Source organism: Scomber scombrus, chromosome 8 (assembly GCF_963691925.1).
Source record: "Scomber scombrus chromosome 8, fScoSco1.1, whole genome shotgun sequence".
NCBI classification, from domain to species: Eukaryota; Metazoa; Chordata; class Actinopteri; order Scombriformes; family Scombridae; genus Scomber; species Scomber scombrus.
The window spans coordinates 4,426,217-5,002,932 of NC_084977.1; the positions used below are offsets into that span (position 1 = coordinate 4,426,217).

General features: G+C 38.9%; 2 protein-coding genes across 2 annotated transcripts; one reads left to right on the forward strand and one right to left on the reverse strand.

Moving 5' to 3' along the window:
• Positions 1–26,716: 26,716 nt before the first annotated feature.
• On the forward strand, positions 26,717–380,943 carry LOC133984718 (inactive N-acetylated-alpha-linked acidic dipeptidase-like protein 2). The gene is made up of 16 exons (XM_062424175.1): positions 26,717–26,885; positions 30,575–30,752; positions 32,546–32,707; positions 113,205–113,472; positions 134,022–134,141; positions 138,130–138,262; positions 184,205–184,336; positions 201,783–201,875; positions 210,678–210,865; positions 212,518–212,646; positions 235,094–235,240; positions 276,105–276,110; positions 285,976–286,065; positions 330,142–330,235; positions 359,448–359,646; positions 380,697–380,943. The coding sequence occupies exons 1-16, from the start codon at positions 26,717–26,719 to the stop codon at positions 380,941–380,943; spliced, it is 2,355 nt and encodes a 784-aa protein (XP_062280159.1).
• A 96,936-nt stretch (positions 380,944–477,879) lies between these two features.
• tbl1xr1a (TBL1X/Y related 1a) lies at positions 477,880–521,834 on the reverse strand. The gene is made up of 16 exons (XM_062423683.1): positions 521,559–521,834; positions 505,286–505,351; positions 490,656–490,757; positions 488,762–488,907; positions 488,452–488,677; positions 488,105–488,237; positions 486,974–487,115; positions 486,347–486,410; positions 485,892–485,989; positions 485,719–485,779; positions 485,509–485,630; positions 484,148–484,222; positions 483,813–483,940; positions 483,417–483,582; positions 482,254–482,355; positions 477,880–482,171 (listed from the first exon to the last, which is right to left on the reverse strand). The coding sequence occupies exons 3-16, from the start codon at positions 490,711–490,713 to the stop codon at positions 482,145–482,147; spliced, it is 1,548 nt and encodes a 515-aa protein (XP_062279667.1). The 5' UTR covers positions 490,714–490,757; positions 505,286–505,351; positions 521,559–521,834; the 3' UTR covers positions 477,880–482,144.
• Between the last annotated feature and the right edge of the window lie 54,882 nt (positions 521,835–576,716).

A 576,716-nucleotide genomic window follows, 5' to 3' on the forward strand; every position in this document is an offset into this window, starting at 1 on the left:
CGGAAGTCCTAACCAGCTGTTTTCATATCAGTTTGCAGTCTGCTCCATCAGTCTGTCAAACAAAAGGTAAAGATGAAGTGCACTTTCTCCAATTGTGCTGCACCAGATAGGTTCTCTAACAGCCAGAACCGCAACAGCCTGTAAACCAAAGTCATCAGTGATATCTCAGTAAAGTAATCAATGATTAGTTCGTTGCACTCATATCTAACCTGTATTCCAAAGGTGTGTCACAATTAAGCATAATATAAAAAGAATATGAACAGCAAACTGTGACTCCAATGTAAATCAAAAAGAATAATACAGTTGATATTACCTATGACTGGCATTTTACAACTCTGTGTGAAGTCCACATACAAATCATACAATCAGTGTAGCTGGTTATCAACCTAACTAATTTTTTACTAAAAGATTGTGTTTTTGGCATTATATTTTATCTCCTCACCTCATCATATCACTCTCAGATCACTTCAGAAAAAAGCACTTTATCTGCAGAAGATTACACATGCATGATTTTTGTTTATGTATTATTCATGCATCTGGCCCCTTATATTCAAATGAACAATAAGTTCATTTTTCTGTAGACGGGCCCTTTGCAGCCCTTGTATACCACTGATGATCAATTATACAAATTACAGCTGCCTTCATCAGTGTAGCCTTACTGTAGCTGGAAAAGAGGAGAAAACTCAGCTGATTAAACAAAAAAGACAGACAATAAAAAAAATGAGCTACAGTACGGACACTTCCGCAGGTGCACCGAGCCTCATTAAGCTTCTCCTTATTAGGAATTAACAACAGAATAAAGTATCACCAAGGCAACGAGGACCACTGCATACAGTATAAACTCCATAGCCGCAAACACACATATAAAAAAAAAAGTAGTTATAACATTGTTGGTGTGATTAAAGCAGATGTAACTTTTTTTCTCTACCTATGCTGAGGTAAAAATAACACTAACCTTAACCACAACCCACATACACATAAAAAATGACTTTGTAACAGTAAAAAGGTTAAATGTAATTTGTTGCTTCTACATCTGGAAATTCCACATTGACGTATAAGCTCGTGTTAGAGGATAAAGTGAATAAATACATCTCTGAATGTCAATTTAAAGTCACTCAAGGATAAATCTGGTTTATAACTGTGTCATATTTTTGTAAGTTTGGCCATCATTACTTAAAGCAATCATAGCATCATACTAACCACTTTTATATGTATATTTAAAAAAATACTGGTATGTCAAATTCAATTAAGATGAAATGAAGGCGATTGTTACTAAACTGTCCTTCATAATCATCCATCACATTTTATAGACTCACTTTCTGGTTCAGCTCTGTTACGGACAGCTTAGTTTATGTATAAGCACAGTTCAAAAAGTAGCGTTTACTGTTTGATTTATGAATAAAGCTCATGTGTTCAGATCACTATAGACTGAGGAACACATGCATGCATTAAGCAACTGATGATATTAACGTTCTATACTTTTTTTTTTTTTTTACCTAATCCTAACTTCAATTTGACAATGTGTGATATTATGCATTATATCCCAGGCTAAATGAACTACCTTAATGCCATATTTAACTTAACTTAAGAGTGATGTAAAGGTGAACATTACAAACATATTGTAATAACTGCAAATTACACATATCTTATTTTAAGATTTTTGTTTGGCATTTTAATCTACAAAGATTGTATAAAGATTATATATTTATAAATATATAGATATTTAACATGGATGCAGACCATACCCCCTCGAAAAATTCCTCCAATCTCTAATTATAATCATTTTTGGACAAGTCTCTAACCAACAGAAATGAAACTACACGATAAGAATAAACCAGAATGATCATTTAATATCAGTGATTCATTGTCATACTTATTAAGGAGATGAAAACAAAGAAAGTGACCTTGTTGATAATGACATTTAAGCGTAATAACTCCTTTCCACTGCTTCTGCCTGCATACTTTTCACAGAGCTTACTATGTTGCAAGTCTTGAGGACATGTTCTGCTTTTTCCAAATGAATACATCAAATATTTGGAATGAGACTCAGCTCAGAGACTGGCTGTCCCCGTCCTTCTCTCAGCGGCAGTGATACTTTGTATCTCTGCCCTCGCAACGGCATAATCAATTTAAGAGTTTGTCTTGGGTCATTATTACCTGCTGGAGGACCATCTGTTCTCTGAAGCTAGCTGAGAACTCTGCCAGGTAGAGAGACACACACACACACATAGAAACACACACACACACATAAACACATAGCCTGAAGGGTTGCCAGGTAGGTTTGGACTGCAGTGAGATGCGAGATGTGAGATTTTGAATGACTGCACCTCATGAAGAGCTGAAGTAAAACCTCGGCCGCATGAGTGTATTCACACATATATAGTTGCATGTACATTATGGATGTGCGCTTGTTGTGTGTGCCTCTCCTAACATGATGCATGCAGTGTGTGAGGACGTGATGGGGTGGCTTGTGGGCGTGCAGTGTGTGCATGTATGTGTCAGGTACAGATGGTGAGGGACATCAGGTACCTCACCAAGCCAAATGGTTCAGCTACTGGTTAACAGTACGTACAGCTAAATGTAATTACACCTGCAATTTTTAACAACAGCCTGACCGCTAATGCTATAGTGAGGAGAGAAACATACAATTAGAGTCAATGGAAGGGGTAAGATGGATGCTTATGTGTTGCTGGATATAACTGAGATTTTCCACCTTGATTATTTGTTATTCTTGAGTGAAAAAGAGGCGTTAAATAAGACTCATTATGTCACATATTTTTACTGGTTCAGTTAGGTGTGTCGTGCTGTTGACAGCTGTTTCGCATCAGAGAAATGACACAAAATCAATGACCATCATATATGTGATTAACAGAGCTGTACAGGTTGATGTAAATTGATTTACATAACTAACAACTCTCGAATGGGAGTGTTTCTTTGACTGATGTGAAAAGGCCGATTCAATTCAACCACATGTGGTTTCCATTCACACGGGCGCACTAGTAAACAGAGCTGCATTGTGATAACTTTCTAGAGATGTAAAATCCACTTTGCAGAGTATTACAAAGCGCTGTGCAGTGTTTATCTGATCAGCCTTTAAACACAATAATCTGTTACTCCAACCACATTTGCTGGATCGTATTTCATTGTCTCACCAGTTTTACACAGAGCTGTTTTCAGTCTGGATGCAGAGGAGTTCCTCTATTGTTGCTCAACAACAAGAAAAAGTTGAAAAAGATAAAGCACATATATAAACCACAGTACATACATACAGTAGACAAGAGAGGCATGCCTGTTTGATTTTCTAGCACATGTGCAGTTGATGCGCTTATATACAGTTCACATGGTTACTAATTTTGGGCTGCAAACTGGCATCTGCAGAGGCACCACAATGACTTCCACACGGACATGGGCGGATGACAACAGGGCTGGGCATAGGTACTAAATACCTTTAAGGTATCAACCGAAATAAATCGTTTCCTGTCAAAAGATACCTGCAATCGATCCTTTTTGCACCCACAGCTAGAAGATATGACTATTTGTATGGACTTGCTCACAGCCAATCAACACAAGCATTCAACCCGTCTGTGGTGGTGAAGTCGTGGTGAATTTGAGTTAGCAGTTCAGCAGCCAAGATGCAACCTAAAAGCTCTAAAGTGTGTCTACACTACACGCCTGTTACGCTGGATAAAAGCAAGAGCACTAAATGTGGAATGGGTATCTAATGAAGTACTAAACTGGTATCAGGATCACTCCTAGGGCCTGATTTTCTAAGATCCGAAATAGTTGGTACTAAATTGTGTGCACAGTGCAATAGATTGCGTGTCTTGTTTGCGTGCGTTTTGCAGGTGATCTACTAAGAATAACTGCGTAAATGAAAACAGGTACAACAGGGTGGAGACAGCAGTATTTAAATGAGGGTTTTGTGTCTTTATGGAGAGTTTGGACGAGCAGAAAGCTGCAAGCGCAAAATGAAGTGTGATCAGGTTTTAGTGGAAGAGGTTAACAAATATATTGAGTTATAACAAAAACTAATATTACCAGAAAAACCGACATATGGGAGAGTATATGTGACGAAGTCAATGCTGTTAGTAAAACCAAAAATATTCCAAAATTATTAACACAGGTGGAAAAACTCTGTGTGTATTCTGTCATTGTGCCTCCGTCTCCTCCTCTCTACAGTGACAAAAGTCATCTGTGCAAAATGAGCAGCTGGTTAATACCTGTCCTTCAAAGGTATTATTTATAGACGCAGTTAGCGTCAGAAATAATACCTTCAGGTTTGGTAAATCACAATGCACGTGCTAAATATCATATCATATTCATTATGACAAACGTACTAAATGGACAGCGCGTACTATGTTGCACAGTTGTAAGACACAAACCTCAGTGCGCTGCGTTAGTAGATCAGCTTTCACATTTTTTGCGAGTGATGTCAAGTTTGCACACGTTTTTACACACGCAAACCTTTAGTCAATCAGGCCCTAAGAGTACTTGGATTGGTACTGGTATTGTAATTTTTTTTAAATGATACCCAAGCAAGTATGAATTGGCCTGAATACATTTCCTGCAATTAGCAGCCAATAGCTCAGCTGCCATGTCAACTAAAAAAAGGCTTTAACAATATCCTTCACTAATGAGTGACCAGGGAAAAATAAAACAGCTAACCTGACCACAGTGTCAGACTATATAATGAAGTGAAACAGAATGGCAATTCAGTCCATCAGGCTATCAACTAACCAGCTCACTATGGCTGCTGCTTCAGTTACCTTTTCTTTCCCTTTGTAATATTGTCCCTGCCACTGATGACATTCACAGTGCAGCTACAGGAAATGGAGCCTGCTGTGTCGCCAAGGTTATCAGCTGACTGCTAATTCCTTGTTTGAGCACTAACACTATTTTTAGGTTTATTCAAACCATGTACTTGTGCATATGTCTAATTTCCATGATTAAATCAATAGACAGTGAGAAGAGCTGTATTTAGCTTGGAGTATAACGTTTAATAGGTTATATTTTAGGTGTAAGTTCATATAAGGATATTTGAAGCATTATTACTTATATGAAGACTTTTTTTTTTTTTTTTTTTTTTTTTTTAACAACTAGAGCCAGACCGATACTGGATTTTTTTTAAAATGTAAAAATATCTGTGGTTTTTTTTTGTATTTTTAGACAAAGAAAGTTGGGAAAGAGACCATTGTATGTGGTATGGACCTTTTTCTCTTGATTGTTGATTATTACAGTAAATAATACTTCATTAACCCTTACATACTGTTCAGGGTCACATTTGACTCATTTTTACATCTGAGAGCTGTAAAAATAACTTTTTTTTTTTAGCCTGAAATGTGATGACTTCCCCTAATGTGACCCACGATATACAAAGAACTTTTTAATGACATTTTTGTAGCGTGTTCAATCCATATTTATCCAAAAAGTAAAAAAAAAATGATAATTCAAAAATTCACATTTAATATAATTATAATTTTGTTCTCCTCATAAAAACAAAACAAAAGGTTTAGTAACTAAGGGTTAAGGACAATTAGCTTTAACTGTTCATGACTAACCAGTGTTAAAAACTCAATAGGTTTTTGGTAGCGCACTCCAGCCTCCACAGATAAGCTGGTATAAGAGCTTTAATAACTGAATGTCCAATTTGAAACCTAAATAGTTAGAAAATGTTACTCCTTAGAAAGACTTATTATATTTTAATGGGTACGTACAGTCCATGATCTGAGTACACATATTATAATCACATGAAAGTATGATGCCTGTGTACAGTAGCAACATGTCATATGAACACTGCATAATATATTTCACTCGAGTTAAAACCTGCATGTTTATGTGCACGAATTGCATCTCTTTTAAATACACGCTGCATTTATTCACAGCGTGAATTCCTTGAGTTGACGGTCACGCTGCCAACAACATATACTCATTGTGATGCTCTCATTTTTAAGGGAGGAGGAAGGTGACACTGTTTCCGTGCGTGCGTGTGTGTGTGTGTGTGTTGTGACAGTGGCAGGCGATAATGAGTGATGTGCATTAGCCGTTCAGCAGCATGATCCGGGCTATATTTAGAGCTAATTGTGTTTTTGTGTACAGAGGGTTTGAGAGAAGGTGTGACTTTCAACAAAGTAGAAGTTCATCATATGTGAGTCACTGGGTGGGTGAGCAAAACAACCTCATTTGTCTCTCTGGTTTTCTTCTGACACTTTTTTTTTTTTTTTTGAGTGAGAGAGAGAGAGAGAGAATGTGGGTGTTACTCAAAGGATATCTAAGCACATTATGGAATACATTACGTCTGTAATATGAAACACACTGTAATGAAAAACACCCCAAAGCTCCAGCAGATAGAATGTTTTCTCAGGTGTAAGTCAGGCTAATAAAAATCTCACGCAGCGCAACCATCACATCAAATCCTTTGATATTTTCTATAGGCAAGGTGCGTTCAGGTGTCAACCACCCTCGAGATTTTCTCTGGATCAGACTGATCAGTATGCTGGAGATTTTCACTCAAATAACAGCCACTTCTTTCACTTTAAGTGCTACGAGTTTAAAGTAAGAGGGCGTAATAGCAGCAAAAACGGGACATTTTACCTGACACTCATGGCTTTTTATTCAGAAAATAGTCTTTCCCTAGAAGCTTGTGGACTTTCATACACAGACAGGTGTTAACTCTACTTCTACACCACAGGGCAGCATTTGATTCATCACTGTCTCTACACACACATCATTTTAATGCCATGAGTCATTATGTTTCTCTCTTAGATTCCAGTTTTGGCTATCACAGCCAGATGTCCTGCCAACCAACTCGCCAAAATGCTGCCAGCGAGTCAATATGTCACCGTGCTACAGCAGCAGGCTGGCATTTCTTGCCGCAAGGAGGCCTTTTAGACATTACTACCATCACCCTGCATACCTAAACCACCTTCAGTGGCAGGTGCAGTGAATGGGATTTGACCATGGGTGCTTTGAGGAGGAGACTTGATAGAAAGTGTTCACCCCCATTCCCATCCGTACATGTTATTGTGACTTGATTACACACAGAGGTATAAACAGTTTTACCCTTGAAGCAGCTGTAATCATTGTGTAATGTGAGAGGCATCGCTCCCAGGGATGAACATCAGATAATTATGCTTTGCTTTGCAGGTTTCAGCTCTTTGTTTAGCTGTCGGGTTAAAGAACCCACTGCTCAGCACCAAACAGCTTTTAACACTTAATGACTAACTAGTGAACATAGTGGAGCATTTAGTCCCCAGAATGAATGATCATGTTGCTCCTTAACTGGTGAATGTGTAAATAAGGAAGTTTAAGTTAACCTTCCCGTTGTCCAATGAGGTATAATTTCATTTAAACGAGGCCTATTGACCATCATTTTCAAACATAATGTGTAAAAGCTGTGGTAATAAGTTGGAATTAAATTGGCTAAAAAGGTTGAACACAGAATTGGGCGATAATTTCTACCTTATGTTTTATAAAGAGTCAAACCAGACTGAGTCTATTTTGACCCAGGAGGACAAAAGTTGCACAGTTGATTGGAAAACAACAGGAGGGTTAAAATAATCATGGATCATCAGCCAGTAATCACCTAGTGTTTGGTAACACTTTAATACCTTAGGTTTCAATTTCAACTGTTTATATATAACGTGTTTAGAAATACACGTAAAGAGGAAGATATTATTACTGCTGCTTACTTTCCAGAGTTGTTCAATACTGCCTCAAATGACTATCAACTCTGTGTCTGATAAGCTTTCAAACTACACTTCCTTTTTTATAATTCATTCCTCTCATCATCAGTAACCTCTAACATCACGTCCACACCGTCTCAGGCCCTCGTGTTGTTTTGCCACAGGGAGGTTGTCAGTCTGAAAGTGCCCTAAGTGCTGACTGAAAGGTTCACCTCAGGGCAAAAAACATAGCTCAGCTGCTGCAGCATGTCTTCAGTTATCATACCAAGCCAAGCAGTCACTGAGCTTTGAGCTTTAGCGTCACATAATCAGCTGGTGAGCCAGACAGAAATCCTTCATATTAAAGTGCATTTTTCAAAAGAAGAACACCATCTTCCTTCCTACAAGGGAGACAAAATATAACATAAATAGGCAATAAAAGACAGATATTCTCAATTCAGTACTATGAGGGATTCAGATGGTATCACCTTACATGATTTAAGTAATAATATATCAGTCAGAGGGATACAATGAGTACTTTTATTCTATAAGTACATTTTGTTGCTAATACTTTTATACTCTTACTGAAGTACTTACTTGTATTGGAGTATTGCAGGGCTGTTTGAATTCATTTCAGGAGACGAATATAATTCAAATAGTAATAACAAATTATACTAATCAAGTGCCGGAATTACTATTCAAATGGTTTGTTTTATTGTATTTTTTTCGCCAACTTTAGTGAATCTTACCCTTCTCACTTTAGCGTACCTGCATGTGAAAACAACATGCTTTTGTCACATGATGAACAATACAGTTTTCTGAGACTATGATGGTATAATAATGCCAAAAATCGCAGTGTGCGTGTGGATGTAAAGGATTTGCACGCGCGAGTCATCAACAGTAGTGCACGTTTATTGTCTGAAGCATATTGTCTAAAAGAGCGTGCAACTGTTAGTGCACAAGTACTATCACTGATCTCATGCTTCTATAGCTGTCTGCCTACAGTGTATATATACAGTGTGTTGGTACATAGTAAATATAATAATAAGTTCAATTTGAGCATTACGAAGTAGAATCTCATTTGAATATTAAAAATAATATGGAATGAAATTTAAATTGGATTATAGATGAAGGCTGACAGCACTATTATATTCATACTCTTCTGAATACTTGTCTGTATTTTATGGTGGCTAAACTTTGCTGACTTGTTGACTCTTATTTATTTGTGCTTCTGTTACACAAAGTTTCTAACAATGACACAGACAATTTGAATATAAGTAAAACAAATCAAACACCTTAAATGCCACAGTGTCCATGAACTACACAGTCTCACTATATGACATATACTGTCTTTACATCCTTATCAGCCTTGACAATTGAGAAAAAGAAGTCCAAAATAGCTCCAAAGTGTCCTTAAATGGGTTCTGGGTAATCTAAATGGTATTCTTAGTTTGATGTTTAATAAAATATTTGTTAATTTAGTTTGTTTCACTTTCTGAGCTCTCATGTTTAACAGACTGAATTATCCTAAAATAAGCATTATGTCAGTGGTTTTTAGTGTATTATGTTCAAGTGTATGGATTTTTTAATAACGTTTGTCCCTCTCTGCTTATATCTACAAAGTAAAAGCTGCTGAGAGAGACTATTTTCCCCAGCACTCTCTGTGATAAAGGCTCATCATCTTTCCTTTATTGCCTGCTGAAGTCCGGAGTGGATGGGAACCCTCAGCCCCAGCTAACTGATAGGCTTGATGTGTAATTAATGGTCTGACACAGGCTAATGAAGCTAATGACGCTAACTGCGCTAGCATATGGGCGCCCCATGGGGATCAACACTCGGCGCTCTAATTTAGATAAATGACGCCCCAGGTTATGCCGGCCTATTTGCATTTCATTTGGCGGAGGCCAGGGGAGAAGCGGGGATTAAACGCGGGGATGGATGGGGAGAGATCAAACAGGAGAGGTGTTCGGGGTTGGAGGGATGGGGAGATGGAGGTGTTTACTCCTGTGAATGTGTATGTGTGTGTGTGGGTGTAGATATCCCCTTGGCCACGCATGATGCTTTTGTCAGATAAAAGGATTGGTAGCAGAGGGGGCTCATGGCAGCTGTCAGAAGCAGACAGTAAAGAAAAAAACGACCCTGTGTGTGTGTGTGTATTTGTGTGGATGCACACAGGTTTGTAATTACTATATATTAGCCTGTGGGAGACGTGTCATTGTCAGCGAGAGAGTCTCAAGAGGAATGTGCTGTATGTGAATTGCATCATTGAAATAGATGAAGCTCTGCCTGCTGAAAAAAGTAACTTCTAACACTTAAAGTAACTTCATGTTTAGAAGAAGCAGTTAGATATGGAGTTTGTTTGTTAGACTCTCCTGTTCATAGTTTATTGTTATGCAAAAGGTGTTTGACTTGACGCATGCCAAAAAAGTTTTCAACCTTAATTCATTCATTTCCATAATTTCCAATCACCTAACAGTCATCAGTCCCTGTGGGGCTTTGTTTAGGATCACCAGCCAAAAGTTCCCAGTATGTGACATGTTAACAGCTGGAAATGCACAAAGACACCTTGGATAGCTCTCATCGCTCCAAGGGTATCTTTCAAAAGGTGCACTGATACTATCTCACATATACAGCATGATATGTAGGATTTTGTTAATAGTTCATCAAACATATTGCTGTTTCCAGCTATGAAGTTACTTACAACTGAATGAAGGAGAGAAAAGTTCAACTTTGCCATTAGTTAAGTGAAGGCTGTGGTGATGTACTTAGAGAATATGAGTTTCATATTACTAAATCTTGTATTTTAATCTTAGTGCCGCTCATGTTTCCACAAGTGTTTTCCTTTCAAGACACATTACATACTGATAATCTTAACTCACGTTCCAGTCTCTAGCTTTCTCTGGAGCTTTCAATCACATCTCACAGTCCTCATCAACAAACTGACCCAAATATAGAACTTCAGTCATGTGATAACTTGGCGATCTGTCGGATTATAATAATAATTAACAATACATTTTATTTGTATAGCACTTATCAAAACAAATGTTACAAAGTGCTTTATAACAACCACATAAAACGTAATACAAAAATATAGCAATGTCTGAGGACAGGCAGGCAAGAAGAGGAATAACAAACATTTACACTAAAGCAATTCAAATCAGTCTTTAATAAGTATTGGTGATTCCAGATGTCATTTTAAAACATAGTATGGACAAAGCAATATTTGACTTCATTCCACTTTGACACAGCTTGATAAAGACTGTAAGATACTTTCAAATGAGTTCTTTTTTGTCTGTGGACCATTTATCTCATCTACTAGTTATGTTTCATATATTCACATATATATGCAAGGTCACTGATAAACAGTAGAGATAATAAAACAGATGCGTTGAGTGAAAACCTGTGTCGGCCAACTGTTTTCCACCACACAAAGAAATAATGATCAGTAATCGATAAAGACATTGATAAAGAATCTGACTGATAAACAGAATCAATGATGGCATTTACATCAACAAAATCTTATCAATTCCCATCCCTTCATCTTATTAGTGTATTGATAATGTGGTCTGTGTCAGTCTCTTTTCAAGGATCCGTGCCATTTCAGTAGTGTAATGTTCCATACAGCTGTTGATGATGATGTCACACTACTCCAGTCTTCTTCTCCTTGTCTTAAAGGCGTTCATCAGCACATATCTTCAATGTTTGGTGCTAAGTGCTGACTCCTTGTGACTTGAAGACTTTCACCAGATGCTCTTGCTACATAAATGAAGTCCCACTGGGATGCTTCTGGTGGTCTCCATTTAGTTAGTGGTCTCCATCCTAAGCTTAAGTCAAGCGGAAATTATTTTCATCCGCTCTTTGGAGCTGTTAGTACCAGAGCCTCTTGAACTCGATGTTCCTCCCTCTCTCTACCCTCCTCCTCAATGACAAGATATTCTTCTCTGTGAGGTCTTTATGGTCCCACCAGCATCTTTGAACAGGAGATTGTAATCCTCTCCCTGCTCACTAGAGAACTTTATGCGTGAATAGAAGTTATTGACAAATAATATGTTAGTAATGCAAAGTAATGAAATACAGCTAAAAGTGACAGAGACGGTCAGTAAATGGACATTAAGTTGAGATTTTCTTTCTCTCAAATGACTGTTGAATTTTATAATTCATGGTTGCCAATATGGAATTGCACTTGCTTTATGTGAGTTGTTATATGAGAATACTGTGGACAAAAGAGAGCATCACTGAATTACTTTACCTGCTGCATTATGTTTGAATACCTGTCAGACAGACTCTGGAGAAATATGTTACAATGTTTGAATATGCATATCAAACATGTCACTGAAAGAGCTAATTAGATGGAACACATTTTCTCAGTGAAAGGTCCTCAAAGCAGAAGTAAACATGACCTTTTGTCTGAGCGCTCGTCTTTATGTCTGCAGGATATAAAGTGTATTGTAATCGTAATAGTGTAGCAAAGTATGTGGATAAAAGAAAGAGAGCGTGTGTGACAATGAGGCTGGTAAAGCCACATAATGGTAGCGTCAATTCAGGCAAGGGACCTTTGCTGCAGGCCATCCCCCCCCCCCCCTGCCTGTTTCCTGTTGGCCTCTGCCCCCTACTATCAAAATAAACTTACTGCAGAACGCAGGAGGGAGGAGAGACATCTCACCATCTCATCTTACAAAGTTCACAGAGCATAGGAAGACAAGAAAATCAAAGGCAAAACACAAGCAACAAGAACCAAAATCACTGAGAGTCTAAGTACAAAGTTATAAAATCAATAAATAAAATCTTCTTTTTTGTGGTTTATTGCACTCAAAAGCAGAATAGTGCCATCAACTGTTTGCTTTGATGCACTAAAGTAGCAGACATGCTCAGTCAAAGTCGCAGTGCAGTGCAACCTGATATGGTGTGTTGGTGTCTGTGAGCAGGGAAACACTGGTTTTACTGTCAGTATGAAGGCTGCAGCGGTTGATGTTTTAATGGAGCACACAAATCACCGGCACATGAAATGTCAACATAATTAGTGGTTAAATTTCCCTTTAAAGCAGAGCCTGTCTAACTGACATGTCTGAGTTTATAATGGACTGTAATGCACTGTGTCATCATCAGGGTGTTTACAGCAACACTGAATCAGTGAACTATATACATTATGGTTGAGTTAAAGCATGTATGTTACCTAGTGGCCCCGCATCATGAAATATGAAATGGAAAAGAGAATGATTCATTTTGGAATGTTGTCCTTTTACACTGGTTAAAATGAAACATGGCACTCAGTGTTTTCACAGCAAGAAGGATGTTGGATGTTGTTGGACAGGATGTTGTTGCTATTCTAAATTCAGTGTTTTGATGCTTCCTGAAGCACAGCTTGTCCATTACGCCATCCATCCATATCTGCTTGCTCTGCTTTCCCCAAAAATCCACCCACCACACAACAAGAAAACCTGACCTTCAGCCGTAATGGACTACATAACCTGTTGACTTGTGGGTAATGCAGTTTTTAATGGACTGGCTTGAACTTTCAGAGATGGGAACGCTGCGAGAGAACGAAGGCAGGGGTAGGGGATCAGCGGGAGGGAATAGGAAAGACAACGAGTATTGAGAGGAAATAAATACAAAAGAGACGCTAGATAAGAATGTTTGGCTGTTATTGTTTCCCATGTCTAACATCCTGAGACATGGCCTGTGGTATTCAGGAGATTTAATGCAGAGGAGAGAGTGAGGGATCCATAAAGCCTCTACTCTCCCTCATCACCTCAGGGGAAGCTATCTTTAATTCATGAACACTATAAAAATAAAGGTTTTTCTCTTATGGCCCCGCAGCCAGTAACAAACTCTCACAGCTACATGGCATTGGGCAGATGTTGATGCTGCGGTTATGGATGGATACCAGCTTTTTGAGACCCGGGTGATATTTTATGTGGACATGAACAGAGTCCACCTTCGGCTGTGCTATTAAACGGACACCAATAAGCTGGATGTTGATTCTGTGTCTCTGCAGACGGCAGATTTATGTGTGACAGCCAGATTTTCAACGCACAACACTGCATTCTATTACAGCACAGGAGCCAATTAGACCTGTGTCTGATAGTTTATAAAATCTAAATTGAGTTGTAGACTTAAAATGACATACATATGGTCTTTGAACCAAGAGTAACTGTTTACCATATAAAAAGACAGTATTGAACATTTAATTCAAATGCAATGCCAAATCTATGAGGAATAGTTATTCGCTCATTTCAGATTCACATATGCAAAACCACATTTTATAACAATATGGTATTCATTGCTAAAAACAGCTCATATGCATTAACCCCCCCCCCCCCCCCACACACACACACAAAAAAAAAACAAGACCGACCAATTATGTAATAATAATAATATTAGTAATATTAATAATAATCTCCATAGCACCTTTACAAACAGAAGTTACAAGGTGCTTCACATAATACAATATTAACAGAATAACATACACAAAAACACAATAAAAACAATAATCAAGAATAAATAGATGATTAAATAAATAAAACAAAGCAATTATACAATATTACAGAAATGCCTGTTTGTACAAGCTTTATCAGTAATGTCATCATGAGACAACGGCATGACAGCTCATCACATTGTCTGTATTTGTGCCTGAAGAAGAGAATAATCTGTGCTCTAAAAGTTGTAAATGATGTCTATATCAGCCATGTCTGAAATATTAAAGGGACGTGTGCCTGCAGGTTTTTGTTCCAACCAATCAAGAGCACACATGATTTGACCAATCAACTGTCTAAAGACTGAGATCAGCTGATTAAATGAGTCAAGCCTGATGTGCTCCTGCTTGATTGGAATAAAAACCTGCAGCCACATGAACCTTTATGGAATAATGAGACTTAACAGTTAGCAGCTAGCAGCAGTATTTTGAGCTAAAAGCTAACTAACATGCTGAATGACAATGCTAGCATTCTGATGTTTACTATGTTCAACACCTTAGTTTAAGCTGATAGCATGCTAACATGTGTTAATTAGCTGCAATGCCTACTGTTTGATTCCAGCTGGGGATATTTGTTGCAGTTTGTTCTCCTCCTTCTCTCTCTCTCTCTCTCTCTCTCTCTCTCTCTCTCTCTCTCTCTCTCTCTCTCTCTCTCTCTCTCTCTCTCTCTCTCTCTCTCTCTCTCTCTCTCTCTCTCTCTCTCTCTCTCTCTCTCTCTCTCTCTCTCTCTCTCTCTCTCTCTCTCTCTCTCTCTCTCTCTCTCTCTCTCCCCATGTTCCCTGTTCCTCTATATTGTTAACTGTCAAATAAAAGCACAAAAAAAATAAAAAAGTTAAGTTAAAGTGTTACAACTTTTCTGGCAAACCCTCCAACAGATGTGGAGACTTACAACCACAAAGCCAGTCTCATGGTGGCACCAGAGGAAAAAGATTACCAAGGTCTGCAGGATAAATAATTAACATAGTATTGCTGAAGTTGTGGTTGAGAATAAGAAACTAGATGGACTTGTCAGGTTGTTCTACGGCTAATGAGACAGGAAGCAAGGTCAGATCTAAGTGTCAAATCCCATGTACACTCTGCCAACTCCCCAAGCTCCATGTCTTTATTACTGATGTGTGAACACTGTCACTCAGCTTCCACTATTCTCTGTAGCACATTTGTTGCATATTGACATTACCTGTAGGACACGGTTGGATTCCATCTTTTTACATAATGCTCACATCTTATATTGCATATTGTGAATAACAGGAAAATTGACAATTATATAGCATGCTAGAGATTCTTTCATTACTTTTGAGATCCTATCAATTTGTATGAATACAACCACATGCCAATATTACAAATGTACATACACTGGAAATGAGAACGTGTTATTGAAATGGGATTTCAGTTGGTTCATTTAAATCACAATAAAACATAAGCTGCATGAAATGTAGCTCAAAATGTAGCTAGATAAAACCATTCAGTTTAAAAAGAAGATGCAGCAAACGTGATTAATTGTCACTTTTCCTAATTAAATAATTCTTAAAAAAGACAGCTTCAGTTTACACACTGAAGAGACACACTTCACACCAATTTTGAATGTCAATTCAATTATTTGTCTTTATAAATGCTGACTTTTATCACTCACTCCTAATTACTCATCCTTTTTGGTCTTAAGTTTACACTTTCACACCCCCACACACGGGAGAAAGCTTAGGTTTCCTGCAAGCATATGATTTGCCGCCGACTGCCCTGAGATGTGAGCAGAGTCTCTATGGAGACACTCGATCATTTCATTACACTGCTGCTGGCTTCTCTTATTTGTCCCCAGCGGTTCTTACCGTTCCCTCCATTATCTTAGAATACCAGCGGGATCAGGGTGCGATCGTCAAGGCGTGGAGGTTATTGTATAATCTGCATGTGTTTTATTCATGTGTGTGAAAATATACAATAGCTGGTAACTTTGAGGTTGTTTTAATGTATAATTTACATGGGATTATGAATAATTTGTGGCCTTTTCGCGAGCGGTTCCCTCTGCCCGCCCCGGCGCTCATCTGTGGCAGGGGGATAGAGAGAGGGGAAAGCCGTGATTGACAGCTGGCTTCATGCTCTGCAACTACAGCGGCTGACAAGGTCGTGTCGAATGAAATGATCGGTGTGGAGGAATGTTTTGGGGGGGGAACTATTTTCCCTTTTTGCCGCTTTGTCCGTGCACCCCGATGGCTCATGCTTACACGTGTTGGACCACCTCACAGGCATGCCGCCGTCGCAGTCATTCGTGAATAAGAGGTGAAGCTAGGGAAAGATGGCAGATGACTTGTCAATCTGTTCAGAGTTAAACGAGATGAGATAAAAGACAACTTGTTCCTCAACCACATATGTCCTACTATTGAACTACAGATGTGTGTGTGTGTGTGTGTGTGTGTGTGTGTGTGTGTGTGTGTGTGTGTGTGTGTGTGTGTGTGTGTGTGTGTGTGTGTGTGTGTGTGTGTGTGTGTGTGTGTGTGTGTGTGTGTGTGTGTGTGTGTGTGTGTGTGTGTGTGTGTGCGAGTATTTGATATCATAGAATGGATTTGAAGGGAGACTTTGTCCCTGAATGCCAATGCTGTGTTTCCTCACCTCTTCAAAGCCACTAGAGCTGTTTATGATTATGAGAGCTGTGAAGGTCAAACAGAACAGCTGTTGCATCAGGCTTTTTTATTTGTTATGCAGAATTAGTTCTTGGGTTCAACTCTGTAAGTGACTGTTATTTAGGGGGAAAAAAGCCAACTTTGATCTGCAATTGCACCTAATGGAGGCAGGTATGAGTCACTGAATACATTGCTTTTTTTCACAGCGGCAGCTCTGTGTCTGTTATTTATCGTTGGCCAAAAGTATAAATAGTGTTAAAATGTAGGACATCTATCATGGTAAATAATATAATTAGATCCAAATAAAAATGTGAAAGGAATTTTACTTAGGATGGATCATGGACATTTCCAGGTCTATATTTTCATTCTTGGACTCTACTGGAATATCTTTGCATGATTTACAGCTTTAAACTCCTTATTTATCTCATAGTGACCCTTTACAGAGCCCCTTAGTTCAGCCTCTGTCTGAAACAGGCAGTTTTAGCTCCTGTCTCTTTAAGAGAAACCCACTCTGTTCTGATTGGTCAGCTCTTGGAAGCTGCTTCTCATCTCGGGAGGCTACTTCAGCAAACAATAGTGTCAGGATTTCACTGCTTTTTCTCAATGATTTACTTGAAATGTCAACTTCTCAAAAACATCCATACATCTGATCAAAAATATGAGAGTGGACAACATGAACAGAACATGGAACGCCTTAGCAACAACCTTAGCAACCAACGCTATGAAACAAATAGCCATTGGGAATGAATGTTTGGTAATGAGGAAGTAATGTCAGCTCTTTCTCATAGAAAACAGCTGAATTGGGTGATAATTTATTCTTTATGCTTTATAAACAGTCAAACCTAAGCTGGTCAATTTTGACGCAAGAGGACAAAAGTTGCATAGTCAACGAGAAGACAACAGGAGGGTTAAGGCTTGGTTAAGTTTAGGTAACCCAAACTTAAAGTTAGGGAGCAATAAACCAAACAACACCACTGGCAGCTGTTAGGAGACAGGATGTGAAACGGTAGATATCTAAATGAGTTCTTTTCACCAGCTAAACCTGCAGCCATTCTCCAAATGAATCATTTTGACTTGCGGCAGTCACATTAGTTAGAAAGAAGGGTTACAGATAGCAACACAAGTGACAGCGCAAAAGATTGAGTGACCCAACAGGCACAATTCGCCCCCTCACCACATTTATTGAAAAAGGGGTTTTAAGGTACGCTAATGTTTTGGTCACAGAAATCATCAATGACATAAAGGCAGATGAGCAGCAGCTGGAAGAAAACTAACAAACACCCTTAGTTTAGACTTAGCCCAGAGATTTAATGTGAGAAAATTGATGTTTATCTCTGCTGTGGTGTGATGCCATAGTTAGAACTGAACTCCACCCACTGCATAACTTTGAAAAATGATTTTTAAAAAGTGTGTAAAGGGCTGAGGAGAGGAGAGGTTAGGGAGGTGACATATAATCATATTAATAAGAGGAAGACAAACAGTGCAACGACATTTAAACGAGCCAGAAGTCAGAGCCGACTGGTACCTACAACCTGTCTGACTGCAGCTCTGATCCGATGCTGACAGACAGGACAGTTTGGGCAGATGCGGCAATTTTTACGTTTTAAAACAGGAGTTTACCAGCTGATAACCGCAAGAACAGACAGCTGGAGAGTTGAGGGGCTGAGATTTCAGTTGTTTTTGTGGCTGCCAGCAGCTCATTCCTCCCACAGACAGTCACAGATGGAGAGATTTCCTCCAGCAGGCCAGCACCGCTCGCTGTAGCAGCCCTTAGCTCCTGAAGCTACAAACTGTCTCTATCGATCAGCATGTATTTGGAAATGAGAATGGGGCGGGTGTTATCATTCTAACATTTACATAAATCTCATGACGTAGCAACCTCTCTAAAAGTCGACTGTATGACAGCAGTGGCCCCCGCCTTCAGAGCTGATTTTAAACAGCTGATGAACCATTTCCATCATGAATGTGTTTCATTACAGTACAGTCAATTTAGTTGACAGCTCATGAACTATGTTTTAGTGTACAGTTCTTCTTTCTTTCAGTAAATGTTTTTAAAAGATTCCATTTAATTTAGCTTAGACATGGTCACTGCTTCCAGTTTTTCAAAATCTCAAAATGTAGTTTAAGTATCTGTTTAGTATCTGCAAACCTTAGGGCATTCACATCAGTCTATCATTTTGTATGGTTGATGCTCACAAGTAAATTATGTTATTATTCCACTGATTCTTAAAATTAAGTGAAACTTTGCATTGTTGGATGACATGAGGACTATTTCTTTGGTCTGAATGCTGCAACAAATTCTTCAAATTAAATGTCCAAATACATTGTTTGACCATGAAGTCCAAAGTGCTTCCCTATCAGCAGTAATGAATGAATAAATGGATGGATGAATGAATGAATGGAACCTTTTTATCACTCCTATAAGGACATGTGTTTTACACAAAGACAGCACAAACACATGAAACATCAACAGCCATACATGACAATAACCGTCATTAAAAACAGAATGACAGAAGCATCAGGACATCATTATTTGTCTGTGCTTTCCAAAACAGTAACAAATCACTGTTAGAACAAATAATGATGTTTTATGAACACTGTGGTTAAGGTCTGATTAGGTTTAGGCACAACCACAGAAAGGTGAGGGTTTGGGTTAAAATAATCACTTTTTAAGGTTAGAGAAATATGGTGTGAGTTAAAGTTACTACGTCCTTAAAGTTAGGCAACCGTTGTTGCCATGACTACAATGAGAACCATCCATTTTTAACAATTGTCCTGTCTCACAGTTGGAAATGTGACACCCGCAGTTGTAAATGAGGAATGAACTTCTGTCTTCTGTGTCAAATTCAACCGTTGGGTTTTAACCATCCACCCAGTCTGCAAATGTGGAAAATTGGGCAACTGACATTACAACCTGTTGAGTTCTTTTCATAGTAAGATGGTCTCCAAAGCTGTGCATAGAACAGGTACAATTCTAATGTTCTTACTGCTGTACTACACATGTAAGAGGGTTTATATAAATAGATATGTGACATCAGTAGGTAAGATTAAGGGTCCTATTTTAGTGCCGGCGCAGGGCACGAAGCACACTGGCGCGCTGCTATTTTCCGGCAACACGCAGAGGTCATTTCCTCGACTGCACCGGTTTGCTATCTTGGTGACTCACTGGTCACCACATGGGGGAGAAGAGGCGCTGTGGTGGGTGTGGCAATGCAAATCTAGCAGCACATTGCAATCTTGGTGCCTCACCTGCTCAGAGGGGGTCAAAAGATCAGCTCACGTATGTTCTGTAATAGTTTGAAAAGATGTTTGTGTGCCTTCACCAAATAAAGTGAGAGACTGTTTTTTTTTGGTTATGGTATAAAGACTGAATGAAGATTAATTATAAGTATATTCATATACTAATATAAAATAAAAGTGATTCTTACCAGCATCTGTCATCCACATCAGCTATAGCATGTTATACTGATGGTGTTTTCATTACCCTGAGGCTGTCTATGAAGCCATCTGAAGACAGCAGGTATCTGTTCCATCTGCAGTATTTAATTGGAATGATGTTTCAGGCTATCAAAGCACAATTATGCACATCGGATCTGCTGGTTAAAGTGTGCAACCAGCAGCAGACTGTTGCAAAAAATAACCACACAAACCTCCAGGCTCATATGCACATTAAACCTATGGGATATGATTCATTACTCTAAACGGTCATAATAGAAATCAACAGGTTGTTCAAAGGCTACGTTCACACTGCAGTTAAAAGTGACCTGAATCCAATTTGTTCGCTTAAATGTGACCCATATCTGATTTGTTTCTGACAATGTGAACAGCACTAGTCGCATTGAATCTGACATTTCCAAATCCGATTCAGGCCACTTTCAAATGTGCTACTGATTCGGATACATATCGGATTTTTTTTGATGCGACCACAATCTGAACAGTCAGTTCGCATTATTCACGTTATTCTGGAGCACACATCACAGTTGCAGCTAATGCGCTGCATAAAGACATCATTAAAGTATTCATTTTTTTTCTCCTCTTCCTCCTTATTAACATCACCTGCTCACAAGTTTGCCGGCTGCCTCCACACACTGTTTTTAACATTAAACCATAAATGAGACTACCAGGAACTTCACCGGCTGTTGCTGTTGCCATGTTCACTTCCGTAAACACCGTTTTGTGCGTGACGTCATTAATGATCAGCTGAGCATGCGGGTCACTTCAGGAGCGTTGAGCTGTTCACATCGCAGTCTGCAGACAGGCCACATTTAGAAGTGTAATACGAACAGCCAAACAAAAAATTGGATTTGAGCAATAAATCAGAATTGAGCATTAAGGCCTGCAGTGAGAACGTAGCCAAAGTTTCATCTGAAGCTTCACATTTTTAATCACAATACAGGTAAACATGTAGCTATGATGAGCTTCATTACAGACAAAACTCATTACCGGGATCATGTGCATGTCACAATATGAAAATTAAACAAACAACTAGTCGCATTTCATTCTCAGTGTTAACAGTTATTTTTGCATGTCTAATCAAATGGATTTAACCTTGAAAATTAATTTCAGAACTATACGAGAACATATTCTACATGCAAAATACTACACTCAATATTGAATTCTTGTTTCACTTCATGGCAATATGGTGGTATTTAACTGCATACGGTTATTGTATGTGTCATTATGATATACTGAGTAAAATCAAAAGGTGATTACTAGATCGTTAACTTGTCCAGAGAGGTGAATTCAAATTAAAAAAAGAGTCAGCATATTTGAGCTGCTGTATCCATATTTGAATCTGTTTATTTCCCGGGAAAGCAATATGTTTCACTTGAGGAAAACTCTCTGCAGGATTCCCAAACTGTCAGTTTATCATGAACTGTGTTTGGAAGAAAGTAGCGGATATGATTGGCCGTGATATTTACAGCCTCCAACGTGCCCACCTGTAATGTTAGAGAATGTATCCTCTCACCACTGGTACACCTGGCACACTTAGCCACGGAAATACCAGAACACACCTGACTGCACCCTGCACTGTGTGCCTGGAAGTAGGCATGGGATCACTAAAGCTTAATCTAGGAACCTTGAAAACTTCTATAAAATGTTGTGCTCATCCACCCTTAAGACATTGAGATATTTCATTTGATGAATGAGCATTTTGATTTGCTGTTGGCAATAAATGAAAAGTCAGGGATAACCCCAAAGTCAGTAGGTTCTTCATCTGGAAACCATGAATCTCTACTCTGATTTCATGGCAATCCATTCGGTAGTTGTTTAGATATTTCAGACTTAGACCAAAGTCATTATAATTCAAGTTAATAATTCAAGTGTTTCTATAAGGGACTAGTGTTCCAAGTGTTCCTCCATGCATGAATCCACCTATTCACACCTCATGTACATACTGTATATCTTTAAAGTCTACGCTGCTCTCAGTGTCCTTGCTTGCATTTCCACCTATCTTTCTATAGATGTGCCATGAAGAAAGGAAGTGCAATACAAAACAGGAAAAAAAATATAGTAACAAAGGCTTTCAATGATAAGTATCAGGCTTAAAGCTCACTGCAGTGTGTGTGGCTGTAACAGGAGATCAGTAGTTAAATGAATGAATGTTACTCAGAGGATCCTTCATCTGCATTGAGCTAGAAGTAATGAAAGTGTGGTGGAGCATTGAAGATTGATGCCAGGGAACTCCCAGACCTCTTTCCCTCTGCTTTTTACACTCTCTCCTTCATCTATAAACACTCTGTGCCTCTTCTTCCCTGCCTTCCTGTTTTCTGCTCATTTGCTTTGTGTCCCTGCCGCTGCCTTTGTGCCTTTTTTCTCTCTCCCTGTTTTCTCCTCACAGTATCTATCCTCCCTCTCCACCAGAACTCTTCCTCTAATTGTCTCTGTCTGTGTATCTCTCTCCCTCCCCTCCTTCGCCTTTCTGTCTCAGTCTCTCCTTGAATCTGCTTTCTAATACATAAGTGGCTGTCATGTCTAAACAAGGACAATTCAGCAATCACTGAGACACCTGTGACCTATTTAGAGCTGAATTGATTTGGCGTTTGTAAAACTTCCAATCAAGAATAATCAGTATGACTAGTAAACATTCTATTCTTGTGTAGGCTTATGGGTATGTGCAGTGATTACTACTGAGACTGGGAAACAGTGTAAAAACTGACTGTTGTGTAATGAAATTGGATAAAATGTGTAAGAGGTTAATGTGTTTATTTACTAGTTATTAGATTATTATCTCATTAAGTCTGTACTTATCCTAAACACTATCTAACCTGATAGTGTTACACATGATAGACAATAATAAGGTCATCCAATGTCAATATAAGGGTCCCTGTAAATGAATTAGATGCAAACGTATTAGTTGTTTAACATATCTAAAGAAACTACTACATTCATTTTAATTTAGTGTGTTGCCATACACAAGAATAACAATATTAGAGCCATAAAAAACAGTATATCTGACATTGTTTACATACCAATTATTTGAACAGAAAGTCACCTCCATTACTCTCAGGCATACGTAGGATGGAGCCAAAGAAACTGAAGCTTGAGGAAGAGTCCAGCTGCCAATTATAATTGGATATGGTGTCATCATCTTGTAGTAGCCAATCCTCCTAATGGACCCATGGCCAACACTCAGTGGTCATTCTGACTCTTCTTATTTTTACCCTTGTTATATTTTTACAAATGTTCAAACTCCAGCACAGGATTTTCTGCGGGTAACACGCCCTCAAAAGCCAAGGCCAACATCGGCCAATCAGGATTGTTTATCTTTATGTGTGTACTGATTAAACCTGATGCAGTTAATGTCACATGTTAAATAAAAAACAAACAAATCCAAAAACTAAACTAAATGTATATAATTAAGATCTTTGATACATTTAGCAATATTTAGTTCTACGGTAGCCCAGGATGGACAAGCAAAACACTGGCTCTAGAGAAGGCCTTTCAAGTTTCCTAGTTCTCCTAAACGCTTGGGAGGGGAGGGAGAGGGGTGTATTCAGTTGGTTCAATTTGCAACCTCACTGCTAGATGGCACTAAATTCTACACACTGCTCCTTTAATGCTCACCCCACTTATATTTTAGTTTTAAAAACTTCTGAAAGGATCACAAAAGTGTCGGAAGAAACACTGTAATGGACATTATATGACAATTTCATGCAAATATATTTTTTTTAATGACAATTATCTTTTAATCCTATGTCTATATATTCTGTTTATAATCATACAGACCTAATTACGTAAATACCAAACCTCTTTTAAAGAGGTGTTGTGGTGTTTTTACACCAGTTATTACATCATGACCTATAAAGCCCCTGAGAACCTGCCTCCAAAAGTATTTATAATATCTTATATTCAGCAACACATTTTTAATATCCCCTGTGAAATAACTAAAACGGTTGAAACTTTGGTTGAAAGAAATTAGTTTTCAGGGTCTTTAAGTTTCACATCATCACTTTACTTGTGTGTTATCATTTGAATAAAACTTCTTCTTCAAAAGTCAAATCTTTTCATTGACTGCAGTTTTGAGGCATTTTATTCTACATTAATGTTGTTATGCTGCTTCTTTTTTTTTTTTTTCAGTTCATTTGTCCATCCATGGTGGACTTTGATGATGCAGCGTGTAAAAGGGTTCTTAAACTTGATTACATACCAAGACGAGACACTGAGAGGTTTTATACACCTGCTATCCAGTCAGATATCACACACACACACACACACACACACACACACACACACACACACACACACACACACACACACACACACACACACACACACACACACACACACACACACACACACACACACATTTGATGAATGTGATTCAGGCAATTTAATGAGGCTGTTAAGGAGTTGTATTGAACCCAGAGCTGGTTTTACTGGGCAAAACACAACCACATACATACAAATTTACCATCTCCCAGTTCACACATACCTAATACATGCACACACGCATGCACACACACACATGTTCATGTGTGTAAATGCTTTTCAGCAACCTGCAGTGCTTTTAATCATCATAACTGTGTGACTCCGCACTCTGAAGATTAATTCTCTGGCTTAACTAAAAAAGAAAAAAAGGTAACAATTTGTATGGATCTTTTTAAGTCATTTCAACTCTGCCATTATTCTTTAGTTTAGACTAACTTCATTAGTTTAGTACAGCAGTATTTGCTTTGTCTTCTACCAGTTTAATTAAAATGAACTGACTTTATTAAACAATATTTTGGTGTTATCAAGTGGTTAAATCACTTTATATTATATATATATATATATATATATATATATATATATATATATATATATATATATATATATATATATATATATATATATATATTGTAACTTATTTATTTTAATTCCATTATACTCAGAAAGGTCCATGCAAATTGTTACCTTAATCATTTTTCTTTTTTTAAAATCATGACATAAAAATGCCCTCAATCAACAATACTTGGTAAAATCAATTAATAAACCCACACCCAAATGAGTTTTAATTAAAAAACTGTGTGTTCAGGAGCTCCGAATCAACACATTAGGTCAAGCTTTTAACAGGAAGTTGCTTTTAAACAAGATAAAAACAAAAACAACAAATACATTCAAATAATTAACGTGGGCTTTGGAGGACCGATCCCCTGAACTGAATCCAGCTCTTCACTCTATGATATAATATAATAGAATAAATAACACTGTACTCTACGTGAAAAGGAATACATACATTTCGTATTGCTGGTGTTGGCAAAAACACATCAAATTGGCAACATGTATTCTCCCCGAGGAATATAGATGCACGTGTTCAAGCAAGTTACTTTGTAAATACATATCTGATACAAATCAATAGTTCCAAAAAAAGATCACAGAAAACATCAGAAATAGATTAAACATACACCCAATTGCCAGTTTATTGGCTCCACCGAGCTAAAGCTAAGACAGTTTTTTCACAGTCTTGCATTAAATGACGGTTCATCATATTCATTGTTGTTGAGACAGCTTAGAGAGGTTTTGATTCAACTTAATTGTAATTTTGATGCTGTATAGATTTTACTTTCTGCTTGCTGTAAAACTGTATCGAATTATATCGACATGCTTCTATTCAGTCCGCTCCATTTATTTCAGTGATGGAAGACTAAATATTGGTAACACTTACAATAATACACAATACACTTCAACATCACAAACCGCAGCCTCCAAAATGGCCATAAAGTTAAACGACCACCTCTCAGAAACACTGACCATTGTCATTGGCAGTGTTTATATCTGATTTTGCATTTTTTACATGAGGAATGTCTTTCCTTGAAGAAAAGGCATGATGAAATTAAAGGATCCTGATAAACTGCAGTGATTTTTGGACTAACATGTGATATTGACCACCTGTGGTCATTAGGTTATTGTTCCTGGTACAACAGTGATTTACAGACAAAGTTTAGGGTTAATAGTTTGGATTTTTGGTTCTATGATTGGATTGGATAGGGGGTTTAATAGTGTAGGAATTCATATTCAAATAGAATCTAGGATCTTACTCAAGAACAAGACCTGAACTCCAACCAGATGAACAGTGTATAGAATGAGTTTTCAGGCCATAGTTTCTCTTCTCTCATTCGCACAGTAAACACGCTCTGATTGCCAGATTTAAAGGGCTGTAATCAAATGAGCAAGTGAGCAAAATAAACTAAACAATAAGTTAATTTGCTTATTGTTTCAATGCAGTCATGTACTTAATCATGACTAAACAAATATGCATAAGTCTGGTCAGATTGTCAATACCACCATGTTCATATTCAACCATGGATGTTGACATAGACATATGTTTTAAATTATTGTGTAATTTGCCCAATCTTGAGGGTTTGACAGATGTGGTGGAAACAACTGGAATGTACATGAGGACGTTGCAGCGATATCTACGTATATTAATAAAACATGTGGAAACAGTGTGAGTGACAGCTGTATTTATGTGTATTCTAGGTGACATCATGGCATACAGGAAAGTTTGTGACGCCCAGGGTGGCCCACTGGTCGGTGAGGTTCTGCACTGCTCTGGAAGTCTGGATCTGGACTGGGACCTGGACAAGGAGGAGCTGCAAGAACCAGGACCCAGCATGGACCGCGTGCAAATGCAACACGTAGAGTGCCAGAGATCAGGTAGGACTTCCTCCATAAATATTAGCAAATATGTTCAATATGTATTTGATTAGACTGACAGTTTTGGTTTATGGGCAGCGCAGCCGTGGCTTTGTCAGCTCTCTGGTTGCTATACGCTCTCTGTGTTCTTCTTGCATTTTCTTAACTTCCTTAATATTCTAAAGAGAGCTATTACACTTGTTTCGCTGGTTCTAAAGAAAATATCTATAGTGGAATCGTTGAACGGAACAAATGTTTACTTTTAGCCTAGCCTAGCATCCAAAGCTTCTCCGACTATGAAAAGACAAATAAGTTATGTCTCAAAACCCAGCAAAATCGGTAAGCTGCACAGGATATGAGTGACTTATCGAGAGGATAACGCAGCTTGAAAAGAAGATTTAATGCTGCATACAATTTGTGAGAGTGAGCATTTCATTGACTCTGTAGCAGCTTATGTAGGAGGTGCAGAGCCTCCAAATGCTAACGGACTTTTAAACACGGGATTGTATCGTATGTAAGATAAGATATTCCTTTATTAGTCCCATGATGGGCAGATTTGCATTATGAAATGATGTTTCTTACTGGGACTACAACTCCAGTCAGGACTTGGCCTGATGTCATCCACCGCTGAGGCAAATCCAACAAGAAATCAAACGAGAGCTCACTCCACCACCTGAACTCTTATCGCAAAACAGTTATGATCCACTTGACAGCACACCTCACCCATGAGATAAAGTGTATTGACAATTTCAATACCTTTTGGAACTGTAAAGACAGATTTAAACCAGATGGGGGTCATCCAAACATCACTGGATCCAAACTACTCACTGTAGCGCCCAACTACATCATACCATACCCTCACCTGACCTTCTACTTCACATCCCCCAATGAATTCAGAGGATGTGTCTGTTCCAATCAAGGAACCCCTCCATGCCCCCTCCACCACACTCCCCAATCAAGGAGGAAGTTAAAACCGCCAGGCAAGCAATAACAATAACCACAGACATCACCACTCAGATGTCTACCGGAGATGAACAACATTGTAGCAAGTACAGACCATCTGGTACCTGTCTCAATAATCTTAAATTAGTCAATGTCCAGGCTCAACCAGTCACCTTTCTTCAGTCATGGAATCCCAACAGCTGAAATCTACTATTTTTAATGTCAGATCAATGTCCACAGCAAACACTTCTTGTTTAATGATCTGATAAATGAGAAGAATTTGCATTGTTTTTTGTTTTTTTATATAACACTGATAGAGGCTTGATAGCAGCCTTTTCCTCTGCACAGTTTGTGTGTAGTGACATTGACCTGGGTGAATTTACATTGTCTGAATATCTCAAAGCAGAATGATCATTATTTGATATAAACCACAAGGATATTCATCACTATGCTTACAGTAATTCTCAGATCTGATCTCACTTTATATCGCTCCATAATCTAGAATGGAAACCTGAATATTCACACTAATAGAGAGAATGTTTGTCATGTCTGCCTGTGTCTTCCTTAGCCAATCAGCTCCCAGCAGCCTGCCCTTGTGTTGTGTCACATTGTTCCTTGTTGTTTGATTAGTGTGGTTTGTATTTAGGTTTTCTTTTCAGTCTTTGTTGGATCCTTTGTCTTGTTTTGTCAAGCTCATAAAGTGTGCTTGGTTATTTTCTTTTGGTTTTTGTCAAACATTTTAAGAAAGTGAGCCTTTTTTTCTATAACCTTGCCTTCGGTCTCTGAATTTGGGTCCACCTGCTTCACTCTTTTCCCTTACAATGACTCTAAAGCTATGGAGCTTGTAAATATATTGGATAGTTTTGAACTCACCCAACATGTAAATAAAGGCATTCATCAGCTACTATGCTGAGTCTGGATTCAGTACGACAAGGTTTAACTTTGATAATGTCTCAGTATTCAAATGACCTATTTCTGATCATGCTGTTTAACCTTAAAGATTAAAAGAGAAGTTTTGGTTCGATTTGACAATCTTTCAAATCATGTCCTGAACATTAAAAAAAACATCTCTTCCCACTCATCTACCCAGATGCCTTCAATACAGCTGCTTTAAAACGCTTAGTAAAGAAACCCAGCTTAGACGGTAATGCACTGACCAGCTATAGGTGTTATCCACCCTTCCATTCATTAGTCAGATAATGCTGCTGCTTAACTGCTCTTACTAAAATAATCATCAAACTCATATTAAACTCTGAAAATAAGGTTTCAAGTCTTATTCTCTTAGAGTTTGATATGATTAATCATGATATCCTAATCAATGGTCTTAAAAGGATTGTTGGTCCTGACTGTGTGTCAAACAGATATCAACTTATTCTCACTGTACATGCTACCACTTGGTAACATTATTAGAGAGCACAATGTATGTTTCCATAGTTATGCAGTTGACACACAACTGTATATCTCTGCTAAACCAAATGATGCAGCAGCTATTAACTCCATTACTACCTGTATTGAGGCAATAAATAAATGGATGTGCAATAATTTCTTAAAGTTAAATGAAGACAGAAATTGAGATCTTTGTAGTCAGCCCCAAAACAAAAAGAGAAATGTTGTTTAATAATAATTAACTCCCTGGATTAAGTTACAGGTTGAGGTTACAAATCTTAACATTAATTTAGATTCAGTTCTAAGCTTCAGGTCTCACAAGGTGACAAAAACATCATTTTTCCACCATAGAAATATTGATAAAGTATTATTATATCATAAATAAGCCAGCCACAGTGACTAGCAGATCCAGAATTTCAGTTGATCATCAACAGTCTTTGCAGCTAACACAGTTAATACTCATTTAATTATTTCTATCTAATCCAAAATTATTCAAAATGTTGTGCTTGTAATTGTCATACAAAAGCAATTTATAATTCATAACACATGAAGATGTATGATGCAGTGTGCTGATCTCACTCAAAGCATCACAGTTTATTTATGAAGAGGTGATTAGTTTTCTCTATAACAGGATAATTACTGCTCATATTAAATGTAAATTAATATTGTCTGTTGTTAATGTAGTTAACATGATGAGTCTGTGAATTATTTATTAAACATCTTCCCTCATTAATAAAAATCCCACAGCTCACAACTGACAAAAAAAACAGAAAATAAGAAACAGAAAAACCTCATGAAGTGGGCTGATCATTTCTAAAACTAAGATGAAGTATTTACTCCACATTTCAGTTTTGTGTCACTCCCAGTGATAAACAGTCTCTCTTATATAGGCCACAACTGTGCAGTAATATTTCATTTTATTTCAATCACACACAATGATCATAATAATGAAACTTGTTTGTACCTTGACAAAACAGGTTTTGTATTTACATTGTGATCTGAAGATAACCCAGAGTCAACAGTCACCCTAGTTAATCATAAAAGTACTTTTGACACTCAATGGCACTAGAATAACCATAGTTATTACAGTTCTTCCTGAGGGGAACATCAATGTCTCCCAAATGTAATTGCATCTAATAGCTTCTGTGATATTCCCTTTCAAACCACACATTTCATCGTCATGGTGGGTGGTTGAGGAAAAGTAAGGGAATCATTAGTCATTACGAGTCATCCTGTGAGCATGATGGGTATCTGTACCAAATAGTAATCAAGGTACTCTGTCCAATAGTTGGTGAGACATTTCACTCAAATCCAAAAATTGAATCTAAACTTTCAATGAACTTTAGATTTGGTCACTTATTTCTCACTGACATCACTTTCAGGGTGTTCTGACCCTGGCACTGACCCTGACCCTGAGCTGATGGACCCCATCCAGCCATCTGTCTCAGTTTCACCACATGGACGTTTTGAACGGCTTCAGGAAGATCCAAACTACATCTCCCACTTCACCAGGGCTCCGGGCCATAAAGGCCAGCGACGACTCCACTGCTTCTTGCTCAGGTAACTCATAGACTGCAGAAAGGGCCTTTGTAGAACCCAAGTCAGAAATTCCCTCTACAGGTAGATCATGCTCACAACCTTTACATAGTGTGCTGATTGAACAATAGCAGGTGTCATCAAATCCTCCGACGTAGACAAGCAAAGCTAAAAAACAAACACAAATTTTGAGGAACATGAAGTCACTAAAATCAGTTGTGCTGTATTTACCTTCCATGGCACCATGGTGATGTGACCCCACTTGATTAATATTCCTACTTTTATTAGAAGGGGCAATAGGTCTCAGAATTGAATGAGCAAGTCAGTTTTATCAGAGGGGTTATGCAGTTGTGGCTCCAGTCATACTACATGACATTATATATGGCATGTGTGAATTGAATATACACATGTAAGATGTTGCTCTTTAATCTCTGACCACCTAATGTGCATCCATTTGCTAACAGGCATGATCAGAACCTAATTTAATTATTTCTGGAAGTTTTCTGGGGATATTATATACTGATTTTAATTAACTCGCTACCACCATCTCTTCATCCAACTAGAGTATCTTCTAACTGTCTAAGGTCAGATTGGTGGTGGCAAGAATGCAATAAGGGAGGCCCCAGTTTCCTTATATACTGATATAACTTACATCATGGATTGCAGGCCAGCTATGACATCATCCTAGCTAGACCATCATGAGTCTGGCATCATAATCAGGTGACACAACCACTAGCAGCACTGCTATGATTTTTTTTGTCACTGCTATACACAGAGATAACCTACCTGAAACCACTTGCATCCCCATTTGAATTCATTTAATCACTGCACAGAGCATGAGTCTGAAAAATGGATCAATATGAATACTGAGAAGGGCATCACTTTAAATGGATTGCTCCTTGGGTCACCTGCTATTCTTGTGTCCTCTCCATCATGATGGACACACAGCACGTTGATGCTGTTTGATGAACAGCATGATAAAATCTGTTCTTTTAATGGAGGTCCTGCCCCTTGCCATTAACCACTTTACACAAATCAGCATAGTTTTACATATAAATATATGATACTAATTTGTTAATTTGTCCAATACTAACTGAATTGAAAACTGGACTGACTGGAAGTCATTGCTTTTTCCTCCTCACTACTTAAACGACATATCGGCTAACCAAACACTAGTGTTTGATCATGCCTCTTCATGTCACCTTCTGGCCAGTATACATTTATACTACCCATTTTATTGCCATTATTGGACTTCAGCAGACAGGGTAAGAGTGAGGCCTGAGTACCCCTACAATGTTCCCAGACACCCATCCAATTAACCCAGCACCTTGCCAAGATGGAAATGTTGCATTTTATCTAGATAAGTACCACTGTAGGGTGCTTGAAGTCAAGGTCTGAATGGCGCCCTTAGATGGTCTGTCGCTAGTACCAACATGGACTCAATTGCTATCAAAAAGTAATAGCAGGCAATCAATGTCAAAGTGTATATCAAGCACGGTCTTTCCAATTCAGGTGCTAGAATACCTGGAGGACTCAGAGGAATAATGTTTCCCCAATTCAACAGAAAAGATTGTTGGAGGAACATACTTGCTGTACATACTATCTTGAGTGAAAAAGTCCATTCTTGATCTTGGAAACAGTAGTTTGACAAAAATAAAAAGACCCCATACTACCTTTTTTCAAGGGGTTATATAGAGCAGATTTAATCCACTGAAGAGGACTAGATGCTGTTGAAAGATTAAGAGAAAGAGGTTAATAATTTGTGTCTAACATGATCTCTTGACTGATATCTGACCTCTTTCTACTGATCTTCGTAGGTACTTCCTGGCAGGAGTGGGGCTTTTTGTCCTGGGGCTACTGATTGGCTGGTTTGCTCACACGCCCACTGTTAAACCACCTGTTCCCCCATCAGACAGCTCAGATCTACTGGAAGAACTGCTGAGAGGAATCACAGCGGACAAGATAGATGCTCTTCAGAGGTAAGCTTCCAATCAGTGCTGAGTAAAAGCAATTGTTAAACTCTGTGAAATGATTCAGCTTCACTCAATCAAAAACCCTTTTTCAACACGCTGGCCTTGCAGTGAAAGACAATTGTTGAATGGCTGCAAAGACATGTTGCTGAATATAAAATATATGCACTCAACAATCCAGAGTGCAATGCAGAGCGAGCATTGAGACATTGCATTGTGTGTTGTATTTATTTTACAAATTTCATAAGTATCTCTCAGCTTAGATTGTGTGAATGTAGCAGGTTGAATACAAATATCATTTTCTTAGGTTACAGTAATGGCTGTGTAGTTGAATTTTTTTAAATCTGAAAAAGCAGATTCATCTTCAGCGGAATGTTTTCTCCATATCTATAATTGGAATTCAGAATTAGGAACATTCCTGCTGGCAGTAGGTTGACTCATAATTGTGTTGTATTAACCAGTAGCCAAAAGGTAAGTGGACAGTGACATTAATGCAAATATGTAAAACAACAGGTAAATATATTGTCAGGCCAAGTTCATCTTGTCATTGTTAATAGATATATAAAATGCACAGATCCATTAAGTGGTGTAGAGTCAAGACAAACACATACATTGTGTGTACAAGTTACTATTTTACACACAAAGGAGCCCTTGTGGCCATGTGAAAAATTACAAGAGAAGCAATAGAGAATGTAGCATGACTCATAGGCAAAGCTCTGTAAAGATAACGGTCAGGTTGGATGGTTTGGCAGGTTGCACCTTGACACCGTAGACTCCTCTTAAAAGTCAATCATGTTTTTTTCGTTACTATGGCTATTATCTTTCCAGAGGCGGGCTTAGTCCAATTGGCTTAGTCCAATTATAACAGTCCACGTTGACCATTGGACTGGCTCCACTTTAATTAACCTTAACCAAGTAGATTTCGGTGTCCGACCATGAACAAACCCTAGCCAGATGTATCGGATCAGAAATTGCTCATATGGATAATTTTTGGAACCGTAATTTTTGATGGTTTTGGATAGCACTTACAAACACTGTCATCCTGCTGATATAGGTTTTGCCAGATCAGGTGGGAGACTCTGAAAAAAAAGTAAATGCTAGTGATGAAAGCTCTAAAACAGATGTAGAATGTGAGAAGAAAAGAGGATTTTGTGAAGAACTTATTGGGGGGAAACAAGCAAAGCTGCGATGATGGAGTTTAAATGATGTTCAAAGGAGGTGTTAAAGAGGGAGGAAAACAGACAGAGAGGATCATAGTTTGATGCCCTCAAAATCTAAGACCAGCATTAGGAACAGTCTGACTTGTAGCCTTCCAGCCAGGCACTGATCTATTTGTATCCAAAGAGGGAGGGGAAAATCTCTGAGATATTATAGAGAGAGCGAAAATAAGAGATAAAGACTCTCCACCAGGTAGCAATTCCTTTTTTTTTTAAAGCGCTGATACCAACCTCCGTCAACCCGAACGTTGCCGTCTCCCAAGCCAAAGGATCATGTGATGCCTGGGTTTATGTGTCTCTGCAAGATAACTGGCTTTGCCACTGAACTGAGACAATCATGTCACCATGGTTTCCCTCTCTCTGAGTTTTTTCTGTGCTTTTCATTATTTATTTCCTCACATTTATATTTCAAAGTGCCAGAAACACCCCCACCCACCCATCCGTAACCACAGAAGACCCACACACACTACATCTCAACCATCTGTGAGGATGATGGAGCGTTTTTTCCCGCTGATGGATGAAAGAGAGACACTTACTAATGAAATAAAATGGTTATTGTCAACACCCTCTAGTCCACAGTTAATTAATTTATCATGTATTTTAATGTGTTTATCTGCGACCTCTGTCTACCATCTGTTAGGACCAGTGTGCACTGTAACAAATTCGAAAGAAACAATCTCCTATACAAATACAGCCCCATATCATCCTTCCCTTGGATTATTGTGGCCTGTAGTTGAACTACACTATAAAATAAGTCACATTTTCAGTATCTAGATGGTTACATTTTATTTCAGATTTCCCAAATATATACAGCCTCCATCATAATTCCTGCATCAACAAAACAAAGCCACACAATCCAAACAACAAAGCAAAGTAAGACAGGAAAAAAAAATCAACAACACACATTTATCCGAACTAGAAAAAAAAAGAAAAAAAAAAGAAAAAACACAAAAACGCTCAGTATTATATCATATCTTGTCAACTTCACTTAAGTATATGAAATAAAAATGAACAAAAACATATGTCACACACAAGTCTTCAGGGCCTTCCGACCATCTTATTAACATGTCAACTTCAAACTATGTTCTCTTCAGTATCTCTTTTCATTTCCAAGTGATAATAGATTTCTTTATTTAAAATGTTGGACTATTAAAAGACACCCTGGTCCTTGTGTTATCAAGCACTTGAATCTTACTGCATGTCCAGTATGTCAGTTGAAAATGTAATCTGACTTGAAAATAATCCTCTCTCTCTAGAAACATTCCATTTGTTTGTAGTGTGAGTTTAAAAAAGTGACTAATAGACTTCAGGTCTATTTCAGAGTTACTAATGTCACACGTGTTGCGCAATCCAGCATGTATAAAGCATGAGGTGACATTGTGGGCAGAGAGAGGTGTAAACTGCAGTACATTTTGTCAAGGTAATAACATGAAGTTATTCAGTCAATAGTTGAAAGCTGAAAAATGTGTCACTTTTGCAGTTAACAAGTAAGTCCCAGCTTTGTACATGTGTGGAGGTCAAGACGCTTAATGGACCCAAGTACCTTATTTTGGATGTTTGGTTCAATTGGAGAGACTGAAAAGAATGGTACACTGTTGCCTTTTTTGTCTGTTTATTTGTCGCTGACTAACAGGAAACTCATTTGAATTACTTCTAATTCCGCAGTATTATTTGTTGACAACCACAGTAATTTATTGCTGTCCTCAATGCTTTTAAAAACTTTTAAAATTCCTTTTATCTTTGGTTAGCTAGCTCCTATTTGTGTCACATACAGCAGTGGTTCTCAAATTGGGGTCTGTGGACCCCCAGGGGTCCCCATAAAATGGAAAAAAAATATTTTAATCTCACTATTCACAAGATGTTGGCCCAGTGAAAGAATCCATATGAATGACAATTCTATTCATAGATTTAACATCATTCACTATAATCTGTCCACCTATAGACCAGTAGTTCTTAAAGTGGGATCCAGAGACCCCCGGGGGACCTTGGGGCGGTTCAAGGGGTCCCCAGCAAAAAAAGTGTTAATTTATTTTCATCATACATTCCATGCAAAGTAACACAATGACAGTATGACTGGTTTGGTCATGGCTGTCATGCACTTTCTGTATTAAAACACCTAAAAGCAAAAATCTTAACAGATGGGGGACCCTGGGAAAAAATCATATTAAGTTGGTGTCTGGGGGTCTAATTTGTGTCAGTGTGAGGGTCCTTGATATGAAAAAGTTTGAAAACCACTGACATATAGTATTAAATGACTAAGAAAACATTGTTTGCTCTGCTTTTGGTCCACATAATGAACCAGACCGGATTCCATTGGGAAGATGACAGAGACCCTCTATTCCAAATGAAGCAGTCTTGGTGTTGCTAACACCTAGCACCAGATTTCAAATGATGGCATTCACCATAGCCTAAAATAACACTGAGCACTATGTTTTCCTTAAACTTCAGGAAGTGATAATAGTTTTTATATCATCATTAAATCCCTCCTTACTTTCCCAAAAAACTCCTCATTCTGAAGCTTCTCTCTTGGTCGGACAAAACAATCACCTTCTCTTGGTGTTCTTCCATGCTGTGACTCCTACCAGCATTCACATACATACTTAATGAAAACATGCTTATTGGTAATATTTATTGAAAACCCTAATAGAAGATTTTGAACCCCATCCCATTACTGAAAAGACTTCATAAAAAAAATGTCATTTCTACAGTTGCATTATTACCTCAGTGGGAGTTGAAGTTCAAATAAAACAAAATCACATAGTGTGTGATTCTATGCATTATTTTGTTGCATTTACCAAGACATGGAATTAATTGTTATTCATGGATTCTCCAGGTTGGCAAATATCCACTGAACAAATAAAAATATACTGCCAGACTCTACTTTGTCAACAGAAATGTACTCTGTATATAAGTGTTTGATGACCAATAATACAATGCAGGGACTTGTGTCATGGATTAAGATCTAGTTTCATGCTCCTGGACTATACAGGTAGACTTATTCAGCCAACAACTCATGTTCCCCTGTATTCAAACCTATAGTTTTTCATTTAGACTGATAATTCTATTATTTACTTTATCAGAGCACAGGGAAGCAAGATACAAAAATCTCCCTGAGTTACTTTGTGTTGCATCTGGGAGAAAGGAAGCAACAGAGGGATGGAGACAGACAAAGGGAGATGCATTAAAAGAGCTATGAAGACCTAAGCCAAACTGAGGCAGTGTAAGGAGATGATGGCAGAGAGGGAGGATAATTTAGCAGCTTTGCATGACTAGACAGCGGAAATATCTCAGTGTGAATTAATTGCTGTTTGGTTAGTAGGACTCTCCCACATTAAGTGATTGTAATATCTGCCAGAGTAGCTCCACATTAGGCGAATAACAATCAACATGTGAATTGTTTAGAATAGAGACTGTCTTCAGTGTAGATAGATGACTCCTGCTTGTGTTTATTATTTTACGATTCCCCTTCTTCTTCATTTCTCAGCCAAAGGGCCTCCAATGTTTCCTCTTAATAGGGGTGTCAAGGCAAAACATGGCAGGCTTTTTTTTTTTTCTTCTCTCAACTCGTCACTGCAGAAACTTCATGCATCCACTTCTGTTTAAATTTACACTTCAAAGAGGTGTGTAAGCACGCAGAGATACTTTGAGAGATACTGGATTAAGTTCAAATCCCTAGAAGATGGTTTCCCACTGCTAGTATCTTGGCCCGTCTAATACTCATCTCTCCTGCTAATTATGCTTCTGTAATAAATTCACTCTTACAGCTTTAGGGGAGTGCATCTGAGCGTTTTATGTTTTTTGTTTCTCTGCATTAAGTCCTACATATATATATATATATTTATATATTTTTAAAAGTGAACAAATGCATTTACTTAGAGTTTCAACAGAGTTTTCAGGGTTCGTTGTTGAGATGCCGTGTTGAAGCCACAGGCGTATAATTGCTCCTGATTCTAGCTGGATGAAGTCTTGGGATGATGGATCTTTATCTGGCTGATATGGCTTTATCTGGCTGATATGGATCTTGCTGTGCTGGCATCAGGACAACTGTAGTCATGGATCACTATCTTGTTACGCTTGCTGCGGTTCATTCTTTGTTTGTTTCTTGAGTGGTCTGTTTCTATGACAGCGTGCTCTCTTGACTGCAAACCAAACACAGCATTGACCTCCTTTGACCAATGATGAGATGGATTGTAAAGATTGTGGAGCTAAAGTGTACATGCTTAGTTTTGTATGTATTTGGAATGGGATTGTTTCCCTTAATAACATATTTGAGAATGACTGATGACTGATATTTACTTGTTGCATGAGCTTAAACATGGACATTTCCTGGTAAACTGTAACTTACTTACTAACCCCATGTTTCAATAATGGCTGTGAAAAACTAGTACAATAAGTCCAAATATTAAAGTCATCAAAACGTTTTCAAGAAGTGTTTAACATCCAGCTTCAAAATGAATGTGACTATATACATTCCACTTTGTGTGGATGAAGTTTGAGGATGGTTTCTTTGTAGTTGCAGCTCTTTTTGTTTCCTGTTTAAGCATTGGCAGCTGTATCTGCTCATGCTTTTTACTTGCCATTCCAAATAGGCAATGTAGAATCAGCAGAATACAGGTTATGGATGGGGTCAGACCCCTTCATAAACACTTAGGATCCCTTACAAACATGAACATTAAGGCTGTTTGGGGGTGTGAACAGTTCAGCCAATTGATTTTGTCTATTTAATTTATTAGTTTATTTGCATGTTGAATGCTGAAGAGCATTACAGAAAAATAACATTTTCAGTAGACATGAGGCATATAATGTACATCTGCCACGGTGGCTTGCATTGCTACTGGCATTACCAGTTTTACTTCTATCCTGCATCATTGAAAAGCTACATTTATGTCTTTAAATCAAATAAGTAAAACCCGTTGGCAGGATATAGCAGGGTGTTGCCTTTGATTCTCTGGAAAAATACCCCATTACCTAATTACGTTGCTCTGTACACTTTGGCTAACATTAGCTATTTTAACTAAATTGTACAAACAGGATGCGTATCATTATCAACTAACATTAAATGCCCACATAGCAGATATTAAAGCTACTATAAGTCTTCAAATGTTATTAACGTCACAAGAATTTCACAATAACCACCAGCACACTTATCAGAGGAACTGGACTTAGTGACGTGTTGACATAATATTGGACTGTAAAAAATGGTAAAATGGACTGTACTTATATAGCGCCTTTCTAGTCTTTTCGACCACTCAAAGCGCTTTACACTCCAATCATTCACCCCATTCACACACATTCATACACTGATGGCAGCCAGCTACCACACAGGGTGCCAACCTGCACATCAGGAGGAAGCTACCCATTCACTCGCATTCATACACCGTTGGCACAGCAACGGGAGCAATTAGGGGTTAAGTGTCTTGTAGACTGTAGACTGAAGGAGCCGGGAATCGAACTGCCAATCTTCCAATTGGAGGACCGCTCTACCTCCTGAGCCACAGCCGCCCATATTTTATAAGATACATTTTTGAATGGTTTGTTGGAGCCGGCTAATGACAGTCAGTGATATTGCCATATAATATACTTACACATTGGCTTTAATTTCAAGTCATGGTTGTTGGGTGCTTTTGGCTGAGCAATCTGCATGCATCTCTGCATCTCTACTGTACCCTGGTTCCCCAGAGCTTGTGTCACCAGGAAATAAGAGTGTATTTGGTACCGATTTGGGTCAGGCAAGGGATTTGGAGATAATTTGCAAGTAACAGGTCACTTTAAATGTTTATTACAATGAATGTTTTCATGAGTAACTATTTTGTTCCATTACTCACTGAGAGAGAGTAACAAAACAGACTGATGTGTGTACTGTACAGTATATATTGGTGTTAATCAAAGTAAACACAGTGTAAGTAACTGAACATAGTCCGGCTGGCAGCCTCAAAGCAGAAAACTCTTTGCTCTACTTTAGGTTATACTCTACACATGATTACACCAATAATTGACTTTGTGAAAAACTGTAATTTATTCTGACAATTCGAAGACTTTACGACAAGCTGAACTCTTTGTGTAATTCCGTGAAAGAGGGACATTTCAGGAGAAAGCTGAACTACCTGGAAACAGAGTGTTTCAGATATAGCAGCTGAATGTGGGAGTGCAAGATCACTGGAGTCATATCTCAGTAAAGGCCTTGGAAGATTTTATGGAGTCTGTGCAGTGAGACTAATCAGTAATGTGAAGCTGTGGTAAATACTCACCTTTAGCTTCACCTTCTCACCTCTTGTTACTGCTTATTTTCTTATACTGTAGGACTGAGGATTACAGCTGAGGTTTCAGTCATACTGTATATGGCCCTGAAGCAAAGATTTTTTTTAATTTTTTTTTAAATAGAACAGTATTTAACAATAGTGCAAGACCAACTTAATAAACTTAGTAAACATAAAAAAAATACAAATCAAAAGAGCAACAGCTACACAGTAAACAAAAAATACACAAGTAGGCTACACATACAATTTAGTATTGCTCATAATTTCAAGAGCAAAGGCAGATTCTTCCTCAATAAGATGAGCATTTCTGCCCTCTCTCCTCCTAGCCTGTTCCTTCTTGCATCAACAATGTTGGACGCTGCACTGAATAGTCTCTCACTGTCAACACTGGTACAAGGGGCAGCCAGGGTGGGAAACCAAATTTGGTTGACTTCCCAGTACTGGAATGGGCTGTCTGATCGTGGGACCGTTTGCTCTGTCAAATATGTCTGTATTTGAGCTTGTGTGCTTGTGCTACTTGCCCCACGTTCCTCATCATGCTCCTGCAGGATTTCTACAAACAGGCCTTTCAAGCTGCTGTTTCTGTTTCTGCTGCTGCTGCTGTCTGGCTGTGCTTCCATACGTGGGGCTTTATGGGGGTTTTCTGGCACTGTCTCTGTTCCCTCAGGTGTGGTCCTCCTCAGTCACGCCTCCATCTTCTCCACCTCTTGGGTCAGAGCATCCTTGGCATGCTTGATGCTGTCTGCACCTGTGAAATATCTGAAACAACAATGAAAAATAATAAATAATTGTCTTAATGTGTAAAATAAACAAATAAACAACCTCCTCCATAGTAGCTTTTAGTGGTAACATATTAATGCAATAGTAATCAATAATAATACAATATCTAGATATCCAAAACACCATTTCAAATTTTGTTTTCAAATATAGACATTTAATAAAAATATTACACATATCTGTCTTTGAATCGTGGGTCTAAAAGAGTGGCAACTGCAAACAAGGGCTCATTCTCGATGGTCTTGACTCTTTTCTGGACAGCCTCAAGAAGGGTTGTTTTTTATACCCGTGTCCCCCTCGTTCTCCCGAGCAAGCAGGCGTTTCAGCACTATGACTGAGAGGATGGCTTCAGCTGCAGAAGAGGTGTAAGAGCTAATCTGTCTGTTCAGTTCTTCAAATGGTGCCAGAACAGTGATTATTTTCTCTAGTAAAGCCCACTGGTTAGCCGTAAGGGTCACTGGCAGGTCGTGGTCAGCTCCATATGCTGAAATTGACCGCTTCTGCTCCAGTAATCTCTCGACCATATAGTAGGTACTGTTCCACCTCGTTGCTACGTCTTGGTGCAGACGTTTTGTTGGGCATTTGAAGATCTTTTTGAATATCATCCAGTCGTGTAGTAGCCAGTGGCGAGTGTTTGAAATGCGCGACTATCTTCTTACCATTTGCCAGTGCATCACTCACACTTCTGTGTGACAGTAACCCTTCATGCACCACCAGCTGGAGAGTGTGGGCGAAGCATCCCAAACTTGGTACATCCATCTCGTCCATGGCTTTCTTCATGTTGCTAGCGTTGTCACGCAAAACAACATGAACGTTGGACTTGGGGATTTTCCACTTTACTAGACTTGGGTAAAGTTAAAAAGAGATTGGCAGATTCGAACTTCAGCGATCAATAGCTCATAAACGAAACATTGTTAAAACATAAAAAATGTCTCTTTCCTATCGTAGTAAGGTAGACTATTGACTACAAACTTATTTTCGCCAAAACGAGTCGTCATCCAGGCTGCAGGAAATATATTGCTCTCTATGCGCTGCGGGCGGAGAGGCGAGCGCTTAGGGACCGTCTACAAAGTGCAGTACCAAAGCAAAAGATATTCAATATCAGTATTATTATATATATAATATTATTCAATGTAGTCTCACCAAATTCACTCCACACACCAACGGTCACCTGATAATCATACTACAACAGTTATTTCATAAAAACTCTTTTTGCATATTTTTGGGGAATTTTATTGTGAAAAATCGTCAATAGCGTTAATATTATACAGTGTAGGATGACCAAAATCATGCTACACAACAAGGGTCACCTGATAATCATACTACAACAGTTATTTCAGAAAAAACGTGTTTTTGTTTATTTTTGGAGAATTTTATTGTGAAAAAGGGTCAATGGCTTTAATCCATATCAGTGAAGTGTAGAAACCTGAATCACAGTCACAATAATAGCCTGACTGCAATTATTGCTTCCAAAGGCTGTGCTACAGAATATTAAGTCAAGGCTACAAACGTTTTGGTACCCTTCAAACACAGTATCAACAGGATGTCCACAAAGACTATATTTATCACAGTGGTGTTTCACTGAAAAATATAGTAGATTATAACTGTGTCTGTTATAAGTGTGATATTATTGTATGCACTCATTTGTATAAGCTGTCAAGTGGACAAGCACTGGAGGACCTGGAGGCTGCAGTGTATAATAAAATAGGCTTTTCTGATTCCACTCTAACTGACTACACTGCTTTCTATAAGCTATATAAATCATTGGCATTGTCAAGCCAGCTACCTACATTAGCAGCTAGTTGACAGGCATGGCCCAGACCGCACGCCTATAGCTTGGAGCAGGTGTGCTGTGTGGGCTCAAAAAGCTCTAAATCTGGTTGCACTCATTTCTTCACAGGTATGTAGTCAACTATGAGGTATCCTGGTGCAAATCCTTTTCACTAAGTCTCTGTGAGTTCTGTTGTTCAGGATTTGGCACAGTTAATTCCCATTTTTGGCATTCCGCCTGTGATCCAAAGTGACCATGACTGTAATTTTACATCCCATATGTTAAATTCTCATCAACTATATAAATGGCTTCCAGCATCGCCTGTACACAGCTGTTGAAATGATGTGTGGAAACAATTAAAATGCACTATGGTTGCTCTGCTGAACACTGCCATTTCAGTCCTGGGGATCAGGTTTTGGCCCTTAATCCAATCACTGGTTTGCTATTCCAGACAAAATTACTAGATTTAATAAAGTTAAGAAACTTACCATTCACCCAGTAAGTGTTGGGGGACTTACCCAGTCATGCCCACTCTCATTGTGTTCCTAATACTGGGGAAAGCTGCAAGCACTGAAAGTAAATAAAGTTTGTTTCTATGTACTCCAGCACTGGAGGGCCTTGAGTCAGCAGTTGATCCAAAAAAAGATACTTTTTTATGGTTCCATTCTAAATACCCTGCTTACTATTAGCTACTCCTGGCTATTTTGCTGTTTGTCACTGGTGTCGCTGCATATATTTTCTGCAAGTGTGAGTTTCAGGGAAATGGGTCAGTCACACCTACTCATTGTTTTGTTGATATCGGGGCCAGCTGCAAGCACTGAAAGTATATAAAGCTTGCTTCTCTGCGCTCCAAAATTGGGCCAAGCACTGGATGGCCAGGAGATTTAGATTAATTTGAGAAAGCAAAGGGCTGTAACCCCGATTTCTTGGTGAGTAGCGTTCTCCAGTCACCCCGGGCTGTGGCTAATAAACGGGCTGCACTTTCTGTTGAAAGCTTGTTTAACCAACACCAGCATGGCGGAACAGTGCCCCCAACTTTTAGATTCACAGCATACTTTCACTCCTCAGCACATCTTACCGTTACACAATGAATGACAGGTAGGAACTAAAATTACTTTGTCCTCATGCAAGTAATTACAATTTTTCACATGTAAACATATGAATAAAAAACAATATTTAAGATAATTCGGCAAAAGTCCAGAATGATATTGTGATATTACTCCTAAAGCTTAATAGCAACATACATTAGTATGGTAAACCTTAAATTGAAATAATCCATAAATATAATGTGTACATTAATTAAGGTTACAGTGCTTTTCTTTGCTCCTCCCTAGCTGACTACACTGCTTGCTGGTAGCTGCTGATGGTGGTTTTGATCATTGTTTTCTCCAGTTTCACTTTGCATGCCCCCTCTTGGGAGACTGGCTGAGGGACGCCCACTTGCATTGTGATAATTATATTGGAGCAAGCTGCAGGCACTGAAAGTGTATAACTGTTGTTTCTATGCACTCTAAATGAAGGACCAGGGCTGGAGATTGCAGTTGATTGGTAACATTAAAGGTGCTTTTCCTATTGCTACAGTAGTAACTACTGTGGTGTTTTGTGTCTGGTTTTGCTGCACGTCTGCTTCACGAGTGCATTTTTTTCACAACCACACTGTCATACAGAAGGATCATTGAGCTGGTGCCATGAGTATTTCTTCCCTGATCATGTTAATCATGAGTGAGAGCCGATGAAGACGATAAATCTGTCCATTCATTCATTCGTTTGTGTTAATTCAGGGATTATCAGCTAGCTGTTATAGCTGACTTATCTTTGTAACTACACTGTTACTGTTGTGCTTTGTTGGCATTATCAAACAGCTTCAGGTGCATTACCACCACCCTCTGGACTGATGTAGACCCCGATCTGTTTGCACAACGGTTAAACCAAGAGGAGTGCAATGTAAAGTAGCAACCTATAACGTTTTTACAATCCATTTTCTGATACTCTGTGATACTGAAGCATATATACACATAAACATAAATGCTACTAAAAGTGTATACCCACCGCACTGTGTATACAGACCAGCATACTGCTGTGTAGCACATAATGTATGTGTGTCATGTGGACTTGAAGCAAAGCCCTTGTTAAAATAACACCGTGGCAATGTGACAACCATATCAATAACACTGTGTTTGGTGTTCCCAATAATAACAGACTCTGAATAGCAATGTGATACTGAATAGATGTACAAATACAAATCCACCACATAATAAGTGCATACAGCATCCGAACTGAGACGTTATGCAATGTGCATCAGTCACATTTACATTATTCTAATCTTCAGTGTCCCAGTGTTTGGTGTTGAAATATACAGGAGACATGTTTTATTCTCATGAAGATTAATTCTTACTGATATAAGGCAACTGCAGGGGGGGGCGAGGGAGGACAGGGGAGGTGAATACACACAGAGAGAGAGAGAGAGAGAGAGAGAGAGAGAGAGAGAGAGAGAGAGAGAGAGAGAGAGAGAGAGAGAGAGAGAGAGAGAGAGAGAGAGAGAGAGAGAGAGAGAGAGAGAGAGAGAGAGAGAGAGAGAGAGAGAGAGAGAGAGAGAGAGAGAGAGAGAGAGAGAGAGAGAAACAAATGAAGATGGAGAAGGTGAATGAATAGGCACCAAGAAGAGAATACAAACAGAGAGCATTCCAGGCCATGAAACACACATGCTGTGTTGATGCAGTGTCAATTGCTGGTGCAGCAGGGACAGGACATGGAGACCAGGGTCCAGTTGAATCAACAGGGCTTATGCATTGGGGGTGTGATAACAACACAATGCTATAATGCCTGGTCTTAAGCTAAGTCAGTCGTAACTTGGCGTTTTATGTCTAACCTAATAGTTAAACTAGTTGCACCATCTAGTCTTAAGTTGTCTTCTTGCTGGGACCTGGTGTAAATCTTATGCCTAGTCAGTAGCAGGCATTAGTCAAAATCTAGGCAGTTTCTATAGCAACAACTTTAAACAACACAGCTTGTTACACTGATCAACACTGTAACAACAATGACACGTCTTGTACATCGACTTTACAACCAGTGGACTTTTAGATGGGAGAGATTTTTTAGGGACAGAAGCAATTAATTGAACCTATACAATAATGTGGAGCTGACTTACTGATGAGCTGTTAGCACTGTAGCTGCTAATACACTTTTTTTAACGCAGTGCGTTTCAAAACACAGTTGGATATGTTGTTGTATGTTCAGATTTCTTGTGTCACCAATAATAACATCTTTAATATGGTGATAAGATGGTGTAGATCTACCCATAACACACACATCCTCTGGGAGAGTGTGTACTACCAGGACTTTGAGTCTGGAAGAATGAATGGGCGACAGTGGCTACCCACTGAAGCTAATCATTCCAAGGACACTGGAGTCCTCAAGCCTACATAGTGTGCAATTTTACAAAAAATAATCTCCTGCACAATAACTACAATTATCTTATGTCTTCCTTTACTCCCACTTAAATGTAATTGCCTTTATACAGTCTTTATCCAGAACTGTACATTTTTTACTGAATAATTGAACCAATGTGTAAACATCGAGATATATACTTAACTTGGAAAATTGAGGATAAAGCTAAATCAAGTGAAAAATAATGGTCATTCAATCATTGAGACAGAAAACGACGCTATCCATGGTGCTGAAACATTGAGAAGGAAAGATCACCACACAAAACAGAACTGACCATTCTAGGACTTTAATCCTTTCACTTGTTTGTTTCTTTGAAATCATTGCCTCATTTTAAATGTAAATGTGAAAGAGACAAACATAAATAAATAATTTAAAAAACAACAACAAAAAACCCCAAAATAAATTTGCCACTAGTGAGACATTTGGGTGTGACAGTGCTGTAATCAGTAGCCAACTTTTGTAGATTTCACTGCCTTCACTGGGAGATGAGGACACACCTGGAAAAAGGTGACATTGTGCACTATCCTCCACAACATCTGTGTTACCAAGAGGATCCCCCTCCTCACACACCACCACCAGCCAGTGCAGGAGAGAGATGTAAACCCTGTGGTCCCCACAGTGCATGAAAACATCTGAAGCAACACCATTCCCAGCTAAATATATGCTTGTTGCGAACCAAATATAAAGGACATATACATAATAGACAGCAATGTTTGTGAATAGGTAATGTATCCTTTACATTATATTGTGGTTGATTATTATTGTTACTATTAATGTCATGTTGATTTAATTCAAAATCACATATGACTGCTCCTCTTCTTCAAAAATACAAGAGGAAGACTCTTCTGAAGCCACTTCTGAAGCAGCATCTGCTGAAGGTTGTCCTGTTTCTCCTCCGTTTCATTGGTGTTGCTCCACTGTTGCCATGACACATTTGTGGAGGGGTGGCATTGGTAAAGTCTGAAGTCAAACAGTGGCCTATACAATTATTTGATTTGATTTCTGAGACTTAGGTTATTCAGCTATTAATAAACTAACAAACTAAATAAATAGCCAGTATAAATAAATAACTGAATAAATAGTGCAAGTTAATACATACCTTCGCAATTTACAGTAAAGTTACAGCTGTCGTCGCTCATCAGATTGATGTGAACCACGTCCATGCAGAGACATCACTGTCTTCAGGCAGTTTGTCAATACCGACCAATCCAATAAAAGCAGGGGAATCCTCTCCAAAAACATCAATAATGATGTCATTGTATAGTCACATTTTCAGGGGAGGGTCCTCGCTGGTTTGATCCATTTTTCTCTCAGTGTATTTCTTTGCCACGCTCAGGAAGTCTTTCTACTTTTTCATTTTTCTTATCAAAGGGTGCGTGAGTGTGACCTGTCATTTATGGCCTCTGTTATTTCTCTCTAAGTCAACTGCTTCTTATTACTTGTAATAGCTTTGGGCTCAGCTCTATCGACTATCTTTTTTTAAATGCTTTCTGATAACAATGTTGCAAATTAGAAATCTTTAGCTACAAATTAGAAAGACAGTGGGTGATTGTTAATAATGTATCCTAGTAACAGATTTCAGGCAATAGTCATAGTCGCGTGGGCATTCATATAGACGTGCATTGCCAAGACCAGATGTAGTTAAGACTAGGCTAGAAGAAGTCCATTCAATGACTGGATAATTATGTATCCATCTCCTTTGTTTCCTTTTGTAACACACAAACACTTTATAGTTGTTTGTAGTCTTATGGATGCTTGGTTTGTGAGTGGGCTTTTGTTTTTTTTAGAATTAAAAAGTGTTTAGAAAGCCCGATTAACCATATGTGAGTTTTTGACAGCTCACATAACATGCCACTGAGGAAATAAAGCGTCTCCCAACACTGACTGCAGTAACACACCAGGGATCAAAACGTCTGTCGAGCAGTCAAGAACTGCTGGTGTCACGAATTATAAAGAGTTCAAAAACATAGTCTGGAAAATGCTAAAAGTCTGAGGTACATAATTCTAGGTGACAGGATAAAGTGTGAATATGTGACTGATAGATAAACAACACAAATGTATGAAGTATTTCATGTTTAACATATAGGCCTGGTATAAAAAAGTAGGGTTTCTTGTATGTGCAGCTAAGTCTGTAAAACATGCAATCCAACATCCCTAGTTTAATCATATTAGCTGATTGGTGTTAGTTTTCCAACGAAGGGTAAAGGAAAATATACCGAAATATCACCTGGATTTGATCAAATATGAGACACTTGACAATAAGTCTAAATGGCCATAATGATGCATAATAAAATGTCATCTCACTTCACATATTTGCTATAATTCTTTATAAGACAGCGCCAACATCTGTGCAGACTGTTTATCAGCTTTTATATGACGTCAACATATTCACAAGGCAAACTCTTGGAAGACAGAACTGAATCTCTGAAGAGAAAAAAAAAAGTTTCCATTTTCCATCAGTGATATATAGATGATACAGTGCAGGAATAAATCATCTGAGGGCTACAAGTCTCGGTCAAGATTGGCCATCTGCATAGTGCAAAATATGGTTTGTGTATCCCAGCATGAACAGAGAAGAAAGAGCAAGCCACAGCAGGAATAAATAAGAGGGAGAAGGAGTGTTGATGGGATTTTGCTGAGCATACACGTGTACTGCTCAGTCAAGGCTGGACTTCATTATCAGGATACACACTCCGATGTATATGGTCGCAGCACAGTGGATACCAGTGGCCCTCTATTCGTGTGTGTGTGTGTGTGTGTGTGTGTGTGTGTGTGTGTGTGAGTTCTGGTGATGTCCTCAAGTAAAAGTAAGAAGTTGTTTACTGCAGTGTTTTTTCTAGCTTGCAATATCCATTGATTATTTTAAAGCACAAATAAATAATTTACTTAGTAATATATTAATATTACTGGGTGATGTATAAATATCACTAACTACTTCATTTAAAGTATACTTAAGTAAAAGTAAAAAATACTGACTTTGAAATATACTCAAAAAAGTCGAAAATAAATCGATACCAAGTAGTTTCCAACCATCTCCCTCAAAAAGACACCTGCAATCGATCCTTTTTGCACCCAGAGCTAGAAGATATGACTATTTGTATGGACTTGCTTACAGCCAATCAATGCAAGCTTTCTTCGATTTAATGTGACATGTGATTGGCCCACTGCCACAGCAGCTACAACCCGTCTGTGGTGGTGAAGTCATGGTGAATTTGAGTTAGCAGTTCAGCAGCCAAGATCCTACCTAAAGGCTCTAAAGTGTGTCTACACTACACGCCTGTTACGCTGGATAAAAGATGGAGCACTAAATGTGGAATGCGTATCAAATGAAGTACTCAGTTGGTATCAGTATCACTTTAAGGGTACTTGGATTGGTACTGGTCTCATATTTTTTTTAAACAATAACCAGCCCTATTCATTTGTAACTTCCACCTCTGATAAGTAACACTAAAGTCAGAGCCACTGTGTTGGGGACAGATAAAACACAACACATAGGTAATATGATGGATAGAAAAATTGTGTATGTACCATCCTGGTAAAGAGCATCATTGGCATGCTTAGAAACAATACTACTGCCATCAAAACGTCATCACAGTCTTTAAATATCATTACAGTCTGTTGTTGTATGTTTGCTCTTTTTTGAAAAGACGGGACAGTATCTTGCGGGAATTACGTCCATATGGTCGGATTCTGCACTGCACGATAATACGATGTAAGTCTAGTGCCAACATTCACTCCAGATAGAGGGAGTGGTGTACTTTAGTAGTGGAAAGTACCAATGAGGTCTGGATGGTGGATGGATTTGTAGCACACTTTTCATAACTGTGTATATGCATATTTGTATATGTAACTATGTTTTTGGCCATTTTGGGGCAATGGAAATGAACGCGGCAATATGATCCTTTTAAGTTGATAGCAATTGGTCAGCAGCCAACTGGTGAATGTAAAACCAATATTCACACTTTTTTATCTCTGATTTTGCTCTTTACCGACTCCTGAGGGAAATATCTGGCTCTTTTGCTGTTAAATGCTCCACTATGTTCACCAGCTAGTCGTGGGTTCTTCAAACTTTTTTCTGAAAATAATGCCATGAGAGCAGTAGGGCTGTAATCTACCAGTCGAATAGTCCATTTATTGGTCGATACGTTCTGACTCGATCAAAATTCTGATTGGTCGGTTCATCACTATGAGCACCACCTCTGACATTACACATTATCATTTGATACATTGTTTGATGTGTTGAAGTTGACTAACCTAAATCATACCTTAACATAACAAAATATTTTAGTGCTTAACTCATACACTAACCTCTTGCCTCAAACCAATGATAGTTGCCAAAATTCCAATAATATTTCTGAATATTTTAAAATGGTCTGTGTTGAAATCTAGTAAAGTAGGCTGGTTTTTAATTACTTAATGTTCATTGAACTAACCTACAGTTCGGCATTACTTGCTGGGTCTGATTTTGGCAGTTTTGAGCTAGTGACAGCCACGGTGGGAATGCCACGGCACTGCTGACTGAGCTGAGTAAGTGGAACTAGTGTCTAAAACAGAGCCTACGTCATATATGTGTGTCTGACAGAGCCTCTATTTTTAATGTTTTTCACCAAGGGAAGCACACTGTTGCTCCTGCGCACTCCAGCCTGGTGGTCAAGCATCACTCAGGACCTTGCTCCTCTATCATTACATTATATATAATTAACATTAGCATTATTCAGCATGCAAAACTGGATCACCTAGAAATCTTGGGATTATAAACTGATCCTGATATCATGACTTTAACTTGAACTTTGTTAAGATGCACTGTAAGTGATTCTAAGGTGTACAGTACGCCTACTGCTTCCTCCTCAGCTATTGATGAGATCTTTTAGCTCCATATAATAAAAAAAAAACAGAGATGATGATACGAGGTGATTTTAAGCTTAAATTCTGCCTCTTATTATTTAAAAGAAGTCTAGGGCAATATTCTTCTTTTACAGTTAATTACTGACCCTACTAGGCCAAAATTGATTGACTTAATTTTCACAAACAAAAAATACAAAATTACTGACTCAGGAGAATTTGAGCTCAGCTTTAGTGATCATTGTCTAATAGCTTGCTGTAGAATTGCCAGGATCAAAACATTATGTCTGCACACGCTAATCAGAATTTCAAACATGATGACTCCTGATCACTAGCTTGCTTTCAGGCACCTTGGAAACAAATGCACATCTGCAATAAGAAAGGCTAAATCTAATTATGATTATTCTAATGGCAACACTGACTCACATCATATTGTCTGAAATTACTCATAACCCAGCATAATCCCCAACTCTGCTGTTGATCCATATGCTCAATATGTTGGAAACATATGTTTCACCAGCGTATCCCCAAATATGCAACTCTTGGTGGAGTTTGGATTTACAATGAAAACATTAACATGACATGGATGTAGTCAGCAGCTGCACTAACAATAGAGAATTGGATTGTGTTTCGGGAGTGGTTTGAGCAATTTGGAAATCTCCACCATTAAGAGAGCTCCACTACATTAGTAGTCTAGACACAAACTCTACAATCAACGTAGAGTCAACTTGTAAAAGGATTTTCTTGATTGATATTTTACCTGTGTGTTCCCCTCAGTCCCCCGTCTCACACTGCCTACAAGTAGAACTCTTATTACAAATATGTTCTACATTCTAACAGCAGTTAGAAAGTTCCTCTCCACTAGCAGAGCTGACATGTCATCACTGCAGGCCTATATCTCAATGGCATCAATGGTATTAATGTGATTGTGGCAGGTAAACATGGCAGAAATGTCACCATCAAAAAACATAACATCTGGTAGAGACACAGCTGGGGAAAACAATATAACCACGAGTCAAAATGTTCACAGAGGTTAAGAATCTTTTAACAATTGGTAGGAGATCATCATTTTTCATCATTCAAGGCAGAAAGTTGTACAACACATCTGCTAATCCAAGCCTTTCCACTGTGACAAACTCTCTTATCTCAACTAGGTGGATTCTGCTAATACCAGTCTACCAATTACCTCATCATGCAAACCCTCTCTGCCACCCCAGTTTTTGTAATAACACACATTTTCAAAACCATCAGGGGCCTTGCCAGTTAGGCTTTGACTGGGATAATAATAATAATAATAGTAATAATAATTATTATGATAATAATGACAACAATAGTAATAATAACTTTATTTGTATAGCACCTTTCATACAAAAAAATGCAGCTCAGAGTCTCAAAAGGAGCATAGAGCAATGTTAAAAAAGAACAAAAAAGAAAGAGGAAAGGAAAATAAACATTGATATTAACTTTATTTGTATAGCACCTTTATACAAGAAATGCAGCTCACAATCCTTTACAACCAAAGTCAAAGCCTTTGTCGTTTTAAACTTTCTTTTTAACATTTCATGTTAATTTTGGCACCTGTTTTGATTTAGCTTTGTCTTTAATGAAACAGAGGCTAAAATGAACCCAGGGAAATGAAACAAAAATAACACTAGCACTGGCAGGGGTTGCTTTATACTTCAAACTGTTAACAAGTACAAAATGAGTTTAATTTAATCATCACCTGTGTTTCATGTTGTCCAGTGTAGTCCTCTTGTTTAAACATTTAAGTATCTTTGAGAACACTAATCACTTTGCATGGCCGTCGCCCCAAAGCAGTCGACTGGGGGAAGCACTACTTTCACTTTATACCTACTCATTTCAATTTTTCAAGTCTGTCTTAAAACAACAGTAAGGTGTCCATATGAACAGTGTAACTGCTGTAATCATTCATCCGGTTCATACTGGCTATCACTCTTAATGTAAGTGATGTGGGCCAAAATCCACAGTGTCATTTTGTGTAAAAATGAATTTAAAAGTTTATTTGAAGCTTATATGAGGCTTCAGTCATAACAAGTGGATATCTGCCACATTTACAATCTTTTTAGCATTTAATTCCCTCTTTAGGTTTCTTCCGTCTTTGTGGAACTTTAGCACTGAAAAGACTGTAACGTTGAAACATATCTACGTGATTTGACTCTGATTTGGAAAACTGACGCTTCATATTAGTTTTAAATAAACCTTAAAATGTGAATTTTGTTCCCCATCACTTCCATTGTAAGTGCATCATGAAGGGATCTTCTAAAGGTCAGTATGAACAGGAGGAATGATTACAGCAGTGTTCATTTACCACCTGAATTTTATTTTAAGACAGACTTTAAAACTTGTGAACCTGTCCTTATTCCACAGGTTTTTGTCGTCCAATCCTGAGTTCATCATAACCACCATTCATTCGACATGACCAAATGCTTCCATAACATTCCTGATACCATGAAATATCTTGCACTATGACAGTGAGGATTTGCTCACTGCTTTCTTTTTTCTACCTGCTACTTTACCGTTCTACCTCTCTCTCATAGACACACACACAAAAACACGTGTTGGAGCCTAATTGCTTTTTACAAACCAGTACCAGGAGTTTCACAGTCTAACAAGTTTGAGTGCAGTTAATTGTGTTTTTGTCTTGTGTACATATGTGTGAGTGTGTGTGTACCACGGTGTGTATTTGAATTAGGAGGATAAAGACAAAGCTGTACTAGTCCCTGTGAGTGTGAGATACCTGCCTTATTTACATGGTTCAGTCTTTGCCTGAATTCTTACCTTGTATGTAAATTAGTGGAGGAGAAAAGAGAGCAGTTAAATGAAGGTGCAATGCCAACCAGCCGCTCCCTGCTCTCCTAAACATAATTCACCTGTTAGGCGAGCCGAGCACACACACATTTTTGTCTTGTATTTTTCTGTCCATGTCATTAGTAACAGTCAACTATACACACATATGTTGTCAGTGTAGTCTTGATCTCCATAATCATAATAATACGATGTCACTGGTTTTGCCATTTCTCCCAAAGGACAGGTTTAGATTTTATGAATTCTACACTGATTTAAAGAGAAAAAATTCCAAGTGTTTATTTTCCTCTAATCTTCAGTGTGGAATTCCCTCTGTTGTGTTTGTCATTGCTGTGTTGTAACAAGTGTAGTCACTGGTAATCAGGTAACACACATGAAAACACACCTAGACTCCACACACACATAGTTCCACTAGTTTCTGTTGGCTGATTATCCAGCATGAGGGCGGCTCCACGACCTGATTAAAAATGGGACAGTCCTGATTGCCAAGACCATGTCTCTATTATAAGACTGAGCGTAACTTTACTGTCAGAAAAAAACATATTCTGTAATGGTTCGCACAGTGCAGAACTAAAGCTTTATCGTTTGTTGAAATGTAAAGAAAACAAATAAACCTTTTCAGCTTTTTAAAATACAGAAAAAGTGACAGAATGACAGAGTGATGCAGATTCTATATGTAACAACTCTGTGGTTTATGGTTTAAATATTCTTTGGTTTCTTTGGTTTGGCATGCATTTTAAAAGGATGCTGAAAAGGACTCTTGAGAACTTAGATGATGATGTAATAGTACTAGAGTTGTATATCTACAAAAACATATCTGAAGCTCTTCTGGTCACTGATTAATCATTAATCAGACCCTTCTGAAGGACAAATGTTAAGTGGTAGTCAGATCTGATTATTATTATTTTTTATTGTATTGTTGGGTTTTGGGCTCTTGGTTGGATAAAACAAGCAATTTGAAGAGACAAAAGATGTCAACTTTGGTTTAAGATAGATTACATGGGCATCTTTTGATAATACAAATTAATCAGTTATTGAGAAAATAAGAATTAATTGATAATGAAGAGTGAGGTGATAGTGGGTGATCATGCAAAAGAGCACATGGGAAACATACAGTTTAATCCGAGGCCTTCCCTATTTGCCTCTGAGCTAGATAACACACTTTTTTTTTTTCATCTCAAGGCTTTAAAGGATTTCTGCAACCAGCCAAGACCGTGGCCCACAAAAAGCTGTTTAATGTATGTTTTGATGTCCTTGAGTTTGACATCTTAATTTCACAAGACACTCATAAGTACAGCAGTGGGCACTTCATTGCTCATGGAATGCATTTGTGACTCACTGCAACATGGCCTGCTTCACTAAGAGTTATGAATAGTGCATTTCTGCACATGCTAACCCACTTCAGGGAAAGTCTATCAATATGAGGTTTTCAGTTTCTCTTTACCGGGATAGGCTGACTGAAAGTACACTCTGATTTACTGTTGAAGTTCCAGAGGTGGAAAAGATTCATACATTACTTCCAAAACTGTGCAGTGTAGTTATCACCTCGACTCCCAAAAAGAAATATTTCCTGTCCTACCAGATCCAAGAAAGCTTTTACATTGGATTCTTTGGTCTTTTGTCATTTCTATTGTTACAGTACTGGCACTCACCATGAGCTATTTACTTTTGTTTTTATAATTACAGCAGCAGCATCACTTATTTTAATTACACAGATTCAAAATCCAACAAAGTGACTCAACCGATGCCCTCTAATGGTAGTCACTTTGTAGATGTAGATTTGCCCGTATGTTATAAAAGGTCTCTTCTAATCAATATGTAGTGGTCATGAGTATTAATGTGTGCATACCACAATTGTCATCATTAGTGGTATTCTTGAATGGTAATTTTTCTTTTTCTTTTTTTGTTACAAGGCGGATCATGAATATGTGCATTTTTCAACTCTTCATGCTCCATATGGGCAGCTTCTTCCCCTTCAGCTTCGACCACATGGCTCTGCCCACGAGAACATTGTCATTATACTTTCAGTTTTATTTTTGGTAAGCTACACAGTACAGAGTCATGCATGAAAACAAATTAATTAATTATTCTTACACTTAATATTTGTTACTTAATAAAGTAACGTTGCATCACATATATGGCGAACATGTCCAAACTAAAGTGAGTGAAGACAACGGGATGTCTTCTACACAAGTCCAATAAGAAATGCTGCACAATCAATCATTTTTGGTCAGAGTAATCGCAATAAAATAGCAAAATCCCGGAGGGACTGTGCTGCTAACTACATTTTGTTTGCATGGCAGGTTGCACGCTGAGTGTATTTTACTTATTATTCCTTGATTATTGAGTTCCCGGTTTCCATTGTCAGGAATTGAGGGTGTAAGGATGGACAGTGTTGAATGACGTGCTGTCAGGCAAACCCAACTTGAATTTACTAGGTCAAAATGGGCACTGACCTTGTTTCCTAGCAACATCAGTAAACAGCTGTGCTTTGATGAGGAAAGCACTGCCCACAGATCTGAACACCAGAGTGAAAGGAGACCACATTCAGGCCTTGAATTCTATATAAACTGACATACAGTCAATAGATGCAGAAAATGTTCCTTTAAGCATGGTGATTAAATTGTTAGGTCATCTATAGAAACATGAAACAAACATGATTTCTCTCCTGTATCACTTTTGTAGCAACTTGTAACCCCCACTGAAATTCAGTATTAGTTGTATTTATTCATTAAAAAAAATCACCTGATAGGATAATTAAGGCTTTATTATGTCAAAGGATTCAGAGGTTAGACAAGATCATATTTCACTAAATCACTACCTGGCAAACTGATTTCCAACAGCTGACACATTCAGCCTTTTCACACGTGGAAATTAAGTGAATATTTAACCATTCCCTGTGTTCACATTTGTGAAGGAAAATGTTAGCTGGGTGCTTTTATATGTGTATTTGCATGTGTGTGTGCACTTGTGACGGACAAAAAGGTTTTGTTTAAGGTCAAATGCCACAGCTGATCCAAACAATCTGCGGCGGGGCTGTGGTGCGACTGTGACATGTGTCATATCCTATTTACTATCATAATGTCAGGTTGAAGGAACATCAATCCAGTCAGAAAGGTTAATGGTTCACAGTCTGGTTTCAATTTAAAGTACACACGGGTCGTACATTGTGAGAGCTGTGCATTCAAAGAAAAAGTTACAAACCTGAACGGGGAAGTATTATGACAAAGGATAACGCTGATGACATTGTCATTGAGATGAAAAATTGTGACAGTAAGCAGGCATTACAAACTGACGAGATGTCGGGTTTGAAAGACGTTGGCATTGAGGAAAAAGAGATTGAGTTGCATTTTGGAAATTGGAGGATACACTGGATCAGTCAGGATCTATCAGGATGACTTGGCATCTGCAGCTTCAGTTTTGAACATTGTTGTAAACCTGGCTTTTGGGCCCAGCAACTTTATGGAAGTGTAACTTTAAATTGCTGAAGCTCTTTCAACTGTTTGTGGGACCTGTGGCAAAAATGTACAATTGGACCTCTATCTAATCTTGATTATGCTATCAAATGTGCTGTAGACATCGGACTGTATCATGGTTATTTTGTATTGGTCAAACCTTACTAACTTTAGCAGTAAGTGTCAGTATTTATGTTTCACCTCTTTCCTAATGAATAAAGGTATGTTCACCCTGTCACCCACTTACTAAACAACATTCCAACCTCAATGTTGCCAACCTGGAAGGAAAGTTTGATAGTATTGACAAAAAGAACACATTGTTGGTTTTGATCTTTTTATGATATAAGTTGACAGTAACAATAAAAAACAAAACAACACGCACATCCGCTACCCAGTTGGGGATATGTGCTGGACCAAAAACCAACTGAAAAAGCATCTGAAGAATCGAAATGTCATGCTTTATTAAATTTTACCTGCATGGAAGCTCCTATGATGTGCAGACTTTTCTTTTTACTCTCCTTATAAGTTGACAGTACGACAATAATAGAATATTACCAGCCTCATTATTTAAATGTATATAATGTGTGTCTCTCAGAATCATCTAAAACTTAAACATCTACCGTCCTCACAAAAACCTTACTGCAATGGCATTACTTTTGTATCATGTTAACAATAACACTTTCTCAAACTCTCTAACACATCCGCTATGTTAAATTAAAGAATAAATGTATGTATTAAGGACTTATCAGTCAGAAACTGGAGATTTCTCTTCATATTTAGTCCATTTTGGCAGCCCTGTACAGGCTATCCAGATTTATGAGCCTGCAGATGCATGTATGATGTCCTGTTGATGCTTTGGGGCCATCTCGTTCTCTGCCTCCTGCTGCTTCATATTATTTTAATTGGTAATGAGCAGACAAACTAAACAGCACTTATAGTGTCACAGTTTCCACGTAATGAGGGGCAAGGCTAATGTGATTTTTGCTTTCCAAACTGTCACCGGTAAACTGACCCAACTGACATGATGAGTTTCTGGGAATGGGGAGCACTCCATGAACATTTAAAGTTGGAACATACAATTTTTCTGCTCCGGTATTGTATAGCTGTAGAAATGGTAGTTTAAGTAATTGATGTTTAGAGGACTTTCTAGAAAGACCTCTAGAAATCAAAAGACAAGTTTATTCAGGTAGTATAATCAAGGCAACTGACACATCGCATACACATATAAGTAGTGTGTCATCACATTTGGCTGTCTAATATTCCACATTTTATCATATAGCAATAAGACAATATCTAATTATTATAAGATATAGCGAGTGGGGAAAACAACAGCGTTATCCTCTTCCCCTTTGGTTGCACAGTGGTTGTGCCTTTGTGCCATAAATCAAACCTTCATTTTCTAGGAACATGGTACCAGGTAGCAAAAGTGCATAGTGAAAGTGAGGCTCGAAGGGAACCAATCTAAACGCAGATGGTGTCATTAGTCTTCAGCTATTACACTGTGCAATCAACGTTCACTTCATAAGGATAAGTTCAAAAAAAAAAAAAAAATGTTTTCCACTTTTAAAGGTGTGCATTAACGCCTTTGAATTAGTTTCTGATGCAATCTTTGTGCAATGTCACTTTTTTAATAAAACTGAATTAAATGACATTTTAAGGACATCCCATTAGTGGAAAGCAGAGGAAAGAAGATTCCGAATGCAAAGCCATTTGAGTCCAAACATGAGCACAAGTTCCAAATAGAAACAGCTCAAATTTCTGTCAAACCCAAATAATTTAACGCAATAGCTACTTCTTACTAATCCAGACTGTCTTTGCCAATTCTGGCAAAAACCGTTTGCCAGTAGAGTTTTGTGTGTTTGTATGATAAAAACAAAGAGACATGAAGAGCCCTTCTGATATCATGTTCTACAAGCTGAGCCAAGTTTGTGTATATAATAATGTTATTACAGCGAGGTCCCATCCAGTAATACAGACATGCACTGATCATCCCCCGCAGCTTCAGACAAGTGTCGTGTGTGCATCTGGGGATAGATTTAGGAGTTTGGAGCGAACGTTTGGTCTGTTTTCAGCTCGGCTCCCTTCTCCGACTGTGGAATACTTCATTTAAGATCGTCAAAAGTCTCTGTTGCGCTCTCTGCGCCTGCGACTTTACTCGAGACGCCCCATCCTTATGTAACACCCAACATCCATCATTTCTTACACCGCTGTGCGAAGACATGACAAGACAGACAAATGTCAGTGTTGTGTGAGTTGATGGGATGGGGGTTGCGTTTGTTTGCCGAGATGTGACAAGATGGTCAGACATCAACTAAAAGGTTACGTGGCCAATCAGCCTCAAACATGGCTGAGAGCTGCCACAACAACAAATCAGCAGTGTTGATGAGGGCTGGTGCTTTAGGCGCTCGACGGGGAGTGTGAGTGTGAGTGTGTGTGTGTGTGTGTGTGTGTGTGTGTGTGTGTGTGTGTGTGTGTGTGTGTGTGTGTGTGTGTGTGTGTGTGTGTGTGTGTGTGTGTGTGTGTGTGTGTGTGTGTGTGTGTGTGTGTGTGTGTGTGTGTGTGTCATTCGCCATCAGAACAGATGTCTCTGCCGCCTGTCATTTTGATGTAGAACTACATCAACCCATTTTCCTTGATGGCTGGTGACTATGGTTTGACACGTTCCAACTAAATGCTTAGTTGCTCGTGGGTTGACACAATGGTTCTGCTGTTGGCGTCGCTTCTAAGGCCTTTGGTTGTTTTGATTTTTCACTGTAAAAGAAAGTAGGTTCCAAAGTTTTATAGTCATTAGTCTTTTTTTTTTCATTTAGAAAGCATTTGGAATTTCCCTGGCGTAATCTCTGCCCTCACACACTCACAGAGCATAAATAAACAAAAAGTTGCTATAGTCGTTTTGCACAGCTCAGTGCAAATTACAGTGGAAGCTCATTTATCTGGAGCCGGTGGGAATAGCGGCTGTTAAAATGGCTGAGACGCGTTCACTCATTCAAAAACTCACATACGAGGACGGAGTAGATTGTATACCATTTGGCAAACACTCGAGTTTACACAGTGAGTGTACAGTTTTATTATGCGTCGCCCCATTGGGAAGCGAACGCCTCATTTTAGCATTGCAGTTGTATGACCATTAAATGCAATCATACTAGCTTGTTTTGGTCTATTTTATATAATTTATCAGTTCAGCATTAATGCTCCAACTCATAAAATATCTATGTCATAAACAATCCCCATAGGCTACATGTAATACAACACATGCCTGCTATAGTACAAGCATATAGTCTTGTTATGTTACGGGGTCAAATGAGCTGTAAATCAACAAGCATGATATGTTTGCATATCTATAAATGTCTTGTTTATCCAAAGCCATTAGTATATATTTGCATAGCAGTATGTTTTGTTGTAGGTTGGCTGTGTGACATTCAGATAAATGAGTTTCTGCTGTTTCTCTTTATTCATTATTGGTATTATACCTGTAAGGCATTAATCAAGGATTGCCTTAACCAGTACGCATCTACTTACTGTTCCACTCTGTCTCCTGTGAGTTCCTCATGTCCTCTGACTCCGCGGCTGGGTAATTACCAGAGCTTGTAATAAGCTGGGGACTGAGACGTTAATGTAGTTTAGTTCTCTATGGTGGAAGGCTGAGGCAGAGCCATCCACTTTCAATTACAGCTGCATGCACAGGCATGTAACATTTGACGTGTTTTACTCCTGCACACGCTCACATACATGTATATACACACACACACACACACACATACTCCCTGGAGTGTTAAGCCTACAGGTAATTACTCTGCCACAGCGCTGTCTTCCACATCAGTGTCCCTCTGATCAATACTGGTGTTAGTGGCTGCCACAAGCAGCTCTATACAGTAAAGCTAATGTCTTCTGGGGCTTCTGTTAAAGGTATGGATTGGAGTCTCACAGAAAAGGACCAAATCGTTACAAAATATCACTCTTAACGAGTTCTTTAATATAGTATTGAGCTGTCTTTTTTAAATAGAGGAGGAGGGTCTTAAAGTCAGAATGGGTCATCATAATCTAATGGTTTCCAACATAAATGGAGCTGTTTCAACAAAGACTTGTAACCATACACCAGTGGTGGGGAAATACAGAGGAATTCAAAACATGGTTGTGCCATACTAATTGAACAGAGAATTGTGTTTAAACTAAATCTAATAAACCTACCAGAATTAAAACTTTAAAGAACAACTTGCAGGTTGATTTTTATTTTATTTTTTTTTACTGGATTTGAAGTTTATGTATCATGAAAATTGTCCTGTTAAGGTTAATGTATGACTTCATACATTAGTCAGTTCATTAATGCATAAAGTCAGAAATTGAGATCGAAAAATTATTATTTTTAAGTTTTTTGGTATTTTTCCAACAACGCGTCATATTACATCACACAAGGAAGTCGCAATCCATGTCCCAGATGCAGTACACTGTGTGGTGCCAAGTACTTACGAGTCTGAGCGTCCGTCATTTAGTGAATTAATTAATTTATTTCATTTAATTTGCTAGTTTAGTTTGCATGTGGTCCACCTTCAGCAGCAGCTCCTCGCAGACTGGACATCAGAGATTCTGCTGCACAAAGACATGAAGTGTTCTGGTAAGTCCTTGTCCTTGTTAAATATTTCTAACCTCCAAACCAATGGGCATGCTTGATTTGAGAAGTAATGTCTGATGAATGTTAGTTAGCTAACATTATTAGCATCCCATTTTGTCAACACGGTTACAGTTTGACACGGCACAATGTTTATCGTTAACTTTGGTGATGTAATGCAGGATTCTGTTGTAGTTACTTAGCTTGATAACTTTCTTCACTCAGCTAAAACATCTGTCATTTCTATTGTCAGGTGGTGTTATGTAGCTGTGATATACAGTTTTGGGAGATGCTGCAGTAATATAGTGGTGGAGACTAATGGCATCTTATATCTAATATTAGCTACATTTGTTCTATATCACACAGTTATCAATGATTGTTCTTCATCATATTCTCCAGCATAATTGTCTATACAGTATATGATGTTGCACTGCTGTGTAAATGAGTTATTCTCAAAAATTCATTTGCAGTTTCAAACCTTCTGTATTACTCTGAGCCCATCATCAGGAACATGTAGATGTGTCAGGAAACAGCTAGTAAACACCAGGTGTGCCAGCTGATTGATCAGCAGCATCTGATAATGTCTCAACAAACTTTTCATTTAATGCCTGGCATGTTGGTAAAATTTGTGTCTTGATGTTTGTAGTTGAGTTAAAGTTGGCTTTTTATTATGTCTGACATTTTCTTTCCAACATATTGTTTGTGTTCTAAACAGTTCCCAGGAGGCTTTGAATTCAGGCGTGAAGGAGATGAGTGGATGACCTGAGGCTGCGGTGACCAGACATCACAAACCAGTTAGCATTTTCATTCAGTCATTTAATCTAATTTATTATTTGGGTCAGTGCATGTACTGAATATTATATCACCGAATGTGATCTAAATATCCCCCAAAGTATATGCATCAGTCCCCATGGAGTCCCTGAGGGAGGACTACTCCAGGTCACCAAAGACTACAAGAGTGCAGCACTATGGCGTCCTCCACTGCTGGTCTGCCTGTAACCTGGACAGCCTTGATGGTTTAGCACAAGACTTTAGTGTGACATCCAGCAGAGAATAATTTTACAATTAGCTATCGTTAGCTAACACCCATAGATATACATGTGTATATATCTATAAGCTAAAGCAGGTCACTCACCAAGACACCTGTCCAGTCTTCTACCTGTTCTCCTCACACCACACCATAGTTTGTCTCATCTGACCAGTATTGCTTCTAACCCTGGTCTCTACCTTGTCTCTTGGACACCTTGCAGACTCATAGTTATAAAGCTGTGGTCAATCATATGTGTATGAATAAACATGTACAACCTCTTAAATGGCAAAACTAGCCTCATCATTCATAACATGTGTTCTTCACAAACACAAATGGTTGGCAGTCATACAGACGTGTGTGTTGATGCCAATGAATATAAAGATTAGAACAACACAATAAAAATAAGCACAGTTTGTCATACATGTATAATATTGTTCCATAATATTTCTTCAGGACCACTGGAAATCAATTCTTCACGTCATGTTGTGTCATTTTGTTTATAACATAACTAAAGGTGACAACAGGATGTCAATTCTGGTACACGCAATGTGTGACAATTAAATTTATCTACGATGATCTTTGCTACATTTTATCATAGAAAACTCACAGTGGGAACATTTTAACCGCCATTACTTTGTGATATATAATATATACATTTCAAGATGATTTTATCTTAGATGAACATTGAATCAAACTTTAGCTTAAGACACACAGAAACCTCAAGCATAGTATTCCTTTAATTTACAACTGACATCTGTCAGATGTTCTTATCTAAAGTCCCACCAGAGGGGAAAACCAAAGTGTGTCAGTGTGTGTGTGTGTGTGTGTGTTTGTGTGGGAGAGAAAGAGAATTTGGGATAGATAGAAACTTATTTTTTTCTTTTCACGCAAAAGTCTTTCCCCTCCAGTGTTTTCTGAGACTTGAGTTAACGCAAGAATGTAAGTACTATTTCAGCTGGACCGCAACGGGGGGGCAAGCCTTACGCCAGTGGGTGTCTTTGAGTGACTGATGGAGTGATGAAGTTATACCAATCGGTTGGCTGGTCGAAAGAAAAATGGAAGTGGAAGATAATAGTGTGATGCTAAGTGACTGTATTTCTTGCTCTGAGCTCTGACGCACTGTTTCAATGTCTAATGCAGAGAAATCAGCTAAACTCCTGTTTAAATATATGTGTACCAACATCTCTACTGTCTCCTCCTCTACCGTCCAGTGTGATAAATACTCTGACAGGAGGAGAAACGCTCCGTGCTGAGCTAGCATTCTATAAGTTAACTATACTTTTGTCATTTCTCAGATGTGTTTACTCTACAAAGAATTAACAACAACATTAAACACAAGTCTTGCAGGTTAAATATGAGTCTCATGTAGCTTTCATATCCATTTAGTGTGGGGCGACTTCTCTGCATTTGCACTTGATTTTACTGTAACTGCCATTACTGGGCAGAGATGAGCCAATTTGCACCCAAAATACTGTTAAAACTTTCATTTATAATTTCCACCACACCCTCCATGATCATCAACCGGGAAATAAAACAAATAAAAACAAATTTGCCACAATTTCGCGCATTGACCATACAAGGTCAGTCCAGCCATATAGTAGGTCCCATTACTACCTGCATATAGAAGGTCCCACTACTACCTCCATAAAGTAGGTCCCACTACTACCTCCATATAATAGGTCCTACTACTACCTCCATATAGTAGGTCCTACTACTACCTCCATATAGTAGGTCCCACTACGACCTCCATATAGTAGGTCCCACTATTACATCCATATAGTAGGTCCCACTATGACCTCCATATAGTAGGTCCCACTATGACCTCCATATAGTAGGTCCCACTACGACCTCCATATAGAAGGTCCCACTATTACCTCCATATAGTAGGCCCCACTACTACCTCCATAAAGTAGGTCCCACTACATCCTCCATATAGTAGGTCCTACTACTACCTCCATATAGTAGGTCCCACTATTACCTCCATATAGTAGGTCCCACTACGTCTTCCATATAGTAGGTCCCACTATTACTTCCATATAGTAGGCCCCACTACTACCTCCATAAAGTAGGTCCCACTACATCCTCCATATAGTAGGTCCCACTACGACCTCCATATAGTAGGTCCCACTATTACCTCCATATAGTAGGTCCCACTACGTCTTCCATATAGTAGGTCCCACTATTACTTCCATATAGTAGGCCCCACTACTACCTCCATAAAGTAGGTCCCACTACATCCTCCATATAGTAGGTCCCACTACGACCTCCATATAGTAGGTCCCACTATTACCTCCATATAGTAGGTCCCACTACGTCTTCCATATAGTAGGTCCCACTATTACCTCCATATATTAGGCCCCACTACTACCTCCATAAAGTAGGTCCCACTACATCCTCCATATAGTAGGTCCCACTACGACCTCCATATAGTAGGTCCTACTACTACCTCCATATAGTAGGTCCCACTATTACCTCCATATAGTAGGTCCCACTACGTCCTCCATATAGTAGGTCCCACTACTACCTCCATATAGTAGGTCCCACTACATCCTCCATATAGTAGGGTCCCACTACATCCTCCATATAGTAGGTCCCACTACATCCTCCATATAGTAGGTCCCACTATGTCCTCCATATTGTCGGTCCTACTACTACCTCCATAAAGTAGGTCCCACTATGTCCTCCATGTAGTGGACACAGTTCGTGACACAGTTGGGGAATCTCTGGAGGTGGAATGGGAGAGGGACTGTTATGTGAAGAGTCAGACTGACAAACCAAAGTTGAATATACATCCATATTTTTTAGGTTAAAGGACGTAGCCCAGAAAATTCATTGGACTTTCAGACACATTAGCAGAATAACAGAAGGGGTACTTGATCTACGACAGCCCATATGTGAGATGTACATTTCTGGGCAGAGATAAGCACATTGATTTTGTTCAAATCAATAGTTGTCAGTCTTAAAAAGCACAGGACTAATATATGGATATAAAGAAGTACTTAACAAAGTGTGTATGTGCCAGCTGACTTCTTAAATACAACAACAAAGTACTTATATTACTGTACATAGTTCATTTATTAATAGGAGCAATGGGAAATGCCAGGGCATTATCAACCCAACCACAGCATTTTTTGTAATGTAAGACCCTAAAATGCACTTTAAAAAGTTTATTGAACTCATAGCTCTCCACTGGCTGATATTTCACACTGCTGAGTTGTAAATGAGGCTCACTCTGATGTGGACTATGGTCTTAACAGAGGGAGAATCAGGGCAGAATCATGAGCTAAAAGAAGAAAGGGCGCACTGAAGTTCTTTGAGATGTCTCTATATCTATAAAATAGAGTTTGGATATGTAGCACAACAAGCTAACGAGGATCTGTAAACTGAACCATGTTCTTGCACATGCACATTGGCATCTGCCATACAAGGAACCTTGCTCCTGACAGTTACTATCTTTTTAATCTTTTGAACTATTTCAGAAAACCGACTACCATAATCACTCTCTTTGTGTGCAAAGGAGCATGCATTGATGTGTTTTTGGACACTGGCGGTCTACTGAACAGAGGAATAACATATATCAGACTTTGGATATACACACACAATACTTGTAAATATGATGAGTTCATGGTTGGTTTGGCTCTGCATATAACAAAAGAAATATAGAAAATCACCAGCTTCACCCTTTAATGTCGGCCAATAATATAATCCCCCGTGGGACTGTACTGTCATCTGTGAACCAGAAAACATGGGTTGATGGGTCCACCTGCTCTGCTTTGGACAGGCACAGTGTTGCTTGTGCTGCTTTGTACACATCTATACTCCACACTTCTATTGTTAGCCTTTTTAACTACACTAACATTATAAGAGAACGTGAGAAGGTAAAGATTAACTCACAAATCGGTTGCACATGTATTGACTGATATTAGCTCACACCAAAATTACTCTTCGATTAGAGAGCCCTGATGTTGTTATCTTGCCTTAAGAGGTTTGGGAAGCCATGCTGTGGTATGGACTCTATATATTATTCATTTGCAGAGGTAGGGGCCATCCGTACTGTTCTGCACTCAGGAAAGCAAGAACATGCATAGTTTGATAACCTTTCACTTTATTGACCTTTCAACCTCCATTATAGCATTAAATATCCTGCATTAAAGGCACCCTTTGGTGTTTTCAATCAACAACATCAGTGTAGAAGAAGACTACGCTGCTAGTAATTCATTAAAGGATCAAACAATATAGTATTTAAAATGAACTCACAACAACTTTTATCATAAATAAAATGCATATATTATTTAAAGGATACACACAATGTGTTTTGGTTAGAATCACTACATTTAAACATTACTAGTGTTTGTTTTTTGAGAGAACTCCACATGCATGGATTTTTTAAATTCTTATTTATAATTTTATTATTTATCATGCAGATTAAATATCCAGTCACAGATCACATGCTGACACCAGGGGCTCTATTTTCCCGAAATAGGGCACAGGTGCTAAGTCTTATTCCCTGTCATGTGGTGTGTGTGGGTGTGGCCAACATATTATTGCAATTTTCCGGACTATCAACGCTGGTGCAATCTGGGCTCAGCCAGGCACAAGGTGGAGGGGAGAATGAAAACATTATACGTAGGAGGAATGCTTTACGCACACAGGCTTCAATAATGACCAATCACAGAAGATCCTCTCATTCCCTTTAAAGCAGCAACATTTGAAACGATGGAGAGAGAGAAATGAGTTCACCTCTGTGAAGCGCCTGAAGTTCCACAATATAGCCTAAATTCAAAACTCCCCAAATATTAATATACAACCTTCTAAATATGCTGACAATGGTAGAATGAAAATAAGGCTGATGTGCTGCAGCTGCTGGGATGCCAGTGCTGCTGCTTATTTTATGCAAACAATTAATATAAGGGGATGGCGTGGTGGTGCAGTGGTTAGCACTGTCATGTCACAGTAACCAGCTGGGCCTTTCTGTGTGTAGTTTGCATGTTCTTTTCCGTGCCTGGGTGTGTTCTCTCTTAGTACTCTGGCTTTCTCCCACAGGCCAAAAAACATGGAGCTAATTGGAGTTAATTGGTGACTCTAAATTACCCTTAAGTGTGAATGGTTGTCTGTCTCTATCCTACATGTTAGCCCTGTGACTGACTGGTGAACTGTCCAGAGTGTATCCTACCTCTCGCCCAGTGTCAGCTGATATTGACTACAGCTCTTCCATGACCTTCTAGAGGACAGGGGATAAAGAAAAAAGGATGGATATAATTCAGTTTAAACTCAGTTGCAGTTCTACTCTTCCTCTTCATATTAGAAACTTGGAATCTGTGAGTAACAGCTTTTCCATTCTGATGTTTAAAAAATGTAATTACTGTGACCGAACCTTTCGCCACGATTTAAATATTCAATGACATTTCCTCTTGTGCCATTGGTGCATAAACTGATGCGCGCATGTACCATTCCTAATGATGTCTGTTGACTACAGCTGTTTAATAAACGTGGTAAAAACCCAACATTCTACAAGTTGTTGTGGGAAACTCATCCAAAAGAATGTAAAGTACCAATCAAAAGTTTGGACACACTTTGTCATTGATGTGAATGGGAAAGTGTGTCCAAACTTTTGACTGGTACTGTATTTCTGAACTTTGGGTCACTGGGTAACGCTCCTGTGGATGATATTATTATTAAGAACCTTCTTAAAAATACAATTTTAAAAAAAGTATTTTGATTACCACCTCAGTGTGCAGTAGATAAAATATGTGTAGCAAGCTGAAAGGGGCAAAACTTTACATATATGAAAGGTGTTTTGTGATTTGGTGTGTGTGTGTGTGTGTGTGTGTGTGTGGGTGTGTGTGTCTGTGTGTGTGTGCCTCGGCCAGCCAAATTGCCCTGCATCTGTGATAGAAGGTGGTCTGAGCAGGTTTTATGGCGAACGCAATTTCGTGCAAAAATAAGCATCAAAATTGCACTTTGGTGCATGAACACAGCCTCAGCTGCACCTCTCCTTGCATGTCAGTGAAAGTATGGTCTGTGGTAAATGTCACTTACCTATCTTATATAATGAATGAATGATCCATTTTACCGTGTCAGTTTACATGTTGAATGTTTTTGTAAAAGACCAGAAACCACATCAAAAAATAGGACAACCACATTTGCCAACATGACGTTTGCCTTCAGGGCTATTTGGGCTGGTTAGCTCTGCTAGCCAAGTGAAGTATGAAAATCCTTATATTATACAATGCTTTGTTGCAACATTAAACAGCCAATGTGGTATGAATAAAGCACATGATGTTATTTTAGATTAGAGACTGGGAGACGATCTCTGGAGATAAACGATAACAACGTATGTTGGATATTTCAGCCTTTTCAGGGATTCTAAAGCACAGGAGGAGGTCTGCATGTTGGGGGGGAGACAAACAGCATAGCAGGAGCTCAGTCTCTCTATCGAGCTGTCTTTTCTCAAAACTTAAAAGAGAGGGAAGCGGGAGAGGGGGGAAAAGAGGAATTTGTGGGATGAATAAGTGAGAAAAAAAAACCAAGTGTGAGGATGGAGAGGAAGGGAAGAGAGGAACACAAGCCAAGAGAGAGAAAGCAGGAGAGATACAGACGTAAATGGGCCTCAGGAGGGTATATGAGAGTGACAGGCTGCTGCCACGACTGTACTGTGCTGTGGGTAAACTGTCAAAACATTGACTGGTCCACCTGGCAGCTCTCCCCTTCCTCTTTCTTTCCTAAGTTTTATTCTTGCTCTTTGTTGCTGCTCCCCGGAAAAATGAATTTCCAGCTGCCAGACATAGAAAAAAAACAATAATAATGAAGGAATCAAGACATCATTTCTGTTGATCATATCTACTTTTTCAACTAAATCTTCCCTATATTAGTCATTGCTACCAGTAAAGCCTTCATAAATCGCACAAACCCTCTAACACGCCTCTTTAACTATCACTGTGGGTTTACATGGAAACTAGTTTTTTTCGATTGTGATCAGGTTTATGTTGAAAATGCTTTTCCCAGTTTTGAGAAACCTAAATATGGTTTTGGAGTACTCTGATTGAAACCATTATGCTGTGCATGCAGACATCCTGACCAGTTTTTGAATCACTGTATGCCACATGTGCAAGAGCGCCCACAACTAAGCTTGTATTGTAGTTTGTTGTTAAAAACTACTTAAAACAGATTTTTATAGACTTTTTTGGGTGAATTTTGAGGTTTGTTTGGGAGTTCACAGTAAAGACAGACAGTAAATCCACAGAGAGACACAGAGGAAATACTGTACATGCAACTTGAAACAAATGCACCCAGCAGGAATCAAGCCAAGAAAGTTATGGTATGCATCTCAAACCAAAAGGCTACAGGAAAACCTCAGGTACAACTATGATGTAGAGATGAGGTACATCATTCAATTACAAATTGCATTGTTACTTTTGTCTGCAATTACCAAAGATAGATGATTAAAAGATATCTCCACAGCTGCGTTGATCAGAAACTTGTTTGTTTGAATCATGCATCCATGGATCAGTAACTGGTACTCCATATCCCTGGCTCAGTTTTATTATTTATGGTCTATGTACATTCCCAACAGTTTGAAAATGTATTTTGACAGGAGAATAGCTATAGAAAGCATCTTGGCTGAGTGTCAGTGCTTGCTTTCAGTCCTTCTGAATCAAAGACGAGGCCTTCCTCTAGAGGCAGTGAGACCAGTTTTTTTTTTACACAGTCAGCAGTGTCAACCTTATCACGCAGATAAGTTCATTATATCACATTGCAACTTGAACTTAACATTACAAATTAATGTTTTTTCCTGTATCGCATGAGTCAGATCACTGCAAGCAAAGCGTCAAGATTAATTTAGAAGCATCTCGAGGAATCTCTGGAAGGTCTTGGTCTGAAAACTGAATTTAAGGGGGGGAAGCCTCTGGGCTTTGATGTGACTGCTGCTACACGCTGAATGTGAAAACACCTTTAGATTATCTGACAAAGTGGCTTCATGTCATCATGCTGGACAAAATCAAGTTGGCTTGTTCTGCTTGTGTGGACTAGGTTGGTACAGTATGTTCTGGAGAGCCCAGGGCCATCATTACTGAATGACACCTGTCACGCTGTCTGAATCAATCATCAGCCTGCAGAGATGTCACAGTGGCAGGATGAGAGGGAAAAAAAACAGGTGATACACTATAACCGGTTGACAACAGAGAACAAATAGAAGTCAAGTTATAGATTGATATACAAGATCAATAATGGCCTCTAGTTAGAAATCTGAACAGTCTTTGTTGCTACTGTATCTACGTGTCTGTATATCTACTGTATGCTTAGTTATACATGTTAATGTGTTTGGAAAACTGTGTGTGTGTGTGGGCCTCTGTATATTTGCAGCATGTACACAAATGTGGGTGTGGGTGCATGTCACACTGACTGATACCCATGGTCCTCCAGCCCAATATGCGTTGCCCTGGGAGACCCAGCAATAAACACACAGTCATCCTTCGGCCATGAATCTCTGCCAGCCGCCTCATCTGCCGTCCTCCACCCAGAGCCTTACAAACACACTGTTAGTGTGCTGTACATTTCAGCAGCAGCCATGCTACAGTGGCTCCACAGCCATCCCTCCCTGGCCGCTGCAGTGCTTCACCCATCCATCTAGAGCTCCCCCTGAAGCCCTGGGTTATGACTCCTGAATAAAAGATGGGTGTTGTGTTCACAGCAGTATCAAAATCTAGTGGAAACAGGCTTAGAGCTGTTTTAGCACATTTGTGGAACCTGTTTTTAGTACTTTGGTTATGTACGAAATTAAAACTAATATGGCAGGTAAGGCAAGGCAGTTTTACAGTATTAATAAAGCACAATTCATACACAGATAGATTCAAGGTGCTATACTGAAAAAATTAAAAACCAAGCAATTCAAAGTTGGAACAACACAATACAAGATTAAACAAACACAATTCAATTTTAAATGAACACGATTGGAAATGAGCATTACGTGAAATAAAATTAACATAGAATTTTTTTTTTCTTAAATGACGAAGTAGTCACACAGCTGGATATTGGACATGTCGTAGTTTTAAGTCAGGACCCGGAATTATAAAAAACTACATAAAGCAAGTTTTCAGTTTAAATACATCGTCCTAGGGCGCTGGGATGGATGCCATCATTTCTACAAAAAGACTGACAACTCAATAAATCGATAAAAAAACTTATTGTGAATTGTAAAACTGACGCCAGGTATGGAGGGCTAAAGTCCTACTGAAGTGACCAGTGCCTCATTTTAAAGAAGGACTGTGACTGGAAATGTAAATCCATCTGCTACAGTCTTTAAGAAGGTAGATAAAATCTCATTTTAAGATTTCACCTCTGTACAGAGACGTCATCGCAGCCAACATGGATTATAATGTTACATGCACTGGGATATTTGTCATATTTATCTTGGAGGGAGGCCGGTGCATTTTTTCACCTGGAAAACAGAAACACTTGGCAGATTTTCTTTGGACTTTTCTGGGGATGGAATCCCCAATGATGATGGTTGTTGGACTGGAGGTTGATGATGAGGTTTGAGGTAATGGGGTTCAGGATGAGTGGACAGCAACAGGGGCAAGAGCAGGAAAGAATATGTCCAAGGTGCACATGTTAACAATGAGTAATGGTAGGAGAAGATTGCCCAGGTCCAGCTAAACATCAAGAGGGTGCTGGGGTGTTAAATGAGCTGATGATGCTGATGTGTCGACGTGACGATATGCTTCCAGGGGCGTCATCACACTCTAGAGACAAAGGGGGGATGTGATGACTGGCGAGTGGGGGGATGTCCAGGATTGAAAATGTGTTGGTCAGCTCAAAGGCCTGAGGTGGATGGGGATGATGGGGGAACTGCTTATCCTTATGGGCAACAGTCTACGGTTTATTCTTAAATCTTGTATTTTGTTAAAACAAACAGGTAAAACAACCAGGATTTATAAGTGTAGTGTAAAATTTGGCTTAAAACTAGATACAAATGTCAAGTTATGACTTCTGATGGACAAACACACGCTGATGCATGCACATCATAGCATTGACTGTTATCATGGATAAACCTCTTGGCATAATCAGACTTCATGTACTATAGTCTCCTGAAATGTCAGTGTCCAGAGTTACAGTATCAGCAATACTTCACAAATGTCAAGCATGTTTGATATGGAGAGGAGTCACTCATGTAGTGATGTAGTGTCATCAATCTTTTTTAATACTGTAGGTTGCTGATGAAGCAATGACAAATGTGTATTTTGAGCATTTGACTACAACACCTCTGGAGCTGGCATAAACCATTCAGTACGTAAATGAGCAGGTGGTTTAACAAAGCTGAAAAGAGCCCAGGAGTGGTATAATTAATAATTATATTTTGTGCCCTTAAAAATAATTTGTCCTCCCAATTTACCTATTTTGCTTGTGGAGGGGCACCAGACAGCCAAATCTGAACCTTTTTTATGAACTGGATGACATGCATAGGAACATGCCATTTTTATGGAAAGAAAAAGTCAGCAAAAGTCCAGTAAAACATGTTTATATTAAGGCTCTCAGAGATAACACAGTGCTGTGCTTAAAGTATATCCACATATTTTAGTCTGAGGTCAATATAAAATCCACAGTGAGGATGTTGACCGGATGAGAGAATAGCATGAGGATGAATTCTGTTAAGTTGAGAGCACAAACTGTTAAACCGAGAGTACAAATTTGTTATTGCCCCCGGGCAGCGTAGAATACCAAAGTACAGAACAGCAATTTGACCATGTTCAAAAGCCGATAGCAATTAGGAATGATATGATAATGGTATACAATCTCAAAAAAAAATTGGACTGAAAAGTGAAAGACATGCCCAGCCCTAAAAAATCATAAAAATAAAACAGTCTTAGAAAAGTTGCTGTGTGCTATGCTAGTTATGTACTTTGTATAACTGCTTACAATAATGTGTGGCTACAGATGGCGGTAAACAATATAAGCTTATTTTGGAAGACATAAAATGTCCTGGAAATGTGATTCTTTACTTAAGCTTAAAGGCCACCAAAACATACAAAGCGGAATCATAAAGTTGGAATTTGTAGAACAAATGAGTTTAACTAATTATTGTAATTTTGCACCACTGACAGCTGTACAGTCACACAATGGTCATTTTTACATCTATAAAATGTGCCTTGGAAATTGCATGACATGGACACTCCTTTTTGTTCCACTGTGGAATTTATGAGGGGACTATACAGTAAATAAATTCATACATTCAGAATTCAGGGCACTCAAGTAAATTGGCAGGAGGGTAAATATAGTCCACTGTACAGTAAATAGAGTGATTTCAGGCAGAGCACATCCTTCAACTAAAAGGCTAATGTCAGAACATAACATGCTCACAATTGTATAATGTTTACCATGTGCACCATCTTAGTGTAGCGTGTTAGTAAGGTAACAATTGCTAATTAGCTGTAAACACAAAGTATAGCTGAGACCTGTAGCGTGCGGTGGTGTTTCAGTCAGGGCCAGCACCAAAATCCAACCCCCCCCCAAAAAAAAAAGAAAGTATCGTATGCCGATACAGCCAACAGAGCCAACCGCACACATATAGATATACACATAAATCCAATGTAAGGCCACTATTATGCAACAGTACTTAATCGACACCAACATGACAGAGAGAGAGAGAGAGAGAGAGAGAGAGAGAGAGAGGAGAGAGGAGAGAGAGAGAGGAGAGAGAGAGAAGAGAGAGAGAGAGAGAGAGAGAGAGAGAGAGAGAGAGAGAGAGAGAAGAGAGAGAGAGAGAGAGAGAGAGAGAGAGAGAGAGAGAGAGAGAGAGAGAGAGAGAGAGATTAGCCCAACAGCTGTTCCAATCTGGTCCTGAGAAAGTAAAAAAAACAAAAAAAAACTAGCACTCACACGATGACTTGTAGATTAAATCCATCCTGCGATCCTTCATGACGAAAAAGGCACCCGAAGCAGGTCGCAATCATATCTTTATCTACCGATCTTGCTGTTAAATCAACCGCCATCACCTTTCCAGAATAACAGACAGTGCGTCATCACGCACCTGCCCATGGGCCAATCAGCAGAGCTCATTTGAATGACGACGCCCGGGCCAGCACTAGAAACTCTGCTTGCCTTAGGGCGTTCTGTCAATAACACATCAACATTTGATTGGCTGATGATACGCTCACCTCAATGTTACACATCCAATAGCGGCGTCGAGCTAGATCAGAGGCTAGCAATGCAACTACTGCTGACCCCAGCAGAGGAAAGGAGCTGTGATGCGTTTATAGGACATAGGAGATTTAAGCTCCACAAAATATAACCATTCGTTTTCTGGATAAAGTTACATACTGAACAAGTAATTGACTGCAGATACATTTCAGAATGACCTTTTAATTATAGAAAAAACAGTAAAAAAAAACATTTTTGACAGGGCTAGCAGTGCTAGCCTTGCTGCCCCTGACTGCACACCACTGGCTGAGACTGATGGGAAGGTCATCAGTTTTGGAGTAGTCGATCATAAACCAACACAGAGGAATTCAACAAAGAGCAATGTTATAAAAATACCTCAGTACATGGAGATACATGCATTTCTGTAGAGCTTATAAAGGCAATAAGAGATAGATAGCATTGAGTTGTCTGAAAGAGGTTAATGATGTTTAGTAGTTTGTATGGTTAAAAGTTGCCTTGCTGTCTTTTAGGATCTTCATTTCCTTGGCCAGTTGTTATCACTTTGTAATGAGAGTTGTGCACTATGACATTTCATCCAATGGGAATCTACACTTTAAGCTTGACCAACAGTTGTGACAATGCAGTGTGCAATACAAGTGCAATTGCTTGGTGCTTTGTGTGTTTTAGTGTTTTTTAAATGTTAAGTATTCATGTTGGCTCCTTTTCTTTATTTTTCCTTTGCTTTTTTAAAATGATAATATCACAGGTACTTGGATGTTTTCAGATGTGTCACAATTTATATTTGATTTCCAAATTTCTCTATCTGAGTGCGTGTGGTGTTCAGCAGGTTATTAGCAGATGAGCAGAGATGAATAGGTAGTGTTAGTGTAGTGTGAATGTGATCTACAAAGAAACAGCATAACATCTTCGGGTTTTTAAAGATTAACGTCCTGCATCGCTATCAGTCTCTCAGATGCCGGCGGCTAGAATCGACTTCAAAAAGCATTTACATATCGGTGCGTTCATTGCACGTGTGCGTAGGTTTCATCATAAGGTTTTTCGTGACCCGGGGCAGACACATTGACTTCAAACAGAGCCAGGTGAACGGTGACTGTAGCGCATCAGTGGGAGGCACAGTGGAGTGTTAAGTGTTAACACGGGATGCCAGTGCAAGAACATGCTCCTTGGGGCTAAAATCATACAGTACGTCCTTATCATACAAACAACATCCAGCCCACACAAACTCACTCACAACAACTTTTTTAAATGATGGAGCTTGTATTTCATCATGCTTATCTGTCAACTTTTCCTGCCTGTCAGTGCAAATTAATCTGTTAATGAACAGGTTTTTTTGGGAGGGAGGGGATGAGTAGCCTCATCCCCCATCCGACAGACTCCAGTGATTACACCAAAGCGGCAGCAAATGCAGTTATTTCCAACTGATTTAGATTAAGCCACGAAATTGGAAGAGTAATGGCTTCTGAAAGATGCTGAATGATGCTGTCTTTCAACCTGTGAAATTGTGTGTATGTAGATATCAGGGATGGTATTATCAGTACAGTGATTTTTATTGTTCACTGGTAACCGCAGCATCTATTTTTAACACGTCCGCTGTCATATAGCATATAACCATATGAAGAATTTGTAAAACTCTGTAGAGCAGGGGGAAAAGGGAAAAGGAAAGTGTGTTTAGTGCTCCTGCTGGTCCATTAAAACTGCAATTTAAATGTAACTAATGCAAAAGTTTTAAATTCTAGGCATTCTATTAAATAGCAAACAAACATCAGTTTCACTAATCAATTCCAACTAAAATGTGTCCAAAAACTTGAACGAACCTCGCACAGCTAAAAATAGACATGAAATTGGATGTTAGATTAACAAGCAGTAGTTCTAGCATTATGATCTTTACATTTCGTAGAAGATAAAAGTCTATGACTATCTTCTATAACTGTTCAGAAAGGCACCTTTTCTTTGTTCCATTAGTTTTATTCTAAGCACTACAGACTCTCTGGTAGATTACCATGAGTGTGTCTAGCTGCATCTGTATGTGTGTATCTAACACTTTGACTATATAAGTGTGTGACAGAGAGAACTAGATAAACCTTTACATAGGGATCAATGGTGATGCAGAGGGTGGATTACACCTCTCATGAAGCTGTTAAAGCCCATGATGCTGAGCCGTACACACACACACACACACACACACACACACTGGCAGGTAGATGGAAGGATTGCAGAGAGGATGTTGAAACATAGGATCAAGTAAGAAGAACGTAAATTGGAAAAAAAAGAAAATATCTTTCTTTAAATGTTTTTTCTTTTTTTCACATTATCTAAGGCTGATACACTCATGGTCAGGATCCATTATTATTAGAAATAGACATTCACCACATAATGACATATGTGGACATGAAGCTGGGATTTGATAAAGGGGGAAAAAAATAGTACCTGCACCTTTTCAGTAGTTATCTATGAATTAATACCATTAGAACACATTCAAGTTTGGACCATTTAACCTTTCCAGCAGTAGACATCTGAACAGAAGAATACGTGTACATCTATTCATAGCTCTGCTCATCAGGAGAAAGGTTTTGCCTTTGAAATTTTTGCCTGATGAAGGTCTAGCATCAAAAGTAGGTAGTTTGGGCTGTCCAACAGATTTAAAATATTTATAACTGGATGCCTGAGTAACATCATCACAAGTGTAGCTTACGGGAGTATAGATGACTGTAGATGAATATGAACACATCATATGGATATGTAGAGATACTGTGCTCCGAACATATAAGAAACCCCCCAATCAGAATCGTTGTAGTAATATGTGCCGTCCTGCCACTCTCCCTTGATCTGTCCCCCTATAGACACAAAGTACCACCAACTTAATACCGCCCCTTCTCCGAGTCAGAGCGAGATGCACTACTGGACCGAAACCTTGTTGAAAAGTTGGTCTCGGTCCATTTGTGGTGGTGGGGTTGGATGGTATATAAGTGTTAAGAGAGAAAGTAGACCCACTGGTAAATGTAAGTGTCAGTTATACTGAAAGCTGGAGTGTGTGTGTGTGTATGTTAGGGCTGCTCAGTTATGACACAAAACATAATCACGATTATTTTTGGTCAATATCTAGATCACAATTATTTAACATCATTACTCACTGACTTTGGAAACATCATGCGATCAGTTAACTTTTTGAAAAACTTGTCTTTTACCAGTTGATACATCCTGTATATATATATGTGAAACCAAACTGAATCATGTCACAAAGTAGCAAGTCATCCACCGATTCAGACAAAGGCAAACAAACTATAGGTCTGAAAACACCCTTATATAAATCATATGCTATTAATTGGTTAATTCAGGTATAATATTTTGTTTGCTAAACTTAAATAAATAACTGTAAACAACTGGTTAATACAGAAAATGAAGCAGAATAGACAATTTCTAACACAACACACATCAAAAAAATTGCCATATTACTGCATAATAAAAAAGAAATGATAATAATGAGAGACAGCAACAGAATGCCTGAGCGTCTGAGTTTTTCTGTGATGGTTCTTTTACAGTGTATGCAAAAATTATACAAATCAGGAATAAGCAAGATACTTATACTCTTACTGGTATGTCAGGCATTTTCCGTAGGGTACCGTTAATCGGTCAGTCGGGGCTTTTCCAACTAAATGTGTCCTATGACGTAGCCTGAGCCACTTGACCATATATGGAAATACATACTAACGATGCCTTAAATTCAAAAAGGAGGAAAAGGAAAAGGAGGTGTCTCCTGTCTGTCTAACTTTATCTAGTGTATGTTACTGAGTGGCTGTTTGCCTTGTTGAACTAGTCTTCACCATTCACACTCACACTCACACTCACAATGTAAACGCACACGTTGGACAAACTATTACTGTTGCTCCCTGCAGAGAAGGTGTGAGCAGTTGAAATGTCACTGACTTTCCCATCAGCTAATACCCTGCTGTACATTGCAGTTGAATGGCAGCGTGTGTATAGATGCAGAAGCGTGTGTTCTGCTCAAAGCAATGATCGGTGACATTTTCCCAACAAATAGACGTCTGTTTTGATACTTGAGACCACTAGATGCTGGAATTCAGCCCATAGCAAGTTACTATTGTGAAATATGATAGTTGGCAAATTTGTTGTGTAAGTTTTATAAAATAACTTATTTATATTTATATACTAAAACCGCCACTGAATGTTGAAACAAATCCTGTTGACAGTTTTGTGATTTGCATTTTATTTTAGTATTTATCATGTATTTATTGTTGTGACAGCTGAGGGACATTCAAGCAGCAGGAAGTTGTTTGTGTACTTTTTTTTTGCACCATCAATTTGGAATAATGTTCTGTTTTTGAATGACGGGGTGGAAATTAAAAATGTTTTTGTTTTTTATCCAATTCATTTATTAATCAAAAAAATACTCGACTGATTCATCAATTATTAAAATCATCATTAGCTGCAGCCCTAATCAATTCACCTGTTTGTATTTCATTTTGCACACTTGGTGAATTGATTTTTTTTTTTTTTTTTTTAACCTTTAAACTGCATACACATTGTATTTTCATATTTAAGGCACCTGTATTGAGCCTGTTTAGGTGTAAATAATCCAACTCTTGGATATATATTTATTCTCAAAGACTGTGCTACAGGCAGGAAACATGCTGGCTTCACTGTGCACATCACAGCTTTAATTCAAACACTTTAAAGCACAGCACAAATTTCCTTTTCATTTTACTCATACTCATAATCTGTGTGAAATCATCTCAATTATGATAGCAACATCTTATTATGTATTCAGCTCTGATCAGCGAGCTCATAAAAGACGTCGGGATGCTGCGTGATGCTCAGATAGAAATATTCATTAATGAATTAACAACATTAAAAATGCTTAGAATAGGCAACAATTAAACTCCACATGAGAGAAACATACATTTGTGCTTCTATCACTCATAAGATTGTAATAACAGCTTTGGTTTGTGTAATAAATGTTGCAGGAGTAATTAAACAAACTACTAAAATGAGAATTCTTGAAGTAAAGGAATAAAAATGATCACAACTGGAGAAAAGGCTGACTCAGATGCAGCTAATGACACAACACAGTCCCAAAATGATGATGATGATGATGATGATGATGATGATGATGATGATGATGATGATGATGCTATGCTGTTTATTGTTCTGTCTGTGAACCTGTGTTCAGTGCAATAAGCACAGCCCCAGATAACATGATGCTGCAACTTTACTGTAACTTTAAATTCAGTATCTACCTTGCAGTAATTGAATACATTTCATATTGGCTCTTTTTTCCATAACTTAAACTGAAGTTGTTCTCTTATTTTGCACAGACAGTGTTTACATTTGGAAAGCCATGTTGCATTTATGTATGCATCCAGTGGGCCATCACAGTAAAATTAGGCATAATGTGTTATTTCCACAGTAGGAGATATGTTATGTTGTTATCTAACAGTTTTGGTGTGAAAAGCCTGCAAATATCGGTATCGGGTGATATCGGTATCGTAAATTCAATATTCCAATATCGAGCATCCCTACTTATTATCATACCAGCAAAGGATCACTCTATGACTCCCTGCCATGTCACTTCTCCTGTGGGCTCTGTTATACTAAATGGAACTCGGAGGCGGAAGGGTACATACAAAATGCACATAGTATAGGTGCAATGTGGGAGGTAAAAATGCTTCTTTTTGTTCCAGCAGCTATTAATCTGTTTTTGGAAATGGTATTTTTTTTGTGTGCCTGCATACAAAAACCTTGTTTGTAGAAGTTTGTACGTCTCCTATTGCTCAAAAAGTGTGTGTGATAAAAGAGACTTTGCTCAGTTGCTGTGACTGAAAGAGAATAATGGAAAATAAGGGAAAATGCGTTGAGTGACAAGAAAGAAGCGGGGAACTCAGAAGGAAGAGGATGAGCAAAGAGATAAGGAGGAAATAGGAGGAAAAAATGGCAACATGACAAGAAAGCAGGGAAGAAGTACAAAATACCAACTTGTGGTTGCGTGTCTCCACCAACCAGTCAGGTTGTAGTTTACATCCATGTCTGTCCAGACTCATATAATATTTGTAGTGAAGACTTTGAATGAATTTAATAAAAAGGTATGAAGTGTATGTTCCTTGAATGTGGTCACATGCTTGGCCAATACAGCTGATTCTGATAGAACACAAAGAAGCCATGACTGTAGAAGATGCCATCAATTTCTAATCAATTCATCCCTGAGTCCAAGTGGATGTTTCTATCTGATACAGTATAAAGAACTTCCCTCTAGATCAGGGATGTCAAACATGCGGCCCGCGGGCCAGAACCGGCCCGCCGAGGCGTCCAATCCGGCCCACTTTCTTTCCTGTCTTCTTTTTCTTCCTCACTTTCTTACTTTCTTCCTCCCTCCCTCCCTTTCTTCCATCACTCTTTCCTGTCTTATTTTCCTTTGGTTCGTCTGTCCTTCCTTCCATCTTTCCTTCCTTTCTTCCTTCAATCTTGTCTTATTTTCCTCCCTTCCTTTCATTTGCCTGTCGTTCCTTCCTTCCATCTTTCCTTCCTTCCTTCTTTCCTTTCTTCCATTTGTCCTTTGTTCCTTCCTTCCTCCCTCCCTTTCTTCCATCTTTCCGTCCTGTCTTCTTTTCCTTTGTTCCTTTCTTCCGTCCTTCCTTCCTTCATTCCCCTCCATCTTTTTAAAAGTCCGGCCCACATGAGATCAAATTGGGCTGTATGTGGCCCTCGAATGAAAATGAGTTTGACCCCCCTGCTCTAGATGTTCCTGAGCTATTGAGATCATGAGAGTGCAACGGAAAAATGGAAAACCTGAAAACAATGTGATAGTGCGGAGGCATAATAAACACATGATAGAGTGAGGCACTAGAGGTGTGATTGTATCCAACATTCAAAGCCATCCCACTGGGATTTTGTGGAGGGTTAATAATCAATGCTAACACATCAGGCTGAGCCAATTAACTCACAGCTAGAGATCATCCATGACCTGGTAAATGGAGCAAGAGAAAGTGAGAGTTGAGGGGGGGGGGGGATTGATTTTGTTTGGATGGTACTGCAACAACATCTGACGGAAGAAGAAAAGTGCGTTGAATGTTAATGTTATTCTTGAAAAGTGGTGTCCAGGCAGCAGGGGAACAAGCACAGAGATGTAGTCCTCACACACCATTCATGACCCTTCCTTTATCACAGCTCAGTACATGACTTGCTATGGATACAACTCTCAGTCACATACTGTATGTTTGACAGCTTGCTTTAAGACAGATGGTTTTTACCTCATGGTGTGTCAGTGTGAGTGGCAGACTGAAGTCATGTTGTTGTGTTTTTGGGCAGCAAGTTCATTGATATTGAACTTATTTTCAGTGTAAATACTTTTCAAATCCTAGAATTATAGACATTCTGTGTTGGTGTAGCAAAACAATTATTTGATTTCAAATGTATTTAATTATACTCTTATGTTCTTACAGTGCTTTTCTTACAACTAAAAGGCTGAAAGAAGTTGAGTGGGTTAAAATAGTACAAGAATGAGACTGACTCAGTTCAATTATGAAATAATGTCAAAAACAAACACACCAAGCAAATTAGTGCATGCATGAGTGAAAGATAAAAGTCTTTCTCATACAATCCCCAATTAGCATTATGATTAAAGGTACTTTGTGGAGCTGTCTTGTAAACAGTAAGTCAGTGTTTTTTCATTCAAATACATCATGTGTATCCAAATAAACTTGTTAATTACATTTTTTAGTGGTTCAAAATTCAACAGCTTTTAAAGCTGCATCAACTGAATTTGGGGCCACATGGGGAAAGTGAATTCCAACAGGAAACATATCAATGGCATATTACCATTATCTTATAATATTTCATAATTACCCATTTACACAGCCAGGATACAGACTGCTACATCATGATTTATTTGGAGTGGTGTTTCTGTCCACCTGGCGAATGTAAGTGGAATATTCACTCTCTTTAGCTCCGAACAGTAAACAAACAGTGGGGTTTAGTAGAGGTTTCTCACTGAAAACATCTGCCTCATGCTGCTGCTGCTGCTGCTGCTGGAAGCGGTGCTGATCAGAGTGGAGTTTAGGCCAGAAAAACAAAACAACAATCCAAAATAGACTAAAAAGGCTTCATAGCTGCTCAGGGAACTGCAGAGTCAGGGTTAGGGTTAGGGTAGGGTCATGATTTGGGTTTTTCAATGAACCCTTTCACATTACACATCGTCACTGTCGGTAGAAAAACAAGTATAGGTTTCTAGCTCTCAGCCCTTTCTGCAAACTATACAGTCTAGTGTGTGTGTAACTTCTTCCCTATAACAGATTCTTATCTTTATATACTCCATACAAATCACGGTAAAAACCACAGCCGCTTCAAGCTGTGAGGCTCCAGGTGTGTTTTGGTGTCAAAATACCTCACAGGTGTACAAATCTGCATCTGTGTGTTTTCCTGCAGATGTCTCTTCCTTGAGATATTTTTGTGTGTGTATCACAGTGACTGGAAATCTGAAATTGCCACTTGTAAGTGTGTTTCTGCTCAATGGTTTCAGTCCCACTTGTTACTGAAAAAAATCTCATGATGTGTCCAAGACTTAAGAATCTAAAGTCAACATACAGCAAACACAACCTTGGAGTAGCTACACTGATTGTTACTTTTAGCTGGATGAAATATCCTCAGTTAAAGTTAGTGCTATCCAAAATAACAGGCCTGAAAATGCCTATGACAACAATAACACACACAATACTTTCAATGGGCTTTATATATCTTACCACAATTCAGATAAAGCTTAGATCTAAACTCTGAGTCCATTTGTCAAACAGTGAATCTCTTGTGCAATGAAAACCATTTTAGACACTGCTCAGAGGTAATAAACAAACATTCTATCTCTACCCCCCCCCCCCCCCCACAGACTGAAATTGCTGCTATTTACTGACTGTTCTTTTTCATGTCTCATGTCTTTACATGAAATACTTAGTATAATAATCTACTGCTGATTTTATTTTGTTCATTATATAATTCTATAATTTTCCATTTAAGAATGTTAACATTAAGATTACATTTAGACTGTAAAAGATGACCTTCAGCACATTACTCACAGAGGGGGTCAGTCTTGCATCAATTGGTGAATTCCACTGTATGCAGAAAGGATCATGCACAGTGTTAAATTTTCACAGCTCAATGTCAGTAAATATTGTACAGTTAGTATTGGACTACAAGAGAGTGGCAAGCCTTCACAGGTAGAGTATTTTAAATTCTGGAGGTGTGGTTACAGCAACTGCACATGATTGGCGTGGAACATACCCGAGGTGTCATTTTAGCATTTACCTTTTCTCTTGAACGTAATCTTGTCTGAATAAGGCTTAAAATACATTTTTTAAAATTGTCACTTTATCCAAAAAAAGACCATATAGACCCTTCTGATGCTGTGACCAGAGGGTGAGCTATTGCACAACAACTCTGTTCACACACCCCAGTGTAACCTGGTGGTAACCTATGAGCCGGAACCCTGCCTGACATGTTTGATCTGATCTGATAAAACATCCCCCACTGGCCTCCACACTCTAAGCGTATCACATCAAAACTCCTACTTCAAAATTCATTAATGCAAATTAGAGTTGGAAAAAACCCCTGCATAGACCACATTCCCCTACATCAGTGTCCTCTCCGTCGTGTTCTTCTCCACACTCATATTTTGCTATATTTATGTAGACTGGGTAATATGTGGATTTTCAACAGCATCGGTTGGAATTGGTTCTGGTTTTGGATTCACATCGCCGTCATGTTGTAGTTAAGCGTTTGGCTTTGCTACGGGCCGTTCAAGCATCTCAAAGAGCTTACAGGTTGTATTTAACACTAACTCTACCTTGTTTAAAGGGTTCTTTTAACTGTACAGTAACTCAGTGGACACACAAGCACAAACCCTGGCAAGGGGAAGCATTTAATTATCTGATTTCATTGGTAAAGTAAGGCAGTAACTGTCAGGGGTTGTAGACAGTGACCCCTGAGGGAAAGAGTGGCAAACCACCAACTCAGATGAAGTCATTCATGTTCCATCTCACAAAGACTTCTCCCACTAATGGACTCTAAAAGCTTGACCACCAAATAGTTACTTTCTGGCTTCTGCTCTACTGCTCTCTGTGAGTCTCATGATAGGCTATTTTTAGGAATGGTGTGTTGATGTTGTGTTTTGAGGGGTTGATTAGGCTGCACACTTTGCCTCAGTCAATATTCTGTGTGCCCTGTCATTCTATAACAGGTTTATTTTGCAGTTTCAAAGATATTAAGACATCTACACACACTGTATGCTCAGTGTGGAATTAAAGCTTCTAGATCTGGTTAAGCAAGGTAATGGTTTCATAACTATACACTTGAAAGACATTTACCTTTGTTTCAGTTACATCCAGATACAGAAAGTTATTGCATTTTGTTGAGAATAGAGTAGATTATAGATACAGCTGATGGTTGTTTCACCACTCACTGGCTGAAAGAACCTTCTGAAAAAGATTTGGGAATGTTGCCGGGGCCTCTCCTCAACTCTCGACTTCTGTTTAACTCCTATTTAGACAACATCAATGTTCAGTTTACATTGTATGTGATCAGGTTGGGTTTTTTGATGAGCTAAAAGGAAACCTTTATCTGGGAGTGGGGCTCGTCTATGCAATGCTACAGACTCCTATTTAACAAATTCAGTAAAACAGAGTGGAGCTAGAGTGGACTAGCAATGTTATTGAATGTCTTTCAGTGTTTGGGCCATATGGCAGCTACTCACCCAGTGTGTCCATTTGGTCTCTTTGCTGCCGTGACCCCTTGGCTGTTGATACTTGGCCATGATACAGTTTTATAACCATGCTGAACCTTTTTAGAATCCAGTTGACGGAGACACCTGTGTGAAACAAGGTTACACTTTGTAACCTTTGTATTATGAGTGCTAGCAACATTGTATAACCTTCTCAATTGAGGGCTTGGCCTCTGTCCTCAGAGCTAGGTTACAATATATAACTCCAGTTGTTCTCATAGATTTTGAAAAGCTCTTTTAGAACTACATAAAACTGGTCTTGTACCCCAGCTGTATAATGTGGGCATGTTTTATTCTATTTGTTAAAATGTTTCTTCACTGCCCAACTCGGTTTGACACTTATTCTATCTCCTCTTAGATTGTATCAGTCTCCAAGTTGCAGGTGTGGTCTTACTTCTTGATACCATAATACCACTTTAACTTGGAAGTTTGTGTCAATTTACCTGCACTCTATTGGATTGCCTTTAATCCTCCCTATTTCACGCAAGAGGGAACAGTCAGCTCAAATGGCTTTTCTCAGTACATGCAAGAAAAGTAAGTTTGAAAATAATTGTAGAGGCAGAAGTAGAGTTCATGATTAGAAATACAGTTCATATTATTAAAATGTGTTAAAAAGATGCATAATTCAATAATATACAAGTATACAGGATTTAATGATTAATAATTTCATTTATAAGTTTACATAGTGGTTAAAAATGTTAAAAGCATATTGGTATTCATGTTTTTATGTGGTTCGGTATATGTTGGTAAAAGGTATACTTCCCCTTTAAGAACGCACGGTGTGTGAGTTTTTCCTGTTGATCTGAGAGCAGGCAGTCAGAGCTTGATAACTGGAGAAGCAAACGGTTTTCTTACCTGCTTTTTAGTAATTAGTTGCTACAAGTGTGTTAGCCAGCCACTTTGTTTTGTAATCCTGTGGAATAAACCTGGAAGATTTTTTATATTTTTCTTCACAACAAAAAACGTTTCCAGAGTGGATTTTGTTGACCTGCACAGCTGGGCTAGCTACAGACACTGCCTGTGGAAAGCAACTTCTTGCTAGCAATAGACTGTTGAGTAAGCCACTGCAAGATATCAAGCTAACATTATTTAAACCTCTACATTAGTAAGAAAACCGGCTTGACATTGGACAAGAAGCCTTTGGAGAGGTTTGTGGATTGATTGATTCAAGATTCAACGAGGGACCTGAAAGAATATTCTCCATCATCCTACCGAGGCTGCAAGTGACTTGTGAGTAGTTAGCTAATGTGCTAGCTAGCATTGGATCTCAATGAGCCTCGTCTTTGCTGTTTTGTGACTGTTGGTTAGCAAATGGAACCTGTATAATTACTGGAAGTACCAACTGCAAAGCAATCATGGCGGGGACAGGAACAGAAGAAACGGTAGGACTAACTGAGGAAAAAGAAAAGAGAGTTGTTAAACCAACACTTAAAGGATTGGAACATAATCTGCAAATGAAAATATCCTTAAGAAGAGCCATACTGGGCCAACTTAATGATAAAAAGAACGAACTGTATGCTTTGATGGATGATGATATGAATGCGGAAAACATTGGAAAAGAACCGTTGGCTGAATATGTAGAACTGATAAAGGAATTCAGTGAAATAAATGAGCAGGTTAAAGACCTATTTTGCCAGACAGGATATAAAGAGAATATGAACACAGATCAAAGGGATTGGTTTGAGCCAAGAAACAGTGAGCACACAGACTTTGCACGAGAAGTGAATTCATGGACACGGGCGGCTAAGATACGCCAAGAAGAAGCTAAAAAGTTTAGTGATGAGATAAAACCAGAAGATAGCGTGTCAGTCACATCCAAGAAATCTAAAAAATCAAAATCCGTCAGTGCTGTGTCAGCAACATCGTCAGCTCGTTCTGAACGCTTAAAGGTGGAGTTAGGAAAAGCCGCTCTGTTAGCCAAGTCAGCTACATTGAAGAAGAGACAGGCTTTAGAAAAACACGAACTACAGCTCAAGGCTGAAAAAGAAGACTTAGAGCTACAAGCCGGGCTCGCTGCAGCTGATGCTCAACTGGCCGTGTTAAAAAAGTACGAAGGCTCAGAAGTGTCTGGCAGATCTGGCAAAGGAAGTCGGATGGATGTTCTTACGTCTACTCCAGTGAAGTACGATGTCAACTACAGTAAAAGTGGTAACAGTGGCGGTCAGCATAGCCACACAACAAGAAGAGATGCAGGCGACCATGTCATACAAGCTCCTGTATACTCAGTGGACAATTCTGTGAATACAGATAACCTGGTTATTGTCATGCAACGCCAAAACGACATCACCGAAAGCCTAATAAGGCAACAGAAGCTCTCTACATTGCCACCACAGAACATCCCTGTTTTCAAAGGAGATCCAATAGAATATCGTCTCTTCATGAGAGCTTTTGAACACAGCGTAGAGAGTAAGACTGAAAATAGCAAAGATCGTCTTTACTATTTAGAACAACACACTATTGGACCGCCTAATGACTTAGTGCGCAGTTGCTTTCATATGGACCCAGAACAGGGCTATCCTGAAGCCAAGAGACTTCTGAAAGAACGATTTGGGGATAAATACAAGATATCCATGGCCTACCTGGACAAGGCTTTAAACTGGCCTATCATAAAAACAGAAGACAGCAGGGCACTCGAATCATACGCTCTCTTTCTCACAAGCTGCAGTAATGCAATGGCAGACCTTGAGTACTTAGATGAGATGGAAAATGCTGCTAATATGCGCACAATCATTGCAAAGCTCCCCTACAGACTGAGAGAGAGATTCAGGAGTGTCGCCATAGACATTCAGAAAAGGCAAGATCGACGGACAAAGTTTAAAGATGTAGTAACGTTCATCACCATGCAAGCAGAAATGGCATCACACCCTGTGTTTGGCGAAATCCCAGGACAAACAAGACGCCAGACAGACAGTAAGACTGAAAAGACAGGTGGAAAGAAAAACTACACTACACTGGCCACTGAAGTAAAAGCACAGAAAGCTGAGAAAGGTGTTTGGGACGGAAACAAGAAAACTCAGGAGAAAGGAACAAATGTGGATAAAGCCTTTAATAAACCTTGTATCTTTTGTCAGGGAGACCATACCATGGAACAATGCAGAAAACTTCAAAAAATGTTGCACAAGGAAAAGTTGGAGTTCCTCAAGGGCAAAGGACTTTGCTTCAGTTGTCTTATGGCAGGACACATGAGTAAGGCCTGTGAAGAAAAGAAGAGCTGTCAGATATGTTCAGCAACACACCCTACACTCTTACACATAAAACAGAAACCCAAAGACTCACCAAAGGAAGAGGCTTCGAAGGAGGAGCCTAAGGACGAGTCTACGAGGGTGGTCAGTGGATTTGTGGATGCAGGGGACACAAGCTCCCAGACTGGGGCCGGGGGTACCGATAGCATCCTCGCCATCGTTCCTGTGAGAGTAAAGGCAAAGAGAGGAAACAAGGTGCTGACTTGTTATGCATTCCTGGATCCAGGAAGTAACGCTTCCTTCTGCACTAACAAGCTGGCGAATGACCTTCATCTGCAAGGAAAAAATGTGAACATCCTACTCACCACAATGGGAGAACAAAAGGCAGTCTCCTGCAAAGCTGTACCAGACCTAGAAGTGAGCAGCCTAGAAGGCGATGACTTCATCGGGCTCACAGAAGTTTTTGCACAAAAGGATATCCCCGTGAGTAAAGAGAACATTCCTACTCAAGAAGACGTGGATAAGTGGCCACATCTGCAAGGTGTACGAATCCCTTCCATCAATGCAGATGTCGGTCTTCTGATTGGAACTGATGTGGCGAAAGCCCTTGAACCAGAGGAAGTAATCCGCAGCATCAAAGATGGGCCGTATGCAGTACGTACAGCCTTGGGATGGACCGTAAACGGACCGCTGCGTGAGAACATTGGAAGTCGGACAAAACATGGATGCCCACAGATTAAGATAAATCGCATCTCAGTGGCTCGACTGGAAGAATTATGGGCTCAGCAATTCAAGTGTGATTTTCCGGAGAACGCTCAATTAGAGCATTTGGAAATGTCCAAGGAAGACCAGCTTTTCATGGATCGAGTCTCGGAATCAGCCAAGCTGGTCAACGGCCACTACTCAATTGGTTTGCCGTTGAAGAACAAAGATGTGAAAATGCCCAATAATAGAGCAGTGGCAGAGCAACGAGCGCTCAACATGAAGAAGAAGCTTCAGAGAAACCAGACATTCAAAGAAGACTACGTCAGCTTCATGAAAAAGGTGATCGACAAGGGCTACGTTGTAAAAGTACCAATTGAAGACTTAAACCGGAGCGATGGAAAGGTGTGGTTTATCCCGCATCACGGTGTTTACCACCCTAAAAAGCGGAAAATACGAGTGGTATTCGACTGTGGAGCCTCTTACCAAGGAACCACACTCAACGAACAACTACTGCAAGGGCCTGACATGACAAGCAGTCTCATCGGCGTCTTAACAAGGTTCCGTCAAGAGCCAGTTGCAATAATGGCGGATGTGGAATCAATGTTCCATCAAGTTAAAGTGCCACCAGAACACGCTGACCTTCCCAGGTTCCTGTGGTGGCCGGACGGCGACGTCTCACAAGAGCTGCAAGAATACAGGATGGAAGTTCACTTGTTTGGCGCCACCTCCTCACCAAGCTGCGCGAGTTACGCTTTGAGAAGGTGTGCTGAAGATAACAAGAGCAGTTTTGATGCAGCAGTAGTGGATACAGTTTTATGTAACTTCTATGTCGACGACTGTTTGAGATCAGTTGCATCCAAACAAGAAGCAGTCAAGCTATACCAAGACCTGAAGGCCATCTGTCTAACAGGAGGATTCAGACTAACGAAATGGATGACCAACAACCGGGATGTGTTGGCAAGTATTCCACAAGAGGACCGGGCAACAGAAGTCAAAAACCTCGACTTTGACCAGGAATCACTCGCCATCGAGAGGGCTTTAGGGGTCCAGTGGTGTATCCGCTCGGATCAGTTTAAGTTCCACGTGAACATCCAGCAGAGGCCTCTCACCCGACGGGGAATCTTGTCAATGATGAGTTCAGTCTACGACCCACTGGGGATGTTGTCTCCCGTCATACTGCCTGCCAAAAACATACTGCAGGAACTGTGCAGACTGAGAACAGGATGGGACGACGCTGTGCCAGACCATCTTGCACAACAATGGTCAAGGTGGATGGAAGAGCTTCAGCAGCTCACCAACGTTGGAGTGGACCGGTGCTTCAAGCCACCTGAGTTTGGAGAAACAGTGGAGGCTCGACTACATCACTTCAGTGACGCGAGCGAAACAGGCTACGGTACTGTGACTTACCTGGTTCAGAAGAACAGCAGCAACAAGATACACTGCTCATTTGTCTTGGGAAAGGCAAGAGTTACCCCTCTTAAACCCACGACTATTCCGCGGCTGGAGCTGACGGCGGCTGCCTTAGCTGTGAAGGTGGACACCACGCTAAAGAAAGAACTGCAGCTTCCGCTGTCAGATTCCAAGTTCTGGACAGACAGCACCGCCGTACTTAAGTACATAGCAAACGAGAACATGAGATTTAAGACATTTGTGGCAAACAGGGTCGCTACAATCTTACAAGCATCAAGAGTGGAGCAATGGAGCTACATCAACACACGGTTGAATCCAGCTGATTACGCTTCCAGGGGACAAAGGGTGAGTGTCTTCGTGCAGAACGAGGTATGGATCTCAGGGCCTGCCTTCCTCAGCAAGCCAGAAAGAGAATGGCCAGACAAGCGTGTTCAGTTAGAGGAGCTCACAGTGGCAGATCCTGAGGTCAAGAAAAGCATACTCGTTAATGCTACGACAGTAGAAGAAAGCACTGATGTAATGCAACAACTAACAGAATACTTCTCTTCCTGGATACGGCTAAAGAAGGCGGTGGCGTGGCTCATTCGAGTCAAAGGAACCCTGGAAAACCTGTCAAAGAAGAGAAAAGAAACTAATGAACTATACAAGGACCAAGAACAAGTAAACAAAGAAATGACAAGATACAAGAGGAGTCTCAAACAGACTTACCTGACTGTGGATGATCTGCGACAAGCTGAGCTGGATATCATCCTCCATTGTCAGCAAAGGAAGTTCCAAGAGGAAATATCTGCTCTTCAGAGAAAAGAGCCCGTCAAGAAAAATAGTCGAATCTGCAGACTGAATCCGCAACTTCAGGAGGGAATCCTTCGTGTTGGAGGGAGGCTCAGTCGAGCATTCATGCCGGCCGAAGCCAAGCACCCGATGCTCCTGCCTAAAGACCATCGTGTGGCTGATCTGATTCTCCAGGATGCACATGAGCGACTGGGACACAGCGGACGCAATCATGTCTTGTCTCATGTACGTCAACGATACTGGATTATTGACGCCCCCTCATCAATCAGGAAAATGCTGTCTCGCTGTACTACCTGTCGAAGACAACACGGTGCATCAGGCACACAAATGATGGCGGACTTACCAAGAAACAGAGTGGTACCGGACGAACCACCTTTTACCAGAAGTGGAGTTGATCTGTTTGGACCATTCAATGTAAAACGAGGAAGATCATATGTAAAAAGGTACGGGGTTATATTTACCTGTCTCGCAAGTCGTGCGGTCCACATCGAAATGGCAACGTCACTGGAAACAGACTCCTTTATTCATGCTCTGCGTCGCTTCATCGCAAGGAGGGGTCAAGTGAAGGAAATGCGATCCGATAATGGGACTAATTTCGTCGGAGCCGACCGCGAGCTCAGAAAGGCTATAAAGGAGTGGAATACTTCACAAATTGAGAACAGCTTGCTCCAGCGTGACATCAAATGGATATTCAATCCTCCATCCGGATCACACCACGGAGGGGTGTGGGAGAGAATCATCCGCTCCATCAGAAAGATCATGGTTGCTACGCTGAGAGAACAAAGCTTGGATGAAGAAGGTCTTCAAACGCTCTTCTGCGAATGTGAGGCCATTCTGAACAGTAGGCCTATTACCACGCCTTCAAATGATATGAACGATCTGGAAGCTCTCACCCCACAGCACTTGCTGCTGCTGAAGACTCAACCAAACTTACCACCGGGACTCTTCCAGACAGATGACAATTATGCGCGCAGAAAATGGAGGCAAGTCCAGTATATGAGTGATCTCTTCTGGAAGCGCTGGACCAGAGAGTACCTCCCTCTACTCCAGAAAAGACAGAAATGGAACCACCCATCACGGAACTTCATCCCAGGAGATGTAGTCTTGATCGTCGATGAATCAGCGCCTAGGGGATCCTGGCTGATGGGAAGGATCGTCAAGACTATGGAGGATGAGCATGGAATGGTCCGCAAGGTTCGAGTCAAGACAAAGACTAATGAGCTTGAGAGGCCAATAACAAAGCTCTGCTTACTTCAAGAAGCAGCATGAGAAGGACTGTTACTTACCTGATTGAAAGTGTTATTTGCTTTGTGTTACTGGGAAGAAAGACTTTCTTCATATAAGTTGTAATTGTTTCTGCCCTAGAAAGCAATTAGGGGCCGGGTATGTAGAGGCAGAAGTAGAGTTCATGATTAGAAATACAGTTCATATTATTAAAATGTGTTAAAAAGATGCATAATTCAATAATATACAAGTATACAGGATTTAATGATTAATAATTTCATTTATAAGTTTACATAGTGGTTAAAAATGTTAAAAGCATATTGGTATTCATGTTTTTATGTGGTTCGGTATATGTTGGTAAAAGGTATACTTCCCCTTTAAGAACGCACGGTGTGTGAGTTTTTCCTGTTGATCTGAGAGCAGGCAGTCAGAGCTTGATAACTGGAGAAGCAAACGGTTTTCTTACCTGCTTTTTAGTAATTAGTTGCTACAAGTGTGTTAGCCAGCCACTTTGTTTTGTAATCCTGTGGAATAAACCTGGAAGATTTTTTATATTTTTCTTCACAACAAAAAACGTTTCCAGAGTGGATTTTGTTGACCTGCACAGCTGGGCTAGCTACAGACACTGCCTGTGGAAAGCAACTTCTTGCTAGCAATAGACTGTTGAGTAAGCCACTGCAAGATATCAAGCTAACATTATTTAAACCTCTACAATAATTATTTTGCCATTAAAATGGAAAGATCCCCTGAACGTCTCTTTTCAGTAAGCCAAGATCCATCCATCGATCTGTCCATCCACATGTTAGAGATGTCTTTGCTGTTCTGCTTCTTCTGTTGTCTCATTCTCACTCACTCCGTTTCTCTTTTTTGTCCTCTTTTTTTTTTCATAAAGCTCATGACAAATACTAGTAGCAACAAGCATCTATTTTCAGTATTCTTCCAAGTATCAAATTGTAGTTTTGTGTCATTATTAAGTGTACATGATCTGATCTGGTCACATTGAGCCAATGACATTACATGATATCCCTGACACTAAAATCTGATAAATGTAGAAGTCAATTTTTATTTATATAGCACAATTTCACAAATTTGCCTGATGGGCCTTTCCATTCTGTACAGCGGACATCATCATCTATCCTTAGACCCTTGTCATCTTTAGCTAACCCAAGCATAGTCAAAATCAGGCTACATTATATGACCACTGTGAAGATTAATGTATGCCGGACTGCTGGCTTTTCCTCCTTGGTACGATTCATTTGGGCAGAACACAGCAAAACAACCATACCAAGACACAAATGGTTTGTTTGTGGTGGGAACATGATCAAACCTCAATCACACCCAACTACTAGACTTACTCTGCAAGATTGAGTAAATCTGCTCCCATAGCCTGGTGTGCTTTGCATATTGAAATGCAGATGAGAAACTAGCCAGAGAATAAATGGGCAGACCTGGACAAGCACAGCATAGTACGTTGTATTTGGCCAGAAGCACTTCTTCAGGACTGACTTCCTATGTTTATGTACTTGCTCTCAACCCAGACACAAATAACAAATGAGTGGACTGAACATTTTCATGGGTTGTAGGGATGTATTGTGGTTTGCTTGGATTTTTTTATGTTTGACAAGAAACCAAACCAAGTTTACCAAGTCATCCACTGATTTCGATCACAGCAAACGCCCTAAGAGTCTACAGCCACACTCTGGGTCTGTGAGATTGTGGTTTTTAAAGAAAACCAAACCGTTAACTCATAAGCCAAAGTATTGGACACAACCTAATGATGAGGCTAGAAAAAAAAGTATCATGCATGTCTACATCCTCATGCATGGTGCTCCATCCAATACCTATAAAGACATTTAGTCTCAACCACCAATGTCAACATGCTGGTGCCACTACAGAAAAAGTCAGGGGAACACCAAATGTATTTGTATTCATCCTCTGTGAACCAGGAATATATGTATAACATTTTGTGGCAATCCATCCAACAGTTGTTAAGATATTTCAGTCTGGTCCAACGTGGTGTATCAACTGACCAACACATATCCATTCATACTAATGTGACTATGGGCTCAAATGAGGAACAAATGTATTGTAGCTGTGTGTCATCATATCTGAATGTTTTCAAACATTTTTTTATCAATTCAGTCAAAAGATATTTGAACAAATATATATTTTTTAATCTGTAAGGAGATATGTAGCTCTGCGTGATGTTTTCTGAACACATTTTTGAACACATAAGTAACACTTTCAGTTAATCCTGAACTCAATTGAAACAAAAAAAAAATCATCCATGTTTCTTGTACAACACCTACAAACAAAGCATATCTTAAATTGTGTACTTTTATAAGGGAGTTTGGCATGAGCATTAGTTTTAGAGGCTGTTCAGTAGACACACGCCACGTGTTTCAGAGCATCCCCATTGGCTATGCAAGAGGAAGTGTCAAATGTGGGACAAAAACAAAAGTATTTGTTTCCATAGGTTTGATTTGGACTCCTAGATTTGATTTGTAGCTATAAATGTAGGATTCCCAGATACAATTGAGTTCTTTGTGAACTTTATTCACCCACACACAGATAGATGAGGAACTGCAAACCTTTTTTGTAACTCTAAACCTTTGATGTGTAACTCTAAACCTTTGTGAAAATCATTTTTATACCCTCACATTTTTGTCATCTGCTCACAAAATATCATGCACAGCTCCAGATCTCCTTACAGATTCAAAAATTAAATCTATTTATTCTGATTTTTTTTTTTACACATTCAAACATTTGAATTAATTTCATCAAAAAGTTTTGACACATTTGAATGTATTCATACATTTTTCTTTTCACACATTCAGATGTGGTGACACACAGCTACAATACATATGACTTTCATTTGAACCCATGTGGTGCTAAAGCACTCAAGATGACTGGGATGTAAATCACCTCAGCAACAAGCACTTCACTTCATTGTAAGTTATTTGAATTGGAGGTCTACTGTATGAACTGTGTGTCGACTTGAAATTTGTAATGTGGTTTTCATTGAGATTGGGGTGGGTTAGGCTGATATTTCTTTTCATTGCATAAATCATACATTCTTTGCCTTCACACTCTACATGTGATTACACTTTAAGCTTCATTTCCAAGTGTGACTTGCTTTGATTTGATCACACTACATGTACATGCCTGCAGCTTTCTATGCCTAAGAAAATCTTTGACTTCACCAACACACGCGTGTGGGTGGGTGACACGTTGTGTGTCTTTTTCTTTAGTCAAGTAGTGCATTCCTTAGCATTGAGGTTTACACTTCAATATGTTCAAAGTCTATTCACTCTAATGATGACTTTTTTAATCAAAAGGTAGGTTTCAGTGTTACCACCTCAGTGATGAGGGGACATGACATGAAAGCTCCTCTTGCTTTTCTACTCATGAAGCATCATTTTGAATGAATGTTCAATCTACCGTATTTTCATCCAGTGACACCTGTCTTTGTGATTTATCTCTAAGTATTTCCCTTGCCTCTTTCTGGGGTGCTTTAAAGTTTATGAACAATTTTGCAGCAACAACTTCAAGTAAATGTTGAACTGTGTAACTGTTTGCCAACCCTTTGGCTTGGAGGATTTTTAGCCCGTTCCTTCTTACAGAATAATCTCAACTCGGTGATGTTGGTGGGCTTATTTGCGTGAACTCTCCACCACACCACTTCTATAGGATTACGGTCAGGACTTTAACTCTTTTATTATAAAACATTAATTTCCTTCTGCTTTAACCATTCATTGGTAGAACAACATATATGTTTAGTGTCTTGCTGCATGACCCACTTTGTGTTGGGCTTCAGCTCACAGACAGTGCACCTTTAAGCAAACTTTTCTGTAACAAATTAAAAAAAAAGAAACAAAAAAGAATGAGAATACAAGCACAATTATATAAACTTGGGTCTCTTCCTTGGTTGTTTTATAGTATGTTCATTCAGAGGCTATGATGACACTGTTGTTTTATTGGGTTATGATGATCTTTTTTTCCATTTATACCCAGGAATGTTATATTCCATAAAATACAATCCGATATTTTAATCTATGAGGTCTAAACAAAAACTCAACATTACAGGCATCAAACTGTTACTTTTGCAGATGTTGCTGTTATCTACCCCTTTAATTCACATATTGATAGATATTCACAACAGATCAAAATCTGTATCATCTTACATCAGCATGGAACAGCAAGCTGTATCCGAGAAGGACTGAAAATCTCTGTGCAATATACTTAACTAGAGTTTTGATTGGATTTCATATTTGAATGCCCAAAGCTCCTTTCCTGCTATAACTAGATATACCAAACAAACAAGAGGCTACAGCTCCTCTATCAAGATAAACTGTGGAATATTCCAGTATCCATAGTTACCACCAGTAAATGACGTGTGTGTGTGACATTACTCTCTTATCTTGTAATCAGATCATGAGTCAAGATTATAACAAGTATTCTGAAATCACAGAGTGTAAAGTGTATTTAATCTGTTTCTTAATGTACTTTAATTTAAGTTGTACACTGAGAACTTTATAGTTTGATCCAGAATTACATGAAAGTGATGTCTTTGCAATTTAAAGAAGAAAAATCTTAATGGAAAAGAATAGAATAGTTTATTCCCATAGTACAGGTATATACTGTACTGCCTGAGTGGAGCTCAAATAGAAAGAGACTTTAAAAAAGTAAAACACATTACTTGGTACCTACGTATATAATAATACAGACATATGCTGCTTGTATTGCACTTACTTAGAAGTAGATGTATTGCACATTAAGAATATTGCACTTCATTGTACAGGATTGTCTATGATGCCTTTAGAGTAGTGTTCTTTTGTGCAATGTTCGGTTTGGTGTTGGCTTTAGGATAAAAAGTGTTCAGGAGTCTGTTGGTGGATGCTTTGATTGATCAGTAGCACCTTCCTGAGGGCAGAGGGTCAAACGGGTAATGGGCAGGGTGAGATGGATCTTTTGAGATGCAGGATGTCTAGTAAACAACAACAGGTGAAGATGTCATCCAGTGCAGTCAAACTTGTGTTTGTGATTTTCTGGGCTATGTTGATGACCTTCTGCAGAGCCTTTTCTGTCAGCCAAAGAGCTGCTGCCATACCAGACCAGGATCCCACGTGTCAATATACTCTCAATGGAGCACTGATAGAAAGACACCAGCAGTCGTTGAGACAGGTTTTTGAGTGCCAGGTTATTTTCTGTACACCAGTCTGTCAGCCTCTATACCTTCCCTCTGTAAGCAGACTCGTCACCCTCAGTGATCAGTCCCACCACTGTCATGTTGTCTGAAAATTGTGTTTGTGTGATTGATTGGTGCACAGTCATGAGGGAATCAGCAAACAGTCTTGTGGGGCTCCTGTGCTGTGAGTGGGTAAGTGGTGAGGGCCCAACCTGACTGCCTGTAGCCGGTCCATCAGGAAGTCTTTTATCCAAAGGCAGATGTTGGTGAAGCCTAGATTGGCCAGCTTGGAGCCCAGTTTGCTGGGGATGATTGTATTGAATGCAGAGCTGTAGTCTACAAACAGCAGCTGTGCATATACTCCTTGTTGTTCTAAGTGGCGCAGTACAGTATAGAGAGCATTATCTGTTGACCTGTTGGCTCTGTATGCATATTGATATGGGTTCAGGGTGGGTGGTAGAGCAGCCTTGATGTGCTCGAGGACCAATCATGATAACAGGTGTTAATGCTACTGGCCTGTAGTCATTTAAACATGTTATTGCTCTCTGCTTTGGGACTGGTACTATTGTGGCTGTCTTTAAACATGTGGGGACAATGCAGCGTGCCAGGGATTGGTTGAAAATATTTGTTGAGTGTGCGTGTGACCTCAGCAGTGTGTATGATGATTGTCTGGCTGTTGGAAGCTGAATCTGGAGCAGTGGTCAATACTGAGAATTTAAACATGGAATGCATGACTCTGAAAAAGTATTTTCATACTTACATAGGTATTTGTTTCGATAAAATTGCCCCCATTTACACTTTGCATTAACATGCAATCTTTAGCATATCTGGGTATGAAAAAAATACTGTAATGCATGGTGTAAATGTACTCAGATCACATTTTGAAGCTCCACTCAAAACTAAAAGTATTATCTAAAGTCTTCCCTCATATAAACTGAATGAAACCCATCCTCAGCATTGCTTCCCATGACCTGGGACGTGCCATGTCTGTTGACTAATCAGCCAGCCCATCCTAGCTCATTTGCGCATTGATATTTCAATCACAATATGGATGGAATCAAGATAGCAAAAGCGCTTATAAACCCCAGGTGTAAATGCAAAGACTATACCAGCTGGAAATAGGGCTGTAGTCACATAAGCAGTCAGGATAGTCTCACTTCAAGAGAAACTATACCCTAACATGCAGGTTGCAGATTTATGCTGCCATGTGTTCTGAATGTTCTTTAATGTGACACTAAAACCTCTAAGGTGGTGTCAGCATTTATGGAGAAATCTGCCACATGCTATATTATACCCTGTACAGGTAGAATGTACACATGTATATAAGTACTCCATTTGGCAATTCAGGCTTAACAGATGAGACAGGTATTATTAAAGGGTGCTGCTTATTGGTCAGGCAACATTGGAGGTTGCACAATAAAAGATGGCCACAGTCAGATTCCATTGCAGTATAGTTGTATTCAAGTATAACACGTTTACTGCCTTTATTTTCAAGTTTATGTTAGAGATTCTGAGTCCACCTCACATTTCTAGCTATGGATTACTTTTGCTTCTTTAAAGCTGGTAGGCAGCAACAGCCTGGCAGTATCAAGCAAACCGTAACCGAGCTAATTGTCCTGCAAATGAGCAGGTACAATAAAAGAACAATAAAAGACGGCAATGGCAAGACAGGTTAGACAATCTTGCCAATAAGATTGAGAAATTATGCTCCCTTTCTTTCTTTCAGTATACACACAGATGAATTAGATAATGAGGTACAGCTGTGGAGACAGGCAGAAGCTAACAGGGCTAATGAGAGACAGAAAGAAAGCCTCACATATTATGTATTTATTGTCGCAATTGACCTTTACTGTCTAAACTGAATATAAATGGAACTTTTGATATGAAATTATATGAGACATTCTATTATCAAAGTCACACTCTATCTCTAGATATAGGGCTGGCAATGGCAGCACTGCAGTGTGTGTGTGGATGCTGCACAGTTGCAAGCTGTGGCAACACAGCAACAGACATGTGCTGCTCAGGTAGAGGTAGGCTGCGTGGCCCAGGACTAAGACTGAGGACAGCATGAGGGAAGGACATGACTGTCCAATTTCAAAGGGGTCCTCAGAATCCAGCCCTCCTTCCTCTATAGCCTTTGGGAAGAGGAGCAAAACAGCTTTCAGTCCTTTCAAGACCCAAAATCAGGGGTCAGTAATCATGTCCCAGGTGAAGTGAAACAATGCTGCTGTATGGACTCTTTGTCCCTTTTCAGTAAAAAGTAGAATTATAATTTGACAGTAATTACATTACAGTTACATATGTTGTTACTTTCATCACCCTATGCATTTATTCTGCTAAATTCCAATGTAATAGACTTAAACTAACCTGGATCATGATAGCAGTGAGATCCTGATATTACTTTTTTTTTCTTTTCTAAATGTCTCTCTCTCTCTCTCTCTCTCTCTCTCTCTCTCTCTCTCTCTCTCTCTCTCTCTCTCTCTCTCTCTCTCTCTCTCTCTCTCTCTCTCTCTCTCTCTCTCTCTCTCTCTCTCTCTCTCTCTCTCTCTCTCTCTCTCTCTCTCATATCTCTTGACTGCCCTTATTATCAAGACTCAGAGAGAAAAATGTAATATTTTGTTCAGGGACGTCAAAGGTTAATTGTTCAGCGAGAGACTGTTGATATGTGAGCGTGTGCTTCGCTGTTCAGCAGTATAGCCGTGTGCAGCAACACCGGAACCTGCTTTGCATTCAGTCAGATGCAGCTCTTTAACTGCTGCTTTATTCACAATCAGCCTGTCTCTGAACTCCTGTCTTCATTTATCACCGCTGCACTAGACTCTTAGCTGCCACACTAGCCTTGACAGAGACAGACATTCAGACATACACACACAAAGAGAACACTTAAAACACACATCCACTCCCTCAGAAAAGCAGTAACCTGGTGCAGAGTAGTTAGCAAGAGATCCAGCACACAGATGCTCAGCCAACATTTGGCACTGATTAGAAGAAGATTCAGTGTGTGCATATGAAAAAACAAAGCAGTCAGTTAGCCTCAGGCTCACCATTATTTTTTTTAAACTTTACTATTCTGCATATTTGATCGTGATTGCATCATAGGTTTGGTAGTTCAAATAATGAGAAATCCTAACCTTAGTCCCTTGTATGGCTCAAGATCCTACACTTCCCATATTGCATAATTAAATTATGTGTAGTTGCCCTTTAAATAACAACTTAACAGCACAAGGGTTGCTTTGTGTTTTGGCAGCACAGTGACTTCATTTTACACTCGAGTGAGGTAATGCATTAATTCACCTTTTTTTTTTGGTCAAAGTTATATGATGCCTTAATTTAACACATTTTTAAAGTGCCATTTGGTGATGTAATAAAGGACACCTGAACATCATGGAGTATACAAATGAATTTAAACAAGCTGCTTACTGAAAGTAAAGACATTAATCTAAAGACTTATGTTAGAAAATGATATATATGTTTCTATACATACTATACATGTTCACACCTTTAATCAACAGTTTGCACATTAGTATCTGTCAAAGCAGAACCACCTCCATGTTCTGTAAATACACACACCTCTATGGTTATTTTTATTGCCTGTACCATTATTATTATTAAATCAGCAGTGAAATGCACATAGAGGAATAAAATGATGCCTACAATGTCAATAAAAAGTCATTATCCCAATTCAAGTTAATAAATGCACCATATATCCATTTATCAAGCACATATACATAGCTTTTTAAAAGAATACCTACACAGTCATTAAAACCTCAAGATATTCCGTTTTACTATAAGAGAAACAACCTGACCATATAACCTAACTCACCAGAGAGCATCATGTGTACACCTATACTGTAAGTCTGAACTGTGCACAATCCTACTGTGTGTTCTCTCTGTGTTAATGTAACCAAGACCTTTTAAACTGTACCTGTTTCTATTCTTTGGTTCATCCTTTGGGTATTCATATGAATGTAAACGCATTAAAAAAAATCCGATAACTGGTTCCTGAATAAACTCACCGTGCTATACTGTCATGTGTGATGCACCACATGGCTTTTAACAGATGTGTGTGGGCGATATATGAAGATGTATAGTATCTGAGTGTCTTTTCTCTCTACATATAGCAGTGATAAAAGACACATTTCTTCTCATATACTGTACATCTTCATATATATATATACATATATCATAGGGCTGTCAAAGTTAATGTAAATATATTTTAACGGTACTATTTTTTTGGATGCACAATTAACGAGCACATGTTCTGTTTGACCCTTGGCCCGACCGGTAGACCCTTTTTCTCCACAGTGTTAACCGGCCTGCATGCTGTAGCCACCAATTTAGCTATCACTGTTGAAAGTTTGTTCATGTGTCTCTGTTGCAAATGATCTAGTGTGGTCTGCCTTTGGTGTGAGGAGGGCTCTATGTATCAGCTGTATGCTCGGACAACATATTTTTGGAGCATGCATTATTTCGTTGTTCTGGATTGTTTCAGTAATGATAAACATACATTTGCATAAAGCAAGCATATGCGTCCTCTCCCATGTTGATAAGAGTATTAAATACTTCCTATCATTTTAAAGTTCATTTAGAACAAATAAAAAATGTGCGATTAATCTTGAGTTAACTCGAAACAATCATGCACGATTAAATATTTGAATCGATTGACAGCCCTTATATGTAAATATATATATACATACCTATATGTATGAAAATGCTTCACATTCTTTAATGCTGATACTGTATGTGGAAAACTGCACTGGAATCAACTCCTGTCTCAGTTTCAGCGACTGAACTCTCAGATGATGTAGCTCTCTAATTCCTCCCTTCTGAGTTGGACTATATCACTCAGCCGGTAATGTGTCGAATCGTCTTTATTGACAGCCTCCATCATCGCTTAGAATCCACCTTAACACCAGCCCTGGCACCTGAATAGATTTCCTATCATGGAGCCTGAGCACAGGCGCCACGCTCTTAAAATGTGACAAATGCAAATGGGATGAGAGAAATCAAATGTGACTAACGTGTAGGGAAACAGAGAAAATCAATTGTCTCCTGAACAAATGGATGAGCTATTAAAATGATTGTGTGCTACAGGAATATATTATCCTCCGCAGCTGCCAGCAGAGGCAACAGTGACTCAGATTCCAAGTCTGCTTGGCCCGAGAAAGCGCACAGAGCGCCCACTAAGGCAATTATATCCACATCCTGCATGAGCGGGATATGTGATTTATCTGCCTGTTCTCATGCTAATAGCTCTTACACATTATCATCATACCAAGCATAAAACATGCAGTAAAAACATAAATGTGTAAGTGGCTTTTTTCAACTGGACTCTCAGGCCGTAAATGTGTTATTTGCCAGACTTAATTAGTCTGTTTGTCTTTCGGTGATGCTAAAGACTTGGCTTTGAAGCAACGTTGCCATTTTCCAACTTTTTTTAAAACACAAAAGCTTTTGACTCACATAGAAATGGAGCTTGGGAGTTTGAGACCATCCTTTGAACTGTTGTTTCAAATCATGATGAAGAGCCGTTTCTTTCCTCACCCTTTTTGTTCGTGATATTGAGAATAAAGAATTAATTAAAACTTCGATGCCAAAGAGAGAAGATATGAAACATAACAAAAAAAAAACTTTTATAAAAAACAGTTTCAGCCGGCTGAAGTTTGGATAAGCACATTTCATCGTTCTCTGTGGGGTAGGAAGGCTTCAGAAGAGAAAATCCAGTCATCAGATAAAGACAGTCACTGGGCTTCAAATGTGGTCTGTTTATTAACACTTCAAAACAATCAGAACATCTCAGCAGGCATCGAAAAGGTTACCCAGCATGGAAATAACACCAATTTTCTTGATTTAAGAGTTTCTGAACTGATGGTTTGGAATAATTTTGAAAGATGATGATCATGATATCCAGACGTGATCCTTTTAGCTGGGAGGAAATGTCAAAAAGGAGAGTCATCTGCCTTTAAATGGGATACAGCTCCACGTGATATTGATGGGATAGTAACCTTCTAAAATGACAGGTTTAGTGGCGTCTGAAACGTGGACCCATTAAACTTTTAATAAACTAAATCACAAAAATGGCCCACCGTGCTGAGTGACCAGTGTCCTTCAGGAGAACTGAGACATCACACATTCTGCTGTGTGTCCTGATAAATTCGGGTGTCAGGATTTGACATTGGTGGGAAATGCCTCCACACAAGAGGTAATGGAACAGCAAATAAGAAAAATATAAGATACAGTCCTCAAATTCCATACTTGAGTAAAAGCAGTAATACATTAATGTAAAAGTACTTCATTACTAATAAAATCAAATCAAATCACATTTTTATTGTCTTCTATAGTTGTTAGTTGTTAGTGGCATAGCCTAATAAAAACTGCATTTACATGTTGAGGAACACAACTATTATATGTATTTTTTTCCATTTAAACAAAAAACAGGTTTAAAACAAAACTGAAAAGTTATCCTTAAAATGTAAAAAACAAAGTTACAAAATAAAAAAAACACTCAGTCTCAGTTTAGTCAGTCTTCTCAGGTCTTCGTGGCCTGAAGCCATTACTCCATTTGGTCACTGCTTTCTCTGACTCATTGTTCTGTGCTGGAGGGTCATTAGAGGGATGTTTGTGTGAGGCGGTAGAACATCTGGTTGGACAGGCAGGACCTCTAGCCTGACTTGATCCTCCTCATGCTGGAGGAGTAACGCTCACAGCAAGAGGAGCTCATGTGGAGGATGATTCATTTTTACTCTCTGCTACCACCTGCATGTTCTTGAACTAGCACCCCCCCACCCCCCCCCCAATGGCACCCTGAATCAGCCGCTGCCACGGCACCTGGGAATGGACGTGCCTGTAGTGATGGGCAACCAGAATTTTAAGCCACTCTGGCCTAGCTGTCTCCACAGATTCAAAGTCCTCACATGTCCTCACATGTAGTTAATATTTTCCTTATTAATGATGCATTATTTCACCACCTGTGACCCATCTGCTATTATTCAGAATGTTCATTTTCATGACCCAACCGCCCAATCCGTTGATTAACCGCAATCATGTACAAGCTATGTTTAAAAAGTGTTTGAGGCTGAGATTATAACAAAAGACCACAGTAATATATTGAAATCATTTTAAGGTTTACTTTAGCTAATACATCCATTTAAATGTGTCCTTACCTTACAGACTTGGGGAACCAAAACTGTCAAATTAAACTAAGGAGGATCTACAGAGTCTATGTGATTAATGATCTGTGTGTCACTATGACACCTTACATAAAAACATAGAAAAGTCGAGCTTTTGAAGGTATTACTTTTTTTTAATGTTACTCTAATATATTTCTAACTCGTACTTTTGATATTTAAGGACATTTTTCTGATTGTACTTGTACAGATTTGAATGCAGGACTTGTTCTTGTTCAGCTCCTCCTTTTACTTAACTTAAAGGATCTGAATATTTCCTCCGGCACTGCTGCAGTGACAGACAAATGTACTCTGAGGACAAGGGAGGGGTAGGAAATCTCATACAACTGCATGACATCAGGGTCACATAAGACATGCACATGAACACACATCTGTGACAGACACACACACACACACATACACACACAAACGGAGACACACTGAAAGTCACTTGAGACATGAAGCGTCATCACAAATGGGCATGTGTCCCAAACTGCAGGGAGTCCTTCCAACAGCCTGGCTTATAGATGAAGGTTTCTGTGAGCACACACATAAGAAAGCACATTCACTCTCACACACACTTTCACACACACACACACACACACACACACACACACACACACACACACACACACACACACACGCACAAGCAAACACATACACTGCCTCCTGCTGCTGCTCCTGGCGAGCTATGAGACGTGGCCTGCTGACTAGAGAATGGCAGAATTGTGTGTTTGGGCCATCTGCTGCTGAGACTGATATAGATATCTTTCTCTATCACACACTCACACACACACACACACACACACACACACACACACACACACACACACACACACACACACACGCACACACACACTAGACACATAAACGCAAAAAGTATGTCTACACCATTTGCACGCACACACACATACAGTATAATATGTAGTGGTGATTAATACCTATTTATACTAATCTATATATAGCTAGCACTTCTTTAAAAACCACACATGAAATGTATTACTACAATGATTTTGAGAAATATGCTTAGCTGAGTTCATATTGTTTATTTCAATAATCATGGGAAAACATTTATGTCAGCCTTCTGATTGTAATATGGATTTGGAGAAGTTGGGAATTGCTGACAGAAAAGATACATATCTGTCTCCTGGTGAAAAGAACCACATCACCAGTGTTGGCAAAATGGCTCCAAAGCCACAATGACTGACAGTTATGCTGGGTTCACATCATACAGAATGGGTGGTAGAGATAGCAAATATTCCAACGCTTATGACTTACGAACATCACATCATCCTACATATCCAGATGTTTGAGTTTAATACATAGCTCATATACAGTCCCAGTCAAACAGAAGTTTGACTTTCCTAATCAAGTGAATGGGAAAGTTGGAAAATGTGTCTAAACCTTTATATTTATTGTACATACAAAGTTGGGCTTAATTATGTTGAATGATAGACTTTTAGCTGACATGAGATACCTATCTGTACAGTGTCCCAAAAGGACATAACACAAGGAAAAGCAAAATATATAAACATTAAAGATCACCTCCTGACATATTTTAAAACTTATCAACTCAATTTCAAGCGTTTGGATTTTAAAGGGACCTATGCCAGACTTTTATTTGTGGATTTTTCCTCTGCTTTTAATACAATCCTACCTCACATTTTAACCAAAAGGCTACAAGAAGACTTTGAGCTGAATAACAACCATGGTGTTCTCTCTGAGAGAAAGTGCTCATCTACTGGTTCACCTCAACGCTGTGTTTTGTCACCACTTCTATACATCTTATACACAAACATGTGCCAAAGCAAACATGAAAATAGATTCATTATTAAGTATGCGGTGGGGTGAACAGTCCCACCTCCAAATGAATATAGCAAAAACCTAATATATGGTTATTGATTTCAGGAGGAACACCCATATGCATGAAGACACTTTAATCAAAGGTCAGACTATCGCGGTGGTGCAATCCTATAAATATCTTCAAACTGTCATTGATGACAAACTGAATTTTGAAGCCAACTGTGAAGCTGTATGCAAGAAGGGTCAACAGCATCTGCTCTCTCACTTCATATTGACCATACCATTGTGACCATGTTTTATCGTGCTTTTATTGAATCTGTGTTATCTTTTTTCTTCGGTGTCACGGTTCGGTCACACATCCTTAAAAGAGAGGAATGCCTTGAACCTAATTGTCAAATGGTCTTCTCGATTGATTGGTGAGTTTCAGCTTGTATTCCAGACAGTTACAGAGGATTGCTTTTTCTATTTTAAATAATGACTCTGACCCTTTGAGCTGTGAGTTCCAGCTTCTCCCCTCCAGACGGAGGTATTTGGTCCCTAAATGCAAGACCAAGCGCTATCGGAACAGTTTTATTCCTGCTGCCATCATTGAGCTGAATAAGCTGTAACTATACACACCTTGCACGTGACTTATTTATGTATCTATTTATTTATGTATATCTATTTTTTAGCCAAGAATCTGTGTTATTTTATATTCATTACATCCTTGGATCAATAGCCACTTTTATCTTGGTCACTCCGTGTCTTAGGAAATCTGTGTGTTTACTGGTGAAGCCTTGAGCTTTGGAGCACTTTTATCTTTATTGTGTTTTATTCTTTTGGTTGTTATGGTGTAATGTTGTATGTATGGATGACAACTCACTGCAAAACAAATCTACCTACGGGTATGAATAAAGTAACCTCTTTTTATATAAAGACACCAACTATGGCGCGCAGGTGGTCGAGTGGTTAGAGTTCATGCAATATACGCAGCAGACCCCGGTTTGAATCCCGGTCGGAGGTCCTTTACTGCATGTCACACCTTTATCATGTGTCCTGTCTGTCTACTGCTAAATAAAGATGTCTATGCCAAACAAAATCTTTAAAAAAAAAGAAAAAAAGACACCAACTATCTACGTAGCCTACTGACACATGGTATAAGGATAAAAATCAAAGAAAATGATGAATGACCAAATCAACTAAATTTGGGCAAGTTAATAAAATCGGGCCGTTGAGTTGTGCTGCTACTAGAGTAATTACGGTAGCCTAAAAGCACTCATTCGGATTTGGAAATCTCGGGTTATGGCCAAATCCACAAAGAATGGATTGCGCCTGCATATAGCTTCATGAATTTCGTGGCATTTGCACCCCAAGGTCCTGTCCACCAAAGATTTTGCGCTAATAATGTGCTGGCACCAACACGCCCAGGAAGTTCTGCAGCTGAATGTAATTTACCCTTGTTTTGCATCTGTTGGAGTTAGTTGAGTTGTTTCCAGTTTTTCAGGCTTTTCTCCACATTTTAGCACACAGATTTGTCCATAATGAAAACTGCAGAAAGCATAAAAGCCTCAAATTGCATGACTTTAATTAACAGAACACACACACACACACACACACACACACACACACACACACACACACACACACACACACACACACAGAGAGAGAGAGAGAGAGCCCTCCACAATAACAAACCAGCTTTCATGTATTTAGCTTTTCTTACTTCTCTAGTATTTTGCATTTATAACATAATCTACTGAAATGTCCAATGTGAAAATACAGGTATTAATGTGACTCAGGCAGGTTACATTACATACATGTCTGAATCTAACAATAATGTATGAATATTAACTCATATACATTAATGCAAATGGCAAAGATGCACCATGGTGCTATTTTCTTGGCATCACAGTTTGCAGTGAATTTTTACCTTTTCAGATGCTTTATGAATTAGATGCTATTTCTTTGGTCTCATTTGCACTAGTCTAGTTATAATCTCCCTGCCTCTCTACTTTATGCTGATCTAGAATAGAATAACCACGTCCTGGTTTAAACTCTGTAAATGAAGCACAGGACATATATACGATTGATATCAGTCTTCCCAGAACATGTTGAAGTATTTCTTTGAAATAAAATCATGAAAAAAGAAAGAATCCAGCCCCAGGGAGTGTGTCAGTGGAAATGGAGAATAAGACCTTTCATGAACACATCCATCTTTAAACGTTTGAAAGATGAACTCATATCTGAGCAGAAAAACACCTACACTGCTCTTGTTTGCTTTTTATGGCCCCATTAGTTACAATGGGTGACATTTTAAAGAGAACGGCTGTTATTAATTTTTAACTGTTGTTGTTAACCGTGTATGTGAGAGGATATCCTTTATTGAGATATCATATTTTTTCAGACTAAGGTATTGTTCAGTGCTGGATGGCTTATTTTGTTCTTCTTCATTGAGCTGAAATACCACCTAGTCCTTTCTAGAAACGTCTTTATTGCTGAACTTTTGAGTCCAGTCCGCTCTGAGGCAGAACAATAAAGAGAGTAAACATCAGGAGCCAAACAAACCGGCAGAGGAGACTCAAATAACACCCGGATCAAATTGTATTGACATTTCTTTCCTGCAATTAGGAAAACAGGAATGACAGAGACAGACAGCTCCAGGGAGGAATTCAGTGTGTGTGTGTGTGTGTGTGTGTGTGTGTGTGTGTGTGTGTGTGTGTGTGTGTGTGTGTGTGTGTGTGTGTGTGTGTGTGTGTGTGTGTGTGTGTGTGTGTGTGTGTGTGTGTGTGTGTGTGTGTGTGTGTGTGTGAGGGAGAGAGAGACCAAGCTCAAGCAAAACAAATGTCAAGTTATTTTATCTGTCATAAAGACCAATTAGCAGAAGCATCTATTATTATCTTCGATTTTATGAACTGTTAAATGAAACATTAATTTCTCTACATATCAGTCCTTGAATAAATATGTTATTAGGGTTTTTTTTTCCATTTTCAAGAACATAATTGAAAGAAACAAATATAACATAGAGTCAGAAAAACACCATATTTACTAGAATATACAGTGTAAAAACCCACTGCATGGTCTCATATTCTAAAAGCTCATGTAAATTAGTTGTTTGATATATTGTGAACAAGTGTGATAAATGCAACTATAGTTACTTATTTGTTACAGCAATACACACAAAAAAGACAAAAAAAACATCAACTTACATTCTCAGTCATTTTCACTTCTTTTATAAATCACTTCATAATTCAGACTTTTTGGTTTAAACTCAAAGAGTTACTTTTCAGTAGAAAACACTTTTATAACTGCAATCAAAAAAGGAAAAATGATTTGATTATATGTGAAATTATTACTTGCATGACATGGAGTCATGTAGAGTTAATGGATTTCCTGTGATTTTTTAAAAAGTGATTACTTCCAGACAATATACTCCATTTTCCAAGAAACCTTCTGGCAATTATCAAACTTCAGTTCCAAGAAAAAGTTTGCTAGAAATTCCATTTGTATATTACTAAATTGTTTTTCTTAGTTATGTTGCATTGTTAGTTATAATCGATGCCGCTGTTGTGTTCACAATGGCAATTTTTGTCAAGTCAAAGGGAAAGGTTGGGGAGGCAAATGTACAAAACACAGGCTGATGTTTGCATCCTGAGGCCCGTGTGTGTTTAGGTTTAGTAAACAAAAGCTCTTTAGCAGAAGTTCATGAACGATGGTGATGTTTCAGTTACATTTTATTGAACATGTCAGGTCTTGTATTTTTTTCCCTGGGGCTCTGAGGCTGACTTCCCCCGTAACATCACCACTTCCCCTCAAACGTACTACTCTGCATGTTTCCCCCTTTTAACCAATATGAACACTACAGTCACTTAACTATACTGTGCTATATATATTTAATTGTCACACCAATTGTGATACTGTGTACTGTGTGCACTCAGCCTTCTTCTCACTGCTGCTCTTACTTTCATACTTACTTTTTTAATTCTCATTTTATTTTATCATTGATGTTTTCATCATTTTTTGCTGTTGCTATTTAGTCACATATAAACATGATTTATTTCCACACAGTCTTGGACTTGCACACAATTAAAAGCACAATTTACTGGTGTCAGTCTTTCATTTAGAATAAATTATATTATATGTTTCAGCCATACACAATCACCTGATCCTTTGTTTTCAAGCTTATTATCTTATAGCATTATAAGCATTCAGACATATTAAAATGTATGACTATAACACTGCTGACCTGATGAAAGTGACTATGTCATCTAATTATCTGTACAAACACAAATCACTTTGCATGGTATAGTCAGTATAAGGAAATAGGTATTAAAAGGAAATTATTGCTTATTTGGGTGGTTATAAATGATCATTATAAAATGACACTCATCATATAATGAGAGAACCCATGTTATTTAAATGACCAAAGTAGTCTAAATAATTACCAGTAAATAAACATTAACATGGCCTAACAAGCATGAAGGAACAATCAATGATCTAAAAATGATTTTTACACACAGTGAACAATTGTGAGTCAGCTGAATCATCACTTCATTTGAATACGTGATTATATGCGTCTCTCAAACATACATACAGCTTTCCTGCACTTCAGGCTCTTGTGCAGGTCATTCGTCTCTGCTTTTCTATTGACAATTTAATTATGACTTAATATAGCTGTCAGATCACACACTCCAAGCCACTGCCTGGAAACTTAGAATATTTAAACATTTAAATAAATTTTATTACAGGAAAAAAGTACCCATTGGCAGTTATAGGTATTAACACCTGTGTTTTTACAATAGGAGGTGCTATACCATATTATTTTAGGAAAAGTCAAAGACTACCGGGGGACATGAACATTTTATTTAAACATAGTAATATACAATTAGTTGTTATAGTGTTTTTAGATGTTTAGTTGTAATTGTTATGGACTCATGGTTTTGGGACTCTTGGTTGGTTTTACTGTGTTACATTTATGTTGTATTTTGGGTCATTTGGTTTTGCTCATTTATGTTATTTGACTTTTCTTTAAAGGACTTTCTTGAATTCTTAGTTACTTGCGGTGTTGCGTACTTGAATTTTGTTTTCTTGGATAGTTAGATTTCTACTGGGTTGTTATTGAGAGGTGTTGGGTTTTATGGGTCTGGTTTGCTCTGTGTTTCCCTTGTGTCTTCCTCAACTCTTCCATGTTCATGTACACCTCCTCACACCTGCCCTGCATCTTCCTCATTAGCCCTGCTCCTAATGTCTTCCCCAGCCTATCAGCTCCCAGCATTCCCTCATGTTGTGCCACTTGTCTGATTAGTTGAGTTTGTATTTAGTCCAGTTTTCAGTTCAACCTTTGTCAAGTCATCTGTTCAGTTCAGCCGTGTCTTGTACTTATTTTAATTATAATCCGCTTCGGTCACTCTCATCCCATGACATATTGTACTGCACAGTCAAATGTTAAGCCTCCATTGTTGCATGAAAAGTGACTAGAAGAAACCACCTCAGATGAAAAGGTCAATCAAGTTATACTATCATAATAAGAGCATTTCTAAGTTGGACTGATGATGGGTTGGATGCTACATGTCAGTTGTGTGCATGCACTGAGGAGGTTTAGAGAGTTACTCCTTATTTCAGGATATGAAAGCACCAACACACAGTTGCACATAGAGATAGAAGCACACATGCCATAATTCCCACATTCCTGCCAAAAAAAGCAAAGAGATTCCTGTGAGAATTTAAAAAAAAACAACTGCAATCTCAGTAGTTAGTATTTGGCCACAGTCACAAGTCAATAAAGTGTAGAAGTCCATCATATTCTTAGCCCCAAAGTCAATAATCTACATATATTGTGTTTATATGTTTTTATTACCTAATGCAATATTCATCTCTGTTTGTCTCCTGCTTCCAGGTCTTTCTCCAGCCTATCAGATGACAGCGAGGAAGCCAGGGCCAGGTACCTCTACAGGCAGTGGGTGGGACTTGGTTTGACGGATGTCCAACTGTCCAATCACACAGCGCTGCTCATCCTACCTGGCTCCACGCCCAACACCATCACTGACAAGTCTAGCCGCCAGTGTTTCCTGCCCAACGGGACCCCGTGTGACCAGCGAGGGCCCAACGACCTGCCCAAGCAGCAGTTCTCCTACGCCGCCTACTCTGCTGTGGGAAGTCTGCAGGTACCATACCAACACTCTTGTATTGACATTTCCTAATCCAAAGGTTGCCTCACCCTCGTGGCTGCTGGCTCTATTTTCCTGCTCTTCCTCCCCCTCATCACCTACATATTGTCAGATTGTCCAAGTGTCCAGCCCCCCCCCCCCCCGGCCCGTGGGAGGGTCAACAGTAAAGGTCAGAGCCAGAGGTTGTGGCTTTAAATGTTACAGCGTGGCGGACCACAGTCAAAGATCTAAACGTATGTCAGCGCTGTTATTTTTAGCAAATCAGGCAAGGACAAAGATGACATTTATATTAGTTTTTTGTTTTTTCCCCCTTGGTAAAATCTCCAAATGATTGGTGATACAAATAAATAGTCCTTATAAGACTTCTTTGTCTGCAGCTTGTTTAACACATCCTGACAATACTAATTATGTACTTTTATAGAATATTTTGTCCATAATTTAAGGTCATCATGGCTTTATTTAATAGCAATTTAAGTCCCTATCTTAGCACATAGGAGCCAATGCATAAACTCCTCTTATACTTCTTTATCCCATCCACAGAAGTGAAATCTGCTGTAAGCTTCAGCATTCAACTTTTTGAATAACTTTGGCATAGCTGAACCTGAGTAACATGATGCTTTTAGCAAATATCAGCGATGAAAGAACAAAAGTACCAAAATAATTTATAGAAAGCTATAAAGCAGCTTTAAGCTTGTTAAAACCTACATAGATTAGAGACCTATACTTGATGAGACTTTCCATCAACATACATACATTATTTTAGTCTGGACAGTCAGGGAGAGGCGTAAATTGAACGAGTGAATACAGATACAACACATTGGTGAATGGGTTATGTCCAGAAGCAACCTTTCTCACGTTTTCAGGTACCAGTCAGAAATGGACATCCATCAAAACTTGGTGAGACAGTTTGCCTAAAAAAAAAGATAAATATAAATTAGCATCCTGCATGGAGAGACTTCAGGCTACAAACATTTCTTCTCAGGTGTTGGATGATATAAGAAGGATTTATATTACTTTGTACTTTTTGCTTTCTTTGGAGTTAGGGGCCTGGGGTTAGAGAACAACAGATACCTCCATCTAAGCAGGAAGAAATACACCTCTAACGTTACTCTAAATTTGTCTTATGTGCAAATTGGGCCTTGTTAGCTGGTTTAGTAGCCATTCAGGAACATTCAGGAACCACCTGTTTTTCTTTCCAGAGTTTGAGCATGTGTGAACCCTGTAGACTCACTGTGAGGACGGGAGGCAGTGCAGCTAGTTTTTGATGGTCAGTAAATACCTCCAAACTGAAAAGGGGATGACACTCTTAAACTCATAAATATTCATAGCAATAAACACAACTTTTAAACAAACTTACAAAATCCAATTAATTTTTAAACCAATATCTTGCCGTTAAAAAAAAAAGACAGATTTATAAATGTTATCCTTCAAAGTGTAGAAATGCACATTATAGATGCTGTATATTTACTTCATTTAAATGGGTCATCCTCCAGAGGATCTTTTTTATATATATATATATATATATATATATATATATATATATAAATAGAACAGAAGGAGAAATTTACTTGGTACGGTGCCTCAGGCCATCTCTTTCAGACAAGAGATAGTCCACACATTATACATTACAATTCGATAAGAATAGACTCCCTGATTAGAACAACACCAGCTAGAGTCAATGCAGAAAGCATACAAATCCTCAACATGGTGTTTGCGTCCTGCTGGATGCCCTGTAAATCTTCCGCCATCTTTCAGGAGTGTGAAGGTTAATGTAAGTCATTATGCATGTAGTCTGCCCGCACTAGCCGGCAGACACACACACACACACACACACACACAAAGAAATACAGTCACAGTATTTTTAGAGGGTTTTACTTCTCTGTATCTCGGGAACTGAGAAAGGGGTTGAAGGAGACGCTTGTTATTCCCTTGAGCCTCTGCCCAGCCTGAGGGCAGATGAAAAGTTGGAGTCATTCTCTGAATACCAAGTTTTCCTTCTCTTTTTTTTCTCTCTCTCTCTCACTCGTTCCCCTTTCCTCGCTTTGCTCGATCCATCCAGCTGTCCGTTTGTCGGGAGTCTACCCAAAGGAGGGTCACAGTCATCCATCACCAGATTATTTCCTATCTCCGTTCCTACACGCTGCCTTGAATTAAGCGGCAGTTTGCCGGATCTAAACATGGCTTTCAGACAATTAAATATGGCGTTTGTGATGGATGGATGGTGGCCTAGAATGAGTATAGCGGGCTAATAAGTCCTGCTGTTGGTGGCACCGTTTTTTTTGGTGCTGCAGGAGCTATGTCCTCTGACACACACATACACATGCACACACAAACACACACAGAGTAAGTCAGAAAGATAAAGTAAGACAATTGCATCATTGTCTCAATGTGGGCCAGAAGAAGGTAATTTGAGCAAAATTATTTTATGTAATATTGCAAGATGAAAACTGTAGTAAAAAACTAAAAAACATACATTCTAGATGTCTAAAATAGTTTAATGTCACATATCTCTCTATTCTAACATTTTGTAATTAAACCTCTTCTGTTGCCACCTGTGTATCTCTGTCTATTCATAACATGTACATTTCAGAGGCAATAATTGTGCATGAATTATTAATAATCCTCCAATTTCCCTTGATGGTTTGTGGAATGATGTGCTTGATTATAAGGGACAGGGCTTGTTGAGGGGATTGCATGTCATGTTGGTACTGTAGGGAATTTATTACAGTGTTAATTCATGGACAGACAAGTGTGTGGCTATTGGAATCTGAATTTGTTCAAATTGCACAAGGCTCAGTCTTGGGGCTCTGTTCTGTTCACTCTTTACTTAAATGATGTTGCATCTGCAGTAACTGGATGTAATATACATCTTTATGCTGATGACACCATATTGTATTACATTGTGGTTGCTGCACATTCTGCTTTAACATCACTCCAACACTTCTTTTGTTAATTAGAAGTTGCAAACAATGGCCATAAATTAGTTTTAAATGCTTCCAGGAGTTTGTGTTTTAGTTTTTAGTCGATTAATTTGTTTTAACTTTGAACTGTTTTTATTTTCTCTTAAGGTTTCATTAATTTACTAATTTGGCTTCTTATTATATGTTCTTTATTTGTGTCTCTTGATGCCTTGAACCTTTAGTTTTTGTAGTCGGCTATACCGTAAATGAGGTCTCTACCTCAATGTATTTCTGAGCTGAAATGAAGGTTATATAAGTAGCCTACATATAATTCAAACTTTATATTTTGTCATATTCATTTATTAGATTAGTTCAGGTAGAGACAGTTCTCAGGTAGAGGTCTCACAGATTTATTTTAAATGTGGTGACCTTGTATAACAATGACCTACTTTAATTAAAAATCTGTTGTTGGAGTTATGACAAGGAGTGAATAATGCAATGCACCAAGGTGAACGTAATGACCACAAACATAGCCCATAAAGTAAATTAATTATCATGCAGCTTTTCTTTTGGTGGCAACTGTTGCCCCTTGCGGCCCTGTACCATTCCACCACAGTATATGGGGGTTGGGGATTGGGAACCACTGGCTTAGACGGTTTCGCACTAGAGCTTAAGGAAGTTTTAAATACAATGTTAACTTTGACTTCATCAATGAATAATACTTTACTTTTAAATAAACTTCTGTAGCCCTTTCATATGGCATCAAATACAATTGCATCAGTGTAGACAATAAAATAATAGCAAGGGTTTTGGCATTGAGAGTTTTGTTATACATGCTGATGAGCAGGGGGAAGGGGAATTAGAATATTTTAACTTGCTTATTCATGGATAACCGCTCAGTCACGGTGGAATCAAATGTTCATGTACCCAGCTTTGAGACCTTAACTGGAGTCTGTGTTAGCTGTGTTGCTCCATCTAAACAACGAGCGCCTTACTGAACAATATCTCTATTACACTCACATGTCATGACTGTTGGACACAGTGAGGTTTGACCCTGTGACCCTCTGCTTACAGGACCATTTTTTTCTAATCCCACTGCCACTGCCTGAAAAACACATGCTCTCAACAGGCACATACATACATATGAATTACTCATGATGTCTCCATCCCAGTACACTGTTGTACAGTGGGGAAAAGACCCTAAAAGTAGTTTTGTTTGCTTTCATGATACAGCTTAGAAGTAAATTACAATGTTTTATTTGTAGAATCCTTTTTGCCTAACACATTGTTATTTTTAGGATATAGAAAACTAAATAAGCAGTTATAAAGATAGGAACACATGATCGAAATTGACACCAGAGACACACCCAATTGTCATAGCAGCCCAATAGGACTAGTAAAGAAAGAGGTGAAACATTACACAAGCATCATCCCAGGCAACATCAACATCCACAGAGTACAGAAAATCCTCCTGGCACAGTAAGCATTCACCAGAGGGTGTTATCCATCAAGTGAAGCGAGAGACCAGCCTCCCTATTGAGCCTCAGGCCCACTTGTTTAAAGCCGTAAGGCACATGAATAAGTGTATAGACTAAGTAAATACAGTATGGACATACATAATTACAGCTGGTTATTTTTGATTCTTGCTATACATCTCCTTGATAAACAGCCAAATGTCTTCTTGGACAGTTTGCCTGTCGAAATAAAAATATATCTTAAGTTGGCTATTAAGTATGCAGTTTTCTCATTCATCTAAAATGTAAATGTGGTATTATATATGCTGCTTTAATATATTGGGAATACATTACATGCAGTTAATTTACCCGTCAAAGTATATTTCATCTCCCTGACTGCCTCTTAGTCTGACTGTGAAATTTGACTGAATTTATAATGGCCCCTAGCAGATTTCTTGTAGATGAAGAAATCTGACAGCAAATAAAACATAGTTCATGGTTGTCTTTTCCTAATAGTTGCCCAAGGAGTTTATATGAAATAGTAAGGTTCCTTTTAAAAGGAACCTTTAGTCTGAACAGTTGACAAATGTTTCAAGTAATAAAAAATGTGAAAACATGTAGTTGGAAAGACAAAAAGGTCCAGTTGGTGACTTTTTATTTTTTTTTCTCGTGCATTTTTGCATGACTTTCAAATGAATTATTTCACACATTTCCGGCTTCAGGTGAAGTCCAACAAGCTGACGCCTCCAGTAGTCTGTTTAGATTTTAAGAAACTTTAAATAACTCTGTGTAATGCAACATGGCTCTACATGGTACATAATTGCCTGAACAATCAAGAAACCAGATTGTGAGACAAGATCATCAGTAGGCAAATGAGCAGAAGCCAAAGCACAGTTGCAGCAGTGCTCAGGGGGTACAGGGATACCATACTAGCAATGACTGGAGGTACAGTGGCTCTCCTCGAAAAATATGGCATGCACAATTTGCTATTTAAAAAGCCTTGCATTGAAAAACAGAAGGACTTGGTATTAAGGGTATTGCATGGAGTCAGCCTCTACAGATGAAAAGATTGTTCACAAAACTGCAAGATTAAACTTGAACATGAAGACATGCAAATACATGAAAGGAAGCTTGATGAATACTGGCAGCACAATATTTGGTAGATAAAACTAAAATAAATGAGTTTGAATCAGATGGGGTCCATAATGTTTGGCCAGGACTACCAAAGTAAAAGCATAGTGTGGACTGTAAGACATGTAGGTGGGAGTGTGCTGATATGTGGCTTCATTAGTGCAGAAGGTGTAGGGGAGATGGCATTTATAGATGGTCCTATGACTGCAAGTTTGTAGAGCCAAATAATGAATGAAAAGATGACTCTCTGTCTAAGAAGGTTAGCAGGAGAGGAATTTTCTAACATGACAATGAGCCTAAAGAAGACCTGGCCAATTATGTCCTCTGACTTGAATCCAATAGAACACCGTTAGAGTATTTTAAAGAGGAAGGTAGAGCAAAAAGAATGACAGAAAAGGACAGAGCTGACTTTTGTTGAAGTTCATCCTTAAATATGAACATTTTATTAAAATGTAATTTGTCAAAAATTCTGTTTTTCAAATTAATTGGCTGTAATTACATAATTGTCTCCAGGAAGATGCCCAAGAAATTAGTTTAAATAATATAATTTACACTTAAGTACTGTTTGACCCAAGTCTGTGAATATATCTAATATATCTGCAATATCTCCTTTTGAATACCAAAACTTGGCATGACTTATTTTTGCAGACAAATTAAATTCACTTCAAATCACCTCAAATCCGGCTGGATACAAATGACAAAGTCTAAGGTAAGCTAGGGTAAAGGCACAGGATTCATCTGTGACTCAACATCACAGCATCAAGAAGCTCACTGATGCTTTATAAATGCTCACTTTTAAGCCTTCCAAGGATAGGCTGTGGGGAAAAGCCTCTGACTAATTCAACACAGGTATAGTGAAGTGTTTGTCCTCACCCCTCCCCTATCTTCTCTCTTTGTTCATCTTTTACTCCCTTTTGTGAAGAACTTATTTTGAATGTTTGATACTGGAGACATTAATAGTATTTGCTCAGATCTATGAGTACATGCAACTCCAAGGGGCTTTAGCATTGGTTAATCCCGTGAAGGTCCATTGTCAAAACAGTGTACTGACCCCTGAACTTGGCAAGCTGCATGCTGTTAGAAGGCTATTCACATAGTAATAGAACTGGCATCACTCCAGTTCTGCAAGTTCTGCAAGTTCTGCAAACTGCTCTTTCTATTTTTACAGGATCTGTCATGAAGTCCCCAGCTGGGCATGCATCATCCATTAGCCATGGAGAGTTAGAGAAAAAGATGTCCCAATATTTTATATGGCTAGCTCTCTGACTTTAGCAAAGCTTGTTATTACAACAGTAGAGTACTCATTCAGAGTATTCCAAAGCCATCTTTTTAGAAACTGAATCTGACTCTTTTAAAAAAGATCCTATTGAATAAAAATGAAGAAGACACATTGCTGGCCTTGGGTTAAGACTAAGTCCTGGGGTTAACTGCAAAGTGTCAGATTTAGTTTCCTTGATTTGCATCCACTCAGGGGTCTTTGTTGAACATGGGTTTCCATCAGAAATCAGATTAAATAAGAATCAAGCATACAAAGAATGTGTCATAGACAATGTGTCTCCCCCACTTTGTTTTCTGCCAAAAATGCCCCCATATATCAAAAACAAAGTTGAGGAAAGCTTATCAACTTCAACCCCTAAATTGCTTCCTAGATGGAAAAAGTAAGTATCCAAGAAGCTGCTTAAAAATGTAAAACAAACATCCTTGGGTGGAGAACTTCAGTGTCCAGAAGATGTTTCCTGCTGATCAAAAAATAAGAATGAGCAGCCATGGAAGAAGCAAAAGTAAAAAGGCAAAGGGCTGATAAAAGGCAATCACACAGCCCAGCAAGTCGCTCAGGGCTAGAGAAAGGGAGCTGTGGAAGATGGAAGTGAGACATCTGTAGAAAATGGTGGAAAGCAGTTTGTGCTTACCTGCATGAAAAAGAGAGTGGGTGGTAGCACTACACACCAGTGAAAAAAGATGAAGAAACCAAGAACAGCAAAACATCAGTTCATTGCCCCCTTTACCTAAAGTATGATAGAGAAGTATATGCCCCACCAGAGGTGAGGTGCCTCCAGGCAATGACTGACATCTCCACTGACATAGCCTGACTGTAAGAGAGAGACAGTGTGAGAGGTTAGGGACTGTACTCTTAGAGGAATGGTGTAATGTATGAAGTAGTGCCCTTTAGTAAGAAACTGCTTTTGACCTTCTGCTGTCAGGGGCAGACTGACAAATGGGGTCACCACCCTGCCACTCAGACTTACAAGCAGCAATGGGAAGAGGAAAGACATGACATTTTGATAAGTTTCTTGACCAACTGGATACTGCTACTGTTAGAGCAGAGGACAATGGCTAGTGGCGGGATGGTCACGATCCCTGCTGGAGGATTCCTTCTGGAGAAAGATCTAAGAATGTAGGTGGGAGTCTGACGCATTATTTACAACAGTCGGTCGTTGAATATCTGGGCCAAAGAGGCAGATTGAAAGAATAATCTCTGGAGAGCAGCACAAATTATTCTTCCTCTGACAATGATGAGGTCCTGGGACATCGGGGTATGGGTACTTGCATGGTCTAGTCCTTGGTGATCTCAGGACAAGTCAGGATGCTGATGCAGGAGATGGATGAAATAACTTGAAGAAAAGCCACGTCGACAGAGTGTTGCAACCGTTGTGACACCGACACACAACCCAGCCAGAGAGGTGATAAAGCTGACCCTGACTCTCTCCGGCTTGGAAGATTCACCCCTGTACCTCAGCTTACTCTACAGTAGGTGTATAGACAATAGCTGGAGGCTTGGTGCTAAGCAAAGATGCACACTTTTTCTGGTAGCAGTAGATTATGAGCTCTATCTGCAGGAGACAGGATACAGGAAGATCATTAAGGGTCAGCACTGATGGGACTGTTGTTTTTCTTGGAGATCAAGAGTTGCACCAGGATTTAGAAATAATGTGGTCGATAGCTTGGTTCTGGTCCCACTACATCTCAGTATTGTATCACAGGTATATAAACAGAAGCCTCCCTCCATACTTACCTCCCAGGTTTACCACACACCTCTGCCTGCATAAAAACAACCACATACATGCATACAACCACTTCCACACAAACAACCCAATGCTACCAATTATAAATAGCCCATTTCAAATAAACCATTATATAACCTATATTACACTTGGTGTGCATATACTTAAGAGAGAATACTAGGCATACAGCACATCCAGTTGGTTAACAATGTGTGTGTGTGTGTATCTAAAGGCATACAGGTGCATTTATATGCACGTGTGTACACTTGTGCATTCATAATCACAGAGTAAACATTTGCAGGATTTGCCTCCTCTGTGTAATGCTTACCTTGTTGGAACAAACAATCTACACTCTAAAATTGATTTGTTAATAAATTATTAATTACATCCCAACATAATAAACTATATAATTCACTAATCAGGAAGCCCTGCTATATTATTTGGCTTTTGTTAAGGCATTCCATTTACATATGATATTATTACCTATTTCAATAGTAAAATTATAAAATACAGAGAATATGTCAAATTATTTCAGATTATAGTCAATTATTTTTCATTAAAAATAAGATAAGTTTAAGGCAATATCCCAGCAGAAGTTTTTTAAAGCTCCCAAAGTAATTGTTACATTTACTATACTGCTCTTCACTCTAAATATGTCAAAATGATTAATTAAGAATACTTCAGCTGCTTAATCTCTCATCAATTACAATGCAATAAATAGAAAAAGCTATACTAATAAGCTCTGTTACTATGGTAATTATGTTATGTAGAAACTACCACTATGTCATTATACTTATCTTCACATAAATCATGGCTGGTATTAATATGAACTCTGCCTTTTAGAGCATAATAGAGTTCTTCCAGGAAAAAATGTTTGAAAAAAATTGTCCACATTAATATGCAAATGTAGGAACATGTGCTCAAGAATGCAATTAAATAATGACATCATCTCCACTATAAGGGCACCCTGCAGTGTGATTATGAATATTTTGCAGTTACTATCCACACAAAAAAAAAAAAAAAAAAAAAAAAAAAAAAAAAAAAAACATTTACAGGATTATATCTTTATACAATAAAAACAGACACTTCATGATAGCATTTTTTATTTTATTATTTTATTTTATTTTATTTTACCATTTTCCATGTTGGGAGTCTTTCAGCTTTCATTGTGCGCTGTGTCTCATGGCTATTAAACATCAACAATAATTAAATATTTCCCAATGAGTGCAGCTAAAAAATGTTACCGATCATATTTTACAGGGGTTTCGTGGCACCTCAGTTTAATTAAATATTAGTGTGTATAATTTACATCAAACAACACCTGATTGAGATTTACGCATTAGCATTTATATTTGTTGTTGTCGTTGTTCCAAGCCATTAACCTTTATTACAATACATTACCATTATGTTCAAACAGTGCAAAGCCCAATAGAAATATATATATATATATATATAGTAAATAATATTTGATTTAGAAATTAATTTAAATGATTTAGAATGATTACAAATTACGTAAAAAATATTTATTGTTCAGATGTAGCGTAAATGTATTCCACATTAATTTGTTGTTGTATAATCTTGACTTGAAACCAGTCCACTAGATTATTTTTTTGCTCTTATAGAACATACTTTTTGTGAACAGAACATTTGTTAAAGGATAAATGTGTTATGGTGAACTGCAGACTGACTACAAAAAATGTCCTTGGGCTAAAATGAACGTGGAGGAAGGTTTGAATACATTACATTTTGAAAAATATAGTTTAACAAATGAGGTTGAAAGACTACATAATTTGCTGTTTCGTTGTCGAAATGGACATTTAACCTTTTTTCCCACTGATGGGTTAGATACTCATTATCACATGACTCATTGCTGGACTCTGTGTAAGGGCACCAGACACATTCTCAGTCACCACCCTTATGAGGGCAAACATTTGGTTAATAGGGCAACAATACTTGTGTGACATGCCTTCAATCAAATACACGTCTTTGAGGTCCATTGCATTTCCAGCACGGCCAGGTGGAAACAAGTGTTCATTAATAAATCGGCTATGGTGTGAGTTCTTCAAATGTGTGAGTTGTGGTCTGAGTTGTTGAAAATGTTTCATTTTGCAATTTTGCTGAAGTCTTGATAAGCTCAACTGGTGAATTTTCTTGGTTCCTGGCATTTTAATGATAGTTTTGTTCAAAACAGGTATTTTGGGTGTCGTAGTGGTGTTCATTGCAAATCAAGCAGCACAACTATGTATGCTTTAAATAGTAAATATGCCCAATGCCGTTTGAGTAGTAAGCTTCTATGTTTTCCTCAAATCAGTCATTTATGTCCTGTCCTGGCTCAGTGTACCACTTAAAGAATAATCAATCAGAATATGTTAATTTTGCAATGAATGTGTGTTTTTAGGACTATTGTACCAAGACATGTCATCAGAGAAAAAATGAATTATACAAAGACAGGTTGGTGTTGGCATGGCTAAATATTATTCATCATTTGGCACTTTCATTTCCAATGTCACACTGAGATGATCGGCTTTTAAGCGGGAGAGTTGATCTGTGAGTTACAGTCCACAGTTTTCATAGCTGCTGTTTTCCATTCACTTTTTATACATTTTGCGTGGCTTTTCATATTTAGAGCTACATCACAGCTACCCACACAGTGACTCTCTCAAAAGAAACATAAGTGCTCTTCTAGTGACTGTCAAAGGACCACCATCCCTTTCCAGCTGAAACATGGAGAGCCCAAGAGGAGCTACTCATGACTTGTTAACTCTGGTTCCACCATCCTTTTATCTGTGCAATTTCTGTTGTTTTTGCATATTACAGCTTGACCAGTTTTTGACCTTTTGTAAACAACAAAAATACCATATACCTCAAATGCAGTTTTAATTTAGTTTCTATCTTATATATTGCCGTGTAGCTTGTGAAGTTAAAGTGACTCTCTCAACAACGCCACCACCCAGCATGCCTCTCCTTGTTGTCTAACATAATAACAGTGTGATTGTGAAAGCACTCCATTAATTCAATGTGTAAAGAGTTAATTACAGGCTGTAATCAAGCAACTTTCAATCAGTAAGGCTCCAGAAACAATCCCATGACATCTTCGGTCTCCTCCCTGCATGGGTGCTTCTCTTTCTCTTTACCATTTTCCACTCATTTCATATACTCTGGATTTGGAAATGGAGACTCCTCTTTTGTTCCTTCTTTTGCCCTTTCTTTAATCTCCCCCTCCCCCCTATTTATCAAGTATCTCAGGATCACACCGAGGAATCAAGCTGAGAAACATTGCTGATGTATGACTTGCTGACTTTCGCAAGAGGGGGACTTAGTATTCTTCCTTGGGTTAGGAGTAATAGACAAGGGTTTTTTTAAGTGTAGATTTTAAGTGATATATAATATATATTCTGAATACAGGGATCTCCATCTCTTGGTAAAGGCATGCATAAATACAACAAATAGGTGATAAATCAAGGCATTTCTTGAACTACCAATATAGGGATGAATGGGGATCAGTAAGCATAGGCTTCATATACATACACAACTTGAACGAATAAATGCATGAAACCAACCAACAAGTCCAAACTAGTCAGCCTCCTGAACCGCCTTGATGACAAACAGTGTTGGATTCACAAGAACTTCCTTAAACTGAATGAGGGCAAGTCTGAAGTTGTCCTATTTGGCCCCCGTGACTCCGTCAGAGTAATTACCAACAGTCCACCCTTGCCAAACCTCATGTCAAAAACTTGATGTGAGCAATTATGACAAGTAAATTAATGCAGTAGTGGAAGCCAGTTGTTTTCCAGCTTTGTACTATTGCCAAAATCAAGCTTTGTTTCTTTTTCTCACACTTTAGAAAGTCACCCCCCCCCCCCCCCCCCCCCCTTTATATCCTCACACCTGGTCTACTGCAACTTCCCATATAGTGGGATTAGTCAGTTGTCCCTGTTCCACATGTAACTGGTCCAGAACACCAGGCTCCTGAGAGGTACCCAGAAGAGGGACCATAATACACATGTTCTGGCCTCTCTTCACTGGCTGCCTGTAAAGTTCAGAGTTGATTGCAAGGTAGGGTAGAGGGAATCTCTTGCGCTTCAGCCCCTCCACAAGCAGAGGTCAGTGCTCTCAGAATAGGACAATGGGGTTGATTCACCTATGCAGTTATTCAGGTGCAAATGACTAAAGTTTCCACGCTCACTGAGTCTTTATCAGAGTCAAACAGTGATATCATGGAGTGAAAAAGTTAAATACCCTCCTCTATATGCAGAGTAGCCTCTCATTACATAATAAGGATGGGAGGTAATCAATCAATAAACCAATTGGCAGCACTCGTTCCAAAAAGGTAGATGGTACAAAGTAAAATAGTAACAACAAATGTTAGATTACAATTGATTTCTAAAAAAATAATCAATTCATCTTTGTTGAAAAAAGCTCACAGATGGTATGAAAGCTCTTCATTAAGTCCATGTGGTTTAACTGTATTCAGTGTGTTTCCAAAAAGCTTCTCTTTTCAGCAGTTTAATGATAACATCATCTATTGATTTTAAGGTTTTTTCTGTTCTTTAAAGTCCTAAATGGACTGGCCCCCTCCTCTATCGCAGACCTTCGAGCTCCTTATGTTACCTCCAGGTCCTGATTTAAGGCTTGGGGCTGTCCTGAGATCTAAACTTAAGTTCAGGGACAAGTTCAATGGCCTTCGCGGTTGCAGCCGTTGGTTGTGGAACAGCTTTACCTTCCCTATCAGATCTGCCCCCCCATTGGCTCTTTTGAGTCCAGGCTCAAAACTTGTGTTTTATCACTAGTGATTGAATCATCCTGATGTAGCAGCTTCTTTTTGGCTAATCCTCTTGTGTTATCTATTTGTGCCAAGAGCTGTTTGCTTGTTGGTGTTTCTTCTATTTGTGATTTTAGCTACCTGTTCTGGGCTTTACAGTCCTTTGTTCAACATGAGTTATTTTTAAATGTGCTTTAAAGATAAATTTGACTTGACTTGATGAATGAATGGAAATTTGAATTAGTTATTGCCAATGGAATGAATGAATTACTGAATGAACATTATTTAAAAAATGAGTCAAAAGCACAATCAAGGGCAAATAATTAAAACCAATAAAAAACATCATTTAAAATTAGCTCTTTGCATCAACTCTTCACACAGAACGCATGCCAAATGGTTATTCCCTAGAGTTTTGTGGTGATGAAGGGCTGATTCACCAGAGAGTGCAGCATGGTGATGCAGACTCTGTGCTTTTCGGGGTGGAGGGGGGGTGAGGACAGCCAGATGAGAACCATTGCAGGTTCAGTGAAACAGCTTTGGTTCACTGCTTCTCAGGAGGCTGAATCCAGTTCAGACTAGCTGAAGCCACACAGCAGACACACAGCAGGAGTGTGTGTTCCAGTCTTGATGCATTCAAAGGCAGTCTATAGAGTTGAAGTTTTAACTACCAAAATGAGTCCTTGGAGAACATTTTTAATAAGTTTAACTACATGGTCAAAAAAAAAAAAAAAAAAAAAAAAAAAGTTATCCAGAGCTTAGGCCTCTTTGCAGTCTTTCTCAGCTCTCAGGGAAAATTGAAATAGACAGGGCCTGAAACGCAACACAGACCATAACGGCTGGCAAGGCTAAGAGAAAAAAACCCAGAAGACACCACAGCAGTGATCAGCAAGGAAGAAAAAGAGGAAGCCCAAAAGAAAAAGCCAATTCATATAAAAAGTTGTAAAGTTTTATAGTCTATAGTGTACTTTTGGAAGAAAGAGGATCCTTGGTGCTTGGTGGGGAACTTCTTGAGTTACTAATTAATTCCTTTGTGTGAAGAGAAAAATAGTCTTCAACTTAAAGGGAATCATTTTATTCTTATCGCATATCTGTAAATTACATGCTCGTTAATTGAATACTCACTCAATGTCATCATGAGACCCAGTGAGGAAATGCTTAGAAATTGTACTACTGATTAATCAAATAAAACCCAATAAAATACAGAATTCATTTTTTATAAGCTGTAATTAATTGTCCTGACAATCAAACTATAGCTAAATAATACAAACGTGTGACTTATAATTAACAGATTTTGAAGCAGATTTTCCATACTATCAAACACAAGTCAAGATTTATATTTTTGCACATTTTCTCTGTGTGGACTCAAGTAAACATTTTCAAACCACTTGCAAATCTTTAAAAAGAAAAAGAAGCAAATTATAAAGTACGTAATTTGACTCAGGTGTATTGAGTCAGCCTTATTCATTGTTTTAAAATGCCTGTTATAGTGGCATATCTTGCACATATTGTGATGATGGTAAAAACCTTATGTGGGCTTTGGTCATCTCTCCACTGGAGAACATAGAATATTCTTCTTTATGTCTGTAATAGTTTTTAAAAAAAGTGTTTAATGTCACCCTGTCTTGGGAAATATGTCATAACAATATGAAGATATCTCTCGAATATGAAGGCTCCAGCATAATTTGGAATAAGAAAAACAGATTATGTAAAACTTTGTATATTATATTTTCCATGTTGTAATTAAGTTGAGGTATAATTCATGACAGTGAAGCAAATGAATGAACCAAGCAAGGTAGACATGACTGGGTTCAAATAATTTTTAATACCTTGTGTCATGTGTAATGTCTTACTAGTTAGCTGTGAGCAATCAACGGCTCATTTATTACTGCTAAACTGTGCTGGTTGTGACAGAATCATCACTGTTGCAAAGCTGTATTGTCATCATGTGAAAAAGCACGAGGGTGGCATGTGTCCCCTCTGGCCCCACACCAAGCCAGTTACAAGTATTATTCAGTTTTTGTCAAAACTGTATCTTTTAATAAGCTCATGGTCTATCGGCCGTTCCCCAAGAATGCTTTCCCCTCGTGGATTGTTTCTGCTTGAATGTCATCTCCCCGAGTTCTCCTAAATATTGGCCTAGACAGAAGATGTAACTTAAAAATGATGATAAAACATCTTATTTCTTTGTCTTAAAGTGAGACTAAAATAATGATTACTGTGAAACCTTCTGGCTAATGGGAACTGATGTACTCTGAATCTCTTGATAATATGGCAGGTCAGTTAGTTTTTTTCTGTTACGATGAAGGTGTGAATGTAACTTTTATCATCATTTTGTAAAACCATGTATAGAAACCCTTCTCAGCGACATCTTGAAAATTTCCGGTGCATGCCGGGTAAAAAAAAAACACGGATTCTACTTATATGGGCATCAGGAGGGGCATGAGGCGCCCTGCTGAACCTGTGAACCAATCAACCTGTCAATCACGACGTAGCCATGCCCTAATGCATACCCTGCTTTATCGTCAAATATAAAATCAGGGAGGCCAAAATTTCACAAATGAACATCATACTGCATTGAAGAAGGCTTTAAACTAGTGATTGAGATCATAAACATATTTTGAAAACGTTTACTGAGGTTATACATCAAGTGAGAAGTTGGTGAATTCTCCATTGACTTGTATAGAGACTGAAGTCCTTTTGACACCAAAACGGTCTCCCCCTGCTGGCCTTTTGATAGAATGCAGTTTTAGGTTACTTCCGCGTTGGCATCATTTCAGAGGACCAGAACTCCCCGCCTGACAGCAACACTAACAGCCAACAGCAGGAGGCGCTAATACTATAATTTGTTTGCCAAGTGTAAAAAAACTAACAAAGAAGAGTGAATCATTCGTTGCAGTAATAATGGCAAGCAGAACACGTAAGGAGAAAGGTGGATGAAATAAGTTAAAAGAAAAGAAAGCTAAGTTTCTCCAGACTGATGCATCAAAATGTAAAAAGCTTACAGAGCTGTTTGGCTGCAGCATCAGTAATATAGTCCTAAACGTTAGCCAAAGCACTGAATCACCTAGCTAAAGTGTTGAGGAGCAAGTAGAAGTTGAACTTGATTAGCATCAAGCTGGACATGATGAGGGACAGACAGCAGAAGGACTGGTAAGTAACATGGACACTAAACAGTAAACTACATTTATTCAGATTACTATTGACCTCTCTTTCATAGCTTTTATCAATTGGGTTTGTATAATATGATGAAAAATATCATGACGTTTAGTGGTGTTCAAATTAAGGGATCTTGCTGTCAAGCTAATATGAAAAAAATAAATAAACGTATTAAAAATGAAACGCGGGGTGACCGTGATTTCATCTTGTCGTTATAGCTAGTTCACGTCTGCAGGTAGATAGGAGACCATTGTGTTGAATGAAAGTGGAAAACCTAAAGCACCCATTGGTATTACTGTTGACATGCTAGCGAGTGGGGAAAGAGGCTAAATAAAGCTCCACATTTAACCAAAAGTTTGGGGAGTTAAAATTCTTCCATTGCTGTTTGTTTCTCTGTTATTAGCATGGTGGGCTATGGGCTAATGTTCGAATTAAACTAAATAAATTATTATAAATAAGAAAGTAATTAATCTCAGCAGAATTGTGCAATTAATTAGTTAACTAGTTTTGTCATGTTACTTGCTACAAATACCTTGTTTGGTATAATATTTTTTATAATATGTGGTATAATATTGGTATAATATTTGGTATAATATTGGTATAATATTGGTATAATATTTGGTATAATATTAGTATAATATGTGGTATAATATTTGGTATAATATTGGTATAATATGTGGTATAATATTGGTATAATATTTGGCATAATATTGGTATAATATGTGGTATAATATTTGGTATAATATTGGTATAATATGTGGTATAATATTGGTATAATATTTGGTATAATATTGGTATAATATTTGGTATAATATTAGTATAATATGTGGTATAATATTTGGTATAATATTGGTATAATATGTGGTATAATATTGGTATAATATTTGGCATAATATTGGTATAATATGTGGTATAATATTTGGTATAATATTGGTATAATATGTGGTATAATATTGGTATAATATTTGGCATAATATTGGTATAATATTTGGCATAATATTGGTATAATATGTGGTATAATATTGGTATAATATGTGGCATAATATTGGTATAATATTTGGCATAATATTGGTATAATATTTGGCATAATATTGGTATAATATGTGGTATAATATTTGGTATAATATTGGTATAATATTTGGTATAATATTGGTATAATATTTGGTATAATATTGATATAATATTTGGTATAATATTGGTATAATATTTGGTATAATATTGATATAATATGTGGTATAATATTTGGTATAATATTGATATAATATGTGGTATAATATTTAGTATAATATTGGTATAATATTTGGTAACATATTGATATAATATGTGGTATATTATTTGGCATACTATTGTGAAGAGATATCAGGACAACCCTGTTAGTGACTGTTTGTACACAGCTGGGTGGTGGGCCTATTAGAGAAAGTCCAGGCCGTTTTTTAGTCCCAGTCCATCCCTGCCTGAGTCCATCAAGATATCCTGTGCAAGCAAGGATGTGTATGAAAAAGAGAGAAAAGAGAATTGGATGATTTAATTCTGGTATGTATAATTAGCATTTAACCTTTTGTTTTGTTGGATTGATTAAAGGACGAGGCAGGAATTACACATCACATCCCTGAGAATGAAAATATGGAGCTTTTGATGGATTTTTAACAATAGATTAAAATATTCCTTCAAATTCAGTGGTCAAGTTCAAGTTTTATAATTGTTTTATTGAAATTCCTAATGAATATAAATGTAACAGTAATAGCTGCAGGACATAACCAAATATGCTTCATAGTTTATACAGGCCCAGTGTGGTTCTGATTGATTTTTCATGGGTAAAAATGTTTCAAACACCCCCACCCCACTTAAATTGGACCCTCTGTTCGAGTCTTCTTATCATCCTTCAAAAAGTCTCAGCCCAAAATTCCGTGCTAATGCCCAGCTGAGAAAAATTCATCACTTCAACCGGAGAATGATGCTCACAGCTTCAGCCAGACAGAAGCCGCTACATTGTTAATTTCATTACCTCACCGAGATGAAACGAAAAGAAGGAAGAAAAAAAAAAGAAGGAAAGAGATGAATTTAGTTAGCAGCACCATCTCAGCGCATAGAGATTCTTCTGTATTTCAATTTGCTGCGTCTTGTACTGTTCCATGGTCTGCAGTTTAAATGGAGGACTTTTATGATGCAAATGCAGGCAGGAGCGATAAATCTCTCCCCCCTCTCTTCCTCTCCTGGGCCCTCCTGATGCAAAAAGATGTGCTCTCTCTCTCTCTCTCTCTCTCTCTCTCTCTCTCTCTCTCTCTCTCTCTCTCTCTCTCTCTCTCTCTTTCTCTCTCTCTCTCTCACACACGCATCCACTCTCTTTCTCGAACCCTCCCTCGTTTTCTCCCTCACTGCAGCATCGTGTTACACTCGCCCCCAGGCCACATGAAAAATGAAACAGGCCCAGGTGATGCAGTGGTGGGAGCAGGGAGGGAGAGAGAGAGAGAGAGAGAGAGACAAAGACCCCAAAAAGTAATGCTTTGACTTTCCTCAACAACTTCTAGGTCACTTTAATTTGGGAGATGATAACACTGGCTCAGACATGCACACAAACACGCATAAAGATGCAAACACACACTTGGGCGATGTAGTTCCAGAGTAATCAGATTCTATTGTTAGTGTTTATTGGTGCTATTGATTAAAAGACTACAAGGATACACTATAATTATATGCACCCTGACAACTGATTCATTGCCTATAAAAAGTCTATCATTGTAGTAAAATTGTCATTGTCAACATCGTTATGTCTAATATATCTTATTTGAATATATTTTATCTACGGGCGTGTATATCAACCTGATATAACTTTTAATACATTTTCTCAGACAAAAGCAGTCATCCATTTGAAATACCACTAGACATCTAAATCATTTGCATCTTTCAAGAACAACAGACACAGCTCTCAATTGGACTGTCATTTCTACATCAGATAACAAGGAGCTGAGCGGTGGAATAAGTGCCATCAAATAGCAACTCAGACTTTCACTCCAGCATACTTTAAATTCACATTTAAAGCTCATTTCATGATTCACTTGAATTCTGCATAATGCCTGACCGATACTGGATTTTTGGGGCTGATGCTGATGCCGATGCCGATATTGGGGAATAAAAACATTCTGATATCGATGCAGTGGCCGATAATCTTATATATACAGATTACATAAAATGCACATTTTTAACAATGTGGTTATCAAGCACGGCATCAGTGCACTGAAACAATAAAGAACAAAAAATGTATGTATATAATAAACTTGAATTAAAAAAAAGCTGAATAAAATGCTGCATATTTAACATTAAAAAATATTGGTGCATATTGGACAACGTATATGCCGATACTGATATATAACAATGACAGTGATAGGCCAATATTGGCTGATAATATTGACTAACCGATATATCGGTCTGGCTTTAATTCTGTATATTGTAACCTTCTCTCTTTATTGTAACTTTTTAGCAGCTGTATGCCATCAGTGTAAGCTTCTTTTTTTATAAATGTATGATTTTAAAATTTAAAATATATAAGTATTATAGTGTTTGTCTCTTGTTCAATTAAGAAACTGCCAAATATGACAAATACATTAGTGTTTAAAGGGATAGTCAAGCAAATAAATATCACATTTCCATACAGTTGGGGGACTCACAAGAGGCACATTTTATAAAAGAATAACCGAGATATCCTGACTTAAAGTATGAGTCAGGCTTCAAAAACACTGGATCCTACATTTCCCATAATGCAATTTAATAGCGTATCTTAGTTAGACACCAACTGCACAGTAAGTGCAAACTTTCTGTTATCAAACATCAGTTTCAGATGACTAGTTAACTGTCTTTTATGTCTTTGGAATGGCTGATTAATGTTGTCTAAACACAAGCAGCCAGACAAGTTCATTAAATTAGTATAACATTTGAAAATGCTGTGTTGAGTGTTGAGTTTCCAGTATGAGCACATTGTAGTCAGAACACAAAAAGTTTTGAGGTTTGATCCATCGTAAACACATAAAGGTCACCTGACAGCTGTGTGGTGTATTACACATAAACATCTTTGGAAAACATTTCATTAAAGGTCATTTTTAGTAACAGCTGATCCCAGAGCCTCTGTGCTGTTCTTCCTCACCAGGGGGAGCTTGTAGATGTCCAGTACGCCAGCGTGGACGACCTGAGGAGAGCCAGAGAAACCCTGAACCTCACCAACCAGATTGCCGTGGTCAAGCTTGGTCAAGCTCCCCTGCTGTACAAGGTGAGATCAAATAGAAACTGTGCAAAGTGCTACTCCTATGCTCTGATAGGGAAATCACATGTGTGATTTAATATCGTACTTGAGCTCCACCTGATACTATAATCCTGCAGCAAGAAAGAAATATGCACTTACACTGAGGACTGGAATCTTTTGATCTTTAAAAATAAGTACAAGGACTGACTCAGAAAATGATTTTCATATAATGAGCCGGTTTAAAAACTGAGCTTCCAAAATGATCTTGGGTATTTTAATATACTTGCATCCAGATATAGCTCAGTGCCCTTTGAAGAAACTAAATACATCATGCTGCACAGGGATCTTAATACTGAACCAGGCCCGCTGTATATGGCTAGTCATGCATCACTAATTCCTCGTACTATTCTTGCTATAAATTCATCACACCTGAATCCTGCATCTGCGCCTCTACGGCGCAAAGTTGTCTGAAGCCATTTGCCTCCGTAAGAAACAACATGAGCAACGCATTGATTGATTAGGCCTGTTGTTGGATGTGTGCCACATTCAGCTCAAAGCACTTTTCCTGTCATTTAGAATATGACAGGAGATATATAAATTCCAATCAAGTTAATGAAAACATAAACCTCTACTTACATGTTAATTACTAATACATTCATCTTCAGTTTCCATTCAGTGAGATGTTATTTAATTGAACACACCTGTATACTCAGTGAGGACTTGTGCAATACTGAGTCATGAAAATGTACATTGAACATAGCTTCTGGCTTAATTGTATCTATGTGTGCTAGTTAATAACATATTATCTAAGACATCTAAAAGCATAGGTACATACTGGAGTTAAATTAGGAGAGATCAGGGTTGGGAAGGTTACTTGGAAATGTAATAGATTACAGATTACTAGTTACTATATTTAAAATGTAATAAGTAATGTAACTATTTCAGTGACTTAATCAAAGTAGTGTTACTTATTACATGAAATTACGTAAAGCCATTACATGTAACTAGTTACTCCCCAACACTGGGTGTGATACTATAATAACACTGTATTTAACACCTGACATTAACAGGAGTCTATGGGGGTGAAATAAGAGGAAACTAAAACTAAAAGTAAACTAAAACTGTTGCAGGAGATAATTGTGCAGTTGATAGAGGAGGTACACCAGAGAAAACATATTAAGAGGAATGAAGAAGAAGATAATAAAGATGCATGGAAAGTGATTGCAAACAGAATCAACACCAGCTTTATTCTTGTCATCTCTTCCCCTGAGAAGTTTGGGGAAAAAAAGATAGAAAAATTGCAAATAGTGGGCTTAAATTACCCTGTAATACATATGGTTTCATCACATCATTGCAAAACACATCTCAAAGAGTGTGTGTTCGCTTTTGTCTCTGATCTGCAATCATCCAAGACCATGTCCGGTAGGGGTAGAGTGGAGGAGTACAAGACACTGACCCGCTGTGTCCCTGGATCAAGTTTGCCCCAAAACCTTGTTGAAGAACATCACTCCTCTCCTCCCTCTCCTTGTATTTTTCTCCCCTTCCTTTTTCCACCGTCAAATAGAGGCAAAAACACTTGGAAAAGTAGTTTAAGATCAACCCCAACGGGCATGTGTGCTGCTAGCAAGCAAGTGTGCAAAAGCAGGAGTTTCCACATGGGAAAGTGTGTGTATGTGTGTATGTGCATGTCAGTGTGTGCAGACTACCTGCTTGCCTGCAAGGATAATGTGTTGTGTGTTTTGCACGTGCATGAACATGTCTGCATTCGTGTGTTTGTTGTGTAAAGAGGTGATTTCTTCTTTGTGTGTGTGTGTGCCTGGTGTCCCTGTTTTCCAGTGAAGGACAGAGTTGTGATGAGAGGAGAATGACCGTGGCTGGTGTCACATATTCAATAAAATAGTCATCTACGCTCATAAAAAACAAGGACACTACATGGACAACAATGAAATACTGCTCCGCACAGTGGCAGCTGCAGCACACGTCCTCCCACCCAGCAACTATCCTCTATTATTACCAGGGATGGCTAAATAAACAGCAGCACACCATCACCTTTGATTATCACGAGGAAAGCAATCAACAATCTGAACATGAAAACTGCGCTTGAAAAGGGCATCACTTCAGAAGTCTCCGTCCTTTCTTCTCTGTCTGATTAATATGTGATGGTGTCTGGTAAAAATCTAAGCGCAACTTCACAAAAGTGACTTGTATTGTAAGATTGACAGGTGATCTGGTAAGTACAGTGCAGAAACAACCCTGCTTTTACAATAATAATCAGTTGATACACAGACACATGAAAAGCAGTAACAGTACAGTACACTACAGTTTTCAACCCAAAAATAATTTGAAACATTACATTTATTTGTGTGTACCTACTGCCCACTGCACCCCACTGCTTCCACATACATAGTGTACAGTTATAACTCTAATATGAATTAGAACAATGTACATTATGATACTATAAATATATAGAGTACCAGTCAAAAACATGGACACACTTTCCCATTTAAGGGAATGGGAAGGTGTCCAAACCTTTGACCCATCCTGTATTTTCTGATGTAGCCAGTTAATGTCTGCCAGTGAAGTTGATGTCAGGTACCAAAGCTCATGTTCACTTAGCTTCTTTGAGATATATTATGGAAGAAAATTTGACACAGCATACTTTTTATGCATTTAGTTTATTTTTGTTATTTTGATACTGTAGAGAGTGAAACCCTGTGTATATACTGATATATTTGTGTCTAATGTTTTGATGGGAAAAGTGTCTGGATTATATTTATAGGCAACATGTTTTCCACTTAAGAGGTGACATGTTGTACCACATATAAGTCATTCCGTGATTGTCAAGGTGGATGTGGTTGGTACAAAGCACAGGTTAAGGTGAGGGAGAGTGGATGGTTTCAGTTCAATGTTTTGGAAGTTTTCAGTTTGAGGATAAACCCTTTGAGAGACATTATTTATTTTTAAGGGGGTCTCCACACACACAAACATGGTTACAATGTAACAGATTAGGGATAAATAATTAGGGATTAATCAAGATTAATCACTGAATTTCCATAGTTAATTGTGATAAATTGCATTTTTTATCACATGTTTAAAATTCTATTATTTTGCATTTCAGAACAATTTAGTCCATATTAACAATGTAAAGCAATTCTTACCAGTGTATCCTGATTGGGAATCAATTGAATGCTAAGAAAGTCACATTATTAATTTACATAAATAGATGTGGTTTATTTGGTAGTGAGACTTTTGCTAATTAACAAATTAACAGGGTGCAAATTAACAATAATGTATACATAATGTAAATACAATTAAACAAACAACATACAACAATTAATGTAATAACATGAACAAAACATGCACTCAAGCAAACAGAATTCCCACAAAATCTCAAATCACTGCATCTCTGTTACAAACATCATCTGCACACTAACTAACAGCAAATAATAATAATTTGTGTCCCATCAAAAAGTTAATTCTTAAACTTAAATTCTTAAAACTTTAAAAAATTACAAAATAAAATCACTATAACTGACAAACCAACAATCTATGAACAAAGATTTGCTTCAGACTGGCTGCACGAATGTCAGACTTATTATGAGCACAGAGAGACTTTCCACTTTAGCAGATGAATGTGCTGTTGGACAGTAAAGTGATTTCTAGGAGACAGACTTGTCATTGTTATTCTCTGTCTGATACTCTATCCACTATCCACAATCTTAAGAACAACATTGGAGAAAGACAGACAAACAAACAACCAAACAAAAATCCATGCGGCTTTAATTAATTGTCAGCTGTCTGTGCATGCGTGGCTGTGCTTCTATGTGAATATGAATGCTGCCTCCTTTATTGATTTTAATTTATTTTCAAGTAAACATGTATTCGAGTCGTGATTGTGTACAGAAATAATCTCTGTTTTGTTCACTAGAGCTTCGTATGTGTGTAATGTTTGTGGCCATGTCTCAGTGTGTGCTTCATGTGTATTGTACATTTGTATGTTTATGTGTGTGTCCAGTTATCCCTGCTGTCTGAGCTGGGCTTTGGAGGTGCTCTGCTGTACATTGACCCCTGCGATGCCCCCCCTGGCCGCCACATCTGGCATCAAGCCTTCAGAGTCACTCTCAACCCTGGAGGAAACCCTGCCAATGGTGAGTGCATGTGACTCAGATTATAATGTGTTTTCATATGTTAAATACACCTTAATTGTCCTATTCAAGTCAGCACATCAGGTAGAATTGTCACCTACACACACACACAAAAAAATCAAATATACATAAAATGCAGCCTATATGCATATCTGTAAAAAATATATTGGCACATATCAGCTGGCATAAACGCTGATACCGATATATCTCTGATAGGCCAATATCCGACAATAATATCAGTTGGCCGATATACTGGTGAGGCTCTAGACATAATACTTTTTAATACAGATTTTAATACAGTGCTGTGTAAAAGTTTTAGGCACTAAAAGTAAAGTGAGAATACTTTGAAACTAATGCCATGAATAGTTTTTAGTGAAATCAATATATGGTTGTGAGCAGCTTTGCTTCTAAAACAGCAGCAGTTCTCCTCAGTACACCTGCACACAGTGCTTCAGGTACTGTTTCTTTGAGAATTTACCACAATATGTAATTTTCAGTATCTAAACTGCTTCTGTCTCTTCATGTAATCTCAGACTGACCGACTGACTCCATGATGTTGAGATCAGGGCTCTGTGGTTGTAAGACTGGTTGTGAGATAGCTTTTTTACACATGGTAGACAAAAATAAATAAATACAATTGTATTAAAGGTGTACAGACTACATTTCTCCTTATCCAAGATTTAAACATTACCATAGAACTAGTCTGAACCACATGAGCATGATACTGCTCTCAAAGTGTTTTTAAACCTGTAATAAAATATGACTTTATTATTATGACTAATTTAAGCACAGCTCAGTTCAAGTTAATCACTTTAGAATATGGTCAGTGCCTTTAACTTACTCACATCTCTTACCTTGGCCTCAGGCAGAGGACGTTGTGTATCTCTCTGTATCTCTTTGACTCTATTTTACTGTATTTAAATCATCATCCCGAGATGGATGACCTCGCCGACCCTCAGTCTTGTCCCCACTTCCTGTTTTTCTGCCCGGTCTGGCCAATAGGGACGTGTCATTACCGCTGAAGTATCTTTAGTCCTTGTAAGAGTCCCAGTACCACAGTGGCAAGACCCAGTAGATCCCTACCAGATGTCTGGACTGCTGTGTGAGCATGTGTAAGGGCGTGTGTGTGTGTATGTGTGTGTGTGTGTGTGTGTTAAGGGGGGGGGTGTTAAAGTGGAAGAGAGAGAGAGACAGATGCTGGCTGTCTGGTCTCTCACCAGTCGCAGTGCTTTCAGGTCCCCAGTGCTAATACAGCTCAGAAGAACAGAAAATGTGAAAGGACACCTCATTACTCATATCAAGCACACTTTATTCAACTGCCACAGAGTGTCTAGGTTAAATATCTAGTTTATTTATTACTGAACACTTTAATACTGCTACCACTAGAACAACAAACATTCATAAGAAGAAGAAACAGAAATGTGTCACCAGTACATTCTCCATTAAACCTTTAACATTTAATCAATATGCCCTTTCCATTAAAGATGAGTTTAAAGTTGAGATTGCATTGACAGTGTGTCACATTGTTTCTACTGTAACATAAATATAAATATGTGTTTAATTAAAACATCCTAAAGGTTTTCATGATAAAATGGAAAATTCCTCTTAGCACAAGAGACAGGCTAAGACATAAGAAAAGAAAGATAAAATGTCACTGCACAAGTAGTACTGGTAAAATGTGTTTGTTGTAAGGTCTAGAGGGTTTAAATACAGCTAAGACTTCTGGCTCTACCAGTTACATATAGACTGTACTATATGTATTGCCCAGCCCACTCCAGTCCAATCCCCCCCCCCCACACCTCATGTCAACAACAGTTCATTTAGATGCAGACAGAAACTAAACCAAAATACTTGCAGATTATGATTCATTGTCCATCTGGTTTTACAAAATTACAATAGCATAAGCGTAATACATTATTAATATTCAGCAAATATTTGTGTTAGTAAATTATGCAAACATAATTAGATCATACTCCAGTGAAACACCAAAATTGTGTGTAAGAAAAAAAAAAGAAGCGAAAAAAAGCGATTTATATTCACAGAATATTTTTGTGATTAAATGTTTATTGAAACAAAACAAAACACAATTGTACATCACCAAGCACATTGGGAATTACAGTAAGGGAACAATAAAAAAAAAAAATACAAGATAGATAAATAGCATAATAAAAATAACAACTGTAAACGATACAGATGATATTTAATATGAACAAAAAGAACTACAAATACATAAAAACAACAGCAAGTCAGTGTAAATGCACAAATAAACAAAATATCCTGGGTACAGAACAACTTTCAATAGTTAAACCACAGTAGAAACCAATCAACTATATATTAATTACAAATATACACACATACACATACAAGTACATGGCCTATAGTATTAAATAGAAAAGGTTACATAATAGGAAATGAGATCAAGGCAAAGCTAAAGATTAGTTTTTGTGAATCACCTGAATTATCTGGATAGTTTTAGAGCAGCAGTTGATGGTATCAGCTGTAGCCTCATTGATTTTAGCAGTGGATATTTCAAGTAGACAAACATTAAAAAAAACAGTAAGCCAGGTTCTCTTCATGACCATAATGGGTTCAATCAAGTTCTTGATGATAACAATTTATAGCCAATAAGATGAAGAGCAGGATAACGTGGAAGGGCTTTATCAATCACAGTTCCAACAATTATATTGATATATTCCCCTAAAGGTTTTATAGTAGAACTATAGCAGAATATTTGTAAGTAGCCTCTTACAAAGCAAACACATTTGGTGCATAAATCACTGTCAACTATGTTTTATCTCAATCTGAGCTCCAGCATTAAGTAAAATGTTTGCACAAACTTGTGGTGAATTATCTGATGAGCAGGATTTTAGATGACGCACCAGACTGTGGGCCAGTTCCAGTGAAGGCTGAGAGACTGAAAACTTTTTCTCCCAACTATTTGATGGTGTCACAAGAAGAAAGTTTGTTATTTATTAAACAAGGCTACCAAGAGAGCAAATGACTTGATGATTAAACACATTGCCTAACACATGAATACCTTGTTTAGACCACTGTGGAAAAATAAGAGATTATAGTACATTGTTAATGCCAAATGAGTGATAGTTCATGTTATTTACAATCAATTAAGAATACATCTCTTCCTTTACAGCTTCTTTTCACGTTCATAGAATATATCCATGTCTAAGTCTTTAATTTTTTGAGAAAAAAAGCTTTACATACACGTAAACAGGAGTATTGGATTTGCTAACATTTTACGTCTTGAACATATAGTACAAGTAAGTTAATACAGCTGCTCCAGTCTGCAGCGTCAAGCTCTCTAATGCCAACTTGAGCGTCACAGATGGTAAACACTGTATATGCTGTCACTTGCTATCTTCCAATCTGTTCTGTCAGTGCAACTGTTCCTGTCCAGCACCTCAAGCATTATGCTTTCAAACAGTCTATAGCTTATGTACACAGTGTATAGACACTGTATGTCAGTACAGAGCTGGTGCAGCTGTTGTATGCTTCCTGTAACGTATACACTTATATTTCACTCAGTGATAAACTACAAAAGCAGCGTTTTACTGTAACTGGTATTTCTAATGGTGCATGCATTTAAAGGCCAGATATTATTCCACTGTAGGAAAAAATACATCACATTCATCTATGATCACAGCTTAAATATGAACATGAACACTAACACATAAATAGACAGTTAAATGCTGAATAGCCATTTTTATTTATTTATTTTTGGAAAAGGATCAGATTTAGATTTACTACATATTTGTTTGTTTTACATTGTCTCTTCCAGCTAAACCACCATCCTTTCAGGCATTTAACAGTTCTTGAGTTTACATTTGTTTTTGTGCATGTGTGTAATAGATGCAGATGTGTCAGTATATAATTCATGTAGAAAAAAGGGGCCAGCTTTGCCACATCTGTCATCTGGCTTTATAGGAATAACATCTCTTGTTGATGATGCCACCTAAATCCTGAAAACTCTCCATCATATACGGAATATATTGCTGTATAGCTATCTCAATTTTTTATTATATGACACTGTAGATGCTCTTTCACATTTGACATAACATGTTAATGTTTTCATACCTGAAAAATTATACATATCCATTTTAAATCTGAAACACTATATGTCATAGATGTAAAAAACCTCAAAAAAATCACGTCCATCACATTCACACCTACAGTCAATTTAGAGTCTCTAATTAATCTAAGCTGCACATTTTTGGTCTGTGGGAGGAAGCCAGAGTACCTGGAGAGAACCCACACAGGCACGAGTAGAACATACAAACTCCACACACTCGGGCCCCAGCTGGGCGACTGGTTCCAACCCAGAACCCTCTTGCTGTTAGGCGACAGTGCAAACCCCTGCACCACCATGCAAAAACATGACTTGTGAATACAATCCACATCACATACACAGCAGAAAATGAAAGCAATCAGCATTTGGCAATTTATGCCGTTACTATTTGTGGTAACATTATGACCAAAATAAACCCAGCTATGTAAGACTCAAAGGTAGTTTGTTTATAATTTAGTGTTACCTATGCCTCCACAAAATTAAACTAACCCTTCCGTTTTCTATGTAGCCATCACCCTCCTAACCCTAGGATACAGAATCATGGCCATAAACGGTAATAAGAGAAACAATGATCTCCACCAACTCCTCCATCTCACTTCAACATCGTAACCAATGTTAGAAGTTACATTACCAGTGGAGGAAAGCACATCTCCCAGTCTGTTCAGAAGCCAGCCATTGCCTCACTTATTCCTGTCAGATAATTGTCGGACTGTGAAGGGTTATTCTTATCTGACTCCACCATTTGTCACTTTGTTGTGGTGGCTGTTGCATTTCTTCCTCTTGCTCAGAGATAAACTTCTATTTTTTCATGAGAGAGCATGTACTCTGTACATAGATATGCTGGACTGAATGTGATAGGGAACATCGCTGCGTCTCCTGGTGTTATGATAGAGAACACAGTCATTTCAACACACTGAGACTTTCAGTCATTTGAGGGTGGGCCTGTGCTCCACACACACAATACACACGTGATACAAAACAATCCCTAGCAATTTACTGAAATCTAGGCCATTTTTCCTCACTTCATGTGCACTTATGTTGCGAGAACTGAGGCATTTCCCGCTGTTATGTGTGACTGTTGAAAAGCTGTTGCATTGCACCTGCTCAGCTTAGGTTGGAACGCTTTTACCTTTCACGTTGGGCTCTCAGTGGTGTCAACAGCACCTCCCTTTTCAAATGGAGAAATAAGACACAAGAAGCTGTCAGAAGTGCTCCCCAGTGGAAATGCTGCCGGTGGAAGTGCTGTTAGAGTAAATGTATTTCCGCTGTTTACCAGGGATCTGTACAATGTTCCCCAGACTTTTCCCCACCTCTCTATTTATTGTTTGGACTTTGTTGTCTTCCTCTCTCCACCCTCTCCTCCTCCTTCCCCGGCTTGTTAATTTGACTGTTCCTGTAGCGTTGTATCGCTGCCGTATTGTCATACGTTGCCTGCTGAGACAACCACAGCAAATCAAAGCCTCTGTCATCTCGTGCCTACATCTTCCCCAGTGCTGTTACGTAGTATGTTATGTGTACATTTGTATACATGTGTAGTGTGTAGATGCGTGGGTCGTCTCTGTGCGTGCAAAGGCGTTCGAGAAGAGTCGACTGTGTCGGTATGCGTAAAAAAATTGAGATGAAAGAAGTGTGTGCGTTTGTTTGCCAGGCTGCCGATTTATCTTGGATGAGTATGAGTATATTCACATGTGCTTTGCCTTTGAATGTCACGTGCAGTGCTGCATGAATGGAAAGAGAAACAAATGAAGGCGTCTGCAGATTCCTGCCGAGCCCGCAGTGTTTGCTTAGATATCATCGGCAGGTGTTCGCTGTCAGGTTTACTCCTCGTTGCTCCAGCATTCATCTAATCTGATATGCACCATGCTGCTGTAGCATTCATTTATTCTTGGAAGAGATGCCACAGCTTGGATACCCTTGCTCGCCCTATAACTGTCTTGACACTCGGTATGAAGCTGAACCATTAAATATCATGTCTGACTTTTGCTTTGTTTGTTGTTAAAATGCTTGGTTGGTTTGGTTAGGGAGAACAGATGAGATTGATTTGGGGAACGCACACTTGATGAACGATTTGATTCAGAGAAGCAGTGTAATTTTGTGAACATTTAGAAAGCACACATATTTAATCATCACGAAGGTAAAGAACATGTGCTTAAACTGGGATCAATAATACATAATCTGCCACAAAATGGCACCAATAGACCAACTCTGTCTCCTGAAAATGATATTCTTGAACAGCACATTAGGTGGAGGGGGGGTGATCATGGTGGATGATGGGGATACAATGCTTATAATTAGTGCATTGATATCAGCAATGTTAACATGTTAAACCCAGCGTACAGCTCAGACTGACAGGGATATTATGTCATGTATCGGATGAAGAAACGTTATGATCAGCTGATACTGCAGTATGTAAAGTCAAGGGATAACTACAGTTATTTGAATTATTTGCCAGGGCACCGCGTATATCTTCACCAAATTTCATGGCAGTCCATTCAATAGCTGAGACATTTCACTATAAAAATGTCAACCTGAAGATAACTCTAGAGGGAAAGATTGGGGATTAACAGTCAGTGGCATTCCTTCTCTGGGGACCATGTACCAAAATAGTTGTGGAGCTATTTCAGTCTGACCTAAAGTGTTGGACAAGACTGTCTGAAATCACCATTCCCAGAGCCATACCAGAGTGACTAAAATGTATATCAGAAAAAGTGATTACAAATCACAAATACTAAACCAAACATTTCACTAAATCCCTACCATACTTGGTCTTACCCTTGACATCACCGGTGATGTCAGTGAGAGCTCAAAATCAAAAAGTGGTTAGGTGACTTCGTCTTTTATCTCCTTTGGGAACATGCATGTGTATGGTAAGTAAACAACGCAAGCAACTCCAGACTTAAAGTCAATAAACAACCGAACTTCACCAATACATGTCGGTCTTGAAACCATAAATGCAGATGTAAATATACAAAACAAAACTTGATAGTATGTGAGAGCAATGTAACAAATAGCTACATGGCTAAACAAACAAATGACAAGCACGGTAATAAATATAAAAAGTGTAAGAGGGAAAAATGTTGCTGTCTCCTCACTTTCTTTGTCACAAACTGATTCTGCATTTTGGACACCTCACAAAGCTCTGACAAAAACACTAGCGATGCAGAATTGCCATCTCTGGCTTACTTTGACAGCATCTCCGCCATGCTCTGAGATGTCATGGTTGTCGACATTGCTGATCTATGAAATCTGTCTCTGGACCCTCCTGCCCAATTGTCCAAGACTTCAAACTATAAATGTGAAAGTTTGACAGTCAACTAATCTGAAAAAGTGACCATCTTAAAATATATAATGTCTTGCAGCAGTTAACACTTAAGTAACCTCAACAAATGATGGTCTACATTTTTTCGTTTTCAGATATTCTTTGCCATTGTCTGTTTCCATTCAGATTCCATTACAGAGCTCAGTCTCTCAGCACTTAAAATAAACAATGGAGCTGTTTTTTAAGTGAGCTTCCATACAGGTACTGGTGAGAAAATGGAAAATGATCCAGGACTCAGTTTTGGGTAATACACCTGCGATTGTGAAGTCTTATCAGAGGCCGAGACACTGGCCAGCGGGCTCTACTCCCCTTCTGTGCCAATGCAGCGCTCGGCTTCAAATGAATGTTGCAGTGCCAATTTATTCAAATTTGTTTGGATTAACAGTGATTGTGTTGACTGACAGATAGTAATATATCATTGACTTATGTGTTGAATTGCTTTCATTCAGATGTGCTGACAGGGTGAGAGAGGTCTTTTGAGGTACAGATGCTGCTTTTGGAAATGTCTCTGTCCTTTGAAACAATGGGGCAGCCTGCCTGAAATACATGCCGTGTTTCAAAGTCATGAGAGAGCAGAACACAAGAGGGAAACGGACACTGTGTTCTCCTTTTGTTAGAAAAAAAAGAGCGAAAAATAATTGTCTCTGGCACCTTCTTCTCATCACAAGCATCGGGTCTTTTGCCAAGTTGTTGTAATTTCCTCTGTCCTTTGAATGTAGCTGCTGTGTGTGCAGTTTGTCTTTCTTCCTCCCCTTGCTGTGGTTAAAAAATGAGAACTGCTGGTCATTAGCTTGTGATTGCTCTCCGTATGTGGTCTCTTAGATATTATACACCGCTGATTGTGTGCGCGTCTGCAATTGCATAATTGTGTTAACCTTTAACATGAGACTCAGTACTCCTCTGATGGAGCCATAGTGCTGAACGGGGAATGTAAAAACCATTTCTTCTTGTTCATTTTTGAACTGGTTGACAGGTGGGTCTTTTCCTCTGGGTCCCTTGGGTTATTTAGAAACCTCTGCTGGATTGAATTGAACCCAATGAATGGAACATGCAGTCATTAGCATATTGATTTAAATACAAGGTTGCTATGAGACATCTATGTTTCCTCTTTGAATGGACAATCATAACTATGGTAATGTGAATAGGGGAAAAAAGCAATGGTTGGTTCTCTGTAGGGTATCATAATGTGTGATTAGATTGCCTCTGCAATGATTTCCTCTGGTGAAGGAGGAACACAATACATACTGTAGTCCACCAGTCAAAAGTACACAACTCAAAATATATTTTTTTATACATTGTTGTCCCTTTAGATGATTAGTCTGGAAAAGTGTTTAGGAGTTAATTAATCAGATCGTTTAGAAATATACAATATAGCTGGGTGATACAACCAAGATCAGGTCTATCATTATACTGGATATCCCAATAAATGTTACTGTCAGGACTGGACTACAGCACTGGTGCTCTCCATGGTGCTGATTCTGCTGCTGGGAGGAGTGAGGGACCTATACAGAAAGTCCTGTTTCTCCCCTGGAAGGCTCCAACCCAATACATTAATAGTCAGTAATCAGTGTTTTAACCTTTTCTTAGCATATAAATATATATCCACACACTTGATCCACAAATCTTGAAATTCACTTTCATATGTGAGTAGTCCTCTCAGAAGAGTCTTTTGAGTTCTGTTTGTTTGTAGTTTGACAGTCGCCCGGTGACTTAGTGAGATGGTGTTGATAGCTGTGGTGTTATTTTGTTTTCCAAGAGAATAAATCTCCTGAGGCATTTCTTCAATGTCCTGCCTCTCATTTGCACTTGGGTCCTCAATGTATTCTGACCGTTACGGCACATTCAGAACTTAAAAGATTACCGAGAATCGTTTGTGCTACAAACAGGAACTGGATTTAAATGAAGTCGTCTTAGAAAATAAAAGCAAAAAAATGTATGTTTTGTCAGTAATCAGCAGTGTGGAATGTCTCCAGTCAGAAATATACACCTTGAGTCAAACAAGCCTTTAAGAAAGCTGAAGTATCACCTCACTATGGATGTCTTGTTCTATTTGTGTATATCTGTAAGAGTGAGCTACCCTAAAAGAATGCCATATGATTAATTAGAAATAACTGATTTATTTTCCATATATGGTCAAGCGATACAAGCTTCTATTTTTCTTTTTGAGGATCTATTGCAATTGGTGTTCTTAACATGTATAGACCTAATAAACAACACAGTAGGTTATAAGGAATTTCGGATCATTATATTTAATTAACTTGAATTTCAAACTATGATTCAAAATTATCATTAATTTTGCACATATCCTCTATATTCAAAGGGCTTTAGAAACCAGCAGACATTTCTTAAAAAAGCCCTTTTCTTCTTCTGAGTTATGATGATAAAATGTATCATGGGGAGTGGAGATTTTGGTTTGCATCATCTACGCGGGGAATGTATGATTTGAGGCCACCTTAAGCATTGCTAGTAAAATAACACACTCAACTTTATCATGCTCACTATCCTCTTTTATCTTTGTAATCCCATGCAGTAACAATCTCAAAGTGATGCAGTAAGCATCACATCAAGGAAAACCTTTCAAGCAATTGTTCCCAGTTGAAGACAATTTAACCAGAATCACAAGTGAAGTTGGCCCACGCAGTTTTCAGCTTACTCAAAGAGTGAGTAGTAAGAGAATATTTGGTATTAAGTGAAATGATCACACCATGCCTGACCTCACATTGTGTTTCAAGGTGAAAACAAACTTCCATTGAGTTCTCATCACGAATGAGTTCAGGAGAAAGCTCTTTCTCTGTTCATTCTACTGATAGTCGGACTATGCCGAGTCATTACAGTTAATTGGCTGTTTAGTTGGACACTACTGAACAGTGGAGTGTGGGAGCTGCAGCTGTAGCATTAGCATCAGCGTGGGCTAAATTATGCATGGAGGTTAAAGCTTCTGAAAGCTCCTCCTTATGATTTATTAATGTCTGCTCGCAGATAGGAATGGATTAGGTCTACGCCGGAGATACCCAACGATGACACGTTCGCAGTGGTCACAGTCAAGTTATGTTACAAAACTAGATGGAAATCAAAGGCAAAATAATGATATTATTCCATCGACTTCTAACATTTTTAAAACAGTGGGTGCTTGCCGAATTTTAAGTTTCATACATTGTGTATGAGACAGACTTAAAAACAGTAGGAAGACAATCGCCTCACTGTGAGCAGCTCTGTTGAGCCTGGTTGAGGCTGGCTACTTTATGATACAGCGCGGCCTGATCTGTCTCTATTGGTTGGCTTGCTTGCTAAAGAGCAGAATGTTTTAAAACAAGCACATGCACATCATAAAATTTAAACCAACATATTGTTTTTTAATGCAAGGAACATACAGGTTGTCCCTAAAGTCTTTACAATTTAACAAGTTTATTACAAAAGCAAATGAATAGACAAATCTGTGGAAATGTAATCATTTAATACACCTCTATACGGGCACCATTAGATGCACGAAGCACATCAAGACGGTACTCGATTCCCTGCCATGTTGGCTGTAGCAGAGCCTCATCAATGGAGGCAATGGCATCAGTGATGTTTAGCTTCAGGTCGTTGATGTCCCGTATCTTTGTTCCATACACCATACACACATGCAATGTGATTAAAAACTACTATAACCACTGAGTACATAGAACACATCTGATTAACATATCTCATCAATTGCTTTTGTAATGATTTTTTTAAATTGTAAAGAGACTTTGTGGACACCCTGTATTTCAGCTCTTCTTTTGTGAACCCAAGGTAATGGCCTATGTAATCATTAGCATCAAGTGGTTAATTCAGCTTACGTTTTAAACCAGGGATCTCAAACATATAGTATGAAAATTGCAGAAAAGGAATTCCAATTTAATCCAATTCCAATAAAATACACTGCTATTCTTGATTATTTTCACTTGCCATTCACAGTCAAGGCTTCTGATCTGCCCTCGGATGTCCAACTTGAGCTAATTAACATGCAGCATGATTCAGATGTGAAGGACAAACTTGCCTGCTTGTGTGCTTGGACACACATTATCAGTATCTCTTACCAGGGTAACCCCAAACTGACAGACCTGGCTGCAAAGATTTTCTACATGTTTGTGACGGCTTATCTTTGTGAACAAGCTTTTTTCTGTGATGAGCATCAATAAAACAAAAGCCTCATTCCAGTTTTGGCTCACACACGCAAACACTTGAATGACTTTCTGAAACTAGCAACACCTAATGTTGATGCACTCTTGAAGGCTAAGATGTGTCAGATTTCATGAGCAAGTTAAACTGTGAGTAGTCGTGTACAATGCTGCTTCAGAGGTTTTTCCAGCTTGACCAGAATACTCTGAAAAAACAATGAATTCATATTGTGGTCATATCTAAACCATTCATATACCATTCTGTGCAGAATAATCTGTAAAAGACTGAGACATAATGGGCCAGATGCAAGAATATGTTCATATTTTTCTTCTTAAATCTGTCATACTTTTTTCGTGAGGTGGAATTTACGATTGTGCCAGGTCGAATTCACCAAACACTCGTATCACCAGGAAACATGATGAATCCCACCTGTTCTAAATGAACGCGCGTTCCCGAGAATAGTAAATTAACATGAATGACGCCCCAAAAATACCAAATAAGGTCAGACGACCGGCAGGTTGTGGAGAAGCTCCATTCATTAAAATGGCACTAAAGACTAAGAATAAGAACTTTACGAGCTCTCAGACTGAGGTCCCGCTCTCAGAAATAGATCAACAGAAACACATTATTATTTAGTGTTAGTGGTGGAATTAAAGGTCCTGAAAAAGACAAATAATGAGGAAAAAAGACCCGTGTTGTGAACGCTGTATCAGCTGTTGCACGCACTGTGACAGAAATAAAAACAAAAATGACTGAACATGAATTATGCCAGAGGATGTCATCAGCCAGGGAGTTAAACTATTAATTCGATAAGCAATATTTCAATTAAATGAATAAGCTATTAATAAATAGTCAGTTTATATTGTGGAAAAGTAACTGTGGACAAGTAACTGTGGACAAGTCGCTTTGTAGTTTCTGCCGCTAACATTTATATTGTAAGCTTGCATTATATCATAGTTTCAATTGTCAATTTAAATGACTGATATATCTACCTAAATTGTTAAATAGCCTACTTCTTTATACTAAATAGCCTAATAATTTTACAAACAGAGTAATGTCATCATGATTATGGATTCAGAAGTGCAATTTAATGAACAGGACGTATACACATGCTCATTACATCCCCTGTAGTTCACACCCATTACTCAGGGGTCTCTAAAATACTGACAATATAATATACGCTAATATACAATATTTCTCTGTTAAGTGGTAGTCAGTATACAGTGATGTTAAAAAGAAAATCCAAGTCAGTTGACTCTGAAGCTCAACTGCTGATGTTACACCTGCTGCCGGACTGCTGTCAGCTAACACCCGGGATGACAACGCAGGGCAAGCCGGCAGAAGCAGTATGAGACGAGGGTAACAGTTCAACAGCTCGACCTCTCTGTGTATTTTGTGCTGATAAACTACAGTAGGTTACATCACTCTGTAGAGTATAGAGTATAGCTACCATATCGTGCTTGGCTAGATTGTATCATACAGTGTTGTTTGGTCTTGATACCCATGTGGAGGTGTTATGTGTTCATAAGTGATTATCATATCTTGCTTATAGTATATGAAATCCGCCCCCCCACCCCGGAAAAATTTGAGTTCCCCCAAAAGACATGATATCTTAGGCACACTGCCATTAGACAATTAGACAGTAACAGTCATGTTTTATTGCTTTGGAGGACTGCAGGTTGGTTGTGCGTGACAGGTACGACAGGTCTGCACCACTCGTACATTTTGTTCGTACCTAAGAGAAAATCCAAAATACGAGGAAATTGCTGAATGCGGCAAATCCTCGTAAATCACTTGTACTCATGGTTTAAGAACGAATCTGTGCGTACGAGTGGTTCTTGCATCTGGCCCATTGTTGTTGAAATTGCACTCATTTTTCTTAAGACATCTCAGTCTGTTCACCTGTTTTGTAAATAGATGGTTTATTATAGTAAAGATATAATACATTATTTATTGGTTATTATGCAATGGTTTTATTGGTCCAGCTCACTTGAGATCAAATTGGGCCATAATCAATGTGGCCATTTAACTAAAATGAGTTTTGACACCCCTGTTTTAAACAATGGTGGCAACAGTTATAGATCAGGCCTACCATGCCATGACCAGTTTGCATTCACTAGGAAAAATAATGATTGGTTTGTTTGTTTTGATGATTATGATAAAAAGGACCTTAATAATCTGGATGCATACTCTGGTCATTAGAAAACTGTTTCAGTTTTTCTATTACAACACTATCAGTTCCCAAAGCTGGACACCTGTACGGAGGTGGTATGCATTGATTCATCCCATGACAGACAGCAGTATAATATAGATACACAAGAACAATGTTGTAGCTTTTAGCTCATTATTTGACTGTATAACCAGCCCGTCCTCAGAATAAAAACAACAGCATGAGTCTAAAATTCAGGAGGGATTTAATTCCCATTTTACCTTTTCAAACTAAACAAATTCACCTATGAGTGTTTAGTCACACTTGTAATTTTTTGTCAGAAAGAAAAAGTCAGTGGGTGTTTCGACAGGCAAATTAAAAGTTTTCCACAAAGTTCATGGACTGTATTTGTCTAAACAATGTAAATACAACAGCTTGCAGGGGAAGCAAAGAAAGGTTTTTTTAGCAGTATATTCTCTGCAGCTCAAAAAGAAGAGTGACATGCTAATAATGAGCCACCTGAGTTATAAATATACACTATAATCTGTGTTTTGAATTGCGCTACAAGTACACATTGTGTACAATCCTCAGTTCCCTGAGTCACTAGGACCCCCCCCCCCCCCCCCCCCACACACACACACACACACACACACACACACAAACATCCTCACTCTGTGCTGTAATCCTCTCGCACTGTCACAAGAGCTAAATCTGCCACCTATGTCATACACCATCCTATTATCTTCCCCTTACAATCTAAACGCCACTGGAGCCGCCTGACATCATGTTGGAAAGATAGACAGGTACATCCTGTTTGAAATTCCTGTCACAGCGGCTTTCCTGAACTTTGCCTTCCAGCCTATTTCACGGCTGATCCATCATGCATGTCAAGTGTGTGTGTTTAACCCACTAAAGGACACAGTTGGCCTTCATTTCACTACTTCCTGTTTCCCGACATGCTTTGCTCTCCTTCTTTTTCTTTTTTTGCCATGATTCTGATGTGGCAGGGGGTTGTAAATGGGCGTGGGTGTTGGCTGTGCAGCAGAGCTTCAAATTGGCTCTCCTCGCCTAGTGTTGAGAGCGGCGGTTTTTCAGAGGTAATAGACATGCAAATAACACGCGGCGTGCACGTACATTTCCAGGCGGCGTCGCGTCTCGGCACTTGGTCAATAACATTATGGAAATGCGCCGTGGATTCTTTGGGTCTCACTGTTTGAGTTGGATAACAAGGCAGTCCAATGAGCCTGTTAGCACAGCGACAGTGACAGAATGAGGTGTTTGTATTGTCACATACTGTATCACAGCGTACAGCAGGAGGGAGAGGCGGAGAGAGAACAATGTACCGCCGACACATAAAGAAAGGCAGGGAGAGAGGCACAAAGCACAAGTGATCAAAGTTCTACACTCCTTTTCAATGTTTACTCGATTTACCAAAGGAAACCTGTGCAAACACATTTCCCTCTCATTCTCTCTTCTAGCTTTTTTTTTTTCTTTTCACTGTCAAAGTTAACGTTTGTCTAGTTTAATTGCTTATCAAAACCAGCATCGCACCGCTGTGTGAATCCACTGCACTCTTGCATAATTGAGTTCTCTTACACTCCAGTTTATTTCTCATTAAAGCTTATGTATGATCAACGCAGCGTCTTGGGCTCGCTGGAAGGGACAGTGTAAATGGTGTTTACAGAGACCCGGCCTTGGTCCTGTTTGTTTTTTTACAGATTTTAAATAGGGTGACAAATTGAGATGTGGCTTATTCGAGGCGTGTTTGCTTAATTGCATTGGCATAATTATTGCCATTCTCAAGACAGTTTCTCCCACCCCGAGGAAGTTTTCCTTGTGCCATTTCGATGTGCGCGCGTGTGTAAGAATAGAGTCCGGTGGGGAATTTGAACATCTGTGTCTCTCTGCCTCACTATGCCCAGGAGAGAGCTGAAAATAGATGCTTTGCCTATAAGGAATTTTCTTCAGCAGGTAGAATATCGAAACAAAAAAAATACATATACAACATATGGTTAACCTGGCAATTACTTACTATATTGTACAGTCGCAGCTTGCAATCATTAGCCTTAAATCCAATTGCTTTCCATAATCATGTTGTCCTTCATGGGAGAACAAATAATGAAAGAAAAAATAAAATCCCTTCAGGACACCATCAGCTGTGCTCAGACCCAGCCAGTCTCACTTCATCAAGATTACTTCAGAGGTTCTCTCCTGAGAATACACAAGGCCCGAGTGACAGCTTGATGAAGACCATTGTTGAAATAGGTTTTTCTTTAAAAGCCGACATGTTATAAAATGTGAAAACAAAAACTAGTCTGATGTCTTTGAGGACATATTTAAGGCCTGCTGAGATTGTGAACCTTCTGAGACAATTTGAGAAAAAGACCCAAAAATGGGATAGCTGATTCATGTGATCAACTAAAGAAAACAAAAGAAACTGCCAAAACTCAGATAATCTGTTTAGGAGCGACTCAGATTGACACTAAAATGAAAATAACTCATCCACCTTAAAGGTCAGTCCACCTTAAGTGAGCATGGTCATGTTAGGTCCGGAATGTCAAAACTAGTCCATAAAGGTTCGTGTGGCTTCAGTTTTTCATTCTAACCAAGCAGGAGCACACCAGACTCCACTCATTTAATCAGCTGATCTCAGTCTTCAGACAGTTGATTGGTCCAATCATGCATGCTCTTGATTGGTTGGAACAAAAACCTGCAGGCACACGACCCTTTATGGAAGAGTTTGGACATGGCTGGGTTGGGGAAACAACAGACAAGACTTTTGTTTGTATTGAGAAGCTGCAGCATGTATTAACTGACACGCTGTAGTCTCAACTGTACATTTACTGCCAGATTGACCACTTACTGTTAACATCACTTTTCTGCTGCTCGCTCTCTCCACTCGCTATACACACACATTACACACTGCCCTAAATGAGCTATGCTACTTATATAACAGCACCTTTCACATAAACATCCTTTGTCCTTTGGTTGCTTATGCTTAAACACTAAAACTTCTTCTCAATGTTACAGAAACATTTCTATCATGTTTTTTTTTTTTTAAACCACAGAGGTTTCTCACTTTTCATTGCTGCTCAGATTAGTGTATTAGTGTGGTGTCCATCCAGAGGCTTTGTGAAGGAATATCAAGATGAGACTGTACATATTCAGATTGAACTGTGTGGGCTACAGCTATATGCCCAGTTACATAAATACAAACTGATTTTTACAGCTAAAATCACATATGTATCCAAATAGAAAAAATACACACTAGAATTGTTGGGACTTGCTTGCATTGTTAAAAAATACATTGAGCAAAGCTTTATATTTTGTGACATAGATCTCACAATCTCACAGGAGATGGAGTTATAAAATACACCTGACAGGCCAGGTCCACAGCGATTAAACTCAACCAAATTCCAGGTTCTTGATCCCAGTAATGAACAAAGAAGAGTAAAGGGACAGGAAGAAGCAGAGATGACATAAATGGGATTTTGTACTTGATATTCTCTGAATTTCTCTCCTCAGCAATTGTTCTCCTTTGTTCTTCTTCTTCCTGTTCTGCAGTGTATAACAAGTCTGTTTTTCTTCCTTCCTGAGGTTTTAGTCTTCTCTCCTTGTAAAGTAAGCTAGATTGAAACATTGAGGCAGAATTAGTAACCAAACCATCTATCTGTGCTGCTGCTGCCTTTTCTGGCCAATTAAGCTGTATCCCATCCTGCTTCTCTCTCTGCTTCTATCCTTTACTGGCCTTTGCTCCCTGCAGCTCATTTGGGACGAGACGGACACTTAAGTCTGGACATGCAAAAGTGTTTTACCCAACAAGGATTTGTTGCAAACAACACCGTGCAGCCTCCCTCTCCGGTTCCTTTTAGAATGTGCAATAGGAAAGGAGAGGATTACTGACAGTGGTGACAGCTGTGAAAGATATTCTTCTCTTCTCTTCTCTTCTCTTCTCTTCTCTTCTCTTCTCTTCTCTTCTCTTCTCTTCTCTTCTCTTCTCTTCTCTTCTCTTCTCTTCTCTTCTCTTCTCTTCTCTTCTCCTTCTGCTTCTGCTTCTCTATTGGCTTTGATTCAGGCGGCCCATATGAGACTCTCCCAACAAAGCAACAAAACAAAAATAACACACTAGAAACTTGGAACATCTTGAATTAATTAGATACCACACAAGAGAAAATTGGTCAAATCTATCTTGTCAGCTATATTAAGTGAATATTTTAAAGGCAAATGAACTGTAACATCACTAATGTTGCGACTGACAGCAACCAAAGCAACACAACAGATTTTTAAAATGACTCCTTTGAGCTCTAATCACCCTTCATACTCCTGCACTGTGACTGAATTATGACTATGATGTGGGTTTGAGTACTACTTTGTTTGTTTTTATGTTTGAAGTCCAGAAATTGTCCAAATAAAAACAGTTTTATTTATCATTGCAAGTCAACTCAACAGGCTTTACATTTTGTTTTAAATATGCACACAGCAACACATAGATTTTAGAGGAAACATGAATTAATACCTGTATGGATTATGTTAAATGACATCATTCTTCTTTCCCTCACATCGTCCAACAGTTTTGAGTTTCCTAAACATAATCATAAAAGCAAGAGCTATGCAGATACTGTAGGGAGGAAGTGAAGTGAAATGTATGACGTATGACACATAGGTTTATTTAACTATGTTTATGTCACAATTGTTATCTTTCATTTAGTAAATATTTGCTGTTGGAGTGCAGTAAACATTGACATAGTTTCAGGGGAGAGCTATTGCTTGGATTTTAGAAATACTGAGGTCATGAATCAGAATCTCCATAATGCTCTCCCACACACAAAATATTTTCATCTTTTTAAATATTTATATTTTTCATATTTTATTTATTGAGTAAACTGGCTCGCTTACATTTTCTACAAGTTTTAATAAAGAAAGAAATTCATCTGGAATTTTCTGTTATTATCAAAATACACAGTTCTTTTTAGAAAACTTAGTAGGAAATTAGTAGTAAATAATAAAGCTCGTATTTAAAGTGATGCTATTTCATCTCCATGCTGTAGGGATTTAAATTATGGTCAGTAATAACAGAATATTTTAATCCTTATTCATTTTGTTAGCGTTAAAGAAAAAAGTAGTCGTGCTAGAATATGCTGAGTTCAGACAGATTGCGAAGTGAAGTTTGGCCTTGCATCATTCTTGCACATTTGACCGCTGCACAGTCTGTGCAAAACAGCCAAAACACCAACTGTGCGGCTTTAAACTGGCAGCGGGTGAACCAACCTTGTCTGTGTGAGTGTCTGTGTGTTTGTGGGCAGTTTAGCCTCTGACTGAACTCCAAACTCACCATGAACACTTTTACTCTCGCCTCTGTATATTTGTGAAGTTTTCTTCTTTTTGTTTTTTTTTTTTGTAAATCAGTGTATGTTTCTCACTTTTTCTTGATTTTACCCTTGATGTGCCCAATGCAGTCAGACTATGTTTGTCCTGTAGTACAACCAACAAGTCTCTCAACTAATCAGGCCCTTCTATTATTAATCACTGAGCACTGGTAACACAATCTGCTAAACTCATAGAATATGTCCAATAGTCAATAAGAAAATGTTTAAAGCTACCCTTTCCTTTGTTACATTTTTACACTTTTTTTTTTTGTTTAGGTTAAAATGCGATTAATAAGGTAATAGCACTCTAAAATGTTAGAGAGATCCACCAGGCATAGAAACTCATCATTATTCCATTCTCATAATATTCTATGAATACTCCGACCATGATATGATTGGCCGAGTGGCCTGCCTGTTTTCCCCTTCCGCATTACGTAATCGCGCGAGCAGCCCCATCCGGAAGAGAGTCTGATGTGGATCGACGGCATTATAATACATCCATGATCCACGGAGATATCCGTAAACAGACAGTAGTGACTGACAATGACCGCATCCTAAGGAAAAGTCATCATATCTCAGGATAAAAGAACATCATTTGTTGTGTTTTTACAGCTGTTAAATGTCCAAACGGGTTAAATTTGACCTGAACAGTATGTAAGACTTAACAGAAATGATAAATCTCTGAATCTAGACTCAGAAAACATGTTGGTAACTTTCACAGATTTCAGGTAGAAATGGACTGTAGAAGAAAGTCGGTGTGTGTGTGTGTGCCACAAAATCATCCAGATGTAGAAATTGTAGCTAAAAAAAAAAAGAAGCAGCTCGATCAGGCGAGGACAGTCCTCCAAAAACAAGCCTCCCCAGACCCCTGAGAGGAAGTGCCCTTCATTCATGAGCAAACTGGCTAATGTTTTCCCTGTTGGCTCCTTACACAATATCACTTCTGTGTAAAACAGGCACTGAATCCTCCGTTTACACATTTCCATTTCCCCCTGTATTCTAGGACAGGTTCTTTCTTATCTGTTTCATAATGAATTAAAAAGTAGTCCGACTGAATGTAAGAGCAAAAGTAGCAAATAGTTACAAAGTAGCTTATGAAACCGTAGTCAAGTGGGTTTTTAGAGCCGTGTTGAATTAAATAAATCATCTTGAGGCTGTCTTTTATCTCCACTAGCCTTGTGATGGATCCTGCGCAGGGTGTCTGTCAGTCTCACGCTGGGACAGCTTTTCATGACACTGAAAGGGAATATTCAGAGAAAATAAATGACTCCTGCAAGTGCCAGAGGGGAAACTCATGAACCAAAATGGTCAGTAGCTGTGTAGGTTAACTGTATGCTCACAGGGCCCAGGTTTGATCCATCGCAGTCACACACACACACACACACACACACACACACACACACACACACACACACACACACACACACACACACACACACTGCGGTAGGACACTTAACCTCACACCCCAACCGGAGGGAGGAGAAATACTGTCCCTGTTAGTGTTGAAGAAAGTCTGTTAAATCAAACAGTCTGTGTTTATCCTGCTTTGACTCATTTCCCCTGTCTGTCAGTGTCATTATGCCTGTTTTTTTTATATCTCTCTAGACCTCTCTCTCCCTCCGTAAGCAGCTTTAGAAGCGCCAGTCGGAGTTGAAGCCACTAGGAGAGCATGTCTTCCCCTCAGGCTTACACACCGACTGCAGTGGGTCACACTCTTTTAACTGTGAGCCCGTCCATATGGCAAAGATAGTACGTACAGTCGCCACTCTTTTCTGCACGGCGGGGATTAAAGCTGCACTCCATAATTGCAATACAGTGATGCCCTCTTGTGAAACGGCATTACACCAGTGCTGGCTTTGTTTATGCTCGGGTCCAAAACGGTTTATCCATGCTTTAGTTTAGAGTGACTGAAGCTTCCACACAAGGATCCAACTGGCTCTGTTTTATGTCTATTTTGAGGATGTGAATGGTTTCTTTGATTGTGTTGTAATTGAATAATTATTGTCTGTTCTTACTGATTCCTATTTATAAGCTTGTGCTAAATTATTAATACCAATACTGCATATGTGTCATGTGTGGTTTAATGAGACATTTTCACATAGTCAAACTGAATGTCTCTTGTTTAACAATTTTCTGTGTTTTTGATAATGTACAAAGGATTTTAAATTATTCTTATGAGCAAGAACAAAGAATTAAAGGGTCACACCGCTCAGCCTGTTAAAACAGTTGTTTAATATCTTCCATGGCACAAAGTGAAGGTGTGAAGTTTGAAACACATCAGCATTTATCAGGCAGGGAGGGTCTAATTAAAGATGCTGTTGAGTTGCATTATTATGAAAGGTAGGTTCAGCATTTTTTTTAGAGTTTCACCCATGAAAGAGACTTAAAGTCAGGACATCTCAGCTCTTGCTTCATCAATTTTGATTATTAATTTTTTTAATCTCTCCCAGCAAGTGCATCGACTTTTAATGTAAGTGCAATGCTAAATTGCTGAATTACCCCATTAATTTTACAGCGGATAGGACTGTAATACACACTCATACTCTCTCACTCTCACATTCACACACACATACACACACACACACACACACACACACACACACACACACACACACACACACACACACACACACACACACACACACACACACACACACACACACACACACACACACAAATGGTTTAAAGATTATAAAATGGGCCCAAGTTTTCTCCTTCAACCCCAATACAATGGAGGTGAGTGGAATTAGTTTGTGGTGCTCACGCCACTGAAAATGACACACAGCATTTGACTAACTTTAGTACAAATGGCAGAATAGCTGTGAATAGTTTTCATTGCAACTACTTTCTACCAAAGAATTAGCCCCATCCTGTGAGTGTGGATTATATGTGGAATAATGAGGCAGTGTTGCTATTGAATTTCATTTCTGGTTTGGTCTATTGATTATATTTTACTGATTAAAACCATTTTATATTATAAAATACAACATACTGTAGCAGACTTGATGATGCCTTGCTGAAATATAACACAATAATGCATTTAGATGTTAACATAATGCAGCTACTGTGTAACATTTGCTTTGAATGTAGGAGGATTTGATTGAAGGAGTGAGTTTATTCCATTCCACAGCAGTAACAAACAGATTTGTTTTTTGTTGGTGGTGTTGTTGTTTTTTTGTTCATTTTTTTTTCTTTTCTTTTTTAAGATTTAGCTTGGTCTGTGAATTGTACACTGCTGTGAACACCACAGATGAAATCCCATTCAACTGTATTGTATTGGCAGGAATCCCAGAGACTGATATCACGAAACATGGACACATAAAACAGGAAGTGTCTGCATGACTAGATAACAGCAGCACTGTGTAAAAATGTCGCTGGTTAGTTTGCTTTTGGTTAACTAATCCTTTAAACAGCAGTCGATCTACAACATTACACAGTAGACTGTACATAAAGTCTTTATGAGTGAATGATGGATGAGATCAGATGTTTGTGAACTGTGTCACACATTCATAATGTATGGGGATCGAGCAGATGCTTTTACGCACAGCTGCATATTACCCGTTGAGCATACAGATTAGAGACATACTGTAGATGTGCTTCATGCACATTGAATGTTTACTTAAAATTAGTTCTACATGACGGACATAAAAGTCAGAGATGCAGGGCAAGCATCACTTCATTTCTAAAGCTCATTTGTAATGCAAAGGCAAGATGTTTGGCATTTAAATCAGTATTCCCACATACACTATGTTCCACTGTATCACCATGGAGATTGGTTCAGGCTAATTTTGCTTTAACCTGACTCTTCTCTTGAGGTTGCGCACTGTGCAGCATGCTGCTAAGGCTTGCCATATTCACATACTGTCAAGTGGGAGTAATTGCAAGCGGCATGACCTGTGTGTCCATGTGTATGTGTCTGCAATGTGCGGCTATGTGTGTAACCATGGTGTGTTGAAGCTTTCTCTTCATTTCATGGTGAGAGGAAAGAATTCTGGGCCACAAACTCGTTATTAACATCTCTGTAGTCTGAATAATGCACGCTGCTGGCATCTGATTACTTTGACTGGCTTCATACCTCGTTATCTTCTCTCACATAAATGGAAATGAGATGGAAATATACTTTAAGACTGACTCATTTTCTTATACTTAGAAAATGTCAGTTAACAGTATCTTTATCTAAGAACAAATAACACTGTTTGCAAGTTCCTCCAAAGTGTTGCATGTACACACATTTGTCATTTAGAATAAAATCAAATAAATTATTGTGTCCTACATTTGGCAATTTATCTCTTAAATAGATGAATGTGTGTTTGTTTTTTCTATTTAAAATGTCTACCCCCCAGCCCTCAAGATAAGTGGTGCCTCTGCCAATAATGAGGCTTTAGAAAATTAAATGGGACAATTTGTAGCCCAGTTAAACCTAAGTATGACAAAAGCAGCCCCTTAAAATGTATTGCACTGATAAATTTATACACCAAAAACAACCCAAATGAACAGTTGCACACCTCATGGGGTAACCAGAGGAGGTCTGAGTGTTTTAGCAAGTAAAAAGCATGCAATCCTCAAAATATAATTAGTATTACTTTCATATTTGGAAATGTCAATCCCCTCTCTGTAAGGAGATTTGTAACACTTGCTACTGTCTGCAGCGAGAATCATCAGATTTGTACCAATTAGTGTCATTCTCTCATAAGATTAGTCAAAAAATAAATCAATTCAAGCAAGAAATTCTGCATCGCACACTGTTAAATGAAAAGATGTTCAATGGAATGAATGAATAAACACTTCTGCTTAAACTCAAACTGCTTTGGCTTTACGGTCCCTGACAAAGCCTGAGAGTGTTCCGCAGCTGGACTCTAAAGTCAGATGAAGGACTGTGAGGCTGGGGTCCAGGAAAGAATACACTCATGAAAGGAAATGGACATTACAGTACATGAAAACAAAGCATTGTTTCATTGGATAAATGAGAACATAAAAATGTGAAGAGGAAGGCAACACACTTTAAATTTGATGAAAAAAAGAACTGTAATGCATCAGCCAGAGGAAGGAGGTAAATGTTTGCTTTATCTCTCTGCACATCCTTTGAATGGTGGCTGAGTCATAAAGTGTAGCCTTGTCCTTGTTAAAACCTCGATCTTGACCCATCACATAATTTGTGATCATCCATAGCACAACCTCAGAGATAGATTTACAGACAAACATAGCGCTCTGTAGCTTCCTCTTACCTGGCTTAAACACTACTGGAGGCAGTCCAGTAACTGTCCTTTTCTAAAACAGAAAACAACAGTCATCCATGTCTATGTGCTGCATTGAAAAGATGGTTGTAATCTATGTTTTCTAACAGATTTAATTCACTCTTTTTTCCTCAACAACAACTGGGCTGGTAGCAGAAACATTTGTAAAATAAAGTCAATTAGAACGCTTTGTTTGTGAGTGTAAGCCCTGACTGAATATACAGTCCTCCAAACTAAAGCTCTTCATCTGGTTGTGCTTCATAAAATCATATATGATGATGATACACAATATATTTTGTAAGGCCTGAGTGAATCAGTGGAAAAGCCCTTTAAGAGATTACCAGACAAAAATGCTGAGAACTAGACTTTACTTGGCAAATGTGTTTTGGCGAAACCTCAAATGACTCTTAATTCATGTAGTAATTGATAAAAGCTCCCATTAAGCAGTTATTAACCAATTCATTTAAACTTCTAGTGCCATTCACCCTGCTGTCTGGCTCATTATGAGCAAAACGCCAGGCTAGCGCCAAACTGTCTCTGATATACACAGTAAGAGTTCAACTACATGGGAGGTAAAGCAGTGCCAGTGATAGGATCGAGAGGGGGGACCTCAGTCCTCTTCATCCAATCATGTCTATACTCCTGTCCCGTCGTTCTCTCCTAATCTTTCTGTTTTTGGCAGGCGGTGACAGCAAGTACACCAGGGTGTTAAGAGTGTCATTAAGCTTTCATTAAAACACCATCATCATTAGAGAAGGATTAGTTATTCCCTGGAACCCCCACTTCAGCAGCTCAGGAATATCAAAACACAATCAAAGTCTATTAAAACAACAATGTTTTCAGCCCACTGAGGAACACCAGTTGGCTTTTCTCTTCTGAATTAGAGACATTGTAATTTGGCTGTAGATATGCCTGGTACTACTGTATCAACAGCATGACAAAAACATGTTGGCAATGCACTTATGAGCATGTAATAACTGTCAGAGTAGATGAAGACCAACATTCCCGGATGAACTTCTGTTATACTAAACCCCTTACCCCCACACCCCAACGTAAACACATGTATTTATGCTAACTTTATTCATATAGTACCTTTTTAAAAACATAGTTAGAAAAAGTGCTTTGCAAGACAAAATTAAGGTAAAGTTGAGATAAAGTTAAGACAAAGGACGCAGAATCACAATGGAGAGTAAATAGAAGGATGATGACAGATACAGATGCTAAAAGAGATAAAATACAATAAAAACATGTAAATACAAATAAAAAGTATTAAAAAGACTGCTACTTTATTCTACCACGCTGTTCTGTATAAAAGGTTCAGATACTGCACGGGGGGACAGGGTTGCTCTGCCAGTAAGCGGCTACAGGACGCTGTTGTGTTAGCTGTGGTCGAGCAAGCTGCAGAGTGAATGAAGTGAGGAAGTGCTGTCGGTGAATCAGATCAATAACACGTTATTTTCTGATTGTTTCACAGCACAAATAAACTTCCCCTCACACCTCCACTCAACCCTGCGGCTGCGCCTCAAACTTTTGAATTTGAAACGCTGGCATGCTATTTAAAAGCACATGGCAGCAGCATTATGCTGCCTTGCCTGGTTCAGTGTGAAAAATCAATGGCTTAATGAGAGATCTTCTTTATGGCTATGATGATGATGATGTTTGTATTAAAGAGCCGTATGTTTCACCTGGTGGAGCTGAGCCCTCAATGTGTGTGCTGCTCACACAGAGACAGTGAACCAGGTGAAAACTGGAGGTGACTATATATACTCTTAATGTTACTGTAAGTGCAATACAATCTACCAGAGGCTACTTACTAATATTTTAATAATAAAAATGTATTATTTTAATGATGAATAACAATTCAGTACATTTATATCTTTGTTAATTTGTTACATTGTGTTATACAAATAATGTTTAAGTCAATGGCAAAGTATACAGTTTCTTAATTTAACAATGGTATCAGATCGGTATTGGGTATTGGCCGATACTCAAAGCCCAGGTATGGGTATCAGGACTAAAAAAGTTGGATCAGTGCATCCCTTGTTCTTATGAGGTCAACATTTCTGTCACGTAGCTTGGGGCCAGACCCAGTTGTGCTTTAAAAATGATAAGTACAATCTAAAATCAATTCTAAATAAATAGGGAGCCAATGGAGAGAAAATCGGGGTGATGTGATACAGTCTGTTAAAAGCAGTAAGAAGCCGAGATGCGTCATTCTGAACTAGTTAGTGGTAGTAGTAGTGAACATACTCCATGCGTTTTATTTAACCAGAACTCCCTGCTGCATGAAGATTATCATCCCAATAATGGGAATAATATAGGCATGTGTGACCTCATCATTCCTCTGTGAATGGATTTGCAGATTGGCAGGTATCAATGATGGTTGCTTTTAGCCTGTCGTATTAAAATTTGGCAAAAAGCTAAATGTACTTACTTTTTATGTTTATCTTGTTTGTAATGATTAGCTTCATGAGTGGCTGTGTAAAGCATACCAAATGTGGTAAAAAGTGGGATTGAGAGTATATATATATATAGCTGAGGAAGAAAATACATTTCTGTAGATCTCTTTAATGCTTCAACAGGTGTTTGATAATTGGCTCGTGTTGTGTCCCCTTAGTGATAGACCATTGTTACACATGGCAGTGAGCACTGCTGTTGAGTTGGGGGAAAGAACATTATGCATTAAACCATGTGATTACATTAGAATTGGAAACTGGTCCCGATTCATAACCAGGGCGTCTCACTTGACAAGAAGAAGTGTCAATTCTTGGTACTGACTTGACACCTTTTCGATACTTCTTGGTACCGAAGCGTACCTTAAAGGTACCGAATTGTAATTCCAGGCCAGTACCAACCATGACTGATTATGTCTGGTGGCGTTAGGCTGATTGTCACAGAATGGCATATTCCTGAGCAGTAATTGCTTCATTTTGGGCTATGTGCTTCATTAAAATATGATTTTCCTTTATTCCTTACAGAGAAGAAACACTGAGGTAGGATCAGACAAGAATGAATGTAGTCTCATCATTAAACTTTGAAAGATGGAGGTGTTTGAAGGTTGTGTGGATGGGCAAAGATCAGTGCAAGCAATTATACAAATTTAATTTGTCACAGTCTTCATGAACCCTTGAATATGAAAAATGGATTTGATGAATTAATGATTTCAACTACTAAATTTGCAAGACTCAGTTTGACTTTGCATGCAGTGTTTTAAAATCATATGCAGTTTGTTTTGAGTTTGACATTTAACCTTGAAACCTAAAGTCATACAATTATTTATTTAGATGTATAAGTACAGTCCACAGTCCATGTAGCTCTCTGAAGGATAACCTCACACCAAAACACATTTCATCTTGATGCTAAGAAAGACTGTATTACTTCTGGTCTATACCGTTTGACATGAAAAGGAAACTCTTGACACTGGCCTTTATATGAGCCTTAAACTCCCATCTTTCCCTCCTTTCCTAATGACTGCTGTCTGACTGATGAATGCTTTGTTCCAACTTATAGTTGTATAGTTGAAGGACACAATAAGTTGTAGCTTTGGCCTCAACCTCAATCTATGATGAAATATATGTACTGGGTGCTAAAGAGTATCAGGTGATCTTTTCCCCCCTCTCTCTTTGCACCCTTAAGCAATTTCCAATGCCTGCTGTACCACTTGCTGCCATTGGGTTTGCCTAGATATAAGACTATTCTGAATGTATGAGAAACTGATTTTTTTAAGGCCCCAAAGTGTCCTCAATAAAATCATATTCAGGATGTTAAATACACGCTAAATGTGGTCTTGAAATTAGTGTACAGTACCTGGGCTGTGATGATGTTTCACAAGAACACGTAGTATAAATAAGAACGCAGAGAAAGCCCTACTAAGTACACTGAACACAAGGTTGCTTCATTGTGAGATAGCTTTATTATGAACTCACTTAAAGTATGTTTTTGAACTCCTGAAACTCGAAGCGACTCTAAATCAGGATTGAATATTTGGGTGACCATAGAGTGGCACTCTGGTATCTTTGAGATAAATGTCAGAAATAGTGCCATCTAGAGTCCCTTTGAAGCCAGTACTGATACAACAAATGCGTTTCTGTACATGATTGGAGTTAGATAAAGGCCTTATACAGCATTTTGCACTAATCAGACCGAGCTGCCAATGGCAAATGCAAGAAAACTAAGAGTTGCTACAGACCACATGAAACAAAACATGAATAATTCTGTCCTAATCATTCAAAGACAAAACTCAATTTTGGTAATGTTTTTTGAGAACTGGTGGAACTGAGTTTCTGTTTCTCACTCTAAATTTCTCCAAATCTGTCTGTCTTTCTATCCGTGTCTCATTTTTTCCATCTCTGTCTGCTGGTGTGAGCTTAGCAAAATGTCTAATAGTGAAGTGTCAAATATTCGCAGGGATGAGAGGAGAGGACGCTCATGCGGCGCTTATTAGCTGTAATGCATTCCAGTCTTTTGCTTTGATCACAGTGGGAAACCATGAGATGCCTCCTGCCACCTAATTTGTATCATGTCTTAAAATGTTCTGTCTCTCTATCATCTGTCTTTCTTAGTCTCTTTCTCAGGCATAAGCACATGTACATTCATACTGACACATACACAATAGACTGGAGGTCTGACTGGGCCAAGTCTCGGGGCTATGTGTTGGATCCTGCGCCTGTCTGATATGGTATAATATATTTTGTATGGCGTGTTATGTTATGCCCTATATTTGATGTTATTCATACCAACAGGCATGTCTTTAGAGCAGCAGCACAGGTCATCCTTTAGTTTTAATTACTGGTTCTGGCTTAAAACTGTTGCGTTGCTAATTGCTCACATATCCTATGTAAAAAACTGCTAAACAAGAACAATACATTAAACTATTTTTTATCATAATATGCCTATTGTATTCTGGAAGAGAGATGATGGCAGTCATGTGACAGTCAGAGATATTACATGAGAATATATTATAGCCTAGGTGATGTTACACTGCCAGGTGAAACACAAAACGATCGTGAATAGAGACATGCAGAAAGATGCTAAAGAAGCTGATTGAAATATGCTAATGAAAATAATATCCACAAAGCATCTCAGTAAATTGGCAACCCATGGGGGTGATGATAATGATGATATTTTGCATTAAATATTTTAGTTATATATGTTTTTTTTTTGTTTATTCCAGTATCATATTTAAACTCCAAATTTTCTCAGATGATAAATAATGATTAAGCTCTTCTCCACTCAGTTACATTAGAAAAAGAAAATGAGTGAATATCACAAATTCTCTGCAATCACTTGTGTGTGCCACTTAAGAACAAATATATTTGTACGAGTGGTTCTTGCATGAGACCCAATCACTGTGCTGTGGTGTAATGTATACTGATGTAGTGTCAATAGATTAATTATATGGTGTGATTTACAGTATATACTGTAATATGATATGTGTGGTAATATATAGTAAAGGTCTGTGAGTAAATGACTTTATATGGCACCTTTCAAGAGCGGAGATGTCATGAAGTGCTTCACAGAGGAGATAAAGCATAAACGTACATAGAGACATAACACACAATACAAAACAGAATGAATAGAAAACTTTACAAAAGGACATGCTGCCTTTATACAAAGACAAGTCTGAACAAATAGGTTTTGAGCTGCTTTTTAAAAGTGTCCACAGAGTCCACTGATCCTAAATCCAATAGGAGAGAGTTCCAAAGTTTAGGAGCCACAGTTTCCTTTAGTTTTAAGTGTCATTCTAGTAATATCAGAGGATCTTAGAGACCTGCTGATTAGATTAGATTAGAAAACTTTGTTAATCCCCAAGAGGGGAAACTCATTTGCCACCAAGCAGCTCATACATACATACAACAATACAGACAGTACAATCAAGTAAATAAATAAATAAAACACATTAGAAACATGATCTACAGCATTTGATCAGAGCAACAACTAAAAGCGTTCATTAAAAAATCTGACTGCTGCTGGAACAAAATACCTTCTAAAACGTTCAGTAGAACACTGAGGCATCACAAGTCGCTCACAGAAGGAGCTTTTTAAGTTGTTAAAGACTTTATGAAAAGGATGGCCTTCAAGGGGTAAAACTGTTTTTAATTTGGACCTCGTTCTCTTTTCAATAATGACTTCAAGTGAGTCTGGGTTAATGCCGATCACAGAGCCAGCTTTTTTGATCAGCTTGTTGATTCGGATTTTGTCATCAACACAGATGCTGCCTCCCCAGCAAAGCACAGCATAAAAAAGGACACTAGCCAAGATTCCCTGATAGATGACATGTAAAAGGTTCTTATGCTAATGTTAAAAGATCTCAGTTTCCTCAAGAAGAGTCTTGACTGAGCCTTCTTGAAAACGTAATTTATAGTCCAGAAGGACACCAATATATTTATATGTTTCAACAACCTCGACCTGTTAATAATAATAATAATGCATTTTATTTAAAGGCGCCTTTCAAAGCACTCAAGGACACCTTACAAGGCACAAAAACACGACAACAGTACATCAAACAATAAAAATCAGGTAAATTTTAGTGCAAAGCTAAAGAAATAAATATGAATGTGACTATAAAGTGCATCAGTGCAACAAATAAGCAAGAACATGATTGCATAGTTAGTGTGAGACAGAGTATGCCACTCTGAATAAGTGCGTTTTCAGGCGGGATTTAAAGATGGAAACAGAGTCCGAAGTGCAAATGTCTGGTGGGAGAGAGTTCCAAAGGCGGGGGGGCAGATCGGCTGAAAGCTCTTGACCCCATGGTAGTTAAGTTGGCAGATGGGGCAAAGAGCTGGTTGGCGGAGGAGGATCGGAGAGTTCGGGAGGGTGTGTAGATGTGAATAAGTTCCGAGAGATATGATGGTGACAGGTTGTGAAGGATCTTGTAAGTGAGGAGTATAATCTTAAAGTCAATGTGGGATTTGATAGGAAGCCAATGAAGTTGCTGCAGGGCAGGAGTGATGTGTTCAATAGAGGGGGTTCTGGTAATGATACGGGCGGCTGCGTTCTGTACCAGCTGGAGTTTGTGAAGAGATTTCTGCGGAAGACCAAAGAGGAGAGCGTTACAGTAGTCCAGACGGGATGTGATCAGGGTGTTTACCAGGATAGCGGTGCAGGTTGGTGAAAGTGAGGGACGGAGACGGTTGATGTTCCGTAGATGGAAGTATGCAGTCCGAGTAACGTTATTGATGTGTGCTTCGAAAGATAATGTGCTGTCCAGGATAACACCCAGGCTCTTTACCTGATGCGATGTAGGAACAGTGGAATTGTCAATGGACATGGAGAAAGTGTTGAGTGTTGCTAGGGTAGATCTGGTACCAATGAGGAGGACCTCAGTTTTTTCGCCGTTGAGTTTAAGAAAGTTGAGTGAGAGCCATGATTTAATTTCCAGTAAGCAATCCGATAGGGCGATGGGTGGCAGAGTGGAAGAAGGCTTAGTGGAAAGATAGAGTTGGGTATCATCAGCGTAACAATGGAATTGAATGTCAAATTTCCTGAGAATATGACCAAGAGGTAGAAGATACATAATGAACAGGAGGGGGCCAAGGACAGAGCCCTGGGGAACACCACTAGAGACTGGGGAGGAGCCGGATCTCAGGTTTTTAAGTTGAACAAACAGGGTGCGGCCAGAGAGATATGATCTGAACCAGGCCAGAGGGATGTCAGTGATTCCAATGGAGGATAACCTGTCCAGGAGGATTTCGTGGGAGACAGTGTCAAAGCTGCGCTCAGGTCGAGGAGAACCAGAATGGAGAGAAGTCCAAAGTCAGATGCCATCAGGAGGTCATTGGTGATTTTCACTAGTGCTGTCTCGGTGCTGTGAAGGGGACGGAAGCCCCTGTTGACCCTTACTACTGACTGGGGAGAGACCCTCCCTCTTCCTTCTGGAATCAATAAAAAGCTCTTTTGTCTTACCCACATTCAGTTTTAAAAAGTTTGCATCACACCAGCTGACGGACGATTCAACCTCTCTTTTGTAGGCAAGGTCATTGCCTTGCGTAAAAAGACCCACAAGAGCGGTGTCATCTGAAAACTTTTAAAATCGACAAGATGGCTGACTGTGCCTATAGTCAGCGGTATACAGTGTGAATAAAAGAGGAGATACAACTGTGCCCTGTGGAGCTCCTGTATTGGTTAAAATGATGTCAGACTGTTTATTATCGATTTTGACATAGTGAGGACGAGACAAGAGATAGTCTAAAATCGAAGCCATAGTTGTGTTATGTATTTTAGAATTAATTAATTTATTAGCTAAAATATGTGGCTGGATAGTATTAAAAGCACTAGAAAAAAAAAAAAAAAAACATAATCCTAACAGAGCTAGCTGTAGTTTCAAGATGGCTGTAGATGTTATGCAGCATGTACAGTAATGCATCATCCACTCCCACACCCTTCCTATAGGCAAATTGCAAGGGATCTTGAATAACTGAGACCTGTCTACTCAGGTGACCCAGGACAAGCCTTTCACAGCATTTCATTATGTGAGAAGTCAGAGCTATGGGTCTAAGGTTAGAAAGAGAGCTGCTCACATTGGATCATTTGGGAATCGGAACAATGCATGATGTCTTCCACAATAATGGGATTTTAGATGAAGACAGAGACATAGAAAAAATAGAATGCAAGACTGAGGACAACTGGTCAGCACATACTTTCAGAGTGCGAGGATGAACACCATCTGGGCCTGCTGACTAGCTGGGATTAAGGTGCTTTAACTGCTGTTGGACCTCATCCACACTGAAAACAATAGCTGGGCTACAGTCCTCAGGACTGACCAAGAAGAGGAAGTGGCTTTGCAACAAAGCTCTCCTTAATGTTTGTATAGAACAAGTCAATAGTTTTGTCACCCCTCGTAGGACATGTCACCATTTGTTTGAAGGAGGGGAGGGTGGCACAGAGAGAGCGGTGATTAAAATCCCCGTTAATAATAAACAGCACATCTGGAACGTAGAAGAAGGAATGTAAGCCACTTGAACAATCACATGAGTGAACTCTCGGGGCAGATTGTACGGTCGGTAGGGCTGTCAACGAATATTCTAAATTTGAATATATATTCAAATATTTCTTTTAAATGGAGATTCGATTGTGAAAATTTATATTTGATTGTGGAAAAAAAACACAACAGCGGCTGCTTTGCGAGTGGGCGCACTGCATGACGGGTCAGGGACAGGGACAAGTCACAGGAGTCGCACTTGCACAGAGAGAAAAACGAAATGGCAGAAAGTTCAGAGCCCAACTCGGAAGCACTGAGAGTGGTTTGGACTCCAAGCAACCTAAAAAGCCCCGTTTGGAAATACTTCGGAATTTAGTCATCAAGTATTCTTATTTATGTTTTTTCTGTAGGTGAGAGCAGTGCTAAAGCCTTTCAAAGTGGCCACTGAGGCGTTATCAACTGATCGATTCCCAACCGCATCAGACGTTCTCCCCCTTAAGTATGTGCTTATGTCACATCTTCAGCCATCTACCGGCGATCTGCAAGCACTCAATGACATGAAAACAAAGATCTCCGCCGACCTCGAGAAGCGCTACAGTCATATCAAAGATGCCTTCATGCTGCTCAATACTGCTAGCTACCTCGACCCGCGTTTCCATCGGCTGATTCATTTGGCCCGAGACCAACAGCAGGAGGTACTTGATAAAGTACACAGAGAGATGAGTTTGATTGCAGAGGATGAAGAACATGTGGAGGATGAAGAGGGAGCAGGCACAGCTACGGAGACACAGTACTCAGAGAAAACCGCTCTCAGTGCTATGGGGTCCCTTTTTGGGGATGTTTATCGCCAAAATGCTGGCCCAGGTGGTACTTTGGATATTGGAACTGTGCTACTGCAAGAAATGCAGATGTACAAGACTGAGACCCCATTACCCACAGACAGCAACCCATTGAGGTGGTGGAAGATGTCAAGAGCCAAGTACCCCCACCTCGCCCAGCTGGGACGGAGCTACTTGAGCATCCCCGGCACCTCAGTTAGAGCAGAAAAGGGTTTTTTCCACGGCTGGGATGATAGTAAATAAAAAACGCTCTGCACTAGACCCTGGTAATGTGGATCGCCTGGTGTTTTTGGCTAACAATCTTTAGAGATAAAAAACTTATTTGTGATGTTTGAAATGTTAAGGCCTATTATTATACTGTTACCACTACCGCCATAAGCGGCGCACTTGAGTTATTTTTGTATGCGCGCACTTTGAGTTATTTTTGTATACAATTATTTCACCCAAGTTTTAATGGGATTACTATTCTGAGAAAATATCTTTCAAGTGCGAAGGATAAGACAGGGGATGTGTGGGGAAGTTTTTGTTTTTGGGCAAAGTTGCCAATAAAGAGCACTGTGAACAGATAAGTTGTGTAAATAATGCAGTCTTTGCTTAATTCATTGTTAGAAGCTGGGAGAAAAAATGAGATGACTGTGTTGCTCAAAATGCTCATTCACATTGTTTAAAAACTCACAATTTAACTTTATTCATTTTGTGCATGAGCATAATTATTATTTATCTAGTAAGAAAAATATCACCTGACTTTTGGTATAAAATGTTTACTGGTTACATCGCAACGCCCTCTACTGGTCAAAACGTATAACAACCACATGCTCTACACTGTATAGGTAACCTACATAGTAATACATAATAGGCTAAATATTAACATTAAAAATTTGAATATTATTCGAATTTAAAAAAAAATAAGGAATGAAATTCGAATGGGATAGGTTGAATAGGTTGACAGCCCTAACGGTCGGCAACTTACCACAAGAAGTTCAATGTTCGTTGTGATGATGATGACATAAGGAGAAGTTCAAAAGAAGTGCAAAAGTTCTCTTGTGTAAGCAGGTGCCTGACCATGTGGAGCTCTATAAGTGATCACCAGAACTTTGAATTGAAGGTGCAATTTGTCACACCATAACAGGTTCAGAAAGAGAGCGATGGAAATGTCAATGCAGCAGCTGTCTGAACATTTCCACACAGTCTGAAGGAGAGTATCAGGCAAATTAAGTGAAAACACCTAACCTTTTAAGGTCAGGGAAAGAGACCAAGAAGTCTTGGTTGAGTGTTGAAAAACTCTTCACTGACCTGACGCATGAGGATATGACATGCTTACTGTATGAACATTTAACCGAAAAAACCCCTACCATCTTTCCCCAACTTTAAACAAGAGCTTTTGTTGCCAGAAGTTGCCAATGCACATGATCCAAATAAATTAACGTCAAAACACATTTGCCTCAAACAAATTAGAATAAATATGATTTCCAGCAGACATGGTTTTGTCTGGAGTATGGAGTAGTATGTGGTAATCTACAGTGGTAAATGGACTGTACTCATATAGTACTCATATAGTCTTTTTGACCACTCAAAGCGCTTTTACACTACATGTCACATTCACCCATTCACACCCATTCATACACTGATGGCAGGGGCTAACAGGGTGCCATCAGATGGATCTAACCATTCGCACACATTCATTCACTGTTGGCGTAGCCACCAGGAGCAATTTGGGGTTAAGTATCTTGCCAAAGGACACATCTACATGTGGACTGTAGGAGCCGGGACTCAAACCACCAAACGTCCGATCGCCCATATAACACAATATGTGGTGTACTGTAATGAATTATGCCCTTATTATTACACAATATAACAACACTGTGGTGAATTAAGTCAGTGTCTCTATGTAGTGTCTCCCAAAATACTATTAAATAAATATGCAGGTTAAATTTAAATTTTATTTTAATGGAACTCAGAGGAGGTTCCATAGCATATGTAAATATAAAACCACAACAGTTCATCATCCAAATAAAAAAAAAAACAAGTTCAGTTAAACAATAGTTTAAGTACAATAAAAGAACACTTTGTTTTCACTTGCTGGATTGTTTATTGGATTACATAGTTTAAATATGACAATGTGATAATGCAAGAATTATGAGGTAGTAACAAAAAAAGCCAAAACAAAATCTTCACTTTCTCTCTTCTAAATAGTTTCTGCAACCCACAGTGTATTGTGGAATGATCAGGAAAAAATGCCAGTGCGGGGAAAGCAGATAATAAAAGTTGCGAGTGGATGCCGGCATCAAGAAACACGCTTTAGGCTGAGATACATGTTATATTACATTACCATCTCAAGGGACTCCTGCTGCCATCGCTACAACACATAAACCTCTTGGGTAAACCTAGCTGTCGCAGCAGTGTATTTCTTAAAACAGGTATCAGTTGTGGCACACTCTTACTCACCAAGGCCTTTAAGCATCAATGTCTTTAAACAATGAGCTAGAATTCACAGCACATTTTTTTTTATCCAGGCCAATACGTATACTGTTTCCTCCCTTTGGCACATCTCATTTTTTCATGAATTCCAAATGAGAAGTACATTTATTCATCCATTTGTTCCACACTTTACATCATAATATCAATAGAAACCCATATAGAAGCTAAGGATTATTGAATGTCTACACCGCAAATGAACAGCTCTTACTACAAGAGAAATGACGGCTCCTGTTGTCCTGGTGGTCCATGAACTATGATAAAATATGAGCTGAGGTTAGACAAAACATGAAAAGAGGCAGCATGCCCTTTTATTTATAATATTTATTTATGTCACATGTCAACTTGTCCTTGGCAGTGTTGGGGAACGTTACTTTCAAAAGTAACTAATTACTACCATTAAAAAGTAACTTGTTACATTACAGCATTACTCTCTGAGAAAAGTAACTGTGAGTACTTTTGCATTATGAAAATGAAAACCCCTTTGTTATTCTTCACACATTATGTTTTAATCCGGACCTCCTTTATGTACCATCATCACACAGCCAAGTCTGGCCCATAATCTGTAAATATTTACACTAATAGCAGGAATGACACACACAGTGTCCACTTTACAGCTTTTTATTCTACAGCCTTACATATAAAACTGTAAAAGTAGCTTCTCAAACATATGCCCACATCCAAGTTATAAAACTACATACAGGTTTTTCAAACACATCCCTACATCACTGCAACAGGGCACAACTTTCATGTTACTGTAATGCTCTTACCCTTATTTCTTCTCACAAATTCAAAATAATGTGAATACTTCCACAAAGTGAAAGCTGTCCAATCTTGCTTTCTTGCTGTACATGTGCACAGTGATATAACCGTAGCACGTAGCCAGGTGCCTGTCTGCCAAAAAAGCAGTAACGGTGCAAAGTCCTGGCGGATTTTTTTCTTTTCTCGTGCCAAAAAGTTAGCTACAGGACTAGTTGGTTAAAAATAATAATAACAGATTACCTTTTTGAAAACGTAACTAAACAACCAAGTACTTAAATTGTGGACCTAATGCGTTAGGTTAGTCGTTACATCAAAAAAGTAATCCAAGTATTCTAGCACCCAACACTGATCCTTGGATAAGACACTGAGCCCCAATTTGCCATTGTTAGGACTAGTGCCTTGCCATTGTTGTTTGTGTGTGTGTGTGTGTGTGTGTGTCTGTGTGTGTGTGTGTGTGTGTGTGTGTGTGTGTGTGTGTGTGTGTGTGTGTGTGTGTGTGTGTGTGAATGAAAGGCAAATTGCAAAGTGCTTCACATAAAAGCAATATATACATATGGTCCATCCATTCCGTTTCAAAATTGGTGCAGTGGCCCTTTAACAATACATCATCCAGTATATTGCCAATGATACACAGACATCAGTTGGGAAATCAAGCGGTTTCTCTCAGTTCCTCAAACGCTTATTTCTTGGCAGTTTTTCATCTAAATGGTTTGATGATTTTCTGCCTGCCTTGCACATCATGGAGTCAGCTGCTGGTCTCGCCTCCGTGAATATGTCAAGATGTCAGAGGCCTGAACTGGTCTGCACGCACAGTCTGTCAGTCCATGTATCTGTTGATATCAGTGTCCAGTAATGGAACGTGTGATTTACTGAATAAGGACACTGCCCTGGTATTGATTTGTTGAGTTCTCGCTTTACTGAACATTCACAAGACAGAGGAAAGAGAAGAAGTGCTTGAGAAGGTGAAAGACTAAAGGGGGAAAAAAAACAGTAAAAGAAGTGAATGTGAGGAAGAATTAGCATGAGGGAAGAGAAAAAAAAAGAATAGCAGAAGGGGCGAGGCATTTCCATCACCTGCTGGAAGAATTAACAAAATGTGTCATTGTTGTATTGCACTGACAGTTGGCTTGGCTGTTGTGTTTCTATTGGTATGAATGTAAAGAAAAAAAGGAAAGGGGGGGTAAGAAGCTAGGACTAACACTCTTAGCCTCAATCTAGAAAGAGCTGAAACATTTGAACCATTAATATAATTTAGGGACTCTAGAAGACGGAATTATGTGTTAGTGACTGCAGTTGAAGTTTTATTATTTATTTCTTACTTTCCACTTATGCATCCCTTTTCATTTATACTTGTTGTATAAAGGTAATCCACAGTAACCTTTTCTTCCTTTTCTTTTGCCGAAGTTACATTATTGTGTGATAATTCAATTGCACAAGACTGTCCTTAATTTGACAGTGCCCTCTAGTGGCCTTAGTAATTATGACAGGGAACAGAGGAGGAAATCAGGTGATGTTAAAGAGTGACAAAGTACACCTACTTCAAACGATCATGTGAAAGAGACATGATCGAGTCAGCATCGTATTATAAGCATCAAAACTCACAGACTGGTCAAAAGTTATGAGGCAGGGTCAGCAATAGACATAACAGACATGGATTTCACTAATAAGCTCATATTTGATTATTTTTAGTATAAGCAAATACCATCCACATATATTTGTAGTTACCAGCCACTTAACACTTTTAAAGATTGCACAGTCAGAATCTGCCAGTAAACAGAGCGCACAAATAAACTCCCTGTTACTTCTCTTCATAATGACTGCAAGCCTTGAATTAGAATGATTTACATGTAAGAAGCCTGTCAAGACAGGATTTGTGTGGAGCGAGCGAAGATGAGGGCGAAAAACAAAAGTCCAACATCAAAGACAATTGTTCTCAAGTAGCTATCTTTTAATGAAGGGTTTAGACACTGTTCTGGAACATCTGGTAATGCAGTGCTGTGAATATCAAGGCAAAGTGCTACTATGGAGGGTCTTCTTCATGTTTTGTTTGTAACCTAACATTTCATCTCAAGGCCATTATAATACATCGTACATATTACATCTTTGTGTAACAGCTTAAATCCAGATGCCCCAGTTTCCCGAACTTGATGAAAAAGATTTGTGTGACTTTACTTTACTTTCACGAGCAAATCAACCAATTGCTGCCATTCCACATTCTTAAATATGTGGGCTTTATGTTGTCAACATTAAGGCACCAGTTGCTTGTTAGGATGGTTATTTACACGCAATTTTAAATGATTACACAAACATGGAATATAATAATAAGAAGTAATGTACTCTTAACTAATCAGTATGATGTACCAGTTGAGAGGGGAACACAATAATAACCCATATGTCAGTAATTAAAATGAGTAGTTATTAGGTATACTCCATATTTTTCAACAAACAATTTATTAAGAGAGTTGTCTGTGTATATTCACAGATGCAGTATCCAGGAAGTAGTATATCCCAAAATCTTTTTTGTAAGTAACATTTAATCATATGTTAGTTCTTGATCCTGTGTTGTTCAGGAATTAGTCATTTATCAATAAGAGTATCAGTTTGTTGTCAGTTTTGTTTCCTATGTAAATATTCCAAATTGTGTGTGCTATTTCCTTTCTAGCTTTGCAACACAACTCTCCTCCTTGACTTTTCTTTAGCTAGTTCTTTATACCCACCCACTTTCTATCCTCCCACTATTGTCCTTTTTCTAACCCTATCTCTGCATCTTTACTGTCCTCAACTCTCCTTTGTCCTTTTCTTCCACTCTGCTCATCTTTTCTCAACCTTTCCATCTGTTGTCACTTCATCTACTATTCACTTTTGGCCTTATCCCCTCGCTGCTCCTCCAACTTCTCAACCGTCCCCCTTTCAGGCGCAGTCCCCCCCCCCCCCCCTTAATCCAACCATCTCCTGACCTTCCTTTCTTGTCTTTACTTTCTGCCTTATTTCTCCGTCTCATTTTTTACTCACCCCTAGCCTCTTCCCTCCTCTCCCCCTTGCGTTGTCTCCCATGTCGGTCATGGATTATTAATTGTCTTCTGGTGCTGGAATGCTGCTGTGACACACTCTCTAGACCAGCCACAGAAAGCTATTGACCAGAGGTTTGGTTCAAAGAAACCACAAAGGATTTTCAAGGGTTTCTAAACTTGTCCTCACAGATGAGGTTAGAATATAGATTATTCACAAACTTGGACAAAGTATAGATCAGCTGCAAGAGAAGCAGAAAAGTAACAATATGCTTAAGTTAATGGGGTATATAAGATGCAACTGGCTGAAGAAATGAGATATTAAGGACAAAGGCCTTTGTAATAAGTTATGAGTTCTAGATGTTTTATTACAAATGGGGAAAAAATGCAAAAGAACACTTTATTTTCCAAGTCAGCAATTTCCTTATTCCTCATTTTTGCCATATTAGAGAGATTAAGAGATTGTCTGGAGCAGCGGACAATGCCCATTTTTAATACCTTATAGCCTTTTTATTATATGAACATACTATAAAATATAGTGTTGAGGTGGTGAAGAAGGACACAATGTTGGAAAATCAAGATGAATATGTGTCAATAAAGCTAGTTTGTATGTGCTAGGTCATATTTAAGCATTTGTGCTACCAACTGACAGCACATATAGTTTATGGTAGGGTCAACTGTTGAACATGTACATTTCTAACGGTTTAAACATTTAATTTCTAATGGTTCTAAAGGAATAATGACTACATCAACCACATTATTAGCATGTCATTTGAAACAAGGTGCTGAATGGAGTAATATGCATAAAGGAATATTTTGCTGAAATACAGAATTTATTTTATTTATTCCCAGATCTCTTTTGTGTTGTTCATGTGATATGTTCAGTCAATTACACCAAGAGATGCTGCACAGCATACAGCAACAACAATAGGCTACTGGACATTCTACACCTTGAACCTATTTATCTGTTGATATGCTTGTATGTTATTGGCCACTGTGTGTATTTTCTACATTGCATATTATAAAAAAAAATTAATTATTGTGCATTATATGTATAAAAAGGGGCACTGTACGTATAGAGTATGGGCACTCTCTGACCTGACAGCATGTCAGCATATATATGCATGTTATGTATGTTATGTCTTGTTTGTTTAAAAATGTAGTAAATATGTATTAAAAGCTACAAGACACTTGAGAATATTGTTAAAACCTGGCAGGACCCCGGATGACATCCACAAAAAACTACACTCACATATTGGAACTTGGGACAAAATGACAACATGTATTATTTTACATAGATGCTTACAAGTCTACAGAGATGCACAGCTGCAGGCGATGGTGCACATAAAGCCTACAGGCGATGACAGCAACTAGTTTAACTATTTATATGATAAAAAGTGGAACAGCAGTTGGTTTGCCACAGCCTCGGTCTCAGAGGACCAAAGCTATAGAGCCTTCTGACAGTGTGACGGATATGGACTCTTCTTTCCATTTCTTTTGAGATTCATATTTTTTATCTTTAAAAAATTGGATGAGTCCAATATATTTAGTAAAGGTGCCTGTTAGCAACCACAATGACTGCTTGACAAAGACAAATACTTGAAATATCCATTTCAGATATTTATCAGTTCTACCCAGCCAGTTTTATACAACTTTATATTATTCATTTGTGTGTGTGTGTGTGTGTGTGTGTGTGTGTGTGTGTGTGTGTGTGTGTGTGTGTGTGTGTGTGTGTGTGTGTGTGTGTGTGTGTGTGTGTGTGTGTGTGTGTGTGTGTGTGTGTGTACACATTCAGAATGATCATTGTACTTATTGTTGATTAATCTTCATCTTTTTTCTTGATTCATTTATCGGGTTGGTTGAGTCTTTGTAAAATATTCAAAATGCAAATGTACAAAAAAACAAATGGTAATGTGATGGTAAACAGAATATTAAGGATTACACAAGACAAAGAAAAATATTTAATTGATTAATAAATCATGAAAATAGCTGCTGATCAGTTTTTTTTTCAATCAGGTAATTAGTTCAGCTCTTGTTCAGACATCTAAATATTTCAAAATAAGTGTAATGCAGTATACTCTATCTGTAAACCTGAAGTGGATTTTGCTGATATGCTGCTTATTCAATGTTTGTCTATAATTTTATTCAAATAATAGCCACACATATCAACAAATAGATACTTCATACTGCATACTGCATACCAAATTTTAGGTGTACGTAACAGTCTATGAAAGGACAGTTTGTTTCCATTGATGGGTTCTCTGGAATTCCATTACTAGATGTACATTGAATCACAGACATTTCACTTTGACAGGACCAGTTTGTGGTCCTCTCAGTCCTCATAAGTATTTCTCCTATCCATTTCCTATGCTGACCATGCCCATTGAGCCACCACAGGATGTACAAAAATGTGATTCTCAAAGCCAACCTCACAATCTGGACTTAACCTCCCGTAACAGATACTCACATTGATGATATGATTTAACAGGGAATATAACTAATGAGGCCTTTAATCACCTATCACGTCCTTTTACAAGGAGCATGCCAGAAACATTTTATCAGTTTTTCAGAATTAGTTCTCCTTCCTACTAGCTCTTCTCTGTTTTTAGCAGGATGTAAAAAGTTTTATATTTGAGTTATATGACTGAGGATCATATATCATAAATAATGTTTGACTTTCCTCCAGTTTTCTGACATGATTTTCATCCCACTGGTTAAAACCCTATTTCTGTTGGGTAATGTCATTCTTGTCAATAAAATATTCGAGATGTCCACTGCGAGTAAAAAAAACCCATCCAAGTTTGGTATGAGACAACTTTTACATAAGCAGTGCATGGTTTTGCATTGGGAAATCAAGTTTTGTTGAAATATTTTGTCAGATTCTTTGCTATGACAACAGTGTAGGCATAGGCATCAATGTCAATGATGCCTTCACTCGAGCAGAATCCGAAGAAGTAGAATATATGTCCACACTAAATATGACAGAGAAAAAAAGAACATTTCAAACAAGGTCTTGGGCAGAAAAATAAAGTGTTTAAATTAATCACCAACGCCTACAAACAGATACAAATGATCTTCATTATCAGTGTGGATCTGTGTGTACATCTGCATACATCTTCTGTGTATCTGTATGCAAGTGTGTCTACGTATAAAGCTCTTTGAGAATGTCAATTAGACAACTCTCATTTCAAGAGCCATTCAGCTCTTCTCCAGTTTCTGTTCATTTGAATAAAAGATGATGATTTTCCTTCAAAACCTACAGAAATCAGTAAGAATCACGTAAGAAGAGAGTAATTGGAGGTTTTATCTACTGTAGGGGTGAGCGCTGGTATATATATTATAATGCTCATTTTAGTACTGGGTTAGGGTTAGGGTTGTTATTGTTGTATGAGCTAACTCTTTACTGTAGTAGTGAAATTGAAAGAGACTTTGACTTTAACTTTAAGGACAAGTTCACATCTTTAGTTTGGTCTATTTGGTCTGGACAAGGGAAAAATGATCCAGTGGTGGCCCATTCATTTTTGGTGATAGTCATCCTGCATCATTGATATTTTTTATGAACAAATAACTGATGATGGGCATAGACTGACCATAGACTGTGACTGGACCTTATACTGTAATACATGAATACATAATACATAATTGTTCCTCCGCCAAGTGCTGCTCATATGGGCTTTATATTAAATGAAAGAGTATGGTCTAGACCTGCTCTATGTGTAAAGTGCCTTGAGTTGTCTTTGATTGTGATTTGGCGCTATATAAATAAAGATTGATTGATTAATTGATTGATATAGGGATTGAGGTAGAAGCAGGATAAAAAAGAGTTATCTTGTATCATAATGTTGTGGGGGATGTTGTCATTAAGTTTCACTCTTATCATCAGGAACTGTTAAAGTACATACAGCAGGACACATACTTTAGGACTTTATTGTAGTTTGTCTTTTGGTAGCCCCTGCCATCAGTGTATGAATGTGTGTGTGAATGGGTGAATGTGACATGTAGTGTAGAAGCGCTTCGAGTGGTCAAAAAGACTACAAAAGCGCTATATAAGTACAGTCTATTTACCAGTTTACCATTTACCTTAATGTGGGCAAATTAAACAATGCAGCCATCCCACTTGGTTTGAGCAACACCATTATTGGATGGATTTTGCCACATCTTTTTCTTTCATTTTGTTAGCAGTCAGTCCAGAGGATAGAGGAGTTATTGGTAAGATAAAGAAAGTGAAAGACGACTAGGGCAGAGAAACCATGTATTATAACCATGGATGAATATATATTGTAACCATGAAAGTATACTGCTGCACATAACGTGGTGTTGGCGTGTTATGAACTGAACCTGCATGGGCCTGAAGCAAGGATTAGGAAGACATTTCTATTCTATTAATGAGGGCAAATTTAAAACAGTGCATCCACCTCAGTCACCCTGAGCAATGTCTGAGCAATGAAAAAAGAGACAGACAGCTAGGACAGAGAGACAATGGGAATGAAGATAGCAAGTACACACACCTTTATCCTGAATAAATTAAACCTGTGAAGGACAAACAATATCTCTGGCAGCTAACTAACAACAGTAAGATAAGAGAGCAGTCAGGCTGATCGGGCCCTGCTCATAACAATTACTGAGAGATGAAATGAGCAACACACAAACAACTTAAGCCCTATGACGTGCCATACCCCAATGTTTGCTTGTTTTTTTTTTTATGTCATTACTGCTTTGATGAGTGGAATACAGTGGAAAGAGAAGGGCAGTATACTGTTGGAGAGAAAGGATATATTGCATTTGCATCATGTCAGCATCATATTTGCATCGTCTATGATAGATAAAAGAATGAGTGTGTGACCTTGTGACTTCCAGATGCTTGTACTTTCTGATATTGATGTTTTGGTGCAGAACTTGCTTTGACCTTTGACATCTCATTCACATAAAAAAGGGGTAAAGAATTGATATTTGGGTCCATGATGCCTTAATGTCCCTTTTAAAAAAAATGCTACATCTGTTAACAGCCTGCTTCATTAGGCCTTGTCGTATTGTAGCTAATATATTGTATCTTCTCAACTGAACAGCTTGCGAGCACAAACAATTATATTGTTACATCATTATGTGGTTCAATCTTCCATATATATTTTTAGTTGCTTGCTCGCTCAATGTTTTTGAGCATATTTCAACCACAAAAATAATAGAAAAACAGTTACATATTGTGCCTTTAAATACAGGTCTGAAATATACATATTTATATACTTTGTATAACCTATGTTAAAGGTCAAAACTTGCACCTACATTTTAAACGGAAGGTAGACTATAGCCTTATTACTCAAGTTTTACTGCACATACTGTACAGCAAGTCTTTCAGAAAGAGAAGTTAAGTTATATCTATTTCTCTGTGTCATTCAGACATTTCTACAAAAGAGCCCAACTATTTTACTCAAATGGTTCTCACTTGTACATACAATTGGCGACCAACAAAGACGCTGACTGTCCATATTGTCAGGAAACTGAAGGGGACCCAAAACAGAACCCTGAGGAACTCCAAATATTGCTGGTTATGTCAGTTTATTTCAAGACTTAAGCTCATAACAGAAGACTTCTTTCCAACTGCTGTTTTTGTCCTGATTTCCTCTGAATCTCTTCCTGTATTTTCTCTAGTTGGAGCTGGAGGGAGTCTGACATCTCTGTTGGTTCAGCCCATTTCTGCCTTCCTGGCCAAGACGTTACTATCCTCTTCATCCACAGGCCAGGGAGCCTCTTGCACTCCTCTGGCCATGCCTCCAAATGCAGGTAAATGCACAAAATACAGTTTTGCCTACCCTCCCTAAACCCCCACCCTGCCCCTACTCCCACTCTTGTAAAGCGACCTTGGGTATATTGAAAGGCGCTATATAAATTGAAGTTATTATTATTATTATTATTATTATTATTATTATTATTTAACAGAGATGCTGCTGAAGCCTCAATATCAATCATATTTTAACAATATTATAAATTAAATCAATCATAACATCAAACAAAATATAGATTATACTGTGTATCAGATTAAACCACATCATTTACCTGTCTTATAGATAAATGAGTTAAAGGTCACGAGTGAAATTCCTTTTATCATCATCACAGAAATAGAAAAAACATACACAAACTCATTCACACTAAGACAGAATTGATGAAGCCAGTGCGTAAGCTTTTCCATCACAATTGTTAGCTTAGCAGTTCCTATGTCAGCTGTTTTTGTATGTGTGTATACAACAGTGTCATTTGCAAACATTTGCAGTGCTATACCATGACACTGTGGTGGATGATCACCAATATATAGGCCAAATAATAGGCCTAACACTGATCCTTATAGTACACATTGTGTTTTTCATGTTACTGGACACAGCATCACAAGCGTTAACACACTGCATCCTAACATGAAGATAAAAATCTAAATTTTGATTGTTTTAAGATGATCATTATTGACTGTGTCAAATGATTTACGCAAATCTAAAACTATGCAAAATACTCCTACTTTATCAAAACAAAGCTGTGTTGACAAATGTTGTCAACTGTTCAGCACCAACTTTGTCTGCGACCTCGGGAGCACTGGCAGTATGTGTATCAGCATATATGAAAATGGCATATGTCCAGTCATCAGTGAAAGTGCTGTATTTAAAAGACACAGAGAAAGTGCTGTGTTTAAGAGACACAGAGAAAGTGCTGTGTTTAAGAGAGGTTAATTAAATGAGCAATGGGGGGAGTTAAAATATCTTTGTGTGTTTTAATGAGCAGGCCATCAATTTGGAAAGTATCTGTACAGTTGGAGTTCTTACGGGTTTTCTTCACTTTTTGCTCACTTTTGTTTCATTAGTCCCTACCAGATCAAAAACCTGGCCTGTTCTATTTTCTAGGAACAATATCCAATTCCTTTGTTGTGAATTTCTTTTCTTACTGTTATACAGACTTGATAAAAAAGTTATTAAAAACAGAAGCAACAGAAAGATAATCTTCAATCAACTCTTCCTGTACTTTATGCTGAAAATATCCTAAAATGTTTGAGTCCCTAATTGTGACATTATCAATATTTTTCAAGGATAATTTACTGTTACCTTTTAAAAAAAAAAAAAAAAATTAGTTAATTACTGGTCTTTTTTCGTTCATGGTCACTCATAACCATCGGAGAAGCCTCGGACACACTTAGACACAAATCAGCACAGGAGTTTTGTGGTATTCCTGGAGTAACTGGCCCCAGATTCAGTTGAATATCCCCCAAAAGCAGAAGTGGCATGAACAGGAGACCTGTTTTCTTTTGAAACCGGGTTGGTGAAGGGTCTTTCTGTTTGTCTGGTGTTCCATTCTTGTATCTCGGCCCGTAAGACAGAGGAATAGATTCTGTAATAGCCAATCAGGTTGTGATGAAAACTTTCCGCAGGAACGTTAACTGGCCATGTACCAGCATTTGTCCCGTGTTTAACCAACAAGAATGATCCAGCTGGGACCAAGCTACTACTCCAAGAGATGGTGCCAAAGGTTTTGTGCCTGATTGAGGTAAATGTGGAATGTAAAGGCGTATCACATTATTGTGTAAAAAGCTTTTGCGCAGGCTTCCTCCATCATTGTTTATGTGGTACGTTGTGACACTGCGCTGATGTCCACTGTGCACTGAAAGTTCAAGTTTTTTGAACTTTGACACAAGCTGTGCTGATCTTTGTTTTTGGGTCAGCAAATCACTGTATTCACGCATGCTTGGACTGATAGATGGACAGAAGAGGTTATTGTGTATCTGAATTTCCAGAACTGTGCAGTAACACATTTAACTCATATCAAGATCATACAAAATAGATATTCACTCCACATGTAGCTACAAGGTTTGTTACATAAACACTGTTTGAGGCTGTAAAACGTAGCAATCCACTACGACTCACCCTAAGGCATAAGTTGAGGAGCTCAGATGTTCATGGGTCAATGGTAGGATCACTGTTCCATTGCATGAAAACGAGCCAGTAAAGGTCTTGCGGGTTGTTTGGTGGGAGGAGTTAAGGTTATATATCTGTACATTTACAGCCCAGGAATGCCTCTGGATCCCCCAGGAAGGTAGCTGGAGGATTTGGCTGGGGAGAAGGATGCCTGATCTACTTTGCTTAGCCCCTTGCCAACACATACAGTACTAAACCATGAAAGAATGGTTAAAAAACAAATAAAAAGTGATTATATTTGAGTCTATTTGTGTCAGCATGTAGGTTCATTCTGTGAGGATAAAACTATTCATTTAGAAGTGATGGCCATGATAGCAGTCTTAATTGTATTATCAGCTGTACTACAGCCACCATGCTTTAATTACAAGCTTTCTAGGGATCCCATTCAATCATTCTGACATGCAGTACAAAGCCGTGTCCCTTGTGTCTATCATTACAGTAAAGATGCCTTACACCAATTACATATCATAACTCTACTTCTCTGAATATATGCAGAGCCCTCTAAGAGGTGTCGCTGAGGATTTTCTTTTGTGCCATTGGGCCCTGAAAATTTGCCCTTCTCAAGTCCTCATTTGCATTATATAAGACAATTGTAACTTGAGATCTGCTTCCAATAGCCAGCTTTTTCTTCAGGTTCAGGGTAACCTGGACCATAGAGGACTGCAAAAGTGAATAAAGGGGGAAGGAGAAGCCCATGATTCTGCTGTGCAGATGTCTGCCACTGCCATTCCTCTAATAAGAGCTGTTGATGAGTACAAAGCCCTTGTGGAGTGAACACAGATGCCCTGCAGGGGATCCAACCCCAGTGCACTATAGGATTGTGTGATAGCATCACACACAGCCAGTGAGGCAAAGGTTATTTTGACAGTGACATACCTTGTGAATGTCCCCTGTAATGGGCGACCAGTAGCTGTGTCTGTCTGATATTTGCTGTCCATTACATAATGAGATGGAGAGCACACTGGGCAGAGTCAGGGAGACATTTCATCTGCTTTACTCCTGTTTGGCAGAGGGAAAAACCACTCCAGAGAAATAACCCTTGACTCAAAGAGCTTGTCATGACGGATTTGGTTGCAGAGTAGCTTTGCTCCCATCTTCCCTGATAGACAAGACAGCAAGACAGAAAATGCACATAAGTCAGTCGGGTCTCTTAGCCAATGTCAGGCCTATGAGGAGCGCTGTTTTCAAAGACAACATCAACATCAAAGCACAACACCAAGGGTAAATCCCACTGTGGTGCCAAAGAGAATGTGACAGGTCTCAAAAAGTGCTTAGCCAAAGGATGCACAAAAACTGATCTCTCACCATAGCCTTCATGACAGGATGAGATGGCGGCAGCATATGCCGATTGTAGACAGGAACTGCCATGGCTCCCTCACCAGCAGGTGCATCATAGTCAGATCTATGACACACCTGTGCCTTCTGGTGCCACAGGAATAACCACTCCTCCTGTATGCATGCTGAAAGGAAAGGGATGAGGGGAACCAGGGGAAACACATGAAGAGGAGCTTTGGACCACAGCTGGTGAGAGAAGACATCAACTCTAGGTGAAGGGTTATCACTCATGAACAAAGTGTTTCAGCACTGTTAACAAAGTGGACAGGTTTCAGGCTTTGGCCATATTTCTCCCACCACATATAAGAGCACATGACTGGCATACCCCATGTCCAGACAGTGCTGACAGTGCCTCCAACAGTGAAAAACCCTATCAGTCAGTCCAGCTGGCATCACTGTCACCCTCCACACGAAGCTCCATGAAGGCATCTGCTTGCTGCTGCAGCTCCTTGGTGGGCAGGCGAGCACAAAACTGGCAAGCAGCCCATGAGGTGAGCGCCAATCTGGCATGCTCAGCACCAAGGCATGACTTGTGTAGCAGGTGGGACACAAACAGATTGCTTCGGGAAGCTGAATCTTACACATTTTTCTTGTTTTTGACTAGTTCATAACATGCTGAAGAAGAACTGGGAGTGGAGCTAAGGTCACGGCAGTACTGGAAACGAGGACCTGAAATTAACTCTCTACTGTAATGAACAGATAAAATGTATTATTCATTTTCTGTTCCACTTACTAGCCTTCAGCTGTTACCATATGACCAATGTTCCACACTTACAGAAGGTCATATGATGATACTTGAACTAGGAGCTATATTTATCAACTTCTAACAATTACAGGGATTTTATATTTCACTCAGTCCAAAGTGCACATTTAGCAATTTGATAAATGGGCCCACTAGTGACTGGAAATTAAGAGAATATTTTGTTAAACATTCAACTCCAAGGTCGAGTGTATGATATCATTTGAGGCAATTTATCAGACTTTGCACAGCTCTTGTCACATATGGATTACTCTCCAACACCTGCAAACAGACCTTGATGTGTAAAACTGGTGCACTTCCCCTTTAAACACAGCCACTTAATAGCAATAGCTCTCAGCACCTTCAATTTGAAGTGTTTTGTTATTGAGCTTCAGGAGCCCATATCTGTTGACCCTAAGTGCAGATAAAGGAAGAACAAGAGGAATAAAGGTAAGGGGGCATACAGAGATAACATTTAGTCTATATGTTATAGGTAGTTTTACCCGTCTTGAGCAGACTCTAGAATGTTAGTCTCAGGCAATTATTTTATGTCTTTCCTAACAGTGGACAAAAAACCCCTCAAAAGATTAGCATTCATAGAATCTTTATATATAGACCTGCTCTATAACCCTTCTTTTATTACATCCCTGTGTATATTGTAGTTGTTTGCTGTTTAATTACTTGAACTATATTTCATTGCAGTGCAGTTTTGATTGTGTTGAAGTGTGTCTTAGCTTATTCGACGCACCTCATGGTGAGGTCATCATTAATTAACCTATTGTGAATGAGGTGAACGACGAGATGCAGGGACAAGCTTTTACTGTATGAGCCACTGACACATTTCCTTCACACAAAAGGACAATGAATAGATAAAGGAATTAAATAAAACAGATAGTTTCTGATGATTGGGATTTCCTCATATCTCCTTGAAGGCAATGGAAGACACTAAACATGAGGAAATCGTGGGAGGACTTTCCAGAACCTCGAGGCAAAAATGGCCAAAAAATTCTTGTGAAGAAAATGACACTGTAAAAGCAGCCCTAGCAAAGAGGAGAGAAATCAGCAAGAGCAGCCGTGTCTATACCAGCAAAGTAATTTCTCTCACATTGAAAGGAAAGCTTTTCTCCTGTTGAGCAACAAATTGAAGCAAAAATGTCTAAAAAAAGAAGAAATAAAAAAAGAACTACATGGTGAGAGAGTTTAATTTTCTTTGCCAGCGAGGGTTGAATAGATGATAGGGTCAGCAAGCATATGTTCCCATCATTCAAACAGGAGAGTGCTGTGTGGAAATATAGAAGGGAGGCAGACAGAAGCCAGACGAGGACATAAGGTAGCAGTTAGGAAGGTGAAATAGGTAATGAAAGAATGACTTAAAAGGTTGGGTCAACCATATTGGTAATTGTCACCTACTTCTTGTGGTATCTGTAAACAGTCCTAAACAATCCTCCAACCAGTTGTTTGTGGTGAAAACAATATTGAAAAATTGCATTCAAACTACTCAAGACCTTTGTTGTCCCCATAAACCATGTTGTCCCCATTTGCAATGAGGTCAGTAGTTATGCACGTTGTCCTCTTTGTGAACAGTTGTCATCATAAAGAGTCCCTACAGAAGAAAACGGAAGGTATAGTACCTACAAAAACCTTTCCAAAATCATCCATGAGATCGAGAATGAAAGGCCATTCTTGACCCTGGGAATTTTTCAAAATAAAATTAAGGTTCACCAACAGTGCCAAAGACCATGTTTAAACAGAGACAGTGTTACCATCTACAACCTTTAATTAACAACTGCCTGCTATCACATGACCAACACAGACTTCATGTGAGGACTGACAAGATGCTATCCCATGCCTTCTTACTGCACACTAGGTTTAATATTTTAAGTACCCTAAACAGTTTAGACTGTTAATATTTCAGTTTGAATTGAAATATTTGAATTATGTTTAGACCCTGTCTTGATTATTTTTACCCTGTAATGTTATTTGATTTGATTAATCAATTCCTAACCCAGTATGGTTGTATTGTAGGATGAGATACCTGCAGTTTATTTCATTGAGAGTTAAGAGTGCAGCAGTAAGAAAATTGGTCTAGAAAGCAAATAAACCATGAACCTAGTGAAGATATTCCTACCTCGTTTTGTCCTTCTTTTGTCCCTCTTCCACCTCTTTGCCAATATGTAGTATGAGAACCATTCCATTTGTCTATGACAACTGAGCAAACTCCACCTGCTGATGAAAGCTTGCAATTGAGGGCCCTGGAAAAAAGCTAGATGGTCAAAAAGGTATATGGCACCTTTATCCAGAGGTGCCTTCCAAAATACATATGGTCAGTACACATTACACAGATGATTTATAATAGCTTTTTTTTTTTTAAATCTGCTTCTTCTTTGGTGAAGGTTTTGTTAAATGTAAGCAACTAAAACTAATTGGTTATGGTTAGAGAAAGATGGAGATCAAAGTTGAAAGAAACTGATGCTGACTGTTGGTGGAGGAAAGAATAGAAAACTTGTGTCAAGTGCTTTAACCATGTGCTATTTATGTCTTTACATATGACTTTACATTATTGACACAACCACAAGGGGTCGCTCTTCAGACCAAATTGAACATTTATCGTTTTTGGTTCATGTTTGACCAAATGACTAAAGCTGCTGTCTTTCTAGTGAAGATAGTCTCTCACAGTCTCCCAGCTACGATTGTCTAACTCATGGGTCTGTATTGTAAGTCTATACAAAGCCTCTACATGTGCCCAACAGCTGTGTCTCTATTGTTAGTCATGTCTATCTCATAGGTCTTGTGATATATAACCCTAACCCGTTTTTGTCTGATCCTGTAAGTAACTGCTTCACTCGAGGAGTTGGGGACACTAGCCTTAGCATATTGAGGACTGTGTGTGTGGTTAGGTAGTGTGTATATGTGTGTGTGTAAGAGAGGCAAGAGATGAGATGGATACAGTATTAAGGGGTAATTCCTGCTTTCGAGAGCGTAAATCCCCTTTTATCTCAGCATCATCACCACAGTCTTCTACCACAGTGCCACCTTCTGCTCCTTCACTCTCATTCAGAGGCTGCTGTCTTTCACTTAAGCCTCCGCTCACTCACCTCCCAGCAGCAGTTTTGTGCATGTGTGTGCATGTGCATGTGTGTGCGTGCGTGTGTGTGTGTGAAGGCAAGGGAGCCGGCATCCCTTGCATGTTTCCCCACTGTACATGTGTCTGTCCATTTCCATTTATTCCCCAATAAATCCAAGCAGCTGGTCACTGACTGGAACACTGCATTCTGCCGCTCCCTGTGTTGCACAGATAACACACACACACACACACACACACACACACACACACACACACACACACACACACACACACACACACACACACACACACACACACACACACACACACACACACACACACACACACACACACACACACACACACACACACACACATAGTTCATCACTACTATTCACCGATGCTGTCCATGTAAGCCACACAGGCAATCAGTGGTGCAACCCCAAAAACCACTGGTCAAAGACATGAGTACAATTGATCCTTCAAGTGCAGGAGAGCAGATTGTTCATGTGTGTAGCACTTTTGCCTCGGTTTTCTTCTTTAAGCATCCCACAGTGTTAGTGCTATGTTAGAACATTTCAGTATCATTGAATTTTAGTGTTTTTTGGTGTCAAATGGTTTGTTGGGTGTGTTATATTGACACCTTTTTGCCCATTTATTGGTATACAGTATCTTTTCATGTAATATCAGTGTATCTGCTTTGGCTGTCTTTTCAGTGGTTTTGTGTCTTTTAGTGGTACAAATGAATATTTGGTGTTATTTGTATGTGTGTTAAATTATCTAAATAGTGCTGCTGTTCCAGTTCTGGCAGATGTACTGTTAGTCTTGAAGTGCACATGTTGAGTGTTTGTGTGTACAATCATGCATGGGTGTTTGTTTTCACTCTCTTTCTGGCAGAGGGGTTGTTAGTGTTGGAGTGCATGTATGTGTGTGTGTGTGTGTGTGTGTGTGTGCAATTGTGCTTTGCTGTTTGTGCTCACTCTCCAGCAGCAGGCATCTGTGAAGACTGAGCTTTATGTACATCCAATGGTTCTGCAAGGTAGGCTTCTTTTTTAAATGCTTCCATTACATCAAATGAGTTGGAATAGAGGGAGAGAATGGGCACATGAGAGGGAGAGAGACAAAAGGGAAGACAAAGAGAGAGAGCGAGAGAGATGTAATCTGTCTCCAATCGATTGGCTGCACCTCTGACCACTCTTGGGATTCCACTATCATTTGTTTCCATCTGTCTGCCTCCTTTCATTTTTTTTCTCTCTCTCCTTTTAATTCCTTTTCTCCTTATTTTTCTCTTTTAATTCCCATTCAATTAAGGCCGGCTATATTGGCTGGCCATTGGTTAATTGCTGAGGGACCCTCAATGGAGATCATCAGACCTTAACGAGAGACGCGGTCGACCTCACAGTACTTGGACTGTGCTGTGTGTATGTGTGAATTTGTCTATCTATATCAGTCTTTTTTCCTTATTTACACATTGTACATTATGAATATCGATGTATTTAAAAGAGTCCCTACCTTACAGTTCAGTTTGAAGGATTGGGGTTAACTATTGTGTGTTCTTGTGAAGGGTTAGGTGCAACATGCAAACATACATATTGTAATATAGAGACAAGGTGTGTATCAACCTCTTAGTAACAATACTGAAATACACTAGAAAGCACTGCTAACATCCCAACAATAAGCCTTTTTCACTGCTACATTGTGAAATGACAGCAACATTTTGGCTAATTTTTAGCCTTCCAGCTATAACACTTAAGAAACGCCTATATCACCTTACCAACTATTTAGCAGAGCTGCACAGAGCAATGTCTCAACAAGTAGCAACACATTAGTTAAGACACAATAGTAGTTAATGTGCAGCTACCGGCCACCATTCATTCAGTAAACACACCAAAATAAGTTCAGAAATCATGTAGTATTTAATGTAGTGTTCTTTATATTCTACCATAATAAATATAAAGATATATACCATAGTAAATTCCTGCCAATACATGTCAACTTTTTAGCTTCCTTCTTCATTTACAGTCTTAACTTATTTAACGTCTGTTTGTATTCCTTCACTCTTACATATCTCTTTGTTTATCTGTGTAAATACCTGTTTTCCTCATGGTCCCATGTGTGTATGAGCATGTCCACCTCTCTCACCTCTTCAACCCTTTTATCCATTGATTAATTCACTGAACACACCCTGTTCCCATCAGGCCTTGGAGCTTTGGCTTTGACTTTATCTGAGAGGTCTGTCTGTTGACCACACAATTACCAGACTAGTCCATCACTACCTCGAAGGCGTGTTGCAAGCCCCTGTTTAACCTGGCAAGGTTGACTGATTGTACACATCTACAGATGTACACAGACACACTTTTTTTTTCTTCCTGCGACATGTTCATGAATTAACACACATTAACACCTGGAAGCTAACCATTGATTTTTTTTTAAGCTTGTCATGGGATTGAAAGCATCTTGTAGCAAGCTTCTTTTATCCAGCTTTACACTCTATTAGTGTCTGTTGAGTGTGTTGATAGAATGAGTGCATGGACTGGGGACAGTGTCATAGTCATTTGTGGTTGATTATTGTGTTCTGATAGGCCTTAATGACAATAAAATAAGTCAATCTTCACACAGACTGAGATGTACTTTAGATATTTGATGGTGAACATATGCTTCTGTGAAATACAAGGATTTACTCCCATTTAGCCACAAGAGAATTAGTCCAACCTTACATCACTGGTGTTGGGAAATGTTGGTGTTGGATGGGGTTGAGGTCAGGGCTCTGTGCAGGTCAGGGTCAGGGTCAGGGTCAGGGTTAGGGGTTAGGTCAAGTTTTTCCACATCAAACTAGGAAAAAACATTTCTTTACAAATCTATTGATCCAGCAAACTACTGTATGCTGTAACATTTACAGTTCCCTTAATAGGAACTAAAGGTCTAACCCGAACCATAAAGTACACACACATAATAATAGTGTCCACATACTTTTGGTCATATATGTAATACTACAGCTGGTGCTTTTTTTATGTTTTATTTATGTTTTGTGTAAGTGATTTACCATTGAGCATCTCTCTGTCTCTCTCTGACTTTCTCTCTCAAATTTAAATTCAAATAAGCTTTATTGTCATGACAGATAAGAAATCTATATTACTAACATTGACAGATGATTACAATTCAATATACAATATGCAAATATCAACAAATATATTACATACAATATAGTAAAAAGGCTATTCCTCTTTCTCTCACTCACACATGCAAATACACACACACAAACTCACACATCCATCTAAAACCAATTAATGCCGTTGAAAACTCATAGCTCAAGATTGTAACTTCAGCAAGTCAACTGTGCCTCCTCCCTTAATTTTATAACACAAGCAATTCTTTTCTTTCCCTCTCTCTGTTCCTCTGTTTCTCTCTCCCACTCAGAACAAATGCCAAAAGTGTAACAAATTTCCATGGCAATTACATTGCGAGGCAAAGCAGAACAACTCGAAATGGCTTTATAGAAAGGACTCCCAGGCCCTTTAATTACACCGCTATTGATTGCTGTGTGCAGGTCTCCCACATTCACTTACTGCTTTTTCTTCTCAACTCTTGCATTTTTAGTAGCCTTCAGAGAACGGTGCTGAGAATGCTTCTGAATTTACACTCGGATTATATATCTCTTTTCATTAGGTGGTACTTTTGGTTTCGAACGTGCGGGTCCACGGGTGATAAAATCGTCTTTCTATTTTGCGAGATGTGATTCATTTCTCGTGGCAACAGGTGGTGTTTCAAAGCTGTTTACATCACTGTGATATGAATAATATGCAATATGTGAGGGTGCTAGAATATAGATTTTTATTGCAGCAAAACAATCAGATCCAATACTTCACAGCTGTGCATCAAGTCAAATTCAAAATAAATATGTCATTAACTTTTTTACATCTTTAGCACCTTTTAAATAGGTTATCCAATAATATACAGTATGTTTGTTTCTATGTCTAAGGATGACGGTCATGCTATCATAACGACACTTTATAATTTACTAAAATGTGTCAGTTATTGTTACAAACAGCGGCTCATCGTTGAGCTTATTACAGCAATAAAAAAATCTTTGTCTTTGCCTTCCATAAAATTCTACCTGCATACCTCCTGACTCTACCTGTGTAATATACCAGTGCTGTGCCACGCTTTCTGCAGCTGTAATAAATGGACAACATTTATCTATTCTTAGAGATATGGTTTTGGTGCTACATTAAACTGATTTGGATCTACAGCCTGTTGTTGGAAAACAGTTTTTTTAAATGATTGTTCAGTGTTTTATAAGGGAGGGGAGCTGGGGGTCAAAGGTGGAGGACTTCTCTGATTGTGTGCTGGAGCAGTTTGGATTATCAAGTAAATAAAAATAAAAAAAAGTGAATAAAAAGTCACCAGGAGAAAAACACCGGCCATTTTCTCAAACACTTGAGACAACCTGTGTTTACAATCACCTGAAAAGAGCCTCTCATGATTGTGTGATAATTATTTAGAACTATAGAAGGATAATGCCACACGCACAAAAGTGGACTTAAGGGTGGTGAAGTGTCTGACTTTCTTATTTTACCACACCCAATAACACCCTCAATGACACAAGCTGTGATAAGAGGTGCTTCAGTCACCATCATATGGGTCATTAGGAAGGCCATCATGAAATAACTATTTTACTGCTAATGTTTGGAGGACTTGTTGAAGAAAGTCAGACTCATTGGTGATGTCTCTTAGAGCTGACAGAGGTTAAGTGTCTTGTTTAAAGACAGAGGGCCCCATCTTGCGGTCGACGCACAGCGGATGGCGGGTGTGGCGCATGTGTCTTTGTTAGTTTCAGACGGACGCAGTTGTCATTTTCTCGCCCTGCGCCCACGTTGTCTAAATAGCAAATGTATTTGCACCGGTCTGTGCGCCTATAGGCGTGTTGGTCTCAAAATGAGGTATGGTCAGGCGCATTGGTGGCACGTTGCTATTTCAAGGCAGAGGAAAGCGATGACCAAAAAAAAAAAAAGTCTGAAGTCACTGGTGCATATTTCACTGTTATTTTAAGAGCGCATTATCAAGAGTCCAATATGCTCCTAGATAGGCTGGTGCACAGACACTGTGCTTGTTACGCACACAAACATGTAAAACATTTCAAATAAAAGGACCACAATGTGAATTTGTATTATGATGTACATTAACATATTAAAAATACATGTCATATTAGTTAGTCATAATATGAATCAATTAATTGTTAAAAGAAATAACAGATTAAATGAGAATGAGCCTTCCACTGTTTGGGTGGGGGGGTTCAGCACCTTGGACAGTGTCGCTGCGGACAGTCCTACCAACTGTATGAAGGGTTAACATGATTAAAACAGTTTTTGAACAATATTTAACTCATATTATTGAGATGACATGTATCAGGTTTACATACTTTCAACAATTAAAACCCTGCTGAGTTCACCTGTTACTCCACGACTGACTGTACTGTAATTAAAAGATAAATAAACGAAAAACAAAGCACCACGATATATGTGTGGTGCAGCTATTTTGAAGCTGGCTTTATTCGTGAAACGCATTGTTTGACAAATGTGCCATTATAATAGCAATCCGCCAAAGTGACAGTGCTCCTGGCTTTTAAAGGGAATGGGAGATGACACTCTGATTGGTTTACGGCGTGTTACGCCCAAAACACACCTATGATTAATGAGGGGACTTAAGTCCAACCCTTTTGGACCATGTGCCTGGTGCATTGACTGTTTTTCCGCCATTGAAATAGAAAAAGTGGATTTGGACACGCCCCAAAGGCACTTGTGCCACACGCTTCAGCCATGCGCTATATATCGTTAAAATGGGGCCCAGAGACAGAATGGACATGCAGAGGGATGACCTCTTTAACCACCCAGATTATGTGCTTTCTATCGGGGGAGTCACTATTGGACACATCAAAATGCACCTGGTACATTCAGTGACATTACATGATTGATTCCACCGATATCTACTGTTTGAGTGACATTAGAGCAGCATGTAGACAAATCATCCAACAGTGTCCTGAGTGGGGCTACAGAGATATCTGCTTTAACATTTCATTTAGCTCGTGAAAATCAGACACACAGTCCCTTTACAATTTTCATCAACTCGCAAAAACTAAAATCAGAGTCACCTCTTACCTGTAGAAGCGGCCCTATCTGTAAACCCATTCATCACAAGGGAAATTACTCTATGACAAATCTCTCTCTCGTTCCTCTCCGCACCTACGTCTGCAGATTGAATACACAAACCGGCCACATGTTCCATCCCTGCTCTTTAGCCAAAGTCATTTGTGCCAATGTCAAAAGTGATAAATGGGTTATGTGGCGCCTATGAGAGAAAGCAGTGAATTTTTATAATGTATTAAACAGGAGCGAGAGGGCAGGCAGGCGGGGAGGGATGGAGGGAGGGAGAACGGGAGCCGAGCTAGAAAAGTGGGCTGTCATGCTGTAGTGCTGTGCTGTAGGCAGGGGACCTCTGTCACACACAGTTTGAGCCCCTGCTTCACATCTTTACTGGCACCTCGTATGTATTTCCCTCAGATATCCAGCCATCAGCCCCCCTAGAGTTCACAGCCGTCCAGCAAGGCAGCGGAGCTGGCAGACACAATATCCTGTGACTGCTCTGTCAAACGCTTCGTGTGGCCCTCTGCATGTGTTTGAGTGTGGCCTTATTTTTGCTGTCTTTGTGAGAGCCGGATGGAATTTCAAACCGTCACATAAAGGAAATTGTGTGGTCATTTCTTTCTTAAAGTTAATACAAAAGTAAGAGTTTCTCACCAGAATGCAGTGTGTGGAGCCTCGAGGGCTTATAAGAAATGTGTGGAATATATTTTCTTCCTCATAAAACATTTTTTCCTGAATTATTTGAAAGCATACAATAGTGAAAACTGAGAGATGTCACCTACCATAGTTTACACGCATTGGATATTTGCATTCAAAAGGAATGTTTGTGTGCACATATTCTTCAATAAAACATTGAATACGAACAAAACGGGGATCTGCTCAACAAAACATTGCTCCATAGCGCCACTAGTGGTCATAATACTGCATGGTTTGTTAATTTGGACAGCTTTTCTTGGAAATTATAGTAGAGTTTTTTTTCATACATTAGGCTACCTTGGAAACTCAGAAAAAATGAAATTGTTGTGTGCAGTGTATCAAAGGAACATTTGGCATCCTATTGAAAAGCTTAGGTTAAGGAAGCAGATATGCCTTGGCCTTTTTTGTGGTTGTGAAAATGATCTGAAGGTTAACCCAGTGTCCATTATACAGACCAACCAATTAGTCCTCATTCCTCAAGTGTTACAAACATAGTGTTTCCAATAAAGCATAAACCCCAACGTCTTAGTCTGATCCTGGTGAGTCAAGTTCACAGTGGAAGAAATGGTCCCAGAATGTGCTAGTTTATTCCATGACAAACTGTATACACTATAGTAATGTTATCTTTAAAATATGAAAGTCTTTTTTTCTTATCCCCAATTACGATAATCTCATCATTTGTTGTAGATTTGAACCGTTTTATTCGACTAGCTGTTTTGTGTAACCAAAACGTTTGCTAGGTTTAACCGTTCACTGTCATCTTCTGAATATACCTCAAATGAAAATCATTGTATTTGTTGTAATTGGATAGAATGAAGCTCTGTGAGTTATAAACTGTAAGCAGACATTATGTATGAGAGTGGATGTACAGGCAGGAGGAGAGAGACCTCAATAAGTTGCTCTTTCAAGTAGATCTAAGTAACATGATTATTATTCAAAGCCACCCCTCACCCAACCTTTGTTCTCTAACTAGGTAAGAGTGATGCAGATAAATCACACACACACACACACACACACACACACACACACATACACACACACACACACACACACACACACACACACACACACACACTAGTAGGTACAGTTTGATCAGAACAGATAGAAATACAAATGGCACTGGTAATTATTTTAATGTCAATTTAACTGACTAACTCCATTAACTGCTTAGCAAGTACACTGCAGCTATTTTTTTCTTATCAAGTTGAAGCTAAATTATAACATTCATTTCACTTCTCATTATTTCTGTGTTAAGATAACATAGTGGATGACAGAATGACAGGGACACCTTATAGAACAATAATGTCCAATACAACAAACTGGGCTATACAATGAACACAGAATCGACCTCACTAAAAAAAAAACATTAAAGAGGATTCATTGCAAGGCTGTTCTATTGGAATTAATGCATGTGTTCTGTCATGTGCAGCAACATCCTGAATGTTGGACAAACTAAAAAGGACTCTGGTGATCCCCTGACTTTTTGTCTAACATTTACTTGTCCAACAATCAGGTTTATAGCAAGATGCCATTACCATAGCAACAAAAATGCACTTAGTTTTTTTGTATATATATGAAACACAGATGGTGAAGCATCATTGTGGTCACCCTCTATTCTAAATGTGCTTTTGTTCTTAAATAACACACCTGAAAATCTGAACAGTAACGTAATTCCCATACCTGCCAAAACACTTGTTTTTCCTGGGTTTCTCCTGCATTTTCACCCCTTTCTCATCATGCTCCCGTTTTGTGGTTTCTCCAAGTAAACTCCCTCAACCTTTATTATGAATCATCGTCATATACATGAATCCATACGTTTTGTATGTTTGTCTGATGTTGCCCAAGTTGCCAGATCCTCTATGAAACACACACACACACACACACACACAACGTACAATTTCAATTAATCTCTCATGTGTGCACAGCTTTCCTCCTGCCTCTGCTGCTGATGTGACTCACTGCCTGCAGGTACCACTGGTAGAGGTACAGGGACTGAGACTGGTTTGTGGCAGACCCAGATAAACAGATACCCTGTGTACTGTGGTTGTGTTCAACATACCAGTGGTGGATGGGACACTACAGACAAAGCAGAACTGAACAGGTGGTTGAAACCTAAATGTTGGCAGGTATGATGATACCTGCTGAATATATTCATGCTCCCCAGAGGATGCACCCCTCACACTTTGATGACTTTGTGACCTCTGCTTTTGTATGAAGCTCAGTTTTAAAACGCAGTGTTAAAAATCTTAAAGGGCAGACAGCTGTGACATTTTCTGAGCAGATTTTTACTCGGTCTAATTGAACCTCCCTGACTTCCCCTTTACACCACATTTAGACCTTCATTTCAACAGATTCCACTTTTTTTCCTGCCAGTTTATGGTGGTATTACATTTGAATGCTGTATGTGTGTGCATCTCATTGCAGTACTACTTTTATAACCATTGCTGAGGTATTTTCTTCTCAGTGTTTGTACAGATTGGTATTGTATAATCATTGTGCATCACTTTCAATGGATTAAAATAAAGTGAAACAAAGCATGCACACAGAATACTTATGGAGAATGGTTTATTCTTATAATTGAACTTTGTGTGTGTGTGTGTGTCTTTGTACTTGTTCAACATGTGCTTTAATATTTGCTCATTTCTATTTTAAATCAACATAACAAAGAAACATTAATATTAAACGTATCTGCCAACACAAACAGTTCATTCTCAGTGTATCTGTAGAATGTGCTTCAATTATTATTATTATTATTTTTTCCAACATCATTCTTATGACTAATCTGTGCAGGAACAAAGTGTCAGGGTTAACATATGCTTGCCATATAAATATTGAACAGTTTATTGGTCAAAGTGTCTTATAGAGTAGATAATTCTGCCTGCCTGTTCTGGCAGCTTGTTTTATTTTCTATGTCTGTCTATGAAGAGGATGTTTGTGTTTTAACATGAGCAACTCTCCTCTGATTTCACTTTGTTTGCCTCCCAGTTGTTGTATGCTTCAATATATGCAGCAGCTCAGTAACTTGTAAACTTTATTTCCCCAACAGCTTGTCAGACATAGCCTGTGAGCCATGCAGTGTCTCTTTTACATGCTCTCTCTGGGTGTTTGCTAACACAGTGAATGTTATCACACTGTGGATAGATTCAGATTCCGTGTCAATCACCATCTCGCATGCTGACGTTAGAATAGCCATGGCTGGTCAATATTAGGATCATGTTTGGAATCACTTTGGAATTTCGCAAAGGTCGGTTTTATGTTTATGACTGTAGCTCACATTCATTTTTTCTCTTTTTGTTTTTCCTAGAACGCAAAAAGATAACTCTGACTGTCGGGAGCCAGGTGTCCTACAAGAAAATCTACAATGTCGTTGGATACCTGAAAGGAAAAAGGAACCCAGGTTTGTTCAATCATGTTTCTCTTCAAGCAGTAACAGTTAGTCTGAATGTATCATTATTTGATAGAGCAGCGAGTCAAGGAAATATCCAGCGTGTCCTGCAGTTTAGTTACCTGAGAGATGCACAACACCCAGAACTAGAAAACTCAAACATACTTGATACATTTAAGTCCAGAAATCCAGACATGAGTATACTGAGACAACTAAAACAATTCCAAACACTATAACATACTCAGTAAATACAGCTGTCATTTTCAAAAGCTGGCTGTTTGTCATTCTTGCTCACCTATTGCAGCTGCCTGTGCCATCAGAGCAACATCTGTATGCCCCCCTCATCACTAAAATACTGTTCACTGTCTGGGTTTAGCTTGAGATAAGCAGCAGATATGTCGTATAACATTAAAGGACCAGTGTGTAGGACTCAGTGACATCTAGTGGTGAGATTGCAGAAATTGCAACCAACTGAATATCCCCCCTCCTCTCCTTCCATGTGTGTAGGAGAGCCTACAATGGCTGCAAAATTTGTGAAAAAACATGAAAGGCCTTCTCTAGAGTCAGTGTTTGGTTTGTCTGTTGTGGGCTACTGTTGTACTGTAGAAACATGGTGGTGCAACATGGTGGGCTCTGTGGAAGAGGACCAACTCCCTATGTAGATATATTGTGCTTATTCTAAAATAACAAAAACACAATGATTCTTATTTAAATGAGATTGAATCAAGCCCCTAAACACAGATTACTTTAGGAATGGACCTGTCCTGCATGAACTGTGGTGACCACATCCGCCCAGTATATTCAATTTCATCAAGATTTAACAGCAGCTCGCTGCTTGACTGCTCATTTCAATGTTGGTTTTCAGGTCAAAGCACAAGAAAGACTGAATCACAAATAAAAGCTGTGAAACTCCCAAAACAATCAGGTTTATGCCCCCACAGCATGAGGAATACCTGGACCACACACACCCACACACACACACACACACACACACACACACACACACACACACACACACACACACACACACACACACACACACACACACACACACACACACACACACACACACACACAACATACAATTCCAATTAATCTCTCATGTATGCACAGCTTTCCTCCTGCCTCTGCTGCTGATGTGACTCACTGCCTGCAGGTACCACTGCACACGCGCGCGCACACACAATGTCAGCAACAATATACAAATTAAAAACAAGTGTATTTGTTAAAGCAAAACCAATACATTGCAGAGTCAGAGTTGAGTAGCTTTCAGATTGGAGTCTTATTTTTTATCACCTGTTGATCCCAAAAATCCTATTTCTAGCCACATTTAATATCTACTTTGGTCTCCAACTCTGTAGAAAACAAAAGATATATACAGTATATTTGTCACAGTTGTTATTTCTTCATGAGCTAATCACTAACCCTGTCTGTTTGGCTCTGTGCTGGGTCGGTGGCACACAGTAAGTTTACCAGAGCTTCTTCACTGCACACAGCTGCTGCTGCAGCTGGAGAGGAGGCTGACGGAGCAGAGTTTGAAGTCCATAATGTGAATACAAAATGATGAGCTAAAAGAGCTCTGTTGTATGGATTCATCACAACAAACAGGCGTTTCACGAATACCTATCAACTTAGTCTCTTCTTAATCTAAAGTAATTAGTTTGAAACAATGTAAGATGTACATAGTGAGTTTAAGTCACGTCAACATTAAATCATCTTAATCATCAAAGAGAAGGGGGCACAATATATTTTTTAAATGTATTACTTTTCTCCGATTGTATGAATTTTTCCCTCTTTCCTCTTCACTGTCTCCATCTTCTGTCTGTCTGCCTCCATCTGTCTCCCCTGCGTCACAGCTCTGTATCAGCTCAGGTCAGCTTCAAAAACAGTGTCCTTTTGATGTTTAAAAGGCAGCCCAGATGCTCCTTAGCTCATCTGCCCTTATCCTTTTTTTTTTTTTTTTTAATTGTCATTCTGCAGAGGAGGCCCTTTATCTTGTCCTCACCTCACCCATCCTCACTGCCATCCTTCCTCCTCCTCCTCCTCCTCCTCCTCCACCTACCCTCGTAGCAACACGTCCACTACTGTACCTGTCCTGTCCAGTCACTGGTGGAAAATTACCTTGCTGATTTACAGTGTGATATTAGGCAGCCATAATGGGCTACTAAAGCAGATAATATGGGCCACAAATCTCTGGAAGGAGCGACGCTTTAACTGCTTGTTGGCGTTTGATCATATGTCTGCTCCGCGCTCATTTATCTCCACCTGAAAACCCAATGAATATTCATGCGTGTTCACAAAGGTTTGGTAGTCATACAGCAAGCAATAATATTGGCCGTTTACAATTAATCTGCATTAGTGTATGCAAATATTGCTGAAATAAAATAAATTACTTCTACTTTTTTATTTATTTATTTATTTTATATTTGACTTTATTGCTGTGTGAGCGAGGAAATAACAGTGAATCATAGAAAATGCAGATGCAGCTGTTTGCTCATATGAAGGGACAAAGTGTAACATTAAAAAAAGCCTCGTAGTTATGCTGGCACATGAATACTACACATCCAATGGCAGGGTTATCAATACCTTCATTTTCTTTTGCACAGGAATATGGCTTTAAATGTAAATGTATACATATAATGTGCAAAATAGGTTCAGCATATCCGGTAAGTTGCCTTGCCAACATACTGTATACATTTATCTTTCTAGAATCCTGATCAGGATGTCAGGATCACAGAGATGTGCAGTGACTCATGAAGAGATGGTAGCTTCACCTGGCTTAATATGTCTTACTATGATTGCCTCTATAGCCGCACAAGCTGACTATCATGTATCACTCTTTGTAAAGCACATTTGATAAACCTCAGTGATCATGATGGGAGGAGGTGGATGAAACAATACAAAACACAGTAACTGTGTATGATGAGAAAATAAGTATTTTATTGATTTATTAGTATGACAGCAGTAGCTTGAATGAGGTGTGTTTAGTTTGTGGTCACTGAGTGTCAAGGCCTCAGTGTGCTTTAAAGGAAGCTTTTGTTGGATTGATAAAAAGCATCTGATACTCGCTTCCTCATCATCTTTCTAACCTTACCTTAAAAGCAGACATACATACAACCTGATTAACATTAATAACAAGTGCATTCCTGTTAGATTAACCAGAATCAGGACCTTACTATCATGCATGCTGGTTCACTGAGATAACACTATATGGAATGAAGCCATTGTTAATGTCAGTGTGCTTTTCCTCCTATGGCAAGTCAAAATATTTACCATGGACAATGAAAAAGGTACATTTTGGAGCTGTGTTTCTTTTACCGAGTGATGTCGTTTGAGACTAGATTGAACTGACTGGCTAGTTTGGCATATTGTAATATCGTGATAAGGCAAGAGAGTTGTCTTTTTCTGGTTTTAAAGGCGACATTATAGTGAAATGATGTCTTCTTGAACTTACAAGATTGTTCTAGCTGTTCTGTTATTTACCTTTTACCCACTTTGGCTTTTTATCCAAATTACTGATGATTATTTATCAAAAATTGTATTGTGTCAATATTTTGTGAAAGCACCAACAGTCATCCCTATGATATAGGGCCAACCCCAGTGTGCAGTTATATACATTTGTATAATTCATTGTTTTTTACTCACTCAGGCTTAGAATGAGGCCGTTCAAAACTGGTCTAAACAGCTTGGCCTTCAGTCACTTAGTATGGAATAGTTCATTTGAAGTGTACTGAGTGCTTCGTTCCAGGTCATTTTGAACTTCAACAAAACATCCTCAGTGTCAGTCTCCTTTTGTTTTTTTATATCAAACACCTTCCTGATATCATCCACCCAACTATAAGGTCCTCTTTTTAGCTCCAGGGTAACTGAAGAAGCAGAGGAGGAAGGTGTGACACTGAAATAGGTAGAAGAGAAATAAGCTTTCTACTCAGCTTAACATCTAAAGTTGCACAAAAATGAACAGTTCCTGAAAACAAATCCAACTTGAATACTTAACAGGGAATCAATAAAATGCACGTGTATTACATGTGACGTGAAGCTGTTGATTATAAAGAATGAAGAGATGTAAAACATTAGCTTAAAATTAGCTTGCCAACATCAGTTAGTTTCACTTACAAGAGCAGATTCCCCCAGTCATTGCCAATCTAAAAAGCTCTGTTTAATGGGGAAAACTTTTTTTTTCATGTGTGCCTGACTAACATATAATTGCTTTTTTTACACTCAACTAACTGTGTATTTATTAAGTTCACTGTATATCACCTTTAACAGGAGGCTGTTTGGCCCTCTCTCTCAAACTAAGAAGTGCAAATAAGCTCTGTATGTTTCTATGGTTACATATTCCATCAGATATAAATATTATCAATGTGCATTATGTCAGACACACTTCCCACACTATTTTCACCCCTCTAAATAAACTTGTGGAATTTTCCTTTAGTTGGTTTGTGTATGCATATGTTTGGGCCGGTCATTAATGCAGCTGAAAAGCCAAATGATACACACATTGTCACCTGCCTACTTCCAATGCAAATACTCAATTAACCCTGCTATTGTGTTCACACACAGCAAATGATCCCACACACTCACACATACCCCACTCACACACATACACACACACACTGTTCATAAGTCTTGTTCTGTGACTGATTTTTTTTTTTTAATAAGTAGTTTGTGGTTCTTTTGTTGTTCAGACCTATAGTTAACACACATTTTTAACCAGATGGTGACAAGCTGAGATGGACTGCTACAGAGCTTCATTTCATAGTGTTAATTGTAGTGTCTGATCACAGCATGATTTTTGTATATCTTATTATATAAAATGCATGCATAATAATAATAATTATTATTTTTTCAGCATTGAAAGTAAAGTCAGGAAGTTGCTTCATTGAAAAAGTGTTTTTATTCTAAAAAGAATGCTCAGAGCAATAGATCATATGTCAAGTGTTTATCTTTGTTTTTATTCATCAAACCGCTGATCCTCTCTAGAGGGTTGCGGGGGAGATGGAGCCAATCCCAGCTGTTATTGTTTATATATTTGCTTTGAGTTGTACTCGAAATATCAGTACTTGAAGGTGAAACAGCCACTTTACATACCTGTTGTATTTGCACTACATTGGTACTGTGAAATTTACATATATTTACTTCAGCATTGCACTAATCAATATTATGTTACACAAATAAAGAGATTCAGAAGTGATTCTGACATTCATTGTCCATGATTTATTATAGTAAGACAGGATATGCAATATATGAACAATGCTGTTAATGCAGTCTATATAACACGGGGGTTTATGTCAAAAGTCAATATGACAAATACACACAAACAAATATATGTGTCCTCTGGTTTGACCACTCAGTGTGCTTTGACTTCTGTTTGTCTGAGCTGTAATGAATGTATCCAGTCAAGATGATACTGCATCATTTAATAGTCTGGAGCCTGGAAAAAGACACAGTTTATGTTTTTTTATTGATTAGTTATGTAGCTATGCAGCCAGCTAATTGAGCTAAGTTAGCTGTGTAGCAACAACCCAACAACAAACAACACTGCTTGGCTACCCTAACATATGTATGTGGAGCTAGCAGTTAAAGTGTGATTCAATTCTTAACTTATCTGTGTAAAAATGGTATTAACATGAACATGTGTCAGGAAATGTTTCTGAATGTGATGTTTGTTTGTCTTACAGTTGCTATCCATGTCACGCAACGCCTCTTTTATTAACTGTTTTTACAAGCTGGAAAGCTGAAAATCACACTCCATTAGCAATGTGTTTCCCACATCGGTCCAAAGAATGTTAGGGAAGTTGATAATGCAGCAAGACTTCACTAGTCACACAACAATATCTACCTCATCTACTAATACTACTCAGTGTCTACCTTGCTTGCACTGAGCCGGTTCTCTCTCGACTGCTCACATGTGCTCCCTGGTGGTTGTAGGTATGTACTGCATTTTTTGATTCATTATTTTACCCCCTTCCAGTGCCACAGTGTTGCCATGGTACTCACATCAATTAAAACAAGTAAAATCTGTAGGTTTTAATTCACGCTAGATTGTTGTAATCTGCAAACTCAACACTAGGTGCCACTAAATCCAATACATTGGTCCTTTAACTTTCAGTGTTTAATCCCCTCTGAACAATAAACATAATCATATATATATAATTCAATTCAAATATACAGAAATTTGCACTTTCACATATGTCTGATTTGAAACACTTAACAATAATGGCTGTTTATGTGATTTACCCTGGAAGCTCCTCACAGTATAATATTATGTTGTCAGGCTAAACTAGAAGGCTTCTCAAAGCACCTCTTCTCTCTGACAAAGTCATCAGTGCTCTGTATCGGAGTGATGAGGTTTGCTCTTTTCTTCTCTTAGCCTGCAGGAAGCTGCTTTGTGCATCCATACTCAACACTCTGTCTTTGTAGAAAATGTAAGGCAATCAAAGAAGCCTGGAGCATTCATGTGTGTGTATGTGTCTCTCTGTGTGAATGTGTTTCCTCAGAGAACTGTACTAAAACACTGCACATGAATACCATTTTGGGATATTTTCATTGTGTTATAGTATTTTACATTTTAATTTTCCAAATCTCAATACACTATTCACTTTTATACTCTGTTCACATCTTCTCATTGGTCTTGATACGGTGGTCTCTATAAAGTGAATATTAAAGCTCAAATTTCTGACATCACACAGCTTCAAAACATCTGGAGTCATGATTAATTCAAAGAAAGAGGGAAAAAATGATAAAATGCTAAGAAAAAAGTAGACAGTACATACAGTTGTCTTTTATTGCCAACTGAAGCCATCACAGCACACAATAAAGGAATGGGTTGTTGTAATCTACACTGACTATTATGTTACACCTAATACTGTATAGATTAGAGACATATTTAGCTAATACATTGTATGATTCCATGAGTATCCCAGAAGTTGGAATCCACTTTAAAGGCTCAGGTTCAGGTCTGTCAATACAATTTTGCCAAGGTGCATGTGGAAATGGATCTTGGTCACTGTAACAATTTCTATTTCCCATTCTGACCCTGATGCTATTCTCCCTGAACGAAACTACACTGTAATATATCGGGGCCAAACTCCACATCCCTCGTTTTCTACAAAAATGCATTCCAAACTTCATATAAAGTTAATATGATGCTTCAGCAGTCAGAGTTACACAGAGTTGGTATTTTCTGAAGTTACGGTCCTTACTCATACTAAATGGCAGGTAAGTACTATTTTGAGACAGACTTGAAAAACCAGAAACTATATTTTAAATTGATTGTGATTATTTATTAGGCAAATAATGCCTAAAATAATTCTATAATTTGAACAATATAGAGCTGATGTCCTTGGTCATATGAGATTCTGCTGTGAAATGGTTTCCTCCCTTTTCACTAGACCATGATTCTCTGTTTGAGTGTGTGTTGTTGCAGATGATCAGTGCTAGAAAAAGCAGGTCTGTGGCATACGCGGTGAAAACTGGGCACTGACAAGTTGTCAAGAAGGAAGGGTGAGAGCGTAACAGAGGCATCTAATGTTAATGCTTCGTGATGCTTTTGGTGTGTTCTTCAAAGTGTTGTATTGTTCTAGTTCACCTTATGGTAACCAGAGGACATGGTAAGTTCCGCTGAGGTGAAGCTGACTTGGAGGCTTAAACACTGGAAGCTTTGATCAGTCATTACATATACCATTAACAAGTTCAGAACATAAAAAACCACAGGAGATCTGTATGATTTGAACTGCTGTCTGTGAAGATACGCTTCACTAAGCCTGCTAGAGAAGAGACACACAAAAAACAACACATGGTGTCCCCATGTGACATACTTCTCACACACTTGTCTCAGGAGTGTGGATTAATACATCTGCTAAAATGGAAGCATTTCTGTTGTGTGAGTCAGACAAAAACACTTTTAAAAATGCTTTCCATGTCGATTGCACTTGAAAGGTTAAGAGACTAATTACTGTTCTGTAGTGGTCAGGGAACGCGTGGCAGTGTTTGCTGTAAGTCTGTTGGTTTTAATGTTTGTTACGTGCCTTTTTTCATTACCATTTTTGTTAATATACATTGTCCGTTTTTTGCACGGAACCCCAGGTCTGCTTCTTTAACATCCCCTCCATAGTTCACCAGTGTCACCCAGTGTCACCCAGTGTCTACTGCTTTTTATACAGTGTGGGGGCAGCGTCTGCTTTGGCGAGAACTAATCACATCCAATTTCTTAGGACATATATTATGATATAGATCATATTGTGTGTGCATATGGACTTGTGAATTGACACCCACATATTTACATGTGTATTAGCTAATAGAAGGTTCAGGGGTCAAATAATCAAATACAAAACAGTGATGCTACATTTAAACATTTATTATAGACTGATACAATATATTAAGCTAAAATGTGATCTTGCCCTAGCACCTAGTTCACGTAAGTCTTTGAGATACTTCAAAAAATACATTTATCTTATCTATTTGATGCAGTGCATTGTAAGAAAATATTAAAATCCAGTGTGAATCAAAAGTTAGTTGAACTTTGTTAAGATTGCTTCATTTTTTTTTTTTTTTTGGGGGGGGAGACCAACCCAAGACCCCTACTGTCTAGAAGGTTGTTTCAACACATGATGGATGCTAAATGGTCCATTTAGTGACATCCATCTATCACACTATTGTTTCTTATGACAACTTTGTTCTAGGTGTTGTAAATATAAATACCAATACATTGGTGGTTAAACAAATATAATACGTGTATAACAGTGGTAATATTCACAGAAACATACGCACAAATCTACAATAACGTTCCATTCTCGACCTTTTTGTTTTCAGATCGCTATGTGTTGGTTGGCAGTCGTCATGACAGCGACCAGGGAGGCGGGACGTCAGCCATTATGAATCAGCTCATCGCAGCGCTGACCGAACAGACCAAACGAGGATGGGTGCCAGATCGTACCACTGTGTTTTGCTCGTGGGGAGGCTCAGCCCTGGGGAACATCGGGTCCTACGAGTGGGGAAAGGTCAGCAAACACGAGAGCATCTGTTTTATTAAATGTCAAATAAGGGGTCAAAGGTGAAGGCTTCTGGAATGATTTAACTGAAACTGATGTAAAAAAGCCATGAATGAAGGTAGACACTGGTAACACACATGTTTATCTTACTATTACACATAATATATGACCAGTAGCATAATAATAAACTTGATTGCAGACACAGGTCCATATAACACAACACACAGTAAAAATAGTATAAAAAGAGAGATTCAATAAGAATACAAAAAATATGTATATTATAAGATATACAAGCTATTGCACCAATGCCGTCTTAGCCTAGACGTAAATCTATAACAGCTTTTCAGAGGGCTGACTAGGGTTTCCATTATGTGGTTCTCTGACTTGTCCAGGCGACGCATAAAACTAAACCTGCCTCACAGGTTGGCACTCTAGTGGACAAAAACCACCTAGGAACACAGAGTAGCAGCGTCATTGCATCATTGTATGCTACCTTGAGCCTCTGCATACTCTTTAGTTAGACCACAATTGGGCAGTATAAAATGGAGTGATATAGGTTCTGAACAGGGAACACTTCACAGAGTCAGAGCACATAGAAAACTTCCTGTTAGCTTGTTAGCTTGAGAATACATTTTACAGCGATGTCGATGGATGTCTTTGTCATCATCGGATATGACATGACCTAGGTATTTCATTTCCTCACACACAGCAAGAGGACTGTCAGACAAATAAAAGGTTGGAAAAGTTGATTTCTTGTCCCCAGCGCTTCTAACTATCATAATGTGGCTTTTCTTAGAGTTATACTTTATGTCATAATCAAGGCCATATTGAGAGCACACCTTCAACATCTGCTGCAGGACAGCGCTATATGGAAGGAACAAGACCATGTGGTCTGCATACATAAGATGATTAACTATAGTGTTGCCTACAAGACAACCAGTTTTTAGCCTATTTAACTGATTTGATAATTCATCCATATAAACATTGAATCATACACATACACATCTGTGTTAGTCTTTTCTTTCCTGCTGAAGGTTCCATGTAACTACTTCTACTAACACATGAACACCAGCTAAATGTAATTTGACTGAATCTTACACTGTATCATTTCTTTTCAAATCTAAGTAGAAATAGCCACAATTAGCAATTACCAGAAGAGAGAGGAGTACCAATCAAAGCCATGGGTGCTCCTTTACCTCCAAGATAGAAATAACAGAACAACTCTCCACCACTGCAATCAAACTGTATTGTTTTGATTCAGTAGGTCTCAGTTATGATTGACTATTCATAACTTTTCAGATTGACTGGCAATGAATTTCTATAGCATAAGGAAAAAAACTAAACTAAACACATATCTGGCTCATGAAAATAATGCTTGTGCAACACTCTCAGGTTCTTGTGCTTCATAAAATTGTGAGGTTATAATAAAAGTAAGTTTTAAACTAATGTTTTATTCAGATTAAAGTACACGGCAAGCAACAACAGAAGAGGTCATTGCTAAGTAATAAAGAAAGAGCGTCAAGGACAATCATGTAATCCTAAGAACTGGAAAGGAGACATTTTATGGACTTAAGATAATGATGATGATGATGATGATGATGATGTGACAAGTATGATGATGACAATTATACAATATGATTGTGTGTGTGTGTGTCCTTCAGGATAACAGTGTTGTCCTACAGAGCAGTGCAGTGGCTTATGTCAGTCTGAACTCTCCAGTTCGAGGGACAGAGACTCTCAGAGCTACAGCTTCCCCAACTCTACTGCAACTCACATCAGATATCCAGAGAGTAAGTATTACTGCTGCTGCTAGCACTACCATGACTGTTAACACCACTACACTGTAACTAGCAATATTACTACTGCAGCTACTACCAATAGCACCAATACTTCTAACACTACTGCTGCTGCTGCAACATGCCTTAGATATCGAGGGGAATTAGCAATGTTACTATTATTAGTGCAATGTGCTCAAAAGATGGCAATGACTAGTAACAACTGCACCTTGGATTACGGCTCACTAGCAATATTAGACATGCTTTTTGTACTAGTAATACTGCCATAATACAGCTAGAACTATGAGCATTATGTGGAGTCAAAATTGAACCATTCACTTGACTTTTATTCTAAAATGTAAGATATTAAGCAGTTCATTTAAATCTCATTGTTTGTTCCACTGAACTCTGAAACCTGCAGTGTTTATCATGTTGCAACACTTCAAGCGTGTCATTTTTAGAATGTGTTAGTATTTTCTCCTTGCAACTTACTACCCTGATTATTTGCCAAAGACACATTTCGGTGTATATTACATTGTTCACCCACAACAACTGATCAAAGTACACTTAATGCGGGTTTATTAAAAAAATGTGAAAAATGCTTTGATCTGCTGAAATCCCGTATTAGTTTCATCTGACATTCATGTTCACAGAACAGAAAGACTGTGGATTTTTTCCTGCTATTGTTTACATAGCAGTGTTAGAGAGGGATTTCTTCACAGCCATTATGAACAGAAGGTATGATAATAGCAACCATTAACTACTGAAATGCACATATGGGCATGTGAGTATTGTTTTAAGAGAGAACAAATGGGAACACATCCTTTTAGATAAGATGAGACAAGCCAAAATCAGACTTGAGTACACTTTAACGCAGTACAATATCCTGATGTACATCAATTTTGCAATTTTAGACCAGTAGTATAGTTCCATAATATACATATGACTGAGTGTCTAGCACCTCTGTTGGCAGAAATCAACAGGACAGCATCATTTCATTTGTCTGTGCTTTCCAAAACTGTTACACATCACTGTTAATTAATAATAATATGTTATGATGTGACAATGCTGTGATTAAGGTCTGGTTAGGTTTAGGCACCACTTGGTTAGGTTTAGGGGCCGATTGCGGTTTGGGTTAAAATAACCACTTTCTTAAGGTTAGAGAAACATGTGGTGTTGGTTAAAGTTCCTACTTCCATAAAGGTAGGCCACCTTTGTAGTCATAATAACCTCTACAATAATAACCATTGGATTAAGGTTAGGGGACAATAATACTTGTTTTTTTTTTTTTTTTTAAACGTCCTGAATTGCCGTTGGAAAGAGGAAACACCTGTCTCCTGTGTCCATTTTTTTGGTTATTGCCTCCACTGCTCTGGGTCATAGTTACTACAGCCACTAGATGGCATCTGGATGATGACATCGCTCACTTAAAGTAACTATATGTTGTTTTTGGGTGACTGACAAGTTTTTTTTTTCTCTTAGGAGGACAGTCTTAGTACCAAAAGAGCAATGTGTTCATGATTTAAAACAGTATGTGTAAGTGAGAAACGGTAACATGGGGATTGTAAAAAATCATATATAATGTCATTAGATATCAAAAATATAGAAATAAATAGAGAACGTTTGAGAGAAAGCATTACCCCATATTACTACGTGTTACTGCTTTTTTGGACTATTTCTGGAGGGACAATTAGTTCACTTTCTCACCCAGATTTTTCTTGCTGTGCTGGCACACATGGAAACACCCTTTTGACTTTTTCACCCATAAATTAGTTATTCTACTTCATCCGTTATTTTCCTCCGCTTCAATCTCTCCAGCTCCTTGTTCCTCCTCACACTCTCGTTACGTTCCGCTCGTCTTTCACTCGGTCCCGCTCTCGATGACAGATAGTTAACACGGTAATGAGAGAAACATAATCACAAAAAGTAGGGAGACATCTACTTTAAAATATGTCTCCCATTCTGTGAGAGGGGGAGGATTACTTTCCCAATATGATCTAAATAAAACTAACTTCGCTCTCACCCATCCCACACTTCACATTCACACGTTATCTGCAGTGGCCATTCCGCTGATTACATACAGCAGCTCTATGATTCAGCCTCCCAAACTGTCTCTTTATTCCAACCTGGGGGTGTTTTGCAGATACATTCAACCCTCGCAGATATCTTCTTCCCAACTTTTTACCATCTCTTTCAACTTTGAAAACTTTTGCCTTTTGAAAAAAAAAAACATACTTCATTGTCACTCCCTTCCTCCGCCTCCCCCTCCTTATTTTTGTTCTTCCCCATCTCCCTTAAGCACCACATCTCTCTCTCTCTCTCTTCTCTCTCTCTCTCTCTCTCTCTCTCTCTCTCTCTCTTTCTCTCTCTCTCTCTCTCTCTCTCTCTCTCTCTCTCTCTCTCTCTCTCTCTCTCTCTCTCTCTCTCTCTCCCTCTCCCCCCCTCTCTCTCTCCACCTTGCTCCCTCTCGTTCTATCACCTCTTAATCTCCTCTTTCATCAGCAACACATCCATCTCCCCCCTTGCCTCCCCCCCACTCTCTGATTTTCCTCATTAAAATCTACCCTTCTTCTCTGCCTTCTCTCTTTGTCTCATCAGGTTACGATATACACTATTTTTTATTTGTGTCTTTAAGTTAGTCATCCATCCTCAGGGAAGATTCATCCTCCTGCCGGCTCGTGTACAGGAGGTCACTGGTGGCCAGATAGTCCAGCACAATGCCCCATTTTCCCCTCTCTGCTCTGCCATAAACTAACTAATTAGTAGCATTGGCCCAGTCTACCTGTGACATTTAGCTGTAATGAAGCTACAGACACTCTCTGCCAAAGCCACATAAAGAGAGAGGAGGGAAAAAATGAGGCAGAGTGAAAGTAACTTCTACTTTTGATGTTCTTTAATGAAATATCTTTCACAGAAAAAGGAAAAAAAAAAAGAACCTCAATGTGCGCACATACTTGAATATCTGCTTAAGCTCTACTTCATCTATTAAATTCATTCATTCTATCAGGCCTCATGGTAAGCTCTTTCATGCCTGTAGAAGCAACATTTCTTCTCTTAGAAATCAGGATTATATAAACCTTATGCACAGATGTCATTCTTACCAGTTGTAAATACATAAGAGACATTACTGCTGCTGTAAATACTGCTGTAGAAAAGAGGGATTTACTGGAGCTTGTATACAGTATGCTTCAATGTGATCGGCTTTCTCGTCACCGCCAGAGGACAATTTCTCATTCTACTCGACACTTTTTCAATAGAAATCTTGCTACCTAGAGCATAATTGCATCTATATTGCTCCACGTGTCCATTTCCATTCCATTCCTCTTTTACTGGAAGTAACCTCGAGCAGAACCAGGCTCTGCCATCTGCCTTGACCAGTCGGATTGAGAGAGGGGACATAGAGAAGCACAGTAGCAATAATAATGATAATAGAAATATGACTAATAATAATAGCTGCATCGATGGGGGTCAAGCTGGACCACAAAACTTTGGGATATATACCAAGTAGGTAACATGTATTACATTTGTTACATGAATGTGTACAAATGGGGAGGGGAAAAGACCCTGTCAGTCTAGGCCTATGTAGGCTTATAAGCATAACCAGGGGTTGTTATGCTTAAACATAGAGAGGGTGTCTGCACCTGGCTGAAATTGGAAGATGATTTCACAGGAGAGGACTGGAGCCTGATAGTTCATAGTTCCATTCTAATGTTGGAGACTCTCAGAACAATAAGTAAGCTGCATTATGGGATTGAAGTATTCTAGTGGGTACAACGAGCGCTTTAAGAAATGATGGAACCTGACGATTAAGAGCTTTGTAGGTGAGGAGAAGAACTTTAAATAATATTCTGGATTTTACAGGAAGGCAATGCAGAAAAGCTAAAAATGGGAGAAATATGATTCCTAGATTTTGTCCCTTGTGCAGCTGCATTCTGGACCAGCTGGAGAGTCTTTAGAAACTTTTGGGGCAGCCTGATAATAATGAATTACAATAATGGAGACTAGTAGTAACAAATGCGTGGACTGGTTTTTCTGCATCTTTTCGAGACAAGAAGTGTCTGATGTTTGTAATGTTATGTAGATGAAAAATGGCAGTCCTGGAAATGTGTTTTAATATGGGAGTTGAAAGACATATCCTGATCAAATATAACTCCCAGATCCCTCATGGTGGTACCGTAGGTCAGACTAAAGCCATCCAGAGTAGTATTATCAGTAGATCGTGTTTCTACGGCGTTTGTGGCCAAGCACAATAAAGTTTTGTCTGAGTTTAGCAGCAGAAAATTGCACATCATCCAGGCCTGTATGTCCTTAAAGCATGCTTGTAGTTTAGTTAACTGATTTGATTAATCTGGCTTCATTAATAGATTTAATTAGGTAACATTCGCATAACAATAAAACAAATATTTGGAGTATTTCCAAATAATATGACCTAAAGCAGCATATATAAGTTTAATAGTATTGGTCCAATCACTGAACCTTGAGGAACACCGTGTCTAACTTTTGTGCGCATGGAGGATTCATCTTTACGGTCTACAAATTGAAATTGATCTGATAAATAGCACTTAAACCAGCTTAATACAGTTCATTTAATGCCAATTAAATGTTGGAGTCTCTGTAATAGGATGTGATGGTCAATGGTGTCAAATGCAGCTCTAAGATCTAACAAGACAAGTACAGAGAGTCTTTTGTCCAATGCAATTAAGAGGTCATTCACCAGTGCTGTCTCTGTGCTATGATAGGAAACTGTTGTTATGTAGAAATTCACAACTGATTGGCAACTACTTTCTCAAGGATCTTGGAGAGAAAGGGAATGTTAGATATGAGTATATGGTTGACTAACATGCCTGAATCAAGAGAAGGGTTTTTAAGAAGAGGTTTAATTACAACTACTTAAAATGATTGTGGTATATATCCTAAATCATCCTCATAACTGTAACCTGACAATGTTCTCACCAAATGAATTGCTTAGATCTGGGAATGCAGCGATAGCTCACATAAAAAAGCCTGAAACAAAAGTCAGTGGATGATGTTTTAAACAACCTTCATGTTAAACAAACCTCTCATTTCCTTCTTCATCTTTAAGTTGCCTCTTTGATCAGGGGAATATGTCAGTTTAACAGTTGCTATGTCCATAAATCAAGTTACTACAACCTGTACAGTTGCTTCAGTCTCATCTGTGCTTGTCACCATTTTTGTGGCAATGGAGTTCTGTTTGGCTCTGGCACAGTAAGATGACTAACCTATCATTAATCACTCCCACAATGCTATTGAGTCACTTGTTTACTTCTCCATCTGGGGAAACGGACGTCAATGAACACAGACCCAGATCTATTTGAATCACTGGATCACAGGTAACCAAACCTAACCCAAGTTACCATAACCAATAGAAATGATGGCCAAGGATATGAAAATAAGACCCAAGTTGTAATAAACCATCATTATTTCTATTACCTCTATTGCCCTTAAATGTGGCCTTAACAGTCAGCAACATATTAAACCTGAATCAGGCTCTTTTCACATCCTGTCATATCTCTATTTCAGCTGCACTACAACAACAAAAATGTTTTGAACTGGAACATGGCTCCACTGCAGAACTAGTTTGGTTTCTGTAATGAATAACTAAATGATGCACACAATTGTTTGTGTTCAACGACTTTAGAGAGTTCTTTAAGTTAGACCGTTGGATTTGGAACACGATAAGATGCTTCCTGGTGTTGTAGGGGACTATAGTAGCATGCAGAAACAGAACCTCTATGGTAAAAAAAAAATCAAACAAGGGTCAACTACATCAATAGAACTCCACACAGGACCACTGCACAATCCTTATAATCATGCTAGAGTTCCTCATCTGTGTTTACTTGTTATTTACCCTCTCGTCTTGTCCATTCGGCGGCAGCTGTATCTCTGGCACGCTCTATCGCTCTATTCATCATCTCAGAGTCTCTGAGCTGCCCTAGGTACGCTCCCCACCTCCCAATATTTAGAAACAGGTCTAAGCATGTCATTAATCATGTTTGCGCAGTGGCTGTAATACTTCCTACTTATCTTACTTTGCTGGGCCCTGTCTTCCAAATCGAGATGCTGCTGCACTGATTGTTTTGGAATGGGTGCTTGGGAACCAATTATAATACATCTAGGTACTTCTTTTGTAGGGGATCTGCAATGGTGGGTGGGGAGAGAAGGGGGAAGGCAGATGGACAGAAATAAGGCAAGAGAAAGAGAATCAAGGGTGGAAAGAGAGAAACAATGGGAGCTTTTGGTGGCTTGAAGAATACAAAACAAATGGAGACAGCCTTGTACTTTAATTGGGTATTGTTCCAGAGATGTATGTGTGTCTAGTTTGCAGTTGGAGTGTGGGTGGCTAGTAGCAGGTGCTATTTGAAAACAAATGGTCACCAGTGGACAGCACATTGTTAGGCTGAAAAAAGACCCTAGTGCCAAATCCTTCATCTGGCCTCTCTCCGAGAAATGGTCATGGACCTGTGCATTGGTTTGTTTGTGTCCACGTTTCTGTCTGTGTGTGTGTGTGTGTGTGTGTGTGTGTGTGTGTGTGTGTGTGTGTGTGTGTGCGTGTGTGCGTGCGTGCGTGCGTGCGTGCGTGCGTGCGTGCGTGCGTGCGTACTTGTTTAAGTGTGCATTGTATGAGATTAGTGGGCTACTGTGGTGTGATTTAGACCCCTCTCAGCTCTGTGCAGGGTGGTAGGTTGTTGGTAGCATAGGAATGGACGGTGGGGACACGTCCATAACAATCTTGCAATTTTAACTCCATGTAAATTGAAAAACAGGTTTTAAAAAAGAAAAGAAAAAAAGAATACTTGGCCAGATGACGGCCAACCCTAAGGCTATTCGCAATAACAGTGCTTCCCTGAGATGAATAAATAGCGGTGATTTTGACGAATAGATAGTATTTACAGTTTCATCATGTCAAACAGCAGCGACGAAACTGAAAACACACACAAGTGGATGTTGCTGAGATGCTTTGAAAATAAATAAGTGTTTGGGCATTGCTGTGGCTGTCAGGAATGCAGGAATATTATTAACTGCAAGAAGCTCTTGAGCTGTGTAGCCAAATCAATAGAGTAAAAGAGAGGTTAGAGAATCTCAGGTGAAGTAAAATGACTTGCAGTATCTTTAAATAAATAAATAAAAATCCATGTAATACAAGTCCTGTTTTGGGCAAGTTCTAGTTTAATGTCCCTACCAGTGTTAAAAACAAATCTATGGCCTTTGTTTACAGTACATATACTGACTGGCCTTTAGTTTCAATACTGCCCACTCTGTTGTCCATATGGACCTCACAAGATTAATAATATGTTTGATAAAACCTCTTTTATTTCTGTGGCTATTTGCTAATCTAAGGAGAGATATGTTTGTATTACAGAGCACAGAAATTGTAATTGATTTTAATGTAAATATGGAGCCATCTTATTCAACCGTGTCCACACACATTTCATGAAGGAAATCCTGTTGGGATATATATTTAATGTTAAGATTTTTTTTTTTAGTCTATGCACTCAAGTTGTGAGATGGAATTGGAATGTCAGAGGTAGATGTTTGGTGTGGAGAGTGCAGGACTTTGATAGCAGACACTTGGGTTCCCACATGTGGTTAGGTACAGGCAACTAAAACACTCTAATGTTTAAGAAAAGTTGTGGTTTTGATTAAATACTGAAAAAGTGCTGAGCAATAAATGTCTCATGCTCATGTTTCTCAAATGTATCTGTTTTGCAAATTCTTAGTACAAACATAATTTGTAGGAAACACAGCTGTCTTATCAGGTCAGGTTTTGATATATCCATTTTGGATATTTCTGGTGGCATTTCATTTGAGGAGCTTAGAACATTGAAAAATTATAATTAACATTTGACAGTAAATTTCTTTCTAGCAGCGGTGTACAATTATTCTGGATAATCCACAGACCTGAGTGTAATCTATTCTTTGGTGCTATTCCATTAGAATTACTCTCTTCTTCTCTCACTTTGCATGTCATTTTTTCTATAAAGTTGGTTGATATCTTAAAAGTGCAGTACTTTCAATAACTTTGAGTAAGAGCTGCAAATGGTAAGACTCTCTGAAAAAAACTATGGATAGAAGCATTTTAAACTGAGATCACTGTGATATGAAACAGGCTCTGTTGAGCTGTTTGGACATATTCAGCTGTGAAATGTGGACTTTGATGGAGGTGACCCCCGCTTCCCCTCCCCACTGGGAAATTGTGTTTTTTTACTTCAACAAACAAATACCAACCATAAGCACTAATAATGACTGAATGGCCACGTTTCCGCTTTCTGTTGAGTCATGCGGTCATTTGCAAACAATCTAAATCTCAGTCTAATCCAGTGTACCAACACATTCAGTTAACTAATTAGTTACAGAGATTTCCCAGACACGTTAACAGAGTAATGAACACACAAATACAACACACATTCCCACCAGTGGTCCTGATTATTTCACTATGAATCAAGAGCTGAATGTGTTACCTGTTATGTACAAGTGTCTCTTGTAGATAGATACACACAACATTCATTCTGAGGAACATATTAATATCACAGTGCCTCCTCACATCACTTACAGCTGGATACTTCAAGTCAATGCATGTTTTGTGTTCTCTCTCTGACTTTATCTTGTCTGTCTCCCACACCCACCTGTCTCTATTGTATTGACATGAATAGAGTCCGGCAGGCTGATTGTATTTTGATGCAGTCTTTTTCAGAAATAAATGGGCGTAGTTGTAATCCTTTCAAGAGAGTCAATGCTGATTAGAGCAACAGTTCAGTTCTTCTTTTTTTTTTAAGTCTGGTTCTACACATGCCACTTTGGTGCATCTGCAGACCTGCCAACATGTACGCATTTTGCGTAACGGTCACGTATTTTGACCTCCTAGTACGCTTGTACGATTCCATGTTCTAAAGTACGCATATTGTTTGATCTCGCATTTCGCCAGTTTCAGTCAAGTTGTCACCAGGTTGTCACTGAAGATCTGCGCGTAAGCGGAGTGCTTTCGGCCAATCAGAGCGCTTAATTTTCACCCAACCACCCCGCCCTGCCTAGCTTCGCGCCTCAGTTCAGTTCAGTGCTGCAAGCAAGCCAGAAGATAGCCGGTCCCCTTTCGCCCGTTGAGCTCAAACATTGAAAAGGTAAAATTAAGACGTTGAGTTAGCCCAATATTAACCTCGTAAATGTTACAAGGTTCATCTATTCGACGTGTGTTGCAATGGTAACTGTCACGTTTCCCCGTATTCCCGAAGTTATAATAATAATATACATGTGATACTCGACATTATTATCACAACAAACACACAGAGCAGGCATGGGCAGCCCGTGAGTCAATTTCCAAATATCAATAAATTGTTACAATGATATTGGAAGCAAACAGACTATTATTGCATCTAAATTACTGAGTTAAATTATCACAGCTCTCCACCGCTGTGTGTGTGTGTGTGCTGCACGGAGGTGAGGCGCAGCTAACGTTAGCCTCTGCTGCTATTTGCGGTCATCGCGCTGCTCTCCTCTGAGAGTCTGTTCACGGCAGACTATTCTGCCTCGCTGTTCTGTATAAAAGGTCCAGACACTGAATGGAGGACAGAGTTTCTCCGTCAGTAAGCGGCTACAGGGGTAGCGTCTGTAGGACGCTGTCGTGTTAGCTGTTAGCTTCCCCACACACCTCCACTCAACCCTGTAGCTCAGCCTTAAACACCTGTGTGCTGTTTAGAAGTACACAGCAGCGACATTTTGCTGGTTTTGGGTGGTTCAATATAAGAAAGCAAAGTATTAATGAGAGATCTTCGTTATGGTTATGATGATGGTCTCTGTATTAAACAGCTGTATGGATCACCTGGTGGGGCTGAGCATCAGTGTGTGCTGCTCACACACTTGGGTAAAGTTAGAAAGAGATTGGCAGATTCGAACTTCAGCGATCAATAGCTCACAAACGAAACATTGTTAAAACATAAAAAATGTGTCTTTCCTATCGTAGTGAGGTAGACTATTAACTACAAACTAATTTTCGCCAAAACGAGTCGTCCTCCAGGCTGCAGGAAATATATTGCTCTCTATGCGCTGCGGGCGGAGAGGGCTTAGGGACCGTCTACAAAGTGCAGTATCAAAGCAAAAAATATTCAATATATTTTATTCACTGTAGTCTCACCAAATTCACTCCACACAACAACGGTCACCTGATAATCACACTACAACAGTTATTTCAGAAAAAATAATATTTTTGCATATTTTTTCGGGAATTGTATTGTGAAAAAATGTCAATAGCGTTAATATTATACAGTGTAGGATGACCAAAATCATGCTACACGACAAGGGTCACCTGATAATCATACTACAACAGTCATTTCAGGAAAAAAAAAATTGCATATTTTTGGGGAATTTTATTGTGAAAAATCGTCAATAGCGTTAATATTATACAGTGTAGGATGACCAAAATCATTATACACAACAAGGGTCACCTGATAATCATACTACAACAGTTATGTATACAGTTTGCATATTTTTGGGGAATTTTATTGTGAAAAATCGTCAATAGCGTTAATATTATACAGTGTAGGATGACCAAAATCATGCTACACAACAAGGGTCACCTGATAATCATACTACAACAGTTATTTTGGGGAAATTAGTTTTGATATAATTTTGGAGATTTTTTATATTCAAACATCTTCAATATCGTCAATATTATACAGTGTAGGATGACCAACATCATGCTACCCAACAATGGTCACCTGATAATCATACTACAACAGTTATTTTAGAAAAAAAATATTTTTGCATATTTTTGGGGAATTTTATTGTGAAACATCGTCAATAGCGTTAATATTATACACTGTAGGATGACCAAAATATTGATACACAACAAGGGTCACCAGATAACCGTACTACAACAGTCATTTCAGAAAAAAAAAAAAAAAATTGGGGAATTTTATTGTGAAAAATCGTCAATAGCGTTAATATTATACACTGTATACTCACCGAAATCATGCTACACAACAAGGGTCACCTGATAATCATACTACAACAGTTATTTCAGGAATAAAAAAATTGCATATTTTTTGGGGAATTTTATTTTGAAATATCGTCAACAGCGTTAATATTATACACTGTATACTCACCAGAATCATGCTATACAACAGGTCACCTGATAATCATACTACAACAGTTATTTAAGGAAAATGTGTTTTTTGTTTATTTTTGGGTAATTTTATTATGAAAAATCATCAATAGCGTTAATATTATACACTGTATACTCACCAAAATCATGCTACACAACAAGGGTCACGTGATAATCATACTACAACAGTCATTTCAGAAAAAAACATTTTTTTTTGCATATTTTTAGGGAATTTTATTGTGAAAAATCGTCAATAGCGTTAATATTATACAGTGTAGGATGACCAAAATCATTATAGACAACAAGGGTCACCTGATAATCATACTACAACAATCATTTCAGAAAAAATAATATTTTTGCATATTTTTGGGGAATTTTATTGTGAAAAATCGTCAATAGCGTTAATATTATACACTGTATACTCACCAAAATCATGATACACAACAAGGGTCACCTGATAATCATACTACAACAGTCATTTCAGGAAAAAAAAGTTTGCATATTTTTGGGGAATTTTATTTTGAAAAAAATTGTCAATAGCGTTAATATTATACAGTGTAGTATGACCAAAATCATGCTATACAACAAGGGTCACCTGGTAATCATACTACAACAGTTATATCAGGAAAATGTGTTTTTGTTTATTTTTGGGGAATTTTATAATGAAAAATCGTCAATAGCGTTAATATTATACACTGTATACTCACCAAAATCTTGCTACTAAATGAGTTTGTAGTCAATAGTCTACCTTACCACGATAGGGGCATTTTTTATGTTTTAACAATGTTTCGTTTGTGAGCTATTGATCGCTGAAGTTCGAATCTGCCAATCTCTTTCTAACTTTACCCAAGTTGCTCACACAGTGAACCAGGTGAAAACTGGATGAGACAACTACATCCTTACGTTACTGTACAATAAAAGCTACCAGAGTAAAAAACCAAGAAGTGATTTAATTGAATCCATCCAAAAAACGAGTGGTTACTTGATTTTTGTTTTAAAATACAAAATGTTAAATTGAAATACAATTTTTCTTTTTCCTGGTCAAATAGTGATGAGCAGAAATTTAAAAATGGTTTGATTTTCTTTTCTTATTTAGAATAGTAAAAGATAAAATCAAACCATTTTAATCACTCATATTCTTAGACTGGATGTTGTCATCAAGGCAAGAATGCAATAAATATGAATAGAAAAATCCTCTCCCTGTAACTAAGGACAGCAAAGCATCGGGCTACATTTCAACATTGCTTACACACAGCCCATGTGAAGCAAATAGTAGATAGTAAAAACAGTTGAAAGAAGTAACTGTGTACAGTTCATCAAAATGTCTTTGTAATGACTGCAAAGCTCTTCTGATAATAAAATTTGTGGGAAAGTATTATGCTCGCTTCCGCAATCTAATGCTATGTATCATAAACCAATTCCTTTGTCCTCTTCACAGAGCTATCCTGTTATCTCTTACGTCTCCTTTTTCAGAAATTGCCAGACTTTAGTTCAGTTGTCTTTTCATTTTATTTATATTCAGTCACAGCTGTCAGGAGTAGATCTATAACAGGTCTGAGGCCGGTAGGCTGGCGAGGATCGATGGAAAGATCAGCCAAAGATTAGTCGTTTGTCTCGCTGCTCTTGCTTTATCCATGAAGCGTGAATAGCAGAGTGCCCCTCTTGTTTCACAACAGAGCTTTCAAGCTGTTTTCATTAGTCAAAATCCACGTCCAACATTCAGTCCAAACTTTAAGACACAATGCTCCTCTCTCTCCTCTCTCCAATAAACTGGATAATACTATGGAAATAACCCTTTCTTCATGTAAAACATCCACAATTCTACATATGCATTGTCACTGGCTAAGTATAGAAACAAAAGCAACTTACTAATTACCATTACCTTCCCATAAGAGCATGTTTTAGTCTGGTCTGACTACTCAAACCTTTCTTACCTCAAGCTGTTAAATCTCATATAAAGGCTGTTCATGTAGAACAATAACTGCACAGAAATCATCCACAAAATGTATTTCAGATGCCATAGATCTTTACATGTTTCCAGCACGTTGTATTTCAAACACAATTTGCACTCCCCGTGACAAATCGTCCTCTTGTACTCGCTCTCAAAGTATGCGAGGACTGGGAGGAATCACGGCTGATATTTTAATTGAATTATGACACCGTGACAGGCTTTCAAACCTGCAAGGAAGGGACCACAATAGGGCGGCTTCAGAATCGCGCCGTAAATGGTAAATATGAGCATCAGCCGCATTACGGAATATGCGAGGAAGTCTTAATTTATACGTCTAATTTATACGTTTCCCCACATAAAACCGGCGCAAAAGAAACCTCGGGATAAATCACCAGAATGAGTCACTGACTTTACGGCCCCGCAGCCATCCAAGATGGTTCGACAGCACACTTGGCATAATGTTTGAAATAGTACGCCGTCGGCAATATGTTTGAATTGCCACAGTTCATGTATTGTCAGGGAACGCATTGTGTGACCGCGGCAGGCTCCATGAATCTGCATAATCACGAGGAGAAGCTGCTCGGCCTCAGAAGGTATTTATGTGACTGTCGGGGCGGCCCCTCCATCACCGTTTCATATCGCGCCGACAGAACATAAGTAGGGGGAGCGCATATGAAAATGTGTGTTAGGTGAAGAATGAGTACTGTCATTACTTGTGGCTGTTACATTCGTCAGGTGGCGCGGTGTGATGCATTTGTCCAAACAACAGTTTTGTAGCTGTGTACTGTAAGTATCAGGCGGGAGCAGGTGCAGTCACGTAGCCGCAGCTTCTTTCTTGAGATTTGTTTCTAGTTAATAGATGGCCCCTAAATGAATTAAAGACATAACAGCCTAATTTGTGTATAACCTCTGGCCTTTGAATATACATAATTGCTCTAAGCTAGGATTAATCAATGCCTATTCCCTAAGTGCACTGTTTCTCTGCGGGCAATCTTCTGTGAGGTTGACTTTTAACCCACTCAACAGTCATTTGATCAATGGCTGGGAGAGAAAAATATAGACGAGTTTTATTTATTTATTTATTTGTTGTTTTATTGTGAGTAGGAGAAAGCTTGCTCCGGGACACACATGCTCTATGCATGAAAATATACAACATATTATGCATTATCCACCTACGCTCAGGGATACTTGATATGGTCTCATCCATTTCATCCTCTTCTTACATACGTATAAGAATAATAAAAGAACAAAGAGCTCTGTATCTGTCAAATTATTGGTTCAGTGATTTACATTCATTTGTATTTCTCTATTTTTTATTATCTGTATAAAAATGTAGAGTAGCGTGTAGAATGATACATGCAATCCTTGATAGTCTACTGATATATTCATATCATTATGTAATGTTATAATTGTTATGTTGTCGGATCAGATGGTGATTTTATATCTATAGTTTGTGTAGTTGTGAGGTAGGCGAACTATCAGAAATAAATATGTAAATAATTAAGATATGATTAAATAAAGTCCATCATCTTAAATGTTTATAAAGGCATTGAATTAAAAAAACAGTTAATTTGAATGTTTAATGCAGTTCATAGTGAATTAAAAAGCACTCTGTCATTGTGTTGGAGAAGTTCATTGTAGTTTGTTGCTGTACATGTAAAGGTAGCCTGTTTTAGTAATTAATAAACCATAATAATGCATTTTATTTATAAGTGCATTTCAAAGACACACATAAAACAACAACAGTAGTAGTTTTGTGCACAACCCAGTCTCAGAGTGCATAAGGTTGTTCATCTTGACATTTGTTTAATTGCATTGATTGTTACCAACTTGTCAGCCAATCAGAGAGGTAGAGGGGAGGGATGTACAGGTGACTCGGGTAGTCAAGGTGCACTGACTGAGTCCTTTATGTCTGACTCTTTCTTTTACTATTCAGGTAAAGTCACAATGACTTGGTTCAGTATTGGCCTTAATCCAGCAGACCTGGTTGCCATATTCATGCCAGACTCACAATGAATGACATGTGGAATTATTAATCAGAAATGTTTTAATCTAGGAGTCAACACTGGTCTACAACTTGTCCTAATAACACTTACATTAACAATATATATTATATATGTCTGTATGAATTATATTACTTACTTTTATGACACTGAACCTGGTATTTCTTTTAAGGTTGAGTAAAAAAACATAAAGAAAGAGTAAAAAGGACTGTTGATAGACTATTGAATCCACTGTGTTCCTCTGGTCTGTGTCAGTCTCCCTCCCTCAGTGTCTTTGTCTCTTTAATATCCCAGTCACTCATTTCTGGATGGCTGCGACATGCTTTTCATTTTCAGCAGCTGCAAATGACTTTTTTTCCAAAGAGCACAGCCCAGAACAGAATTATGATGATCATCACACATAATGCAAAGTTGTTTTTGTCATTTGGCACTTCTTTTTTTTTCGTTGCTGTGCATTGCATTCTGATTTGCAGAACACCGCCGCTGTCTGCCAACCTCTGCCTATCTATTCAATGTGTCATAATGTTGATGTACACTTACTGTGCAAAATGTGAGGGCCACATGCTCTTTGTGGAGAATGGGAGGAATGATTTAATGTGACTCTGGGCATGAAAGGAAAATGTTAACAAATGTGAAGAGTAGTTTTTCAACCTCAAGGTTCATTGTAGGTATGACTTTGTTTCTATATTGTGTAAATATATGAGAGGGATAATCCTAAATCTAACACAGTGTGGATAGACTCAATATACTCACTCCAGTAGACTCTCCAATTTCAAGCTTTTACATCCAAGTCCAGCACAGCGCCCTGTGTGTGTAGCACGTATAGGATTTTGTAGATTGAGCGCTATCGAGTGGTAAGCTGAGATCTCAAAATGATTTCACTCTCTCCTTATCATAGCAGACAAAGAAATTAAATATTGATTCCCCGATGTGGCACCACAGGCTGAAATTACCCATTCTCTCTGCTCTCTCTCACTTACTCACTCACTCACTCACTCTTCCTTCACTTGCTTATTCTCTTTGTCCCCCCAATGCATCCTCCCCCTTTTTTTTCTCCTCACGCCTCTCTTTTTTTAATATTCCCTCTGTAAAGGAGTCTCCTCTCATTTTGACTGCCCCCCCCCCCAATCCTCCAAACACTTTCTTTTTAAAGCACTGTGTCTGGTTGTAAGAGAGGGAAAAAGGAAAGGAGAAGAACCTGACCTGACTGAAATCTCCTCTCCAAACTGATAGAATGATAATATATCTCTTTATATCTGTATAATCCCAACTTTTCTCCTTTTTCCCTGTTTTCTTTTTTGCTGGAATTCAAAGACTGATCTGGCAGACAGATGTGTAAAATGTTGAGTAAATGTCGTAACCTGCAGGTCACGTGGAACACTTTGAAAACAAGCCGTATATTTTCTGAAGTGGTAGATCGATGAAACGCGGGTGAAAGGTTAAGCTATTTATTCAACATCGTAGAGAATCTAAAGTACAGTAAGTCAAGAGGAATTATTTTCTCTGGTTCAGCTCTGTGATAAAGTTTGGATCTCTGGTGGATGATGTCTGCATTTCATTAAGTTTCAGATGACTTTTCTTCACAAATTTCTCCACTTTGAGCAGAGTTGACGTAGTTTGTTTTCTTCACATGATCTAATTGAACCATCAAATTTCCAAATAACATCTCGTCTAGCAAACTATAGAAAACCAGCGCTCGCAGGTACTTAGAAATAAACTGTTTCTCAGACCACCAATGAACAGCATGGATTAAGATTACAAAAGCTCCTCTCACAGTAATACTAGCAGCCATGAAATTACTACCGCTTGCAATCAAAACACACCCAACCCCAGATATATATCATCACCACATATCCAATTATATACTGTAAGATGAAAGAAAGGTTTCACTCTTTGGATACTGGTCATTACCTTTGAGGTTCATGCAGTTTATGACACATAAACAACCCCTCATGTTGATCTCCCCATAAAATCTATGTCATTGTGGTTTGTTATTGACCCCCCGTGTGTAAGATGTCACACTTTTCTAATCCCTCCAACTCATTTTTTCTGTTATTGCCTAGACTCTAAGTGAAGGTTAAAACCCAGATCAGCTACTAATTTATGAACTTCTCCTTCTTTGCCGCAGCCATCCAATACTAAACACATTAAATGTGGATATCATAAGGAAAAATTCAAGCTCTGTTTTGTGCCACCCATCAGATTGTACAGTACATGGTCCAGCTTCCTGTGAGAGAAGAGAGAAGCGTGTACACTGATCACAAATGTGTGTCTTGAATGGCTTCATATATAGTGACTAGTGTTGTAGTGTGTGTTCCTTCTTAAACCTGGACTTAGTAAATTGTTTTAACTTGTTCAGTCATGGATACAAGCTGGACAGTCAGTGTTCGCGCTACGGCACATTTGCTCGCAAATTGGATCGCTGGGTGGCGGCGGTGCCTTTTCTAATCACGGGCATTCATGCAAATCGAGTTCAAATGAAGTTCATTCAATATCTCGGTTCAGCAGGAACGTTCCAGTGGAATGCACAACCAGCAAATACAGAGGTGAGGCCACGCAGTCGTAGTCTGTATTCAGCGCAGTGACAGAGAGTGACTGAGTCTGTTGCAGTGGGCGGACACTGTACACAATAATAACAACAGCTGCATAGACTAAATCCAATTCAGTGATTCAATGATGTCCAATGCAAAAAACCACCAACAACAAACCTAAAAAAAATGCTCTTAGAGATGAATCAACACCTCGTTAACACAGTCTCATCATAAATAACTCAGCTACAACTACTAACTGTATTGTAGTACACATTTAGCTTTTATCATGTGTAACACACTTTATGTCTGAGCTGAGCAGCACATTATGGTCTGGCATCAGACTTGACTCACAAATCTGGCGACCTAATAGGTTATTTAAAAATGATTGTTAACCTGCTGGGGTCACCTGTGCTATGAATCAGCATTACATACTATTGTGAATATAAAATGTTGTAATATTTTTTTATGAGAGCAAATCATTCTCCCTTTTTTCACTCAGTCACTCAGCTAGAAGCAGCTGAACAGTGGCGATGATGACCTCACTCACTCTGTATATACCAGCAATAGTTGGGTACAGTCATGTTGACCTAATATGACGGAAGATTGTGCTCTGCTGTAGGAAATGGAGCGTGCTCACCCAGGCCTTGAGTCATGATATGGAAAAACAAGTTACAATGCGCTCAACTCACAATAAAACCATTTAATAACTGGCTGCTGGAACCTTGACATGGTTGTGGATATGGATAAAAGAAATAAGTTCATATAAAGCAGGTGAAGTTTAATTAAAAGAAATAACCATATACAGGGTGTCCATAAAGTCTCTTTACAATTTAACAAGTTTATTACAAAAGCAAATTAATAGACAAATCTGTGGAAATGTAATCATTTAATACACCTCTATATGGGCACCATTAGATGCACGAAGCACATCAAGACGGTACTGGATTTCTTGCCATGTTGGTTGTAGCATAGCCTCATCAATGGTGGCAATGGCATCAGTGATGTTTAGCTTCAGGTCGTTGATGTCCCGTATCTTTGTTCCATACACCATACACACATGCAATGTGATTAAAAACTACTATAACCACTGAGTACATAGAACACATCTGATTAACTCATCTCATCAACTGCTTTTGTGATGAATGTTTTAAATTGTAAAGAGACTTTGTGGACTCCCTGTATATAATCAAATTAGATGCAACTAATAGAGATGGTCTCATATAGAACAGATAGAAGTCCAATAAAAGAACAAACTCTTGAATATAAAACTGCAAAATATATAGAAGTGCATATAAAATGACGACACTAAAACAAGCACTATTACAATTTTTATGACAATACAATTAAATAAAAAACTATAAAATAGTAATATAAAGATGAAATCTGAATGTGGTGTAATAATGGAAAATCAAAACACGGTTAAGTTGTGTCCATCTTGTAAAAGTGAGGCACTCAAAAGCTGCAGTGGAGTCTGCTGTTCTCACACTGAGAGGAACACTGCTGGTCACTGCTGCTTTTCAGTCTGGTCAGTGGAATAACTTAGTTTTTAATCAGCTGATGTTAGAAAAAAAAAACTTTTCCATTTTTGAATATTCGGGTGACATTAGGAGAAGTCCTCCTAAAAGAAATGTGTATGTGTATATGGTGTTTTTACAGCTCTCAAATGTAAAAATGGGTCACATTTGACCCTTAACAGTATGTAGGGGTTAAATATGATGTTGAGCCAGACCATGGATGACTTTGTTGGTAAATAACAAAATTCAATTTACATAATTTAAATTGTATCTATTCTAAAAGTAATGGAAAACCAGTGCAGTGAGGATAAACTTGGAGTGATATGATAAGACCTCCTAAATGTAGTTTAACAATCTGGCTGCTGAGTGAATAAAGTGTGACTGTGAGTCTAAGTTTAAAGGAGTTATAAGAGAGTCATCAGAGAATCTATAACCAGATAATTTCTGACATGTTTCCTTAAATAATGACTTAAACAAAACACACTGTGGAAAGCTTTACTTTGAGGTTCAGTAGTGTTGCCTATGAGTAATATTGCTAACTATCCAGCACATTCCAATTTAGCAGTACAGAAATATAAAAGTCATGATTTCATGGCACATGGATTTAAACACTAAGCATCTTAAACATGCAGATCTTTGCATTAATCCAGTGCTAGTACACTGCTTAAACTGTGATGGCTAAATACCTCCAAAAATATTGTGAGGAGTCTGTCCTCTGTGTGCAGGTTCCCCATTATGAGTCCCAATCAACTTTTAAATTGTGCAAGCATTTATTCCCACCTTGTTAACTCCCACAATTAGCCATAAGTGGGTAGTGAAATGCCCTTCATGAATATTGATATGCATTTGAATGTTTTTGTGTCCTTCCAGGCGTTTTGCGGGAGTAAACGGAAAAGTATGACAAAAAGAAAAGGAAATTTGATTGTGACACTGTAGTACATGCTGGCAGATTGAGGCAAGGTTAAAGGTATTATTTACTGGCCTTCATTCTGTTAGAGTGGAGACGTGTCGCAGCAGCAGTTAATGTTTAGAGGGCACGAGCCTTTAGAAAAAATCAAATAGAAAAGGTTGACAACAGTGTGTCAGTGACAGCGGGGGGGGGGGGGGGGGGATGATTGGACACCAGAGTTCTCTCCCCTTGACAGACCTTGATAAAAAGGGAACTCTAATTAAATACAATGTGACAGAGGAACATGGGTGACATCAGGCGGGCTCAGCGGATGTGGACAATTGAGATAAGCCTCCAATTGACTGATGATTGTTTTTCTGCTTCCTTCTGCTCTGGTCCCAACAGTTTCTATATGGCACACTTTCAATTAGACACCACACCAAAAAGCAGTCAACCCAGGCGCCAAGCTCCAGTCTGCTGGTGGAAGACCGTAACAAAGGCTTAAATTTAGTAATTAGCCGTGTGCCAAATGTTAATAAAACCCCTCACCCATCCCACTCCCTCTCTTGCCACCATACTGGATTTAGCTCAGTGTAGGCTTGTGCTTTTCACCAGTCCTTTTCTCCTCATAGGCACACATTTAAAAAAATAAAATATATGCATAAAATGTGCCTTTTGTGAGTCACCTGATACTTAATTGGCATACTTAGGGGATGCTGTCATTAGTTAAAGACCCCTAGTTAATATGTATGTTACATTTTGGGTTAACTACAGTAGATGACAGGTGCCTAAAGCGACAAACAAGTGATTAAGTCCCAGATGTTTCTCGCAAATATAATTATTAGAACGCTCTGTAATTGTAAAAGCTTTCAGCGGGAACACGTGCAGTGCCATGTCAAGGTTTTTTTTCCCCTCCAATAAATGAGCTCTGTGTGGAAATAGAGGAATCTAGGTTGTAGGCGGAAGATGAGAAGTCGCCATCGCTGCTTTGACAGCTCACTTATAAACCCACATATAAAACTAATGCATGTCAAAGGATCTCTCATTGTAGCGCTCTTCTACCAATACATCTGTCAAGGAGATCTCATTTAGTGGTTATATGATCAAAATACAGTAATAATGTGCCATTAAGATACATTTTATAGACTAAACAACTTCAACATTTCAAGCGCATTTAGTTCTGTTCTCATTCTGAGTCTGTCAGCTGCTCCAGAAGTAAAATCAACAAGCCTGTACTCCATGAAATGGGAATTTCTGATTTTTTAATAAATGGTGAATGTCTTCTGATTACAATGCAATAAATCACAGGGTCTGATGATTTCAATCATAAGGTAGTAAGTACTTCCTGCTGGGTTTGATGAGTGACTCCACACAGCACTTTCACATCCAGACTGTAGAGGTTGGACAGAAGCTACGTTCATGTTGTGTTTTTTTCCCCAAATCCTGTTCTAACTAATTTTAGTCTCATGTTTTTAACTAACTTCCACATTCATACAGACTACCTTCAAACTAGTTTCTCAGCGTAGTCATATATTTAAGATTGTTTATCAACTATAAACGTTTTATTTGTTCCCCCCCTCTCTAAAAGGCTTGCCTCTTAAGAGACAAAAACACACAAAATGTTTTAAGTTGAAACCAGGGTTAAAGGTTTCACTGTGATTTAAAACTTCCTGGAAATATATCATTCTTTCAGAAAAACTAGATTTTCCATCATCCATATAATTTGATTTCTACATGATTTGGTAATAGTTTTAGAAGGACAACAATTCTTTGTAAAAGTATTCTAATGTTTAAAGTGGAAGAACACAAACAGAATGATTTAAATACACTGCATTTTCAACATAAACTTAGCTCTTCTGCTATGTTTGTTAAATGGTAGAGTATGACAATCTTTATAGAACTGACCAAAGGTTATTACTTCATTTAGTGGCAGGAAAGGAAATGTATCTATCTGATCTGCACTCGGATGTTCTACCTCTTGACCTGCACTCTGATTTGGTCTGATTATGAGACCTACATTGCTGTTATAACAATAGTTCAAGGTCAGACTCTTGGCTGCAGCAGTTGTGTGGTAATACTAATAACGTTTGTAAAAGGCAACACACACACACACACACACACACACACACACACACACTAAAAATATGGGTATTTTTCCTTGGACAGTGAATTTGGTTTTGAAAATGCTGGTATCTCAATTTGTAGTTTGAACCCTTGTTGACACCTGATGCTAAACTGTGATTATCTTTACTTACATACTGTATATCTCTTTTGAACAATACATATATTATAAATCTCTAAAGTAACAATAAAACAGAAGCCACAATTGCACCACATTTCCAGGCAAAGTGTTAACAAGACAGCAACTTACTAACCTTTGTACCTTTTAATCTCTCCTTCTCTTGCCACTACGTAAGTTTATCATCCCACTGTGTTTTTCTTTTCTCCTCTCTGTTAGAGACAGTTGCTGAGCTGCATCCGTGGTGGGAACTGCCCTGGACCCAACGTCACTTCTCTCCAGTTACCTGGAGATGTGAGTTTCTTTGCCAACCAGCTGGCTGTGCCCACCTTGGAGTTTGCCTTTGAGCAGACCAGAGCAGAAGAGGTACGTTAACATCAAAACAACAGAATTCACACTTTCACCGCTCGCGTTTTGCCTACTGATGACCCTTCTGGTTATTCTCTAATTGCCCGAATTGTGTTTTATGCTAAGAAAAGCAGAGGAGTAACCCTAATATCACAGTCACACCTTGGTTCTCATTTTCTAACAGAAGACTGTGAGCATATATTTGGATGAACTACCACATTTGCCATAGGGTACCACTTTTTTTTTATCTTTAGCTCTTAATTGGAAGTAAAACATTTCTCTGTGACAGTACACACACCTGTCAGTGGTCTGTGTGTATCAAATTCTTAATTAACAGTGGCATCTTGAACGTTTTATCAAAGGAATGATAAGAATACTGCAGTAATCTGTCCACTTCTGACACAGTGGTGACTGAATGTGATAATAACCATCTGCTGCCTGTCAAACTAATAGAGTCATTAAAGTAGAATCAAATGTTTCAAAAACCATTTACCAGCCCATCTTGACACTTGCAATATAGATTACATCTATACATTCAACAAATGCATACCACAGTGTACAAATAATGCATGCCCCCATTTACTTCCATTAAAAATGCAGTATTGATGTTTGTTGTACTGCCTTGGGGTGGAAACAGAGAGATTTAGCCCAAGCTAAATCAGCCCACTCACATTTTAGAACTCCTGACTCGGACGGCAACTTTGAGCTTAATTAGCGCGAGAGATCTTCATGATGTTTATCCGCCCTCGAGGTATCTTCACAACCTGAAAATAATAGGTAGCGAAGGGTGAAATCCAAAGCACTGGCTTTATTTAAGCCGGGAGACAAAAGCTGCATTGTATTGAAGACAGTCTGATACATAAATATTCTTAACTCTGTTGGAGCAAAGTCCAGGATGCATCATTTAACATTCACTTCATGGCATATAGAAACGCAGTGTTAAAAATCAGCAGGTCATTTTAGGTTTTTTGTTCAACATTTACTGTAAAGAAACATTTTTCAAGTGTGTAGTCTTATTGATTTAATCATTTTATCAACATTGATATCCTTGCTTTATCCATGTTTGTTTTTATTGTTGGAAATCAATAAACAACAAAAAACAAACAAACAGCATTTAGCTTTTTGAAAATCAGCTCTCATCATAACTTGTGCTCAATCTGAAGCTCAACAGGCAACAGATGGGCACATTGCCCAGCTAAATGTTTCATTACCTCAGAACTGATTAAAAGGGACCTATTATGCTCATTTCCAGCTCTGTATATGTATTCAGGGACTCCACTAGACTAGCTTTGCATGATTCACAGCTAGAAAAAAAATTCCCTTTTCATATTAAACTGCCCCTTTATGCAGCCTCTCTGTTCAGCCTCTGTCTCTAACAGGCAGTTTTAGCTTCTGTCTCTCTAAGGTCGTCCTCGTGATGAGCCCATTCTGCTCAGGTAGTATGAGAAAAAAACATTACCTTCACTCTGTGGTCATCGATACAGTGATAGCTCTCAATAGAAATTTAAGTGTATTTGTTGAATGGGATCAAATTATTTCACAGCCGCCACAATGTTCATTTGCTTGTAAGTTGTAGCCACCTTATTGAAAGCTTGCTGCCTGTAGGTTTGTCTGTAGGCTTCCCTCGCACACTGTTAAGCGTGGTTTGCTGCAGGCAGCATGGTTCGGGGCCAACAAGGCTGGCTGCATTAGCATTAGTTATGTGGTAGATGTAGTCCAGTGGTAACCCAGTTGACATTGATCGTGAGGATGAAATAACTTAAGTCTTGTGGACACACCCATCTGACAGGGTAGGGTTAGGGTTTCCTTGCTAGTTGCCACCCGACTTAACTACAAGGGAGGCAATGGGGTTATCATAACAGAACCTTCTTATTGTGGTTTCATGACAGTTGGCATCTGGCTTATTGGTGCATTCCTGCCACCTTCTGCACCGGAGTGTGGATCACACCATAGTCTTACAATGTAAATCTCCATAACAGAACCTGCATTAATGGCACCAAAAATAACCTTAAGTACCGTTAAGATGAATTTGCATTAACACAGTGATATTGCGTTAACTTTGACAGATCCAGTCAAAACCAATGCCACAAATAGAGCTCAAAATGCCAACAACGCTGTCACTTTGTCAAATGTTTAGCTTGAATTGCCCTCACTTATTTTTAACACTCATCTGTCACATTCCTAACACTCATGTACTGTATTAGTCATCTCTCTCATTTTGTCTCTCCCACTCACTGAACAAATAATGGTGGCCTGCTCTTTGGTTTTTCCACCATGACACATTATCAGTGCTGTCATGATGAGTGTCCTTGATGTTAAGGAGGAGAAATAACACTGTGATACTCCTATACAATATACCATGATGTGATGATGTGAAGGATGGCTCTGTGACTGCATGAGGAAAAAGATGTACGGTAGATATCTATTTCTTATTTCTGACTGTGACTTGAACAGTTCTCAGAGTTGTGCTAATGACACATTCTGGTAGATGTTTAAGGAGTATGAGTGTGAGAAAAGTGGCTGTGTTCAAAAAGAAGAAAAAACAGTTCACAAAATACCTTCAATGCCAAAACAATGCCTACGCACAGAAAAACACATAAAAGCACGCTTGTTATTTTTCCAATGGAATAATAACTGTCTTTAATAAAAGAGGAACGTGTGGTCAGAATGTGCACACAGCTTGCATTCTCTAGATCAGGTGTACACACATTTTTCTACAGAGAGCTCAGTGTGAGAAAATTAAGATGGGCTGCACAATCTAATATGCAGTGGCATGCATTTCATTTAAACCTTAGTCAATTTAATGAATTATTAATGATTTTCTTTATGTGCCTTGCAAAGCCAAGGACAGGTTATTTTCTTTTCTTGTCTAGTTTTAATGATTCATGAGTGCAAACAGCAGACAGACAACCTGAAAACATACAACAGTACATAATCTAAGACGATAACATAATATAGCAGCAAAAAATGGCATAAAACATAACACAGATTTATAATTTTAGGGAAATTGTGTTTTAAGTGCATACAAGGCATGAAGCTTTGTGCACTTAATGGTTATATGGGGCAGCTCAACCACAGAGTGGACATAAAATATTTTTGAAATGAGATAATTAAAAGGCCATGTTTCAGTTGCAGGCTTGTCACATAGCACTGCTAAGCATGTGTAGCTTATATGAGTATTGTTTTGAGGGCAGGGGTGACCAGCTGTGTTCAGACAGGTCAGGTGGATGACCAATCATCTTAGTATTACTTTTGAAATGTATCTTGTAGTATTTTTAGTAGTAGTAGTGTTTTAGTTTGTGATGTTTCTATTCATTTTCTTTTTTGTTAGTTTTCTTTGGTCGGTGCCATGGTACATGGATTGAGGGGTTCTTTTTGTTTGTTTGCTTGTCTCTTTGGAATAAGGGTTACAGTGTAGAAAAGGTGAATTTTTTAACTTGTGACTAAAGATGTGCAGTAACTCTACTGACCTGACTTCAACAGGCAGGTCATTCCACCACTGTTGGGTAAAACAGAGCCTTGACTGAGATGAATGACGACTGTGTCCACAAAGTGACCTTATAGCCAGATATCCAGGGGCTAAGCAGTGTGGTGGTCACACTGCAGTGTAGGGTTTGTTCATGGCCTGGTGGAAGGTAGGAGTAGTTTGCTCCACTACCATTCGGGCTAGAACCAGTGTTTTGAGCCGAATGTGAGCTACAGCAGGATGCTGCTGAAGCGGAAGGTATTTTGGGGTAATTTGCTGCAGTTGAACGCCAGATGGACAGCAGCATGTTGGATGTGCTGCAGAAGGTCTGGTGGATAGATGCAGGTGCTCCAGGGAGGAGGAGGTTTCAGTCGTCCAGGTGGGAGATGACAGTATGAACACCTGGGCTGCCTTCCATCGACGAAAAAGTTATATCCTCCTGATGTTGCACAGGAAGAATATACAGATATAGACCACTGCTACACTGTTTGCTGAAAACCACAGTTTGTTGTCAAATCCAAATTCCTTGCTGCCCGAGCTGACATCCCTTCAGTTTTATGAATGTTGATGGGCTGATCTCAGCAGGCACATCCTATCCCCTGAAGGAACACAAGCTCATTCTTATCCACAGTGAGCTTTATGTGGTGCCTTGACATCCACTCTGCGAGGTCTGCCAGGGAAGCAGTGATGCCTCCATCTGAGTGTCAGATGAAGGATAACAAGAATAGTTTTAATATGGCTCTGTGCTTACTTTCTGTATTCTTATATTGTAATTTATTCTGCATGTTGTTGTTTTTTTTGGAACCACTTCTGCCTTTTGTGTTCCAGGACTGTTCAATATTCCAAACAGACCACTATATGTGATCTATTGTGTGTGTAATTGTATTCATTCATCCTCATACGCCCAGTAAACTGAGTTGTGCTGATGGTAATATGTTGAGAAACCACCAGATGTTGTGTACCAGTGCCACTGTGATCGTGACAGGCGCGTGGTACGTTGAACATTTGTTTTCTCATTTAGCATCTGTTTTTCTCTCACTTTGTAAAAGTTTCCTCCTCTATGCAGTCAACACACTCCCCACACTGTCCTGTGACTACTCACACCCCGCCATAATTTGACAGTTTGTTTCACAAAGTTGGCAAAGTAGTTTAATGATGGCTGAGGCAGCGTCAAGATGCTACTTTATTGTGGATGTTGGAAGCAGTTTAAAGTTTGAGCTGAGGATGATCTGCAAAGTCAAAACTGTACAAAAAGTACATATTCCCAACACGAGTAGAACTAATGTTTGCTGACTGCGATAAGAGAACCTCATTATATCAAGAAACGCCTTAAACCACAGCCCTTTCACCTTTTTTGTGCTTTGTTGATTGTTGCTGATCAGCTACTTGGGAATTTGTACCACAGCTCTTTCGGAGTCACTATCCTCTAACGCTTGATTGTCTTGTCTTGCTTGTAAGTTGCTTTGTGTAAAAGCGTCTGCCAAATGAGCTGTGCACATATATCAGGGAGTAAATGACACCCAGCTGGTGCTACATGTGGGAGCAGTCTCTTACATACTGTATATCTTGAAATAGAACTCAACGGGCAAGCCAGGTGTGGAACGAATATTTGACAGCCGTCCATCTTTGCCGCTCCACGGTTCAGGAACACATGCAGGTTTAGGTGGATAGAGCGTTAGATTAATAGAGCCTGAAGGATCTTCGTCTTTCTTCAGATAATTATAATCCTCCAAAAGTCTTTCATTTCCTCTCCCACTACACGAGCAATAGCTGTGAGTATCTCACTGTAGATTTTGAACCCGTGTGCCAGTAAACACTTTGTTGTTTGACAGGCTGTAATACAAATCTTCGTTGTGTTCAGACAAAAAAGAAAGAAGCTCAAAATAATTGCCTCTATTGTTTGACTCCTTCCCTTCTTTGAGGTCCCTAAATTGAGCTCTCTTTGGCAAAAAGGCAACACGGTAAATTAGCTTCTTCAGTATAGCCTTGTTTTGTCTCGTCGTCTTATTGTGCATTTCCGTTTTCCTTCTGTCAGGTTAGCCTTGCAGTTTTTAATTTGACTTTTGCCCTGAGATGCCTTGACACCTCACAGAGGGTTGAACTGCCAAATGAACAAAATGAACCCCTGAAAAATCTACCCAAACCAGACGTGCATAAATGAATCCTCAATGAGAATGGACAGTCAGAGAAAACCCAAATATACCAGAGGGCCTGATCCATAATGTTGTTGACCTAAACAGACACACTCATAGCAGCTACCTCAAGAACATTATTATTGAATGTGATCCAGGGTTTTGCACCCTCCAGTGTCAATTGACAAAATGTCAATAGGTTTGACACCTAAACTTTTGACCCATGGCGGTACAACAGGACTATACCCAACTCAATCATTTGAACCCATTCCAACTCAGGTCGAGCAGGGTCTTGAAAACGAGGAAACGAGAGACCTCCAGTTCACAGCTACTTGCCAAAAAACATTTCAGTGGTTGCAGCTCGGCTTGGTTCAGAGTCAGTAGATATGGTGTTGCTCTGCCATCACTAACAATCATGACCTTCCTTTCAAATGTTCAGTAAGAAAATGAATATGTCAGTATAATTTTTTCTTGAGCGTTTTCTGTAGCATAGCCTACGAACTGTAGTCCCTCTATCAATGACATGTTCATTGTTTAACCAACTCATGGGGGAGGCATAATGTTTCCACACTGTTGATTTCAGGGAAGCGGGAGGATTTCCAAGTCTGTAGTTTCTCCATCATCTCCAGCTCTGGCAGTGGCCTTGGTGTCTCAAAGTAGCGGAGCTACAGACTTCCAATAGGCTATGCTGTGTTGTCTTTTAATTTTTGTTCTTTTTCATTGTACAAAAGCAAGTGGGTGGAGAGGGGAAAAAATACAGGGAGATTCAAAAATCCTTCTTTTGAGTTCCACAGTCAAAGTCAGACTCTCATTTCAATCAATTTTCCACTTAAAATCTAAATCATGACATCTCTAGTTAACCCATAGCAAACCGTCTGGACAATGTTCACCTTGGTGTGCACACAGAATCACTGAATCCAAAAATGTAGACGCTGATAGCTTATTAGCTACGTTACACCATCCACTTTTACTTAACCTCCTCTGCTGGAGTATAAAATGATCCACAAAAGAGGTGTGGTTTGCAGAATAACGTTGCAGTTATGAGACAAAAGTCAAATATGTCTTCAGCAGTGTTGGGCAAGTTACTTTCAAAGTGCAATATATTATATATTACTTGTTACTTTCATTTGAAAGTAATTAGTTACTTTACAATATTACTTTATCTGTAGAGTAATACATTATGTTACTAATTGCACTACTTTGACATTACTTTCATCAAAATAACTGCAGATGTACGACTAGGCACCTAGAGAGTCAGGGTGTCGCCTTTTTTTTCATGCACGTTTCAGTGCGTGTCTCAGCAAAAATAGACAGTGAAAATGATGTGTTGATAGTCATATTGACAAAACACCTGCAATATTATACCATCCAGTATAGTTTCAATGTCTGTATTTCAGACATGAGGTGACACACAGAGTTTCTCTGTTCGACTCCTCCTCACTTTCTGTGATATGAGTTCAAACCAGGACTCCTGCCTGTTGTTTTAGCTCCCTCCCGACAGATATGTGCTCTTATTATTTTCCTTATTTGCTGTCAGTTTCCCTCCTGAAAGTTAGTTTGGAGGTTTATTGCGTGTTTGGCTCGTTTGAGGAACTCGGTTTCGTCTGGAGGGATTTTCTTCAGTTGGAGCAGTGACAGCAGGGTTTACCTGGCAGATATAATCAATATAGTCCAAAAAAACCCTGCCCTCATTGAGGAGAGCATGTGGCTGACATACGTAGAAGTAGCCCCAACTAGACACATGTTCATCAGAAAGAAAGCTGCTTTCTTCTTCCACAACCAACCACACGCTGCCTAACCTGATTCTGTCTCAACTAAATATAAATGAAGTTTATAATGAAATGATATGAGACATTATATTATTGATGGCCATTACTAAAGACTTGCATGTGATGCAGCGATGCACATGCACAGAAGAGGTAGAGGTACTTGGTCTAGACTATGGGTGACTCTGAAGGCATCTCAGCCATTGAATTTCAGCAACAGGAAATCAGTATTAGGGGATTTGTTTTACTATTGGCGGAACGGCTTGTAGTGTAGATGAATAGATAAATAAAGATAAATAAATAAATGCAGGTTACTTAATATTACTGATATCCTACTAATACTGTGGTACTGTTAAAAACAATATATTACTGTAATGGCATTACTTTTGTAACATGAATGTATCTTGAATAACTGAGAATGTAGCATCACATTAGAGACCAGGCTAAATAGCTTGAGAGCTTTCACAACAGATTTAAAATGAATATCTTTGATGGTCTGATGAATATATTTTAATATTAGTTTAATTGTTTAACGGCTTCACTGTGTCTGATTCATGTGTCACAACTACTTCATACTACTACTACTACTACTTGCAGAGATGTTTTCCAGCCTTCAGTTTGATTAGCCCAGTTTTCTGCAGAGCAAGTGGAGTGGAAAGTAAGATACATATTACACATACATCTGTAAACATGTCATTTAACGCATATTCGACAGGGTGCTTTGAACTTGGCAGCAATTCCATCACACCAGTACTCCAGGAGCACACGAGGTCTTCATTTATTATTGGCTCCGCAGCAGAAATACCATTTTATTACACCAATTTCCAGTGACATTCTGTCCATTTCAAATAGTCCTCTTCAGCCTGCATGTCTGGGCTGTAAAACACAGTAAATGGAGTCTTGTTAAGTGGAAGTAGATACCTTTCTGTGCCTCCTGGAACTCTGAAGCTGATGAGGAATGATAGAAGGATATTACATCTGCATACCGCTCTCCCCTGCACAGCTGTCAGGCCAAAAACCCCCTTTGGTGCTTTAAAATAGTGATGATCCCAGCGAGCAGTCACGCAAGCTAAGCCACACTAACACACACACACTCACTCGTACGCACATCTCCCTCTGACACATCTTACTTGAGATAATTACAATTTTGAAGATTGGAATGATTGAGGGTGAGAGGTATATGAATAAAGTCTGTGGAGTAGATGGAGGATAGAGGATCCGAGAGAGGAGAGAAAGAAGATGGTAAAGTAAGAGTTTGATGATAGGTTGTTAATATCAATAAATCATTATCGTATTCAGTTTGGGACATTAGCAATATTACAGTACACCTCTGCCAAGATGACTCTCAGTCTCCAAATTCCTCCACACGACTTTTTTTTTTAGATTACTGAATGGCACAAATTGAGTGCTTTCATATAGTACAAATACAGCATTCGGGAGTTGGTGGCAATTGCTGTTTGAGGATGATGTCATGCTTATATGCACCAATATAAGTCTTTCACCTCAATAAAATGGAAGGATTTGCAAAATATAGATTTATAAAGTATTGTTCAAAATTGGTGAAGTAAATGAATGTGATATCATGACCTTTAGTTTCATGGGCAAAGTCCCCAAAACACTTAAAATGAATAACTTTATTTGTATAGCACCTTTCATACAAGAAATGCAGCAGAAATGCTGTGCTTCACATTAAAAGGACATAAAAGGAACATGTTCAAAAATACAACATCAAAACTCAATTAATTTAATATAAGATAGAAAATAAAAAAGTAATTATAGTAAAATAGTGTAAAAAGTAAAAAAAAAAGAGAAAGCAGCTAAAACATATAATGAATAAAATATATAAAACCAAGTAAAATACATTTAAAGAAGGGAAGTCAGTGTTAAGCTGAAAGAGAAAATCTAGTTAAAGGCTGAAATAAACAGTTTTAGCTTTCTTTTAAAAATATGAATTCTACACTACCATGATAGAATATTGTGTTATCCTCCTTGCCTGATACATTCACATCTTTAAAATTCCATGTCAAGTTTAGAACTGTTTGAAGCTTGACATGCCAGGACTTTCTCCATGTGAGGCGACAGTGATAGCACTAACCTCTTATTTAAAAGTTTGGTCCCATAGTTGAGCACCAACATTACTACTTATGTGACTGCATATATGTATCTTGTGTTATGTTGGCATTTATGAAAATTACATTTCCTGTTAACATGATAAGGAAATGTTAAATCATGTATCCAGCAAGTCAAAAAAGTGTTGATACTGAATGTGTGAGAAAAATGTTTTTTTGTAAAAGCAAAATATCTGATCTTGCTGTACAATATTTGTAAGTGATAACTACAGCTTTATTTAACTTTTTAAGTTGATGTTTAAGCATTGGCAGCATGTGGTTGAGGGGAAGGAGAGACCATGGTTTTGGTCTGCAGTGACTTGAAGCATAAAATATGTTTTTATTGACATTTAACTGAAACCACAATCCTCCACTAACCTTTACCAAAGTGCTTTTGTTGCAAGACTCAAGATGCAAATACATGTAACAATGTGTCAATGTTGTGTTCCCCTGCTTGTTTCCACTGCCTACAAGTGCTCAAAAAGATCAATTCATACCGCTTTAAAAGACGTCTCCATATACAGGAGGGTGTATACAAATCTCTGATAGGATAGTCTTCACCCACAGATCTCTGCAAAGATATCTGCCATCTGTGTGGAGGATGGAGTCAGGACCATTTTTTAGTATTAAAATAACATTTAAAGGATTGTGCAGCTTTAGAGTAAGTATCAGAGTCTTAAGATTCCCACAGGAATATGTATTTATTTACACTTTCAATATTTTTATCTCCCTGTCTGCTTTCACTATCTAGGTGGTCAACTAATTTCCACGTAAACAGACGATAAAGCTGAGCTCAGCAGAAATGATTTATTAGAGGATGTGCTGTTTAGTCCAGTTAACATTATCGGGGAAGAAAATCATCAGCACTTTCTGTGTATCCACTGTTTTATTTAGCTCTCCAAATACTTGCCCATAAAACTGCTCTGCTACCAATTTTTTCATGAAACAGCAGTTTGTTTATAAAAGAGATTATTTATCATTAAGTCCCTTTAACGGCCTCTTAGTCCCCACTTCAAATTGAAGATCTGAACATGGAATAACACATATTTTTTCAGTAGTACAGATATAATCTCTTTTTTTTTTCATTTTCTCTCCATCTTTGTTGATAAGGCAAGGCAAAGCAAGGCAGCTTTATTTATATACAGCATTTCATACACAATGGCAACTCAGTGTGCTTTACATAAAATAAACATTTAACAGTAAGAATTGGAAATAAAAAACATAAAAACATGCAATTTGAGAAATAAAAATAAAACCCAATAATAGTAAAAACATGGAAACATTAAAACATACAATTATGTTGTAATCTAATAATAAAACATAATAAAAACAAAGTACAGAAAAATAGAAAGAGAGAAATAAAATATAAAATAAAAGCTGCTTCACCATGTTTAGTCTGAACTCTGGGCTCCACTATCTGACCTGAGTCAGTAGATCTCAGAGCTCTACTGGGTTTATATTCTACTAACATGTCATTCATGTATTCTGGACCTAAACCATTCAGTGATTTGTAGACCAGTAGCAGAACTTTAAAATCTATTCTATAGCTGACTGGGAGCCAGTGTAAAGACTTTAGAACTGGAGTAATGTGCTCTGATCTCTTTGTTCTGGTCAAAACTCGGGCTGCAGCGTTCTGAATGAGCTGCAGTTGTTTAATGCTTTTTTGTGGGAGTCCAGTCAGAAGACCGTTACAGTAGTCGAGTCTACTGGAGATGAAAGCATGAATCAACTTCTCCTGGTCTGTTTGAGACATAAAACCCTTCACTCTGGATATGTTCTTAAGCTGATAGAAGGCTGTTTTGGTGATTGATTTGATATGACTGCTGATAAGTACTCGTGAACGTATATCACATCACATCATCTTCCTGTACATTACAGACCCACTGTTGAATGGTTAAGACAGTCAATTGAAAGTGAAGCTCTTTAACTAGCTATTGTTATTGTATCAACAGTGTGTAGTCACTAGAGAAATAGACAGGTATAGTTCATGAATACAACGTGTCTGATACTGTAGTTCTGCTTAACATTCATCTTCATGACTTGATTATGTGTTGCTATAAATGCAAGAGGCCTTCATTATATTTAAGTTAGCAGTGGTTGTGCCACATTTGTCTGTGTGGGTGCGCCCCAAGACAGCCCACTTAAATACAGTGCAGGCAGCAAACGAGGCAGGAGGTGTGATGTTGAGTCAGATAATATTTAAACAGCAGCAGGTAGTGGAGGAGCTGTCAGAGCATTTCTTGTTGAGGAAAGGTTGTACAATTCTGGAGAAAGGACCACAGACTTGCACCATACCTGTCAAATGTGTCAACTATTGACAAACCCCTGTGTTGTAATAGTATAGTAATTAAATGTACTATTTAATAACAGTAACAAGTTGGAATACATGGCTGTTTGTTTCCAGTACATACTAGCTGACAAGAGAAGAACAATACAACTTACCCAATTGAAACAAATTCCTAAAGGTCATTCTTCTGTTGGAAAAAAGGCAAGGTGACTGCTTTTGTTTCCAGTTCGCAACCTTTACGTCTCTTGATCATTACAGCCATACATAACACAGCCTGTACCATCAATGTAACCATACTGTGCATACCCTCATTTTTCTCAACTAAAACCAGTTGATAGAAACATGCCTACAGTAATTAGCTTCTTTTTTTTTCCCCAAAAGTTTTCTTTAAAATTTGCTTGACATTAGATGGAAACATTACAACTAACATTCAGAAAAATAACTACTGTAAATAATGTTATACTGTCAACTGCACTGAAATTACCCCCAAAATACCAACAGTCAAACATTTTTCTAAGATGTTGAGATGGGGCAGTTTGTTTGATGGTTTGAGTTTCCACACACACACACACACGTGTCAGTAGTATTCCTGCTTGGAACATAAATGTGAGAGATGTATCTGTCACTTCTTCCTCCTGCCAGTCTGATGTGCATCAAAACCCTGCTGAACAAAGTTTTACACTCAATCAGCCTCAACTGTGAGCATGTTACTGACTGTGGATAAAAAAAAAGCAGTTGCCAGATGTTTCATCATTCCTGCTTCACCTTTACAACAGCCTGTAAGCTTACATTCACAATGTACAGTTGCTTATCAGCTCAACTGACAGCTGGATTTGTTTATCTAAAATCCTTTATAGCTTTGATTTACAAAATGCTTATTATAAAAGGTGATAAGTAGAAAGCTGGAAAAAGCTGAAGACAAGGTGAAGTTTTCCTATCTGATCTATTTATAAGCAGTGACGTAGCACACAACTTGGCAGCCTGAGTGGGCCCCTCGTTTGTTAGTACATTTATATTCATGCACGCACAAATCAATCAATCAATCAATCATATTTTAAGTGCTGAATCACAAGGCAGCATGGTCCCAATAGACTTTAAATTAAACATGGGACAAAACATACAGCAAGCAATTAAATTAAAATAAAACAAGATTTTAACAGGATGTTAAAAGGTGATGGACCCAACCCGAGTTCTAGGATAGGCTGTAATGAAATGAATGAAGGTAGATTTTCAGTCTTGATTTAAATATTTCAACTGAATGTGAACCATTCCAGAGATAAGGGGAATGGTAGGTGAATGCTCTGAAGCCAACTGATCCTGAACTGGATGACGTTAACTGAAGAAATGAATAGGAGCCCACCATTGAAAGAGTGAAGAGGGCGTGCCGGTTTATGTGGTATAATTAGCTTAGATAGGTAAGGTGGTGCAAGTCCATGCATGCATAAGTTAAAAGAAGAACCTTAAAATCAACTCTAGTTTGCACTGGTAACCAGTGAAGAGAGACCTGAATGGGTGTTATATGGTCACATTTTCTAATTTGTGTTAAGATTGTAGCTGCAGTGCTCTGAACAAGATGAAGACGTCTAGTAGCAAAACTAGAAAGACCAAAGAAAAAGACATTACACTAATCAAGTCTGGAAGATACAAATGCATGGATTCAAGTTTCAGCATCACACAATGGTAGAACAAGTTGGATTTTTGGCAGTATTCGATGAAAAAACGCTGTCTTGGTAATAGCCTTGATATAAGAGCATCGAAGGTCATGTCAAGGTGTTTTGATGTTTGAATTTTCAGTAATAATATGGCCATCAATGTTAACGCTCACATTCTCATACAAAGGCCTATATTTGGCTGGTCCAACAATTTATAGCTCTGTTTTATCAGCATTTAACAGCAAAAAGTTCATACCCAAGCATTTTTTTTACATTTCTGATGGACATGGCCTCTAAATTTAGGAGTTAGAAAGGGTCATTTGGGTTGTGTGTAGATAGAAAAAAGCACTGGGCCAAGGACAGATACCTGGGGTACATCAAAATATACTTTAGTAACATTGATTGTATTATTACTTACACGTTGAGTCCTCGAAAGTCCCCTTCATACCAATATGCTTCTCCAAGCAGCCTCGAAGTATGCTCTGGTCCATAGTGTCAAAAGCAGCAACAATGATGTTAAGTCAGAATCGACAGTAATTAGCAGATTATTGACTAATCTGGTCAAGGCAGTCTCAGTAGAATGACCAGACAGAAAGCCAGGTTGACATTTTTCAAAAAGGTTATTGGATAAGTAGGCAGTTAGTTGATGAGCTTCTGCTCCCTCAAGACATTTTGACATAAAAGGAAGATAGAAAATTGGTCTATAATTGTTCATAGCCTTTGCCTCATTGTCTGTCAATAATGTATTAGAAATGTTCAATTCTAAAATTGTCAACGTCATTAATGTTGTTCCTCCTGTCAGGGTGAAATCAAGTTCTGGTAAGCAAAAAGCAGCATAGATAACTGCTGCAACTGCAAATATCTAGGAAAAAAAAGAGAGCTGGAAGTCTGAGCGTAAATACCGAAACAACCAAGCTCCACATTTACTATGATATCTATGAAGAGAGACTTCATTCCTACCATCTAGAATTGAAAAGTGCTAGACAATCATTCTTCTCTGATATCATCAACAAAAACATTAATAATGCAAGCACTCTATTTGCCACTTCTGATAGGCTGACCAACCTCCCGGCAAAAATAGCTCCTGAACTCCTATCTGCTTATAAATGCAATGAGTTTGCCTCCTTTAGGGATAAAGTTCAAAACATTAGACAAACTATCAATAGCTTCACATCAAACAAAATTGTGTCACCATTACATCCACATAAAAGTTACTTGATAAACATAAACCAGTTTAATGCCTTTGACTACAAAACTCTTGAGGAAACTATACAACATCTTAAGCCTTCAACATGCTGCCATGACATCCAGCCAACAAGCTTCCTTAAAAATGTGTATAGCTGCTTGTTGACTGACTTACTGCAAATAGTTAATAGCTCCCTCATATCAGGCATTTTCCCCAACGCCTTAAAAACTGTTATTAAACCTAAGAGTAGCCGGGAGACTTCTATAATTAGCAACTGTAGACCCATAACAAATCTACCCTTCACAGGTAAAATAATAAAACTAGTTGTCTTGTTGCCAACAAATTAATTGTTTAATCTTAAATAGTATCTTCGATGAATTCCTATCAGGGTTTCAACTCTGTCACAGTACCAAAACTATTCTTATTAAGGTTGTAAATGATGTTTGCATAAACACTGGTTCTGACTAAATTTAAATCCTTGTGTTTTGATCCTAACTAATATTGCAGTTGGCCAATTGTATTGGCTGATATTGGCCTGTCACAGATGTATTGGTATATATCAGTATCAGTATATGTTGTCTCATATCCGGTATTGGTCGGGGCTCTACTACTGTTAATGGATCTCAGTGCCCACCATAGTGTACTACCAGACAGACTAAAAATGACAGACTCTCCGGCACAGTCTCATATTGGCTTAGGTTATATCTGTAAGAGAGACACTATTTTGTTTCCATTGGTAACTACATATCTGAGCGAACTAGCATGATGTGTGTGGTTTCTCAAGGTTTGAGTCATTGAGTCAGTCTTATACATGCTCCTGCTAAGCCTCATTACACAATAGAAGAAAATCACTTATCATTACATAACAAAATTGGCCTATTATCCTCTTAAAAATAGCCAAAATTAGAGGAGACATGTCAAAACAAGACCTAGAAAAATGCTGCTTTCACAGCAAGATAGCAATTGTAATATTATCTAACCAGCATTATATACCAGCATCATACTGTAACAAATTTAGCTCAACAGCTGCTTTCCCTCCAAATGTTTCCTTTTTGCCTTTCTTGACATCCTGATTTTACTTTTTATATTACATGATTGCTTTGGATCTCATGGATATTGAAAGATGCCTTTGGACACAAACAATTTATGTCCACACTACTGCAAAAGGGAAGTAAACCTTGTGCACCATGTAATTTATGAGCAATAGTTTACGAATAATGTTAATATGTATACATATTTTAAAAATGCAGGAGGAAAAGCAAATGTTGAATTCCAGGCATTTTGTGGGCCCTTCCAGTGTTGGAGCCCTGGGTATTTAATTCCACTTCCCCTTTCTATGATGCCATAGCTGTTGTGTATTCCCTACCATACAGAAAAGTGGAATCATTTTAGGGCTCCCTTTAATACTTCTTTCATGTAATTCAGGTTTATTAAACCTTGGGTCTAATTTTCCCAGCTGTGCCCATCCTTTCTGTTAGTAGTGGTAATGAATTCACCAAAGTAATTGATGTGGTCTGGAACATTACTTCAACAAATTCCAACAGAGCATGAAATGAGCAGTCAGACAATTAGACCAGCTGTAAACAAGCCAGCAGTTTAGCCAGATTATTAAATCCACTTTATTATATTAAGTTTAATTTTAACAAGAAAACGCACCTGAAATGTCAGTAATAATCTGAAAATCTAGAAATTCACAGTGAACCCACTGGAACATTGGAACACAGGTACACTGGAATCTAGAAACCATATGTCATCCTCAGTAATATAATGTATCAATCATTTGTGAATGCATTAGAGTGACCATGTCATGTGTAGCTGATACTGGACACTACCCCAGTTTACCTGTACCTGTAATGTGATCACATCAGCCACAGCACATCTGGGTCTGGTCTCATCCAGATATAATGGCAATTGTGCTACATTCTTAAGAAAACAATTTGTGGGTTACCTACCTCTACTTCTTGCTGTTATCTGAAGCTGCCGGTGGCAGTATTGCTTTGGGAGACTCTCAAGGGACTACATATAAGACAAAAGTACTTTTTCATCCCTGTACTGATGCCTTCTGACATCACAAATAATATTAGCATACTTGGCAAGGCTACTGAAAAGTAGTCTATTGCTCCATTTGGATTGGATTCATTTTACAGTGGACACTCAGCAGCGCCAATCCAAAGAGAATACCGTTTTTTTTCCTTATACCGTTGTGCATTACCTTAACCAGAACCAAAAAGAGGAAGTCTCATTTTCCTACAGACTTGACATTGCATACTTGTGTGTGTTGTTCTGTTCTGTACTTTATTTTGTTCAATCATCTTCTGAGATGCTTAACCTGACCCTGCTCCTATATCTAAACTATTTATTTATTTATTTAAAGGTTTAATGATTAGGGACAATGCACATTAATATACAAATTTTAATAAATTTAAACATGCCAGAATTAGCCAAAAGGGTTTTTTACATCTGCTGTCCTTGGACTGATGTTGAGTAGTCACCCTAAAATAATATAAAACTACTGCCTAACCCCAAACATGGAGGACTACTGAAGTAACTGAACAGGAAAACAAACTTTGATACTGAAGACTGGTATTTTGTGGTTTGTCATAGTTGTAGTGGTTCTTAAGTAGAGCTACATGATGGTGATGGCTTTGTTTTTTTGTTGTTGTTTTTTTAATCAAAATAATTTCTGACGTCCTTCATATTCAGTCAAACTTCTCGCTGAAGTGATAAAATGCATTAGAAGAAAAAAGCAGCTCCTCCTGCTATAAACACTCAGAAGCAGAGTTACACAAGGAGGAGAATTAAATTACAGGAACACCAGTGAGTGACCTGAAAAACAGAAGGTAATTGCAGCTGCAATTATTACTGGTGTGGGAGTGAAAAATAATACAACCCTTGGGCTGGATTATAATCACTGATCAGGACAGATAATGGTAAAATCTCCCTGAATCCAGCCCCAATGTTATTCACAGATGCCTCCAGCTATGTCCGTCCGTCACACGACTCTCACCTTGCATGTCCTAGTGGTCTCTCAAAAATGTCCTGCATTGTTTCCTAACATATGCGATGCAGCGTTTGTTGAAAATTGAGATCATAACAGAACACACATAACAAGAATCCATATTGTGCAGGTGTGAATGCAAAGTCCCATGATAAGATGTCATTATCCAGTTAATATATCCAAATACAGATTGCATTTTAATATCTGGTGTAAATCGGTTCCCAGTGCCGGATTTATATAATTAGATTTTTTGAAATCTGTCTAATCCAAACGCCATGAAAAGAATGCATGATTTAGGTTTTCCCAGTATTTCCTTTCTCCTTTTATATCTCATTCTCTCTTCTTTCACAATCCATATTCTTTTCTCTTTTTTTTCTTTCGTTCTTTTGTCCTTTCCTCTGGCATCCAGTCCAGTCCTCTTTCTGTTAATCCTCTGTGTCTCGTTCTCACTCCTATTCCCTCTTCATCTACAGTGCACTGCATTCATTCTCTCTTAACCAGGAGATTAAACATTCTGCTAAACTATGACCTTAAGCTGACACAACCACACACAACAAAAAGCCAAGAAGAACATCATTTTATTTTTTCCCCCTAAAAATGCAGTATCCTCCTGTAACTTTCAATGTGATGATATATTTTATGAATTCCATATAACAAAGATTAATGTCAGCCCAATAAGGCAAGTAAATCCTATTCTGCAAATAAAAAAAAACAAGGTAAACTGATTTAAGTGTTTATCCTCCACTGCATCCCTTAGTTATTAATCTTCATCACTCCTCCTGTCCTCTCAGACTGTTGTCCTCCTCTTTTTCTTCTTCTCTTTGTGCATCAGCCACACCACTTTAATGGGAAATGAAAGGATCTTGCCATCTCTCTCTCTCTCTCTCTCTCTCTCTCTCTCTCTCTCTCTCTCTCTCTCTCTCTCTCTCTCTCTCTTTTCTCTCTCTCTCTCTCTCTCTCTCTCTCTCTCTCTCTCTCTCTCTCTCTCTCTCTCTCTGTGTGTCTCTCTCTCCCTCTCTTTCTATCTCTGGTCTCGGCAGGACCTGTCTTTTTCAAACACAAACACACACACACACACACACACACACACATATACATGCAAACACACCCTCAACAGATGTTCAGTCCAATCAACTGGATTAGAGGGTTTAGTATCTGTATCAATTACCTCCTCTGGATCAAAACGGTGCCAAAATGTGTCCCAAGCCAAACTCTCAGACCCTCTGGAATGTGTGGAGGAGAGGATGGGAATGGAAGATGTGTGTTTATTTGTGTGCCCTTTTTAAAGACGTTCCTCGTGTCATGTTTGAATCTCCTGATACAGTTTGTGAGCCAAGAAATCATTCTGTTCTTTTAGAGTCACATCTCAGTGTTGGAAATTGTACTTCCCTTAGGTAGAACCTTATAACTCCAAGTTTACAGTCAGTAGTGAAGCCATCTTTTTCCATCAAGTAAAAATCATGTGTTGACCTTTAATTCTGGCTGCCACTACTGCTGTTTTTTCTAGCATAAAGGGTTGCATTGTGTCCTGAGGTTCAAACAGTTAAATGATTGAATATTCTGTACATATGACATTTCCATTAGATTTTAGTTTTGATTCACTTACTGTTTGATGCCCCTGTATCTAATCTAATGTAATCAGCCACTTGAAATGCTTTAGGTCTCTTTGTTATTTCATAATCAGGAAGCAGTGAGCAATGGTGGTCCTTTTTACAATCCCAAAATGATGCCAAATGGTGGTGAATAAAGCTGATAATTATATAGAAAACAATAACTACTAATAAATTACTAATAAATAAAAAAAAAAAAAAAAACAATGTACTTGATTGGATATAAACAGTCACAACACATTATACTACTGTATGACCCTAAAACCAGGCCTCTGATATCCCTTCTAAGACTGATAAACTGGCACGGGTCAAACTGTGTATGTACTACTGGATATTTAATTTGCAAACTTTATCCCCCAAAGGACTGAATGATGAGATTTCATGGCATGTCATGCTCTAAGGAGCTTTGGGATCCAAGAATCTATTTATGTTGCACTTAAGATATGCATTTGATTTGATTGCACGACTTTGAATGACTTCTGAAAGCTGCAAAGCTGATGTTTTCATTCATTAGTTACACAATTTCTCTCAAACTGTTTTTTCTTATGTGTGGAGTGTAATGTGACAGATTGTACACACGTCAATGTCAATTACTAAGGGACGCTCCCACAGGGGAATAATTGTCTCCCACCTTTGAGCACAGAATGGGCGGAGCATGAGCTAATTAAGATCATCGTTGTAGATTTGTTTAAACTGACGGAGGCCCAGAGGGACTTAAACAATAGTATGATCAATACATTGGGATGCTGAGCACGAGCAGTGGATTTCTTTCTTGATCTGTTTGTTAAAGTTGAACCTCTTTTCCACCTGGTATTAACATGTGACCTGTGTCTGGACACATTAGCTGGATAATGACAATTGATTATGCACCTTTGCATTTACACTTAGTAGCAATGAGCGTTGGCATTGTGTGGATTATGCATGTATGTGTGTGATGAGTTCTTAACACTTAAATAAGGCAGGCGGAGCTAAACATGTGACAGGTGTATGTGGGTCACATGACACATGCACAGGCATCTGTAGGCTTCTTCTATAGCCTTGATAACTGGGCTATAATTACTCATACCATAACAATCGAGCCCAGTTTAAAAGCATACTAGCACTTGCCGTAGCTTGGCTATCCTCCATTGTTCCTGTGATTTTAACTAAAGACCATCATAAGAACAGGTGCATTCATCTCAGTTTTGCTGTGTATTGCATTTATTTGAGTTCTTTTTCTTTTATTACAGATCTGGCCTTTTCTAGTAGAAAATATGTGTTTCTTCTGTTGTGTGTTAATGACTGGCAACTGGCAGAGTTGCTGCACAATCTGGCATCAGTATCTTTGTTTTCTCTGCCAGTAGCTGATCATTTTTTGCCACTGTTCAATATCTTTCATTTGATGCTGAAAGGTAGTTATATATTGATTTGTGTATAATTGTACTCTTGTCGGAATGAAAAGGCCTCTAAGAGAACATTTAGACCGTCGTACTATCCATTCATCCAACTGTGCAACTCTCCAGTGAAACACACACTTATGAAAATCTGTTTAACCGGTTGACAGTTTGTTATATCAGTGTGAAGGAGAAACTCTGAGATATGTTAGGCCATTAAACAAAGAATTGAATTAACAATTAAATGAATAAATGTGCATAGGAAGATCATTTTATTACAGGTTTTACTGACTTTAGTATAGCTTTGGTCAGGGGAGGAGCATTCATCATTTTTAATGTTGGCACCAAATGGACTAATCAGTCTTCAGCCTGTTTACTTGAGGCGCATTCTCTCAGAGCTCAAATAAACATGACTGGAGAGAAAGCGAATTTACAGCCTCTTGTCTCTGAGAGTCAGCTCTGTAGATATAGCTAGCAATACTACCATTTGCTATTTGAAATTACATAACAATATTCCCATGTCAAATGTCTCTAAATGGGAGAGACGGAGGCTATGAGGCCATTTGAAGTTCAAACTCAGAGCCCTGTGGCTAATTCCTGACTTGGAGTGATGCTGGCAGCTATAGCATGGATCTCTGCAGACCCTTCTCTATGGGTCAGCTAGCTTTCTGTGACTGTGTGTGTGTGTGTGTGTGTGTGTGTGTGTGTGTGTGTGTGTGTGTGTGTGTGTGTGTGTGTGTGTGTGTGTGTGTGTGTGTGTGTGTGTGTGTGTGTGTGTGTGTGTGTGTGTGTGTGTGTGTCTGTATGCACATAGGCAATTACAAGTCTCCAAATATGTCGGAATAAATATCTCTGGGTCAGCAAATGTGTTTATATAAGTGTGTCTTGAATCTGTTTGTATTTCACAACAAGTCTGTGTTTACTGTTTGTTTGCGTGCTTGTCAGTGTGGGTATTTTTAGTGTGAGTGTGTGTGTTTTGTTGCTGTGTAGTTGTGTACAAGATTCAATAGCAGGTTTCACTGAGTGTCCTTCAGCTGCTCTGTGTCCCACCTCCTTCAAAGAGAGCACAATAGGATCATACATGATTGAATGCATGCAAAATGCCCCGGTGCCACTGCGGTGCTGTCTGTGTGTGTTGTCTCGTCATGCACCCCAAACACACACTGACAGGCCAACATGCATCTCATTTGATATGCTGAAGGATGCTCTAAATTCACTTGAAGGGAATGTGCAAAGACGTATACACCCACATATGGCCATACATACAAATTCAGAACATATGCATTTCTATGACACCAGTGTAGGAAACACAAGGAAGATGTATGCTCAACTCTAAAGATCAAAAAAGTATATATGATACTGTACTGAGTTGGACAATTTACAGCCAAAAAATAAACTTTGTTTTGGTTTTACAGAATATAATTCTTCTGTTTTGCTGTTAAATCTGCTACAGCTAACTGCTCAGCACCAGACAGCAGTCAGACAAAATCAGTGAATATAGTAGAACATAGCAGCTAAAGGGCCCTATTTTAACGATATATAGTGCATGGCGTGAATCGCGTGGTGCAAGTGCCTTTGGGGCGTGTCCAAATCCAAAAAAACGGTCCATCAACGAGGCGCATGGTCTAAAAGGGATGGACTTAAGTCCCTTCATTAATCATAGGCCTCTTTTTGGCGTAACACGCTGTAAACCAATCAGAGTGTCATCTTCCATTCCCTTTAAAAGACAGGAGCACTGTCACTTTGGCGGATTGTTATTGTAACGGCGCATTTGTCAAGCAATGCATTTCAAGATTTAAACATCAGTTACTTTTGCTGAAAAGAGAGTTATAACCAACCAGTCTGATGAGTGTAGAAGTGTGTGTGGTGTGGTTATACTGCAGCAGCCTGGTGTCATCAGCTGAGTTAATAAACAGTGTGCTCTGTGCAGCATCTCAGAGGCTGCACATTTATCAACATATCAATCCTCAGGGCTCTCAAGTTTCATGAAAACTGATATGAGGCGTGAGGTGAGGTCCGGTCTGGGTGGAGGGTGGAGGGGATGCGAACTGAGTGTGGGCCGAGGTGGGGTGGCACGACGGCACGACACGAAACACATGATAATGGTGCTCCATTTCTGCTGGATGTGTAGATAGATAAATGAGAATAACAGTTTCTTAAATCCAGTTGGTAAGAGGTGTGTTTACCAAGTTCACTTGTGAGTTAAAATGAGTATACTACTGTAAGTTTCATGATTGTATTTTTTTCACTGAGAAATACTGATTCCATGAAAAAAGCAGATCAGCTTTGATTAATGTCATTGACTTTCAGCAGGGTTTTATGAACCCACACTGCCAAAAGTTGGTATTTCCTGCTACTAGAAGAGACTGTTGATCATAGTTGTAAGAGCACTGATCAGAAAGTCTTACTGTTATAGAAATGAATGAGTAAATGTCAGTACAAGAAAATGTAAATAACTTAGTTCTTGCAATACAAGTTGTAATTTTACGACCTTTTTTATGATCATTTTGATGTGATCTATTATGATATTAGATATCTGAATGGTTCAGTGAGTAACTTTAGCAAACTACTGATTAATTAAAAGCACAACACACATGCACAGAAATGCTTTAGTATAGAGTTTCTATGAGAATGAGAATATGCTGTAAACAGCATCTTTGACATATGTCACTGTTTGTAACCATTCTGAAGGGCAAACATACAACAGCAGTATTGAAGTCTTTGTTTTACTTTACTTTTTCCCTGTGTTTGCTATGCTGGATCTTCTGGTTAGAACATCAGATGATAATCTGGATGGCTGCAGACAGCTGCAGTATTGCCTTTTTCTCAAATGCCTTCTCTGATGTATCTATGTATTAGCAACAGACTTTCCTCTGCGCTTCAGTGTAGTTTCTTTACGAAGACTTTCATCATAGGTTTTGGAGGCTACTTGTTAATTTCATGGTTATTGACTGCTAGTTATAATTGGGGCGAATGTAAGCCACATCCTTGCAACTTATTGGCTTTTCCTCTCTGAGCATTGACAGTATTGATCAGTGCAGTTCAGTATCATGAAAGAGCAGTGTTGACCTGCTCTCTAATGTTATCTTTACACTTTAAGTTGTTGTTGCCTTCAAAGTTTGATATGTAGCCTGTGGAATATGGTACTGAGGTCCAACTTGTCCAACAAACTTGTAGCTTGCTTATTAAAGGTGCAACATACAACTTTCAGTCCTGCTGGATGTCAGTAAACAACTATTTGCTATGTAAAGATATTGTGAAATAATGGAATCCTGAGCAGAGAATGAAGTCAGTCCCTCTGTGTGTTGTAATCTGAGCCTCTCTGTTCTTTGTTTTGATAACCAGCCCCTTCATATAAGCCCCCCCTGTGTCCTCCTGGGTCCATTTTCACATATTAAAAATGCTTCTGAATATATAAAATAGACACACAAAAGACTGTTTTTTCAACATATTCTGTTTGGTAGCTTTGGGCCCTCACCCTACTGTTCTACTAATGTGAAAGTGCCTTCAGAGTGCTTTTTTAAGCTTTCTCCTTGTTTCCTGCTGTGTGTGAGACACACAATGTGATCACTTCCTGCATGGAGGATTTTAAACATATTGTGTATGTAGAGGCAAAATGTTTTATGACTGAGCTGTGCAGCCACAATCAAAGGTGAAAGAATGAGGATAAATGTGCACATTTTCTGATATTGTTTTCTCAAAGATATTCGCCAGTTTGTTTTTGTTGTGAAAAGAATAACAAAGAGTCTTTGAAACAGAAGTTAGCATCATGATTCTGTATTTGACCGTCAGTTTGAAAAGGTTATTATTGTCAAACACAACTGCCTTAATTGCACCATTGGAAAGCTGTTGAGATAGGAGTTATGACTGTGTTTTGTGATAGTACAAACATGTTGGGTTAAGCATACAGACATGTTTAGTGTTCATAAGGCCTTGAAACACAGTTGGTTAAAAAAGAATCATTGGCAGATCTACAGCATTTCAGTTTGTGGAGAACTTTATTATAAGCTCAATTTGTGATTCGAACTGAAAGACAAGTTATATTTGACTTGATAGGAATTCAATTCTGCGACTTACTGAGGCAACATGGTGTCAGCTGCTGCTGTATTGATGCTGTGTGGATGTAGAAGCAGTGTTTGTTAGTGCTGAGTGGTGGATGAAACGATGCCACGGCCTATTACCTTTATCTTCCGTGAAACCAGAGAAACAACTCCCTGAGCTATCTGACAAAAACCTGTAAGTACTCTTACTTTTCCATCAAGAAGCATTTTACCAACATCAGATCTTCAGGTAAAATCCCTGATGGCTGCCCCGGTAGAGCCTTTCAGCAGTCTGAACCACTGGACTGTGGCTACATGGAACATTTTCAGATGAACCCTTATTAAAGCGTGTGAAGTGGAGCATTGGCAAATGAGTCCGCTCAATGAACTCAAACCACATAAACAAAGGTGTCAGAAAGAGAAGAAAAAAAACATTGTACCGGACATGGCAAGGGTGTGATAAAACCATCAGAGCATTTCAGAAAAAGAGGTAAATCTACTCTTTGATGTGCTTAGTTGACCTCAAAGGCTAAATAAAGAAATACTCAGATTCCACACTGTCAAACTCACAAAACATTGCAGTTTGTCCTCCATTTAACTGTCAAGAAACCTCTGATTATTGCCACTCAGCAGGAACCATTTCAATGTGTCAGATTGTTCAAATAATATATTATAGAGTTAAATGAACATGAACATTGTCCTTTGTTATCAAATTTAAAAGCATGGCATTGAGTGGTCTACATTTTGGGCAATTTTGCCTCCTATCTCAGGGTAATTTCCACAGATCAGCTGCTGCAGCACTTTGGTATCTACAATGCAGCTAATTTAGGCCCTCTGGAAAAAGAAAATTGAAAGGTTGACACTTAGCTGTTTCCTTATCATGCTGACAGAATAGAGTTCCTCTAAACGCCAACCGAATCTACCCTTATATACCTATCATTAGATTCTAACCCCTAGGATCTAGGGTGGTGTTTTGATTGTAGGACCTCAATGACTGGTCAGTTGATAACCATTGAGACTACTGTAACTTTCACTGTGACTGTAGGCAAACACTGGTTGTTTCACAGTGAGTTCTATACACCAACATTGTAATAATCACAGAAGCTGCTGTGTGTAAATATGCCAGTAGTAATCATAAAATGTGAAACCCTCTCAGTAAATTGGCAGCCACGGTGGTGATGATTAATTTTACATTAAGTTTGTCCACTTATATTCCAAATGTATTCTGTCTACTGCAGGACTTGGAGAATTTTAATTGATACAAACAGAAATAGGAAAGTCATGTAGTTATTTTTTTAGTGAGTATGAACTATTGAAAAGAGCAATATGACAGGGTATTCATAGTCCCTTTGGGGTGTAAATGATGGCCATAGACTTAAACTCAAAATGTCCAACAGGTTTTAAATTACCTAGATTTGTTCCATGTGGTTGCACCCCAAAAAAACGTGTACATCTCCCCTGACATGGCATGTACAGTTGTGAGCATGCATGATGGTTCCACAGACTCCAGAGATGTTGTGCCACACACTAAGTCAGCAACTGTCAGTTTGTGGTTTCTTGTCTCATTCCTAACTCCTAAGTGTTTCATTTTCTGTTATACGCCACACAGGCATCATACCTATATGCTCAGGAATGGCTTATTGTATCGAGATGGATGTCTCATATTTATCTACTACTGCCAATGGTTTGGGTCCATTCACTGTATACCTCTGAGACCATTCCCTTTGAAGTGGCCAGCAGCTGTAGAGTCTTGGGGATGCTCAAACTCTCACTCCAGACACACAGCATAATGCCTTTTTCCAAGGTCTGCTAGCTGAAGCTTGAGGACCACTCTAAGTAATCCATTCACATGCAAAGCAAGTGTGAAAATGGAGTTGCTGTAGCATGCAGCTGTTTAGCTGCAGCTGTCTGGCTTTAGAGACTCACTTGCAAATGGAAAACAAGGCCCCACTGGGCCCACAGGGGCAGGGTTTGTGTCTGGCATATCTCTGTTGGTTAGTTCCTCTAATGATGCACTTTGTCTGTGTGCGTTTATGTTATCTTGATGTCTGTGACTGTTGTGACGTGATGTTCAAAGGCTTTGTAGTTTTTTGGGTTTTTTTTATGACAATATCTCTGCAGGTTGAGCATTTTCAGTCTGAATTAGCAGCTTTGGAGCTGTTAGCTGTCCCATGTTGCTTTGTTATCTCACATGTTAAGGACTTATTTTGTGTATCCTCTGTGGCACCCTGTTCATCCCACTGTTATACCCATCCTGCATCAATCCTAGTGCCATCAAACTGCTTACTAACACAAGTAGGAGCAGGTTAACATGTTTTTGTAAAATTCCACTTAGGATTTGAACAATTTCTTTTTTTCTTTTCTTTTTTTTAATCTATCAAGTGACAGTTTGTTATTATAGGTAACTGACAACTGCACATAAATATCATGGTTTCATTTGAGTGTTGCACATCTATTTGCACACCTGATCAGACTGTTATTAGCCTATTGAATAGACCTTATCATCACTGAGCCAATGTTGGTGGAGTCCAGTCGCTGCAGAAGGCCTGTTATCAGACATGTGCTGTCACAGCCTCCTCAACCTACTAGTAGGCCCCTACCAGCACATATAATTGGGACAAATATGTAATGTTAACACCTATTCAACAGGCTGGTAACAGTCAAATCAGCTGATTTGTAAGTCTGAGGCAATAAAATGACACACGACTGGCTTCTAAATCACAGCATCTCTTGATTTTCTAATGTATTCCTTGCTCAGACCTATTCATTTAGCACTTATTCATATGTTCCTGTATAATCAGCTGCACCATCAGTACTGACTAATCATTTCATGTATGTGACAGGGGAGCAGCTACTGCTTAAACATGTAGCATTCAAGCATTTGCCTCAAATTGGAGACATGGCTCACCTGAATCACATTGATTTATTTCCTTTTAAAAATAAAAAAAAAACATATATATATATATATTTTGACCCTTGGTGTCACAGCCTGAACACTGCCTTAGAGTCCTTCTCTTTCTAACGCTGATGGATTAGCAGATGTACAATGGAGGAAATTACATGGTGGGACTCTACGACAAGTACATCGTTACCAATGATGGGGTCAAGTTATTTCCCCACACACTCAATTCAAAATGCAGATTGAATCAGACACTGGGCTCGCTAATGATACAGCCTTCATTTACAACATGACCTTAATTAAAAAGTGAATGGACCTCAGCTTTGATCTGCTACCAGTTGACTCTGGTCATCCAGATGCTCTCGACAGAATGAGGTCGCAGCTGGCTCTATTGTTCCCTCAGTGACACCCAGTGGTGAATCTACACAGAAGGGAGACAAAGAGGGAGAGGATAAGATGTGGATATAAAGAGAGCAAGATAGAGAGAGCGGAAAAAAGAGAGAAACAGAGAGAGAGTGTGTGTGCTAGCTTTGGGAACCCCAGCAGAGTCCAAATGAATATCTCAACACACTATTGATCCAGGCACTGTCACTACTATTCTTTATCTCAGCCCTCCCACCTCCCACTCTGAGTCTCTCCATCTTTTGCCGTCTCTTGCTGTCAAAATCAAATTTGTCTCATTTTTTTCCCCTCTTCTCTCTTTCTCTCTTTCTCCCCTGCTCAGATTGTCTCTCACTCATATGATGCCCCGGGGTATAATCAAATAACTGCCACAGAGATGGAGTGTATCAGGAACTGGCATGCTGTTCAGTGTGTGTGTGTATGTGTGTGTTAGTATGCTGTGTGACCTAATGTCCTCACAAAAATAGAAAGATCCTAGAGGGTTAGTTATTGGATAGGACTGAGTTTGTGGTTTAAAACTGGGATGAAGGATTTTTTAGTCATTGCTGTGATGGTTCTGTATTTTATTTCAAATAGATTATGTCCAAAACTTTTTGACTTGCTTCCAACAGTGTATCACTTCCTGTGTTCAGACTTTTCACAAGGAAGCTCTGCCATACAGACACACAGCTGGTGAAGATTTGTGCTATATCAGTCCGAGCAGAAACTGAGATTATTGATCTGATAAGGTTGCAAGTTATTACAGATCAAGTTAAAAAATTGAAGCAAATGGAAAGAGTATTTCCAAAAAATTATTTCCAATTAAAAGGAATCTAAAGCTACAGCATACAAATGATACTTTAGACTACTTTTTAGACTACAACTTAACTATCCTGCACAGAGCCCTGACCCCAAAACCCATCCATACACCCTTTAAGATAAACTGCAACGGCAACTGGAAGCCAGGCCGTATCACCCAATCATCAGTGCTGACTTCAGGCTACGTTTCTACACACTACAGCACTGTTTGACAAAGTGAAGTGCACTCATTCATTTGAGTTGGACCACTGCATTCACAAAGGGAGTTGTTAGGGTCAAAGCCCTAATCAGAAGTCCCATCTCATTGAGAAATTGCCAACACATTAACAAAAAGAGAACAGGTCAAAACCTGGTATAAGGCTGGACAGTGTATTGTCAGTGTATGAAACAGTGGCCAGTTTGTGACAGGGATAGTCAGTGGTGGTGTCTGTAAGGGGAATTTCTAGATATTAAATGTGCATGTGCAATTTTCTGTAGTGTTCCCAGTAATAACAGTTGTTAAAGTGTACTGAAGTAGCATATCACATGACATGGTTAAGCTATGCTGAGTCAAAAAAAAAAGGTTATAAATGTAGCTGCAAGAGCAATACTTTCCACTAATATTTGATTTGTAAGAGAATTTATTTTAATTTAAATTTTAACTATTCTAATTATCTGTTAACTCAACATCTTTTACCATTTAACTGGTAATCATTAGGGACAATGATACAATGATTGTTAATGTGATAAGAAGCCTTTAAGTCATGTTTTATATAATCTAAACCTAACACCAGATAACACTGAATTAACCTTTTTTTCAGTTCTCTAGTCTACTAGTAATCTGTGCATGACAGATATAGAATGGCTTATATAGGGGAAGGATTGTGGTTATGGGGAATAAACTGTCACTTTGTTATGGTTAAAGAAAACTGAAACCCTTGGTTAAGGTTATGGAAACATCACAGTTAGTTTAAAAAGGTTAATTGTAGGTCTGTGATAGAATGTGAACTTCCTTACTTCCTGCCACCCTACTCAAAGAGGCACACTCCTTCCTGCATTGACACCGAGCGTTGGCTTTAAACTGGCAATGGACAGGCTGTATAAAGCGACAGTCAGTGTTGTGTTATCTGATAAAGCTTCCAGCCCACGGTTCTGTTACTTGAACTGGACTTCCTGGATGGCATTTCATTGCCTCACTGGTCCATGAAACAGCACATCACCACCAGCACAGCCTGAGTTTTCAGTCTTACTACTCAGGAATGCTTCTGTGTTAGATTGGTAGTAAATCCCACAGTCAGGTTCCAAAATCGGGAGGAAAACCTTCCCAAAAAGTGAGCCGATAGTCGTTGCAATGTGTCAATGTGCGGGGTTTTAGAATTAGATGTGTGTAATGTTCAGATGTCCACATAGTTTTAGCCATTTGGTGTATGATGTGTGTCTGTGTGTGCATGTTTTAGCCCCTTGGAGGACGTTTGCATTGAGGAAGAATAGAGACCATTAGCCAATTAACCAGGCTTTACTCGGTTCTGCTGCCTAATCAGCCACTAACTCCCCTAGATCGTGCTGCTGTAATACCGGCGGCGCAGAAGAAGAGAGCGAGGGAGGGAAGGCCAATAAAAGACAATGAGGGATAAGCGAAGAAAATGTGGGTGAATTAGAGATGAAGAGGGATGAAAAGACGAGAAAGTGCTGTCAAGAAGAAGAGAGGGATGTAGAGAGAGAGAGAGACTGCAGGTGATGGGGAGGTATTATTATATTATTATAAGTTTAAATTAAGTTCAAAAGAAGAACCCCTGTTGTATTTACTCATCACCTCCTCAAAACTGACTGATATTCTGGTGCTGAGCTTCCTTCACTGCCTACATTTGGTTTGCAGTCAGATAAATCTGTCCAGAAACTAGATCTATAGATGTTATCCCTGTAGACTTGAACAGGTAAGTCTATATTTGAGGGCAGAAAATCACGGGTCAGGAGGCTAGCAAGGTCCGTCGAGATAAGATCGAACTTTGATCTTGTAATTTTTGTCTTTATACCGGGCTGATAAGGTCAAACAAAAAGTGCACACAATTTATCTGCAAGCCAAACTGAAAAGAAGTTTAAAAAAAGAAGAAAAAAACACCTCAGAAACTCTGGAAACTTTAACAACCAGTGAGATGAAAGTCTGTTTATGTATTTCTCATCATTTCGATCAATAGTATGTTGTCAATCATCAGTTAAAAGTCAGTTTGTGTTAGGGTTTTGAAAGTTTTATCGTTGAATGATACAAAAAAAATGATACAAAGCCTTGGGGTTTTAAGTGTTACTACATCAAAAGACAACACAAACCTTCCACTGTTTTTCTGTTTATGTCTACACAGCCGTTCACCGTCAATGTAGACATTGACGAATTCTCTGTTAAAAGAACCAATAACCTGTCACAAGACAACAAAACAAAAAGAAAACACTTTTAGGATGGATTTTGGAGAGCAGTGAAGCACTTGGAATCATTATCCGGCTCACTTCATCCAGACAATTAAAACATTCCTCAAACTGCTTTTTGCTTGGCTCCTTGCTTGAACCCCACTGATGCAACCAACACATTTTATAGACTCATTCATAAAATGTTCGCTGGTGTTCAACAGACATGTAATCTCTCTCTGCGATCCATCCTTTTCTTGCGTCCGTCAGCTTGTACACGTGTCTTTGAGTACTGCTGCTGGAATATAATGCAATCTACCAGGTAGTGGTGTTGTTCCTATTGTGATATGCCTTGGGTTATATGTCTAATGAATCATTACCACTCAGGATATCTTTCTGCTGCTGAGTTTTAGAGTTTTGTGTTTCACTGTACATGCCAGTGCATAGTATAATGTTAAAGGCCCCTTTACATTTTATACTTTAGTTCTATTTCCAATAATTGAAAATGTCTTTAATCTACATCTGGATCTAGATCCTTATCCATCTTATATGGGTTCTTTATGCAGCCCCATAGTTCAACCTCTTAATATTAGCTCCTGTCTCTTCCCAGTCCATTCTGATTGGTTAGCTTTTTGAAGCTGTGCCTCGAGCAACTTCTGGTGCTAACGAAGGCTACATAAACAAACAGCCGTAATACGATTTCACTTCCTTTTGTTGTTCTTTATTCAAAATGGAAAGTTCTCAAATACATCCATACAATGTTCAAGCTCGGGATCTGATCTTATATATGCGAGTGGATGACACAAACAGCTCAGGGAACAACCTCAGCAACAACCTTAGCAACAAAGGCTACAGAACTGACAGCTGTTTTTTAGGCACGTGCGAACAATCTGATGTCATAACAAGGAAGACGTGGAGGTAACATTACAAATGGAGTTTTCTTAGCATGCTGAAGCCCAAACTTTTTACTTACATTGAGCATTCGACATAAAAACAGTATGACGAAAGCAGAAAATCACTAAAGTACAATATGTACCCTTTAAATGTCCAGTGTGTAGGATGTAGTGGCATCTGATGATGTTGATCTGAATATCCCTCCTCTCACCCTCCCCCTTCCAAACATGTAGGAGAATCTAAGGTGACTGCCAAACTCACAAAATAAAAGGCCCTCTCCAAAGCCAGTGTTTGGTTCTGGGCTACTGCAGAAACATGGTGGTGCAACATGGTGTGAAAGAGAACCTGTTCCCTATGTACATATACAGGGCTCATTCTAAGGTACCAAAAACACAACGGTTAAACAATTAAAACATATTTATGAACATTACATTACATTTCTGCCAAGTCTGTTCCACTAAATGCCATTCAATTCTACACACTGCACCTTTAAGTTTGGTGAAACATGATTTGGGAATCTTTACCACCATGTTTTTCAAATAATAACAATGTGGTTAAGGAACAATTTGGTCATAGTTGACTCGCTGTTGTACATTGGAAAGGAGAAGTGGTGTCCAGTGTAACGCCTGGGACAGACAGCCTACCTCTCCCTCAGCAGCGTGTGCATCGCTGAACTGCTGTGGCTTGAACGTGTGTGTTGTTCACACAGACAGCGTTGCTGTTGCCAGCCCTGTATTTATACATTGAGTTTGACTTTGAGAATGGCCATCAACAATAGAATGTTTCATGTCATTTCATTATAAATTTCATTCATATTTAAGACAGAAAAAGATGAAGTATGGGCTCGATTGTGAAAAATAAATAAAGTGAAGTGACTTTCTTTCAGACAGACATGTGTCTGGTTTGGGCTACTTCTGCGTCAGTCACATACACTCCTCACACAGGACAGGTTTTTTTAATTGATTATATTGACTATTCCGCCAGTTAAACCCCAGCTGTCACCGCTCCAAGTGAAGAAAATCCCTCCAGACGAAACCAAGTTCCTCAAACAAGCTAAACAAATTCTACTAACTAACTAACTGTCAGGAAGGAAACTGATAACAAACAAGGAAAATAACAGCAAATGTCGAGTCCTGGTTTGAACTCATATCACTGACCCACAGTGGTGACACTTTGTTTGTTTTTTTTAGTCACATATTCTATTGATATCGGTATTGAAACTATAGAGAAAGGTGTAATGTTGCTGCTATGATGTCAATATGTGTTTTGTTGACTCAACCTTCCCTATGTAAACTTGGTCACTGTATAATAGCATCAACTCATTTCCTCCTTTGCTCCACTTATATTACTACAGCTACTACAGGATGCAGTCACTTTTCACCGGCTGCTTAAGCTGTTGTCCTCCAACCTTTGTGGTCAAATTACGCTAATTCATGAAAACAATAATCAGCAATTTGCAGACTAATTCCAGGTGTTAGCTGTGGTCACGCAATCAGACTTTGGATCACCCATGGTTTAAGTACAAATGAAGATTTATCAGGATTTGAGTAACACGTACGCTCTCATCCTGGATATCTACTGTGCCCATTAGACACAGTTAGCGATGGTTTGCTGCAAATGTTCACTGGCAGGGCTGACTGTTTAAACTGTTCATTTCTTCAGTTTATTTTACAAGCATGACTGGCTGCCTAAACTCACCATACACCCCCCCGTTCCCTTTCTCCCCCTCCAGCAGAGTTTTAAACCCCCAGTTTTACAGTGAGGGAATCCAATTACATCCAGCACCTGGAAAGACAGGCAGGAAGAGAAAAAGATAGACAAAAGGGAGGCTGAAGAAGAAAAAAGAGGGAAAAAATCAATGACAATCCAACTGAGGTGGAACTAAGCTTGACAACGCAGCTCCTTTCTCTTCTTTGCACTCGTTTTGTTTTTTCTCAGAGTGATAAAAAGTGTCTGACTGGCTAGGTGTTTATTTCACATGAACTCACCCACATTAACCTCTCCCACACTGTCAGGGATTTTTTAGTTTCTTTATTAGGAGCTAATGGTAATACTAATAAGGGTTTTAGTGGCTTTTCAACTCTCCCAGCAGACCGATTTCGCAAGTGTTTTGAATGAATTCAGCCAAATTAAAGATATCAACTGTCTTTTGTCACCAAACTACCTATTAACACTAGCCCAGCATGGCTCCAGACCAATGAATCACTGTGTATGCCCCTAATTTTTTGTTCATAGACTTAAAAAGGTCCGGCACCCAGTTGGAGAAGCAGTCGACCAATCAGAGTCTTGTTGTCAGGATTAAGAATAGGGATGACATCCTCTTATCCTTCCTTCCCATCTTTGTATTGTGTTCAGAGGTTGTCCAAAGACCTCTAAGGGAGATTACCGATCTTGTTAAGTGAAGTACAGGACCAAAAGGAGTCAATAAGAGACCCAGTCAGGATGTTGCACCCTGCACACAATGGAGTCACTTCAAGATACATTTTGGGAAGGTTCAATTTTGAAAGATAGAGGTTATTGTAAATTGTAGAAGCCCATATTTAACAGGGATGAGTTTAGTCTTGTTAGGATGTAGTTTTAGGTGTTTTTTATCAATCTTAAGGTGGGAAGTCATCCTCAAAATGGTCTTTATTATCTAAAGAGGTTTCTGACACAGAGGCATTATTCATTTATATAAGCGGGTAATAACAGCCTTGTCACTAGGATTTATAGTGAGGATGGTGAATTCACAAAGAGCCAGTTGTCTTTTAAGAATATTAAACGCTATAATCACAATTCACATTAGCATTTGTGAGAGATGGCTATAATGAAGTTCAGCTATCATATTTGTACATACAGTCCTATATGTCACAGAGCATTTTGTCACCCTCAGAGACAGTTGTCTTTTAATTAATACACAGTTGCCCTTTTTGTTCATTCATAGCTCTATCTCTGTTTCTTCCCCGGGGTTTTCTTCCCGTCTTTATCTGCTGAGAATGGGAACGTTAAAGGCCGAATCACAGCTTTGCTTTTGATAACATCTCCACACATGCTAGGAACCGGCAGTTGAGGAGCTTCTCACACAAGGATTTAACAAAGGAAAAAAGTGTCACACAGTGCACATAGTCATAAGACAGTATAACATGAGAGTGTACATTTCTATTACAAATGGTAAAATTGAATGACCCATCTCTCATGGAATTATTCAGACACATTAAAAACAAAACAAACATTCTGGCATGTTAACCCGCCATCATCTAGCAAAACCTGACATATTTAATGCTCCAGGGGATATCTTACAATGGAAAACACCACCTGGTAAGCACAACACGATATATACAAACCCAAACAAGACTAAATCTACATCTACATCCATTATTTGCAAAAAAAAAAAAAGTGTATTTGATGCAGTTCATAAACTTATAGTCTGTAATGTGTCTGTGGTGTAACGAAATATCGTTGATCCGTTGATAAGCATCACCCCCTCATGGGTCGGCATGCCAGCAGAGCGCAGGTTCATTGCAAAATGTAATTTCTCATGAGAGGCAAAGTTTTTAAAAAACTGCTGTAGCTACAAGTCTTGCACAGACAGTGCGTGACTCACAGGGATTTTGAAAAGCAACAACCAAACCAGCCTCTAATGGGTCTTAAGTGACATTTGCAGGTATATTTAGATGCTGTTTAATGTACTGCAGCTGAGCAGCTGCTTACCCATGTAGCTACTAACTGATGTTAGCCGTGCTCTTTTCCCCAATTCATGTTTGTTTGCTGGCTCGTTCAACTAGCTAAGCTGCACATCAAGATGTGGAAGTTATGAAGTTCTGATGGTGTGGACACAGGCTATTTTTTCATTCAATGCCATGTTTAAAGCAAAAAGGTCTCATGCCTCACACTTTAATTCAACAACTGAGTGAATTTTCTTTATATATTTCATGGTTTTAGTTAAAAATTGTACATTTTCAATGTTGTTTTCTTTTCAAGACCATGGGCAAAATTTTCTTGCTTTGATGAAAAAATGATCTGATCTGTGACTCAAAACCTAGATAAGATGATACGATCAGAACTGCGAGTTTTGTGATCTGTGACACCCTTATTAAACACCCGAGACTGTAGGCATAGATTCTGAGGAATTTATGTGTCATATGTTACTTTTCTCTTTTTATTCCATGCTTTAGAAAGAGATTCAGAACATGCAAAAACATAATCAAAAAGGTATTTTAAATATGAATCATGATTCAAAGACAGTAAAGGATTAGTTCTCCTGCTCATTCAGCTCACAATATTCCCAAATGATTTCATCTTCAATCCCCCTTCTGTATGTTCCAATATGTAGTGATGATCCACCACATCTTAACTGTGATCTCTGACCTTTAAGTAAGTTATACTTAACATATTTCTCACATCTGGCCTTGCATCATTACAATCCCACCCACAACACGTGTTCATATTCATGAGGTCCCAAAAAGATTCAAATTGCCCAATTATGAACATGTTCATTCTTCTGAAAGCTTTTGTAACTCAATATTCCTGACACACATCATCTAAAACAGGATTTTAGTTTTAACCATAATACCTCTCAATGTTCTACTTTTACAAGTCTGCTAGAACTGATGCACAATGTACAAAAGACCTACTTTCATCTAGGAAAACACAAGATGCTGAGATTTATCTGTAAACCTGTAAAGTTGTTTCTCACCAACTCATAACTGAAAACTACTTCATTATTTTAACACATGTCAGCATTGTTTGTGAGAGCAAAATAATATCAGCACAAAGAAGAATATTTACAAGTACACAGCCACATAATACCCTTTTCCCCAGCTACTTTACCTCTCCTTCAAAAAAAGCTTTAATAAAAACAGCAATGAGAGACATTGCTACAAGCACGATGTTTAAAAAATCTGATTCATGCACATCAGAAAAAACATATCCTAACATTGTATTTAAATTTTTATCTTTACAGAGGCATTGAAAATGAAACAATCCTACACCAAACTTTTCCAGCAAAGGTGGAAAGATACTCATACCAGACCAAAAGGTGTGCACAGCAGTCTTTTACAGGGTAGTCAACATACTGTTGTTCATATGGTGTAAAAATATTCTCAAATGTGCAAAAAATGTACACTTACTTTAAGGAATCAAAATCAGACTTGATCTGGTCTGAAATAAGAATTTCAGCATGTGATTAGGAAATCCTCACATGTTCCTTTCATTGTCAAAATGTACCCTCAAATATATAAAAGTGTATCTTTTTCCACAATAATCCACTGACACACATATTGTAGTCTGTGCTAAAGAAGAGTCTTGTGGATTTCTTTCATGTTGGATTTGAAGTGTCTTCACCTCTCTGTTCTCTCAGCTCTTACTTTCATCAGTTGTCACAAGGGTTCTCTATGTGGATACCGCCGACCCGATAAACAACACATTACTGATTTCAGACACAGCAAGCATCACTTTGTCAAAAGCCTCAAAGAGCCTATTCCAGTCTTTTAGGTTGGGTTTAATGATGTGTGTTTACAGAGTGGGGGAAATAAACAACTCTTTTTCAGGGTAGACTTTCATCAGTTCTTTAAGGCAGAAGAAAGAGTAATTCCTGGATACTACATCATTTCAAGGGAAAGGAAAGTTATTTTCTGTATAATTCCACCTCTAAAAGATCAATCAGATGTTTCATTTTGAGCAACTAAAGAATGGACTGTGGCTCCCTGTGGACATGCAGAGATTTTATATACATTTCATGAAATTTATATCAGTTCTGTGACTGAACAAAACCTTAATTTACAGATTAGGTATAATATTAACTCACAAATGATTCTAATGTCTAAGTTTACTACATAAAATGCTGCCTATACAACTTTAAAACAAACCAAAACAGCACCAGACAACATATACACTATATAAACGTTATATTCATTACCAATATGATACTGATATATCTGTGATAGGCCAGTATTGGCTGATAAAATCAGTCAACCGATAGATCAGTTGTGCTTTAGTGTGATGTGAAAACTTGAAGATTCTAGATCGTATTTTTAAATGAGGGGGAAAGAATCAATGTTGAGGTATTTTTTTTTTTTGTTTGTAGAAAAAACATTCATTTGATGCAAATTATTACTCAGAGTATTAGAGTATTTATATACTGTAAACATGTCTGAAGGGGACTTTCAAGTTCTTTTCTCATTTTATGAAAATCTGAGTAGAACACACAATACACCTTTTTTTGAACTTTTTAATTGTACTTCCTTATTATGGCTAAAAACATACAAAAGTAAAATTTGGACAACTACATAAATATCCCTTTTTTTCATAGTTGTCATATAAAACGTCCGAATTATGTCAGTTGATCTTTTGAATTATAATCATCAAATATGTAAATATCATAAGGTGAGATTGTTTGCTTCATGTAAGCTTTTCATCAGCAGAATTAAGTGGACTGGATGAATGAGCAAACACACTGAAGTTTATGTAACTTTATGTAACCCAAAAGGATCATTTTGAAGTGATCTACTAGAAAAGTATGATACAATGCCACTCAGTGTCCTGCATCATCACTTCAATCCTGGACTTATACTTAGTACATACAGTATATTTATATAAAAACAATATATTTTGAAAGCCCTTGATATTGGATACAGATCCGGTCCCAGCCCAACACTTTACAGACTTTCCATTCTTGGTATATAAAAGAAAGCCTTTATGCAGTAAATTGGAAAGAGCGGTTATATTGCCTGATCTTTAACAGACTCTCCTGGCTGCCCTTAAACTGGCAAACTACCCCTGTGGAAACGGTGCAAAGTCATAGTTGAAAAATCGGAGACAAAAATCAAATTCAACACAAACACGGTTATTGTCTTTTCCAAATATCTATAGCCTGTAGCTTCTCTAAGGCAAAAGGTTTCTTCTCTTAGGTTCAAGGAAATAGATCAGCTGTTTCTCCCTGGTTGGCTTGATACTGACAGGATATTGTGGCAAGGGAAGCTGTTTTTGATCTTTTCTTCCTTTATTATTATTTGATATGAAAGTCTTGTAGTGACAACATTACAATGCAGATTGTCTATGTCACCTGATGATTTTCACATTTTGTGCACTTTTGGTTTATTGCTTTACTCTGCTGCTTCTGAATAGATTATTGTATTTAAGTCAAAGTATCTTTAAGAACTAGGTTTGGTGTCAAAAGTTATATTTTTCTCACACAAATGATTTCTAGAGTCGAACATATATAATGATTATCTCTGCCTATTAAACAACACCCCAAATATACAGTTGTGAAACACATTCCTGGCTATATTCAGCACTGCAGGACTTGATGTGTCTATAATGTCTATGAAAATATAACAAAGTAGAGCCAGCAAGGATAGATACATGTTAGTATAAGAGCTTGAATCCAAGCTCTCAGGGTCGATGGGTGATGTTTATGCAATGTCAGTGCAGGGTTTACATTCATTCCAGGCAACACAATATTTACCAGTACATAAAGGGCTCCGAGCATGAGTACACATTTGTAAATAAAAGTATATTTCACAATGGTTTTCTTTTTTTCTCAAGAGCATCTGGTTTGAAAGAGGACATGCTTGGGTTATTGGTGGTATACATCTTTTGGCTCTAAGCCATTATGTCCATCATGCTCAAGAGACACTTCACTGTTGATGTGTATCAGAAAGGCTAATGTTGACTCAACATTTTGTGTTGTTGGAGAAAGAGAGAGAGCAAAACCGGATATTCATTCAAGATAAGTATAAATATTATAGAGTTCTTCACAACAACATTTCAATCAGAGGTCAAAGACAGGCTCAGTTTTATTTATAAGTCCAGATATCACAAACTCTCTAACCAGCTAAGGAAAATACACACACACACACACAGAATGACATCAGGATGTTCATCCAGAATGGACAGACATGAAACAGAAGGGTCATATTAAGTCAACCAAGCAAATTATGTTCAGTAAAAATTGGCATTATCAAGTAAAAGCTTTTTTATTTGTACAGTGGTTCAAATGACTATGTGTAATATAAACAGAGCCTCTCATCTGAACCCACAGACAGAACCCACAGTTATCACCTTACTCAGTGTGTGTGACCACTCTGATAAACCCACTGTACACTGCCTGGCCAACACCAAACACTTAATGGCTGGTGAACTTAATGAAGCATTTAGCTGCAAAAGAGCCAGAGTAGAGCCAGGAGTTGGTTGAGAGCAAAACAAACTTAAAAGGAGATGGAATATTGGACTTCTTTCCATGTAGCCGGAATCACAAGTACTCCAACAACTGCATGAGTACACATCAAGCAGATGCATTGGCCATATTGGCTTGATGGAGTCATAATGTGCTGGGGTGCTCAAGATCTTCGGAAAGTCTTGTGTCTGGTTGACGATGGTTTTTCTTTGCTGAGTGTGTATGTCTTCTATGCAGTGGAGCTGTGCAATTCTTTCCCGCTTCTATTTTGAGCATTCCATTGGACAGCTGGTGGTCTTGGAATGTGTCTTTGTGTTACCTCCATAGACTGTATATAAAATGGACGTAACGTCTGTGACGTCACCCATTGGTTTGTGGACTGCTGCTTGGAAGCGAATAGTTTCAGATCTGGGCAGCGCCATCTCTAAAATTTCCGGTGCATGCTGGGTAAAAAAAAAAACACGGATTCTACTTATATGGGCATCAGGAGGAGCACGAGGCGCCCTCCTGAACCTGTGAACCAAACAACCTGTCAATCACAAGGTAGCCACGCCCTAATGCATACCCTGCTTTATCGTCACATATAAAATCAGGGAGGCCAACATTTCCCAAATGAACATCATACTGCATTGAAGAAGGCTTTAAACTAGCGATTGAGACCATAAACACATTTTGAAAATGTTTACTGAGGTTAGGAATCAAGTGAGAAGTTGGTGAATTCTCCATTGACTTGTATAGAGACTGAAGTCCTTTTGACACTAAAACGGTTGCCCCCTGGTGGCCTTTTGATAGAATGCAGTTTTAAGTTACTTCCACGTTCGCATCATTTCAGAGGACCGGAACTCCTCGCCTGGTTACCTCTGTGAGGGCTGCGACCAGTTTTGTAAATCCATAGAGAAGTAGGTAGCAAAGGCAAAACACCTCACTAAATGTTCACCCTGGCAGAGAACAACTAAATGAAGATTTAGCTGGTCTGCATAGCAGTACACAGAGCGGGCCCATGTTTCCTTCATCAAGGTCTGTACGCTGCAAACATGACAGTACCATCATATGTTTGTACGATCAACTTCCTCAACTCCAGTGCACTTTTGCTGGTGTTCGAGGGGCCCACCACAGTTTTATCCTTCACTTCCACAAACTCCAAAAAAACATTCTGTTGCAGTATTTTTTAGAAGTCTGTATCTCAATGCAAGCTTCAGTTGTACGCTGATGGTCTAGTGCAAGGCACATCAGTCGTTTCATGTGCTTAATCTGCATTTATTCCATTTCAGGATCCCCTCCTCTTTGGGTACCGAGGCATTTAAATTAAGTTTTTCTTCAAGAGACAGATTTTCAGATATGTGGTCTATAATATAACGTTAATTGTTCATTATGACTGCAGTTGCTCTTTTCTGTTTTAGAAAAATACTTACTCGCCTGTGAATGACAACCAATAACTGGAGATCAAGTAGCAGTCAGCGTCATTTGGCTGTAAATTTGTGTTTGCCAAAGGCTTTAAAAATGATCAAGCCTCAAATTGTAGAAAGATTATAAATGACAGAAGCAACCGAGGATTTTTTTTTTTTAGTCATGCATTTATCTTGAATTACAGTCATTTAAAGTTACTCAGCAGGGTACCACTCAAACCACGTTTTTTTCTGCCCACCTGTCCCCAGTAGTCTGCTGGAGACAACAGACCGAAAAATGTTCAAAACAAAAAAAACTTTTTAGTACAAACCAGTAAATGTGTATTTGAATGCATGCTAAAGTATTCTATACTACCATGTTTTGTGTTGTGTAAAAATACTGTTTTCATCATACTACGGATAATTAAATAGCAAGAGGAAGGAGAGAAAGCAGGGGCAAGCTTAAGTGCTGAGATCAAGGCAGAGCGAGAGTCTGTACTGTGAAAGAGAAGCGAGAGGTAGATAAGCGGTACAAAGGGCCCTAAGTACAAAGTGAATGGAACTCAGGTATCTTTGATCCTGACTATCTCCCTCTTTGTTTTAAAGCTTTAGCTCTCTGAAAACCCTTCATCATGGCCCTGTGAAGTAGAGAAGAGAGTGCTTGATTTGACCTGCTGCTTAGCACCGGGTATCCAAGGCTAACGGCAATGTACTGTACTGAGGAAGCAGAATCAGAAAGCATCATGGGGAGAGGTGCTCTACAGTGTGTATGTGCAATGTAGTTTGTGTGGGTGCTGTGGGGTTAATGTTTTTCAGGTTACAACTCATATGATATGTAGCAATTTATTTATTTATTTTTTTGTTAGCATGAACTATTATTATTTGAATGCTTTACTGTTAATATAGTGTATGTATGTAGGAGACAAACAGTCCTTTAACTGACCTGATTTCAAAGTTGGTAAAACTTTTCTTTTTTTTTTCTTCTGGCTGAAAACACTCAAACTGCACCAAAGTCAGTACCAAGATATATATCAAATGTCTTAGTAGATCCTGAATCCATATTTACAGCTGTTTGTAGGCTGGCCCTTGTAAATACAGTAGAGTACAACAAAGTGAGTACTAATCACCCATCATAAAATAATGATCCAAGCAGTTTCCAAAAGTTATTCCCAATATCAACAGCCTGTAGCCAGCCTTAAATTTTAACATCAGCTCGGGGCTAGCCACTGATGGTCTAGTGCTTATGGGTGTTTGTGGAAGGCTGTTAATAACAGAAAAATGAAACAATAATATTGCATTCTTTGAAAATGATCAGTGCTTCTAGATGAATTGATCAAACATAATGTACTGTTGCAGCTCATTTTGCCAGGTGTTTTAGTTTTCTCTCAAAAAAGACATTTTAGCCTCAGTTTTGTCATGCATACAGCTTTCAACATTTTTTTGTTGTTTATAGTTACCATGGTTACAGGTGTCAGTTAATTGAAGTACTGTTCATACTGTTCTCAGTAAACTGTCTGTTTGAGCGAAACATTCCCACTCACCTAGCATTAGCATTAACACAGTTAGCTGTACTCCCTACTCAGTGTTGGGCAAGCTACTTGGAAAATGTAGTGAGCTAAGCTACCAGTTACTATACATTAAATGAAGCTTCACTACACTGAAGCTACCCACCAGAGAAATGTAGCAGGCTAAGCTACAATAAAATGGAGGACAAATTGTAAATAACTCAATAACTTGGTTGAAACCACAGGAGCAAAATAAGAAAGACCTGCATCAAACAGTAACAGCCTGGTAAAAAATGACAAGTGACGTCAAACACGGATTTAAGGAAACACATTCAGGTATTTCCCAAAGCTAACCAAAACAACAGAAACAGACACTTGTCCAGATACGGTCATGGCAATTCACGAGATGAACTCGGACTACACTTCTCTCCCCCATCCTCTGTCATTGTCCCCTGCTGCAAACATGGTCCCTACTGTGCAGCAGCTGATCGTTCACTCACCTGTTCACTAAAATACTGTTCACATATTAAGATAGTGACAAATTCTCTTGTGAACAGCTGGAGGGATATTTTGATGGTTGACTGCTGGCATTAACCCTGTAATGTATTTATTCCTCTAGATGGCAACAGAACAGATGGCTGATAGTTCACTTTAACCATTACTTTAGCTTACCTTTTTATAAATGTGGCCATGCTGCCTACATGTTCTCCTTGTTTGTTCAGCAATTTGTTGTAGTTCTAGTTTTTACATGTTACTTTTTGGTTTTAGTCTCATTTTCATCATGAGAAAATGTCAGAATCATTAAATTAATACTTTTCATTGACAAAACTCACACTGTGCTGTCGCCTGAGGTTATGTTTTAAGGCTGAGTTTTTAGTCATTTGCAGTATTATAAATGTCAATGTTGATTTTCTTCACTTTTGGGACAGAACTCGGAAGTTCCAGGTCACTTCAGCTCTCTATCTTCAATGATCTAAAGAAATAATTTCCTGAATGAGCAAAAGCATTAACAAGGGCTTTATTGTAAGCCATCTTTAAAATAGGAAAAGTGAGATTAATGGTTATGTCATGATTTTTAACTAAAGGCCTCTGGATAATAATATATCAGTAGAATAACAGTCAAGTAACCAATCTTCTGCTCTCATAGAGTAATAATTACAATACTGCTTTAAATTGAGCAGACAGTTATTAGATATTATTAAGTGTGTGTGTGTGTGTGTGTGTGTGTGTGTGTGTGTGTGTGTGTGTGTGTGTGCGCGCACAGTCCACCATGCATCTTTTAAGCACATCTGTGTCTATGCATGTGGGGAATCTGCATTCTCATGGTCCGGGTTTAATCCACTCATTAATAATTGTAGTAGAGTATTATCCATAGAGTCCAGTGGAGTGCGGAGTATGTGTGATGTTGGAACCCTTATTACTAATATGGATAATTTTAAGAACTTAAGGGTTTTACCAACAGTACCATAAAGCTTAAATAACTGCAGTTCTAGAAGCAGAAGTAATACTGAATTATCAAACTAAATCAAACAAAATATCCTTAAAAAATAGTTTATTTATTGTAGTGTATCTCAAAACAAGTTGTCAACAATAATACCACCAAATGTAGAGCAACTTATAACTATAAGTTAAATTAACTGTACATTCACTGTTTTGTGTAATACCATTTTTTATTATTAAGTTGCTGTCTATTGGGAGGAGAAAGCACCACCACTTCAGCTTGTCCTGAGTCTCTTAATGTACATTGTAGATGTTATATTGTTCAATCTGTCTTGGGCCATACTAGCCCATAGCCAAGTCCTGTAGACACTGGCACCACCAACAAAAAACTGATGAGAACCTCAACTTGGTCAAACAACCCCCACATCTCCACTGGCAGGACCTCTGCTGCTTCACCACTACTGCTGGCCCAATGCAGTCTTACTTTTGCTAAAGTGCTTAAATAAGCCGCTGGCAGCTGGAGCTGTTGTGCCTTTTCCTTCCTCTGGGCTGCTGAGTACCTGCTCATACTGCCGTAAAACAGCTATAATAGCAGAAGTATGCACAGTTCGCCTTGTTGGGCATAGTGGCTTCACAGTGGTCAGATGTGTATTTTCGGACGTAGCAATGGTTTCAAACATGCTCTTGAACTTTCCTGACCTGCCAAAGAGGATGCCTAACTGGTGGATCCAGGAAAAAAAGTCCTGGATCAGTGTGGAGGCCGAGCAGCCAGCCTGTGTAATCAGATTGATGCAGTTTGCAGTATTGCTTGTGCACCTGTGTACCTTCCTGACATGTTGATACACCATCGTGAGTCTTCCCACATAAGCCAGACATGCGCAGATTGAGCCTCAACAACACATCAGCTGCCACCTTTGTAATGTCCTGGCCTGTTGTCTCAGACACCCTGTATAGCCCAACAAATTGATTGTGTGGGACATGGTCATGGTCCACGTAGCACAGTCAGACACGCTCCTGGTTAGCACCAGAAACACCCAGAGTACCATCAACAATGATGAAGATTGAACAACCAGAGTGATGCAGTTTGCACCACCATGCACACAGAGGTCTAATGGCTGCTGCCTCATCAGTATTGCCTTTGCACCTGTGTACGTTCATGCAATCTTTGAGGCATCATCATAAGTCTTCCCACGTAAACCACACATGGACAGATTGAGCTTCAACAAAAAAACAGCTGCCACCTTTGTAATGCCCTGGCCTGCTGTCTCAGACACCCTGTATAGTTTAACAAACTCCTTGTGTGGGACAAGGTCATGGTTCACATAGTGCAGACAGACACTCTCCTGTTCTACACCAGAAACATCCTGAGTATCATCAACAATGAAAATTGAACAACGGGAAGAGACCTAATTTCAGTTGTGATGCCTTGAATTACTAGCCTGGCTAACGCCAGACCCTACCACAATTGAGGTAGGGTCTGGCGAGGAGCCGTTCATTTCCTCGTTTTTGAGGTGGGATCAACGAATGTCGATCAAATGCTTCTGTACGCTACTGGACAAACTTACAGCCAATCATATCAACGATAGACAATGACGTATTCAGAGCCTGTAGGGAGCAGTGCGAACACTTCCTTTTTATGAAGGAAAAATCATGTAGCACAAGTTTTTGTTCTATTTTCAAAGTGAACTTGCCTTCCAATTTATTTAGCACACAATCTACTGCTGCTTGGAACGGTTGCTGCACCTCCGCCATACTGGATGTAAACAGAGTCGCTCTACAGTCGTCATCGTCTTGAGCCCGCGTTCCCGTTCTGTGATTGGTTCCCTATATCAGGCGAATATTTTGTCTTGGTGGCCATGCTAATTTTCTGAGCAAAGTGGAATGTCGCTGGAAAGAGAGCATGGGTTTACCCAGGCTATTGAATTACTGTATTGGTTATGATTTTCACAATTACGCTAATTTCAATTTCATTTATACATGCAGTATGAAAAAAAAACAATTTACCTAATTACATAGAGTAAGTTAAACTTAAATATTATGTTATATAAATATTCATGTTACCATTTCCAAAAGATGAAGCATTTTGGTATGAAAACCCACATTTTTAATTGAACCAGGCATCTTGTATCATAAATACATGTCTCACATTTTTAACAAACCAAACTGCTTAAAAACTGCCATGTAATTTCTGCCCATGGTTGACCACAGAAACTAACAGCATGTGGGAATCTTACAGACTCAAATAGCTCTTAAAGCCTGTGGTACTATATAATCTATACAATCTATACAATCACTGTGGTTGTTCTGGCCAGGTCCACGCCAAACATGTTGGACCCCATCTGATTCAAACTCATTTATTTTGGTTTTCATGTGACAAAAGAATGTGCTGCCAATTTTCATCAGGATTCTTTTTATGGTCTTTGGCAAAGTTTAATCTTTCAGTTCTGTGCTGATTTATGGGCAGTGGTCCTTAGAGGTTGTCTTGCGTCTTCTATGGTTTTTAATACAGTGAGAAAACAAACAAACAAAAAAGGGTTATTTCCTTTGATGACAGTGGAGCTGCCCTGAGGGTGGGTTAGGAGAGACCTGCCGGCAGACCCCTCTCACAAATTCTGAGGCCGATTCTGTAGGTAGACCAGCTGTGCATTGGCTCTACACACACAGCTATTACTGAACCTATTTTATTGCACAAAGTGGTTACTAAACATAAAACCAGACAGCAGAGAAGGTGTTAACATAGACAGAAATCGCACACGCAGCATATCCTTCATGCATTTATTGTAGCCTACAGACATTGTTGCTTCAGTTCCAGTCAGCTCACAAAAAAGTGAATATGCATATTTTACAGAAAACTGCATCCTTACACTCTGTTAACAGTTTGTTCCTTTTACATGAGAAGCATCTTGATTTTCATTCTCGACTGGTGAACCCATAGCCACAAGAACATGATTTCAGTTGTTGGTGTGGAGGGGCTGACTGTTAAACGACCCCTCCCCAAAAATGTCTGAGTAAATTAAATAAGTGATCCCGTTGCAGCAGAAACGATAAGTGTGTCTTCCCATTAAGAGAGACGCTGTGCCCATTTACCCATGAGGTACAGCAGTGTAACTTCATTGATTATTTAAATCTCCCGACACGCTGACAGGATCGGTCAGGATCTAATGTTAATTAGTGTTCTCTGTTCTTCTACACATCCAGAAGGTCACACACACAGTCCAGGTCCATATGGTGAAACTGTTTGGAGTAAAGCAACCATCCTCCTGATAAATCCTGAGTTCCATCAGAGCTTTCTAAAAAATTCATTTCAGATGCTAAATGTTTAATTATGTTCCCCCTGTCCTGTCAAGTTGATGAGTACAGTGTTTAGTGGTCAGGCTGCTGGAGACAATTCTAACTGGCATGTGTCAACCAGGTCCATGAGCCGCGCATCTCGTGCCCGATTCTTTTCCTCAATCCACTATCTTCACGCACAGTGTCCAGCTTGTACACAACAGTGATGGTTGCCTGCCAGGTCAGTAAGACCAATAAAAGCTAAAGTCTCACTAAATTATGAAAGTAGTCTATGGACACACACCAAAATTATGTATTCAAACACACAACATTATTTTACAGTCAAAAGTCTAATGGACCTCAATCTGAGAAAAACACAAAACAAAACCTACATGTCTGCTGACCAATATATCTATCTAGCAATCTAACAATTAGGTCAACACAGTTTGTTCAGTCTATTTTCAAACACTTTTTATAAAGGCATATTCATGAAGGGAGCAGGAAGTGCTTCAATCCAGTAAAAAGCTTCCAGAGATTAATTTCACTCTATGTGTAAACTGATTTGTTCATTCATTTATCATTGTACTGTCTCACTCATTCAGTCATTCACTAACACTTAGCCACTCTATTCCTAGTGGTGACTCACAGCCACGGTGCTTTCTGTAAGACCAGTTTAATCTACACGAGAATGCTTCACATCTATGACATTGTGTGTCCTTTTTTTTATCAAAACAGATTTACTGTTTGTCACAGTCATGACAAATATAATGTTCATACCCCTCAGTGCACAATTCATGTGCCCACCCTTCACAGAAGACACACTTCCCCCCATTTCTCCCCAGGGACAGAGGAGGCAAAATCTTCACTGCACACAAGGCAATTCTCAGAGGACTGATTCGTTTCATTTTTCTTTTTCTTTGAACTCAAGATCTTTCCTTTTGCCTTGAGTGCCAGTTTTCTGCCTTTTCTCTTCTTTTGCTTTTTTGTATTGCCTGTATGACTGGAATGTCTTTGAGGATGGCACTTGCTGTCCTCCTCCTTGCCTTGGCAACACTCTTGTCCAGCCTTTGGGAAGGGCCTGACCTCAACAGGGCAGAACGCAGGAGTGGGCATAGAGGGGCCTGGAGTGGGCTCAGAGGGGTCAGCATTAGCCACGGACACAGCGGCTAGTCATGGCCTGTCTGTTGGAAAGGCTGTGGCAAAGTCATTTTCACTAAAGATTTCAGAATTGTAAGGCCAGGCATCTTCAGTGAAATGTATCTAAAGCCTGAAATGATATTTTCAGGGGTTGCTGCCTGTGGCAAGGCTTTGCCAATAATGCCAGTTAGGTCTTTGATCGTTGATTGATACCTGGATGGGTCTTCATCCATTGGTCAAAGTGCATGTTAACTCTACCCTTGAAAGAGTGAAACACTTGTATCCAGTGGCTGGAGCTTGTGGGTGCAGTGAGGCGGGAAGGTCAGCAGCAAAATACCATGCTTCTTACAAAAATTCAGTGCAGACACTGACACATTGGACTCCTGCAATGGCTTTGTATGGTGGACAAAATTGCATAAAAAACTAAAAACTCCTTTTGCATCCATCCTGAACCATTGGCTAGTCCAACAGATCCAATGGGTCCGTCACAAATAAAATGTGTGCATGGATTTTCTTCTGAGTGAAGAAAAAGAAAGGCGGAATAGAATTCTCTAGGCTACCTCTCACACCAGATGTCAGGTCCCAATCTTTCCCAGTCTTTTTGGAGCGATTATCATTTCTGTGGCTTTCATGGTTGTAACCCCTGTTTCATCCATATTACAGACTTATTTAGCCTCAGAACCTTCTGCTTGTTGAAGCTTGAGGCCCTTGGAACACTTTGCTCAACCCTGTGTAACTGTAACTGTAACCCTGTAACTGTTTCGAATCTAACCTTGCATTAGGCAAGCCAAGACCAGTCCTGCATTTTTAGCTTTTGACAGCAACTTGAAACTTCAAGGTTTCTTGGCCCTTATCAATGCTCCATAAATGAAATTATATTATCAGACTAATTTCAACTGTACATATTAATGATCAGTTAATGGCAAAAATCTATCAAAGGAAGTAAAATGACATATGTAAATGAATAACTGAATAGAAAAGGTTATTGTCCATTCATGATGGGTATTTAATATAAGGAGACACTGAATACATTACATACATTATTACTGGTATCATCAGGGATACTGGAGGATCTAAACCTCAACTAAACACATCTCCAAACTAAACAACACGTAACTACAGCAGCTACAGTGTGACTGATTTAGGTTCAACACACAAGAGTTGCCAGATACTTGTTGGGATTTCAGAGCAGAAATGAGCGTTTGAGCCTTTTTGATATTCTTAGCTGCCTGCAACTTAATTTGAATTCATGAAAAAAAGAAGTTGGGAAGAAAAAAAAACTCTACAAAGGGAGCACAATGTCTTTGTAATGTCACAAAACAAAGCATCTCATTGTGACTTCAAAGTGTGCTGAGGTGGCAGTGGGGTAGTTGGGGCGCATGCATCCATAGTTACAGGACTTTGTGTCAGCATCTAGGACTGAGTGTGTGTGTGTGTGTGTGTGTGTGTGTGTGTGTGTGTGTGTGTGTGTGTGTGTGTGTGTGTGTGTGTGTGTGTGTGAGTTTACACACATATAAGTGTGCATTTGGCAGCAGAACAAAACGTTCTGGCAGCTCAGTGGCCCTGAGAGCATTTACTGTTGTTCCCTGTCAGAAACGTGACAGGTCACTCCACTTCCTTCAGCTCTTAGAACAAAACAGAACAAACTAGAATTAAAAAAAAAAAAAAAAAGATAAGAAAAGAAAAGCGAAGAGAAAAGGGGTAAGCTTTTGTCTCACTTCTGTTTGGCTTTTAAATCTTTGTGGTCCTACAATAATGAAAATGTTTCTAAAAGAGACAATGATTTGACTTGAAAGAACAGGACAGGAAACAGAGGTTTAAAGCAGAATGCTGTGGATTGATATGTGTTTTTCTCTTCCTCTCTTTCATCTCAGACTACCAGTTTCCTGTCAGAGGCTCAGTTTTCTGCTGAGTCACCAGAGACCCTGGACCCACTCTTCAAGTTCCATGAGACCATTGCCAAGGTAGGGCTGCCTTCTCTATAGCCTGTATATAGATGTCATTACTTTCTAAATGCCATCTAAGATTGTAACAATACTAACAGTCTGATGCAGTTGTATACTTAATTAAACATACTGGTACAGTAGGTTCAGAATAGCCTGAGCCTGTTAGCCAAAATAAAAGCAGGGAAAACAGAAGAGGCAAATTCATGCAACAAAAATTTAAAGCACCAAAATAACACTCATGAGGTAAGTGTCAATCAAAATGTTGCACCCATTTTCACAAAATAAATATCAGGAGTTAGAGATAAACATGTGGTGATGCTAATTGTCCAATCAGGTCCCATTAAACCATTACAGAAGAAGACACAATGAGATGACAGAATTTAAACAGTGCCAGTCAAGCCTCAAATTATAAAAATCCACATAGAAAACATGATGGAAATATGACATGTCTGTTTGTTTTATGCATTAACATAAGTAGCAGATTGTACACAGACTGGGATTTTAGGAAATGGACTATGATTTAATGAGCTGCTGAGTGGCTGAAATGTTTGGCCTTCATGAGATGGCCACTATGCTAATATAAACAATTAAAATTGTGGCTGGGCTAATATCACTAACATATTCAAATGTCTCATTTTAAATACAATAATGTGATAGTTAATTAAGTTAAAGGAACAATTCACCTAAAGTGAACAGTTCATACTTATTTATTCAGGCTTAAGTCAACAAAAACACCAGTCGACCTTTTCAGAAAGGTTCATATCAGCATTCGTCTTTATGCTGTTGCCAGGCAACCGAAAAGCCAGCCGTTGTCAGACACTTAGCGTGTTTAGCTGATGAAATTAGCAGGGCCATTAAGCTAAGTAAAGTATGAAAAAATCATCATCTATTTTAGTTGTGACATTCAAAGCTGGATCCTATTCACTGATAATATGAAGCAGTTTATTAGTAGTTACCTTACACAGCAGATCTAATGGAGATGTTCATCAGAGAAAAAGCACATTCAGTTCTCCAAAAACTGGGAATTGTGTAAAAGGAGGATTTGAAGAGTTAAAAAAAAACTGCTACTGCTCCACCTACCTCCACAACTGTGTGATCATAGTTTCATTATTTTATCCCTTACTCTTATAAAAGTTTGTATTTTTCTTTCTTTCTTTTTGAGTGGCCTCTCAGATGAAATACAAACAGCTTACGCAAGCTGTTGCCAAATTAGGATTCCTACCTCAGCCAACAGATTGGTCCTTTCTTTGTTTTTTTAATAACTCTGACTGTTAGGAGGAAAACTCTCATTGCTCATAAATGCCACCAGTTCACCACAGCTATTGCCACTGTAGGATAGCTGTCACAGTTTACAAATTATATAAGCCACAGTGACATTTTCATTATTTTCTTTTATAGAGGCCCAGCTCTAAATGAAGACACTTCATTTTGGTGTGTCCTTACCTTGGCACTTCATATGAAATTACACTCAGTTTGAGAGTACCGCCGTAGCAGGAGTACTGTGCTGCCAAAATGCACAAACTGCTAGTGAGGATAGATCAACCTGTTATTGTGTGTTCTCAAGTGTTCGACACATAAACTAACAAAGAAGACTTTATTCAGTCCTGTAGTGAATGCAGCAAAAGACAGAAGTGTTTTAATATGGGTGAGCAGGATGTGTGGGAGAGAAGAGGAAAAGTTTGTATTAAACAAGCTGAACCGGCTGCCATCTGTGTATTTAGACTCCTACAGCATTCTGTCTGCACTCTACGCCTGTTTGATGTATGCATGATTCACAGTATGACTGTAAATGTACTATATAAGCATATACAAGTGGGGTGAGCATACTCTAGCACCTCTTTTCTCTGAGTCGAAGCCCTGGCTGCATTTCACTACATATCAGATGTTGATGAAAATATGCTGAGTTCAGTCTTCAAATTTTCTGAATGCTCCTCTCATTTAAACACAACCAACCAACAAAACTATTTTAGAAGTGTTTATATCCTCACTCCAAATCTGTGCAATATACGCTCAAAAACTAACATCTGAGTAATTTGAGATTGATTTGATCAATTGTTCAAAACAAAGTCTACTGAAACATTTTTGCTGCTATACTAAGATGTTTGTAATTAAAAGTATACGTTTCAACATAACAACATATATGTAATTAAATTGAGAGATCACAAAGTCATTTAGGATTGATCAAAGTGTGTTCTGAGGCACCAGTTATTGTGTTAGTGTATGCTAGAAGGATTAGCTTTTGTGTGTAAAATCAGCTGTAATGCCCAGCTGAGTGTTGGTAAAGTTGACTGTGTGAAGAGTTTTGAATATGTGGACTGGAGAAGTATGTCCCCTGTAGTAAACTACATAAACGGCCTTTCAATCCATCATCATATGACAACATTTCACATAACATAACAGCATGTTAAATAAACTGGTATCTGCCAAAGATTCTCCTCTTAAGGAGCTGCATAAAGTATTTAAAACTGATAACTGGCAGAATCCAGTTGTGCCACTAGCTAAACAAAATAGGGTTATATGTGCTGATTTTAATTGTTTTAGTTAACTTTTTTTTTTTTTTCATTTAAGCACCCGCCAAATACATTAAGACATGCTGGAAACAACAATCACACTGAGTGTTGTGGCCTCTAGTCTCTAGAGGTTGTATTGTTTCTCCTGTCTTTTCTTCTGCAAAACAGGTTTAAATGGCATCTTTGTGTGTGTGTGTGTGTGTGTTTATGTGTGCATTAACAGTATCAGCAATGTATATACAGTGTTATTGTCCACTGTGCAAGTGACCTTCAGGTTCATCCCATCCTTGCTATAGATGGTGATTGCTTGGCTAAAAGGCCAGTGGTTGGCAGCTCATTTTTCTCTCGTGATGTTCTTTCATTCGACACCTCCTTCATTCACCTGCTCAGGGAAAAGGAGCAAACTTAACGACCTCAAAAGCAAGAGGGGAAAAAAAAGGACAGGTCATTCCTGTGACTCACATTTTGTTTAGTTGTGAAGCGATGTGTCCTCAAATCCTAGAATATGCTGCATAACAAGGAGCTTATGCTGGAAAATGGATGTATTGACATTAGGGTTACTGTAGTTTAATGCCATTGTTCAATAATAGCCTATTGGATTGAAACTGCTGACAGAAAATGTATTACAATAGTATGTATAATATATGCGTGTGTGTTTACCACTTTTCAATGAATAATTAATCTGGAGAGGAGAAACATTTGCATATATCTTCCTGCACCGTACTGTATACTGTAAAATCATTGTAGATGTATTACACTACAGAAAAATAAATTCAATCATAATCACATCTTAAAAGTCAGTGTTGAAGGATTCCAGGCAATGAGGATAGTTTCGACCAATCTACATGAAATGTTTTGGAAAAAATGAAATATAAGATGTGGCTGCTGCTGCTGACTGGACCAAGGCTTTTTTTTCACTTAGAGCATAATAAAACTAAGATGACTGTAAAGGCCATCTTTCACAGTTTCACAGAGATGTAAAAGTTAAAGTTGGGGTATTACAGTATGTCCACTAGCTTGTCAAAGGATGTATTAAAACCATAGCAAACACACAGAAGTCGTATGTAGTTTTAGTCCTTCTCACCACACAGTCTGTGATCACACACCAGTGATGATATGCCACGATGTCTCTTTTGACAAATGTATCTGTCGGCGTTCACAAATGGCGCCATTATAGAAATGACTCCCATCAATCAGCCGAAAGCTTGGTACGCTTCTCCAAAATGGTCCTTCTTATCTCTGCAATGTTAGTTTGCCTTGTTGAGTATACAGTAATGTGTTGTCAGGAAGCGGGTCTTTGAATCACAGTGACTGTCCAGAGACAGACGCCTAACTGAGGCCATTTCCATCTCCAGAGTTTCCGGAGAACTGTCTCGGATTGTAGGCTAGTAAGTATTTAGAAATCATTTAGAAATGTTTTGTGCCTCTAGATTAGTTTTTTGTAAGGTTTCCTGCAGTATCAATAACTCTTCATAATGACAATATACTGCATTAGGTTTAGATACCACCCACAAGTATACCCTCAATGTTCCTGAATGTCAAATGTTATGATGCTGTTGCAAATTTGACTGAAACACCAAAAGGTCTCAACCTTGCATTCAAGAAGTCTTTCTTCATGTGCTTCACAGAGTAGTAGAGAGTTCTGATCAATAACCCTGTTTTTTTTTTATTCCACTCACCTTTAGCAAAGACCAGGTAGAGTCAGAGACACACTTTTTAGGGAGCAGAAGGCAAAGGAAAAAAGAAGAGCGAGTCCAGGTGACAGGGAGATTAATTGACTGAGGCAAATAAAGGCAAAAACACCCTCAGAGGAACTTCAAACTGCTGGCAGCTGAATGGTTTTCAGTGTAATACTGAGAAGACCGTTGTAAGGTCGGAAAGTTGTTCTAAATACAAGAAGGAAACATAGTCAGGACTGACATTTTATAAATCACTGCAAGTGTAGAACACTATTTGAAGGTTGGCAATATAATGCATTTAGGAATTCAATAACTGAAACAAGTGTAACCGCAAACATGGAGGTATTTGGAGAGCATCACCAACCATAATCCTTAGTTTCAGCCTAAGCATGATGGGGAAAATCTCTATATTTTGCACCCTCTGCTCATCACATTCCACAGGTCTTTGTTAAAATCACTAGTTGTTTCCAAACTCTTAACTTTTGAGAAAGTGGTTAAAGGAGTGGACTTTTGATAAAGTGATAGAGGAATGTCTGATCCACATGGAGCCATCTCAAGATAAGCCAGGCCAGACTCACAGCTTGTTCCAGGCAGGATGCCTCCATGGAGGCCGGTGCCTTCCGGCTGACTGGAAGAGGTCCTCTCCTCCTCAGGTGTTAGGTATTGAACAGGCAGCAGTGGCTGACCCCCTGCCTGTCTTGCACCATTTTTTTTCCAATTCTGCTTTATGTAGTTCTTTTGGGCTTTCCTCTCAGTTGCCTTCAGATTTTTTGAGTAGAAGTATATTTTTGTCATTTTTATCCATCTCTTTCATTTTTAATATTAATATCACCTAGATGGAATAAGTCTTTTCCTAGACTCTTTGTTTTCAGTCTCCAACTTACCTTTTTATCCCAATTTTTTTCCAGTAAATGACCATAATGTAGTTCCGAATGTTTATATTACATACTCAGTTTAATGACTTGAAATCAAATAATTTTGGCGTTTTGCTTCATTATAATTAGTATTTGTAAAAGGCTTAAGGATATATGATTGTCTTATTAGCCAGTGTTGGTAAATGTCAGCTCTTCATAAAAGTGGCAGTTTTTTAATCACACTATCTCTGGAGAAGCACATCCCGGCTACTGTACCCAAACTACTTCTGTCAGTGTGGTACATCCCATTGTGTGTGATGCTATGTGACGAGGTTGATGTGTGTTGGAACGGTTTAAATATATCTGGCAACTTTTTCAGCACCACGGACAGCGCCTGCAGTCTCTGTTTAAGGGCCATACACAAGTGTAAGAGCTCTTTTTTGGGAGACTGTCTAAACATAAAAAACTGAAGAAAAAAAACGACAGCAGCATAAATTGTTACATTATCCAGATACAGTGACAGTGTTGTTTTACGTGCCTCGTCATTTTTATCATATAACCTAAAGGTCGTGTTTATTTTCAGAGTTGTGCTTAGTCAGGGTGAAAGCATTGATGAAAATGCTTGTGTGTGTTTATGAAGAAGGTTGCAGCCATGGTGGGCAAAGGAGAAATAGGGTTGTTGTTTGGCCTTAATCATCACATCCTTGAGATCAGGCCAAGTGCCATATATGTACAGACTGTAAAAGAAGGCAGGGAAACAGAGGAGAGAGAGAGAGAGAGAAGCAAAATGACAGTTACATAAAAAACAAGGCCAAGAGTACACTGACACAACATGTCATGAGGAAGGGCAAATGGGAGGTGGCAGAGATGTTATTCCCCATGTTAAATATTCAGATTGGGAGGGGTGGTAAAGAAAGGCAGAAATCCTGTGTGACATCTCCTCTGCCTTGTGTGGGTGTGTGTTTTCACCACTTATCAATGACAAATCAATCTGGAGAGGAGACACAGAAAGAAACAGAACGCATACATTTGCACATATCTTCCTGCACTTTACTGTATTTGTGTAGAGTCATAGTAATCGTAAATAACAGAGGGTTTCATTTTCCTGTTTGATTGGGTTAGATACACATATTTTCTAGATATTTACCGCATAAACTAGTACTAGATTGTTAGGTATAAATAGCTAACTGCAAATGAAAATGATCGTCTATCAAACAAGACAAATAAACCTTCAGAAAATGCCTGACAAATTAAACCAATTTAAAATATAGCGCATAAAAATCTTACATTGTGTCATTAGATTATTTCTTTTTTCCTTTGGTGAAGCTCCTGACGTACTGGTTTCAATTAAGATAAAGAACCTGATGATCCCTGTTGTGTGACTGGTGCATTGTACCAGCAAATAATGCATAATGACAGGATACAAAAACAACTAAGTAAAGCATGAAAACAAGGCTCTTAAAGACAAACACCCAACTGAATCACAGAACAGAGAGCTGTTGTTGCACTGCTCCCTGCAGTTAGATACTTACAACTAGAGCCTGACTGATATATCAATCAGCTGATATTATTGGCCGATATTAGCCTATCATATATATCGGTTTCAGCACATGTTGTCCAATATGTGCCAATATACATATAAGTTATATAGGTTGCATTTTATGTACATTTGATTCTTTTTTGTAATTCCAGTTTTTTTATTCATTTCCCAGTGAAGTTTACCATTTCAGTGCACTGATGTCATTCTATTCTACGACAAACTTTATTGTTAAACTGTAAAATGTCATTCCCATGAAGTGTTTGATAATCACATTTGAGGCAACATCTCAAAAATGTGTTTCTGTATTGATTTTGGACCAATATACAGATTTTTTTTCCCCCAGTAACGGTCAGGCTCTACCTCCAACCTTAAAAGTGACAGAAATCTGCTTCCCATTCATTTTAGTAAGAAGGCGATTCAAATTCAGTCTTTCTCAGTCCTTTTTTCCCCAATTTTCCCACTCTGTCTCCCCCTTCACTCGCTCCCTTACACACACACACACACACACACACACACACACACACACACACACACACACACCCTTTGCTCTCTATGGAATGGTGTATGTGCATTGTTCAAGAGGTAGCTCAGGGACTGTGCCTATGCTCTATATCCCTGTACTCATTTGTCAAGTGCGGTTTTGGACGCAGGTCGGTTGGGAGAGTGGAAGGTGGCAGGTGGAAACAGCAGGCGTCTCTCTCGCCTCTTGTTCTTTCTCCTCTGCTAAGCTCCCTTGGCCTCTCTCACTGTCTCACTGGGCACTTTTTTATGTGTAGCAATTTTTTTAAGTATGATGTTTTATATGAGTTGGCCTCCTATGGCTTGGCATGGTGAGCTTGGTACTAATGAGGCAAACGTCAGACTGCGCTGTTATGTCCCTTTACTGTTGCTAGCTTAGGCACTGCAGTATTAGTAAGAGTCAAAATATAGCATTCTTATATTTTACCAATTGAGAGAGACCTCGCCAGAAAAAATACCGCATTGGTTGTTTGTGCAAAAACCAAAAAGATACATGTACAATCTACAATTATGTTCTGAACCAACAGTCGAGTACCCACATGAACATTCAAACTGTTTCTTCCTGTAATCATTTTTCCTCTTCATACTGGCCATTAAGAGATTCATCTTCCACTTTCCTAATTAGTCAAATCAAGTCAAAAATCTTTCAAAGTTAGTGCCTTTTTAATGTCAAAGTCCCTGTTTTTGTGACTGTACTTCTACTGCAGCTGAACAGGAAAACACTGTCAGTTGAGACACAAAAAGATTTTAAAAGAATGTTACTAAAGAAATTGTAACTGTACAAGATATCTACTTTATTCGATTCACTCAGAATGCTGACCTCATATTTTCGTCAGATTAAACGTTAATAACATATTGTCTGACATTGAGGATTGTGGATTTTGTCCCCTAATACTTACACTGTAAGAAGTGGTCAGTATTAAAAGGACATAATTACAGCGAGCAACACCTGTTCCAGTGTTTCATATGGACAGACTTGAAAAATTGTGGACCTGCCCTTTAAATTTACCTACATTAATGGTTTCTCGACAAGGACCTCTTGTAATAGTATGGATAATGACCTTACAAACTATCAAGGCTGGGTTCTTTTAACTGTGACCATGATCTTTCCCCGTTCCCCCATCGTTCAGGTTGACTTCTATCATTTCTTGAGAAACTCCGTCAAGATGCAGATGTTTAGGAAAGATTACCTCCAGGTGTTCTGGAACTGCAAAAGTGACATGCTTTCTTCAGGTGTCAGTATAACAAAGAAGTTCCAAGTGTCGAATACATCTAAAGGCAAACGTGTAAATAGCTGTTTTGAATGGCCCCACTCCAAGGTAGAGTGAAAAGCCTTCCTTCATGAAGGCGGGCAAGATGTGATGAATCATTCCAGTGGGGATAACACACTTTTGAGTTGTCTTCTCAAAGGCATTCATTGTGTTGCTTGTGTGAAGAATTAAATAAGCTAGCTTGAGAGAGAGGTGACAATGCTGCACACTGTGTGAAGTAGCCATCCTTGTCGGGTTGTTACCAAATGTATAACATTAAGCCCTCCCTATTGTTACTAAAAGGTTGTGAAGGGAAGGTTTCAGATACTGTTTTGCAATCTGACAATCAAGTTGTTTGAAGCAGACTGATGCCTTTATCCTGATGGTGGCTATACTTCCTCACATGGAACATGTTAAGCTCATGGCCAGGTAGATCCTTAATGATTCCATTTACGCTTCTAAACTAAAATTGAGAAACGTACCACCAATACACATCAGCAGGCAGTCCGTATAGTAGAACAGTCTCAAGGACAAAATACTCGAGGATAAAAGATGTATCCTGCCTCAGGACATTGATTTTCAAAAGGTGTTTCCCCATCCCAAGACATTCAAAGCACATTTACAAGCAATTTCCAAGTATCATCGGAATTGATTGCATGTCCTTGTCTTTGAGGGAAACACAAAATCAAGTGTAAAGGGAGACAAAACAGTGAGGGAAAAAAAGAGACAGGGAGAAAAGAAGGGTACATGGTAATAGAGTGAACAGACACATAGAAAGGGAGACAGGGACAAAGGTAGAATGACAAGTAGCAGATATGCCTTCAAAAATAGACGATGTGATGGAATGTCCCAGATCCTACTCAGAGAGCAATTGATTGGTATAAACCGGTGGGAAGTTGAATGGTAAATAATTGGACCGAAGGGAGTGTAAAGGGACAAATAATGTTGTGCATAGGGGCCAGACACAGGAAGAAGAGGATCAAAATAATATAATGACAAAAGTGAGACAAAAGATTACAAAAAAAACAGGAAGAAGACGACAAGTGTTAGATGCAAATGTTAGGAAGAAATTCAGATACATGGTAATGAAGAAAACCAGTTACTCATATCTGTTAAAAAACACCAATGGCATTAGACGTTATCAGTAAAGGAAGTTAAGAATTTCTAGACAGAAAGTTGATATTAAAGTGTTCTACTGATGATTTTGGCTCAGAGCGAAAAGTATATAAGCCTGCAAGTATATAATATGTGTTGGTCTTTTCCAAGGTTATGTTGTGAAGAGAATATTTTCATCTTCATACAATTGCAGACCTGAAATTGGACCTTTGGGAATCATTTTAAGAATCTAGACATACATTGAACTCCAACATAGGTGAAATTCTTCCATAAAGATAGCTACTGTAGTTTATTCAACAGAGTAGTTTGGACTCATTATGTCCAATTTAATGCACCATATGAAGGATCTGACCAAATCAGATGAAAAGAGTATCCATTACAGACAATGTACTTTTCATAAGCACAAGTAAAATCCGAAGAAATACTTGTTTGGTAGCTGTGTCCACATTGCTATCCCCACACAGAGCTCGTCCCCTTCACAGAGCCTATACAAAGTTCACTGCTGCTGCACCCACGCAACACAACCTTGCCAGAGATTAAAAACTCGTGACTTCAACTGCTCCTCACCGGTTACTCATGTGTTTTGCTTTATACTCCTGTTGCAACCAAACTATCAGACTTACATCAGCGCCCGTCAAGAGTTCATTCATGTTTCCCCACACTAAACATCCATTATCTACCAATAATTCAAACGCAAAGCCAAAAAAAAAAACCCACGCAGTGTGAAACAAACCTCCAGGAAATCTATTGTTGTGTGTCAGTGTTTTTTGGTCAGTGGGAGAGAGATATGCCAGCTTTACCCTCGGCATCAGATTGCGTTATTAAGTCCGTGTCCTTGTAGTCGACTCGTGGTGAAACATAAGCGTTGTCTCTGGAGTCTGTGCTGGGGAGGAATAAGTCAATGGATGTGTGTATTTCCCAGTTTCCAGTGTCCAGGAGTTGCTGATCTTGGCAAAAGCTGCAAACCTGACTGACTACTGACGCTGCTATTTCAGTTTTGATTTACTGGTTTTATTTGTTTAATTGGGATCTGTGTATGAAATAAATAAAGTGGAGTTTTAGTTGACTTTCTGTTTGTGGTCGTGAACTGGATTGAACTGAACTGTTTTGGGGTTGTTGGGAAAACAAAACCCAGTCTTTACTGAGTGGATTGAACTGTGAGACTGTGTGACAAGTCATTCACAAGCACACACTGATGTTGCTTTGCTTGCTTGATTTAATACACCTATTGAAAACTGAATTGAGTTATGGTCTATTTGTTTTTGACAGAAGTCGATGCAATTAATATTATGGGGGATGCAAGGATTTGCGTACTACAGTTTTGCTATCAATTACACCAAATTGCTTTTGTTGATACCACAATTGGAATAACTTTCTTGTGAAGTGGATTTGTTTAATGCAATTGCATCCCAGCCTTGCCCACAGCTTCTTCCATACATTTTCAGGAACAAGGGAACATTAGAGCAGCAAATAAAGATTATAGCAGAGCAAAAAGGAGGAGGGAAAACAAGCTTTTCCTTCAAGTGAGATCAAAGCTTTGGCTTGTGTGCTGATAGATTGGACTTATCTCTGTGCTGTTGCTTGTAAGGCCTAAGGGGCTTTTTCAAGATAAGATCTGCCCTCTTGAGACGCTGGGGCCCCTTAGATTTGTCGGAAGGGTCAACTGTGAACAAACAATTTAGAGGGTTAACATCTGTAAATGTATTTGGAAAAGAAAGCCCAGGGCAACTACTCTGTTAACCTTCATGCTTCAGCGTTACCTCTGTGTTAAACACTTGACCAGCTAGTTACTGGGCTCTATTAGTGAGCACTTCAGTCTATCAGTGAAAGGGTAACAATAAAGGGTCAACAGCTTACAGCGTTTACTGTTTACCCACTTGACCTCCCTGTCACATTCACAGCCTTGCAGTGGTATTGGTGTAACTGAACAGTCACAGTTCTCACACTCTTTACAGGGTATCGCCATGGATGCCGTAGCCCTGACGTGTAGTTCCATTTTTGAGAACATCGGTCACAGCATAGCCTGCAGTGTAGCTACAGTAGCGAGGTGAGCAGCCTCTCAAGCTATGCAGTAACCTCTTCAGACAAGTCTAAATCCCCCTTAACTCTATTAACCTTTTTCAGCACAGTTACAAAGTCAAATGTAGTCAGCCATCCAGGGATCCAGGATCATTAAAATGTATTGCTACTATTATCATGCAGGGACCCACCCTAAGTGGGTCTGCCACCTGTTATGGGGGCCACAACTCACTGAAGGATGACCAGACACCTGCATAATAAAGACCTCACAATCCATCTTACCACCACCCTGTCTCTCCCCCCCTCCTTGCTCTCTTTAACCCCTCTGTCTACATTTTTTTAATTATTTGTTTTACCTCTTATTGCATCTCTACCCTGTTGTGGCTCTTGTAGTGAATATTTACACATTGACAAACATTTTCAAAGCCTACATTACTGTTAACACACCCCTATGCATACTTAAGTGCACATACATAAATATATAGTACATGATATATGTATAGTCCATTTTCCTGCACTTACAGACTTGTAAATGTGAGTGCTTCTCACAGACATACTGTGAGACTTCCACTTCAAACTCGAAGCACTTGAACTAAATGTGTGGAGAATGAGAAGGTACAAGGCATGTAATTAAACTTGCCCGCTCCCTTGAGGCAAGTTATTTTGGGCCTGGTTGAGGACAGTTTAGTTAAGATGTCATGAAAAATTCAGTGCCTCTGAGTCATTTACTATCATTCTTCAGTTCCACCTTAAAATCCAAAGACTGGCCAGGGCCTCTTCAGAGTTCTGGACTTTCACCTTTCCAATAACGCTCAAAACGGACAGACGGGAACCTCTTCAGTGCTTTAACTGACAGGCAGCTACAAAGTTTAACTTCACTGGAATAAAGAATGTGGCTGCCTATGGGAAATCGTATGGGAGAGGAAATTGTGTAATGTGTGCCTCAACCTACAGTATACAACTTCCTACGGTGTTTCTTGATAGGTGGATGACATGTTCACTCAACATAAAACTACAAAAATGCCCAAAGCCTTTTCAGCGTATTTGTACTAATGAACTTTTTACCTAAACATTTCGTCCTTTATTTTGGCCACATCAAAACTTTTAAGCATTCTTCACAAATCTACGTATGCTTTAATAAGATAAATATAAACCATTTTATAAAAGCTAATGCAAATGACCTTGCATTACTGAAAATAATGAAAACCATAAAGTTTTCATTATCCATCTTATTTATCTATCCTTTATTCATCCTCTGCCAACTGTAGGGAAATGTTCCACTTGCTGCATGTAGAACATACCGAATTTTAATCTTACAAATGCAGGATGAGTGTGTCATTTTGTACTGGGAAATTCTAGTGTTGTGTTGCCTCAGTGTATCCAGGCTCTAAATATATTCACACCACGAAAGTGCAGAACACTAATATACTTTGTTACCGAGTGGTCCCCAAACAGTCTCTTCTGTATTCTTAGTATTCTTAGACATAGGGGCTGCAGTTCAGCATGTACTAGAGCTGGTATCAGTAACAGCAACAGCCGAGTTGTGTCATGTCAAGTTGAGTCTAGTATACAGGTTTGTAGTACTGAACAATCTCAGCAGTGCATACAGACACGGTAAGCAGCGGGAGACAATTGATCAGTCAGTAACCACTCTCCTCTGTTTTATATGTCCAAAACTATACTCATTGTTGCGCCCGAGTCTCCAGTGTCGACACACAAACATGATACTCTCTCCTCCTCCTCCTCTGCTAAGGTTCTGCTCACGCTACACCTCCAGTGTAGACATAGACATCTCTGCTCAGCTGGGATTCTTTAAGTTATAACAGATACCAACGATCAAAATGTCTACTATGCTTCTACAATCCGTGAAGACCTTAGAGTGCTTATTTTCACAATTTTTTTTCACCCAAATTTGGCTAAATTGACTGCTTCTGTTCATAAAGCAGGAAAATGATGTATGCATCAATTCACAGTACTTTACATACTGCATTTAAAGGAAGATAGTGGTTTATTTAAACCCTGATTCCCATAAATGTGGCCATTGTGGTTGTATGTGACATGGTCATTTTGTTGCCAAATAATGGCTGCTACAGGTGGCTAATTTCTGTTTTTACTTATGTTCAGTCTAAGGGAAAAAAGGTGTATTTTTTTGTGTAAGTGATTCATGTAAAAACCATGTTTATTTGGAAATATGTAGGAGTCTAAGCAGCTTGCCCCAGTGATTGTCATTTTGTGAGATAAGTGTCTTTTGGTGAATGACCAGAATCCTCATAATGGAGCTGGAAGGAGCAAAATTATCATGACACATAGAGCCACAATGGCTCCATTTATAGGAAATACCAAATAAACTGGAATTTCATCTAAACAAAATTCTAGCAAATACAGAACTAAGCCTTAAAACACAAATCAAAAAGGATAGAAATGATTTTAATTATTGAGTTAAAAATTGAGAAATACAAGATAGGTAGAGAGGTGGGTGATTCCTTCTTGTGTTGTGTGGTTGCATTGATCATTCTTGATGTTGTGTGTTTGACCAACATTATACAGACACCATCAGACTCCACATATTAACATACTGCTATTTATCCACCAACAGAAGTTAGTCCACAATGAATAGAAATCACAATTAGTTACAATTTTTGACATTTGTTGTATGTACATATGAAGTATCACCACAGTTGTATACAAGTTTGTGGGACTGTAGAGACACAAAGAAAAAATATATGTCTCCGCCAGTCAGCCAATCAGATAGTGAGTCAGCCAGAGTGCTCGAGTCAGTCAGTCAATCAGCCAACTAGCCAGACATTCAATCTTAACAGCCCAGTTTACAACAGCCCACTATAAAACATGAGCAGCTGACAGCTACAGTCACTTCTGTCTGACACACTCTGGGGTTGCTATGACGTTACCACGGTGGCGGTCTGCATCGCCGCGATGACAAGCTCCTTCATCACCTGTTAACAGGAGGTAGAGTTTCTCCGTGAGCGTGTGTGTGTGCGATTTCGAGAAAGCACTGATGCAAGTACAAGCTGTATGCGCGTGAGGTTGTGTCTATAGGTGTTGTGTATTTGTGAGCGTGTGCGACAGAGACTGGCACGAGTGTGTATGAAAGCTGACAGAGGCGTACAGGTTGACAGCCTTTGTAATGGAGGAGAAGGTAATTTGTTAGACGGATCCTTCTCTGCGGCCGTCTGCACGTCTCCCTGTGTTCATCCTTCTCTCCGTCGCTCTCTCCCTCCATCGTGTCTCCTGTAAATCTCTCTCAACCACTTTTTCTTTCCCACTTACCCTCCATCTCTCACCATCCCTCTTGTGTAATGCTCTTCCTCCTCCTCCATCCCTCTCTTCCTCCTCCCTGCCCAGCCCGGCCCCTCATCCATCAGGCCTAATGATTAAGCTGCTGCCCTGCTCATCTGAGGCCCCACTTCATATTTCCCTGAGCTGAAAACTGGCGTTAGTGGAGCAGCAGGAGAGTATGCTTCAGGAGCACAACGAACTGAGGCATATTATTTGTTCATGTCGAAGTACTCTGATACCTACTTAACTTTTCTTCATTAGTTTTACTCTGACCACTATCAGTAGCAGATATTTGTAGTGTGTAGCTGAGAATAGACTATTTTGTGCCGAAACTTAAAATCTTTAACAGTGGATGATCTACAAACACATAACTGACCTCTTGCTGAATCTCTCCCTGAAACAATGATTGTCCTATCAAAGCGGTGAAGTGGTGTGCATGGGGCTCTGGTAAGAGAAAATGTTTTCTATTGGTTCTTTTTATCACTATTCTGTACACAAGAACGAAACTATTTAAATGTGTTTGTTTGCACTAACATAATTTGCAAACATTAGTATGCCCCTCAATCTAACTAGCATACAACCTTCAGTACTGAGCTAGCGATGCTACTCCTTATACATAAAAATGACTGAAGAAATCAGTGTGTCAGACATTATGGATGCCGACTGTCTTGTTGGAGTTCTTTGTTTGAAATGTTTTTTTATGAGAATCAGAGAAGCTAAAATTATAACCTGTGGGACGGCTATTGTCATCATCCAGCTATGTATCATGCCTCAAACAGGATGCTGTGGAGCAGAAACCTAGATCATTTAGGATGTAAATCCCTTTTATTGGGTGACAGGTCTATGTTGTAGTTATCTGCGGGTCAACAGTGATGCCTGTTTTTGAAATGCATGCTTTTCTCACATTATCTGCAAACATTCTTTGCTGAAAAGCTTTTTTTTTCCCTCTGGCACTGTTTGCCATTAACCCCACACTCTTCATCACTCTCTGAGACTGCAGCCAAAGCGCTGAACTGAAAGAGTTCAGTTATAAGTATATGTCAAGCAGGTGTTTGTGTCTGCCTTAGAACCTAGTGGATTCTTTGTATCACAGTCATCATTGTACAAGACAAGTGGAATTCCCAAGCTCTTAGAAAAAATGTTTCGTGACCTCTATCTCCACGCTTGAAATCTTGTAGTCCATCAGTCATACTGACAGTTTTGCTACTCAAATACCTCCTGTAGAGTACCAGGACATCTACAAATTTGTGACAGGTTTGAAAGGGTTACTTCTTGAAAGCCTAACAGGTATGTGCTTCACTGTCCTAGTCACACTGCCTCTGTAATGCACATATTAGAGAAACATCCTGGAAATGGCAGTTGTGACTTCTGAAATGTGTTAAACGTTCACTTCAACAGCTTCACTGTGCCTACATCTGGAAAAGTGACGGTTATTTGATTTTTCTTTGATATCTTAAGCAATTATATCCCATATTTGTGAAGCTTAAACAGTTACAACAGAAAGCTCTTTTCAGACTTCAGTCTAGAGACAATTGTGGGGATGAGTTTGCAACGGTGACAAGATCTAAAAGTTTAAAGCCTTCTTTTCATTTTTCTCTCTGAAAAACAAGACAGTAACATTCACATATTACACTGCACACAGCGTGTAGTACATAAAACATGCATGTCTAGTGAAAAACGAAATTCAGCGACTCTTAAATAATGTACACATATACCATGAAAGATTGAGTAAAGTATGTAATGACAGGAAACCCAGATTAATATAAAGCTGGTTTTAAGTGTGTATGAAAAAGACAAAGCTTTTGAAGAAAAAACGTGATGAAAGTAATATTTCATAAATCCAATAAAAGATGGAGCTGAAATGTGACAGTTATCTCTTGGTGTCAGAAAAAAACATTCATTTTATGTGTTGATATAAAAGAAAGCAAAGCTATGATATCATTTCAAAATACGTGTGTCAAGTAATACAAGGTGTTAAAGCACTATGTTGAAAATGTGTTCTTTGTCCGTAATTTTGTTTTTTTAAATTATCGCCAAAATGAAATGATCAGAAAACGACCCAGGCAGACAGCAGTTGCCAGAGGCAGCAATACAAGCAATGTTTTATAATCACCACAAAATGAAATGTATTCATAAGTGTCAGAAATGATTGAGAATGCTTGTCTGACTTGTAGCTTGGCCTGTCTCCATTTTCATCATCCATATTTCTTTAGTGTGCAGACAAGCTCATGTTTTTAGTAGCGGTGTAGTGTTTATTTAAAGGTGAGTTTTGAGTGAAAGCATCCCTATCATGGTACATGTCCCTCATTAGGCCCCATGCTGACAGCTTCTGGCAGACTAAACTATCACCTTTAAGAGACACAGTGCTGGCTAGTTAGTTTAAAGGGGCAAGAAACACACCAACAGCTTCAGCTACCAAGATTAAAAAGTGGGAAACGGTAATGTCAAGCTACTATTTCTCAAGTTTCCATGGTGTAACAATTACCTTTACATTTACCTTTAATATATATAACTGCTGGGTTGATTTAGCACTGTGTTACCTACAGCAGCAAAGTGATCATTTATTGCTACAAAAATTATAGTTCATCTTGTAAGAATTCCAAGATGTCTACAAAGTCCCATGGTAGCTTTATATAGTTAATGCTAGCAATGCTAGTAGCTCAGTAGCACATATAAAGAGATAAAGACATTTTGTTAACGTTAGTTATTCCAAGTTTTACAAGTATTACATCTTACGTACAGTATGCATCTAAAGGCTTTAGATTTACCCACTGAAGAATGCAACTGTAACATTACAAGCAGCAACTCTTTCTAAACTCTTCTACATTAGTGATAGTTCAGCCAACGCAGGGTCATGATCATTTATTACAGGAATGTTGAGCTGGTATTAGCTACAGCTGTCTTGGTTCCTGCAGGTGCTCTTGTGATGAAACTGTTTTTTCTTAAATGTAAAGTTTTTTTGCATGTTTTCCATTGTTTTTGTTTTTATTTTTCCATTCAGTGCTTGTGATAGTCATTGTTGAAGCTCAAGTTCATCAGCACACATATGGGTATATAACAAGCCAGGTATTTCCATGGCTTGCTCTTGTGGCATACAGCACACTGTTGGTGTCTTGGGCCCTCCGGGACTTGTCTCCCACTGGCTTATAGGTACAAAGATGTGGTTGGAGCTCTTGTCAAGGGGGCTGGAGTCCAGTGGAACTTTCAACTCCACAGAGAGCTTCTCCTGGAAGCCCAGACATATAATGTGCCTTTTCTGCCTCATCACACAAGTCTCCCTCTGGAGAACGTAGCTGTTGGTCTGGGCAAAGTCCACGGAATGATGAAAATGTGTGTTGTACCATGTTCTGGTCTTCCTGTGGATAGTCTGTGTTCTCAGCATCTGGTCAAAGGTGTCAAGACCTCTCATGTGCTTGCAGTTGTCTATAACAGGTGTTCTCTCGCTGGCCATCCTGTGTTTTGCATCTCATGACAGTCTCCCTTGTGAATAGTGTATCTGGTGTTGAGCATACACAAACCTCCCTAGTGTCCATCCACTTTACAAAAACATGGGCTGCCATCTCATATCCACCTTGTTGTGGCCCTTGGAGATTCGCTGTTAAAAACATGTTCTTCTATGGAATGCACCCCAACTCTTTCTTCCTTCTATGCACCACGAGCACCAAATCCCAGCTGAATGAGGTATATGAAGATGACAGGACTTGTGCAAAAGTTGTGTATTCGGAGCCAAGGGTGTTACTTATTGACAAAGGATGTGACAACATCAAACAAAACATCATTCCAGGTTGCAAACTTTGACTCGGCAATGTACATTCTGATGTCACACATGTGTCCATTGACATCTGCCAGAAGAAAAAGTTTGATCCCTCATTTTGTTGGCTTGGTTTTGTCCCAACTCTTGCCTTTGTGGAAACCATCCTCTCATCAACTAAGATATTTTGTCTATGACAGGTTGACAGACATGCATCAGTATTTGTTCATACAGATGTTCCAGTCTGTGGAGGTGATCAAATTGGTTTGTGCCATTCCCCTTTACTGTATCTTTAACTCATATAGAGGTTGTAGGAAATGGCCAGGAAACAGTCTCTGGGCAGTGTGGAGTGTGGATGGAAAAGCCACTTAAAAGATGTTTCTCTTCATCCAAAAGTCTCTAAGATATGGTTGACCCATCACTGACATGTACACCAGCAAGTTAGAAGAAGAGGAACTTTTTCTAGATGAACATCCAAACAGAAGATCTCCAGTGAACTTTGATTTTTGCCCTTTAAAGGGATTATTTTTGTTCTGTTATATTTATATATTGTTATGATGCCTGATATCTATGATAAACATGGTCAAATCTCCAAACCTTAATCTATATAGAAATACTCCTTGTAAGTCAAATGCCAGGGCTTGAACCTGCTCCGAGGGCTTCATTTGCAATGTCTTTTTCTGATTTGACAATTAGCTGAGAGTATTTACTGGCATATGCCCTCGCCTGTCCTCGTCTTTGTCCACTTCCACACCCATTCTCCCCTCTGATAGGGTGATGGTCAACATTATGTTTGTGTGATTGGCTCTTAAATAGAGATGACAAATAACAGTCCTTTTCAGATATGGAGTATGTAACATTACTGGCTCTGTGGAGCCATTGAAGTGATTGCTTTTGACATTCAGACAGAGGTAACTTTTACATCAATAGAATTTTTTAAAAAAAAGGGAGATTATCAGCAGGATTACAATTTTAAAATACAAAATAAAATAAAAAAGTCCAATATCCTCCCTAGCACTGTAAAAGTCCCAAATGTAAGCAGAGCAGGATCAAGAGGGCAAAATAACTGTGATCCACGATGATTTGAGTAGAGGATGATACCACATGGCACTTACAGGTGTGCACAGTGGGCACTCATACACACAGTGCACTCATGTTGGGAGAGTAGGCAGGGACAGACGTTACGCACTGTGACCGTCCCAAAGACTCGTACAAATAAGTTAAAAGAGAGTCTGAGTACATGACAGAGTCAGAGAAATAGAAGCACATAAAAAGACACAGTGCAGCCCAGGATGCCGCTGCACAGATGTCTGCCAATGCCATTCCTCTGAGAAGAGCTGTGGAGGAGGACAAAGGTCTGGTAGAGTGGGCACAGATACCTGGCAGGGAGTCTTCCCCTGCTGTGACAGTACACCTGTGTGATAGCTTCATACAGCCAGCGGAGCAAGTGCTGTTTGATCAGAGGCTTTCCCTGTGAATGTTCTCTGTAATGCACATCATGTGTTATGCACTTTCATTGTAGATCCAAAGGCTACTACCTGAGTGTGCTCAAAGAAGATGGAGGAAAAGTTCAATTTAACTAGTTCACTGGTTAATAACTTTCTGGAGAGATCTCAGCGTTGGCCACACGTCAAATCCTCAAAAAGGGTCAAAAACAGGCTGAATGCAAAACTTAATGACGTGTTTACTTAAAAGGCCTTTTCTCTGTACGTTTGCTGACAAAAGTTACAAGGTTACAAAAACTTAAGAAAACTTAGATAAAGAATAACTAAATAACAGGATGTATCATTCTGGCATTAATATAACATCAGCTTGATTCATCAAGCTGCTATTCATTAAAACCTGAAAAGGATTAATATGATCAAGTATGATCACATTGTTATTCTACTTATTCCATGATAGATAATTGATTATCACCATAATGTAAACATAACATCAATGTAACACTTTCTCATATTAAGTAAACATTCTCATACTAACATTTGTGTTTACTAAAAGACAAAGTATAATGACAGTTCTAAAAAATACCCATTTATCTGTGATTGCTGTAATAACTGTTACAATGGAGGTTTTCTTTAGGTAATTGATACTGATATAAGTAATTGGTATTGTGTAAACCATACTAAGTAATAAGACGTTCTTGTTTAAGTCTTTATCGCTAATTTTCTCACTTTCATGCTCTGTGTGGTTTTGTGAGACACAGAGGGGAAGGTTAGGAATGTTCAGTGTCTCATAATTTATGACGGCGGTCTGTGACTCTAATCTGATGGTAGAAAGGGTTAGTAAAGTCTCTCCGATAAATTATGACGTCCAAAGGAAGCACCAAAATCTGTCTTTCGTTACTTTTATGTAGTTCTTGTCACTTTTGGTTGCTCCATGGAATGTTAATGGATCTTTGTTTGTCTAAGAGAGAGACCATGTCAGTCTTTATATCAAACCTGATCCAATTGACTCATCCCAGGCTCAAAGTTGACTCTGACCAGATGATGTTCTGAGCCGTACCGATGCTGTGTCCGCTACACAGGTGTTTCTTTAAAAAACATTTAAGAGCCATTTTTGATGCTAAACATTTTGGTTACCCCATTTTCTTTTTTCAGGTTATATTGTTGTTGTTGTCTTACAGAATACACTTAAGTAAAAGTCATCTTATTGATATTCCTAACATCTGTACTGATGTTATCAACATTGTTGTAAGATTCAGACTTTGATCGAACATGTTTCAGACCTGCCTGAGTCCAATAATAACATTTGACATAATGTTATAGATGCAGAATACTAAGTAAAAGAGATCCAATACATGGAAGTTGTTTTGTGATGAACAACCAGAAACACTAGAAAACACTCATCCAATCAGACACGAAACAAGGGCAAATTACACTTCACTGCAAAACTTTCTGAGCGTGTTTGCACAAACTCTCTGGTGGATAGTTAACATGGACATTAAAATGGGGCAGAATGCTGGGTGCAAATGTTGTCCCATTCAGGTTGTTATTAGTGGGCGCGATCCATTCTTTGTGGATTTGGCTGTAATTGTTTTTTTACTCAAAACTTCATTTGAAGCTCTTGAATGATCAGACCTTAACTGACCGATCCCACTCATCTCCATTTCCCCTGGTTTCTTTGAAGGCCCCAAAGAATCACCAAGTCCTCTCTCCATTTTGCTTCTGTTAATTATTTTACAGAGTAAAGAGCCGGGCTGCTTTGATGCCAGAACATGTCTTTCTTTCTTTCTCTCTCCTTGCATGAATACTCTGGTGATTACAGTCTTCTCTTACTCCCACTCTGCTCTCTCCCCCTATTAGTCACTCATGCAATCTGCCCCGCAGTGGCGTTACAAGTCCCACTAAAGCCAATTAAGGGAGCCAGAAACAAATTCATAATTTGGCAAAAATGGCACTTAAATTGAAATTGTTAAAAGATATATGCGAATCTAAACCCCGCTGATGAGTTCATGCTCTTCTCCATCCCCCCTGAGGAGAGGGAGAAGAGCGTACGCCCACTCATGCCCAAATTGATGTGCACTCACACGTCAGCGCAAACGCATACGAACGCAGGGACATAAACAGAAGTCATTGGGGCACAAGGAAATTAGTTTACACACCCAATCACACATGGCTGCTTGACAGGCAGGCGACTTTGCACTTTTTAACCACACAAACACAGAAGCAAGCAAACAAACAGCTGTAGGCTGAGCTGGCAGGTATAGAGCTCTAATTTTAAAAAAAACCCAAACATGTCTTGTAAATAATTAAACCAAAACATAATGCAAGTCTACTTCAATGCTGTCAAGAACCACCGTTGGATGAACACAGTAAAACAGTTCAGGGCTTTGTTATGTGATAGCATGAATGCACCCTGATCCTTTATGGTCATTACTTTCTTGTTTTTTTTGGTTTTACTCTTTTCACACTTTCTTTTCTGCTTTACCACATGCCTCTCTCTCCTGACAGTCCCCCCCCCCCCCCTTTTCTGCTTGTTATCATAGTGGCTACTGTATCCCTGCCTTCACTGACACACACTTTCACAACAGCACTGAAGAAGATAAAAAAATGATTGGCATTACCATTTCATCAATAGACGGACATTAAAATGTGATTCGGCTGCTCCCGAGGTGCTAGATGTTTGAGCAAGAGGGGAAGACGCCTTGGAGACCTGGAGACACAGGCCAACACACACACACACACACACACACACACACACACACACACACACACACACATAGGCTTTACTGTAAGCTATATGGTTATGTGTGTGTAGTCTGTCCTTTGAAATGAAAGTATTTCTGCTGGGAGTCAAAAAGAGGAGTTATCAGGCTGGGATGATTGACAGGCAGAGGAGAAGGGAGGTTTTCATTGTGTTTGCTGTGGATTAAAGATGAATGCGAGAGACATTCCAATCCCCAGAGACCCGATCACGGTGCACGGATTATGTGTGTCTGCGTCTGTGCGAGCGCTTGTCCTCTCGCCTCCTCCATTGCTGTCACATCCGATCACGGCCCGTCAAACCGACTGAACGCTGAGTCGACTGTTTTCATAAATACACACAAATACAAAAGTAGAAAACTTTAAAGAGACAATACGAGAGGACCGCTTCACCGCAGCTCTCCACTAGCTCCTCACCTCTATAGCAATGCAGCAATCTATACACATAAAGACTCATCTGAGCATCCAGGATAGACAGATGACTGGAGACAGACCTAAGAAGGATACACTATCATGGACTGACTGGGAAATTAACTTGTCTCCTCAGATAGGAGAGGCTTGAGGGAAGCAGCCTATTTATCTCCAATTCTTTATGATTACGAAAGAAGGGACGACATAGGACCAAATTCTTTTTCATTATTTATTTATCAAATATTAAAGTCAAGATGTGAATATTTAATGTTTTCTCCCCAACAGTGTTGTGTGCTCCCTCAATGCATTTCACAGCTAGTCAGTATTTGAGAAATGTCAGCATGTTTCTGACTGCAGATGCTTCCATGTCCATGTCATTACAGTGATATTAACTAACTATGCAAATGTGCTTCCTGTACACATTTATCCTTAAGACTGTGAAAGTGATCCACTAAATGCATGGCCAGATTAAAGCTTTGTTTATGCTCTCATGAGTGCGGGCCTCCACAGATGGCACAGAGGCATTAATACAATCAAATATTCTGTGAATAAGCAAGAAGTCAACAAGTGTTCTTTGTCACTTTTTCCAGTCTTTGTCTACTTTGTTCTGAGCATCATGAGATAGAGTTGTAGAAGAGCTCTGTCCTGTTTTAATTGATATAGAACATGTGTAATTCATATTGTGTGACACAGAAAATTAAGTACAGCAGAAAGGGCAGAAAAAGAGAGTGGGCTGCCTGGCAACAGTAGTCAACACTGACGTAACACCAAACTTTTCCATGTGTGTACTGTAATTACTGTCGCTTACCTCTAAATCCAAATATGTTGTCTGTCTCTGGATGTTTGATGAACTGGAACAGCCATCCCTGCTCCACCACTGGCACAGCTGTGCCTAGCTACCATTTTTCAGAGGTGTGTGTGACCAAACGCTGTGACAACTTGCGGGGCTTTTGCACTCAACATGATGCCGTCATTTTTTTGTACCCGCTCCCTCGCGTTGTTAACACTGCGTCAAGCATAAATCTAGCTTAACCCACAACTAAGCCCAAGGAAAACACTAGTTGTGAGTCCACTTTGGCCCCTTTGATTGTGGTAACTCAGTTAAACTCTCATTTATTTAGGATGTACACTATGTTTGTGTTGACACAGGAAACCTCCACAAAGCAGGTAGCAATGCAGAGCCTTTTTGACTTGATACTATGTTTCAATGGTGCCCATTCCCATCGAAAATATGAATTATTCAAATGACCCTAAAGCAGCTGACACACAACTGAGTTTTAACACACAAGGTATTTGTCTCTGGTTTCCAGTGGTTATACATATACTGTATAAGAAATGAATCAAATAGATACACAACAGTGGACAACAACATACATACATGTGTTTATACAGGTCAAACTGTCACTGTAGACTATGTGCAGTAGTGTAAATATTATAATTAATATAATAAGGTACATTCTTTGTATACAGTAGATACAGTATTGTACCATATACAGTAGTATACACATTTTTGTTGGGTGTGTAATACCATTCATAGTAGTTTGTACATCGTGATATTTGATTTTGTCCATATCGCCCTGCCCTACCAACCAGCCTTCAAACTGGTTTACACATTGTGTGTCCTATGCATGTTGATACAGCCTTATGAGTGAGGATAAGCTCATACCACACATTACTGTAGAGATGTAAAGTGTAAGGGACTGCTGGTTCTGGCAACCTCAGCACCAGTTGCTATGGAGAAGAAAACCTTGGGTGCTGAATTTGTATCCAATAGCTTCAGCTTCTGTCCGCCGTTACCGGCGCACATGGCCGAATTTTTTTTTTTTTTTAAAGATTTTCTCTGGCATAGACGCCTTTATTTGAAAGTAGAGAGATAGGAAATTACGGGAGAGAGCGGGGGGTGTGACATGCAGAAAGGTCCGCCGGCCGGGAATCGAACCGGGGTCCGCTGCGTACATGGCATGCGCTCTAAACCACTCGACCACCTGCGCGCCCACATGGCCGAATTTTAAGATCAGTGATTGGCTATTTTTTTTCCAAAACACACACTGGGAGTCGTAGTTAACTTGTACCCTGAAATCTTTATGTGCATGATGATTTAACTAGGAGAGTTTCCTGTTAATTCAAGCTGTAGAAGTACTAGTGTGATGTTTACTTCTGGAACCACTTAACAACTCCATAGGCTTTTTTTTCACAGAAATGACATTTGACTTATAGTGATATAAGCACAGCTGATACTTCAGTAATAGTATAAATGAAGGCTGTGTTCTATTCAAGTGTCCCAGTTCACTTTGACAGTGTGACAGTGAGTCAGCATGTGCCAAGATCCTGAAACTGAAGCAGCTTAATAGAATTCAGTCATCTTTCATTTGAATTATTTACACCTGTGCTTTTCCTACAGTGACATGTCAAAATGTCTTCTGCTGAAAAAAGGTGATTTTCTTTAAATAAAAGCACTGTGCCAGAGATTCACTGTATATTACTTCACAATTATGTATGTATTTTTGTATATTTTGTATCTATGTTCTCATGATCCACACCAGAATTGACCAATAACCCATCAGTTAGGGACCACAGTTGTATGGGTTGTATAGTGTGCTGTGTAGAGCCTGTAGATAACGTTTCCTATGAGTTGTTTTAAAGTTCACAGGTGATTGCTGTTTCCTGCTGATTAGACCTACACTATACTCAGGTTGAATTTGCGGGGTGATTTGTCCCTCCCTGTTGTTCTTTTGCTGGTAAAGTCCTTCTTTGATTCTTCTTTGATTTGGTGGCACTCAGGCTGTCGGCACACACCCACACAGTCCTGAACAGAGCTCCAATCAGGCAGCATAAGTGGGCAGACCCGCGTTCATTTTAATCCAGTCATTATTCTTTTACCATTTAACATCATTTCAAAAATCATAAGCCAATTATTTCTGATTGCTTTAGTAACAGTCGCTGCGTAGGCTTAAGTTGCACTCATTGTTTGTGATGCAACACGTTTTATTTGAGTATTGCTTCAGTTGTAAGTCAGTCACCGCATAAAGCACGATAAGCTGGCACCGCTAGCATTCATTACACGTGTTAGCATTGACAAGTGTTAATGCCAAGCTTTATGTAGAGCAAATGATCCATGGATGAGTTTTGTTGTCTGTGTTCTCATCGCTTCAAAAATCTGGGACAGTCTCCCAAAAGAAAGAAAAAGAAAGAAAAAAAAAACCCCTGCTGTGTTCTTCACCTCCACTTTCGAGCGCATGCATCAGTTGACTCTACATGGCTCTTTGAGTTAAGCAGGAGCGCCATATGTTTCCCGGGAGCACAAAGAACATTTTGATTCCTTTAATGGTACTCCTCTCCTCTCCACTCTTGCCTTTCTCTGATGTTGTTCCTCCTTCATCCTAAACTTCTTTTCCCCCTCTGTCATTTGGCACAACCGCCCTTCTGCCCTCACCCTCCTCTCTAGTTTTCTCCTTCATTCATCTTCCTTCTGTCTTTCCTACTTTCATCTTCACCTCTTGTCCTTCTGAACTTTGTCCCCTCTTCCATCCCTTTTCCATCTTCCTTCTCTCATCAATTTTTCATGCCTTTTTCCTTATTTCCTATTTCCTATTTCCACCACCTTCCTCCTCTTCACCTTCACCTCTTCCTCACTTGTGTTGTATGTATTACAGAACCCCTCAGTAAGAGACACTATGAGACATGAATATTCACAGTGTACTCTTTGTACTGAACATATTACACTCTTTTCTTGTTTTTATTGCACCTTTTCTCTGTTCCTGTCATACTTTTTGTGATGTGTGTATGAAAAACAGGTGTAGCTGTTTGACTGCTGCGACGTGAGGACGTGTAAGGAACCGGCGTAGGTCGATTTATTCTAAAAGACGCGCTATTGTTTTGCTGACAAGCACATCCCAACCCCACTGAGACAAGCTTTTATACAAACACAGCAATTTGGAACCGCTTGGCCTGGAAGCTGTGCGTTGAGAATTAAGGTTGAGTGACTTACTGAAGGGCATCGCGACAATTCAGCACCTGGTCGAAGAAAAACAATACAAAAACACAACTATGAACATCCAGTTTCCACAAAGTACAGACACACGAAGCACAGGAGAAATGTCATGTGCACATTGCAAATGTCAGCCTGTGTGTGTGTGTGTGTGTGTGTGTGTGTGTGTGTGTGTGTGTGTGTGTGTGTGTGTGTGTGTGTGTGTGTGTGTGTGTGTGTGTGTGTGTGTGTGTGTGTGTGTGTTCTTTCCACCACAGGTTCATGAAAAGGTCAAATTAAAATATTTACAAGAGGAAACATAAGCAGCATTTTAGCATGTTCACAGAGCATAGAAAAGGCTAATGCAGACTGTGATTGACATTCAAAATGCAAATAATCTGAAAATAACTAATTCTAAATTGTTTCATGTGTGCCTTTTTTTTTTTTTTTTTTTTACAGTTTAGCTTTTTATTGATTAGCCGAGCTTCACAATGCACAGCCGTCATCTTTAGACTTTAAATTGACTTTTTGGATAATCGCACAACACAGCAAAGTATAAAAAGTATTAAAGTTCTATATCAAGTCATCCTTAATTTAAAATACACAAACAACAGACACACAAAGGATTAATGCAACAGGACTAAAAGCAGCTCTTAAACTGGGTTGTTTTGGTGTATAAAGACATATAGCGCCTCCCACAGGGCAGAGGTAGAAACAGACAGTGAGCAGAGTGGGTCAGATTTAATTTTACTACGATTTAGAGGATCTGTTGATAACGCTCTGCAGTTTTTTTTTTTGCATGTTTGAGTGTTCAGGATATCAAACTGTTAGACTTCCGGTGACGGCTGCATAAACCTGTCGGAGGATTCTGGTTCACTTTGAGTTTCTCAAGTTGTGTGAGGAAGAACGGTCGCTGCTGGCTGTTTTAGTAATGTAGTCTGAGTAGTGTGCCAAGAAATACATGCGGTCACCTCACATTTGTATAAGACAATTCAATTTTTAAGCTACTCATACTTTACTTGAGAGTTTACTGACAGTAATATCATTAGTCAGTCTAATCTTTGTGTAATTCCCAATAACATTTTCTACCATCAGAATTACTAAGAAAGCAGCTCACTAAGTTATTAGTGAAGAAGCTCTGTGAAGTTCAACTCCACCCAACCTAAAAAATGTGCAATTCACTGTTTTATTAGGCAATGTGTCATCAGTGCAATGATAATCAGTAGTTTTCGTGTTAATTTATTCAACACGCTCTCATTTTTTTCTAAGATGAACAAATGTATTTAAATGATTTATTCATGAGCTAATCATGTGCACTACACTTCACACACACACAGATTTGCAAAACTGATGTCAGCACAGTGTTTAATGCTAACTGTAGCTTCTCCTGTCATTTACATGATTCTCCAGTAAATGCATATGAACTGCTGGCATGCACCGTGCACTTTAGATGACTGTAAAACTGGGCTTTATGCTTGTTTGTTAAAAAACACACGAACATAAATAGTAAATCTTGCCCTCAGAGAAAGCTGTCATTCTCTGCAGTAACACACACACACACACACACACACACACACACACACACACACACAGTGCATGCTTCTGTGCTTTGTAATAAACACCAGCTACACAACAATCTGTCAATCTGCTACTGTCTGTATTGGTTTTTGACCTCCTCATGAAGCAGACACACACACACACAAACACACACATACACACACACACACACAGACACACAGACCATCTGCTGCAGTAATGATCATGGCTGAGCGGCGCCATTTGCAGTATCAATCTTCCAGAGTACATATGTCATGCAATGCCATGCAGAGACAGCAGGCGTGGGGGCGAGCCTTTATGGTCGCCAAAGTGTGAATTAATTAGCACCATGTCTGAGGGTTCTCATTCACTTCTCCCCAATATGTCACACTCTATGATCTAACAAGGCCTGGAGCAGATAAAAAGCACAAGCTGAAGCAAAGTCACTCTCCAGTACATCCTTAAATTGTCCTCCAGAACAGGAGTGTCTTCTCTGGATTTTCTCCTCCTGGGAATGTATTCAAAGACATGAATATAAAAGCAAAACCGTCCCGCATTTATTGAGTTTTTGTTTGTACAGGTTCTATTGAGCACTATCTTTATCTGAAGGCGATAATGATCCATCTGTATTTCTCCTCCGGTGTTGCCATCCTGAATTGTGAGTAATGAAGGTTTAACTCTGTGTTTATCCAAAGAAAGCTTTTCCAATTATGGATGTTCATAATTGCTTGTCTCTTGGAGAAATATTTTTTTTTTTGATTTTGTTTCGTGTCAGTAAAATCAAGACACACACACACACACACACACATATGCAGTGTTCTTGGTGAGAAGTACTGCCGGTGGGACCATCTGTTATTAAAGCTCAGGCTCGTTGAAGCGGGGGAAAAGATGTCTTCCAGAAACGAGCTCCTTGCATGTCTTCTGTCTGTAAATATTAGCTCTGGCACTGGCCATGGGTGCTGGCTGTGTGTGAGTTCTTGCATGAACAGCAGTGTGTGTAAGGGTGTTTTTTTGTTGTTGTCGTTGTTGTTTTTGTATTAATGAATATAAAGACTGTACGTTTGTGACAAACTAGCAACCGAATCTGGGAACATGATTTGAGAAAATGATTTTCAGGAAGAGAAAATACAGAGTTTGAGCTGGAAAAATGTATATTATTTAACTATGTCATTAATATACCAACTCAGAACACATTGTGCATCTTACCTATGGAGGGTGCTGTATGTGAGGACTGCATATAAATACATACGATAAAAGATCTATTTAAAAGTGGTGACACGTGCCAGTAGAAGACGGTCTAGCGTGACATTAATTAACCCATGCAGGGGCGCCTAATCCACCAATTCCAGACTCATTCACTCCTCACGACTGTAAAGAAATGATATGGGGCGTTAATCCTATGCAAAGGTTCCCATAATAAAAACAGAAAATTAAAATGATGATCTGCAAAAACTCCACTGCACAGGAGTGTATTTATATCACAGGCTAATGGCAAACGTACAAATAGACAGAATAAAATAACTTTCACTTCTCTTGAATTAAATTTCAAATATTGTAAGAATGAAAAGAGTACACAGACATTGAAATATATGGTAGCAGTGGAATGCAATTTCTCTCTCTTTGATTAGTGAGTATTGAAGTGAGTGTCTATTATAGTTTCATAGTGGTGTAAATTGTTTTATGCTTTTTAACTTAAACTTGACAAGTGGCGAAAATATCTAAGGCTTGGTTTTTCTTGAATAAAAACATGAGAAAGATTTGAGGTTCAAACAAGTATAAAGCAATAGCTGTAATAAGAGAAAGCTTGACATTAAATCAATACATTAAGCTCAACAAAAATGTCGAACACCCAGCACTCCCAACACATCCTAATAATGTAACAACCACATAGTTTGATTGTACCTGCACTCCGGAACAACTCATAGGAGTGTTTCCAGAAGGACCCATGGGAGCGTTTTCTAATAAGCTGCCTCCGTCTGCACTAACCGTAAAAAACAATGACAACACTGCTATGTGGTCTGGTTAGATTTAGGTTCAAAAACCCCTTGGTTAGAGTTAGGGAAAGGTCACAGTCTGGCTTAAAATGATTACTTGGGTAAAGTTACTTCCTTAAAGTTATGCAGCCTTCGTTGTCATGGGAATTGTAAACACAAGTTACTTTTTTTTTTAAAGAACTTTCTTGACTAACAGTTGGAAAAATGGCATTTGTGATTGGTAAAAAAAAGTGGTCTCCTGCAGCATAGTCCAAAGTTCACTTTTTGCCATTCATCTATCTATCTAGCCATCCACCCAACCCATCTCCTCCTAATATTCGTTACCATATATTGACATCATATGACCTGCGTCACTTCTCTAGGTGAATAATTCACATGGCTGCTAGATGGCATAAATGTAACTATGGGTATTTTTTGCTGGTTGAATTTGCGACATGTGCAGTTGTTTTTCTTGTGAAGACAGGCTGCCCCCAAACCCAAATGTGGTTATTTTATATTTCTTCAGTTTTTCATCATTTGTACAGTGTTCTGCTATGAGCAGCTATCTTACTGTATCTGCCAGATGAACCCAAGTTTAACTCCAGCCCACAACTTTTTTATTTATTACTCCTGCTCCAATACCCTGAGTTGACTTCATCCCTGATTCGATTGCTGTCTCACCAAATCATATTGTTTGACTGGGAGAAAAAGCAGAGGTGTCTTTGTCCCCTCTGCAGGGAAACTGGAGCTGTTGAACTTGGAGTCGTCAGTGAGTGGAGTTCACCCTTGGTGTCGGTCCTTAAGCTTGATAAGGAACCAGCACTGTCTGTGTATTGATTTTGCAAAGTCAATAATGTGAACAAAAGCGCTGCCTATCCTATATGTAGGTGAGAGGATAGCATCGATAGGATTGGGCACACTTGCTTAATGTCAAAAGTTGATACTGACAAGTGCCATTAATCGATAGAGTCAAGTATGCTTCTGCTTTTGTTACTTCTGAAGGTCTCTATCTATGCAACGTTCTACCATTTAGAATGAAAAATGCCCTGGCAACGTTTCAGAGGTTGATGAAATGGTAACTGCAGGATTAGAGAATGCAGTGACCTATATGGACGATGTTGTTGTACATAGCCCCTAGTGGTTTGAACATGTATTCCACATTGGACAGCTTTTTGACAGATTACAAGCTGCTGGACTAATGTTGAATCTACCTAAATGTGAATTTGGGAAAGGACAAGTCACCCAGTGGAATGAGGGTTAGTGATGCCAAGACAAGTAAAAGTGCAGGCTATTGTAGATCTCCCTGTGTCAAATACAAGAAAACAGCTGATGCAGATTATTGGTTTAAGTGGGTTTTATTGAAGGTTTGTGCCTTTGCAGGAGTGGTGGCCCCTCTGATGAACCTTCTTAAGAAGGGGTTCAAGTTTGTGTGGACTGGAGAATGTCAGAAGGCCTTGGACCAAGTAAGCTAATTAGTAGTAGCTATATTGTCTTGTGAACCAGATTTCTCTGCCCCTTTCAAGACAGCAGTGGGTGCATCTGATTTGGTGTGGGGGCTGTTATTTTGTAGGCAGATGGTAATGGAGTGGATCAGCCTGTAGCCTACTTTTCGAAGAAGCTGAATCAACACCAGAAAAGGTATCCAACGATTGAAAAGGAGGCACTGGTCCTTGTGTTAGCTATTCAGCATTTTGATTTCTATGTGTCTGGTAGCATTGATCATAACCCTACCTATAACCTATACAGTCTGAACATACAACTTGTTCCTGGCAAACTGAAAATCGTAGCTGATGCCTTGTTGAAAGGACAAGGGACATAGTTTGCACTGAGGGACACATTTTGAAGGATGAATTCTATTAAATTGAGCTGTTTGCCAAGAGTATTATTGATGTTGATTTTGTAAAGAGGCACACCTCAAATCATATTGAGGTAGTCTGTAATGTTTGAAAAAGAATATCTAGAGTAGGTGAATTCATTTGTTTTCTTCACGGAGGGATGTTGTGATTAAGTAACATTTAGAACATGATTCTAAAAAGTCATGTAGTGTGTCTTTGACATAAAGACCACCTTACATGCTTCCCATCCATTGGCTGGACTGGAAAAGGGGGTTAGCGTGTGGCTAGGACCATCAGGAGAACTGAACCCTAACCCTAACCCTGATGAAGATATTTGAATAACACCTGAACATTGAACCAGACTAGCAAGGCTGTGCATCAATTTGGGATTTCTGTGGAAACAGTGAGTCAGAGGAAGCAGCGGGTCAGGGCTTCTTTGTGCTTTGGATCTTCGGCACCTGGTAAACCCACATTCCCAGTCCTCTATTTGGTCCATCTCAAATCCTACACACTGATTTCCACCAACATCTCACCATTACAGGTCCAGTCTAGGTACGTAATAAATATACTTTTACGCCCATTGAGATTTCTTAATCTTTAGTGGACCTAATGGCTCAAAGTCATTTACAATTCCTGTTTTAAAGGCATTTCCTTGTAATGGTTTTGTATAGGAAAAGGTCAAATGCAACACATGACCTGCAGTTCTACATCATGATGCCAAAATCTACACACAGCTTTGTGTTTTTCCTGGGGACTTGGACATGCTCTCAGTTAAGCATTTCCTAATTTCCATTGCAAATGATGGCTGCGAAACATAACAAATCCATAAAAAACTGCAACAAAACCATATACTGTATGAGGATGTTAAATTCAGTAATAGTATCATATCTCCCACTAGAAGAGCCTCTGCCTCTGGTTGCAGCTCTTGATGAGTATTATTTTGAAAGCTTCATAATAGCCCCTCTCAGACATGGAATATATAACACTGGCTTCATCTAGCTGTAGAAGTTGTTTTTTGTCTTTCAGTTGACTTTATTTTAATGTTCTTAAACACTATGTATACAATAGTTGGAACTTGTCTATTACAGAACAGAGAGAGGAGAGTTAAACATTTTGAGTTTCACTGCATCATTGATGAATTTTAAAACTTATTTTGCCGTTAAAGCTGTAATTAATGACCATCGCTCGTACCCGCTCTCCGTTTTCTTCTTTTGCTGCCAGTTTTGTGAAGTCGGGCATGTACAAGCACTAAATGACAGGACATTAAGTTGCTGAATGAAAATGTAAAATATAATTACGGTGCCTGTCCCGAGGATTTTTCAAAACTTCTGTCAGACTTGTAATGTTTTTTAAAGTGACACAGATCTTATTCTCATTCTGTGCTTACTCAGACATGAGACATGTTAATGTTATGGGATACATGTCAAAGGGTTATAGACTGCCACCCCATCCAACAGCCTGTTTGCAGGACAGCTTTAATATAATCAGCTCATGAGCTCAGTGCAGCATTGTCTCCAACATTCATTGATGCGTTGACTTCAGAGTTTGAGTTGATGTGAGTTCACCTCTGGTAGCTGCTCAGGTGTTGCACACATTTGCACAAACTGCAGAATGTACCTCTTCTGGTGCAAAGGAACACTAGAAGATTTCTTCCAGTGAAGACATGCCTTGTCAAACACTGTTTGTTTAAAATGTAATATGGCCTCAGGTAATGCTCGGTCAGTAAGATCATAGGAGCATTTACTTCTTTGGAAATATTTTAGAGTACCACTTTTATCACTTAAGAAGTTCTGCATGTGTACCGTAATGTTTGTTTATGCACCAGAACACAAAAAAACGAAACTGAGCACCACCCCTCCCGCTCCTACTGTACTTTAGCCATGCTGCATCTATTCATGTGCTGTCGTTACATAACTTAACTACATAGTTTATGGTTTATTCATGAGGCCTATTTTGGCCCAGAGAACTGGGCGTCCTGAATCAGAGGAGAATCTCTGAGAGTCTTTGTTGGCCTCCGGGGAAAACAGGCAAGCAAGCGAATGAGATCGCCATCTCGGACAGAATTACCACTTCACTGAGAGAGAAAGAGAAAATGATCTCTGTCACCTGCTCTGCCTCTTCCATCCATCCATCCGACCGTTATCATTTCATTTTCTTTGCCTGCTTCATCTGCGTACATGTGCCCGTGGGCATGTGTGTAGATGAGTGCGTAAGTGCTGCACCGCTCTGAAGGTAATGCTGCCACTCTGGATGTCTACATGCATGTATTTATGTAGACCGACACTGCATGATGCTACCAATCTGGATAGTACAGGAGTTGGCTGAGAGGCTGTGTCAGTTGTGCGTCACTAAGAATACACTGTAGCTTCCCTCAGAGAGAGTTTGCAAGCATGTCACAGCAGAGCCCTCTGCTGTTTGAAGCACCAACAGCTCCACATGTCCTCTATTCTAGTTTTTACATGTTTGATTTCAGTTGTATTGTAAGTCTTCCAACCACAGGCGCTGTCAGAATTCTCCATTTGTGTGGTGATTATTAAAAATGCTACATCCTGTGAATATCTCTGGACACTGAAGATCATATCTATGGTATTATTTACACATGGGAGGAAGTGACTGCCTGCATGCCTGTCTTGGAGCCTTTGTTGCATCTTACATTCATACATACACTATTAAATACACATACACATTTTCCTATTTTCTTTCATTTTGTCACCTCTTGAATATGCAAAAATGATGTAAATGTGGCTCCAAAGACTCAAGTCCAAAGTAGAGAAAAGTGAACAGACAGTCTTTACCACCACATGAACCCTTTATGGAATTCGGAAACTTCACGTTTCTGGCATTTTCAGTTGTCTTCTCTCCTCGTTAGCGTAGCTCCTTTTTCCAGTTTCAATTCAAATACAAACAAACATGTTGTCAAAATGTTGATATGCAACATTTATCTTACCAAGCAGAAATCTTACTGTATCTGACTGCAGTGACAACATGAATTTAAAAATGGTTGATATCGTACTTCGGTGAATACTTTACCCTATTATTATGATGCTTTCACTCTTACGTTCAAACTTCATGTGATACTCATCTCCAAGAATGTCATCGTAGTGGTGGCTTTGGCTCAGGACCCTAAATTGCTCCCGATGGCAGTGTGTGAATACCATCAGTGTATGAATGCGTGTGTGTGAATGGGTGGATGTGGCTTGTAGTGTAAAAGTGCTTTGAATGTTCAGAGGATTATAAAGGCTCTATATAAATGCAGTCCATTTATCATTACAAAGACTGCAGACCTTCTGGTTCCTGTCCAAACCGTTTACATCTTCTAGTGAGCTTGGGGATTCTAGTGTCGCTAACCTTTAAGTTTAAAAGCATGTCTGTAATTTATGTTTTCATGCAATACAAACTTTCCCAATCTAAAACTCCTGTTTCAGTTCAATATAAGGATCACACGTTGACTTTGCTGATTTCATTACCGGGCTAATTTACCTGATCTTCCATCGTTCTTCAGATGGGTTGAAAGCAGAAAAAAAGACTTTCAGTTCCTGGGTCTTTTTGGTCAGAAAGGTTCTAGAGAAAGCAATAAAATCTATCAAGGAGAATGTTCCCACACCAAGTTAAATGAGAACAGTGTTGCAAGTGTGTCTGTACTGATTGTATAAGCAAAGTTTGATCATGAATAGAAGAATGTAGAAAGACTAATGTAAAAAAAGAATTGATGAGTAGTCTATAAGAAAATTCCCACATTTGCATGTTTCTTTTACCCATTTACAGTTGAAGTTAACCATTTTTTACACACTTTAGGGAACTTTAGCAGAACTTTAGGAGATGTTTCTGCCTCTTCGCCACCATCCTCATCATCACCTGCAGACTGCTTTAATACATTTCGTAATCTAAGCAAAACATTTTTGGGCACGCTTTGCCTGCACTACCATCCGCAGGTTTTCTCTTGCTATCCATGTTTCGTCAACAATTGCTAGATACTTTAACGAGTACTAGATATGTTTAACAAGCGATAGGTAATAAATGACCGTGTGCTCGATACTTTCAGTGACAGCTGTGATGGCAACCGCTACCTGCTGATACAGATTACACCAGCTGTGCCACTGCAGCTAAGATGACCTATTAAATATATGTGTATAGTCCTCGCTTGAAGTAAACACATCTAAAAATACATTGAAATACACAGTCATTCTTGATTCAGACCAAAGCAAAAACATATTTATTTTTGTTTGTTTAAACATGCATGTCAAACACAAAACACAACCTATAAGAAAATGAAACAAAAAGATTAATTATTAACATTGTAGGAAACATGAAACATTATATCACAGATCTAAAATGTTAGGATTGAACTCGTGTAGTTTGAAAGGAGTAGTGTAGGTTTTCATTAACCACTTCCATTGGAGAAGTAAGTGGTTTATATCTGGTGTTGGTGGATAGAACAACAGATAAAGAGTAGATATTTGGTGCTCACCGTGCATCTGTTCTTTCATTGTTTTTTTCTATCCATAATCTTAGCAATTCTTCTTTAATAAGCCAATTTTCTATAAGAGAGACCTTGTTGTGTAATGCTTGAGAGTGTTCTCAGTAATAATGAGCACAGAGAAAAAAAGTTCAAGGAGGACAGGGAGGAACTGGCACCAGCAGCACATATTGAAATACAAAGATCATTTGGGCAAAGGTCAACTGAGTGGCTGATTTGTTTATAATGTCAACATATTAAAAATGTATGTAAGAACATGTTCCTCTCTAGCAAATGTTAAAGTGACATTTCACATGTGTATCCTGTTTATTTTGCTAGAGAGCAGAGAAAAACACTCAAATCAGGATTTCAGGCTTAGGTCTAATATTAGATGGATTTATGTTTTTCATTGGTGTGTTGTTAAAGAAAATAAAGCTCTTCTTAGTCAACTTCATTCTCTCTTAAAGTTCATCCTATATCAGATTTTTTTGTACTCATAATAGCATTACCTTAATGTACCATAACAGTTATTTTCAGTCCTTCACAATATCTCAAGGTAGGAAAGACAGAAATGTAGGAACTCTTCTCCTATCGGAGGTTTAAACAATCTTTTGCAGATTGAATAAAACCATTGGATCCTTTACATTGTATATCACTCGAAATACAAAGGCTCGGTCACTCCTGTTGATCTTCCTGAGGTTTCATTTTTTTCCCAGTTGAAGGGTTTCTTATTAAGGGTCTTAGGATGGATTCTGCACAGATTGTAAAGTACCCTGAGGCAAATTTGGGATACTAAGCTAAATAAATGAAAATTGAGTTCACTTGGCACTAGCCTATAAATTGCAGCCATTTCAAGATTCCCTAATGGGGAAAAACAGAGAAAAGTAGTTTAAATTGAGCTTGCTTGAACTGTAGACTCGCTGTGACCTGCATGGAATGATAATTGTCTCCTTGCTTGAGCATGCTGAAAGCCTTTTACTGTATCTACTAAGTAATTGATCTCTTGTATTAATATAGAACTGTTGTAGAGTGTGCAATAAATACCAAAATAACTCAAATATATATTAATAAAAGACCATTTATTTTGACCAACACAATGGTACTGCTTGGGGGTCATTCTCGGTCTTGAGGTTGGACCAGGACCAGTCAGAAAGCTGTCTTGGCCAGATGAATATATCCATACTAAATATATAAAACATAATAAAGTTTTTGTTGTTGTTACGTCAGAGCCTTTTCGCAAGACTGAATTCTGTTTCATCCCGGAGATGTTACTTAGTTCAGATTTTATTAATATGTAAAAGGTCAGGAGAGGAGGAGGGGAGGGAAGGTCATGATAAAAGAGGAGGAGAAGAAAGAGGAAACGAGAGAGAGAGAGAGAGATGATGCAAGAGATGCTGAGGCTAGTTAGTTCTAAGATAAGAAATAACTTTATTCATTCTGAAGGAAATTATTTTGCCATCAACAAGTTCAATGCAATGGAAACACAGGTTAGAGGAAGACATGTGTTAGTCAAAACTAAATACTGTGCACAATAAATAAAAATAAGATAAATCATGAGAAAAAGATCAAATAAAAAATAGAATAAACTGACAGGGATGACATTCCAAATGTCATCTTTCTCTAGTTTGCATTGTCTTTAACTTGCTGTTATGTCACAGCCTCTTTTTCTTCCTCCATCATCATCTCTCCCTCTCCTTCTCTCCCTAGCTCTCTCTTTCTCGCTTTTGTCTCTCTCTCTTTCTCTCGCCTCTGCCTTGGAAAGAGATGATCCAGAAATAAGGCCATAAATAAGAAATCAACGGCCTTTTCTGTCCCACCACATTACAGGCTTTTGATGTATGCTTTCTGCAGTAGTATTACTCACCGGCTTCAAATCAATGCTCTAATCTTTCCCCCTGCCAGATTGATTTCAGTGGCAGTGACAACAGCGCAGAGGTGCACAACAGATCTGTACACTGTAGGCCATTTTCAAAATACTAGCAAAGCAATGTTATGTAGGGACAGCTGCTTAGGGAGATTAAGTATCACATAAGCAGAGAAATGTGCAAGTGGAATCAGCCTGCAGTTTATCTGATTTCCACTTTTGGCACATCTTTATATGTCTTAAACCCGACAGGTTCAAGCTTTGAAACTCATATTTAGTAGTAAGTCCAGTGATTGGAGTAGATGCAGTCTTCAACATATGGGACTGCTGTGGGTCAGGAGAAAGAGCAGGTGCACAGATCACAGGGTTGGTGGTTCGATTCCCATCTCCTCTTGTCCACATTTCAGGTGTCTTTGGGCAAGACATTGAACTCCAAATGGCTTCAGATGGTCAGGCAGCACCTTGCATGGTAGCTTGGTGTGAGTTAATGTGTGGTAAATTGTAAAACACTTAGAATAAAAGTGTTTGATAGATCCAGCCATTTCAAACTATAGATTCATATATTTGTTTTCTAAAGAGGAAACAAAGATCTATAAGTTTCAGGTCGGTTACATGTTGCACACTGGCTCAAACATATATATATCACTGGAAGCAGTGGCTGTAAAATGGTAAATACACTTTTTTGAGCATCAAAAACAATGAATTGTTTTATTATTGGAATGTGATCAATTCAGTCTAATAATGTTTGGAAAGTCGAGAAGGGCTGCATGGTCAAATTATTTGATTACCCATTCAAGTGAGTTGAGAGACTACCAGAAGTTAGACAAAGTATCTAGTGCACATGTTTTATGGACCAAACATCTAGGTCATTTCTTTACAGATGGAAGCTAGGTTTTTTTGGCTTTATGCACCACTGAGTAACTTTCATAGGAATGAACGGGTGACCATCTTTAAGTTGATATCCAGTTCTTTTTAATACATCCACAGTTGTGTGCATATGCCAGAAATGTTTTCTAGCTTCCAGCTTTGCTTCCACATTGTGCGGCCCATTTCAAATGTGTCAGTGTTTCTCCCATTAGCCCTGCCATGTTCCTGATTGGTTCTTGGACTTGACATTGGGATTGAACTTCTTTGCAGTTGGAAGTGTCCTGCCAATAGTTTGACAGACATATCTTGTATAATGGCCGTCTACTGTATTTGGATTTTTTTAAATGCAGTACCGCAAGTGACCACCAGGACACATTTGCTAAGTGGCCATTTAGCTCCCAATACATGCATGGAAAACACTTGTCATGATTCAGCAGCTATTAGCCAAAATATAAAGGGGGACATATTGGCATTTTCAGATCCTGAATTTAATTACCAGTTCTTTGGCCCGCAGCCTAACATTTCAGCAAATATCATTCAGATCTCTCTCTAACAGAAAAAAATAAGAAATAACAAACACTCAATGGTAAAGGTAACAACTAGAATAATCCATCTGCCGCTGCACTGTATTTTACATGTAGTGCCCTCTTCAGTGCTGAATACATTTGACATTACAAAAAGACATTGATTTATGGCCAAATAACAGAGTTACTTAAGCTTTTAGAGGGCGTTGTTATGACATTCGAGTGGGAGCAGGCAAAAGCAGATAGAACAATAATCTTGTAGTACTGCTTTGAGGTTGCAGCCTTCTGTCATCTCCACCTGGCTTCATTTTTCACAGCAATTACACCAAGGTATTTCACATTTATCTGAAAATGATATATCGATGTTTACAAGCTGCAACTATCTTCTCTGAACGTAAGAGGTGTGAGTGAGTGCTGTGGCTCTTTCCCCTGTAGTGTGGTTGCTGGCAGTCTGCCTCCCTCCACTCTCAGTCTAGTCTCCGCCAGGCTGACCTCCATCACATTCAACCTGTGAGGGCCTGGTGTGTGTGTGTGTGTGTGTGTGTGTGTGTGTGTGTGTGTGTGTGTGTGTGTGTGTGTGTGTGTGTGTGTGTGTGTGTGTGTGTGTGTGTGTGTGTGTGTGTGTGTGTGTGTGTGTGTGTTATCATAAGAGTCTGCTCAACTGGAGACAGACTTGAGGCTCGTTGGCCAGAAATGAAGCAGGTCAGCTAGAACACACAGATAGCTGCATTGTATTCTGACCTTTACTTTCTCCTCTGTTCATGAGGCATGGAGCAGAAGGCACTACTTTTTTTTCTTTCTTTTTTTTTTTGCAGGGGGGTTGTTTGTTTGTTTGTTTTTTAAAGTTATTGTATATAGCACCTTTTATAGAAAAAATAATTCAGTATGCCTTATTTTATCCATAAAAGGCATTAATAATGTTTTTTGTGCAAGTTTAAAATCTAACTAAACATTTTTATTCTCCTCATTTCCTGGATACACTATTGTAACTATACTAACAATATAAAATGAATATATTTTTAACAATCAGCATACCAGTACAGTACAGTGGGGAAGCTTTTTAAATACCCAATCCTGGGAAAATGTGTGTATATATCTTATAAGTCACTATTTGCTTGTAACACTAAAACTCTAAGTATTTCAATTAATAATTAATTACATGGTATGTTTCCAGTATTCAAAAGGATGTATTATTGTCCCGTTCAACAAACCAAGCTTGAGTTTTCAGGTGACAGTTCATGATGTTTAAAACTGTTCAAACTGAATCCATTTTTGTGCTGAAGTTGTGCAAACCTTCTCAGCTGAACCACAGTTATAAAGAATAAATCATCTCTGAAAAACAGTTTTTCCAAGTCAGTTCTGACCAAAGAAATGCACTTAAAGCAGCCATAAAACACCGGCTCATGCTTGTGACTCTGTAACCATAGCAACAAGTGCAGCCCACAACAAGGCAGATAGAAAAGAGGATGAAGAAAAAGTGGGAAAATAATGCAACAAGAGGTATATTTCCTGTGAAAATGATAGAGTCTAGGTGTGGGATGACAGGATCGATACGTCAATAATCCCAGATGTGGTTTTGTACAGAGTGCTTGTTAGCACAGTGAACTGCACTGATGTTCTACTCCAATACAAATCCGTGGCTGAGTCCTCTACCTGCAGAGAGGTGTGGCTGAATGATAGTTCAGATACTACAGTTAGAGAGCAGAGCCAGACACACACTCACAGTGATTTGTGTTTCTCAGTATGGGTTGCCAGAACAAGCAGGGATCTCCATAAATGTTTGCTCACACTGCAGCTAAAGGTGTCCCGATTCCTTCTTTTTCCCCTCACATGACAGCTTTTGTCTAATCAGTATGGAAAAAAAGATGTATGGAGTCTCAGATTTCCAATTTACTATCTGGACCACAAAGGTACACGCTACAAAATGAAATCTGACAATAAGGACAAGACACACCATGATTTGACTGATTGGTATTTAGTAAGATGCAGCAATTCAGTGACTGCAGGCGTAGAACTGGACACAGTGTCTTTTGTCCTTGTTTTTGTGGTAAACATTTATTTTCAAAATTGCTGTCATGAATTCATATTGCTGCTGAATATGGGTTACATCTTTTGAAGGAGAATTGAAGAACAAGAAGAAAAAAAAAGCTGAGTAGCAATTTAAAGTGTGCTCAGACTGTACAGCTTTGATATTTGCACAACAATACATGAGAACAAACAAACAAACCTGCAAAGATGAGCAATGAAAGAAGATGATTGAGATAAACAATGAGTAACAATAGATGCCATGTTTGTATGCTCATCTATACAGCACTGCCACTGTTATATTAATGACTACTGACTGACTGAGCCTCAGGCAACAAACACACATTTGTTCTTAAATGGCTCGCACGAGTAATTTGAGAGAATGTTCTGCATTAATCAGTTCTTGCATTTATAATTTCCTCTTGGGTACAAACAGAATGTTTCAGGTCCAGATCTGCTGTGAACAAATAGTCAGTCTTTCTCAACTGGGAAATCATAACTTCATATCAACAAATTTTGGAGTTTAAATATGATACAGAAATGACCTAGAATAAGATTCATAACAAAGACAAACTTTTTAAAAAGTAATGTTCTCATCATCATGTTTAGATTCGAGGAGTTTTATTTGCTGTAGTTGTTGGAAACTGCTGCCTCAGCATCTTCCTGCCGAGTCTGTTCAGTATCATCAGACAGTGTAACATCACCTGCTGTACACTCTAATATTCTCCCATCAAATCTCTGCAACTGTGACTGCCTCCTATATGAGTTATGGAGCAAGAGGGTTTTTTTTTTTTTTTTTTTGACTTACTTCATGTCAGACTGTATATTCCTCTTTATTATTGTCACAGTACAGCGCTGCTCTGATAACACACTGTTAACTGTTCTGCTATTGATATTTCATAATTGTTTCAGGTCCACTAAATTTCTTATGTTTTGCAGGAATTAAATGTCTGTGGTGTGAAATTCTGCTTTTTTACTCTATGGGAACACTTTGCATGGTTATTTTAGGGGTGGTGATTGTGCTGATGAAATATCACAAACGTGCACCTGCTCCTGAACAGCTGACATTCATCAGGAGTCTGTCCAATGGTGAAACTGAATTGAAACTTACACTACACACTACAAGCAAACATCAAATAAAAATGTAGGAAGAAAATATAAAATTGTGCCAAGGCACAGGACAATATATTTACAAAACTGGTGTGCAAAATGTATAAAATCAAAACAGAAAAAAGATGAATTAAAAGCAAGAAAAGTGTAAGGGGAGGTAAATCCAAGAGAATCACAAAAACATGCAGCAGTACAATAATACAAAACAAATGCAATTGAGCAAAATAAGGTTTCAAAGTAGAAAAATGAAAGTTTCAATTCATCAGGCAGTTAAACAATGTTATCTTTTAACTTGTTTGCTCAGCTGCCTTGATCTTAGTTACCAACAAAAAACTAAAAAGTCCAAATCTTTTATCAAACTTTTATTTCTCAGGCTGAGAATGAACCTTTGGATTTAGAGATCTACAGGGCTGTAACTCTGGTGACAGGTTGATGGCTTGGTTTTTTCTTAAACTTAAATGTCAAAATCTTACAGAGACACATGTCTCATTGTCACAGTCTGGCCCAAAGGGGAAATACTAGCACAATATGAAAATGAGATTCCTGAGACTCAATTTTCCAGCTCCCAAGAGCCACCAGTAACATGGAATTATTTATTTCACACAGTTGTTTAGGGTCATTTTAGCTTCAAGATGGGTTACAAGCAAAATTGGACAAACTTCATCAACTTTGTTACCTACTACAACTTTCTGTTCTCTGCTTACATTGAAATGATACACATGAATGTGGCAGTGGAAAAAGGAAAATAACTTCATTCAAACCTCTTTTGGCTCTTTTGTGTTTGCACAGATGACAGCAGAAGCCATTCTCCGCCTGGTCAATGATCCTGTGCTGCCATTCTACCCACTGGACATCGCCCTGGATGTACAAAACAAGCTCAAAGGTAACACTGATGATGATATAATGTAGTAATAATAGTGATGATGATGTACAGTGTTACAGTGCTGCTGGTGTGGGTGCAGTCAGTGGTTGTTGCAGTAGATAGGGTTGGTATGTGGCCTCAACAGCCTCACACCAGCATTTATGACAGCCAACGTTGAAATCAAGTCAGTTCATTTGACTGGAATGATTAGGTGTAAAATTCAGGATTTGTTGGTTGGTGTATTCAAAGTTGGTTCAAACATATTTACCATTTTACAACCTCTGTTTTTCCAATAATTGTTTTTGGGGGAAAAAAAGTTTTATTTTCCTTACAATTCTAACAGAAGTTGCAATACTAAGTGTGCCTACAAAAATCACCTCACAGTAAGCCATCATTCCTGGACGCCACCTGTGTGTGTGTGTGTGTGTCTGTGTGTCTGTGTGTGTCTGTGTGTGTCTGTGTTATTTAGTGAGATTTTGCAGGGCTTTGCACTATGCAGCAAGCAACGGAAATATGGAATTCTCCACAGAACACTGCAGTATGCACAGGGCAGTGTGTGTGCATGTGCGTGCGTGCGTGTGTGTGTTCAGTGGCTGTTGTTGCAGGGGCATAATTCATCTCCACTGTCCAGCCAGTCAGCCAGTGCATCAGGCCCTATACACACTCCAACAAACACTCATAACAGTATACACACATGTAACTGTCAGATATTCCGATGTGCAAAAAATACTTTTATAAAAAGTTTTTAGACACGCACGCACACACAAACACACACACACACACACACACACAATAATGAGTTAGTGTTGTTTCATGTGTTTAGCTGAACATATCAATCTCTCCCCTCATGCCTCATGATTCTGCAGCACAGTGACCTTCATTCCTGCATTTGTAAAATTCAAATCAAGTGTTGAGCATCTGTCCTCCTTTTTTTGTAACCTTGGACCTTCACAACAAGCCCTGAATGCCTCTCATCTCCTCTATTGTCCTTTTGTTATAATTATTTATTTATTTTTTCTTTCATTTTCTTGCCCTCTCCCTTTCTCTCTTGCTGTTCTCTGTCCCTCGGCTACCATTCAGCATTCATTGAATTGCATTCTGGTCTATGCAAACTAGTGTTGGTGTAGAAAACATAATCTGTAACTCTTAATAGAATTCTATCTATTCTATCTGTATGATAAGTAATGTTTAGAAATAGCTCACACTGCCCAGGCCAAAAGTGAATATATAAATACAATATACAAATGCATGCATATAATGCAGTAATATATACAGATTTCAGAGGCAAAAGCATCTACCATGTTGTTAATACATTACCTTCACTGTCCAGAACTAACTGTGAAGCACAGCAGGTAACTTCATGACTTTTTGACACTCACCCACTCAGACCCTAAACCAACTCAGATCACAACAACCAGGGCTGCATCACCAGCTGAGCAAAGTAGGTAACTGTCCCAGGGCCACCAAACCATCATTTTCACTTCATGTCAGTTGGCTTTGGTCATTTAATTATTGTAGAAGCAGAGTGGAGGTGGGCGGAGAGGCGAGCGCTTAGGGACCGTCTACAAAGTGCAGTACCAAAGTGAAAAATATTCAATATCTCCACTTTTATTCACTGTAGTCTCACCAAATTCACTCCACACACCATGGTCACCTGATAATCACATTACAACAGTTATTGTTACAAAATGTGCTTGTGTATAATACTTCAATATCATCACTGTCATGTGCTGTCGTTCCATTGATTTCCCTTCAATAGCATCAATATTAAATACAGTAGTCTTCACTATATTCACTCCACACAACAAGGGTCACCTGATAATCATACTACAACAGTTATTTCAGAAAAAAAATATTTTTGCATATTTTTGGGGAATTTTATTGTGAAAAATCATCAATAGCGTTAATATTATACAGTGTAAGATGACCAAAATCATGCTACACAACAAGGGTCACCTGGTAATCATACTACAACATTTATTTTGGGAAAAATAGTTTTGATATAATTTTGGGGATTTTTTATATTCATAAATATTCAATATCGTCAATATTATACACTGTATACTCACCAAAATCATGCTACACAACAAGGGTCACCTGATAATCATACTACAACAGTTATTTCATAAAAAGGTGTTTTTGCATATTTTTGGGGAATATTATTGTGAAAAATCGTCAATAGCGTTAATATTATACAGTGTAGGATGACCAAAATCATGCTACACAACAAGGGTCACCTGATAATCATACTACAACAGTTATTTCAGGAGAAAAAAAAATTGCATATTTTTGGGGAAATTTATTGTGAAAAATCGTCAATAGCGTTAATATTATACACTGTATACCCCATCCTGAGGAGGGCGGAAAGGGCGCAGCTCAAGAGATTGGTTGGTGTGGGACTCAGACCAGACCTTAGGATGGAATGCAGGATTAGGACGCAGTCGCACTCCAGCATTCCCAGGCAAAAAGCGGCAGCACTCTTCATGCACGGAAAAGGCATGTAGCTCACCCACCCTTTTTGTTGACACAATAGCCAACAAGAATGTAGTCTTGAGCGAAAGCCATTTCAGCTCAACTGTTTCCAGAGGCTCGAACGGCCCATGCCGCAAGGCTGACAAACCCATGGGGGTACACCCGGCCTCCTGGGAGAGGGAGCAACCCTACAAGCCCCCCTAAAGAACTGAGCAATAAGGTCACAACAACCCTGTGCCAGTTTACGAGGCCCAACATGGGCCGCCTTTATGGCTGCCACCGTCCCCCTCAACGTCGAGGGAGACTTGCCTGCCTCTAACAGCTCCTGAAGGAACTGAAGGATACCAGGGGCCATACAGGAGAGGGGATCCACGTGTCGTGAGGCACACCATGATTGAAACACCCCCCAACGATAGGAATAAGCAACCCTGGTCGAGGGAGCCCGGGCCCCCTGCAAAGTACCCACTACAGACTGGGGGAATCCCAAGGCTAGAAATTCGGCCCTCTCAGGGACCAGGCCCAAAGCCTGAGGCCCTGGGGAAAAGGATGAAAAAGAGTTCCCTTGGCCTGGGACATGAGGTCCCGGCGAATGGGTAGCTCCCACGGTTGTCCCTGAAGAAGGGGCGGAATCTCGGCAAACCAAATCATCTGGGGCCATTTGGGGGACACCAGGATGAAGCTGGACTCTCTGTAGGAGTTGGTGCAGGAGGAGGAACAGGAGGGTGCAGGAGGGGAACCTAGGCCCCCTTGCCTGTTGATATATGCCGCAGCTACTGTACTGTCTGTTCTCACCAGCACATGGCGGTCCTGTAGCTCTGGTAGGAAGTGCAGAATAGCCAGATGGATAGCCTGCAGCTCCAAAACATTTATGTGCTGCGCTACCTAGGGTCCGTGCCAAAGGCCGCTGATGCCCTTGCCTTCGTGGACAGCCCCCCAGCCTACCAGGGATGCATCTGATGACACCACCTGGCGACGCAACACAAGCCCCAGTACCGTCCCACGTGCCAAGTTGGTCGGCCGCCGCCACCAACGGAGAGCCACACACAGTCTGCGCATCACCAATACGCTGGCCTGCTGATTCCTCTGTGGGCAAAATCCAATGCCCAGGAGGCAGCGCTGCACTGGGCGCATGTTCAGAAGAGCCAGGGGTATGACATGCACTGTGGCTGCCATTAACCCCAAGAGGCGGAGACATGTGCACACAAGCCGTCTAAACACCCCCCCCCCCCCCCCCCCCACATATGGAATATGTAGAATGGAGAGATAGTCTTGACACGATATAGAACAAATGTTAGAATATATATTAATAATTTTTCCTCAAGCTATTTTTTTTTATATTCAAAGTCAAATGTTATCCACTAATAAGAAAATATAGTAGACCTAAGGAGAACACCAATGCCCAGGAGGCAGCGCTGCACTGGGCGCATGTTCAGAAGAGCCAGGGGTATGACATGCACTGTGGCTGCCATTAACCCCAAGAGGCGGAGACATAGCCTCCAGGTCACCCTGGCCCCAAGCCGGAACTGGGACAAGCAAGCCCTGAGGGCGGCCTGTCTCACAGGAGTCAAGTAAAGAGTCCCTGCCCTGGCATCCAAACACATGCCTAGGAACTCTGTGGACTGTGATTGCTGGAGCCTGCTCTTCTTCCTGTTGAGGTGCAGGCCTAGGTACTCTAAGTGCTGCTGGAGACGAGCCTCATCTCTGCGGCACTGCCCCTCCGAGCGAGCACACACGTTGGCTGGCCTCCAAAAGGACCCGTAGATCACTGGAAGCAGCAGAACCTAATTGAGGTGGTCTTGGCTGTGGGGCTGGTACCGGCCCCGCCGGAGCATACCAGACATCTCTTGTGTGACCGGCAAACCGGTGTCACGAGCCGCCACGCTTTCACCAGCCCGGGTAGCAAAGACAGTCGCAGCAATCCAGAGAGGGGCCCGTAGACCAGCTCTCCCAAACTCAAAGTAAGTGGATATTGTGCACACAAGCCGTCTAACCCCCCCCCCCCCCCCCCCACATATGGAATTTTTCCTCAAGCTATTTTTTTATATTCAAAGTCAAATGTTATCCACCAATAAGAAAATATAGTGGACCTAAGGAGAACACCAATGCCCATGTTGCAAATATTTAAATCGCTCAAATATATAACCAGTTCTGAAAGAAAAAAAAAGTTTATTGTTTCAGACAATACTGTCAATACTGTAAAAGGAGCTCACACCTGAGTCAGAGTCCTTTGAAAAGCTTAATAAATAGTTAGATTGCCATCACCTATCAAATAATGAAAAACTATGTACAGATGTTTCAGTTGTGCAAATGTAGCATGATTTTGGTGAGTATACAGTGTGTAATATTAACGCTATTGATGATTTTTCACAATAAAATTCCCCAAAAATATGCAATTTTTTTTCCCCCTTAAATAAGTCTTGTAGTATGATTATCAGGTGACCCTTGTTGTGTAGCATGATTTTGGTGAGTATACAGTGTATAATATTAACGCTATTGACGATTTTTCACAATAAAATTCCCCAAAAATATGCAAAAAGATTTTTTTTTCTGAAATGACTGTTGTAGTATGATTATCAGGTGACCCTTGTTGTGTAGCATGATTTTGGTCATCCTACACTGTATAATATTAACGCTATTGACGATTTTTCAAAATAAAATTCCCCAAAAATATGCAAACTTTTTTTTTCTCCTGAAATAACTGTTGTAGTATGATTATCAGGTGACCCTTGTTGTGTAGCATGATTTTGGTCATCCTACACTGTATAATATTAACGCTATTGACGATTTTTCAAAATAAAATTCCCCAAAAATATGCAAACTTTTTTTTTCTCCTGAAATAACTGTTGTAGTATGATTATCAGGTGACCCTTGTTGTGTAGCATGATTTTGGTCATCCTACACTGTATAATATTAACAAAATTGACGATTTTTTAATATAAAAAATCTCAAATTATATCAAAACTAATTTCCCCAAAATAAATGTTGTAGTATGATTATCAGGTGACCCTTGTTGTGTAGCATGATTTTGATCATCCTACACTGTATAATATTAACGCTATTGACGATTTTTCACAATAAAATTCCCCAAAAATATGCAAAAACACATTTTCTGAAATAACTGTTGTAGTACGATTATCAGGTGACCCTTGTTGTGTAGCATGATTTTGGTGAGTATACAGTGTATAATATTGACCATATTGAAGTTTTTTGAATATAAAAAATCTCCAAAATTATATCTAAACTAATTTCCCCAAAATAAATGTTGTAGTATGATTATCAGGTGACCCTTGTTGTGTAGCATGATTTTGATCATCCTACACTGTATAATATTAACGCTATTGACGATTTTTCACAATAAAATTCCCCAAAAATATGCAACAACACATTTTTCTGAAATAACTGTTGTAGTATGATTATCAGGTGACCCTTGTTGTGTAGCATGATTTTGGTCATCCTACACTGTATAATATTAACGATATTGACGATTTTTCACAATAAAATTCCCCAAAAATATGCAAAAAGATTTTTTTTTCCTGAAATGACTGTTGTAGTATGATTATCTGGTAACCCTTGTTGTGTAGCATGATTTTGGTCATCCTACACTGTATAATATTAACGCTATTGACGATTTTTCACAATAATATTCCCCAAAAATATGCAAAAACACCTTTTTATGAAATGACTGTTGTAGTATGATTATCTGGTAACCCTTGTCGTGTAGTATGATTTTGGTCATCCTACACTGTATAATGTTGACCATATTGAAGATTTTTCAATATAAAATTCCCCAAAAATATACAAACTTATTTTTTTTCCTGAAATAACTGTTGTAGTATGATTATCAGGTGACCATTGTTGTGTAGCATGATTTTGGTGATTTTACAGTGTATAATATTAACGCTATTGACGATTTTTCACAATAAAATTCGCCAAAAGTATGCAAAAAAATGTTTTTTCCTGAAATGACTGTTGTAGTATGATTATCAGGTGACCCTTATTGTGTAGCATGATTTTGGTGAGTATACAGTGTATAATATTGACGATATTGAAGATTTTTGAATATAAAAAATCCCCCAAATTATATCAAAACTAATTTTCCTAAAATAAATGTTGTAGTATGATTAGTAGGTGACCCTTGTTGTGTAGCATGATTTTGTTCATCCTACACTGTATAATATTAACGCTATTGACGATTTTTCACAATAAAATTCCCAAAAAATATTCAAAAAGATTTTTTATGAAATAACTGTGGTAGTGTGATTATCAGGTGACCGTTGGTGTGTGGAGTGAATTTCGTGAGACTACAGTGAATAAAAGTGGAGATATTGAATATGTTTTGCTTTGGTACTGCACTTTGTAGACGGTCCCTAAGCGCTCGCCTCTCCGCCCGCAGCGCATATAGAGCAATATATTTCCTGCAGCCTGGATGACGACTCGTTTTGGCGAAAATGAGTTTGTAGTCAATAGTCTACCTTACCACGATAGGAAAGACACATTTTTTATGTTTTAACAATGTTTCGTTTGTGAGCTATTGATCGCTGAAGTTCGAATCTGCCAATCTCTTTCTAACTTTACCCAAGTACCTTTGTATCATTCTAGCAGAGGAGCACTGATGGCACTGGTCTAAATGGAAACTTGGAGATGACATGGTAACATCCACATTGCACAGAGAGCAAATTATCTTTGAAAAAATCAATAAGTGTCATTGTTGCCCCCCTAACTTGATGGGAGTTAGGAGGATTGGTTGGAAACCCGGCTGCCGCTGAAGCTATGGCGGTCGCTGTATATATCAACACAGAGGCAGACAACATTAGCTTCCTTTCCACTCGGCTGCAGGATTTATTCTGCTTCACAAAAGTATAGTGAACAAGTATACAATTTTATAGTGCATAACTACTTTTTTCTTAACTATTCATTACACAAATGCATACTCTTTAGGGGAATATTAACCCACCTATATATATCAACACAGAGGCAGACAACATTAGCTTCCTTTCCACTCGGCTGCAAGATTTATTCTGCAGCACTGCCTCTATAGGGTTTTAGGTTCCTCCTAACCGCTATGCGCCCTCTGCTGACATCTTTTAGTATTACACAACCACTGTAACCAGTAAAGTACACTGTAATTGGCATTTAAATCACGGTTTAGAACACAATACAAATAAATTATTATTTGTAACAATCAACTGTAACATAGTCCCTTAATGAACTGACTTTTTTTAACATATTTGACATTTCCTTTATATCACCTTTCAAATACATATGCTGCAAACTTTTCAAAGAGTTTCTGAACAGGCTGCAAAATGCTGAGACTGCATTAACTCTGGCTAGACTTTGTGTATGTCCCTTAACAAATAACCAAATACACCATCAGAATTTTTAGAGCTAAGCCAGGCTGACCATCCCAAGACTTTAATGATTATGAATCATTAAAAAAAGATTAAATGTTTTAAATGTTCTAATAAGTCTGCAGTTATGGATGAATAGAAGCCATTAATAAAGGGGTTGTAATTCACAATTAATCAGGTCTGCAGTTGTACTTGAGCCATTAATAAAAATAATAAAATTAAGTCTGCAGTAATAAATGTTACTAAATAATTGATGATTGATTGATTTTTGTCTGGATCCCCTGCAGCTCTTTCTGTCTTTCTTCATGGTGACCATGTGTATCTGAAGACAGAAGGCTTTAAGTCAGCGATGCAAATGAATTCATAGTTAATTATCTTCTTCACACAAGATCCATAACTTGTAAAAAATTAAATATCTTACTATATAATGAAATATCTGTCTATTCAGTTGCTAAATGATCCTACAGAGCCCTTAAAGTCCCAAAAGCTGAGACTAATTATAATTATTCTTTGTCTTGTAATTATATTAACTTGTTCTCACAAGATCCATATCTTGTGTGCACAAGATAATTTGTTTGCATAAGATAAAAAATGATCACCTTTTAGTGGCACCAGAGTCTCATTTAGCGGCTCAAGAGGCAGATGTTTCTCACAGGAGTTGATGGAGATCAAACAAAGTTAAAAGGAAAATGAATTGGACTTGCATTGGTGAGGTGGCCAGTAACACGAGTCCAAATGAATGCTAATGTTGCTCCGTAATTAGGAAACTCACTCTTACACACCAAGTTCACAGCTTCTCTGCTCAGGATTGGCCAAAAACAAACAAACAATTAATGCAAGTTTAATTTAAAATCAGGAAACATTTTTCACATTAAACAAATCTCATTTCCTCTGGATGCTGCAAGTATATCTGTGTATGTTGCCTATCCTCTTCAGACTGTTCATTTCCTAATAGTATTTACAGTAATGGCATAAAGCAAGCAAATGTACCCAAATCACTGAATGCTAGCTGTATCTTTCATTAGATAAAGAATAAATACAGTATATGTACAGTCAACACTCAGTCCTAATAGAAATGCAAATATGTGCTACAACTTACTGTAGCCTTAACTGAACAGATATAAATGTCTCCTAAAATATCACTATTATAAATATACAGTAATGTACTCTGCCCTTGAAAGCATATTTGGGTATACATACTGTAATCAGTTTGGGGTGCTATGAGCTATGTAAATATTTGAGGTACAGTAAGCCTATATTGAGATTTTGGGTGCTGAATATTTTTAGTGGAACCACCTAGGCAAGACCTGGTTGATGTCTTTAAGGTTAATGGAATAACATATCAAATCATTTAAAGCTGAATTAGGCATCTATAGCAGATACGGGTACATTTTAAATTGAGGACAGCGGTCCTCAGTGTATGAGTTACGAAAAGTGATTTCCATATTTATCAGCTAAAGTTTGTAACTTGCATAGTAAGATGAACACAGCACTTTAGTCAAGGTCTGAACTGAAAGCCTGTGTAAATTTACATTACCGACTATTCAGCAGTTAGCATGCCGCACGACCTCTCGGGCCTTTTGAGCCAAAATCAGCTCATTTAGTCACAGCCTCAGACCATGCAAGGACTGTCCTTGAATATTAAGATGACCTTTGAAAGAGGATGCACAACAAAGGCTTTGATGCATAACATTCTGTTATGCACCAAGAAAAACCCAAAAGTACAGAAGCTGTCTGACTGAGGTTCATCAATAGATCAAATCAGTGTATAAGTTGCTCTCTACCGCATTAGTGGTGCACATTGATCTATATCTATATACCAACATCTGTCAATCAGTTACACACTAACATCAGAGAATAAATGAGATCACATGTGACTGTAGCTCCAACTTTCTCATTTATTGTACGGAAGGCAATCGCTCAGTGGCTCAGGTTCACTGCTCTGTCTAAGCATGTAAGCACCATCCCATTACGGCCTAGATTGAGTGGTTATGCTTCCCCGTCTGAGACTAATGGACAGATTATGACCTGAGAGAGAGAGATGACTGATTATTTTACCTGCCTGTATGCTCTGTCTGCTCCTTCATCGCTTTGTCCCTCATTGTACATCTGTCTGTCCCCCAGTTTCTCCTCTCTATCAATTCAATTCAAAGGCACTTTATTGGCATGAAAGCTACTCCTCCTTGGCAACTTTGCACATTAGTGCCAGGTTGAAGTACGGCACTACAAGTGAGCATCATTTTATCAAGGCTTCATCATTTAGGCCAAACACAGACACAGGCAGAAGGACATCATTAATTAATAATATGATTCTGTTAGACTTGAGTCTGATTAGCTTGGTTACTGGATTACAGTATGAGATATTATATAATTCTCAGATGTTACTTGCCTTCATTTTTTACCCCAATGGCTGCCAATAGTCAATGAGTAACACTGATTTTGTCAAGCAAGGTATCTTACTAGTGTCACTTAAGTTGACGTCGAAGTACAACAACCCATACAGCTGTGTCAATCTGGTCCACGCTTGTCACCAGTTTTGTGTTATTTTTCTATGAATGTAATTTAGTACCTAGCTTGACAGGGAAACTGCATTGACTTTATTATCCCAGCTACAAAGCTCGAAACAGCATCAAGAACTACAACACTAGAACTGTTTGAACTTTTTTAACAAATTAATCTATCACGTAGAAGGTGTCGCAAAGTTCTATAAACCAGACTAGAGACAGACCGTCCATTCAATGCAACACAGAGTGAATTTTATGTATAAATTACTATTGATTCAAATGTTTTAATTACGTCAACCGATATTTTCAATGTGTGCAAAAGTGCGATAGCTGAAGCTTCATGGACGAAATAATCTCACCACAAGGTGCTTTCGAGGTTGTTCTGGAGCTTTCCATTACAATGTGTAAATTTGTGGTTAGTATTAATACATGGGCCATGTAGTGACATACTCTCACACCACTGCAGAACCCTGTGTGTAAGTGCTGCATTGCTGGATTTGGTCTAAAAGCAGTCTAACTCTTTCATCCTCCATAAGGTACCTTTTAATAAGTTTGACAGACAAAAATGAAAATGCCAACATAATTTTAAGTGTAAGATTATTTCTCAAGTATGAGTTACTATCCGATAGTTATAGAGTGAGTGGGAAGTTGAGTTGCCAAAGAAGATCATGTGATATAATTGAAAGCTTCAGCACAGCTATTAAATAGACCTTGAGGTGAGATCATTAATGATTATGAGGTCAAGAATGAACTCTCATGCCTTACTTTGGGTTTAGTTTGGTTGCCAATCCAGAGGTGCCAAACTGGCATCAATGTTTTATGTTTATACACCATTTCAGTGCCAGTATTATGTTATCTTTGGTTATTTTTATTCAAAAGAGTTGGAAAATAAGTCAAATAAGATTAATGAATCTCCTGAATTGTTTAGCTTTAAACAATGTGCTTTGTTTGGCCTTGTTTTCAGAAATAAAGTATCTAGGGAGCAAGGTTTTTTTAATTACAACTGCTTTATAATACACAATTGGACATCATGTCCGTGCACTTCATTTCCAAGTGTCATTTTCCTTATGCTTACATTTAGTTTTACTACATTCATCAGCTGTGTGTAATCAGAAATAGGCTGCTCGTGACAGATTTTTGGACTCTTTATTGTGGTTATTAAATTGGTATTAAATTTAATTCCAGGTGGCATTATAAACGTCTTAAAGTTATAAATTTTGACTTTGTGAAACGTGCAGTTACTCTAAATGCTTTTGTGCAAAGCAGCTCCTGCTCAACTAGAAAACAGGTGGGAGAGTAGCTTTTATCTCCGCTAGTTAAAAATACAGAAGGGCACCAGATGGAGGGAAAGAAGAGGAGGAGGAATAGGACAGTGAAATAAATACTTTTTGATGTGTGAGTGTGTGGTTTGTGTGTGGTAACGGATAGTGAGGCATGATAAATAATTCCTGGTGTGTGTTAGAATTGTCATTGTGTGTGGGTTGGTTAATGGTAATCCTGGTTGCAGGATACAAGTTGACATACAGATAGCAGGATTTGAACACCTTATAATCTTAACTGTGACAAAAAGACAGTAGAATGTGTGTGTGTGTGTGTGTGTGTGTTGAATGTGTGTGTGTGTTGAATGTGTGTGTGTGTGTGTGTGTGGGGGGGGGGGGTGTTGGATTCCAATTCCGGAATCTTTCACCACTGAAAATTAACATTTCAAAGCATCCTTTTAATGATACCTTCAATGTTCCTCAACATAGAAACATAAGAGGCTCCTGGGTAATTTAACAAAACAAGTTTAAAGCTGCATTATCAATATTTGTATGAACAAACGATCACATGACAATATGTAAAAAGATGAGGGTCGTTACTACATATAGCCTTGCCTTTAAGCTTAATGTTTTGTTTTGTTCTTCTCACTAGTGGCACTTTTCCACTACAGAGTTCTAGCATTACTCGACTCGGCTCGGTACCAGAAACGACATTTTCCATTACTATAGTACCTACTCAACGTGGGCGGGGTCATCATAGCACGGCTGCGCGAAACTGCCGTGACTTTGTTTTATACGTGACACAAACACATAAACAATGGAGGACATGGAGGCGAATGGCTGTAACGTTGTTGCCGGTATTTAAAAATTGGCGGGTTTGATTCTTGTTAGGGACGGCTCATGACTCTTCCAGTGACGACTCTCTGACCAATCAGAGACCGGCAGTCTGTTTACGTCACATTGTAGTATCGCCTGTGCTGACAAGACAGAGACGTGTTGCTCGTCCTCACTTCAAGTCGCTGTCATTAACTTTTAACCTGCAAAGACGGCAGTGCTGCAACACTGTAGGAATTTATGAAAGCCCTTGTCTGAACATTTCAATAGTTACACATTAAAACAATATTTATTTGCAATTACTCTATTGAACGACCCCGAAGCATGAGCAAACGCGCTGTGTCGGTTCGGATCAAAGAGATGCAACCCGTCACTGTCAGCACAGGGCTGCTGACACTTGGGTAAAGTTAGAAAGAGATTGGCAGATTCGAACTTCAGCGATCAATAGCTCACAAACGAAACATTGTTAAAACATAAAAAATGTCTCTTTCCTATCGTGGTAAGGTAGACTATTGACTACAAACTCATTTTCGCCAAAACGAGTCTCCCTCCAGGCTGCAGGAAATATATTGCTCTCTATGCGTTGCGGGCGGAGAGGCGAGCGCTTAAGGACCGTCTACAAAGTGCAGTACCAAAGCAAAAAATATTCAATATCTCCACTTTTATTCACTGTAGTCTCACCAAATTCACTCCACACACCATGGTCACCTGATAATCACACTACAACAGTTATTGTTACAAAATGTGCTTGTGTATAATACTTCAATATCATCACTGTCATGTGCTGTCGTTCCATTGATTTCCCTTCAATAGCTTCAATATTATACACAGTAGTCTTCACTATATTCACTCCACACAACAAGGGTCACCTGATAATCACACTACAACAGTTATTTCAGAAAAAAAATATTTTTGCATATTTTTGGGGAATTTTATTGTGAAAAATCGTCAATAACGTTAATATTATACAGTTTAAGATGACCAAAATCATGCTACACAACAAGGGTCACCTAATAATCATACTACAACATTTATTTAAGGAAAATTAGTTTTGATATAATTTTGGGGATTTTCTATATTCAAAAATATTCAATATCATCAATATTATACACTGTATACTCACCAAAATCATGCTACACAACAAGGGTCACCTGATAATCAAACTACAACAGTGATTTCTGAAAAATGTGTTTTTGTTTATTTTTGGGGAATTTTATTGTGAAAAATCGTCAATAGCGTTAATATTATACACTGTATACCCCATCCTGAGGAGGGCGGAAAGGGCGCAGCTCAAGAGATTGGTTGGCGTGGGACTCAGACCAGACCTTAGGATGGAATGCAGGATTAGGACGCAGCAGCACTCCAGCATTTCCAGGCAAGAATCGGCAGCACTCTTCATGCACGGAAAGGGCATGTAGCTCACCCACCCTTTTTGTCGACACAATAGCCAACAAGAATGTAGTCTTGAGCGAAAGCCATTTCAGCCCAACCGTTTCCAGAGGCTCGAACGGCCCATGCCGCAAGGCTGACAAAACCATCTCCAAATCCCATGGGGGTACACCCGGCCTCCTGGGAGAGGGAGCAACCCTACAAACCCCCCTAAAGAACTGAGCAATAAGGTCACAACAACCCTGTGCCAGTTTACGAGGCCCAACATGGGCCGCCTTTATGGCTGCCACCGTCCCCCTCAACGTCGAGGGAGACTTGCCTGCCTCTAACAGCTCCTGAAGGAACTGAAGGATACCAGGGGCCATACAGGAGAGGGGATCCACGTGTCGTGAGGCACACCATGATTGAAACACCCCCCAACGATAGGAATAAGCAACCCTGGTCGAGGGAGCCCGGGCCGCCTGCAAAGTACCCACTACAGACTGGGGGAATCCCAAGGCTAGAAATTCGGCCCTTTCAGGGACCAGGCCCAAAGCCTGAGGCCCTGGGGAAAAGGATGAAAAAGAGTTCCCTCGGCCTGGGACGGGAGGTCCCGGCGAATGGGTAGCTCCCACGGTTGTCCCTGAAGAAGGGGGCTGAATCTCGGCAAACCAAATCATCTGGGGCCAATTGGGGGCCACCAGGATGAGGCTGGACTCTCTGTAGGAGTTGGTGCAGGACGAGGAAGGGAGGGAAGGCATACAGGAGGCCCAGTGGCCACTGATGTGCCATCGCATCCGTCCCTAAGGGAGGATTGTCCCTCCCCATGGAGAAAAAGAGGGGACAATGAGTGTTCTCCCTGGATGCAAAAATATCTGCCACGGCTGTGCCGTAACGATCCCATATTCCGCTCACAACCTCTGGATGCAGCTGCCACTCTCCGGGGAGGGGTCCCCCCCTGGAGAGCCGATCTACAGCAAGGTTCTCCCGACCCGGCACGTATGTGGCCCTCAGGGACTTGAACTGGGGATGAGCCAACTCCCATATTGCCCGAGCCAATCTGCACAGGCGAGGGGAACCTAGGCCCCCTTGCCTGTTGATATATGCCGCCGCTACTGTACTGACTGTTCTCACCAGCACATGGCGGTCCTGTAGCTCTGGTAGGAAGTGCAGAAGAGCCAAATGGATAGCCTGCAGCTCCAAAACATTTATGTGCTGCGCTAACCAGGGTCCGTGCCAAAGGCCGCTGATGCCCTTGCCTTCGTGGACAGCCCCCCAGCCTACCAGGGAAGCATCTGATGACACCACCTGGCGACGCAACACAAGCCCCAGTACCGTCCCACGTGCCAAGTTGGTCGGCCACCGCCACCAACAGAGAGCCACACACAGTCTGCGCATCTCCAATACGCTGGCCTGCAGATTCCTCTGTGGGCAAAATCCAAGGCCTAGGAGGCAGCGCTGCACTGGGCGCATGTTCAGAAGAGCCAGGGGTATGACATGCACTGTGGCTGCCATTAACCCCAAGAGGCGGAGACATAGCCAGGTCACCCTGGCCCCAAGCCGGAACTGGGACAAGCAAGCCCTGAGGGCGGCCTGTCTCACAGGAGTCAAGTAAAGAGTCCCTGACCTGGCATCCAAACACATGCCTAGGAACTCCGGGGACTGTGAGGGCTGGAGCCTGCTCTTCTCCCTGTTGAGGTGCAGGCCTAGGTACTCTAAGTGCTGCTGGAGACGAGCCACATCTCTGCGGCACTGCCCCTCCGAGCGAGCACACACGTTGGCTGGCCTCCAAAACGACCCGTAGATCACTGGAAGCAGCAGAACCTAATTGAGGTGGTCTTGGCTGTGGGGCTGGTCCCGGCCCTGCCGGAGCATACCAGACATCTCTTGTGTGACCGGCAAACCGTTGTCACAAGCCGCCACGCTTTCACCAGCTCGGGTAGCAAAGACAGTCGCAGCAATCCAGAGAGGGGCCCGTAGACCAGCTCTCCCAAACTCAAAGTAAGTGGATTTTGTGCACACAAGCCGTCTAAACACCCCCCCCCCCCCCCCCTACATATGGAATATGTAGAATGGAGAGATAGTCTTGACACGATATAGAACATATGTTAGAATATATATTAATAATTTTTCCTCAAGCTATTTTTTATATTCAAAGTCAAATTTTATCCACCAATAAGAAAATATAGTAGACCTAAGGAGAACACCAATGCCCATGTTGCAAATATTTAAATCACTCCAGTTCTGAAAAAAAAAAAAAAGTTTATTGTTTCAGACAATACTGTAAAAGGAGCTCACACCTGAGTCATAGTCCTTTGAAAATCTTAATGAATGGTTAGATTGCCATAACCTATCAAATAATGAAAAACTATGTATAGCTGTTTCAGTTGTGCAAATGTAGCATGATTTTGGTGAGTATACACTGTATAATATTAAAGCTATTGACGATATTTCAAAATAAAATTCCCCAAAAATATGCAAAACGTTTTTTTTTTCTGAAATGACTGTTGTAGTATGATTATCAGGTGACCCTTGTTGTGTAGCATGATTTTGGTGAGTATACAGTGTATAATATTAACGCTATTGATGATATTTCATAATAATATTCCCCAAAAATATGCAAAAAGATTTTTTTTTCTGAAATGACTGTTGTAGTATGATTATCAGGTGACCCTTGTTTTGTAGCATGATTTTGGTCATCCTACACTGTATAATATTAACGCTATTGACGATTTTTCACAATAAAATTCCCCAAAAATATGCAAAAACACATTTTTCTGAAATAACTGTTGTAGTATGATTATCAGGTGACCCTTGTTGTGTAGCATGATTTTGGTCATCCTACACTGTATAATATTAACACTATTGACGATATTTCAAAATAAAATTCCCCAAAAATATGCAAAAACACATTTTTCTGAAATGACTGTTGTAGTATGATTATCAGTTGACCCTTGTTGTGTAGCATGATTTTGGTCATCCTACACTGTATAATATTAACGCTATTGACGATTTTTCACAATAAAATTCCCCAAAAATATGCAAAAACACATTTTTCTGAAATAACTGTTGTAGTATGATTATCAGGTGACCCTTGTTGTGTAGCATGATTTTGGTCATCCTACACTGTATAATATTAACGATATTGAAGTTTTTTTAATATAAAAAATCTCAAATTATATCAAAACTAATTTCCCCAAAATAAATGTTGTAGTATGATTATCAGGTGAGCCTTGTTGTGTAGCATGATTTTGGTCATCCTACACTGTATAATATTAACGCTATTGACGATTTTTCACAATAAAATTCCCCAAAAATATGCAAAAACACATTTTTCTGAAATAACTGTTGTAGTATGATAATCAGGTGACCCTTGTTGTGTAGCATGATTTTGGTCATCCTACACTGTATAATATTAACACTATTGACGATATTTCAAAATAAAATTACCCAAAAATATGCAAAAACACATTTTTCTGAAATGACTGTTGTAGTATGATTATCAGGTGACCCTTGTTGTGTAGCATGATTTTGGTGAGTATACACTGTATAATATTAACGCTATTGACGATTTTTCACAATAATATTCCCCAAAAATATGCAAAAAGATTTTTTTTCTGAAATGACTGTTGTAGTATGATTATCAGGTGACCCTTGTTGTGTATAATGATTTTGGTCATCCTACACTGTATAATATTAACGCTATTGACGATTTTTCACAATAAAATTCCCCAAAAATATGCAAAAACACATTTTTCTGAAATAACTGTTGTAGTATGATTGTCAGGTGAGCCTTGTTGTGTAGCATGATTTTGGTCATCCTACACTGTTTAATATTAACGCTATTGACGATTTTTCACAATAAAATTCCCCAAAAATATGCAAAAACAAATTTTTCTGAAATAACTGTTGTAGTACGATTATCAGGTGACCCTTGTTGTGTAGCATGATTTTGGTCATCCTACATTATAATATTAACGATATTGAAGATTTTTTAATATAAAAAATCTCAAATTATATCAAAACTAATTTCCCTAAAATAAATGTTGTAGTATGATTATCAGGTGACCCTTGTTGTGTAGCATGATTTCGGTCATCCTACACTGTATAATATTAACGCTATTGACGATTTTTCACAATAAAACTCCCCAAAAATATGCAAACTTTTTTTTTCCTGAAATCACTGTTGTAGTATGATTATCAGGTGACCATTGTTTTGTAGCATGATTTTGGTCATCCTACACTGTATAATATTAACGCTATTGACGATTTTTCACAATAATATTCCCCAAAAATATGCAAAAAGATTTTTTTTCTGAAATGACTGTTGTAGTATGATTATCAGGTGACCCTTGTTGTGTAGCATGATTTTGGTCATCCTACACTGTATAATATTAACGCTATTGACGATTTTTCACAATAAAATTCCCCAAAAATATGCAAAAACAAATTTTTCTGAAATAACTGTTGTAGTACGATTATCAGGTGACCCTTGTTGTGTATAATGATTTTGGTCATCCTACACTGTATAATATTAATGATATTGAAGATTTTTTAATATAAAAAATCTCAAATTATATCAAAACTAATTTCCCTAAAATAAATATTGTAGTATGATTATCAGGTGAGCCTTGTTGTGTAGCATGATTTTGGTCATCCTACACTGTATAATATTAACACTATTGACGATATTTCAAAATAAAATTCCCCAAAAATATGCAAACTTTTTTTTTTCCTGAAATAACTGTTGTAGTATGATTATCAGGTGACCATTGTTGTGTAGCATGATTTTGGTGAGTATACGGGGTATAATATTAACGCTATTGACGATTTTTCACAATAAAATTCCCCAAAAATATGCAAAAAAAATGTTTTCCTGAAATGACTTTTGTAGTATGATTATCAGGTGACCCTTGTTGTGTAGCATGATTTTGGTGAGTATACAGTGTATAATATTAACGCTATTGAAGATTTTTTAATATAAAAAATCCCCAAAAGTATATCAAAACTAATTTTCCTAAAATAAATGTTGTAGTATGATTATCAGGTGACCATTGTTTTGTAGCATGATTTTGGTCATCCTACACTGTATAATATTAACGCTATTGACGATTTTTCACAATAATATTCCCCAAAAATATGCAAAAAGATTTTTTTTCTGAAATGACTGTTGTAGTATGATTATCAGGTGACCCTTGTTGTGTAGCATGATTTTGGTCATCCTACACTGTATAATATTAACGCTATTGACGATTTTTCACAATAAAATTCCCCAAAAATATGCAAAAACAAATTTTTCTGAAATAACTGTTGTAGTACGATTATCAGGTGACCCTTGTTGTGTATAATGATTTTGGTCATCCTACACTGTATAATATTAATGATATTGAAGATTTTTTAATATAAAAAATCTCAAATTATATCAAAACTAATTTCCCTAAAATAAATATTGTAGTATGATTATCAGGTGAGCCTTGTTGTGTAGCATGATTTTGGTCATCCTACACTGTATAATATTAACACTATTGACGATATTTCAAAATAAAATTCCCCAAAAATATGCAAACTTTTTTTTTTCCTGAAATAACTGTTGTAGTATGATTATCAGGTGACCATTGTTGTGTAGCATGATTTTGGTGAGTATACGGGGTATAATATTAACGCTATTGACGATTTTTCACAATAAAATTCCCCAAAAATATGCAAAAAAAATGTTTTCCTGAAATGACTTTTGTAGTATGATTATCAGGTGACCCTTGTTGTGTAGCATGATTTTGGTGAGTATACAGTGTATAATATTAACGCTATTGAAGATTTTTTAATATAAAAAATCCCCAAAAGTATATCAAAACTAATTTTCCTAAAATAAATGTTGTAGTATGATTATTAGGTGACCCTTGATGTGTAGCATGATTTTGGTCATCCTACACTGTATAATATTAACGCTATTGACGATTTTTCACAATAAAATTCCCCAAAAATATGCAAAAATATTTTTTCTGAAATAACTGTTGTAGTGTGATTATCAGGTTGATGTGTGGAGTGAATTTGGTGAGACTACAGTGAATAAAAGTGGAGATATTGAATATTTTACGCTTTGGTACTGCACTTTGTAGACGGTCCCTAAGCGCTCGCTTCTCCACCCGCAGCGCATAGATAGCAATATATTTCCTGCAGCCTGGAGGACGACTCGTTTTGGCTAAAATGAGTTTGTAGTCAATATTCTACCTTACTACGATAGGAAAGAGACATTTTTTATGTTTTAACAATGTTTCGTTTGTGATCTATTGATCGCTGAAGTTCGAATCTGCCAATCTCTTTCTAACTTTACCCAAGTGCTGCTGACAGTGTACCCTGCGCTGAGAGAAGAGAAGAGAAGAGAAGAGAGAAAGTAGATTGTAGGACTGTTTGTAAACGGGGCTTCTCTAACAGTCATGTATTTCCTCCAGAAACATCTCTTAATGCACAGTAGAGCGCCGTTTTTTTTCTTTTTTTCAAAATCGCCTTGATAAACAGCAAATCGCCTGGCAACCCTCCAATCGCCAATATACGATTTGATCGCAGATCGTCCCAGCCCTACTTTGTATTGTGATAATATGCATGTGATGTGTTTACAGTTTGTTTTGCTGCCCCCAAGTGTTCAAAAAAAATCATTTGCAACAAAATTTTAAGGTTTACCCAAATAATCTTAACAAAACCCTAACCCACTTACTAGCTTTTTTGGAGCTTTCAACCACATTTCGTAAGTACATTGAAGTTGAGGGGGCAGGGTGGTCTAGTGGTTAGCAGTGTCGCCTCACAACAAGAGGGTTCTGGGTTTGAAGCCAATGGCAAATTTGGGCGGAGTGGATTTAGCATGTTCTCCCCGTGCCTGTGTGGGTTCTCTACAGGCATTCCAGCACCCTCCCACAGACCAAAAACATGCAGGTTATGTGAATATGAGTGTGAATGGTTGTCTGTCTTGACACTATATGTCAGCCCTTTGATTGCCACCAGTCATACCCCACCTCTCACCAAGTGTCACTGAGATTGGCTCTAGCTCCCCCGCAACTCTCTAGAGGATAAGTGATTAAGAAAATGAATTGAATGAAAGATTGAAGTTGGTTAAGTGGTCATTAGTTGATCATTGATTAGCATATTACTGTAGGTGAGGGCTGTCGCTGACTCAGGATTTTAACATTCGACTCTGACCGATGCATCGACTCTACTATGAGAAATATTCATGTCTGCGTCAAATCACCACAGTTACAAGAAGCCGTTTGTGTTTTAATGCTATTGTGCATCATGTGTGATGTGAAAGCTTCCTATTTTCACATAGTCAGAGAAATAAAAGGTCCTAGTATTAGTTCAGTTTTAAAAATTCAAGCACAGCACAGAGCTACTCTCCTGAGTCCATCACACTGTAGAAGAGGAGACGCTGGCACACATCTGTTTAAACAGGAGTTCAGCCGACTTTGCTGTATTTAACAATGGAGCTTTAACACTGTCGCTGTATCGCCCTTGTCTCCTGCTTCCATCACAGTTATGTATTTAGGTCATTTAGAGACAAGAATCTATAAAAGTTAACAGACTGTCATGCTGTCAGCCTGCATTACTCTGTGTATAATAGCTAGACATAACATGACATGGCTAAAAATATAAAAAACAGGCAGTGATTCGACCGACAAAATGCAACTTTTAGGGAGGCAACCCTACTGTAGATACTATGCTACCTATAGCAAGACTTGCTTACATTTGTAGTTTACATGGAACAGACACCCTCCTTTCATTAATCCATTCCTTACACTTCTCCACTTGTGTTTTTAGTTTTGGAGAGATGATTGAGACACCACGCTCTAAACTCCTGAGAGTATTGCTCTGATTAGAACCTAATGACACTATTTCAGCATGTGGAGAAATACAAAGCACAGTTTCTAAGCTATGGGACAACTGGTGTTCAAGACAAGCATTGAATGAACGGTCAGTATGGATTCCGATATGACTGTTCAGACTGAAGTCGCATTGCAAAAAATCAAACCTGTATCTGATTTAAGACAAATGTCATGTAATTTGTGTGTTCACAATGTTATGAAAAAATAGATTGGTTACATAAAATGTGAGCAAAAAAGAACTGATATTGGCCTTTTGCCTATAGCTTGAATGTAGCCTATAGGATTTACAATTGGCTTAGAATATGGAAAGAAAATCACAAAAAATGGTTTAGGTTTTCATAAAGTCTGATGAAACCATCTTCTATTAAAAAAAACAAACACACACACACACATTATGTTACAGAAGCTAATAGAGCAGAGGCTTAGTGAGGAGAGGAAGACTCTGACTCTCCACCATGCATCCTTGAATTAAATACAGCCAATAAAAACAGCACAGTATAATGTGTGGATGTAAATTGAATGAAATGACAGTTGGTGTATGTGTACATCCTCATGTGTAGGTTACACATGAGTAGGTAGTGACGCATGTGTTATTCAGGTCTATTGAAAGATTAGCGTGCGAGTATATTTTGGGCATGTGAAATGATGTGTGGGTGTATGAGTAGCAATGCTTGTGTGTGTCTGGTCTCTGGGTGTTTTCACAGCCCCCCTGCGGCAGAGGACCAGTGATATTTAATGGATTCTTCACAGCCGGCATGGAGCACTGCGGTATTCATGGCTGGCAGTCATGGAGGGAACTCAAACAACCAGAGCTAATTGAAACGCCTAAAAACCTTTTGTTCAACTTTCTTAATCACTATTCTCTTTTCATATAAAACTGCCTTTGGTCTAGTCTGATCTGACATAAATCTCCATTAATTTACTGTAGTGATGGTGCTTGGAGCAGGGCCTGCCATCGGTGCTCCACGGCATTACCAAAGGAAGGTAGAACAGACTTATTGTCAGTGCTGGGAATAACTATACACTGAGGAAATCAAAGTAAATGTGTGTGCCCATATGAATTCATTATTTCTTACACCTGGCTGTCACTTAAAGCCCATTGTGTGATGTATATTGTAGAGTTTTAATTAGTTATCACACTGGTAAAGCCAACCCCATTTTTCCTGGATAATTAGATTGAAGTCCAGAGTTAGAGATACTGTAAGGAGGCTTGTGACCACTATTAGGAACTCAAGCAAATAGGTGGAAGGGAGAAAAAAAACACTTTAATTGTCTTAGTGAGGTGCTTGTATAAAACCTGCTGTTTCTTGGATGATTTAATGGATGGAACCATGTTGCACTCCTGGTTGGGCAGGAATGAGTCTGACAAGTGGTGATTCTGTTCCATTCTAAAGTGTTGATGTGGAGATACATCATACAATATGATCATACAACAGAGTTTTGGTTTTTCTCTCCAGATAACATTACCCATGTAATTTGCCCAAATTCAGCTGAAATTGGAATGAAGTCCTTGTCAGTGTGGTTGAAAAAGACTGTCGACAGTCAAAGCTTCATCATAGTTTGTCGCCTGTACCTTCCAACAGAGGACAGGAGTGTCTAGCTGTGGTATAACAGAGATATTGTCTACATATATACACTGTCACTCACATGCTTCCTCACCAAAAGCCTCCAGAAGAGCGAGGTCACAACAGAAAGGGGTAAAGTCTTTGGCATGCTGGTTTGGAGAGCCATTGCGACTCACCTTTCTTGCTCTGAAGTCATCATGTTCCACTTTAAAGTGAAGCCTTTTATCTTTGCTTTTTGCTTTTTGTAAGTATTTTAGGAAGCAAACAATTCAGTTATATGATGAGCAGAGGAGGCAAGTTTCTTTCACAATTTCTCACAAACACGATCTGACCTTGAATTGAACGAGCACTTGTCTTTGAACACGTTTTGTAAGTATTCACATGAACATAAAGTGAAAGCACTCAGGTAGGTCCCTGCTGTAATCAGTGAAATTGTGTTAAATAAAAACGGGGTTAAATGCTGCCTGTCTAATCGGTTATCAACAAGGACAACCACCACGGAGTATTCACACCTCTCTTTATTATCAGATCCAGTTAATAAACATTTGGATTGACTAAAAAGATTTGAAAAAGAAGGGTGTTTTATCAGGTCATTGTCAAAGCACCTGCTGCATGATGTATGATTACACTATGTTTTTGATGTCCCTGATCATAGTCCTAATTTTCACAATAAAACATGCATTCACCATTTCCCACATTTAAACTGTGATTTAGTAGAACATGAGGTCAGTGAAGCTCAGTCTGTGGAAATGGAAATGGTGTGAGACTGATTCTAATAACATTTCACTGTGTTGTACTGTGTTTAGTAATTCAATGATTGTGTGATTGAATGAGTGTGGGCTCAGTTTTAAAAATTTTAATATCTAATCACTTTTTTTGAAAGAACTTTTTTCATTCTGGTGATCCAATTTTAATATAATCTTTCTAAGGTACTTATTTATTTATTTTTTGAAAAAGAAAAAAGCTTTGCTTGGTGAAAAAACACGTACAGATACCGTGTGTTTGGCTACAAATGTATTTCAATCGGCTCCACTGATTTTAGCTAATGCTAAAATACACTAGTAGCCAAAAGAAAGACATGACAGTAATGTTACATTGTTTACAATATATGTACATTGTGTTTAGAGTGCATGGACAAATTAAAGCTCACCTGGGAGAAAACCTATTCAGAACATGGGCTAGTGGTGCATCTTTGCCCCCCTGTGGTCAAAATAAGAATTACGACACTTATGTCTTTTTACAAAATCTTCTGTCTTCACGAAAAAAAACAAAAAAACATGTGAAGTGTTCTTGAGTCATGAACACAAGAGAGAGAAAAATCAGAGTTGGATCTCCAGAAAAAGAAAAAAAAACAACTCACTTGCCTTTCAGGGCTTCTGTAGCTTTATCATTTTCTTTTTTGTTTTGTTTTTGTACTTTTTATGTAATTTATTAAATTATAGTGAAGTACTTTGTGAAGTGTGTTTCGTTATGAGTGAATGAATTATTGAAACAGCATGTAATACATTAATAAGCTTTTTTGTTTTTTGTTTTTTTTTAATCTTTTTAATCAAAAGGATTTCCAGCATACCAACTTTATGACTTTATGAGTACTAAGGGCAGCCTAAAACTGTTTTTCGTATAACTGAAATAATCAAAGACTTAGTCGATATTACTTCTAAGAACCTAGGTTAAAGGCAGAATTACAATCAATTACACCCACTGGACACATACAAAGTTCGCAAACATTTGTACGTTTGTCTACTGAAAAAGGGAAAATGTTCCATCACATTATGGCATCACCCTAAAGCTCTTATGTCCCTCCCTCCCACTCTGTCTGCTCTACCACTGATATCACAAGAGGCCACATCTCAGCTGAATACCCAAATACATATACACTCACACATGTCCCTGTGTGTCAAAAGATGTGATGGATTACAACAATCAAACAATATTTCATGAGTCCCAGTTGGCTGTAAGGAGCCTGATCCATTTAAATTTGTAGGAGAGAACAGTTCTCTTTGTCTATTTTTGTCCCTGCTGTCTTTCCTTCTCCTCTCCAATGAGTCACGCTCTGTACCCAACCTAATGTGGCACACACTGATCCAAGGAGACACACATACACGCACCAAGGTCTGATGATTAATATAATATTATTACATTAATATGCTATTGGTGTATTTTATTACAATAATACACACATAATCCTAACAAGTTTGTACTTCCTGCTATGATCCTAACACTCTTCATATTCTCAGAGTCAAACATGTATTTGAAATATCCTTTTTTTAATGTCCACTCTTAGTGCCTGATTTACTAAGATCCCAAATAGTGGGTACTAAATTGCGTGCACGGTGCAATAGATTGCGCGTCTTGTTTGCGTGTGTTTTACGGGTGATCTACTAAGAATAACTGCGTAAATGAAAACAGGTGCAACAGGGTGGAGACAGCAGTATTTAAATGAGGGTTTTGTGTCTTTATGGAGAGTTTGGACGAGCAGAAAGCTGCAAGCGCAAAATGAAATGTGATCAGGTTCTAGTGGAAGAGGTTAACTAATATATTGAGTTATAACAAAAACAAATATTACCAGAGAAACCGACATATGGGAGAGTATTTGTGATGAAGTCAATGCTGAAGTCCACAGGTGGAAAAACTCCGTCCTGTGTGTATTCTGTCATTGTGCCTCTGTCTCCTCGTCTCCACAGTAACAGAAGTCATCTGTGCCCAGTGAGCAGCTGGTTAATACCTGCCCTTCAAACTTAATATTTATAGACACAGTTAGCGTCAGAAATAATACCTTCAGGTTTGGTAAATCACAATGCACGTGCTAAATAACATATTTACATTTTCTTCTCTCTGTATTTTGCACACTGGGGTTGAAACACCTCATATTACATATTCATTATGGTAAACGTACTAAATGGACAGCGCGTACTATCTTGCACAGTTGAAAGACGTAAACCTCAGTGCGCTGTGTTAGTAGATCAGCTTGCACATTTTTTGCAGGTGATGTCAAGTTTGTACACGTTTTTACACACACAAACCTTTAGTAAATCAGGCCCTTAGTGTGCAGTAGTTCCCTTTTCCACCTGATAAGTGTGACATAAACATCTGTAATTTTAATCCTCCTCCATTGACAAAAAATTCTGCAAATCTCACATCCAATGACAGCGTTTTTTAAATTACTATCTGCACATTGCAATTATGGTGTTTTTAAGTTCAGATCATGATTAGAGTTTTTTTTTTTTTTTTTAAAGATCACAAATATGAATGAATTAATGTTTTCAAAAGTCAGAACGCGATGAGGGGTCAATGAAGGCGAGATGATTGGGGAACCTTCCGGAAAATGCTGAGCAAGGTGAAGCAGACTCGGTTATCCTGGGGTCGCCAGAGTAACAGCCGGATGGGAACTGTTGCAGTTGGGTTCAGTGAAACAGCTTTTGGTTCACTGCTTCTCAGGAGGATGAATCCAGTCTCAGAATAGCTGAGGACACACACACAGCAGGGAAGTGTCCCAGTGTCTCACTGAGTTGGATGCATGGATCTCTAACTAATCACAAGAGTCCTTGGAAAGGTCTTTAAAAGTTTAACTACATGATAAGAATAGGAGATTATGAAAATGATATATATTCAAAGGGAAACAGTATGGCTTGGCTTGTGGTTAAGCCATTTTTAGAGTTGATTGCTTCTTAGTTAAGTCTCTTTCTAGAGCTCTCACACATAGAAAAAACCTTCATAAATACACCTTACCTTACCTGAAGTGAGCATTCCTGGTCAGCTCATGGTTTACATTAAAATTGTACTTTGTTAAGGTTAAGGAAACATTGTGGTTTGGGTTAGTGTTTGTTACTATGGTTACAAGTGGTTAAGGTTAGGGGAACATTGTGAACAAAGTTTTGCAGTTAAAAACATGAAATGAACAGTGATCTCCTATGATGAAGTCCAGTGTTTTATTAACCCATCCCATCCCTCCCTACACACACTTTATCACTGTAATAACGTCACCTGATTTCTTCCCTAGCTGCAGTTGGAATGACTACGACCACTAGAGGGCACAGTCACTTGAATGTAAAAAACATTGTTTTGGGGGTCTTGCTAATTGACTGATTTAGTTCTTTTTCTTGGGTGGACAGTCCCAGCACAGCAAGAGAAGAGAAATAGGAAAGAGACTTTATTAGACTTAGAGCCTTTGTTTTCACACAGACACAACAACACATTATTATTTGTAGCCTTTCCAACACAGAGCCATTGGATCCAGCCAGATATCATTTAATAGAGCCAAGAAAACAGGCCAATTAACTGTAAATGCAAGGTAATTGATATGCAGTGCCTAATGTACTGTAAAACAAGCCAGCTTTGTGTTGACAGGCTAATGGGTGTAGCATTGTGTGTGTGTGTGTGTGTGTGTGTGTGTGTGTGTGTGTGTGTGTGTGTGTGTGTGTGTGTGTGTGTGTGTGTGTGTGTGTGTGTGTGTGTGTGTGTGTGTGTGTGTGTGTGTATTTGCATAGCTATCCAACAGCGGACCTTGACATTGTTACACATTCACCAACACATTCCACACATGTGAGATTAGACTTTAGTAAACTTTTAAAACACACAGGATTTCATTCACTTTTAATGTACTTTGTCCTCAATCTATATGTATAAGAATGAGCGTTTGATGCACATTACAGAAAAAAAAAAACTCAACAAGGGTCCATTGTCCACTCCCTCTTAGCAAGCATGGAGCAGCATCACACTCGAGTGTGGATGAATATAATGGAAATACGCTAAATGAATAGCTCTTATGTTGGAATACTAACCTGTATTGATTAGAATTGAATAGCCATGAACAGCGTTTGTGTTTTAAAAAATGATTTCAATAACTGCTTTAGTATTTTCATATTTTTAGTGATGTAGCACCTCCAGGATTGGAACCAGTGTTTTTTTAATAAGAGGAGTGAATATGAAATGAGTTCTAACTAAATAATACATACATGAGAAAATGGATTGATTTAGTCATAAAGAGAAAGTTATATCTAAAAATGTGCAGTGGTGTCTGCTTTTGAAAGGTGTCACTCATGTCCATTTCCAAGCACATTAAAGCAGGTTGTACAGTGTTTGGTTGTGACACACCTGGACTATTAGCCAGTGATATGTTCCTGTGCAGCTAAAAAAAAGGACATGCAGCAGATTCAGATGGTTCAGAAGTAAACATCACATCTGGTCCTTGACTCTTCATTCAGAGTTAAACAAATGCTGGTCTCTGCCCACTGAAAGCAGTCACTTATTTTATCTGATGAATGTTTGAATCATATGAAAACATATGGTTAAGCATTTTGTGTAAGATGTAATGGAAGATAATGCACATTACAGAGAAGATTAAGCCTTAAGAAGGCTAAAGAAACTAGAGGATATTGACGTTTGAGAGCAGTGTGCTACCAGCATATGACCATCATCTTGCAGGTCATAGCAGTTCCTAAAGTGCTGCTGATATATGGGCTCTACTTAAGTTTACTTTTGAAAGGAGGAAGTTATCAGAAGCTTTTGGGTGTGCAGGTCAAGATGGAAGAGGCTTAGACTGAGGTTAAACTGCTTTTAAACCTGGCTGACATCACAGTGTGATGGCCAATCTGATTTATGTGCTGTTATGACCTGCATTCCCATTATTTTCCTGTAGATATCCAGGTACAGTTTGTATGTTAATACCAGGTGCTAATCATATCATAGTGTCAAAAACAATAGAAGATGTACTAATTTGTACAATAAATGGTCGTTTGTCTTTGGATTTGTAATGTGGGAGTGAGAAAGGAGTTTAACTAGGGACATAATGGAAATAATAACACAGTTTAGGTGAAAAAAAGCTTATTTCAGATTCTGGTAGATTTTTAGGACCATAATGATCTTCCTTGTAATTTAACTGTTTTCCATATGCAGTTTTTCTTAACTAACATTTACATAATTAAGGCAGCAATTATTTCTGAAACAAAGATTTACATTAGGTCTTGTTTTTCATGCGATGTTTCTGTTGCTTCTTTCTGTATGTGTGTCTAGACAAGAGCGCCGTGTCTCCAGCCTTGCTGTCCTCAGCCTCCTCTCTGAGAGACCACGCAGCTTTCTTCCAGTCAGAAACCATGCGGCCAGCCAACGACCCCAAAGAGCGAGACCCCTCCCACGTACGGATGCTGAATGATGTTCTCCGTGACCTGGAGAAGAGCTTCATCATCCCACATCCTCCACCTGGAGTGTACAGGTAGGAGATGAGTTATAACACTGGTGTAGAGTGGTAGGAGGTGATGGAATATAGTTATCCCCGGTATCACACGTGCACAGGTGTGGAACATCTTTAAATGTGTGAAATTATGTCAGTGTAAATGTAATCTTATATGATTATTACATTGCAGGTTTATAAATCATCCTTACAGTATACAGCATAAACCTGGGTTTCACCAAAGGCCATTTAAAACGTATGTTAATTATAAGGATTACTTATACATTTTTCAGTTATTGTATGTTTGCCTTCAATTTAAGGCAAAAGCACATTTAATATCATTTCAACAAATCATTAACACGACAAAGTCAGAGTCTGATTTGATATGTTTACACTGTTACACTGCTATAAAAGGCTGTTTGTTCCACTCCATTAGTGGGTAAGTTTCATTCACCAAAATGTCAACCAAAGGTGAAAAGAGGAATGTCTCACTGCAAAAGCTTGAAGTCCTGCTGTTAGAAATCAACAGAAAAAAACATCCCAAATGTTGCACTGTCAGTATTTGGATTCGGGGACCCGAAAAATTAGGAAATATAACCGCAGCTGTGAAGGCCAAGTCAGAAGTAAATAGGAAATGGTTTGGCATGAATAAAGTGCAAAAAGATGCTGTGCTCGGCATTAAAATAATAATTCTTAGAGTTATTAAATGTTTTTCCGTGTGTGGAGAGAGGCAGACCATCTGCACATACAGTTCAGACAGTAAGTATCTAGAAAAGTTTCATGTATTTGGTTCTTCAGGCTCTGTGCTTCAACACATTTAATTTGAAAAAAAAATGAAATAAAAAGTAATGGAATTCATTAAAGTGCCAAATCTCAGCTTTATTACAAGTGGAGACTGTGTGTTAGATATCGCACTTTTAACACCAAAGTGGCCAAATTGTAGGATTCAAATTTAATTGGACAGATACACATGAAGTCAGGCAAAATTGTTATATTTGATATTTTGTGGAAAACTAACTTTCATAAGTTTGACTCAGCATCTTGTATGTAGATGAACCATGAATGGTTTAAGCAAGTTTTTGGGGAATATTATTCTTTCTTTTACGTTGAGAACTTGGACACACATCCCTGAAATAGAAGTTCTCTTCCTGAAGCTCTACTAAGGTTCCTATTAACAAACTTCACACATTGTGTTTTAACGGAGTTCAAGCTGTAACATGAATGAATGAAAAATGGCAAAAGCAATAGCAAGCCAAGTGTTAGTGAGGTGACATGCCACAGGTGACAGGTAACTTATTCTGATGTAGTGTATGTAACACAGCCTGAATATTCTGCAGTGAGTGTGAATGGATTCTTATCTTATGATATCTAATTCCATTCATTGCCTAAATCAAGGAGAACTGAGTAGCCTCATGTTGAATGCTGAAAGTACTTTTATTAATCATTACAAGTATTCATTTCCCATCCTTTGGTGTGCATAACCTTTTATTATGAGTGTATGATGATGATAGTTAATATTGTGCACAAGTACTGCAGTGGTGGCCCATTGCTGCAGAATGAATGTATGTGGTGGAAACACTTGCTTATTCAGAACAAGCTGGCAGGCAAAGAAAAAGGAGCGAGGTTACACCTGTTTGAACACAAAGAATGAAGCTGGCAGAGGCATGAGTCATCCCAACAGTTACCACTCTGCCTGTAAAACATTTGGAAAGCACTACTAATTTTAGGGTGGCAATTCCTGAGGCCAAAACCTAGAATATAATTTGCCGTTCACAATAAGAGTCACAATAAGAGACTGTATGAATATCATTTGGGTGGTGAGGTTCGATGAAAAAGAAAAAAAAAAAGCAGGGCACTCCACAGCATTATAGTTTCTATACAGAATGAATATGAAACCATCCCTGTAACATCTCAAAATCATAAATATATTGCAAACAGAATGGAGAAAAAGACAGCAGCTCTGTATTTTAGAGTAAAAAGCTGTTAAATAAACGGGTATTGCAGCTGAAAGAAGGAATGAACCGGGCCCAGCAAAGTAGCATCATTGTCACTGATGGATTTCAGCTTTGCAATATTCTCGCTCCCATTCGCAGGTTCCAAACAATAAAAAATGAGAGAAGAGAGAGGAATCTGTATACAGCGTACATTCATATGCTCTGGTACAGATGAGCTCTTTTAGTTGCCTTTCACAGCATTCCACAGTGAAATTCATCCACTTGTCCTCACGAAATATGTGGTTCTAGAAGCCTGATGGTGTTATAAGCACTCGCAGGGTTTGGTGGTAACTACTAAAGCTAGCCAACTGATAACATGTCAGTGCTAGTTATTCACACTATCTCCAGGCTTCATTCTGCTTACTCTTCCCTGGTGTTTTTATCTAGGGATTGTACATAGCTAGATAGAAATTCACACAGATTATTCAGTTGACATATTTGTACCATTGATTCTTGTCTCATAATTGTCTGTGAATGTCTTTTCTGTGAAACTGTTTATACTCCAACAGAGGACGTTAAATTACAGCACCAGCGCGACAGAGCTTATTAGCTAAGATAGTTACCTCCGTTTTGGAGTTTCTGGTCTCTATTTCCTCAGACCCGCACCGTCCAGACAGTTTGCTGTTGGTCAACAGCTCAATTCGGGTGTCAAGATTTGCAAAAGTTAAAGTCAGCCTGAAAAATTCATGCAGATTTACTTTGTCTCAAAAGGGAATCCACTGATCTCAGCGTTTCAATTGAAATCCCGTGAAATGCCGTTTTAAGTGTTGTTTAGACTTAAGGCTGCTAAGGTGCTCAAACATTACCATTTGTGTTGTCTTACTTTGGAATCCAATTACAAATGAATATGAATTATAAATATGAATTGAGTCACATGGAGTGGTGCACATTGAACACATCCTTTAATCTCACAAGGGAAGAATGGAGTAAAATATATATATTACATGACTGTAATTTTCATACAGTCCCTAAATCACACGCAGTCCTGTGCTGCAGTGATTTAAATCCCCCATCAGCCATCTGTCTTGCACTACAAGCCTCCCTTTCTTTTTCGACTTGTTCTACATATGGAGCAGTACAGCAATAATGTAACATAAAACCTGCGCTTCACAGTGAACACATTCTTATTCCCGCTGACAAAAATGGGGAGAAGAGGAAATAATTTACACACAACAGTGCTTGAATTTTTTCCAAGTGGCTTCTTTTCCAAGCAGAGCAGCAGTAATTCATTGTCTCTACACAGTGCAAGAAAGTGAGAGCTCCAGATTAGTTGGTGGGGTTGTTTTAGTCAAACTGTCCAGCTAAAGAAAAAACACAATAAATCATATCACATCACATTTAGTTGGGGGACAGCTGACCTTGACTGATAGTGGGGGACTTTTTCTCAGCGACTATATTTCTATCTCATAATGGTACCACCTCTGTTCTGTTTGATTTTAGCATCCACACAGTGTCTGGCACACACACACACACACACACACACACACCCCCCCCCCCACAAGCTCTTTAGCTGTCTATTTCTCTACTACATTCTAACAGAATAAATGGGTTCTGCTGCTCAGTGTTATTCACAGTTTATGGCAGTAATAGACATTTTAATTGTCCTAGACTACCATTAGCATCCAAGCTAAAATTAGCTGCTCCATCATGCTTGGAAAGCATTAAGGCTTAATAGCACTCATTTATAAAGGAAGTTACCATTCCCTCACAGGACTAAGACAATTAGACTAAGAGCACCGAATAGTCTTTTAAAATGTTGACTTTGATGGTTTATATTGAATTTGAAGCCACAAAACCTAAGGTACATTTTTAAGACATGACATAACAATGTTTAAGATTAGTATTTTTGTCGCTATGTGCAGAGTCACCTTCTTAAACTGAACACTTTGCCCTTCCAAAGGATCATATCCACTGTGTATGTGAGTGCTATGGGCCATAGTGAAGGTAAGTCAGCGTTGACCTGACTGTAAATATTTCAAGCCAAAGATGCAGTTGCTGTTGACACTGTATGAGATTCATGATAATAAGCTGTCTTGGCCACAAACAGGGCCAGTGGGTTTTCCCACCGTGTGCCATGAGGGGTTTGAAATGTGTTTCGAATTGAAATGTCATATCTATCCAACTGTAAAGCTGAATGACTTAAGGTGAAACTAAAAGTGTATATGTTTACTATTGCAGCAGGGATATCAAGCCTTGTTTTCTTGACTTTGGCCCAACATTGAATTTAGCTTGTCCCAGTGACCCAAGCTCATGAATGCACCAGTAACTACCATAACATTAGCCTAATATCAATAAAGGAAAAAATATCAATTAGAATACTCAGATTTATAGAACACACAAGCCCTGTTTTACATTCCCTGATGGTGACTGAATTCACTATCTTAATAGTAAAAATAGATCTGCAAATATGAAAATACACTGATATAAATAAAACTCAAAACCTAAAGTTTATTGTTTTACATTTTATTCAACATGACAGCATGAGATAGACTGAATAGGAGAAACTGCACAGCTTGTCTGCATCCAGAGCCTCAATCCTAGCCCCAAAAGATGTGACTACTGCCAGATGACTGCCAGTGTTCAAAGGTCAAGCAGATTTCTCTGATGTCCATTTCAACTTCGTAGTCTACAGATATTTTCACATAATGTACACACAGAGTACTGAAAAATATATGGGCAGGTTCACTCACACAAGACTAAAAACACTGGAATATGCATCTATATATTATGTAATAATTGACGGTCTGGTCCGGATTGATTTAATGTTCATTTCAGAACTTAATCCAGACATTAACAAGCCCAGACGTTTCACTATGAAGAGCCACTTCATTTAACTGCACACCACCTATCCAGTTACCACAAACCCACCACCAAAACTGCATACCACCCATCCAGCCATCCTACACTGCCACCTAGTGGTAGGTCGACAGCACAGAGCAACCCAATTGGACATCATGTGCTACCCGGTTGGGTGGCGCAATGGGATGCCCAATCGTGTTGCTGTTAAGCTGCCCAGTTGAGCTACCCCACTGAATTTACCAATTGGTAAGAAATTCAATCACCTCTCTTATAATGGAAGTGGAGTGAGAAAGGCCAAAATTAACTTTGTAAATAAGCTAAACTTTAGGCTTGAGGAAATTGGTATTATAAATATTAATGTATGCCCTTCAGTCAGTTGGTCAGTTGTTCCATCATGGCTACTCTCAGAACCTGAAGTTGATCTATGCAAACTGAATAATGACAAATACATCAGGAGATATATAATCAAGGAAGTGAATTATTATCTGCAACAAGAATGGAGTTCATATTCACATATTTTTGATGGAGCAAAGGATCCAGAGAGTGGGAAAGTGGCATTTGGAGTGACCATTCCTGAATTAGGAATTAAAAATAGACATAGAATTTCAGACCAGATGTGAGTATTCACCACAGAGATGCTGGCAATATTATGGGCACTTTGGTGGGAAGAGGACAATAAACCAGACAACTCAAACACAGTGATTCACAGCAGTGGCCTTAACTACAGTAAGATAAATCAATTCCATTCCAAACCTTATATATTGACAGAGATTTGTCAAACATTATACAGAATTCAAAGGCAGGGTGTGAGGTGGGTTTTATTTGGGTACCAGCACATATGGGTTTTGGAAAGAAATCAGGAAGCAGATTACTTGGCAAAAAATGCTGCCCATGAGGGTAGTATAGAAATTGCCCAACAATGTGGACTGTCAGAATTCACTTCAATCATAAACAAGTCAGTGAAAGAAATGTGTCAGAATGCATGTGGGGGAAAAAGAAGGCGAGGTCTTATTTTACAAAACAGAAAGTACTCGAAAAAAAGCAAAAAGCAATTTTGCCTGCAAGAAAAAAGATTCAGTTGTCATGATCAGGAACATCGAAACGTTAAGTGTGGAGACTCAGAAGACACATCCTCTTCAATCAATTTCCTATTCTGAAATGAAAACCGAAAAACTAAAAATGGGGCTTATTTTTTGAATGGTTTTCTCACTCAATTTGGGGGAAAAAAAGGTATTAAAGCATTTTCTGACACAAAGTAGAATTTATAGAAAAACGCTCAAAAATTCTTTTTTTTTTCATTTGTAAGTTTAATTTTTTCTTTATAAGGAACCACCTATCTAGGTTAATATTAACCCTAATCCTTGAACATCATTAACAACAGCTACAACATTGACAGTCCAGTTATATGCAGGCTGTGTCCAGTCTATAAATGATAACGGCCCACATAGAATAAGTACAAGACGGCAGTGGTCTGCCTACAATGTATGGGGCAATCTCCCAGCTATTTGACCAAACTTAATAGCCTATCCAAGCTGATAAAAGCTGCTAATAATAATTATCCTCTCAGGTGGAAAAATGTCACGGCCGCTAATCATAAAACCCTTGTATGCTAACCTACATATTAACAGAGCATAGGTTATAGTTTGTCATTTTAATGTAGTCACATAGCGTTGCTATTCTGCCTGGTTCATGGAGCCATGAATTGTCTGGTAAAAGAGCGATGAGGAAGACAAAGTCAAGTGATGTAATTCCTTTCCTAAGACAAAGACCAGTGATCTATGCAGAAAATGTATGGACATATCAGGTGGATACCAATGTCCTTGGCCTTAGATTTTAGCTTATTTCCAAAGTTTGTTTTGGGCTTTCTCACTCCTTTAAGAAGGGTGATTGAATATCTGTCCAGTGGCTTCTATAAATCTGGGTAGCGCACAATGTCAAAGTCAACATTGCTTGCTGCCTGGCTGGGTGGCGGCTCATGGTGACTGGATCAATGGTTTGGGTGGGGCTTTAAATAAAAGAGATCTCCATACTTCACAGCCCGGTCATACAGGGATGTTCAGGAAACAATATGAACAGATACCAGTGTAAGGGAAAGCCACAGAAGGTGAACTAAAAGAAAAAATGATAAATAAATAAACTAAAGACACATATATATATATATATATACATCAGACATATCGACTGGTAGATTGAGAGCATCACCTTTGGACTCAGCTCCTTCTTCACTACAATGGTCTAGTACAATGCCTGCATTACTGCTGACGCTGCAGTGATTGGCCTGTCGACCTCATGCTCTATCTTACCCTCAGTCATGAACAAGATCCTGAGATACTTGCTAGGTAAAAAAAAAAACATTCAATCATACAGTGAGATGTACACCATTGTGAATTAGACATGGATGTACATGCAAGAACCCATTTGAGTTCACAATTCATGTTAGATGCTGCAACCTGTTAATATGTTGGGTCCTAATCTCCCAATGATAGTTGGTACAAATGTTTTTCTTAACATATAGGCATTAGTATAAGTATCGTTTGTGTTTTATCTACAGATGAAGCCCCTTGAAAGTTCCCATTCAAGCTGAAAGCCAGCTGAATGGCAGCTGACTCCCAGCCGGCTGCCAGCCGACTCAGCAACCCCCTCCTTCTCCTGGGCGTGTCTATCTTTTCCTGTAAACCCACCTATTCATTGTAATACAGGGTATGACCAGGTGATGGCGCTTCTGTCACAGAATAGCCCACATATTCTATGAATTTTTACTGGTCATCCGAACCAGTAAACTTAATTACTACCTAACGTAACCCACTGACTTTTTATATGCACGCACCACAACTTAGAAAAAATATTTTAAATTTCAAGGAAGACCATGACTGAGCAAACAATTTGCAGACACAGATACATGACTATCTTGAATAAAAAATGCGGAGTGTGTATTAGCACCCTAGACGTAGCCTATAACAACGTGAAAACATGGCGGGTATTCATCTTCCACGCCAACAGAAAAGGGCGAATTTAGAAAGGTTTCATATCTTATGTTTGTTCTAAAGACATTTCTGGCGGGAAAGTTGTATTATATTTTCATAATCTTTCCTCAGTGAATGCATACAAGCGTAACTTTGTAAGTTAGACACATTACAACATAGGACCAGAGAGGTGGCGTAATGGGCAGCGTGTCCGTCATTAATGCGGGAGACCTGGGTTTGAGTCTTTGCAGTAGCAGTTACTTACTGACAATGTTTTCAGCGGAAAAACTCTGCTGCATTTCCATAACTTTGTTAAGTAAATGCATACAACCCGAAAATCACTGAATTTACAACCTTCAGGTTGTTATATGATGGAAATCAAATCTTGACCGATAATTCTATGGTATTCTGCTATGTGCCATTAGTTTAATATGTGTTTAATGATGTTCTCTTGGTTAACAGGAAGTGTGTTTGCCTGTAGAGTATTTTAAGAGTGTTTTTATTGTTTAGCAGTGAAGAAAGGAAAATGAATGGGATGTTTGTGCTAGAAAGAGAAACAAAGTGTGCGTGACAGGATTTGGCAAGAGTTCATACTGCAAAAAATCGGAACACATTTTCAAATCAAAAAATTAAATAGCCTACTGACTGATTATTTCTTTATTTGTTTTGAATCTAACACAAAAAGAAAGAAAAAATGCTTTTCATATTTCAATTTTAGGCTCAGATCAATTATACGAAATGGAAAAACGTAAACGACTGTATTTGATTTTAGGCAAGGCAAGACAAGGCAACGCAGCTTTATTTATATGAAAATAAACATTTGACAGTAAGAAATTAGAAACAAACGTAAAAACAAGGAATTTAAAGGATGATTAACCTTTCATTTGATGCCGGTTTGAATATTCTCACACAAATTATGCCAGAGTGCTAAAACTGAGAATGAGTAGTTCAGCGTCTGCTAATTTGTGAATTGTAGAATTGTTGAAAAATGTGCAAGCCAACCCCGGTCTATTCAGTGCATGCTGTAAGTCAGGTAAGCCCATCCACTTTATTAGCATTATCATTGCTTAACTTTTTGTTTGGGCTTAATGGGATATTTGGTTCCATTGCCACACAAATCACGCAAGAGTGTTCATGGCCGTTGCAACTACAGTACTTTCTGAGAAGGGGTGCGGATTTGGCGGGGTGATGATTTGGGGGGATGGTGGGGAGCCTGTTCCATTGTCTTTCAAAGCGAATGCCCCCCTCCCCCCACACCTGTGCATGTCTCCTGGCAAATTGTGAATCCTTTGAATTTTTCCTCCCACGGCTCTATTACGCCTGCTCTCATTATGATCAAATTATTTTAACTATTATGTTTTATAACATATTGCCAATAAAATAAAAGTATTGAACAGACTCACTGGAGCTGAGGTTAATGTTAGCTGCACGGACAGAGACGTGTTTTCTCAAGCGAGTTCAAAGTTTTATCTATTTTACTTTCTTTTGACAATGACACGCTGGATGATGATTTCGGAGGTAATCCGACAGGAGAAGGATTGTGTAAACCAGTCGGTCTCAACAGGGCTTACGATTGGCTACGAGAAAGTGACGTTTCGGGGGGTGCCTCGAGTGGGAGATCCCCCTCCATTCATAACCCGTTGTGCGCCACCGTCATTCATTTCATTTCATTTTGACTTTTGACTTTGTAATTACCGGATAAAGGAAACCCAGTATCAGTGTCAGAATATAATAGCAGCAATAAGAAAAGAATAAAGAACAATAAATAATAAATACAAAAAAACAAACGAACAAACAAAAAACTATAAGAACAATAATAGTAAGAAATATGTAGTAAAATAGTCGTTACATTATTTACATTATTTACACCGTCCATTGAAATACTATGTATTACAGTAAATAGCGCGTCCTGTTTTGAATCACTAGACGGGGTATTTCTTGGTTTGACAGTGACAATGATTTGTCAGAGGTCCTGTAAAATGTACGGTATCTTCAATTGCATCCTTCTAATGAATTCACTCAGTTTATGTCCATGGACATTATAATGAAAAGGCTAAAGGCTTAATATTAGTTTGCATCCAGCGTGCTGCGTGGACTTCATTACATCTAATGCACCGCTGCTACCACAATTATGAAATGCTAAGTTTATTGTCGGTGACTGTGACCTTCATAAAAGTAATATTTTACAAATCTGCATTATATAAACTAACGAAATTCGTTAAAGTAAGTCATTTGGCGACTTCTAAGTCATTAAACTAAGTCTTACTGTTCTGTTTAGTTCATAAGATTTAGAATATCAGTTAAAAAGGATTTGATCTATGTTATTTCATTGTGTTTATTTAAAAGAGGATATTAAAAACTGCGCTACCGCCATCTACTGGCTGATTTTGGTTTAGCGGCGGGTGTTTTGTCAATGTTCAATAAAAAACTTTATCCAGGAAGTTAGAGGAAAAGCGACAGAATAGCACACTGCCAGCTTCTAGTGATACCAGCCACTTCAGCAAACATCTCGTTCGAGTTGCATCGTCGGTATGTGTTTATATGTGAATTTATTGTCATCTGCTAACGTCTTAAGTGGTAAAGCCTTACATTGCATGTTTATTAGTGACGTGTTTCATGTGTATTTCCCTTTAGGTTACTATTTCTATTAGCCATGCTAGGGTTTGCTTTATATGTCGTGCCACGCACAGATGTTGAATTGTTTATTTTATCATTTATGCATCTGAAGAAATGTAATTCTCATGATTCTATTATTTGTTTATTTTCCTTTTAGTTTTACACTTTACTTCATCAATAAACCTGGCAAAAAGCAATACCCAGAGTCTTGTTTGGAGTGGAGTGTTTAGCTGCCTGTCAATATATGCATGGAACGCATTGAGGACAGAACAGTAAAACGACGGCATCTCAGCGAACAAGGTAACGCTGAGCAGGCTAACAACAGACACTTCCAAGACGCCACAACGCATCAGCTAAGCACGGCTACCACGGCAGTGTCTCACCAGAAGTTATCAACGCCATCATGTCTGCCAAATCATACAAAACAAGATCTCAGGCCTCGTGTTCTTCTACTGGTTCAGCAGCAACCAAGGCGAGAGCAAGAGCAGAGGCAGCAAAGACTCGTCTAACGTTTGCACAGAAAGAAGTAAGTCTAAAACTGGAGAAGGCTCGATTAGAAGCATCCATTGAACTCCTCCAGTGTGAGAAAGAAGCAGCTACGGCCGCAACAGAGGCAGAAGTCTTAGAAGCTGCTGTTCAATCACAAATAGATGAGCAAAGCAATGGACATGTTTTAGATGATCTCCCTTCTCTTGAAAGTGCACGTCGGACTGAAAGCTATGTCGTGGCCCAAGCCAAGTTAGTAGAGAATGAAACTACTGAAATACAGGAGCCCCCATTATTAGATAAGCTTCCAGCTAACATCGTTGACCCCCCGCGTGATACTCATCCCTCACACACCAACCCAGTAGACTGTGGACCACCACCAGAAACGAAAACTTGGCCTGTGTATAGGCACCACCTTCCAGATCCATCTCTCTTGTTCCCCCATCCACCTCCAGATAACCATAATAGAAATCACAATTGGACACAACAAAAACCAAGAGACAGCTATCATGATCCCACCTGCAAATCCAGGCCTACAGGTCACAATGATGGAAACATCAGTGAATTTGTCAGGTACTTTGCTCGTCGCGAAATTGTAGCAACGGGCCTCCTTCAGTTTAACGACAAGCCACAGAATTACAGAGCCTGGAAACGCTCTTTTGAGAACACAGTAAGGGGTTTAGATCTGACAGCAAGTGAGGAGATGGATCTATTGTTTAAGTGGCTCGGTAAAGAATCTGCTGAGCATGTGGAACAAATCAGAGCCATACACATTAACCATCCAGATGCTGGACTAAAAATGATCTGGGAGAGACTCAACCAGTGTTATGGCTCAGCAGAAGTAGTTGAGGATGCTCTGTTTAAACGAATTGACAATTTTCCAAAGATCACAAACAGAGATTATGTGAAGCTGAGAAAATTCAGTGACATACTCATGGAGCTTCAGAGTGCCAAGGAGGAGGGAGACCTCCCTGGCCTCTCTTTCCTGGACTCTGCAAGGGGTTTAAACCCAATCGTACAAAAACTCCCCTTCTACTTGCAAGAAAAGTGGGTTTCTGTTGGTGCAAGTTACAAACGTGGATACCAGGTCTCTTTCCCTCCATTTTATGTTTTTGTAGATTTTGTTAGTCAAGAGGCCACTGTTAAAAATGACCCAAGCTTTAACTTTGCCACTCACCTTGACCCTGCCCCCAGACCTGAGAAACCTTCTTGGAGATTTAACAGACAGAGAGAAGTGTCAGTTCATGAAACAGAGGTGTTTCCAAATCCCAGCTATGAGTCATATGGGAATTCAAAGAAGACAGATGACTGTAACAAACTGTGCCCAGTGCACCAAAAACCTCATGCCCTCCTGAAATGCAGAGCTTTTCGTGAGAAGTCCATCGAAGAACGCAAAACGTTTCTGAAAGAGAACAATATTTGTTTTAGATGTTGTGCCTCTTCAACACATTTTGCTAAACATTGTAAGGCAAAAGTGCAATGTTCCGAATGCGGCAATGAGAATCATAACACAGCTCTTCACCCAGGCCCAGCTCCCTGGAGCAAAGTAACTGACCCTGATGTAGAGCATGGCGGGGAGCAGGGTGCCACCCTGCCGAGTGAAATCACTTCCAAATGCACTCAAGTTTGTGGTGAGAACCTCACTGGCAGGTCATGCTCTAAAATCTGCCTTGTAAAGGTATACCCAGCAAGCCACCCAGACAAGGCGATCAGGCTGTATGCAATCCATGATGAACAGAGTAACCGTTCTCTTGTCCGTTCTGAGTTTTTTGAAATGTTCGGTGAAAATGGCCCTAGCTCTCCCTACTCACTGAGAACATGTGCAGGCCTTAAAGAGACAATGGGTAGGAGAGCCACTGGTTATGTAGTAGAGACTCTAGATGGGACAGTCCACATCCCCCTGCCCAGTCTGATTGAGTGTAATGACATCCCCAACAATAGGGAGGAGATACCAACGCCCAGCGCCGCACTCCATCATCCCCATCTAAAGAATGTCTCACACCTCATCCCAGAACTCGACTCCAACGCCCACGTACTGATGCTGCTTGGACGGGACATTGTCAGGGTGCACAAAGTCCATAAACAGATAAGTGGCCCCAACAATGCACCCTATGCACAAAAATTAGATTTGGGGTGGGTCATAGTGGGGAATGTGTGTATAGGTGGTGTTCATAAAACAATCACAGTGAATGCCTTCTACACAAACACAACAGAGAGAGGACGGCCTACACTTTTTGAGCCCTGCCCTAATCTGTTCAACATAAAGGAAACATCCTGTGGGATCCAAATCCCCTATCACAACACACCACAACAAAGTGACAGATCTAGCTGTGAATCAGACCACCTTGGATGTTGTGTGTTTGAACAAACCAGAAATGACAATCAAGTCTCACCTTCCATTCAAGACAATGCCTTCATGAAAATAATGGAAGAAGGAATGACAAGGGAAGCAAACAATCATTGGATAGCCCCATTACCATTCAAATCACCACGTCAAAGGCTCCCTAACAACAGGCCGCAGGCCATGAGTCGGCTCATGTCCCTGATCCGCAACTTTGACCGAAAACCAGAGATGAGAGACCATTTCATCGTCTTCATGGAAAAGATTTTCAAAAATGGTCATGCTGAGATCGCCCCTCCTTTAAAAGAAAATGAGGAAAGATGGTATTTGCCTCTGTTTGGGGTCTATCACCCCAAAAAGCCGAAACAGATCAGGGTTGTGTTCGACAGTAGTGCGCAGTACAACGGACTGTCACTTAATGATGTCTTACTAAAAGGCCCAGACCTCAACAACTCACTCCTTGGCGTCCTCATGCGCTTCAGGAAAGAAGCAGTAGCCTTCACAGCAGACATCGAACAGATGTTTTACTGTTTCTACGTGCGGGAAGAGGACAGGAACTTTCTCCGTTTTCTGTGGTTTCGCGACAACAACCTCTGCAATGACATCACAGAGTATCGGATGAGAGTCCACGTTTTTGGTAACAGTCCCTCTCCGGCAGTAGCAATATTTGGCCTACATCAGTCTGTCCAGTGCTGTGAGATGGACTTCGACGCTGACGTCAAGCAGTTTGTAACACGTGACTTTTATGTAGATGACGGCCTTAAATCCCTTCCCACTGTAGAAATGGCTGTGGCTCTTCTGCAGAAGACTCGGGATATCCTTGCCAAGTCAAACTTGAGGTTGCACAAGATCGCAGCTAACAGAAAAGAGATCCTGGAAGCTTTTCCATCCCAAGATCATGCAAAAGATCTCAAAGACTTAGATCTGGAAGCAGATGCACTCCCCATGCAGCGCAGCCTGGGTCTCCTTTGGGATCTCAAGAAAGACTGTTTCACCTTTAATGTGTCTGATGAGACAAAACCCTTCACACGACGTGGTGTCTTATCTACCATAAACAGTCTCTATGACCCGCTGGGCTTTGTAGCGCCTGTCACAATCCACGGCAAATCTATCCTCAGAGAGCTCACTGCAGATAATGGTGACTGGGATGCTCCGCTGCCCCAAGGGATGGAGGAGTCATGGGTTCTTTGGAGAGAGTCACTGAGTGCGCTGTCTAACCTCTCGATCGCCAGAACGTACACTAACATCTCACCTTCAGAAGCCACGTACAGAGAACTGTGCATCTTCTGTGATGCGTCAACCAAAGCCATTGCAGCGGTGGCTTATGTGAAGGTAACTGATGCAGACGGAAACTGTGAAATTGGCTTTGTCATGGGGAAAGCAAAGCTGACGCCACGTCCCGATCAAACTATCCCCAGACTAGAACTGTGTGCTGCCGTGCTAGCAGTTGAGATCGCTGATTTGGTCTCAGGAGAGCTGGACATTCAGCTGAACAACACCCATTTCTTCACAGACAGTAAAGTTGTTTTGGGATATATTTGCAACGAGACCAGACGCTTTTATGTCTATGTTAGCAATCGGGTGACTCGGATTAGGAGGTCCTCACAAGCAAGTCAGTGGCATTACGTGCCTACTAACCAGAACCCAGCAGATCTAGCAACACGATCTGTTCCTGCACATCAGCTCATGCTCACTAACTGGTTCACTGGCCCCAAATTCCTGCTCAAAGACAATCAAAGCTTCATCCACGACACTTATGACCTTGTTGAACCCAGTTCAGACACTGACATCAGACCACAGGTCTCCGTCCTGAAAACCACAGCAAGTGTGAAACTGCTTGGTTCAGAAAGATTCACTAAGTTTTCCCACTGGAGCTCCCTGCTTCGTGCCATTGCTCGTCTGTTGCACGTTGTTCACACCTTCAAGCAAACCACCAATAGAGACAGTTCTTGTAAGGGCTGGCACTATTGTGAAATGGGAGTCACAGTGGAAGATTTTGAGCAAGCTAAAAACATTGTCATCCGATCAGTACAAGAAGAGGTGTACGCTGGAGAGATCAAGTGCATTAACGAACAACAGGAAGTTCTTAAGGGCAGTCCAATCAAAAATCTGGACCCCTTCTTAGACAACCATGGTCTGCTTAGGGTGGGCGGACGCATCGGTAAGGCAGATCTAAGTCAAGCAGAAAAGAACCCACTCATTGTTCCAGGCCAACATCACATTGCAGGCCTGATTGTGAAACATCACCATGAAAAGACGCGCCATCAAGGTCGGCTATTCACAGAGGGAGCTGTTCGGACTGCCGGTTGGTGGATTGTTGGTGGCAAAAAGAAAGTGAGCTGTGTTATCCACCATTGTGTAAGATGTAGAAGGTTGAGAGCTCCTCTCAGTGTTCAAAAAATGGCCAGTCTCCCAGCACAACGTCTCTCAACTGACCCCCCATTCACAAATGTGGGCTTGGATGTGTTTGGCCCCTGGAGTGTTTCTGCACAACGCACAAGAGGAGGCATTATCCAAAACAAAAGATGGGCTGTCATCTTCACGTGTTTGAGCATGAGGGCAGTTCATATCGAAGTGATCGAATCACTTGACACGTCAAGTTTCATCAACTCACTCAGACGGTTCTTGGCTATCAGGGGTCCAGTGAAGAGCATCCACTCAGATCGTGGTACTAATTTTATTGGTGCTTGTAAAGAACTCCAGATACCCTCAAATATAAACAATACAGCAGTCAAAACTTACCTGGCAGGACAGGGATGTTTATGGACTTTCAATCCCCCACACGCCTCTCATTTTGGTGGTGCATGGGAGAGGATGGTGGGCTTGGCTAGGAGAATTCTTGACACCATGTTCTTTGAGCTCAAAACCACAAAACTCACTCACGAGGTTCTCGTCACCTTCATGGCTGAGGTGTCAGCTATTATAAATGCACGCCCCCTCATTCCAGTGTCAACGGATCCCACTGACCCATTCATATTGTCCCCTGCTGTTCTCCTCACGCAGAAAGTCAACCCTCTCTCAGCTCCAGCTGGTGACTTTGTTGTCTCTGATCTCTATAGGCACCAGTGGCATCAAGTCCAACATCTGTCCAATGTTTTCTGGGACAAGTGGAGACGTCAGTTTCTCTCCACACTCCAAACCCGGCGCAAATGGCAGTCTAGTCAACCAAATGTGGACCCAGGGACTGTTGTTGTTCTGAAAGACATTCAGTTTCCAAGAAATGAGTGGCCGCTTGGACTAGTGACCAAGGTGTTTCCCAGCACCGATGGTAAAGTACGCACTGTGGAGATAAGGGTGGCTGGGCCACATGGAACCAAGCTCTTTACCAGGCCCATCTCACAGATAGCGGTTCTTGTTCCCCCAGAGCCATAAAGACTGATAGGAATATTGTTTTGTGTGTTATAAGAGAGTGGCGTCAATTACGCCAGGCGGGGAGTGTTCTGTTTAGTTCATAAGATTTAGAATATCAGTTAAAAAGGATTTGATCTATGTTATTTCATTGTGTTTATTTAAAAGAGGATATTAAAAACTGCGCTACCGCCATCTACTGGCTGATTTTGGTTTAGCGGCGGGTGTTTTGTCAATGTTCAATAAAAAACTTTATCCAGGAAGTTAGAGGAAAAGCGACAGAATAGCACACTGCCAGCTTCTAGTGATACCAGCCACTTCAGCAAACATCTTGTTCGAGTTGCATCGTCGGTATGTGTTTATATGTGAATTTATTGTCATCTGCTAACGTCTTAAGTGGTAAAGCCTTACATTGCATGTTTATTAGTGACGTGTTTCATGTGTATTTCCCTTTAGGTTACTATTTCTATTAGCCATGCTAGGGTTTGCTTTATATGTCGTGCCACGCACAGATGTTGAATTGTTTATTTTATCATTTATGCATCTGAAGAAATGTAATTCTCATGATTCTATTATTTGTTTATTTTCCTTTTAGTTTTACACTTTACTTCATCAATAAACCTGGCAAAAAGCAATACCCAGAGTCTTGTTTGGAGTGGAGTGTTTAGCTGCCTGTCAATATATGCATGGAACGCATTGAGGACAGAACACTTACTTTTACTGGCGTAAAGAGTTGAATCAGGACGTCTGCTTTTACTAGAGTCTTTTTTACACTAGTATCTAGTACTGCATACTACACAGGCATGACTCAGAATAACAAGCTTGCACTTTTTAATCATAGTGCGTTTTGTTAATTGATCGGCTGTGTTGTGTTTTACCGGCGCACAGTAGCTTCAATTGCATCCTTCTAATGGATTAAACTATATTGCACCCTTCATTAGATAGATAGATAGATAGATAGATAGATAGATAGATAGATAGATAGATAGATAGATAGATAGATAGATAGATATACGTTATTGATCCCAAGCTGGGAAATTATAGTGTAGCAGCAGCATTACACAGACGCATAGTGACGATACAGTGACAATAACAACAACATATAGTATAAGGCTACTTTATGAAGAAGAATAGAAGTAAATACAAGTTATATTAGTGTGTAAAACTAACTCGGGTCTCCTGCACTAATACCTGCGCCTCCCCGTGGACAAATGAAGCATTGCAACTGGTTTTCACTCAGGCAGTTTAGGGGCGTTTCCAGTCGGGGCCTCATTGACACGTCATCGCATTTCCCCCCTGCTTCCATTATCGGCCAGTCAAGGACCTATCAAGGGGCGGCCAAGGAGCCATCACGGAAACAGGGGAAATTTGGAGTGGCTTCATCTGTATGTAAGTTCAATCATATAATGTAAATATACATTTATATTTTTGAAAAAGTCATTTTAACTCCAGATCAATTTACTAGCTTTTCCCAAAGCGAATTTGACATATTGGTCATTGAAGTCAGCTTACTAAATGTGAAATGTGAAAGACCTGAAAATGTCAAATCAAATCAACGTACAGATTTCCAAAGAAGTCAGTATATTTAAAAAGTGACAATATCCTAAATCAACATGTGTACTGGCATATGGAAACAGGGACTTCCATATTGGTCCATAGAGTCCATATTGGTTTTTGAAGTCATAATACTAATTTGGCAGATGAAAAATGTGGAAGTGTGACTTCTAAAATCAATATGCTGACCTGGAGAACAAAACTAAGGCCCTGAATGAAGACACTTGATAATGCTATATGTCATTTAGGGTTAGGATTTTATAGTCGTACTTTTTTTGGACTTAACTTCCAATTAAAATATAGTGTTGTGCTACCAGAAGGACATTCTCAACCGTTTAAGTCTTTATCTATTCCATTAATATGCTTCCAAATTGAATGTAGCACCAAAATAGAAAAGTGTCCACATTCACAAAACATCCAAGTTCCCTACTAAATACAGTCAAGTTAGGCATTTTCCTCCTTACCTTATACATAAAGCCATTTCCTAACCTTATAATTTCCTGTTGGAAAAGGGAGGATAAGCTGAAATGTCCTCAATTTGAAACTGAAACTCAAATTATTTCTCTAGCTACCAGAACACACAGCACACAGCTGTCAGTGTTCGATAGATACTGCTGCTCCTGCATGAGTGACACATGGGACCAGCGGGTGTAGCTTAAACCCAATTTGTTGTGTTTCGGAGCAGGATTTGGCCTCCATTAAGAGTGGATGTCAGACTGCCGAGGGCCACGCCAATCGATGGCAGATGTCTTTATGTTTGCTCTGAGGTGCCCTTTCATAACTGGATATTCAAAGACAGATGGTGGATGACAGTCTGCTGGTTAGGGGACATGGACAGAAGAGATTACATTGGTTCTGAGGCACTTTTGAGCCTTCCGTCACTTAGGAACAGTACTGTATATCAGAATTCTACATTGTGCTTCCCTTTAGTTTCCTATTAGTATTTCTTTTCGGATAACACTTGGGCCTTGCATAGTCTCATACCATAGACAGTGCACTTATTTTTGCCATAGCCACAGTCTTTCCCTAACTTGGATTATACTGTTGCCAAGCAAAGATGATGACTCTAAAGATAAAAGCTTTGTAAGATATTCAAGAAAGTGTACGCATCCCAACATAATATGTGAGGAAAAACACAAAAACAATCTCAATGGAAAAAAAGCACCTGCACACATGGGTTAGGGTCAGGGTTAGGGTTAGGGTTAGGGTCAGGGTTAGGTTTAATTGACCAGATAAACACATACTGTTGAAACACTGTAATAGCACTACATTTATGTTTTTTGGGAGAACCCTGTGAAATGTGGAAAAATTGTCACTGAAAGTGCATTAATTTTGCTTTTGTATAATCATCCAACACCACCATTAATATCTGGTGATAGGTTACCTTCCTGGCAGCCACTGATTCCCATTCAGTTTGAAACTATTGAGATATCAACTTGCAGAGACTTGGAAATTGCTTCAGGCGTGCAATCCATTACAGCTGACGTATTCTTTCTCATATCGATATCTATTGTTCTATTTTTGGCAGTAAAGAGTATTTTTTATCATTGTATGAAAGTGCAGCCTCCTTAGAAAAGCTGCTAACTCACTGTATGCGTTCATGCTCAAATCTATATCATGAGCTACAGTATGTTTTGGTCAAGTCAAACCAAGAAGACGCAGCACAAGAAAACGTGGACATTGTGGTCAATATGTCTACAATCACTTATATCAGAAAATACATATTACAATATCCTTAACACCCATTAATCACATGACTACAGCAGCCTCACTGGGGTCATATACTGGTGTTATGTGGTAGAGTAGATACAGAATCTTCACAGTACTCTGACTTTGAGTCTAAAGTGTGTGCTGAAGGTCAGTGTTCCTTCACACCCTACAGCTCACGCCCTGTGTCTTAACAGATGAAGAATCACTCCATTTATTCTCTAAGACTGTCTGTTCAGCCACTTTAAGAGAAATCAATGTACTTCAGCCCAGGGGAGAGCAACACTCCACAGCCCCTGCCGTTCTGACCTACAAATGACTACTGTGCTACCCCAAAGGCTTGTCTGTGTTTATATATGTGCTCTGCTTTGGGTGTGTGTGTGTGTGTGTGTGACAGGAAGACAAAGAGACACAGATGGGAGGGGGGTCTTCTTAGGACAATAATTCATGTGGCACAGCGTGTTTGTGACATGCTTGTGACAGTAAATTAAACGGAGGGCCAAAACCCCAAAAGTTTTTCTATGTCCTTGTTTCAGTGGTCATTGTATCTCTTTGATTCTAGGAGTGCATGGACACTATCTTAACAGTTTTATTTAACTTGAACTTTAATTTAAGTGTTGACTCTGCCCATCACTTGTAATCTGTGCTAATATTCAGCATCTTTTCAACTGTTTTAATCAGGATTTAAAGAAACACTGCACTCAGAGATTGGACAGTACAGGAAACAGCAATTCATCCGACTTTATTAGAGTAACTTAACACTCAATGCGCTTGTTTGAGTTGTAAAGTATATGTAGGATCCCTTTATTGGTGTGAGAGTCAGCACTTCCTGCAGTTTATTACAGTAAAAGTCTTCCACTCTTTCCTTTATTGGTACACTTTTAATGTAAGAAAAACCCCTGCAGGTGTGTTACTCAGCATCGATCGGCAACAACCCTGCCATATTAATTTTTATTTTATTTTTTACCCAGCCTTCATGAATAACATTTACTTGCATGTGCTAACTTCCCAGTTTCACAAGTAATTGTTCTTATGTGTTTCTTAGATATGATGAGTTACTTATTCTATTTTCTCTTGCCCTTCAGTCCTGAGAAACACAATTTCATTCTGCTGTATGTATTTAATAGATATGGAACGAAAATCAACTCTCAACATAGGAGAGTTCTATTTCCTTTTTCTTAACCAACACAGATGGTGGAAATCTATCTCATTTCTCCAGTCATATTCTTTATGTATAAAATGAGGTTTTCATTGACTCACTCCTCTCTCTTTTTCTCTCTATAGAAACCTGTTATACAGCCTTCCAGGAAAGACCCCCCACTTTTCCATCTTCAGGTTCTCACAGGAAGCCCTCCTGCGTTGCAAAGTCAGCAGCAAAGCAGCCAAACGTATCTCTGCGTACCAGGAGGAGTTTTGCCACAGCACCGTGAACCAGTCCCTGTCTCTCATCCTCCGGGCCATCCGCTCAGCTGAGAGGCTGGTGTGTTTTGGCATGGACTTGTTTGAGAATTACCCGAATGACACAATGTGATCTTGGCTGACACTGACACCGCCAATGAGCTTTTATGCACTCAACAGCAAAAACTGCCACCGACCAAGTCATAAAGTTCAAATACATTGGGATTATTAAAACATAATTGACCCTCTGACCGAGCTCATCCAAAAAAACCTCATCATACTGCAGTCTTGGAAAAGTTTGAGAAAGAAAGATTGGAACTCCCAGTCCATAGTGTCATTTATCCCCATGATTTCACTCTTTCTCAATAACCAATATTCAATCAATGACAACTATATGCAGTTGACACATAGTGAGAAACTTAAGATATTTTTTCAAAATAATGTTTCCTATTGAGAATTGTGGAATGTTTGAATTTTGCAGAAAAAGCTCTTTTCTGATTGATGAATGTATTGAAACCAGCTTGTTGCACACCAGCTCTTAGATACTGACACATTGGGTTCGTTTAAATAGCAATGAAAGCCGATCAAGTATTGAATCAGGTTTTTCTTCAACAGGCACTTGCTCTGTGGTCTAGAAATCTTTCATCCATCCCCTCCTGGTCCAATTCTAGCACAGCTGGTTATTTTCAAACTAAGGTACCAATTCAGGAATAGTGACCTGGTGACAAATCAGTTTTTATATTCATGACACTTAGAAAAACAAATCAGGTGTGTCCATGACAAATAATCATTTACAGGTGCTAATGTAAATATTTGTACACACAGTGAGGCAGTGGTATGCTGTCATTAAACAGAAATCATGGTATCTTTCAAACTGGGCTACATTCTCAAAAAAATGTGGTCATTTGACTGATAGGTTGTGCTAACTTTGCACTCATCACCTTAGTTGTAGAGATTATACATGACTCAAGCAAAGAAAAGGTATATTGAGACCTTGGCGCAAGCTGTGTAAAACTTTCAAAATAAACTTCAATATGTTGATGAGCAAATCTAGTTGGTCAACCAGCAAGTTTACCCAGAAGTATAACCCTATGCATTTAGCTACAAAAGCTAAAGGGGCCTTATTTCCGTGTTTGCAATAATTTGGATTCAAATAGCAGTGTTCTGAGTTCACAGATGATGAGTGTAAAGTTTGCATGATCCATAGTCAGAATGGACACAATTATGAGAATAAGGGCCAGGTTGAAAATATACCAGAATTTTCCTTCAATTACTTACATCAGGGATGTCAAACATGCGGCCCGCGGGCCAGAACCGGCCCGCCGAGGCATCCGATCCGGCCCGCTTTCTTTCCTGTCTTCTTTTCCTTCCTCACTTTCTTACTTTCTTCCTCCCTCCCTTTCTTCCATCACTCTTTCCTGTCTTATTTTCCTTTGGTTCGTCTGTCCTTCCTTCCATCTTTCCTTCCTTTCTTCCTTCAATCTTGTCTTATTTTCCTCCCTTCCTTTCATTTGCCTGTCGTTCCTTCCTTCCATCTTTCCTTCTTTCCTTTCTTCCATGTGTCCTTCCTCCCTTTCTTCCTTCCTTCCTCCCTCCCTTTCTTCCATCTTTCCTTCCTGTCTTCCTTTCCTTCCTTCCTTCCTTCCTTATGTCCTTCCTGTCTTCTTTTCCTTTGTTCCTTTCTTCCGTACTTCCTTCCTTCATTCCCCTCCATCTTCTAATAGTCCGGCCCACATGAGATCAAATTGGGCTGTATGTGGCCCTCGAATGAAAATGAGTTTGACCCCCCTTACTTACATGGTTGCTTCACCTGTCAACTGTACAATTGTAAAACCCAGATATCCACAAGGGCCTTTATAAGCAATAAGCCATTCTACTAAAAGGCTACCTGACAAGACTCTTTGGTTATTTTAAATTCACATGGCATCGTATGTCTACAATAACTGACCAAGGTTATTCAAGAAATGTAATAAGCAATACAAATTAAACCTTGTTTGTTCAAATTGCATCTAAGTCTGCGAAGAGCAACTAAAGAGTATCTGAGATTACACAAGGGGTGAATTTGAGTTAATTAGTGTTAGCAAATGCCGACTTTAAAAAAAAAACAGCTTCAGGCATGTGTTTACACATGACTGTATTGAAGGTGTCTTAGTGGCACAGACGTTAAACAGTTACCTGGTTATCAATGTCTCTGGCTTGTCCTAGAGCCCTGAAACAACACCCTTAGTGGCAAGCAATGTTAACATGTGGGAAGCTGGTGGGGGAACATGTCCTTGTTGCTCTGACCAGCTACTCCTGCTGATAAAACTGGTACAATTCCTCACTGTCAGGTGTAAAGAAGCAGTTAGTCCAGGAGGCACATGGTAGGTGGTGTGCACATAGAGGACTGGCAGTGACAGAGCATCGTATAGAGTGAAAATTATCAACAATTACATTTAGTAGACAATTGGGGCGAAATGTGAAAATAGACTTTTTATTAATGTCTTCCCATCTGACTCATCCAATTGGAATAAAGTGCTGCATGTTTTTGAGTCACTATGGAGACAGGAATCAACCAAAACCCATTGGCCACCCAGAAACCCAGCCGTGTGTAGCATTAATAACAATTTTCCAGAGTAGATGAGGTGAAAACACTCAAACACTCTGCCATAAACAAGCGAAGTTAGATGTAATACAGCAGAATGGGACGACATCAGCAATTCCAGCTGAAAGCATTTAGATCCATAATGCACTATTGCTTTGAGAAATGCTCTCTATCTCCACTTTTCATTCTCTCGCATTTTTTCATTGTCTGCGCTGCACTCTGCAAACTCTTAATGTTTCAGCTGGCAGTAGTCAGCATTATCTCTCTTTCTCTGTATTCATCACACATTATCTCCCTAATTAATGCCACCATTCATTGATCTCTCTCATTATGCAGCAGTTTGCTCATGACAAGGAATTTAGGGAGGCTGATGTGCTGGCACATGCCTGAATAAAGACTAAAAAATGTTTTTAAAAATAGATTATTGTTTAATACCAGAATAATAATATGATGGTATAGACAATCATGCTGTAACCATATTAATGTACCAACCAAAGCTGCAAACCAGGATGGGCAGCATAGCAATCCTTTTAAATGATCATATGATTAAGCATTAATATTAAAAGTGTTGGTAAATGGGGCTTCAGGGTTTTTTGTAGTTAGGCATGATGTTTGCTAGAATAGTGTTTGTGACAAAAACAATGAGTAAAGCACTTTTTATATGGTGATAAAACTTTCTTACCTTAATATATTTGTAATAGTTTGAATGTGCTAGCCTTTTTTAGCATGATAGAAGGGTGGGAGGATGTGGGATGGGTGTATAGATTTTACATGTAGGAATTTCTTACTAAGATGAATTTTGTAAAGTTGGCGGAATTCATACTTTTAAAAATGTTCTGAGAAATGATTTAGCATCTGGGGAGATAGCAACAGCATTGCCCACAATTGCTTCTTTACCTGTCCTGATAATCTTATGTTTAGTGTGTCCGCAGTCAGAATGATGTATTGGAATAAGTTAACTTTAAGTCTTAAAAAAAATACATTTGTTTTTTTTATAAATTGTGTCTCAATTTGAAGAAAACATTTGATACACAAAATTTTCTAAGCTAAATGATAGATCATTTGTATCTAATTGTCCAATTTGTATATAAGCAGACTTGCAATACCGACTCTTCAGGGATCGAAAATATGACTTGCTTTAAATCATGTGCCTTTTATTAGTAAAAATGAACGCTTTAATTTACGAGTTTTGTCAAATGTTACACCAAAAATGCGATTAAGCCCCAGATCTCATAATGCACTACTTGTTAGCTAGCTAACTGCAGTATCTTGTCAATTAACCAATACTGTGGTTTGAATATACTGTATCTCATTTGGACAATTACTAGCTAATTACTACTAATGCTTAAAAACCATGCGCTATTCTGAAAAACACAAAGGTACACACTGTACTACACATACAAGCTGAGCACATCAGTGACAGTGGACTACAAGTCACCCTTTCACAGGAATGAACAGGTTATTTAGCAATATGCCTGCTAGCTGATTACAAATCACCATCTTTAACACTTCAGACCAGTGCATTCCTGTTTTGCAGTTGCTTTGCTGGTTGATGTTTGTACATTTTGTAAAAATAACTGTATACTGTGTGTTGTCTGATGGATGAAACATGTATTGATGCTGTCACTGTGACTAACTTACTTTACTGCAATCAGCCCCAAGTCTCAGAATGGCCCCATAGGCAAGATCAAAGAAAGTTGGGATGAAATGAAAAACACCTTTTCAACCCCTTTGGATCACATCCCCGGTCATATTGTGCAATATATGTTTTTAAAAAAAGAGGAGAAAAAAAACAATTTCTTTGTATTCTTATATCAAAATCCAATCATGTTTCTTCTTGAAAAACTAAATATTACGTTTGCATACCGAGGCTTGAACCATCCAATTTCAGACATAATTCAATGACAACCACCCATCAATCAAATTCTTGTCCCACTTGTCTATCCCGTGTCACTCGGAAATACGTCACAGTACGGAAGTGAAATACTTTCTGTTTCATCTGGACTTTAAAACAAATCAATGAATGCTTGCCACTTGTTCACTGGATTTGACCAGTTCAACAGATGGTTATTAGAATCATTATCAGAAGTGAATTTAGAAGAAATTCTGAAAAAGTAAACATAATTTGGCATGGCAGAAATATCTCCGCCTACCCACCCACTCCTGTTGTCTGCCTCACAGCATGAATCTTAGGAATCTGTATGTATTTTTTCATACTTGCATGATAATAACAGCCTCACAGAATGAGTCCATCATTACCTGGATTACTGTGCTACTTTACACTGTTGTACATAAAGACCTAACATGGTGTTTTTTTTAACAAACCCCTAACTTTTGAGGATTTTTATCTTCATACAGGTTGTTTGATTAATGTTTAGAAGCTGCAGGTATTCACTATTTCAATATCAGTAAAACATAACATTAGCATGAAGTTACATAAATGATTTACCGTTTAAAAAATTGCTTTGAAAGATTCCATCCCACAGGTTGGATAAAAAGTACTTGACCATGAGCTGTCTGCTGTGTACAGTATTTATTTAAAAATGTGGGCAGGTTGATCTAATATGCAGTGTTGTGTAATTTTTGAATAGACAATACTGGAAAACTTGTGGAATGTGCACAAATTGTTCTCAGTGATGTTACTGTTCCAAAAGAAATCTCAAAAATGTTGCTTTTACCAACTTTTTTTTCTTCAAGATTTATTTTTGGGCTTTTTTGCCTTTATTTTGACAGTGGGTGACATAGAGGACAACAGGAAACAGGGAGAGAGAGAGAAGGGGGAATGACTTGCAGCAAAGGTCTCTTGCTGGAATCGAACCAGCTACCAAGGCGCTCTTGCTTTTACCAAATTTTAATGCTCATATCGTACTTTCCTGTTATTAGTTTTCTGAGTAGTTTTTTTTTTTTTTTAAGTTTTTTGTTTGAAATGTTTTTCTTTGCAGAGACTTAATGTGAAAATGCTTTAAAATGTCATTCTGAAATAAGCGGACTCTTGACTCTCACATTGAACACTGTTATATGAATCATTTGATGATTCAGTATGGCCTGGTTTCTATATGCATGACATCATAACTTCAGTAGCATATACAGGGGTTTTTCTGGCATGATTATTTGTCCTTTTCACTGTTCAAATCTGGTTGAATTTTTCATGCAATAAAAGACATTTTATGCATCTTTGTCAATGACATTGACACAGCAGATGATATTACTTGGGTGTTGGGTGTGGTGACAGGTTCACCAGAGGAGACTTTTGGTTTCTTCAGTGATGCTGATGTGGTCTGAGGTTCCAGCAACAGACCTGACTTTCAACCAGAGGACAACACAACTTTTAGTAAGTTACTGTTACTGTCTAATTTTCCTCCACTGGACTGAAGTCATAATTGGATGATTGGTATGGTCACAAATACTATCTAACTAAACACATCTGCACAATGTTTGCCTGTTTTTACAGCTACAACAGTAATTTGGTGTCTGGCGTGTGACTGAGTGGAAGCTGTGCTGTCAAAGTGTTTTATATTGCAGGTAACATGAAAACAAAGCAAACTCAAAAGACACTATATATCAAGAGAGGGAGCATACCTGTAGCAACTAGTCAGACAAATACAGTATTAAATCCATCTAGACATATAGAGAAATTAGTATATAGAAGCATAAATAAATAAATAAAATAATAATAGTTTTGTTGTCACCATGACAAAAGAAAAAAAAATGTTTTTAAGCATGTAAGTTTCGTCCTTGACAACTTCTTTGTCAACTCATCACATCGTAAGAGAAAAGACATTTCTTTTTTTAATGAGTAAAAACATATTTTTGACATCAAATGTGACAAAGTGATAAATACAGGTTTATTGTATTTTTCTTGCATTCAAAATACCTTGTGAGAAAGCGGTGCCATAGGAAAAAAGAAAAATATGTCAATAAGGAATGAGAAAAAATGGGGATTAAATATGCAAAAAAAATAATGGGTAAATGGGCTGTACTTATATAGCACTTTTCTAGTCCTTTGACCACTCAAAGCATGTTTACACAACATGTCACATTCACACACTCATACACTGCTGGCACAGCTATCGGGGGAAGTTCGAGGGACACTTTGGCATGTGGACTGGAGGAGCCATGAATCCAGCTGCCAATTTTCTGATTGGTGGATGACCCGCTTTACCTCCTGAGCTCATTATTATATATTAATTATTATTATTATTGTTGCTACTGTTATTGTTATTTTACAGACAATATGAACTACATAGCCCCATTGTTTTTCTTTTTGTAAAATATAATCATATGTATTGATATTTCACTGTCTCTTCTGAGCCTCCATAAATCCCTGTGATTCCTATGAGTTGTTCATGGAGTGGCACTGTGGGACCAACACACTCCATCTTTATTTATAGCCTACCTCATGGGATGAAGTCAAATGTTCACAAGAGCTGATTTTGTGTACATCTGTCTGTCAAGCCTACAGTACTTTCTAGTTTTAAAGAAGTCACTGTGGCTTTTAACGGAGGAATCACTGAAGTCCGTTTGTAGCTGTGACGGATGCTTCATGTGACCCAGCAGGAGACTGTGTAAATGTCCGGTGTTCTGCTTTTTATTTGAACGTTAAAGCTTGGAAGACGCTCCTGCTTAAATCATCGGGAGCGTGCAACATCCGGCGGACCGTGCGCGTTCACGCCTCGCTAGGGGCGGGAGAGCAGAGAGAGAGGAGGTGGGGGGAAAGATACGGTTATGAAAATGATGGCGACCGATGCTGAGGAGATAAGAATCCAAACAAACCCCTGTCCCGTCCCCGACAACAGTCTCAACACTCTGTCCATCAAAATAACGCGGAAAAACCAGGACAGACAGTGGAGGCTGCGGTTTATTTACCTGCAGTGCTGTGAGTACCGACACACACCACCACACCGGTACCGGTACAAGCTACAGCCCGCTCACAACAACATGTACGACAATATACCTACACAGCAAATATACACTTTAATATAGCACAGTGTTGAATTACAGAGCCTCCATTCAGTGTGTTATGAAGGAGAGGATACACAGTCATATTCTCATACTGAATAACATACAGGTCACGTGTCTATTCGCACGCAATTCATATCATTCCTCTATATATTATTAAAATATGAACCTTTATTGAAGTCAAATGTTTCATTTCGCCGCCATTTATACACTGGAGTGTTTGCTAACAAGCAAACATGACATTCAATTGCTAGTGTTTATGTTCTGCAATAAGCTAATGTGTGACTTCTGGTTATTATTTTATTTTCTACACTGTCTCCTCATATACACACCAAAAATATTGATAAAGGAGGAACAGCAGAAGGAGGAAGGTGAAAAAGTTGCACATACTTAGTTTGGCTAATCTATAATTTACTTATATAGTCTATACTGCTTGGTTACATACTCCCTCTGACATATCTTTTTAATTGTTTTAGTTAAACAGATTTGACTTGAAATGTATCACATGAAGTGGTAATTACAATGAAATCTCACATTCATTTATTAATTAAACCATTATTTATCAGGGTTCCCACAGTCATGAAATTCCTGGAAAAGTTATGAAATTGGAAACACTGTTTTCCAGGCCTGGAAATGGTTTGGAATTAGGTGAATGTTTTGGGAAAGTTTTGAATTAGGGATGACCCAATCTGATATAAAGATAACGGATATAAGACAGGCTGCATGAACTTGGACCCCCCCACACACACACACTTTTACCATGTCAAAAATCAGTAGATTTATTTAATATAAATGTATAAATCATCAATTTCTATGGGGCTCCAAACACTACCTCTGGATGTAATTATAAAATGCAACCCTTCATTTAGTGAGATCAAAGTGTCAAAACACCTGTTAAAAGGCTCCAGAATACAGGAAATGACATCTACTCTGTTACAAATTGTCCCACCCACATGGTGTACATAGTCATGTTTCTTTCCTTAAAGAATAAATTGAATAAAAATTTCTTCGACGTATGGTTGTGCCCATGAAACCCAACTTTCTTGAAAGCCCCCCTCACATATCGCTAACCCTAACCCTCAACAAAGCTCTCCAACTGAAACAGTTGGACCTGACCATCCAGATTTGGGATGGGGGCAGGTAAAAACCCGATACTGTGCCCTATAGTCGCTATGTGGGCTTACCTTTGTTAAACTACTTAAATTAAGTCATGGAAATGGGGTAAAATATTATGGAATAGTTATGGAAACGTTTTGGAAATTCAATGGTAAACATGTGTGGGAACCCTACACTATCTCACAAATACACAACTGAGGTCCTAACCTACAGTAATACTTTAGCTTCTTCAAACTAGATTACAGTTTTCCATAATTGAACCAATGAAAGCATCTGTAACCAAGATGTTAGATAAGTGACAATCTGAGCTCTTCTTAACAGCAGCTCTAAGAGAGAACTTCTCTACCGAAGGTTTTCAGTGACCAACAGCAGACAGTAGTTAGTGTTACCACTAAACATTTTGAACCTCCGGCTGTTTTGGCTGATTAAATTGTTCAGACTCTTTCCCCATGTGGTTAAACTCTGTTGTTATTGATTCTGACTCATCCTGACTTATAAGCAGTTAGATAAATTATTCTCACTTATATGTTGTTTTAAATATTCTCTTGTTTTGTTCCACACATAGGTCAGCACCTCGAGGTGGTAGGAGTCCATGCTAATTCTAAGCAGGTTTTGAATGTGTACTGTTTTTAAACTGAAAATGTTACATAACAAAATATACTAAAACTTTCAATATGCAAAAAAACATAAACCTTACAACAATGAGTTAGATGCCCAATTCAAAATGCCATTAAAGGTGCAGTGTGTAGGATTTAGTGGCATCTAGTGGTAAGGTTGCAGATTGCAACAAACTGAAAACACCCCCTTAATCCCCTTAAACATGTAACCACAGTGGCTTTGAAACTTGTGAAAAACACATGTTTTGTGCCAGTGTTTGGTTGTCCGCTTTTGGCTACTGTAGCAACATGGAGGTGCAACATGGCAGCCTCTGTGGAAGAAGACCCCTCCTATGTAGATATAAAGGGCTTATTCCAAAGTAACAACAACACAACACATTCTTATTTTCAGTTGATGATACACTAGCTAAAACATACTCAAACTCATCATAATACTCGTCATAAAAATAGAATTGCATTTCTGCTAAGTCAGTTCTACTAGATGCCACTAAATTCTACACACTGCGCCTTTAAATGTCTATTAAGCTCATTTTGTCCATGTTACTGTCTAACTATTAACTATAACTCTGTCTCTGTCTGCAACAAGAGTTATCCAGTTATTACATTACATGCCTCAGCAGCTGTGAGGACACATATGAAAAAGAATATGATGACATGTCTAATTACTAATGCCGTACGTCCCTCAGCCATCTTTAGAGGTGTGGAGGGAGCACACAGGGGAGGATTTAGATAAGAGAATCATGAAAAATGATCGGACTGATTTAAAATGACAGGTTAGATCCAGTGATGATGGGAGGTCCACAGAATGCCAGTGATGGATTTGAATGTGACAGAAAAGTGACCCAACTCGTCAATACGACAATCAATGGTTTATAGTGTTTATTGACATCACAGGAAAGGGTCTCACTGCTGCCTTACACTCAATGAGGGATGGACTTCCTGGAAATATAAGTAAGCCTTTTTAATTGAGTTTGGTGGGTTAATCCGAAGTCATAAGTACAAACTCAAAGCTGTGTAATATGATGCAGACCCTGTTAAACATGTGTCTAACTTGTATTTGTCTCTACGTTCCCCAACTTGTGAAAGCTCTCAGGGTTTTCTTTTTTTTCTCCCCATCATTGCCGCTCCGACTGCCTCGCTCACTAATGCGTGGGCTCGGCTGTATGATATAGTGCTGCTGCTCGTTCTCCCTGAGGCTCAATAAGCCTAATGTTATATTTCATAGAGATATACAGTACTAGTTCTTCCTCAGGTTAGCAGATTTTTTCTCTATTTCAGGCAATACAGGGTGCTACCGCTATGAATTGCTGTAGGGAACCCTGATATTATTGTATCCAAAGGCATGAGAAGTGGTAATTAAAGGAATAATTCAACAATCTTCGGGGGGAAACGTTCACTGTTCTATTGGGAGCTTTAGAGGAGCTGGTAGATGGTTCTTGTTATCTTTGGATAGAGCTACGCTAGCAGTCTACCGCTTCCAATCTCATTTCCAGTTTTAACGTTTTACGCTAATCTAACCAGTCATTCTTTAAGAAAACTCAAACGTGAATGTTTTCTGATTTTTTTTAGTCTTCTATGGCAGTAAACTGAATATCTTTGGGTTGTGGACTGCTATTCAGGACAAAAGACGACTTTTGAGACATTAGAAGACATCACTTTGGGTTTTTGGGAAACAGTGATAGACATTTTTCCCCATTTTCTGACATTTTGTAGACCAAACAACTAATCCATCCTATCAACAGAGTAATTGATATTGATAATTGTTAGTTGCAGCCTTGTAGTTTCATATCTACCATACAGACATGAGATCTTCTCACTGTCCTGACAAGAAAGCGAATAAGCGTATTTCCAAATATGGCTTGGATTAATTTTTTTTCCTATTTGGTTATTCTTTGTTGGTTTTGGTCTTTTATTGCATTTGTTGAAAAATATAAAATATAGTCAGCCTCATCCTTTGTAGTAGTGGTGAATTTGTATAAATACATAGGTTTTATAACTTGGGTCTTATCTTTCTAGTTTTCGCTTATTGAGTCTCAAATTACCACCTCTGAAGCAAATATTTTTTGTATTGTATTTTCACTCTATTTGATCTTATTACTTATAAAGTTATGAAGTGGGTTTTATTTTCCATCTTATGTTACATGCATGGTTTTTTCATGTTTTTATGTTCTTTCATGTGAAGCGTGCCATTTCTTTTCTTATAAAGCAGTTTGAGCTGCATGTCTTTTATGAAAGGTGCTATACAAATAAAGCTATTATTATAATGATTATTATTATTTCACTGTAGGGCTGTATTTAGCACTCAGGTTTCAGGCAGTGCTTTTATTCCCAAAGAAAAAAGCACTAAAACCTTTTTTTATTTTAACTCAGTGAGTTTAGATGATTGCTCCCTGTGGGGAAAACAGTATTCACAACTTTGTTAGAGAACATGAGGAAACATGAAAAAACTTGATACAAAAACATCACACATCCTGTATTCACTTGTAAAATACCCAGCAGTCAACATTCATAAGGCGATAACAACGTTAGAAAGTGCAGATTGCAGCACAGAGAACAATCTGCAGTTTGCATAACATCATTTCAGTGGGGTTAGTGGTAATGATGGGGTACTGAGGGTGTGTATGGCAGATGGTAACAGCTTCTTTTATCTAGCCTTTTGATATCTCAGTGTATTTTGATATCTGCAGCTGGAGGGGGGAGCAGTGTGAAGACAGGAGGGCGAGCAGGCGGGCAGTCAGGGTCATTCTCCACAATATTGGGTTCGTATCACAGAGCAATAGCAGTGAGGTCGGGCTGGTTTGTTGTGGGAGAAAGAATGATCCCATAGATGATGAGCAGATTTGTGAAGTGTTGTTTTGTTCTACAATTGTGTGTAAATTGAAAAGGCGTACAGAGCAGTAAAGGGAGAGCGGTTAATGCTCAGAGATCACAGCTGGTACACAAGTCATTTGAGTTTGTGCTGCTTGTTGATCATGTGGGTTTCATTTTCCATCACTGTAGAACTTCTGCTGTATGTAACCTGGAAGTTTAAGGTTTGAATCTTGACACAGTTTAGACCAAATATGAACAATGTAAGTATCTGCATAGTATTTGTTGAACTGCTACTGTAATAGATTACTTTACATTGTACTGGTGTTCATGCTGTTATGTCCACCTCTAGTTGAATAGCAGATAGTTAAAAGCAGCCCAACATAGAAAGAACCTTTGTCAGTCTTGACTTGCGCAGACTGCAAATGTAAAATTATACTTGTTTTTTGAAGTTTACTTTCACACTACTGTAGTTGTTTTCTTACACCTAAGTGTACACTACAGGATAAAAAAAAATCCAATCCTGTCCAAGGAAAGCGGCTCACATCTAACTGTTGCCTAATGACTGTCTTTTAAAAATTGCAGACTATGTTACCATAGTAACTGACTGGAAGTTTAAATTAGCTCTCTTTCTGAAATGGAAAAATCAGAATTTCCCTCATGTCAGACTTCACAAACTCAAAGTTTTCACTAAACCTGCTTTTTTTTCAAGATTGTAAAGCGATTGGAATATTAGTCAGAGTTTTGTGTGGGACTTAAAATTGGGGCAAAAGTCCTGTAATGTACATTTGGTTTAAGGAAATGTGACTGAGGACCATTCCTTGCTGCACACTGACCCACATAGATGTGCAAAAGTGAACAGAAACCCAGAGCAACAGTTGTATTTCAGCCATTTTGTTGTTGATACGTGCAGATTATTAGTCTCGATAAACTTCTTGTTTCATGTGTACGGCAGCAGCAATGGATGTTTAAGGACAATGAGTGAGACACTTATTTAAGTTACATTTATGTAATACTGAGTAGAGTGACATTGTTGACAGATATGGGCCTTTCACAGATATGTGTGAACATGTATTCACATCAAATGGTTTCGTTCAGGACTCACAGTTCAGTTTGTTTCCAACTGAATGAATTCCAGTCGTTACATTTATAAAAGTTAAAATTTCATTGTCTGGTTTTCCACTGTTGAAAGTTTCCCTGAACATGTGTTAACAGAGTTCTTGTAACAGTAACATGCCTGCTACTCTTCATCTTTTCACTGTGCAGCAGCAAACCCACAAGTTACTGTTAATGACTACTAATGTTATATTTGAAAAGTGAAATATTGCTGAAGATAACATTTTTTGATAAGCAAGGGGGAAAAAAGCGTTTCTGATTGGAGCTCAATTTATTGAAATAATGACTTATACTGCACAGTATTGATCTTTATTTATGTCTCTTATTTTATTTATTCTTTATTTTTCAGTGTTCATTTCTAGAATTGCTTAACAATACATAATTCTGTTAAATGTACTTTATTAAAATGAATTGTTTAAGAGAGCAGCCTTCTGAGAACCTTTGCATAGTCATATCAGTGCACAATTGGTGAATAATCGAAGAAAAGACGTAGAAAAGGTCTATTATAATTACAGTTCAAACATTCACTATGTCAGCCATCATATCAGTTATCAGTGAATTATTCCACACTAAAATCGGTAACGGTTTCAAAGATTCCCTATCTGTCAGGTTTTCTGTTTAATGAAGGATGAATTATACATGAAGAGGATTGTGCATGGTTGTATTGTGGTCTTTTATTTGGCTCTTGGATGAAGTTGTGTTTCTAATGTATCCTCAGCTCAGAGCCTCTATTGCCTTGTGTCTTTTCTTGTTTTCCCAGCCTGCTCTTCCCTTCACACCTGCTCTGCATTCAGTCTCGTTAGTCCTGCCCTGTTCCCTGTGTGTTCCCCAGTCACTCAGCTCCCAGTCTTTCCTCTCTGTCCTGCCACCTGTTCCTTGTTGTTTCATTATTTCAGTTTGTATCTAAGTCCTTTTTTTCTGTTTGGTCTTGTTGGAGCTTTTGTTTTGTTCTGTGTTTATTCTGTATTCAGTTTTGCTTCAGTTCTGCACTCCTGAGTTCTGTTCCTGAGTTAAGTTGGTAAATATTGATTCTTCAGTTTCTACTGCTGTTCCTGCTTCCTGCTAGTGGGTCCAACTCCTGGTACTCTTCATGACACTGTGAAATCTGATGTGATCTAACTGAGCTCCTCTCTCTTTACAGATTTCTTGACCATTGCAACAATACTGGGCACTGGAATTTTAGGTGAGTACTCACATATTTTTTGCTTGGAGTGCTCTGAATGTTCAAAAGCCCTCTCTGAGATTTTTAAAGTATACTTGATTAATACCTGTTAAATTTGGGCAAGATGCTTGGCAATCTGTTGTATTTGGGAAATGCAAATAGTGACTACTAAGTCCAGGAAAACACACACCAGATCAGTTTGATGTTTGAGGGACACACATTTAATTTGGAAATTATCACTAGATTGACGGGTAATGTTTCCCCTTGGATTATTTTCAGCAGTGTTAATGTTGCCAAACACAAGACCAGGACCTGTATTTGTGCACACCAACAGTGTAATAACTTACAACTAGCTTAGATTTGTTCCTTGTCCAGAGAGTCATGGGTGGTGATTTAACAGAAGCTTTTGACACAAGAAAGACTCAGGAGGGTCCAGATAAGTGGTACTGCAATACATTTAATATTTAACAAAACACTTTTCACATCATTTTGGACCATTATCAGTACAATATTAATTTGTTTTTAAAGGGAGAGGTAGGAGTTTTTTACTGTACACACAGGCATTAGCAAGAAGAAAACTGAAACAAATATGCTCACTTATGAAGTACACGTGTCCTGAAGTTATCCTGAGTCAGAACAGGAGTACACTTTTATTCTTAACATTATTTGGGGTCGGAAACAATAATGTTACAACAGCAAATTCACTGCATAAACTCAATAGCATCTCACTTGACACCAATTTAGAAATGTCAGTAAAGTAAATAATATTCCTCACATTACAATAGTGAAGTTTAGAAAGAATCAAAAAAACATATCTGTCATTCCTCCAATCCTCTTCTGCTGGTGCGATTCTCTGCCTGCAGGTACAGCTGGTTGAGGGGAGAGGCTGGTTTTGGGAGGATGCTGCAATCTCAGATAGTAGCCAAACTAACAAAAATTTGACAATTTTTAATATACGTAGCAAACTAAGGTAAACGTTATGGCAGCTACAGTTAGGCAGCTATGTTTTGTGGTTGCTCATTATAATTCACTACTGGCTTAACCAGCACACTATGGATGAGACTGGCCAAAACAGTTGAAAATATAATTTTTCTACATGTTGACATTCCTCTCATTGGCTTTTAACCTGTCAAGCTTTTATTGCTTTTGTAATTGTTTTTTTCACTCCTAGTTTACTCTCTCTACTCAAAGTGGAGGGTGTGAGCATGGTTTGTGTTTGTTGTGATAATTTAAACAATATGGTGCTGCAATGCTGTTAGAAGCATATAGGTAAACACTGATGGGATTTTAGAAAACATGAGCATCAATTGTACTTAGACTCTTAACAAATTTAGAGTTCACTTAAAACGTTTGGGTGAGGATATATAAGAGGAGCAGCTACTTTCTTAATTTTTTTTTTTTTTTTTAAACTTAGTATACCCTGAAAAATCACTGTACTATAAATTAGCATTCATCTCACATGGATCAAACTTAGCAAATGTACTTATTAATAGATTATTGTACTGAACTGCAGTTGTACAGGTGAGTATAGTGATGTTTGACTACTATGATGGTAAAACTTTGAGCTGTATGTATTATCTCCACTTTCCATCCTTTTTTTTAATAATATCAGTTAATTTGGAACATAATTAAGGTTCTGTCCATCTCTGGGCTTTTATTGGCGGAGCAAATTTAACTGCGCTTTATGAAGTGTAGTTAACAGCAGGGAGATTTTTGTAGAGGCGGAAATTACATGGGACATTACATTTAACTACTTTGTTTTCAGCGGGGTCTTCATGTAATTCCACAAAGGTGAAGCCCTTCCAAGTTAATACTTGTTCAATCCTTTAAATCTCATATTGAAATCAGCACTATTCATTAAATTTTACGGTGAGTTTGAGCCAGAGTGGGAAGGAGTGTCTGCGAAAGAGGGGGGAAAAAACGGGCAGAGAGGTTGTTGATAGGCTGATGAAAAAATGTGAAATTATCCAGCACATGTCTTTTTGAATCTGCTTGAATGAGAATAATAGTTCAGAAACAGTTTTTTTATGATTTCAATTTCCAGGGCTTCCTGTAACGATAGCTCATGCTGGACTGCTGCCTTTCCTCGTCTCCTTTATCATCGGCTTCTTTGTTCAGGTGAGTGTACTTTAATTTAAATATTGGTTGTTGGGGATCTATCAGCATGTTTAAAAAGTTCACTGAAAATCTGAACTTTTAAATAAAACTACTGAAACTCAATCTAATGCAAAAAGCACATAAAAGCCTCATGTATTTCTTCAGGCTGGGTAAACACTGTACATATAAGACGGGTTAATATCAGGCATAATTATATACATATACAACTTGAGTTCATGAAACCTCATCTATTGGCTGAACAATCAATGATCTAGCTGTTTGATGATTGGTTGAACTTCATCAAGTTTGGTTGGCTTACAAGTATGAGCAGTTTCACTGTCTATTCCCATTTCACTGCTGTAGTGAGTAACCACTAACACCTGTTGTGGCTAAAATAGTGTAGCAGTGAAAACAAACTCTTTATATGACACACACATATCCCTATATGGGTTTCATATATGTATTCTATAATCTATCACTTTAATGACCCATCCAATTTCATCTCTTAAATTTGAAGGCTAAGAACATATCTGTCTATCTGGAATAGGGGACATTGTTAAAACAGGGTTAATTTGGTTCTTACACTAGGAGCACTTCACCTATTGGGTTTGAATGAAGATTTGCTTTTGACATTCAACACCTGATGCTTTTTATCTATTGATGTTTCTACTGTTTTATATCATTTAACGTGCTATGATTGCTTCTTTATAGTCAGTGAATCAGTTTAATGCTGCAGCTTGTTGTGTATTGGTGTTTGAAGAAGGTCCCTAACCTAAAGAGTGTGTAGATGCAGAACACATCTGTTACAACAACAACAACTTGTGTCCTCTGTTCTGCAGGCCTTGCTTATCTACCTGTTTGTGGAGCTTCTTCAGAAATGTCAGTTGGTGCAGCTGGAGTCTTTAAAGGTGAGAAGCTCCCCATGTATCTGCATACCATATTTTAGGCTACAGTGGTAACACTGGGAGCAGAGTGAGACGAACACAGTCGCTGACAAAAGCAGATGCTATTGGAATCCATTCATAAACACCAAGTACAATGTAAGACATAACTTGATCTCAGTGATGGAACCATTAAATATGTATGTAAGATGGTAAATTCTTAAATCAGAAAATGAAAATGATATAGCTAGTCATAGTAATGTTACATGACCCTACGTAGACAATGAGCTTTATCAAAAACAACCAAATGATAGTATTTATAATAATTGCCTATTATATTTATAATGATAGGTGTGGATATCGGTTATAAGTATTATAACTTGGAACAATCATATGGTCTCTATGTTCAACTCAGACTGGGGTGGCAGAGTGTATTGTGATGGATCAAGTGGGCATGGAGGACCCAGTCACCACAGATGATGATGAGGATGAGGCTGACAATGCAGAAGCAGGTAAGAAACTTATTTTTGTTGTTGCTAAGCTTTCCAAAAAAATAAAAACGTCCTATTAAATTTCCATTTAAATTGGTGGTTCTCAGCAGTTAGCAAACACCACTGGCAGTGACTAATCCTTTACAGCACACGTAGAATTGCAGCATTCCAGTAGTAAATTGCAGCAGCAGATGTCTGTATCTCATGTATAGTACAGAGAAAAGGTGAAACTTTCAAGCGGGTGAGTTGGGGAAACTGAGGAAAAGAAAAAAACTTCACTAGAGGGGAAGTGTGGTGTATGAAAGCTGGTAAAATTACATAAATGTTGTAGGAGCAACATGATACAGATGTGTTGCATGTTAGTTAAATTGAGCACATAATAGACATTCTCATACATGACATGATCACACAAAAATTACAATACTTAGATCAGAATAAAATCATTTTTAAATGTGGTGTTTAACATATTTATTATTATTCTATTATGATTATTATTCTATTGATGATTTTATTTGCACTGTGGTCACTCATTGAGAATCAGAATTTCATTCTCTTGTGTATGCAAAGGCACAGTGAAAATGACAATAAAACTTGAATCTTGAAGTGTATTTTTGCACATGTGTATGTTCCCTAATTCATGACACTGTGTATATGTGTGAAATGTTTAGGTGTGTGTGTGTCCGTGTGCATGCATGCAGTCACTGAGTATGTATATGTATTGTTCCTTTGTATACATGTACCTATGCATTTGGTTTTGTGACAGTATATTGTATATTAGTACATGGATAGAAGAGGACCCAACATGTCCTATTGTTTTCAAGTATAGCTTTACTAAAGCACATTCTACCAGGGTGTAAAACCCTGTGTCTCAATGATGATACTCCCGGAGACATAACAGTGCTGAAGTGCATCCATGGACAGCAAGCAGTTGGAAGTCACTGAATGCCAAAAGGAGACAAGATGGGGTTTAGTAAGTCATGATGTAGAGCAGCTAAAGACACAGACGGACAACAGGAAAATGAGAGTAGATTTAAGAAAACGGCTCAAAGTTCCTTAGGAGATAGTGCCCACTAATCTAAGTCCTGATTTGGTGGTGTAGTGGTCAGAAGTAGAGCATCTTGTGTGAGGATGCAGTAGAAACGGCCTATGAGAGGAAAAAGCTCAGATATACAAAGCTGGCAGCAGAAGCAGAGACGCATGGTTGAAAAACAAAAGTGCCCAGCGGGGAGAAGCTTTGGGGCTTTTGTTGGCAAATCAGTTTTTCTCTGCTAACTGAACTGAGTAGAAGAGGACAGTATTAGCTGTAGTTAAATAAAAATAAAAATAAAAACATGGCAGAGCAGCTCCAATGTCTATGGGTAGGAGGGAATGTGAGTTGCTAGCATGAGGTAGCTGAAGAGGCTTAGTTTAGTTTTGTTTAGACCTGGCTGCACTCTACACTCAAACAAAAATGAATAATGAAACCATGTTCCTTTATTTAGTAAGACAGTTCAAGACACGCAATTTATGAAAGGTTTCTCTTACCAGAGTGGTTTCCAGCTAGTGATTATTGGTGAGACTAGTGGAACCACACAAACAATGTATCTGTTTAGGCTAAACTGTTTAATAATAAGAAGCTTCACTCAAATCCAAACATCATGGACCACACAGTTGTCCAACCATCCATCAATCTGGGTCAATGACGTATAAGGATTTTCAACAACTCAATTTTAAATAATAAAAACAAGCATATCTAATGCAGTAGTTCAAACATTCAGAATGTTGTGTACCTGACAATTCATATTACAATTTGAAAGTGATTTTAGTGGGGGTTTCAAGATTAATTGGCACTGGCCTGAAAAAAAAGTCATTTGGTGCAACCATGATTCATCTTGAAATGTCTTATATAAATAAAAGACAATCATTTACAAAGATTTTTTTTAAAAATGCAAATACTTTGTTTCCAAACACTTTATATTACTGAAAACTTGTAAAAAAAGATGTGAAGCGTGTTAAGTAAATTAATTTATTTCAAGATGAATCATGGTCGCACCACATGACTCTTTTTAAAGGCCAGTGCCAATTAATCTTGAAAAACCCACTAAAATCACTTAATTTCAAATGTATAATATGGAGCTTCAGGTACACAACATTCTGAATGTTTGAACTACTGCATTAGATATGCTTGTTTTTATTATTCTACAATTGAGTTGTTCTAAATCCTTATACGTCATTGACCCATCTACATAAGGCTGGATCAAGCTGCTAAGTATCTGCTCTTGACTTGGGTGAGAGTGGGTTCAAATTGAGGAAGTTAGGTCAGTACTAGAGAATAGATAGATATGTGACAGCACAGCCTTATCTCACCTAATGAACACACTGGGCTTTTTTTAGGAATACTCACTCACTAATATTTTAACTTTAACTGTTGCTTCTCTTATTCTAACAATGGTTTCTGTAGCTAAGTTACACTAGGACATATGTGTGATCAATAACAGTAATTTTAACAGCCTTCAAGCCACCACTGACTGTACTGAAATGTATTCATCACTGATAAACTACAAAAAAATGACTAGTTTATTTGTATTCCCCCTCCTTGTTGTAAATGTAAAAATCCCATTTCATCCCACCTTCATTATGTGCAAAGATTGTGAATGTATGGATTCAATTGCAGACATCCCAACCTGCAAAAGTCATTTCAGGGAGGTCCGTTCCGGGGTGGGGGGGTTACATTTGGTCTCGGTCCGGGGAGGGGGAGGTGCAGGTGCGATCGATCGATCTGATCAGCAGCAACACAGAGCTATAAGGACGCTTTGCTCTCACACCAGCTGCATTTATAGTCACACAAACATACACACACACGCGCGCAGTCACTCTCTACATCGCGCTCTTGCTCGCTCACTCCAGATTCCGGGAGATTGGATCTCATTTGCGGGCGTCAGGGAGACGCTATCAATATGCGGGAGACTCCCGGAACTTCCGGGAGAGTTGGGTTGTCTGCAATTGTTTCATGTAGCATTAGTCACCAAGGTGCTCACTTGTAGCTTGTCCCTCCCCTTGTTTTGGATGAGCAGCCAGCATCACAAAGCTATCTTTTGTAATACTGAATGACAGAAGATGGTTTTCCCTGAATGTAAAGTCCGCTGAAGAAAAAAATGCTCAATCATATTTAGATGTTTGTTTTAAAGACTTTTTTCAGGCATAGACACCTTTTTTTTTTTTTTTATATATATATATTGACAGTAGTGAGAAGGGAAATTATGGGAGAGAGAGAGGGATGTGACATGCAGCGAAGGTCCTCCAGCTGGGATTTGAACCAGAGTCTGCTGCGTATGTGGTATGCGCGCTAACCACTTGACCACCTGCGTGCCCATGTTTGATTGTTAAAGTGTAATCCCTCCTGTCTATTTTAATCATCTCCATTACATGTGGCAAAAATCATCCAGATGTATTTACGTTTTCAGAGCCTGAGGGATATCAGACAATTTGCAGAAAACCTTTCAACCGTGATTATTTGTGGATTAGTGATGGGAGCTTATACCAGGCTCATCCTGTTATTTCCTAATAAAGTGTCACGCTCTCATTAGACTTCTTAATGTGTGACACACATGTGCATGCACGCATAATGGCCTATGTTCACAGGTTCATGCCTAAAAAGACATGCTCCTGTAAAAACGCACGCAATTATGTTAAGTGGTATTCATAGCTTGACCTAGTTTACTAAGAAATATAACTCTGTTTGTATAGCACTTTTCAAAATAAGTCTCCTCAATGCTGAGAGTGTCTGTCACATGAGAATTATACAACTGAAGATGTTTTGCAATCATAAAATGCCTCAAGCGCTCAACCCAGTTATGTATGAGCTGTCAACACTGTGTGTCTGGACAGGGTCAGTGGAAGTGAAAGTTCCACAGTCTAAACAAACTGTATAACAGCCAATCCGGTGGTCGGAGAAACGGACTCTTGCCTCGACCGTCGGTCACCCATCTTCGAAGCAGACTGCAGTCACACAATGATCCTTTCACACTAGGGCTGGACGAATATGGCAAAAATCATAATCACAATTATTTTGATCGATATTGAAATCGCGATTATAAAACACGATAAGTCATAGATTTGTAAACATAAGCATTTATTGAACCACCAAAACTCAACTTGAAATATATTTGAACAGCACAACCAGAAATAAATTAAAATCAAGAAAAAAATTGATGAATGGAAAAATTAGTCTCACGCATTGACCGTGAGACACACGCATTTCAAGCAGTTCACACGCCCTCACACCGACACCACACCTATCGTTTCTCACGCTGAGAAGTGATAGATCCCACCACACAGAAATGAATATATTATATACAGAATGTAATCCATACATCCCAACTCTCCAACATATTGATAGCGGCTCCCTGACGCCCGCATATGAGATTCAGTCCCCCGGAATCTGGTGCGAACGAGCTTTGTGTGACTATCAATGCAGCGCGTGTGAGAGCGCAGCGTCCTTATAGCTCTGTGTTGCTGCTTATTAGACAGCACCCAAAATCGATATTGCGATTAAAATTCAATTAATCGTCGAGCCTTACTTCACACACAGTGGAAAGAAAGTGGACTTTTTAACATCCTCCAAATACAACTCTTCAGGCTTTGTGTCTGAGAATCCTCTTCTTGTAGCATGGTTATTAGTTTTGAAACATGTATTTACAGTTCGCTGGAGAATTTGCCACCAAAAATAAATGTAAGAAATCTGTTAATCTCCACAGTGGGTTTAAAAACTGATTTCTAATTATATGCACCGGTGGCTTCATAGGCCTTCACTTCTAAGCTGCTGGAGCTATAACGCTGACAGCAAAAAGTTCTATGTCTAACTTGGTATGTCTCATTTACAAGTTTTTACCTGAAGACCACTGAGTAGAATACTGGTGGTCTTCAGTGTGTTACAGCTTACCGTCACTTACAAAGGAACACATACTGTAAGTTACCTTTTTAAGCCTTCTGCTGTTGAGCTGCTGGACAAGAGCTCAGAACAGGCATGTCCAAACTATTCCAGCCTGCATGTTTTTGTTCCAACCAGTCAGGAGCACACGATTCAACAGTTCCTACATTGTTACATTAGATTGGGTCAGGCAGAGACGGTGTTTGTTGACAATTGACTTCAAAATCTTTTTTAAATTGTCATTAAGTTCGCCAATTAAATGATACTTTGTCACATTAAGTAAGTGGCTTACTCCTAGAGTTTTAAGAGCCCTGAAGTGATCACATGATTGATCACATGCAGGCTCTGAGCAAGAATAGCCAATTAGAGGTTGAATTTACTCTACATCTGCCCCATTGTTCATCTTCAAAAACAAAAAACATGGACTTTTAATTTAAAGTGAATTTTGTCTGAAGTCCTGAATATTTCTTCTTGCAATTAAAATGTGAAATGAACAGCTAATATATGTATAATATATAAAGAAGACTAAAGGGATTTTTTTCTTTCACCCAAATTGAGAAGTTGGATGAAATGGAAACAAAAGTGAAAACCAAACTAGAGCAGGAAAGAAATTCAGCTGCTGACAGAAGAGGAACATCAGAGAAAAGAGTTCCACATTGACAAGTGCAGACAGTGAAGATACACGGAGAGTAATTGCAAATAAAATCAATGGCAGCTTTATTTGTGTGTGTGTGTCTGGATTGTTTTGTTTTTACATCCCTGGTCAGTAAAAAAAGAGTGGGATCATTCTATCAAATGCAAATGAGTGCTAAAACTACCCTACTTTAAATTCCATATATTGCTAGAGCTGACTTGTCATTCATCATGACCAATACTATTTTCTGCTAGCTCACTAAAGCCGGTCACAGAAGATATACCCTCCTCTGTTTTAGTGCTGCAGTCATCTAGGATATTCTCTTCTTTTGATCAGAATAAGACTTTTAATGCACTTTTTTTATTCCACAAAAGAACAGAGGAGTTGTTGTTTTTTTAACACAATTCTGAGCCTCTGAATAAAAAATAAAAATAAACAGAGGGAATACTTGTTATATGTAATAATTTTTGTCAAATATGAATTTATTTACATTTTATTTGTGTGCCCTGGTTTTAACACAGCATCATTTTCTAATCACACCAGACAAAAAAAACATCTCACTCATAAAAGCTGCATGTTCATACTGTGCAGAGGACTGTCAGATATTTTAACATTTATTTAAACTCAGACTCTGGCACAGATGGTGTGTGTGTGTGTGTGTGTCCATGCCCCACTCTTATATAACAAACTTCTGCATCGCCCATTAATTTAACATGCTTGTTTGCCATTAATTTAACATGCTCATTTTGACTACCATGTTTAATAATATACACTCTGCCAGGGCAGCTTACATCAAAGTTATTACACCATAAACAGATTTTCCGCCACAAACGTTGTTAGGTCTGGCAGCCAAGTGACGAGGAGGAGGAAGGGGTGTTAGTAAAACTCGATGGAGCGACTTGTCACTATAATGAGAATGGCTCCTCCTTAAATGTCAATCCACCTTAAGTGAGCCTGGACCGAAGTTGTCGCAAACTTTGGAGCTAACATCCTTTAATTTCAGCTGGTTGGCAAACAAGACACGGGAACTTAGCTTGAGTCCTGAGGAGATGTAGCATTTATTCACTGACAAATAGCCTAAACTGTACACACTAATTTCAAATGTCATACTCACAGACTCACTCACTCACTCACTCAAAAATGCATTTAAAATCAAAGGGCTGCTGGGCTTGCAGTACACTGGTGGAAACCTTGATAAACACGCATTACAATTATGATTGGACAGCGCATAATGTGGTAATAAAATGCAACACTTCCAGCTTGACATACTCTTGATCACCTTTCTTTATAAGTTTTTTCCCACATCACCCATCATCTTTGTCACTTGATCATTATCAATGTTCCCTGTAAGTCAGCAGTTCACCACCTTAAAGTGAGGAGCTCTCCAGGGGTCCCGAGATGAACTTCAGATTCAGCAAGGGGATCAACAAGATGATTTCATGAAAAAAGAAAAAATTTCAGTTGTTAAAATTGTTGATTTTCTCTGGAATTCCTGTTTGTTTTATCTTCTTGAGAAATGCTCTTTTTTATCCCTCATCATGTAGTCAGTAGGAGTCTAGATGATGTTATGGCATTACTTACATGAGAGTTGCATTAGTTTGGGGTTCTGTGTATTTACAGCAGTGTGTGTGTGTGTTTCAGATACAGGTTTACTGCAGCCAGATGCAGGAAACCTGCAGAGCCAGGCTGAGAGTCTACAGCCCAACCTTCATATGCTCGGACATCTCTTCCTCTCCCGGCCCATGAGCCATGCCTTCAACTTCATCCTTCTCTTCCAGTTGTAAGTTACCATGGCAATGATGGACCCCTCATTGTGCATAATCCCAATGCTGCTGTATCACAACATTAAGTGATGCAGACTGTAGGAGAGACAGTATGTGTGTGGGTGTGCTTTTCCTGTCATAAGTTCATTTGTACTGTATGTTAAATTATAGGTTAATGCTGTGAGCTGTTTGCACAAAACAGCATTACACATCTGTTGAGTATATTACAGTTTTCTAACCTTTCTCATCCATCATGTTCAGTACGTCTTCACTTCACCAAACATCTACATGGTGACTTTCAGTTCTTAAAGTGAGATGTGGGGACACCCAGAGGTCCTGGAGAGATCCAGTGATATTCACACAAACATTTCTCATTTATATACAAGCATTACCATCCTGATTGGTTTTCTCCCAATGGAAGGTGTATGAATATGTCTGAAAGTATTATATTATCATCATTATCCCAAACATTCAAAGGCCCATGTGTGGGCAGTGACAAGGTCAGAGCCTACACTCCAAACACTAATGCTGCTCATAGTCTACACCCACCTGAGCTGACTCACTGAACTATGAGAGAATTTTTCATAGCTATAAGACAGGAAGATGTCCTTTTTATAATTATGACAGGTTACCTATATTGTCAGAAAAAAATACTTTGCATTAAGGACAGACAGTTCATAATAAAGAAACACAAATACTGGCCTGAACTAAAATCACTACTCCAATTGAACACTCTATAACTAAAAAGGACTTTATCTTTTGTAAAATTCCAAAAAAACATAAATCCTACATCTCAGAAAATGAAAGAAAAGCACATGGCTATAACCAAACCTACATTTCTGACTGTCCTATAGTCATTCAGACCAAATCCAGCAGTGTGTGAAAAAAACAGCAGTCATCTCATTCATTTGAATGGGATGCAGTGCATTCCGCTGCAGGATGGAGAATGCATAGGTCTTAACAAAAACAATTAATTAGTGAGCATCCAGCAAAAAAGCCAGGTTCAGCTTTTGCCGGCACGCAATGTGATGTCATCCAAGTAGGTGCTACATTGGCCAATCACGTAAGCAGGCGATCAGACCGAAGATGCCCATGAGAAGATGAGAACATTTTTTACCTTTTTATAGCAATGAAGCCTTCTGCTGTTACTGAGCAACTGTGAAGATGGAGGAGAGGCTCATTGCTGCCATGATGACCTTTCCAGAGCTGTATAACACTGCCATGAGGGAATACAAAGATATAAATCGATGTGTAGAAGTGTAAATTTGTGGTTAGTATTAATACATGGGCAATGTAGTGACATACTCTCACACCACTGCAGAACCCTGTGTGTAAGTGCTGCATTGCTGGATTTGGTCTAAAAGCAGTCTAACTCTTTCATCCTCCATAAGGTACCTTTTAATAATTTTGACAGACAAAAATGAAAATGCTAACATAATTTTAAGTGTAAGATTATTTCTCAAGTATGAGTTACTATCCGATAGTTATAACTATTCAAAATAATTAGAATAACTTCCTTGTAATTGGACATATGAGAAAAGTTTTAATTTATCTCTTAGTGGTAATGGACTTCCATAACTTTTATTTAGCAGCATGGAGAAAAACAACACGGCCATCGATTTTTTTTTGTACTGAAATCAATACATAAAGCCAAAATCCTTGCTCCTGACCTCTATCAGATTATTTTAATTATACCCCAAATTTAACACAATTTATAATGCAGTTTTAAACTTTTCTGCTTAGTCACTTGTTAAAGCAGTTCCATATCGTGGCGTGTTTAATGTAGCAATGTTAGAGAGAAACCTCCCAAATCGTCTCATTTTCAGTGATCTGGAACAGCACAGCTACTCTGAACTGAGCGAGGGAAGCAGACTTGTATAAAAACTGTCCTTGAGGTTCAGACTTTATATCCTTGGCTTCAGCAGCACTGTCTTGAGATATTGAGAGTTACAGGCCCGAGCCATATACTGATAAAATATCAGCATTTCTACAGCATCTGCAGTGCCGCCACCCTGTATTTAAGGTGACCAAACTGTTTTCATGTTTAGTATATTATAGTGGTACAATAGTGTAGCATAAGTCCATATGATCTGATATTGTTTGTATGTAATGCTTGCTTGACAGGAATGTGTGTGTGCGAGAGAGAGAGAGAGAGAGAGAGAGAGAGAAGGAGTTCAGGGCTTTTAGCGTCGCTGGTGGAAGGTCTTGTTATCAGTGCGCGAGCAGCTCAGTAACACATGGCCAATCGATAGTTCCCTCATTGTGTTCAAGGAGGCTTAGTGGTCGATCAATGCCGAAGCTCGACCACACAAACACACACAAACCCTGACCTGCATATTTTACCCTTGGCACCCCTTGATCTTTATATACTGCCCTACACAGTGGAGCAGTTGTACAACACATAATGATGTAAACTGAGCGGGCAATAATAATGATAATCATAATGTAAACTGAGTGGATGTGCCCTCTAACTCATGTGTTCACACACATACTAGATTGAATACACAGTTCAGTGACCTTTGGAAACACCAAAAACCGGACTTAATATATACAGTTGTGTACATGTTTTGATCAATACGTACATACTATCTACTGTTATGTAGTTTGGTACAATGGAACTGCTAGCAATATATACATAAAGGGCTAAAGTAACAGATTGAGACGCTTCCATACACATGTCACTGAGTAGCCTAGTTTGAAATGATATGAATCATATGTTATGGCCTTCAGAGCCACCACACCTCAACCCAACCAAACACCCATGGGAGATTTTGGAATCACGTGTTGACTTTCATAAGAAATGTCTGTGCTTACTGTGTGTGGTGTTGTTTACACAGCCTATTTTGGCATTTAAAGGGAAAAATTCTACATCCAAATTAGCCAACAATATGCCCTTTAATCTTGATAATCCTTGTTACCTTTTTATATTTATTTTTTTACAATAGAAGAAACCAGCCTCATGTTCAGTTTGAATCATCTTACTACGACTTTGACATCCCAGGTTCTCTGTACTTTTCTTCCCATCTTCGATCAGTAATTCCTGCTCAGACTGCTGTAGACGAGAGGACTAAGCTGCGTGAAACTTCAATGTGTTGGCATTTCCTTTTTTTAAGATTTGACAGAGAGGAGATTTAAACGACTGCGTTGTAACTCGGCAACTCCAAAATAATATTTAGCTGTCTGGGAAAAACTGTTAATGGATTTGCACTCTCAACAACCAACTGTTGAGAGATTACAGAGGCTTACAGTTATAAGGAACGGAACAGATGTTGAGCTACAAAAACCTGTCTTGTTGTTCACTTTGGATTGAAGTCTGCAGTCAGACACCCATTTCTAATGTTGAGCATCATATAAAAGCACAGCATTTTTGCACACAAGAATCCTCTGATATACTTGCAGTGCATATAAAAAGTACAACTAAAACAATTACTAGTATCCCCCAAAGCCAACTTGTGTTTTCAACAGATATATGTAACGCAGAAGATAAGATAATGTATGGAGGATTAAGGCTCTGTGTTGTAAACAAAGGATGATTTTAAAATGAAATCTGAGCTGTTTATACCTTCAGGCTCAGTGATGAGGCAACATCCTAATGTTTAATACAGCAGAGGGCTGCTTGTTCAACTTTTGACTTAGTGTTGCAGATAGGTAACTAGGACATGAGATGATAAATAGACCATTCACGGCTTGACACCTAACTTCTTTTATCTTTTTTCCCCCCTTTTACCTGTCCCTGTCTCTCTTTTCTACTTTCATCCCTCTCTTTTTCTATCTTTTCACAGCATTTCTATTGGGATAAGTTATGTCTTAGCTGGCAGTGAGGCCTACGCAGCTCTTTTTCATGTCAGGTAAGTCTAATAGCTAAAATAGCTCAAAATTAGATGTTATTGCAATTAAACTGTAATTGCCCTGTCTTATTACAGTGAGTAATTTTGGGGGGTTGTATTTAATTGAATGTTAATCCAGTATTGAATCTACTCATCCAATCTAACCAGCAAAGTTTGTCATTGATGAACCTCCTCTATAGTAATGCAGTAGACTTATGTTTTTATGTTTTCTCTGTAAACATGCCGTGCTACCTCAGGCCCAAGCTAACTCTAGTTTACAGGGAACACTCAGTGCTGCACATTAGCTACTTTAGCTAAATATGCTAACAGGACAGGTGCTGTAATTAAGTAACATTAAATTTGGTGAATATAGCAATAGTCTTTGTCCTTGAGCTGGGGAGAGCAGCAGGTGAGCCAACTGTCAATCACAGCTGTAAATCACCACCCACACAGCAGATAGCAAAGCTCCTTTTAAGTGTTCAAAATCTATGAACACAGCAATGATTTCCAAAATTACTGCCAGAACACTCATTAGAGGTCCTGAATTTAACAATTGAGACAGTAATTGCTTGTTGACAAAAACATATAGACTTAATATTTATACAGAGAAAATATTACTTTTAGCATGGAACTCAATTGGAGCCAGCATCTAGTGGCAGTTTGTTGTAGTTGCTGCTTGTGCAGAATAAGTCACAGTGTCCTCACTATGCACATTCCTGTCACATACTGGCATTGGTAAAATGTGCTCATATTTGGCCCATTGGGCTGTTATTTCCAAATCCGTCATGTAGACTATTGACATTTATTAAATGATATACATTTATGAAAAGTAGCTTGTAGAAATCTAAATAAGTTAGTTTATACTTAGTTCTGTGTCTTAAACAATGTCATGAAATATCACTGAAGTACAGTAGTGTGAATCATTAAACTTAATGCAGCTTTTGTGTTTTATGATTCATTATGCTTATTTAACATTGTGACATCGAGGTGTCTGTGGTCATACATGATAATGATTGAGGGGGGTGGACTAGGAAACATCATGTCATCTCCAAAGACTACTGCTCCTGCTCTAAGAGCAAAACTGTGTTCACTTTCTGTGACCAATGAAAAGGTCAACACTCTTTTATTGAACACAAATATAATAAGAATGTTTTCCCACAGGGTTTTTACTATAACTGCATGTTGTTGAAATGCTCTCAAGAGCTTTTATAGAATGGTATACTACCTAACCTCTTACCCACTCCTCAACACAAAAGCTTGGAGTGTAAGGTAAGGCAAGGCAAGGCAGTTTTATTTATATAGCGCATTTCATACATAGTGGCAACTCAATGTGCTTTACATAAAACAAACATTTAACAGAATTTTTTTTTAAAAAAACATGGAATTTGAGAAATAAAAATAAAACCCAATCATAGTAAACACACACACACACACACACACACACACACTAATAATAAAAACAAAGTACAGAAAAACATAGAAAGAGAGAGAAATAAAATACTACAATAGAGCATTAAAAATAAGATTGCAGCATAAAATAATGATTTGCTTTAAAATCATTAAAAGGACATAGAGTGCAAATGAAAGATTAAAATGTTAAAGTGCTTTGAAAGAGCTCAATCATAAGCACAGGAGAAGAGAAGTGTTTTTAACCTGGATTTAAAAATATTCACAGTTGGGGCTGATTTCAGTTCTGCTGGTAGTTTGTTCCAGTTGTGTGCAGCATGTAGTGTGAGTTTAACTGGTGTAGTTATAGTGTAGTTTAATGTCCACTGTATAGCACACATTCAGTGTGTGAGTGGGGTTTAGATTGGCACTTGTGTAACATATGAGTCACTGAAATTATTTTCAGGGTAGTGTGTGACGCACAGACTCTTTCTTAAAAAATAAATTGAAGAGAAATGTTTAAAGCAAAGAATTAACAAAACACAACAGTGAAAAAAGATTAAAAGTATAAATATGCTCTAACTTTCTATCTGTCTCATACATCAATCTGACCCATGAGTTCCACTTTCTTTTCTCAGTAAGCAAAAATCTGAGTCAATTGTCAGTTCAGGCAACTATTGCTCCAGGCTACAAGATCTCACAATAAAAAAAATGTCTTGAAATTAAATGTTTTAAAAACTGATGCAACCCTGAGACATGATGACTGCACACTGGAGTGGAAGGCTGTAAAATCATTGCGTGGACTTACTGCAGTCAGTTTAATTACAGCACACAATCACAGCAGAGATGTTTCCAGAGGCAAAAATGTTGCATTATCAGATGTAGATGATTTATTTTATATTTATTATTTGTGTTAGATGACTAAAAGCAGTCTGAAATATGAGTTGTCTGCTCCTAACAGTTGTTCTTTTGGCCCGCAAGGAGCAGGACAAACTTAAGTGAAGCAAAGTCTCATTCAGCATTGATCCTTGATAATTTCTCTAAACTAAAATTGTCTTAAAAAATGTTGTGAATTTTTCTTCTGCATCACCAAGTTGGCATGTTGATAGTATATTCTGTTGTGCCTCAACTCCTGCCAACGGTTTAAATTGGTTTGCTTTAATCATGAAGATCTTTCCTTAAAATAGAAATAGAAATGCTCCTATCTCAGAGTAGGACTTAACAGTTATGTATTTCACTAAGGGTTACAACTCCCGGAAGAGAGCCTGCTGTTTTACAAAATTCAGAGCTGAAAAGTAGAAATTAAGATCAAGTATTGTAGTTTTTTGTTATGGTAAAATTAAGTAAATATTGGCAAAACCACTCACAACCACTTGTTAATTTGATACAGCTGTGTAAAATTATCCAGATTAGCCCTATCTGTGATTCCTATAACAATGCTGTGTCATGCAGCAAATGTGGTGCAAATCATCTGTGCTCTGTGGCACACTTCTTTATAAAAGCACAAACTCTTCTCCTCCACTGTTCACATGCCCTTTCAGCAACACCCTTTGATAACTAGTGTGTCCTATAGAGGCAGGACAAATCATGTCTGGAATGTCACCCAGTCTTTGGGGAGGGACCATAAAATATGAAAATATCTGTCAAACATCACAACCTTGCTGTAACTGTAAATAAATAAATAAGATACACATGGAGATTAGAGGTTACATTATGTGATTTTAGCACCAGGATTTTTCCCGGAGGTCATTAGCCAACAGCAGTCAGTCATCAGCCTTTGCTCTGTGGATATCCATTATAATTAGTGACATCCAGTCAAGTTGTTTGCAATATCTGATGCACTGTAAGATCCAAGTTTGATTTAGTAGTGCAGAAACAGTTTCACATGGAACAAGAAAAAACACAATAATTACTCAGTCTTTGTTGGAATGGTATCTTTTCCAAAGCTCATTATCATCATGCAATTGAAATAATCTCTCTATGGAGAATTTTTTGGCCAGTTGGGACTGATTTTCTTCTTTTGAGATGCTTGATAAATACAGGCTCAGACTTTAACCTTTAGGGAGGGCAAAATCAGAAAGCTCCTCATATTGTTTTTGTCAGGTCATACAGCTGATAGAATTAAAGGCTAAATGCTGCTGTATTATCATGTAAGTTGTTCCAACTGAATAGTACGTTGTTACACCGTTGTCATGGTCTAACTCAAGCACTTTCAAGTTACTGAAGCAAGAATCAATGCAGCGCTGCTAACCGTTTCTTCAAGTGATTGTTGTCTCCCCCCACCTCAAACCTCCTTCTCTTCTCTCCTAAGCTTATAATTACCTTTATCAGTTAACAGGACTAATTTATTTTTTCATGCCCCAGTAAATACTTAACCAAAATAATATTATTCACACTCTGCGGGTCGGTCGGACTGCTTCATCGGCACGCCTGGGAGCTTCATTATCGGCCTGCTCGGTGCCAGGGGAGATGCTGAGATGCGTTGTGGGAGTGGGAAGTCAGGGTTACTGAAGTGAAAAAACCTCGGCCTGCCTCCTTTGGATAAACCATTGTATTCCCCCTCCCCAAGGGGCAGCAATCAATAGGTTACTGTGGGTCTCTGCATAAAAACTTTCCTCACTCCCACTACTGTAAAATACTGAGTGTCTTGGAAATAAACGTCACAGAGCTTTGAATAATTACTGAGCTTCAGTTTAAAACTCTGTCAACTCAGGGACCAGATTATTGGACCTTAATATTCCTTCAACAGTGTTCAGTGTTAGCTTAATAAATGCTAAGTTTATGTTTATTTTAAAATGAGATTTATTTTTTTTCCATGTGACTTCCCAGCTGTTGTACATGATGCTGTTTTTGTTTTGTTTTTACTCTATTGTATGGTGGATGCAAAGCACTTCATAATACAATTTTCGACCAAGCTGTGTTTTGTCCTTCATTTAAATTGAACTGATGTGCTCCTTACATTACTTTTGTAGCAGTAAGATTACATTAGTTCGAGGGTGACTTTTTCCCTCTATGGCTATGCTAAAATCAACTGAATCCACATTTTAAGGCTGACATTTAAAAAGTTGTCTTCACAGAGAGGGCATGCACCTGGAGACAATGTGCAGGCACACGTTCAACGAAAAGAGTCCTGCAGCTTCAGCAAAAAATGTGCTGCAGGGGCACATAGGGACATACATGGTATAAAATAAACACAGTACATACACATTATAAGACACAATATAGCAAATATACTGTATAGTCATATTATATGATAGATAGTAAAAACGCATAACATATGCACAAACTAGCATTATGTATGAAGTAGTATCAGAAGTAGAGCTGTGTCTGTGGTGTTGTGAACATATGCCAGTAGTGCAAAAGAAAGTCATTAAAGTGAAGAAAGGAGTCATCAGGGCGTGAATGTTGGTAGGTGAGAGAACATGGCAGGGAGTGTGTGAAGTGGGGGAGCAGTCAGGTAAGCTCAGCATGAAGGGAGGAGGGGGATGTTGGGTGGGTGGGTGAGTAGAGTTCAGCATGTGGTCAGGTTCAGTTGGGTAACAGCCTGTGGGTAAAAGCTGTTTCTGAGCCTCGTAGTACGGGCTCGGAGGCTCCTGTAGTATCTCTCGGAGGGCAAGGGACCCCCTGCAGGGCTTTCTGTTCTACTGGTGTGCAGTTATCATATCGCACTGAGATGCAGCTGGTCAGGATGCTCTGAATGGTTCAGCAGTAGTATCTGGTAAGTGTTTTGTATGATAGGCAGGTACTCCTCAGCCTCCTCAGGAAATAAAGGCATTGTTGGGTGTTCTTCACAAGGGAGCATGTATGCAGGAGAGTTCCTCGTTCATGTGGGCGCAAAGAAATTTAAAGCCACACGCTCCACTTCAGCTCCATTGATATGGGGGAGTGACTGCAGCTTTTGGACTTCCTAAAGTCTACAATCTGCTCCATCATCTTCTGCACATTGAGAATGAGATTGTTAGAGGGGCACGGTCATATGAGGTTCAGGGATTTGTCCCCGTTGACCATCTTGTCATTGTTAGTGAGTCGGCCTACATCTGTAGTGTTGCTGCCAATTTCATTATTGAGTTTGAGTTGTGAATTGGCAGGCCGTGACAGCTTGAATGCAGAAGTTAGCACAGAGGATGAATATTCATTAATGTCTATATGAGAGCCATGGGTGGCTGAATGTGCAGAAATACTCCAGTCTGTATCATCAAAACAGTCCTGGAGTTCAGAGACTGCTCCCTCTGGCCAGATAGTGATTGCCTTCACTGCTAGCTTGACCTGTTTTATGAGGGGTCTGTAGGCTGGGGCCAGGAACCGGCAGAGGTGGTCAGATTGCCCAAGGTGAGGGCAGGGAGTAGCCTTGTCCGTGTCTGAGTCTGTAATATTTGTGTAAAGGTGGCCCAGGGTGATTTGTCCCCTAGTGGGGCAAGAGACATATTGGTGGAATTTAGGTCATACAGTCCTGAGTTTTGTGTTGTTGAAAACACCACCTATGATAAAGGCATTGAAAGCAGCAAGAATTGAATCTTATTTTTTTACACTAAGCAACACAAAAAATACCCTTTTAATGTCAAATTGAAAGCAGATCTCTGCTAATTTATCTAATTATACAAATATAAAATTCTAAATACACCTTTTTAATATAACGCACCATTGTCACAGTGTTGCTTTTTGGATTTAGAGGTCATGCAAGTAGTTAAATGAAGATCACCTGTGTGTAGTGGAGAGATTTCAGTTGATTGTAGTATAAATACATCTATGTACTATATATGCTTCCATGAAGACAAAGGAATGCTGCAAGCAGCTCTGTGAAAAGGTGATTGAGAAGCACAAGTCAGGGGATATAAACATGAACAGGTCCAAATCACCTAACATCCTTTGAAGTACAGTTAAATCTGTCTTTCAGAGATAGAAAAAATATCTTGCAGCTGTAAATCTGCAGCAGGCTGTCCTAAATAACTGAGTGACTGTATAATGAGACCAGTGAGGAAGGACACCAAGAGACCTGTTACAACTCTGAAGGAGTTTCAAGCTTCAGGGACTTAGATTCGAAAGACTGCATACAACAACAACAGTTGGTTTGGTGCTTCACTAGTGGCAGTTTTATGGGAGGGAAAGCCACTCATACAGAACTTCACGACATCTCGGCCACAGTTTGCCAGAAGGGATGGGGGACGCTCTGAAGTCAGCTGAAAGAAAGTTCTTTGTTCTGATGAGACCAAAATGTACTTTTGTAGCAAGCATACTATGCTGCAAAAGACAGGAGAATCTTGGATGAAAACCTGGTGCAATCTGCAAGAAACCACTGATTTAGGAGAAAAACAACAATGCTGAGTACCTTAGGCTTAGTCCTAGTCGTGATCTCAATCCAGTCAAGAATTTGTGCTGGGTTTTGAAAACCCAGCACAACCTACAACCCACAGAAAACCTGGCATAGCTTAAGCAGTTTTGCATAGAATAATTACAGTGTCCAGTTGTGCAAAGCTTGATAAAGGCTTCTTTACCTTTGTCACTTTGTAGATTAGTGCCAAAACAGACAAACTAAATCTACTTGAATTTCGTGTTGTCAAAAAATAAAACCTTAAAACTTCTAAGCAAAGGCTGTTTGATTCGTCCTCCCCAAATACGTAAATCTTCCAAAATATCCCAATAACTGTACATACCATGATACACCACATTTTCTGTAAATTCAATGAAATTCCGTCAACTGTCGACCTTGTGCACTGCAAGTGTAATAAAAGCTTTGCGAGTAGCAAAGAAGGTTAATTAATTAATGTAATCTGTGCAAAAGATGGACGGACCCCAGATGAAGAAAATATCATCGTAAAGAGTGATTTGCGAGACAATGAAATAAACTTAAAATGCATTGACATTGAGATTGACATTTCTCTATCGTAGCACAATATATATCATATCACACAGTCCTACCTCTAACAGTATTTGCCTTTTGAATGGAGTGTAGTAGAATACATTTGAAATAATTTAGTAAAGTACAAAATTGTACTTAAGTACAGAACTTCAAGAAATGTTGCTTTCCACCAAAGGATTTGCTTTTAAGCACATAAACATAATGTATAATAAGATCTCAAGCATATGTATACACCTGTTGTAACTGCCAGTATTTAAATAGTAAACAATGCAAACAGTACTTGGAAATCTAAGTTGCCTTCTCATTGCCGATGAGGGTTGAAGCATATTTGCCAGATTCAGACTGAGTACTGACTGCTTTTGTTTAGGTTTGGCAGTCTGGCAGTGTGTGTTTGTTGATGAAGACTCTGCAGATAACAAGGATGTTCAAGAAAAAAATCCAAATCACAAATCGAATTCTGCAGTGTGTTTTCAATCACCGGCATTCACCACATCTGGAGATGTCTCTGCTACTTACAGCCTCTTTATCCTGACAGAGCAGGCATCCAGACTGACATTTCTTTCATTCATTTGTTCTGTTTATTACATGTGAGCATGAATAGAAACATTCACAATTTCTCACTGTTGGTATTTTTTTTCCTCCACAGTCACATCTATGTGATCCCGGCCTTCACCTGGATTCTCAGTCTTGCTATTTTACTGGCCCACGCAGTCATCCAGCCAATCACTTCAGTCCTCACCCTGCTGAAAGGAATCCTGCTTGTTGTCACGGTACACATTCTTCTTCTTCTTTTTCCTAACAAGTTTTTTTTCTTTTATTATCCAGTTTAATGACATGACAAAAACAACATATGAACACCGACAAACAAGACATGCCACATTACACCCTCCCCTCCCAACATCTCCCTCCCCTCCCACATATCCAATACAAGGATATACAATAAACACATAATAATGGCCTGGCTCCATGAAGCAAGTACTTAGCACACAGCTACACAACTACAGGTCAGGTGCTCAGGCTCGCTCCTTTATGACCAGGTTTAGGGCAGAGACATTTTCACATTTGGGGTGTGAAGGAAACCATCAAGACCCTATGTCTTAATGATTACCTCTTGCTGCCTGGTTTCATATAGGCTTATATATATGGCTTATATAAACACTAATGGGCTTTATGGTGCTATACACCAATATATGTGAATGTCATCATGGCTTCGTGACCCAACAATGTACTCCATGTATATTCATTCGCATTATTCTTTTCTTTTTTCTTTTTTCTTTTTTTGGTTTGGTTTGTTTTTAGCATTTTCCTGCATAGTTATTTAGCTTCTCCAATGATAAAGCAACTGCTTGTTAGGGGGGAAGCAGAGTGTTATTTTAATATTTGCAATTGGAATGGAAATAACATTTGCGATGAATATTAATTTCCTCAATGATGTATTAATAATTCATACTCAGACTTAAACACATTAGACATTGGCGACACATCGTTTCAGTGTTGGGTTTCAATGTACTCTGTTATTTGGGTGGACACTGTTTCCTTGTGGTTTAGTCAAGCTCTGGACCAGCGCTGAAACAGACATGAAAAGTCTCATGATGTTTTGGTACAACTGGTTCCATATAGTTGCGTGTGTGTAATAGACAACTTTTGGGGATACATTTCAGACTTGAGACCAGTTTATTGGGCATGGCTTGTCCAATTGGGGATAAAAGCTTTGTCCCTTATTGATAAAAAGCAGATTTTTGGGTCAGTGGTTGAGGTTAGGTTAGGGTTAGGCCAAGTAGTGGTTAAGCATCCAGGAAATGAATGGGAGTCTATGCAATGTCCTGAAAAGTGACCATGATCAGACGGGTGTGTGTGGGTGTGTGTGTCATAAAATAACGATTGATGATTGATTAATTCATCCTTTTTCACCCACAAAGTTTATTTTGTTGCATTAAAAAAAAAACTTTTATATTTTGAGGTGCTGTGTCCAAGTTCTCAACTAATTGCACAAGAGTCAGAGTGAATAGAGATTCTTAACAGAAGAGGAATGTGCTTTTCACTTTAGTTTTAGCATAGAAGAATTCAGTCACGCTGTGTTGCTGTACATCTCTGCTGTATGTAGTTCAGTACCCTGCTTGATGATTTGTATTAGATAATTAGATGTGTCCAGATGCCATGAAAGGATTTAGCAGCCATCACAAACATTAATAGTGGAACACATACCTGAGTGGTCTGAAGGAATGAATCTTGAATAAATTGTGATGTTATTGGGATAAAGAAGAAACTGTAATCAGACAACTCATTTACAGCCAGTGAAGACAATTAGCTTGATTGTAGACTATAGACTGTAGATTTAACACACAGCTCACATCTGTTTTTGGTGTGGATGGATACGGGCATTACTGCGTTTGACTGTGGATAAATCTGTAAATCTAGGAAAGCAGATAAGAACCCTTTCTAAAGTGGCATACACATAGATGGTAATGCAGAGGAATAAAGTGAAACATTGCTTTTATGGTGAAAAGAAACATGTGGACAAAGAAAAGGGGAGGAAGAGAGATTGGAAGATCAAACTTTTATTGCAGCTGCCAGACTTCTGAGAAAATAAAATGCTCCATCTTTTTTTTCATGCTTGTTCTCTCGCTTCTGTAAAACAATTTTGGCCTTCTCTTTGTTTGTGGACAGTACATGGCTTTACTTATGCATCAGTTTTATCCATTTCTCTCATAGTATTTCAACAGTATATTCACAATGCTGAATATAACAGAAATTCAAGCTTTCCATTAAAGTGGTTACATCTTTTATTTGAAATATTGTGTCTTGATAAGTGAAATATATTCATAGTCAACTTGTATTCCCACCCGTGTAGCATTGTTGTTGCTTCATAATGTACACATGACTGTGCACAGAGGCGGAACTTATAATTAATAGTGGCAACACTAACACACTTGAGCAGTATAGTTTCATTGTTATCTGTGCACTCATTATCTGTAGCTCAAAGAGGATCTATTAGTGTCAATTTACCTCTTTGGTGAGTGGAGAATTCACAGTACCAATTTATAATCAAATGCACAACAACTTGGACATTATGACCAGTGCTTCCAATGAACATGGAAGCACTGGCCTTACCATAATGCTATTTTGTGGTCATGTTACTGCTTGATCTAGCAGTTCACATTACTATTGATCTGTGTAGAGTATCCTAAAATATTACATCCCCTGAACAATGTTAGGTGGAATTAGAAATATCACACTGAATTCAATGGCAATCAATTATGTAAACTTAAATATATTGTATAATATATTGTTGAGCCTTTTTTCTCTCTTATTTGATTGAAAAAAGACTAAATAACAATCTATGAAGAATCTCCTCTCACCTCCATGCCTCAGCTGTGTCTTTACTCACTCCCTAAAATATTTTTGAACCGCTTTTGATGGATTTCATGTCATGCTATGACACTGTTTGTGTGTGTGTGTGTGTGTGTGTGTGTGTGTGTGTGTGTGTGTGTGTGTGTGTGTGTGTGTGTGTGTGTGTGTGTGTGTGTGTGTGTGTGTGTGTGTGTGTGTGTGTGTGTGTGTGTGTGTGTGTGTGTGTGTGTGTGTGTGTGTGTGTGTGTGTGTGTGTGGTCACACTGGCAAAACAAAATGGATGGAAGTGTTTACACTTGTGGCCTCATGCAGAAGTTGCAGTGCTTATTGAGCTCCCACTGTGTGTGTGTGTGTGTGGTGGTTTTGCTTTTCCAGGTCAGTGCGCGCCATCAGGGAATTTTAACAGCTCAGTAGGAGCTTTTAAAGGAAGTCTTTACGCTCGGACCAGAGAACATTTAACACCTTCACTGCTACATCTGCTGCTGGCAAATGGGAAATATAGACACTGGGTTAGATGCTGCCTGACATTTTCAGTGACACTGCTAACACAATAAGGCCATTTTCACCGGGTCTGTCAGCGGCGCAAAACGGTCAACGGAGCTGATCACAGTTGCTCTAATCAATGGGAGTGACCCCACCGGGAGCGCCACGGCACGTCTCAGCAGCAGCTCTCCACACTGCAGCGCTATCAATCCACAGCAGTTCAAAACGCGTGCTAAGGTCCCCCCCTGGGCGGCAAAACGCACTAAACTGCCCCCTTGGGTGGCAAAAACGTGAACTGAAGTGCCCTCTTCAGTGGCGAGAACGCGCTCTATGTGCCCTTTGTTTTTCTTTTCGCCCCTGCCCTTCAAAAAGTCTGTGCACGCCACTGCGGTTAAGAATATGTAGAGCCAGAAGTGTGACAGTAAGACTTTGGCATCAGAAATAAAATTTGGCATTAAAACAAAATCTGAACTGAAAAAGGAAACCTTGGCATTGAAATGCTTTCATTAGAAAGAGTTGTATTGGCACTGACAAGATCCACTGAAAAATAACTGTCAAATATATTACTCATAGAGTGAAATATCGTATAATCTACTAGATAGATCAGCATAAAATTGTGTACTGATATTCATGCATCTTAATCATTTTGCTCAAACTCCTTTTCTTCTAGTATGGTTGTGAAATAACTTTTAGAAGGATAACACATTCATTTGGTCACAGTAACCATAAATCAGAAGGTGTGGGAATGTCCAAAATAAACATAACCTCTAGAAATACTGTACTGGTAATGTGAGTTATGTTAGGAAATTTGTCTTTTAAAGATTTACATTCTCAAAGGATTTTAAGATCAGGTTAGGGTTAGGATGCAGCAGTTTTTATACTCAGTTTTTACTGTGTTGTAGATATGATCTAACGCATGAACCTAATTTCTTTTACTTTTTCCTAGGGTGGAGTAATAAATCCTTAATGCCTCTTTATAATTACATACACTAACTTTTCAATAATGTGGCCAGCAACTTTAAAATATCTATCTGTTTGTTATTGCTTGCTGTCTCAGTCTGAGAACTCTACCTCTTCACACAACTGTAACTCTCTCCATCTTCCTAAAACTTAAATTGCTAACTGAAAAATTGTTTAGTCACCGGAAGAAATGCTTACACAGCTTTTCTTTACTTTTTTTTTCATATAGTGGCCTTGCCTGTATATAACTTCGGCATTGTTGTCGCTGAAGACAGTTTGTCACAATTCTTTCATTACATAGAATCTCCCCAAAGACAGCTTTCAGTTTTCTAGTACGTCCTCTAACTTTGTTCTTCTGCAGTATGTATATATGCCGTCATAGTAGTTTAGTCTAATCATTGACATATTCACAGGGGTGGAGATGCGCAGATGCTGCAGGGATTAGTACCAGATGAAATCAATGTCAGTATTATTTAGTCATATCCCACTGGCTGTAGGAGACTCAATTATGGCTTTTTACTGTTACAACAGTAGTTTGGCAGTTTCTTGTGTTTTGGAAGGAACATTTGCGCTTTCATTATTTAAAAAAAAAAGTACAAACATTATAAATAAGAATCAAGAATTTATCAAGCAAAACCCTATAAAGTATATTTCCCATCCTTTATGATCCACCTGTGGCAGCTTCTTAAAGTCCAGTGTGGCTATCAGAGTGGTCTTCAAAGCCAGTAAAAATACTAAAAACTACCTTTTTTTCATTCCGTGTACCTGTTCAATAGTTGATGAGGTTTTAAGAGAGTTTCATGTTTTTCCCTTTAATAGTCCTCTAGGACTCTCTGACAGAGACAGTGTGTTAAGTAGCCAGATGGATGAATCTATTATCTTTTATCATAATGTGTTCCTCCAATCACAGTACTATTCAAAAAGAGGTTGAAAAAAAGAAAATCCCTCTGTTTTATTCATTCATCAGTCACCCCCTCCCCCTGTCTTTATCCTGTTTTCTCATAAAATACTACTTTCAATGGGTGGTTTTTTTTCAGTTTTAGTGTACTGTCAATAGCAACAGATACTTGTTATTGTTCCACCACAATAACATCTCACCATGCTGATACTATATGATGTACATTCTTTGCAGCCAACATATGTAATTGCAGTGTATTCTCATCACAGTAAAAGCAAACATTAGATCATATGCTTCAGCCTATTACCATTAGCACCTTTGGCTAAGCTGAGTCAAACCATGCAGCATTGATTTGAGTCTCCATTACCAGTCTAAACACAAGGAATTGTGCTGAATTGCACCTGAGATCAACCATCTCTGATGTGTGGTGTCCACCTTCACCAGGTGGGTTGCAGTGATGTCAAGGACATTAACTTGAATGGGATAAAATGATTCATGATGCTGCTCTTCTAGACTTTCCAAATAATATCAGACGGAATGGATTTATTTGGGGTTGTGACGCTCACAAAATGTATCCTCTGCTCTACAGCCACATTTTAAGGCTTGAGGAAACAGTGCTAAAGAGGGCACTGCTTTCAAAAGTCATTGACTCAAGACAAGCGGGTTGTCAGTTAATGACATAGCTTCGAGCGGGTAGCTCTGTTGTAATGGAGATGCAAATCCCTGCCATGCTGAGCTGACGCACAAAGTCAAATCAAGCCAGCAAATATGTGTATATATAGGCCTTTAGAAAACCCCTATAGGTCTATCAATGGTTCTGGTCTCAACCTTTGCGATACCACAGCCCTGCCCCCTGCTGTGACCGCCACCTCTGGCTCCAGCTTCATTCCCTGTGGACACTGTCCAATCCCCTATGGCAGTCCTGGCATTAAAACACATTTGAAACTGTTTTGCCCACAAAATGTAAAATGTTCTTTCTGTCAAAATATCAAACACTGAAGAATCTGAAGCCACTTATCAAATCTGTTTTGAGCTGAAATGCTTCAAGGAGAGCTCCAGAGGTCTCTGAAGTTGGTTGAGAGTAGATCGTAGATGGCTGCAGTACAGTACTCACCTTCTGAGACATCATGGTCTAGTACAAAATATTTGATTATATTTTCTTTCACAGAAAAACATATCACTGAGAAAAATTTAAAATACATACTGTGACTTCCGGTCGGAACACCGTCATGATGGCCGCATAGCGAGGGAGCTCCCGGCTGAACCAGAGCAATTAGAGAAATACCCCCATTTAAACCAAACAAATAATTCAAAAAACGCAGAGAAAGGGGTTAAAAAGCAATATCACCACTTTGAGCAGTAAACGTCGTCTGAAGACAAGTGGGAGAGACAGACGGAGCGCAGCAACAATTAGCAGCTAACAGGTGTGAACTAGCAAACAACGCGGTGCAGTCCGGAGAAATGGCCGACTTGGAACTGATTCTGCAAGAACTAAGAGGATTTCGCCAAGAAAACAAAGGACAACTAGAGACAATAAGAGAGGAAATTATAAAGGCGACTACCAGACTGGACGAGGCGGAAGGACGAATTGAGAAAGCAGAAGAGAGGATCCAAAACACAGAAGACGTCATCACGGCCATGCTAAAGCTACACACCAAGCTGGAGGACAAGCTGCTGGACCTGGAAAGCCGCTCCAGGCGTGAGAACATAAGGATTTATGGGGTACCGGAGGGGTCCGAGAAGGAATCAACCACGATGGTTTCATTTGTGGAAAATTTACTCCGCGAAGGTCTCGAGCTAACGCACGACATGCCCGACCTGCAGATTGAAAGAGCTCACCGGTCGCTGGGACCGCAGCCGCCGGGGGACGCGCCGCCACGCTCCATCGTAATCAAGTGTTTAAGTTTTAAAACAAAAGAGACAATACTCCGCAAGGCATGGCAGAAGAAGGGGTTCACCTGGCAAGAAAACCGCATAAACCTGGATCACGACTATCCACCTCTAATACTCAAAAAGAGAAGAGAATACACAGAGATCCGCAAAATACTGAAGGAAAACAGAGTTCAGTTCCAGACCCTCTTCCCTGCCAGGCTGCGTGTGAGACACGAGGACGGAACCAGAACCTACGAGACGGTAGAGGAGGCATCAGAAGACCTGCTGAGAAGAGGCTACGCTGTGACAACCACCACCGCACCTCCGGAGACGCTCATGGAGCAGGTGCAGCGGCTCTCCTGGACGAGAGTGGACAGACGAGCAAAGAGGGGACCAGCCGACCGGGGCCAGAGCTACAAGGAGAAGCTCCGAGCCTTCAGGAGAACATCACCGACCCCCTCCGGGACTGGAAGGATTTAACCCACGCCAGAGGACGGCGGACTAAACGGCGAATTTTTTTTTTTTTTATAATGTGCTGACTATAATAAGTGGTTAAAATACACTATTGGTTCACTCGGGGCCAATTTCTTCACTTTGGACTTTTTTTTCTTTCTCTTTTTTTCCGACATGCGGCTGTTGCAGGTAAGGGCCTCTTCCTCCGGACTGAGGAGGGAGACTGTTTCCTTCGAGCCACCTCGGGAGGCTCAACAGGGTCGGACTATCAGACCCCTACATAGGGAGTCACACGGACAAATTGTGTTCAGTTTGATGCTGTTTAGCGTGTTAGATGTTTATTCCCTGCTGGTTCTTGCAGGGAGGGGGAAGCGCACCGGGTTTTTTGAGTGGGAGGGAGGGGGAAATCACATAGATGCAAAACAGGTCTTTAAAAATAGCGTCATTTAATATAAATGGAGTACTCAATCCAGTTAAAAGGTGGAAAATTTTATCAAAATTGAAGAAAGATAAAATCCAAATAGCTCTCTTACAGGAGACACACCTTGACGACTCCGAACATGCTAAATTGAATAAATCAGGATTTAAACATGTTTACTTTTCTTCACATGTATCGGGGAGACGTAGAGGAGTGGCGATTTTGATATCCAGTGCGGTAAATTATGAGCACATAACAGAACATAAGGATAGGGAAGGCAGATTTGTTATGGTCACGGGGAAGATAGAAGGTACTGTGATAAGTCTCCTTAACGTGTATGTGCCGCCGGGCAGTGACTGGTCCTTCTATAAACATATGGTTGATTTAATGACAACAAAGAGTCAAGGGATTTTAATATGTGGCGGAGATTTTAACATCCGATTAAATCCCAGAATTGACTCATCTAACGGGAAATCTGACGCAAGAAACATCAGCAATAGATTAAACACTTGGATGCGTGAAGTGGGGATTGTGGACGTATGGAGAGAGATAAACCCGACGAGCCGAGACTACTCACATTACTCGTACGCTCACAATGTTTACTCACGCATCGACTACTTTTTTATGCTTAAAGGAGATCTTTTCAGGGTGGGCAACTGTGAAATAGGACCTAGTACTATTTCAGATCACGGTCCCATCTATATGTCAATCCATCTGAATAATAATAAGAAATCCACTCTCTGGAGACTGAACTCAAGCATTCTGAATAACCCAGTTATTAAAGATAAATTGAAAAGCGAAATTAAATTGTATTTGGAAAACAACGATAATGAAGAAGTGAACCCACCTATTCTCTGGGACGCATTAAAAGCAGTATTGAGGGGCAAAATAATAGCCATCTCCTCATATGAGAAGAAAATTAGGGAGCAAAAACTCAAAAAATTAGAAGAGGACTTGAAGAGACTACAGAAAGAACATGCAAAGTCTCACAAAGATGACGACAAATGTAAGATTAAAGAATTAAAAAAAGAAATGGATGAAATAAATACCCAGGAAATTCAGAAAAAGCTTCTTTTTACAAAGCAACAATACTATGAGACAGGTGGGAAATCACTGAAACTTCTATCGTATAGGTTAAGAAAACAACAAGCGGATAGAACTATATATAAAATAAGAAACTCTGAAGCGAAAGTAATAGAAACAAGCCCGGAGAAAATACAACAATGCTTCCAAAAGTACTATAGAATATTATATACACAACCACAGATGAGCAACGACAACCAGATTGATGCCTTTCTGGCCCAGGTAAATCTTCCAAAGGTCACTGATGAACAAAATGGGAAATTAATATCCAAAATAACAAAGGAAGAAATTCAAACAGCAATTAGGAAAATGAAAGGGGGGACGTCTCCAGGGACAGATGGTTTTTCCACAGAATGGTACAAAACAATGCAAGATCAACTAATTCCAACATTATTAAAGACATTTAACTGGGTTTTGGAGAACAAAAATATCCCCCCCTCATGGAGGGAGGCAATGATTTCGATCATACCTAAGGAGGGGAAAGATAAATTGGAGTGTGGAAATTACCGTCCTGTAAGTCTTTTAAATTATGACTATAAATTATTCACCTCCATATTATCCAAACGAATAGAGTTGTTATTACCATTATTAATACACATGGACCAGACTGGCTTTGTCAGACAAAGACAGACCCAAGATAACATCAGGAAAACACTGCACGTTATGAGACAAGTCACACATCAAAAACTGGAAACACTGATATTAAGTTTGGACGCTGAGAAAGCATTTGACTCAGTGAGGTGGGCATTCTTATATAAAGTACTTTCAAAATTTGGCTTCCATACAACTATAATTGACACGTTTGCAGCACTATATAACAAACCAACAGCTAGAATCAAAATCAATGGAAACTTAACCAATTCATTCACTTTAGAAAGAGGGACGAGGCAAGGGTGTTGTGCGTCGCCGCTCCTCTTCGCCTTGTTTATAGAACCCATGAGCCAACTAATTAGGCAGAGGAATGATATAAAGGGGGTAACAATGACATCTGGGGAACAAAAACTGGCCCTATTCGCCGACGATTTATTGATAAGTATAACACAACCTACTCAGACACTACCAAAACTGATGAAATTGTTAGAGGAATTTGGTTTAGTTTCTGGTTATAAAATTAATATTAATAAAACCCAAGCATTAACATTTAATTATGACCCTCCACCTTCAATTAGGACCATGTACAATTGGAAATGGGATGCTGAGTCCATTAAATATTTGGGTGTCTCATTACCTAGGGACTTCACAAGACTGTATAACTTAAATTATGGCCCACTAAATTCAAAGATAAAAACCGATATACAAAGATGGAACGTTATTCCCTTTTTAAGTTTAAGCTCCCGGATAGAGTCAATCAGGATGAATATTCTTCCACGGATGTTGTACCTTTTTCAATGTTTACCAATTAAAATACCATCTAAACAGTTCTTAGAGTGGGACAGAGTAATAGCGAGGTATCTGTGGCAAGGGAAAAGGGCCAGAATCAAATTTAAAACATTGCAATTAAGAAAAGAAAAAGGGGGAATGGGCCCTCCCTGTTTACAGGATTACTACCATGCAGCTCAGTTGAGGCCTTTAGTTTGCCTGTGCTCGCCTATGTATGATGCAGCATGGAAGGAAATTGAAGGAACGATGATAAAGGGAATTCCAATAACAGCTTTATTAAGTGACAATAAATTACAAGAAGAACAGGAGATCCCAGACGACTCTATAACAAGTAGCCTCCTGAAGTCCTGGCAGGAAATAGTCAGAATTTGCAGATTAAAAGACACATCTAAGATTATGAGGTGGTGTGCCTATGACTCGGACTTTACGCCAAATAAAACCGACGGCAGATTTAAGACATGGATCACAAAAGGCTTAACTACCTATTATTCGTTTGTCCACAAGGGGACATTTCAGAGTTTTGAGGCCCTACAGAAGGATCATGGTCTAGGGAGAGACGAGTTTTTTAGGTACCTGCAAGTGAGAGATTATTATAACAAAAATATTAAAGAGGCGTTAAGAAAAGACGAACCAGGGTTCATGGAGGTATTCTTATCATTAACTAAGTCCAGATCTTGCAACAAAATTATCTCCAAATTATATAACGCCATACAACTAGCCAAACAAGAGAATACAGAATACATAAAGAGGAAATGGGAAAAGGAAATAAGGATAATTATTACACAAGAGAGTTGGGAGAAAATATGTCAACTACAATGGATCTCAACCGGGTCAAACACCTGGCGGGAGTTCTGTTGGAAAAGTATAACAAGATTTTTTATCACACCCATCCAGAAGCGTCATCAGGGTAGCGGGGATGCTTGTTGGAGACTTTGTGGGTCTAATGGAGCCAACCACTTCCATATCTTTTGGGACTGTCAAGTAATACAATCTTACTGGGAAGAGATCCACAAACATATTAAAAATATATTTAATGTGAACATTCCATTAAAATGTGAAACTATGTTTTTGGGCAATATAATGTTTGAAACATGGAACATAAAAGACAAAAAACTGCTGACCATATTGTTGGCAGCAAGTAAGAAATGTGTCACTAGGAAATGGTTAAGAGTGGAACCTCCCACCATCGACGAATGGATTGAAATTGTTTATGAGATTTATGTTATGGAGAAGATTTCTTTTTCCCTCAAAGTTGAGAAAGACATTTTTTATAGGATCTGGACCAAATGGACTGAGTATGTAAAACCAATCAGATCTGATTTTATCTGATTATACTTGTGCTTTGTGTGAACCTACCCTCTTCTATTTATTTTTTATTTTTTTTTATTTTTTATTTTTTTGTGAATGGAGTATAGACTACATGTAGGGGTGCGCTCCCCGGTTTTGTTGTTTTTGTGTTATTGCTTCCACCTGGTTTGGGTCCGTGGGAGAAAGATCCAGAAGGGCAGAAGGTACAACATCATTGTATCCTTGACAATCTGAGTAAATGTATGTGTGAAGTGATGTATGTGATGGATGTCTGCCTTTCTGAATAAAAAGAGAATTTCAAAAAAAAAAAAATACATACTGTAGCAGGTGTATGGTACCCCCTTGTCTCTGATGGGTTACTCCTGCTCAGAGCATACATGTTATTACTCAGTATCACTGGAGAGCTGCTCTTACATGTAACACTGTCTACACAGAGAGTGTAGCGTAAGCAACACCTTCAGCAGAGCAACAGTGAGTTCTCCATCTGTGTGTCTTCACTGGAGGCATTCAGGTACAGTAGAGCGTAGGTCGCCAGTGTTTTGGAAGCGCTCAGAGTCCAATACACAATGACTGCAGTTACGTGTGTGAAATGAAGGAAAGTAGATTTGAAGCATTAAAAATAAGCTTTTGGAGGCAGTTACCTGCATATAGTGTGTGGATACATGAGACAGCTGACACGTGTGTAGACAGAGGTCACGCAGTGTTAGACGACTAACACTATATGATAATATGCAGCTGAAACGCTACTCACTAAAAATCAACTGTTCTCTTTTCAAGATATTGTGGATTGAATTATCTGCCACATAGTGTTAGCTTTAATATTATACTTGATAAGTATTTTGGGGTGTTCCACTTTGGCTTACAATGTATATCGAGGCCAGTGCCTTGCCTAATATGCCATGAAGAATATATGTTGGGGCTGTGGGAGAATGGCCATCCATACACCAGCACATCAGATCAATGACTTCATCTCTCCAGAGCAGGAGGCAGCCAGTGGAACCTTTATGACTCTCTAAAGGATAGTCTGTCCTTGAAGAACAATGGATAAATTGGACAGATTGATCTTAGATTGCACTGATAACACACACACACACACACACACACCCTCCAAACACCATAAATGGTGTCACACACAAACACACAGCTGTCCATCATAGCCTGAACAAAAAAAGTGTGTTACAAAGGTGGAGGTTTAATTCTGTGGTCACCTCTGAGACGTAGTTTTAGAGGGACATGGACAAAATAATCTGAATACCTTATAAAAACCAATAAATGATGCCGACTGGTTTTGTTCTGCTTAGGTTGTTGTTTCATGTATGGCCTGTAGATGGAGACATTTACACAGAAACTCAATAGGATGTGTATCTGAGTGTGCGCGCACACACGCACGCACACACACACACACGCAGTATAAGAGAAATGTGTCCTAGAGCTAAGTCCCAAACAGGGGGAGGTAGTAAGATTTAGAGGTTCTGGACTGGAGCAGGGCACCGAGAGCCATTCCCTCTACTCTGCATCAATATGAAAGAGAGCCAGGCAGGCAAGGCCGACTGCACCAGAATAAAACACACTATCATCAAGCACCAGCCATTTATGGCCCAGCAAATGTGATTTTTCTCTTTATGGCTAAAATATTAATGTTTCCATCTTGGTATACTTCGAAAGAAAACAGCAGTTTCTAGACCCTGAGCTGCCAGGAGCCGGTCAGAGAGAAAGAGTGACAAAGGGAATTTAATAAGTGATGTCATGGCAAATAAAAAGGTGGGGAAAGAATGACCTTCAGTCAGTTACTACTGTAAGGCATCAAAGCCAGTGTAATGTAGATTCTGTTATTGGCATTTGTGCCTTTACTGGAAAAGCACTTTGTCTTTTCTATAAAAATACTCTACATTATATGTAACTTGCATTATTTTGGTCTAAAACTATTCATTATGTAAGCCTAAAAAAGATAAAACTGTGTTCAGAGTATTTAATGAGCTATACATCCCTTAACACAGCTTGTGCTAAAGATTAAACAATTACTTGATGAACAAAAAATGAATTGGCATCAATTTTGACATTCAATTATTCATTCAGGTTATTTACCAGGAAACAAGACCAAGAGTCTACAGCCATGCTAGGGGCTCTTGGAGACAGTACTTCAGCTGGTTAACATTAGCAGGTATAATGTTTATCATGTCCACCATGTTGGTTCCTTGTGTTATCATCCCACAAGTATATGTTGACATATATCAAGAAGTCAGAGGATCATCAAAGACCTTTAAAATATGTCCTCCAGGAACCTTTAATATCTATCGTAATTTTCTTGTCAGGTTATAGGGTTGTGTTATCTTGTAGTGGTAAAATATATATAATAATATTATCACAAGCAAATTGTACTACCATGAGCTCTCTGGTCTAGAAGAACAGTTTTCAGGACATTCTTCTCTGGAATGTGAATGAATGAACATGCAAGATGGTTTTATATTTGTAAAACTTGTGAGTATAATATGGAAGTACGTACAGTTGGCCACAACTTCCTTCTCTGTGTAGAACCTCAGACAGTTGCATATCTACAGTATCTTTGGACAAACTGCTGTTCATTAGCTCGTTAAAGTAATTCATTGTTTCAGTGAACACCAAAAGTAGAGGAATACATAAAGTTGTGTTACTCCGATGTTGTGTCTACTTTGCTTAAAACCACCTGACATTTTCACACGTGGGCTTTAGAGTTGTTGGAAAGCATCTTTGACTGAAAGTAAAGATTAATGTAACAAAATTCAGCTGGCTACTTGGTTTACTGGTTATTAAAGTATAACCGAGAGCAACATGACAGCTCATTTGAATACTGTGTTTTTATTTATTTTTTCGTTGTCACATTAAAAGTCAGGAAATGTATGGAAATGGCTTTTACAGCATTTGCCAGGATTTCAGCACATTCTCAAAACAAAATCAATGCCGGAGTCTCTTTGATCACCTCCCTTCTCAGGAGCATAATCCTAAATAAAGCAGCCCATAATTTATTCCAATTTCCAAACACTGGCCTCAGGGAGATGTTTCTCTACTGCAAAAACCTCTTTGAGAAAGTTAGACTGGTGCATCTAGGTCTGTTTTGAGTCAAGTTTATGAGAAGGGAATGTGAAACCTTGGCAGTAAATAACTTATGATTCTGAGTGATGTTTTGAGCAGGATTTAAATACAGTAACACTGGAGGCTTGTGGGAGTGAAGGACATGTTAAACAGCCTCCGGGGCAGCCTTCTTGATTGGGATTGATTCTGGTGAGACAAAGGTCAATGTAAGCAGCTTAATGGCTTTCAGACAGACACATCAGCAGTTTGTTTTCCTTTCAGGACACTAAAAGTGGAAACTATTCACGTCCCTACCTTCCTTTATATGGCTTTAAGAGCAATCAACCATGTTTTCCCATTTTCTGACCAGACTGTAGCTCTGTGTTTTATCCAAAGTAGTTCCAGTAGTTCTTTACGTCATCATACCTGAAATAGAAAGTCAGACATTATGCATGTATATAGATAGGATATCCTTCTTAAAGCTGCTCTCCAGACATAGTTGAAGAAATGTAAAGATATTCTGCTATGCCTATTTATTCAGATATGGTTTCTCATCAAAAAGTTGAATTACCTCTTTAAAAATCCATAAAATTGCACCCCTCTCCCTCCATAGAGTAATGTAGAATATATGAATATGTAAATGTTTTATTAGGAAATTCAACTATTGATCCAAGGTGTCTCTCATTTCACTGTGAAGACCAATCATAGTGTTTGTGCACTGTAGGCTTGCACACTTGTGTAAGTTGTCGACTGGACCGCGATTGGCCCCAAACTAGTTGTGATGTCATAAATTATGCTCATGCCTTAAAGTCAGATTTAAGGTGAGCACAGAGAAACTTTCCCCCTTCAGCAGATGAATGTGAAAACAGACCTCTAGAGTTTCAGACTCTAATCTTCACCATGCAGACAGTGTGCAAACATTTAACTGGAGGAACAAGTATAAAAACACATTTTGACTGAAGGGGGAACTTTGAAACTACAGACTTTCAAAGTTTTGGCCTCAAATTCTGTTCCAACTTCTGTCCTTCTCTTCTTTCCTGTGTGTCTTTATTGTAATAGAGGAAAATTCCCTTCTTTTTTTTTTTTTTTAAACTGGAGATGTGAGAAACACTTCTGTAGGTTGTGTGAAACAATTATAAATAATCAATCAATTAATAAATGTTTTCCATCAAGAGGAAAATAATCAAAGTAAAATGCTACTTCTCTCCATCTCCTCCCTTCTCATCCCCTCTTATGTTGTCTTAGTCTGTCTCATCTTCTGTAGTGTCATTTCCAGCCCTGGCTTTAGACAGGCTGGAAATAGGGGACCCCAGGCAAGATTTTCTCCTGGCAACATCTTTCTTTTTTCTTTTTTTTATCTATTTGATTAACTTTAAGTAGTTTCACAGTCTGGTTTAACAAAGCTATTTCTGTTTACATCAGATTATAATCAGTCTCAAGGTATAATACAAGCTCAATTCTCAAATTCAACTCCTAAAACATTAGCTTAGCTACATGTTACATGACATCATGTGTCTTTGCTAAGTAACTTACTTTGTGGCTTACCATTTACTATCATCATCATCTGGTCCACTGTTGTATCTCCTTTTGTGTCCTCCCCACTAGTCTCATCTTGTATCCTTTTGTCTCCTCTTTTCACGTCTCCTCTCCTCTGGTATCTATCCTCTCGTCTTTTCTCCACTTGTCCCCTCCCCTTTTGTCTCCTCTCCTCTCCTCTCCTCTCTATAATTTCATCCAAATCATTGTGCTCCTCATGCCTCTGTTGGCCTGACATCTGGCTGATTGCTTCACACAAAAACCTCCAGTTAAATAAAATAACAGCGCAAATGAAGTTGATCCACCTCGATAAGAGCTCTATTAAGTCATTGTGAAATTGGCCTGAATGAAGCTTGGGCCATTATATGAAGCCTATATAGAAATGTGGACGAACACACGCACACACACACACACATACACACACTTTTAAATGGTTCTCATGCACCGAGTTGGGGAATTGTGTTGGAAGGTAGATTATTCACGGAGAATCGACTACAATTTCACGGCTTTCTGGAAATAATTAGCGTGACATTTATTTAGGTTTTATAATTGGTTAAGACTCCAGACCCTCACCTCCTAATAAAGTTGTCATTGAACCTTTAACGCTGCAAGCTCCCACTGACAGCAGGGGAATATTGCAGCCCGGTGCACGGCGGTCCAATCATTTGGAAGAGGACAATGCAGTCAGGTTTATGGTGCGTGTGTGTGTGTGGTTAAGTAAAATGCGGTCCATTCTTCCTCCGAGCTCTAATGAAACTGCCCACCATGAGATGATGAGACAATTTCTCAAAGAATTTTTTAAAGAGGTCTAACTGAGGTTTCAGTCCATCTAAAAAGCATTAGTTGATAAATAGGAATTCACTCAGATATCATTAAAACCAATCTTCGTTTCCTATTCCTCTACTCTAATTCCTTTCCTTTCATTTTTTTCTTTAATTCCTCCTCATCCTCACTGCCTACATTTCCTCATACGTCTCTCTCTGCTCTTCCCGCATTCATCCTTTTCTCCTCTCCAGCACACATCTCCCCTCTTCTGTCTCAATTATTTGGTTTATTCACTCCCCCCCTCTCTTCTATTTTCCTCCTTCATCTCAATTTTTTTTTTTTTTTTACCTCTGGCTGGAAAATAGTATACCTTTATCTTCATCTCCAGCATTTTCACATCTTTCTTTTTCCATTAGAAAAGAGAGCAGTTGCACAAAGGTTACTCTGTTTTCTGAGCACACACACACACACACTCACACACACACACACACACAGGGCTCACTTATCTCCCTAAATGTTGCACATGGTTTGCGTCTACAGCGAGGTATAGCTGAGCGCTCTCACCAATGCATCCAGAGTGGATTTTGTCCTTCTCGATACAGATCTTCATCCTTTATTCTCAGCCTATTGACACTTTGCTTATAGTTGTAGAGAAAAGTAGACAAGCCACCATTAAGGTGTTGGCACCTCACTTGTAGACTTGTATAACACTGTAATGTACTTTTCAACTACACTACCGGTCAAAAGTTTTAGAACACCCCAATTTTTCCAGTTTTTAAGTAAGGTAAGGTTACCCAAAACTGAAAATTATACAAAAACACTTGTGAAAACCATAAAATGTAGGTCTTTCCTACAGAGAAATTGCGAAGAAAGTCAAGGTGTCAGTGACACTTGTTTCATTCAGAAACTGGGGGAAACTCTGAAAGGAAGAGGTCTGGCAGACCCAAAGCCACAACAGAGTCAGAAGACAAGTTTCTGAGAGTCAACAGCTTGCGTGATAGGCGGCTCACAGGACAACAGCTTCAAGCACAGCTTCATAGTGGTCGTAGTAAGCAAGTCTCAGTTTCAACTGTGAAGAGAAAGACTTCCAGTTGCAGGTTTGACAGGTCGAGTTGCAGCTAGAAAGCCATTGCTAAGACGTCAGAATAAGTAAAGAGGCTTGTCTGGGCCATGAAACACAACTAATGGACTACTGAAGACTGGAAGAAGGACTGATGAATCAAAATTTAAAATATTCTGTTCATCACGCAGGAGTTTTGTTAGTAGGCGAAAGGATGGTTCCTCAGTGTGTGACATTAACTGTTAAACATGGAGGAGGAAGCATGATGGTTTTGGGGCTGTTTTTCTGGATCCAGGGTCGGCTACCACAGCATTCTGAAGTGCCATGCAGAACCCTCTGGTATGCGCCTAGTTGGTCAGGGATTCATCCTACAGCAAGATAATGACCCAAAACATAAGTCCAAGCTATGCCACAACTACCTTAGGTAAAAAGACCAAGATGGTAAGCTTGAAAAAAAATTTCAATAAAAAACTGGAAAAATTGGGGTGTTCTAAAACTTTTGACCGGTAGTGTACATTTTATCCAGTTTTAACAAATGTCTGGACATCTTTTCATCTCTGTGCTGTAAAAAAGCGTGAAATTCAATCTTTCACATGTGAGCTGAAATATTTCACATGTGATGTTGTGATTTGACATGTGAACTTAAATTTCGCATTTTAAATGTTGACTGATTTGATGATGTGGTGCTTTGTACTTATCTTGCACTACCTGAGTTACCTTCCTGTATTTGTCTGTTTATTGTGTAAGGGTGACATTCAGCTTATTCTCTAGCAGATTAATAAGTACTTTTCATCTTATCTTAACCCTTACACACTATTCAGGGTCTAATTTGACCCATTTCTACATTTGAGGGGAAAAAAGTGTTTTTCTGCAGCTGAGACAAATTTTTGAGTGTTTGACTCATTTATTAAAGGAAAAAAAACACTGTTCAAAAACACTGTTTATTTACATTCAATGTCGTTCATCGAAAGCATATGTTCTCCAGTGTTATGTGAAGTTGGAGCATTATATTGTATCATTGTAAATATTTTTTCTCCATCAACAGAAAGTGTAAAAACTAAAGAATACACCCTGTGCTCCCTGAAAGCTGCATTGAGGATTAATCGCCAATTTATTAATGACTGATGAGGAATTCATGAATCATTTGAGGTTCCAAAATTATGTATAGAAACTAATTATGAAGGGACACTGTGAAATACCAGAATATGAACAGTATGTAAGGGTTGAGTCACATGTCTATCTTAAAAAGACGCGAAACATCTCACATGTGAGCTGAACTATTGCGCACGTGATGTTGTGATTTGACATGTTAACATTCGGAAATCACGTGTATCTTAATTTCACATGTGAAAAAAGATTTGTCACGTGGAAAGGATGGTGTCACATGTGAACCAAAGTCACACATTTGGAAATTACTCCAACAACAAACTCAGACTTTTGGGGGGATAATAATTTTTTTAAAACAGAATATAAAAGCCACAAACCTATTCTCCATGAAATCTAGTTTTACTTAAATCTCCATTAAATCATAATTGTTGCATTCTGAGCAGCGTGTCCACAAAGGACTGATAGACGCCAGTAAAGTAAGCGTGATCTACCTAGATGAGGCCATTTCTTCTGATTACAGTGCAAGAAATCATGGAGTTTGATATTTAAATCATAAGCAAGCAAGTAATAACTTAGCTGCTCCTCTACCGCTGCTACTAATGCCTTAGCTACAGTCATTTAAGATGACCTCCAGGCATGTATTAAGATATATAAAAAATAATCTGCTTGGAACAATGTGTGTTTGATGTGGTTTTTCCACAAAAAAAAACCATTTACACAGACTACCTTCATCTGTCAACCATAATTTGACATAAACAACTCCACTTGCACTGTCAATTTAAATGTGTTCAGTTCCATAGTGGTGACACTCGAAAGCAAACATAAATCAGTGGAATATGGCTGATTAAGATCATGGTTTTGAGGTGAGAAACAAGTCTTGTGTATGAGATATTTTGGAATCGTATTTCAATATTATGATTATTTGAGAATTAATAATGAAAGCTACAGTGTAACCTGGAAAGTCATCTGTTGTGAGATTAAAACTTGAAAGTGTTTTTTGTTGATGTGAAGTTTGCAGCTCTGAATATTGCTGGTCAAATAGAAGCTTCACAGAAATCTTTATTATCACAGCTACCAGCCGAATGAAAAACACAGCAGCTGTTAGATGAAGTGAGACGAAATTGAGTGAAAGCTATCTAAACGATGAGCTAACCAGCAGGCTTTTCAGAGGATATTCAGAAAGAGTGTGAGATGAGATGACGAACTATAGGAAAATAATGTTTGTGAACCTGCAGCTGTTGGTTTGTGTCGTTGTTTACGCTCTGTGAAACTGATTGATTTCTTCTTTTTATATTGTTGCCAACTTCCAGCCATTTAAAGCTGCTGTCAGTCTTTCACTCTGGGGAGTTTAGTGCTGTTTTGGATAGTTTTGTCTTTAAGGATACACACACCTGAAAGTGAATCACAGGTGCTGGACAACAAGTCAAAGGAGATTAGACATTTTAAAAATGAAAGTTGCACTCATATTTTACATTAAATTTACATTTATGAATGTTTTTAAAAGTGGCAGTAGTACCTTCATCTGTTTGAACTGTGTGGAGGTTTGGGGGAAATGCATACAAAACAACTACAAATCCAATCTTTCTACTACAAAAAAGAATAAGAATTGTAAACCGATCTGATTATTATAAACCGACCAACATGTTATTTATAAATTCACATGCTCTCCAATTAGAGAGCCTTGGTGCTTTTGGGGATAACCATGCATCTTTAGACACGTGTGTATGTATATGTGTATTTATGAATGAAAGAAGAGTAGAATGCTTCAGTATACACCTTTTCTGTTGGAAACTGCTTATTTATTTATTTATTTATTCATTTATTTGTCCTTTTGTTTTTTCTATTTTGGCTCGTCACCAGTTCTGGAGGAGATGACATACAAGGAACAGGGGCATATGATTGTTTGCTTTGTGTGTACGTGTGTGTTAGAGTTCAGTGACCAAAATAAAGTAGACAAAGAAAAAAGAAAAGTAAATAACGGACATAATATAGTACTATAGACTTAAGCCCATGACGGCCTGAATGTTAAAGTAAGAACAGCCTGTAGACTCACTACTGTCTTAGAACTTTTTAAGTGAATGAAACCATCATGGTTCCTCTCTGCTTTAATTAAATGATCTTTTTTTCTCTGATATTATAGTTTGTGCATTTGTCCTTAAAACAGTAATAGATTATTATATAGAAAAGTAAGCTTTGTCCCTCAGGCTGGTCAATCCATTGAGGTAAAACAATGCTCAATAAGAAACCACCAACATCCTCTTCTACTGTTTGTTTCAATTGAAAAATAAATGCATTTTGGTTATTTTGTGTTGCAGTGGAGGATTGAATTACCTTCCCCCGAGACTAATACATTCATCTTGAGCTTGACCTCTACATGAATGAGTAACTATTGCCTTTATTGTTGTAAACATCCTGTAACAGAAGTCCTGTGTATGTGTGTGTGTGTGTGTGTGTCTCTCTCAGGTGGCTGTGACATTTGCAGTGGGGTCAGAGGTCGGCCTCCAGAGCAGCAGCGACTTCAGTCAGATGGGGAAACCTTTCTTAATGGGCACAGTTGCTCTGGGTGAGAATCAGCTTCCAACTTTCTTCCTTCCCGCCTTCATCTTTTCATCTTCCCCTGCCTTCTGAATTTCCTCTCTTTTCCAGTCCACGCTCCTTCTTTTGCAACACTTTATTTTTTTCCAGCCAAGAATACTGATAGTCTGTGATGTTGCACCTGGCACCTGAGAGTTGACACTAAATTTGGAAAACAAACTATAGAGGTCACAAGAAAGTGGCTAAAATGTGGTGTTCTATTAGGAAATACCATGTGGAAAAGGTGCAGCCTTAAGAAACAGCTTACTGATGGAGACACACTCTGTAAATGTTGCCTCTCACTGACATTCAGTTGGGAGGAAATATCTGCAAAACTGACTCTAATAGCTTTTTTTAAATGTGTATTATATGTATGTATTAATATATATTTTTTTTTTTAAACAAACCCTGAGAGAGGTTGCTTCTTTTCCTCTTTGAAGGCAGTTTGGCAAAAAGTTAGCTTTTATTTGTTGACATAAATGCATCTGATTGAGTGTGCCGATTTCATATTTCTTTATTAATAAAATCTCACAATCATTGAGACAAGATAAATCTCATATCCTGCACATCCAGACAAAATATTTAAGAAATAAACAGAAAATTGAAATTTAAACCATTTCCTTTAATAATCATTTTGCTTTTTGTATTCATGTCCTCTAGAATAAAATGACAAACTTTATGTTTTGTTCTTTTTTAGCCAAGAATGCAACAATATTTAGGACAAGACCACTACCCCCCTTCAGAGTCTCATTGTTTTGTGGACTGGGCACATATTCAAAGTTGAAGCTGTGTCACCCACAAGGCCACAACATTAAGACAAAACCAAAATGAAGGCATCACATCCTCAATATCAACATTACACAAACAATATTTGGCAATTTTATCATTCTAATCTGAAGAGCATCTGTATTGTTGGAAGGATCTTAATTAAAAATCTAATTACTATCAAATTTTAAAATTAAGCTACCCCTGCCAGCAAGGAAGTACTATATCAAACCTTTCTTCCCAGGAGAACTCAGTTTGTAAGCAATATTAATTAAATTTTACTCTTCTAAAAGTTTGGTCATCTTTAACTCAACGTGCCAAAAGAAAAGATTTATTTAAGATATTTGACTTTTTTGTTTGCTTTTGACACAACTTCATTAAAATTGATGGGAGGGATTGATAGAAGCTTTTCTTCTTTTCTCACATATCTCCTCATCCTCCCTTTTCTCCGTGATTTTAAACCGTTGCAAATTCACTAACCCCTTCTAACGTACCTGCAGTGAAAATTCCCCTTACCTGAAATCCCTACAATTGATGTTCTTCTTTCTTTTGCATTAAAACATGAATCTTCAGTGTTTCAGTCAGTGTAGAATTTGTTAAGCTGCACAGACCTAAATAAGAACAAACACTGATGGAGGTCACGTGTGTGTGTGTGTGTGTGTGTGTGTGTGTGTGTGTGTGTGTGTGTGTGTGTGTGTGTGTGTGTGTGTGTGTGTGTGGGTGTGGGTTTTTGTGTGTGTTCAAAGTTTGTCATTCACACCACCAGCAACTACTCTGGCTATCAGAAGTCAGTGCAACACATCAGCAGCTCCAGCATATGGAGTTATTGCTCAGTTTCATTAACATTCCTGTGACAGCTCTGACTGTACTTCCTACCAGCTTTCATTACTTCACAGGGTCATTTGAACATGCAAACTGCCAGCTGTGACAGCTGCTTTGCAGTTTATCATTGCTAGTTGTGTGGAACAGCATAGAAAAACTTTCAATCATTTTCTTAAGATTAAAAAAGGATTGTGTTTACGTCAGAACTGTATTCTGGTCAGGGTTCAAAACAACATTCAGGCTATGATGGTACTCTAAACTATGACTAACACAATGCTTTTAGGTTTGTTTACAGCTTCTTTAAAGTAGGGAGAGACAGATTTCACTGAATCTTATATAGACGGACACCTCAAATACAATAAGTAAAAAGACAGAAAGCACCATAACATCAGAGTTGACTCCACTAAACTTTCATTTCAATGAATAACTGATAAGAGAGTACACACCAAATAAACCGTAAAGTCATTTTAATCAAAACTTCAGAGTACTACACTGATTTAGCATTTCACTTCTATAAAACTCTCAGACTAACAACAGATAGTTTTAAAAAGAAAAAATGAGAAATGAAATTTCACCTTTTTTATTCCATGCTTCTTCTTTTAAATATCTGGTTCCTACATTATCCACAATGCAAGTCTACCGCCAATAGTTAGGATGGAGTTTGGGGTGTTTTATGCAACTATTTGTCTGGTAGGCCCACTTCTGTCTAACTCCACACCCCAAGGTATTTTTCACTTTCAAACATATAGTCTTCAGCTCCATCTGACGCTGAAACCGGCTGCCATCCCTTGAGGTAAATTCATCAGATTTCACACACCTACTCTGGAGACACAAACTATTTTCACATATGCAGTAGTACTCCCCAACACCTGCAAAACCCTATCTAGTCTTTTTGAAAAAAAGAAAGAAGGCATGCTACACCTGTAAACAGTAGAAAATGCTCTGAAAACTAAAATCTATATAAATTCAACAATTTGTCACATTACTTTGATAATGATAAAACAACTTTTCTGTAACTATTTGCATAATGTTAGGTCAGTAAGAGAGAGAAGGCCAATAATCTGATAAAAGGAGTTTCTCCAGCCATAGTTTGTCTGAACTATCATGAAGCACATCAAACGCATCAAATAGAGACTTGACAGTGTTCTCTGAGGCAGTGAGTGATTGTCAGAATCTTGGCTGATTGTCATGTCATCACTGTGGATAGGACTCGCAAACTGCTGTGCTGCAACAGAGTGAAATAATGTTAGGAGCCATAAAAGAAAGCCTAGGATGGATGTAGCATAAGAATGAAGATATCAAAAATGAAATTTGTCTGCATGCAGTAAAATAAAATGGAAAAAGGCAAATATCCCATTGTCTGCGAGATTGACCTACTGTTGTGTTTTTATCTCGACAGGAGGGATTGTAAACGTGATGCCTCTGCTCTTCTCACAGATCTCACACAACAAAACACAGGTAATTCTAGTCTTCTATTACAGAGACTGCAGACTCAATGTGCTAAATTCAGAACAAGCAATTTGAAAAGATGTCCCTTTCAACTGTCAGATACTTTAATGGGCATTTTTATTTAAATTAAATAATAATTGGCAGATTCCAATAAACTATACCCGAAACCCAAAAGGAACATGAAATGAAACAACACAATCTTGCTACTTAAGAACAGGGTGCTTAAAGAAAGCCATCTCTGAAGCCCTTTCACTGGACAGCCATAACACAACCAAGCCCTGTCTGAAGGACGTTATAAGTTAGACACTGTTTCTGCTTCAAAGACGTAGCAGTACCCTGATGTTTATGTCCTCCTGGCACATTGACAGCCGGCCGGTGTCTCATTTCTCACTGTCTTTGGTCAGAATAACATATTCTGCCTCATATATAAATAACCACCTGAATCCAGCTTGGCACAAAACCAGCTTTCATAAAACAACACCAAATGTACATGATTTATATTTTTTGATGTCATTGTTCCCAGTGCCTTTGAAGATGGGTATTTTGCATTAATCATACAGATACAATGTCAGGCGTAGTCATTGAAAAGCCTTTAAGAGTTCTCTTCAGCACTGTTCAGGTGTGTAAGTGCACAAATGTGTGGATGTAAGTGGTGAATGCAGCCAGTAGTCTTGTATGTACTGTTAAGAATATTATTGTTAACTCACTTTCCTTGGTGTTGTCTCTAAATTATATGGTTTTATTGTTATTGTTTTGCGAAATTCTGCCATAACTGTGCCTGAGCTGAATGTTGGTCACCATGTACTGTATCTTCTTTCAGATCTTATGGTTTCGGAGAGCAGTTCTTGGAGGCTTGACAACCTGCACCGTTCTCAACATCCTCTGGTGAGCACATTAATCTCCCACTGTCCTGCTCTTCAGAAATGTGACACATACGATGACAAAGCACTTTAGACCATACCGCCCAGCCCAAACACATACAAAACATTATTTTATACATTTTGTATCATGGCAGAAGCCTCTCCCCCCCAGGAGAGCAGCTGCTATATTGTCTCCCAGGGAGAGAACCACATGACAGCAGGCTATTTCTGTGAATGGCGACCGCAACCTCTCCCCAGGAGGAAGGTCAGGGATTATGGAGGCAGAAAAGTCAGGGGGGGGGTCTGAATTAGTAAGCCACAGTAATTATTAGGTTTAAAGTCATTTCAGGCATCATAAGGAGAGCTATATTGTTTAAAAACAATGCTGTTGTTGAGTTGCCTCACATTCAATTATGCAGTTATATCAAAACTTCTGGGAACAGCAGTAGAGGCTGTCATAGAAATAAGGTTTTATTGTGTAATTCTAATAGGAATACAGATCTTGTTTACACTGAGGAATGTAGTAACAATGGGACTGTGTGGCTTTGTGTATAACAGATGGGCTTGGTTGGGATGAAGGCTAAAGGCTGTCTAGAGAGTAGGACTGGCTTAACGGGTATCAGTTAAGCCAGATGTGGAAATTCAGAAAGTGCAGCTTGTATAAACTGATATGTGACAGACCCTGATCCTCTAATCATGAGCCTCGTAGTTGGATGATAGTATGTCCTCACATTCATACTGGACCATTTGGCCGGCAGAGACTGTTGACTGTGACTCAAGAGGCAGGGTCCCCTGAGAGGTTCAGCAGAGGTTTGAGGAGAGTGGCAGTAACAGCAGCAGCAAATGTGGTCCAGAGAGAAAGGAGGCCATCTGGCATAACACAGAGGACTCGAGATTCACCAGAGAACACAGACCATCCAGGACCTCCCGAAACCTATTTTGCAGCTAAAGAGTCCAACAGCTTGATCTGATTATGGCCACTCTAGTCGATGCCTTAAACTCAACTCTGATCTGCTTCAGTTAAACATATACATGTAGTCTATTTTTGACAGAAGTTGCATAAAGCTGCACAAAGCAGGTTGAGCGGGGCAGGAAGTCATCCACAGGAAAAGGAAATACCTTGCCCTGGATTCTAATTCCCCACCTACACCTTCCTACAATGTGAGTTTGTTTGGCTGCACTGTTAACAGATACACCATCAGCTCTTCTGTTGTATGCCTGACACAGTTGTAACTAAATTAGTGTTGGCTATAGAATGATACCCCACTTGCAGTCACCACCAGTGATCATGGGTGTTGAAAATTAATTAAACCTCAAATATCCCCTCCAGACATGTTTTAAGATAGTCTATAAATCAGACTGCCACATGTTGCAATATCTATCATAGGTGCTGTGCTGCAAGTCATTAACTTTTCTAAATTCCTACTGTACAACTCTGACAATCTTCCCATTGTATTTTGTCAATCAGAATGTTAACAAATCAAGAGAAAGTTGCATATTAATACAATATCACAATCTAAAAATGTTAAAGCACATTTTAGTCTGGAGAAAATGGTGCGTGTAGCGTTCTACACTCTCATGACAAATTTCACTGAGCTATTTCGAACAATTGGTTGTATCTGACCTTTAGTGTACTTCACTGATCAGCTTCTGGCAAAACAACTTACAGCAGCTCCACAGAATAAGTCTCTCTCCTCTGGGATACCTCACTGAGATTTATGAGCTTCAGGCTGCATTTTTTTGTTTTGTCTAACCTGCACACCAGATTCTGAAAGCAGTGTTGTGTGGCAAAGCAATGCTCTATAATGGCAGGTTTTTTCACAGGGGAGCTGCTTTTATCGATTCATGATAACATTTCAGAGTTATCTCGATGCTCAGTAAACAGACCTCACTTTCTCTCACCACTTATACAGAGGCCCATTGGTCAACATAGACACTATACTTTTTCCCTTTCATTGTTTAGTAAATGTATGATAAGAGAATGAGTCCTCTTGTCAACAAAGTGTTGTATTTTGAGTAGCTTTTACCTTCCAACTTGGCTCTGTCTTTAAGCCTGCACTTACAAAATTGTGTAATGCACTGTAATGGAAGGTGGGGTCCCAAAGCCACATCATTCACCTTCATTCAGTGACTTTAAAGAACAGGTCTTCCCAAATAATGTTTCATACCAGGATGAGAAGAGACAGTTTAGGATGGCTGTGTTCATTCAGTAAAAACCACCCAGCAGAACCATAGACACATAGATCATCCATACATCATATGCTCAGGTTTTAAAATCAGCCATGTCATGTTCATCTTCAGTGAACTTTGAAATGTGTGCTGTTGAGAGCTTGGTGTTAAAAGAAAAAAGAAAAAAGGGGAAGCTATCATATTAGCTTAGCCACTCGTTTCAGTTTTATACCAGCTTGGTATGAGATGCAGCTTTAGTATAGCTTTCTTCTTTGTATCAATTTTGCCACAAACAAAACTACACACAACAAATGGTTGCCACTACATGACCGACAACATCACCAAACCTGCAGGACCAAGTATTTGGTGAAGAAGCACGAATCAATCTTCGTCAGAATGATCGACAAGTGCAGAGAAGGACAACAAAGTGGTGGAATATAAGTGTATTGATAATGGTCTCACGGTGTTGGTGGTGATCATGACTGCCCCTTAACGCCTCCACAATTGAAGAGAAAATCACAGAAAATTGAGCTTTTGTGTTGTGCAGCAGAGCAGCTCAGTAAAGTGTCCGGTGCTGTGCCAAAGCCATGGAAAGAGCCTGAACTCTTGGCACGTTTGACATGTTTGGCTGAGAATTGTCACCCTTCAGTGTTGTGACAGAGAAGTGTTGCAAGGAACTTTCTTTGTGCTTCTTTGCCTGACACATCTGAGACATTCGAACAACTGAGAGAGAATAGAGTAAGGCTGCATGCCCCCTGGCCACAAACCTACCAGCCATCCCTGACCAGCTGTTGTCAGCCAGGCAAACTTCAGCCCTCAAGAGAAAGAGGAAAAGTTCTTTCATCTTCCCAGAAAGAAATGTCCCCTGCTGCACAGTCTACATGCTTCTTTCTGACAAATTCATTTTCCACTGAGGAGATGGGACCAACTACCATCTCACTCTTTCCCTCTAGGCAGCAGACTAAGACAGGCGGCCACACTTAGTACTGTGTGGCTGTTGTGCCTTTGGTAAGATGAGGTATGAGTCAGCCCCCCCATGGTGAATCCATCTGAGGCTAACCACTCCCTTATGATGGGCTTCAAAGAAAGACAGGTGGGAAAACCAACCAATGGATTCCCCTCAGTGGAATAGACCTCTGCAGAGATTGACCCTTCGGCAGGCTTTATCTACTAGTTGTGTCAGGATGTTTCTCAAGCTCTGTTTAGAATTCTAGTTGAAAGTCCTCAATTTTCTCCATTAGTCTGTACATTGCCCCATTATCAAGTAGGTATTATCCACTATTACGCATTTGCCGCCTCTTCAGTCAGCTTGCATCACGAAAAGGATCCTGTATTGCATTGTCCAGAGACCTTGGTATGTGAGGAAGTAGACCAAGGTGGAAGTTTGTCAGTGTGAGTTTGAAGAATTTTGTTATTTGGGTTGTCTGCCATCTAACATCAGGATCGTGTAGTACTCCTTACAGATCAATCATCCAACATGGCAATACATCCTTGCAATCCATATGCTCCATACAGAGAGTCCACCCAGCCGTGGTAATGAAGCCTGTGTGACACAGAACTATCTTTATTTGTTAGAATTCTAGTTCTTTGAACATAGGTAGAGCCCACTACTTCTGCTGTCTGCCACTACACTATGCACTGAACTCAAGTGGATGCAGTATTAATATTAGAGCACACCCCCTTTTTGGGTCTACTTCAAACAAAGTTATTATTGAACAGTATTTGAAACTTGCTTCCCCTCACACTGTTGTGAAGTTGGAACTGGGACTGCAATCTTTTTCAATCTGGCAGTCTGACACTGTAAGTTGCTCTTTCCCTACACACCATTCAATTTCCTTCTTATTTCCACCTTATTTCATAGACATCATTGAGCTCCGGGTAAATTATGGCCACAGATTTACAGTTACAGTATATCATATTTTCAAGAGCGTAAGGGTGTAGAATCCATATAAAACATATAAAAATAAATCATTTAGTCTTTATTTCTTTCTTTTCATCAGCTCCTAGACACGGAGCAAGATTTAAACCCTTTTATATTATCTGAGAGTTAATATATTAATATTGCCTTTATTTAAACTAAAAGAAACAAAGCCATAATGAAATGACTGAACTCAAACATTCATGTAACAGATTTGATTTGATACAATTTGTTCCTCACAAAGCCTACAGTTTGGCACTGTTTGTCATAAGATGGCTGAAATCAACCAAACAAATTTTACTGATGCAAATCCTCTCTCACCCGTTGCTCTCACCACTCTCTCTTATTACACTACTTCTTTTTTTGGGGTCCCTGTTCCTGCTTGATGTCCTGGTAAGCAATTTTCTTTGCCTCCATTTTTCAGACCATAATTTTGATTGATAATTATCGTTGGGGACATAATTCTGTTGAGCCACCCAGCAGAGTGAAAGACTAGTAGAATAAAATAGAAATGGTGTGTTGTTGGGTGCATTCAGGCGTAGCCACAACAAATGAATGGATAAATCTCTCAGAGCTGCACGGTGCACAGCCGACTCAAAGAGACCAACAGTCAATGCCGCAGAGAGAGGAGAAAACTTGCTTGTCCGTGACTTACTTTCTCTCTCCCAACAGCCTAACTTTATGGCCTTTGGTTTCCAACAAAGAACTTGTGATTCATCCTCTATTTCCCAGCCTGCTGTCTTTGTTTTTAGAAAACCTTCAAAGAGTAGCTGTATCCTAAAGGATTATCAGGCTGATTTCAACAATTCTCAAACTCCTAGACAATCCATGGGGAAATCCCCAGCTGAGACTTGGTTGTGACTGTTGGTCAGCCATGATCGTTTCTTATAGTACATGTATCTAAGCTGCCTATAATGGACGTTTTACATAGCAGTTAACAGGACAATCTCCCCTGTGTAATCCAGTGTGAACATCTACAAATGAGATCTCCAAACTCGTGAAATCTCACATTTATGTGATGCAATGAGTCAAATTGAGCTTTTGACTTTAATAGGAAATAGTAGTTGGTAGAAAAATTCTCTCCTTAAGGTCCATTTGGTAGCCATACTACATTCTTTGATCATATCATTCATTGTTCACATTGAATTTTGGTTTATTCAGGTTTTAGGGAAATGTGGATGTTAAAACTTTCATTTTTTCTGAATAATTTAAAGTCTGCTTTTTGTGCATCTGTGCCTTCTTGGTAATTGTCAGGCACCAAAGGAGTGCACTTACACTGACATGGGAGGAGAGGCGTAGCTTAGGCTGTGTTAATGCAAATTAAAAAACATATGCAATTTTGGTGCACATGTTGGCACAAAATTGAGTGTGCGATAAAGAAAGACCATTTCTTATTGCAAACCCAGATGCATGGCAGGGTAGTTTTCATGGCTTCAGTTGGTAGGTGGTGAATACAGGAAAACTACAGCTGAAATACTAAGACAAAACTCACTATTAACCATCAGCTCTGCTAAGTGTATTGTTGTTTTGACCGGTTTAGGTTGGTCATAACATAATATAATTATAGTTCCTAGGAAAGTTGAAACATCTCCTGTGTAACTCATCAGTTCAAGTTACAATTGTAGGTATCCGAGTTTCAAGTTGCTAACAGCCCACGTTTAATTATGGTTAATCTAGAAATGAAGATAGTACTTTACAATAAACTATCTTATATAGTGTATATGTTTATGGCTTCACCCGTTTATAAAGGGTTTCTTATATGTACCTTTATACTTGCCTGTTAACAACCTTCACAGGAATAATTGTCTTCTAGTGTCATGATACATCTTCTTAAATACTGGGTACATTCTTGCAGATGTTTATACATTTCAAATATCTGGAGGAAACGGTGACTGCACTCACACATTTCATAGACTAACCACCAAACCCAATTTTGCATCCATTTATTTAAGATTTAAACTGCAGCGAACTGCAGCGTATTAATAATCATATTAATTGTTTGCACAAAATAAGTGGCAGCACCGGTATGCAAGCATCTGCAACACACATTGGGAACACATCAACTTTATTTTCATTCCACCATTGTCAGCATATTAGGAAGATTGTATATTAATTAGTGGATTAGTGGAGTTCTGAATTCAGACTATATTGTGGAACTTCACGCACTTCACAGAGGGTGACCCCTTTTCCCTCTCTCACTCAGCCCCTCTCTCCTGTTTTCACCTGTTGTTGCGTTTAAAGGAAATGAGAGGAGCCTCTGTGATGGGTCATTGTTAAATTCCGCCCCGACTCCACCGACGCATAATTCATTCATCTCACTAATGTTTTCAGTCTTTCCTCCACATTGCGCCTGGCTGAGCCCAGATTGCACCAGTGCTGATGTCAGGATAATTGCAGAAATGTGCCGGCCACACCCACGTAGACCACACACACCAGGCATTAAGACTTAGATGTGAGCCTATGCCCTATTCAAGAAAACATGGCCCTGAGAGTTTATTCTTGACCTTGGAGACAATAGTTGAAAAAGCAATCTCACCACAAGGTCCATTTAGTAGCTGTGTGTGTAGCACTTGTGAATGTGAATGGTAATAGAAGCCATGTTTTTGTTTACCTGCTTTTCTCTGAACCTTTTTAATGCATGATTTTACAGGACAAATCATCTAAATGTTCTGTCAGATATGTTTTAATTTAAGGATAATGTAGTGTTAGTAAAACACAATATTAACCTTAATAATACCTGATGCCTGAGTGTATCTTTGCAGTGACTGCTCAGCCAGTTTAAAGCCAGATTCCATTTTTCAGTCTAATGCCACATGTGACAGCAAAAATGATGATGCCACATAAATATTGCACATTAAAGACATATAGTTAATAGTTGGTTCGTCATATTTATTAGAGAGATTGGAGAGGTTGAGAGACAGCAGAAGGTGTGACCTGCAAAAAATTGTATAAGCAACTTGTGAAAGTAAATGCGTTCTCAGTAATCAGGCATCCCGACATGACAACATTTCTCGTAACACATCAAAACATGTTTTTATATAGCATTTGTGCGGCAATAGCGGGATCAGTCTATTATGTTACTTTAGAAGAACAGCACATACTGAAATTTCCATCCAATTGAATTAAGAGATTGTTGGATTGAATTTAGAACTGTCCCAAAACTGTTGACCTTTAATTCAAAGATATCCAGGAGTTCTGAATGGGTTTCTTAGGCCCAGTGTAGAATACTATTGAATTGATAGATTAAATATAGTATTACCTTTGCTTGTCAAATTCATTTTCATATAAAAGGGATTAGCAGATATGTTCAGTCAACACACCTTTTTATTTGTAGCAAAGACTTTCAACCTTTGGAAATTGGCATAAACCATAATGACTTAAAGTTGTAATAGATTAGAGTTGGAGGAGAATTTAAATGTTAAAGGAGAGCCTCCCTGGAGCAATGTGAAATAATCAACAAAATGTAACAGTGAAATTACCAAAGACAACATATATTTCAAATGTTTTTAATAAATTATGTAGACGCCTTTTTACAGAAGGCGGCATTTTGTATTGAGGATGATTACTAGTTCATTTCAAATTCACTTTATCTACAAAGGCAGGCACTGTTTTGTAATAAAGCAAGCTCACAGGGAAAATATATTACAGAGATCACTTGTGTTAGATGCTTGCTTAATAATAAGTTTGCTTCTTTTTTTTTTACACATGATTTGATGCACATTTAATGTACTCTATGGAAATTATTCAAGCATGAATACGTGATGTTTCCACAAAGTCAATTCTGAGTTGTGTAAAATGGATTTCTGTTCATACTGCTGTTATGTTTTATGATAATAACTGTAGGTTATAACCAACTACATAATGATACAAATACATATAAATAAGGGTCTGACTGAGACACAGAGGCATTTACTGCAGCAAATGGTACATATAATAATACACATAGTTTTTTAAAATGATTCATTATAAGTTACACAATTGTGTTTTACATTAAAACTTAAAAAAGATGAAGAGCAAATTTGCATGATAGAAAAAAAGACAACCTCAAGCATTTATTGTACCCGCTATTTGAGCAAACCACTAAACTTATACAGGCACATTTTATTTAACAGAACAGGCTTTGCTTTTGAGGTTGCTCCCTAAAGAATCCTTGCTACAGAGCCAGATTCAGCAGGGAGCACAATAAACCTCTGGGGCCATACAGCACTGAATCCAGCAGACACACAGCACTGAGAGATGGTGTACATAGGGTGTGCAAGGAAATAGATACTGATATCAAGTATGGCAAAGGCAAACTAGAACACGGCGAGGGTATGGTGTTGGAGGGAGTAAATTATCATCACAATGAACAGTAGTGCCCAGATGTTGGGTGTAACAGTTTAACCATATGCAGCAGCGATGTGTTTGCAGTGAAATATATACTTTTTTTTATACATTGTTGTATGTTATCATATTTTATTGTATCTTGTTCTTCGTCACTTTTCTGTGTTTTCTATATTTGAATTTGCACCATTAGAATAGCACTTTTATTTTGTTGTATGCAGGGCGTACAATGACAAGAAAAGTATTCTGATTCCGATCCTGAAATCACAACCAAGAGTGACACCAAGTCTGTTTGTTAAATCGACTCATTTTGTGATTCATTGCTCTGCCAGAACTAAGGGGATGATAAATCTCAGCTTAGTCGTGCTTATGAATGTGTAATTAATTCATGGTGGCCCATGTGAGGTTTTACAAGAAGTCTCTGTTTCCATGTCACGCTTGGCCAGAGTTTCATCCTCTGAAAGGGCAATGGGCTTGGAAGTAAAGAGTGCCATGCATCCAATGTCATGCAGTTTATTAAAAATGAACGACGCATTGTCACAGATTCTATGTTACCTGCAGTGAGCACAACCCTATCAGTGAAGATAACTGTAAGGTTAAGCAAGCTGTTCAGTCTCCTTAACATTTTCATTAAAAAGGGTTCCCTGGTATAACAGAGGCTGTGAAATTAATCACAGAAAGGATGTGTTTAGGAAGAATTGAATATCAGTCTAACAGTAAACAGTCCTCACTAAAAGTTGACAAAGATTAGTCTAATTGGCATGGTGGCAGTAGGTAGTACCGTAGTCACCTCAGAAGGTTATTGGTTGAAAGCCTTTCTGTGTGGAGTTTGTATGTTCTCTCCATGCCTGCTTGGCTTCCCTCTGGGTGCTCCAGCTTGTTCCCACACACCAAAATGGATGGATAGTCTGGATAGCTGTGGCTCAGGAGGCAAAGTGAGTCATCCACTAATCGGAAGATCAGCAGTTCGATTCACAGCTCCTTCCGTCCACATGTCGAAGTGTCCTTGGGCAAGATACCTGTGTGGTATCTTGCCACCATCAGTATGTGGGCAAATGAGTGAATGTGGCTTGTAGTGTAAAAGCTCCTTGAGTGATCGGAAGAGTAGAAAGTTGTTAAATAAGTGCAGTCCATTTGCCATTTATTTGGTACGTTACTCCATATTAGGAGTCCATATTAGGCTTGGTTTAGTAGTTCTGTGGTTTAAACAAGGATGTTCTGGTGAATAGGTAATCAGCTTAAAATAAACAATCCATAATGTGTCTTTGTGCTAACACTGCAAACAAACATCTTAAAAGACTTAGAAACCATTTTCAATGAGTGCACATTGCCGAACAAAACTTCACTGGCAGCTACATGTAGATGTTAAAGTTGTTGTAGATATTGGCCAACTATTACCTGTTTGTACATCCAACAAGCACTCAGCTAAATGCTCCTGTATGCTCAGTTAGTTTCTAACCTTGTCTGCTGTGTGGTTCTGGGCAGGGAGTGTATAGTAGGTTTGTCTGAGATTTTTTATTCTCCCCCCCCCCCCCCCCCCCCCCTGAAAACAGCTGCCCATTGCCGCCCAGAAACAAGGTTGATGACAGTGGTGAGACTGAGCAAAAACCGTAAAGTTGTGGACTGTTAAACTAACACAATAAACTCAAAGACTCTGTAAAGCTCTGTATAGATGATGGGAACTGCAGAACCTGCTGTTAATTCTCTGTCACTACAAGTGACACATTTCACATATGTAGTGATTTGATCCATTGTTAATATAAAAAATATTTATTAGTCCAGTGGCAGTGGTAGCTGAGCAGATTATGTGTGTTTTACTGTAGATTATAGGGCACCCTATATCTTTCTGACATAAACCAGTAAGCACTGGCTGTCTTGCTACTATACTACTATAGAGACTGAAGCTTGTTCTTGGTACCATGGAAAGTCATTTTAAACTTTTTTATAGAAATGTATGTTTTGTTTTTGTTCTTTGTACATCATAAAACCTATTCAATCTTTGCTTATCTACACAAAAAATATAGATAAAATCAGATGTACTACATATCTGGCAAAAAACGTGAAATCGCTTGTAATATCATCTGATGGATTGTGATACTATATCTTCATGTGAGCGCAGAATAGCCATTAATGCTATTACTGGTGCCTTACTAACAACTCTTTATTTTCAATCTGTGTAGATAAGGCTCAATTTTTCTAACCAAGTAAAAATTTCAACAGAAACTAGAAGACTGACTACACCTCAGCAGTGGTTAAAGCACAATATATTTGGCTTTTGAGCCAATCTCCCTCAAAAGCTCCGTGTCAACTTTTTACAGATACACCACAGAGAGCATCCTAACAAACTGTATGACAGTCTGGTACAGCAGCTACACCAAAGCTGACAAAAAAAGCCCTCCAGCATGTTGTGAAAACGGCACAGGAATTGTGTTGGAATTGAGCTGCCATCACTAGAACATCTTCATAGCATTCATTGTGTGAAGAGGAATAAAAACATCATTGAAGACATTACACACCCTGGACACCATCTGTTTAAGCTCCTCCCATCAGTCAGACGTTACAGATCAATCCATACACACACAAATAGAACTTCTTCTTCCAGCTTCTTCCCAAAATCTTTTGCACTATTAAACTCAGACCTCTCCTTAGTCTGAGACTAAGACTGATATGCTGCCATCATTGGGCATGAGCAATATGTTTTTACTTACATGTCACTCTAAGCCACTGATCTGTACACGCACACTGCACCTTTATTGTATTTTTGCTGCTGTTGCAACTTGTTCGTTGTAAAAAAAATGTTGTTCTGTTTTGTCGTTAATTGCCTTTTATACTTTAAATTATGTGCTTATACTGGTTAGATTCTTCACTATTTATCACTAATACTATTATAATTATAATATATAAAAGTCTTGAATACAAATGCACCATTTAAGGTTGACGTAATTGCAACTCTTGTTATGCAAACCTGATGTGGAAACAGTTAGTGATGGAGAGGGCATTGACTTGTAGTGAAAATTCCTTGGAGCAGGCATTAGAATAGCTGCATAGCATGTGGAGGAGATAGTTAGTGACATCTTGTTTATTCATGCGGTAACTCATTTAAATCTGTCATGGATTCTCTCTGTGTGTACTTCAGGTGCTGGGCAGTGCTGGAAATTGTCCCTCAGACATCGTTACCGGAGAGGCATACTGCAGAAGAGATGACGAACCAGCCCGACTCCAGCAGCCTGTCTACTCCCCACTCCTCAGTCTCCCCTCTGCTGTACTGCAACATCTCACTAGAGGAGTAAGTCTTTACACGCTGTGCTTTCCTTTCTTGTTTTGTGCCTTTCATTAGAACCAATAATCCTTTGGCTACAGGCCTATTCTTGAATCCTGTCCATTACTTGGACATTTTCTCTGACATAAAGGTCATCGACAGCTGTAGTCTTGGGTCTGCATTGAGTGGGCGTTTTTTGTTTTTCCTTTTGTGTTTCTGCAGACAGCAGATGAACCAGGGTTTATCACATAAGCAGCATGTTTGATTTGTAGTAACCTGGCTTCACTCCTACTGGGAATCAAAACTGTGAATATTTTTTGGTTTATTCAGTCTTCTATGTCAGTAAACTGAATCATTTTTAGGTTGTAAACGAAACAAGACATTTGAAGATGTCACCTCGGGCTTTAGGAAACGGTGATCGTCATCTATCACCATTTTGACATTTAAGTGACTGAACAACTAATCGATCAATCAATAATGAAATAATCCTTAGTTGCGTAAGTGCCCTCTACTCACTCTGCAGCCATCATTGACCTCAGAACCCACCTTTAACTGTAGCTGAGTGCTTGATAGATTGTCGTTATAGTCCTTCTCCAGTGATCAGCAGTTAACTAGTATACACAATAGCTTGTGTTCTTGGGATTGTCTCCTGTAGTGGGTTTGGGGTTATGTTTTGATGAACACCATGATTTTTTAACTGAGGGCCAATGTCTGATTTACAGTAAATATTTTAATGTAGTTATTTGATGCTGAAGTTCAAAATCATTGCTATCACCTGAACAAATGAACCAAAACAAAAGACGACAGGAGTCACATCAACTACTTCATGCTTGATGAGAACTAACCCTTGCATGATCTCAGGGCCAAGCCTGATGTTACTGGGTTTTTACTAGATTTTTCTTAAAAGAAAATCCTAAAAACAAGAGCCCATCAAAGCAACTATCCAGATTGTCCTTAGTGACCTGTACTATGAGTTATTCTCAAATAACATTCATCAATATTTGGCCACTCCTTAATAATTTGGCAGGCATGGAGCTCATTTTGCCATTCCGTTGTCCATTTCCATTCCGAGCTTCTAAAAACAGAACCAGATCTCTATTTCTGCTAGCTTTTTGTCATCAGAATTGTACAGCGTGCTATTCCGTTGACACCCAAAGGTGACAGTAATGATACATCAGCAGAGATTTGTGTGAATGTGCACAATTAACAGCTCTTGTACTGAATATGTAATTATTTCAAAGCATCTTTGAATTGGAATAGCTCCCTGGCTGAGGCCTTTCCTTTCCATTAATTCCTCCTTCATTTCACTGATTTGCAGAGCAACCATTTCTCATTGTGATTGCTTGGCATGAATTTTTATTTCTGTGTTATTCTTTTCCCCCCCTACCCATAACTGTTCATTGTTCATCTCTTTAAAAAGCAGAGCTGCTGTGACCCACATGGCTAAAACAACCTCAGGAGCAGGTACCCTGCTCTCCCTGCTTAGCAGAGCTGTGGCTCTCAAAGACCAACATTGCCCCCTAGTGGACGATGTGTGTTTTTATGATTTTCTTTGAAAAAAAGCCCATGGTTGTTATACCATTTCAAATCCCAATCCTCTTACCTTGTTCCCCTCATGTGTTGAGTCCTTTAGAGCAGCTATGTGCTTTTAAAGCCATGTCAGGATGAAGGGGGTAATAACAAAGATAAAAGTGAGGACGGGGGATTTTCCAGTCTCACCGATCGCCTCATGTGTTCTGTTACTGGGATCAGAAACAACAGTTTGCTTTTAGACAAGTTGCAGTTTTGAAAGCACTTGGGATTTCTTGGTGTGTTACTCCTCAGGTAAAGGTGATTGGAGAGCAGTTCTGGAAAGTTAGGGAGTTGCAAAGATATAAAAGTATATATGCTGTGTCAGGCTGTAGGAGTTTAATCAAGAGGGCTCATTTATTGAAGCATGAGTAAGTAAAATGTATATATAGAAACAGTCCAGACAAACAAAAAAATAGGTATTTATCAAACATGTGTATGAATAATGTTAAATCTCACCTGATCTGCATCCATCTGCTTGTGTACAGTCAGACTCATTTACATACAGAAACGCCTAAAAGAATACCAAATATGGTCAGCCTAATCCCTTTGAAAGTCCTCCTAAGTATAATCTTAACAAGTGACTAGTCAAAAAATAAAGACCCAGCCTGGGGATAACTAAAAATGATTCACTTTTTGTAATGATCAAATAAAGCATTTTGGGACTCAATACAGACATTTGGCACAATAGCAGTGTAATTCATAGATTATGGATTTCTTTTCAATGTGCTGTTTAATTGTATCACTTTAACGGTTTCAGCAGAAGATAAAATATGAGTGGCTTAAGCCGGGTTTAGGCTACAGTAGTTTTGGGCCAATTTTCCCTGATTCACCTCTCTCAACAATTGGAGGAGAAATCCTGTCTGGCACATTGGTCAGTGGTGATGTTCAGCCCTGATTGTCTGGTAATGTGAAGGGTTCACAGATCCAATGTTAAACCTCTACAGCTGCTCACAGAGTCATTAGGCAGCCTCATACATTTCAAACATGTTTAAAATTTAAGATTTGAAATCTGGATGATTAAGACACTACTTTCTGAGTGGGACCACAATAGCCAATGAAAGAGACATGTCTACAAGGAGACAGGAGTGAATGAGAGGATGTTATAAATGGTGATGGTGAAGAAGCAACAACACGCTGTTGTACGAGTGTGTTGGACAGCTGAGACATCCCGTGAGATTGGCACAATAATTTTGATAATATCCTGTAATGTGTGCATGTTTGAGATTTAGAGAGAAGAACATTTGTGAAGTTCTCCTTATGTAAATGAATCAACCTGATTTCAAAATCGGTTAGAATTGTAAAACTCCTGTAGTTAAATAACCTTAAAACAAATGGTTTCTAAACAGTAATGTCCTCTGGGGCGATAGCTGACAATCTAAAATGATGCTTCCATGGTTGGCATTAGAGTTGCTTTTTGTACCTGTAATTTAGGGATTGGGTCATACAGGATTACACTGATGCATCAAATGGTTTTTGGTTCATTCTCAAGCACAAACAGAAATTGACTAATCTGATTCTGTATGTATAAATTAGCATACACATACAGTAATAAATGCTCCCTGGTCACATTTATTGTAGATGTTGATCCACCGGCAAGAATTTCCCATAATAGACGATAGTTTACAGCCTCATCCTTAATCATTAAAATGTTTTTAAAAATCTCTTAGAGGCCAATATTATGTGAAGTCAAGTGAGATAGAGAGGGTCAACACAAATCATCAGAAATGTGGTCCACACTTAAACATTTTACTCTTACAGTTGACTGCATTTTAGTAGTCCTGCTTTCAGCTATCACTCATAGTAATCATGCAAATATATGACCACTCCTGGATAAAATATGTTATTTTTGTTGGAAATGTGGCTTTGACAAATACTAGTCATTCAGTACAGCTAGCAAACATCGTGTCAGTCATGGCAAGTCATCACTGAATGTAGTCTGGTGAGTGGATCAGTGCTGAGTCAGAGGAGAGGAAATGCTTGAGTGCAGTGAACACTCTGCTGCTCACCTTATATGTTGAAAACCAAAGAAAGACAGAAAAGAATGATATTGCCATTTGGAGATAAATAGAATCTCAAGATGCTGCTTTAAGAAATATTTCATGGGCATAGAAGGAAAGCTAGGAGCCAGATGTGTCAATGTTAATAATGATCACTACAGTACTTACCACACTAGTCCATCAGTCTTTGTTATAAACTGTAGAACTGTAGACAAAACTAAATTTAAATCTGAACACTAGTTGTGATAATTGGCTTTGACAGCAGAGTACACATGACAACTCTCCTAGCTTAACCTCCAATGTCAGTCCATGAAAACATGCCACACTCTCCTCCATCCAGTCCTGTGAGAGCTGTAACCTTATCCTTGTTCACCAGGATAGACGAGGGCGAGCCTTGCATGCTTTTATTCAGATCAGCACAGGAGTCAAATGTGGCAGCTTGGTGCTCTGCACAGTCTGAGGGGCGTGCAGCAAAAAGCTCCTCTCAGAGCTCAAACAGCAGCATCTTGCCCCCGAGAGAGCCAGCTGTCAGCAGAGTACAACAACAGGTGCTTGAGTTCCCATCACATTTCCATGCATATGTCTGTCAAAAGCTGAAATTAAAGGATAGGATCGCAAGTTTTCAAGTTTCATGCAATCATGGTTTTACTGTGTTTGTCTGCCCTACCGTAAACCTCTACCATTAGCAATTCTAAAGTAATAATGCTTCAGGTCGTCAGGTCAAACAATCAAGAGTTGACAGTTTGCATGAGGTAGAGCAAAATTAAAATCAGCCGTAACCTTCCAAAGCAGCTAATTTAGATTTTACAAATTACTTACTGGATTTTAGGGGCATGAGTTATGGCCAAACTCATTTATTTGTCTTCATTCTCAAAATAACACAATCTGTTCTCTTGGAAACGTGTTATTAAATATTAACAATAATGCATACATCTAAACTGTTACTTGCCCAAGTAACTTATATATTTTAATAGTAAACATCTCAACAGTAATATTTTATGTCTTATCTTATTTTTTTATATAATACTAAGGCTAACTGACTTTACACTGCAAAACAAGAGCAATGCTGCTCCTTTCTTTTCATGTCTACATGAATCATCAACTTGTGAAGGTGCTGACTATTTGCTGTAAGCTTTGGCTTTAGATCTATTTTATATTACTAGACTCTGATTTCATGTGTATATAGCCACCAAATCCATATTTAACCCGTTTAGAGGTTCCTGATTTTTATAGTCTCATACAGAGTTAATGTTAGTTAGAGAGCTACAGCTAATAAAATCTGTCCGAGACATCTGCCATTTCAGCCAGGAAGCTTGTTTTTGTCTACTCTCATCTGAAATCAATGACTATTAGTTTCACAAAATTACCAGAAAGTTTTAGTAGCCGTCATTGTAAACTGCATTATGGGAAGTGCTAGCAATTTAATTGCTATTGACTCATCTCACAGAAGGCAGTAAGTGAACATTTCCATCCACATACACTTTTGGAATATAATGACGCTGCTATTTTGGAACTTTCCTCCTATTTGCTTAGATATTTTAAATATGTTCCAATCTGTTGTGAGAAAGGGGACTTTTTGCTGTCATTCATGAAGCTTTCTTCTTTCACAGCATTTGCTCAAATCCAGCAACATCACACCTGCTTCTTAGCTTTGGCAATTTAGCTAACTAATGAACACAGTGTATCAGGTGTGTTTAGTCCATACACACAAACTAATTAGAGGAGCCCTGTGCCCAAATCTAGTACTTTTATACCAATATAATACCTTCACTTATGTGCTGTAGCCTTTTTGTTTCATATAGTGGTCAGGAGTATCCACTGGTTGTCTGGGGACCACATACTTTTTAGTTTATTAGCTATTGTATCACAGCAGCTAAGAGGAAACTGCATGGTGGCCTGCACCTGCAGTTTTTATAAACTGATGCATAGTGGCATCAGTCATCCAAAAACCTCCACAGGAGACAGATCAAGAGTATATAGATTACACACAGAGAGAAAAAATATGATGTCAAGGCACCAAAGTCAACTCCAGACTGAAATGGAACTGACCCCAGAGTAGAGAAGGAAGGAGCTCAGGAGAGACATGTTGAAATGGAGATGGAGCACAGAAAAAGAGCGTCTCTGGAAGTTCTCAAGAAGTGCAAGAAAGAAAGAGAGGAAGCAATTGAGAGATGAAGGCATAAAGAAAAACATGAGGGGGAGAGAAAAAACACGGGGGAGGAGAGGGCAGATGTGCAAACGGCCCCAATAGACACAAACAAGACCAACTGAGGACAGAGAAACTTCAATGGATAAAGGCGATGCTGGTGGGGAAGAGCCGGTTGCAAGGCCCAACTTCAGTCTTTGTGATCTGGTAAAAGGAGCAGCAGAGGAGGTGTGAGGAGGCTGAACTCTGCCATCTGCAAAAAAGTGGAAGACAAAGCCAGTTTTACGCGCCCGACTTCTGTACTGCAGGGCAAGGAGCAGAGATAAGAAAAACTGTGAGAGAGCAGACTGAGTCACTGTTGAAATAGAGCTCCACCTGCTGAAATAAGGAAGCCCCAAGATTAAAGTACATCTCTAAAAAAAGCAGTTTGAGGTCTCACCATGTCCAGATACAGCATCCTCAAAAAAATCTGTCTTCTGAATGTTCACATGAAGGGAAGTTACTGATGCTCTTCTCCAATCTAGTACAATAAACCTTTGAAGGTGTAGTGTGTGTATAGCACAGGTAGTGGTTAATGTGTTTAATATACAAAAGTGTTATTGCAGATTTTGATTACTTTCAAATTGAATGGTTGAAGCAGCTCCATGAATGCAGGATAGAGCAGAGTATTCAGAACTAAAAGGAAAGAGTCTGAAGTGTCATTCCTGAGCTCAACATTTCTTCAAGTGTGACTGTGTTGCCTCTGACATGTGGGGTCTGGAGCTGACTTCTCTGTCAGGGAAATAAAATTCAAACTTTTCACATTGTGCAGGTCATGAAGCAACTGTCAAAATGAACCTCCAGTATGTGACAGAGGACGTCCAAAGCGGTTTAGCAAAAAGTGTCAAACCATGGTTCCATGGACTGCAGTGTCATTCTGTTTATTCAGCGAATAAAGTCCAAACCTAAATATCTTAAAACTACTGGATGGTTTCCTATGAAATTTTGTACAGACATTCATGGTCCCCAGAGGATACATTTCAATGAATTTGGCGATCCTCTGACTTTTCCTCTAGCACCACCAGCAGGTCAAAGTGTTCAATTATGGTCAGAAATGTCTGTTTTCTGTATGAATTGGCACATTTAGCACAGATTGTGTTGGTTTCTAAGAGTTAAGTCTAACTCATTAGCTTTTATTCCAGCGCCACCATGAGTTTGACTTGCGAATTTGAATGTAATGGCCCAACAACTGTTCAATTGAAACTAATTAATTAAAAGAAAAAAAATCTTACAGGCTTACATACCCCTAAAAATGTAACAGCATGGATTTTTTTTCTACCCTTCATAAACAACACTGAGCATATCCTTTACAATCATGTTAGCAATGAGAGACGTAATGTTAGTTTTCTCACTGAGACTTTTGTCACACTTTCATGGAGATGTTACAAATGTTGATCCCACCCTGGTGATTACCATCAGGTCTGTCTCTCTCAGTAACTGTCGTAGCAGATGGATGCTTTTTCAGATGAGTTGGCAGTTTTTCCACAATGAACTTTTGTGTGGCTTTGTCTGTATAGTGTTCCCTCCAGTCAGCTAGCCAGCAGGCTAACTTACTACCAAGTCAAATTAGCCGAGGGCAGGAGTAAAAAAACACCACAGCACAAAGGTCTACTTTAGACCCACGAACGATTATTTGATTATTCAGTTTTAATGACAAATTCCTATAGTAAACTAGAATTAATGACAGAACATTACCAAATGAACTTGTGTTTGTTGACCACAGTAGAGTCTTTACATGTGAATGTGATAATGCAAAGTTTCCTGCTGGTATGCAAGGCCCAATCTTCATCTTCACCTCCTGTTGATGTAGCATGATTGTCTGTTGTCGGTAAAATGAAGAGCTATTTTTTGCACACTTTTTATAGCTTGATTGTATTTTTATCTTTGGGTTTTGTACAAGATATCAGTATTTTCCTAATTAAATGGTTAAAGTCCAGTGAAGTTATGAGTCACGTGTATTAAAGTCAGTCTTTTTATGATTTTGTTGGTATGTTGCGTGACAGAAATAGGTATTTATATAGACAGATCTCCAACAACTGAAATCCACCCAAAAAATCCCTCTTGTTTTGATAATAGGTGGTTTTAATTAATCAGATAAAGCCAATCAAACAGTTAATAGTGATCATATTAATGGTAAGACAATGAATTTTGATATGTCATATGAACAAATGAAATATTTCTCTGAATGATAATAGAAAATGTAAAGTGGACACCAAGACAGATGGATTCCTCCTACACTGAATCCACAACAAATTATTCAAAGCTAAATGTTTTTGACTTGACTTGATTTTGACTTGAGGTGACAGGCATTCTTTAGGATCCTCAATCACAGGATGATAAACATCTGTATAACAAAGTCCTAGATGTTAGGACAACAGTAGTTGAGACATGTTGCTGTGGGGTTTGATGGACCTGTTGACCTTTGTGCATAATGATCATGATATGTATTTATTGCCATCTGTCTAGTCCTGTTGAATGGATAGTTACACCATGTTACCACTATGTTCCTGCAGGATACATAATGCCCATGTAGCAGGTGTAATCCACACTATGTGCACCTGGACTGTTTGCATCATATGCTCATTTCTTCTTCATTTCTTTACTTTGTCTCGTTTGCTCACAGTGAAGTTGTTTCTTCTCTTCTGTTTTCTGGGCTGCTGTGCAAAGCAGAAAGAAAAAAAAACCTAATGAAACCTACAGCACTTAGCAGCAGCAGTAGACAAATGGCCAAAATTAGAGTTTAAAATGGAAACACTGATTCATGGGTTTAGCTGTGCCCTGTCATATATTTTACTACCATTTGTGCCTCATTGGATATTTAGGACTATATTTCCCCCCTATACTGTAGTGTTGTATCTCCCCAGGAGATCTCTGTGCAGGCTGGGAGCTGGCAGGCTACCAGAGAGAGAGAAAGAGCCAGACACTATTTCAGTGACTCCTAATGAAGCTTAATTAATGTAGAGCGCAACCCTTTATAAATGATGATTACTATTATAAATGTAAAAGACAAGAGAGAAGAATTTAGCATGAAAGCAAACTTAAACTCTGTGATGCCACTGTGGAGCACACTGGATGTCAGCATGCATTCAGAGCATGTTTCATTTCTCCAGCTTATCAGATCAGGTTTGAGTTCAGTTTCTGTGTCTTTATTAGTCATCTGTAAATCTCCCCACACTCACATTCACTATTCCAGTAATAACTTAAGGTTGTTTGACTCATTTATCATTTTCAAGCAGCAGCTAACATTTTCATCCATGATATTTATATTATGTATATATTACTACTAATACTACATTTATATTGCATACTCTTTATTTTATTATGGGATTATGCTAGTCAGGCATATTGTGCCTGGATAAGAATGTTAACTGCATCAGTGCACACTAATGAAGTGCAGGTGCTGTAAGCTGCATTTCTAACACGGGCTTTTCACCTGCACCATTAAAGATCTCCCCTTTCACCAGAAGAAACCTGCAGCCTGGTTCTGCTTGGGTTTCCATTAAAGGGGAGTTTTTTTCCTTGCAGCTGTAACTCATGTGGGAATGTTGGATCTATATGAAAAGTGCACTGAGGTAACTTCTGTGATTTGGTGCTATATAAATAAAATTGACTTGACATGGCATCATTAAAATCTCAGTTAACATAAACAGCATTCCAGCATTATAAAATATATGTAAAACTATACTCACAGCAGAAGCCTACACAAAGCTGAGCTCAGCAGATATTGGGGAGTGACAGTAACAACACAGGACATACTGTAGCTGTAGCCATCAAGCTTGCATGATTATGACTCTTGCTAACATTTGGGAAAGACATGCAGAGGCTGATATAAGGATACACAATGGTCCTGATGTATTCTGCCCTCCAGTGTTTACCAAGTACAAATTTAATCATAAAAAAGACTCTAGCTCCCATTTAACATTTACAGAAAACACTGCAGGTTAGACTTTTTGTCTCTTGAGTGTAGTTTCTTTGTAGTGTTTTGCTGTCACCCATGTAGTTTCACTTAAATCTTGTTTTTCTTTTGGTTACAGTTGTCTCTCCTTTTTTTCCTTAAATGTACAGTAAGAGCCCACCATCTTAAAAAAAAGAGAGAGAGAGAGATGTAGACATCAGGGAAACCGGGGGAGAAAATCTTCCATTACCAGCATTAGAACCCCATTCCGCATTACTTGCTAATTCAATTACCATGTTCAGATAGGCTTAAAAAGATGAAATATGACTTCATATCATGTCATTTTACTGCTTTTACCTGGGCCAATGAATTTAGGACAAGATATTTCTTTCATAAAATGGATATTTAGTTCCACACTATTTCCTGCTGTGTTAGATAAATTAAAACCTGAAGAGTACGGTTTAGAACCTGCTCTATGTGTAAAGTGCCTTGAGATGACTTTGTTGTGATTTGGCGCTATACAAATAAAGATTGATTGATTGATAACATAAAAAAGAAATTAATTGCATTATTTGTCCTACATTTTACATTTCTATTTGATCATGTGGGTGTCAGAGAGCAAGTGATAACCATGTTGAAATATTTCAGAGTTGGTTGTAAGACTGGTGCAGATAGAGATGTTTTCTTTACATCAGGCCATCAGATTTTGGGTGATTTGATGAGACTCTTCTGCACTCAGCTGACCACCTTTAAGTTCCAAGCCCTCATCTGTAACCTTCACTTAAACTAACATTTATGTGTTTGTTTTTGCTTTTCCCTCAGAGCTGAGAAAGCGGGAGAAATTGCAACCATTCCACTGACCAGGGTAAGACTCTACACTACTTTTTGTGTGTTTGTGTTAGTGAGAAATATGCTAGAATTGAGGATAGTGAATATTAAAGCCTCTTGGATGATGAGGACGAAAAAAAAGCTTTCAACTTGTAGCTGTCACCTGGATGACAGTGAATATTTACACTAAAGGTTTGTTTAATAAGAGAACACTTGAAAATGACATCAAAAAACGACTTCAAGGTTTAAATGAATGTGTCGGATGTGTTGACATGATACTCAACAAGTCCACAGTTTAGACATAAAGTATCTTGTTAGCTGCTATCAAAGCGGTTCTGTTGTATTTCTGATACACGTCACTCGTCTCTCTGTCGGAACAGTTCCACTTTAACAAATGTATCAGACCACAGAAACTCTGAGAGATGTGCTTCAAAACGCTCTGAGTCTTCTTCTTCCCCTCTCTCACGCTTAGTGAAGCGTAATCTCCACAGGCAGCTGTTCAAATCACACACAAAACATATTAACTTTATCTATAACGATTGATCAAAGCCCCTCTGAGTTTTTGCAGTTTCACTATGAGCATGTGGAGCTGCAGCGGGTGAGAAATCAAATACATGTTCTAAAAGATTTTTGAAATGCAGTTTTGTTCTTCCTCTTCCATCCTGCTACACTATTTTTGTCCATTGAATTTCTGATATTAGTTTGAGTGGTCACTTGAATGGATGTACCACAGCGTATACACAATACTGATACTTTCTCATGGCCACAGGCTGCAAAATGAATGAAAAGCCCATCTACAGTAAATGTACAAGTGTGTTGAAAGCCTACATGTTCTCTGAGAGCATCATGCAGAGCCAGATAATAGTTTCTACTGAAATCGCTGCTCTAACATATAATCAGCCTGTATTTGGATTCAATTACACAGGAAGCAGTGCTAATACCCTGCTAACAACTTCCTGTGTTGCTAATGGAAACATGCAGCAATTAGTTGTAGTGGCTGGCCGGGCCTGGCTGACAGACTAATTGCTAGTTAAAGATCATACAATGGAACCAACCTGGCTTGAACTCTTTTTTTCTGTAGCTCAGGATTAATTTGCACTAGGCATGATTTTTATATACAATCTGATACACAGGCACAATTCGCCCTCCGCCCGCTACAGCAGTGACAGAAATAAAGTGAATTTTGTTTTGGATGGATAGCTGAGAGTCTGCAGGTCCTCGTTCCAACCAAAGTGATGATTTCACTGATGAGCACAACTTCAAAGAGGGAGCTAATCAGTGGAAAACATCAGGCGCTCTTTGGTTCGAACAATAACCTGCATAATGGACGAGCACAATATCAGAGAGTGATGAAAAATTAATTCAACAGGTCCTCTCTGCTAAAATGACATCAAGTGGCATTTGATCATATCAGTGGAACAAAAGTCATTTCAATATCCTGTGATAGATACATTGATAGATTTCATGGAAATCCATCTAGTAGGTGTTGGGAGATGTAATAGAATCGGTTTAAACTTTACCTGCTGGAGGAAAAGCCAAAGGATAAATTCTCCAGGAATCATTAATGTACCAGACTTCATGGCAGTGCTGTAACCTCAAACCTGAAGTATTTGCAACATTTTCTTGTCCAAAGTCGTTCCTTCCTTCCTTATACGCTTCTCTCATTGTCAACATCCGCCCGCATCCATCACCCTCCCCACCAATCCATGTAGATTATTAATGAACATTACAGTGCGTACTCCTGGGTGGCTCAGCTGATCCAGGTGTTCATCTCCATCAGCGTCACCGTGTCCTTCCTGGTGATGGGATCTGCCATGAAGCACACCAGTAAGTTTATTCTGCTTATATATATATATATATGCCACTCTGTACACTTGATGTTACTGCCACAGAGACAGATTTTAAGAGAAAGTACTTAGTACACATCTTAGTACATAGTAATGCTGATAACAGAAGTAATAGTTATACTAGTTGGGTGTGTAGTAGTAGTTATGTTAGTGGTACAACATATCAGGCAGACTTAAAACTCAATAGTTCATTTAGGTGTAAAGTGTTATGAGTGTAATGACTGTTGTGTGACTGTCTGTTGAGCAACAGTAAAGGTCTAATATTGAGGCAGGAAAAAACTAGCCATAGTTACATCTACGCCATCTGGTGGCTGTAGTAATTATGAGCCGTTGAAGACATCACTATAAAGTGACTTGATAAGATGATTTAGGGGTTGTTAGGAGGAGGCAGGTTGGGTGGATGGATAGATAGATAGTGGACCTTGCTGCAGGAGACAACCATTTCCAACCTAGAGTGTCATGTGTTAGACATTGCTTTTAAAAACTATAACATTGTGACGTTTACTGTTGCCACTATGATAAAGATTGTGTAACTTTAAGGAAGTATAAACCACCTTTCAAGCGATCATTTCAATCTGAACCATGTTTCACTAACTCTAACCAAGTGGGTTTTGTAACTAACCCTAACCAGATGTTAACCACACTGTTGTCACATTTTAACATCATTATTCTACAGCCACTACATGGCATAAACCTTAATTATAGGACATTTTTGCCAGGCTGAATTTTAGGCCTGTACTGTGGTTGTTTTATGAGGATATGTTGTTCTGTCAGTTGATGGTCTGGTGAACTCGATGTGGAGCAGCAGACTGGAGTGGATGTCTAAAGCCTGGGAAAGAAACCTGCCAGAGAAACGGCACATCTGCTCCGCTAGAAGGTGGGTAGTCACGATCTGTGAGAAGGGAGTGAAAGCCAAATGTTGCTGATGGTTTTGTGACCAGAAGACACAATGTAGAATGGAAAAATGGCAACCAAAACTGGGTGTTGATACAGAGGGGAAGCAGTCTCTGACAGTAATTGGTCTAAAATGAACATCATGATTTATTTAATCTAATCTAATTAAATGTAGTTATGGTTTTATGTAACATGATTTAATTTCATTGTTTAAAAAAAAATGTTGTTTAATAATTCTATTTTATGTTGGTTATTTAAATGTAATGACATCTAATTAATTCAACTACATATATGTAATGTTGAATTTAATTATTTCATTTAGTTTTTATTGTTATTAAACAACTTAATTTAGTTATTGAATTGAAATTATATTATATAATACATTTTCTTTGAAATTATTTAATTTAATTAATCTACTTTAATTGTATTTTATTTAATTGTATTAAATGTAATTAAACCTAACCTTTATTTAGTTAAATGTACTTAAATTTAATTTAGTGTTCAAATCATTGCATTTACTCCAGTGTATTTAATTTTATTTAAAATAGTTTAATGTAATTTAATCTATTTAATTAAATCAACTTAATTTGATTTAATTTAGTAATTTGAGTTTATTCTACCTCATATATTTCAGTTTAATTTAAATGTATCTCTGTTGTCCAACCACCCAGATTAACATTGGAGGTTTTTCTATATAGACTCCCCAAAAGGGAGAAAGCCCAAACAGCATCTTCATCACAATCCAATCCTGAAGCAAACAGATTGAGTTTAAATTAACCAGGATTTTGGTTTCACTAAGAAGTACTCGGCTGCCTTAAAGCTATTTTTTAAATTACCAAAAGTCGTCATTGTACAAATCATGTCGAGCTCTAGCCAGTTATTACTTGTTTGACAAATGTTACTGTCTTGTCATAATTTTGGTTTAAAGCAAACATAAAAAGTGTATTACACTACTGAGGACATTTCCTTCAGGCACAAGACTGTAAAAGTTTCACTGCTCTTACACCATATTTCCACAAAAGTCAGTCAAACTAATTTCACAGTCTGTTTACTGCCAGCGTCTCGCTTTGTCTCTGCCTACTACTCACTCTCCTCTCTCACTGCGTTATTATTTAATCTGCAGTGTAGAAGAAGAACATCCCTGCATGACGTATAACTCATCTGAAACAGTCCTCAGATGTTTACTTTGACTAATTAAATTGATTTCATGCTCCTTCTATTTTTCTTTCTTCCAGCCTGGTCAAAGGATTCATGTCGCTGCTCGGATTTAGTGTCATCTTTATCGTGTCAATGTGTGATCCCAGGGTAAATGACTCTCTCTCACTCACACACACACACACACACACACACACACACACACACACACACACACACACACACACACACACTCACTAATGGCAGTGACTGAGGAAAATGAAGATTAATGATAATGAACCATTCGCCTGCAATTCTGCAAATCAGTGTTTTGTGTCTCCTTCAGGGTTTTGTAGTCATGTTGGACAAAGTTGTGTCGTTCTCTCTCAACACTGAGGTGGGACTGTTTATCTTCATCATGCTGAGAGAGTCCAGAGAAGATCGATTCCAGTGAGTCCAAATATGTTTAAGATTTGAGAGATATGAGTGTGTTTGAAGTCAGAGAGTAGACAACAGTATAGTAATATTACTGAAGTCAGAGAGTAGACAACAATATAGTAATATTACTGTAACTACTGCATTTGTAGTACTGTGAGTTCTGCGTCTACTGCTGCAGTTTTCATACTTCCTGAATAACATCATCATGGTTACCTCACTTTGACCCACACAGGAGCTACAGCTTTACTCTGTGCTCATTTGTTCTATTATAGCATCTCTGTGGTTTGACTTTACATTGAGCTTAAGTTTTACATTCAATCCAATTAAAAAAACTGTGAAAAGTAATAATAGCACATGATCATCTCCTAATTTGCATACTTATTTATAGAAGATTTTAAAATAAAATAAAAAATCAATTAAATTATTTCTTACACTTTTTTGGTGTAAGAAATTCCATTCATGCATGTACTTTTCCAAATGTTTAATGGAAAGCATTTGTCAAAAGGACAATTATTTAGCTTTTTTCTTTCACAACAAAATGTTTTATTTTTTTTATTGTGACATGAATTTTCCATGCTACATCAAAGTCAAATCACAGCACAGAAAGGCAAAGAGGTGTATTGCATTTCATTGTTGTCCAGCAGAGGGCAACGTAGAGCTGTCAATACTAAATCTCAACACATTAGTTTTCATGAAGAGGTGCAGAGTAGTGTTTTCTTTTTCTACATTAGACGTGTTGTCCAACAATCAACAGTCTGACCACCTGATGATGTCCAATATTCACTTTTTTGCAGCTTTGCAGCTATCAGTGTTTTATATTAACAATGGTCACATCATTTTGTGAAATGTGAAAGAAGAAGTTGCTCGTAGTGATGAACCCACAGAAAATTATTACCAACTGTGCTGTTCCACTCATTCTAGCATCTATCAGCTCTTTGATTTGATTTTACAGTCCACAACATGACGTTTCTGATTCACTGTCACGGCTCTCATCAACCTTGTTTTCAGTAAGAAATCTCTAAAAGCTCACTGAACACTACCTGCTTGACACCAGAAAGCAAATAGACACCGTTAGGAACAAGCTCTTGATCACAGTGGAGCAGATATTTTGTCTTTGTTGGTGGAAAACAAAGCAGAGCTAAAAGAAAAGTGAAAATTGGAGTTACATTCATCAGCTGGACAAAAACACGACTCAAAAGAACACTAGCCCTGAATCTGCTAGATTTATAAATAATTAATTGTTGACTAACACTTTTTTATAACCATAACATTTTAGAAGGTGATAATGTGTTAGCATTGTGTTTACAGTTTTGTTTCCGCACATAAGTTAGCAAAATAATCTATGAATGCAGGTTTAACTTCTCTGCAGGTCAGAATGTGTGTCAGTTTGACTTGCACTTCTGAAATATAGGGTTCCTTGTGATTCTAAATATCATTTTTTAATATGGATTTTATGACTGCACTATTACATCAAGTGGAAATATTTGAGATGTTTTATATACTTGTTTTCCTAAAGTCAGTTCTGGGGCCTCATTTATAACTGTTGCATACATACAAAACAGAGTTTGAAAGATCCGTACGTCAGTTCTCACGAAAAAGTTACAATTTATAAAAATAAACTTGATGGCAGAATGTGCACATCTGAAACTCTGAACTATATGTATGAACATTATGGAGACAGGAGAATTTGATGACTCAGATGGTGAGATGGTGAATTGAAGCCAGATTCTTTAATGAATCCTTTCACACATTTTATTTCACTTCAAATCAAATGTTAATAGTAGATCCACTTTATCTCAAAACATTCAAGCCAGCAGCGTTTCTTGTGCTTGTATTGAGTCATAACTATTCCATCAGCACCTTTCGATTTGTAAAGATAGAAGCTCAACTCAATTCTCAACTAATTACATTTGTGATTCATTATTAAACTATTCATGAAATATTGAGCACAATGCAGTGTCTCGCCATCACACTCACATCCTCAGAGCAGAGGAAAGGGACGGGCTGTCTGGTGGTCAGCTGTGGAGCAGCACAGGATGCTTTCAGGATGTGGGAGGAAGCAGGATTCAGCAAAGTCTGACCTTTCCCTGATAATAAGTGTGAATGTGCTGTTTCCTTTTCACATCGACAACATGAACTAACTGATTAAATTATCATCATCAGTTGTATAAATCCAAGATGACTTTAAATAACTTTAAAGAACTGCAGAACAGAGTGCTAACAGATTTTTAATATCTTCTAATATTAAATAATATGTATCTGGCTTTGCACAGTGAAGCTCCTCAAGAGCACCAAATCACATGGCTTTAAATTGAAAACAGGTTTTCATTATAAAAACTGCCTCCAGGACGCTTCTCTAAAATGGAGTCACAGAGGGGCAGTTCCAGAAAATGTGGGGGCGTCAACAGGACCTCCAGCAGACAGTCCGATCACAGTTAGTTAGTTTGCGCTGTAGAGTACAGAAGAATCGAATTACATTGTTCCAGCTGAATCCTCTCCAGGAGAGGGAAGCTTGTTATTAACCACTGCTGTCTGTAGATCCTGCCCCATTCTTCCACTGTTATAATGAAATTACACTCTGCTTCCCATCATGCTTTAATATTCAGAGTATGGTCTCTTGAACTTTTGAAGCACAAAATATAATTCAGATATTACATTTTGGCAAATAGCATCTTTATAAGCTTTTTGAAAAGTCATGTTGTCGTATATGAGGAATTTCCATCCGCCCATCCATCCATTTTCTGCCACTTATCCGTGGCTGGGTCACAGTGGTATTAAGCTGAGCAATAAAACCCAGACCTCCTTCTCCCCAGCAATGCTCACCATCTCGTTATGGGGGATCCCAAGGTGTTCCCAGGCCAGGAGAGATATATAATCAGCATGTTCTAGGTCTGCCCCAGGGTCCTCTCCTAGTTGGAAGTGCCCGGAACACCTCTAAAAGGAGGTGTCCAGGAGGAATCCTGACCATGTGCCCAAACCACCTCAGCTGGCTCCTTTCAATGCGAAGGAGCAGCCGCTCTACTCTTAGCTTCCTCCAGATATCTGAACTCCTTACCCTATATCTCTAAGGTCCATGGGTCAAGGCACGGCCACCAGACACTTGCCACCTAGCTCCCCTCCTAGACCTGGCTTCTGGAGAGTATCCCGGTCTCCCTCTTCCAGGCAAGGTTCTCACCTCCCTAACATGTTGCTTCATTGGGATCTATGAATTGTTTTTAGTCTGCTCCTCAACTGGGACCAATTTGCCTAGGGAGACCCTACCAGGGACTATTGTCCCCGATAGCACAGCTCCCGGGGTCACAGGGACACACAAACCCCTCCACCACATTAAGGTGATGATTCTTTGAGGAGTTTTAGGGATTTCTTGCCAAATAAAATTTCTGATTTGTAAATACCTAAAGTGATCCTGATTCTGCAGATTAAAGTTATCTTTCATGTCCTGGAAGCTCAAAAGCTTAACATTAAATAGGAATTTCCATCAGAATCAAAAACTTATCACCACAGTTCCTGCATTTAATATTGATTTATATGTCTATTGGTTTGTAAAGATCTTCTATTATCATTACTCTGGACTGACAGAACAAATCCTGTTTAGTCCATATTAATTATTTCCAGTAAAATTGTTTCTTTTGTCAATTGAAGTAAACAGTTCATCAAGGTTTAGCACACTAATTGATCTGTAGTTTGCAGTCTCATTTATCTTTCCCTCCCTTTGGTGTTACTGAAATAATCACTTCTCTCCATGAAGCTGCAGATTTCCCTTCTGTCAGACCCCCTTTCAGGCTTTTATATCACTCCAAAGTGAATTCATCTGCCCAGAGATTTATTAGCTTTCAGTTCGTCTATAGCTGAGTGTTATCTGTGAGACCAGTGCTGTATTTTCATCTAGTGTAAGGGTTGGCATGTTTAATGATTCAAGCAGTGTCTCCACTTTCTGTTCATTGTCGACCTGAGGTTGTGAGGCTTTGAAACAGTTTCTTAATTTCCTTCATTAGGTGGTAGGGGTGTGACGCGAGATGAAATGCGACGATATTTCTCGTCGACGTGAATTTTGTCTCGTGAAGCTATAATTAAGGGGCGCACCAAAAAAAAGACGATCGTTTTTTCTTGTCCAAAGTCAAAATCATTCGCACGTCATGTCTTCTTTTTATAATGTCACATGTGGATCATTAACCTTGTTGCAGCTTCTACCTGCTGAGAAGATCTCAGTCAGCAGTAGGAGATGAGGAGAGGAACAGTGATAAATTGACCTCAGGTCTCTACACTGAAAGCCTGATGTAGGAGTAGTGGAGGAATCTAGCGCAGCTATGGAAGCCTAATGGGGAAACCTTTTACAGTGCTGCATACTGCATATGATAATTATATATTAAGAAAGTAGAACTAAAGTGATTCATTACAAGATGATTAGTTCAAACTTTTCTATTCAATTTCCATTTTGTGAATTTAAAAATAAAAGAACAGTCATGTATTTCCTCATTGAAGTTTTCTTAAAAATATAGTTCAAATCTCGTCTCGTCGCGCCTCGTGAGCTGAGTGTATCGTCACACCCCTATTAGGCGGTGAGTGTCCTTAGTTTCAGGGTCATTTATCTTATATGTCATGTTATCTAAGGATTTTGAAGTTTGTTGGCCAGTAGTTTTGTATATTTGCTGCCACCGTCAACGTACTTTTGTTGAGTTTTGATCAGTTTCTGGTGGATTTCTTGTCATTACTTCTACTTGAATCTTAGCATCTATTGAGTGCTTATGATCAGATTCCAGGTTTTCCATTTCATCCTGAAGGGTTTAGAGTTGTTCTGCTTTGTTTCCTCAGGAAAGATGTTACTGCAGTAACCTCCATTATAATTCCATTCTAAATATTCTGATATTTCTTTTGTGAATTGTTGGATCTTCTACTTATTCAATAAGAATTGAATTTCCATTGTGTAAGACTCAAGGTTATTTCCTTTATTTGTTCACGTGTTGTTCTGTGTGGTGTCCATTCTTTTTTCTTTTTTTCTTCCATCCCTGGCGTCTGCTTGTTACTTTAGAAACAACTTTTGTATGTTGTCCTCCATACTGGAGCTGGGTCATCTCTAGCTGTGGCCAACTTGCAATCTCCATACCCCCAGCTTTCATGCTGCCTCCTGCATGTCTTCATAAGACTGGAGACCACTGTCTCCAGTGGATTCAAATCCTCATGAACTTGGAAGTTCATGAGTTTGGAAGTGAGAAGTCTGTCTCTTTGAGCACTTAAATTCCCCCATAGATTCTGAACTTCTCCATCACTTTGTGGGCATAATCATGGTTGAAGAAAAATCTGTTTATTTATATGAACCACTTCCTTCCAGCCCAACTTCAGGATGGGTTGTTGAACATCAAACTGCAGAAAGTTTATATTGATGGACTCTGTACTAGCATGGGGTCTTGGCTTCTGTGTCAGAGCTCTATGACCATGTTGAATTTGGGGGGACATACTGTTGCGTAACAGTGTTTGCTTGTGTTTCCACATCTGACATGCACTCCTCCTTGGGCTTTAAGCCTCTCCCCAACCTCAGAATACTTCTGGTTAAGCTTGTGTTTTAGAAATGTCAGCTTCCATCAAGTCCTTCCTTTAAGCCTTAAGCCTAGAAACAGCCATGTAAACATCTTTTTGAAAGTCTCAGAGGTCTCTAGAGACAGACAACATTTCACAATGGAGCTTGTCTCCAGGCTCAGTGGCTTCTTATCTGCTAGCGCAATGCCATTTTCTGCATCAGGGGCTCCATCTGGTCTTGTTTTAAAGGATAATTGTTCAGTTACCTGCTTATTCAAACTCTTCTGACCTCTCTGTGATTTCCCTCTACTCATTTCTCTCCTCTCAAAGTTTGCAAGTTATAATTTAAAATAGGGGTTAGTTTTTAAGACCAATTGAGTCAGAGTTAATAACTATCCCGAGCATGGCTTCACCAGAAGTCCCCACATACACACATTTTCAACTTGATTGTGATTTATAAAGAGGAAAATGCATGCAGTTGTGCAGGTGTGTACATATACACTTTTGATTTGGATCCTATGCACTGTTTTATAAATGAGGCCCCTGGTGAGGTTCAAGAGGTTAAAAAAAGAACCACTGGACAACATTAATTAAGAAAATAATCTGCTGTTTGGTTATTTTTATGCTCTCTGAATCTGCTATGCAATGATCGTCTGTCTTTTTGATTGACAGCTCCTCTCTCTTTCTCCTTGTCTTCCAGAAACCTTTCAGTCCCTCTCCCAGTAGGTGACTGTGTTTTCAGCCTCACTTGGCTGCTGCCCACATACTTCCTGTTTGCAGTCACCTACGACGTCCTGCAGACACTGGCAGACGTGGCTCATTTCCTGCCTCTCTACGGCCACAGTCAGGGTCCATACAACCACAGCGACAGCCTGACAGGGAGCTCAGCATCAGCCAATCTCTCCGTCCTGCTCTGATCTGCAAGCGGCAACATAACAGACAGACACATAGGACTCTATATTGCCAAAAAATTAGACGCTTAGCAAGTGCTTTTTATCTTTTTTATTCAAGCTTATACAATTTGAAAACTTGAATCATACATTTTATTTATTTGTTATTTGTTACTGTACAACACTTGCAGGGGTTGATTTTTTTTTTGTTAACCTGTTAAACCATAGTGACCATCACTACCCTTTTTTTTTTTTTTTTCAATCCCCAAAACAGAAACTCTCATGTGCCATATGATCTTTACCAGACACCAGGGACCAGTTGTATAAATGATGCATAAGCACAATATCTCTAACTCTATAAGTTATGTAGACATACTTATCAAAGTGATTGCTGAGATGTCAGAAAGCAGCATCAGTGAAAACTGCTCCAACGGGCCAACAAACACAGACAGGTTGTAAACTATGATGGATGTTCATGAAGGACACATTCTACTGTTCGCCTTCATTTCCTCCACAAATCAATCGGGCATGTTTTGGGTTTAATACCTCTGTGCTTGTACTTGTTACCCAGTTAGACAGAGCATTCATTCTCTACAATGCATTCTGACAAGTTACTTTGGTGAGTGAATCATAAGTAATAGAATGAACGACTTGAATAGGTTGACCTACTTTAGTTTTATCAGTTCACATTGGAGCAGTATTCTTGCAGTATTTAAGTTTTCATTTGATGCTTTATCATGAAGCACTTGGTGGTCACTAATCACTAATTATGATAAATGAATGCTACGTGATCTATCATCACTCTCACCTGGTCGGATTGTTGGTTTAACTCTGCAGTCTGGTCCCAGTTAAGCAAAAATCTTGGTAATATTTTTCTTTTTCCACTATTGGTCTCAGTCACAGATCTATTGTATTGATATGCAATGAATTGATTAAGGGCGTGACTGCATTTATCTACACAGTAAGGCCAACTGGGAATGATAATCAGGCTTCACAAATGTGCACAATTTCACAGTGATCTGAAATTTATCAAATATAATGCATGTGTGTATGCATGGCTTTATAGATATATTTATATATTTATATTTATATGTTTGCGTTTTAGTCTTGAATCTACAGTTTTATACATCTGGCCCCTGGTGTTGTAGAGCTCGAACTATAAGAGTATGAATGAACTGACATTTGTTTAGATAGATGTATATTATTACCTTTAGCAGAGCAATATTATCATAAGATTAAAACATTTAAAAGCTGTCCCTAAAAGGATCCAGAGCCTTATGTTCTTGTTGTAAGCATCATTTGTCATCAGAATCTAAACCATTAATACAGTAATGTACTCTGATAGATGCTTTTCCTCTTAAATGATTTAGATTTACCAGCGTATTTCACTTCACTTACTCTTGTTACTCATTAGTTAATAAAAATCTATAATTTAGCTTATTTCTGCGACACAGAAGGTTCACAACTCTACGACCTGTGACCAGAGGCTTCATTTAAGATACAAAAATCCCTTTTCTTTCACTTGAATAATCCCTGCTGTGGAAACATAGCATGCTCATTAAGCTTCACGTAGTAGTTTGCTGTGCAGCACAGAAAGCACCAGCATGAGGGATGGAGGGAGGTTCAACTCTTTGAATGTTTTATTGGTTTATTTAAAGCCATTGAAGTTGATGATTTCTTTGTGTTCTGACATGAATAAATATGTTAACATGAAATTATGATTGTCATTAACATCAGAGTGACTCCATGGTGTTCTCCACACATTTCTACACACGCACTCACACACACAAAAATAAAAACTCAAAACTCTTATCAAAATATATTTTATTCTGGACTTTTGTTTCACTGATCTGACTTGAACGATAACAGATCGATGTGATGCGGAAAAAGAAAAGAAAAACAAAGGCTTTCAAACCCCATGGGAGAGATGCTGCTGGGCTGACATGATGCTCTGTTATGGCGGCACAGATAAAGGCTGACTCAGCAACTTTGGCCAATCAAATAACATGAAAGATTACTGAACTGTGTGTGGCACAGACTCAAGGATGGCATGAACGCATCAGACATTTTCCCTGTGTGCATGCAGTCATTGAGTATCTTTTTTTAGGTTACCGTTGGCTGAAGTGCTTTAAATTACAGGAAGGAGAAAACAAAGGGTGCTCAGCAGGAACACATGAAATCTCAGCTAGTCCATTAGTAAAAATCTCCAATTTATTACAGGGGGTACAGGAGGAGATCAAGTCTACTAAACAGGCTGATTTGAAGGCAAATGTTAGGTTTTTATGTCTATCTTGCAGTTCAAGTACGGAGTTATATTTGTCTCAATTTTGAGCGCACAAAGCAGCATTTTGAGCGCAATTTATTTTTGGAAGGAGTGTTTCCCTGTTTCCTGAACAATTAATGAACCTAATAACAGATCCATTTGGACACATTACACTGTAAGCAAGTGTCTAAAGGTTTGAGAGTAGACAGAGCATAGAATATGAGAGGCCAAATTAATAAAACTGAGATAGAGGTTATCATGTGTACAGTATCTGCACAAATTAAATTATTCTTTACATGATAAACACGTTTCTACAAATTATAATCCTTGTTTGTGCTTAAACTGTGCCCTCAGAATTGTGACAGAGATATAATTCCATACGAGACCACGGAGACCACATCTGCTTCCAGAGCAACGTTCTCCTCAAAACATCGGTATGACTCCCAACTTTAACAATGAAAACAGGGGGGCAGAAAAATTCCCCAGAGTCTTGGCTTGATTGAAAAATTACAATTTTATTCAATTTTAAGAGTCACTTTTTTTTAAATTGTCTTTCTATGTAAGCCAAGAGGAGTTTCAGGAGAAAATCATATTCTCCCTTGCACATTTTTTGGGACAATGCTTCCCAAAAAGATTCAAGCAAAAGAAAAAGTAAAACATGTCTTTATTAAAACATAGACAAATTTAGTGGTAATTTTTCTCCTGGGAAATCCCTCCCAGTCAAGGTGCCTTCAGAATGACAGCTCAGCTCAGTGAGCTTTACATTACAGGGTCAACCTTTACTATTTGCAATAGCATCAGAGTATGAAAACAAAATCTTTCAATTTATAGAACATGTAAATTAACACTGCCAATAAATCATCAATTCACATTTTTTTTAAATCTACAAAGAAATTACAAAAATGTAACTTTAAATTTTTCTTTAAAAGAGTATAAAATGTCTCGTCAGTGGGGAACATCTGGATAAAATTTGAGCAGAACTCGGGTGGTGAACAATCGAGAATGAGGGTGAAAGGGTCGATGAATTCTAATGTCTGTTTTACTGTTTTTAATTGATCAAGACTATCATGTTGTGGGGGTAATAGACTGTACAATTGACCCTTAGCTACTGCAAGTCTTTGTATGTGTGGTTTGTTTATTTCCTTCAAAACGGCATACATATAGTTAAGTTTTCCCCCACATAGTGAAAACGAATCAAAACAGACAAAAACTAAAATGTTCCCATATTGCGTTAATGTTAGATCTGCTGCTGCGTTTGATTCCCAAAAGTGTACTCATGAAAATTCAGTCCAGACTGTAGTTTTGACCGTTTTTGCGATGTAAATCTATCTCGACAAACGATAGCCTGTTTGACAAACAGCTCCTCCCCTCCACTCCGCGCCAGATAAATTTGGGTGGCCACGTTATTAAAAATAGTAAAAAAGAGTTTCAATTATAAAAATATTTTATAGGGACAGCGATTTCAACATCGATCAAGCTATCGTTTGAATTAAACCTCAAAGAGGGCAGAGCCAAGAGATCAGGCTTTTCTAAAGCACGTTAGCATATACTGGCTAACGGTAACATTTGAACAACAAACCCAGAAATTTGGTCAACAAAAAAAAAGAGAAAACAAAGGCATTTTTAAAATGAATTTAAACATTGTTTCAGTCATTCATGACCAGGGTAATTGTAACACATATGGCTCCTTCGAAGTTGGGAAAATTGGCTAGTTAAGTCAGCTAGCTTAGAACAAGTAGGCTGTGTCCTACAATACTCCCCATTTGCTATGTAGTGCATTATACTTACTATTTGTCATTCTTTTTGGGTATCTGAATTATATATGTCCAAAATGTATGCTCTATTTAACGCCTTAACAAACATGGAAAAGTAGTGTACTTAATGTATGATGTAATTTTTGCTAATAATTGCTAATACTTTCTCATTTGATCGACACATACATTAGTTATATTATTACATGTCAGTGGCGCAAAATGATTCAATCCAAAATCTTAATTTATGGAAACTACAGAGTTCACAGTTGATCCTCTATTATATAATAAATAGCAAATGAGGGAGTGATTTCAGACACAGCTTCACGCCATATTCCTGAACATTGCTCAACCGTAATTATGGTGGAAGAAGCTGTTTGGCCTCGTAATTGTAACTCAGAGCCAGTAATATGGTTGCAACATGACTGCTATATTAAATCAAATATTATTATTATAGTTTATTCAGCTAACAAATAGGAACCATTCAACTATATGTATTTGGTTTCACTTGCTACTAAACCACTACAAATGTGTAAGCTATAAATTTGATTTAGGCTATCTAAGTAATACGTGAACATTTCAGGTTGAAATAACATTATGTTTTTAAGTTCTTCCAGGTCTGACATGATTGTGTAAATGCATTAACAGAGCAAAGCTTTTAGAATCTAACATAAGCTACTTCCTCTGTTACTCAGGGGTTTCTCTTTGGCTTTGCCCTCTGTGGTTTAACTCAGTATTTTTACCTCTGAGAATATCACATCTCCAAAAACCTAAAAATAGCACAACAATTTTAATGGGATGATCAGTTGATATTTTTCACTGCCACGCTTCAGGGCATCATGCGCGTTTGTCGATTCGAGGCCTTCGAGAGTGTCGATGAATCAAATCACAAATATTTGAAGTCTCACCAAAGCAACGTAAAGGAGGACACTGTTCAGAGTTATTTATGTACATTTGTATATGTTTTACAAAGGTGGAAAAGCACTGCTGGCTGAGATGGGACCTGACTTCCTGTTGCATCATTATCTAAAAACACGAAACAGCCTCGGACGTTGGGCGAAGTGGAGGGAAAAGTCAGCTTCTTGCCAATCAAGATGGGGGGTAACCGCTAGGGCTGAAGGAGTCCAGAGAGCACTGCAGGTAAACCCATCTAGATCAAATAGTGCACAAAGGAACTGTTTTTTAAAGCATCTAGATGTACATCATCAGAGTCATGAGCCCAGAACAGGTGATCCAGAACATGTCCTCTGGAAATGACAACACCTGAATTACTGCATTTCAAAGGTTACCTTCAGAAGCCATTACTGGAACACGTGGTGAGAGAGAGAGAAAAAAGCCTTTAAGTTTGCCACATTGGTTTGAAATTATGATGAGGACACTGTACTTTTTGAGTGTTTGGTGTGCCGAGTATGTCCGAGTAAGTATGTACTTCTCCACTTAATAAAACTCTGACCTGACCGAGCCCTGCCACCCCAGCCCTCCCCCTTCCCCTCCCCTCCCACCAAAGATAAAAAATATAAAAACATTGAAACAAGAGATCCGAAAATTTAAAAAAACTAAGTGCCATCCTATTTTTATGGTGGTGAAGTTGATATGTCTGCACAATGAGATCCAACTAGTAACAAAGATCAACACTTTTTTCATTGTTTTTCATTTTGATGACAATGAGCATGGTTTAAAGATCAAAAAAGCAAAATAGCTTCCAAATTTTGGTACATATACGGATCTGTAACTTTTTTTTTTTTTTTCTAACAGTTTTTTCTTTTTCTTTTTTTCACTGCGTCCCTTCTGCATCTCTGTAAGAGTCTGCACAGATAGAGAGGGGCGCGTCCATCCGTCCGCCCGTTTTATCCGTCCGTCTGTCTGTCCATCTGTTCATCCCCGTGTCTGGACCTGCTGTGTCGGGTGCTTGCTTGCTTCCTGTTCCTGTTTCCTGCTTCCTGTCTCTGTCAGTGGGCGGGGCCATAGTCGTAAGCGTGAGCAGTACGCAGGGCAGGCAGGGACAGTCATTTGGCTATGTACACATTCATGGTCGGTCCATGGCTTCCAACAGCAGCACTATTTCCGAAGGTCTAGTACACACACCTGAGGAAGAGGAGGGAGTGCTGTCTCAGTTCTTCACATTGATATGTTTCAAAATAAATGTATACATAACTGTGTGACTTACAGATCCGTCTGATGCGCTGGCTCCCACTTTGTCCCCTGCTGCGTTCCAGCAAACCTCGAAGATTCCCCCCGTCCCTCTGTAACTGTGGACTAAGGCTCCTGTCTACAGACACAAGATGGAGAAAGAAAGCATGAAGGGAAACAAGACAGAGGAGCAGTAAGGTATCGTTTCATTACTTTTTCTCCCTTTGCTGTGTTTTGATCAACACCTCGAACCTTAAAGCTACTGGTCTTCTTTGGCCACCTGGGGGCAGCACAGCACTCTGTAAACACTGACACCTTATTTTATTATTGAGGTTTTAATCTTAAAGATGTTCAGTCACTTTCTATTTCTGAATAATGCAACTAAATGGTGACTGAGTGTATTATCCACTCTTGCATTAGCAGTATTACAAACTGGGTGTTGTTGGTGACTGTTCTATGGTGTTAGCTTTGTGCCATTATTGAGCCTCTCACAAACACACACTTACAATTTTGAACAGAAAATATTAATCTGAGCAAACAATGTGTCCTGTGTGCTCTCAACTCTGTCTGAACGCTTGCTCCAGTTGGCACAGTGTATGTAAATGTAACACAAAACCAACCAATCACAGACTGGGAGGAAGGACTTCTGATTGGTTGTTTTGCATCCAAGCAGGCTGCTTCCACAAGAGGCAAGCGAGTGATTTTGAAAACAATGTAGTGAGGGAACTTCAGTCATTTTCAAGATCCCTCGCTTGCCTCTTGAGTTGAGCACACACGGAACAAATGATTGTTTCCTCAGATGAATATTTTCTGTTCAGAAGATAAAGTGTGTGCTTGTGAGAGTCCCGCTGCACAATCACTAATGAGGCACAAAAATAACACCATACCTTCCCACCATGTGTTCAAACCATCAGCAGCACAGTTAATGCAGAGTGGCTGATCCTCCAGAGAGGGTAGGTGGAGCTAATGTCTTCAGTTGGTGTTAGTGAGGTCACATCACTGCTTCACTCTATCTGTGTGTTGCAGTTGATAAATAGCTACAGGTCTCTGTGTCTGGCAGACTTGAGCTGTGGTTGAGTGGTCAGTGCAGTTGTCTGTGATCTGGGAGATCCAAGTTCAAGACCCAGTGCGGGAACACTGCTTTTACACTTCTCATTTTAAAGTTAACTGGAAGCACAGTCAGTGCTAGTTTCTTCTTACCTGTGTATTCCAGATGTGCACGCATTTGTCAAAGGAGCCGCTGGCTAAATGCCGACCGTCAGGACTGAAAGCCACGCTGTAGACTGGCTCCTGGTGTTTTGTCAGCGTGTGGATACAGATGCCTCGCTCTACGTCCCAAAGACGGACTGTGGAGTCAAATGATGCACTGTGGAGGAGACACAGACAGATAGGTTATATTGCTGCTGTTTCATCTGGATATACGGTAAAGTAGAATAAGAAGGTTGAGTCAAACAGTTTTAGATTACTACGTCAAAGTACTGATTACTGATCTACATGTAAAAGCTAATATCAAGTTTTATATGTATATGACAGCTTTCACTACATAGATTTCTCTAACTAGTGTTACATTTCTGATGCTGTGTTAGTCACACACACCTGGCTAGCATGAGGTTAGCGCTGGGATTGTTGGTTCCAGGGCCAGTGGGACTCCATTTGATGGTGTAGATTTCTTTACTGTGGGCCTGCAGGTCATGAACACACGAGTCCTGCTTCATACTCCAGATCTGAAACACACAATCACCCAGAGAAAAAGTCAAACTTTGTCTTAAAACAATCCAAGTGACAATTTGGTGATGACAGCTTTCGTTGACGCATGTTAGAGCAAAGAAAAATATAAGGTGAGCATTTGTTGTAGTTTAGCATTAGCGTTTTCATGTCAACGTTAGCAGGTTATACTAATGTCAAATCTCCAATATTTCAGCTCTGCTCACCTTCAACGTCATGTCGTCTGAACAGGAGGCGAGCAGGTTCCCTGTGGGATCCCACTTGATTGCATTTACTTCATTCTGGAGGGAAAGAAGAGAGAGATTAAGTGTTGTAAGTAAACCTACAAATACACAGCTAATAAAAGTATGTTCTCACCTACACTGGATGAATTAATTAATTTATATTTAGTTTTTTATCTCAAGGGCAACCATGGCCTGTTAAACTTTGGGAGAAATGTCTGTACAGTGCAATACAAAAACACAATGAACTACAAACTCCACAATGACCATCAATCTGCTTTAACAGCTTGAATAGCTAAAATAGTTTTAAACAAGTACAAAACAACCAGGTAAAACAATTCACCTCCAGTTAAGAGGACCTTCAACTAAGAGCTGAACATGACTGATTCTCCCTTCATGAACCACCTCAGTTCTCTCATTTAGGTGTTTATAAGTATGACATAAAGTCTCACTGTGGAAAAATTACTATTACACACACACAACAGCATGCTGAGTTTTAGCCATGCTGGATTTTATGTTCCTGATTTGTTTCCATGAAGTTTTAATAGAAACTTTTGTTACTCACAAAAACTCAATTCAAGTTTTTTCTTTGTTGCCAGAAAAGAACTTACACTGCGCACACACACAGCAGAGCACAATGAGGACAGAAGCTTATTGTCTGATCTGAGTTTCCAGTATTGAATTGCATAGCTATTATTTGCACTGCCAAGTTTTGTGCAGTACAATATATAATCTGATTTCATCAAGAATACGCTTAAGAGCTCCCAGAAGCCTGTTTGTTGTGTGTTTAATATCATTTATACTATCCATCTCAAGGTTCTGCATACTATTATGCCGCTTTTCCATTACACAGTTCAAGCACGACTCTGGTGAGGTTCCAAGCGAACCAAGCCGGTACTAAAATGTGACGTCGACACACTGCTGGCCGCTGATTGGTAGTTGTTGCTGGAAGAGTCATGAGCCGTCCCACACAAGAATCAAACCCGGCATTTTTAAACACCGGCAGCAGCGTTACAGCTATAGGGCTCAATTATCTTGCTTTGTGTGTGACAAAAAGCCTCATACAGCAGCAAGTACACCACTGCCTCCATGTCCTCCATTGTTTATGTGTTTTGTGTCGCGTATAAAACGAAGTCACAGCAGTTTCGCAGAACTGTGTAGTGGAAAAGCGCCATTACAGATCGAGCAAAAAAAGAAGCACAATTGTTCAATAGATTGTTCTTAAAGTCATTTGGATTAACCCTAATGTCTGATTTATACTTACAAACACACTCTTTTCATTCTCCTATGGGTGCTCTGAGTCTCTCTCTCACACACACACACACACACACACACACAACACTTACTGTGTGTCCCTGGAATGTTTTGATGGGTCTGTCTTGTCCCAGTTTACAGACGTGGATGCACATGTCTGTACTACAAGAGGCGAATGTATTATTGCTCTGCCAGTCCACGTCTAGTGCTGGAGCTGTAACACACAGATAGATGTTAGCACATTAAGAAGAAAGCTTCAGTCTGTGTGAGAGGAAGAGAGAACAGTGAAGATGTGTGTATACCTGAATGGAAGGGAAACTGCTGTTTGGCTTCTCCTGTGTGAGCATCCCATATGATTGTTGTCTGTCAGGACACATGTAAGAACAGTTAGAGATATATCCTCAAATGTTTAATGAGAGATCTTTTACTACAACGTATTCAACATTTAGACTCTTTTATAGTCATGATAGTTTACCTTGTCTACTCCTGCACTAAGGATGAAATTGCCTTTTTTATTCCACTTCAGGGCAAAGATTGGACCTTTGTGTTGGCCAAGTGTGCTGGCCAGGTTACCTGCAGGACAAAACACACAGAGAGGGAACAAAGTCTGGATTGAATACCGAGTAACAATAACAACAAGCCACAAAGAGTCCCAATTAAACAAGATGGGCAAATCTCTGGTAGAAAATAAAGTCGCAATATGAAAACATGCCTCTAGGTGGCAGCATTGCCCAAGGAGAAAACCTAGCCACATTACAAGGTATTACTAGGGTTTCCAAAGCAAAATATATGTTCATTTTGTAATACCTGCACAATAATATATAAGGAAATACACTTTTACATTGCAGATGTTTTATTATGTTCCCATCCCAAAATCTGATATTGCATTTTTCTCACTTGGTTCTATTTAATGAAATAAAGTGAGCTTACCATCCTTCGTCCATATTCTAGCAAAGCCGTCATATGAGCCTGTTGCTAACAGTGTGCCCTCGCTCTGTCAGAGAGAGAGAGAGAGAGAGAGAGTGTAAGCATGTCTCAGAGTGTGTGTATGTGTGTGAGTGAGACAAATCCAATTTCTACTAGTTTACAGTTCCACGTCCTCTCACAGGCTGAATGAACAGAGTTAGATTTGCTGTGATGCAGCTGCTCTAATAAGAGGAGGCCTGTGTTCTCCATCAGCATGGAAGCTTTCCAGGAAATTTTTGCCTCTGCCCTTGGCTCAGGTTCACAGCCCATTGGCTCAACTAAAGGAAAATTCCACTCCCTGATACTCTTCCACTGTTAGATATCATCAGCAGTTATGTTCACATCGCTCGGGGAGTTTTTCTCTGATGATGAAGCATTTGCTGTAATTTGCCTTTCTGCTGCAACTGCGTCTACATGCAGAATCTGCTGTTTCTGCTTTTTCGATGACATTATTAAACAGCAGTGTATCACTCACTGGATGATACAATTTAAAACTGTGAGGTGATGCGATACATGCTTCTATGCTATTCCCACAACTTTCACCTGCTCCTGTATTTGGAGTGAATACACTGACTGTGTGTGTGTGCTTACATTCCAGTCTAGCGAGGTGACGTCTTTGTTGCTGGGAACGTCCTGTCCTCCCTCTCGTATGCAGTGTCTCAGGACCAGCTGTGTGGAGCTGCTTGTACTGTTCTCACTCAGGTTCCAGATCCGAGCCGTCGAGTCACCGGACCTGAAGCACACACACACACACATTTCAGATTGTCGTAGTGGTCCATCTGGCACAGACATCAAATGAAGCATGTTTCCATAGAGATCACTGGTTCCACTGGTGGAAACATGAGGAAGCCTGATATCACACAGAACTGACAACTCATACTCCAGTTGTATCTTCAGTGTGACATTACCTCCACTGTGACTGATTCAGTGGGGAAGGTGGAAGGAGTTCAATTCAATCACCAGTAAATGCTCCAGCTGGTGGTGACGTGGTGGGTGACATACTGCGATGTTTGGTTTTTGGCTCGTCTGTGTTCAACATGGCGGCTGGGTCACAAGTTTCTCATATTACAGCTGAACAGTTCACTAAAATATGTTTCTGGAAACATTGGGAGGACACTAACAGGCAGTGTGGTAGCACAATTTGGATTCATATTGAATCTGTACTGCCACAGCTTGACAGCGGTGCTAGTTCCTCCTGCAGCGTTTATTGGATCGATCGCTTTTTCAACAGAGAAACTGCTGTTTAATGTCATGATGTCGGACCATGTTGAGTTACAGCAGTGAAGGATTATTTATCATTTCATTTGTTTTTTAATGTAACTTAATAATTATCTCATTATTAATAACAATACTTGTTTAATATGGATATATGTGGCAAACGTGTAAAAAGTCCATGCGTGAAACACATCAGTTTACTCAACAACTGATAATAATGTGGTTTAAATAATTATATTAAGCAATTTAACCTGAACATTTGCAGGTTCAGGCTCCTCAAATGTGAAGATTTGCTGATTTTCTTTGGCTTAAAGAGCAGTTTGGACTACATGGAGACATCATGTCAGGCTCTTTTTTTAGTAGTTTCTGAATAAATAATCAGTAGCTCAATGAATAATCTCAAGCTGTAGCTCAGTATTTGTGTCAGACCTTGTTTACTAGATGGAAGCAGCGTGACAGTATAGTTCACTGTGTTTTCATCATGGTTATAAACAGAAGGTGACTCACCCCGATGCCAGCAGGTCACTGACTGGGTTCCAGGCACAGATGAAGACCTCTGACTCGTGACCCCTCAAGACCATGGCCTTGTTCTGAGGGATCTCCACGTCTCCGTCCACCTCCATCAGGTCTGCGTGGTTGTCTGAGATTTTGAGGGATAAAAGGCAGGATGTGAAAAATCTAACTTTGATCAGGTTCAATTCTTTGCTATTGTAGATGAGAGATGACTTAAGTAGTAATGATTCATGTAACTCACTTATGAATTGGGACTAAAGACTCTTTCAGTCAAACTAATATTTCAGAGGTTAACAATGAACTTCCATACTTTAAAAGGTTTTTGTCATCTTTTTACTCACTAGCTAAGGCATGGGCTCCGTTCTCCTCCCCGTTGGCAGTATTCTCTCCGTTCTTGGCGTTGCCGGCGATGTTGCCTCCGGTGGCCGACGCCGGTGCTGAAGCGGCGGCTTGCTGCTGGGCCATTTTGTCCCGGTACGCCTGCTGCCTCGTCTGAACCACGTCTGGCATCACCGCGTCGATCAGGGACAGAGACTCGATGGGCCGCCCGTCAAATAACGTGCCGTCCTGCAGAAGAGAGAGACGTGGACAGTTAGAGGAGACTGAGAAGAGAAGAGATAAAGAGTGTACATGTTCCTGTTTGTTTCTCACCTCATTGATGCTGACTTCAGCCTCGACATACTGCAGGCCTTTCTGGATGATGCTGATGAGGGCAGCAGGGGGAACCAGAGCACCGTTGATGTTGGACTGGCTGATGTGACTCTCTATACCGAACGTAAACGCTGAGTGGGAGAACCCTGAGGACAGAGGAGAGGATGTTTTGAACACTGGAAGTTAACCACACACTGTAATTTCAACACATTTAAAAGGAGTAGGGTATACATTCCGAACACACTCCCTTACAGCCCTAACAGTGTGTATTCATAGTCACGGTGTGTGTGTGTGTGTGTGTGTGTCCATGTAAGAACAGGCACTCTGCAGCTCTGTGACCAGCACACATTCTTGAGCATTTCTCACTGTGGCTGCTGTGTTTGTCTCTGAGGTTATAAAAAGCTTCTGGCTGCAGCTGTCAACAAGCATAACATATACATAACTAAGGGCTTTATCACTGCCAGTTCTCACATTATTTCAGCTGCACTGCTGCACTACATGTTTAATCAGCTCAATAATCTAATGACAAATCAATAAAGTGTTGGACATCCCTTCTGCTGCTCAAATTTTCATGATGGAACATGAGCTGTGGAAATGTTGCCTGCAAGTCAAAAATCAGGGCTTCACACTGCTCTCAATGCTTTGTTTATGACATTTTTTCTACTTAACTGACGTCAGCTCATATATACTCCATATCTTTGGTTACTAAGGTTGTTGCTAGGGATTTTCCATGGGCTGTTTGCATTTTTGCAGAAGTTAAAGAATAACAAAGAAAAGTGAAATTCTATTGCTGTAGATTGTTTACGTAACTGGCGGAAGTCTGGTGAGACTAACCAATCAGAACTGGGGGGGGGGTCTTAAAGAGCTAAAACAGCCTGTTTCAGACAGAGGCTGAACTGAGGGGATGTGTAAAGATATTCCAGCAGAGCTTTAGATTAATAACATAGACCTAAAGTCATTGCACAGAGTGAGTCCAGGCTTCTGTATGTCCCGTTTAATTGTCAGTCAAAATACAAATTTCACAACTACACCGGCTGATCACAGAGCCAATTTCTAAAGGTTATGTAAGAACTCTTCTATGATAATACAAAAGAGTCATAACCCAGACGAACACAAGTACATTTCTTCCACTTTTGTGTTTGAATTAAAGTTATAATACAGGATGTTTGGATTCACATGAACTATCACGAGCCTTAAACAATGATATCAAATACAAAAATGCAGCTGGGCCATCTAACAGCTCCTCTGCACTGATACGAGTGTGTGTTTGCATTCCTCGCCGATGTTAGATAAAGCTTACAGTCACACCTGCACAGCTCCTCACGCACAGAGAGCTTTATTAAGGCTTCACTAATGGCCGTGAACATCTATCTGAATGACCTCCAATGTGCTGATGTGCAGGTGTGTGGGTGACGGGGACGCTCGGTTAAGCTCTCTGCGCTGCTGTCAGAGAGATAACGGTGTGATATGAATGCACTTATTTACCGTCTCTGATTGATGAAGCAGTGAAAAGCCTCCTCTCACTCTGTCCCACTCATTCTGGTTAGTATGACTCACTCTTATGTACAGAGCGCTACAGACATACGCTGCTGTCTGTCCATGTGTTCCATACAGTCTGTGTGTGTGTGTGTGTGTGTGTGTGTGTCAGTATGTTTTTCCTTTCAAACAGCAGGAAGTTGTGTTTACACTTTGTACAGGTTGACCTAACAAGCTGACATACAGCTGTTATGTACCTGCTGGTGTTTGAAATTGCGCCTGAAAAAAATGAGATGTAGTTTTGAATCATTAAAATGAAAATAAAACTATCACTATTCCTAAATCAGAGCAGTGTGTGAACATGTGAAGATAATGCGAACAATGCAAACATGATGATTGGAAGGATGTTGAGGGTTACCTGACTCCTGTAAGTATCTGTAGACCAGAAAATTGACCTCATCACTGCTAATGCTCATCTTTACTCCTGTTACACCATGAGGTCAGAACGCACACACCAAGCCTGAAAAACACAGACACATTTATCAGTTTACACATTGAATATGTCCATAAATACATTTAATATGTCCACAGTATATATATATTTTTTATATTGAAAGGATCAGTTTGAACATCATGAGGTCAGCACTTTTTATCCATTTAAAATTCAATTTGAATAACAAAATATGAGTAACTGAACTTTCTCACTGCTTCTTAATTTCTGTATCTTTGTTGCTAGGAGACGTGCAGCTTTAGTAGGGGACATTAAACACAGCCTTTATAAATAGAGAAAAATGGAGACCAGCTTGTTACATAACTCAGAGGCTGCTGTTAACCAACTACTCAGCTACACTCCATTTATACACCTGGTGTGAACATGCAGTGTGTATCTGCATATTGTGTCACAGCACGAGTAAATGCAGACTATCAGAAAGCGATCCGATTGGCCGGACCACATCTGAAGGTCTGCGTGCATTCTGATTGGATCTCAGCCAGCTGGATAGTTTGGCTGCATTCTTTAAAGAAAAGTCACTAACATGTCTAAAGGTCATGTGACTCCGCCTCTTCCTGCTAATCTCAGGCCGGTTCATCAAACAGCTACAGACGAGCCAATAAAACACATTTACAACTGGTAGTAACATGTTATCTGTATCTGGATAAGAAAACACACGAGTCAATGCCCCTATGTACTAGGGCCCGACCGATACTGCATTTTAGGGGATATTAGAGAGCAAAAAAAACGATATATCAGCTGATAGTGAAACACACATTTTTAAGCAATGACCCCTCAAATGTGCTTCAACATTTGTGGCAAAGATATGTAATGGCAGCAGTGATATTTTACAGTTGAAATATACATTTTGTTGTGTAAAATGACATCAGTGAAACTTCATCATTATAATTTCCTAATTAATTTTTAAAAAACATATTAAACTTGAATTAAGTTAAATGATAAAGTATACATAAAATGCTGCTTATATAAAACTTGAAAAAAATAAAAATATATTGGCACATATCGGACAACATATTTGCCAATCCTGATATATCTGATCTGGTCAATATCGGCCGATAATATCTGTTGAACGATATATCAGTCTGTTTCTACTATGCACACACTGTGATCACATCAGCCACACCAGATGTAAATGAGCACAGTGTGGCTACATGCATTACCCAACAAGTTGAAAGGTCACTAAACTCCACCTCTTCATGCTAGTTTAAACTCTGACAAAAAGCTACAAGTAGTAACTGAAGCTACAATCCAACAGCCCCACCTAACTCATTTGCATATTGACAACACTGCATAAGGAAAACAAGAATGCATTTTAATAGTAGGTGTAAATACAAAGACCTGTAGATCAGGTGTCATTATCCAGATTCACGCATCCAGCTACAGATCACATGAGATCTCAACTCTCAGACATTTCACTACATGTTTCACCTCGTCTGAACAACATTTCACACCACTGTTGTCATAGCATCAAACTGGTGGCTCACTATTATGCTGGCAATATGATGATTGGCAAATGAGGTGTGTTTGCACCCTGCTGCCTCACTGGACTGCTCTCATTCAAATAAATAGGAGAGCTGTGCTGGTCTGAGTGTGGTCTAAAGCTATTACAGTAACACCAGTATGTGGTACCAGTTGAGCTTACACTCCATCGAGACTGACTTGAATATGATCTTCTGTCACTGTTCTTCTCACTGTTAATTCATGCCTACAGGAACAAGCTGCGTCTCCTCCACTTGTCTACTTATAAATCATTTAAACGCACTTGTTTGGGTTCCGATCCAAACTACTCAACTGGAACATAAAAGCAGGACAGAAATCAACGGGACTGTGGGGCTCCCGGCATGAATCGACGTCGCTTTTCCCTGCGGTCTCGTAACAAAAAAAGACTGAGAACCACAACTCTGCTAACTCTAAGCCCAGTCCAAATAAGGACCAGCTCAAAGCCTGTTTCCCCTGAGAATAATCAGCCACGTAATGCCTGGAGCTCACTGTCTGCACCCCCCTCCCTCACTTCTCCCAGGAGGAGACATTCTGTGTGCATTTAATGGCATTTAAGAGGATGAAACACTGTCTCCTGGGCATACAATTCATTTCCCAGGATGTTACATTTTCTTTTTTCTTTTTTGCTGTCTGGCACTGCAAAACATTTAACATGACCTGTGGCCTTCATGTTGCATAATATTAAATCCAGTGAGGCAGAGCTACGAGCAGCCTCTCCTCTACTCTCCTGACCACCTAACACGAGCAGCTGACTGTGGAATCTCACACGGCGATGCTATCGTTTTCTATACTCCACACTGCTAATTAGGAGAGGAAGATGAGATGAGATTAATCTTTAATGATAACCTGAAGGCAGACTGCAACAACAAACAGGACAAATTTTGAGAGTACACCCAGGCGTGGTTGGGAAGTTAAGACTGTGACCGGCGATCAAGTTAAGTCGGGGGGTTTTTTTATCACGCTGAGCCGACACATCTGTTCATGAACACATCCCAAAACAGGTAACAGCTCTGTGGCCCAGACGGCAGCAGAAGGAGGTGATGTAGTTGTGTGGAATGTTGGCTCAGCGGTGTTTATGTGTGGGAGAGGATTGTGTTCTCCATGGAGACGACGATTGTTCTAAGGGTTGGATAGAAAAGTGGAGGAGAGGAGGGGTGCAAAATAATGCACACCCCTGCACTGATAGCTCTGATGTAACTTCCTCACATTACAAACACTTGCTGGAAAAAGTAGCCCGATGCTAATAGGCAGCTTTAAGTCATGGTGAAATGAGCTGTTAGCATAGCAGACATACTGTCCTCTATAAATCAGGCTGGTTATTAAGTCATCAGCAGCTGCTGGCCTGCTCTCGCTTCTCACACAGCACACTTTACAACAGTTGCACACGTTGAGTCACCTAGTAGATGTTAAACACGGGACACACCCCTGTGATTAGTGCTTTATGTGTTTGTTTATGACTATTTACAACTGTGTGACAGTAGAAAAGGCAGTGGTCCGTAACACTGATGGTTCAGATCAACTGGAGTATCTCATGTTACACTGCAGAAATATAAACACCTGCTCACTGTAATGCAACAGTGATGTAATTAATACCAGTCAGACTTAACATTGTATCAGAGAGGCTCCATTTATTTCATCTGTTTTCTCCACATACTAAACTGGCTAAACTGGTTTAATGCCTAAAGCGATCAGGTTCGATTGACGTGGCTAAAAGTTTGTCACATTTGGCCACATTCATGACAATAAACTCCAGTAGTTTCATGTTCCCTAAAGACTCTTGTTGTTGGAGGGTTGGAATGCCCCAAACAACAGAAACTCTGCTCTGAAACAGATGCAAATGATGTTAGCACAGTTAAGCTGGCAGCTGCTCCACGCAGGGTGAAGCGCAATTTACTGCAACACCATGACTCACTTCATTTAACCCCAACATACTACTCATCATCATACACCACTCACTAATTACCAACAATCTGATATAAATGTGTCAGGGGTAGCTAAAGGGCTTTTTTTTAACGTTCCACTAAAAAGAAACAAACAAGACACGAACTGAGAGAGTAAATCAGTTTTATATTGTTACCAAGCTAGTAAATGAAATGAAGACAACATGCTGCTAACCAGTCTTTAACCAATGTCTCTGTAGTTTACTGAAGGCACAAATCATCCAATGCAATTTACAATTATACACTTTCATTTATAGCAACCACTTCCATACTACATTGGCTAGTAACTTTTAGACTGACAGCACAAAGTTAACTTCAGTAGTTCCATTAGTTTCTACACCACCTCTAACTGAGAAATATGGCTCAAGAGATGCTCGTTATTCCAGGATAAAATAACCAAACACTAAGATAAGCCAAAGAAACTTTAGCAGTCTCTTAGACAAACTGAGTACAGTAAAAGACTCAAGACTAAGGCAAATATCTGTCTCAACACTGATACATTTTTTCATCTGTAGCCAAACAGCTCGTAGATAGGCTGCCAGACAACCTTGGGATATATGATAGAAAATCAATGTTTAATCACTATTCACGACCGGGAGCAGTAGCGGGCTCATTTGGCCTTTCTGTGGTTCCACAGGACGAGGTGTTAAAGCTAATGAAAGGTCTTAAATGCTCTGAAGCAACTGGTCTACAGTACATGCAACGCCTGCCAGGTTTCTAAAAGACACTGCTTACCATATTTCACCTTTATCTCGCTTGTGTTTTTAATATCTTCAATAAGTCTGGCAAAAGTCCCAAAAGATTTTAAACTTGCCAGCATTACTTTTGTATAAGAAAAGGAGCAAATTGGAAGACTGACTGCTTTCTACTTTAGGAAACGCATCAAAGGTAGTGGAGAAATTAATAAGAGCTACATTTACAATACTTACAGAGTCACACTGAAAATATTATTGTGATTATGTACATGTTTTAATTATCTGTGGCCTGATTTTTAATATATAGGGGGAAAATCCATTTAATTGCCACACCATTATTGGTCATAAAAGTCACAATTAGAAACTTTCCTAAAACCATTCAGCCTGAAGTCAAATGGAATTAGAGTTCATCTAGTTTCCAGTACAAATCAGCTTTATTTAGTTTTTTCTTTTCTGTTGACTTTTCAAAAAAAAAAAATTGTTTTTGTTTTAACAAAGATAAATCTTAAAAACTAAAACTGACACTGAACAGTCCAAATACATTCTCTAGCACACAGCAGCTGATTTCTTTGCATGGGAGCACAGTATTACGTAAAGTGAAATCACTTTGCTGTTGTGTTTGTCTGTAATAAAAACCTACAGCCTGTTGTGTCACAGATCAGTCAGACCCTCTGCTTATATCCCAGCTGACAGCAGCAGCTCTGCCTGCCTGGGGATGAGGTTTGTGAAAGAAAAGAAAAAAAACAGCAGGCTGCAGTTCCCTGCACCACCATCCCACTGCAGTGGTGCTGTCGAGCCATCAGCTCCAGCCAGATCCTCTGTGTTGACAGTGTGGGAGAACAGTGGGGGGATGGGAGAGGAGAAGGGAATCTCTGTCTCTGCATTTCTTCCCTCCCTCTCCTCTCTTTCTTTCTCCTCCCCCCTCTCTCTTTCTCTCTCTCCTTGTGACTGCTGCCAGTGGCAAACTGGCCTGTACAGTAAATCTTCAATCAAGTCAGAGAGAGAGAGAGATAGAGAGAGAGAGGAGGGGGAGGAGGGAGAAAGAGAGCAACAAAGACAAACAATCACACCAGGAGAACTACACACATGCAGCAGAACCTCTACAGTAATGTGCTGCATTTCTGACAACACAATTCATATTGATGAGTGAGGGAGCATCAGTCCCTCACAATATGAAATCAATATCACTGAGTAAATCACATTTGTGCGAGTTATCAGCAGCCATTCGTATTTCATTCACTTAAGCGTAGCTAATGACACATCCAATCAAAGCTTTGCCTCACTGAAAGAGCCATAATAAATACATTTTATATCTCATATGTGGTAACACACTACTTCCTGTCACAGCAGGTTTAAATACATATCTATCATCTGTGACACATTTACTGAGTTCAACTAGGGCTGCAACTAATGTTTATATTCATTATCGGTTTACCTGTCAATTATTTATTGATTAATCAATAAGTAGTGTAATAGGGCTGCAGTGAACACCTTTGTTGAACTTCAGCAGCAACTCAGTCCACTGGAATACAATATGATCCATGACTGCTAATTAAGATAAATGCTTCACAGCCTTTTTATTTTACACAGTTAACTGCATTCATTCATTCATTCATTCATTCATTTGAAAGCCTGTATGGGAATAAATGAGGAGGTGGAGAGCTCTGCCGTGCTGTTATTAATGTTAGTAGTGCAGGTCCAGTGTGTGTGTGGTGTTGCTGCATCAATGCATGAATACAGATGATGTGAGGTGTGAATATGACACAATAACATTATATTATACACATGTTGTCTATAATATCTTGTTTACATACATGTTATTTATCTGATTTCAATTAAATAAGGGCAGCATTTCAAAATAAAATACATAAGAGCTTTTTGTAAAAACTGCATTATAACATAAAATGGATGGATCATATTGGGCTGTTAGATGGTTTATGTTCTGTGCATTCTGTTGAGATTTGGGTGAGTACAGGCTCAAAAGATAAGTGCTTTGTGTCATAGTGTCACTTCACAACAATCACCAGTCTAAGACCATAAGAGATAAACTGGTTTTCGGACTGCGTGCAGACTGAATACATAAGAGTTTAACGCCACTTAAGGTTTTATTTTTAGATGAATGAATTCAATGCCTTTTAAGACTTTTTAAGGATCTGGGGGAACCATGTGTGGTATATAAAATGTCAGATAATGAGGAAATAGGTCAATAAATCATCCTCAGATTCTGACCATCAGTCCACAACCTAAAGACATTCAGTTTACTGTCAAAGAGGACAACAACAAAAAAAGACACCTAATCAATTAATTGACTAACTGCTGCAGTTCTAGTCACAACCAGGGAAGCATGACTCCACACTTACCAATTCTGATGCCAGACCTCAGGACAGGCTAGACTGGGATCACTTTGAGTATGTTACAGTCCACGTGCAGGGAAATTCATGTGTACACGCTATGATAAAAGAAGAAGACAAATATTCTCCTCAGCATTCTGTCGTCTTTTTTTTTTTTAAACTAGAAAACTGGACTGATAACATGTCTGAACAACTGAGTACATGCAGACATAACAGATTAACGGGAAGCTTCACAGTCTTTTTTATTTTTTTAAGAGGAAGTGGCTGAGACTCTTCACTGCCTGAACATTCATTACACATTTAGAAATACAGGTCTCTAAATTAAACTGGACACAATGAGACAGTCACTGCTCAAACAAACTAAAGCCACTGCAAAGCATTATACTATAAAGTACAGTCAGATAGGACTGCGACTAATGATTCCTTTCATTATTGATTCATCTGTTCTTCTATAAAATATCAGAAAACAGTAATAGTCCTGATTTAGTCCTGACCAACAGTCCACAACACAAAGATTAAATATTTACATTCAAGAAGCTGGAACAAGAACATTTCACCAATTAATCATTGTTGATTAATTTTCAGTCAATTGACTAATAAATAGGATAAAATATATTTTTATTCAAATTCAAATTGACACAAGCAGTATAGTGGGAAGAAAGTAGAAATGAACATGTAGTCATACTGGTAAGATTATTGATTCTTGTTCTTATTTTTTCCCAAAAAGAAATCATCACGTTGTTTACTACCGTATTATGTAACCAAAAACTGTGACTAGCAGTGTGTGTTCATATTTCTTTTAACTTACTCAGTGAAGCAGTTATTTGTGGCAGTGTGTGAATGGCCATTTAGTTTTAAAATAACAAAGGCATTGTTAATAAAAGAAGCTGTTGACTTCACTGTTACAGGCTGACCTCTTTATTCTAATGTTACAAACTGTGTCCTTAAATGGCAGGTGCATGCTCTGACACACTGCTACACCGAATGACCTCATTGTATCATGTGTGTGTCTTTGTGTCTACAGGTCTGTGATAATAATACGTGTCATGTTTTTTTTAAAGCTTTGTTTCATCTTAACATACAGGATGCCAAAGTTGTGGCGGCTGCTGCTGCTGCTTAGGATGAGTGCTGATGCTTGGAAGTTAAAATATGTTCAGACTCTGCAAAGTCACGGCTGTGCGGCTGAGCAGGCTGCCATTTACCCAGCGAGGTAAAGTAGTTTTCTACCAATCATGCATTCTAAAGGCACATCCAGCCACACTTAATGGGGCTCGACTGTAAGCCAACATTGTTTCCTGCCACAACCCTGTTTAAAGTGTTTTCCATGTTCATCAGGTACTGTTGCTCCATTCAGCTGACACATTATCAGGTATACATATATTTCAATTTTCAATAATAAAAAAAAAGGCACTAATACAGCACTATATCTTTAGGTGAGTTCTTCAAGTTACAAAAACAGTTTATTAGCCACATGATTTTACCACCAACACCTGCACATCATCTCCATTCAACCCATTGATAGGGTGTTATATCCAACATTGTATCAAGTGTCATCAAGTCTAAAGCAAAAATCTATGGAAGAAGGTGCTTATCTCTTGTCTATTTATCATTCTGTTGGCCATAAGAAATTAAACTCAGCAAGACTTGTCTAAGTAGGCTAACTGTATATTAAACACAAAGCATTGTAGGGTAGACAGTGTCCTACATGCTACAATGACTTCTATCAGCAGCAGCTCTGCTTTTATATTTGTTTTCCACAAATTCTGTCATATATCATACAACCTGGTGAAATGTCACAAATGAAGGTATGAAAAAAACAGATACCACAAAAGCCTAATTATAATTCACTTTTCTGTCACTTGATTATTCAGATAATGTTTTCAGCTGCTGTACACTGTAAACAAAGGCCAGACATGCTTCGTTGTCAGCGTGCAATGATCCATGGCTATGGAAAAAATTATTTTAAAAGAATTGCTATGTGCAAAACACCAACCTTGTTACACACACTGCTAACATTAGCAGCACACCACATTTTGAACAGCTGGAAATAACGTTGAAGGTTTACAAGGTATGTATGTAAGCTTTCATACTAAATTACAGCACTGTAAAGTCAAGTCCAACGTTTTTTTAATCCCACAGTACAGTTGTGTAAAATGCAATGACAACAGACATGTTCTCCCCCACCCCTCCAGGGTTGCTGGTCTCTTAGAGTGACAGATTGCATTGGCAAGCCAAGCTCTGCCTCACATGGTCTATGAGAGGTCAGTGAGGCTAGCTGTCTGTCGGTGACAGATGGTAGCATGTAGGCCTTGCCAGCTAGCTTCGCTTGACGGGCAGTTAAACTTGCTCTAGGCAGCTCGTGTCCAGCTGAATGCAGCAGGTCAGTGAGGGCCACTGAATCAGAGGTGGTTATCTTGCCGCGAGCTGCCGTGCTGGTTGGGATTAGTAGACCTCGCCCAAGTCCGAATCCCAATCACTTTAAGAAGAAGGTCATGTCTGCTACACATATAAGGGAAAAGTCATGGTTATTGCCTACTTTGAAATTCTATACTGGACCTCACAATGACTACAGTACAGGTGCAAGTGGACATGCGCTAAAAAGCACAACCATCGTGTCCAGTGTTATGTAACCACTTAATGTCATGTCATGTCATGATATGTTTCTATCGTCAAACACATTATCAGTGCTGCAATGTCATCATCAAACACAACCTCCAAGTGCAACTTTCTGTCAACTGCAACATCGATGTTGTAGATGCATATGTAAACTACATCGTCAAAACACAAGATCAAGGGTGCAATGTGTTTCTATCATCTAACACAAACATCAAGAATGCGATGAGTTTCTATCGTCAAACGCAACATCAAGGTTGCGACGTGGTTCTATGGTCAAACGCAACATCAAGGTTGCGACGTGGTTCTATGGTCAAACGCAACATCAAGGTTGCGACGTGGTTCTATGATCAAACGCAACATCAAGGTTGCGACGTGGTTCTATAATCAAACGCAACATCAAGGTTGCGACGTGGTTCTATCGTCAAATGCAACATCAAGGTTGCAACCTGGTTCTATGATCAAACGCAACATCAAGGATGGGACGTGGTTCTATCGTCAAACGCAACATCAAGGATGCGATGTGGTTCTATCGTCAAACGCAACATCAAGGATGCAAGGTGGTTCTATGGTCAAACGCAACATCAAGGATGTGACGTGGTTCTATGGTCAACGCAACATCAAGGATGCGACGTGGTTCTATTGTTATTATTATTAGTATTATAAAATTTGACTCATCCACCACATGATCAGACACTGTTTCTGATGACAATATGTGCTTAAATCGTAAAACACTGAATTAAGATTCAGAAAAATGTAAATGGAAACTACAAAATTTCGGAAAAAATCAAACGTAACCCAGAAAAAATAAAAACGGGAGTTATGTCTCATCACACCAAACAGATGCAACAATTTAATCTGTGCAGAGTTTCTACGGGCTTTACACATCACAGATTAAAGTATTGTGTTTTCTGTTTTAAGTGGTTTGGTTGAAGTAAGCCGTTAATCCACACATCCTTACCTAAGAACCAGGCAAGCATCTATTTCTAGTAGCACACTGAGGAAGTGAGGGTAGTGCCACATACAAACAGGATGAGCCAATGTATTGACAGCAAGGGGTATTAGGTACTGTTGGTATGTGTGAGCAAGGCTGGATTGTATGTTAAATCTATTACCTGTGCATGCACCCAATGACCTGCATGTGCACCATAGATAACTTTTATACACACAAACAAATATAGACGACTTGGCAAACAGTTAAAAGCGTCCACCTTTTGCAGCAGCTTTTGAGTCACATACACAGGATGTTAACTGGGCCATCAGGCTGAGAAACAGAAAGTGCCTCGCTGACTTCAGGGATTAAAGCAAGAAAGGATTTGTGAGCCTGAAAAATTGTCCAGGAGAAAATGTGAACAATGTATTGAATCAAGTGTTACATGAATTTAAACATGCTTTATTGCTGAATTTTAACTTCTGTGACTTTCAAGTGTTAAATGTTTTCTACATCACTGCAGTCAATGATGTTGCTCTCAAAAAATGTAATTATTTACTTGACAGCAGAGCTTTGTCAATGTCACAAATAATGTTCCTCCATCAGATTTCAGTTAAATATTAATGGAAAGCAACCAAAATGATTCTTGATTAGTTGAATCATTGCTTGGTCAATAAAAAGAATGAATTTACTACGATATAAAACAAGGCAGCAGATCCTCACATTTGAGAAGCTGCAACTTTGTTATTTTTGCTTGAAAACTGACAATCGATTATGAAAATAGCTGCTGTGAGGTAGTTTGACCTGACTGAAAGGAAAAGAAAGAAATGCACAGAGGTCAGTGAGTTAGTTGTGCACTATTTGTACTATATGACATTTTATTTCATCTAAAAATAAATGATCATTTTAGCTCCAAAATGTCCAAGTCTGTACCTCTGCCAGAGATGGGACGAATGAAAATAGAGCAGTGGCACCTCTAATATCACGGTCACCTAGGCCTGATCTTTAAAAAACATTAGCTATCTCTCTCTTGATTCCTGTCCCCTCTCTTCCACTTCATCAGTTCTCTCAAGACTACAAAAGGTTTGGAGCATCATGGTTAAGCAGGGACAAGCTCTGTGTGAGAGGTATGGAGTTTCTGTCTTTCTTGAAGACACACCAGAGGAAATGTCTCTGGCATATTTGTGGTGTATTTGGAGAATCAGGGTACGTTCTAGATAGTTCGTAACACACAGGCTCATTTCCAAGCAAACTGCTCCACTGAATCAATACTGTGGGCTGAATCATTTTAAAACAAAGACTTCTTTCTCTGCTTGTTGTCTTGTGGGAGCAACACAGTCTTCCTCAAGACTGCTTCAATAAAAATGAAAAAAAAAAAAAAAAACAATACTACAATCAGATGTTTCCCAAAACATTTTGCAGCAGCTCGGATCTCGATTGGACACCCCGCAGCCTTTCACTATGAACTAACGCAGGAAAAATCAAGGCTCGGTAATGGTATTCTGTCATTATCCTGCCGTTGTTTGTTTTGCTCCTGGGATCGCGGAAAACATTTTACCAGTGTGAAAACAAAACGAGGAGTCAGAGGGAAATTTAAGACGAAGTTGAAGCTGAAAGGATTCTGCAGGGCACAAACGAGTTGGGGAGCATTGTTTGTCTTTAACTCTTGTCCTACCAGCTCTGTTTCAAAGTCAGCAATTGCTCAGAACAAACATGTTCCAAAACACCAAAGCTGCGTGCCTGCTCAGCTCAAAATACACAAAATCAGACATTCATGAGACCAATATGCTCCTCAGTGTCAGTGTTCATCAGATAGTTTATCAGTGGGTTACATTAAGATTACAGCAGGAAATGATCTCAATGAATACACACTGTTACCGCGCTGTATGCAAAATGACATTACATACATTTAACTTGCTGTTACTGCATTGAACTACATCATAATATCAACCTCACATTTTTACAGATCTCACTTTTTTAAAATGAAATCACAGCCAATTTGTCTTTTAAAGGTCGATTGGGCAACTTTTGTCCTCCCGGGTCAAAATGGACCCGATCTGGTTTATAAAGCATACGGTATAAATTATCACCCAATTCTGTCTTAGACCTTTTTAGCCAACTTCATTCCAACTTATTACCACAGCTTTGACATATACTTTTGGAAATCATTGTCAAAAGGCCTCATTTTAATGAAATTATACCTCATTTTTTAGTTTAAAAAAAAGCAGAAATTATGTTTTTTTTTATAATTATAATTTTTTTAACCAACTTTAAGATCTGAGTAAAATATGTTGATGGATTATATTAAGCTGGTGTATGTCAAAGTTTAGTCATTATACTGTTTTGAAACCATTTTTAAAAAATGTATGGCAGCACATAATCACACATGTTGTCCTCCTGTGTCAAAGTTGACCCAATTAAGTTTGACTGTTTATAAAGCATAAAGTAGAAATTCTGTGTTAGACCTTTTTAACCAACTCCAGCGTATTACCACAGCTTTTACATGATGGTCAACATGCCCCATTTAAATGTAATTATACCTCATTTAAATTTTAAGTTTAAAAAAAAGTAGAAATTTTGAATTATTTTAACTATATTTAGCAACTAGAGGAAAATATGTTGATGGATTATCAAAGATAACGGCAAAGATTAGTCATGATACTGTTTCAAATTTTGAATGGCAGCACATCACACCAGTAAAAATTGACCTGACAACAGGAGGGTTATAATGGGGCGTTCAAACCAAAAGTGTCTGACGCGAATTGAGCAGCAAGTATACATAGAAAATCAATGTAAATGGTGCGATAACACACGATTTCATATCAGGCGGTGCGAATGAAGCAAATGAATGAATCAAGCGTCTGAAGTGGCGCGAATAAAGTTGGAAACATTTAACTTTTCAGGCGACATTGCGCCGCGACATCCAATCGGCGGCGAGTTTCTCCCGACGTCACAGGTGCGAATGAAGTGAATGAAGCGATGATCCAAAAAATGATATTTATGATCAAGCAGTGCGATAGAAGCGATTTTTTTTGCGTCAGACGCTTTTGGTCTGAACACCCCATTACACTGCAAAATTCTCCCCGTAAAGTATTTTACGTTATTTAGAAAAAGGTACATTTAGAGACCAAACTGGTTCATTGTCAGCTGGTGCCAATTTTCCTTTTTTAATATTAAATGACTTTAGTGGAACATCCCAAAAAGAAAAGAACCACCTGCAGTGTAGAAGGTTTTTTTCTATGAGACTATGTGAGTGTTATTTTTTTTGTAGTATTTTTTCCCCCAATGAGAACAGCACCTATCTGCCTCAGTGCCTTTAAATCATCTTCACAGCTATGATAGCTGCTTGCGAAGAGCACACAGTAGTGTTTTTGGTTTCTGAATTCAATTTCTTGGTTTCTGGTGCTGACTGCCCTGAAAATGAGAACCGTGCGCTGGAGCTTATAGGCTTTTTGGGTAAATAAACACACGCTGGATGACTAAGAACTACTGGTGCTGACTTCCAACATTGTGAATGAAATAAAGCAGCAGAACTGAGGGCTCTACAGTGAAGGATACAAAGCCTTGCCATCAGCCTGACCTGACATTAACACAACTAGTTGCCAAAATGGGTGAGAGCAGTAGCGCAGCTGTCACAACACATCTCGGTTCAGCCAGAGAAGCAAGTGAACAATGTCCTTGGGTATCCCATTGAAAACAAACATGACCATCACTAAGCAGACTGACATTCTTTATGTCTCCTATCCTGCATTTAAAACGGTGCGCTGCTAGATAGAGTTAGCAGAGTAGAGTAAGTGCTGTTCATCTGATGGAAATGCAACTAAAGCTTACAACACTTCTAGTCATCGCTGATGGTGGAAAAACTGAGGATAAACTCATTTGATGTTTGTTCTCCTAAAATAAATACAAAACTCTGGGGAGGGGGAGGGGAGCAGGAAGTGACAAGGTTAACGGGAAATATGGTTTCAATGTGGGGAAGCGGTGGCACACCACTGGCACGTGATAGAGACTGCTAATCAATGTCTTTATTAATCCTGGTCAACTACATTAGATTTTGTGTCAAACCCCTTCACTTTATATCTTTATCCTACAACATGACCCTCTGTACCATTAACTCTCATCTGTGTTGAATTCCTCCATTTGGAATACATGAAAATCTGAGACCTATCATTTAGTCAGCCTACTTGTTTAACTCAAATAATTAAACAAGTAATACAAGCCATTAAAATACTACTGCAATTAAAGACAGATTTAATGGCAACACTACCTACTTATGTTTCTCTAGTAAAACTTCTAACCAGGCATCAAGCAACAAGAACCAACATAATTAGGGAATAAATGACGGGTCCTTCAGATGCTGTTAATTAGAGTACTTCAGAGCAAAATAAAAGACCCAGGTAGCCTCGTCTTTACAGAGTTGTGGATATTTCACAAACTGATAGTGAGCTACAGTGTTAGAAGGCAGGTAGAAACATTTTACAGCCAAGCCTGGCTGTAAGTCACTCACCACAGTAGTAAGTCTGTCTGCGCCACCAGTATGTTCAGTGACGGCCTTGTACCATGCGCTCAGAACCTGCAACAACAAGGGGTTTAAGATTAAGGAAGACCATTTTAAGTTAGATCAAAATTATGTCAACTTTTATCCAAACACGCACTATGTTTCACAGAGTTTCTAATGTTCATTGCATGTAGAATATCTGTGAAGAGATCAAGCAACACAGGATCCTTAATGCAACTGAGAGATTAATTAATAGCAGTAAACCCCATAAACACAACATTATATGCCATTTTAATTGCAAGTGCATAAATGATCATACTGCACTTCAGAAGAGCATTTTTATGGCATGAACAGATAGAATAAATACGAAATTAAATACTTGTACAAAAAACTTTTTACAAATTTTGCAGGAAATTGTTGGCGACGTTAAAGGTACCTTTAACACTTTTTGCCCCCTAGTGGTTTTTATGGGGTAATGCTGATGAGCACTTATCTTTGGCTGTTCTAGCACAAGCACAAGGACGCTCACGAACGTGCACTAAAAGTGAAACATGATAATTAATTGATTATTCGGTCAGCAGAATTAATTGGTGTATATTTTGATTATTAATTGGTATTTGCTTTAAAGTAACTTTTCAAGCAAGACACATTGAACATTATCTAACTCCACCTCCTCAGTTTTAGTTTGTTGTTGCATTTTTTTCTTTCAAATGTGAAAACAAGCAATGTGCTGACATCATTAAAGAGACTTGAGAAGATGCAAATATCATGTTTTTTAAAAAATGTTTCTATATTTTATAGACCAAACGCATAAACTGTAATGATGATTGTCGGATGAATCAATAATGAAAATAATTTCTACATGCATCCCTAATGTGCATTCCTGCTTTTAACACATTTTCATTCATTGTATTTGGTGGCAGTTAAGTGCCAATGAATGTGGTAATGTTCCAAGGCGAGGAGGAAGCAGAGGGCTAAATAGCAAACACGGATCTAAATAATGCAGGTTCAATTATTGCTCTTAGAAAACCTTTTCTTTTTTCTTTTCATTTATGGTTTCTTGAGGAAGGAAATGCATGTTTATTATGCCTAAACAATTCACACAATGCCCTTTGGAATCAAATATAAACCGTGTATAACTGTGTTTATTTACAAGACAACTCTAAAAGGGACCTTTAAAGCCTTTTTTTTCTACTGTGGGCGCTGTAAATAATGCACTGAAATAAGGTTTCTACTATCCGTCATATACTGTACCTACACTGTAAAAAGTCATCAGAATTCCTGCATAATCCAAATGACCTTAAAAGAGAAAAAAGCCCAAAGCCTCAGCCGGCAGTACATGGGGACTGAACGGTCAGACCATGTGACTGACACTCATTCACAAGTCTGAACAATGCTTCACCTCTTTGGCGTGAGAACAGGGAGACAACAGCGCATCATTAGAGCGTTCACTGCTGCCATTTATAGCAGGGTGGCTGTCGTAAAAAAGCAACACCTGTGTAATGTAAAGCAATGAAAAGGCCCCGCAATCAACACTTCACTGAGAAGAGTACAGAGTTTCGTTTCTGTTCTGACTGTTAAATTCTGTGGAAATGATAAAGTGTGCAGACTGAGGCAGTGCTAAGTGTGTTTCTGGATTGCATAATACAGTGAAGTGCACTGGAAATGACTGAACATGAAGAACTCTCCTCCAGCTTCCTTTTCCTTGCTCGCTGCTTTTTTCCCTCGACCTTGATTCCTTTCGTGCCTCTTTCCTTTACTCATCCTTTCCCTTTATAATCCTCTGTCTTTCCCTTCCTCCCCGCTTCGCTCAGCATCGGTGAGGCTGTGGCAGAGGCTGCTGCAGAAAGGAGCAAAAAAGGGGAGAGATAATGTTACCAAAAATAAGGCTAGAGTAGTTTCGGGTGTGGCCAGAGTAACGCAGGAGAGCTGAAGGTTGCTGAGGCCTCGCTGGAGGACTCGGCCCTGGCATGGCAGGAATGAAGTTTGTAAGCACCACGAGGCTTTTAAGATAGTTATTTCTTCCATTGAACATAAAATATGAAACACCTGTGCTTTCAGCCTTGCTAGTAAAATGGCCCTCGGGAAAACAGACTACACCAATAGTACACATTTTGTACAAGACGTTCATGGTGCATTAAGGATCTATCATAATGACTTGACACGAACAACTGAGGCTTAATAGAGGTTTAACAGTCAACACAGATACACTGAACTTTTTTTGTTGCATTCCATTTGTACTCGAACGTCGGTATTTCCAAATACCCAGTCAGAAATATCAACCGGAATGACCCCTGAAGTCGGATTTGCAATTTGGAAGGCCAGAAAAACCTCACCAGCACCAACCTCAAAATCCAAGGTGGTTAACATGCGCATCAACAGTGTCAAAGCTGTAGTAATATCCTGTTTATCAGCACTTGTCTTACTTGTGTCTCGTTAAATCAGTAGGTATTTTGTTTGTGCGAAATGCGTTTTTTTTATAAATTGGTATTGCTGTCAATGCTATCAATGCCTAACGATGGCTAACTGGCTAGAACTGGTTTTCTGACATCTTGAACTGGAACGCTTCAAACTCTGGTGTGATGTCAAAGACTTCCAATTTCCAAGTAGGTAAATGGAACACAGCATTGCTAACTAGGGACTCCATATGTAAATAAATACCAATTCAACAAAGTCAACATGGCAGAAAAAAAAGCTTAGCTTAGAACTTTACTTCCACTTATTGAGATTAGAGAACTGGCACACTAGCTAGATATGCAAGTATTAGAATTGGAACAATATCAACAAATGAGTACAAGTCAGGGGGTGGATTGGTAGCCAAGGGTGTGTTGATGACAAAAGGTTGATATGGAGCACAAGCCTTGTATATGTCAGGCTCTTGATTGTCTAAAGCTGTCATACCCTGAGCGCTATGTTGTACAATTAAGAAAGGATCTGAATGGATATTCGGTTAATAGCCTGAGCTCGTACAGATCCGTTTAAAATGCCTTGGTAATAATAGAAACTGACCACACAGATCATGCCTGATAGATAATTGAAATACAAAGCACCTTTATGCTGTAAATGTCAACATTCACAGGTGTACAATAAGGTTGACACACTAACCCAATACACTAATTGCTTAGATAGGATGTCCTGATGTTTATATAATTGTCAAACTTTTTCAATTATTTCTATTCCATCTGGTCCTATAACGTAGAGCATGAGCCCTCAGGTTTGAGCGAGACGTTCCAACAGCTTTGGTGAGAGTCCAAAAACAAACCAAGAAAAGTCACAATACAGATGGATTTGTTCTGCCATTTGACTTTTTCATTATTCAGCTTTGTTGTAGCTCTTTAAAGCATTGTTCAAGTTTATTAAAACCGTGGCTTTTCACAGTTATGATAACACTGCCTCACCAAAGCAATTACAGAGATGTGAGAACACATAAGATATCAGTGATTCCATTCTCGTGTTTGTACAGTAAATATATAAGGCTGCAGCAAGTTAGCTTAGCACGAGGACTGGAAACAGGGAAAAGAGCCAGCCTGGCTTTGTCTAACACTCCTGTTGTTTTCCCGTCGACTGTGCAAATTTTGTCCTCCCGGATCAAAATTGACTCGGTTTGGTTTGACTGTTTACAAAGCTTACGGTATAAATTATGTTAGACCTTTTGAGCCAACTTCATTCCAACTTATTACCACAGGTTTTACGTACATTTTTTGGAAATGATGGTCAATAGGCCTCATTTAAAGAAATTATACCTCATTTTTGAGTTAACCCCTGGCTAAAGAAAAAAAATCCAGCTACCAGCAGCTCGAAAACTTACAAATGAATACATTACATCTTTATTTATTCTGTACAAAACCTTAAGTGTAAAATCAAGTTGTTATTGGGTTTGTTGAGGTGTTATGGGGGGAGGGGGGGTACCAAACTATTTCATGGCTGTGCACACTAATTTTCCAGAGCCTCCGCTGGTTGCCTGGCAACCTCGTAGTAATAACAATTAAAACAGGTGATTATAGATCGATTCATTATTTTCAAAATAAAAAGTGACAGCGCTACAACAAGAATTAAACACAACAGCAGCATACAACATTCAGCTTTAGCTTAATATTCAGTTTGATAATTAATTAAATTACACTTCACTTCTATAACAATTAGCTTCTGCCTTGATCATTCGCTTTGCATTAGACAACAGTCAATGTCGTCATTGAGAGACATAATAACAAAGTAAGCCACAACTGTAGCATTACACCTGCCAAAAGACAGTGATACTTTGTATATATAAAAAGGAGCTTATGGAGCACAATACTACAATACCACATCATGGGTCATATCACTAAGTACATGTCAACACAACAAATCCACCATGAGATCAGCCTCCTTTTTATACTTGCAGATCCAGTCATAGGAGATGGGCTCGACCAAAGCACAGGCCCTTTAGATTCAACCCTGGATTACAGATAAACACATCAACCTCTGATGCAACACGGCTATCCCCGATAATAATGCAATACATCAGAGCGCTGCAAGGATACCATGACATTTAACCAGAGTTTAATACACCTTTACTTTCTCTCTCTCTCTCATGAAGTACACAAGCAAAGCTTCATCGGAGAACCCTACCTAAGAAAAGATTCAATCAAACTCACTGAAGTACTTTGAAATGTTTTATTTTGGAAATCCATAATGTAATAACACTAGTACTAAGGAAGGCGTCCTCTTGATCTGTTATTATGTCATCTGGTGCTCAAAATTTGTTCACTGGTATGTTACGTCAGCTGTGTAAATTTAACACAGTGCTCAATCTACAGAAGTTGGGCCTCTCTCGCTAAATATAAATGTGGTAACTTATTCTATGCAGTTAGTGTCTATAAATACTAACAAAGACAAACTTAATTGTGTCTTTTTTAATCCAAAAACATAGCAGTGTAAGCAGGGTTTCTGCCGACAGAAGTTTACAGGCCTGGCAAGGGGAGGACGAGCGTGGTGGCAGCATAAAGTAGCAGAGTGAGACGTCTGTCCTCCCTCCTGCTCTCTGCTGTTAACGCTAGTAGCTGTTAGTGAGCAGCTGCCCTCATGTGTCACCATCCCTCTGTTTTCTATTCTTTAAAAGGAGAGGGGGGGTCCACTCAGGCTCAACGGGCAACACTGGTGAAAACCCTGCGTAAGGAATTAAATACACTATTCTATCATTACATTTGCATGTATTCAGTTTTTCCTCTTCTTCTAAAATTCTATTTTTAATTATAATGTTGACGGATAGTGTTACGACTGAATAGCTACTAGGGCTGGGACGATCCGCGATTAAATCGTATATAGGCGATGGGAGGGTTGCCAGGCGATATGCTGTTTATCAAGGCGATTTTGAGAAGAAAAAAAAAAGAGATGTTTCTGGAGGAAATACATGACTGTTAGAGAAGCCCCGTTTACAAGCAGACCTACAATCTACTATCTCTCTTCTCTTCTCTTCTCTTCTCTTCTCTCCTCTTCTCTCAGCGCAGGGTACACTGTCAGCAGCCCTGTGCTGACAGTGACGGGGCGCATCTCTTTGATCCGAACCGACACAGCACGTTTGCTCATGCTTCAGGATCGTTCAATAGGGTAAATAAATATTGTTTTAATGTGTAACTATTGAAATGTTCACACAAGGGCTTTCATAAATTCCTACAGTGTTGGCACTGCCGCCTTTGCAGGTTAAAAGTTAATGACAGCGACTTGAAGTGAGGACGAACAACGCGTCTCCGGCTTGTCAGCGCAGCGGTGTCGCTCACTTTTGCATGCAATGCTTGTTTTTAAAAAACATTAAAAATAACGTCATTATAACAAAAAGAAAAAACGTACCAAGGACACGTGCCGTGCCCCCCCCCCACCCCCCCTTTCCAATTTAATCGTGTATTGGAAATTTAGAGCAATGACAATCTACAATTTGAAATTTAGAGGCAATCGCACAGCCCTAATAGCTACCCTGCAAAACAACAGTTCAGCATGTAGCTTTAGCCTCAGTTTTTTAATGTGGTTATCATTTTAAAACAAACAAACTGGCCACTATCAAAATTCAGCTGAAGAGTTTGTGTTGTGCCAGCAACAGCCAGAAAAATCAAAGGTTGTCCTCTAAGAAAATGAGGCATCCTTCCGTTTATTTCTGTGTGAAATCAAAGACCCATGTTTCAAAATGGTGAAGTGGTAAATATGCCTCAATTATCACTAGAAACCATTCTGAATCACAAATGATGACAGGCGAAGCTGGGCTTAGCCAGCAGTCAATTGAAGTTACTCATTATAACCGCAATAAGAGGGAAAAAACATACAGCTTGAACGGAGGCAGCAGGCGTGCACAGATAACAACAGGCTAGTTGTCATATCTTCAGTTATCAGTGAACACTTCCTCTTCGCAGGCAACAACCTCACTAATCTGAACACAGGACTCCTTTGAGCAGCAGAGACTACCCAAGAAACCTATTTTTGTCCTTCTGACAAAGATCAAGTTTAAACAACTAGTTAGTTTAACTTAAACCACAACCAGTACATCACCAATTAAATATCTACAACATTTACTTATCATGAATACACAAATAGTGCTGCTGCTGATTCAGTTTTGTTCCATAATGTTTGAACATTCATAAGAATAGGCTGTGTTACAGTTTCATTACACTAATACAGCAGCAGTTTCAGGAACATCTGCTGTGGAATATAAATTTCCAACCAGACACCTATGAGACAGGGTTAATGCAATTATTAAGTTCATCAATCCAACATGCACAGGACTATGTTTCACCTCCAATTAAATCAAGAAAAACTCTTATGTTCAGCCACTTCAAATCTCTACCAGTGTACAGAAAGGATCGAAACTGACAAGTAAATTTTACAAGTAACACTTGTTAGCCATTAACTCTGTGTTACTCTCATATTTCAGTCTCACTACACGTCCATAATGACATAAATGCCTGAAAAAAAAAACCCATTTGATTAGGTCTAACAACCAGAGTCAGCAGCCCACGCTACAGCATAAAATCCTGCAGAGTGCAGCTGTGGTGGGGCGTTTCTGTGTTGGCGGGTCAACCCCGTCATGGAAGCCGAGGAATGTCCACTGTCCCTTTGTCTTCTCTTTCTGGAAACACAGGGACACCACCAGCTGTATCGGGGTGTTCCTGTGCTACCGATCCACCAACAAGCAAAGCGAGAACTCCCGTCACAGTCTGCTAACAAATGTAATGCTTCTGTTTCAGTCGGAGACACTTGAGTCGAGGCATTGACCATTTATTGCAAATGATTGAACTGTTAGGTTCGGTAGAAAAGACTCCACTCTAAAAAATATCTAAGCAGTAACACAGATAGTGCTTGGAATACTAATCCCCCATAAATATTTGTACACATGAACACAGGCTTTCCCCTAAATTAATTTATTTGTGGCGGCCCACCACAATATCAGCATTGTCCGCCATCCAATGATTTCTTATTTGCACTGACAGAATGGCCTTTGACCAGTAACATTTTCATTTTTGGGGACAAAGTATTCAAACAGACAAAAGGGTATGCTATCCTTTGTATACCTGGGTACATAGAAAGAAGACTTTGTGTTGAACCATGAAAGATTTCTGAGCACATTATCTCGTAGAGACTTCACACTGATGGTGTCTGTTTGTTTGGTCAGGGTCCACACGGCAGAGCTACAAGCTTTCCATGTTTTTCTGAACACTATTAACCCAAATATCAAGCTGTCTATAGCTTACAGCAAGAACAGCATGCATTTTTAAGATCGTACAATCTTTCAAAGACAATCAAGGGACTTTGCATAGATCTATATTTAGCAAACCGACAGACAGAAACAACATACTACATGTCAGGAGCTTTCATCCTAAGTGGCTCAAAGAGAATGTGCCTTGAGGGCCAGTTCCAATGTATGACCAGGAAAAGGAGGGAAATGGTGTCACGCTTTCCGTAACAGGGGTATAGAAACACGACCTAACAGGAAGCATACACTAGAGCCAAATACCCGGAAATATGGTAGTACTTGGCACCACATACAGCACAGAAGCAGAAAACATCAAACGGATCATGAATAGGAATTGGAGTATTATAGGGAGTCAGTCAGATCTTCCCTGAATTACAGGAGATGCCCTACTCTACAAGATAAACTGGTACACAGTCATCTTCAACCAAACACCCAACAAACACGGTTGGGTCCAAAACCCAAGAGATCCTACAAGTGTAACCACTGTAACCATTGCAAAAATGTAATACAAACCAAGCCATTTAAGGATTTTACATCTCAAAAAGACCTAACCATTAATCACTTCATTAACTGTAAGAACGTGTTTGTTATTTAAAAGGCTAGAGTGTCTCAGTTGCAAAGTTTTTACACTGGAAGAAAAAAGACATCACTAGGACAGGATTGCAGAACACAAATATACCATTTGCACAGGGAATTAAGCTACCCAATGGCTAGACACTATCTGGACTTCCCTAGCAGTAACCCATCCACATTACAAGCCTTTGGCATTTACCACATCTTCCATACAAAAAGGTGACAGACAAAGGAAACTTAACCAACGGGAAGCCTTTTCAAGTTAGATATGGGCCAGGTGATTCATGACATCTGTTGACTCCCTGCTGAAGACTTGATGCCGATGTGTGTCGAGGCATTGTAATTGTTTTAAAAGAGAGCCTTTGACTTTTCTTATATTTCTTTTACTACCCACCACAATATTGATTTTCAATTTTTGGAGCTCTCCGCCCACCTCTTGCTCTCCCTCTCTCAAACACATAACCATAGACCCATCTGTGAATAGCATGATGTTACATGCTCCAGTACAATAGGTGGCAGCATGCATCTTAACACTGGTTTATACTCTTGTAAAACCAAACAAGAGAAGACAGCTGGCCGAATCAATCCGATATCTTTTCTGGAATTTTTTTTATTTTGGGTTAGGTCCTACAAACAACCACAAAATGTTGTGCAATGTGTCACTTAAAGCAATGAATAACCCAAAGCTCTGCTGATGAGCAGATGGAAAACCTAATCAGCCCTTATAGCAGCAACTAACACCCTTCACCCTGACTCACACTCAGCTCAAAATATACTTTACACATACTTTACAGAATTCTCTCGTCGACTCGTATATTGTGAATGTGCATGCCTACAAGTGTACCGACTGCACACGTACAGACACCTAAGTTACAATGTGTGTATCCACCCTGCTGTCTGCTATCTATTTAGAGGTAAAGACAGTAGAATTACAATACTACTCTACATGGTATAGATTTACTATACTACCAGAGCCATCTGCAGCAGCACCCCTGCTGCACCAACACAGTGGTCTCATGGAAATAAATGAGACGCTTGTATTTTTTTTTTTTTTTTAACCTGTGGGTGGTAAAGCAGCCTCAATGCGAAAATGGTCTGGTCTGACTTCAGTTGTACACAGTTAGTATTGTTATTAACAGGCTCTGTGCTGGTTAATTACTGGTCCACAAAGTACAAACTCTGGTACAAAAAGAAGTATCTAGTAACAGCACATGGAACATAAAAATATTTTGCCCAAATGTCAATATAGTGGAAATTGCAAGATTTAAAAAGTGGGTCATTCATAATGTGCTTTAAAGCATTAATGAATACAAAAGAAGAATCCTTCAATGGTTACATAACATTATAAAGGCAGATAAATCACTATTAACTGAGTAGCAATTCAGTGCTCATATTGTATCCGCTTTATAATAGCTCTGACAACCTGAACTTACCTCTCTAAAATATATATATAGCTTTGTATTACATCTAAACTGTGAACTGGGGCTTTCCCAGAGGTTGGGACAAAGCTGCAGGGTACAAATAATCAGCCTCAGCCTCTGCAGCAGAGGGGAAGAGGGGCTGCAGGCCTGTAAACTTCAAAGCCTCGTGGGTAAAGAAGGGGAGGGCCACCAAGCGCAGACGCATTCTTCACAATGTTGAACTTGACCCCTGGGGTTACCACACACACCATGTGACTGCTTGTCAACTGTGTGTGTGTGTGTGTGACAGTGTGTGTGTATTTGTGTGTAATTGACCAAGGAGTGTGAACGCCTACACTATGTGTGTCCTCAGTGCTTTAAACCTGTGTGAGTGCTTAAATCGTCCTAAATTATGTAACAGTTCTACATCTCGTCTGAATAAATACATTACATTACCTAAAATACATGAAAAAGCATACAAATATACAACAATTGTGCATGCATTTTTGAAGGAATTTTAAGTTTCAGCAATGTTTTACTACAGGCTTCACCTCACTGTTTGCTGTGTTATTGATCACTTCTCAATCCAACAACTGTGGTACTCTGAATAGTAATCCAGAGAGAAAATACAAGCCAAGGCCACAAAACATATACCCGTGTTTGTGTATACAGACACGTAATGTAGTATGAACAGAACCACACACCTGTCCGTTGCAGTTCCAACACTACACCACCACAGCACACTGGTGTTATTATTATTAATATCATTATTATCATCATTATGGATTTTTTTTTTTTTAAGAAGTTGTTCACAGACTATGATAATGACTATCTGACTAATGACCCATGTAAAGTAAATTTTGTAGTATTGTTTCTCTAGTAAAGCCTCCCCACCGTTTTTCAACAAATATGGGATGGGATACAGTGTGTTTTTTTACTTGAGGAAACCATTTTTTGGACCCGTGTCAAGAATTCAATTTTGTAGTTTGGCCAACTTGTGGAATTTACATTAATTAGTGACAGATTAAATCTGCCAGCAGAAATCAGCGGTTCAAGCTTTCGGCTCTTAAACCTGGTTTCGGATGATTAGTGTTGTTAATAATGTACGATATTATTACTAGCACGGCTCTCATGTGGGAAAATTACCCTCATAATCCTTTAGCTCTAATACATAAACAAGCTAGTCTTGATTCTTAGGGATTTATGCAATGACCTCCCAAGACATCACGTTATCAGCACACACCAAAGGACTTGATAGTATTATCTCTACCCTTCCCCCACAAACACCATCACTGCCATATATAACATTGTCAGTCTAGACCTAGACCTAAGTGCAGCTTTTGACACAGTAGATCACACCTTTCTAATTGACCATCTTAAAACCTGTGATAGCATCAACGACACTGCACTCAGTTTTATTTTTAACTTTTAGAAAGAACCTTTTCAGTCACTATAGGTTGATTACTCATCCTTTACAACTCAACAACACTACCGGTGGAGTACCACAAGGCTCAATTTTGGGTCCAATGTTATTTTTTATCTACATGCTTCAATTTGGCTAAATCATCCACCGTCACAATGTTCCTTCAATGCCGATGTCACAGACATACCTTCCCCTAAAAGCCTGTTAACCCAACATTCTACCATTGTATATTGTCTCAGTAATGTCAATTGTTGGATGGCACAATCATTTTCTTCACCTCAATAACACAAAATCAGAAATCATATTTTTCATTCCCCAAAAGCCTGTCAGCTTTATTGGGAGTAGCCTTTGTTCCCTTGTCTGCTAATGTAAAGCCCACTGCCAGAACATTTGGGAGTACTTATTTAATTCAGATTTAAGCTTTGAACCACAAATCAGTTGTCCAGTCCTCCTTCCTTCAAATACGAACTTTGCCTGTCATGACAACTACTTTTATTGGACGATGTATTGTCTCAGAAATAATCGCAAAAACAATATTATTGTCATTTGAAAATCCTATTACGACACTGATATGGGTGGAGAGTGGGCACTACACAAAAACACATACTGTCATTATGGTTGGGGACAGAGTAATTTACCTTTAATTCTTCTGCAGTCTCTACGTGCATAGAAACTACACAAGACTAAAGCAGAATCATCTGGACTACACTGTTTAAAGACAGATCTAATACTGTACCGTGTAAACCACAAGGTAGAAAGTCTGACAAATCCTGTTTGATAAACTGAATCACAGGCTGGGCTTGTCTCAACACAGTATTAAGGACACAATGTGAGGTATGCATTTGGCACTATTTGGCTCATTGTGAAGGTAATGCTGAATAATGGCAAATATGACTCCCTCATCTCTGCACATGTGCAGAATTCAAGCCTGTTCCATATTTGTGTTGCCTCTCTCCGGCTCATGTCAGGCCATTAACTAAGGAAGACATTTTCACTCACTGCACTTCTTGGTCCATTTTGTCTTTCCCTTTCTCAATTCAAAACACTGACAAGCGCTGGTTACATAACTGTACTACTCCACATCTATTCCTCTGTGATTTAATAAGGCCAACTAATCAATGTGTTCTGTGTAGATAACATGACTCAGCTGCCCACTCTGTAACTAACCATATTCTGGTGTCCTGCGCTAAACATTTGCTCTAGGAAAAAAAAGCGAGATCCGAGACTAATGAGTCCGGTATATAGTAACTGTATTCACATTATATTTCAAAGGCCGTTCTGGTCACACAGAATACCTGCTCTATACAAGGTTTGAATGTACACGTCTTGTCTTCCTTCTCAGTCTAAATGACTGAGTGAAAAGAAACGAGTGACTATTTCCAGACAGAGAAACCATATATTACCCTCACTGGCCCATTTTAAGCTCTGGTGTCAGGTACTGTAGCCGTTACAAGAAACTTTGCTTCCAGTTCAGGCAAAGAAAATAGGACACTGTGTGGATGACTGACCAGCTTGAGAATTAAAAAAAGGTGACCATAATCAGATTTCCAAGCATCTTTGTTTTCCAATTTGTTGTCATACTTCTGCCAGGAAATTGTATAATGTACAAGAAGGTAATTACAGCCATACACCTTCCAAATAACTAATTATTCTGCCCTTTTTTCACTCATTTTCCTGATCATTCTCATATATTTTCTCCTTAAATTGCCTAATTTATGCATGCTACGCTCCCAACCCTAACCTGTTTTTACACCATCTAATGAAAAACACTGTGGCATCATGAAAGGATACAGAAGTAGCAGGAAAATGCACTGCCAATTAACTACACAAAATCTGAACATATGTTCCTCATCTATCTGATATCCTGCAGTATAAAGGTATAAAAAAAAAAAAAGTATCACAGGGAAGGTTTGGCTATGTTTTATTTCTCCTCTCATTGTTGTTCTCTTATATACTGACTACGGCTGAACGGTATCATTTCAGCATTGTCATCAGGGATGTGTGCATATGCCATCACAATGAAATTAATGCAGTGTAATAAGGCAAATTCATCCCACCGTGGTAATGTTTAGACCCTTTGCTTTCAATGACTACAACAGTTGTATTCATCTGATAGATAACGTAATTCATTCAGGTTTTATTTTTGCTCCTGCTTTCGTACACGCTGTGCCTGCACAACAAATTACCACCATCGTCACAATCACAACAGAGCGAGAAGCCAACATGCATCTTCTGTGCATGTGAGAGATTGTTGTTTTTAAATCTACCTTTGAATAACTAAAAGCTATGAAAGAAACCAATAAAAAAGAAGGCTTGTTGTGCTGGTCAGATGTGGTCCACTTAGAACCAGAAACAGACAAGGCAAATTGAATCAACACATTTTGTACTGTCAATAAAACTAGATATCATAGGCTTAATAAAAAGTAGAAATTATCATTATGTGATACTGACCTACAGTACAGTGATGTGTGATGAATGAGGCAATCAAATCATGTAGGAGGGGATGTGATTTTTTTTTTTTTTTTTTTTTTTTTAAGGATGAGGATGCTACTTGTTGTCCAGTCTAGTCTGCTTACGTGTGATTAAAGACCAGGACCAGGGTTTACATTATAGCTAGTCAGCGTAATTAAGATGAATGTAAATAACGAAAATCGAGTTACCTGCTAAAAAGGCTCAGGGGTGTAGGACGAGGGGAGCCGACACATGCTGCATGAGGTGAACCAATTCATTTGCTCAGACCTCAAACAATCCGCATTACATGAGTCTTTCGGAGCGCACAAACACTGTCAACACAGCAGTTAACCAGAAAAAACGGCAGCTACGCCTTATTTTTATTCAAGTTGTAAAAGCACAGTTCGGCCTATGCTAACTACGCTAGCCACGCTAACTAGCTACATCACAAGCTGGTTAAAAATGGTACCATCACATCTCTTAGTATGCGCAGGTCGGTGCTCATGTCAGTGTTCGAGCCTCTGTGTGAGATGCTTTCAGTTGGTAAATAACTTATTTTGGGTCAACACTTCCTCTCAGTCCGATATGGTATTTAGTACTGCTTAAGCTAACGTAAACAATACTCAGCCAGTACCAGTCAGCTGCTACCATTTTAAAGCACTGAGTGCAGTAGTAAACAGTAATTTATCAGTACGTTTAAGATAATAATCCTGCGACATAACAATGGCCAATATCAGGACCAATTACCTACTACAATAGGAAAAGAAGTGAGGACACACTAAAATAATAACACCAAAAAACCAAGGGGGATTGATTCCCTCCAGTAGTTTTTGATGGCAAAAACATGTCTTCTGAATACAAAGCAAAACTCACACTCACATTTGCACCAGCTTCAAATCCACTAGCATCCACTCCATATTGTCTGAATTGTGCTGTGTCTGATCATCCACCTCATCAAAACACAGCAAAGTTTATTTTACTAGCGTTCATCAACTACAGATTAAACACGTCTCTGTGACCACGAATTGTACTTGTTTCAAACTGTTTGCCACGTGTCCTCGCTTTGAGACATCAAGCCGACCTCAATGCACTAGTGCAATCAAAGAGCGAAGGATGTGTTGCCTCACATCTTCTGTTAACAGTTGCACTTGAAAACACCACAAAGACTGACAGCCAGCTGACACGCACATATGCTGAGCACCTGTGTGAGAGGAAAAAAATTCAAAAAATCCACACATTTGAATTTATCTATATGTCTGAATTTTAATAAATTGTTTTAATAAATGGTTGGAAAAATGCAAATATATGAGATGTATTCAACAAGCTGAACAGGTCGAACAGCATATGATACGGATCAACTAGTGCCTGTCAATAATCCAGTATCTCCTGGGCTTTATCATGTTGAAAATTTCTATTGTTTTGTTTGGTAATGTGGCGTGGTATATTTGATTTAATTAACATTCCATATTGTTTATAACCGTACATGAAATATAATATACAAAAAAAATAATGTGGACAACAGGAAATATTCAATTACAAGTGGAGGGAAACTGTGTAATCAAATGTGTTCCATGATATAAATTTAAATGAGCGCCCTAAAAATACCTTAACCCAATTAGTCTGTGAATCCCAACTCTGGCTAAACAGTCTGCAATTACCAGACTTTTCCTTCCAAGCACAAGACACTGAAGGCTTATCTGGGACTGGTACATTGTGTCATTGAGTTGAGCTTCACAAGGTTGGCAAGTGGCCCTCTGGGTGGTGTTGTGTTGTGTGGTGTGTGTGTGTGTGTGTGTGTGTGTGTGTGTGTGTGTGTGTGTGTATGAGCATACGCACGCATGTTTATGTGAGTGTGTGCACGTTGTGTGTGTGTGTGGTGTGTGTTGGTGTTCATCCCCTCCCCACACCGCCCATGGCTTTGGAGCAACCAGCTGCACAGCACTCTAGTAAGCTTTGAATAAGACTGACATAAAGGTAGTGAAATAAAATATAATAGATAATACAAACCCTCAGAGGACATACCTGAAGCTACTGTATCACATCAAATTGGTAATAACCCACAAAGGGCCTGTAAAGCACAACACTTCAAACTGGTATGTAAAACTATGGGACCAAATTTTAAACTGTGCTCAAACTACAGTGTCAGTTTTGACCTGTGACTGTTGTTACTTTCACTACTTAATATAACTTATTGTAACATTTGAGTGTATTTCATGAGAGGTACAAAGTTAACTTGAGTAACTAAAGTACATAATAATAAATAGAATGTAGCCTTGATTTTAAAAAAAAGTATTTGAATGAACATAAATAAAATAAAAACAAAGCAGCTGAGTAAAAGGTAAAGTAGTACAAAGTGCACTTCCATGCAACTTCTACCAGCATGAAATATACGTTATCTATCATATCTTTATGACTGAGAATAAAAATCAGTAAAGTGTCTTTAATACAAAGCTAGTGGTAGTTGCAGGAAGGAAGGGCGCGCTCACCAACACAAACCACGCACGAGAACCTGCCCTGCGAACACATGCACAGTGCGCGCGCGCCTACTCACGCGCTGACGCTGCCCATCCCCCACCCACGAGAGAAAATATAAAAATAAAGGTTCAAAACATCGCAATAACCCGCCCAAACCTTGTATACACAGCCATATGCTATTACTCTATGCGAGGGTATCATTTATAACGGCAATAATAAGGTAAAAAGACGATAAACACTCACCAAAAGCTCCAAATCACACAAGGGGGGTGCCTTCCTCCTCTGTGCTCCTAATATGGAATCTCCTCCTCCTCCACCAGCGTTGTTTCAAGCTCTAATTAAACCTCGAAAAAAGCGTTATAACCGCCCTCAGACCCGGCCAACCGGTGCTAGGAATCCCCAATGACCGATGTGTTTTGGATACACGGGCATATATGTTGATAAATCCCCTTAAAAATGAGCTGGATGCACAGTTGGGTCTAGATTGTAGGTTTGCTCGCTAGTAGAGAAAAGAGCCAAACGGTTCAGTAGCAGCCAACGGCTTCAGACTGAAACACAGAGCAGCTGACCTGCCAGGCGAAAATGAGGTAGGCCTGAGCTCCTCTCTGCAGGAAGCACACTCCACTCACATAAACATCAAAATGGGTGTCGCAGTATGGAAAGGGTGGTAGGAAAGGAAAGTAGGGCTGGAATTTGGCGGTAAATCTTCAAAACGCTACTTAGAAATATGAAGTTAAAATATTTTTTTGAACCAATGATTTTTTTGATTCTTAGATTAATACATAGCTGTATTTTTGTATTGTAGACATAAAGATGGAGTATTTTTTTTTTTTGTTTATTTACTATAAATGTAACAATTGTGTTGTTGCTATTCTAAATTAAATCAAATTATTATTTAAAATTGTATTTTTTACTTTATGTGTAAAATGTTACATTGTGAACATAAAAGTACTGTTGATGATAGGAATATACACACAATTGCTGCTGCTCACAAATTATATATATATAGATATATATACACACACATACATATACATACAAGAGAACACACACACACAAACAATTGCAAATCGTTGCCACCCTTGAAAAAGATGTGATTCCTTGCTCTATTTCGTTGCCTATATATATATATATATATGTACATGTTGCCTATATATATATATATGGCAACAGCAGTGAGTGGAAATGCTTAAAAATAAAGATCCAGTGGCAGGGAGGGGACTTTGAGGTTAAAGGTTCAGTCCCGTCAAACCGTCAAACATGTCACCTTACACCCACGGATAACTGAAATGATTTCTCAGTCATGTTATATAAAGTGGATTGTAGTTAAATCTGAAGAAAAAAAACCTCTACATTTAGGAGTTACACTGTTAGTACAGCTGCTATGTAAAATAGATGTATAAAAGACACATAGAGTGAGATATGAGGGGCTGTTTGGCACATATTTGAATGCACCATATCTATTGATGCACTATAATTGTATGTATTTTTCATGTGGCAGCCTTTATGTCCAAGACAAATTTCCCTGTAGAGACAAATAAAGTAATCTTGAATCTTGGAGCACCCTCATTTTCTGCAGACGTAAACAATGAAAAATAGACAACTACTCATGTGTGCCTGTATGCATTAACTGAAAGCATATGCTCATCAGCATGCACACACGTGTATATACACAACAGATAAAGCCCAGCTGAAACAAACAGACACACACACACACACACACACACACACACACACACACGCACACACACAGACAGAAAGCCCTGGGGTTGTGTGTAGTGAGCTTTAGCGTGGCTGGAGCAGTAGAGTGGGGGATGGGTAATGACTGTTATACAGGGCGGGCGGCGGTGGTGGTGGAGAGGGGGGGGGGGGCTTCAGCGTATTTCCTCAGCCTGTATTTTCAGATGCCTGGGGAGATTTGTAGAACAAGAGGGACCCTGTACAATTTTGATGGTGGCAATCATTTCACATTCCTCTCATCTGAGAAGAATGATTGAAACGATTTCTCGCTGTAATGCCTGTACTTGTCTTATATTGGGGGGGGGGGGGGGGGGGGGGGGGGGGGGGGGGGGGGGGGGGGGAGGAAATGCAAATATCCAAGTAGCAGTAAGTAATGTTGGTGCTTTTGTGGCCCATCACTGCTGAATGAATAGTGAGTAAACAGCTCCAGTGTTGCAAATTGTGAAGTGAGCAAACCTCAGGGCGAAGCAGACCACTGTCAGGGTAATGACTTTCTGGGAAACCACAACACACCATCTATATGCAGCACTCAGCCACAGTGTTTTCTTCCTCTCTGTTCATTTTGCAGCAAACAAACCATTTCCACGACTACTAGGGACGCATTTTTAAATCTAAAAATAATTGCTCTATTATTATTATTACTGCTGTATTTGAACACACGGTATGATAATAAACATTCATTTGATTGGGTTCAATGCAGCAATCCACAGGCCTACCACATTACCCTCAACTCAGTTACATGTGATAGAAGTGATCTAACAGTAAAACTATTTATTTTTTTAGACTATAAAACATAGTTGACACAATCTCAATGGAATACTAAAACAAATAAAGGTTAACACAGCTTACTCCTATAATCATTACAATGGTTTTGGGATGAGGCTATTGCATTTAAAGTAGTTCATGGTTGGAAAGTAATGTATTTTCAAAGAAAATATAGGTGTAACATTTTAATTAGTCAAATGTAAACATGCTGGTGGCTGGATTTTTATACTTTTGACAAAGCCAGGCCAGTCGTTTCCTAATGTGGTAGGAAATGCTCCCTTACAACACCATAGGTAGTGAACGCAGACCCAGGCTTGACTCCTCCTCTAATCCATCTAATCAGGGCTAGATCATTTAAGACAGCTGGTGGGCTTTGTTCTTCTTCTTGCTCCTGCCATGGGCCCTGGTCAGAGCCAGGCAGGCTGATATTTGATTATCAGAAGTTATAGTTTCAGATGACTAATTTTGGTTGTTGTTTTTTTTTAGCTTCCCTGCACATCCATGGTATACCATAGTGGTATAGGGCCCAGACAACTTTGAGTTGATTGTGTGTGCAGGTGGTAGACTAACCCTGTGTCTCTTTTTATAGGTTGATAAGTGTTTCACCCTATTGCTGTGTGAGTGTGTTCAGGTTGACATGACTGCATGTGGTGAGTATATGATAGCATCCCTAGACACACCTCTGTATAGCCTGCCACCCCATCTGCTGGCCCCAGTCCACTTACGTTTAGTTTTTCCCTTGAATTATTTGTTAATGTTACAAGATTTTAATTATTTTCAATTACTTTTGCAGCCTTTAATAATTTCATAATAAAACACTATTTTGAACCATGTCTCTGTCCCTCTGTGTATGAATCTGGGTACCTTGTTTAGCTTTGAGCTCAAGGTTATTGGCAACACTGATTTTTCTCAGTTATCAATACTTCCCTGGTGATTATTCCCCAGGTGGCGTAGTTGGTCTTCTATTTAGTCTCTCAGAAACACTAAGCTAATCACCTGCTACCTCTAGCTTCTTATGAGAGTGCCATCTATCTTTCACTTTTGGCAAGAAAGCGTATTTCCAAAAACACTGAAGCCACCTTGTCTGTTTTTGTTCTTTTACTACTTTGTACAAGAGAAACCTCTATGTAGTTATCAGGTTTCTTGGAGGTTGACATGGTTATGTTTCATCAAGGCCAGTTGAGTCTAGATTGTAGGTTTGCTCGCTAGTTGAGAAAAGAGCCAAACTGTTCCCTTTCTTCCTAAATAGTGGTTATGGTAAACAGTGGTTCAACTTAAACGTTGTATAAATACTATCATGCCAAGAAACTAATTGGGGCTCAACACTCCTTGGAGAGAGAGAGAGAGCGAAGCCAATGTCAAGAGTGGGCAATCCATCAGATCAGTGGCTAAAGACAGAGGAGGTAGAGAAGGAGCTTGTAAACCATAGCAAGAAGCCGGCTGACCAGTTTCATGGCCTTAATCCAAAGAAATGCTGTGAACTGGCATTGAAATTGGCAGAAAGAAACAACATTCCTGTTCCCAACAACTGGAAAGAAGGGTTTAGCAGTTGGGTGGACAGGAAATTGCATGACTCAATAGTTCAGCAAAGGTGAACTTCTCTTGTGTAGTTTAAGACAGTACCTTGATAAAATAAATCATAACCTACTTCTTTTTGGTTGCGATTGGTTCAAGAATTTAATGGCACACCAGTCTCTCCTGTCTTATGCCTGATGTAACATGGACTTAAAGCTTTCAAGGTGGTGTTGGCCTTTCATTGAAGGGAAATGATCAGACTTCTTTCCCACTGTGTGATGTCCTGGAGAAGGTACCTCAGCTGGAGAAACTGCAAGGAGGGAGCAACAATTCATATTTCCCTGCAACCTTGGTGAATTAAATATTGAATAGTATGTGGGGGGTTTTTGATCAATGGTCTTAAAAAGTCAGATGGTCATTTTACCCCCAGATGGCTTAATTTACCCACTCGCTCATATCAATTTACCCTTAACCGGAGGCAAGTTGAGCCACAGGGACACTTTTTTTTTTTTTTTAGAAGTCTTTTTTAAATCATTTGATAGACATCCTAAAATAGTTTTCATTCTATTTCTTTTTCCTTACCTAAAGGGCAATATTTAAAAAAAAACCTAGCTCATAATACACTCTTACTTGTGCTAAAAGCTCAAAACAACATGCTAACATACTCACAATGATTATGGTAGGGTGTTTAAAAGGCATACTGTTTATCATGTTCACTGTTTAGCACTAAGGCTAATGGGAATGTTTTGCAGGTATTGGACATATTGAAATTCTGACCTGATAATGGCGGTAGATGTGGTGAGAGGATCATTCAGACCATTATAAATCATCCTCTTTGGGCCATGACTATGTACACCAATAGTTGTTTAGTATGTCAATAAAAACCTGATATTGATTAAACCTATTCTAAGTGCTTTACTGTTGGGTAGTTTGATCTGTAACAATACATTGTTTTATGAGCTGATATATTTTGTATGTAAAAACTTGATCTTTGAGGTAGGCACTGTTGCTTTAATTTCCTTCTAAAATGTAAGGTAACAAAAGAAATGTAGGTGACAACCAAACCTGCAGGATTTGCTTAAGAGTAGATTCATTGAGTGGGTTCATTGAGTGTACACGTGCACATGCAATTGTGTGCAGTTTTGCAGCGATGAGTGAAAGGAATGCGGCAAAGCTAGTTACAATGGAATGACAATTGTGTCATTTAATCTTTCTGTCACAACTAACAAACATGGCATTCTTTGTCATGCAGTTTAGTGCGGAGGTCACAGCAATGAGTTTGTCTGGTTCTTTCACAGTGTGTGAGACTGGAAATCTATGTTCACTGGTGAGTCACTAATTTTTTTCCCTTTATTAGTAGGCAGTCAGTGGCATAAAGGCCAACAGGAAACCAGGGGGTTTCCCTGGCCAGACTCCTCCTGTAGTTTCTCTCTAGCTAAGTGGAGGACCCATACATCTATATCCTACACACACACATACACACCTTTCGTTAAGCCACCTGTTTAGGTATTGCACATCCACCAATAACAGTAGTGGCCTTAAAAAAAACTCATATCAGCATTTAAACTATGCCCACTTCAAAAGGACATGTAATACTTCACTCCCCCCTCTGGCATATTTAGTGCTTTGACAATGATAAGGTCTCAACAAAGCATGGTTCTATAATACATCTTCATGAGGCCTTACAGTAATGTCTGTTCTCTACCTCCAGAGCTATAATTTACCCTCTACGGTGGAGACTGGAACAGCATGGTTGGCTGTTGATGTTAAGTGATTAAATTATTTAGCGCGGCATAGATGGAGACAGAGGAAAACAGATATTGCATGAGTGTGTGTGGGTTTTCATGTGGGTGTGAGGGGGAGGGGGAGAAAAAGTGAAAGAAGCGACTTGTACTTTTTATGTATGCACTTGTGTATGTGGGAGGGAGAAAGAGAAAGAGAGAGTGTCCTGCCTCATCAGGCTGATTAGACAAAGAGAGGCTGGTCGGTTTAATATTCTCATCGATCCCAGCTCACCTTGTTACACATGAACATTTACAACTAGGAAATCCAACTCAGGCGGTTAAAGACTCTCCTGAGAGAAAGGAAGATTAAAAGACAGGGGAGCTATCGGAGAGGGAGGAAGGGGGAAAACACCAATAATAAATCCAAGAGTGTGCAAACACACCTGAGTTATAAAATCTACCCAGGAAGGAATTATGTCAATACTGGTGGTTTTATCTTCTTAAAATGAGATGTTGTCTTCCACTGAAACGCAAAGCACCTATAATTCCTAATAACAGAGCAAGAGAAATACTTCAGCCTTGGAGGTACGTTTATGGAGGTTGTGGTGTATAAATATCATAAACTAAGAAAGTGTGGAAATTTTGTATCCATTTTAGCAGTGTGGCTGTGGTGATGGTAATGCCAGTAAATGGACTGTACTTATATAGCGCTTTTCTAGTCGTTATTAATTTTCTCTTATTTATCTTACTTTTTTCAGTTTTATTTCAAAATAAAGCAAATATCTTTGTGTTTTTTTATTGTTCGTTGAACAAAATAATCCTTTTGAAGATGTCACTTTGAGGTCTGCAAAACTGTGATGGACATTTTTCACCATTTTCTGACATCATCTAAACTTAATTAATCAGTATATCAAAAATAAGAGAGCTTTGTTTTATACATATAATCAATAACTACAACCACAGGGGGATGAAAGGCATTTATGGTACTGCACACAGTGTAATCTGTAAATATTTCATGCTAATAAATCTGTCTCCTATATCCTGAAATAGTCCAATAATCTCTGGAGCACCAGCTCTGGGCGCCGTCTAACCGAACCAAGTCATGTCATATGACAGATTATGATTGACTTCCATAAATAGGGCTGCTCTGTGGGGAACATCTCGGCTAAATGGAGTGAGTGGCTGTGTGTGACTGCTCACACCACACACCGCTGCTGTATCTCCTGAAAGACAGACAGACTGTTGAAATGCATGAATCTAAGGCCACAATGGAGCAATAATATCACACTGGATAAACCACGCGTATAATTCTTTTCTAATTTTCTTCTAAACAAATCCAATTATGTTTTATCATGTGTATCCTCAAGGTCTGAGAAATGTGTGCAGTACATTTGCCGCATCATAAAACATTTGGAAATCCAATTTTTTGGGGATATTTTGAAACCTGCATTATTTGCATGTTTATGTTGGCTAGCAGTCGTCTTCTTCTTCTGCTGCCGTTTTTTTTTTTTGATGCATTGCTAAGTTTCTGGGCATGTTGCCGCCACCAGCTCTCAATCACTGAAATGTGCTGATGCTGCTGATTAAAGTCAAAGCTCCAGCAACACTTGTAGTATAGCAGAACTTTATTAATAGACCGACGAGTTTTGGCTTGCGGCCTTCATCAGAGTCATCACAAAACACATTACAAACAGCATTTATGTTGGGTATTTAAAAAACAAAAAACATTCAAAAAGGTAAAAAAAAATATATATACAAAAGATAACAAATAAACGGTATTCAGATATGCATCAGCCAATAGGTAATCCACCAAGGTGGGTTGGGTAACTGGTCATGTGATTTAAGGCCCATCATTGTCCTAGACAGGCAGGGAGGCAAGGGGAGTATCCAATAAATGACATGGGTGAAACCAGTTTAGTCCATGAACCGGAAAAGTACAGCCTAAAATCTAAACTATGTCTCTTTGATATGCAATATTGGCTTACATGTATAAACATATATACAGTACATACATACATACATATATAAATATGCTAAATGTGCTTCTGATTGAAAACCAATGAAGAGTTTGGCTTTTACCCATGACTCCACTGGTACCTGGTATTAACATCTCATAATATCATTGATCGCAAAAAACGAGTAGTATGTTTTCAGGTAGTAGGTGTACCTTGATCACTATATGGTGTCAGAGCCAAATCCAATGAAAGTGTGTTGAAAGGTCGGTGACGCTGGGTGTGAAAGTTCAGTTTATTTTTTGCATTGTTCATTACACAGTAGTATGCATGATCCTGGCGGCTCACAAAACTCCTTTCAAAAGCCAAGGGGCCCACAAACCCTTCATTCTGAAATACAAAATGCTATTTAAAGCAGTCTTGTGACTTTTCACAACAACGCTATTGTAAAAGGTGGCTGCCATTCATATGCTTGATTTTTTTTTTTAAAGAGATCTTCAAAGCAAACAGCACTCCGAAGATGCATCTGAGATAGACGCCAGGGGATGATTTAAATCTGTTGAGCTTAACAGACAGACAGTGTCAAATGTTTATGTGTAAACAAGACCTCCATAACTGAGCTGTAAAACTCTATTGTTGCTCTATGAATCACACAGTGCACATCTGCCCATTTTACTGCAGCTGACATTTACAAATGTTCAATAATACTTTACATCCTGGACAGTGACACATTGCATATAAATGTATATATAGCATAATATAAAAATATAATCTAGGCCTCTTTTTAAGGTGACATTGTTTTTTATAATTACAAATAACACATTCTACCTCTTATGAATTAAAAGTTTAATTTATAAGCAATAAAACACACCATTGCCCAGTTGCTCAGTTCTATACACTCTGTGGTTTTGCTGGTTCAGTCTTACCTGTTTACCTTGTTTGCAAACTTCACATAGATTTTATTAAGTTTGGTTTTACTAAGTCAGGTCTCTCACTCTATCTTTCCTCTCTACTTGTGATTCTGTTGCACCCTAAGAGATAAATATGTTCAGTGGTTTTATCGCAAAGCAAACACAATGTACCTTTGCAGAAGACATGCTTGTGGTTTCCTGCTTGTGGTCCTACACCACCCGCTCTCAGTCAGGTTTCCTAATGATGACGTCCTAAAGCAACTGACTTGAGTGCATCTGGGAAATTAAGGGAAATTCCATGTCTTATCATCCTGTAATTGCCACTCGTGGCCACAGTGGCTGCTGGTCAGCAATGGTTTCACAAACAAGGTAATACTATAGAGACTACACTCATTGTGCAATTTATTAGGGATACATGTGCAATCTAATGCAGTCCAATAGTAATGCTCCCCTCATGTATGCAGAATTATCACCTTTCAGCAAAGAACTGAACATGTATAAGTTTCATAGCAGTAGAATTTATGGCAGAGCTGTTGTATTGGATTGCATTAGACTCAGAAAGTGTATTCAGATGATAACCCAGAGAGGGATTATCAAGGCTGGCTTCTATCATTCTGCCATCATGGCTGCCATCGAACAAAGACTCAAACAAACAGGACAAGACAACAACACATGAACAGTTAAATCATCGAGTGGCAAGGTTAAAACAAATGTATTGCATTTGATCACTATATAAATATTTTCCAGCACAGAAACAAAGTAATTTGTTAACTTTCAGTGCCACGTTTAACCTTGATGTCTAGACATGTTTTGACTTGCAAATGACCAATTCAATGCTAACTGGGATACCTATCACAGGAAAAAAAAAAAAAGCTGTACAGTCCTACACCATCAGTAACCTCAGTAGACATGATGCAGCCACAACATACTTCATGTTTTAACAATTTTTCTCAATTGGACCAACTCCCACTCTCCTACCACTACAGCCTTCTTCACCTACTGTGCAGGTTTTAAACCCAAGGATCATTTCGGAGATACAAAAAAAAATTCTAGAAACCCACATACAAAATTGGAACTGGAGGAAAACACACTGAAACTCTTTGTAACAATACAACATCCGAACATTCAAAATCATTGATTGCTGGCGTCTTAATTGTATTCTGTGAGTGGATTGAACTCATCTTTGTACTGAGAAATTGCTCTCGGTACAAGGTCTTTGAATTCCAACTGTTTTTTCTTTTATGTTCCCACATTCCAAGGACGTTTTAACAGAGACCAACTAAACAAAACAGAACTGAAGGTAATGCCTCTGCTAAAATGCAATAAAGGTGAAAAATCATTGCAATGGAAAGCACAAAGGGTTTGAAAAAACATGTGGCAACCGGGAAGTCATGGTTAAGAACGCGAGGATGATACCAAATAGTGTGTGGGAGTAGCTTGATTGTGTGGATTCTTAGTCCCACGGCCTTTTCAGGCTTCTTCTGTCTTCTGGGCTGTCAAACACAATTCTGTTATGTAAATGTTCTGTAATGGTTCCACTCAGACATAATAAAACTGTTAAAGAGACACTATACGCATACAGGGTGTCAAATATCGAGCATTGTGCTTATGTTTTGTGTATTTCTAAGAATAAAGATTTTATTCTGCTAGTTTAAGTAGGTTTAATGACAACAAGCATCCTATGTTAATCAGCTATACTGACATTGAGTGATCGATGAGAAAGTTAGCAATGACAGACAGTTGTTTTTGCAGCTTCACACACCAACAGGGTTAGGTGTTAACCATTAGCCATTTAGCCTGGCTTTTAACTATTAGCTATTTAGCCTAGCTGTTAACCATTAGCCACTTAGCTTAGCTATTAACCCATTAGCCATTTAACCTCAGTAATCTGTCCTTTTTACAACATTCATTCAACTTTCAGAGGAGCTATCATTCTATTCAGTTTGTACCCCCCCCCCCCCCCCAGGAAAATGAAGACTAATTAGCCTAGCATGCTAATGTTAGCACAGATTTTTGGGTTACTTCAACACCTACGGAGTCACCAATCAGCACAGCAATATAGGGGGCGCTATAATTCAAGTTTCTTCTTTTTGGTAGAGAAAGAGATAATGATTTATTTCCAAAATTCATTTTAATTTCCAGTACAACATGAAAATCAATGAGCACACTCGACTCTGGAAACGTGTTGGGGTGGTGTCATCAATCAGCGAACATCAAGCTGACATTTATTTTGGCCAGTGTTATATTCACTTTCTGTAAGTAATGCAGTTTTAATTGTGCATTCATTTGTATGTATCGCATTACCTCACAACGGTAATGTAACTTTGACAAAGGAAGATTCAAGAGCCTGCTGATGGGATGTTGAAACGAAATTAGCCTGAGCCCACGATAACACTCTGCAATAGTGTTGGAAAAATACATGTAAACTATATAGTGTAATCATACAAAACTACTTATATGCCCCCTTTAAAATTACTTTAAAATTAAATTAAGGCCATATTTGTAGTAAGGTGAGCTGTACCCTATGATATTTCCTTACTGCTTATTTACAAATAGATACTAACATAAGACCTCAGACAAGTCCAACAGTATGACCTTGTAAACAAGGTCATTTTACCTCAAGTGGCATCTAAGCCTCTATTCTTCCTATCCTCTCTCATTGTTGGTCTGCTCTGCTTTTTCTCCTCCTGCTTTACTACCCATTATGTCCATCTCTCTGCCTCACTACTCTGATGGATCTCAACACAAGAGCAGAGAAAGATAGAAGGGGTGGGGGGAGGGGCAGAGAGAGCGAGGGAGGGAGAGAGAAAGAGAGAGAGAGAGAGAGAGAGAGCATATTGTAAACTGTAAGAGGTGTGCAGCAACTGGGACAGATTATGTCTGCGGAAACGAGGACTGCAGGATCCCACCCATCCCCCACACACCACACAGACACACAGACACACACGCATACACACGCATACACACCACAGCTCATTTGTGCCTGGCTGGTCACCTCACTGCAATAGATAGATTCCACCCCTCCCCCTATTCTCTGCTCAGTCATTCAGACCTGGGAGAGTCAATAACAAGCTGACATCATCATTGGTTTTGTAGGATACAGTGCTGCCTTTATTCTAGCAGCCATATGAGAGAGAGAGCAGCATCTTCTGTGCCACTGATGAGGCTTGGGGGGGCCGAGCGACGGAATGCAGGTCAGAGAGTGGAGATGGAGATAGGTGGACATGAGAGAAGAGAGAGAGAGAGAGAGAGAGAGAGAGAGAGAGAGAGAGAGAGAGAGAGAGAGAGAGAGAGAGAGAGAGAGAGAGAGAGAGAGAGAGATGGCGGGATGGGGGAAGGGAGGAGCAGCATGGATGGCCTATCTAGTCTGGCTGTATCAGTAACCAAGATGCATATCACACACATCCTCTTGCACCCAATCAAAGGCGGAAGTTCAACCCGGTATGCTCACGTACACACAACCACACTTGCCAGTAAACACACACTCAGCAGTTCAACGTTTTAGGAAATATGGTTTGCTTTCACTTTCCGAGACTGATGAAAGGATCGATATCAGTCATGTCTGTATGTACAGTAAAAGCCAGAAGACCATATCCTGTTCATCTTTTAGTCAAACAAACAAGACACATTCTGTACATTAGTGAGATTTAGAAGTGATGGAAGGTGTAGGCTATTCTGAAACCTTGGATAGAACCAGACGAGCTGTTTCCATCTGCCTCCAGTCTTAATGCTAACGTAGGCTAAACATATTCAGACCCACTTGAAGCATTAAAGGTACCCTGTGTGAGTTTTTCAACGCTAGTAGCGCTATGGAGCGATGTTTTAACGAGTGGGTCCATCATGCACCAGGATGCACACAACTTGCATGCGAGCAAGCGGTTGGCACATTACACACTGGAGTGAATCATCTGATTGACAGTCAGTGGCGCTAGAGTGCCAGGAAATGTAGAAAACGTAGCAACAAAGACAGGGAGGAAGAAGACAAACAAACAAACATGGACGTAAACAATACAGGTTTTCAAAGACTTCATGAAGAAGAGAATGCATTCAACACATTTCTTAGGGCCTTCGAGTGTTCTCAATCTAGTTTTGGTGGGAAAAACAACATTTTAAATGTAATGTGTTTGTTAATTAACATACTCCACAGGGCACATTTAAGCATGGCTATTGTTAATAAGTTGAAAAGACAAAGAAAACAGCAGGATATCTGTGTGATTTAAACAGCGGCCTGGTCAGATAACTCTACACTAAATTCAACAGAAACAAACTCTTGAGTGTTAAAAAAAAAAATACAGGCGATTGAGACTGTATCAGTTTCAGTGTAGATTGATACATTAAATAAAACCACCAATCAACAGCTGCTGGAGACTGGAGACTGTCATTTCCTCACACGGACAGCTGCTCTGATGACATCGTCTTGCAAGTACAAACACCCCCTGTTGATTGGCTGGAATAGTGTTTTGTACACACAGCTAGCAGTCCCTAAGGTCATTTTTGCTAAATTTGACAAAAAGTGTTTTGGACGATCTTTCTCCAGCATCACTGACTCTCCTTTTAACACCTTGTATCTTGTTTCTTTAACCTGTTCACGTTCAGATGTTAATGTAAAACTGACAAATTATGACTTTAGTAGGAGTTAAATGTACTATATCCAAGTGTCTCCAGTTGTATTTGATTTCTGGTGTTTGGTTTTGGTCTCTGTACAAGAACAATGGTACCAAAGCTGGTAACCTCATTGTGACGACTAGACTTTGGGAAGCTGTGCTGTGCTCCACAGTTGTTTGACAAGAAATAGTTCCAGCATTCAACTTCCCCCAAAACCACAAATTGTTGTTTTTACATTTCTGTTTATTTAGAGATGCACTTAGTAAATTACAGCATTGTCGTAGAGGTGTTTGTGGTTGTATTTTCTCAGTGTGAACAGAACAGGGCTAGCTGTTTTCCAGCTTTTATGCTAAGCTATGCTAACCACGTCCTGACTCTAATTTAGTATTCCTAAAATGATGAAATGTTGAACTATTTCTTTAAAGACAGACTGGCACACATACACACACACATACACACACACACACACAATCAGTATCTCAGCCATAACTCGGTTGCCCTCCCCCATTACACACAGACATACGCAAAAACACACATAAACCCTGGCCTGAGCAAACACACACACACACACACACACACACACACACACACACACACACACACACACACACACACACACACACACACACACACACACACACACACACACACACATTCCAATCAATTCTCCACACTCGGGTTCAGCATTCCAGCCTGGTGCTTGTTGCTTTCGTCCCACTGCACACAGGGAGCAGTGTGTGTGTGTGTGTGTGTGTGTGTGTGTGTGTGTGTGTGTGTGTGTGTGTGTGTGTGTGTGTGTGTGTGTGTGTGTGTGTGTGTGTGTGAGCTTTAGATGTTGCTTTAGCAGGGGGCCCCAGTGAAAGGCTCTCTCTGTCAGATCAGCTGCCCTGAGCTCAGCCACTAATCTTTGACTGCAACACTGTGCCTCCTCCAAACTGCACTCACAGTACTGTTTGCTGCAGCTTGATCAGCGTGGGCTGCAGCCATAACTGGCGGCCAATTTAACAAGGTTGTTTAGAATAAGCCTCATCATTGCAGGTGTTTACAAATTGTCATTTTTTTTTAAAGCGGACAACAGATTTTAATGTAGTGGTATTTTATGAAAAAAACCACAGTAAACAAGGTGTTTTTGCAAATAGCATTGCTTTAAAGCTCTCGGATAACAGAAAATGAGGAGGATAAAACCTAAATGAGCAGAGGATTATGAACCATAATCCAAATAAATAAGAACAGCAAGAAATTTTTAAACTACAGAGTGTCTGCATATAAGCATATGCCAGACTGGACAGAACTGAAATGAAGATGCCACAAACTGTCTTTTGGTACATTTATTTAGAGGTACGTTTTGTTTGGCCTTGTGCCTAGCATAAGCTTAAATAAACATACTACAACTGTTGACAATTTGTGGGACCTTTTTCTAGTGGGAGCTAGTTAGCCTAGCGACCGCAATGATCCCATGAGACGTTCCTTTTTGTTGTTGTTATTGCCAATGTCAAGCTTCTAAACACTAATAGTGTTTGTCCCATATTCTACAAATAGCTAGATTAACTGTAGTTGTCTCTTCCATGTGTCCAGTTGTGTTGACGGCAATTTACCAGGCGGTTAAAACTCACAGCAACAAGTAGTCCTGTAAACTCAGATGGGACTAAGCAACAGCTACCAACATCAGTGCACCAGCTGTTAACTGCCTGTGTGGCCTCTGGAATTGAGCAGTGGTGGAAGAAGTATTCACATCCTTTACTGAGCAGCCAGCTTTACTATGAGTAGCAATAAGATTTTAAAATGCTGAATTACAAGTAAAGGTCATTAAAGTATTGCAGTAAAAGTACATTAGTATCATGAGCTTGATGTAGTATGCAGTATTACAGTAAAAGTACTGCAGTATTATGAGTGATGTAGTATGCAGTATTACAGTAAAAGTACTGCAGTATTATGAGTGATGTAGTATGCAGTATTACAGTAAAAGTAGTGGTTTGGTCCCTCTGATATATTATTATATATGACATCATTAGATTATTAATAGTGAAGCATCAGTGTTAGAGCAGCATGTTACTGTTGTAGCTGCTGGAGGTGGAGCTAGTATACACTACTTTATATACAGTTAGCTAGTTTAGTCCAGTGGTTCCCAACCTAGGGGTGGGGCCCCTCCAAAGGGTCAGCAGATAAATGCGAGGGGTGGTGAGATGATTAATGGGAGAGGAAAGAAGAAAAAACAAAGTTCTGATACACAAATGTTTTCAATTTTTGGACTTTTTATCTAATCTTTGATTTTTGATGAAATATTGGATCATTTGAACATTTATTGAAATGAAACCATGTGAGAAGTTTAGAGGGAAAAAAATCACTATTTAGTGATATGAGTTAACAACTCATAGACAGCTGAAATGTGAGCCTGACTACACACTGCTTTTTATAAGAAACCACTGGTTTCATCTTTAACAATGTGTTGTATTTTTAAAACTTGTTATATTATCCATTATGTCAAATCTTCATCTGAAAAGTAACTAAAGCTGTTAAATAAATGTAGTGGGGTAGAAAATATATTATATCTAACAAATTGTAAAGAAAATATATACCACGGATTTAAAAAAAACAAACTCACTTGGACAAACACAAGCCCCCAGCATGCCTGCACACCCACATATAGAGTGAACCACATGTAAATGAACAAAAAGCAAACATAATCCCCATCAGCCTCCCACACAAACATACATACATATATACATACATACATACACACACACACAAATGTGAGATAGTGAAGTGTGCGTGCTCAGCCGTGGCCATGAACATGAAGATGTGTCTGTGTGTGTGTGTGTGTGTGTGTGTGTGTGTGTGTGTGTGTGTTTGTTTGCTGTGGGCTGCACAGTGGACAAAAGGTAATTTCACGGCCTAGCGATGCTGACTTGTAGCTGTTTGCTGTCTTTGCTGCTGCAGTATGGCCAGTGATGTGTACATGTGTAAATGCTCTTTTGAATGGCACCTAGTAAAACCACCAAACCTACTCTAGATATTGAGGTCCAACACTAATATTTCTGAGCTCACTCTGCTCACAGATGACACAGGACAGTTAGATTGCGTTTATGTCATTAAGTTTGGGAACAAATGCAAGAATTCAGGTTTTCTCTATGGCTCTGCTGATAAAAACGGTAATGGAAATGTCAGGTTAAGGGTTTTTTTTTTTGCATTTGCTGTTCAGTTTCTCAATGAATAGTCTGCAATCAGTCTACTTTCATGATATAACGTCAGAAGTGAAGGACACTGACTGGACCTGATCTAATCTTAAAAAAATAGGCCGCTATCAGCCTCTATATCCGAGCACACATTGACTGCAGTGATATTCACCCCTTCAGTTTCATGTTTTACACACGAGAGTAGGGTTTGCCGTTATCTCTTAGTTGTGAAATGAAAAACTCTCAGACTGTCACACTATCAAAGAACATAAAAACCCTCCCTGGCTCTTGATAAGGTGTGTGTGTGTGTGTGTGTGTGTGTGTGTGTGTGTGTGTGTGTGTGTGTGTGTGTGTGTGTGTGTGTGTGTGTGTGTGTGTGTGTGTGTGTGTGTGTGTGCGTGTGTGTGTGGGCAATCACTCAGGTCAGCATTAGATAATGGGGTTAGTAGTCATGTCAATTGGCCGCAGAGGTTCAGGAGCCGCATGCTTGTTGTGGCTCGCTACTGCTGGGAAAAACTCTGGCAGTATTGTTGAACAGTGTGAATGGAGTCAAAACTGATGAATAATAATAATAATATATTAAATGTCTTTTTATGACCTTTCCAAAACCAAAAACACAAGTGAAAAAGTTTAAGGAAAGTGTGTTTTTCTGCTTAATATAAAATTAATTGTTAGCATGTTTGGCTAATGGCTAAAAACATTATTATTTGGGATTACAGGTTAATGAAGACTACAAGTCTTCAGCCATACTGGTAGCTCTGTGAGGATGTTCTGTGAGGATGTACTATAGGCACACACTTGTTATATACATTAACATGCTAACGCTTAGCAGATATAGGCCTAATGTTTATCTTAGTTTAGCATGTTAATATTTGCTAACATTCGTTAATTAGCACTAAATACAAATTAGCCTACAATTAGCCTATAGTTGAGGTTGATTTGAATGCGTTTTTAAGTTATTTGGTCATAAACCCAAGTAAAAATATTCAACTAATGAGGTAAGAGGAAATGTTAAGGTGTCAAAGTGATCATGGTTAGCTTGCTGTAATCTTGAGGGCGACATGAATGTTTGCTCCACATTTCATAACAGTTAAGACATTTCACTCAAAGCAACAAATGTCAACCTCATTGTGATACTATAATAAAAGTCAGCGTGTCATCAGGATACATCCTCTGAACACCATGAGTTAACCATTAGCTTGTCAAGACAAAGCTTGACAAGCTAACGAAAATGCCTCATTAAAATGAATGAGGAGGCTGCTAACGTTGGTCTGAACACAGTGTTGAAGAATTTGGCCAGCAATTTTCATATATTTGTCTTACTGTTAACAAATCTCATGCATTTCAGAGCCAAAACCATGAGATTTGTTATGGTGCGCAACAAGTTAGAGAAGCTCTGTAAACAGAACCACATTCTGCCTGGTGTCTGGCATACATAGAACATCTCTCCTGAGGGCTACAACCTTATTGCTGTGGTTACCCTTTGGGGCCATTTTCTAAATAAAGCTACGGTAACCGCTGTCTTTATGGTCGAAGGAAAATGTCACCAAGTGCGGCAGTGTGACGCAAATAACCAGTCTTTAATAGTTTTTGGACAACAACAGAGGTCTACAGCACGGAGGAATAAGATACTGTATATCAGGATTTGGATACACACACAATATTTAAAAATACAGAAATTTGTTATGTAGAAAGTTACACATCTTTAAAGCACACACACACACACACACACACACACACACACACACACACACACACACACACACACACACACAACATATACAGAGTGCCAAGTAACAGATACCTCCACCAGGGCAGTGATAGCCCAGATGGCCTGCTTACAACAGTGACCTACATGGACCCAGAAAGACCAACTGGAAGAACTGAGCAATACACAGGATGTGTGTGTGTGTGTGTGTGTGTGTGTGTGTGTGTGTGTGTGTGTGTGTGTGTGTGTGTGTGTGTGTGTGTGTGTGTGTGTTTCCTGGAGGACATAGGAAAAAAACCGAGCAATTACACAACATTTATGAGTGAATCTAAACTGAAAATTCTCAAAGCAATTTATTCCTCTGGGTCAAGCTGAACAATTTAGCATGAATTCATAACAATGTTAAAAGGTGAGAATCATACTCATTAAATTTTTATCCTGTTTTTATTTATGTCTATTTTACATTAATTAGGCCTACATTACAACAGTGTTGTAGTAGGAGATGTCCAATGATCCGTTACATACATTTATTTCATAATAAAGGGATTTAATTTGCATTTATCAATATTTTCTACATTTATGTGTAATACATTGTCCTCTTGTTTCATGACAGATAACATCAATATATCCCCTTGTTGTTGCTATAACCAGGTTTGAGCTTTCTAGTTTTCTTTGCTAGATGGATGACAAACTTTGTCTGAGCCCTCAGCCCCTCACTACTAATGTATCAAGGACTACTAATGCCAGCATCCTGAAACCAGAATACTAATACTATTATAGGGGGGAATTTCCTTCGTGCATGTTTTGATTTATGTTATGAAGTACTGAGCAGCCAGCCTCTGTTAATGATCAGAAATACAACAAAAACAACTGGTCTTTGCATTGTACAAAAACTGTTTGCAGGTTGCAGCACAATAAGTGTGTGTCAGCAGAATAAATATGAGGTGTGAGTCCTGGTTTTATTTTATTTTATTGTTTTGTTTTGTTCTTTTTATTTCCCCCCCCCCCCCCCCCCCCCCAACCGCTGCTTTCACAACACCAGCCCCCAATTTTCACTTCTCTCACTGCGCTCTGGTACGTCTGCTCAAGACAGATGTCATTCCACGTAGGCTTCACAATACATGATTCACATTCAGTCATTGGATCAGAACTCCACTTACTGCATGGGGTGAAGCTTTTTTCTTATATTCAAACTGAGACAAACACGTCAGTTGTTTCTGGAAGTGATGAATGTCTCTTAAATTATTCACCAAACTCAGTTTCAAAGGTCATGCTGTTGCGTAATATTGTTCGTGTCACGCCATGTTTGAATAGTATCATCATTTTACCGCTCCCCATAGTTAAAAAACATTAGGTTCAGTCATTGTAGATATGTGTTTCCCAGGCTTGGAAACAATCCTCAGTGGAACAGTCATGTCTGTGTACTGCAGGTTCAAATGTCGTTGAGAAAAAGAAATGAAAAAAATCTTACTTCAAGGTTGTTTTCTCTTTATTTTCAAAGTTTTCAATTAAACAATCAAATAATAATTCTGGTTATTATTAAAGTAAAAATTCAAATATTTGTTTGTTCTAGCCTCTAAGATGTGAAGATTTGATGGTTTTCTTACATTATAGAAACTGGATATCTTTTGGTACCACAGTAGAAAAATAGTAGTATGACAAGAAAAACTTACTTCAAGGTCTGCTTGTTTGTTTTCAAAGGTTTTAACTAAAGCTGCAACGATTAGTCGATTAATTGGCTAGTCAATCAACCGAAAATGAACCAGCAACTATTTTAGATGATTGATGATGATTTTTATGGCGTTTTTGTCTTTATTAGACAGTTATTTGCGAAGAGGCGTAAAGGAAACATGGGGAGAGAGAAACAAGTATGACATGCAACAAAAAGGTCCATTGCCGGACCAGGGATGTTACGGATATGTAGCATGCATAGTAGCCACTCAGCTACCTGGGCGCTCCACCAACACCAACACAAAACAAATAATCATTTTGGTTATTTGCTCATTCCAGCCTCTCAGATGTGAGGACTCTAAGCTGTTCTTACATTATAGGAACTGAATATCTTTTGGTTTGGGACTTTTGGACCATGTACTGTGGGAAATCATATACAGTACATGAAACATAATTTTTTTATATGGTACAGAAAATGAAATGAAACAATATGGTATGTAAAATAAGTAGCTGAGTGCAAACCCAAAACTGGTTGAGAGGTAAACAGAACACAGAAGCCAAACCCACAGTCAGCGTAATTGATAAGATAACATTGTAGTAATAAGTTCGATAGTGGTTATCTAGCATTAAACAATAGTTTAAACTAAAGCGTTTTACTAAATTACCTTGCTATTGCTAACTCGTGTACTAGTAGATATCCATTCTCTTGCCACAGTACAGATGACGTCTTTGTTGGTTCATGGAGTAGCCACATGTAGTTTTTATCCAAGGTGCTCCACTGCTTTGTGAAATCTGCCCTACTTGGCATCTGTAGCACAGTGGTCTTAAATTTAATTCTGGGAGTTGGAGGGTTTGGTGGGTAATGGCTCACCTATGAGTTCATTTACAAGTTTGTTATGCAATGTCTGTTGCCTTACGCGGTACCCCTCAAGTGTACTAAGAAACATATGGAAGATATTTAAAGATATTCTGTTGAGGAAAAAAAAAAAAGCAAAACTGTTTTGAAACATGTCGAAACAGGGGTGGTTTGAAATGCCTATCGGCCAGGGAAATGCTTTCACTGGAAATCTTGCAGGCAGGAATGCTTGGCAGAACAGGAACCTCCATAAAACCCTTTCAAGGAAAATGGGGGGAAAAAAACTCACCCTGTTATCCAAGCCCCACATTCTTTTGTCACAGATGGTTCTCCTTAGCGAGCACCTCACACTGAATCTGGATTGGATGGAATTTGAAGAGAGCCCACGCTTTAAAAAGAAGTGGCTCATTTGGGGGAAACAAACGTCAGCTGCTTCTTTTCAGGCATTATGATTTGTGGCTCTTGTGGGCTGCTGCACATGGAAATTTTGCTTTTCAACTTGCTTGCCTAGTTCCAGCAGGCAACGTAAGCACTGTTTTTGATTGGTTGTAGCCGGGAAGAGAGGAGCGGCTGGTTTACTGTAGAGGCCACATGGTACTCCAAGGGCATCATCAGAGATGGACTGTTATTTGGGTCCACCTCAACAAGAACATGTTCCAGTTGTAGCTAGGGTACAATCAACCACACCCACAGTTTTTTCTTTGCTTGGCTAGAACATTTCAATTTTATTCTGTTAGCTTCACACTTTCCAAATACATATAAACCAAACACCATTGTAAACAAAAATTACAGGCACTAACAATTATGGTTTTTATTGGAGAGCGTTTTATCCCATTATCCTGCCAGATTGTTTTAGTCAAAACATATCTGACTCCAGTTGCTGTAACTCAGAATGATGGACTCGTCTATGAGTAGGCTTGCTGTGATTTCCCCTCCCTTGTGTGCTTAAAAGGTAAAAAGATATAAAGAAATATCTGATAATTATCTTAAATACAGACTGTGGTTTGCCTGCAGCTCATTTTGTTATGCCAGGCTTTCCAAGCATGACAAACTCCTGACTATCAAATGTCAACGTCAGACTCTTTATACCTCTAAAGCCTTGTATGTTGGTCTAATTTTGTCCAAACTCCTCCTAACACTTTCCTTTCAACAAACCACACTACAGTTGTCTTGGAAAGGAACAGGGACAATCATTCTTCAGTCTTTCAGTTTTTGGTGCCTCCCAAGTTCAACTGGCGTTGTTCCCGTTTGGCAAAGCAAACCACACTTATGAAACACAGTCACTAGAGTTCAAATAATCTGCTCCAACATGCTTGGTGTGCACACACCCACAGTCCATGCTAAGAAGAATGTGAGATTGAGAATGCTGCGGCATGTCTGGAAAGCTGACTGACTGTTTTTCTTCAAAGTGGACAAATATCTTCTTCTTCTTCCCTTAAACACAAGTAATCCAGTTCTATAAAAGCAACAAAAGCTCTCAGAGGAGTTATGCTCATTGCTGACTGTACAGATTTATATGACATTTCAATATTAGAAATGAAAAATCCACTGGAAAATTTTATCAGATTGCATATGGTTGTCAAACCCCTACTGAACTGTCCCAACCAATACTTTTAGTTATCTGAGATGACTTTAGAAATACAGTGATGGAGGAATACCCTACTTCCAAGTAAGATTCCTACATTGAAGATTAAGCTGAAATAAATACTGTATGTATTAGCAAAAAAAATGACATAGAGTCACAGTGAAATACAGTTTTTCCTCTTCTGTAGTATGATGTATTTCCAAGAGAAACGGAAAATGTGAGTTAGATATAGTTGCCTCCCTCACCTGCATTGGTAGATCAAGAGGAGGAGGACAAGGATGAATGAATATAAAATTAACCTCAGCTGCATTCTTTGGATATGAACCATATTTTTTGGACAGAAATCCATGTAGACACCTCCCACTATGACAATGCTGTAACAGTCTTTATTTGCCTTGAGAAGTCAAAATGTCTGCTGTGAAAAGACTCTATTGATTGCATTAATGTATGTATATGCTAGCTGAATGACAAATGAAACATATTTTGCATTTTGATTGATACATAAATTAAACAACCAAAGAAGTTGTTTGACCATGTGACTCCAGAACAACTTTATAAATTGGCTTCCCTAAGAAATCAACATTTATCTGGGCTTTCCAAAACTTACAAATCACTGTTAAAAGTAATGATGTTTCATGATATGCACTGTGGTTAAGCTCTGATTAGGTTTAGGCACAAAAACCACTTGGTTAAGTTTAGGGACAGATCATGGTTTGGGTTAAAATGATGCCTTTGTTAAGGTCAGAGAAAGATGTGGTGTTGGTGTTGGTTATCTTCGTCCCCAAGGCAGCAATAATAACCACAGGGTTCAGGTTCAGATATCACATGGAATAGATGGTAGAAACGGGAAGATTCCCATCTTTAGAACTTGCGAGCTTTCACGTCACAGACAGCTCAATGCGGTTATGTGATTACACAGTTGATTGAGTGAGGGTTAAAAATACAGTGCATTGACATTATAACACCATATCCCTCAAATGTGGGTTAAATCTTCTTGAATGACGGTCTTTGGCTGATGTTAGGGATTCCTATTTGCTTTCAGACACTTCTATATTATGAAGCGCCAAGTCGGATATATGTGAGCTTTCAAATAAATCTGGGATTTCTAGTTTCCTGGTTTCCTCTCCTAATTAGTCCTATGTACGACTTAGATGTTGAGGTGAATGCTATTTACAAGTTGGAATCATGTAAATTCGATAATTGATATGAACATAATAGCCTATAGCTTGTTTTTTTACATTGATGTCGTTTTAGGCTTTAAGGTTATTTTTCTTGTCATTTATCGCTGGATGAGGTCCAACCAGTGATGGGAGTGCTGCTCTGTGGGTGAGCCTGATCTGCAACCACCTTGTTGGCATGTCATTTGACAGTAGCTGCCTTCAGTGATCTGCCACACTCTGTTTGCTTTCATTGATTTTAACATCACTTACATTGCTATGATGAATGATGAACTTTGGCAGGGCTCACTGAATTCTGAACTCTCTTTGTACTGTATCTTTCCTGCACCACCCGTTCCTTCTTCACTTACTGCTCTAAGTAAAGAGGCTGCCATGACAGGCTGCCTGTTTTCAGAAGGCAGGCAGAGAAGAGCCTAACAGTAAGGAGCTCTGGAGATCAAAGTATTTACACACATACACACACAAACACACACACACGTTCTTAGTCTCGGTTCACACTCTAACCACAAATACTGTACATCCAAATACATCCACGCATACACACACATATGGAGGGATGTGACATATCAGCATCAAAGTGGAAGTGACAAGGTCTTTCCCATGGCACTTTCTGCCGCCTCCACATGAATATATATACACACGCACGCACACGCACACACACACACGCACGCACGCACGCACGCACACACACACACACACACACACACACACACACACAGGAAAAAATGAAATATGTAAAGGCAGATTAGGGGGAAATCTCAACGGGTGTGGCAGCAACACTTTCTCTCTGACAAGAGAATCCCTTTGTGTATACTGAACTGACAGCTTTTTAGTACTTTGTGTGCGTGCATGCGTGTGTGTTTGGCTGTACGTGTGTGTGCACATCATGTGTGAGGTTGAATAGGTGTGACTGACTAAGAAGTGTCACAGTCCCAGTGGGCATAACTGTAGATTTGACCAAATTAACATTTTCCTCCACCCTCATCCATCTACCCTCCCCGCTAACCCTCGGCTCCTTTGCTGCATCCTCACATAAAAAACGAGGGGGCGAGATGATCCAGGCAAAGCTACTGTGGTTTCTACACAAACCAGGGATCTCCACAGAGCTCCAGATTCTTTTACATAACAGCTCATCATTCACCGAGCACTGGGGAGATTAAGATGCAATTTTAGATCTTTCTATGAGGGCGAATATTAAAGAGAGTCTTGGGTTTTCATTTGGCACTTGAATGGGATTGTCTGCGATGCTTCAAGCCCAGCATGGGCAGTAAAGGATGCCTCTGTATGCAAATAAATGTGTTATTTTTCCACTTCATATGTTCACAGATATTTATGTTAGTGGAGGTTCTGATTGGCATGGTGAGACATATCCTGTTATAATCAGGGGTTGAATTGAAATTTGGATTGAGACAAGTGCTAGACCCCCTAATGAGACCTCAGGGACCATCATGCATCTTGGTTACAGATTGCAACAAACTGAACAACCCCCATAATCCCTACCCAACTGTGTAATAGAACCTGCGGTGGCCAAAAGACTCTTCCTCTAGAGCCAGTGTTTAATTTGTCTATTTAGGGCCACTGTAGAAAAATGGCGGTGCAACATGGTGGTATCTGTACAAGAGGACCTGCTCACGATGTAGATATAAGGGTCTCATTCTAAGGTAACTACGTTTTCAGGTGATTATACACTAATTAAAACATAGTTATGAATATTACATTCTATTTCTGCCAAGTCTGTTCTGCCACTAAATTCTACACACTGCACCTTTAAAGCAGAACGTCACCAATTTTATACATCAGTGTGTTTCCAGGTGTTGGGGAGTACTACTGCATGTGTGAAAAAAAGTTGTATAAAGCCTTCTATATCCCCAAAGGGAGATGTGTGAAATCTGCCTCGAGTGATATCGTTTGAAAATGAAAAAAAGGTTACCAAACCCCTGTGGCCCGCTCCTCATCTCCGTTGGAAGCTAGCACATCGAAGCTAGTTTAGCCACTGCTAGCTTAAGACTCCTGGGCACCAAACTGCTGGAGGTCGAGTTGTATAGTGGGCCTCCCAAGAAACATGACACTAATAGGTAATAGAAAACACTGACAATGCTGCTATCCTGCTAATAGAGGCACCAACTTAGAAAACACACCCATGTGTTGTTCTGCAGTACATGGTCAAATGAGGTATTTGGTCATTTAATTTGGAGGACTTGTTGGAAATGACATATATTGTTTAAAACTACAGTGCTAACAGTGTTAACTTCCCAAGATTCTCTTGAGTCTTTAAATCCATCATCATGAGGTAACCTGACTAGGAGTGGGTGGAAATGGACCATAACAGTTGGTTATGTTCAGCTGAAATATCTGTGTCAGCAGCACAACAATATCTAAAGTTGACAAGCATTAGCTAACATTAGCTATTGTAAGCTAGTAGCCTGCAGCACCAAAACCACTGAGTGTATTGAGCATTTTGATTTGAACAGTGGTGTCTTTTATTGCTTATGAATCAAACTTCTCAATTTAAAAAAGAAGGTTTTTTTGTCAATTCTTCTTTCAAATGCTACATTGTATGCCTTTAAAGTGAGTGTCATTTAGCCGTAAGAATTTGTAAATTTTGTCCTGTTTTTTCTTTGAAAGCGCTTGAGTAATTCTACTTCCTCTTTCTATGAGTGAAACGTGTAGCAACATGAGCTGTCTAGGTGATTTTAGTACTCTGACCTAGCTAGGGTGACACTGAATGAATACCATCTAAAAATAAATAAATCCCTCGTTCAGTTCAGAGTTGTAGTGTAAGATAGCCTGAAAGCTATTTTTGAGCTCTGCTGCTGTATGCCAGTGTGTCCATTATCCATTTGTCCTTAAAAACTCTCAGGCAGATGCCCCCATTACAGTTTTAATGCTTTCTTGTCCAGTCATGAGGTGGGAGTTTCCGCATGACAAATGAAGGTTGAGAAATCCTGATACAAGCTGTGATTTCTTTGACATAAAACTGGTACAACAGGCAGAAATAAGGAGATTGGTGTTCTTATTAGGCAGATCTTCATTTATCAAAATCATAAGCCCACCTTGATTCAGCAGGAAGAAAAGAAGAAGGGAACAATTCTGCTTTTCCTTTATGGATCAGATGGCTCTTAAACATTTAACATCTACATGCGTTAACACAAAACATTCAAGGACAAGTACGTGCTATTAAGAATGTCAATACTTCCCCCTTTTGTGAAATGTTAGTTCATCCTTACCAAATATGCTCTTACATCAGGTCTTTCAATGAATAAAGGAAGCACAAACGAAAGGATGAAATGAAAGTTTAAAGAAGAGAAGAGGCAGTCGTCTACTAAAATGCACACAAGACTACAACAGAGTTGAGAAAAGAGAAGCAGCTTGTGTAAGGCAGGAAGCATCTTCTCTTTCTGTATTCAGTATGTTTGGCCTTTGCTCTAGACAGAAAGACAAATGTCACATCATCGTCTCCCCCGGGATCCAGCAGTGGGTTTTCTAAAAAAAAAAATCACCTTCTGCTTTCTGTTCTAAAGATAAAAGACACTGTCTCTGTTCGTGGCTTTAAAGCACTGTCCTCAATTTATCCACGTTTTGTTTTAGGCTGGTGATATCACAACATACAGTAGATGTAAAAGCTTTAAAATAAAACGCACAAAACCAATATTACAAGAAGGTACCGAAGAGTGCTAAAGACAGAACACTTTAAAAAGCCCGTGAAATCAGTGAAGCAAGTAATCTAATAAAGATGTAGGAAGTGGAGCCAAGAGTGTGTATGTGGAATAAAATGTATTCATCTCACCTTTGTCTTGTTGGTTTTTTGTCTTGTTGCAGAGCTGAAAAGCTTCTTTCATTCTTCCTCATTTCAGTTCAGGGTTTAGAAACATATCAGTGTTAATTAACATTCAAGTTGGCAGTGGGGGTAAAGATAAATCTCACTACCACTGAGTGCAACCAGCATCTCAAATGAATTCGTAGCCCAGTACTGTGTGTCTCTTTCTGCTCCTTCTGTCTTTTAGTATGTGTTTTTGGGGGTGTTGTGGAATGTGTTAAATGGAAAATTAGAAATATTGCCATCACGTTTCAATGTTACAAATAAGAAGATTCAATGATTTCAATGATTTAGACCTATTAATGTATGTATGCAGATATAGTGGAAACATTACACCTTTAAATATTTAGTAAATTCTCATGTACAACTGACAATTTCTCTAAATGATGCATACTGCAGGTTTCAAAGACATTTTGAGCTTTTGGATTCATAGAAAAAAGTTAGTTTGGATCATTAATAACAATACAACACAAAAAAATGTTTTATATGTTAATCATTTTCCCTTCAATGTATATGTAAGATTCTGTATCACAAGTATACCATCTATGATTGACAACCATTGTTAGTGCTTTAGTTTTGAGCCAGTTCTTAGTAATAGCCTTCTTTCCAGCCGCCAGGAGGATCTTGACCAAATATTGGTCTCCTTCATGCACAGTTTCTTCCAAATGAGGTGTAAAACTAGACAAGATTTAGGAATGACATAGCCCAATACTTCACAGAGACCTGATGAACATCCCTCCAGAAAGGCTGTATATTCATGCATTTCCAGACAATGTGTGTGTGGTCTGGATCCATGTGGTTACATGAGTTCATCTTTTAGTTTGACGACCTTTGTGAAAACCAAAAAGTTATACTTTTATCCGTAACTTTACATTTATCAATATGAAATTTAGCCACTAAAATGATAAGATATGAGATTTAAATGAATGTCAGATCTTCTATGTTGCCATGTTTCCAGCATACAAAAATACAAGCATTATTCAGTCCCTTTTGAGACCTTTACAGCCTATCAATCCTGTATGATGCTATCATCCAAATTAACATTGCTCGTGGTTAAGGTGCTTCATGGTGTGATTCATGAGGAAAAAAACATTTCATAATGCTTGTTATTGAAGTGATTTCCATCCAGTGATTATCCCAGCACTGTATTTTCACTGCATAATCGGCTGCACAAAGTAGCTCACCGTCGACTGCTTTTCATCAGAGTTTGTTCAAACACAACCTGGAAACCACTACTGATGTAAATCTAACATCAGGAGTGCACATTAAATGGCAGCCATGCTCTTTTAGAGTGCTTTATTTACAGCTGTGATCAGCAGGCAGCCTCTTTTTCAGAGTGAAAGAGAGGGCTGTTATAACAAAACGTTCACTGACAGATTCATATAGTGTAAATATCTGCTTTTAAAGATTTATCATATAACTCTTACTTCAATTCCTAAGTACACTTAAATCCTTGAAAGGTCAAATATCTATTGTATACCTTGAAAATAGAATTGCAAGGCGCATTTAGTCATTAATTTGTTTATATTGAGAATGTATTGAATGAGTGCTGTGGCTACAACAAATTGAATTGAACTGTGGGTTCTGTCGATACGCTCCACCCCTGGAGCGCAGCGTTTGCAGTGTGTTTGTGAAAGCAAGGAGAGCATTATTATGTTTCTCAGTGTGTACGTGTATGTGTGTGTCTGTGGTAATATAGGCTGCCTGGATACAGCTGAGCCAATAACAGACATATCCTGAGTTTCCTTGGCAACACTATAGCAACCTTTGCTGTGAATGAGGCTGCTATTTCTGGGAGAATCAAAAGGATGAAAAACAAGTGTACAGTATATGTACAGTTTTGGAATTTTTTTTTCTTAATTACCACACCGTTTTTAAAAATAGTTGCACGAACAGCACACGGATACATTTGTGTGTGTGTGTGTGTGTGTGTGTGTGTGTGTGTGTGGGGGGGGGGGGGGGGGGTTGTTTTATTTAACATGGTAACAGAAAGGAGAGAGGATCACCACTTTGATCCAGACTGAAATATCTCAACAACTATTGGATGGATTGTCCAATAAAGACATGTAAAGACATTCATGCTCCGTGCAGGATGAACTGTATTAACTTTGGCAATCCCTTAAAGCTGCTATAATCAATATTTTTTATAAGAACAATATATTAAATGGATGTGTAATGTGAGGGGTGTTGCTTGTAGTGATGAACTTAGACATAATACATAATGATCATTTTCAGCTCATTTTTTAGCTGTCCAGTTTCAGCTTTTCCTTTTTTGTTCATTCATAACGTCGTTTTCAGCCACAACAGGCGGCTGTTCTCAGAGAAAAAGCTCTAAAAAAAAACCTCACTGTACACTACCTGCTCAGCTCCAAATGTCAAACACACTTAGTGACTACCTCATGAACATAGTGGAGCATTTAGTAGCTGAAGAGCCAGATATTTCCCTAAGGATTTGATAGCAAAAACAGAGGTACAAAAGAGAGTGTATATTTGACTTATAATTACCAGGTGAACCGAAACATGACTCTAAATGAATGATAATGTTGCTCTGTGACTGCTGTGGCAGTTGTAAATAAGCAGTGTATGCTAACATCATCTATCACCACCATCAGGTCAAAATAATTAATTTGTCCAAAATAATAGGTTTATTTCATACCTGCAAAATTAATGACATTCCCCTGAGCTTCAGCTGTACTTTGTGTTTAGTGCCACTTTACAATTGCTTATATGCTATACGAAGATGGTGTACATTGTAAATATTATCTGCTAAACATCAGCATGTTATTGTCATTGTGACTATGTCAGTGTACCATGGATGTATTAAGTGTCATGCTGCCAGTTTGCTCCAGTGGTCAGTCATGGTACTACAACAGAAAAATCCCCTGAAGCCTAAATATAATTTTCCTCATATATATCTTTTATTAAAGAGCTGTATGTAAAACTTTTGACAATGACTCCTCCAACAGCAGACAGGGGCAACCATTAAACTTTGTATTATTATTATTTGTTTAAACATGGAAACGTTATAGTTGTCAAACTCAGCTCAAAGTAAATCCTATGTGCACACACCAGAAATCATTTTGGCTCATGTGCTTGATGATCAGTTTGGTGGTGTCCAGTGTCTGTGGTCTGGTGTCTGGTATGTGTTCTCATCATCCATCCATGCCAACAACAACCTCATAGAGCCACTAGTACGGTTGTAACATGGAAATGCTAACATGCTGAGGTTAAGCAAGTATGTTGACCATGTTCACCACCTTTAGTTTAGTGAGTTAGCATGCTAACATTTGCTATGGGATGAATTCATATTCCTGATGGTACTAAAGGAAAAGTCCAGGGATCATCAAAGTTATCCATGAATGTTAATCCATCAATTAGCTGTTGAGTTGCAGTTTCTTTCTGTGCAGTGTGGACCAGATCCTTGTCAGAAACAAACCACTACCATGGTCAGAGGTGTGTATACCCTTTCCACAGTAAAACATGACTCAGAAATGTCAGAATATGTTACATATGTGACTGTGTTGCACATAACACAGGTGCCCAGTTTCTGTCTGACAGTAAATTTGTCTGGAAACTGAGGTTTTCACCCAGTGTCCATTACAGCGATTACGGGAAATGACCAGCACTAAATGACGTATACCAAAACTAAGACTTACCAGAAACAAGGTTGATGAGTAATAAAGGATGTTCTTCTCACATTACAACCATGATGATACAAAAACATACTGGCTCTACTGGCAACTATAAAAATGTAAATACTAAAATGATTCAACAATAGCACTCATGTTAACAGTTCATATCATCAAGACTGACACCAACCTCCAAATATAATAATCCAGTGTTTCAGCAGTTTTTCATACAGTCTGAAAGTAGATGTTGTTGAAATCAGAATTTAACCTGGTGGCCCTGCACTGAAGCCAAACTGCTATATAGTCAGCTTTCAGTCTGATGTCTTACCTTTAAGGAATTTATGATGTGAGCCTTACAAATTATTATGTCTGATTAAACCTACCACCTCTACTTCCCCTTATCTCTGCTGCTAGTATTTCTATTTATGTTACTACTTCTAAAACTAAAAATTAATTTGCATGGATGAGGAATTGAGTGTTTTACTCAGTAATGTGATTTCTCCTTTTCCAGTCTTCAATTTGTGCTCTTATTAGTACACTGATAAGATGGTGGTCTGCATATTTGCATCGCAAGAAGCTTGGGACAGACTGAGGGTGAAAACAGATACGAGTTGGAAGCGACTACAAGCAGTCACACTATATTCTGAGTTGCTGACAGGAAGCTTTAGCAGCATAAAATAACCGTGTGTGTGTGTGTATGTGTGTGTGTGTGCGTGTGTGTGTGTGTGTGTGTGTGAGAGAGAGAGAGAGAGAGAGATGTGGAGGATGGCCAAATCAGCATGGTCTAATTTCAGTCCCAGCCGACCCCGAGGCGCCCTAATGAAGACAGAGCTAACAATCATCTGCCCTGCTTGAAGACAGGAGGGAGAGAAGATGATATTTATTCCAAATTGCACAATCCAACTTGGTTATTATGTGCATGACATGAAACCTGACAAGCTGTTCAGCCACCGGTCTCCCAGCATTTAGATGGTTGCATATATTAATTTCTCTCTTTATGCACATTGCTGACTTGGGGCCATATTTGATAAATGCTTTTAGAGGCGTGAATGCATATGTCTAAACCACCACTGCAGATCTTTCACATTATGTATACATATGAAGTTTGCACATAGAAAACAGTTTGATGACTTTTATGCACCAAATTTGGTTGTATTTTTTAAGTATGATGACTATCAGTTGGGGGTATTGCAACAAGCTGTAAAGACATAACTGACAATAGTACCTTAGTAAATGAATATACCCTCCAAGTTAGCAAACATTTGCCTATTTAGACATGCAGAGCAGACACAGAGCAACATTAGCATCTATTTGGTGTCGTGGAATGTAAGTCCAGTATTCACTCTCCTTTTAGCTCTGTCTTGGTATCCACCAACTCCTGAAGGAAATATCTGGCTCTTTAGCTGCTAAATGCTCCATAATGCTCACCAGCTAGACACTACTTGTGTTGGTCTGCTGTTTAGTGCTGAGCAGGGAGCATGCAGTGGGATATCAGAACTTTTTTGTGGAGAACAGCTGCCAGCTAATGCAGAAGACAAAGGGCCTGATGCAAGAAACACTCTTATGCACAGATTCGTTCTTAAATCATGCGTACAAGTGATTTACAAGAACATGTCGCATCCACCAATTTTCACGTATTTAAGATTTACTCGTAGGTACAAACAAAAATTATGGGTGGTGCAGTCCTGTTGTCACGTACAACCAACCTGCTGTTCTGCAAAGCAATACAACTTGACTTATTGCTGTCTAATGGCAGTGTGTGAACTGAATGATGTATTTTGGGGGAGCTCACATTTTTTGGGGGGGGCACTGAAAGAGGACGCCAGATATAATAATCAATTAATGAACACATAAAACCTCCACAAGGGTATCACGGGTATCGCTCATTTAGAACAGGTGGGATTCATCATGTTTACGCAGGTCATTTACAACTGTTTCATGGCGATACAAGTTTTTGGTGAATCTGACCTGGCACACTCATAAATGTCCACCTCTAGAAAAAGATAAGAATCCGAAAATGTTCTTGCATCTGGCCCAATGAGAGCGGTGAGAGTCAACCAATACACTTGTGGGCTGTGATATAAAAACAATGAGCTAAAAAGCGTAGTAAAGCTGAGCAGAACTGCAGTATTGTTGGCAGGTTTGTTACTACAAGCAACAATAAAATTAGTTCTCACATTAATTGGTAATCTATAATACTGATTAGAGCAGCTTTAAATTACAATAATAAGGTTGAACAGTTAAGTAAGGCTCATTTCATTTGCCAAGCAGAATTAGGAGCTATGATTTAAACAATGGCAGCAACATTCTGCAATTCGGAAGCCATCAGATACCAGAAAGTGATTGAAGAAATTTTAAAAAGTTTTATTTTTATTCATGTTAATAAAGAAAATATGGTACGATATAAGACAGAGCTACAGAATGGAAGAGCTTACCAGAATGATCCTCTTGGATCATGAACTGAATGTCAGAGTTAAAGGCCTCAGTACGCTTGAAATATGTATCCATGCAAGAGAACTAGATTATATAATGTAAAGCAACCACATCTACAGGCAATAGTGTGCATACCTGTTCTGTTTTATAGGACAAAAAACCTACTGTTATAGCATCCTCCTGGCTACACTGCCTTATCGAACGCTCTCCTTAAACCCTTTGACATTCGCATCTTTGTAATCATGGCACAATTATTCAGACAAATTGGAAAGACGAAGAAAAGGCTACACAAAAAGTGACAGAAGCACAGTAGTTGTGTGAGGAGTGGAAATACAAGGCTTGAGAGAAAAGTACAAACTCCCTGTCTATCTGTGCATGAAATGTGCTTGATTGTGAGATTATCTCTTTGAGGAAGTTAGTTCGACAGCCAATGTGGCCATCAAAAGAAGGGGTTTCATGTCCTGTTGAATGATTAGACAAACAGTTCAGTACGAAGGCTTTGAGAATCAATCAATCCACTCACTGACCTTCAACATCATTCAGTTGGTCAGTGAGCTCAAAACTTGGATCCAGGGCAAGATATGCCAAAAACTACTGGCTAGATTACTGTGAAATAAGAAATTCCCCAGATTATGGTACCTAATTCATTTTATAATCCTGTGACACCAACAAAGTCTCTGAGAGGGCATTTTAGAAGTAATTGGCAAAATTCTACAGAGTTTGGAAAGTGGACATTCATGGTAACCAGAGTACACATCTTTACATTAACATTCCACTGACTTGTTCCTTTAATATTATCGATTCTACATCTTTTAGCAGCAGCTTTACATTAGATTCACTGAGCACAGTCTTGTTTTCTTATTCCTCAGATGATGATCCCTTCATGTTTTGATACTCTATGAGATTCCCTCCAGCAACACCAGCAACACCTTCAGGCAATAATGGCAGCTTTGCATGATGGGATTTAAAAGAATACTTAATAGCAGATTGACATGAAATTTTCTGACCACACTCATGTTCTAAATGGTGGACCCTGTTTACATTGCATGACCATATGGCATTCTTCCAATGTCACCCTCAAGAAAAACTTATGTTATGTGGTTATGTTTCTACCCCACTGCGGGTAAGGTGCTAGGAATAGCAACATTGTTATCATGGTGTTCATTTTGCCCAAAACCTTTATGTTGCTAGATGCAAAAAAAAAAAAAAAGTTCTATGGGATTGTTTTTCTCGATGAAGCTTGCAGACAAGTCTGGTCGAGGGTATTTTCATCAGTAAAATTCCCTGGTGTGATATTTTGCAGAAATAAAAGGCTACCAGCTCACAAATGTGAATCAGTGCTATACGACTCACTGGGTATAATGTATAACTGTTGGTATATTTAGTCCAAGTACTCAGAGAAGGACTTGGATACTTCATAGGCTCATGTAGACTCTGATCTGCATAACACCAACACCAGAGACGAGGCTCTCCGACTTTCATCATTCCAAAAAAAAGAAAGACGAGCACAAAGAACCTGCTCTGAATCCAATTAGCAGAGAACTGGAGGCGCAGTAGTGAAGCCTCCATATCCTCCAAAACTCAGACTGTACTTCATGTTCAGAGGAGTGAGTATTAACATTCAAAAGCGAGATGACACACGCGTGGACAAGGGCAAGCTGTTATTATTATTCATTAAAGCTGGCTTCTCTTTGATGCTTTCGTCTAGTAGAACTGTAAACCATGGTTTTGGCGTGTGTTCTACTGCTCAGGGCTACAACAGATAGGGGTGGTGGGGTGGTGGTGCTACTGTATGACTTATAAATAGTCAGATTTTTAGAAATACTGAAGTCATTAATCCAAATATCCCCAGTGCAACCCTAACCTCCCTTAAGGAATGCTTCACTAACCTCCAAGAAAGCACATATTCACTGAACTGTTCAAACATATTTTCGGTAAATTGTATCATGATTTCTGAATGCTGGTTGGTTATGAATGCTGAATTATTATAATTGTTGAGAATTTTGTCTTAATTAGAAAGATTAAAGAGAAGATACAGACAGGAAATACGGGTAAAGAGATGGAGGTTTGACATGCAACAAAGATCATGATATATCTTAACCACTTGGCCATCAGTATGTCCTCAGCTTTGACTGTATTCATCACAAACCTATAATCTCTGATAGGTGCTCAATTGGGTTGAGATCCAGTGACTGTGAAGGCCATAGCATACTCATCAAACCAATCAGTGACCCCTCATCCCCATGGATGGGGGCATTGTCCTGGAAGAGACCACTTCTATCAGGATAGAAATGTTTCTTCATAGGATAAAGATCATAACTGAGAACAACGTTGTATTGATTTGCAGTGACCCTTCCTTCTAAGGGGACAAGTGGACTCAAACCATGCCAGATCCCCTCACTGTAGGGGTCATGCATTCAAACCTGCACCGGTTTTTCCTTTAATTTGTCACCTATCTGTAAACGTCCTTGTTTCTCCAGAGTCTTGTTCCAGCTGGCTTGTTGTGTTAACTCCTGTATTCAATTTCTTAACTGTTTTAGAAAGTTTATCTGATTTCTGAACAGAAAACATTACTCAGCAGCTGCTCTTAAGGGTGACCACTCAGTTAGAATTCTTTCTCTCTCTCCAATTACAGTTATATTTTCAAACTTTGAAAAGCCCATTATTGCAACATCTCTTATCTGATTGTGATTAAACTTGGGACCGATGATACATCCTGTTCATTTCCCAAAAGACGCTCCTGCATCATTTATGAGAGATGACTTGTTCATTGTTTTGGATTCAAACTGAATTTTCAGCCTTTTAGATGTTAGGACTACTTGCATGCCAATTAATTTAATACAAATTTAAGAGTTCCCCCAAAATTGTATTTTTGGCAAAACCAGTATTGGCACAATATCTGATCCTGCATAGTGTGTAAGTTATCTTGTAACACTGAGATCAGTAATCACCATTTTGCTTATGCAACAGCCTCAAAGCAGTCACGGCACATGTTTCTATGCGGCTCCTCTCCTTTCCCTTCATCTGATCTCCTCCTACGGTATGTCCACCTCCTCCCTCTGCTCCCTCGCTTTCTTTTACTCTTCCTGTGTCTATTTTAGAGATGGGGGAGAGGCTGGAGGAGTGACGGAAGGACAAGGTTAAAGAAAGAAAGATAGTGAGAGAGTATGTAAATGTGGACAGATGGTAAATACTTCCCTCCTGTAGGGAGCCATGTCAGACTGCAGAGCACTGCTGCACTCTGCATGACAAGAGCAGGCAGGCAGACTGTGTGTGTGTGTGTGTGTGTATGTGTGTGTGGCTAGGCAGACTCAGAGAATGTAGGTGAAAGGGCTTTGCTGTCAGAACGCGGCAATGCAGAGCCGAGCAGAGCAGGGATAAGCTATAATCTACACTCCCCCGCCATCTTTCCCAAGGGGGTGGGGTGGAGAGGTGGATCGATGTGGGAGGACGAGGGTTTGGTAGTAAGAGAGAAAGATAGAAGTAGCTTGATTAACTTTTCCAGTAAAGGCAAGGGTTTCTGGTATTCTCTTGAGCAGTAATCTCTTTAGTATCGAATACTATGAATCCTTGAAAAAGCTGTAAAGAGGTTGTAGATTTCCCCTCATAGAGAACAGCAGCTAGTCAGCTTAGATTTATTTTGAACTCAAAATCTCTTACTTGTGTTTAAAAAGCATGAAAATCCATCACAGAAGTTGCATCTTTGGCAATGTTGTTTGGCAAGGTACAGTATACTCACTCATACCATCCATCCATAAGCTCAGTATGTTCCAAATGCAATGCTTCCATATCACTGTGTCATGTAACCCATGCAGGTAACATAATACAGGTTCAAGATTGGTGTCTTGGTGTTAGAGTGTCACTCTAACATGTCCTTTCAGTGATGTCTAAACAAAACTCCCTCTGGTGCAAGTCCATAAGTCAGTTGTCAATGACAGCTTCCAATTGTGTTCTTATTCACTAAATTCATGGCTCAGAATGGATTAACTGCTCAGCAGCAAATAAAAGCAGTATGGATTTTAAATTAAGGTAAAGTGACACCTTGGAATAAACTGTAATTTTCTAATACAATAGGCACAAGACACCATAGTTAAATTAAAAGCTTAAACTAGAGCCCTCCATTTACAGAAAGAGTATTTACACATAGCAGTGAGGTGGCTATATTAGACCCCTTGTTATGACCCATTCTTAATAGACACACACAATCTTAGGTACAAAAGAAAAGAATCATAAAATTAAGACACACCCACAATCTATATCATACAAATGGAGAAAATACACTCACTAAAGAAGCATTGGAAGAAACAAATTTGGTGTTCTGAATTGGACTATTTTTTGTCACATGGTTGAAAACCCAACTTCAACCAAAAAAAGAACAAGCCCTTACTCTCACTTCTCATAGATTTTGCCTTTGAACCATTTGCACTCTTCATCCATTGAAATAACTATATTTATGTTGTCAGAGCGTAAATTTAAAAAAACTATGTTGATATGCAGATGACATGATTTTCTACCTTAACAACTCACAGTGTCTTATCTCTGAGTAGTATGGTATAATCAGACAAAACACAAAGTTAATTTTATGCTGTTATAAATTATATATATATTAACTCAATGCTAAGACAGGAATATGCATACATGAAAACTGGAAATGTTTCAGCTTCAGTGAAAAATGTGTGCATATTGTGAGGTTTTATGAATATCATGAACATACAGACAGGTAAGAGGAACTGATAGGGACTGGAACAGAAAACAGAAAAGAACCGGAGTTCCTGGTGAATTCTGTGTTCAGTTAGAGACTGAACTGAACACAAACAAACTCCTACAGGCAGCTAATGTACAGTAATGTATTTTGGCCAATCATTTCCACACACATCTCTTACTATGAACAGCTGCTACAAATATATATAAATGCAACGTTCACTTTCCCTTATGTTTTTACAATGTTAAACTTTTAAATGGACTATAGGCAATACATTCAGATGGAGTGTACATATCATTCCTGTATTTGCATATTGGCAGCAGCAACTTAGTCAAATGAAAGGAAAGCTTTCACACACCCTACTTAACACAAACAGACTCCCACAGACATGGTCAATGCCACCGTTTGCTAGCTATCTTACAACTAATGTATAGTAATGTAGTTTGGCTGTTTAGGGTGAATAATCACAAATAATCTATCATATGAGTAATTTGAGGTGAAAATTCTCTTTGTGTTTTGTACCATTATAAGATGGTGTGCTTTGTTTTGGCATTTGATAAGCCTGTCACTCAAACTGGGGCTCCTGGATTGGGGTTCATGTCATGCTGGTACCTGACACAACACAACCCCACCCTCCTGCATTGTTAATGCAGGGCTGTTTTCATTCTGAATGCCCACTAAAACTCCAAAACTACTGTTAATTGCGGTTGACATGAACCATATACATCACTGGTCACATCCTTGACCATTCTGTAAACTGGTTCAAAGCTCTTCAAAGTCCTTCCTGTCACCAATACTAATCAGTGACCCCAATACTATAATGTTTGCCAGATTATAGCACTGGTTAGCCAAGTATAGAGACTATCCAGTGCTTTCAAAACTCACATGTAAAAGGTGAGACATGAATCTTATCTTGCAAATTTCTCTTTGTTTGTTGAAAGTCATGTTACAGTGTCGCCCAAACATGTCTAAACATATCATTCCAAAATTATGTTTAAGTGTTATTTTGTTACCGGTTTAACAAACAGCTGTTGCTAAGCAAATATTACTTGATTGAACAAGTGTCTACCATTATATAATTGATTAAAGGTTGTTAGGTACAAATATGCTTCCCAATAGAATGACAAAGGGAAAAAAAGATGCATTTAATGAATGTTTTGCATACTGTAGCTCTGTCTGAACCGGGCTTTTCTGGGGTTTAGTATCATGGGAATAACTGGATGACTGGCCAACTTTGGAGTTTCTAGTACAGATCAATATGATTCCAGTGTTTACACCTAATCAGATACCAGTCAGTATGTGTACTCATATACACCACAACATACAGACACTTATATTCATATGCACTTCTTGCATGTACTGGCTAAACTAGGCTGTGCAGTCTTTTTCCAGTCGTTGTTAGGTTCTTACACATTCAGCAGGAGGAGAACATACCTTGTACTTTGGGGCTTGTGATGTTCTAAATAAATACTGTCAAACCAAAACCACCGCTTCCTCTCAGTGGTTTCATAACTGTCTCAGATAGAAACCTAAAAGCAGAAAGGACCGTAACATTAACATTCATGCATTTCAGTAAAAAAAGGCTGGAGTTGGAATGGAGTTGAAATGAACTGCTCATACTTTAGTGGCATACTTTTAAGTCCCTTGTTATATAACACGGAGCAGTTTTGGCTGCAGGAGATGCTTACTGTTCCTTGGGGAGAAATCTGCTTTCACTGCCTAACAAGACAGAGCTATAAACAGATAAAGATTCTCTGTGTGTGTGTGTGTGTGTGTGTGCACATGAGTGTGCATGTGTGTATTAGTGTGGGTGCCTACGTGAGCTCGCTGTAGGCATAAACTGGAAAGGACAATCAACAATTACTGGGAGGTGGGTGTGAGGATGGAGAGGAGGTGGTGGGGGAGATTTAGGAGGGGGGAGGGAAAGAGAAAAATGAATCAGGGCTTGTGTGCTTGGTTGGGTCAGATAATGAATTGCTGACTAGAGAGGGGGAGGAAGAGGTAGAGGAGGAGGGCTGAGGTCACTTCAGGCCAACTCGTCTCACAGGAATAGGCAGATGAATATAGCACTGCTAAACAAAGGCCAAACAGCACACAGGAATCTGAATATTAAGAAATTAATCAAGAGGATGCTCTAGATGAATGTTTACAGTTTATTGTCCTGAGTCACCGTTCATATTGTTCTGCATATTACTGGAACTGGGAACTACCCAGTGCTTTGCTTTAACCCCTTACATACTGTTCATATACTGAGTCATAATTAGGTCCTACAACAATTCACATTCATACATTCCCCATCAGCCATTAACACATGTTTGATTAATCCTTCTGTTTGATTAGTCTTATGGAAAAAATACATTCACAATCACTATATATTATGGCCCAGGAGAACATTTTGTAGAATATAATGAATACAACATGTTTGAATGCTGATTTTAGTTAATATAATAATATGATAATAATTATAAACGCAGGTCAAACATGTACATTTACATATATAAAATGTGTATCAGCTGCACAGAAATGAAAAAAAGAGATGGATTTTTAAAAAATATTTGTATACTGTGGGTCTCATTAGGTAAAGTCCAGCTAAAATAAATGTGTATAGGGTGTTTTTACAGCTCTCAAATGTAAATGAACAGTATGCAAGGGTTAAAGGTACCTTTGTTTTGTTTTGCAGGATCTGGGTCGGGGCAGAGGGTCATCATCTGCTTCATGAGTCATACCTGGGCCTGGCAAAAGCAACACTTTTCCACAGAGTTCGCTCTCTCTCCCTCCCCCAGCACGGGTCTCCCAGCTGTCTTGTTTTGTTGGGTACAGACACTCACACACGTCCATGCATGTTTACACTACTGATTACTGACTTCCACGTTTCAATGACAATGAATGCTGATGAAACAATACTGAGGCCTGGAAAATAGTGTCACACTTTTCCGGTGATTAAGGTGGCTGTAATACACCAAGTAATGTAGCAATGCAGCATCACAGGCACAGAAGACTAAACACTAGTACACATGGAACAACGCAGGATTTATAATAGGCTTAAAATACCAATTTCCAGTTAGGCCCCACCCACGTCCATTTAAGCCTTGTTCACTCTGAGTACAGATAGTGATACAGATAATTTAGTTGGTTGAACAGATTCAGATACAGATACAGATAATCATGTACTTGCTCACCCTAGTATACAGTATGAAACCCATCACCACATGTGCTCACCAAAAGTTGCAAATGATGATATCAAAAATGTTTCTGTATAAACTACATTGTTTGGACTCGCTGTCTGCATTCTCTGGCAGCTGGATTTTGTCTGTGTGTGACAAGCACAGAAATGATCCCCATCCTTTCCCTTCAATTGGCTGGGTACTGGTGAGTCTGCAGGTTAAAGTTCACGAGGCGTTAACGAGGTAAACGTATGTTAAGCATAAATGTCGGTGCTGCTGATGCTCATGTTAGGAGCATTGTGACCGCTGTAACTAGTACCACTCTTGTTGTGATGAGTTGAAAATGATTTTCACCTGGACTTCATGTCGCCAGGCAAAGGTTGTGAGGTTTCCTGTTGCAAAAGTACACCGCAGTTTACAGTAACCAAGATCTTGTTGTGACAAGCACAGCTTAGAAAATATTCTGTTTACAGTGAAGGAAAAAGTAGAGAAAATGCGACTAAGCCTCTGATTATGCAGCTGAAACACATTGTGTTAGTGAAACAAAACAAGACATGGACACACTGCAGTTTGCACTTGAGAAAAGTTTTTAAATCTGATCCTCACATGCATTTTTTTGTTTATTGAATATTTTCAAATCAGATTTGTCCTTATATTAAAATAAACACCATCACATTACTGAATTCTTTTTGAAAATAAAATAATATAAAACAGCCCTATATGTAATTTGGAATCGTGTATGCTGTGGTTGGCAGGATTGAATCCTCCCAGAAGAACATGCCGCTCGACTTCTTTCACTCCTTCAAGAGAAAAGCTTTTTCCTGCCAAATACCTCTTGGAATAAACTGTCCAAGACTTTAATGCAAACACCTCTCACTACACCAGTAATACTGTACGAGTTACCAGTGTGAAAGTTCAAGCTGGGAAAATCTGTGCTAAAATCTGTCAGTGTAAATTCAAGCGGTTATCACTTCATAAATAGAGTAAATCCTGTAAAATCTCAAGTACACACTGTAACCAACCATTTCCACACACGTCTCTTACTATGAACAGCTGCTAGAAATACATGTTTTTACAGTGCTTAACGTTTAAATGGACTATAGACAACACATTCAGACGGAGTGTACATGTCATTCCTGTATTTGCATATTGGCAGCAGCTACTTAGTCAACTGAAAGGGAGGCTTTCATACACCCCTACTTCATGATTACATCTAACAGCTGCATTTTGATGTGGACTGGTTAGATGGTACATATAAGTGAAAGAGACAAAAGTCAACAGAAATTACGTCATTATGTTATGCTCTGTGTGTGTGTGTGTGTGTGTGTGTGTGTGTGTGTGTGTGTGTGTGTGTGCAACTTAAAGCTACAAAAGCTGCCCTTTGTGAATGTGTTTACAATATAAGAGGTCTGAGCAGACAGAAAATCAGTTGAAAGCCAAAACAGTTTTTAAACTGTATTTTGGGGAATCCCCTCATAGCTAAGTTCTTACCGCGCATGCCATATACCTGCAACGTCCCTGGTTTGATTCCAGCTAGGGACCAACTGTCAAATAAAGGCAAGAAAAGCACAAAAAATAATATTAACAAAAACTGTACTTTGGTGCCTGATAAAAAAAAAGCATCACTTCAATGGATGTGGTTTGGTTCAGTTTTTATCATCAGACATTGCCAGAGCACATGCATGACGATGAATGACATTGCACCTGCAGCTGCCTCACACCAGAACACCCATCAAGCCCTATTTCTTCCTTTTCAATCAGCTGTCCTTTTCTTTTTTTCACCTCTAGTACTTTTTGGTTTCACCTTTTTCTTTGCCGTGCAGTGTCAGAGGAGGTGCTGACAGGCTGTACTCACTGTTTTTATCTGACTTTTAGACTGTTGACCCATCTGACTCCTTCGCATGCAGAGGATGAAAAGCTCAGGTGTAACTAATCACATTAAATTTTGGATCGGTTCCACTCAGGTGTGCCAGTAAATCACATCAGTGGGACAGCGTTGACATTTGCAGCGCCCTGGAGCAGACACACCTGAATGCAAAGCAGCTGTTATAATGTTTACATTTATTTATTCGTAGATTAATATTTCAGAAGACAAAATACACAGGAGGAAGTGGTTCTATTTTTCTTGAGTGTTCTGGTTATTTACTTTTACTCGTTGACATTTATTTTGATGCTGAATTCCATAATTTTGATTTCTTGGCAAAAGATGTAAAGGTTTAGATGGAACAGCTTAGTATCTCAAGGAATTCTATTTATATTGAGCAAAAGTGAAACATGCTCATATTCACAGTCAACCACCACAATGTTTTACAATCATAATATTGCAGCGTCTTTGATATTTTGCACAAACACATATTGCAAACCGTCTTTTAATTATGTTCCCAACATGAGGTTAAGATGATTATTTCTGTAATATCACACAGTCTTGTGAAATGCACTGTGTGAACAGCCTCCAGCCTAAACAAACAATAAAATGTAAGACCTTTAAAAACGATTTTGCCTGTGATTCATCACTGTCGGAAAGCTGCATCTTCCCCATAACAGCTTTTGTGTCATAAAAACAATCTTTTAATATCTTTATTCTCATCTATTCTCATCAACTTTTCATAAAACATCTGTCCTCTCATGGAACATCTCTGTCTGAACGCCATGTCCTAGAAACTCCTCACAGGCTCCTAAATGTTGACCGAGATAGGAGTGATTTCCTGTTATGTTGAGACAGTAGATAAGATGCTTTTATTCCTAGTCCTAAAAGTAGGAACAAAAATGTGTCGCGGTCAGGAGTGATATGCTGGTCTGAGAGGCTCGATAAATACCGCCCCTGATGTCCTTGCTGACTGTTGTTCTGAAAGCATATGTGTGTGTTAGATGGGGGTGGAGTGGGCGGTGCTGGGGGAGCAGTGGGGGGAGGCATCAATGTTATGAGAAAGTGATTCCCTTAAGTGCATGTCCTCATAAAACAGTAGGTGTGTGTGTGTGTGCATAGAAAGAGAGAGACAGAGAGGTAAGGGTAAGAGTATTGCATGGATACAGAGGATAATAAGTGGAGGTGGGGCAGTGAGGTGAGGAGGGGAAGGGGAAGGGGGAAAAAAAAGAAAACAAATCATAGAAGCATCATAGAAGTGGAGGAAGGGGGAAGGATGGAGACATTAGAAAAGGGGAGAAAGACTGAAACAGAAGGGGAGGGGTGAAGGAGAGCAAGCCAGCATGGATGGATAAATGGATAAATGGATGGATGGATTAGATATAGGTTGGATGAAAGTTTAATGATTCCCATTGGGTAGAGTTGGTTGCTGTAGGAGCAAAGTGGGAACAGGAAACATAGAGGGAAAAAGTCCTATAATGTCCTATAGGAGGGCTGAATCGTTCTTGGTTGTAGATACTTGAAGACCTCTCATCCAAGGGGCTTCTTCAGTTCTAACTGACTGGCAGGGACTCCTCCGTGGGGTCATTATGAAGGTCATTGACACCACTTGCTTCGTTAGTGCTCCTGGCTGCTGTTACGACATTTGTTGGAGTCGTCGGAGTCACCTGAGGCCAAGCGTAAGTGACATTCATTGGAGGTGTCACATGAGACCGAATGTAAATGGTTGTTACATCTCCTGGGAGGTGGTGAAAGGACGGCGCTGAAGGTGGGTGGGTGGTGGGGGGTTAAGTGGTGTCGTAGACCTCCTTCTGTATTGAGGGATGGTTTCTCTACTTTGACGTTGATGGCTTCACTCCTCTTTCAAACCATTGTTTCAAATCGTGTAAAATAGCTACTCCTTTATCAGCAGTACTCAGCACAAGAGAGAAAAGGTCAAATAGGTCCATGAAAATGTGGATAACAACAAAATGTGCACGTATATAAGAAAGTAATATACACATCTTTTATTTCAGTATGAGACCTATATGCCATCATAAGACGAAGTAATATGTGAGACATTATCATGTTACATATATAATACTGGAATAATGGAAAGATGTCCATACTTCAGACTCTTGATGTACTGTATGTAAGTTCAGGTTGTAAATATCATTGGAAAGGTGTGTTGAAAGGTTGTTTCAGCAAACTGACATTTTAGAAATTTATAATCACCTCCGGAGATACTGTAATATGTACAGACAGTATACTTGCAAATAGAGAATAAATGGATTGATGGTGGTGCCAAGAGGCTTTCAAGCATTAGACGTTTGGCACCTGTTAGCCCACAAAAATGCTTTAAGCTATACTACACTTATGAAGTCATGGAGTGTTTCCCTTTACTTACAGTGATAACATGTGTTGACTGTAAAAAAAAGAAAAAAGAAATGGAGACGATTAAAGTCTTTAAAACAACACGCAAAACATATTAACACTAACACACGCTACAAGCAGTCTATCCTCCAAACTGTGGCAGAGTCTTGTTATACTGGGCAGGCAGTGAGGATGAGCATCCCCAAGGCTAACAAGCACTGAGAATGGTCGTGCCTGATACTGATACATGAACAAAAAGTCCCCAAAGCATTCTGTTTGGTATTCTTCAGCATACTGGTGGTAATTTGTGTCAAGGGCAGCGAGTACGAGAGCTGGTTTAAGAAGCAGCCGAGTCGAGTGTGCGGTTCTGATTTATCTCAGCAGCGAGTGTGTATAGCTACAGATGTATCATTCAGTCTTCACCTTCACTCCTCAAAGGGTGCAATGCTTTCATTTTCGCTGGCAGTAATATAAGAAAGCAGAGTGGGCAGGAGTGTGAGACTGTGGCTAATTCATAGAAGCAGGATATAACCCCGATACATACCGAACTCAAAAAGGAATCAGCAGAGAATATTTTTTTGCCAGCACCAATATACTGTATGTATGGATGGACAGATAGATGGATGAATAGGGGGATGGGGGAGATTGAGGTTAGAGGAGTGACAGACGGCGGAGTAGACAGCCAGACAGTGAGCTCTGGGTCAGGGTTAATGGATAACGTCCCCCAAGACCACAAACTACCTCCACCTAGACATGCATGGAAGGCTGCTTGAGTGCATTCATCATTCAACTCATCATGTTAGCTGACAAATACAACTGTTATAGCTTTGTGTGGAAAGACAGAAAGCAGTGAGTGACCATGGGGAGACTTGCCTTCTTGTAATGTTATGTCCTTTATATCTCCGTAATGTTGAGGTATGCTGGTAGCAGCCAGAGTGCAGTTAATGTTGCAACGGTACAAAATGGACATGGGTGGAAGTGAAAGAAGTTTGATTTAAATTTAGAAACCGGAGAGCATCTGTCAGCTGTCAGGTGTAGTATTGAGGCCACAAAGACAGATATAGACAGAATAGTTATGAGATAGATGAAAATAGTCGATCCAAAATGTAAAGAAGGCTAAAGTGTAACTACACAGTGAGCTCACAGTACTGGAGAACACTTCATATATCTTGTATCAAGGTCAAATAAGCAGTGAGGCAGTCCACATTACAACTGTGCTGGGAAACAAGGTTGCCAAGTGTGCCAAAAAATGGGGCAGAATCAAATATCAAGCAAATCACTAACAATTAATTCTGTCTTGAATAACAAAAAAGTGGTGTCTCTGTTGGAATATTTGATGATTTATTTTTTAGTATTTTCAGTTCCGTTAGATTTGCTGTTTCTTCCCATGAAACCCAACATGTCTTCATACCTAAACATCTAAATAGTTTGTCAGTGTCACCTTCAAAATGACCCATGTAATTGTACCAAAAATGGCTCATGATTTTCTGATCTCCATTCCAATGGTGATGGTGTGGTTATGTTCAAGCAACGAAGACTACTTGTTTAGTATCAGGGAAAGATTAATAGTGGAATTTAGAGAAAAGTCTATCCTGGGTCCAGATCTCTGAATTGATGCTTATACTCAAACTACTTTTCAGTGAGTCCTATTTTACACATTTGGAACTTTTCCCACATGTTGAAGAAATGGTTGACCAATCGGAGCTCTCTTTGTAGGCAGGATTAACTCATCTTCCTATGTAGCTTCCTAGCTAGCTACATCCATGAAAATTAGCAACGGAAAAATGGCCAGAAAAATAGCCCAAACGTGGATGAGAACGATATAGTTACAAGGTTGTTGTAAGTTGACTTAAAGAAAGGTTCATAAACTCAATTGAGATGGATGCTGATTGGTTGGGCAAAACAAAACAAAATATCACTTTTTTCTGCTAACATTAATATTACTCGAGTTGGCACATGGTTATTTAAAGCTACTTTCTGATTTATTATTTTTTATTTTCAATCAATTTGTAACTTACCAATCCATGAGAAATGCATGTTTGTGCATGGAAATAACATATAATTTAAAATGACATAAAACAAAAAATAGAAATGCAACAGAAAGCATTCCATAGCCATTCCCAGTGATGACAATAAATCAGGTGTGTTTGAATATCTTTATCATTCAATACTTCTATGTTTGAATGCAGATTATAGATAGGCAAAAATGCCAAATTTCTATCCAGAATAGCTGTACCAATCAATGGGTAATTGCATGTTGGCACATGAAAAGAACACAATGTAAAATTGCAAACTGTAGCAGAGAACAAACAGGCTTTTCAAAGAATGCATTTTTTTCTTAACAACAATAATGGTTTTTAAATCTCTGAGTTACTCATTATTATAAACTACATTTTGGTATTAATGGTAGTTATAGTAATGAAACGGTAACCTATTGTTCAGAATAGCTGGTTCAGATACTGTGTTTATTTCAACTCGCCTGTGATCAATAGATTTAGAATCCAGTGTGTTATAGAAGCTTAGGGAAAAGGAGCAAGAAAGAGGGAAAGAGTGAGTGAGTGCTTAGTTCTGCCAGTGGGCAGTTGCTATTTAAGTGAAATTCAGAGTGGAAAATAAATAGCCTACTTGCTCGGTGACACCTGGCATCTTTCGGCTTTTTCAGGCCTGTCGACATCAGAGACCAACTTCTGGGCAGTTGCAACTTTCACTTCGTCATTCAGCAGTTTCGGGCGTGTTCATGTTCATTGCAGAGAAAGCCTGCATGCGTAGATGCTTTGTCCCAAACATGTTAAGTATCTTTGACAACTGCTTCACTACAGTTCTATGAGCTCAGTTTAGAGGTAGAGATAGTGAACGGAAAGAGTACAGCGGAGTGATGACAGTGAACCAACTGTTAAACTCACGTATAAGCCCTAACAACATATTCTTGCATGTATATCCTTGACAAGTAGAGATTTTACCATTCCATTTACCTCTCAAAAGAAATACTGCTCTTTCCATCTCTTTTCTCTGTTTTCCATTTATGATCATCCCAAAGAATAATTTCCCCAACGGTGCTTACAATTACCCATGGGTGCTCGGGGACCATTGGGTGCCTGTGAACGTCTATGCACCAATGTCTCTGTGCAGCGAGCTGTAGTAATTCTACTGTGAAATCAACAACTGCAGCAAAGTAATACTGTCTGTCATTATGATCAGTCAGTGCTGCCACCTCCCTTTTCCTTCTATCCATCCAACCATCCATCAGTTAATGAGAGAGAGGGGGATATGAGGAAGGGTGGAGGTAGGCTTAAATGAATGGAGGGGCTGGATGGAGAGAATAACAGGGTGTAGTGAGAGACTGTGGAATCTAACATGGAGAGAAATTAGAGAGTTAGAGAGGGAAATGAGGGGAAGCATAACGATGGAAATAAGATGAAATGAGAGGGGGAGGAGAGAGAGAGTTGGGGGAGGAGGGGGAGAGGAGTCGGGGGAAATGAGTGTGAAATTGTGGGTGAGAATAATAGAGGAAACATGGGGAGAAGTGTGTAGGTGTGGGTGTGTGTCAGCTGCAGAGAACAGGCAGGGTGATGGCAAGCTGTGCTGCATGATCAGCACTGCTATTTATAGATCCATGGAAACAGGCATAAGATGACAGGACCAGCAGTACTGCACTATTATCAGCCTTAATATAGTCTCATATTATAGCCAGTTCAGGAGACACAGGGTGAGTCTGATTCTGAGTTTGCGACCTTATGAAGACCAAAGGCCCTCAAAAGCATGGAGATGTGGAAGTGTTTTATGCCAGTCCTCACTACTGGCTATTTCATTTCTATCTTCCTCATATGCAGTGCAGTAATAATTGAAGAGTTCGTCTACAAAATCAGATATCTCCTTTTTCATTCATTTTCATAAATCATGTTTTTTGATTGTGCGTTTCAGGTAAAATCAATCAAACTGCAGTTGGATTGTTTTAAATAAAAATAACTTAACAAAATACAGGTCACTTACATATTTAACTTTATTTAAAAAGTGTTTCAAGTGGTTTTTGTTATATTTAAATGTAATGGATTTTGGTTTCTTCTAAGTGCAATATATTACATTCTTTAACATGAAAAAAGAAAGTTAAGTGCTGAAAATTGCAACAAAAACAGCCCATTAATGTGCAATACTACACATTTAAACAATCATACCTTGGAAAATCCCCCGAGCATGAACATGCTAATGTTTTAACCTGCAGAGTATTATTACAGACCACAGCTGTGCTTTTTGGCTAGACTGAACACAGGCCAGCCCTATTTCTACAGCTGTCAGTGAGTGACTGACTGAGTAAGAGATGGAGTTATATCATTGGTCGGTCAGCCAAGTGTTGGAGTTTCCCCATTGGCCGTTGCTCTTTCAAATGAAATGGCGCAAGATGATGGAAGGGGAGGACAGCACTGCAGAGCTCTGATGCTCTGAGCTCCGGTGTTAAATGCAGCAAAGTCAGCTGAAGTCCTGTTTAAACAGCACTACCATCTCCACTGTCTCCTCCCCTACTGTCCAGTGACTGAGAGAGTATAGCCAGACACTGTGCTGCGCTAGCATTTTTATAACTGAACTAATACCAGGACACAAGCTTTTTATTTCTCTGATATTTTCACGTCAAAAATGATGAACAACAGCATTAAAACATGAGTCTTGCAGGTAAAACATGCAACTCATACAGATATTATCAGGTTAATGTGGGGCGGCTGCTCTGCAGGTGTGCTTGATTTGAGTGTAATTTCAGTAACTGGGTTGAGATAAGCTTCCTGAATTTACACCCAAAATTCTGTCAAAACTCTAATTTACAATTTGCACCACAGCCTCTATGATCATTGACTGGGAAAGAGGCAGATAAAAGGCGCATAGATGCATGAGGGAGGGCGCAGCGTGAGTTAACAGATAATTAAAATAGTTATAATTAGTCGTAAAATAAGTTCTCTTTCAAATCAAACATCCCAAAATATGAGTAGAAAGTTTTGGTTTTTTGCAGCTGCATTTATAGCCTTTTCCCCTTTTTTTGACTCAGCATAGCTTAACCATATGTGATATACTACTTCAGTACACTTTAACAACAAATATAACTGGGGCCACTACAGAACATTGCAGATGAACATTTAATATCCAGGAATTCACTGTATAGACACCACCACTGACTATCCCTGTCACAAACTGGCCACAATTTTTTAAATACACATTTTACAGCCATATACTAGGTTTTGACCTGGCCTTGTTTCAAATACCTACCACAGTGGCAGACCAGAGAGCCTGAAGTGCACTAAACTGGAAAAACATAACTATTTATAGTATTCCATTTAGTTAACACTGACCTGAACAACAATAAAATCTGATGTGGTTGGACAAATGTAGTGACAACCAGTTTTGAGAGACTAATGTGGTTAGTATTGCAGTAAAAGTAGTGGTTTGGTCCCTCTGACTGACATCAATAGATTATCAATAGTGAAGCATCAGTGTTAGAGCAGTATGTCAGTATATATGTGTTGTAGCTGCTGGAGGTGGAGCTAGTTTAAACTACTTTATACACATATATAATGTGTTGGATCATTATATTGCTTCATTGTTCTAAAATTGCAGCAAGTTAAAAGAAGTCTTACACTGGTCACCCAATATAGGCATGGACAACTTCAGACAGTCTTAATCCTAAAAGTGTCTCCCTCCTTTCTATCTTTTTCTTTTGTCCTCACTGTTTCTCAGAGTCAGCAAAACAAATGCATTACAATGCATAAAATCAGTGCTGCACTGGAAGAATAATAATACAGACTTGAAATATCCTGACCATGATTTACAGTATATCCATTGATTATACATTTCCAAGTGGTTTAACTCTTTTCAAACTGGAGTAATTCTACCCAAGATAAAGAGATGCCGTAAAAGAGAACTAAGACAGACATCTTAAAAGCCTGGGACACAAAATTAAATGAGGAATACGTTATTTCCTCTAAGGCATCCATTCAAACGTTTGCCATCTGCTTTAGTATAAAGAAGATAGTGGTAGATGTTGACCACAGTCTAACATATTCTGGTTGCTGACAGTTTTAAAGAAGTTTCAACTGTTGCCAAACATTTCATGCTGAAAGGATGGACCAACCATTGAGGCATATGGTGGTTGGAGCTTGAAGAAGACAGAAATTGATATCATTATTATGGCAATGTCCAATTTTACAGGTTTAAGAAATAGGACCCACGTACTGACCCGGCAGCAAGGCAGCAGGCTTTCTCACAGTGACTGAGAACATGTCATAGCATGGAAAGATTAGTCTTTTGGAACAAATCGTCAGTCCCCCTATGGGCATTTTAAGTCAGGGTTGGTAGGCCTGGAAAGAATGGGTTCTAAATTGGAAATGGTTCCAAATTTACATGAACTGAGTATTGCTTGTCTTGGTATCAGAAATGCACTTTTTGATTGTCCTCCATTCCTCAATCCCGAAAAGAAAAGAAAGGAAAGACCTACTGCACTCCTATCAACTGTGCATCACCAATTACACCTTTCGTCAGAGAAGAATGACACTATTGAACAACGCAAAACCTGGATTGTGGTCTATGACAATGTTTTTTAATTATTTATTTATTTCCCAAAGTTTTCAATTGCATTATTTGGCTGTCTCTAGCATAAGAAGTATTGAAGTAGATTGTATTACAAATATTTGTTCACAAAGTCATGAATGATTCTATAGGGAACCACAGGAAGTGCTAAACAGTGAGGTGGACCTATAAATAGGGCAGTTGCAATGCCGCAGAGTGTAATTTCATACAGTGAAGGAAGTTCGTAAGTTTATAGTATAACTACTATGTTACCACAATGACTGTGCAATACAGTTATTTACATGATTGCAGTCTGCCTAAGTAATGTGCTTTTAATTGTAATTATCATATGGTATAGTACCAGTACTATCAATGCATGATGGTGATGCAGTGAGTATAGTGTCCAGCAATAGCCTTACTAGATTTGAAGTCAACTTTGCATGCATGAAAATTAGTAGATTTATTGTATTCACTGCTTCAGTCCAGTTCTACTTGGAGTGCCACTGCATAAGGCTATATAAAAAAAACCCTTTCCTAACACATAACAGCAAAAGAAATCCTTCTCAAGGACACTCTTTCACTTCCCCCTTAGTGGATAATGAAGGGAGAGCAGCTGGAAGAAATTGAATGCAAATGGTAGGAATTGCTCTGCTTGTGCAGTGAATGGGTAAGAATGGTTAAAGTGAAAGGTTAAATTTCTTTCTATTTTGACTTTATTCTTTATTTCAGCACAGACCATTAATATTATCTTCTAATATTGTTGTTCTCGTTTTATTAGTGTCTTCTTTTGTCCAACTTCTCTTCGAGATTGGTAATTTATATCCCCTCATTTCCTCCAATACATCCTGTGTTCATTTTACTTCAACTACTTTTCCTTCTGTTTGCCCTTTCAAACACTACGAGGTAGGTATTTATGATGGTCTATGCACACCTCTACTGCTCATTTCCGTACACATCAGTTTTAATAGCACACTGACTTCAAACTCCACAGTTAAAGACTGAGCAAGGGCTGTCTAATAATAAATTGTCTCTCAAACGTGGCAGAGAAATACAGCCTTCATTTGCCCCAAAGTGGAGATTAAATTCGATTTACCCTTTGCGTCCCTCAGAATGACCAGCTCATGTGGACAGGAGATATGGTCAGGATAAAGGCCCCACCATGGTTTCTTGTCCTAGACTTCAGACTCACCAGCTCTGAAATTGTTGCTGGTGAACAGGTGAGTTGCATACCTCTTTAAAGTTGTTTGCCTAACCTTCACCCTAGCTAGTTACCATATGTAGAAGTTTTTGAAAACATTGGCATCGGACATAATGACCGATGTCACTGAACGTAATCTTCGGTTTTGCAGAGTCATCCAATATCAACCTTCTTGTCTAGACATGGGGTTGGAATGCAATGCTGTCTTTTCCTTTAAAAGGCTCCAAGCAATCAGCGTTGTAAACAAAGGTTTATATTGTCTTCCCCATGGCTATTTTTGGTCTACTTGCAATAGAAACTGTGTATGAATGATGGAGTATGTACAATAGTTGCTGACAGTGGGCACAAAGCCGCAGAGGAGATGGCACATAGATTGGTGTCCACGCTGATCCATTTAGCCATCAGTTCTTTAAAACCTGTGTGTTTGTAGGTTTCTAAATTGGGACAAAGTGGTCCTTTTAGAACACATTTTTTTGCACATTTACCATATTGGAGTTTGTTGGACTTACGCTAAATTATGCAGCAAAGAAAACATCAGCCAGCTACTGTAGTTAATTATTAAGGAAAAGCCACAGTAGCCAGAGCACAGACACTGGACTGCACACAAGAGAAGACATATAGTGTATAATGACCCTCATTACACAATACAAGGCAGAACAAGATCCTTAATTAAAGGGTGGGATATTGTGTTTGGACAGAAAATGATCCAACTCTCCTCTCCTTACTTTCATCCTTTTCCGTTGAATTCTCCTCTCGCTGTCTCTAAGCAAGCCATCAATGCCAAGGTCAGTTTAACAGCGTGAAAACAAAGTCTCACATTATATTCACACCCTCCTTCCAGTCTGAACAGCTTGTGCTGCAACACTCTGACTCACTAATAAATACTCCTGGGCTTTTAGCCTTGTTCTTGTTAGTGTCATTATACTGATTAAATGTTTTGCAGTGATATGAATTCAGCTCCATTTATCCACAACTACAACATGAACAGTGAGTACCATCATTGTAAAGCAGTGTTCGCCGCTACCCACAAAGCTATGATTCACCTAACCTTGAACACATTCACAGGCCACAGTGTTGCATTTGGCTGCATGTCATCTCTGTCAGTGTGTGTTTTTACATAGTGGTTCATAAGGGTGTTTTGAAAAATTTGAACAAGACTAAAATAGTTAGGGTAGCCGTTCTGCGACACTGGTCAACAAATTTCAACAAGCTGAAAAGTTCCTTCCATCAGCTTTACTAAGACACAGCAGTGCATCATTACAGTGCCGACATTAGCATGCTAGCAGGATCACCATGACAATGTTAACATTCTGATAATGTTTACGATGCAAGCTAGCACTGAACACAAAGTAGCCTAAAGCTGTCTCTGATGGGAATGCCATTAATGTGTTTGGTTGTAAACTAAAGTGAAACTGAAATTTTGATTAATTTGTTCATTGTTAATTTACTACTTTTGATTTTTGATGACATCACATGAAAAGTCAAACTATGCTAATGATGCTAGCCATGCTAACTAGCTGCTAGCAACTATGCATGAAGAATATATGTATGTATATATATATATAATATTTAAATAAAATATAAAATATGGAACAAATTCATATGTTTGATATTCCCTGAATTTCACTGATAAATAGTTGCTCACTCCTTGCAGTATATAGTAGAAACAGTTCTAGTAGAGAGAAAGTCAAATTCAAATGCTTAAAACCTTTTCCCATTTCTCCAAAAGTCACAAGAGTCTCGGTCATGCATTTTATGGAGGAACTCAATCACATAGAAGGCAATACAGTAGAGAGAGCTTTTCAATCTAAAAGTAGTCCAGATGGAGAGCAGCCAGTGGGTGGCTGAATAGGTAGGTACACTATGTGACGGCGAGGAAGAGTAGGAACATTAAGAAATTGGATGAATTAATGATTAATCTGCAGGAAGGCACCCAAGAGCTAAGGGAGAGTGTGTATGTGTGACAAAGAAACAACACACACACACACACACACACACACACACACACACACACACACACACACACACACACACACACACACACACACACACACACACACACACACACACACACACACACATAAAGACATAAACACAGTGCAGAAGGGGAGAGGCATACAGAATGAGAGAACCAGAAATAGCTAGTGTGAAGCAGAGTGTGTAGTGTATGTGAAGGAGAGAATCTGAGATGGCTCAGTGCCAGCAGTGTCAGAGCAGCAGAGGCATGTCTGTATCAATACAAGACTAGGTCAAAAGCTAGGATATGCTGAACCATGTATGAAATGCTAGAGGGCTTTAAACTTTAAACACAGG

Bases quoted from the DNA above. Each gene is read 5' to 3' on its own strand.
- LOC133984718 (XM_062424175.1), top strand. From the start codon at position 26,717: ATGGCATACAGGAAAGTTTGTGACGCCCAGGGTGGCCCACTGGTCGGT. The intron at 26,886-30,574 runs GTAGGACTTCCT...CATCACTTTCAG, and splicing joins CGTAGAGTGCCAGAGATCAG to GGTGTTCTGACCCTGGCACT. The intron at 184,337-201,782 runs GTAAATGCACAA...TGTTTTTCCTAG, and splicing joins GGCCATGCCTCCAAATGCAG to AACGCAAAAAGATAACTCTG.
- tbl1xr1a (XM_062423683.1), bottom strand. From the start codon at position 490,713: ATGAGCATTAGCAGTGATGAGGTCAATTTTCTGGTCTACAGATACTTA. The intron at 483,941-484,147 runs GTGAGCAGAGCT...TGTGTGTTTCAG, and splicing joins CAGACGACATGACGTTGAAG to ATCTGGAGTATGAAGCAGGA. The intron at 483,583-483,812 runs GTGTGTGTGACT...TCTCCTCCACAG, and splicing joins GCTAACCTCATGCTAGCCAG to TGCATCATTTGACTCCACAG.